General features: G+C 42.7%; 3 protein-coding genes across 4 annotated transcripts; 1 reads left to right on the forward strand and 2 right to left on the reverse strand.

Moving 5' to 3' along the window:
• Nucleotides 1-371: 371 nt before the first annotated feature.
• Nucleotides 372-35,042, forward strand: valopa (vertebrate ancient long opsin a). Its single transcript, XM_068002422.1, has 5 exons — nt 372-805; nt 7,527-7,737; nt 24,514-24,631; nt 25,746-25,985; nt 34,821-35,042. Exons 1-5 carry the CDS (start codon nt 436-438, stop codon nt 35,040-35,042), a joined length of 1,161 nt encoding a protein of 386 aa, XP_067858523.1. The 5' UTR covers nt 372-435.
• Nucleotides 35,043-59,018: 23,976 nt separating this feature from the next.
• On the reverse strand, nt 59,019-139,565 carry LOC137340319 (coiled-coil domain-containing protein 63-like). 2 transcript variants are annotated; one of them, XM_068002745.1, is made up of 17 exons: nt 139,485-139,565; nt 139,269-139,357; nt 137,629-137,700; nt 132,350-132,449; nt 121,929-122,118; nt 119,647-119,748; nt 118,757-118,870; nt 100,058-100,125; nt 95,841-96,028; nt 92,424-92,621; nt 81,370-81,615; nt 79,993-80,075; nt 68,183-68,351; nt 66,911-67,074; nt 64,386-64,489; nt 62,448-62,523; nt 59,019-59,561 (listed from the first exon to the last, which is right to left on the reverse strand). In XM_068002745.1, the coding sequence occupies exons 2-17, from the start codon at nt 139,312-139,314 to the stop codon at nt 59,466-59,468; spliced, it is 2,016 nt and encodes a 671-aa protein (XP_067858846.1). In that variant the 5' UTR covers nt 139,315-139,357; nt 139,485-139,565; the 3' UTR covers nt 59,019-59,465. The 2 variants fall into 2 exon arrangements, with proteins under 2 accessions (XP_067858846.1, XP_067858845.1); XM_068002744.1 differs by having other exon boundaries at nt 139,269-139,362; nt 139,485-139,558.
• Nucleotides 139,566-145,044: 5,479 nt separating this feature from the next.
• Nucleotides 145,045-448,373, reverse strand: LOC137340238 (cilia- and flagella-associated protein 46). The gene is made up of 60 exons (XM_068002660.1): nt 448,089-448,373; nt 434,133-434,257; nt 432,462-432,593; nt 429,953-430,017; nt 427,839-428,003; nt 426,551-426,674; nt 425,602-425,696; nt 413,368-413,550; nt 408,997-409,110; nt 390,014-390,152; nt 389,306-389,496; nt 386,712-386,940; nt 383,870-383,990; nt 378,742-378,868; nt 376,181-376,308; nt 375,928-376,079; nt 372,951-373,084; nt 365,213-365,425; nt 364,118-364,337; nt 363,047-363,196; nt 360,353-360,460; nt 358,598-358,779; nt 347,366-347,497; nt 341,740-341,905; nt 340,046-340,127; nt 336,970-337,117; nt 333,486-333,669; nt 332,396-332,555; nt 331,073-331,168; nt 328,487-328,722; nt 324,050-324,172; nt 320,377-320,541; nt 300,113-300,261; nt 295,775-295,873; nt 277,717-277,831; nt 275,395-275,547; nt 268,339-268,539; nt 266,364-266,470; nt 260,391-260,573; nt 259,971-260,106; nt 255,789-255,986; nt 240,405-240,593; nt 238,231-238,380; nt 237,342-237,521; nt 235,916-236,083; nt 232,179-232,276; nt 223,510-223,586; nt 220,047-220,240; nt 212,582-212,703; nt 207,936-208,015; nt 202,834-202,998; nt 193,902-193,969; nt 191,629-191,689; nt 185,302-185,337; nt 182,237-182,339; nt 178,772-178,884; nt 169,890-169,971; nt 162,887-163,023; nt 154,399-154,512; nt 145,045-146,169 (listed from the first exon to the last, which is right to left on the reverse strand). The coding sequence occupies exons 1-60, from the start codon at nt 448,141-448,143 to the stop codon at nt 146,033-146,035; spliced, it is 8,259 nt and encodes a 2,752-aa protein (XP_067858761.1). The 5' UTR covers nt 448,144-448,373; the 3' UTR covers nt 145,045-146,032.
• Nucleotides 448,374-491,497: the final 43,124 nt, after the last annotated feature.

The raw sequence follows: 491,497 nt of genomic DNA on the forward strand, positions 1-491,497 counted from the left end.
TTAGAAAACACGTTAGACCTACATTTTGTGGTTTGACATGGTGTATTTTTTCATTGAATCTGTATGCACAAGGGGATGAGTTTTAGTTTACTTTTGCTGCACACTGTAAACTAAAGGCCAGCTCCATCTGATTTCAGGATAACAGGCTCCTCGTACCACCCTCCGCCCCCGCCCCCTCCCCTCCAGACGGAGAATATATTGTCAAATGTCCATGCCCTGAAGATAGTTGCATTAATCGCACACAATACCAGGTTAGAGAGGACAACACCTAAGGCTGGAGGGGGGGGGGAAATCTGCAGCTGTTAAATCTAAAATCTTTTTCTCCTTTTACTTTTAATTTTTGTTTTCACCGGACTGCTTGTTACGAGTTTGTCACCACATAGTGATTGTTGGATGGTATTTGGTGAATTTCTGTGACCTGTGTGCGTGTAAAGGATGAAATCCTTGTGGAGACGGGCTGTGAACGGAGCCCTGTCCTCCGAGGCGAGCGATGTGGTCTCCCCGCCTACAGACCCATTCAGTGGTCCCCTGCGCACCATCGAACCGTGGAACTTCAAACTTTTGGCGACTTTAATGTTTTTAGTGACATTTCTATCACTTTCTGAAAACTTCACTGTCATGCTGGTGACGTGCAGATATAAGCAGTTACGGCAACCTCTGAATTACATCATTCTCAATTTATCCCTGGCTGATTTCCTTGTCTCGGTTATCGGCGGGACTCTCAGTTTTATCACCAACCTTTATGGATACTTCTTTCTGGGAGCCTGGGCGTGCGTTTTGGAAGGTTTTGTGGTAACTTTTTTCGGTAAGTAGTTTTTCTTTTAGAAGTTAGTTACTGACCGTGGAATCCAATTTTTGTAGCAAATAAGATCGTTTTTTTTGCCAAATATGACAAGAGATGGTGATTATTGGCAGCAAAAAGTAAGTAGGCATGGTAATAATTTAATATGCATCATTCAGACATTTCCACACACTAAAGTATATAACTTAGCACAGGACGGTGTCAAAATGCAATGGGTCGGTGCTTCCTGTAAATGCCGTTTTGTCACACGTTATTAGGTGGAAAGTTTTGCTGCTTTTCGCTATGAACATGCCGTAGTTGCAGCTGGATTCCCGCATCCGACACATTCCTGATAACCAGCTTCTCGGAGCTCAAACGGCAATGAACCGATGCCAGGTTATCTGGACTTTCACTGACAGTCTGGCATCAACCGATCATCCGCCCTCCCTCCTGCAGCAATGCTAACGTGGTAAAAATGCACTCTTTGGATTAAACTGGTTGATTTATTGGGAGTTTCTTTGAATTTTGAAATCTAGTTGTGGCTCAAGGGGAGTAGGTCCATTTTAAAATGCAAACTCCAAACATCAGTGGGACAGGGTCTGTTCTAGTTCCCTTTCCTATGATGTTATCCAAGTTTTGAAATCAAAGCTATTAATAAATGATAAGCACCAAGATTTACTGCTGAGCCCAAGATAAGAGTTTCTCCCCTTCCTCTCTATGGGCCTGGGATCAGGGAGTACTGTAAATGCAATGTATTGGTTTGTGAGCACCAAGAGGGGAATCCTAGAATCTTGGAGTGGAAGGAAAGTCTGTGGAGGGGTTGCTGAATTCCAACAGATCTGAGGAGGGTTTTTCTTTGGAGTATTGGGGAGAGTAGGGTCTAATAGCCTTTTTGGAGAGAGGAGACTAGGAGAATGGGACCCACATTGGTCTCTTTCAAACCATCAGATCCCAAATCTCACACCATGTCCTGCCCATCAGCATTCTCCCCTGACCAATTTACAGCCCCTTTTGTATGCTGATTTATTCCCACCACATTACCATTTTCCCCATAATTAGCCAGATCCTGTCTTTATGTTCCTGACTTAAACCTTCAACTTCATAAAATGATGGAAAATCATGAGCTGGGGTGGACAATTTCTTAGTGTGGACTCCGAGAGTGCAGAAACAGAAAATGTATTGCACTATTAGTGAGATTGCTGACTGATACAGTTTTTATAATAAACCAGAATTGCCATAAAGAAATAACCTCATAAAATGTTCAAAAGTTCAGAATTGAAATGATTCAGAAGCGAGATTTTCTTAACTTAATCATCAACAGCCATAAACAACAATCGATTCTCTACAAACAATCTTTGTGTTTTTTTGTTATGGTTAAAAAAGAAAACAATCACAGGTGCTCCTTTTTACAAATGCTGCCTACTGCTCAACTGTCGACTATTAACAAATTGAAGTAAAAACCCGTCTTGCCTGAAATAAAAGATTTGACAGCTCAGTTTTCAGTTTCTTTGGAAAAACAAAGAAATTCTCAACTCTGCACAGGATGAGGAGACAAACCCTTCTACCCTTCAACTCGTGGTAATGCACATATTACATGCTGGGGAATACTGCAAACATGCTCAGAAAGCTCTGGAACATAGGAACAGGAGTAGGCCATTCAGCCCCTCGATTTTATTCAATTAGATCATGGCTGATTTGTGGACAATTGTAGTGAGGTAAAAATATTCAGTCAAAGTCCAGGCTTTTGAGAGCGGCTGAGGCCTTGAAGTGAAAACTTGAATAAAGGTATTAAAAAATGTGCAATAAATTATTCAGTGGATAAATTAAATCATGTTATTGTCAAGCAAATATTTTTTTGAATATTTTTGATTCGGTTTAAAACCTTATTTTGCTACTATAGACTAGTTAGTTTTATGTCAGTTGTGGATAAATGCTTAGAATTCATAATTTGAGATAAAATTCATGAACATTTAGAAATGCACGGGCTAATCAAGGAAGGTCATGTGGAGGATAAACATCCACATGGACTGGTTGGACCGAGTGGCCTGTTTCCATATCATTTCAAATTTTATGTTTGACAAATTTAATAGAATCTTCTTTAAAGAAAATTTGATCGATAAAGGGAATGCAATGGATGTAGTGTTTATAGATATTCAGAAGACATTCAATAAGGTGTGTCACAAGAGGTTTGTTATAAAAATCATTTGTATAGTATAAAGAGGAAATTTAGGAGTGTGGATAAAAAGTTGCTGGACAGACAAGAATGAAAGAGTTAGAGTAAATGGGTGTTGCTTGGACTGAAGAAGGGTTAGAAGTGGTGCACTCCAGTCACCATTGCTAGGTCCAATTTTGTTCTCTCTATATATATATATATATATATAGATGATTTGGACTTGGGTAGTAGGAAACACAATCTTGATACTTGCTGGTGACACAAAAGTAGAAGATTTGGCAAACAGTAAAGAGAACTGTAAAAAGCATCAGGAAGGTACCGACAGGTTAATGGAATGGGCAGATAAGTGGCAGATGCAATTCAATGTGTATAAGTATGAGCTAATACATTTTGGGAGGAAAAACAGGGAATGGGAATGTAGATTCAATGGAAAGACAGTGAAGGGTGTGGATGAATAGAAAGACTTAGAGGTTAAACTAGATAATTCCCTGAAAATGTGAGTTATAATAAAAGTGCACTAAAATGTCATGAGCTGTCCTAAAACTGGTATTTGCAACTATCCTGCTAAACTTTGGGAGAACAGACAGGATTAATGCTAAGATGCATGCTCATTCCAAGGCAGTACTCTGTGGACAGTGCATGTCCACAGATCCCTGCAGGTAGCAGGACCGGTAGATAAGGTGGTTAAGATATATGGAATGCTTTCCTTTATTAGCTGAGGCATAGAATATAAAAGCAGGGATGTTATGCTGGAACTGTATAAATCACGAGTTAGGCCACAGCTTGAGTACTGCGCACAGTTCTGGTCACCACATTACAGGAAGGATGTAATTGCACTAGAGAGGATGCAGAGGAGATTTACGAGGATGTTGCCAGGACTGGAGAATTTTAGCTATGATGACAGATTCGATAGGCTGGGGTTGTTTTCCTTGGAGCAGAGGAGGCTGAGGGGTGGTTTGATTGAGGTGTACAAAATTATGAGGGGCCTAGATAGAGTGGATAGGAAGGATCTATTTCCCTTAGCAGCAGGGTCAATAACCAGGGTGCATAGATTTAAAGTGATTGGTAGAAGGATTAGAACGGAAAAGAGGAAAAAAAAATTCATCCAGAGGGTGGTGGGGGTCTTGAACTCACTGCCTGAAAGGGTGGTAGAGGCAGAAACCCTCAATTCATTAAAAAAATACCTGGACGTGCACCTGAAGAGCTGAGACCTGCAGGGCTATGGACCAAATGTGGGAAAGTGGGATTAGGCTGGGTGGCTCGTTTCTCACCTGGCATGAACACGATGGGGCTAATGGCCTCCTTCTGTGCCGTAAATTTTCTATGATTCTATAACAAAGGATGTTTCATAGCTAACAGCTGGTAACCATTAGTGGCACAAGCTTGTCAGGATTGAATGGAGAGTTTTGTTAAGAAAAGAACTATTTAAAGTGACATAACACTTACCTTGTACTGTCTTGTGGCATTACTTATGGCCAGACAAAACAAAAGTATCCTGAGAACAGAATCAAGACTTGTGCTATCAAGATAGAACAGGCATTGAAAGAAGGCTACACTATTACAACAGATGGAGATTCATCACCCTGACATCCTGGACACAGATGTAAGCATCCCAGAGGGAGGCAAGACCACCGACTCTACTACACTAATTCAGAAGGACAATTTGTATACGATCTGAAAATCTTTGCTAAAGCTACAAGCTTATCAGAAATATGTTGAACGAATTAAACTTTTATTATATCCATTTGACTGGTATTCAACAATGTTAACTTGTCAGTAATAAACAGATCCTAATCTAAACCAACTTTTCTACTTTTTGTTAATCTTGCACATTGTGAACTGTTTTTGTAACCTCAGATATTATTTCCATTGGTTAATAATATCTACATAACTACCTTGAGTACTCTTACTGTTTGATATTAAGATGTTTCTTAATGTTTTATCATAAATACTAATAAAGAAATATTTAAGGGTCCGACTTGCTTTTTGATGATCTTGGCAAGAAGATGTTAATTCACTCACTCACTAACTTATATGTATCCTAATAGGGAACTGGCACTGTAAATGTTAACAAAACCTGGACTGCTTGATGTAAGATGATTCAGGCAAGCCAAATTCAAGTAGATAGTACTTCCCAGGATGTGGACAATAAATTCCCAGGCAGTTCTTTGATGAAGAGTTAAGGTGAAGAAGTTAATGATTGGCCTGGTGCCTTTTGATTAACATTTCTTATAAGATTTATTGGTTTGCTGATCCCAGTGCTCTTGTAGAGTACGGGTAGATAAAGCCATAAAAAAGGCCAATAGCATTTTGGGTTTTGTCACTAAGGGTATAGAGTACAAGAGTAAAAAAGTAATGATAAATTTATACAAAACAATGGTAAGGCCACAGTTGGAACACCATACAGTTTTTAGCGTCCTGTTGTGGAATGTGTATTAAAGTCATACAGCATAGATTCACCAGGATGATGCCAAGAATGGGGAAATTTCTGCACTGGATCAGAGAAAGCTAAGAGGAGATCTAATAAAGGTTTTTAAAATTATCAAAGGTTTTGATAGATTGCATAGAGAAAGAATATTTCCTCTATTTAGGAAGTCAGTGACAAGGGATCATTAATTTAAAATTGTGATGGAGAGTGAGGAGAGCGATTAGCAGAAATTTCTTTACACAGAGGGTTGTTGGAGCATAGAATGCTTTGTGACAGGGAGTGATTGAGGCAGAGATTATTGCATCTTTTAAGGGAAAATTTGATAAGTATTTGAAGTAAAGGAAACAGGGCTATGAGGGTAGAGGGATTAGTTCTGGATTGCTCTTCAAAGAACAGGCACAGAAAAGATGGGTCAAATGGCCGCCTTCTGTGCTATAGATCTCTATAGTTCTATGGACATTATAAATTTCAGTTAGTGAGAAAAATGATGGACTTTTTTTGAAACAGCATTTTGACATATTTGATTCATTGAAAAACAGTTACAACAACTATTTTACATAGAAAAATTCAATTCTAAATGTTTACAGAGGGAATTCCAGTGAAATATTCATTACATTTTAAAAAGAAGGTTGGATTTCTTGCCTAATGGAGACCTACCATTTCTGCTCTCCATCTCTATACATTGCTCTGGTGAACTCAGTGACGGGGATAAGCTACGTGCATCATAGATTGGCCCATTCATTTTTGTAGGGTAACAATTTTGGAGTGCCTTGTGGGCCAATCTGATGCCATTTCACCCCTCTTGAAATAAATGGAGGTGTTTGGGACACAGTTGGCTCCTCCTTATCAATGACATCACCCGAGCAGGGAATGGGGATTGAAATGGTAGATCATAGGTGGGTCAGAAAATTCAAAGTTTTCTATGGTGATGAATATTTTTATCTATGACTGGTTTTCTCAATGTGCACTATCAAGTGAGGGGCCTGGCTGGTCAGCCACATATATTGGGAAATCACAAATGCTCTACCCACAACTTTTGATCTGCCAAAATTAATCCAATATTAATCTGGTTGTTCCATTGAGCAAAACACACCCATATCTTCAATGGGATTATTTGCAGTTTTTTGTCCATTTTATACATGACCAAAGTCATTTGTCATAATTACACAATAAGTTTGTGTGGCTGCATGTTTTAGATGTAGATGGCTGGAATGGCATGTAAGGTGCCTATCGAATTCATTTAACTTCTGTAGGGGTTTAATTTATCCAATGTACCATTTCTGTGATACTTTAGCAGCAATTGTGAGGGAAATGTGAGGGGGGAAGACATCAGCTGCATTGACAGTTTGAGAGAGGATGATCCACATGTGTCTCTTTCAGTCTCTAGAGATTCCTACCGTACACAGAAACCATCATTTTACTTTATATTACATTCAGGTTAATTCAAACCACAAAAAATATCATGTTACCTGGGTGCTCTATGACTTCTTCCATGGTTGAAAAACACACTTGCAAGAACAATAGCAATACATTTAATCTATTTTCACAGAATGCTCTGCATAAAACATAGACATTGCATTGTATTACTCTATATTTTAATATAGGTTCATTCATATAATTTGGAGGCATTAACAATTGTGTATGATTAATGATGTGACATTAATGTCAGTTTACCACACACAGTATAAGGTATGATGTAGTGGACCAGAGTTTTTTTTTAATATATGTAGTGCTTTTCAGAGTTGAACTAATTCATTAGCTGAATGAAGGTGTATTGGAGTCTCAATGAGGTTCAGTGAATGCAACACAGCAAAATATAATTTACAGGATATTTTAACGTAAAGCTTAAGGCGCTGCAGCTCAATTTTAACTAAAAACCATTGAGTATTTTGCATTAGAATGGGAGTAACTTTGCACGCCAAATTAAGGCACAATTGAGCAAAAAGTTGTTTTATACGCTTTAATTACAATGAGATCAAAATACTAAACAGATGAGAATAGATTTTATTAGGATGACGTAACTTTCTACACTTTGTATATTTTTAATAAATTGTACGAATATAAAATAATTAATGGAAATTTACATTACAGTTATATGGTGATTTGTGATGGATGTGAGCTTTATTGGGATTCTGTGTCCACAGGGATTGTGGCACTCTGGTCACTAGCGGTGCTAGCCTTTGAGCGGTATTTTGTGATCTGCCGACCGCTGGGTAATATCCGCCTGCAGGGAAAGCATGCTGCCGTCGGCATTGTCTTCATTTGGGTGTTTTCCTTCATCTGGACCGTCCCACCCACCATTGGTTGGAGCAGTTACATTGTCAGTCCGATTGGCACCACATGTGAACCTAACTGGTGAGCCAGAAGCTGAAGAAAGCACGACTGAAATGCATGTAGCTAAGTATTAGTAAGAAATTTATGATGTTTAGATTTTTTTGCAGAACTTTTGCTAAGCTACCGTGTTATAGATTTGAATTTGAATCTTCTGTATTTCAGATAGTGTATGTTACTGTGTTATATATCCAAGCTGTAGATGGGCTTATGTTATTATTTCAAAAATTATTCTGTTCTTTTTAAAAAGCACTGGTATATATTCTGCCTTACGTAAGCATTAAACTAGAATTACATCTTATATAAGGATATATGCGAGGTTGCAATGTGACTACTTCATTATTTTTGTCATAGAATGGTAAAGCCAGTGTAATGCAGGTTCATCACGCTTTATCTAAGATAGCCAGCATCGCTTTGAGTTTTCAGTCCAATATTATCTGTCAATGTGATTCAGTTAAAGTTCTCAGTTGATGAAAAAAAATTGAAAACAAACTTTATTTAATTGAGATATCTTTCTAATATCAATAAATTAACAACATAATATATGCATGTCACTTCCTCTTAAGACAGGTTTATATGTAGGAAAAAGCTTGCCTTAAGCAGAAGACATTTTGTATTGAATTACTGAGGTAAAGTGAGAAGGCATTGGAGAAAGGTCTTATGTTCTCATACATGGGGATCGGGCAGGAAAGAAGAGTTGAGGTTGAAGATCAGCCATGATCTGATTGAATGGCGGAGCAGACTTGAGGGGATGTATGGCCTACTCCTGCTCCTATTTCTTATGTTCTTTTGTGTTTGGTTATAATAATCACCTTCACTGGATCCAAAAAGGAATTCCATTTGATTTATCATCAAGACAGGGTGTTCTTTTCCATGTGGTGTTATAGTCTCTCAAAATATTGCAGGAGCTTCCCCTGTGGCTCAGTATGGAAATCGACAACACAGACAAAGCAGAACCCAAACTCAATGCTGGGCTAGCTGATCTCAACTTGAGTGGCGATGGGGATACTATATCTTGAGTTAGGGAAGGGAAAATCAGTAAAGGTTCTTACTCCTAATTGTTCTCCAGTCACAGCTTCTAGAAAGTGCCCTTTGGATGAGGAGAGGATCAGGCTCAGTTATGTTTTCCTCTGACAATACAAGTAAGACTACGTTCAATCACAGGAGGATTTGAAGTTACAAATGGCATCCTTCTGGGAAATATTTTGGTTGCATTTCTCTTCCTTTGCTTCTGTATACATCTAACGTCAGCCTTGCATCTAACCCAGGAATGTCCAGTAGACACTCAACTAAAATTGTGAATACCTGGGCTTCGCAGAGAGCATAGATCTCCAAGAAAAAAACTAAAAGAAATAAACAAAAAAAGCCTTTGAAGTTCAGCAAAGCTGTAATAGGAACACAGGAACATAGGAATATAGGAACAGGAGTAGGCCATTCAGTCCCTTGAGCCTGCTCCACCATTTGATAAGATCATGGCTGATCTGTGATCTAACTCCATATACCTGCCTTTGGCCCATATCCCTTTATACCTTTGGTTGCCAAAAAGCTATCTATGTAATGTCGTGTCATGTGGCACTACTACTGTGCTAAATGGGATAGATTAAGAACAGATCTAGCATCTCAAAGTTGGGCATCCATGAGGTGCTGTGTGCCATCAGCAGCAGAATTGTATTCCACTGTAACCTCTTGGCCTGGCATATCCCTCACTCCTCCATCACCATCAAGCCAGATGACCAACCTTGGTTCAAGAGTAGTGTAGAAGAACTTGCTGAGCAGCACCAAGCATACCTGAAAATGAGGTGCCAATCTGGTGAAGCTACAACACAGGACTACATCCATGCTAAACAGCAAAAGCAGCATGCTATAGACAGAGCTAAGCGATTCCACAACCAACAGTTCAGGACAAAGCTCTGCAGTCCTACCACATCCGAATGGTGGTGGACAATTAAGCAACTAACAGGAGGAGGAGGCTCGATGAATATCCCCATCTTCAATGATGGCAGAGCCCAGCACGTGATTGTAAAGGAAAAGGCTGAAGCGTTTCAAACACTTTCCGCTAGACGTGCCGAATGGATGATCCTTCTTGACCTCCTCCATAGGTCCCCACCATCACAGATGCCAGTTTTCAGTCAATTCCGCATGATATCAAGAAACAGCTGAGTGCACTGGACTAGAGGTCCTGACAACATCCCGACTGTAGTGCTGAAGACTTGTGCTCCAGAACTAGCTGCGCCTCTAGCCAAGCTGTTCCAGTACAGCTACAACCCTGGCATCTACCAGACAATGTGGAAAATTGCCCAGGAATGTCCTGTCCACAAAAAGCATAACAAATTCAACCTACTCTCAATCATCAGTAAAGTGAGAACAAAGCAGAGCCATTGGCTTATCCATGACAGACTCAGACTGCGATGGCCACCAAAAGGGGCACAATGTCATGAAAGATGGGGACAGGGCAGAGAAGTTTAGGTCTGCAGACAGAATCTCAAGGGGATTGGAATTCAAAAGTGAAGAAGTGATGTTTCAGTTGAGCTTCAGTTGGCCAGGCTCCATCTGGAGTGCTGTGTTCAATTTTGGGCACCGAACCTCCGGAAAGATAGGCTTTGGAAGGCGTACTGTGCAGATTCACCAGAATGATACCGGGGCTTAAAGAGTTAAATTATGTGGACAGGTTGTAAAACTTGGCTTGTGTTCCCTTGAGTTTATAAGGTTAAGGGGTGAGTTAATCAAGGTCTTTAAAATGATGAAGTGATTCAATAGCGTAGATACAAAGAAACTATTTCCTCTAGTGGGGAATCCAGAACAATGGGGCACAATCTTAAAATTAGAGCTAGGCCATTTAGGAGTGAAATCAGGAAGCACTTTTTCACATGAAGGTTAGTGGAAATCTGGAACTCGCTGCCCCAAAAGGCTATGAATGCAGGGCCAATTGAAATTTTCGAGATGGAGATTGATAGATTTTTGTTCGGTAGTGATATCAAGGGATATGGTACATAGGTGGGTAAATGGAGTTAAGATGCAGATCAGTCATGATCTCATTGAATAGTGGAACAGGCCCGAGGGGTTGACTGGCCTACTCCTGTTCCTGTGGAGTGGCAGCCATAAAGTACATGCAAGTGGACTCAGTAAATAATGGAAATAGTGGATCTGGGCTCATAAGTTACTTGTATCTGAAGCAAGTGTTGTACGGTGATAGGTAAATAGCCTTGTATCTTTCAGTATGAGTAAGGAGTTCATTATTTTTACCTTGTGTTGGTCTTGAGATATGTTACTTCAGTAAATTTTCTGTTTACAGAAACAGGCTTACTGTTACGTTTAGGCTAAGGTGGGACCATGGTAAACTTCAGAAACTGCACTATGGGTCCTGGGTGACCTGTGAACAACATCACAGTAGATGTACTAATAAATGTAAAACTGGGGTAAGGTGTAATTATTTTAAATAATTTATAAAGAATATTAAAGAATTTGCATTGATGATTATCTTTGAACACACAAGCTACTAATAAAGTTTTTAAATTCAAACCATTTGTGGATCTCTAAGGACCTGAAAAGTAATTGTAAAAATACAATAAAATTTAAATACTTTTTCTGAGTATATGTATTTCATATACTTTCAAAAACATCAACTACAAACTACAAAGTAGATAGGACCAAGGCTCAGATTAATATTGATTGTAGGTGCAATAATGTTATATTAGGAAGGTTTTTTGATTGAAGTTGAATATTGACACTTGGTGCTCTTGTTTTGGTACTGTGTATTACTGTGTAAGCTGTTCAATTATTGATATCAATCAGACCTCTACGTTGCATGCAAGAGGAAGGTTATTAATGTAAATTAAAAACAACGGATGACATAAAATTGAAACCTGCAGAATAGCCATGGGGAAAGCTTGGATTGACAAATTGTAGCTAAATTATCTCTACTTTTGTTCAATATTGCCAGAAATACAAGATTTTTCAATATATAAGTTCAAATGTTTGCTATTAAATGAATCAGATTGAAAATTTATTGTGTAAACCTGCAGAGGACATGTCTGGAGCTATTTCTACAGAATTAAGTCAAGCAAGAACAAACCTTACCTTTAAGTCCAATTTGAATGAGTGCTGAACTAATGACTCCATCCTATTGTGTTGCTCTAGTAGGTATTAATGTATAGAATTTTTTTTCCTGTGCTATAGAAACTACTGCACAGTAATAGATATAAATATTCTCCAAGCCTTTTTTCCATCTCAGAAGGGACAAAAATCTAACGGGATTTGTCCCACCAACCCCTGTCATTGGATAATGGAGTGACATTGAAGATTAATGTGGCAATATTCATGGTTCAACTTATCCTATTATTTCAGCTGCAGGATCTCAAAGCCATTCACACGTTAAATTATTTTTGGAGTGCAGTGACTGTTGTTAAGTAGGGAAGCATTGCAGCCATTCTTTGTGGGTTAAACCTCTTTCTCAATAGACTGTGGGTTTTTAATACGAAGAAGGCTTCACATTTGTGAATGAAAGTTGTATGGCTTCATTCCAGTATTTTAATATTTAGAAAACTGCATGTTATCAGAATATTAATAATGAGTTGTAATAGAGGGACAGACATTTAAGCAAGATATCAGTTGGATGTGATAGCGATGAGCTCGTCATTCTTTATGTTAGAAACATTTATTTTATTCCTTCTGAGGATTGGGTGATGCTGGCAAGTCCAGCATTTATTTCCCATTCCTAGTTGTCCTTGAGAAGGTGGTGGTGGGCCTTCTTGACCTGCTGCAGTCTGTGTGGTAAAGATGCTCCCACAATGCTGTTAGGTAGTAAATTCCAAATCTTTGACTCAGCGATGATAAAGGAAGGATGATGTGTGTGACTTGGAGGGAAACTTGGAGGGGATGCCCCCCACCATGCATCTACTGTCCTTGTCTTTCTAGGTGGTGGAAGTCGTGGGTTGGGGAAGTGGTGCCGAAGAAGCTTTGATGAGTTGCTGTAGTCCATCCTGTAGATAGTACACACTGCAACCATGGTACTCCGGTCGTGGATGGGGTGGCTGTTTATGCTTGCATCTGATTTTTGACTTTAGAAAATGGTTAAGGCAACTGTTTTATTGAGGTCACAGTACTTGGATCTTCACATTTTGTGCAGTCAATGTTTTTGCATTTGCTAATTCTTGTTAAGCTCCAAACTTGGCACAAAGAATACAGGTCTAAACAGTGAGAGATTTGGGGGTAGAGATTGCTGTTAAGGTGCAATTTGGGAGGGAAAGGTGTGATAATGGAAATCATGCAGCTTTTCCCAATAGAAAATTCCACTGCTATTTCCATCTAAAATTTGGCATTTGTATATTTTCCTTATACATGGCAAAGGTTGTGCCACATGGCAGGTTGCCTGTCTGATCCTACAAACAACTGTCATGAACTTCCAGCTGCCGCTGCAGCTATTTAAAGGGCAGCATTCTGGGATGAGTATGGAGCTTAGGTGGCTGCAAACAAAGATTGTAAAACAAAGGATTTTAGACAAACCTCAGATTTACAGATTAAGCCCTTGAAGTGATCCTTTGTGAAATGCAGCAAAGGAGGACTGTTCTATTTGACACTCCAGGGCTCCCCTTCCCTACAGAAGTGTCACACAAAATGCTTGACAGTAGATAGCATACAGGGCGAATGCTGCCTGCATCACCCAGAAGACCCAACTGCGAATGAGAAATAAGGTGGCAGAAGAAAGCTGCCAAGGTAAGGGTACCAGCAGTTTCCTATACGAAGTATTTGCTGGAATTGTGCATGCCACAGAGTTTGCACATAAGCTTTTATGCTTTTACTGCCATTCCATATAAAGTACTAAGGCAACCTTTGAATAATTATCATGCATGGCCATACTGCAGCAAGGCACACATTCAAGCTGGAACTTACAACTATCATACTGACATCTTAAAGGGAGCTCAAAGAGCAAATCCTTCCAACACAACCTAGCTGCATGATGCATTTTTATTTACTCACGTACACAATGGCTACAGCATGAGAACTTGAATGTAATTACATATGCTCTTGTAACTTGGATCATCTCAGGACTCTTTCTCTGCTTGCAGGACATGATGGCCTAGAAATTGGAAGAGAGTGGGGTGACCGGGAGAGTGGGGGAAGGCAGCAATCTGGAGAGGGAGGAAGGCAGCGATCGGGAAGGGGAGGAGACAGCGATGGGAAGGGGGGGAAGGCAGCGATTGGGAAAGTGGGGAAGGCAGCGATTGGGAAAGGGGGGGAAGGCAGCGCCAGGAGAGGGAGGGAGGCAATTGGGAGGAGATCAATCGGTATGCAACAGCGGCCCATGGTTTTAATGGGGACCTGGGATGAGGACTCTTGCACCTCCTCACTCCACATTCAGATAAGTATTTTTAAAGAAAATTACCTTTTTGGTGGCGGCCTGCAGCGGTCCCTTTAAAGACTGCCTGTTAGGCCACATTTAGACCACATTTTCCTGAATGCAGCCAGCCCTGTGCCAGCTGCATTCAGGGTAGCCCAATTTTACTAACAGGCATTGGGCCCTCAATTTGCATATGCAAAGGGCATAACGCCTGTTTCAGGCACGGGCCCTGGGCGCCTCTTTTAGTGCTGACATCAATATGGTGGGCAGCGCACTTCCGGCACAGAATGTGCGCAAACATGCCACCTGCCATATTGGATACTTTGCTGCCCGTTTCACACCTGTAAAACTGGCGCAGCATGATCGAATTTCCAGGCTACAGCCTTGGCTAAAAAACGTAATTGATATCAGTGAGATATAAGGAAAAGTTTGGCAAAATATAATCTAGCTTTACATGAAGATATTTCACAAGGTAGATCCCGATGAGGAAAGTCATTTGCACATCCATCATTAAAGTTCAGCGTCATCGATTTCTAGGCCGATGATTCATAAGAGGAGAGAGCAGGTCCGCACAGGAGGATGTCCAGCAATGTTAAGCCCATGACTCACTTCATAGAGACCATGTAGGACATCATTCACATTCAAGGGCATAGATGGAGAGTGGGAGGGTGAATCTGGAGGCCACTTCCAGGCTAGTAACATTCTTCTCTTAAATTCTCCTCCTGCTCACTCACTGGGGTGGCAACTCCAAGGGCATCTGCAGCAGAGCCCATAGTAGCACAGATCCTAGGCACAGTAGGGGTGTCTGGTTTGAATGTTCTCACTCCCACTATCGAGGCTCTGGGTTCCAATTTACAAGAGGCTCTCTTGTTTGGTTCAAGTATGCTGGGGGATCAGATTGATGGGCACAGCTTCACAGACCTTATTGCTGCCTATATGTCCACTGCTATGCAGATCAGTGGGTATGCTGAGAGAGTGCCCTGTAGCAGAGGCATGGCCTGAGGCGACATGGGACGAGGCTGTGTCTCTCACGAAGACATCCCTTTGGCCTATTCAAGCCCTCTCCCATTGTGAGTAGGACAAGTCAAGCACAGCAGAAGCAGCAGGTGTGGTGGAATCAGTTGCAGGGCCATCTCAGGAACCACAAAATGTAAAAGGTCAATTGAATTCCAAGTAGCCACCAGTGACACCCAATTGCCATCCACTACACTTATTCCTGCCAATGTGCACTCACGTAGAAGGTGCAAAGAATTCAAACGCAACAAGGGGAAGCATTGGGGGAGTGGTCGTTGAAATCACTGATATCTAATACAAAGTATGATAATAAAATGATCACCTTGTATTTGAACAATACAAGGTGTATCACCTTGTATTCCAAAGATTTTGTTTCTGATGATGCAAAATAAGGTAGCAGCACTACAAAGGATGTCATTTGAGACAGTTCAGAGGACAATGCTGTCGATGGTGTTTTGTACCAATTTATTGTGTCATGTACATGTGGGTTCCTTAAATGGCCAGGTCTCTTTCCTGAGCATCTGGTGTACTCAGTCTTCCTGGCTGCACAGATATATTTCTTTTAGTCAGTGCCTGCATCCTGCTCAGGCCTTGATTGTGGTTGGTCTTGTTTGGAAGCGTACAACAGATGACAATGATCTGAATGATCCTGGTGGGGCTATATTGTAAGGTGCCTCTTGATCTATTGAGGCATCTGAAATACTGCTTCAAGATGTCAATAGCATGCTCTTTAATGATGCTGGTCAGCATGGGGTGTCTTGTACTTGAACTATGCTTTAGTCCTTGGTTGTTGCAAAGGTGTTATTAGCAAGGCCACAGCAAGGTAGCTTTGGTCTCTGGGAAGCCATCCTTTGAGTCTGCCTTTGCCTGGTACAGATCTATCAGTCACCTCTTTGATATATCAATGCAGAACAAATTGACTCATTTTGCTGTTTTAGTCTGGGCTACTGGCAGTATGTTACGCTGCTTTTCCTACCCTACAATGACAGAAAAGGAACAAATGTTAGCATACCAACTCCAAGACATACCTTCAAATAGAGATTGCATTGCAAGATATTGTGTGTGATTCCATGCATGCCTATATGTAAGTGTGTGAGAAGTAGGACAAAACATGGCAACAAGATGGTCCTTGCGTAAAGTTTGGGGAAGGCATGGAGCTTCTACGTCTCCTATTTCCTAGGTGTAATAGGCAAGAACATTCAGGGTGGTTTCCTCAAGGGTGTATAATTTTTGGGCCTCCTCTAGTTTGGGTCAAATCCCTTGTATTGTGCATCGTCTTGCCATGCCAGCAGAGACATAAGGGGTAGTTTTCCAAATTCATGCTCTCAGCAGGGAGCCTTATCCATTAGAGATCCTTATTGGAAATGTGGGTGTGCAATGAACACAATTTTCTGATCATTAATTTGAAATAGGTAGAAAACCAAGTGTGGCTGGGGTCCTAATTTCCAATATTTGCTCCTGCAGTGTGCGGCACCCTGCAGAGTGTGTGAAATCGGAAAATTATCCCTGTAGTCTTTAGATGTTGTAAGTTGAAGAAGCACATACATACGGACAGACATGTGCCCAACCTGCAGCCCAGCTGTGTGACAGTAGCTCACCACACATTGTGGAGCTTGGTTGTGTTACAATGTTTGTGGGTGATGCCCTTGTAAGGTGCCAGTGTGCTAGGTGTTTCAATTGTAAGTTGCAAGTTAAAGGGGTTGGAATGTAGCTATGCATAATAAGCAATGAAATAGCTGTTAAGTTTTCTGAGGGCTTGGCATAAACCAGCAGGATGTGTGTAACAGGTTGATGATTGACACTTTGCAGCATGCACATTTGAGCCAGCTTCCTGGTACATGTTACTGTTCTGGAGCCATATCTTGATGGCTTTCTTAAGGTCTGCCATTTTCTTCAAGCATCTGTTCTTCAATCCTGTGGGTACTACACAACATTGGACCTGGCTGCTACTTTTTACCATGCATGCTACATGGTTGCCCCCTGGGAAGGGTGCCCATGAGTGTCAATCAGGGCAACCCTCTTTGCATCTATCTCATGCAGTAGCACCTTCACTTTCTCATCCATCAAATGGTTCAGGTGCTGTAGCAGTCCATCACATCCCCATAAACTCTATTTCTTGCCTTCATATTTGTTCTGCCTTTCATTGTTTTTTGTCAACCGCTTCCGTGGCCCACAAATTGTTTGGAAAGGCAACCAGAAATTCTTGACCCCACACATAGTCACTTACCTATAAGTGACTGCTTCCCTTTGAAATCACACCTGTAGTTTTTTAAGGGATGCTAACACTTCAAATATTCCACCCCCCCCACCCCCTTCCTGGATCTCCTGGAATTTCAGGGCTATTGAACTTTCAGAAATGCTTATCAGTTGTGTTAAGGGTAAATTCACTGATTCTGCACTCCCAGCAGGGATCCACACTTGAAGGGAGCATGGGTGGATGAGAGAGCTGCACTTAGTTCCAGTGCTACTCCCTGGGGAATTTACTCTCCAATGTCAGTACAGAGTCTAAATCGATAAATGTGTATTGCATTCATAATGTGACACCATCTTTCTTCACAAATCATGGAGAACCCATTGGACCACTAGGCTTATTGGAAGAGCACCACTCATCAGAGCAACAGACCTCAATACTGTCACTTGAATCAGGCACAAAAAAAGATATACATACGTGATATTCATGAGGATGTGGGAGTGCAGGGTGAGGCAGATGAGGAAGTGGTAACAGTGGTATTGGTTGATGAGGTTACAGCTGGTACAGCCAGAGGCTTGGCATATTGTGTGTTCCTACTGAATTGTATAGGGTTTCAGATCATTAGTAGGCTTGCTTTCAGGTGAAGACTAGTACAACAGCAGGACCATGTTGAGCTACTTGCTTCTTTGCACACAACTTTGGAAAGTGGTCTGGGTTGCTCAAATTCACCTGTCACTCAGAATTTTATCCTAATATTGGTCCTTATGCAGTACAAACATAATCTAACATATTGGGCCGGATTTTCCTGTCAGCGGCGAATGACCGGCGCCTGCCGTTCGTTAGACTTGCGCTTGCCTGTAGACTTTGCATGGACTTTTCCACAGCTAGTTCCTCTCATCAGGTCCTCAGTCCAGCTCAAAGTCCTCTCCCGGGCATCTGGGACCTGTGTGAACGGGGCAAGCAACTTTGTATCCCCTTAACCAATCAGACTGAAGCATGTTAATAAACAACGCAGAGACTGAACCAGGAAGTGTAAATTAGAATAGTGAATTCAATGTTAAATCAGGTACAGAAAGCAAAATAAAGAGAGGGTAAGAAATATTGGGCTAGTTTCAGTGTTACGCGGCCTCCTGAAGGTCCAAAATGACATCTGGGATGCGCACGCATGCTTCTAGCATGACATGCACCGACACCATCTTAGTAAAGGGATTTACGCATGCGCAGATAACAAACGCTGGCAGCATGTAAAGTAAGGAGAATATAGTGTGCCACACTGATTTAAAGGCATAGACACCATTTTGACACTTAACGTTGCAGCCAGCACACTGTCTTAACCACGACCAGCTAAACATGAACTAGACAGCTTGGAGGTTCCCCCGCCAGCATTATTTAAAGGGACCATGCAGGATTTACAGGTTAGTTGCTGGATTATTGTTTCTGGCTGCTGGTGCATTTGTACCTGTTTTTGGAGGTCTCCTATGCTTGAATAGTAGGACTAGGGGATGTGGCCTAACAGTTAGAGCCAGGGCTTGCAGGAGTGAAGTTAGGAAATGCTTCTACGCGCAAAGGGTGGGAGAAGTTTGGAACGCTCTTCCGCAAACGATAAGTGATGTTAGCTCAATTGTTAATTTTAAATCTGAGATTGATAGATGTTTGTTAACCAAGTGTATTGAGGGATATGGGGCTAAGGCAGGTATATGGAGTTAGGTCACAGATCAACCATGATCATATTGAATGGCGGAACAGGCTCGAGGGGCTAAATGCCACTGCCACTCGCTGCCTCCTGTTGTGCGCCACCTTCTCCTGCAAGAAAGCGGGAAAGAGGTGAGTGTCCTGCAGGATGTTTGGGTGATGTGCCTGTCATGGATGAATAGCTACCGGTGTGTGTGTGACCTGTGAGTTGTGGGTGTACGACAGTGGTAATATGTGCGGGTGAGAGGAAGCATCTGATTGGAAGAGTTGATTGAAAGAGTTTGTTGGTATGTGGGTGATGGGGGGTGTAGTGCGTGGAGAGTGGATGTGATTAGTGGTGCAGATGGTAGGAGATGCCACTTGCATCACCCTCACCTTGACCACTCGTGACAAAGTATTGAACTTCTTCCTGCACTGCATCCATGTTTGTGGTGCTATGCACCTGGCATTGACTTTGTCCTCTACTGCCTCCCACTGTCTCAGGAGCATATGTCTGGAAGGTCTCTTGCCCCCCGCCCCCCGTGGATATAGGATGCCCCTCCTTCTGTCCCCCTCTTGCACCAAGGACTCTAGTGCATCGCAGGCCCGGTACAAACTCAACTCGGCAGATTGGTGAGGTCTGGCGTGCAGATTGGACGATGTGGGATTTAGTAGTGCGCAACCTTTAATCAATGTTTTAACATAACTCAATAGTTTGTAAACATAGGGACTGAACCTGCATCTGTGTTTTACGTGTGTGATGTCTGATCTCCGTTCAGACTCCGTGTGGACCTGTATCTTATTTTTTGTAAATAAGAGGTGCAGCCTGCCTTTAAGAGGTGTGAGCAATTCACCCGAGATTTGCCCCCCCTTGCTGGTGAGAAGTGGAGAGAAAGGAGAAAATGGAGAGATGTACGCAGCGAGGGCTCCACCCTGCGCATCTATCAGGTATATTAAGTTGCAGCACCAATCTAACATGCTGGTTGCGTAGGTACCCGTGATGCCCATGCCCAGATTTGGGGGTTCACCAATTTAGCCCCCATTGAATGAAGAGACAGAGGTAAAAGAGACAGAAAGAAAAAGTTAGAAAATTAAAAATTAGAAATGTTTTTCTTAATTGTCCAACAGCAATTAAAATCTGAAGGAATGAGACTCCATATTTGTAATAGTTAATTTTCAGTGCCAGAGAGGTTGTTTGACAGTCATAGGAACATAGGAACAGGAATAGGCCATTCAGCCCCTCGAGCCTGCTCCACCATTTGATAAGATCATGGCTGATCTGTGATCTAACTCCCTATACCTGCCTGTGGCCCACATCCCTTAATATCTTTGGTTGGCAAAAAGCTATCCATCTCAGATTTAAAATTAGCAATTGAGCTAGCATCAATTGCTGTTTGCGGAAGAGAGTTCCAAACTTCTACCACCCTTTGTGTGTAGAAATGTTTTCTAATCTCACTCCTGAAAGGTCTGGCTCTAATTTTTAGACTGTGCTCCCTACTCCTAAAATCCCCAACCAGCGGAAATAGTTTCTCTCTATCCACCCTATCTGTTCCCCTTAATATCTTATAAACTTCGATCAGATCACCCCTTAATCTTCTAAACTCCAGAGAATGCAACCACAATTTGTGTAATCTCACCTTGTAACTTAACCTTTGAAGTCCGGGTATCATTCTAGTAAACCTACACTGCACTCCCTCCAAGGCCAATATGTCCTTCCGAAGGTGTGGTGCCCGGAACTGCTCACAGTACTCCAGGTGCAAACTAACCAGGGTTTTGTATAGCTGCAGCATAATTTCTGCCCCCTTGTACTCTCGTCCTCTAGATATAAAGGCCAGCATTCCATTAGCCTTATTGATTATTTTCTGCACCTGTTCATGACACTTCAATGATCTATGTACCTGAAACCCTAAGTCCCTTTGGACTTCCACTGTTTTTAACTTTTTACCATTTAGAAAGTACCGTATTCTATCCTTTTTTGGTCCAAAGTGGATTACCTCACATTTGCCTATACTGAATTCCATTTGCCAGTTTTGCCCATTCACCTAATCTATCAATATCCCTCTGTAATTTTATGTTTTCATATACGCTGCTTACAATGCCACCAATCTTTGTGTCATCGGCAAACTTAGATATGAGACTTTCTATGCCTTCATCTAAGTCATTAATAAATATTGTGAATAATTGAGGCCCCAAGACAGATCCCTGCGGGACTCCACTAGTCACATCCTGCCAATGTGAGTACCTACCCATTATCCCTACTCTCTGTCGCCTTTCGCTCAGCCAACTTCCTATCCAAGTCCGTACTTTTCCCTTGATTCCATGGGCATCTATCTTAGCTAACAGTCTCTTATGTGGGACTTTATCAAATGCCTTCTAGAAGTCCATATGAATAACATCCTTTGACATTCCCCTGTCCACTACTTTAGTCACCTCTTCAAAAAATTCAATCAGGTTTGTCAGGCATGACCTACCTTTCACAAATCCATGCAGGCTCTTTCTGATTAACTGAAAATTTTCAAGGTGTTCAGTCACCCTATCCTTAATTATAGACTCCAGCATTTTCCCCACTACAGAAGTTAGGCTAACTGATCAATAATTCCCTGGTATCCCTCTCTCTCCTTTCTTAAAGAGCGGAGTGACATGTGCAATTTTCCAATCTCGAGGGACGGTTCCTGAATCTAGAGAACTTTGAAAGATTATAGTTAGGGCATCTGCAATGTGCTCACCTACTTCCTTTAAAACCCTGGGATGGAAACCATCTGGTCCTGGGGTTTTGTCACTCTTTAGTGCTATTATTTTCTTCATTACTGTTGTTTTACTTATGTTAATTTTATTGAGTCCCTGTTCCCGATTCAATATTAGTTTCTTGGGATTTCCGGCATGCTACCCTCTTTGTCTACTGTAAATACTGACGCAAAGTAATTATTTAACATGTCCGCCATTTCCCCATTGTCAATGACAATATCCCCACTTTAAGTTTTGAAGGGGCCAACACTGCTCCTGACCGCCCTCTTTTTCCTAATATAACTATAAAAGTTCCCCGTATTGGTTTTGATATCCCTTGCAAGTTTCTTTTCATACTCTCTTTTTGTAGCTCTTACTATCTGTTTTGTGACCCTTTGTTGATCTTTGTATCTTTCCCATTCACCAGGATCTGTGCCATTTTTTGCCCTTTTTGTATGCCCTTTCCTTATGTCTTATACTGTCCCTTACCTCTTTAGTTGTCCATGGCTGTTTTTTTTGGCAAGTAGAGTTCTTGCCCCTCGGGTATAATCCGACTCTGTGTCACGTTAAATGTTTCTTTAAACATTTCCCACTGATCATCAGTCGTTTTACCCATTAACAGATTTGCCCAGTTTACTGTGGACAGTCTCTGTCTCATCCCATTGAAGACGGCCTTACCCAAGTCTAGAATCTTAGCAGCTGATTCACTTTTTTCCCTTTCAAACACTACCTTGAACTCGATCATGTTATGATCACTATTGGATAGATGTTCACACACAGTTAAGCTGTTAACTAAATCTGGTTCATTACTCATTACTAAATCTAGTATGGCTTGCCCCCTTCTTGCCTCTTGGACATACTGATGTAGAAAACTATCCTGGACACACTCAAGAAATTCACTACCTTTCTGACAGTTGCTAGTCTGCTTTTCCCAATCTATGTGAAGGTTAAAGTCCCCCTTTAAGACCACTATGCCTTTGTTACACACTTGTTTAATCTCTGCATTTATGCAATCTAGCACTTCAGAGCTGCTGCCAGGGGTCCTATACATAATTCCCACTATAGTCCTAGATCCTTTCCTATTTCTCAATTCAACCCATAAAATCTCTGTTGGCTGCTTACCTCTCATTATATCCTCCTTTATCATTGAAGTGATTTAATCTCTAATCACTAAGGCTACTCCTCCCCCTCTTCCATTTTCCCTATCTCTCCTGTAGACCTTATAACCTGGTATATTTAGTTCCCAATCCTGACCATCCTGCAGCCATGTCTCAGTAATAGCTATCATGTCATACCCTCCAATTTGAATTTATGCATGTCGTTCATTTAAATTATTCCTTATACTCCGTGCGTTTGTATATAGAACTCTTAGTTGGGCCATACACCCTACCCTATCCTTCAGCTTTAATGCTGGGTTAATCGCTTTACACCTTCTAGTTTTCACTTTATCTCTAGTGCCTAAAGTATACTTTCTTTCTGCTGCTCTACGCTTTTCCTTTTCACTTGTTCTTGAAGTCATTAAGACTTACCATGGGTTAACAGGGTGCTTAGACTTAAAATGACTTGACGTACCTTTGTTTGGCAAGATTAGTTCATATCCATCAGTTCAGTGCAGGAACTTCATGCCGTTCCATTCATTTGAACGGAGAGCCAGCCAGCGAGATGTCGTTCTCACGCAGCTTACAGAGGAGAGTCGCATCTGGTACAGCAACGTCCGGAATTCTGCGTTTAACTGCGCATGTGCGGTTGCTGGAAGTTACTCTACCATTTACACAGAAATAACGCTGAGCCCTCTTAGCCTCGCCATTATTTTCACAGGAAAATCCGGCCCATTATTTATTAAGAAACAATAAGTGAATCACAATTATAATTCATACTTGAGAAAGTTGAATGAAAACAAGATATATTAATAAATAGATATTAGGTTTATAGTCTGACTAGTAATAACTATCACAATCTTGAACTTTTTTGCTGAATGAACAAATTATGGAATGTAGGTGATATGGCACAGAAAAATGCTACTTATTCTGGTAATTAGATTCATGCAGCGAGATTGCAGAATAAAGAATAGAAAGAATATATAATGAAGAACTGTCGAATAGGACTTGTATTCTACCAGTTGAGTGATCAGTGAACTCTCAGGTGAACAAGTCCCAAATTGTGGAAAGTGCCACAGTTGGAATATAAATGGGTCTTATTGGCTTTCACATCAGGTAAATTCAGTGCATTCAAAGGAGGCACAAGACAGAGATAGGGCTACAATATTGTTGCCCTAATTTCTGACCCAAACATCCTTTGAATGTGGCTGAATTCTCAAAGCATGGGACAGCTGAATTTAAATGTTTACTATTTATACTATTTATACTAAACATTAACTTAGTATGGTGGGTAAAAAATACTTTTAATTGTAGACAATGATGGAAAATTTGTTATAAACATGTGTTTATGATTTCACTACACCTAGTGCTCAGAAGAAATCCTCCCTTAAATTTCCTTGTGGCTTGGTTTGGTTGATGCTAAGGACAATGCAAATACTAATTAGATTACCGTGTGGTGTGAAAGTCATGCTGAATAATCTCTTCAACAAGTTTTCCAGTAATTAGAATGTGATGTGATGTCATTTCTATTGAATAAGACAATGATTTATTGTGCTTGAGCCATGAAAAACTATGTATCACTTTCCACATTTTTGCACGATGAAGAAAAAATTGTTATAGCACTAAAAGTTACTGAGTAGTTTCATGAGCTGCTACACTATCTCCAATTCTTAGTCATGCATTTTATATTTATAGGTTCAAAAATGTGTTGATTGTGGATATTAAAGTGTTTGGTAATGTATGTAACTGAGCTATATTTCTTGCAGGTATTCTGGAGAATTCAATGATCATACCTACATTATCGCACTTTTTACAACTTGCTTCATTATGCCTTTATTGGTTATATTTGTATCCTATGGAAAACTGATCAGGAAATTAAGGAAGGTAAATTATTGTTCACAGATTATTCCATTCTCTGGTTTTAACCAGAACCTCAGCTTAAGGAATGTGGATTTTATTAGAGAGGTTGATTTTCCCAATGAAAGGTTGTTCTTAATTAGTATCGCTCTTACTAGTTTTCCAGCTTTGCACCATTGCCAGTTAGTTTGAAATATTAGCTTACTGATCAATTGGTCTTGAACCACTTATTTCTAAAAGCTGTAAAACATGTGAATTGTCAGCCTTGGCTCAGTGATACCACCCGCCTCTGAATCAGAAGGTAGTGGGATCATGTCCCACTACAGAGACTTGAGCACATAATCCAGGCTGACACTTCTGCAGTACTGAGGGAGTGCTGCACTATCAGAGGTGTCATGTTTTGGATGAGGCATTAAACCGTGGCCTTATCTGCCCTCACAGTTGGATGTAAAAGTCCCATGGCACTATTCGAAGAAGAGCAGGGCAGTTCTCCCGGTGACCTGGCCAATATTTATCCCTCAATCATCATCACGAAAACAGATTATCACTTTGCTGTTTGTGGGACCTTGCTATATGCAAATTGGCTGCCGCGTTTCCTACATTACAACAGTGATTACACTTCAAAAGTACTTAATTGGCTGTAAAGCGCTTTGGGCCATCCTGAGGTTGTGAAAGGTGGTATATAAATGCAAGTCTTTTCTTTTAACACAGTATAGTAATTTAAAATATCTCATAGGACAGTTGGAAGTCAAGCTCCTTTTGCACTACTTAGCTAAACTCTGGCAGCAATCTAATGTTTGAGTGTAAAGTTGAGTGCTGATCTGACCTACACTATATGACACAGTGATATGGGTTTTATAGGCAGTTACATTTTGTGCATATGCAGCCTTTCCACTGCAACATTTAAAAAAAATCAGTATTCAGGATAATTCAGATTTAGATTGAAAAGGAGAAAGAAAATACATGGCTTCATAGTATTTGGAATCTGCAATTGTGTACCATCATGTAATCAAAAAGCTACCAAATGCTTTCAGAATTGTTCGGTATTCAAATTTGTATCACAAAAAATAAAGGTAGATAATTATGATGCAAGAGTACACTTCCCGTATAAAGCAGCTGACTTTTAATGTTTCTGCCCTAGGTGGCAAATACTCAAGGGAGACTGGGAGTTGGACGGAAGCCTGAAAAGCAAGTCACCAGGATGATAATTGTCATGATACTGGCATTTCTTTTCTGCTGGTCCCCGTATGCAGTTTTCTCCATAACTGTGACTGCTTGTCCAACCATCGAGTTAGATCCACGCCTGGCAGCAATACCAGCTTTTTTCTCAAAAACCGCAACAGTTTATAATCCAGTCATTTACGTGTTCATGAACAAACAGGTATGTTTTTATTTTGCTCTAATTTATGATGTGACAATGATAATGTCTAGACTTATTGGTAATACTAGCACACGTAGTCATCAACAATGATGACAATCTGCAACAAAATTTCTTTCCCAAGACAGTTTTATTGTAATTAATGTTACCTGAAATCATATGAAATGCATAGATCAAAGACAAAATAAGACAGCTCAAAGAAAATAAATTTTAATTATTTTAATTTTAATCATATCAACATCCGCAAATAAGTAGCAATCATAGAATAGAATCATAGAAGTTTACAACATGGAAACAGGCCCTTCGACCCAACATGTCCATGTCGCCCAGTTTATACCACTAAGCTAGTCCCAATTGCCTGTACTTGGCCCATATCCCTCTATACCCATCTTACCCATGTAACTGTCCAAATGCTTTTTAAAAGACAAAATTGTACCCGCCTCTACTACTGCCTCTGGCAGCTCGTTCCAGACACTCACCACCCTTTGAGTGAAAAAATTGCCCCTCTGGACCCTTTTGTATCTCTCCCCTCTCACCTTAAATCTATGCCCCCTCGTTATAGACTCCCCTACCTTTGGGAAAAGATTTTGACTATCTACCTTATCTATGCCCCTCATTATTTTATAGACTTCTATTAGATCACCCCTAAACCTCCTACTCTCCAGGGAAAAAAGTCTCAGTCTATCCAACCTCTCCCTATAAGTCAAACCATCAAGTCCCGGTAGCATCCTGGTAAATCTTTTCTGCACTCTTTCTAGTTTAATAATATCCTTTCTATAATAGGGTGACCAGAACTGTACACAGTATTCCAAGTGTGGCCTTACTAATGTCTTGTACAACTTCAACAAGATGTCCCAACTCCTGTATTCAATGTTCTGACCAATGAAACCAAGCATGCTGAATGCCTTCTTCACCACCCTATCCACCTGTGACTCCACTTTCAAGGAGCTATGAACCTGTACTCCTAGATCTCTTTGTTCTATAACTCTCCCCAACGCCCTACCATTAACGGAGTAGGTCCAGGCCCGATTCGATCTACCAAAATGCATCACCTCACATTTATCTAAATTAAACTCCATCTGCCATTCATCGGCCCACTGGCCCAATTTATCAAGATCCCGTTGCAATCCTAGATAACCTTCTTCACTGTCCACGATGCCACCAATCTTGGTGTCATCTGCAAACTTACTAACCATGCCTCCTAAATTCTCATCCAAATCATTAATATAAATAACAAATAACAGCGGACCCAGCACCGATCCCTGAGGCATACCGCTGGTCACAGGCCTCCAGTTTGAAAAACAACCCTCTACAACCACCCTCTGTCTTCTGTCATCAAGCCAATTTTGTATCCAATTGGCTACCTCACCTTGGATCCCATGAGATTTAACCTTATGTAACAACCTACCATGCGGTACCTTGTCAAAGGCTTTGCTAAAGTCCATGTAGACCACGTCTACTGCACAGCCCTCATCTATCTTCTTGGTTACCCCTTCAAAAACCTCAATCAAATTCGTGAGACATGATTTTCCACTCACAAAACCATGCTGACTGTTCCTAATCAGTCCCTGCCTCTCCAAATGCCTGTAGATCCTGTCTTTCAGAATACCCTCTAACAACTTACCCACTACAGATGTCAGGCTCACCGGTCGGTAGTTCCCAGGCTTTTCCCTGCCGCCCTTCTTAAACAAAGGCACAACATTTGCTACCCTCCAATCTTCAGGCACCTCACCTGTAGCTGTCGATGATTCAAATATCTCTGCTAGGGGACCCGCAATTTCCTCCCTAACCTCCCATAACATCCTGGGATACATTTCATCAGGTCCCGGAGATTTATCTACCTTGATGCGCGTAAAGACTTCCAGCACCTCCCTCTCTGTAATATGTACACTCCTCAAGACATCCCGCTTAAGACAACAACAGCAACAACTTGCATTTATGTAGCACCTTTAACGTAATAAAACGTCCCAAGGTGCTTCACAGGAGCGTTATCAAACAAAATTTGACACTGAGCCACATAAGGAGGTATTAGGATAGGTGACCAAAAGCTTGGCCAAAGAGGTGGGTTTTAGGGAGCATCTTAAAGGAGGAGAGAGAGCTAGAGAGGTTTAGAGAGGGAATTCCAGAGCTTAGGACCTAGGCAGCTGAAGGCACAGCCACCAATGATGGAGCAATTAAAATTGAGGATGCGCAAGAGGCAAGAATTGGAGGAGCGCAGATCTCGGAGGGTTGTAGGGCTGGAGGAGGTTACAGAGGTAAGGAGGGGTGAGGCCATGGAAGGATTTGAAAACAAGGATGAGAATTTTTAAATCGAGGCGTTCCCGGACCGGGAGCCATTGTAGGTCAGCAAGCACAGAGATGATGGGAGAACTGGGCTTGGTGCAAGTTAGGTTACAGGCAGCAGAGTTTTGGATGAGCTCAAGATTATGGAGGGTGGAAGATGGGAGGCCAGCCAAGAGATCATTGGAATAATTGAGTCTTGAGTAACAAAGGCATGGATGATGGTTTCAGCAGCAGATGAGTTAAGGCAGGGGTGGAGACAAGCGATGTTGCAGAGGTGGAAGTAGGCAGTCTTGGTAATGGAGCGGATATGTGGTTGGAAGCTCATCTCAGGGTCAAATAGAACGCCAAGGTTGCAAACAGTCTGGTTCAGCCTCGGACAGTAGCCGGGGAGAGGGACAGAGTCGGTGACTAGGGAACGGAGTTTGCGGCATGGACCAAAGACAATGGCTTCGGTCTTCCCAATATTTAGTTGGAGGAAATGGACGGACAAGCAGTGTGACAAATGAGAGACAGTGAGGGGTCAAGGGAGGTGGTTGTGAGGCAGAGCTGGGTGTTGTCAGCGTACATGTGGAACCTGACGTTGTGTTTTTGGATGATGTCGCCGAGGGGCAGCATGTAGATAAGAAATAGGAGGGGGCCAAGGATAGATCCTTGGGGAACTCCAGAGGTAACGGTGCAGGAGCGGGAAGAGAAGTCATTGCAGATGATTCTCCGGCTATGACCGGATGGATAAGAATGGAACCAGGCGAACACAGTCCTAACCAACTGGACGACGAAGGAGAAGTGTTGGAGGTGGATGGTGTGGTCAACTGTGTCAAAGGCTGCAGTCAGGTCGAGAAGTATGAGGAGGGATAGTTTACCATTGTCACAGTCACATAGGACATCATGCACGGTTATGGAAGAAATACTTGAAAGAAGATAGGGTTAAGAATAAAACAGGGAAATGTTTATTGATCCATAGATTACTTTTTAAAAAGAAAAATGATAGTGTTTGAGTGGATGAGCAGAATGATTCCACATTTTGTAGATAAGAGCATATTGTATTTGCAGCGAGATGGGTTGATTTGATTTTGAAACACTGTTGTGAAGCTGGTCGTTAAGTGAGTACATTACTTTTTTAATGCTTTTTTTGCATGAGTTTTTCTTTTGCTTTCAAAAAAGTGCATGGAGCCATTGAATCACAGATATAGGCGAATTATAGAATTTCTGAAAAATTGTGGATGAATTGCAGGCTGGGTTCTTTTCATAGCATTTTCTCAGAGAAAAGTTTGCATGAAACAATGTTGAATTAATTTGTCTGCTTTTAAGAACGACAGTTGTTCTTTACATTTTCTTTGTGGTACTGTAATGGCGAAGTCACTGCTGCAGATTCTATATCTGTGACTGGGTGCGAAGAATTTTGTACTGCAGATTACCACTGATTGATGCATGTGGTCTATCTTGATATAGAAGCCAAGAAATTCCAGTCCAGGAGCTGTACCACTGGAAGTATCATGGAGTGAGACTTCATCTGCCTTTCTGCCTCAGCAATGACCCTATCCCAAATCCCGGGGATAGGCGCCCGCACATTTATAATGCTACTGGGCGTTGGAATTCTGGAGCAGCACCTTGACGCTCCATTGGGGGAATGTGTGGGAGCAGTCTGGCCAAGGTTCCCAGCAGAAATACTTTTGCTGCCAGCTCTTCCTTTGCTGTTTTGCTGCATTCATAATGGGAAATTTATCTTTCCAAGATTGTGAGCCCAAGTTATGGCCAAAGTATTTAGGTATGAACGTGCCTACTTCATGAAGATTACTTTAATTGATCATACAATGAGTGTAACTGGCAGGATTTCTGGGGCCGCCTGGCATCCCACCAGATCTACCTCCTAATGTGATGGCACGACGGAGAGATGGTGAGCAGAAGAGGTGTTTGCCCAACAGTCAGAATTTGTCAAAATGTGCAGGAAGTTGAAGAAATCCAGCAGAGAAAGGTGTTGCCCCATATTCCCCCTGCCCAGATTGCACTAGTTCTACGTGCAAAATGGTTTGGAACTTCTAGCCTGAGAACTTTTTAATCCCGTTCCATATTTACCACAATCTGCTGTAGCATTCATCACACCACCTGATAGGGATAAGGTATACAGCTGCCATACTGGTAAAAGTAACATAGCAGCCCTGAAGTTAAGATGTGGCCCCAAAATTACACCATGAGATACCACCATCTGAAAGCCGAACACATCTTTTCTGCAATTCCCCTTCTGCTATTTGAGCAATGAGTGAAATGCACATGTGTAGTGATAAATGAGAATGAGAATGTGTAGTGAGAATGAAATAAAACGGGATTTGAAAAAATAATCTAACACTCATTAGAATCAATGGTGTGAAAAATTTTCCACAGGCAGAATTTTTAGGCCGTCATTGTGAATGATACGTGAAGAATACTGTTCAAGGTTTTCACCTGAATTGTTTTACATCTACCCAAAATGCTTTTAAGTTCAGCGCTTGCACAACTCCATTCAAAGAGGCTGATTTTCTTGTCCTTACTCCACCTGGGCACCAGGCAGTGCGTACCTAAAGTGTGCTCTGCCTGCAATGACCAGAACCTGCCTATATTTCCAGATCCAGGTCATTAACATTCCTCCGATATGTCCCTGGTACAGGCTCTCCCTGGCATAACCTAGACTAGAAATGAGAGGGATAATATAGCTGTTGCTACAATATTAGCTACAGTGTGTGAATATAGTGTGAATATAGTGGTACTCACAGAATCGTATCCATCAACCAACATCCAGACTCCCACATTGCCATCCCTGGCTGTGACCTATCCCAGAGACTAGGCCCGCATCAAGTGGCGAGAGAACCAACACAGACACATCTGTCCATGATAGGATTGGCATAAGTGACCACCATACTGTCCTTACGAAGACATCCTCCATCATGTTGTGTGGTACTACCACTGTGCTAAGTGGGACAGCCTAAGGATAGATCTAGCAGCCAAAAACTGGGCATCCATGACGCATTGTGGGCTGACAGCTGCAGCAGAATTGTATATTACCATAATCTGTAACCTCTTTCACCTGGCATATCCTCACTCTATGATCACCATCAAGCCAGCAGACTAATCCTAGTTTAATGGGAAGTGTAGAAGGGTGTGTCAGGAGCAGCATCAGGCATACCTTAGAATGAGGTACCCACCTAGTGAAGTTATTACACTGAGCTACCTGCATGCTAAAGCATCGGACTATAGACAGAGTTAAGGAGTCCCACAGTGAACAGATCAGAGCAAAGCCTCGTAGTCCTACTACATCCAGTCGAGAATTATGGTGGACAACCAGGCAACTAACAGAAGGCGGAGTCTCCATGAACAGCCCCATTCTCAACCATGGTGGAGCCCAGGACGAGTGCAACAGACCAGGTTGAAGAGTTTGCTGGGTGCTTGATTCCGGTCAGCCTCCTCCAGCGGCTAAGTGCACTGGACATGGCAAAGGCTATGGGCCCTCACAACATCTCAATGGTAGTGCTGAAGACCTGTGCACCATTGCTGTTTCTTCTTCATCGCTGGGTCAGAATGCTGAAATTCGCTACCATTGTGAGAGTACCATCACCATAAAAACTGCAGCGGTTCAAGAGTGGCTGCCACCACCTTCTCAGGATGGGCAATAAATACAGCCTTGCCAACATCACCTACATCCCAAGAATAAATAATAATAAAAACAATTACACCAAATCAATGACTAAGAGACTGCCAAATTTGCTTCTCGGGCTACATACCCTATGTCCCCTTCTCGTGTAGGGGTCTCCCAAGATGAGGAAGTTTGCACCAGAGAAGCAGAAAGCAGCATCAATACATGAGCAGCTGTCAAGCACTCCAGACCCCACTAGCACCTCAGAATCTACTCCAGTGGAATCAGTTGTGGGAGGAAGGAAGGAGAACCTGGTCAAGAACTGAGTATCAGTGAAGAAAAGCAAGTGAAGATGACAGCAGAAAGGAAGTAGAGGAAGGCAGTGGGTCAGATGTATAGCTGTTGCGGGACTCATAGAATAGTAGCTTAACAGGGACTACCATACCTTTGAGAATCTGTGGAGCTCACTGCATGGAATGGTGACATCTGGAACAGTGGTTTGACCTGTACTACGTGATCTGACCATATGATTATTTTTCCATTGCCCAGACTGATAGAGAATACATCAAATGCCCATTCCTAATAAACAATGTCCTGCAAACAGGATTAGTTGTTAGACTTGGGCTACGCTAACCCAAATAGTAGTGTAGTGGTTATGTTACTGGACTAATAATCCAGAGGCCTAGCCTAATAATCCAGAGAATTTGCATTCAAAACCCATCATGGTAGTTTTGAGAATTTGTATTCAGTTTGAAAAAGTGTAACTGCATTGAATGGCTTGGCTCCTTCTCAATGGGAAAACTTTAAGCCACTCTGGCCGGCAGGAATGGGACAGGCGCACAGTTAAAAACTGCAACAAATAAGGCCTGGGCCTCAAACTGAAGACATTAGGTGGGTGTGACGTTCGGCCCATTCCTCCATCAGAAATCCACACAGAAACAGGCCATTCAGCCCAATAGATCTATGCCAGTGTTAATGTACACACAAGTCTCCACCCATCTTACTTCATCTCACCGCACAAAAAGAAATGCTTATTTTTTTGTCTACAATGGGCTTAAGTGTAAAATGACACGCCATAAAATTGTATTTTACACTAAATTGGCAATTTAGTAATTTATAATCATTGTCCTGCCTCAACTTACAGTAATTTGTAAAACAAAAAAGATGTTGTATAATTTTGCCTTCAATACTCCTGCGCAACTCCCAAAGATTTTCACCACAGTTTCAGGTATGAATAATCATCTACGTACAGGTAAATGTTACAAAAGTAGGAATTTCTGTCTTTAGTATAGTTTCAGAAACTGTTGCATTCCAAGATGCCGAAAAAAAAGGTAGCTCTTTAAAAAGGATATATTAACCACTGGAGGACTGATTCCAGTTTTCTCGTATGAGGATTGTGCTATTTAGTATTTTGTCTATTTCTGTGTATTATTTTGTTGGTAAATAAATCTGGAACAATGGTTTAGCCTGTACAACGTGATCTGACCACATGATTCTTTTTCCATTGCCCAGACTTATAGGAAAGGGCATTTGATGTATTCCCCAATAAACAATTTCCTTCTAACAGGATTAGTTGTTAGACTTGGGCTACGCTAACCCAAAGACAGCAGAAAATAAAGACACAGATTTCAGTTCAGACAATGTCACAATCTATTTACAGAAACCATTGTCCAGCTGTTTACATGAGGAAAGCCCAAGCTGTAACAGTAGAGCCCATTTCCCTCACCCACAGTATATATATTTCTAAAACATAGGAAATAGATTGGGGCTGCTAATGCAAAGGCAGCCTAAGGACTATTCTGTGTCCCTGCATCTAACATGTCACAATGTGGCCAGCCAGCTCTTTAAGGCCCCACATTTTACTTAAATTACATAATGCATCTGGAGTGCTTGAAGAGGAGGTTTTATTAAAATAATTTTGAAAATTTGCTTGCTGCCCTTCCACCCTCCTTCTCTGTCACCCCTTCTTCTTCCCCTCCCTATCTCCCCTAAAGACTCCATAAGCAGTCAGCAAGCCTATACTGACTCCTCACACTTGAAATTCCAGCTCCCATTACCCCAGCCAGCACTCCCAGTGCATCATGAGCCATGTGTCAGGTACTCTAGAAAAATATGTACGTTTATCAGGATAGGTCAGCTCATTCGTGCGCAGGCACACAGAGCAGCAGACCTCAGCAAATCGACTCAGACTCCTCCTGTGCACCTCCTAGTGGACAGTAAGAGAGTCATTAGATTCGATCTAGAAGCAGTGCAGCTCTTCACCCTCTCAGATGCCAAATGGTGCATGATTTCTAGGGGCCTAGAAGAGGATGGGAGTGGCAAGCACTGCTAGTCATTATTGTAGTTCAGAGAGACCACCTAACATAATACTCTCTTCACTAAGGATCAGCTAAACCTGACCAAATCTTCCAATCATATGGCATTGCACCATCATCCTTTGCAAAATTGGAACTGCCTGGCAGCTGCCAGCAAATAGATTTAGGATTTTAGAAAATGATGATTTGTTATCCTTGAAAATTCTCATTCCAATGTCCTATTTAGTTGCATTTTATTTGTTTGTAATGGCAGAGAGAGAAAACTTAATCCTGCCTAAAAAAAATAGAACTTATCAAAGCACATATTAATTAAAGTTCAATTTAATTTTAGCTTGGATTTCTAGACTGATTTTAGCTCTATCAGTAAACTAAATCTCAACTATAAATCCTTGGAATGAGAAGCAAGGTTTTGCAAAAATTGAAAGCTAAAGTTCAACAATCATGTCACAGAGAATTTTATAAAAGGTTAAGTGTAACCTTAACTTTGCATATTAATGAAAATGCAGACCTTTATGTGTAAAGAAACACAACCAAAGTATTTGACATTTGTGACTGGATAATAAGAAAATTCAATACATTTTATCTAAAATTGAAATCCAGAATGTAATACTTTATGTTTTTGTTATCTATATCCAGTTTAGGAAATGTCTCCTTCAAATGTTCAACCTTACTGAACCTGACACCAACCCAACAGCAGAGCACGCAATGCAAGCTCATAACAGTAATGAGAGAGAAATGTCTGCCATTGCAACACAGATGTCTTCTTACTGCAATACAGCAGCGAAACATGAAGAGGATAACAAACGTAATACTTTTACTCAGCTGCCCATTCCTGAGAATGAAGTTTGTCCAGTGTAAATGCAAGGGACATGTGACATCCTATATGAAGTAATAGTATTAAATCATTACATATCACCATTGTGTGCAAATTGGATACAATTGGTAGCAAGCCAAGCTTTCAATATTGTCTTCTATGTCATACCAGGAAATCACTGACCATAAAGAGCTTCAGACAAGAGATTGAATGATCACAATCAAGAGCAATGTCTAGATACGTCAGTGGTTGTAGCATAGAGAGTTATATCAAGCTTGTTGCTTAATTTGTTAATAGCAGCTTCACATGGAGATGTAATTCACAACAGCATTGTTGAGATTTGGAATTATGTGGTTGAAGTGATTCATTGTGTATTATACAGGCACATACTCTTCAAATCAGTAATTATAATTTGCAAATGTCCTCAATTGTGACAGAATTGTAAAATTACACATTTAGGTGTGGGATTGCAACTGACATGCATTAAAAACCAAATAGAGCCATTGGCTACGTAGATCACTCTGTTATTTTATGAATGAGCACTTTGAGATCAGAAACAATCTAAAGATGATTACTATCTAATTTTAACCCACACACTCTGAAACCAGTGTGATGTGAGCCTACAATTTCATACCTGGTGAGTTATGATTTCAGCTCATCTGAATGGGAAGGGTAGGGGGTGGGGCCATAGGAGGGAGAAGAAATTGGAAAGTAAGTCACCTCAGGCCACTGACATGTACATTATAGCAGCACTTATCGAGCAATATTATAAAAGATTAAGAGCAATTCCCCTTCCTAACATCCTAGTCAGAAAATGATATAAGTGAAAGAAAAGTCCTAAAAAAAAGAAAAGTAATTAAAAAATGTTTGTAATAAACAAGACCATCAGCTAGTGGAGCTTGTTAAATATCTGTTGGATGTTGTCATTCACCAGATAAAATATGGGTGCAGATAATGGTACAGTTATCTTGATCTGTGATGTTCAATATTTAAATTTGATCTTTAAGTTATTATAAAATGGCTGCTCGGGGTTTATTTCAATGTATATGAGAATGTAGACGAGCAGAACTGCTGGGTCTTTAAGATGATGGGCTGTATACTTTGTATCCCCACTACAACCTAAAGGAATGTTATAAACATGTAATACAGCTGAAAAAGATATGCATTTCTAGTGATATTCAATAGAATATATATTGTGCCTGAAGTCATCATTAAACTATTTGAATACTGAATGTGATATTGAAAAATGTGAGATATAATCAAACAGCAATAATAAATTTGCAATGAATAACTCTAAGAATGCATGGAGTCTTATAATTGTGTATCAGTCACTATTTTATGAAGGTACCCAACAAACATTTGCATCATTTGAAGGTAAAAAGTGTGTGAATATAATAGGGCATAAAACCTACATTATTATAACTTCAGTGTAGTTTATAATTTCACTTAATCTCACATATAACCCCTGCTCTTACCAAATAAAGGTAAAAAGATGACACAGGCAGAAACATTAAGCATTCTAAACAGAACATGAGATCTTCTAAAATTATTTACCGGATTAATTTTATTGAGATGAAATCATTATGTATGTAAAGGTTTGTGTCTAACACGACCCATCACACTGCAGGCAGCACAAACGCAAACTTCTGTGTCACACTTGCACCTGGTTGGCTCAAATCTCATATTCATGAACCAGAAATGAATTACAACTGAACAAGCAGGGATCGAAGAACAAATAACAATTGGAAACAAAAACGACCAATCAAGAATTAGCAGTCAGTAAGCAGTTACCAGTAAAACAACTAAGGAGAAGAACAGGAACCAATTGCTCAAAATCTTATTGAAAATCCTTTTCACTGCCACCTTGTTTTATCAGTAACCTCAAGGCATAGCGTTAAAATAAAGTTTGATAACACACAATTTGCAAGAAAAATCATTGAATGCACCCATACAGCTGCCTCTCCTGGGTTACAAATCTTCCCAATAATGTCCCAACTGATGCCACCCATTGTGTCACTGCAGAGTCGGTGTAGGTGTATTTGTGGGGCTCTTTTGTGCAGACGACTGAGAGACGTCGGCAATGTCCCCGGTGGCACCCTGGAAGGATGTGGAGGAGAAGTTGTTGAAGGTAGTGGTGACTTTGACAGCGACAGTAAAGATGATGGTGCTCGGGCCAGCCGGGAGCAGCTCAGCATGAAAGAGGCTGCAGATGTCCACGACTATGTGTCGAGTGACTCTGAGCCTCCGTGTGCACTGCTGCTCAGAGAGGTCCAGGAGGCTGAGCCTCGGTCTCGGTCTGTGGACCCTGTGGCGAGGGTAGTGCCCTCTGCGACGCATCTCTCTCTGCCGTTGCCCTCCCTACTGCTGTGCAGGTGGATGTGTCACAGCACTGTGTTGTGGAGCTCCACGTGTCAGAGGTGGACGGCGAGGCTGGTGATGCTGTTCGCCCTCCGAGGAGGTCATGACTGCAGCTACGGCGGCCCCCATCCGGAAGATGTACATCTGAGGGGGTCCGCAAGGTAGGTACATGTGTCTGGACATCGGGGTAGGTGTGCAAGTTTGTGAATTTTGTTGTTAGGAGGAGGGTGGTGGAGGCCAAACTTTGTCCAAAGTGACAGAGTGGCCTCCTGCAATGAGTGAGGGTCTCCCCCCCCACCTGTCAAATGGACCTTTGCAGCTGCCACAGGCTGATGGCTGCAACACGTCCATTTGAACTGGGAGTGTTTCCCCCAGTACGGGAAAAAGTCCCAGTTGTTTGTAAAATCCCAACCCTCCTAAAATATCATGTTAATCAGGTCTCTAAACGACCTGAAATACCAAAATAAATACCTTAAGTGGCACCCCACCGGCTTTAATTGCCGGCGGGAGTCCCACATGCGGGGGCTGCGCGCGCATGCGAGCACATCAGTGGGGAACCTGGAAATGGGGCGGGTTGGAGCCGGGCTCCCGCCCCGCCCCGGGAATCACCGATTTTTGTAGCCCCCCCCCGCCAGGAACGCACCCGATCGCGGGTGCTAAAACAAGCCCTAAGTCACAAAATGTCCCAAAGCTATTTTGTGTAAGAATTTTATGGGTTAAAATTCTCAGAATTCCATTAAGGCTGCCCCCTTTCTGAGTCTAATGAACAGTACCACATTTTGGAATGGGGAGATATCTTTACATAACTTTGCTTTGTGTGAGGGGAAACAAATCTATTTATGTTTTTATTCACTTAACTTTTTTTAAAACCTATCCCTGGATGAGGAAAACATCATTTGTATAGTAATTTATTTATCTCTGTTGGCAACAATGTAGGAGATCCTTTATCGATCTATCTATCCATCAACTATGCAAATGACAAGCATTGGGTCTCACATCTGAATACGTGCAAATTTCATAAATGCAACAAGTTCGAACAAAAGCAGCAGGGAACATACAGAACAATGGGAGGAATACTACCATGAGGAAGTACTAAGGACATATGAAACAATGAATCAAGCATGCTACGTCAGCAAAATCTACCAAAATAAGAATGCAGAAAATGAACTAATGAGATCACTCAAATTATTTTTGAAAGACCTTTTTGTTGCCATCTTGTTTATTCCACGAGGCTAGGGACTTAATACTAAATAAAGGTTTATAAAATAAAGGCATAAAAATTACAAAAATAACAAAAAGAAAATGGTTGAACATATCTACAGTATCTCCTGTGTTATAAATGCCTCCAGCAATGTTATCTGTCAGAGGCCTGTCCCTGTGTGAAAAATCTAAACCTTGAGAAAATGCGGCTTATCACTTTAAGCCGAAAAGACCCAACAAGATAGTTAATGATAGCTCCCAGCATCCATCTGTGATGACAACTTCCATAATATTTTTATGATTGACAGCAGGACTGGTCATGGAGCAAACCATAGGACTGCTGAAGATGCGCTTCTGGTGCCTGGATCGATCTGGGGGAGCCCTTTATTGCTCACCGGTGAGGGTGTACAGAATAATACTCGTGTGCTGCGTCCTGCACAACATCGCTCAACAGAGAGGGTTACAGGTGGATGAGGTCCCATGCTTTCCACAAGCAGCTGCACCCACCATCAACACTGAAGAAGACGACAAGGAGGATGAGGAGGACGACGATGGGCGAACCATCGGTGAAGCAACGTCTCACCCGGCTGCTCGTCATGCCAGGGAGTGACTCATACTTGATAGATTCTCATAGGGAGATCTGCAAAGTGACTACAGCCAAGTATTTAGACCACCTGGAACGACCACCACAATCACAACCCCACTGCCCCCCCATCTCAGGTTGCACAAAACAGTTATACAATGACACATACACCCATTGCAAATGTACCCAATGGGCGGCATCAACTCGCCTTTCATGAGCAATCACGTGTAAGGCCGCTTTCACAAAAGGGACTCAAGAATGGGCAAGACGTGGCAGTGGTGGTGAGAATCGTAACAATTAATATGATGTTAACATAAACCAAATAGAAATTAAAAACATGACAGTCTATCAGGCACCCTTGGTGCATACCCTTGACGATTACAAAACTATTCACTTTCTCTTTCTACTACTTCTACGTGGTGCATACCCTGTGGCTGCAGCAGAGGTAGTGGCAGCTTGCTCAGATTCATGCCTGGGCTGCTTAGATACTTTCAGCCTGCGACCTCTGGGTTTTGGAGCCCGTGAGAGCCCCTCAAAAGACTGTTCCACCTGCACCTGTGCGGAGGCAGACTTGGCCACCTGGAGAGGAGGCAGCACTGTGGATGCAGGTTGAGGGGGAGGGCAATGGGTGAGAGGTGGGAGCGCTTTGAGTGGAGCCTCCACTTTCATGTCCCCTTTCGTCATCATCCCTCTCTTGGGCCAAGGCTACATTACTCCTAACACTCTGCTGGACAAAGCTTGGAGCAGATCTGTGATGCGTTCAAAGGCCATGGCTAAAGTATCTGTCTGCCTGTTTAAGGCGGCAGACATGTTGGCATCCAGAGTCCGCACAGCTGTTGTCAGGGCCTGATTGGATTCATTTGTGAGCTGTGCATGAAGCTTAATGGAGGCTGCCATTCTTTCCATTGCAGACATTCCTACACTTACCTGCGCCGCTAGTCCATTAGCGATGGAGTTGGACTCCTCCATCTTCTCCGCTATTGTGGAGCGTGTGCATGGCATATTTTCCACTCCTTCATAAAGTTGCTCCTATACCTCCATCATTCTCCTTCTCAAGGATGGCCCCAGGGTTCAGCATCTGTGTCAAGCTGAGCAGAGATTGGAGAGGAGTGCGCCCACTGACGTGGAGTCTCCATCGCTGCCCTTGCCACCAGTGTCTGCTCGTGCTCACTTGTGTGCGTTGATTCACCAGGTGACAACCCAACTACCTCTCTAATAGGACCCAATGAGGTGTGAGTATCTGCGCTGGTGGATGGCTCACTAAGATGTGAGGGTGCGCCCTCAGAGGCAGGGAGCTCCCCTGAGGAATCACCCTCGACCACATCTTCAGTCCATGATGTCCCTGGAAGAGAACATACAACAATATTAATAATCATCACAGAAGTAATGTTGCGATGAGCATACTGAGGTGTGCATCAGGTTAATCATTGATAACAAAAATCCATGTTGTGTGTGAGGGATGTTAAAGTTCTGTCACCAGACGTTTGCGAGGTGCCAGTCTCGGCATCCCCGGCGGCCAGAGACTCCACCGTCCAGCTTATAGCCATGGCATTCTCCTCCTTTTCTGTGAGGGCCATGATTTGGGGATGCCCCCTCCAGTCATCGCCCTCTCTCTTGCATTTTGCGCTCTTTTCTCCTACAAGGGGAGAAAGTACAGACGTGTGAGTGAGTGAGGATGATGTGGTAACCCAGTGGATGCATTGCTTTGGGTCAGGATGACAATGAAGCAGATGCATCAGAGGGTGACTACCAGTCAGGATTGCTCACACTGCATCAGAATTGGAGTGAGTGGGAGAGGTGGGTGCACAAATGGGGTGGGGGGAGGTTGAAGGAGTGCACAGAAAGTGAAGGTGAGTCGAAACTGAGCTTTAAGTGGGTGTGAGGAGTGATGTGATGGAGTAGGCTTCGCAGGGCAGTGTGAGCGGGGGTGTGGGGGGGCGGGTACAGTTCACCACGGAATGCAGATCAATCAGTAACTGTACTCACTTTTTCTGACCTAGTTCGGTCATTAAATCTCTTTCGGCATTGAAGCCACGACCAGGGCACAGTGCTTCTGCTGCTCACATCGTCCGCCACCTCCAGCCATGCCTTCTTGGTGACACGTCCTTCTTACTGCACCCAGCAATGTCCCCAGGGTGGTGGCGGAGAATCTAGGTGCTGGCTTCACTCTACGATGTTCCGCACTCATTTTTTCCTCCTTTCTCCTTCCAAATGTATTGCTGGAGTGGCCCTTTAAATAGTTGGTTTGAGTCATGCGGGTGCGCGGTCCACCCGCTGCGCAGTTTGAGGACACGAAACCCTGAAGCTGAGTTAAGTGGCTCCAATTGAGTCATGATCGCACGGGAAACAGCATGATTTTTTCCTCTGGGTTTCCCACCCGATTATTTACCCCCCTGCTGAGAAGCCGCCTCCTAGTTAAAATCATGCCCCAAGTCTTTCTTTTATTTCTTTCGTACCCTTTTATCTTCATTTCTTTTCTTTTTTACCTCTTGGCATTAGGTTATCATGAGCCTTTGTGCCTATTGATGAAAATTAATTATTTTTTCCCCTCAGCACCACTACAGGCACCCATGGGTTTCCCAATGGGAATTCACCTATCTGACATGTCTAAAAGAAGAAGAAAACTTTGAAAGGATGTCAGGCTTGTCAGAGTGCATGAGATACTCTGTGCCTACCCACTAGTACGTGCACACATTCATTTGCAAACAGAGGAGAAAATATCTCACTTTGGCAGATGATTAGGGCAGGTGGAGATTTGTCTTCCAAAACAAAAGTGGAACAGCTGACAGATGGCATCACTATCTTATGTGAATGCCTGACTAACTTTAGTGCTGAATATTTCCTCAGCATCACTTAATCACAGTATATTGTAGTGTAAAAGAAGGAAATACCAGGGTAATCAACAGCCAGCATATTCTAATTGACTGCATTGTTCTGAATGCAGACCCTGGCACTGTTACCTGGTAATGACTGTGGGGAACTGTCTCCTCAGGATCTAAGTAAATACAAATCCGTGCCATTGTTGGAAGGACACCTGCAACTACCATGCAGTGTAGGGCTAGCATATCCAATGATCATCTGAAGCTTCAAGACTGTCTCCATCTCTTTGAAAACATGCTACAATGTTGCTATGGAGATGGTGCCGTGAAATGCCACAAAGCATTACTGTCCTCGTAAAGACTTCATGCAGGACCACTAACACCAAGTTAGTCATCAAACAGAGGGTCAAGTGCTGAGCTGCAGCATTACTTACCTGCACCTTGGGTTTCCTACTCTTTATCTTTGTCTGTCTTGTCTTGTTCATCTGCCCCTTCAGCCTTGGCAATGGGATGAGATGCCTTCTCAAGTTCTGCAAAGGCTTTCAGAATTTGTGTCATCCTACTGTGACGTTCTCAATTAAGCGTAAAAAATCTCTAATTTCAATTCACACTCAATTTTCCTCTCCCATAACTAATCTGTTCTTTGAATCTTTCTTTACAACTAGAAGTTACGCTAATAGATGTAATTGGTTGTAAACAGATCACTTCTGTTTCAATCTGTCAAGGCACTAGAGTCAGTGTTGAATAAATCGTCAGTATACTTAAGCAGGCGAGAATGAATGCTGAGAATTTTTCTGAACACTTGTTTTTGGTAATTGGGATACAGCAGGACATCCAATCATAAATAGGGTAATTTGCATATGGAGTCACCACCACTCAAAGGAACCAGCTGGTAAGTGAGCCATCTTCTTTTCCGTAAGGTTACATTCCTGAATGGTTTCCATCCCAGGGTTTTAAAGAAAGTAGGTGAGCACGTTGCAGATGCCGTAACTATAAACTTTCAAAGTTCTCTAGATTCAGAAACTGTCCCTCGAGATTGGAAAATTGCACATGTCACTCCGCTCTTTAAGAAAGGAGAGAGAGGGAAACCAGGGAATTATAGACCAGTTAGCCTAACATCTGTTGTGGGGAAAATGCTGGAGTCTATAATTAAGGATAGGGTGACTGAACACGTTGAGAATTTTCAGTTAATCAGAGAGAGCCAGCATGGATTTGTGAAAGGTAGTCGTGCCTGACAAACCTGATTGAGTTTTTTGAAGAGGTAACTAAAGTACTGGACAGGGGAATGTCAATGGATGTTATTTATATGGACTTCCAGAAGGCATTTGATAAGGTCCCACATAAAAGACTGTCAGCTAAGATAGAAGCCCATGGAATCGAAGGAAAAGTACGGACTTGGTTAGGAAGTTGGCTGAGCGAAAGGCGACAGAGAGTAGGGATAATAGGAAGGTACTCACATTGGCAGGATGTGACTAGTGGAGTCCCGCAGGGATCTGTCTTGGGGCCTCAATTATTCACAATATTTATTAACGACTAGAAAGTCTCATATCTAAGTTTGGCGATGACACAAAGATTGGTGGCATTGTAAGCAGTGTAGATGAAAACATAAAATTACAAAGGAATATTGATAGATTAGGTGAATGGGCAAAACTGTGGCAAATGGAATTCAATGTAGACAAATGTGAGGTCACCCACTTTGGATCAAAAAAGGATAGAACAGGGTACTTTCTAAATGGTAAAAAGTTAAAAACAGTGGATGTCCAAAGGGACTTGGGGGTTCAGGTACATAGATCATTGAAGTGTCATGAACAGGTGCAGAAAATAATCAATAAGGCTAATGGAATGCTGGCCTTTATATCTAGAGGACTAGAGTAGAAGGGGGCAGAAGTTATGCTGCAGCTATACAAAATCCTGGTTAGACTCCACCTGGAGTACTGTGAGCAGTTCTGGGCACTGGACATTCGGATGGACATGTTGACCTTGGAGGGAGTGCAGCGTAGGTTTACTAGAATGATACCCGGACTTCAAGGGTTAAGTTATGAGAGATTACACAAATTGGGGTTGTATTGTCTAGATTTTAGAAGGTTATGGGGTGCTCTGATCAAAGTTTATAAGATATTAAGGGGAACAGATAGGGTGGATGGAGAGAAACTATTTCCGCTGGTTGGGGATTCTAGGAGTAGGGGGCGCAGTCTAAAAATTAGAGCCAGACCTTTCAGGAGTAAGATTAGAAAACATTTCTACACACAAAGGGTGGTAGAAGTTTGGAACTCTCTTCCGCAAACAGCATTTGATACTAACTCAATTGCTAAATTTAAATCTGAGATAGATAGCTTTTTGGCAACCAAAGGTATTAAAGGATATGGGCCAAAGGCAGGTATATGGAGCTAGATCACAGATCAGCCATGATCTTATCAAATGGCAAAGCAGGCACGAGGGGTTGAATGGCCTACTCCTGTTCCTATGTTCCTATGAATGCCTGATGGAGGTGGTTGCTGGAGGTGCCTGAGGCCTGCAGTTGCGATTTTCCTCCCCTCTGAGTTCTCCTCGGTGTCCTGGCCCACATTCATCCCTCAACCAACACCACTAAAACAGGTTATCTGGTCATTATCACATTATTTTTTTGTGGGAGCTTGCTGTGCACAAATTGGCTGCCATGTTTCCTACATTACAACAGTGAATACACTTTACAAAAAATGTCCTTCATTGGCTGTAAAACGCTTTGGGACTGAGGTCGTGAAAGGTGCTATATAAATGCAAATTTATTCTCTTTTTCTCCTATGGCAGACAGGAATCCTGCCAAAATGATTTTTATAATTAGGCTTACCCAGAGAAATTGGCTGGAGTCAGCACTGGGAAAACATGTGGCTATAGGTCCTGCCCCATGTCAGATTCAGCCAAAGCAGAAAATTGCACCTCATGTGAGTGAACTTTTTGATGAGCTGGTGTAACAAGAGAATTAATTTGAGAATGAGCAACAGATGAGGTGACTTTGACACTTTCCTGTACAGAACACCAATTCCACAAAAAAGAACGATGTTAAGTTAACATAGTTATTGTGCTTCACTGTCACTATATACCAAGAACTGTAACATAAAGCAGTTCTAATGAATGACTAACAATATTAGATATAGCATTATAAAAGGTGTAGATCCAAATGTTAAAGGACAGTTATATATTTCTTCTGTACTGAATTCGAATTATGCCTCAATTTGTGCAAATAACCTCATCATGACAATATTCTTCTTAACCTATTTTGAATAAATATGGAAATTACACAATTTTAACAGATCTATTAAAGGAACACATAACATCCACAGAAAACCATAATCTCTGATCCATTTTGATTCATGCGTCTTTTCCATTGTTAAAAACTGTAATAAGATATATCATAACTTGACTATATTCATTGTGAAAAATAGTACAGAAATTAAAATAAGGCTCTTATTAACATATAAAAATGATAAACTATAATCTTTACTTTGACACAAAAATTCTATTACATGCAAATAAACTATACATAAAAATCCTGGATGTAATATATTTCCTAGCAGTCAATTGTAATTTCTTGCAAAATCATTTGCAACAATTTCACACCAATTAACTTTTCATTATGCATGTAATCATGCTGAAATAACTTGCAGCACAGAGGCAGTCAAGAGGGATGATTTTCCTCTGCCTTGCATCCCAACAGGAAGATTGTAAAGGAAGAAGGGATAAGAAAAAGAGCTCTTACAATGCAAACTTTTTACTGCAGCTTAGGGAGTGACAAGAGACCCAAAATCCCTCTGCATTTTAAGTGCAAAAATAACGCAATCTGGGCAGGGGGTGAAATCTGGGGCAGAGCTTGGTTCAGCCAGGTCTCCACCTCTTTTTACCTGCGATCTAAGATTCTGACAGGAGGTGTGGCCAGCACTTCTTGAATCCACCTCCATCATGTTGTGACGTTACTGAAAGACATGGCGCTGGCAGGGTGATATTCCCCACCAGCAAACCCATCAGTTTCACCTTTCCTGCAGCCATTGTAAAATATGCCCGCATGATACGTCACACTTACTGCACCTGCCACTGTGCCTTGATATTATGTGATTTGCTGAAATTGAGATCGATGCATTGGGTAGGAGAGAATTTCCAACTATGGGCCAGAATTTGCTGCCAAAATAATGGTGAGTTTAATGGCGTTCGCCATTATTAATGTGTAGATCGTCCAGCAACTTGTGGGCCTATGGGGGTTAAATTGGATAACCCCCGAAAACGGGCGCTGGGATCATGGTACGTAATGAACCCACACCCATTCATAGCGATGCAGGCCGCACATTACACTTGTGCTGCCTGCTGTTTTAAATGAGTGCTACATGCAGCCAGTGCTACGTGCGCTGTTGATTGGCTGCATTCATCTGCAGGGGGCCCCAATATCGCGAGTGGCTCGCGCTTCTTAAAGGCAGCCTGCACCTCTTAAAGGGGAGGTGCATGGTGGCTGCAAGAAGTGGTGGGAGTCGTTTCAAAACTGAATCTGATACTTTGAGGAATGGCTGAACATGCAAGAGAGCGTGCCCAAGGTTTTCTGATAACACACTGGAGGCCTTGGTGCAAGGGGTGGAGAGAAGGAGGGGCATCCTGTATGCGCAAGGGGCAAGAGGCCCTCCAGACATATGCTCAAGAGGCAATGGGAGGAAGTAAAGGAGGAGGTAAATGCCAGGAGCATAGCTTCAAGAACATGGATGCAGTGCAGGAAAAAGTTCAATGATTTAACATGAGTTGTCAAGGTGAGTGAGTTTAAGTTTCAAGTGGCATATTCCACCAACTGCACCACTAGCCCCCCCCCCCCCCAACACCCATCTTCCAACAATCTCTTTCAATTAGTACTCAACCGTTCAAGTCAGATGCTTTATCTCACCCTCACACATTACTACCATTGCAAGCCTTACACCCACAACTCACAGTTCACACACACTGGCAACTATTCAACCATCACAGCCACATCACCCAACTTCTGGTAGGACACTCACTGACACACTTCCCTCTTTCTTGCAGGAGCATAACAGGAGGCAGCAACAAACAACTGGAGGAGGACAAGTGAGCCTACACGTTTTAACTCCATGGAGGAGACAGTGCTGGCCATCATTGGAAGGGCCATCGTTGAGGCCGTGGCCACTGGCGGTGCTGGAGGGATCGATGATGAGGGTCTCTGCATACCTAATCCTCCTTCTCTCTTCCCACTTCTCCCTCATCCCACAATCTTTTCTGACTCAGGAGCTACAGATGGTAAGAGCATGCAGCTCTTATTTTCAACCCCTCCCCTCACCACAACTCAATTTGTGTCCCTTTGTCATTTCAGATACCCAAGAACTGAAACCTTCCCAGTCAGAGGAGGCAGAGGACGATGACAGTGATGATGAAGAGACACCATCACTCGATCTTACACTCGCAGCCACCAGCTCAGAGACTGACACTGCCCGTCCTTTAGAGGCTAGGTTATAGGAGGGATCTGCACGTGGTGAGATACCGGGCACAAATGCACAGGAGCCTCAGTGACTTACCTTATACTACAGTGCACTGTAAACGGCGAGATGTTGCTTATATCTCCAGCAGTAGCCAGAAAGAAGCCAGAGGCGTAAAAATTAAGAGCCACAGTCACTTTGACAGCCACGGGCTGTCCTTGCCTTGCTCTGAGGCTGCAGTTTGGGCTGCAGCAGTTGACAAATTTCAGTCACGACCTCTTTAGTGAACCACAGACGTCTGATACACTGGTCGTCATTGAAGTTAAGGTAAGAGAATTGCTCCCTGAAGATCTTCTGCGGATATGGCCTCCTGCTGAGTGTCCAGCTCTTCCTCCTCCTTCTTCTCACAGCTTATCCTGCTCTGTGTGGCCTCTCATCATTCCCCCAGTCATGTTCAATTCCCAGAGGAAGCCCTACCATGTCTGGAAGCAACCTTTTTCAGCATTATATTTTAAATGCCACTCAAAGTACAGCAAGACCAGCCAGTCCACTCTCTATAGAATATTGAAACTTTAGTCAAGTATAGGAAACTTCCAAAAACATGTACAATTGCACCAGCAGCCAGAAGAAATAATCCAGCAACTAACCTGTAAGTACTTCATGATCCCTTTAAATAGTGCTGGTGGGGGGTCCTTCATGCTGTTTAACATCGTGTTCAGCTGTGCGAGGTTAAGACAATGCGAGGGCATTGGCTGGAGTGTGGCATTCCAAAATTCCATGGGTTGCTTCAAATCAGTGTTACACAGCGCGCAAACCCCTTTACCAAGATGGCGTCCTGCACACTTCCTGTTGGAAGTGTGCGTGTGCATCTCAGACACCCTTTTTGGAACTTAGGTGTCTGCGTAGTGCCTACAAAACGGGCGTTAAACGGCTCAATTTCACCCCTTATATCTCTCCCACTCACTGCTTGGTGTTGCCTGATCTTCTGTAAAGTTCCTTAAAGTGCTTTTTAAGTGTAAATTGTTACTGTTGTCTAAACTGAGCTCGGTCTGATATTTAGGAGGCTGAAATTCTGCTCCCAGTATAACTGAGGTTTTTGTGCTATATTGCAGGCAAAACCTGCACCAGTGGAGCAATGCACTGACTGCCTGCAAATCTCTGCTCCAGCTCACTGATGAGAGAAAAACTTACTGGAGGAGAATGGAGGAAATACTGTTCTTGTAACTCTTTAGTGCCTGAAGAGCCCTAACACACAAACAGGATGATTTCCTCTTAAATGCTGAGGGGGAGCAGAATTTGGATTTTAATTTGTAAAATTCTCGCTATTTTTGTAATCCATCTTGATCCACCCATGCTGTTGTGCTGGAATCCTTTGAGCTATAACATAACAACAACTTGCATTTAGATAGCGCCTTTAATGTAATAAAATGTCCCAAGGCACTTCACAGGAGTGTTATCAAACAAAATTTGACACCGAGCCTCATAAGGAGATATTAGGACAGGTGACCAAAAGCTTGGTCAAAGAGATAGGTTTTAAGGAGCACCTTAAAGGAGGAGAGAGAGGTAGAGAGGTGGAGCGGGAATTCCTGAGTTCATTGAAACATGAAAACTCATTGCTTTACATCCATGTATAAATTGTTAACAGCTTGTGCTACAGCATTTCAATTTAATACATTCAGTTTCCTTAAAAATCTGTCCTGCTTATCCAGTAAACTTAGTGCAAGTGCTTTTTGATTTAATGTTCAGTCAGTTCATTCAGTTATCATTCATTTATTGATAGATTGGATCCTGGGAATTTGAAAAAAATTCCCAGTTAATTATGATTAATTAATCTTATCAGAAGGTAAAGGTCCAGGAATTTCTCAAATTACCTTTAACTTAAATGTAATGAATATAAGTACAACCCAGATATGTTGATGTCAAACCCAAAAAATGGTTGAGGGCCATCTGTTGGTTACTAATTGTATTTCAATGAATGTTCCAGAATTTCTGGAAAAGAACTTCTATTCTATAATGCATATTGTCACATTCTAATAGGGACTTTGCAACCAGTCCCATACAATTAGTTTTGTTTTTCACATACACCTTCCCCCAGGATCAAACTGAGTGCACATAGTTGAAGGAGCCAAAATGTTTTATTAGCAAAAGCACATGGTTTAGCAATAATCAATTTTTGTTACATTTGACTTTGTAGATAATTTATTTGTGACACAATGCTACACATGGCTTAATAGGATATTGATATACACAGAATCTTGACGTGCAAGCTTTGGCTTCGTTACATTTAGCCCATGCTAAATGTGTAACTTCACAATGGCTCAGGATTATTTGGCCTCTTTTCCCCAGCAGGCTCTCCATGGAAGCACTAATCACCTCTCCTCTGGACAATCTGCAAATTAGTCCCTTTTCAGTATCGCTACCAACTCCCAAAAATGTTAATTCTCTCAACCCACTTTCCCACAGCAACTGTCAGCTTGGGTAAGAGTAATAATCATTCAGGACCACCAGCCCACAGCCTAACCAATGCAATGTATCTGTAGTTGTCATTCAATAAGAAGAAACCAACTAAAATCTTTTCCTACATAAGCATTTGAATTAAGAATGTTCAATTTTTTTACATTGATATCTCACTCATAATTAAATAGGATATCATACAGAGAAATAAAGCATGTAACAGCTATGAACAAAACTGATAAGAAACTGTCAGATGCATACAATAGTCTCACCTTAAAATATTGTTCCACTACTGACAGCTGTAATGAGTGAAAACTTCAGTGACATTTACTAATCTGGCTTCTCTCCTTTTTGATTAACAAAGAAAAATAAATCTTTTATTCTGCTAACCTTTTTCTTTTTAAATGTTATTCTACTTTTGACAATTTGTGTGAGGTGTACAACTGACAAATTGCCAAATATTCAAAGGTACAAACATTTATAGTGCAATTAAACTATATAAGAAAATTAAAGTACATGAGGCTTTTCATCAAGAAACTGCCTTGAAGAATTAAAAGAATTCTTCTTTTATCAGAAAGAGAAGCTGTGAATAGAAGCAGGAATTGAAGTTCATTTAAACTTGAAAGGGAAGAGGAAGGCTAAGGCTTAAATTAATTATCCTGTGCTTGCCAAGAGGAGCCACGCTCAAAGGGAATGTGCATCAGAGAATTAGTGTGAGAGTGTTGTTACCCTATTGCTGACCCACACATCCCTTCCAGCATGACCCCTTGCTGGGAGCTCAGTATCGGTGAATTTAGCCTTAAATGTAGATGAACAGATCTTGTTGGTTGTCCAAGCAGAGCACACTAGCACAAAGGCATTAAACGACTAAAAAAAAGTAACAACTATGATTAAGCACTTATACCCAAATGCGAGAAACATTCAGAATAAATTGTTTGAGTTAGAGGCATATGTAGCAGTATTAGTGATTATAGAAACACCGTTCATCCCAAAAGATAGGAATCAATTCAAAGTTCAGAGATATGGGATATATCCGAAGGATAGAAAGGACAGGACAGGAAGAGGGACAGCTTTATATGTTAAGGAGAATTTTGAAATTAGGGAAGGTGAATTGATATTCCAGAGGATGACACAAAATGAAATAGTCTGGCTTGAATTAGCAAACAGGATGATAGCACAGGAATAACACAGGGATCTGCTGCAGACTGCCTGAATAGATAAAGATGATGAAATTATTTAATATGATGAGAAAAGAATAATATTGTAGATGTCAGGGAACTGCTTAATAGAAGTGAATCAGCGAGTGCGATTCAAGAACATTTTTTGACTCAATAAAATATGTCAAGGATCAAGCCAGAGGTAACTTGCATCTAGATCTTGTTCTTACAAATACTGAGAGTAGCATCCTTAATATAAAAGTAGCAGAATCTGTAGGGATTAGTGACAACAATATAATTAAATGTAGCATTATTTAGCAATCAGCACCAGTAATGATCAGGAGAAAAATATGTGATTTTATAAATGCAAATTTCAAATAAATAAAGGAAGCATTAAAAGAAGTTGGGCCTGAATTTCAGCAAGGCCCTGCCGATCTCCTGCAGTAACTTTGGTGAGTTGTTGGCAGAATCCCCAGAGGAACAATGTAAATGGCCGCTTTTATCCATTTACGTCATTTCTCCAGGGATTTTGCCTATTTCCCACTGGAGAACCCATGGACAATTCACTGCGTAATATTATTGATCAATATCAGAATGGAGAAAAACATTCGATTTGCAAGATAAGTGTACAGTAAGAAACTGGTTAAAAATTAAGAGAAAGTACTCATGAAAATTTTAAGGAATAATTTTACAAGTCTACGCTGCTATTTGGTCAGAAAACTGTTGGAGGCACACGCTTGAATTTCTGATTATGTGCTCCCCATGGACGAGACTCCCCACCGGCCAAACCAATTCATGAACTTGTCTCTGTGACACAAAAATGTGGGCTGGAGGGAAGAAGTACTATGTGGAGTTCTGCAAAGGTCAGTGCTTGGACTCTTACTGTTTCTCATTTAGAGAAGTGTACCTAGAAACTGGTCCTTGCAGTGCCCATTCTTCAGGCACTACTCAGACTACTAAAGCCCCAATATGGTGAGCAGGGGGCGTTTGCACATTTCTGGCAGGAAGTGCATCACCCGCCATGTTGGGAGAGGACAAAAGATATGCATCCTTTACCCATGCCTAAAACAGGCATTAGACTCTTTGCATATGCAAATGAAGGGCCTAACACCTGTTTGATGCCGCCTGTCCAACATTGGTTTCCACTGGTGCTGGCTGCACTAAGGGAAACCAGGCCTAGGGATCACCTGCTAGGCCCAACCAAGAAGGTAAGTAACGTACTTGATTGTGGAGCAGGAGAACTCCTTCCAACCCCACATTAAAGGAACTGATTGCCGTCGATCCTCCTCCCCCATCGCCCCCACTCCAGGCTCCAACCTCCCTCGCTCCCGACCCCCGATCCCCTGCCCCCTTTCCTGGCCCTGTGATTCTACCCGACCCCGCTCTGACCCCCAGCTATTATCCCAGACCCGGCCCCAATCCTGTATCCAACCCCCGAAGCCACTTATCTGAGGGGTGTTGCGACACTAGCAGTGGCCCAATCTTTCATTCCTCTTCACCGGCAGGCTCTCCATGCCTCACCAGCTCCATTGAAAAGAAGCCCCAGGCCCAATATTGGGGGAACCTTGGGCCTCACCGTTCAGCTGCAGACTACCACCCCACCCCCACCCTCCACACCCAAAAATGGGCGCGACCGAATTTCTCGGCTATGATCTGGATACCAAAATCAAGTGCTAACTAGTCAAATTTGCTGGTGCCACAAAACAAGGGAGTGCAATTATAGGCAGAAAAAAATTTACAACAGGTTTAGCTCAGTTATGGAACTGAGCAACTTGAGGAAATGAACATGGAAAACACACCCCAGTGAAAAAAATTTGGAAGGTAAGTATATAATGAATGGAATTCAATTAGCACAGGATGACTTAGAATGGGACTCGGAAGTAACAGTAGGCATTTCATTTTCAATTCCCACACATTGGGGCCAATATTCGGATGGCCGAGCGGGTGCGGTGGGGGCGGGGGGGCTCCTAAAATGGCAGAATCCCAGAGCGGGTTCGGAGCCAGGCTCGAACCGGGTTCCCCAGTGACGCGTTCGGGTGCGCGCGCAGCTCCCGAATGCGGGATCCCACCGGCAAATATAGCCGGCAGGATGCTGCTTTACATAGTTAGGTAGATAGTTGAGGTACTTGAGAGACCTCATTGAGTGGAGATTTTGGCAGGGGTGCAATTTTGAAGGATCCTCAACGTGTTTCCCGTGCTGTGGGGAAACACTCCCTGTTCTGGCAGACGTGTTTCAGCCAGCAGCCAGTGGGAGATGCAAAGGTTATTTGACAGTTGGGGGAAAACCTCATTTATTGCAGCAGGGCACTCTGTCACTTCAGACAAAGTTTTGGCTGCAACACCTTTGTCTTTCCACTCAAAATGATTAATTTATAGCCTAAACTCTGCTGTGCAAACACATTTACCTACTTTGCGGACCCCTCAAACTCACACCGTCAGGGTGGGGGGGCGCCATAGCTGCATTCATCACTTCATCCGAGGACGAGCAACGCCAGGCACGCCGTCCACCTCCGCCACGTGGAGCTCCACAACACAGTGCTGCGCCACAGGCACCTGCACAACAGCACGGAGGGCAACAACAGAGAGAGCGACGTCGCAGGAGGCACTACCCTCGCAATAAGTTCTACAGACCGCGGCTCAGCTTCCTGGACCTCTCTGAGGAGCAGTGCATACGGAGGCTCAGAGTCAGTCGCCAGATAGTCGTAGAGATCTGCAGCCTCCTTCATGCCAAGCTGCTCCCGGCTGGCCCGAGCAGCATCTTCTTACCTGCCGCTGTCAAAGTCACCATTGTCCTCTGGATCATTCCAGGGTGCCACCGGGGACATCGCCAGAGTCTCTCAGTCGTCTGCACACAAATGCATAAGGCAGGTCACCGACGGCTTGTTTCGCAGGGCCTCGCACTATATCAACTTTCCCATGGATGACCTCAGCCAGACGGAGAGGACTGTGGCTGGCTTCCCACAGGTGCAGGGTGTAATCGATTGCACCCATATAGCAATCCGAGCACCTCCACATGAGCCAGGACTGTTCATCAACAGGAATGGCTATCACTCCATCAACACACAGCTCATGTGTGACCACCGCAAGAGATTCCTTCACGTCTGCGCCAGATACGCTGGCAGCTGCCAAGATTCCTTCAACCTCCGGGAGTCCAACATCCTGCCCCTCTTCCACGCACCGAACACCCGCAAGGGCTGGCTCCACGGGGACAAGGGATACCCACTGCACACGTGGCTCATGACACCTCTGAGGAACCCCACCACTGAGCAACAGCATCGACATAATGACAGCCACATCACTACCAGGTGTACAATCGAGCATGCTATAGGGCTGCTGAAGATGCGCTTCAGGTGCCTTGATCATTCTAGGGGAGCACTTCAATACGCACCAGACAGAGTGGGACACATTATAGTTGTCTGTTGTGCCCTGCACAACATGGCACAACAGAGAGGGGTGCCGCTGGAGGAGGCCCCATCCACATCTGCCACCCATATTGAGGAGGAGGAGGAGACGGAGGAAGAGGAGGAGGAGGAGGAGGAGGAGGAGGCAGAGGAGGAGGAGCAACCCATGGGCAGAACAGCGGCTCACCTGGCAGCTCGTGAGGCCAGGGAGTCACTGCTATGTGAACGGTTCTCCTAACATCAGACAGTGTGAAGAGTTCAGTCCTCACCACCTGGACAGAGCAGTGGCCTCACCAGCACCGCCCTCCGCCCCCTGCACATAATAGTGGTGCAATTGAACATACACCCACTGTAGAGTGACCCAATGGGTGGCATCAAGTTGGGTGTTCATGGTGAACCTCATGAAAGGGCCTTATTACAAAAGCCAGTCAAGAATGGCCAAGACGTGGCAGTAGTGGTGACAATAATAATATTTAATGTGCCATTAACAAAAATCAAATATAAATAAAAAACATGACAAACCGTCAAACACCCTTGTGCATCCCCTTTGTGCTCACAAAATCTTCACCTTACACTCCAACTACTCCTACGTGGTGCTTCCCCTGTGGCTGCAGCAGAGTAGTGGCAGGTTGCTCTTGGTCATGCCCTGACCGATTAGATGCTTTGGGCCTATGCCCTCTGGGTTTTGGTGCCCGTGAGGGCTCCTCCAAAGACTGCTCCACCTGCACCTGTGCAGGGGCAGACTCAACCACCTGGAGAGGAGGCAGCATTGCAGGTACTGGTTGAGAAGGGGGCAACGGGTGAGATACGGGGGTGCTTTGAGTGGTGTCCCCACTTCCATATCCCCTTTTGCCATCTTCCCTCCCCTGGGCCAGGCCCACACCACTCCTACCACTCTGCTGGACGACAATTTGGAGGACATGTGTGAAGCCTTGTAAGGCCAGTGCCAGAGTATCTGCCTGCCTGTTTAAGGCAGCAGAATGTTGTTCACCCTGAGTCCGAATGGCCGTTGTCAGGGCCTCAATAGACTCATTAGTGAGCCGTGCTTGAAGCTCCATGGAGGCTAGCCTTCCCTCCATCACAGACATTAACACACTTACCCGCGACTCTATCTCAGAGATGCCCTCTCATCCCTGTGACAGTATCTCAGAGATTCCCTCCCGTACCTGTGCCACTATTCCACTCGTGCAAGAGTTGGACTCCTCCATCCTCTGCGTGATTGTGGAGAGTGCACGTGGCACCTGTTCCAGCACCTCGCAAATGTGCTGCTGCCCCTCAATCATTCTCCTTTTCATGGATGGCCCCCAGGGTTCAGCATCTGTGTGCAGCTGAGCAGAGCCTGGAGAGGAGTGCTCCCACCGATGCGGACTCTCCACAGCTGCCCCTGCCACCAGTGTCTGCTCGTGCTCACGTGTGTGGTGACTCACCATGTACGACCCCAAATAAGTGAGGACGGGGACCCACCGAGGTGTGTGTATCTGCGCTGGTGGATGGCTCGCCCAGATGTGACGGTGCCCCTCAGAGGCCGGCAGGTCCTCTGAGGAATCGCCCTCCACCGTCACGGCGGTCGCTGAAGGCCCTGTAGAAGAACTGAAAGCAATATTAAGCATGATGATGGATGTTGAGGTGCTGAAGATGGCAAGGCACGTTAACATCAATTGCTATTGTGTGTGCTGAATGTTAAAGTTCTGTCACCAGCCGTTTGTTGGGTGGCAGTTTCGGCGTCCCCGACGGACAGGCACTCGAGGGTACAGCTCAGTTCAAGAGCCTCCGGCTCCGCGTCCGTGAGGACAACCAGATGTTGTGGCCCCCCTCCGGTCCTCGCCTTCTCCCGTGCATTCTGGGTTCTCTTCTCTGAGGGGAGAAAGTACAGAGGCGTGAGTGGGGGATGGTGACGTGGCCAACCGCTGAATGCATTGGTTTGGGTGAGGCTGACCGTGAAAGAGATGCATCAGAGGGTGAGTACAAGACAGAGCCATGACATTGTATGAGGATTGGGTTGAGTGGTAGTGGTGGGATGAGTACTGGGGAGGTGAGTAAGTGCAGGTTAGTTGAGGATGAGGTTTGAGTGGGTGTGAGGAGTGATGTGATAGAGTAGTGTTGGCAGTGCAGAATGTGTTGGGGGGTGGGGGCGAAGATGTGGAAGACGGAGTGTAGGAGAATGAGTAAGTGTACTCACTTTGGTTGACCTAGTTAGGTCATTGAAGCGCTTCCTGCACTGGATCCAGGTGCGGGAGACGTTGCTTCTGCTGGTGACCTCCTCTGCCACCTTGAGCCAGTCCTTCTTGGTGGCAGAGGCAGGCCACTTCCTCCCGTCCGCTGGGTAGAAAATATCCCTCCTCCTCCTCACCCCATCCAGTAGGACTTGGAGTGAGAAATCAGTAAATCTGGGAGTAACCTTTCCCCTGGGCTGCTCCATTCTATAATTTTGGTTGTTTGCTGCAGGAGCAGCATTGGAGGACTGCCCCTTCAAAAAGGCTCCTCCAGCTGACAGCCTGTGGTGCGAGTGCGCAGTCCGCCCGCTTCGCAGGTTGACGACAGGAAACCTGGAATCCACGGTAAGTGACTTCAACTTACCCGCGATTGTGTGGGGAACGGACGGATTTTACTGGGGGGTTACCCACCCGCCCAGTCGCACCCCCCCCACCCCCGGCCCGCTGCCATCCCCCCTCCCTAGTAATATCGGGGCCATTGTGTTGAAGCAATTAACAATGTTAATAGAATGATTTTTTAACTTGCCTTCTCGTCGTTTCTTTATTATTGTTTGTGCAATAGTATTTTCTGCTGTTTATTGCTGAATAGGAGAAGGCACAATATCCCAACAGCAGCCACAATACCTTCATATTACCCCAGTCCACAGTGCCAGCACTATTTCAAGAAGCAGGCAGACTGGACAGATGGCCATAACCAGACCTTCCTCTTACTCCTGCTCATTTGCTGCCACCTCCATTTGCTCCTCTTCATTAATGCTGGGTATTTCACCAGGTGCTGCCACCTGACTCTATCTGATTTCCCCAAAGTGAATGTTTTTATGTGATATTTGTGGTTTGAAGAGTGCTTGACAGGTGCTCATGTGATGGGCCAGCATTCTGCTCTTCCCTGGTGCCAGTGGCATCATGCTGGGAGCCTGTACACAAAGAGCTTGTAGACACAGTAGAAAAGCCAATGTGGTGCCATGCTGCTCATCAGAAGATGTGCTTGCAGGTTAGTCACTGAGTGACGTTGAATGACTAGCAAGAAGAATAAGTTAAAGAGAACACCTACCTTGTTGGGGTGCCATGAAGCCACTAAGCTGTGTCTCACACACACCCTCTGCAACTTCTACCCCAATAATTTAGAGAGAGAGCTCCTTATGGTAGGTGAGCTGGTACAGGTTGACTGGTTTGTCACCAATGTGGTTCTCTCTTGTTGGTTGTGGGCAGACATCTCCTTTTAAAACAAACCAAGCAGATGCTTTCAGCATCAGAATGTAACATGAGGTGTACCCCAATGACCAGCCTATATTCCACCTGGAGTGAAAGGATAAAAGAAAAAAAGAATGACTTGCATTTGTATAGCACCTTTCATGACTTCAAGATGTCCCAAAGTGCTTTACAGCCAATTAAGTACTTTTGAAGTGTAGTCGGTGTTGTAATGTAGGAAATGTGGCATCTAATTTGCGCACAGCAAGGTTCTGTAAACAGCCTGTGCAATTAAGTGCCTTATACTACAATGTACAACATATGCCCAATCCCTTGCCAGAAAAAGATTTGCCTCCATTCACTCCTATTGTACTGGCATAAAATGGACACAATGAGGTTGGATTTCTGGGACCAATGTCCTGCATTCCACGACAGTAATTGGGTCGGGCCATTTTTCAGGCGTCTGGGGCAGCCATCGAAAACAGGCATTGGCTCTCCTCCTGTTATCCTCCCCCCCACCCCCGGTCTTACCTGAAGGGCCGCTGCCTACGAGGCAGGCGACTCAAAATTCGTCCAGTGAATATTTAGATTAGGCCCCAGGGCCATTTCCTCACAATCTTTGGGTCTCCATCTTCCGGTGCAGGGATTGTTCCCTGTGTCCACTTGGTGCTTGAAAAATGGCCTAAATGGATTTCTAGACCCATTTTGCCCCAACAATATTAATCCCCAATAATCTTAATCTGCCTCAGACAATTATTGAGTCGAGCAGCATCATATATAAAATTGTGGAAAGAGATGGTAAATTGTGATCCAATTCCTACAAGTGTGACTTTCACTTTTTCACCTGGATTTAAATTTAAAAAAAATGAAAACTTGAAAATGAAGAACCCTAATTTCCTTGTACTTGAGAACATACCGAGAAAGGTATAAAAAAAAGTAAACTGAAGATACTTTGATCTAAGGAGTGAGAATACAGGAACATCACCATAGAAATGCAGGCAAAATGCATGGTGTATTTGAAAAATATATAAACTGAACAAGAAAATCAAATGCTATTTTAAAAAATTTTTGATAGCACACAGAATGGACTTTAGCATAGGGTTGTAGAGGTAGAATAATTTCTCATATAACCTGTCCTGTAACAACTGCCAGAAAAAGTGATGTAGTCCATACATTTATTTAGTATTTAACAATCCAAAGTCACAGAGTGAAAAGAAATCTTGTAACAATCAAAATGTGTTAAGTATACAATCTTCTGGACAAATGAAGGAATATGAAAATTAAGTTATTTAGAGACAGCTATGAAATATAAAATTGTTTAGCACAAGCATGTTGGTAAATATGCCTCTCCACTAGTTTAGTAAATAGAACTTCAGAATACTTTTTCCACAGTTGGTCACTTAAGGATATGAAGTAGTTGTGTGGAGTGTCTCCTCTCATGCACAAACATGATTAATACAATTTAAATCTTAATATTAACATTATTTGTAATTGTCAAATAAAAAGCGATGAAAAATGACCATGTGCCAGTACATTCCAATATAGCATGCTTTAAGGTTGTCGTTAAATCAAACTGGAAAATCTGATCATTAATAATATCAGTACAAGCACAATCATTAAATGCAAATTGAAAAATCTTTCATTTCATGGTTTTCAGAAGACCTTTGTCTTACAGCTGCCAAACTGACCATGATTTTCTCGCAACTGTTTAGCATTCTTCTCTTTTATCTGTTCATCTTTTAATTGTATCTTAAAAAAAAACAATAAAATGCATTAATCTGTACAACCATAGAATAATAATCACATTCTAAATGTTTTTACAACCAAATCTCACTAACAGAGGTAATGTTGCATTGCAGTAAAACAGCTTCCATCATAATTTCGAAGCTGTGAATTGCAAAGTGATCTGAAACAATCCAATTCTTTACTAAAATGGTAGGTGGATGTGTCTAAAAATAACTCAGTCTCGAAGGTAAGGTTTGGTAACCATAGAATCATAGAAATTTACGGTACAGAAGGAGGCCATTCGGCCCATCATGTCTGTGCTGGCCGAAGAAGAGCTATCCAGCCTAATCCCACTTTCCAGTTCTTAGTCCGTAGCCTTGTAGGTTACAGCACTTCAAGTGCACATCCAAGTACTTTTTAAATGTGATGAGGGTTTCCGCCTCTCCCACCCTTTCAGGCAGTGAGTTCAAGATACCTACCAGCCTCTGGGTGAAAAAATTTCTCCTCAACTCCCCTCTAATCCTTCTACCAATTACTTTAAATCTATGCCCCCTGGTTATTGTCCTCTCTGATAAGGGAAAAAGGTCCTTCCAACCACTCTATCTAGGCCCCTCATAACTTAATACACCTCAATTAAATCTCCCCTCAGCCTCCTCTGTTCCAAAGAAAACAACCCCAGCCTATCCAATCTTTCCTCATAGCTAAAATTCTCCAGTCCTGGCAACATCCTCGTAAATCTCCTCTGTACCCTTTCTAGTGCAATCACATCTTTTCTGTAATGTGGTGACCAGAACTGTAAGCAGCACTCTAGCTGTGGCCTAACTAGTATTTTATACAGTTCTAGCGTAACCTCCCTGCTCTTATATTCTATGCCTCAGCTAATAAAGGAAAGTATTCCGTATGCCTTCTTAACCACTTTATCTACCTGTCCTGCTACCTTCAGGGTTCTGTGAACATGCACTCCAAGGTCCCTCTCTTGATCTACACTTCTCAGTATCCTCCCATTTATTGTGTATTCCCTTGCCTTGTTTGCCCTCCCTAAATGCTTTACCTCACACTTCTCCGGATTGAATTCCATTGCCACTTTTCTGCCCACCTGACCAGTCCTTTGATATCTTCCTGCAGCCTACAGTTTTCCTCCTCACTATCAACCACACTGTCAATTTTTGTATCATCTACAAACTTCTTAATCATGCTCCCTACATTTACATCTAAATCATTGATATATACCACAAAAAGTAAGGGACCTAGTACTGAGCCCTGCGGAACTCCACTGGAAACAAACTTCCAGTCACAAAAACACCTGTCGACCATTACCCTTTGTTCCTGCCACTGAACCAATTTTGGATCCAACTTGCCACTTTCCCTTGGATCCCATAGGCTTTTACTTTCCCGGCCAGTCTGCCATGTTGGACCTTGTCAAAAGTCTTGCTAAAATCCATATCATGCAGTGTTGCACTATGGAATGGTAAGATGCAGATTTGTACCAATGATTTGCCAGATCATCTGAGGAAGGAACAAATGGAGCAAGATGCTTTTCTGCAGAAAGCCAAGAAAAAACAGGGTGAGCACTTAGTAACCTAAGAAAAGTTAGGCAAGAGGAAAGGCTTCCACTCACTGAAGTTCACCCCTCAACTCACTAACTCTCCCACAATTTCATCCATTTGCATTTTGAATTACCCCGTTATTCTGACTGTTTTAATTTGCTTGGTAAGTAATTCCAAACATTTATTACTCTTTAAGTAAAGAAGTATTTTTCTGATATCTGTGCTAAATTTACCTTACAGCTTACTTTAAAGTAATAATGCGTGTTTACCTTAACTACACCATTAATGTTTTATATACTTCAGTGAGGTCCGTTATAAATAGACATTTTTCTGGACCATAAAACTTAAGTTTCTCTAATCTTTTTCTCATAACTCATTCCCTGTATACTTGGGATCAGTCTTTTTTCTATTTTTTTTGTATCCTTTCTAATGCAAATATACTTCTCTGGCATGGTAACTACAACCAGACAAAAACTTGACACTTTCCAGTGATCATTTATGAAGTGAGATTGGCAAAGATTTCAGCTCAACTATATACACAGCACTGGAGATCCTAAAAACTGGAAAAAAAGTGAATTGGAAGCAGTAAAATTAAAAAGTGACAGCGCAGGGAAGGAACAATGTGGATTGTCTCCCTGTTATGTATTGCAGTTAACATTCTTTGAATGTAGGCTAGACAATACATACCTTGGATAAGATAGGATCTGTTGAAGAAGGTGCTTGATCCTTCTTTGCCACCACCACTTGCCCCGTCTCACCCCTGCGCTATAACTAGCCTGGTGCTACCTCTTCAAGTTCACTAAGTACATCTTCTGGGGTGCGTGTAGTTGTGCTAATTCTTGTGTTAGTTGATACTTATGATGCAGGTGCTGACTCACGGTCATTTCCTCAACTAAAAGCAATTTTGCTGGCAGCTAGACTTGTTTGCATAAAAACACTTGATGGCCAAGCACAGTTTCTATCACTGGCAACACATAAACCTTATGCATGTGCAACCAACGGCAGCTATGGGACATTAGAAAACTCACAAATGCTTTTGATCAATTTATCTATATAGCAACTGCCACAAATCTAACAAAATAATAGCACTTCTGAATTAATAATATTTGTCTAGATTACACCATGTTTAATCAGATTGCATGTGTCCCTGATTACTGTTCTGAGTAACAAAACCTGGCCGAGTCAAACACACACATACACACACACACACACACACAAATAATATCTACAGGAGATTCACAGAACTGATCACATAAACTCATCTGTTTTTTTTAGAAATTGATTCTTTTTTAAAAACATAAATGAAAAATGTGCTGCTTTTTTAAGATTTTATTTATACCAAATAGGCTCCTTTGAAACTTACAGATTTCAAGACCTTCTCCTGTAGCTCATATTTAGTCAGTGGATGTATATATTCTTCATTTCTGTCATCTTCATCACTGTTCAAAAAGAACAGAACAGAGGTTATTGAACAGTGAGAAAGAAGCTGTCAGGAAATTATCTTTTTTTTTTAATATTACCATTTTTATTCTGAAATACCCACAAATAGGTACAAATTACAGTTCTCCCTTCCTTTTCTGTTGCATCATTGTGGCGATGTATTTTATGCCTTTAATTAGGGTAATAGTAATTCTCACAGGGTTGTAAACAGGATGTTCAAATGGCAAAGTACCACGTATTACCTTTTCCAATAGATGCTACAGCTAAATCTTCAGATATTATACATGGATTAACAGTAACTATAGAGAGCACATTTTAAGAATTTGCATTACTAGTGTGTGCCTTGTCCATAAGCCACACATATCAGGAGTTTGTGGAGGCACTACCCCAATTTTTCATACATTATTGGATGTAAATAGTGGGAGGATGCTTGTGATTTCCTGTTATGTACCGTGAGTGGGCAAGACTCCCTGCTGCTAGCATACATTTGTAAGGTCAGCGTTTACAACCATACCCTGATATCTGTATTAAAAAAAAGGTATCTGAGGAAATGTAATTTTACTGTTTTCTTGCCTAACAATGTAGTAGCCAACACAATGATACTTTTCTTTTAAAATTTGCATTTTTGCACAGCTTTAGTTTTCTAATATTGAAATAAGATTTTTCACTTTTCATCCAAACTTACAATAACTAGCTCTTCTCATAACCCACTGCTATACCACAGAACTATAAGGTAATATAAGCTGCAGCCTCTTTATTGTCACTTAACTTGTTTTATTCATATTTCAGTACATCCTTAATCCAAGTTGTCCTTATCTATTCTGTCATTCTTCTAAACTACAATGTTTTCATTGTGTTATCCAGTTCACATATTTCTCAAACTTTAGTGCTTGCTTGTATTAATTCCTAGGACTTTTTGGTAGCAAAACCAATTGCAAAATTATATGACCAATTACATTCAATTGTTGTCTAATCTACTTATTCCTTTTAAGGTAAGATTTTTCCCACTTGGCTACAAGACAACTCCTCAGACCAAAGTCCTAATGGGTCGGGTGGTCTTATTTGGACAAGCAGCATCCTGCTCTGGTAACCTGCATGGTTTAAGCTGTTGATTAAACTCCGTCGGTATTCCTCTGCACACCGAAGGATCCCTAAGCCTTGGCCTATGGGGAGGGATTGTCCTTATAGGGGGAGATTTATCTAAATTGGGGGAAGAGTGTGCACTCCATAACAGGCAAATAAGAACTGTACAGGGATGTACATTTCTATGTACGAAAAACATGATGATCGGTTTTTGCATGTGGCAGATACAGGGTTGATCAAACAAAACAACAGTTTAGCTCACTCAGCACTCTCACCTCTGAGAGCTGTGGATATGAGCCCCATGACAGGACTTTAAATGCATAATCTAAGATGACACACTGAAGTGCAGTACTAAAGAAATCCTGCATTGCTGGAGGTGCCATCCTTCAGGAGAGATGTTCCATCTGTCTGTTGAGCTGGGTATTGAAGGTCCTATGCCATTATTTAAAGAGTATCGGTTTTGGTGTGCACACTCTCTCCCTATTTGGATAAATCTCTCCCGAAAAGGACAATCCCTCCCAGTGCCTTTGCCAGTGTCCAAAACAGTCCTCAGCCACCCCAAACATTCCCTTCCCCTTTAATCATCAAGAAAATTACAGCTTCTGACAGAATCAATTTTCATACTTTAGTTTGTTTTGATAGTGTTTTAGGTGAGTTTGAGTGCCCGGATATTTCAATCTGCATAGGGTTTCTTATATTTTCTGTTACAAAGATTTCTAAAAATTGATGGTTTACATTATCTTATCAAATAATAGATTTTGACTACATGGAACAATACCTGATTGACGGAAGTGGAATCTCAAAATCTGTAGCAATACTCGGAGCTGAGTTGCCCAGGAGGCACTGAATATATTGATGCTTCTTCCCCATTCTTCCAGCATCCTATGCACCAGGTATTCATATTTTCAATAAAGATAACAAAGTTAGTGACTGTCTATTATCTCAATATTGCCTAGACAGAACTATTATGTAACTGCATTTTATATCGACCTAAGGGCCGATTTTGCGACTTTTGACAGTGAGATGCACCCAACGGAAGCACATATCGCATAATTCAGACACGCTCTCAGATTTTCTTTCCAATAGGTTTAATGGTTGTAAATGGCGGGAAGTGCGCCTTCAGTTTCCTGATATGCATTCCTGGTGCATGAAGCTCCCCACCAGGAGCGTGAATTAGTAAAATTAGCCCTCATTTTTTTAAATTCATGGGATGTGGGCGTCGCTGGCGAGGCCGGCATTTATTGCTCATCCCTAATTGCCCTTGAGAAGGTGGTGGTGAGCCGCCTTCTTGAACCGCAGCAGTCCGTGTGGTGAAGGTTCTCCCACAGTGCTGTTAGGTAGGGAGTTCCAGGATTTTGACCCAGCAACGATGAAGGAACGGCGATATATTTCCAAGTCAGGATGGTGTGTGACTTGGAGGGGAACGTGCAGGTGGTGTTGTTCCCATGTGCCTGCTGCCCTTGTCCTTCTAGGTGGTAGACATCGCAGGTTTGGGAGGTGATGTCGAAGATTCCTTAGCGTGTTGCTGCAGTGCATCCTGTGGATGGTACACACTGCAGCCACAGTGCACGGTGGTGAAGGGAGTGAATGTTTAGGGTGGTGGATGGGGTGCCAATCAAGAAGGCTGCTTTGTCCTGGATGGTGTCGAGCTTCTTGAGTGTTGTTGGAGCTGCACTCATGCAGGCAAGTGGAGAGTATTCTATCACACTCCAGACTTGTGCCTTGTAGATGGTGGAAAGGCTTTGGGGATTCAGGAGGTAAGTCACTCGCTGCAGAATACCCAGTCTCTGACCTGCTCTTGTAGCCACAGTATTTATGTGGTTGGTCCAGTTCAGTTTCTGGTCAATGGTGACCCCTAGGATGTTGATGGTGGGGGATTCGGTGATGGTAATGCCATTGAATGTCAAGGGGAGGTGGTTAGACTCTCTCTTGTTGGAGATGGTCATTGCCTGGCACTTGTCTGGCGTGAATGTTACTTGCCACTTATCAGCCCAATCCTGGATGTTGTCCAGGTCTTGCTGCATGTGGGCTCGGACTGCTTCATTATCTGAGGGGTTGCGAATGGAACTGAACACTGTGCAATCATCAGCAAACATCCCCATTTCTGACCTTATGATGGAGGGAAGGTCATTGATGAAGCGGCTGAAGATGGTTGGGCCTAGGACACTGCCCTGAGGAACTCCTGCAGCAATGTCCTGGGGCTGAGATGTTTGGCCTTCAACAACCACTGCCATATTCCTTTGTGCTAGGTATGACTCCTGCCACTGGAGAGTTTTCCCCCTAATTCCCATTGACTTCAATTTTACTAGGGCTCCTTGGTGCCACACTCGGTCAAATGCTGCCTTGATGTCAATGGCAGTCACTCTCACCTCACCTCTGGAATTCAGCTCTTTTGTCCATATTTGGACCAAGGCTGTAATGAGGTCTGGAGCCGAGTGGTCCTGGCAGAACCCAAACTGAGCATCGGTGAGCAGGTTATTGGTGAGTAAGTGCCGCTTGATAGCACTGTCAACAACCAGCACTTTGCTGATGATTGAGAGTAGACTGATAAATCCAGTGCTACTCGTATGCAAATTTGGACATAAACTAGAATGTCACGTAATTAAATCCTTAAGGCTGAAACCATTATACATGCCTTCATAATGTCCTGACTCACCTATTCCAACCCTCTCCTTGCTAGCCTCCCTCCTTCCACCCTCAATAAACTCCAAAATGTGTAAAACTTTGCTGCACACACTCTGTTCTGTACTAAATCCCACTCACTCATCAAACTGCCTTGCTTATTGAAATTGGCTCTTTAAAATTTAAAATCCTCATCGTTGTCTTTAAATTCCCTATGGCTTAGTCCCACCCTATCTCCTCCAGCCCTATAACCCCCACCCGCTTTTGACCCACCATTCGTGGCAGAGCCCTCAGCTGTCTGGTTCCAACTCCCCAGAATTCCTTCTCTAAACCTCTTTACTTTTCTACCTATGTGTTCTCCTTTAAAAAATTTCTCATGATGCATCTCTTTGACCAATCCTTTAGTCACTCTTCCTAACTTCTCCCTTCCTGGCAGGCATCCATTTTCCTTGCACCTATCTGTCAAGCGCCTTGGAATATCCTTTACATTAAAGGTGCTATATAAACGCAAGTTGTTGTGCGTGTTTGTAAACCACTCCAAAAATTTTGTCAATCACTTTTCATGAAGATGCTTCCCTCGACTGATCCATGAATTTTAAAAGATAGTCAAAGTTTCTATTTTTATCCTGGAAATCAGTGTCAGGGATCTTTGCGTATAAGTATTGAAGGATAAGGACCTACCTGGTCCTGGAAAAAGGAATGTGCAGCTAGTAATTCATTAGTTCTTTGTTCAATGATCCCCAGGTAGGTCAATACGTTCTGGTCAGTAACTCCTTCTGCCCACCCCAGACACTGTGAAAACTGTTTGGTGTTTAGTTCCATCTTTTTAGCGAGATTGTTCACACCTAGAATAAAGCAAAGCAATAATACAGTTTTTTTTTAAAATGCACCAAAATGGCATCATAAGAACATAAGAAATAGAAGCAGGATCAAGCAATATGGCCCCTCAAATCTGCTCTGCCATTCAATTGGATCATGGCTGATCTTCGACCTCAACTCCACTTTCCCGCCCAATCCCCATATCCCTTGATTCCCTTAGAGTCCAAAAATCTATCGATCTCAGCCTTGAATATACTCAATGACTGAGCATCCACAACCCTGAGTGAAGAAATTTCTCCTCAATTCAGTCCTAAATGGCTGAATGACCATCTTCAATAAAAAGTATTTGGCTAACTTAGTTTTGTTTAAGGATGGAGAAAGAAAGGAAGGACTGTGTATCATTTCATTACAACAACATCTCACGAAAGTGATAAGTAATATTTCTGGTGCGGATTACTTCAGTTGCATGCTTGCAAACACACAGAAAAGGACAGTGTTCCCTTAAGAAATGAAATTCAATTCCCTTTTATTATTTTCACTCTGCTTCTCTCACCTTGACTTTACAAGCTATTTTCTACTACCTTGTTAGATTTTACAACCATGCCATGCATAATTTTTCAGATGAGAAATCAAGCATTCCATTTCCAATGTTGTTCTTCAGCTAGTCACAGAGGCACAACCAGATTGGCATGAATTGACTTGTCCTCCCTCTGGGGAAACTTTTCAACTTATAATGCTTAACTAGCAATATTAAAAGTTGTTTATTTAACTTAAAAGTTTTACTGGAAGAATTCCAAGAGAAGTACTTTTTCACTCCATGGCCTTTATAATTTGTAATATTTTGATATAACTCAACTATAGCCAAAACTGAAACTGAATTTGTCCTGAAAAAATTATTGAACGATATATGATTTTTATATGGAGGAGAAAGACAATCAAATAACCAGAAGTGAATGCTGTTCCAAACTAGTGCACTGTTTTATTGCCTATTAACTCGGTGGCTTTCAGTACATGGACTCCCCAACTACAGAATACAGAATGTTTGCAAACCCATCTAAACTTAGTTATCACGCTGCAGTGTTGGGTCAGGAGGCAGAGTTCCTATGTACACATTTTGAATTAAAGCTGCCCTACCCACTTTCAGGTCATTTAGAATTTTCTCAGCTCTTTCAATCTTTTCTTGAAGTTTATCTGCTGCCATTGATGTTTCATTCCAATTCTGTTCAAGCTCCCTCATGGTATTCTTCTGCTCCTGATTCGCAGTGCAGTTTTTTGCTTTGAGCAGTTCAATGTCTGTTTTAATCTATAAATAAATAGGAATACATTGAACATAAAAGACATTGAAGGCATAAAAGCATTTGGATTGACATGCCTATGCTATAAGTCCAGTTATGTCATAACATTAACATGTGAAATTTAAAGTGCTTAAAATTCCTGGAGGGTTGCTCTGTCCACTGGTAGTGCAGGGATGAGGGACTTCTGGCCACTAGTTTTCCCTGCTCCTGACCCCACCCCTCCCCACCCCCAAATCTCAGATGGGGTTACTTGTATACAGAAAGCAAGTGCCCATGTCAACTACGCCATTCCCTGGATGTTCACCCAGAAAGGTTGGAGGATAGGAATTTTGGAGTGGTACCCTGTGGCCCCATGGGGGAGAGGGGATGGGCTGTTCTGGCTGAACATGGGAGAATATTTTACAAAGGAATCCATTTTGCAGCAATTGCATTCCTAACAGCAATTGATTACTCTACTTTCTGTCCATTCTGCCACATTTCCTCTTATACCACATGCCTGAAATATTGTTAACAATGCCGTTAGGAAACCAACATTTTGGCCCTCACTTCCACCAGCGGCACCCAAGTATGTTAGCATTCTGCAGGCATTCTTTGCATTTGGGGCAAAGGGGGAAGAACTGGCAGAATCTCTGATGGGTTATGTCATCCCACCAGCCCTGCCTTCTCTTCTGATGACAGCAAGAGGCAGGTGGCCTTTCCCCCCTCTTCGGAATTTCTCTTCAGGCAAAAAAGGGGTGGAAACTCAGTAGAGCTGAATCTGGTCCTTCTGCATGGTGTATGTTCCTGTAATTCCCATAAAGGGTGAAAGCACATAAGGAGGTCTAAGGCCCATCATTTCTACACCAGCTCTTTGCTAGCGCAATCCAACATTAATCCCACTACCCCACATCACGGGGAAGCGGAGGGATGGGGGTGGGGAGGGAGTCCTGTGTCTCTACAAACACACATTGCTATCGAAGAGGCTGTCATTGACATGATAGGAAGAGACACAGCAGTCAGGTTTGAAAATGACATGTCACTGTTTGTCGGCAACTTCTCTTTATCTTTAACTCTTGCAGTCACGCAGTCTGTTACCTCCTGTTACCCGTTGTGTCACAGTGCTGCCAGTGATCTGGCATGTATTTGCCATCAAAACAACATCCTTACTCTCGTCTCTCTCCCCTTTTCCTAAGTCCATCAGAAAACTCAAATACTGGTGCCAGATAGAATAGCAATGAATACCTTGACGATGATGCACTATCACTCACTCTTACCATGCCAAGTGCCCATGCCAAGAAGTCAGCCTCCAGCTTGACTTAGCTAATGAGCTTCAGGGGAATGCACCGGGGGATTTACTGAGCAGAAGTGAGCAGTAGTAGGTGGAGATGGCAGGAAAGGCCTGGGGAAGAGCTCACCATAGGACTACTTTATATCTTAGCTCTGCCGAAGAGGACAGAGATTCAGACTTCAGGGGTCTAGCCTTCAAAAGAAAGGATTGAAATGATCCCATCTCTCAGGGACCTTCCAATACCATACCCTTGCAACCCCCTGGAATCAATGTCTGCTTTGCTGACCGAAAGCAAGCTAGGCTGGACTGCTCTGGAAGATGCCGAGTTGTTGCAGTCTGTAGCTGGGCCATCTCACAAGCCCTTGATTAAATCATTGTAGCCTTTCATCTCCGATGTTCCAGCCAGTGGTGGAGCACTTTGTAAAAGTACTAGAGTAGGTAAAAGAGCACTTCAGAGAGGCACGAGAGGCCCGCAGAGGTTGGCAAATGATGTGTAGGCCTTTCTGTAAGCCAATAAAACAACAATGCTATTTGTGAGCCTCATATACAGAGAGTGTTCCTGTAGTGGCTGGTGATCTTGCCATGTGAGGTGACATTAACAGCAACTTTGGTATTTAGGCAGATGCTGTTGATTGTAGGGTGGAAAGACAGGAACTGGTGTTGGACGTGACTGTTAATGCAGGGGAGCATGAATTGTTCAGCCAAATTTCTGTTGCTGAACAGCTTTGGCTACAGGTACCTTTGGACCCATTCCATTTTTTCACCATCCTTCATGTCATCAGTGTTCTCTCCCTTATCATGCTGAAGGCCCTCCTTCATTGGTGGCTCCATGTATTGTCCCTGGTGCAGATCAAAGTTATGCAGCATGCAGCACACGATGATTGTTAGCAGCCAAGGTTGAAGTGGGAAACCCTGGTCTCGAAACAACCGTCCTGACACATTACTCCAGCTCAACAGTGCCGGTATCTATGATTGTCAAAGAACAAAAGAATCATGGCAGCTTCCAAGCTAGCATGCATTCACATGCATGACATGTGGTAAATGTAGAATGCTTGAGAGGAATAGGTAATTTTGGACCTATGGTTTCCAAAGCTCTTTACTACTGTTGGTTTCCTCACCTCATGTCTGGGTCTGCTGTAGACTAATTGATGCAGATTGGCAGCTATGTTTAGTCAACAACTCCATTATCGTTGTATCACACAACTACCAGCATGGTAGAAGGCGAACTAGATGAACCTATGTTCCTATGTAGAATGATGTGGCTGTCATCAATCACAAGTTGCACATTCAAAGAGTGAAAACCTTTCCTCTTGATGAAATTTAGGGCGTCTTCAGTCGAACCTTTAATGCCACATGAATGGCACCCTATACTTGAAGAAATACTGCAGCAATAAAATTTCAGTACTCACTGTCTCTGGTGGGTCTGTGGGAAGAAAATCAAATCTGTACCCACCTGATCAAGCTATTTGGTACCTGTTTAATGCAGTGATGCGCTTGTGATTGACTTATGTGATTTACGACATCCAAGGTTGTCTGGAAACATCTGGTTGTATAACAATTTAGAGCTATTGTTACCTTTACAGTCACTGACAAGTCTGTGCACCAATAGAAAGGAGCTTCAGGTCTGGTGACACAGCTAGCATAATTCACTGTCTGCTTCTGAGGAACATACTGCCTTCAGGAGCATTCCAAACATGACCTTCTTAGACAATGGACCCTCTAATGTGGGTACCTATGTTTTAGACAGTACCTACATACATGATGCCTCATGGCTTCATTCCTTTCCTCCTCCCTGTTCTCATCATTCTCCCCCTCAAAGCATAGCAACAATGGAATTCCAAGAGGGAAATGTGTTACTTTTGTGTATTCTACCTCAAAATTATTTGCAAATAACAGCAACTGCTTTTAAATCCTGATAACTCAATACTGTATTGTTATGGAAGTCGCCTCCAATCTCCAAACTCCTGCAGAACTCTGCTTGCACTGACCGCTGGACTTCGCTATCCTTTCTCACCTCTGGGACACCATACAGGTCACAACGCCACACCCTTTAAACAGGCAGTGTTTTCTGGGAGTGGGAGTTCGGTGCAAAGTCAGGAAAATGTCAAGGAGGACTTCGACTAAACCTTCCACCTCCTGTTGGGGTGGGCTAAAGGTTACAGCAGAGTCAGCGGGGGGGAAATTGGAGGAGCCATGTTTAGGGGTGGAGATCGGCCAGATTGACTCTCTATCACCCGAAATCTGATGGATTTCAGCAGGCCTCACCTTGAAAAATAATAAAAGTTGTATTTAACTGACACAGTAGTCCCTCTCCAATAACTTCTTTCAGCCTGGCTGAATCGATACCATCGCATGAAACTGCATTCAAAGAAGCTGCATGATGAAGATAGGATATCATTTTGCTTGGTCTAAGATTCCCTTCTACCTTTGAGTAAAAATATCTTCTTACAAAGAGTTTTTTTTTTAAATCTGCTTTCTCCTCATCCCCACCTTGTCAGTATTATCCATCCATCCCATTAGGTCCTTCCATATCACATCTGAGTCGTGATGGAACATCCAAGGTACCAATAATATCAGAAATTCAAATGCTTACGTTTCATTAACTTTTTGAAATTAGATCAAAAGACAGGATGAGGTTATAAAGTACTGTGCATAGTTCTGGTCTCCATAATACAAAAAGGATGTAGAGGCACTGGAGAAGATGCAAAAAAGATTTACAAGGATGATGCCAGAACTGAGAGGTTATAACTTTCGGGAAAAACTGAACAGACTGGGGTTCTTTTCTCTAGAAAAAGGAAGACTGAGAGGTGACCTGATAGAGGTCTTTAAAATTATGATGGGGTTTGATAGGGTAGAAACAGAGAAGATGTTTCCATTTGTGCGGGAATCCAAAACTAGGGGTCATAAATATAAGATAAGCACTAATACATCCAATAAGGAATTCAGGAGGCACTCCTTTACCCAGAGAGTGGTTAGAATGTGGAATTTGCTACCACGTGGAGTAGTTGAGGCGAATAGCATAGAAGCATTTAAGGAGAAGCTAGATAAGTATATGAGGGAGAAAGGAATGGAAGGATATGCTGATATAGTTAGATGAAATAGGGAGGGAGGAGGCTTACATGGAGCATAAACACCAGCGCAGACCAGTTGGGCTGAATGGCTTGTTTCTGTGGTGTAAATTCTATTTAATTCCATGTAAAGCATATAAGAAATATATGAGTCCCTCCAGCCAGAGTTAATGAAGTTAGTCAATCTCACAAAGACAATCTCAGCCTTTAACATCTTATACTGTGTGCAGACTGACCTAATCCATTTAGGAGACCAGTTCTACAAGAAATGCTAACTAATCTCACTGTGGGATGGAGCAGTGTAACCAGTTGATATTTACATTGTAGTAGACTGCAGATCTAAATTGTCTGGAAACCATTGATAAAGTTTCTATCTAAAGTATTAGGATTACTTAATCCAAAGCATTAAGATTATATATTCAATTCATTCACCTTGGTTTCTGAATAGTAAAACAACTCATTTAATATTAACATATGAACTCAAAATCTTTATCAATAAACCTATTTTCTCTAATACAAATAAATCAGGTTAACAAAATGAGCCATTGTGTATTAAGGCTTAGAAACTGGTTGACGTAGTACAAGTTTTACAGGCCTAAAATGGGTGCAAAAGCGTCTAATATGGTGGGCGGCATGCAAGCTCGCATTCTAAGCTGGAAGTGCATCACCCACCACAGGCATCAAAAGAGGCGACCAGGCCCGTCGCCCGAGAAAGACGATAAGCCCTTTGCATATGCAAATAAAGGGGCCTAATGCCGTTTGAGGCCTCCTTTACCAAATTAATTGCCCTGAACGCAGCCGGTGCCACTAAATAAGCAGTCATTTATTTCATTTACAGTTTGTGGGACCTTGCTTTGTGCAAGTTGGCTGCGACATTTGTCTGTATAACAGCAGCATTTGCAGTTCCAAAGTAACTCACTGCCTGTATAGCACTTTTGGACATCCTGAGAATATAAAAGATGTTATATAAATTTCCTTCCCTAATGTCCTTTAGGGAAGGAAACCTGCCATCCTTACCCGGCCTGGCCTATATGTGACTCCAGACCCACAGCATTGTGGTTGATTCTTAATCGCCCTCTAAAATGGCCTAGCAAGCCACTCAGTTGTTCAAGAAGGCAGCTCACCACCACCTTCTCAAGGGCAATTAGGGATGGGCAATAAATGCTGGCCTTGCCAGCGACGCCCACATCCCATGAACGAATAAAAAATATATAAATACAGCTGTCCATTTAACTGTTAATATACATATTCATTAGCAACCTCCTGCAGCAACAAACCTTTATAATTTAAAAAAAAGGATAACGGAACTTATATTTTAATCCTAGATCTGATGACTAATAGTAAATTCAAATCAATTACAAATTTTGAAGCGTTCTCAACTCATTTACAATTTAATATATACATTTTTTTAAATAAGCTAGATAAAAAGTGTATTTTCCATTCATTCCTAATGCCAAAATATAAAAGCAAAGCATATCATTTATTTTCCATCTTCATTCAGAAATCAGTAACTGTGCGATAAATTTATAATGAAAAATTTACCTAAATAATAATTGAAATGCTTCTTTGGATTACTCAGCCTTTTCCATATTTAACAGAAATACTTATGGTAGCCTTGATTTGAGCAGAGAGATAGCAAATCATCAGGTTTTGCACTGTCATTGTCCTGCTGACAGTGTGAATAGCCACTGAGACTCCATGGGAGGAAATTTAACTCCGCAGGACAAGCGGGAGGGGGCTGGGATGAGAGGGTGAAATTTGTAAAAATGTGAAACCTGACCCCAGCCCGCCGCAAATTATAAAGAGAAAAGACTTTCTTAACGTTTTGGGTGTACATCATTCATCAGAATTGGAAAGAGCCCCTTAATTGGAATTACTTCCGATTTAACCGGGGTGGGTTGGGGGCCGGGCAAGTAACCACCTCTTGAGAGCCGGGTGTGTTTTCTTAATATGTTAATGAGGCTTCATACCTCAGATTTTAGCAGCCATTTATATTTAACGGCTACGGGCCGGGCTTCCTAGGGCTCAGAAAACCCAACAGCTGAAGGGAGGTGAGAAGAGCCAGATCCAGCAGGCAAGTGCTTTTTATAGAGGTATCACAAAATCAGGTAGGAAAGTAAGTTGTGAAGAGGACATAAGGGGGTCGATTTTCAGATGGCCGAGTGGGTGCGTCCGTGGCGGGGGAACTGCTAAAATTGGGGATTCCCAGGGCCCGGCTCCAACCCGCCCACTTCCGGGTTCCCCAGTGACGCGCTTAGATGCGCGCGCAGCCCCCGCATGCTGGACTCCCAACGGCAATTAAAGCCAGCGGGATCCCACTTAAACCAATTAATTAGATAGTTCAGGTCGTTTGCAGACCTGACTGGGAGGATATTTTAGGAAGGGTGGGATTTTCATCTTAACTGAGCATGTTTCCTGTACTGAGGGAAACACTCCCAGTTGAAACAGACGTGTTGCAGCCACCAGCCTGTGGCAGCTGCAAAGGTCCATTTGACAGGTGGGGAGCGGGGGAGACCCTCACTCATTGCAGGAGGCCACTCTGTCACTTTGGACAAAGTTTGGCCTGCACCACTCTCCTCCTAACACAAAAATTCACAAACTTGCAACCTCAACTCCGGTGTGCAGACACATTTACCTACCTCCTCAAACGTACATCTTACAGATGGGGGCCGTCATAGCTGCAGTCATGACCTCATTGGAGGACGAAGAGCATCACCAGCCTCGCCGGCCACGCTGTCCACCTCTGACACGTGGAGCTCCACAACACAATGCTGTGACACATCCACCTGCACAGCAGGAGGGAGGGCAACCGCAGAGAGAGCTGCGTCGCAGAAGGCACTACCCTCGCCACAGGGTCTACAGACCGAGGTTCAGCTTCCTGGACCTCTCTAAGGAGCAGCGCACAAGGAGGCTCAGAGTCACTCAACATGTAGTCATGAACATCTGCAGCCTCCTTGATGCCGAGCTGCTCCCGGCTGGCCCGAGCACCATCTTCTTACCTGTCGCTGTCAAAGTCACCACTGCCCTCAGCAACTTCTCCTCCGCATCCTTCCAGGGGACATTGCCAGCATCTCAGTCGTCTGCACAAAAGAGCCCTGCAAATACACCTACACCCACTCTGCAGCGACACAATGGGTGGCATCAGGTGTGGGTCTTCATGGTGATCCTCAGGAAAGGGAATTATTGCACAAACCAGACAAGATTTGCAAAGACGTGGCAATAGTGGTGATAACAAATTTTATTGTTGTTTGCAAAAGAAACGAAACTAAATGATAAACATGACATTCTGTCATACACCCTTGTGCATCCCCTTTGTACTCACAAAACCCCAGCCTTACATTTACGGGAACCCCTACGTGGTGCTACCCCTGTGGCTTCAGCAGAGGTAGTGGCAGGTTGCTCTTGTCCATGGCCTGACCGATGAGATGCTTTGCGCGGACGCCCTCTGGGTTTCGTTGCCTGTGAAGGCCCCTCCAAAGATTGCTCCACCTGCACCTGTGCAGGGGCAGACTCGGCTACCTGGAGAGGAGGCAGCATTGAGGGTATTGGTTGAGAGGGGGGCAACGGGTGAGACATGGGAGCGCTTTGAATGGTGTCCCCACTTCCATGTCCCCTTTCACCATCATCCCTCTCCTGGCCCAGGCCCACATCACTCCTTCCACCCTACTGGGCGACAGTTTGGAGGACTTGTGTGAAGCCTTGGAAGGCCAGTTGTAACGTATCTGTCAGCCTGTTTAAGGCGGCAGAATGTTGCTCATCCTGAATCTAAACGGCTGTTGTCAGGGCCTGAATGGACTCATTGTTGACCTGTGCTTGAAGCTCGATGGGGGCTAGCCTTTGCTCCATCGCAGACATTCCCGCACCTACCCGCGACACTATCTCAGAGATGCCTTCACGTACCTGTGACAGTATTCCACTCATGCAGGAGTTGGACTCTTCCATCCTCTGCATGATTGTGGAGAGTGCGCGTGGCAACTGTTCCAGTTCCTCAGCAATGTGCTGCTGGCCCTCAATGACTCTCCTTTTCATGACTGGCCCCCAGGGTTCAGCATCTGGGTCCAGCTGAGCAGAGCCTGGAGAAGAGTGCTCCCACCGACGCGGACTCTCCACAGCTGCCCCTGCCACCAGGGTCTGCTCGTGCTCACACGTGCATGGTGACTCACCATGTGCAAGCCCTACTAACTGAAGACGGGGACTCACCGAGGTGTGTGTATCTGCACTGGTGGATGGCTGGCTCAGATGTGACGATGCCCCCTCAGAGGCCGGCAGGTCCTCTGAGGAATCGCCCTCCGCAGTCACGGCGGTCGCAGATGGCCCTGCAAGAGAACAGAAAGCAATAATAAGCATGTGGACAGATGTTGAAGTGCTGCAGATGCCAAGTGATGTTAAGATCATTCGCTATCATGAGTGCTGAGTGTTAGATTTCTGTCACCAGCCGCTTGTGCACTCCCAGTCTCGGCATCCGCCACGGACAGGCACTCCAGAGTGCGGCTTATTTCCATTGCCTGCTGCTCCGCGTCCATTAGGACCACCGGGTATGGCAGGCACCCTCTGGTCCGTGCCATCTCCCGGGCAATCTGGCATCTCTTCTCCTATCAAGGCAAAACACGGAGAGGCGTGATTGACTGATGGTTGCATGGTGACCCACTGCATGCATTGGTGTGGGTGGGGGTGACCGTGAGGGAGATGCATGGGAGGGTGCGTGTGAGACATAGCCATGAGATTGTATGAGGATTGGGTTGCGGGGTAGTGTTCGAATGGGAACTGGGGCGGTGAGTAAGTGCAGGCAAGGTGAGGATGATGGTTGAGTGGATGTGTGGAGTTGAGAATCCCTGCGTGGTCAGTTTTCGGTAAAATATTAAAATGCCTACGTGGCAAAGAAGCAGAATGCAAAATGGTTAGAAAGGGTTAATTAGTTAGTAACTGAGATTGGTACAGGTGGCCTGGCCTCCTGCTGGGCCATATGTTTGCGTAGTCAGCAGGTTTGCATTGTCTTATCAATGTAGAGTCTTTGATGTGATTCAAGGACTGGTCTGAATGTCTCCATGTTTATGGCAGATCAATATAGGTAACGAGCTTAGCCAAAGTTGAAAGACATTCCAGGTTGGGAGATAAGGAACAGAAGGAACAGGGAAGAACATTCCAAGTTGGAAGGTGAGGAAGTATCCCCTTTGATGTCTAACAGCAACATGGTCAGCACATGGACGATCTATGATTGGCCGGCAATAATGTAACCTCGCATGGCAACCTGTGCCCGGCTTATGATTGGTGTTGACTCTTGTGTTAATGATGTTCCAACCCCTATCGATCTGTATAAAGGTATGAGTTTTTGTCTTTGTCTTTGTCTCCTTATTCTGTTAGAATCGTTCGGATTCTCTCAGGAATCTGAATTGAAGCTACAGACTAAGACCTGCTATTAAAGTTGTGATGAACTTTAAAATGTATTCGACTTCAGTTTTTACTGAACCAGACTGAGGGGAAAGAATCCGGATCATCAGAGTGATGCGAGAGCGTTGTGGTGGCAGTGCAGAAGGAGTTGTGTGGTGGTGGAGGTGATGTGGAAGACGGAGTGTGGGAGAATGCATAAGTATACTCACTTTGGCTGACCTGGTTAGGTCATTAAAGCGCTTCATGCACTGGACCCAGGTTCGGCCGACATTGCTGCTGCTGCTGACCTCCTCGGCCACCTTGAGCCAGGCCTTCTTGGTGGCAGAGGCAGGCCACCTCCTCCCATCAGATGGGAAAAATGTTTCCCTCCTACTCCTCACCCCATCGAGCAGCACCTGGAATGAGGAGTCAGAAAACCTTGGAGCTGCCTTGCCTCTGGCCTGCTCCATTCTATTATTTTGGTTCTTTGCTGCAGGAGGAGCATTGGAGGACTGCCCCTTTAAACAGGGCTCTTCTTGCTGACAGCCTATGATGCGGGTGCGCAGTGCACCCGCTGCGCAGGTCTGGAACGGGAAACCCGGAAGCACGCGTAAGTACGTTCAATTAGGGTGCGATCGCATACGGAGCACACTGATTTCTCTGGGTGCGTTACCCACGCGCCCAGTCAACCCCCCGCTGCCAACCTGCCTCCCTCCTAATATCGGGCCCAAGGAGTATGCAAAAGGATATAGATAGGTTAAATGAGTGGGCAAAAATTTGGCAGATGGAGTATCATGTGGGAAAATGTGAACTTGTCCACTTTGGCAGAAGAAATAGAAAAGCAGTATATTATTTAAATGGAGAGACTGTAGAACTCTGAGGTACAGAGGGATCTGGGTATCCTACCACATGAATCACAAAAAGTTAGTATGCAGGTACAACAAGTGATTAGGAAGGCAAATGGAATGTTGTCATTTATTGCAAGGGGAATGGAATATAAAAGTAGAGATGTTTTGCTACAGTTGTACAGGGCATTGGTGAGACCACATCTAGAATACTGTGTGCACTTTTGGTCTCCTTATTTAAGAAAGGACATAATTGTTTTAGAGGCGGTTCAGAGAAGGTTCACTTGACTGATTCCTGGGATGAGGGGGTTATCTTATTAGGAAAGATTGGACAAGTTGGGTCTGTATACATTGCAGTTTAGAAGAATGAGAGGTGATCTTATTGAAACATATAAGATCCTGAGGTGACTTGAAGGGGTAGATACTGAGAGGATGTTTCCCCTTGTGGGAGAGACTAGAACTAGAGGCCACAGTTTAAAAATAAGGGGGCTCCCATTTAAGACGGAGATGAGGAGAAATTTTTTCTCCCAGAGGATCGTGAGTCTGTGGATCTCCCTTCCCCAGAGAGCGGTGGAGGCAGGGTCATTGAATATTTTTAAGGCTGAGTTAGGTAGATTCCTGATTAACAAGGAAGTCAGAGGTTATAGTAGGTAGATGGGAAAGTAGGGTTGAGGTCACAATCAGATCAGCCATGATTTTATCAAATGACAGAGCAGGCTCGAGGGGCCGAATGGCCTACTCCTGCTCTTAATTCGTATATTCGTAAGTTACAGTATGATGAATAAAAATAGTGCTTTAAAACAAAACTAGAGAAAAGTAACAGCTGCTGTTCTTCTACACAGGAGAATATATTGCGGACTTTGGACTGGATCCATGCAGAACTTGGTTTGGATAAGTTTATGGCAGGCATAGCTCTTCACTCACCTGCATTGTTCACATCAGTTATCACCTACAGACAAGATCACATTCTAAGTGGCTACAAAAATAACTAATTCAAATGGCTCTGTAAACAATCCTAGAAGGGCTGTTGGTTCTCACTAGCAGCCATTAAATGATGGATTTTCTCAGAGGCTTTTACAGTAATTATTTAAGGATTAATTACCTGCAGGATATCTTTTTGTATGTTTTCAATGTCACTGGCTTGCTCTGTCACATAGTTAAACAGTGCGAAGTTCTTGTCCTCTCCTGTGCAATATAATCAGAATACAAAAGAATGGTTATCAGTTGAATACTGGATGGTGTATAAAAGAAAACAACCTCTTCCCACTTTAAAGTATCATTTAAGTAGAGAAAAAAACCTGCAAATTCTGGAGATCTGAAATAAAAACAGAAAATGTTGCAAATACATAACTAGTTTATCTGCATCAGTAAGGTGAAAAAGGATAGATGAATGTTTTGGATGTATATCCTTTCATTAGAACAAAGGGTCTCCCCTGGAACACCAACCTATTCTTTTTCTTTTAAGGTGCTGCTGTATATTTCCAGCATTTCTGTTTCTAGTTTATTTTAAACAAGGACTGGATGATTCTATGAGTTGGAGCACTGACTCTCTGGGACCAGAGTTTCAATTCAGGCAAGATTGATGGAATGAAAGTCTCCACCCTCTCTCTGAACGGTGTCAGGATCCAAACCATAATGACTTTGCGTGATGTGAATCCAGTTCCTCCTGCACGGGGATGTTGGAGCAGAGTAGTGCACACCATTTGACTCTGAAATGACAGTAGCAATCACAGCGATCACAAGAATGACTGGTGTAGCAGGAAATGTTTCTTTGAGGTCCCATTAAAGAATATTATTGGTACAGTATTGGAGCTTCCTACCTTACAACAGTCACTACATTTCAAAAGTATTCATTGATTGTAAAGTGCTTTGGGAAATCTTGAGGTCGTGAAAGGCACTATATAAATACAAGTCTTTTTTTTCATTCTTATTTAATATGTGCCCATGCAATGCTACAATATTTGGGCTGGAACTGTTGACGTTGGGTGAAACAACTGTAAAAGTGTTCCATTCCTCAGCATGGATATTCTAGACCTCCATTAGCACAGGTTTGAAATAAATAAAAACAATTGGAATTTCATGAAAGATTTGTTACAAAATTCATATAATTTTGTTTCAAAACTGTTAAGTGTACCCTTTGAAGAATTGGACAAAGTGGTGTTTACTGCATACTTGAGGCATGTATTTAATGATCTTGACGTGAAATATTAAATAGCAAATTTACAAAAATAATTAAAGCCTAATGATCTGTTGAGTGGCTGCGAAAATCATCCTTCAGAAGATCAATTTCAATGTCAATTTAATGAACCAGCACTTATTTTGGTTACAGCTCCATGTATAAAGTTTTTAAACAAATTATTTCACTAATTATAATCTGTGAATGTACTTTTAATAATAATTGATATTTTACTTATAAACAGGAGAATAAAGAATATAGAACAAAGGTGTCTGAAGTGAAGTAAGCGGCTGGATTACTTACTTTCTATAAATGTTTTATAAAATAACTCTGCACTGAAGTTCATAGTTTTCTCTTCTTCTTGGATTGCTTGGTCCTCCATAGTTTTCTTATTGATTTCACGCAATCTCTCCTGGTCTTCTGGTGTGGTGACCAGCATGGAAGATCTTCTCCTGTGTTCCATGATCTTTGTTTTTTTCCTATCAGTATCACTTTCACCAGAGGCCTCCTTGACATGATTGCATAAGGCAATTGATTTTCTTCTGCCACCTGTTCACGAGAGGGAAAGAAACACTGCTGTTTGAAAGGTATGCAAGCACAGCAGGCCTGGGAGCTAGTATTCCTGATGACACTCCAAGTCTAGTAACGATAAAGTACCAGGAATCTGTGATTCTACATTTCATCATCCCCCAAAAAATAGCAGAGATCAAATTAAATTATAAAGTTTAAAATGTAATATTGATTAACAAAGCAAGATTCTTCTGTTTTATAACATTTCAAGATTTTACAATGAACAATAATTTACATTTGTATAATGCCCTGCAATGTAAATAAAAGAATGCCTCAGAGCACTTTACTGAGCCTGAGGTGGACTCTGATCTGGAGAACTAAGGCATGGTCAAAGAGATGATCTTTTGGGGAACTGTTGAAGGCAAAGTGATTTTTGAAGAGAGTTCCAAAAGGCAGTGGTGTAAATATTGAATTAATTGACCTCCAGCAGTGAAGTGAATAAAGCACTAATCTGCAATCTCAGAAATGGAGGGGGAGGAAGGCAATCTTGGCAATGGGCCAGCCGTTGGGTAGGGAACTCAGTTCAGGGTCAAAGAGAACACCAAGTTTCCACACCACTGATTCAGCCTGGGCAAGCAGCCAGGGAGGTTGATGGAGTCAGCACCAGAGGTAGGTGGTGCTGGCAAAAGGCAAACAGGATGGCATCAGTTTTACCAGTTTTGAGCTGTTGGAAGTTTGGGCTTATGTCGGACTTGTTAATGTCAGACATGCAGTCGGATAGTAAAGCAGCAATCCTAGAATCAATTACATTTCCTGAAGTAACAATGAAATAATCTCTTTCAATGTTGTGGAATACGTTGCATGGAGTATAATTTATCCATAATGGTCACCAAATTTCTGAGTTTGAACCAGATAGTTCAATTTCTAAGTGGGCTGTCTGGAAATGTCTAAGAATAAATTCAATATCTGTTGTGAAGAAAGATGGATGTAATGACATAGTTTGAGCATTTCTACATGTTCCATTATTTCAGTATTATTGGTTCACATCAGTTTGAGTGTGCATTTTAGAAACATTTTCTTAATAATTAGTGTCTAACAATGTATCCATTAGGTAACCAATATGAAGCAGATTGGTTTACCAGGTGACTGAGGAAAGAGTTCATAAAGAGAAGGATATAGTCTGTATATAGTCTATAAGAGACTGTATATAACCTACCCCTGTTAATTTAACAGTTTTTCATGCTAAAAATTTGAATTATCCAATAATTTGAAATAAGCACTGTAAATTAAGGCAGCAAAATGGGAATTCAGTGTTATAAACATTATCAGATGATTTGAATTGAGTGACTTTCAATTAAAACTTTCAATATTGTTTTAAACCATAATGAACTTATTCCTTTTTCGTTCAATCATAGGTTACAAAGATCCCTGAAACAAGTTAAAGAACAAACATTATTTGCTATCAGAAGTGGTTGCTAAATGTGAAAAAGAGCAGAAAAAGAATTAGTGTAAGTTAAAAAACCTTGTGAAATTAAATTAAAAAGTGTAAACTGGAGAAGTTGCAAACTCTATCTAGCCTTCAGGTGACCAGAAATCTTGGAGGAAATTGAAAAAGGTTTTAAAAAATAGGATGAATTGTTTTGAATAGCTTTTGGAGCAGATAACAAAAGTGAAAAGGTAAAAGCATCGATTTTCAATGTTATTGGGAAGGAGCACTAGCTATTTATAATAATTTCAGGATTGAGGATGGAGAGAATCTGGTACTAGATGTAATAATGAATGAGCTTGAGAGACACTGCAACCCTAAACAAAGTGTAAAACATGAAAGGCACAGATTTTTCAAATATGCAGAGAATGGGAGAAACCATTGATTGGTATTTGGATGAATTAAGGTCGCACAGTGACACATGTGAATATGGTGAACTCAGAATTGCGAAAAAAGGAGAAAATAATTTGTGGAATACTAGATCATTCTCTTACAGGAAGGTGGGTATGACAGAAAGATCTGTGTCTAGAAAATCCTTGGCCCCACTCCATCAATATAAGTGTGGTGAAGCAGGCGTCGCTGATCTCTGTTCCTTCACTTGCCAGATTATCCTGAGTCAGGGCCGGGTAAATGTATTTGTGCCTGAATCAACATCGGTATGTCTTGGGCACCAGCTGCAGGAGATGAGTGGCCCCTTAGCCTGATGGCCCCTTGGGAGGAACTTCTGGCAGGCCTACCCCCTCCCCAAAGAGCTGACAGGGAAGCAGATCAGCCCCCTTTATAGGAGGGTCAATTGGAGTAGGCAGATGAATAATTTCCAGTGTCTTCCAGGCCGGGACCAAAGCATGGAGACCGCACCTCTGCCCTTTGGCTGACCTGTATGCTGGGTTCACCCCAGCTTCTAGGTCACTGGGTGGTAGGAAGGTGGGGCTGAAGAAATTCTCGATGTGGAAAATCTCTCCCCTTAGCCCCACCCCTTCATGGGCCATTTTTCGGATGGTCAGGGATTCCACCCTCCCCAGGCCCTGTTGGGAATTGGCAGCCTAGAAAAGTCCCAACCAAGACTTGATGTTTCCAGGTCCCACCAGAATTTTTATTACCATGGAGTCTCCCACACCCAACTTGCACTCCAGATCCACCTTTTGACCTGAGGATTCTCAGGTGCCTCATGTTAAATATCACCGTATCACTTTGTTAGGCAGTCTAAACTATAAAAGTACAAGACAAAGAGCTATGCATTGAGGAAAATGGAACCAACCAGGAAGTAGTCAAGAAAGGGATTAAGTAGGAATCATAAAGAAAATATAAATGCGATCCATCAACACATTGTAAACCCAAAATTGGCCCAGCCGTTGGGAAATTGTGAAGAATTTTATGTCTATTAATGGACTGGATCATGGATTGGACTCCAAAGCCAACCATTCTCCTCTCAGTGCCCCTGTTAGTGCTGATGGCAGAGATTGTGGCTTCTGTATACAGTTGGTGGCAACTTATGTTCTGATGAGAGTTCCTGCCTATAATAATCGTTCACCTGAGGAAGGAGGTAGCCTCCGAAAGCTTGTGAATTTAAAATAAAATTGCTGGACTATAACTTGGTGTTGTAAAATTGTTTACAATTGTCAACCCCAGTCCATCACCGGCATCTCCACATTATAATAAATAGAAGCAGTGACCCCTGTCATTAGCATGGGGGTGAGGCGGAGGGGAGAGATGGGCTGCCAAAATGTGGATGTCAGTGTGATATGTGGTCGGTTGGCATGTATGTGTGTTTGTGTGGTGTGGCCAATTTATCTAGTTCAATGTTTCATGGTGTTCTGGTAATAAATATGAATCTGATCCCTGTTGACTTTTGGTGCGGGGTTGAGGGGGGGGGGTGGGTGGGGATGCAGTGGATGAAAGTAACAATCCTTCACAGTCTTGATATGTGTGTTTGTTGGAGGCATGGTGTTAGGTTGGCTATTGTAAGTGATGTGCACAGGTTGTGACATGATCCAGTTGTAATAGAAACTCATGATAGAAGTTTCCTCTCTGCATTGAGGATGCTCCTCTGTTATTCTGCTGTAACCATTTACACCTCCTCTGGACCCATCTTTTGTTTCTTTGCTTGTCCGATTACCACCCCTTTTTGCCTTGCACCACCATCACTTTTGTCATTTAATCACTCCTGCCCCCACCCTATCACAGACCTTCCCCTTTGTTGTTTCTTCCCACCCCACCCCTTTTCCCTCTCTCTGTATTTGATTAAAAGCTATTAATCTTTAACATCTTCCAGTTCTGATGAAAGGTCATCGACCTGAAACGTTAACTCTGCTGCTCGCTCCACAGATGTTGCCTGACCTGCTGAGTGTTTTCCAGCATTTGGCTATTGTAAATATTTGTCTAGCTCCTGAGAAAGGCTGTCAAAACTTTACAAGGACAGAGGTGGACTCAATTTTTTTAAAAATTCAGGTCTCCAAAGCCAACCATATTACAGGAAAATATGATTCAAAATTTACTCTTCGTCTAATGTCTCCTTACCTGACAAGGGAGATATATTTTGATAAGGCTATGCTTTTCTGTCAGTCTGATGATGGCAAGATTTGCATAATATGCATTACTCATTCTGATTTGTTTTTGAACAGTACATTATTGGACAGCAGGCAAGCTTTATGATTATCAATAAAACACAGATGAGTTTGCTAACTTTTGTTGTGGACAACCAGTACATAAGGCAAATTATGCTGTTTCTTTCTGCAAATTATGAAGAGGCAATAATTTGTATTTGCCTTGATACAGCAACATAAATTCCACCTTCTATCACGGGTTTCTATTACAGCTGGAACATGTCACAATCTGTGCACATTAAAATAGGAGACACAGGGATATTTTCATACTTTATACATAGTAGGGGGTGTCCAACACATTCATCTGCCAAATACACCACAAAATATGTAATAATGATCAACAGTTACAAAACAAAAACTAAAACTCAATACCACAGACACATATGATACAAATCAATTAAGCAAGGGGGGAGAAATAGCTTATGCAAGAGATGGAACATAGAGTGTAGCTATACAATAGATTAATCTTTCCATCTGCACAATCTTGTAAATGATTCTAATTTATGGAAGCAAGTGCTAAAAATAATATACATTTTCACAACAGCTAACTGCCTACATTTGTTTCTATTTGCTTTGCACATATTTATGAATGTTAGCATTCTGAAGATTTCTTTATATTTGCAATTTTAGAAGCATAGTATGTTGAAAAAAATCAAATCCTTTTTCTCTGCTCAGAAGACTGGTATTCTTGACGTCAATGTTTTTTTGTCAGATATAGTTAATCAAACACCATTGATGAGCACATCTCCTTAAGTTTATGCTACTGGCATAACATCCACTGTGATTAGTGTAGATTAATTTTATATTTTAAAATATCGTATCATGGAAATTTTATTTCAATTCAGTAGTGAATTAGATAACAAACTGACTGTAGTTTTGCTATATCAGTACGTAACTGATGACACAAACTTAATCTGCCAAATTGTAAAATGTCTGCTGATAATAAAAGGAGAAAACTTATAAGAAATATATTTCAGTCAGTAATGAAAAAATATTTGATTGATCACTCTACTTGGAGATCACTTCTGCGTAATAACATTCTGTAATGCTGGTGACATGCATCCATAAACATAATCCTATAGTACCTTTAGCCAGCCAAGCTGACTACTAATGATAATTAAGTCTATTTTAGCACAGAAGTGGTAATCCACTGTCATAACATTTTAATACCCTCATTTCCTCATAAACACCAGAATTCAGAAAGGGCACGGTTTCTTTGATATGAACTATCCAGGCAAAAGTTAATGACTTTTACACTACTTTAAATACAATCTATTTTTTTCCCCGATTGTACTGTTACAAAGTTAATTTGCAAATGCTACCAGAAAGTGATGGAAAGGAGAAATATGACAGAAGCAGCAATAATTAACTGTAATTTTTGTTAAAAATGTTATTGGAACCAGGTTTCTGGTTTTCAGTAAGTTTGCCAATGGTCTGGTAACCACATAAGAACATAAGAAATAGGAGCAGGAGTAGGCCATATGGCCCCTCGAGCCTGCTCCGCCATTCAATCAGATCATGGCTGATCTTCAACCTCAACTCCACTTTCTCATCCGATCCCTGTATCCCTTGATTCCCTTAAAGTCACAGCGCATAACTTACAAAAGAATTGAAGAAGGAGGAAGTGGACGTCGGAAACTCATAGTCTTCGTCCGCAGGATGTGTTGGACAGCCTTGTCACGCTGGTCGGAGAAAGTTCCAGCCCATTAATCCTGGTGGCCAGAGCTCCCATCTGAGCCTCATGAATAAGTTCAAATTGGGGTTAAGTGATGTCCTTAAGAAGCCGACACCATTTTCTGACTTCACTGCCTGCCTAATGCCACGTCCTGCTCCTGCACACCAACCAGAGGCGATACAAGTCCTGAGGCTGCCATTCAAATGCTATTTAAAGAGATCCTCAGCTGTCCTCGGGTAAAGCTGTATAGAGCTTTTGGAGACATTTTTCTTGCAGTACCTTGTGTTTTTTTTTACCTTGCAGTCATTACCGTAGGTTTTGAACTGTTAGGGGGCTTCTGGCATTACAGTTGTTTCTTGATGGGGGTCCTTCTAGGAATCCCACTCTGGGAGGAGGATGAGCTGGAGGTAGGAGAAAACAGAGCTGCAGTTGGCTGTAGGGAGAACAAATAGAAGAAGGTGTGTTCGGAGGAACCCTTGTCCACCCAACAGAATTTATAGGCTCAGAACAACATACCTGCATTTCTGAGAAGTATAAGAACACTTTGATTCTCTGGGGAGGCAGTAACAGAGTTGTGTTGCGTCCTGCAAGAAGACCCACAATCAACTGCCACAGCTAGCACAGCATTGCCTGTTGCAGTTAAGGTCATTGCAGCCCTCAACATCTTTGCCTCTGTCTCTTCCCAGGCAGCCACAGGGGATATCAGCAACATCAGTCAGTCTGCAGTCCATGATTTTATTAAACAGGTGACTGATGCTTTGTTTGCTAGAGCAAACACATTCATTACTTTCCCCATGGATATCCAGAAGCAGTAGGATAAGACCCTGGGTTCGCACAGATTGCAGGATTCCCCCAATTCCTTCATCCAATTGTCTTTATGAATCAACAGAGCTTCCACTCTATTAATGTACAACTGGTGGGTGATGCCAAGCAGTGCATCATGCAGGTCTTTACCTGATTTTCTGACAGCTGCTTTGAAACTTTTACATTGCCTCAATCATCCATCTGGCCATTGTTTCCCCTGCACAGCAAGTAAAAGGCTGGCTGCTTGGAGACAAGGGCTAATCCCTGTTCACTTGGCTCATAACTCCTCTAGGAACCCATGCTTGGCTGCAGAACTCCGCTACAATCAGATCCATGAGTCAACAAGAGCCCCCATCTAGCAGACTATTGGAGTCCTCAAACAACGATTCAGATGCCTGGATAGATCTAATGGCGTCCTGCAATACAGCTCAAAGTGTCCCATATGATTGTGGTTTGCTGCATAGCTTTGCTCTGCAATAGGGACAACACATGGAGCCACTGTTGGAAGAGGAGCTTCAGCATAATGAAGGAGAGGACACTGATGACAGAGAATAGCGAGGAAGATGAAGGGGTCCAAAAGTTGCCTGCAGTCAGTGCTCTTCAGCGGCAGCTCATTGAAAAGAATTTCAGCTGAATAATCTTTACTCCCCTGCATTAATAGCCAAGGCAAGCAGAATTGGAAAGGATTGATAGTGTTGAGGCAAAGGTAGGATCTTTGATGGGCTGTGCAGAAAGTAAGAGAGAGGTGAAGGGAAGTATTACCTTGGCACTTCTGGTGAGATCATTACATTTCTTACAGCCTTGCAGCCAGGACCTGTTGAAAGTTCTGATGGCATTAATATATTGTGGCACCTCCGAACATGCCCGTTCACCAATTTGCCATGGTACCTGCCCATCATCAATAGAGAAGAGGACTTCTTTACTGTTGTCTACCTGCTTTATCAGGATCGCCGTGGCCGCATCTGGACCCTGCTGGAACGCATGTTGCCCACAGATATCTTCCTGCAGCTCCACACTTTTTCTTCTCTCTTCTGCTGACAATAAGAAGCACCTCTCCTTTAAGCTGCTGCAGGCCCTTAAGAACATGCAGCAAGGCCTGATTTCCTACCTCCTAACTGGCGAGCAGCCTATTTATTTCACACTGGCAGTTTGCCTCCACCATGCTAATCAGGGGCAACCCAGAAACTGGGATGGGTCTCCTGCTGACTCCTCTGGGTAGTGATTGCTCTCATCCAGCCCACCTCACACCCATTTTCTGCTAAAAGACAAAAATTGTCTCCAAAATCTAGTAAATGTATTTCTTTAATACGAATTCTTATGAAGAGTAATTAACTCACTATGAACTTGCTCATTGTATATATGTTCTGAAGTATCATAATTTTAGCATTTGCCATGTTTTCTGCTCAGCACTGTTAATTGTAAATAAATATATGAATTGGTTAAGTCTGTAAAAAAACTGGATCTGTGTTTAAGTATGAGACTACATTCAATCCAGTATGGATATTACTGCAAATTGGATAATTGTTAATCCTTGGGGTGTACACCTCTGCTAAAGTCAGATTATTGAAAAAAATACAATTTCGAGATTGTAGCGGATAAGGCCATTTACAGGCCATCGCTGTTACAGTGAGAGAAAATGGTTCTATAGCAACCCAAAATTGTAACACCTGGATTTAAGTTCTCTCAGCAATTTAAAGATATTCAGGCAGAATTAAGTTTCATTCTGTTTACCATCCCAAAATAGGCCATGTGCTTCAAGAGCATGCCAGAAGCCAGAGGCTCAAGGCTCACCCAAAATTGGGCCTCGTGCCTCATTTTAATGATAGAAGTGAACTGCCGGTGCCTGTCGTCCATCTAGAGGCAGCTCACCTAATGTCAAGGATCGGATTTCGGCCTGCTGCCTCGCTGGAAGAGCTCTCAAGTAAGTCCAATGGGGAGGCGAAGGAAAAGGCGGGAGATGCCGAGCGTGGGCCAACAGCCGCCCCCGGTAGTGCTGTGGAGCTGGGAGGCTCCCAACTCCACAGGAAGGGAGGTTAAAAAAAACTTTCCCTACCATTTCTTCGGTGGCCTCCAGTGGTCCCTTTAAGGACTGCTGGTTAGGCCGTTGTAAACTTGGAAAAACTAGTCAGAGCTTGCACAGCACATGTCTAGTTTTTCATGAATTTTGCTGAAGGGGTCCTGAAACAGGTGCAGAACCCCTCTTTGCATATTTAATTTGATCCAATACTGGTTTCAGGCGGTCACCAAGGACACCTAAAAACAGCAAGGACCAATATGGAGTCCAGAAATTGGTATACGTTGGTGGCACCTGTATCACGCTCGAAAAACAGGTGAATCATATACCATTTTCTATCCCATTATTACTGCTTTATGTGGTATCGAGTATGCAAAATTGAACTTTCATGATTAGCTCCAACTTTCCTTTGAATTAAGCACACCAGGGAATTTATATCCACTCTGAATCTAAAATTGATTTTACATTCTGGTTTTCAAGCGTTTATCAAAGAGACAAAACAATGTCAAAAACAAGATTACTTTTCAAGCAAACCGCTAGAGAAAGCAATGCTAACAAAATACAAGTTCAAAGTTCAAGCAAAAATAGCAGTCTGTACAGGACAAATGTGTTTAATACAAAGGAATCGAAGATGATACATAAAATGTATTGCTATTATTTCAGTGACTCATGCATTGTTGTACAGACAGCAAAACTGTCAGCACAATTGTTCATTTCTATGGGGGAATATTTGAACATTCTCCATGTCTGCAAATTTGAGCATGAGTTACAAAAATTAAAGTAGTTATAAAGGAAGGAGGGAGAAGAAAAGTATAAAAGAAAAAATATGGAACATAGAGTCTCTTGATTAAGAGGACAACTCAAGACTTCCACTGAGGCCTGAGGGTAGAATTTCCCAGGGAAGCCCAGGAATTGCCCCCTCCTTCACCCCACCAACATGCCCCTTTGACATGTGGAGGTGGATTTGACATATGGAGGGAAATGTGGCGAATTGGATCCAAAATTGTCTCAGTAACAGGAAACAAAGGGTAAAAGTCGATAGATGTCTTTGCGAATGGAAATCCGTTTCCAGTGGTGTGCCACAGGGCTCAGTGTTGGGTCCCTTGCTGTTTGTTGTATGTATTAATGATTTTGATTTGAATGTAGGGAGCATGATTGGCACATTTGCAGATGACACAAAAATTGGCCATGTAGTTGATAGTGAAGAGGATAGCTGTAGACTCCACGAAGATATCAATGGGTTGGTGGAGTGGGCAGAAAAGTGACAAATGGAGTTCAACCCGGAGAAGTGAGGTAATGCACCTAGGGAGGGCAAACAGTATAAGGGAATACGCAGTAAACGGGAATATATTGAGAGGGGTAGAGGAAGTGAGAGACCTTGGAGTGCATGTGCACAGGTCCCTGAAGGTGGCAGTACAGGTAGATAAGGTTGTGAAGAAGGCTTACCCAGAGAGTGGTGGGTGTATGGAATTTGCTGCCCGAATTGGTGGTAGAGGCAGGGACCCTCAACTTTTAAAAAAAGTACCTGGACCTGCACCTAAAGTGCTGTAAGCTGCAGGGCCATGGACCGGGTGCTGGAAGGTGGGATTAGAATGGGCACCTGGTTGTTCTTCGAGCCGGTGCGGACATGATGGGCCGAATGGCTCCCTTCAGTGCTGTATCTTTTCTATGGTTGTATGGTTCTATTTAAGTTCTGCCCATGGCCCCCCTACTGTAATTTAAAGGCCTGGTCTAAATGGGACAGAAACTCTGCTTAACTGGGTTCTGTCCCAAATTCCAGGCCCCCCGGGTGGAAATCAGGCTTTCCACCCTCCCTAATGCCAAGAATTTTGAGCCCTAAAATAATACTCACCTCCTGTTTTCACCCTTCTGGAGTCCGTAAGGAAGCCTGTGCGCCTCTGTGTCGCGGCAGGGAACTGAGGACCCCCACCTCATTGAATGGTATTATTGGGACCGCACCTTCTGCAGATGTAGGCCCAGCTCCTTCCCCACAGGAAAGCCTCAGGGCAATGTAAAAAAGGGTGGACACCCAGCAAAATGGGTCCCTTTTTTCTGACCTTTGCACTGGGGAAATATATCAGGAAAATCTGCCCTTAAATTTCAGTATTCTAATCACTACAATCACAGTTTTTATTGTCTATGAGTCCTTGGAAGTATCACTTCCCTAACTTATTTCCAGATATTAAAGTGAGGGCACTTTTTTTAAACCAGAAATTCTTTGTTATCTTTTAAGTAATGTAACTAAGATTTCATGAATTTACATACCCAGTTCCGAGGTACGCTGCCTTTCATCATCGTTTGTCCCTTCAAAGCTGGATTTGATGTCAGTTCTACTGCCTCCTTTGTGTTGAGCAAAATCCTTTATAGCACTGGCCCGAATTATCTCATTGATCTTTTCCACAGCTTCTTCATATTTATTCAGTATTACCTTGTGCTCAATCTTCTGCTCCCGTTGCTTTGCCTCTGAGGATAGTTAAAAAGACTCTGATTCGGCAGAGTTTAAACCATCAATTGCTAAAAGAATGTAAATCAATGTAAAGTAATTAAATAAAAATATCTGAAATGAAAAGAGCTGTGTTGGTCACTAATTAAAGTTAGAGTCCACCGACGGCTCAGTGAGATTATCCAGTGAAGAGCCCAGCCACACAGACAGGAAGGTCACTGTCTTTGGTTCCCTGCCTTTGCTGAGTTAACTGATTTCAACCAAGGTCACAACTACAATTGGATTTAGTACCCCTGAGGTTAGGGAGTAGAAAAGTGCCCATGGTTCAAACTCCTATTCACTGTCCAGCAAGCCCTGTTGGAAGTGTTGGGTGAACAGAGGATTAGCTGTGATAGTTGAAAAGCTACAGTTGAACAGCCTGGTGACATTTATCATCTCAGCTCAGTATGAATAGGGCAAATGATTTGGTGGTGCCCAACATCCCACAACAAATCCTGCAAATTTCTACACTTACCAAACATAATGTAATTTAGTCCTAAAGGCAGTGCAAATGCCAGTTTCTGGGCAGATATGATGGATTAAAAAAAAATCACTTGCCTGGCACATAAATAATGGTCAGTTGGGTGATGTACTGCATCATAACCGTGGGTGAGGTACTGCAGTGTAGCCCATGGGTGAAGTACTGCAATGTAACCGTGGGTGAGGTACTGCAATGTAACCGTGGGTGAGGTACTGCAATGTCACCGTGGGTGAGGTACTGCAATGTCACCGTGGGTGAGGTACTGCAATGCAACCGTGGGTGAGGTACTGCAATGCAACCGTGGGCGAGGTACTGCAATGTCACCGTGGGTGAGGTACTGCAATATCACCATGGACCAAACCCTCAATAGAATCAATGCCCTCAGGAAAGAAGGAGAAGGGAGAAGATTGGAGGAGGGGGAAATAGTCAGTTGGTTATTTAAGACTTTACTCTGCATTTTGTAGAACAGGATGGTTTAATGTATGTCTACTTTATCTGTAGAAGTTTCTACTTAAGTTACTCATTATTTTTATCTTAACTATCCTCAATATAGTAATAACCAATTGGATGTACAACATGATTGCATCACCACCAAAGAGCACCCATCCTTTTTCAGTAACAGATAGCTTTTAATCGTTTTTCTCACCGGCACAGTCTTCTGGCAATTGTTTTAATCCTGTGTGTTTCTGTGTTCTGGAGAAATTCAGTTTTACACCTTCACTTATTTTTCTTCAGTGACCTTTCAGATATTTCCAGCAATTACTGCAGATACCCTTTTAACAGTTGTTAATTTAGAATGACAAAGGGCTCTTTTTCCTGTCAGACATTCAACTGCCAGATTTGCACAAGCCACACATTTATTGACCAGCTAATCCTGGAATCTGCCATAGTTTTTATCTGTGTAGAATACTAAAAATGCTTGTGTGACAATGCTGGGTGAAATTGCAAGTATACCTCGTACCCCAGCTGGAGAGGGAGTTCTACAGCACGGACTGCAGTGGTTCAAGAGGAAGGCCCACCACCACCTTCTCAAGGGCAACTAAGGATGGGCAATAAATGCCGGCCTTATCAGCAACACCCATATCCTGAGAATGAATTTTAAAAAAGGAACGTGATAATACTTTATGGATTATTACATTAAACTCTGTAACAACTTAACTTTGTGGCTGAGTACCCCTAGCAGCACTTGGCGAGTATTGAATTTCTTGCTTGGCTACTCGCCCCAGCCCCTACTGATGTCAAATGCCATTTGTCCTTGTGGGTTTCTCTATGAAACTAATCTTGAACAGTCCCTTCTCCTTGCTGGTAACTTACATAATTGGAGAACCTTCCTGTTGTAATGAGTGTATTCCCCCTTCCAACCCCACCGCCCCCCACACCCCCATGCTCCTTTAATGATCCTGATGTTAATTAACAAATGCACTGTAGGCTGAAACTAAGTTTACGACAAATCAACATGCTGCAAGGAGAGAGACAACATTTAAAGATGTCTGGATGCTATAGCCTAAATTTTTCTGGTCCCATCGTGGAAATGGTGGGGTGGAATTTCAACCCATCCACATGATCTCACTGGCACGTTGTCCTTGGGATGGGGCTAATTTTGTATTCAGGGACGGTTTAAAGTGAGAATCCCGCTCCTGACTAGTTGTCCCCCACTGGAAAGGAGAGAAATTGGGTCTAGTTACAGCAGTTGAAAGGCTGCTGCCACTTAAAGGAGCAACGTGGGAAGGATCGGCATCGGCCAAAGTGCCAAGAGTTACTGAAGCTGCAGTGGAGGTCATGTTGACAGAGATAAGAGCAAGAGCAGAGAGGAAGCCCCAGAAAAGGGAGTTTCAAACAGTTTATAAGGAGGTGGTTTAGGGGATCAGTGCAGCCTCAATCATCCCAGGAAAGGTTATTCAGTGCCATAAATATTTTAACAACATTTGACCACGGTAAATGAACGTACTAGTGCCCATGCAGATGCTGAAATAATGCTGGAAGCATTAACAGCATACAGTACTGTGAGCATTTGTTATCTGCGATTACTTGAAAGGGCTCCTAGCATTGCTCAGTCATATCTTCTGATTCGCAAATTAGACTGCACCCTCCTGAAATGAATGTTCTTTGTGTCCCTCACAGGTGCTGGACCGATGGACACGGAAAGATCTGACGAGTAGTCTGGTAGCTGCACATTGCCCATTCCTGCACCTGCTTCACCAACTCCATCATGGCTCTTTATTTATTGAAACATGAGTCCAGAAACACCCTCTCGGGAGAAGGTAAATAGTGAGTCAGAGGATGCAGCAAAGGGTGAATCACAGAGCATTAGTAAGCAGGAGGAAATAATAAGGGAACAGTCGTCTATCCCTGGAGCGGACAGAAATATCTGCCCCCAGCTGAGCAATCATGTCTTCAAAAGTTCCATTGACTTCAATGGAAATAAAAATCGGGAGCGATGTAAAACGGGCTGCCGATTCGCTATCACCCGTTTTACACTATCGCACAAAGTCAAAAGCTACCCCACTAAGTTCACTAAAGAAGAATGGCCTCATGAATGAGGTACCCGAGGGCTACAAGCACCCATAAACCCATTCTCCATATGAGTCACCACCTCCAGAAGAGAAAAGGAGAAAAGTGTAAAACATTAAATTAAATAGGATGATATTTTCGTACAAGTTATGGACTGTTATAGACATAAGTTAGAACAAAATGTCTACAGAATATCATCTTTGCGAACCTTTCTCCTGCATGGCTTTTATAAATTGTTCATCCGGCTCTCTCTCCCTCATTTTTTCTTTCAGGAAAATATTCAGTCTTCCAGCATTAGCTAAGCCTATGTGGATTTCTCTCATTTCTATATTGTATTGTTCGATATCTTTCTCTTGCTGTTCGGCAACACGCGCAATCCGTGCCTGTACTTCCTCTCTGTGTTCAGTAATAGAAATAAGAAAAAGATTTGAACTTTATCATTACACAGAAAGGACACCACAACATATTGGCCTGGAAATTGCTCATAAAATAACGGAGAACTGAACAGCAGGAAAAATGGAAGAGCAAGTATAACTAACAAGCGGCAGGCAAGAGCGCACATGCGCAGTCAAACATGGAAATCTGAAAATTGCTCTACCTGATTACCTGCTTCTCCGAAAACTTCCCGGTAAAGAGATCTAGTCAGCTGGAATGAATGGATCAGCGCAAACTTTCTCTCCTGTCCAGCTGGAAACTAACTAATCTCTCCAGAAAAAAGGTACCCTGAGTTATATCAGGTCTAAACTAACTTTTAACCACGTGGTAAGTATTAATGACTGCCAAATAACCTCTCTGGCACTGAAAATTAACTTTTTTAAATGTGGAGTCTTATTCCTCCCAATATTAATTGTTGTTGGATATTTAAAAAAAATTTAATTTTAAATTTTAATTTTTTTACTTTTTCCTTCTGTCTCTTTTATCTCTGTCTTTTAATCTTACCCTCTCTTTATTTCGCTTTCTCTAACTGATTTTACATTGAATTCACTGTTGTAGCTTTCACTTCCTGCTTCTGACTGTCAAGGATGCTTCAAGCTGATCAGTTGAGGGGAGAGGGAGATCCTTTCCCCGCTCTCACAGCTCACAGAAACCTGGGAAAGACTGCTGCACTTTTTGCAGCTCACCATTGAAGCAAGTTGGCGTCCAGAAGCCCACGAATAGTTAATGGGTGAGTTTATAACTAACAAGCGGCAGGCAAGATTTGTTCGCTGCTCAGCGCAATTTCTGGGCCATTGTGATTGAAAATATGCCAATTCTGACTTTGATTGTCACGAACTGGTTGTTTGATTTAAGAGAATGGATAGATATAAACCTAGAAATTACAGTTTGTGATACTAGCCCATAAATATTAATATCACAAACAGTATCTTATCATATTCCTCTGTATGCACCTTTATTGACTTCGGTTATAGAGTTTCTATTCAAAGAATTACTGGAGTTATTCCAGTGTCCATACCAACATTTTTCCCTCAACCAGCACCAGTAAGACAGAGTAACTAGTCATTTATCTCATTTGTGGAACCATGTTGTACATAAATTGGCTCCCATGTTTGCCTAAAAAAACAACAGTGGCAACACACACATCAAAAGTAATTACTTGGTTGTGAAGTACTTTGGAACATCCTGAGGACATACGGTATTATATAAATTACAGTTCAGGATTATATCTGCTTTGTTGATTGTTACTCTGTGGTAGTTGGATATTTTGAAATTTGAGTCAATGGGAATAAAAATCAGGAGAGATGTAAAACGGGCTGCCAACATGCTATCACTCATTTTAAACTATCACACAAAGTCAAGATCTACCCCTTACTGAAGATTCTAAACTCCCTCCTTTATACCACTTTGGTCAGACAAAAACAAACACGAAACCAGTCGGCAACATTCTAATTTGGCTGACAGGTCCAGGAAGAACATGCTTTATATAAAGAAACAGTAAAGTTATTCTACACACACAAGCACAGAACGCATAAATATTCTGGTAAACCTATAATTAATCGGATACAATTTCTGGCACTGCGTTACTAGGTGCAAGTAAGAATATAAGAAAATCTAGAATAAGAAAAAGCATTCAGCCCTTCAAGCTGACTCTTATCATATCATAGATTGGAAAATTGCACATGTCACTCTGTTATCTAAGAAAGGTGAGAGGGGGATATCAGGGAATTAGCCTAACATCTGTTGTCGGGAAATTACTAGAGTCTATAATTAAGGATAGAGTGACTGAACATTGAGAAAATCTTCAGCTGATCAGAGAGAGCCAGCATGGGTTTGTAACGGGTAGGTCATGCCTGATGAACCTGATTGAATTTTTTGAAGAGGTGACTAAAGTAACGGACATGGAAATGTCTACGGATGTTGTTTATATGAATTTACAGAAGGCATTCGATAAAGTCCCTCATAAAAGACTGTTAGCTAAAGTTGAAGCTCATGGAATTGAAGGTAAATTATTGACCTGGTTAGAAAATTGGCTGAGTGGCAGGAGACAGAGAGTAGGGATAATGGGCAGGTACTCAGATTGGCAGGATGTGACTGGTGGCATCCCAAAGGGATCTGTGTTGGGGCCTCAACTATTCACTGTATTTATTAACGAGTTAGATGATGGGATAGAGAGTCACATATCCAAGTTTGCTGACGACACAAAGATAGGCAGCATTGTAAGCAGTGTAGATGGAAGCATAAGATTACAGAGAGATATTAATAGATTAAGTGAATGGGCAAAACTATGGCAAATGGATTTCAATGGAGGCAAGTGTGAGGTCATCCACTTTAGACCTAAAAAGGATAGATCAGAGTACTTTCTAAATGGTGAAAAGCTCGAAACAGTGGAGGTCCAAAGGGGCTTATAAGTCCATGTACGTGGTCATTACAATATAAAGGGCAGTACAGAAAATAATCAAAAAGGCTAAAGGAATGCTGGCCTTTATATCTGGAGGACTAGAATACAAGGGGGTAGAAGTTATGCTACAGCTATACAAAGCCCTGGTTAGACCACACCTGGAGTACTATGTTCAGTTCTGGGCACCGCATTTTAGGAAGGAGATATTGGCCTTGGAGGGAGTGCAGCGTAGATTCACTAGAATGATACCTGGACTCCAAGGGTTAAATTACGAGGAGCGATTACACAAACTAGGGTTGTATTCCATGGAATTTAGAAGATTAAGGGGTAATTTGATTGAAGTTTTCAATATAATAAGGGGAACTGATAAGGTAGATAGAGAGAAACTACTTCCACTGGTTGTGGAGTCCAGGACTAGGGGACGTAGCCTAAAAATTAGAATCAGGACTTTAAGGAGCGAAGTTAGGAAACACTTTTATACGCAAAGGGTGGTAGAAGTTTGGAACTCTCTTCTGCAAACAGCAGTTGATGTAGCTCAATTGTTAATTTTAAATCTGACATTGACAGATTTTTGTTAATCAAAGGTATTAAGGGATATGGGGCTAAGGCGGATATATGGAGTTAAGTCACAGATCAGCCATGATCTCATTGAATGGCAGAACAGGCTCGGGGGCTAAATGGCCTACCCCTGTTCCTATGTTCCTATGTTCCAAGGATTTCCCTCAAACCCAATCTGTTGATTCCCTACTTTGGGGAAAACTAACTTCCTTCCCTGAAATAGGAAAAATAAAGGCTAGGTTGTCAAAGTTCCTTGAAGTCCACTTTTTTACATCCCCAAAGTTACTAGTTCATAGTGTAATGCAACAGTATCCATTGCTTCCCTCATGCTAACATGACTATTTAATATTTTAATTCCTTCCAATACTTACAACATTTTCTTCATATATTCTCTACCCATATTGTGCTTAGAGAAGGAATTCACTATTACACTTTGGATGGCAAAATTAACAAAGATTAGAATACTAAATAACTTCACTACTCTGCTGTTAGAGATAATAGATAACAGCTTTACTTTAAAAAGAAAGTACTACACGAGTAAGACATCTTGCTATCAATACTCATTCATGGAGCAGAAGTGTTTGACCATGCAATGTTTGAGATGTTTTAAGTGATTACACACCAATTTTCCTAATGGTTGCTCTTTCGTCTGCTTTTCTAAGTTTCCTTTGTTAGTGTTCGTGATTTATTTTTCTCTAATTCTCTTTTATCCCTTTTCTTTTTTCTACAGTTTCAATTTCCCTTTTTTAATTTACCAGTTCCTATCCTTCTGTTTGTTTCTTCAATATTCATCTCATTCTGTTCTCATTCTCTCAATTACCTCTGTACCTCAATTACTGCCGCATCATTTTTGTACTCCCAGTTCCTCACATTCAAAAAAATTGCAATCAGATTTTGTACATCCCAAAATGTTAGCATTTTGGCAAACGGTTCGCTCAACCCTACTTAAGGTAGGATAGGAAAAATTACGGTAAAGATGTACTATTTGGCTGTTTTGTTACAAGAGTGAACTTTTAGCCAAACACGCATACCTTGATTGATAGGCTTCATTAGCTTTATCCATCACTGCTTCAGACTCTCTTCTTATCCCTTGAAGCTCCTGTTCGAGAAGATTTTCAAGCATTAGTAAGAGACACTGGGTATGTTATTATGGGCTGCCTGTGACTGCCACTCTTCCCTGTACAATGTGACTTACTTTATTACCATGTTGTATCTCCAGTGCATTTTTATTTACTTTTGGTCTCTTGACCTCAGGATGAGCCCAAATTCATGCCAGTAATGCCAAGCATATTTAATAATTGACCAACGATTACTTATGTTAATATTGGAGTTAAATCTGCTCTCTTTGTGGATGGAAAGCTAAAGTTACACCAAGACTCACATTCTAATAATTAGATGATGATGGGTAACAGCTGTATACTACATACAAGATTGTAACCCAATGTTAAAATTCCAGATGCTATCGTAAACCGTGAGACCAAAGCCTGGATAGTTTATAAATGTGATTTGACCTCAAGATTAGAATTCAGTTTCAAACTTTTTCCTTGGTATTTCTTAGTTTTTATAATACAAACAGTTTTATTTGTTTGTGGATTTTAGTTAACCTATTTCTCAGCGGTGTTTCTAATGCTGACAGAGCTAACAAGTAACAGTGCCACAAAAGTTTAATTACTTACGATATTGGAAAAAAAGTATTAAAGATTATTATACTTTTCATTTACCAGTCAGTATGTATTATCACAGTAATTATTAATCTTTCATCTTTCTCTTTTGCTGGCCAAATCTGGTAGAATATAGTCACCAATTATGTACCTCTGGTTGTAATCAATAGCTCTTTGAAGAACATAAATGATAAAAACAGATTTAAAACCTCTCTCAGGAATATATGATAGATCTGGCCTGTTAACAGATGTTACACGGCTCTCAATAATTAGAGAATTAAAATTTCCAAACTGCAAGAATTAAAGGATGCATTTGTGAGTGTCCTCCATCTCTCAAAGGAGGTACAGTGCAGCGAAAACTGTTCCTGGCCTCCTGCCAGAGATTACAGCAATAATGAAATGGTAGTCATCACTTACAAAAGATAACAAAATGGGGGCAGAATGATTGGTACAATAAATATGTACATTTATTTATGATATATTAAAAATCTAATGTGTGTGCACACTTCCTGTCAACTTTTCCATTAGAAATTCCTATGTCCACTTTTATAACAGAAACTGCCCAGGTAAACCCGTCACACTGCAATTACACCTTCCTACTAGTGGAGGTGCTACAGCACCACAACTGGTGGGAGGATGTAATTACAGCGTGACAATTTTACATAGGCAGTTTCCATTATAAATTTATAATGGAAATGTAAAAATAATAACAGAATATATCAATTTAAAATGTGACTGAATTCCGTCTGTATGCTCTGGTCCAATTATTCCCTGCTCTTTAAACTGCTTCACCTGAGCACTACCACTTAGTCTCGATTCTCTGTGTGCGATGTCACAGGAGAGCAATGAGTAATATATTAAAATCTTATGGGCATCGTACAGTCCATTGAAAATTGCTATGTAAACATTTTGTAGGATATTTACAATAATAAAATAACCACAGTTAACTGTGATAATTCCCTGCCATGCCTGTAGGTGGCATACTATTCTGATCAGTGAGTATCACAACTTTCAGTCACACTACAAAGTAGAGCAGTAGCACCAGATAGAGCTGTAGAGCCTGGTGGTCCCCTGCTACCACATCTTCTGGAGTTGGTAATTCTTTTTAGAAATTAGTTGCTAAGTATACAATGAAATAATTTGAAAAATGTTCAAATTTACATTTAATGTAATTAATTATTTCTTTCAGCTTTTAATTTTCTACAACCACTCCCCCCTCTAACAGTCAGGCCTCAAGCCCTGTTGCTTTTTGCTGCTGGCCAAAAGCCCTGAGGCCTCGAGACCCACTTGTTTGATTGCTTCATGGAATTTCCCAGAGAATTTTTCTATGTTTTTCTATTGGTGTTTGGGGAGGGTGGTGCATGAGGTTGCACTCTCTAGTAGATAGGTGTTGGAAGCTGGTGGTCTTTTATTGTTGTTCTTTTCATATGTTCATATATAAATCCCTTCATGGCCTCATCCAACCCTGTTAGAGCAATCTTCTCCAGCCATACTTCCCAGCCCACAAATTACTGCTTGTCCCTCACTTGTTCCTCCATGCTCTAAAAAGACCATCTTTCAGCCTTTACATATCTCCCCTCTGGAACCATATAACAAGGCCAATTTGCTTTGACGCCTCAGTCCCTGTCTTCAAAAGCCTCTGAAAAAGCTATCTCTTTGATTAAGCCTTTGTCAGCCTCCTTAAATCCCTTTACTTCCTAGTAGTGGGGATGTTCGCTGATGATTGCACAGTGTTCAGTTCCATTCACAACCCGTCAGATAATGAAGCAGTCCGTGCCTGCATGCAGCAAGACCTGGACAACATCCAGGCTTGGGCTGATAAGTGGCAAGTAACATTCCCACCAGACAAGTGCCAGGCAATGAGCATCTCCAACAAGAGAGAGTCAAACCACCTCCCCATGATATTCAACAGCATTACCATCACCAAATCCCCCATCAACATCCTGGGGGTTACCACTGACAAGAAACTAAACTGGACCTGCCACATAAAAACTGTGGCTACAAAAGCAGGTCAGAGGCTGGGTATTCTGCAGCGAGTGACTCACCTCCTGACCCCCAAAGACTTTCCACCATCTACAAGGCACAAGTCAGGAATGCGATAGAATAATCTCCACTTGCCTGGATAAGTGTAGCTCCAAAAACACTCAAGAAGTTCGTCATCATCCAAGACAAAGCAGCCCGCTTGATTGGCACCCCATCCACCACCTAAACATTCACTCCCTTCACCACCGGTGCACTGTGGCTGCAGTGTGTACTATCTACAGGATGCACTGCAGCAACTCACCAAGGCTTCTTCGACAGCACCTCCCACCCACGACCTCTACCACCTAGAAGGACAAGGGCAGCAGGTGCATGGGAACAACACCACCTGCACGTTCCTCTCCAAGTCACACACCATCCCAACTTGGAAATATACCGCCGTTCCTTCATCGTCACTGGGTTACAATCCTGGAACTCTCTACCTAACAGCATTGTGGGAGAACCTTCACCACAAGGACTGCAGCAGTGCAAGAAGGCAGCCACATCCCATGAATGAATATAAAAAACTTAATGTCCCCATCCTGCACTTGTAAAGTGCTGTAAGATGTTCTTTTGCTATATTTTAGTTAATGTTCCTCACATAAAAGTTTTGTGTACAGTGCACACTTCCTATCCGTATTGCCCTTTCTTCCTGCTGTCACTATTTTTATATTATAACTTTTCCGTTAACATTTATAATTGAAAAGCATGTCAACATTTTATAATGGCAAAATTCTATTTGCCAGTTCACACTGTAATTGCAGGTCTCCCACCATTAGATAGTAATGTGCAACAAGTCACCCAGATCTGCCTGTCTATACGAAACAGCATAAGACCATAAGACCATAAGAGATAGGAGCAGGAGTAGGTCATTCAGCCCCTCGAGCCTGCTCTGCCATTCAATGAGATCATGGCTGATCTGATTTTTACCTCAACTCCACTTTCCCGCCCTTTCCCCATATCCTTTGACTCCCATGCTGATCAAAAATTTGTCTAACTCAGCCTTGAATGTATTCAATGACTCAGCCTCCACAGCTTTTTGGGGTAAAGAATTCCAAAGATCCACGACCCTCTGGGAGAAGAAATTCTTCCTCATTTCTGTCTTAAACGGGCGACCCCTTATTCTGAGGCTATGCCCCCTAGTTTTAGATTCCCACATGAGGGGTAACATCCTCTCAGCATCTACCCTATCGAGTCCTCTCAGAATCTTGTATGTTTCAATAAGATCTCCTCTCATTCTTCTAAACTCCAGTGAGTATAGACCCAACCTGTTCAATCTTTCCTCATAAGACAACCCTTCCACACCCGGAATCAACTTAGTGAACCTTCTCTGAACTGCGTCCAATGCAAGTATGTCCTTCCTTAAATAAGGGCACCAGAACAGTATACAGTACTCCAGGTGTGGTCTCACCAACATCCTGCACAGTTGTAGCATGACTTCCCTGCTTTTATACTCCATCCCCCTAGAAATAAAGGCCAATATTCCGTTTGCCTTCCAGATTACCTGCTGCACCTGTATGTTGACTTTTTGTGTTTCATGTATGAGGACACCCAGATCCCTCTGTACCGAGCATTTTGTAGTATTTCTCCATTCAAATAATATTTTGCTTTTTTATTTTTCCTCCCAAAGTACATGACTTCACATTTTCCCACATTATATTCCATCTGCCAAATTTTTGCCCATTCGCTTAACCTGTCAATATCCCTTTGCAGACACTTTGGGCTCGATTTTAGGAGCGTGTTTCCGGCGGGTTACCAGCGGGGTGGCCCCGAAAATCCCGATCTCCGGTCACGTGACCGGATCGCGACGAAATCCCGGCCACTTCCGGGTACCGCACTGACGTGCGGGGCTGCGCGCGCAAGCCCCGCTGGTGGGAATCCCGCAGGCAATTAAAGACAGCGGGGTTCCACTTGAGAGTACTTACCTTGCTCGTTGTGGTCAGTTAATGAGCTGAAGCAGCTGTCAAAAGAGGAAGTGTGGGATTTTAGGTTCAAGGCAGTGAGTTTCCCACACTGGGGGAAACAGTCTCCCTCCAACCAGGCGTGTTGCAGCCAGCAGCCTGTGGCAGGTGCCAAGGTGCGCTCCAGGGGGGAGAGCCCTCACCCACGCAGGAGGCCACCGCGTCACATAGGGCAACCCCTGCCCTCCACCACCCCCCGCCAAGCCAGAGGACAGACCGACGCGAAACCGCAGCCCCAGTCCGAGGAACCACACACCTACCCTGCACAACCCCTCAGACCAACACCTGCCAGATGGGTGGTGTGTGGAGACCCTCGGAGGACGAAGAGCATGACCAGCACCAGCAGCCTCGCAGTCCACGCCGTCCGCCGCAGGGACGTGGATCCCCCCAACACGGTGTTGTTGCACGCCCACCTGCACAGCAAGAGGGAGGGCTACCGCAGAGAGAGACGTGTCGCAGAGGGCACTACCCTCGCCACAGGGTCCACAGACCGAGGCGCAGCTCCCCGGACCTCTCCGAGCAGCAGTGCACAGGGAGGCGCAGATTCGCTCGACATGTAGTCGTGGAGATCTGCAGCCTCTTTCATGCCGAGCTGCTCCTGGCTGGCCCCAGCACCAACTGCTTACCTGTCGCTGGCAAAGTCACCACTGCCCTCCACACCTTCTCCTCCGCATCCTTCCAGGGTGCAGCCGGCTACACCGCCGATGTCTCTCAGTCGTCTGCGCGGACGAGCCCTGCAAATACACCTGCACCTACTCTGCAGTAACACGATGGGTGGCATCAGTGGTGGGTCCTCATAGTGATACCCAGGAGCGGGCATTATTGGACACAACGGACAGGATTCGCGGAGACATGGCAGTGGTGGTGTCAATATAATGTGTGCTGTTTGTTGCTCTGAAATTCAATATGGGTAACACCCATGACAAACCCTCAGACACCCTTGTGCACCCCCTTCATGCTGACGAGACGTTTGCCTTACGCTGCCTACTGCACATATGTGATGCATGCCCTGTGGCTGCAGCACAGGTGGTGGCAGGTTGAGTGAGGCTGGCCGTGAGGGAGATGCACGAGAGGGTGAGTATGGGATGGAGCCATGAGATTGTATGAGGATTGGGTTGCGTGTTAGTGGCAGGATGAGTACTGGCGAGGTGAGTAGGTGGAGGTAAGATGAGGATGGGGTGTGAGTGGGTATGAAGGGTGATGTGACAGAATAGTGTTGGCGGTGCCGAAGGAGATTTGGGGTGGGGGCAGTTTTGTGGCAGACGGAGTGCAGGGGAAAGACTTCGTGTTCTCACTGCGGTTGACCTACTGCGGTCATTGCAGCGCCTCCTGCACTGTATGCAGGTGGGCCATATGTTGGTGGTGCAGGTGACCCCCTCTGCCACCTCGAGCCAGGCCTTCTTGGTGGCAGAGGCAGGCCGCTTCCTCCCGCCCGCCGGGGGGAAGATCTGTGTCCTCCCCCTCCTCCTCACCCCATCTGATGATACCTGGGGTGAGGCATCATTAAACTGGGAGCAGCCTTCCCCCTGGGCTGCTCCATGCTGCAATTTGTTCCATTGGTTGCAGCATCTGTCAGTGGAGGACTGCCCCTTTAACTAGAGAGCCTCCAGCTGACAGATCGTACTGCGCATGCGCAGCCCGACCGACGCGCAGGCCAGCGCCGTGGACCCCGGAGGAGCAGGTAATTGATTCCTATTAGTGGGTTGCCTGCTACGATCACGTGGGCAACCCACTAATTTCGCCGTCCGCGTTTTCGACGCTCCCGGAGGACCACCCGCTGGGAACCCGCAGGCCTGCTAAATTCGAGCCCTTTGTGTCCTCATCGCAACTTGCTTTTCCACCTATCTTTGTATCATCAGCAAATTTGGCCACAAGACACTCTGTTCCTTCATCCAAGTCATTGATTTATATTGTAAATAGTTGAGGCCCCAGCACTGAGCCCTGCGGCACCCCACTAGTTACAGATTGCCATTTTGAAAATGACCCTTTTATCCCGACTCTTTGTTTTCTGTTAGTTGACCAATCCTCTATCCATGCCAGTATATTACCCCCAACACCATGAGCTCTTATCTTGTGCAGTAATCTTTTATGTGGCACCTTATCGAATGCCTTTTGGAAATCAAATATACTGCATCCATTGGTTCCCCTTTATCCACCCTGCCCATTACTTCCTCAAAGAACTCTAATAAATTTGTCAGACAAGATTTCCCCTTCATAAAACCATGTTGACCCTCCTTGATTATATTATGAGTTTCCAAATGTCCTGCTACTACTTCGTTAATAATGGATTCGAGCATTTTCCCAATGACAGATGTTAGGCTAACTGGTCTATAGTTTCCTGCTTTCTGTCTCACTCCCTTCTTGAATAGGGGTGTTATGTCTGCGGTTTTGCAATCCGCTGGGACCTTTCCAGAATCTAGTGAATTCTGGAAGATTACAACCAATGCATCCACTATCTCTACTAGCCACTTCCTTTAAGACCCTTGGATGCAAGCCATCAGGCCCAGGGGACTTGTCAGCTTTTAGACCCATTAGTTTACCTAGTACTTTTTCTCTAGTGATAGTGATTATTTTTAGTTCCTCCCTCCCCTTTGCCCCTTGATTTTCTACTATTATTGGTATATTATTAGTGTCTTCTATTGTGAAGACAGATACAAAATATCTGTTCAATTCCTCTGCCATTTCTTTGTTTTCCATTATTATTTCCCCAGTCTCATCCTCTAAGGGACCAATGTTTACTTTAGCTTCCCTCTTCCTTTTTATATACTTGTAGAAGCTTTTACTGTCAGTTTTTATATTTCCTGCTAGTTTACTCTCATAATTTATTTTCTCCCTCTTTATTATTCTTTTAGTCATCCTTTGCTGGTTTTTAAAGTTTTCCCAATCTTCGGGCTTACCAGTAATCTTTGCCACGTTGTATGCTTTTTCTTTTAACCTGATACCATCCTTGACTTCCTTAGTTAGCCATGGTTGGTTCACCCTTTTTGTGGAGTCTTTCCTCCTCACAGGGATATATTTTTGTTGCGAGTCACAAAATATCTTTTTAAATGTTTGCCACTGCTTATCCACCATCATACTATCTAATCTGTTTACCAAGTCCGCTTTAGCCAATTCCGCCCTCATTCCTTTATAATTGCCCTTATTTAAGTTTAATACAGTAGTTTCAGTATATTTGCCAGGCTTTCAGTTACAGATTTTTAAGAGCACCAACAAAACGGTGTCCACATAATTGTCAAACTTCAGCTGAAGATTGCATAAATGTTGTCATAATAGTGCATCATGAGACACCATGTCTCTATTATTATCTAATGTTTATATGCTGATCGCATGGGATACCATTAGTTGCCTGTTCCTATATTGTTGTGGAATATGCAGAAGTCAGCAGATGATACTTGGCTTGCGGAGAGGTTGATTGCCGTGTGGACACAGTGCTGGCTTGGGGTCCAGCAGATTGATGTGTGATTATGGGTATATAAGTAAGAGCATAAAACGTATTTGTTAGAATATTCTCAGACCGACTGGACAACTCAATATATTATCGCAGGGTCGAGTTTGATCACCTCGGGAACCTGGTCGGTGTAAAGATTTTGCCAGGTTGTATTGTATTTTAACATCTTTTACTACTTATCTTGTATTGTAACTCTTAATAAAACCTTAAGTTGGAGTGGAACATACTCCTCGCCCTTTTTATTAAAGACCGAACCATAAACAGAACTTACATTTGGCGCCCAATATGGGGCAGGAGGTGAAGTTTCGTACAAAGTATAGGTGTTTGGGTTGTTGTACCTGTTAATGGGCAAAGTGGGGATTACGCATTTTTGGTCATGAGAGACCCGTGTAAGAGTCCACGGGCGGTACCGGGGTGAGTTGTTCACCCATGATTTTGAAGGGTGGGCTGTTTAACGTGATGAGCGATTGTATCCTCGCACGAACTCACAATTTTGCAAAAAAAAAGTTTTTTTAAAAACAGAAGGGACTGTGTTTAGCCATGGCAGGTGAGATTGATAGTTGTGGGAACATGGGAGGAAAGCCAGTAAAACTCTGGTGGAGAGAATAAAGAAATACATACAAGGCAAATTAGGCACTTGCACCGTGCTATGGAAGGACTGCGAAAGTTATGGGGAGATGGAGACTAAGATGAAGGAACTGGTAAAGGAGAAGAAAATTAAAGAGGATGGTTGTTTCAACTACAAGAGTTCGGGAGGTTGAGAAATGAAGTTGAAGTTCTGAAGGGTAGGTTGAAAGATAAGGAAGAAAAGATGAATAAAAAGGAGATGGAGGGTAAACAACTTATCATCTTGTCTTGTAATTCTTAATAAAACCTCATGCTTGGAGTAGGACATACTCCTCGTCATTTTGATTAAAGACCGAACAATAAACAGAACTTACACTGTCATTTTGTTTAAGTAGTAAAAGCGGCAGAGTGCAGAGTGGAGACCTAGACGAACTCAGGAAAAAATCTGAATAAGTGATGTGAAAACCAGTGCAGAATGAGACGAGCATTTGAAGGAAGTGACTCATGGGGCCTGATATTAGGCGGGCGACGGGTTGGCAGCGGGTCGACTGGGCGCGTGGGTAACTCGCCAGTGAAATCGGGGTGCTCCGCACGCAATCGCAGCTTAATTGAAGGTACTTACCTTTTGCTTCCGGGTTTTGCGCTGGAAAGCTGCGCAGCGGGCGGACTGCGCAGGCGCATCAGAGGCTGTCAGCTGGAGGAGCCCTATTTAAAGGGGCAGTCCTCCACTGACAGATGCTGCAGAAAATAGGCAAAATTACAGCATGGAGCAGCCCAGGGGGAAGGCTGCTCCCAGGTTTAATGATGCCTCACTCCAGGTCTTATTGGATGAGGTGAGGAGGAGGGGGAAGGACAGAGATCTCCCCAGCAGGCGGGAGGATGTGGCCTGCCTCTGCCACCACGAAGGCCTGGCTCGAGGTGGCAGAGGAGGTCACCTGCACCACCAACATATCACCCACCTGCATACAGTGCAGGAGGCGCTTCAATGACCTAAGTAGGTCAGCCGAAGTGAGTACACTTACTCATTCCCCTACACTCCGTCTGCCACATCACTGACCCCACCCCACATCTCCTTCTGCACTGCCAACACTACTCTGTCACATCACTCCTCACACCCACTCAAAGCTCATCCTCATCTTACCTGCACTTACTCACCTCGCCAGTACTCATCCCACCACTACCACTCAACCCATTCCTCATACAATCTCATGGCTCTATCTCATACTCACCTTCTCATGCATCTCTTTCACGGTCAGCCTCACTCAACCTGCCACTACCTGTGCTGCAGCCACAGGGCATGCATCACATATGTGCAGTAGGAAGCGTAAGGCAAACGTGTCGTGAGCATGAAGGGGATGCACAAGGGTGTTTGAGGGTTTGTCATGGTTTTTAATTATATTTGATTTCTGACCAACTCACATTACATATTATATTGTCACCACTACTGCCACGTCTTTGCGAATCTTGTCTGGTTTGTGCAATAATGCCCTTTCCTAAGGATCACTATGAAGACCCACAACTGATGCCACCCATTGTGTCACTGCAGAGTGGTGTAGGTGTATTTGCAGGGCTCTTTTGTGCAGACGACTGAGAGACGTCGGCGATGTCTCCGGTGGCACCCTGGAAGGATGCAGAGGAGAAATTGTTGATGGCAGTGGTGACTTTGACAGCAACAGGTAAGAAGATGGTGCTCGGGCCAGCCGGGAGCAGCTCGGCATGAAGGAGGCTGCAGATGTCCACAACTACATGTCGAGTGACTCTGAGCCTCCGTGTGCACTGCTCCTCAGAGAGGTCCAGGAAGCTGAGCCTCGGTCTGTAGACCCTGTGGCGAGGGTAGTGCCCTCTGCGACGCATCTCTCTCTGCCGTTGCCCTCCCTCCTGCTATGCAGGTGGATGTGTCACAGCACTGTGTTATGGAGCTCCACATGTCAGAGGTGGACAGCGTGGCTGGCGAAGCTGGTGATGCTGTTCGTCCTCTGAGGAGGTCATGACTGTAGCTACGGCGGCCCCCATCCGGAAGATGTACTTTTGAGGGGGTCCGCAAGGTAGGTACATGTGTCTGGACATCGGGGTAGGTGTGCAAGTTTGTGAATTTTGTTGTTAGGAGGAGGGTGGTGGAGGCCAAACTTTGTCCAAAGTGACAGAGTGGCCTCCTGCAATGAGTGAGGGTCTCCCCCTCCCCCACCTGTCAAATGGACATTTGCAGCTGCCACAGGCTGATGGCTGCAACACGTCCATTTCAACTGGGAGTGTTTCCCCCAGTACGGGAAACAGTCTCAGTTGAGATGAAAATCCCACCCCTCCTAAAATATCATGTCAATCAGGTCTGCTAATGACCTGAACTATCAAAATAATTATCTTAAGTGGCACCCCGCTGGCTTTAATTGCCAGCGGCAGTCCTACATGCGGGGGCTACGTGCGCATGTAAGCACGTCACTGGGGAACCCGGAAGTGGGCGGGTTGAAGCCGGGCTCCGGACCCACCCCGGGAATCCCTGATTTTCGGAGCCCCCCCACCACGAACCCGCAGACTCGGGGGTCTGAAAATCGAGTCCGTGGTGTCCCACAAGGATTTGTGCTGCGGCCTCAACTATTCACTTTATTTATTCATGATTTAGATAACACAATAGAGAGCCATATATCCAAGTTTGTTGATGACACAAAGATTGGTGGCACAGTAAGTAGTGTAGACGGAAGCATAAAATTACAAAGAGACATTGATAGATTAAGTGAGTGGGAAAAACGGTGCCAGATGGATTTCCACACGGTTAAGTGTGAGGTCATCCATTTTGCCATCAAAAAAGGATAGATCCGAGTATTTTTTAAATGGTAAAAAGCTAGGAACAGAGGAGGTCCAAATAGATTTAGGGGTCCATGTACACAGATCATGAACATGTAGTAGTCAGGTACAAAAAATAATCAAAAAGGCTCATAGAAAGTTAGCCTTTATAACTGGAGGCCTAGACTATAAAGGGGAGGAAGTTTTGCTACAGTTATACAAAGCCCTGGTTAGACCACATCTGGAATACTGTGTACAGTTCTGGGCACCATGCTTTAGAAAGGCTATATTGGCCTTGGAAGGAGTGCAGCGCAGATTCACTAGAATGTTGCCAGGGGCACAATTTTAAAAGAAATCTGCGGGTGCGTTTGGGGCAGGGGAGCAAAGAAATTTGGGATTTTTTGGAACGGGCAGGAGTCCCGGCTCCAACCCATTGAAGAATGCAGACGACACAGAGTCATCTGGGTGCGTGCGTCATTCCCGAACCCAAAAGTCCCTCCGGCAATTAAAGCCGGTGGGACGATATTTAAAGCAGTAAATCACATGTACAGGGTGGAATTGATTGCACGCAGATAGCAATCCGAGCACCTCCACACGAGCCAGGACTGTTCATCAACAGAAAGGGGTATCACTCCATCAACGCTAAGCTCGTTGGTGACCACCGCAAAAGATTCCCTGGCAGCTGCCATGATTCGTTCATTCTGAGGGAATCCAACATCCTGGCCCTCTTCCACGCACCAACCTTAAGGGCTGGCTCCTCGGGGACAAGGGATACCCCCTGCACACGTGGCTGATGACACCTCTGAGGAACCCCATCAGCGAGCAACAGCGTCGATACAACGACAGCCACATCGCCACCAGGTCTATAATTGAAAATACAATAGGGCTGCTGAAGATGTGATTTCGGTGCCTCGATCGTTCTGGGGGAGCGCTTCAATACTCACCAGTGAGAATGGGTCGCATTATAGTAGTGTGTTGTGTCCTGCACAACATGGCGCAACAGAGCGGGGTACTGGTTGAGGAGGCCCCATGCCCTCATCCAGCTACCACATCTGCAATGAACATTAAGGAGGAGCAGCAGTAGCGGGAGCAGTAGGAGGAGGAGGAGCTGAAGGAGGAGGAGGAGGAGGACGAACCCATGGGTAGAGCAGTGGCTCACTTGGCTGCTCATGAGGCGAGGGAATCACTCATATGTGAACAGTTCTCATAAGATCACAAAGTGAAAAGAGTCCAGTCCTCACACCACCTGGAAAAAGCAGTGCCAACACCAACACCCTCCCCACCCTGCACAAAACAGTTTCATATGAAAGGGCGCTTTCACAAAAGGCAGTCAAGGATGGGCAAGACATAGCAGTAGTGGTGAGAATGATAACATTTAAAGTGCCTTTAACAAAAAACAAATATAAATGAAAACATGACAGTCTGTCAGACATCCTTGTGCATCCCCTTCATGATCACAAACCCTTCGCCTTTCTCTTCCTACCCGCTTCTACGTGGTGCATCCCCTGTGGCTGCAGCAGAGGTGGTGGCAGGTTGCTCATGTCCATGCCCGGACTGCTTAGAAGCTTTCGGCCTACACCCTCTAGGTTTTGGAGCCCTTGAGGGCCCCTCCAAATTCTGCTCCACCTGCACCTGTGCAGGGATAGACTCGACCAGCTGGAGAGGAGGCAGCATTGCGGGTGCTGGTTGAGAGGGGCCAACAGGTGAGATGTGGGTGCGCTTTGAGTGGTGTCACCACTTCCATGTCCCCTTTCGCCATTATCCCTCTCCTGGACCAGGCCCACATCACTCTTACCACCCTGCTGGAGAACAGTTTGGAGGACATGTATGATGCCTTGGAAACCCAGTTGTTAAGTTTCTGTCTGCGTGTTTAAGGCGGCAGAATGTTGTTCATCGTGAGTCCGAACGGCCGTTGTCAGGGCCTGAATGGACTCATTTGTGAGCCGTGCTTGAAGCTCACGGGAGGCTAGCCTTCTCTCCATCGCAGACATCCCACACTTCCCTGCGACACTATCTCAGACATTTCCGCAGTTACCTGCGATACTATCTCAGGCATTTCCGCAGTTACGAGCAACACTATCTCAGACAGTTCCTAAAGTCCCTGCGACACTATCCCACAGATTCCCTCCTGTACCTGTGCCACCATTCCACTAATGCAAGAGTTGGACTCCTCCATCCTCTGCGCTATTGTGGAGAGTATGCGTGGCACCTGTTCCAGTACCTCACAAATGTGCTGCTGTCCCTCGATCATCCACCTTTTAAAGGATGGCCCCTGGGGTTCAGCATCTGCGTCCAGCTGAGCAGAGCCTGGAGAGGAGTGTGCCCACCGACACGGACTCTCCACAGCTGCCCCAGACACCAGTGTCTGCTCGTGCTCACTTATGTGTGGTGACTCACCAGGTGCCAACTCAACCAACTGACTATTAGGACCCACCAAGGTGTGAGTATTTGCACTGATGGATGGCTCATTAGGATGTGATGGTGTGCCCTCAGAGGCCGGGAGCTCCTCTGAGGAATTGCCCTTTCCCATCACTGCGGTCATTGAAGGACCTGTAAGAGAACTGGAGGCAATATTAAGCTTCATCACAAATGTGTCATATTGCGATGAGCATACTGAAATGTTCAACATGCCATGATTGTTAACATCAATTCATGTTGAGTGTGATAAATATTAAAGTTGTGTCACCAGACGTTTGTGGGGTGCCAGTCTCAGCAACCCCGATGGAGAGGCACTCGAGGGTGCGGCTGATCTCCAGGGCCTCCTCCTCTGCCTCTGTGAGGATCACTATTTGTTGTGGCCCCTCCTCCAGTCCTCGCCCTCTTACGTGCATTTTGCGCTGTCTTCTCCTACAAGGGGATAAAGTACAGACGTGTGAGTGAGTGATGGTGAAGTGGTCAGCTGATGAATGCATTGCTTTGGGTGAGGCTGACTGTGAATGAGGTGCATCAGAGGGTGAATATGAGACAGAGACATCACATTGGATCAGGATTGGGGTGAGTGGTAGTGGTGGGGTCACAAATGGGGAGGTGAGGAAGTGCTCAGGAAGTGAAGGTAAGTTGAGAATGAGCCTTAAGTGGGTGTGAGGAGTGATGTGATGGAGTAGTCTTGGCAGTGCAGAATGAGTTGGGGGGTTGGTGGGTGGGGGGGTGGCGGTAATGTGGTACACGGAATGCAGGAGAATCAGTAAGTGTACTCACCTTTGCTGACCTAGTTAGATCATTGAAACGCTTCCTGCACTGGACCCAAGTGCGGGATATGTTGCTCCTGATGGTGACCTCCTCTGCCACCTCGAGCCAGGCCTGCTTGGCGGCAGAAACAGGGCACTTCCTCCTGTCGGCCAGGTAAAATAGTTCCCTCCTCTTCCTCACCCCAGTCAGCAGTACCTGAAGTGAGGCATCGCTGAATCTTGGAGCAGCCTTGCCCTTGTGCTGCTCCATTGGGTCTTCTTGCTACTTGCTCCAGCAAAATCCATTGGAGCAAAGGCCCTTTACATCTAGACGCTGCAGCTGTCATCCTGTCTTGCGGGTGCACAGTCCATCCACTGCGCAGCTTTTGGATGGCAAACTTGGAAACAAGATTAACGGCCAGCAATTAAGTTGCCATTGCGTGGGGAACGGTAAGTTTTCATTACTCGCGTCTGCCGCACGCCCATTGCCCCCACCGCCATCCCACAGCCTTATTAAAATCGTGCCACAGGACTCGAAGGGTTAAATTATGAGGAGATATTACATAAACTAGGCTTGTATTCCCTGGAATATGGAAGGTTAAGGGGTGATTTGATTGAGGTTATTAGGATTTTGAAAGGAATTGATAGGGTAGATCGAAAGAAACTTTTTCCATTGGTGCGGACAAGGGGACATAACCTGAAAATCAGAGCCAGGCCATTCAGGAGAGAAGCTAGGGAATACTTCTTCACACAAAGGGTAGCCAAGGCTATTAAGGGATATGGAGCCAAGGTGGGTAAATGGAATTAGGATGCAGATCAGCCATGATCTCACTGACTGGTGGAACAGGCCTGAGGGACTGAATGGCCTTCTCCTGTTCCTATGCTCCTATGTTAAGGCCACGTTTATTTAATTAATTAATTCACCTGACTCTAAACTTTTTTTTATTCGTCCCCATTCTTCATTGCTGCTGCCAACCCAAACGTAAGTTTACTTTAGTTTCTCCCGATTCTTTCAACCACTCTCCTCAGCCTGTGCCTCAAATTCTCTTTCCCTCTAAGTGACCCATGCTTGTTACTGCTTCTTCAAACCATTCTTCTCAGCCTGTGCCCCGACTTCTTTCTCCCTCTATTAGGCTTCCAAAGTTGACTCCCCAAATTTAACTTTGCCCCTTTCCAGAATCCATTCCCACTGTCTGCTCTCCTAAACAAAGCCACAATTTCTCTTCCCTTTCATGGAAAATTGCACTCTAACAAGATGAAGAAGTCTAAGTTTATATAATAAAATTAATCCAATTCACCATTCTCCAAGACTGCTTACTTTACCAGCAAATTCTGCATTTATTTATTACAGGAGTAATATTTAATTAATTCGCTTTCATGCAGAATCAATTCTCTACCCATTCCTCCACCACCAAGATCTCTTTTAATTTGTAATGAATTCATTGCCTTGCACTCCTCATTCTCCACCCGATTCCTCCTTCTTCAAACCATCTTTTTATTCCTGATGAATTCATCGGTGTGTAGACCCAATTTCCCACTTCAATGCCTATCTCTGAAACCTTTTTCAGCTTATTGCTTTGATACAAGCCCACATTTATTTAATTAATTCATTTATTGACGAACTTCATTTAATGAATTAATTGTCATGAAGACCTGATTCCCCACTCAAAGGAATAATGTCCTTTAGTATGCAGATGATAAAGTAATTTAAAGCAATACAAATCCTGAGATACCGTGCAATGCCATGGGAGAATGACTAGTACAAATAAAATTTGTTGTCATGTGCATAAGTTGAAAACTCATGAAATTGGCCAGCCCAGGGAGCTTGGAATTCCCTCGAGCTGTTAACAGACCGGGGGTTAGAAAAATATACTATAGTGAATGATTAGTGTTCTTTTCTAATAACTTTTTAGTACAATATCATTCTGTTCATTCCTATTATATAATATCAGCTGTTCTGTTTCATTAAATGTCTTTCAAGGATGCTCTTTATCTGTCAATTTTCTTTCATTCAGCACCATAATGTATTTGGAAAGTAAAATTAAACAAATCTTCCCTTCACTGTCCAAATAACCATACAGACGTCAATAATCACTCACAAATTCACAACGTCAGGCATTATATTGGTAACTGCAATCTGGAATATTACTTCACAAAACTCCACTTAATTGGACAAAACAAATCAAATTTTAGTCACTTTTTTTTTCCAAGTAACTCAACACTTCAGCAGATTTATGATACAAGCCTGTAAATGGTTGAAAATAATATTTGCTTAATAACTGAGAGGGACTTGCATAAGTCATTGGTGGCTTTGGAATAAGTGCCAAACTCAATAATCACATATACAGTATCCTCCAGTGATAAAATATTAATGATTAATGTTTAAAGATAGTATTTAAAAATACTTACTCATCGCTATTTATAAATAACTACATTAGTTCTATAGAATCATAGAATCATAGAAAGGTTACAGCATGGAAGGAGGCCATTCAGCCTATCGAGTCCGTGCCGGCTCTATGCAAGAGCAACCCAGCTAGTCCCACTCCCCCGCCCTATCCCCGTAGCCCTGCATATTTCTTCCTTTCAAGTACTTATCCAGTTCCCTTTTGAAAGCCACGATTGAATCTGCCTCCTCTGGCAGTGCATTCCAGATCCTAACCACTCGCTGTGTAAAAAAGATTTTCCTCATATCACCTTTGGTTCTTTTGCCAATCACCTTAAATCCATGTCCTCTGGTTCTTGACCCTTCCGGGAACAGTTTCTCTCTATCTATTCTGTCTTGACCCTTCATGATTTTAAATACCTCTATCAAATCTCCTCTCAATATTCTCTGTTCCAAGGAGAACAACCCCAGCTTCTCCAATCTATCCACATAACTGAAGTCCCTCATCCCTGGAATCATTCTAGTAAATCTTTTCTGCACCCTCTCTAAGGCCTTCACATCTTTCCTAAAGTGCGGTGCCCAGAACTGGACACAATACTCCAGTTGTGGTTCAACTAGTATTTCATAAAGGTTCATCATGACTTCCATACTTTTGTACTCTATGCCTCTATTTATCAAGCCCAGGATCCTGTATGCTTTCTTAACCGCTTTCTCAACCTGCCCTGTCACCTTCAACGATTTGTGCACATATACCCCCAGATCTCTCTGTTCCTGTACCCCTTTTAGAATTGTGCCCACTAGTTTATATTGTCTTTCCTCGTTCTTCCTACCAAAATGTATCACTTTGCATTTTTCTGCGTTAAATTTCATCTGCCACTTGTCCGCCCATTTCACCAGCCTGTCTATGTCCTCTTGATGTCTATCACTATCCTCCTCACTGTTCACTACACTTCCAAGTTTTGAGTCATATGCAAAATTGGAAATTATGCCCTGTACACCCATGTCCAAGTCATTAATGTATATCAAGAAAAGCAGTGGTCCTAGTACCGACCCCTGGGGAACACCACTGTATACCTTCCTCCAGTCCGAAAAACAACCATATTTTTTTTAAAGTCTTTTTATTACTTCTATTTCTATATTTGCTTTTAACTTTTGAAATCCATTTTTTAGGAAGGATTGAAATGAAAGGGTAAACCACACAAAACTACTGTTAAAATAACAGAATAGGATTAGATGAAGTAGGGAGAGAGGAGGTTCGTGTGGAGCATAAACACCAGCATGGACCTGTTGGGCCAAATGGCCTGTTTCTGCGCTATATATTCTATGTAATTCTATGTAATACTGTGACCGCTCCCTTTCTTTGGGGAACGGTGCTTCAACAGTGAGAAGGACAAAAGTGCACCATAGTACACAGAGGAAAGAGCCCATTATTTATTAATAATGAATAAAAATTTTCAGCTAACCTTCCTGTGCATTGCCCTTCCTTTTTAATCACAATCAGCAGGGAACAAATTCATAGGCTTCACACATTTGACAACTATGTATGAATTCCTTTCTTTCAGAAAACTGTTGGGGAGAAAATCCATCACTTCTTTTATTAATGTTTGTCATATTTTCTCTTCTTTGTGTTTGGAATGAACCAACAACTAAAAGGAATTGGTTTGAGATTCTCAAAAAAGATAAACAGCATCTCACGATGATCTATTTTTAAACTATCCAACACTGCATTGTGGATTGCTCCTTTACCTTTTCCAGTTTTTTGTACAGCTGAAGAAATTTCTCTCTTTCACAGCGCAAGATTTCAATATCGTCACGCAGGTTTGAGTTGTTAGCCAGCAGTTTGCTGAACTTCCTGTTTGCCTGTATGGATTCAAAATCATAAAAGAACAAATTGGAAAATAAATGCAACATTTTCACCTTATTCGTTTAAGAAAAGTAATTTTCTCTTTCTCTTGTGCTGCATCTTTTATGATAATCAGGGAACCACATCATCCCTCTATAAGATACCTTCAGCATCTAAACCTCCAGAGATGGCAAAAGACACGAACAGATTGTCTCAGCCAGGGGAGAACATTCAAGTTTTATTCAGGTTGAGGAGCCTTTAATTTAGAAAAAAACACCAACTTCTGTTTCTCACCTTTGTAAAAGAGATCACTTACTAGACAACTTCTGTTTTATGACATGTGGATCTACCTTTTCTTGTTCTTATGATTAAAGTTTCATCTAGAATCTATTGTAATGATATAGTATGAGCATTTGCAGATGTTCCTTTACTTTGGTAAGTATTTATGTTACATATCAGTTTGACTGTTTAAGGTAGAGGTGCTCCCTTAATCTGCATCTGATAATGTATTAATTTAAGCATTGGTTTGTATCAGACTGCCCGAACCAGAGAGACTGTGTGTTAGTATGATCCCAGAACTGTTAATTGCTCCTGTATATTATGTTGTTTTAAAACTGAATAAAGTTATTGTTTTCATCAAACTTGGGGTACAAAGGACCTTGAAACAAGTTCAAAACAAGAACATTCCTACTCCCAACTGTTAACTTCGTATCATTCATTTTAATTAGCGTGCTTCTATCCCTCAGCTTCAACATGTATAAAAAGATAAAGTAATTAATTAAATTTACAATACCTGAGTGACTTGATCAGTCAGTCTGTTTATTTTCTTTGTTTGGTCTTCGTTTATAGGAGCAGACCTTCTTTTGTTGCCAATTTTCTTTTCAATTTCTTTTGTCTATGGAACCAAGCATGGATTTCAATGTTTCCTTGAAAGACCAATCATATGTACTGGAAAAAAAAACTTTTATTTTTTTTAAACCTGTGGCCCCTTTAACCTTACTTAACTCCTGCATAAATTTTAGTGCTGCACTGTTGGAGGCACTGTCTATCAGATGAGACATTATAGTAGTATAAAAATGTATAAAGAACAAAAGACCATCAAGCACTGTTATTATAGGTCTTTGCAGAGGAATAGCCTACTCTCATCATTATTTATTGCTTACCTGATCCAAAACTTGTCTCTATTTAATCAGGGGTCTTTCCACTCTTTTTTCGAGGAGTTAGAATTTACTATGTTCAGTAGCAGTCTGTATTACATACATTTTCGATTTTAATGTGGAAAATGTTGCTTCATTAAGTTACATTTTTTTATTTTATAAAGGTTAACATCTGACTCAAAATAACACTGGAATTTGGTGCAAACATCTTAAGCACTCACACCAAAAGCTTGGCGTCAGAAAATGTCCTCTAGCAACCTATGACATGAAAGGCTTCTATTGGTGTGAAGGCACTGGATTGCAAGTCATCTTAAATTTGGTTTTTTAGCTATGTCTAAGGTGACAACTGGACCCAATGTAGCTGGGCATGAATATCACCTCACCCATTGTCAAGCATCACATCAGGTCATCTACAAAAGTCTTGTAGATTGTCAAACTATGAGAGAAATGTGTTCTGATGAAGATACTTAAAATCTTGTGGATTGGATCGATATCTGTGATTTTAGAAGTATTTTTACCATTAGATTTTTGTAGTATTCTTTTAATTCTAGGTAATTCTAATTCTTGTAATCTATGGTCTCATATTAGTACTTTTCACCTTTCAGAGTGGCCAGGTCTGTCTGGTGGCAGCCTGTGCAATCTCAGGCCTGAAACATTGTGTGGTACATTGGTTCCATTCACTGCACATATAATGGTGAAGGTTTCAGATGATAGGAGACATCAGTCTGCTTATATAAACGTTATTTGGTTGTGAACATGAATATAGAGCATTGGGAGAGAGCCCGAATTATAATACTTCTTATTCCAACACACCGTCATCATGACATGCCGATAGTTAGCATGTTTTTGCAACATTTTATCACGTTCTTAATTCAAATTTATTTGTGATAAAAGAAATAAATGAAAATTTGCTTTTTTTATATACTTTCAGATTTAACAACCTTAAACTACCCTCTTCTGATAATGGGAATATTTCAGATATGCAGACAGCCTATGCTAGCTAGTCGTTTTGGTATGCAACTAGTGTTTCAGGACTCCACTAAAGTCTGACCATATAGACGTTGGGGAGAGAGCCAGTAAAATATGTTCGCAATCTATGTATGCAGGAGGACTCTCTATCCTCGTACTTCCACATAAGCCTTTATGTTAACATTAATAAGCCTTCCAACAATGCAACTTCCTGTGAAGTTTGAGAATCATACAATATATCTGTTTAAAGAATAGGGTACCTGGCTAAAAAAGCTAAATCTTCTCAAACTTGGTCAGTTAATCAGGCCGGGCTGTAAGCAGGCTTTACTTAGCTTAGCTCGTTTCTTCTGTAGAAAGACAGATTGCGCTATTTGCCAACAGATAGAAATCAATGCTCAATGAAACATCTGGAGATGAGCCAAGCGTTCATATGTTCTGTTGACTTTCACTCAGATCTGGGTTTAAAGATGTACCGAATTAACGATAAACTAAAAACTGTGCTCAGTTTGACTGTTTGGTTCAAATATATAAAATCCATATTTTCCAATTAGTAAATGACTCTAAAGGGTAGAAATTACTGTTGGCCATTTTAGTGTATGAACACTTGATTTGCTCACTGCGTGGAAATGCCCTCATGCAGATTTTTTAAGGGACATCAAAAAACCCAAACCAAATTAAAATGAAGTAGTTAAAGTTCACAACCATCAAATTCAGACACTCTTGTTTTGGTTCAGTACTCATCTCTAGATTGTGGTCAATTCAAATTGAACATGTTCTAAAGCTATTAACTAATCTTGAATCATTCATTCGTATTATAGGTTGATCTTGACTGCTTTCCTGATTTAAATTGGCCAACTACAGACAACGGGTCAAAGTTTGTACTCTATCTTCACGAAACACTTTCAGTCTCATAAAATTGTCTTTATAACAGATATATTATTGTCATTACCTTGTTCTCAATTTCTAATTGCTTCTGTTTTTCTTCTTCTATCTGTGTATCTACATCGTCAATTTTCTCTAGCAATGATTTTAATTTGCCAGAAAGTTTGTTTTCCTTTGCTGAAAAGGATTTGCTAAATGATCCGTTGAGCTTCATTAGAATTTCGTTCCTCTCTGCTTCCGACTGTTGAATTAATTCTCTTCAAATGGGGAAAAATCAACTGAAATAAGTCAACTTTGCTTTAGTTAAATAAAACATTTTACATTAAAGAATAATCTAACAATTAAAGCAGGTATATGCCTTATATCTGAATTACTCTACATTAGGAAAAATCAAAGCTTTTCCTGCATTAGTTTAAACTAAGATGTGTCTGTCCCATTAATAAAAATAACAGTATTAAGTTCTGAGGAAAATCATCTCGCTCCCCCCATCTGCCTTTGACAAGGTACCACACAGAAGATTATTAGAAAAGATTAAAGGACATTGAATTAGGTCAAAGACATCAAACTGGACTTAAAATGGGTTAGAAGGGAGAAAACAGAGAGTAGGAGTTAAGATCAGTTTTTCAGAGTGGTTGCAAGTGGGTGCCCTCAGGGTTCAGTTCTGGGGTCACTTCCATCCACTGTATATAAATCATTTGGATGTAGGCCTAAAGGGAGTGGTATCAAAATTTGCAGATGATACCAAGATGGGAAGTATAGTTAATTCTTTAGAAGACCAAAGGAAGTTGCAAAGGAGTATTGATAAGATGGGGGAATGGGCTAAAAAATGGCAGATGAAAGTCAATGTTAGTAGGTGTAAGGTGATGCATTTTTGTAAAACAGCAGTAATTATACTCTGAATGGAAGTAGGCTCGGTGCTGGGCAAGAGCAGAGGGATTTGGAGGGTGCAGGTTCATAGGGCATTAAAGGCAGCACCTCAGGTTGATAAAGCTATTAAAAAAAGCTAATGGAATTCTAGGTTTCATCGCAAGAGATAATGATGAGCCTATTTAAAATTTTATTAAGACCCCAGTTAGAGTACTGTGCATAGTATTCGGCTGCATACAATAGGAAGGATATTGAGGCTTTAGTGAGGATGGCCCAGAATTTGCTGGGTGTCATAGAAATGGTGAAATAACAGCAAATGCCATTACTATCACCACTAAAATCCCAGGAAATTATGGCGTTAGTGAATAATGCCACTGTTATAGCAACACCATAATTTGCTGGGATATTAGTGCCATTCCGCCAGAATCATCATTGAATCCTGAAAAAGGTCGTAATGCCTGCTCCATGCCCACTCGTTCCCCCCCCCCCCCCACCCATTGAAAACAGCCGTGACGACCAATTTGCAGCATTTAGGCCCACTTTATCGCCACTTACGGGAACGCCATTTCAGAAAAGCGCTGCAGAGTCTGGCTCAATAAATCTGTTACTATTGGGATAGTTAATGAGACAGACAACTGATGAAATTTAACATGTAGTGCATCAAATGATGCTATGGAAAAACTGTGAGGTTCTTTTAATGACAATATAGTGTGATTATAGTCCAAAAGTACAAAAATTATACACTCTCGGTGGACTGTTTTTAAAAATGATAAATTACTTTATTCAGATGATAGCCAACCAAGTCATTGCATGCAGTGGGCTTTGCTAGTAATTACTTCTCAGGTTTAGGAATTACTCAGATTTACCATTAGAGATATTGAACCAAATTCTAATTGCACTTGTGATTTGGCCATGATCATTGAGGATTTGTGAATTGTCAACAACAACCCGAAGATAACTGAAAAGGTACTTTTCAAGAAGATACAAGACAGTTTGATATGTGTTGTTTTCAAGGGCCTGCTGTTTTCTTCCACTTTATAAACAGCAATAGGATCCCCATTGAACGGCAGCACCGCTATCTCCAAATTAACCTGACCTGTGTATACTGATGGCCTGTTTCTGAGTGGGAGTGCACTTCAAAGCACCTTGGGTTGCCACTATCATCGCTGTGACGTATGATAATTTTGGTTTTGGATTGGCGCTGGAGGATAGGGGCAAACAACGGTCTTACTTATGGCAATCAGCACCAATTACGCCATTGCAGCAAATTCCGGGCCATTACAAAGCACTGGGATGCTGCCTAGTATGAGGAAGCATAAGTACAAATGAAGATTTTGTGGGGTTCAAAACCCCTTTAACAAAAGATTTGAAGGAAAGGGTTAACTGTGCCCCTTTTAAACACTCATTCACCTGATGAAGGGGATAATCTCCGAAAGCTTGTGATTTTAAAATAAAATTGTTGGACTATAACCTGGTGTTGTAAGATTCCTTACCTTTTAAACAAAGACATTTGAACACAGTAATGTAGTATACCGTGTTCTCGCAAATCCTGTTTTCCCTCAGTGATACTGATGGCAATGGAGACGTATGAGTTTTGGGATTGAAGACATTGTGCTATGGATAGATATCTAGATTATTAAATAAATAAGCTAGATGGAAAATATTGAGCTTGGAGGGTTGTCAGGCTTGTAAAACACACCGGCTTTTGGAAACACAAGCTTTTCAACACAGCAGGGGGTAACATAAGAAAAGGCAACAAGGGCATACATAAAGGCTTCAGATGGGGAAAGCAATGATAGGTGTGTAAACGCATGGGCCTCTCATTCCTATCTGGTAATCTGTTCATAGAACTGGGATTTGTAAAACATCAAATAGTATTGCATCCAGCGTATGGTCAAAACGTATAAGGAATGGATTTGAAATCACTGAAGCAATCAGAATTGAAGACTTCAGGACCATTAAGAATGTCTGTGCATAGAAATGAAAGGGGCTATCTCTACATGAAAGGCCATAAACAGAGATAGTAAAGGGGCCTTTTACATTCCATGGTTCGAGCGCGTGGTCTTTTGTACATCGAAGGGTCACCAGTCACATGATCAAAGCCTAAACTATCAATCATTGAGTATGTTAATGATTGAGGCATAGCCACAGGGAACGATTGAACAAAAAGAATGACACGCCCCAATCCTACATCCTATTGGTAAAAACAATATAGAAGAAGACTTTGAGAGAAGAACAGCCTCTTCACCACACGGCAGTCACAAGGAACGCACACCACAGTTGAACATCACGCAAGAAGACGGCCTCGAGACACAAGAAGTTGATCACTTCTGAGCTGCCTTGATGAGTAAAATCCTTGGTTTAGAGGTTGTATATATTATGTGATTTGCCTGATGTGTGTATGAATTGTTAAACCATTACATAATAACATTGCAAATTATTAAGTGTATAATGGGATTTTATAGAGGAAAGTCATATGAATGGTTTGATTTTGCTTCATGAATGTTAAATAATTATTTTTGATTAACGAAACTACTGTGAGTGAGGGTGACTTTCTTTGCTTAACTATTCGTCCAGTGTCCACGAATCACAGGAAATAAGGAATTCCTTACAACTTGAAGAACTGGGTCTTTTTTATTAGAACAACACAGATTATGGGGTAATATGATAGAAGTGTTTAAAATTTCCAAAGGATGGAATTGTATAGATAGAATCTAGACTATAGAATATAGACAGTTTCCTAGAAGTAAAGGGAATTAGGGGTTACGGGGAGCGGGCAGGAAATTGGACATGAATTTAGATTTGAGGTTAGGATCAGATCAGCCATGATCTTATTGAATGGCGGAGCAGGCTCGAGGGGCCGATTGGCCTACTCCTGCTCCTATTTCTTATGTTCTTATGTAATCAGGCTGTTTCTATAGTTGAAGGGGTAAGAATAAGGGGCTATAGATAAAAGAATAAACATAAAAGACATTTAGAACAGAGAGCAGAAGGAATTTCTTTACACAGAGCATTATAAGGCTGTGGCATTCACTTCCAGGTGTTAAGGGATCCATGTAGTCATAGTGCAGCATTACGAGTTAGAGGCACCTTTAATCAGAGTGTACTGCGAAAGGTTAGTTGCACAGGTATAGTTTAAAGAAGGTGAAAAGTACGCTGATGTCCAGGGTGGGCAAGGAAGAAGATTAGAGAGTGCGCAGTGTGTTATCTTGCCAGCCCATGTGAGGTCATTGAACTTTTTGCATCAGTTGTCTGCAGTCCTGAGGGTGAGGGAGTTGACACCAGTGGTACCTCCTTACAGATAACATGAGTTACATTCTGGCAGGGTTGGTGGCACTCACACCCCGGAGACTGTGACTCCTGCGTTCAATGTCCTCTATGAGGGCTTCGAGGTCTGTATCTGTAAAGTTTCCCGTTCTTCTTCTGGATGGAGCCCTGCCTGACTGCCCTCTGGGTACAGATGGTGCTTGAATGGTCATTATTCTGACAACGCTGTCCTAGTAGGCATCCCATCCCCCATGCGCTGTAAGCTTCACCTCATTCAAAAAAAAGAGGCTTGTATTTATGTAAGGCCTTTCACAACTTTGGGATGTTCCAAAGTGTTTTACAGCCACTGAAGTACCTTCTTGAAGTGTAGTCACTGTTGTATTGTAGGAGATTTTGTTGCCTGTATCCTATCCCGCTCACCCATCATTCCTGTCCTTGCTGACATACGTTGGTTCCCGGTTTCCCAAATGCCTCCAATTTAAATTTTCCATCCTTGTGTTTAAATTCCTTCATGGCCCTGCCTTTCCCTATCTCTGTAACCTCCTCCAGCTCTACAACTCCCCAATTGAACTGTGCGTTTCTCTGATTCTGTCCTTTTCTTCCCTCCCTCGCCCACCATTGGTGGCCATCAGTCATCCAGGCCCCATGCTCTGGAATTCCTTAACTAGCCCCTCTACCCCTCACCTCCCTCTCTTCTTTAAGACCTTCCTTAAAACCCACCTCTTTGACTAACCTTTTGGTCACCGCTCCAAATACCTCCTTTGGGACATCTTTCTATGTTAAAGGCGCGATATAAATGCAAGTAGCTATTGCTGTTGTTGTAGATATAGTTCAATGTAGAGGAATGTGAAATGATATATTTTAGAAGTAAGGATAGGGAAGAAAATACACCTACTTTGGTAAGATTTTAAATGGAATAGAAGAGCAGTTACACTGGTCATTAAAGATGCAGTGCAAGTAGCTAAGGCCATAAAAAAGGGTAAATCGAATCTTTTATTTTGTATCAAAAGGGTAGAATAAAAAAGCAAGGAGGTAATATTGTACAAAATGTTACTTGGGTCACAGTTGGAGTATTGGGTACACTTTTAGGCACCATATTATATGAAGGCTTTAAAAGCAATGAAAAGATGTAGTGCAGATCCACTAGGCTCTTACTATGAATGAGAAATTACAGTTATAAAGAGAAACTTGAGAAGTTAGGGTTTTTTTCATTGGAGCTGAGAAGGTTGAGGGGTAAGCTGACTGAGGTGTTCGAAATTATGATGGGTTATAATAGGGCAAATAGTGACAGCTTGGTCTTTGAAAGAGTAAAGTGAGAGCACAAATTTAAGAGAATCACAAGAAGGATGATAGGGGAGATTAGAAAAAATGTTCTTTTCACAGAGGGGGGTTAGAACGTGAAATTCTCCACTACAAGCCGTTTTTGAAGCAGAGTTCAAGGGGCTGATTTTCGGATGGCTGAACAGGTGCGTTGGGGGTGGGGAGGCTCCTAAAATGGCGGAATCCCGAAGCGGGTTCGGAGCCCGGCTCCAACCCGCTGACTTAAGGGTTCCCCAATGACGTGTTCGGGTGCGCGCACAGCTCCCGCATACGGGACTCCCGCCGGCAATTAAAGCCGGCGGGATGATAACTTACATTGTTATTTAGGTAGTTGAGATACTTGACAGACCGCATTCACTGGAGATTTTGGCAGGGGTGCAATTTTGAAGGATCCTCAGCGTGTTTCCCGTGCTGTGGGAAACATTCCCTGTTGGAGCAGACGTGTTTCAGCCAACAGCCAGTGGGAGATGCAAAGGATTATTTAACAGTTGGGGGGAATACCTCATTTATTGCAGCAGGGCATTCTGTCACTTCAAAGTTTTGGCTGTAACACCTTTGTCTTTCCACTCAAAATTATTAATTTGTACCCTAAACTCTGCTGTACAAACACATTTACCTACTTTGCGGAGCCCCCCAAACTCACACCGTCAGGATGGGGGGCGCCTTAGCTGCATTCATCACTTCATCTGAGGACGAGCAACATCACCAGCCTCGCCAGGCATGTCGTCCACCTCTGCCATGTGGAGCTCCACAACACAGTGCTGCGCCACAGGCACCTGCACAAAATAGTCGTGCAATTACACATACACCCACTGTAGGGTGACCCAATGGGTGGCATCAAGTGTGGGTGTTCATGGTGAATCTCATGAAAGAGACTTATTACACAAGCCAGTCAAGAATGGCCAAGATGTGGCAGTAGTGATGACAATAATAATATTTAATCAGCCATTAACAAAAATCAAATATAAAGAAAAAAACATGACAAACCGTCAAACACCCTACTGCATCCCCTTTGTGCTCACAAAACCTTTGCCTTACGCTTACGAGTACTCTGACGTGGTTCTTCCCCTGTGGCTGCAGCAGAGGTAGTGGCAGGTTGCTCTTGTTCACGCCCTGACCAATTAGATGCTTTCGGCCTACGCCCTCTGGGTTTCGGTGAGGGCCCCTCCAAAGACTGCTCCACCTGCACTTGTGCAGGGGCAGATTCGACCACCTGGAGAGGAGGCAGCATTGTGGGTACTGGTTGAGAGGGGGGCAACGGGTGAGACGTGGGAAAGCTTTGAGTGGCGTCTCCACTTCCATGTCCCCTTTCGCCATCATCCCTCTCCTGGGCCAGACCCACATCACTCCTACCAACCTGCTGGACGACAGTTTGAAGGACATGTGTGAAGCCTTGTAAGGCCAGAGCTAGTGTACCTGCCTGCCTGTTTAAGGCGGCAGAAAGTTGCTCACCCTGAGTCCGAAGGGCCGTTGTCAGGGCCTCAATGGATTCACTGGTGAGCCGTGCTTGAAGCTCCATGGAGGCTCGCCTTCCCTCCATCGCAGACATTTCCGCACTTACCCGCGACACTATCTCAGAGATTCCCTCCTGTACCTGTGCCACTATTCCACTCATGCAGGAGTTGGATTCCTCCATCCTCTGCGCGATTGTAGAGAGTGCGCGTGGCACCTGTTCCAGCACCTCGCAAATGTGCTACTGCCCCTCGATCATTCTCCTTTTGAAGGATGGCCCCCAGGGTTCAGCATCTGTGTCCAGCTGAGCAGACCCTGGAGAAGAGTGCTCCCACCGACGCGGACTCTCCACACCTGCCCCTGCCACCAGTGTCTGCTCGTGCTCACATGTGTGTGATGACTCACCATGTGCGACCCCAACTAACTGAGGATCGGGACCCACCAAGGTGTGTGTATCTGCGCATGTGGATGGCTCGCTCAGATGTGACGGTGCCCCCTCAGAGGCCGGCATGTCCTCTGAGGATTCGCTCTCCACCGTCATGGCGGTCGCTGAAGGCCCTTTAAGAGAACAGAAGACAATATTAAGCATGATGACAGATGTTGAGGTGCTGAAGATGGCAAGACATGTTAACATCATTTGCTATTGTGAGTGCTGAATGTTAAAGTTCTATCACCAGCCATTTGTCGGGTGGCAGACTCGGCGTTCCCCGGCGGACAGGCACTCGAGGGTACAGCTCAGTTAAAGAGCCTTCTGCTCCGCGTCCGTGAGGACGACCTGATGTTGCAGCACCCCTCCGGTCTTCGCCCTCTCCCATGCATTCTGGGCTCTCTTCTCCTATAAGGGGAGAAAGTAGAAAGGTGTGAGTGAGGGATGGTGATGTGGCCAACCGCTGAATGCATTGGTTTGGGTGAGGCTGACCGTGAAAGAGATGCATTAGAGGGTGAGTATGAGACAGAGCCATGACATTGTATGAGGATTGGGTTACGTGGTAGTGGTGGGATGAGTACTGGGGAGGTGAGTAAGTGCAGGTAAGTTGGGGATGAGGTTTGAGTGGGTGTGATAGAGTAGTGTTGGCAGTGCAGAAGGAGTCGTGTGATGGGGGCAGTAATGTGGAAGACGGAGTGTAGGAGAATGTGTAGGAGAATATAGGAGAAAGTGTACTCACTTTGGTTGACTTAGTTAGGTCATTGAAGCGCTTCCTGCACTGTATCTGGGTGCGGGAGACGTTGCTGCTGCTGGTGACCTCCTCTGCCACCTCGAGCCAGTCCTTCTTGGTGGCAGAGGCAGGCCACTTCCTCCCGTCCACTGGGTGGAAAATCTCCCTCCTCCTCCTCACCCCATCCAGTAGGACCTGGAGTGAGGCATCAGTAAATCTGGGAGCAGCCTTTCCCCTGGTCTGCTCCATGCTGTAATTTTGGTTGGTTGCTGCAGGAGCAGCATTGGAGGACTGACCCTTTAAATAGGGCTCCTCCAGCTGACAGGTTTTGATGTGGGTGCGCAGTCCGCCCGCTGCACAGGTTGAAGATGAGAAACCCGGAAGACGTGGTAAGTAGCTTCAATTTACCCGTTATTGCGTGGGGAACGGACGGATTTCACTGGGAGGGTTACCCACACACCCAGTCGTCCCCCCACTGCCATCACGCCTCCCTGGTAATATCAGGGCCCAAAAGTCAGTTTAAAAAGCAAAAAAAGGAATGTCAATGGGCTTGGGAAGCGAGTAGGAGAGTGATATTACACTAGGTGGCTTATGTAAAGAAAAATAAAGGCACACATTGATGATTCTAAATGAGATTCAGATAAGTACAGGTCTTCTCAGCATGTACAGTTTAACCCAAGTTGAATTAAAAGTTGATAGTGCATGTTTAAAAAGTATCAAACATGCTGTTTTTTGCTTAAAATGAAATGTCCCCATAGCATAAATGGTGAAATATAAAGACTACACATATCAGGCCAAAACCAGCAAAGGAACTCTATGACTGTCTGTAATTGTTTGTCTTACCAGCATTATTTTGTATAATATATTAGTTGATCTGCATCGCCCGTGGCACCTTAGAGGGAATAGTGCGCTGGATTTTAGCTGTCCCCACGGGGTAGGAAATGGGCAGCAGCAGGTTGACCACTCGATTTACCTTCAGGCTCATTTTCCTTTCCATTGACTTAAAAAGAAAATCAGGTGGAGTGCTGAGCAGGCAGTCAACCTGCTGCCGCCTTATACCCGGCCGGCTGTAACAGTTAAAATTGACCCCCGTGTTTTTTCTGTCCAATAGCTTGTGCCAAAATGAACATTAGACACAATAGTGTGATAGACAGGGTGGGTGTACTAGACGCAAGATTAATGTCTATTATAGATATATACATGGTACTAGTCTATTGCTCAGGTAAAATGGTCAGCATTGCATTGAGGTATACTTTTACCATAAATGCAAGGAAGTTAGCGTTAAAGAAGAAAAAATGTACAAGCCTGACAATAAAACTAAAAATTTGGAAAAATGTAGGGTGGAATTTTAGCTCCCCCCATGATGCGCTAAAAAAGGGAAACCTGACCCCACCCTGACACGAACGGGCCTACTTGCAGTTTAACCATGGCACTGGAGAGGCGGGTCAGTCATTATAATATTTAAATGAGGCTGCGTTCCTCAGATTTTGGCAGCAATTTAAATTTAACGCTGGCCGGCCAGGTTTCCCAGGGCTCGGGAAACCCGGCAGCTGAAGGGAGGTGCGAGCTGCTGGATCCAGCAGGTAAATGCTTTTTCAGCATTGCATATGGGCCAGGAGGAGCAGGAGTGCTTTCCCACGGCCCCCCAAGCAAACCTGCGTGTTCTTCCGACTCCCCCGCAATCTGCCGACCTTCCCTGCAATGGGCCGACCTCCTGCAATGTCTCCCCCACCGCAACGTCACCCTCCAGTCACGTCTCCCTCCAGCGATGTCTCCCCCACCGCAACGTCACCCTCCAGTCACGTCTCCCTCCAGCGATGTCTCCCCCACCGCAACGTCACCCTCCAGTCACGTCTCCCTCCAGCGATGTCTCCCTCCAGTGATGTCTTCCTCCAGAGACGTCTCCTCCCAGCCATGTCTACCCCCATCGTCTCTGCCCTGTGATCTCTTCCTTCTGCGATGTCTTCCCCCGCAATCTCTCCCCCCCACCACGATATCTTCCCCCCACCACCGCGATCTCTCCCTCCCTCACGCCCACTTCGCTGTTGCGCTCCGAGCCTCCACCCACTGACCCCCAATCTTCTCGATAGTCAGTGACGGTCCCCAGCGGTCCCCAGTTGCTGTTTTCTAAGGCAGGCTTTCCCACCCGGCAGCGGCCAGCCTCCCTATCTGGCTGGCTGCAGGGCGGGATACGAAGTAAAAAAAATTCCAATGAGGTCCCACCATTCAGCAGGAACTCTACCTTCCCGGTATTTCCGGGCTTCCCGGACGCTGACGCATGTCCCGCTCCCTCCACCCCTCCCCGCAAATATCGGGGCCAAAATCTTTATTTTGTGAGGTAAGAATGCGGCTTAAAGTTCCTTTCTGAGATGGTAAAGTACCTTCTATATTTTGTGTATTCATGATTTTGATCTGACATATTCACCTCTGCCTTCTAATTTCTTCCTGTGTTTCTTTCTCATAAGCCCGTTGATCTCCTTTCAGGATGCGTTGCTTATGCTTCAGAGCGGCCAGTTCATTTTCTCCTGAGAACGCACAATATTTTTACTTGACAGACCCTCTGCTGTGAGATACTGCAGCGACAGACAGAATATAAATAACGTCACATAACTAAAAATGGAATTGGAAAACTGCAAGAAAATTCAGGTTCATTGCAAGATGATAGCTGGATAAATGAGAAACAATGAAAGGCAATAAAAAGAAATATAATCATTTCTTGGGACTGAGGGCAGATTGCAGTTTGCCCAAGGTCCCAAAACGTTATATACAGTAGAAAGTTGTTACACTACAAATGTGTACTTTTTTCCGTTGGCCCTTAATGTTCTGAAATGACTATCCTCCATGTGAAAGAATAAATAGAAGAATGTTGTGTATGAGATGAAGTGGCAGCAGAGAGGGAGAGGGGATGCATTTTAGCACTTTCTTTTCCCTAGAACTTGCAGTCTTGGTGAAACATAGAAACATAGAAAATTTACAGCACAGGAGGAGGCCATTCGGCCCATCGTGTCTGTTGAAACGATGCCGGTTGAAAAAGAGCTACCCAGCCTGACCCCACTGTCCAACTCTTGGTCCGTAGCCTTGTAGCTTATGGCACTTCAAGTGCATATCCAAGTGCTTTTTAAATGTGATGAGGCTTTCTGCCTCTACCATCCCTTCAGGCAGTGAGTTCCAGACCCCCACCACCCTCTGGGTGAAATATTTTTTCCTCAGCTCCCCTCTAATCCTTCTACCAATTACTTTAAATCTATGCCTCCTGGTTATTGACCTCTCTGCTAAGGGAAATAGGTATTTCCTGTCCACTCTATCTAGGCCCCTCATAATTTTGTACACCTCAATTAAATCACCCCTCAGCCTCCTCTATTCCAAAGACAACAAACCCAGCCTATCCAATCTTTCCTCACAGCTAAAATTCTCCAGTCAACGTCCTCGTAAATCTCCTCTGTACCCTCACTAGTCCAATCACATCTTTCCTGTCATGTGGTGACCAGAACTGTAAGCAGTACTCAAGCTGTGGCCTAACTGGACAACCTCCCTGCTCTTATATTCTATGCCTTGACTAATAAAGGAAAGTATCCCGTATATCTTTTTAACCTCCTTATCTACCTGTTCTGCTACCTTCAGGTATCTGTGGACATGCACTCCAAGGTCCCTCTCTTCCTCTACACCTCTCAGTATCCTCCCATTTATTGTGTACTCCCTTGCCTTGTTTGCCCTCCCCAAATGCATTACCTCACACTTCTCTGGATTGAATTCCATTTGCCACTTTTCTGCCCACCTGACCAGTCCATTGTTATCTTTCTGCAGTCTACAGCTTTCCTCCTCACTATCAACCACATCTGCAAACTTCTTAATCATGCCCCCTACATTTAAGTCTAAATCATTGATACATAATCACAAAAAGCAAGGGACCTAGTATTGAGCCCTGTGGAACCCCACTGGAAACAGCCTTCGAGTCACAAAAACACCCATCGACCATTACCCTTTGGATCCAATTTGCCACTTTCCCTTGGATCCCATGGGTTTTTACTTTTCTGACCAGTCTGCCTTGTAGGATCCTGTGGGAAACAAATCCTTTTGCAACAAAGTGACATTTTTCATACCACTTGCACTGTGATCATTTAATGGGATGCTGTACACACCCTTTTCTTGAATTCATATATTAGTTATTGTGTTATCTCGATACAATAGCCCAAATCTTTCAGGAGTGGTATACGTTTCTGTTACCCAACATTGGAAGCTTTCCTTAAATGTTACATTTACATAACGTTTAAAATATGCCAGGATGTACAATAAATAATTCATTTCCTAGTGCATTTCAAGATAAATTTTACAGGTCATCACAAGACAACATATACTGCTGCAAATCCTCAATTGTATATTTTAACAATTAAATCTTGATTATGTTGTGGTTCATACTGTTGATAGTTATTAATGGACATAGCAGAAAGTGATTGTTACAAGCTTTAGATCTCTATTCTTTTCGGTCTTATTCTCTATTGGGTCTTTATTCGCTCGGGTACAATGGTGCTAGTCACTCCCCTAAGTGGTCTGAGCATCTCACTTTCAAGAATGTGCTTGTATTGCCCAGTTTCTAATTATACAATACTGTAACCCAGGGGTATAAATTAGGAACGCCTTGTAATGTGAACTGGATGGTCTTTCACAAGATTCTCCCATCTTTCTGATGGTAGATTGAAACACTGGGGCTGAATTTCCACAGGGGTTCTCCTGTTCATCCACCATAACTTCAGTGGAAGAGCTGTTGAAACCCCAGAAAACGTCACAAATGGTGTTTACGCCATTTTTCTAGGGTTTATGTGGCTCTCCTGCCCAAGATTAAAGGGTATGGTGGAAGATAAGCAATGGCAAACATTTAAAGAAATATTTCAACAGTCTCAATGAATATACATTCCATTGAGAAATAAAAACTCCACGGGAAAAGTGATTCATCCGTGGCTAACTAAAGAAGTTAAGGATAGTATTAAGATTAAAAGAAGAGGCCTATAATGTTGCCAAGAAGAATAGTAAGCCTGAGGATTGGGAGAGTTTTAGAAACTAGCAAAGGATGACCAAAAAATTGATAAAAAGAGAGAAAATAGATTATGAAAGTAAACTAGCAAGAAATATAAAAATGGATTGTATGAGCTTCTACAAGTATGTAAAAAGGAAGAGAGTAGCAAAAGTAAACGTTGGTCCCTTAGAGGCTGAGAGAGGAGAAACTATAATGGGGAATAAGGAAATGGCAGAGACGTTAAACAAATATTTAGTATCTGTCTTCACAGTAGAAGACCCAAAAAAGCATATCAGAAATAGTGGGGAACCCAGGGGCTAATGAGAGTGAGGAACTTAAAGAAATTAATATCAGTAGAGAAAAAGTACTGGAGAAACTAATGGGGCTAAAAGCCAATAAATCCCCTGGACCTGATGGCCTACATCCTAGGATTCTAAAAGAGGTGGCTGCAGAGATAGTGGATGCATTGTTTGTGAGCTTCCAAAATTACCTAGATTCTAGAATGGTCCCAGCAGATTGGAAGGTAGCAAATGAAACCCCCTATTCAAGAAAGGAGGGAGAGAGAAAACAGGGAATTGCAGACCAGTTAGCCTGACATCAGTCGTTGGGGAAATGCTGGAATCCATTATTAAGGAAGTGGTAACAGGGCACTTAGGAAATCATAACATGATTAGGCAGAGTCAACATGGTTTTATAAAAGGGAAATGGTGTTTGACAAATTTATTAGAGTTTTTTGAGGATGTAACTAGCAGGGCAGATAAAGGGGAGCCAGTGGATGTAGTATATTTGGGTTTTCAAAAGGCATTTGATAAGGTGTCACATAAAAGGTTGTAACACAAGATAAGGGCTCATGGGGTTGGGGGTAATGTATTAGCATGGATAGGGGATTGGTTAATGGACAGAAAACAGAGAGTAGGGATAAACGGGTCATTTTCAGGTGAGCAGGCTGTAGCTAGTGGGGTGCCACAAGGATCAGTGCTTGGGCCTCAGCTATTTACAATCTATATTGTAGATATAGATTGAATATATATGGGAGAACCTCCACTACACGGACTGCAGCGGTTCAAGAAGGTGGCTCACCACCACCTTCTCAAGGGCATTTAGGGATGGACAATAAATGCTGGCCTTGCCAGCGATGCCCACATCCCATGAACGATTAAAAAAGTATTCATGAGTTAGATGAAGGGATCGAGTGTAATGTATCCAAGTTTGCTGATGATACAAAGCTAGCTGGGAAAGTAAGCTGTGAGGAGGACACAAAGAGTCTGCAAAGGGTTAAATGAGTGGGCAAGAAGGTGGCAGATGGAGTATAATGTGGAGAAATGTGAGGTTATTCACATTGATAGGAAGAATAGAAAAACACAATACTTTTTAAATGATGAGCAACTATTAAATGTTGGTGTTCAGAGAGATTTGGGGGTTCTCGTGCAAGAAACACAAAAAGTTAGCATGCAGGTACAACAAGCAATTAGGAAGGCAAATGGTATGTTGGCCTTTATTGCAAGGGGGTTGGAGTATAAGAGTAAGGAAGTCTGACTACAATTGTACAGGGCTTTGGTGAGACCTCACCTGAAGTACTGTGTACAGTTTTGGACTCCTTATCTAAGGAAGGATATGCTTGCCTTGGAGGCAGTGCAACAAAGGTTCACTAGATTGATTCCTGGAATGAGAGGATTGTCCTATGAGAATGGGCCTATACTCTGGAGTTTAGAAGAATGAGGGGTGATCTAATGGAAACATATAAGATTCTGAAGGGGCTGGACAGGGTAGATGCTGAGAGGTTGTTTCCCCTGGCTGGAGAGTCTAGAACAAGGGGGCATAGTCTCAGGATAAGGGGTCAGCCATTTAAGACTGAGATGAGGAGACATTTTTTCACTCAGAGGGTTGTGAATCTTTGGAATTCTCTACCCCAGAGGGCTGTGGATGCTGAGTCATTGAGTATATTCAAGGCTGAGATGGATAGATTTTTGGACTCTAGGGTTATGGAAATCGGGCTGGAAAGTGGAGTTGAGGTCGCAGATCATCCATGATCTTATTGAATGGCCGAGCAGGCTCGTGGGGCTGTATGGCCTACTCCTGCTCCTATTTCTTATGTCGTTATGTTCTTAAGTTATGGCAGACAAGCGGGAGAACCTCCGATGAACTTCACCCCCATATATTGAGACGGGGCCAGATTCAAATCGTTAAGCTGCTTTATTTTACAGACCGCAAGTGTAAATGCAGAGTAACAGTTGTAATCAAATCTCTCCTTGATTCAACTAATTACAGAGCCCTCCTCCAGAATAAAAATAAGCCACACTGTCCCTATTAGTCGGCTTACTTAACTTTTCCCTCATTGCTTCTTCTCTTCCTTCACCCATGGAACTGATCACAACCTGCACTGCTCTGGCTCCAACCAATTCTTGCCTAAAATGGCAATCAGGATCCTATTTACATCATTGGGTCCTGAATTCCATATTAAAAGGAGCCTATTGCCTGAAATAGGAGGGCGCATTGGACACCTGACTTTTAAAATGGAGCCGGCCGCATCGCCTGTGTTAACGGGGCGGGGTCATTTTGAGGCCATTACCACCCTGTTAATGCCAGGCAAGAGCACTCAAAATCCACCCCAAAGTAATGAGTGGCAGCCTTTCATTGATTATTGATTTGAGTTCCTACAATCTGATCCTCAGTACAATCTCAGTTTTTCTTACCTTCATTATCACTGTCAACCTCATTGCTGCTGTGATATTTCACTGCTGGTGACCATACAGGTGATCGAGTTTCTGAAAATCAGCAATATATGAGATTACAGCATGAAATAATTCAGAATCTATGGTACAATCACAATCAAAACAAGGGTGAATATAGATATATAGATTATTTAATGTAACTGGACTACTGTGTGTATAACAGGTGGCATTACATTAGGGTGTAGCCAGATATGACTGTAACAGGAACAGAGTCTTATGATTATTGGGAAAATAGAGAAACTAAAGTGTCAGCAGTCGACAAATTTTCCACAGCCATATGAAGATTTAATCATTAACTTACATTTTGGGCCTTTACCAAACACTCTTTACCCTCCCTCACTACAAAATGTGGTTTGCTGAAGGAGGTCTGTGCCTGCTATGAACCAAAACGTAGCCTTAGGTGTTTAGTGATTGGGATGTAGCATACTTTATGTCTAATAATCTACCCTTTCACTGCTGGTTATACCAGAAACAGTTGTCCAGCATACAGGTTTTCCGATACAGTTATGGAGGTGGCAGGAAAGATGTGGTATGGGCATTGTACCCACACCCAAGTCACGTATAACTGACCCTAATCAATTTTCCAGGATTGGGCATTGTTAGGCTTTGGCATGTAATCCGCTAGTATTTAGAAGCTTATTGCTTTGGGGCATTCCTCTTCATTCAGTGACAATTTTAAATTGATGACCCCTCATCACTGACTCCCAACCAGGGGAAATAGCCTTTCCTTATTCACCCTTTCAAAATCCTTCATAATTTTAAAAACATCAATTAAATCTTTTCTACTCGTGAAAATAGTCCTGGTATCTCGTCTCGTCTCCCCTCATAACTATAGTTTCCCAGTCCTAGCATCAATATACACTGTACACTCTTTATAGCATAAATGTCCTGTCCATAATGGAATGCCCAAAACTGCATACAATACTCCAACTGTAGCCTAAACAATGTTTTGTACAAATTTATCATTATTTCCTTACTCTTGCAATCTATGCTGCTATTTACAAAACTGAAAATGCTATCTGCACTTGCACTTTCAGGGAAATATGTATTCAAACCCCCAGGTCTCCATTCATCCACATCCTTCAGTGTCTTTCCATTCGTGTAAACTCCCATTCTTTATTTTTCTTCCCAAAATGTATTAAAGTGCATCTGCTACCTGTCTGCCCATTCTGTGAACTTATCTCTATCTTCCTAAGGTCTTTTACAGTCCTCCTCACTGTTCACAAAACTTCTTACTTTCATGTTATCAGCAAATTTTGAGATCATGCTCTTTACGCCCAAGTCCAAATTGTCTACATATACCAAGAACAAAAGCACTAACAACCTTTCCCCAATCCAGGCAATGTCCATTTACTTAGTTTCTTGTCATTAAACAACTTTCTATCCATGCCAAATTGAAGTGTACACCTCACCTACTAATAAAGGGTGATATGCGTTTGCATCCACTATCTCTTAAACACATACTGTAAATTTTATATTAACATTATAATTAACATTTCGCTTGGAGTATTCTAATAACATACTATTGGGCCTTGGATTGACCTTTCAGAAAAGATGATAGGTACATTCCATAGAATTATTTGTTTTGAAATGTTACTCACTTTGCCTTGCTCCTGGATCATTCCTTTTCTCCTCAGATTTTAGCATTTTTACAGATTGAACACAGAAAGATTGATTTGATGGCTACAGCCTTATCTTTGGAAAAAAAAGAATTGTCAACTTATATTTCTTTGCTAAAATTATAAAGAAAGTTACAATTTACAAGTTACAGCGTGACTAATAAAACAAATTTCATATACGCCAAGGAACTAAATTACATTTTGAGTAACTTGAATGTGTTACTGTGGTAAGGTCAGGTCTGCTGAGAAATAGTTCCAATGCGAGTTGCAAGTCTGACAGTGCGGAAAATGAATACATTTGTTTCTATGCAATAAAACTACAATGATTTATGTTGAAACAACATTGATACCAGTTGAGAACCTTAGTAACTAGATAACAGTGCTTGGAACAAAACACTTACTTGCAAATGTAGATTGATTTTACAAAGTAACAGGTCAAATGTTATCAGTTACTATAGAAATTGCATTGCAAGCAAACTTTTGTTAAAATTCAACTTGTGCTTCGAAGAGAAGAGGAGGAAGAGGCTCATTAATTTTAACCCCACAGTACTTGAACAAATGTATCCCTTAGCCTTTGTGAAATGCCACACTATAATGTCATTCTAAAGTACAAATTTTAAGAAAAGCTTTGTGATATACACGTACTAGCTAATCCTATTCTTTGCTTTTCATATTTTTAGCACTGTGATAAAAAGTGACCCCACAAAGCAGCTTGAGCTAATGATTTTGTTTCATTGCTGAACATACCAGATGCCTGAAATTACAATGTGGGATAGTAAAGTGCGGAGCGTTGACCTGACGTTCCTCTCCCTTATATTAGAGGAGTTGTCAACCCATTTATTTTAATTGGCTAATGCATTTCCCCAAAGAATGGAGAAAGGAATTTGAGACCAATGTGTTAAATTTTCATACGCTAGTAATACAAATTGTAATTTCAGAAGATGTGTTTTAAATAGCTTTCGATATAATATGGTATATGGCATGGTCTAGAGTTGGCCATCATTTGTTTGAGATTTATCTGGTGATATTCATGTTGAAAGATTTACATACACTATTTACCAGTATCGGTACTTAAAGAGGAAGATATTCAGAACAACTTGCCAAACCAAACTTAATTTCACAGAAACAAATCCCACTTCATAATCCCAAAACACGGAAGTGGGGGGATTGGGCGGCAGGAGTTCTGAAGTGCCCGGCCTGCTGGTGCAAGTGCAATGGAGCAAAATCAACGACCGCCTGAAGTGAAGGCTGCTGGACCCGTCCCATCAGAGAGATGGTCGTTGGCCTGGGACACGTTGGCATTCCAGCTGCTGCCATCTTGGAAAGAGACAACTTGCTGCCATTGTGAAAGGAATTATGATTTGTTATAGAAAGAAAGAACTTTCATTTATATAGTTTCATGACCTCAGAACATCCCAAAGCGCTTTACAGGCAATGAAGTACTTTTTAAATGTAGTCACTGTTGTAATGTAGGAGATGTCGCAACCAATTTGTACACCGCCAGGATCCACATACAGCAATGAAATAAACGACCAGACTAGGTGTTTTATGTGGTGATTGAGGGATAAATGTTGGCAAGGACGTTGAGAGAACTCCCCTGCTCTTCTTCAAAATAGTGCCATGGGATCTTTGACATCCACCTGAGAGGGCAGACAGGGCCTTAGTTTAACATCTCATCTGAAAAATGGCACCTCCAACAATGCAGCACTCCTTCAGTACTGCACTGAAGTGCCAGCCTTCACTATGTGCTCAAGTCTGGAGTGGGGCTTGAACCCACGACCTTCTGACTCAGTGACAAAAATGCTACCACTGAGCCAAAGCTATCATGGCTTATTTATCAATGATTCTCATATACGTGTTCCTATTGGTTAATCAGATAACACTTTAAATTATACTATGCCAATTCTAGCATACAAACATTTAACATGTTTTTAGGCAATGCACTTATGAGATATTTCAACAGAGATGTAACCCATTTAAAATAAACACGTTTGTTTACATTAAAATAATAGACAACGGAATTGTACCACGTACTATGTAACTATACACACAGCATAATTTAAAGTTCATAAATTGTGTTTGTCAGTACATCCTTGAGCTTGTTGGCTGCTCTTGGTTGGATATTTCTTCATTAGTTTTCCAATTGTCCTTGTTTTTGATGTATTGATGTATTTTTCAAAGTTTCATCTTTGTCACTGTTGTGTATTTGTTATTGTGCTGTTCCAAGCATCTGTTCGTGCTGATGTAGAATATTGATAAGTTATTTTTGCATTATTTGTTTACACCAGCATAAATTGCATTAAAAGTATGTTGAATTTATGCGATGGTATTGTTTGACTGAATTTTGATTTTGTAGCACTCTTGTCAAGCATACAAACATACAAAAACAAAGGACAGGAAAAGACCAGTTGGTCCATCAGGCCTTTCCCATACTGTCATGGTGCAACTTATGCACATGACCCCCATCTGATCCCACCAGCCGGCCATGCAATCTCCTGGGAGAGGCAAAAAAAAACCTCAGGCCTCAGGCCAGGAAAATCCATAGGCCAATTTATCAGGAAAAAAACTCTGGGAAATGCCACACTGATGCCCGAAAGGGATCAAACAAGTTCCAGGAGACCACAGTCCACAGTCACTGAGAGACACATCCCCCCAATACTGTTCCTACCTTTTATGCACAGTGATGTCAGCCACACTCAGGAACTCATCCAGCTCCCTTTTGAATGTTTGTAGTGAATCAGCCAACTTGTTACATTGGTCAACAACTATCTGTGAAAAGAAATACCTCTCGACATCTAACCTAATTCTATGCTTATGTAATGGATACTCATGTCCGTTGGTCCTTCATGACCTAACTCAAATGCCCAATCAACATGGACCCGAATTTAATCCTCTCATTGTTTTAAAGACTTCAATCAAATCTTCTCATGGTCCATGCTCCTCTGGAGTAAAAAGCTCTGCCTCTTTAAGGCTATTTGGTAACTAAGGGCCTTTAAACTAGATATCAATCTCGTATTCCTCCTCTGAACTTTTTCCAGGGACTCTATGAGCTCTATTTTCGCACCCGCGATCATGGCGGGGGGGGCTGCAAAAATCCAGGATTCCCGGGGTGGGTCCGGAGCCCGGCTCCAACCCACCCCATTTCCAGGTTCCCCAGTGACGCGCTCACATGCGGGCGCAGCCCCCGCATGTGGGACTCCCGCCGGCAATTAAAGCTGGCGGGGTGCCACTTAAAGTACTTGAACAGGTACTTCAGGTTGTTTACAGACCTGATTGCCCTGATATTTTAGGAGGGATCGGATTTTGCAATTAACTGAGACTGTTTCCCGTACTAGGGGAAACACTCCCAGTTCAAATGGACGTGTTGCAGCCACCAGCATGTGGCAGCTGCAAAGGTCCATTTGATGGGTGGGGGGGGGGGGTTGGGGGGTGGGGGGAGACCCTCACTTATTGCAGGAGGCCACTCTGTCACTTTGGACAAAGTTTGGCCTCCACCACCCTCCTCCTAACAATCAAATGCATAAATCTGCACACTTACCCCGGGGTCCAGACACATGTACCTACCTTGCGGACCCCCTCAAATGTACATCTTCTGTGTGGGGACCACTGTAGCTGCAGTCATGACCTCCTCGGAGGGCAAACTGCATCACCAGCCTCGCCGGCCACGCCGTCCACCTCTAACACGTGGAGCTCCACAACACAGCGCTGTGACACATCCACCTGCACAGCAGGAGGGAGGGCAACAGCAGAGAGAGATGCATTGCAGAGGGCACTACCCTCGGCACAGGGTCTACAGACCGAGGCTCAGCTTCCGTGGACATGTAGTCGTGGACATCTGCAGCCTCCTTCATGCCGAGCTGCTCCCGGCTGGCCCGAGCACTATCTTCTTACCTGTCGCTGTCAAAGTCACCACTGCCCTCAACAACTTCTCCTTCGCATCCTTCCAGGGTGCCACCGGGGACATCGCCGACGTCTCTCAGTCGTCTGCACAAAAGAGCCCTGCAAATACACCTACACCCACTCTGCAGTGACACAATAGGTGGCATCAGTTGTGGGTCTTCATTGTGATCCTCAGGAAAGGGCATTATTGCACAAACCAGACAAGATTCGCAAAGACGTGGCAGTAGTGGTGACAATATAATATGTTATGTGAATTGATCAGAAATTAAATACAGGTAAACACCATGACAAATCCTCAAACACCCTTCATGCTCACGACAAGTTTGCCTTACGCTTCCTACTGGTGCTGATTGAGGGATAAATGTTGGCCGGGAGAACCCCCCTGCTCTTCTTTAAAAAGTGCTATGGGATCTTTTACATCCACCTAAGAGCACAGAAGGACCTTGGCTTAACGTCTCATTCAATAGACCGCATCTCCAACAGTGTAGCACTTCCTCAGCACTGGACTGGTGTCAATAATGCTCTATGTCAAAAAGTTTTTATCATAGCAAAAGTGATACTTTTAATTGTTAATTTCCTTTAAATTTAGAGGGAGGCAATTTTGATTTTATGCAAATATGAGTCGGGGTAGTTGTGCGACATCTGCAGTGATATATGTGACACAAGCATGTTGAATAGATGTTCTTTCTGGAATAAAACAAGACAGGAGCTCACTGGTCACGTGTGGAATAAAACCGAAAACAAAATAAATTATCATTCAAAGTAAATATGAATTGGGTCATGAAAGTTTTCATGTTGACTGTTTATTTACTTTAAAATGTTGTTTAATGCCGCTTCTGTAAGTCATTAGACCAGGATTATTCACTTGGCGATTGGTTAAAAACTTGTCAACTGGTTAAAAACTTGTCAACAGGAAATAATTAAGATCTCCACTGCAGTTATTTTCCAATTCCAGTGGTAAACCCATATTTGAATTATTTGTCGATCATGAAAATCAGTTTTTACTGATTTCCATCAATAAATTCCTGGATTTTTTTTCAGCTAGAAGATCAGTAGAAAAACAATCTCCTCTAGATTTTGAGGGAAAAGCCCCAAAATAACCCATTGGTCTCTCAATGAAAATCAAGTCCAGAGATGCGGGCATGTCATACATGTGACATCAGCATGCGCACTAAATTCTGTGTGTGATGTGCTGCCATCATAGATGTGATGCATGCAAATCTCAGCACCCAATTTTCAGCAGGAAGAGAAACAACTTGTTTTTTGAAGGAGACCTGTGGAGTAGGGTTGCCAGTACTTGCATTGAGTGTGGATTCACTGAAATTGTTCAAAAGGGAGCTGGATGAGTTCCTGTGAGTGGAAACCAGCTTGATTTATAGAAGGTAGGTGGATTAGTTGGGACTGATAATACCAATCATGGTGATCTCTTCAAGCTTGCTTGATCGCCTTTGGTAGTTGGAGAGTAAACCCCAGAGTTTTTCCCCTAAATTGGCATAAGACTTTCCCCCTTGTTTTTGTCTCTCCCAGGAGATTGCGGGACCAGAGGTGGGAGTTGGTGAGATGGGGGTTGATGATGTGTGTAGATTACACATGTTGGGATGGGACAGGCTTGATTGATCAGCTGTCCTTTTTTGTATGTTCCTCTGACCTGGACCATTGTTAGGTATTACTGTGAGGATAACAGTTTTTATACTGCGGGAATTGCCAGTCTTTCATTGCTAACTGGATATGGAGCAAGGACAGCAGTACTTCAACAGTTACCACACTGATGGTCCCCTGGAGACTGAGGTCGTCAACCAAAAACTGACTCATATCACACACAAAGGCATTATTTACTAAATGCAAGAACACAGCTGTGTATAATTGGCAACAATTTTTATTATCCAACCATCACACAGGTAGGTAACACTTGGAGCCACACCAATAAAAACGGAGATTCTTCAATTTTACTTCTAATTGATAAAAACTGTTTAGGCATTAAGTGAGAGTCTGGTAGTGAGCCCTATAAAATTGGTGCTGTGCACAGTGTAAATAATTGTTCATAGTCATTTAGCTTGACTGTATTTTTTTCTTAACCCCTTGTTTGTTTTCTGGGTTTGAGTGATGTCCAAAATAATAACTTTTTTTTTAAAAACTGATTTTCTCTGTATTGGGGTCCAATTTTTCCCAGTGATTTTCTCCTGTTTTTACACTAAAAATAAAATCTGGGTTTTCAAATTAGCAATAAAAAATAATTTTAATGATCCTTACAATTATATTGGTCCTATTCAGTTGTTTTGATGTGGTAAAGGAATAGAATAGTCCCAGCTGGCCAGCAAACTCCTAGTTTGTGTCTCACCTTGCTAAGCTGTAGTCATATATGTGTTTAAGAAATAATTAATATGCACTGATAAGGGTAAATAGAAGCATTCCTTTTTGGCAAAAAAGGTGGAAAAAACAGACATGTTGTGGTAATCCTGCTATCCTGCCTGAATTACAATAATCTGGATGATAAACCATGAAGGTCAGTATGGCCATTGTTAAAACAATGCTTTTACTGGCATTACCATCACTGAGTAAAACCACCGGACAATATGCCAACCACTGGAAAATTTAGCTCCAAATCATTTTACAGACATTTGTAGCAATCAAAATATGCAAATAATTGGAAACTTAACATTCAAATAACTCAAGAAATTTAATTCAAAGAAAACTGTTGAATCAAACTTAATAAATCCAGTCAAAATATCAAAAAATAACAAATACTACAATTATCTGTATACTGGATTTCTAACAGTTTATATTGCAAGAGGCTAAAGATTTTGTGTAACATATATGCAGAAATTTACTATTTCATCATTAATAGTCTAAGTGACAATTAGATTTGGCAATCCATAAAGTATGAAGTTAAAAGCTGCTTGCTGAGTGTTCAGTTCTTCTGGCTGATCACTGCTTGCCTGCGCTTTAGGGTACTCAGATAGAGGGCCAAGGGAGCGTTCTTCCACTACAGAAAAAAACCCAAGAAAGAATTTTCTAAAAATGTAAGCAAGCAAACAGTTATAACTTAATTGAAATGCATTCACAATTGCCTTCCAATACACATGTAAAAAAAGATAAGCAATCTAAATATACCAATTCATTCTATACCTGGATAATGCATGAATTAGCTTATACGATCATCAGTAAGTGCAAACAGTATACTGGAATATTATGCTTGTGGTATGTATATAAAAACTTATAATCATGGGATACTGAACACATTAGAGTTGCAACGCTAATACTGGTGACAATAAAACAGACAAATAAATCATGATCCTAAATTTTATTGGTTGTTCCAGGAGACTCCCATCATAATTCCGGGTCCTGGTCTTATGTGGGAGTTTCCAATGGCCTTGTTTTGGTGGTGAAGCCTCTGCCTGCTGCAAACAAAACTTCTGATGTGAACGAGGTGGCAACAGAGGGTAGGGATTCCCTATACAGGGAGTTCCTGTTTCCTCAGCCTCAATGGGACCCAGTTTATGCTTATAGGCTGGTACATTCCCTATACTGGCCTTCTGAAGGGCATGTGGGCTGCATCCGGGAGGAGGAATCTAAGCTGGGGTTGGGGCCAAGCGATAAAGATGGGTGGTGGGGGGGGGGGGATTTTTAAACTGGCTCCCTGACTCGGGAGGCTGCTTGTGGTGATTATCTTCCACTTTGAGGGATGGTGACAATTTCAGCCTGTGTTTCCACTGTCTTCGTCAGGTGTGTCTCCACTGTGCTAAAAGTTTGCTCCTGGAGGCCCCTCCCTAGACCCTGTAAATGTCCACAAGGGTCGTACCCCTGTAGATATTTGGGGCAAAGTTCTTCATTTTGAAATAAAACACAATGAAGTACTTCATGCTTAGTCTTCAGATTCAACGAGTTACATTAAGACCTTTGTACATTTGATTACAATTCTTCTCACTTGGGAGAATGCAAATTCAGTATTAAAGATTTTTAAAAGTTACCACTCCCACAGCCTGCTTGTTGTTTAACAGGCAGCACAATTAATCATCATTCCCTGCAAATTGGATCGTTAAAATATATATTGTAAGTAAACCTGTCCAATAAAATGGTATTTATTATGATCACAATATGAAAATAACAAAACATTAAATTTTTGCACATTTCAGGGTTGTTTTTCCGAACCCTGAAATTCAGTATTAAAGCCAAGAACTGACACTTTTGGATTGATTCAAAAAACCTCCTTCATAGTAGTAGAATGGTAGAATTATCTGCGATACTACAGAGATTATAGGCTGCTAAGAAACAACATTCCCCTGAGATCACTATTGTACTCACATGGAACATCTCCCAGACAGGAAGGTATAAAAATAAATACAATTTGAACTTATAAGACACTTACCTATTCAGCTATAGTATGAAGCAGACAGCAGCTGCTCATTAACTACCCAGCATGACTTCATAAAGCTAATCATGACTGCACGAGGACATATTCTGACCTTGCACATATAAATCAATGTTTTTAAGTGACAGATAAACCAAAGTGGTCAAAAGGGGGATCATTTGAGGTATATTCAAATTAACTAGGAATGGCCCAACTTGTATCACTTCAGAAAAGAAGGTTTGGTTTTCACTCATGTATAAATACAGTGCAGCCAAATTTCCTTGGTAATTCTGCATGATTTCTGTGGGAGTCTTGTGGAAACATTCGGAAAATACACCCGGTCCCCGACCTTAGTTGGGAAATTCCGGTAGCATTATGAGGGGCAGTGCCTCCGCCCATTCCTTACAAAGCCAGCCATGTCGGCGGGGGCAGGGCTAGAAATGGGGACTGACTCCCCGTTCTGGGCATCCCCCCACCAAAGGTGCTTAGGTGCCAGAGTTTCTGGCTGCATGGGGATGGCAGGCACTTGAGATGTGCTGTAACGTTTGCCGGTGCCCACAGGTCCTACTGCCCTCATCAACTCGGTGCTTCAGGCACGATCCCAGCATAACCGAGTTGGTTTAAGTAGTGTCAATCGCTCCCTTAAGTGGTCTGGTTGCCCCCTCACCTTTTTCTTAAAAAAACAGAAGTTGACTCCCACTGCCCTGATCTGCTAGTACGGTAGTGAGAGCCGGGAGTTGAACAATGAAATCCCCTGTGACTTGGCCCTTAAGCATGGGTACTCCTTTAATCTCTTCAAAGGCGAACCAATTTAACACTAGTCAAGGCATTGTTAGGTTCAGTTTGGTTCATAAGCTGCTTTATTCTATGGTAGGCAAAACATACAGAACACGGAGTATTGGGAAATTCATTAGTACAATCAGTACAATTTCCGTTCACGTGCTGTTACAAAAAAAACCACATTCCACCAGCCCACTTTTGGGAACTTTATCTTGACGCAAAAAGGATAGCCTCTCTCACTGCTATCTGTTCCAACAACCAGGGCAGGGGTGCTTCTCCCCCACAGACCTTCTGCTGCCCTGTCTCCTTTCACAGCCTTTCTGTTGTTTTATTCCTTCCACAGTCTTTCTGTTGCTTTTTTGACTTGCTGGTGTCTGTGTTGATTTTCAAAAGGCCTCTCTACAAAGACTAGCAGAGATTCAAGAAATTTGTCAACACCAAGATGTTAGATGTCTCCTAAATGACCAGACATTGCTAATAAATGGGCCATTGTTTGGGAACTCTTAAAAACAATGGCCCATGTCACATTTAAAACACTATCGGCCGGCACTAGATTGATAACTCAGCGTGGGACTGTACTTTTAGGCAAGCTTCTACTCAAAATGCATTTTGATACTGCTCATTTGTGGGTCTTATTCGTGGAAAAATGGCCAAAGAATCCTGAATCATGACAGGCAACATGGGGTAGGTGGGTGTCTGAGATACACCCATAGTGGTGTGGGTGCTCACTGGCCCCATGCAAATGATGCCCTCCTACTGACCTTGCCAACTCAGTGCTGGAGGGCACCAGCAGGCATGATTTCAGTATAACAGCTAGGATTGTGGCTCGAAGATTTTCAAGGCCACTGTTGAGTTTATATATTTTGCAGATACTGATCACCAAGGTTTGTTCCACACCATGATAAGTGGTAATGTAGTAGCTACATGCTTGCATCAACTTATATTAACCTTCAAACTTTTTATGAGAATCATTAATCAGAGATGATAACAATGCCAAAACAGTGACACATCCAGCTACAATTAATTCAATTGCTCTCATCGCAATACTGTAACAAAATGTAGAAAAAAGTGCCACATAATTATATGTGGTATGGCAGGTGGTAATTATTTGCTATGTTATACTTTTTCAGAAGATCAGTAAGTACCATTTTGATGTTATTGCTATCCCTTACACATGTAATATTAAATATGTTTTTAAAATAAACTTTTACATGCACCACTTCTTCAAGTGGCTTTGCAAAATATTTAATCTAGTGCAATATTCCAGATGAACTTTTTAAAGCTATGTTTATTACAATGTATTTAAGTGTAAATCTATAGAAATTGCATTCAATACATCAAAAATAGTTTAATTTTATTGTTGAAGACAGAAATAATCCAGTCTTTTCTAATTTTTTGTTATTAAGATTTACTTAAATGATGTTAAATTTTACTGTTTTGCTAAAAGTGTTTTACATTTTTTCCCAAAAGTATAGGCCCAAAATTCCATATCGCGAGTTGCACTATGTTTCCTACATTACAACAGCGACTACATTTCAACAAAAAGTACTTACTTGGATGGAAAGCACTTTGGGATGCCGTGGTCAGGAAAGTAGCTATATAAATATAAGTCTTTCTTTCCTTCTTTTACACTAATGGAAAATGAGTTGTGCCCGCTGGTGGTGGAGAGAGGGGTATTTAGACTAGAATCAGCTCATTCGCATATGCAATGGAGTAGTGATTGGTGTAAAACCAGTGTAAAATGGGAGCAATATGGTGAACTGCATGGAAATTAGAGCGATCTTTAAAAATTTGTTTTTTGCTGAAGATTGCAGCAGCAGTCTGGGGGAGTAGCAGGCAAGTAAGGAATTGAGCTTGGTGCAGTGAGTTGACGGTCAGCTAGCATGACTGCATTTCACATGACTGTTTTAATGCCGCTTTACAAAAACTTCCAAGACAGGAGAACCTGGCAGTGGCATGCAAAGAAAGCAGCAGGGCATGATACAGAGACAATGAAGATGCCACAATTTCACTCAGTCTGACCTGCAAACCCTGTTGGATGAAATAGAACACAGGAGAGACAGAGTGCTGGGTGTCTGCGGCATGAAACCTGCCAAAAAGATCATTCGTGCCATGTGGATGGAGATGGCACTGGCACTGAGTGCTAACTTGTTCACCCCCAAGTACTGGAGACCAGTGCCGGGAATAGTTCAAAGACCTGACCAGAGCAAGTAAAGTAACACCAGCCACTGTCTCTCTTCTTCCTTGGGCACCCTGGGTACCAGCACACTCATCATCCTTTAAACGTAACAGCTGTACAACTAACCATACACTCCTATGGGAGATGACAAGGTTGGGGGTACATTGCCAGTGCCAGGTTAGTAACTGAACACCTACACTGTTACCATAGCATTCCTTTGAATGGCCACAAGCTTCCACCCCACTCTCTATTTCCTTAATTCCAAGGGGGGAATGCTCACCCATTCTTAGCTTGTACCCTCCTTTCTTCCCTCCTAAAGATCCAGCATAGCACAGGAGGATGATGACGATGATTGTGATGTGGAACAGTAACAGCGACATGACTACATTCTTGTGAACTACAATGAGGAAAACAAAGGGACGATAATGAAGAGTGAGATGAAAGAGGTCAAGTTGGACTCAACTCTACCCGTGGGTTCCTGCAAAGCCTTCCTGCTCCGTTTTTCTCTTGCCCAACCCCCCCATAAAGGCATCCCCTTCATCACTTGCTTCTTCACTCCCATGCAGCAGTTTCACCTGGGGGGAATTCAATAGTGTTAGTGAGGATGTGGCACTATGTGACTCACAGAGCATGAGGGAACTGGAGAAGTGGGGAGTGGGTTAGGATGTGCCACCTTCCCAGTGGAGGAGACGGATGCCCAATGCTTCGGAGTCATGGGATCCTAAAGTCATGTCCACTTACTTGAAAAAAAGAATGTTTGAAGAAGATCATGCCTATGTGCAGGCTCTGAGGTCAGTCTACAAGGCTGTGGAGCAACTGACAGCTGTGATTCGAGTCTACAGCTCTCATTTGCGCCAACATCAGGGAAGCTTTCTCTTTGTTGCAGAGATTAATGGGCCAAAACCCATTGAGAGAGAATTCAGGGGAGATCAATTTCTGGATGGTACATTGGCATAAACAGCTTTGATATAAAAGTTCATAAAAGAGAAGAGAAAGAGAAAATTCCTGCCTGAGAAAACAGGTAGATTATAATAGCCTGGTAAACTGAACAACTGCCTCTCAAATCTTCTACAGTACAGTACAAATCAGAAATAAGATAAATTCTGCCCTACAATACTGGACCAAATTAACTTAGGCAAATATTTCACTGTAGTGTTGGTTTAAATACATGTTAGAAGGGAAAACAAGTTTAAAAGTAGGAAGCTAGGAGTAAAAAAAAGAGGTTGGTCTTTTTCACCCAAAGGATAATATAGTTGTCAAATAATGTATTGGTGAATATGATTGAAGCAAAGGGGTAATTTTAAACCCCAAGAATGGGTGGGCTGGGGGCAGCTGGGTAGTAAAAATTGCTGATTTAATCAGCGGGATCACAACCCGGCTCCAACGCACCCACTTCTGGGTTTAACCCAGGTACATTTAGACGTAGGCGCATCCGAAACCCGGAAGTTGTGTCTCCTATTAATGCCGGTGGCCGATTTGTTAAAAGGGCAATGTAGGTAACTTAAACAGTTGAGGTATTTAATTTTTGGTGGATTCTGAACCCGAAACAAATTTTACCATATCTGCACGGGTTTCCCATGGCTTCTCAAACTCGCCAGTGAAACGGAGGCGAGATTCATGCAGAAGTTGATTTGGCTCTTTAAATGTGTGATTGACACATCTCAAGAAAAGCTCAAGGATTGCAGCTGGTCTCTCAGTTCTCTCAGGCAAACATTTGCCTGAGAGTTGTTCATGTTGAGTCTCTATTCACTCTTCCAGCCATCACTCAATGAAATTAAATAAACTGAAAATAATCAATTGTTAACATCCTGAATCAAGGTTCAGTGTGTGCACAAACGTATATTTTTAAGAATGATGACAACATTTGAAATACTGGAAGATTCTGCCGTCAAGTTACTTGAAAGAATAACATTTGATAAGAACTTGGCTGTTTTGCTAATAAAAATGATAGAACTCCAACTGTGTTTCCAATTCTCAACCATTATTTGCCTTTGTGTGGTCCATCTTTTCCCTTTTTCTGAATGTTTCTCTCTTTCCATTTTTGGCAATAGGCTTTACATAGATATTTATTACAAGCTCGGACTCCCACAACTATTTGGATTCCGTTTCTTCCCACCCCACTTCCAGTAAATACATCATCCCTTTCTCTAATTTTCTCCTTCTCTTGTCATATCTGTTCAAATAAATCTATTTTCCACACCAGAGTTCCTAAAGGTCCTTCTTTTTCCTTAGCTGAGTCTTCCCTCGGCAGTGGTTGACAGGCCCTTTGATTGAATCCACCACATTTCCTAGAAGCAGCGGAATATGACTGCCAGGGACATTCGTTATGGTTTTCACCTTTTAATGGTAATGCTAGTGCTGTTAGGAAGTTCAAAAAATGAATATTACTTATATTGTACTGATCACGAAATCGCTTCTCTCCTTCTCCACCTCACCTTCTTCTCGCCCTTCCTCCTGCTCCTTCTCTAGTCCTCCCCTTCTCTTTAATTGTCCCTCTCTCATCTCCCTTATCTTCCTCCTCTCCCCTCATATCTTCCTCATCCCACCCCTCCCCTGTCCTCACCCTCTATCCGCCCTCTTCCACCCATTCCTCCCACTCGCTGCCTCTCCCTTCCCTATTCTTCCTCTCCCCCCCACTCACCCTGCCTTCACTGTTCTCACCCTCTCCCTTTCTCTTACCCCTCCCCTTCCTGTCTTGGTTCAAATATCTCCCTTGGTTGACGTGAAAAGTTGTATTGGTTTTGACTCTCTATGTACAACGCCACAGGAGATCAACTAGCAAAAACTACAACCAATGAAAAGAAATCCCTCCCCCTCAGCACCATCATTCCATCACTTTCTACATCCCCGAGTACAACGATAAACATTGCCCCCACTCAATTGAGCAAAAAAATAAAAATCAAAACTCACCCACTGAGCAAAGATTGGGAACTAAGCCAATGAGTATATATCCAGAAACAACCCCACAAAAAATGACCATTAGGCCAAATGCATCCCCACAGCATAGGACCACAAACACATAGCAGAAATTCCAGGATAGGACAACAAACCTTCTCCTCCCCAGCACTGAGCAGAAATTCTGGAAAGGATCACAAATTCTCATTCTCCCCCAACCACCTCATCTCAGAAATTGCTGGTTAGGATATTAAACCAGCATTCATGCTGAGAACCCACCCCCTCCCCCTCCGATAAGCAAGGTTCTCCCCAACCAAGGTCGAGACCCTCTCCCCCCACCATAATGGTTGAGACACCACCCCCACCAATGGTCGAGACCTCTTCGATGGCCGCCTCTGCCGTCAGACTCCTCGCCGTGTCCTCCATGGTCCAAAATCTCTCCTTCCCTTTGATTCCTGGCTGCTTTCCCTCCCAACAAGCCAACTAGCCTGTCAATCTGGCTGGCTGTTGTGCAGGAAACCCGTAAGTAAAATCAATTGCCTTCAATTGAGTTATGATCGCAGAATCCAGCGCGCTCACTTGACTTCCAGGTTTCCCACGCGATAACCTACCCACCCACTCAGTTCCCGGTTTCATGATAAAATCATGCTCTTAGATTGTACCCATAAAAGCATTCTAATATCTTAGTAATTATTAATTACTCTTAAGAACATTAATGCATATTTTCTTCTGCTTTTTCCTCCCCACAGAATCATTACTACATTCTCTCCTTCAGACAGTAAAAAGGTGTTCCATATAGCAGACATTGATGTTCTTCATGATTGTTGTCAGATGTTTCTCCATGCCACATTTCTACTGCATCAAGGTACATCTCAGAACTAGAAACTGTCTCAAAAGTAGCAGAGAATTGTTGCTTGGGACTTCACCTCATTTTAGAAAGTGAGGGTTCTACTGCATATGCTGCTGGGCAGGTTTATTAAATGTTTCAGATGCAACATACATTTACATACCTGAAGCATCCAGATTCCCAGCAGAGTACTTCGCATTTGTGGAAACATTTTTAGTTCCAGATTTGATGATTTCAAGGATTGTTTGGCCAGTTGTTTTGCCAACTTCCAACAAATCTATAAGAAAGCATCAATATTTAAAATATTTATTCCTAGTTTATTCAGTGAATCTATATTAACAAGTCCAAATTGATCATAACTAAACATTCCATTGGTAGGCTATTTAACAAGCAATAGAGCTGATTTTCCTGGGCCCCCTCTGCTCGTGCGCTAAGCAGGAGCAATGCCCCTGAAATGCGCTGCTACTGACCCACCCCGAGATTGCCCTGATTTCCTGACCCAGGCTATTTAAATGGATTGGAAGAAACTCCAGCTTCGACCCATCCTTGAGCAGGGCCCACTGCTTGTGATAGGGCCTGGAAAATCAGGGACAGCTGCAGGCTTCTAAGACCTGCCTTTCTGGCCTGGGTAGTCGGGACCTTCCATGCCAACGGAAATCAGCAGCCAGAAGGTCCTGATTGAAACATAAACAAGTACACAGAAAATGTGGCCTACTTGCGGAACTTCAGCCTGCCCTAGGACACCCATGAACCTTCTGGCAGCAGAGGTCCAGGAGCAGGCCACATCACCTTGGGTGCCCAGTGAGCATAGCATCCAGTAAAAGTTACAGGAGGCTGGGAACACCTCTCTCGCTTCATTAAAATTGCTCCACCTTCGACAGGCACAAGTCAAACTTTGCCCCCTCCCCCAAAGAAAGCCCAAGAGTGTGTCTGGGCAGTGTTAAAGTGGCAGAGACTCAGATTGCTAGGTCTCCAGCCCTTTTTCCTAGGCCAAATATATTGAACAATGAAAAATGGGACTAAACAATAAAGTATTAGGGTGGATTCACTGTGGAGCATCCGTGATGCGGAGAAACTCGTGGATAGCACGTTTAGCGAGTTGGTCACACCGCAGGTAAAGGGTGTACAGGCAGGAAGTGAATGGGTGACCACCAGGCAGAGTAAGAGGTGCAGGCAGGTAATGCAGGGGTCCCCTGTGGCCATCCCCCTCTCAAACAGGTACACCGTTTTGGATACTGTTGGAGGAGATGGCTCACCAGGGGAAGGTGACAGCGGCCGGGTTCATGGCACCGTGGCTGGCTCTGCTGCACAGGAGGGCAGGAAAAAGAGTGGCAGAGCTATAGTGATAGGGGACTCAATTGTAAGGGGAATAGACAGGCGTTTCTGCGGATGCAACCGAGACTCTAGGATGGTATGTTACCTCCCTGGTGCAAGGGTCAGGGATGTCTCGGAGCGGCTGCAGGACATTCTGGAGGGGGAGGGTGAACAGCCAGTTGTCGTGGTGCATATAGGTACCAACGATATAGGTAAAAAACGGGATGAAGTACTACAAGCTGAATTTAGGGAGTTAGGAGTTAAACTAAAAAGTAGGACCTCAAAGGTAGTAATCTCAGGATTGCTACCAGTGCCACGGGCTAGTCAGAGTAGGAATGACAGGATAGCTAGGATGAATACGTGGCTTGAGAGATGGTGCAAGAGGGAGGGATTCAAATTACTGGGCCATTGGAACCGGTTTTGGGGGAGGTGGGACCAGTACAAATTGGACGGTCTACATCTGGGCAGGACTGGAACCAATGTCCGAGAGGGAGTGTTTGCTAGTGCTGTTGGGGAGGGTTTAAACTAATGTGGCAGGGGGATGGGAACCGATGCAGGAAGTCAGTGGGAAGTAAAGTGGTGACAGAAACAAAAGGCAGGAGGGAGAGTGTACAAATCATGACCGGACAGATGGTCTGAGAAAGCAGGGCAAAGACCAAGGGAAGTCTAGATTAAACTGCATTTATTTCAATGCAAGAAGTCTGATGGGCAAGGTAGATGAACTCAGGGCATGGATGGGTACATGGGACTGGGATGTTATAGCTATTACTGAAACATGGCTAAGGGAGGGGCAGGACTGGCAGCTCAATGTTCCAGGGTACAGATGCTATAGGAAAGATAGAGCAGGAGGTAAGAGAGGAGGGGGAGTTGCGTTCTTGATTAGGGAGAACATCACGGCAGTAGTGAGAGGGGATATATCCGAGGGTTCGCCCACTGAGTCTATATGGGTAGAACTGAAAAATAAGAAGGGAGAGATCACTTTGATAGGATTGTACCACAGACCCCCAAATAGTCAACGGGAAATTGAGGAGCAAATATGTAAGGAGATTACAGACAGCTGCAAGAAAAATAGGGTGGTAATAGTAGGGGACTTTAACTTTCCCAACATTGACTGGGACAGCCATAGCATTAGGGGCTTGGATAGAGAGAAATTTGTTGAGTGTATTCAAGAGGAATTTCTCATTCAGTATGTGGATGGCCCGACTAGAGAGGGGGCAAAACTTGACCTCCTCTTGGGAAATAAGGAAGGGCAGGTGACAGAAGTGTTAGTGAGGGATCACTTTGGGACCAGTGATCATAATTCCATTAGTTTTAAGATAGCTATGGAGAATGATAGGTCTGGCCCAAAAGTTAAAATTCTAAATTGGGGAAAGGCCAATTTTGATGGTATTAGACAGGAACTTTCAGAAGTTGATTGGGAGAGTCTGTTGGCAGGCAGAGGGACGTCTGGTAAGTGGGAGGCTTTCAAAAGTGTGTTAACCAGGGTTCAGGGTAAGCACATTCCTTATAAAGGCTGGTAGAAGTAGGGAACCTTGGATGACTCGGGAGATTGTCGCCCTAGTCAAAAAGAAGAAGGAGGCATATGACATGCATAGACAGCTGGGATCAAGTGGATCCCTTGAAGAGTATAGAGATTGCCGGAGTAGAGTTAAGAGAGAAATCAGGAGGGCAAAAAGGGGACATGAGATTGCTTTGGCAGATAAGGCAAAGGAGAATCCAAAGAGCTTCTACAAATACATAAAAGGCAAAAGAGTAACTAGGGAGAGAGTAGGGCCTCTTAAGGATCAACAAGGTCATCTATGTGCGGAACCACAAGAGATGGGTGAGATCCTAAATGAATATTTCACATCGATAGTTACGGTTGAGAAAGGCATGGATGTTAGGGAACTTGGGGAAATAAATAGTGATGTCTTGAGGAGTGTACATATTACAGAGAGGGAGGTGCTGGAAGTCTTAACGCGCATCAAGGTAGATAAATCTCCGGGACCTGATGAAATGTATCCCAGGACGTTATGGGAGGTTAGGGAGAAAATTGCGGGTCCCCTAGCAGAGATATTTGAATCATCGACAGCTACAGGTGAGGTGCCTGAAGATTGGAGGGTAGCAAATGTTGTGCCTTTGTTTAAGAAGGGTGGCAGGGAAAAGCCTGGGAACTACAGGCTGGGAGCCTGACATCTGTAGTGGGTAAGTTGTTGGAGGGTATTCTGAGAGACAGGATCTACAGGCATTTGGAGAGGCAGGGACTGATTAGGAACAGTCAGCATGGTTTTGTGAGTGGAAAATCATGTCTCACGAATTTGATTGAGTTTTTTGAAGGGGTAACCAAGAAGATAGATGAGGGCTGTGCAGTAGACGTGGTCTACATGGACTTTAGCAAAGCCTTTGACAAGGTACCGCATGGTAGGTTGTTATATAAGGTTAAATCTCATGGGATCCAAGGTGAGGTAGCCAATTGGATACAAAATTGGATTGACGACAGAAGACAGAGGGTGGTTGTAGAGGGTTGTTTTTCAAACTGGAGGTCTGTAACCAGCAGTGTGCCTCAGGGATCGGTGCTGGGTCCGCTGTTATTTGTTATTTATATTAATGATTTGGATGAGAATTTAGGAGGCATGGTTAGTAAGTTTGCAGATGACACCGAGATTGGTGGCATTGTGGACAGTGAAGAAGGTTATCTAGGATTGCAACGGGATCTTGATAAATTGGGCCAGTGGGCCGATGAATGGCAGATGGAGTTTAATTTAGATAAATGTGAGGTGATGCATTTTGGTAGATCGAATCGGGCCAGGACCTACTCCGTTAATGGTAGGGCGTTGAGGAGAGTTATAGAACAAAGAGATCTAGGAGTACAGGTTCATAGCTCCTTGAAAGTGGAGTCACAGGTGGATAGGGTGGTGAAGAAGGCATTCAGCATGCTTGGTTTCATTGGTCAGAACATTGAATACAGGAGTTGGGATGTCTTGTTGAAGTTGTACAAGACATTAGTAAGGCCACACTTGGAATACTGTGTACAGTTCTGGTCACCCTATTATAGAAAGGATATTATTAAACTAGAAAGAGTGCAGAAAAGATTTACTAGGATGCTACCGGGACTTGATGGTTTGACTTATAGGGAGAGGTTGGATAGACTGAGACTTTTTTCCCTGGAGAGTAGGAGCTTCAGGGGTGATCTTATAGAAGTCTATAAAATAATGAGGGGCATAGATAAGGTCGATAGTCAAAATCTTTTCCCAAAGGTAGGGGAGTCTATAACGAGGGGGCATAGATTTAAGGTGAGAGGGGAGAGATACAAAAGGGTCCAGAGGGGCAATTTTTTCACTCAAAGGGTGGTGAGTGTCTGGAACGAGCTGCCAGAGGCAGTAGTAGAGGCGGGTACAATTTTGTCTTTTAAAAAGCATTTGGACAGTTACATGGGTAAGATGGGTATAGAGGGATATGGGCCAAGTGCAGGCAATTGGGACTAGCTTAGTGGTATAAACTGGGCGACATGGACATGTTGGGCCGAAGGGCCTGTTTCCATGTTGTAAACTTCTATGATTCTATGTAATATGTCTGCCTAGGATTTTAAGAATAAGCTTATAGAATTCAACAATATATATATGAACTAGTAATTCTGTAATCAACATGGTTTCTTAAATACTTATCTTTTCAAAGTACTTTTATGTTTGATATAACAGAGATAATTAAGCATTAGAAGTACTTAAAGAATTCAAAGTAATACATGACCTTGGAAAAAGACATCCTTGGTATTCATGTCTAGCTTTTAAGAAGATGAATATAGTCCAATGTAACGGCAAGTGATTTAATATGCCTTTTGCCTTATCGCACAATGCCAGGAATATCATGCACATATTAATGCAGCGTGGCTTCAAAAAGTCATGCGTGGAATGAAGGTAATGATTTTCCTACTCCCAAGTGTGTCTTTAATGTTGTTCTTTTCACTGAAATAGCTAAAATTGGTAAAGGCTTCTTGCCTAAGCAAATCTCCATATTTATCAGAAGCAAAACCATCCAAATGGTTTCCCAGCACATACAGGAACTCACGCAAGATATTTTTAAAATCTATGTAAGCAGCAGCTGACATCAAGTGTACTGGATTATTCAGACAAGCATAGTTAAATCTCTCCGGAATGAAGCTTAAGGGAGGAATAACACTTGTAGAAAAAACATAGGCCCCGATTTTAACCCAACCTGCCTAATGTTTGGGTTAAATTATTGCCCATACCCGTCAGAAACCCACCGACCGGGAGCTGACTCAGGTGGCAAACGCATCTGCTGGAAGCAAATCGGGATCCTGTGATGCTATTAGGACCATGGCGTGATTTTAACTGGGCGGGTCAGAAGTCCCGCCCAGCTGGAAACCCGGTGAGTAAAGCCTAGAATTGGCTTCAGGCAATTGAGTCACACGACTGGAAGCAGTATTTAATTGGGCACTGCACAGTAGCACAGTGGTTATGTTACTGGACTAGTAATCCGGAGTCATGAGTTCAAATCCCCCCACGGCAGCTGGGGAATTTAATTTCAATTAATTAAATAAAATCTGGAATAAATAAAAACTAGCATCAGTAATATGGCCGTAAAACTACTGGATTGTCGTAAAACCCATCTGGTTCACTAATGTCCTTTAGGGAAGGAAATCTGCCGTCCTTACCTGGTCTGGCCTATGTGTGACTCCAGGTCCACAGCAATGTGGTTGATTCTTAATCGCTCTCTGAAATGGCCTGGCAAGCCATTCAGTTATACAATCTCACCACCATCTTCTCAAGGGCAATTAGGGATAGGCAATAAATGCTGGCCTTGCCAGCGATGCCCACATTCCATGAACAAAAAAAAAACTCAACTGCAAGCACTCAGCTCATTAGCGAGTGAGCTGCTGTCTTCTGCCCTGGTGCCTCACTCTCAGAGCATATCAGGTGACTTTGCCTGTGCTGTACCTAAATATTTGGGTGTATTTCTACCAAGGATGAGGTTTTATAATTCTGAAGAGAGATTTGAAAAATTTGAGCTTTTATCACTGGAGCTAAGAAAATTAAGGGGTGACAAGATGGAGGTGTTCAAAATTATGAAGGGTTATGATAAGGTAAATAGTGATGGGTTGTTTCTACAGATTGGAAATATGGCAACAAGATATTAATATATCAAAAAGTATCAAAGGGGATGTTAGAAAAAAATGTTTACATAGAACGTGGTTAGAATACGGAAACAGTCCATGTTTTTTAAAAAGAGAATCAGTTCTGCTTAAAAAGAATATTAAAGGGTATGTAAGTGAGCAGGAGAGTGGGATAGTTTCGGTGGTCATGGAGAAAAACAAACATAGTGCAAACTTAATGGGTTGAGTACCTGTTTCTGTGCTGTAACAGTCTATGATTTTTAAAGTAATATAGGAGGCATGTAACCTGATTCGTTGCTGAAATATTTACCCCCTCCCTTTATACAGTAAATTCATCAAACCCACTCTCTCAGTGGGGAGCTGCACTCAAAAGTGGTGTGTATTGGAACTAGGACTAGAACACTGTAGTGCTGATTCTTGGACCCCTGCTCTCTTTGAGCGCAGCTCCCAGCTGGGAACGTGGGTTCAGTGAAAGTACCCTTATACTTGGACTATTTTTTTCGCCAAAGAAAGATAAATATGTAGGGACTAGGCTTGAAGCTTGTATGATTCACGATGGACTTTATTTATCTGTCCTTCTTAATTTTGCTGCTGTAAGATGCCATGCTTAATACAATTGTAATATCTTCAGGATCGATCCGCAGAAATTGGTCAGTTTTCAGCACCTCTTCATTTTATTAGCCTGTTACTCTTCTGAGCATTGTTTGTTACAGAGAACATCTAATGGTATATTTTCCCAATGTGAAATAAGTTGATTAGGTTAGTTTATGTTCTCAAACAAATCAGCTTAATTGTATTAATTTGGTTTAATATTAAACCCCAATTCTAATGGCTTTCATATATTCCAACTGATTATCAGTTACTAATTTATTTATGGTAAATATTATTCAAATTAAAAAGCTCAACCGCTCAAATCCTACATAAAACTTTTTATAGTATGGTCAATATATGTTTTCCATGAGATTAACATTAGCTTTTGGTCCTTAATGAGAAGGTTTACATACAGTAACTATTAGAAATAGAAATAACAACACAGAAAAAAGCCGTTTGATCCAATCAGTTCATGTTGGATCTCATCCTGATCACAAGCAGTTGTCCTAATCCTAAATACTTGCTCTGTTCCCATACCCCATGAACTCCTTTGTCACTAAGATTGAGATCATCCATTCAGCTGGCTCTACTGCAATCTCTCCTTTCCCATGCTCACCAAGCCAAACCTCCTACAATGTTCCTCTCCTACCCTGGCCCGAAACTGCTTATTTTCTAGTTTCTCTCCAATCTGTGCTCATGCCCTCTCCGAACTCATCTTGTTCATGAGACCCGTGTTCTGCTCCTTTGACACCATTGCTACTAAACTGCTGACCACCCAACTTCCCTTCCTGGCCCACATGCTACCTGATATTGTAAATGGTTACTTGTTCTCAGGTACTGTCCCTACACCTTTCAAAACCTCCATCATCATCCCCGTCTTCAAAAAAAACCCTCCATCCCTCTGTCCTGGAAAACTACTGCCCCATCTCCAATCTCACTTTCCTCAGCAATGTCCTTGAGCATGTTGTTTCTCCCAATTCCGTGCCCATTTTTCCTACAACTTTATGCTTGAATCTCTCCATTCAGGTTGCCGAACCTGCCACAGCACTAAAATGGCCCTAATCAAAGTCACAAATGTTTCTTTGTGACTGTGGTGCACTATCTTTCCTCGACCTCTCGAGAGCCTTTGACAGGGTCAATCATACCATTCTCCTCCAACGCCTCTTCTCCATTGCCCAGTTCAGTGGGACTGCCCCCGGTTGGTTCCACTCTTACCTATCTGATCATAACCAGAGCATTTCCAGCAATGGTTTCTTTTCCTGCCCCTGTAATGTTACCTCTGGAGTCTCCTAAGGATCTATTCTTAGCCCTCTCCTCTTCATCTACATGCTACCCCTTGGCAACATCATCTGAAAATATTGAGTCAGCTGCCACATGTACTCAGAGTTTCAGCTTGAACCAGAACTGTAGCATCCTATTTGATTCTGAGCTGAGCCTCCGACCCCATATCCTCTCCATCACTAACACTGCCAAATTCCACCTCTATCATCGCCCAACTCTTCCCTGCCTCAGCCCATCTCAGTATTACAATATGGGTATTACATTTGCCACCCTCCATTCTGCAGTCCTCCAAGACATATCTAATCCCGAAAGAACCTTGAAATATATTTTATTATATTAACATTGAAACACCTACTTTTTGACAATTTGTTAAACTTCATGGCATTGTTTTGAAGTGTACTATACCACTGATTAATCATAATGGAACGAACTCCAGTCAGGCTTAGAAGTAATGCTGCATTCATTTGTTCCTCCGCTGACAACTGCGTTGCACTGCAAAAAAAAACAGAATAAAGGTAGAAAATAGCTGCAAAATGGTTTAGCAAAAATAATTTTTTTCATACTGAGTAGAGTGCACGATGTGGAGAGAACTAGTTCACAATTAGTTCCTTCTGCCTGTCAAAATTAACGTTGGGCTATGCTTTGGTGACAATTGTACAGCACGTTATAACTGAATATTAAAACATTGTCTGAACGCGTGAGTGTTAGCGCTGTACATGGTCTGAATTCAGGAGTGTTAGTGTCAGCTGTGACTTGTCTGAACTGTGGGGAGTGTTAGTGCTGTGCATTGTCTGAACTCAGCAATGTTAGCATAGAGTTTGAAGGCCGCACTGCCTGCCTCCAGCCTGACTGCATCATTGCCCTTGGCTCACTACCGCCTTCTCAAGGGCAATTAGGGATGGGCAAATGCTAGCCTTGCCAGCGATGCTCACATCCCATGAACGAATAAAAAAAATTGCACATTCCAGGCAGAATGTTGAGTGAGTGGTATCCAATTACACCTCCCACTTCCCTGCGTTGTCTATGCAGCTGTACGTTAGTGGACACGACGTCGCCCATAAACGCAGCCTAAAATAATTTGTTGTGCACTTATGGTATGACCTCGGTATGCACTCTCCCATTATCTGCGTAACTGATATCCACAAGAACTCTTGTAGGAGTTGAAACCAGGCCAATAGATCAGTAGGAGTGAGAGCATGAAGAGCAGTGGGACTTGGGGTTGGATTAGGAGACCAGCTGGGGTCAAGACATGGTTGAACTTGAACTAATTTGCCACAACTATACAGTGTAGGAGTAGTGGTTTTAGAGCAATTATTGGCTGTAAGTAACTTAGTTTGCTTGTAAAACTGTGCCATGTATAAACAGTGCCTCTTGAGCTTGGTGAAACCATTGAATTCCGTTGATTGCACTCAAATTATAAAAATGAAATCCAACCCGAATCACACTTTTAAACAGTATCACTGCTTAATCCAGACTCTAAGGGCTCGATTTTAGCACCCGCGATCGGGTGCGTTGGTGGCGGGGGGGCTACGAAAATCGTCGATTCCCGGGGCGGGTCGGGAGCCCGGCTCCAACCCGCCCACTTCCGGGTTTCCCACTGACATGCTCACATGCGGCGCAGCCCCCGCATGTGGGACTCCCACCGGCAATTAAAGCCAGCGGGGTGCCATTTAAGGTATTTATTTAGGATGCACTGCAGCAACTCGCCAAAGCTTCTTCGACAGTACCTCCCATACCCGCGACCTCTACCACCTAGAAGGACAAGAGCAGCAGACACATGGGAACAACACCACCTGCACGTTCCCCTCCAAGTCACACACTATCCCGACTTGGAAATATATCGCCGTTCCTTCATCGTCGCTGGGTCAAAATCCTGGAACTCCCTTCCTAACAGCACTGTGGGAGAACCGTCACCACACGGACTGCAGCGGTTCAAGAAGGCGGCTCACCACCACCTTCTCAAGGGCAATTAGGGATGGGCAATAAATGCCGGCCTCGCCAGCGATGCCCACATCCCATGAACGAATTAAAAAAAAAAAAATTTCAGGTCATTTAGAGACCTCATCAACATGATATTTTAGGAGGGGTGGGATTTTGCAAACAACTGGGACTGTTTCCCGGATTGGGGGAACACTCCCAGTTCAAATGGATGTGTTGCAGCCATCAGCCTGTGGCAGCTGCAAAGGTTCATTTGACAGGTGGGAGGGCGGGGGGGGAGACCCTCACTCATTGCAGGAGGCCACTCTGTCACTTTGGACAAAGTTTGGCCTCCACCAACCTCCTCCTAACAATAAAATCCACCAACCTGCACACTTACCCCAGGGTCCGGAGACATGTACCTACCTTGCAGACCCGCTCAGATGTACATCTTCCAGATGGGGGCCGCCGTAGCTGCAGTCATGACATCCTCGGAGGGCGAACAGCATCACCACCCTCACCAGTCTCGCCTGCCACGCCATCCACCTCTGACACGTAGAGCTCCACAACACAGTACTGTGACACATCCACCTGCACAGCAGGAGGGAGGCCAACCGCAGAGAGAGATGTGTCGCAGAGGGCACTACCCTCGCCACAAGGTCTACAGACCGAGGCTCAGCTTCCTGGACCTCTTTGAGCAGCAGTGCACACGGAGGCTCAGAGTCACTCGACATGTAGTCGTGGACATCTGCAGCCTCCTTCATGCCGAGCTGCTCCCGGCTGGCCCGAGCACCATCTTCTTACCTGTCGCTGTCAAGGTCACCACTACCCTCAACAACTTCTCCTCCGCATCCTTCCAGGGTGCCACCGGGGACATCGCCGACATCTCAGTCGTCTGCACAAAACAGCCCTGCAGATATACCTACACCCACTCTGCAGTGACACAATGGGTGGCATCAGTTGTGGGTCTTCATTGTGATCCTCAGGAAAGGGCATTATTGCACAAACCAGACAAGATTCGCAAAGACGTGGCAGTAGTGGTGACAATATAAAATGTTATGTGAGTTGATCAGAAATTAAATATAAGTAAAACCCATGACAAACCCTCAAACACCCTTGTGCATCCCCTTCATGCTCACGACACATTTGCCTTACACTTCCTACATCTGTGATCATGGTTAATATTGTCTTCTGCAACCGATGCGACAGCAGAGGACAATTCCTCAGAGGACCTGCCGGCCTCTGAGGGTGCACCATCACATCTGAGCGAGCCATTCACCAGCACAGATACACACACCTCGGTGGGTCCCAGTTGGAGTCGCACAGTGAGTTACCACACACGAGCATGAGCAGACACTGGTGGCAGGGGCAGCTGTGGAGAGTCCGCGTCGGTGGGAGCACTCTTCTCCAGTCTCTGCTCAGCTGGACACAGATGCTGAACCCTGGGGGCCATCCTTTAAAAGGAGAATGATCGAGGGGCAGCAGCACATTTGCGAGGTGCTGGAACAGGTGCCACGCGCACTCTCCACAATTGCGCAGAGGATGGAGGAGTACAACTCCTGCATGAGTGGAATGGTGGCACAGGTATGGGAGAGAATCTGAGATACTGTCACAGGGACGTGAGGGCATCTCTGAGATGTCGCGGGTAAGTGCGGGAATGTCTGCAATGGAGGGAAGGCTAGCCTCCATGGAGCTTCAAGCACGGCTCACAAATGAGTCCATTGAGGCCCTGACAAAGGCTGTTCAGACTCAGCAAAGCCGAGACTCTGCAGGCAGCTTGTTTAAGCAATGGCCTTACAAGGCTTCACACATGTCCTCCAAACTGTTGTTCAGCAAAGTGGTAGGAGTGGTGTGGGCCTGGCCCAGTGGAGGGATGATAGCGATAGGGGACATGGAATTGGGGACGCCACTCAAAGCACTTCCTCGTCACCTGTTGCCCTCCCCTCAACCATTACCCGTAATGCTGCTTCCTTTCCAGGTGGTCGAGTCTGCCCCTGCACAGCTACAGGTGGAGCAGTCTTTGGAGGAGCCCTCATGTGCACCAAAAATCCAGAGGGTGTAGGTCCAAAGTTTCTAATCGGTCAGGGCATGAACAAGAGCAACCTGCCACTACCTCTGCTGCAACCACAGGGTATGCACTACGTAGAAGTAGTCGGAAGCGAAAGGCGAAGGTTTTGTAAGCACGAAGAGGATGCACAAGGGTGTTTGACGGTTGGTCATGTTTTTTATTTATGTTTGCTTTTTGTTAAACTCACATTAAATATTATTATTGTCACCACTACTGCCACGTCTTGGCCATTCTTGACTGGCTTCTGCAATAAGGCCCTTTCATGAGGTTCACCATGAATGCCCACACTTAATGCCACCCATTGGGTCACTCTACAGTGGGAGTGTGTGTAGTTGCAGGACTGTTCTGTGCGGCGGGGGGGGGGGGGGGGGGGAGGGGCTGGTTTGGGCGCTGCTCTATCCAGGTGGTGAGGACTGGACTCTTCACATTGTCTGATGTTAGGAGAACCGTTCACAAATCAGTGACGCCATCGCCTTACGAGCAGCCAGGTAAGCCGCTGTTCTACCCATGGATTGCTCCTCCTCCTCCTCCTCAATGTGGGTGGCGGATGTGGATGGGGCCTCCTCAAGCGACACCCTCTCTGTTGTGCCATGACTATAATGCATCCCACTCTGTGTGGTGCGTATTGAAGTGTTCCCCCCAGAATGATCAAGGCACCTGAAGTGCATTTTGAGCAGCCTTATACCATGCTCAATTGTAGACGTGGTAGCGATGTGGCTGTAATTATAATCGACGCTGTTGCTCAGTGATGGGTTTCCTCAGAGGTGTCATGAGCCACGTGTGCAGGGGGTATCCCTTGTCCCTGAGGAGCCAGCCCTTACGGGTGTTCGGTGCGTGAAAGAGGGGTGGGATGTTGGACTCCCAGAAGATGAAGGAATCGCTGCAGCTGTCAGGGTATCTGGCGCACATGTGAAGCAATCTCTTGGGGTGGTCACAAATGAGCTGAGTGTTGATGGAGTGATACCCCTTCCTGTTGATGAACAGTCCTGGCTTGTGTGGAGGTGCTCGTATTGCTATATGGCTGCAATCGATTACATCCTGCACCCGTGGGAAGTCAGCCACAGCGTGGAATCCCACTGCCTTCTCCGTCTGGCTGAGGTCGTCCATGGGGAAGTTGACATAGTGCAATGCCCTGCGAAACAAGCTGTCGGTGACCTGCCTTATGCACTTGTGTGCAGACAACTGAGAGACCTCGGCGATGTCTCCCCAGTGGCACCCTGGAATGATCCGCAGATGAAGAAGTTGAGGCCGTGGTGACTTTGACAGCGACAGGTGAGGAGATGCTGCTCGGCCCAGCTGGGAGCAGCTCAGCACAAAGGAGACTACTGATGTCTGCGACTACCTGGCGACTGACTCTGAGCCTCCGTATGCACTGCTCCTCAGAGAGGTCCAGGAAGCTGAGCCTCGGTCTGTAGACCCTGTGCCTCCTGCGACATCGTTCTCTCTGTTTTTGCCCTCCGTGCTCTTGTGCAGGTCCCCGTGGCGGAGCACTGTGTTGTGGAGTCCCACGTGGTGGAGGTGGACACCGTGCCTGGCGATGTTGCGCGTCCTCGGATGAAGTGGTGAATGGAGCCCCTCCATCCTGACGGTGTGAGTTTGCTGGGTTAGCAAAGTAGGTAAATATGTTTGCACAGCAGAGTTTTGGGTGGAAAGTAAGAATTTTGAGTGAAAACACAAAGGTCTTGCAGCCAAAGCTTTGTCTGAAGTGACAGAGTGCCCTGCTGTAATAAATGAGGTTTTCTCCCCACCTGTCAAATAAGTATTTGCATCTCCCACAGGCTGCTGGCTGAAACACATCTGTTGCAACAGGGAGTGTTTCCCACAACACGGGAATCAGAATGAGGATCCTTCAAAATCGCAGCCCTGCCAAAATGTCTCGTCAATCAAGTAGTTCAAGTACTTCAACTATCTGACAAACTATGCAAATGATCATCCCGCTGGCTTTAATTGCCAGTGGGACTCCCGCATTCGGGAGGCCCGTGCGCACCCCGACACTCACCGGGGAATCCGGAAGTCAGCAGGTTGGAGCCGGGTTCCAAACCCGCTCCGGATTTTAGCGATTTTCGGAGCCCCCCAGCCCCCAACGCACCCGCTCCGTCACCCGAAAATCAGCCCCTTTATCTGTGATTTCCAAATCTAATGTTTGTAAGATAAATATACTTTTAATTAGTTCCTTGTTACAAATTGTTTCTGAATGAAATTGTATTAAAAACATAATCTGTATAACATAGAGCTAAAGTTAGCGATTTTGTGATGGGGCAAAATTAGAGTTAGGCTCACCAGTCGTGCAGATTGACTTGTATCGGTAACAGAGATGACTGGCCTTGTTGAACTTTGTGAGGCTAGCCTTCCTCCTCATTTTAAAAGGCTCTCTATTTATGAAAAGCAAATGCATGAAGCCAGGACAGTTGTTTGAGGGGCAGGAAATCCAGCGAGGCTGCAACTCCTAGAGGGTTGTTGCTCATCCTTATAGGGGAAAGGCTTTTAGTGAGCCGAAAGAGTGTCTGCTAGTAAGGAACTGGTGTTGGTGTGAACAACTAGTTCGGAAATAAAAATGGCTGGGGAAAAAGCTAGGTGAACTCTCTCTTTTAATGAGGATGCATCTGAGGTCCGACTTCAAGGAGGTGCAGAAGAGAAGTGTGGCCCTCTTTGGATCATAGGCCATTCTCTTATGAAAACTGAAGTATATGCTATTTGGATCAAGGTTGTCCAGCAACTCCCAGGTTCATAGGATATGCTTATTAGATAGGTGGTGTAACATGGTAGTTAAGGTACAGTCGTTGAAAATGCACAGTAATGAATTTATGGGGTTCCTGTGTGGTGGCTAATTGGTCAGCAATAATTGTGCAGGAGCCAGGTCTTGGAATTTCCTCACGCACCAATCTTCACGGTATTACCTACGCTTCCTTAGACTCCCTGACAAGAGTCTTACAGAGCTTTTGTTTGACGTTTCATGGAGGAAAATCCAATGCAGTGTCAAACAAGTGTATATAAAAAAAGCCAAGGGATCCTTTAGATCTCCTGGACACTTTTTGCACCTACCTGCAGTTAATTTTAGATGTTTAGACAATGTGGATGCTGATGCCCACACTCTCTCCAAGTCAAATTTCAGCCAGGTGGTGTAGACAGGGTTCTGCCTGGCTGAAACATTAACTGTAACTACTGGTCTGACTGGTTGGTGCGGTGTTTCTAAAGGAGAAAAAAGGTTGTACAGTGGAGTGGTCTTTCCAGAACCTCCTGCTAACTTGAATTAAAAAAAGACAGCCAATGTATAAAAATTCCAAATTACATATTATAATCCAATTCTTATCATGCTTAAGAAATGTAGACAGCCTTGTGTCCATGTGAAATTATCAACTGCATTGAGCATTACCTTTTTGCTCTATCCAGTATTGACTGTCGTCGAAAACTTTGACTGGTTTGAGCTAGATCTAGAATAATCATTAGCTGGCATTCTGGAAAAATAAAAGATAAGCTATAATTAGACTGTTAAAAACACTAAAAATAAATGTATGCACGAATATTCACAAGTTTTAATTTCCATGCTAGTAGCTTCTTTGTTTCATCGTATTACTTCACATATAAGAATACCTCTGTCTGTGTCTCAGAAACATTTTCAGGTCAGTGCTGAACTTTGCAGTTTTAGGCACCCCTCAATTAGGACCCAGAACGGGAGAAAATGCTTCTCTATATTGACACAATGAAGTCTATAACTGATAAAACCCATGGGCAATGCCAGTTAAGTAGTCTGTAGCAAATCTGCACCCCAAAAAGCTACAACAATCACACTGAACTTCAGTAGAAATCAGTTGAATCACACAGACCACGAAAGTCCCAGGATTGATCCTCAGACAATGCTGGGTTAACTAATCACAACTTTCCATTGTGGGATTTGAAGTCATGATCTCTGGATTGCTAGTCCAGGAGCATAACCACGACACACCATGACCACCAACTACCATACTTGACCATGTCCTTACTAACTAATCTGTCGCAGTTACGTCTATCCAGACTAGCATTGGGAAGAGCGACCACTGCACAATCTTGTAAAGACAGTCTCTTCTCCAAAGTGAGACATCACCCATCATGTAGTGTAGCACTACTGCTGTGCTAAGTAAAAAGACTAAGGACAATCTAACAGCCCAAAACTGGGCATCATTGAGATGCTGTGGGTCATCAGCTGGAGCAGCAGAATTGCATACCAGCACAATCTGTAACCTTATGGCCTAGCACTTCTTTTATTCTTCTGAGAGATCAACCTTGGTTCAATGTCATGTAGAAGGGCATGTAGAATGAGGTGCCAAGCTAGTGAAGCTACAACACAAGGCTACCTACATGTCGAACAGCAAGAGCAGTTTGCTTTAGACAAAGCTAGATGGTCCCAAGGCCAACGGACCAGAGTAAAGCACCATAGCCATACCACGTCCAGTCGAGAATGGTGATGGATAATCGGGCAACTAGCAGGAGGAAGATGAGGCTCCACGATCAACCCCATCCTCAAACATGGAATAAAAGATTAGAAGGGATCGATCACGCTAATAGGGGTATACTACAGACCACCTAATAGTGGAAAGGAGGTGGAAGAAGAAATATGTAAGCAAATATGTGAAATGAGTAAAGGACATAGAATAATAATCATGGGAGATTTTAACGATCCCCAAATAAACTGGCAAGAAGTGGTAGGTAAAAGGGTACAAGGAATGGAGTTTTTACAATGTGTGCAGGACTCCTTTCTTAGCCAGTATGTAAGAAGCCCAACAAGAGAGTAAGCACTGCTGGATGAAGAATTGGGAAATGAACCAGAATAGGTAAGAGAAGTAAGTACAGGGGAACATCGAGGCAATAGAGATCACAACATAAGAAGGTTTAAGATAAGGGAAGGAAACCTGCCGTCCTTACCCGGTCTGGCCTATATGTGACTCCAGACCCACAGCAATGTGGTTGATTCTTAATTGCCCTCTGAAATGGCCAAGCAAGCCACTCAGTTGTAAAATCTCGCTACGAAAAGTCATAATAAGAATAAAACTGGACGGACCACCCGGCATCAGACCACTAGGCACCGGACACGACAACGGCAAACCAAGCCCAGTCGACCCTGCAAGGTCCTCCTAACTAACATCTGGGGACTTGTGCCAAAATTGAGAGAGCTGTCCCACAGACTAGTCAAGCAACAGCCTGACATAGCCATACTCACAGAATCATACCTTTCAGCCAACGTCCCAGACTCTTCCATCACCATCCCTGGGTATGTCCTGTCCCACCGGCAGGACAGACCACCAGAGGTGGCGGTACAGTGATTTACAGTCAAGAGGGAGTGGCCCTGGGAGTCCTCAACATTGACTCTGGACCCCATGAAATCTCATGGCATCAGGTCAAACATGGGCAAGGAAACCTCCTGCTGATTACCACCTACCGTCCTCCCTCAGCTGATGAATCAGTCCTCCTCCATGTTGATCACCACTTGGAGGAAGCACTGAGGGTAGCAAGGGCACAAAATGTACTCTGGGTGGGGGACTTCAATGTCCATCACCAAGAGTGGCTCGGTAGCACCACTACTGACCGAGCTGGCCGAGTCCTGAAGGACATAGCTGCCAGACTGGGTCTGCGGCAGGTGGTGAGCGAACCAACACGAGGGAAAAACTTACTTGACCTCGTCCTCACCAATCAACCTGTCGCAAATGCATCTGTCCACGACAGTATTGGTAGGAGTGACCACCGCACAGTCCTCGTGGAGATGAAGTCCTGACTTCGCACTGAGGACACCATCCAATGTGTTGTGTGGCACTACCACCGTGCTAAATGGGATAGATTCAGAACAGATCTAGCAGCTCAAAACTGGGCATCCATGAGGCACTGTGGGCCATCAGCAGCAGCAGAATTGTATTCCAGCACAATCTGTAACCTCATGTCCCGGCATATTCCTCACTCTACCATTACCAACAAGCCAGGGGATCAACCCTGGTTCAATGAGGAGTGTAGAAGAGCATGCCAGGAGCAGCACCAGGCGTACCTAAAAATGAGGTGCCAACCTGGTGAAGCTACAACTCAGGACTACATGCGTGCTAAACAGCGGAAGCAACATGCTATAGACAGAGCAAAGCGATTCCACAACCAACGGATCAGATCAAAGCTCTGCAGTCCTGCCACATCCAGTCGTGAATGGTGGTGGACAATTAAACAACTAATGGGAGGAGGAGGCTCTGCAAACATCCCCATCCTCAATGATGGCGGAATCCAGCACATGAGTGCAAAAGACAAGGCTGAAGCGTTTGCAACCATCTTCAGCCAGAAGTGCCGAGTGGATGATCCATCTCTGCCTCCTCCCGATATCCCCACCATAACGGAAGCCAGTCTTCGGCCAATTCGATTCACTCCACGTGATATCAAGAAATGGCTGAGTGCACTGGATACAGCAAAGGCTATGGGCCCCGACAACATCCCAGCTGTAGTGCTGAAGACATGTGCTCCAGAACTAGCTGCGCCTCTAGCCAAGCTGTTCCAGTACAGTTACAACACTGGCATCTACCCGACAATGTGGAAAATTGCCCAGGTATGTCCTGTCCACAAAAAGCAGGACAAATCCAATCCGGCCAATTACCGCCCCATCAGTCTACTCTCAATCATCAGCAAAGTGATGGAAGGTGTCGTCGACAGTGCTATCAAGCGGCACTTACTCACCAATAACCTGCTCACTGATGCTCAGTTTGGGTTTCGCCAGGACCACTCGGCTCCAGACCTCATTACAGCCTTGGTCCAAACATGGACAAAAGAGCTGAATTCCAGAGGTGAGGTGAGAGTGACTGCCCTTGACATCAAGGCAGCATTTGACCGAGTGTGGCACCAAGGAGCCCTAGTAAAACTGAAGTCAATGGGAATCAGGGGGAAAACGCTTCAGTGGCTGGAGTCATACCTAGCACAAAGGAAGAAGGTAGTGGTTGTTGGAGGCCAATCATCTCAGCCCCAGGACATTGCTGCAGGAGTTCCTCAGGGCAGTGTCCGAGGCCCAACCATCTTCAGCTGCTTCATCAATGACCTTCCCTCCATCATAAGGTCAGAAATGGGGATGTTTGCTGATGACTGCACAGTGTTCAGTTCCATTCGCAACCTCTCAAATAATGAAGCAGTCGAGCCCGCATGCAGCAAGACCTGGACAACATCCAGGCTTGGGCTCATAAGTGGCAAGTAACATTCGTGCCAGACAAGTACCAGGCAATGACCATCTCCAACAAGAGAGAGTCTAACCACCTCCCCTTGACATTCAACGGCATTACCATCGCCGAATCCCCCACCATCAACAACGTGGGGGTCACCATTGACCAGAAACTTAACTGGACCAGCCATATAAATACTGTGGCTACAAGAGCAGGTCAGAGGCTGGGTATTCTGCGGCGAGTGACTCACCTCCTGACTCCCCAAAGCCTTTCCACCATCTACAAGGCACAAGTCAGGAATGTGATTGAATACTCTCCACTTGTCTGGATGAGTGCAGCTCCAACAACACTCAAGAAGCTTGACACCATCCAAGATAAAGCAGCCCGTTTGATTGGCACCCCATCCACCACCCTAAACATTCACTCCCTTCACCACCGGCGCACTGTGGCTGCAGTGTGTACCGTCCACAGGATGCACTGCAGCAACTCGCCAAGGCTTCTTCGACAGCACCTCCCAAACCCGCGACCTCTATCACCTAGAAGGACAAGAGCAGCAGGCACATGGGAACAACACCACTTACGCGTTCCCCTCCAAGTCACACACCATCCCGACTTGGAAATATATCGGCGTTCCTTCATTGTCACTGGGTCAAAATCCTGGAACTCCCTTCCTAACAGCACTGTGGGAGAACCGTCACCACACGGACTGCAGCGGTTCAAGAAGGCGGCTCACCACCACCTTCTCGAGGGCAATTAGGGATGGGCAATAAATGCTGGCCTTGCCAGCAACGCCCACATCCCGTGAACGAATAAAAAAAAATAAAGATTGAGAAGGGCATAAGCAAGACAAAGGCTAAAGTAATAAATTGGATAAAAGTTGATTTCCAGAGGATGAGAATGGAACTAGGGAGAATAAACTGGAAACATTTACTGATAAACAAAGAAATAAAACAGCAAGGGAAACATTTAAAACTGTGATCAATAGAGTCCAGGAGGAATATATCCCAATAAACTGGCCAGTAATGATACACCATGAATTAGAAAAGGGAATATGAAAAGATAGGAAAGAAGTTAAAAAAATTAGAAAAGGAAAAAGTTAAAAAAATTAGGAAAGCAAAGAGAAACTATGAAATTAAATTATCAAGGAATATAAAAAGAAATAGTAAAGTATTCTACAGACACATAAATAACAAAAGAAAAATCAAGCTAGGAATAGAGCCGCTATGGGATACACATGATAAACTCACAGGTAATGACAGTGAAGTGGCAGAAATATTAAATAATTACTTTGCCTCAATATTTACCAGGGAGACTTACATGGTGGGCATGACATTAGAATAAGAGAATAAAAAAGATATAAAGAAATTTAAGCTAGAAAGGGAGGAGATAATTGATAAAATAATTAAACTTAGAGAGGATAAAACCCCTGGTCCTGATGGATTGTATCCATGCATATTAAAAGAAGTTAGAGAAGAGATAGCAGAGGCACTATTACATATATAAATAAAAGTTCACTAGAAAAAGGAAATAGTGCCAGAGGACTAGCGGACAGCTAATGTGATTCCTATATTTGAAAAGGGAGATAGAACCAGTCCAGGAAACCAAAGACCAATTAGCTTAATGTTGGTGGTAGGAAAGATAATGGAATCCTTACTCAAAGATGTAATAGAAAAACATCTAGAAACCAAAAAGATAATCAAGAACAGTCAGCACGGATTTCAAAAGGGAAGGTCAGGCTTGACCAACCTTATTGAGTTTTTTATTAGTGAAGATAAATGTAGGTCCCTTACAGTCAGAAATGGGAGGATTTATAATAGGGAACAGGGAAATGGCAGAGCAATTAAACAAATACTTTGGTTCTGTCTTCATGGAAGAGGACACAAATAACTTCCCAGAAATGCTAGAGAACCAAGGCACTAGTGAGAAGGAGGAATTAAAGGAAATTAGTATTCGTAAAAAAAGTGCTGGTGAAATTATTGGGACTGAAAGCCGATAAATGCCCAGGGCCTGATAATCTGCATCCCAGAGTACTAAAAGAATTGCCGTGGAAATAGTGCATGCATTAGTTGTCATCTTCCAAAATTCTATAGATTATGGAATAGTTCCTGCAGATTGGAGGGTGGCAAATGTAACTCCACTATTTAAAAATGAGGGAGAGAGAAAACAGGGAATTACAGACCGGTTAGCCTGATATCAGTAGTAGGGAAAATGCTAGTCTATTATAAAGGATGTGATAACAGGACATTTAGAAAGTATCAATGGCATTAGACAAAGTCAACATGGATTTATGAAAGGGAAATAATTTTTGACAAACCTACTGGAGTTTGTTGAGGATGTAATTGGTGGAATAGACAAGGGAGAACCAGTGGATGTGGTTTATTTGGATTTTCAGAAGGCCTTTGATAAAGTCCCACATAAGAGATTAATGTGCAAAATTAGAGCACATGGGATTGGTGGTAATACACTGGCATGGATTGAAAATTGGTTAACAGACAGGAAACAGAGAGTAGGAATAAATGAGTCTTTTTGGGGTGGCAGGCAGTGACTAGTGGGGTACCACAGGGCTCAGTGCTTGGGCCCCAGCTATTCACAATATATATCAATGATTTGGATGAGGAGACCAAATGTAATATTTCCAAGTTTGCTGACGACACAAAACTAGGTGGGATCGTAAGTTGTGAGGAGGATGCAAAGAGGTTTCAAGGTGATTTAGACAAGTTGAGTGAGTGGGCAAATACATGGCAGATGCAGTATAGTGTGGATAAATGTGAAGTTATCCACTTCGGAAGGAAAAACAGAAAGGCAGAGTATTATTTAAATGGTGATAGATTGGGGAATGTTGATGTACAAAGGGACCTGGGTGTCCTTGTACACCAGTCACTGAAAGCAAACATGCAGGTGCAGCAAGCAGTTAGGCAGGCAAATGGTAAAATTGTATGTTTGCCTTCATTGCAAGAGGATTTGAGTATAGGAGCAAGGAAGTCTTACTGCAGTTATACTGGGCCTTGGTGAGACCACACCTGAGTACTGTGTGCAGTTTTGCTCTCCTTACCTAAGAAAGGATATACTTGCCATAGAGGGAGTGCAGCGAAGGTTCACCAGACTGATCCCTGGGATGGCAGGACTGTCATATGAGGAGAGATTGGGTCGACTCGGCCTGTATTCACTCGCGTTTAGAAGAATGAGAGGGGATCTCATTGAAACATATAAAATTCTGACAGGGCTAGACAGACTGGATGCAGGGAGGATGTTTCCCCTGGCTGGGGGGTTCAGAACGAGGGGTCACAGTCTCAGGATATGGGGTAGGACATTCAGGACTGAGATGAGGAGAAATTTCTTCACTCAGTGGGTGGTGAACCTGTGGAATTCTCTACCACAGAAGGCTGTGGAGGCCAAGTCACTGAATATATTTAAGAAGGAGCTAGATAGATTTCTAGACACAAAAGGCATCAAGGGGTATGGGAAGAGAGCGGAAATATTGAGATAGAGGATCAGCCATGATCATACTGAATGGCGGAGCAGGCTCGAAGGGCCGAATGGACTACTCCTGCTCCTATTTTCTTTGTTTCTATGTTTCTATGTTTGAAGAGGTAACAGAAAGGGTAGTCAATGCAGTAGAAGTAATAGATTTGGATTTTCAAAAGGCCTTTGATAGGTACCATATAGTAGATTCATGATTAAGGTCACGGCATATGGAGTCAGGGGACAAGTAGCAGAATGGATAGTAAGCTGGCTACAAAACAGAGAGTACGGGTGAAAGGTAGTTACTCAGACTGGCAAAAGATGGGAAGTGGTGTTCTACAGGGATCGGTGCTGTTCATAATTTACATAAACGATTTAGATTCGGGAATCGGAAGTACAATTTCAAAATTTGCGGACGACACCAAACACTCTAGAAAAAAGATTGAGAGGTGACCTGATAGAGGTCTTTAAGATTATTAAAGGGTTTGATAGGATAGACGTAGAGAAGATGTTTCCACTTGTGGGGGAGACCAGAATTAGGGGTCATAAATGTAAGATATTCACTAATAAATCCAATAGGGAATTCAGGAGAAACTTCTTTACCCAGAGAGTGGTTAGAATGTGGAACTCGCTACCACAAGGAATAGTTAACGTGACTAGCATAGATGCATTTAAGGGGAAGCTAGATAAACAGATGATGGAGAAAGGAATAGAAGGATATGCTGATAGGGTGAGATGAAGTAGGGAGGGAGGAGGTTCTTATGGAGAATAAACATTGGCATGGATCTGTTCGGCTGAATGGACTGTTTCTGTGCTGTACGTTCTATGTAATTCTATGTAAACATGTCAAAGCCCAGCACAAAAGATGAGGCTGAAATGTTTGCAGGTGTCTTTAGCCAAAAGTGCACAGTAGATTATTGTACACAGCCTCCTCCCGAGGTTCCCATAATGATAAATACCAGCGGCCGACCAATTTGGTTCATTTTGTTTTGTACAAGCTAAACTACTGTTCCAGAATTATTTACAAGTAAAATGATACACAAAAGCAAAAAGATACTGGCAACATTTTAAACAGCACAATTCTTATATAAGAGAACTGGAACCAGTCAGCTATATTTCTTTTTACAGTTTCTTGGAACAATGCAGTTCCCTTGGATAAACTAATCTAACTTTTTCTTTCCTTGGTACACTGTCATTCTCTCAAAGTGTATCTTTTGGGATAAGGTGTTGCACAGAGAATATGTAAGCCTTCTGTGCCCATGGAACCAAACATGTTCTGCCAGAACTAAAAACTAGCAAACATAATGGAGACATTTATCCCATGAAACCTTTGATATTAAGCCATTGGAAGGATACATGACACATCCAGGGCTTCTTGTAAAAGATTTAAATAAAACATGTTTTAGAATGTTCTTATAAATGTGACCTGCAGATTATTTTGGACTGTAGCTGATGAGATGACTCTTAACTCCCAAACTGCAAATTAGGTAGAACGTGTATTATTTACTGGCCATCAACAAAAACTGGACACAGTTAATGCTTCTCCTGGTATTCACTATTCCACTCATAGCTGAAGGCTGATTCTGCAATTGAAGTTTAAGTAATTAAAATCATAAATTGACTGTAACAAGACAAACTACACCTGGAAAGTTCATGGAAACGAGTTTTGATGGCAACAAGTTTGCAAGAAAGCGCTCTGTTCCATAAAAGATGAATGCACTGCAGCTTTGCATCACTTCCTCCCATTCTGCATGACTGTGAAAGAAAAAAGGAAAAATTGTTGATTATTCTAGTTTGACAACAAAAATGTGTAATTTGGAACTTCAGGCTAAACAGAAATTCAGATAATGGTTACAATTATGTGGCGATAAATCCATTAAAGCAAATATTTACTGTATTTCATAGTGATGAAGTATGTCAAATTTTGGAGGATAATAAATGTAACTCAATTTTAATATATTAAAAAATGAAGGATGCTTCAGGACCAAGAGATTGATTAAGAGGGGAAAAATAGAGTATGAGAGTAAACTTCCAAGGAACATAAAAGTGGACTGTCAAAGCTTCTACTAGTATGTAAAAAAAAGTGAAGATAAATGTAGGTCCCTTACAGTCAGAAATGGGAGAATTTATAATGGGGAACAAGGAAATGGCAGAGCAATTAAACAAATACTTTGGTACTGTCTTCACGGAAAAGGACACAAATAACTTCCCAGAAATGCCAGGGAACCAAGGCACTAGTGAAAAGGAGGAATTAAAGGAAATTAGCATCAGTAAAAAAAGTGGTGGAGAAATTAATGGGACTGAAAGACGATAAATCCCCAGGGCCTGATAATCTGCATCCCAGAGTACTAAAAGAATTGCCGTGGAAATAGTGGATGCATTAGTTGTCATCTTCCAAAATTCTATAGATTATGGAACAGTTCCTGCAGATTGGAGCATAGCAAATATAACCCCACTATTTAAAAAAGGAGGGAGAGAAAACAAGGAACTACAGACCGGTTAGCCTAACATCAGTAGTAAGGAAAATGCAACAGTCTATTATAAAGGATGTGATAACAGGACATTTAGAAAGTATCAATGGCATTAGACAAAGTCAACATGGATTTATGAAAGGGAAATCATATTTGACAAACCTACTGGAGTTTTTTGAGGATGTAACTGGTAGAATAGACCAGGGAGAATCAGTGGATGTGGTTTATTTGGATTTTCAGAAGGCCTTTGATAAAGTCCCACATAAGAGGTTAGTGTGCAAAATTAAGGCATATGGGATTGGGGGTAAGATACTGGCATGGATTGAAAATTGGTTAACAGACAGGAAACAGAGAGTAGGAATAAATGGGTTTTTTTCGGGGTGGCAGGCAGTGACTAGTGCGGTACCGCAGGGACCAGTGTTTGGGCCCCAACCAGTCGCAATATATATCAATGATTTGGATGAGGGAACCAAATGTAATATTTCCAAGTTTGCTGATGACACAAAACTAGGTGGGATGGTGAGTTGTGAGGAGGATGCAAAGAGGCTTCAAGGCGATTTAGACAAGTTGAGTGAGTGGACAAATACATTGCAGATGCAGTATAATGTGGATAAATGTGAAGTTATCCACTTCGGAAGGATAAACAGAAAGGCAGAGTATTGGAAAATGTTGATGTACAATGGGACCTGGGAGCCCTTGTACACCAGTCACTGAAAGCAAACATGCAGGTGCAGCAAGCAGTTAGGAAGGCAAATGGTATGTTTGCCTTCATTGCAAGAGGATTTGAGTACAGGAGAAAGGCTGTCTTACTGCAGTTATACAGGGCCTTGGTGAGACCACACCTGGAGTATTGTGTGCAGTTTTGATCTCCTTACCTAAGGAAGGATATACATGCCATAGAGGGAGTGCAGCGAAGGTTCACCAGATTGTTTCCTGGGATGGCAGGACTGTCGTATGAGGAGAGGTTGGGTTGACTCGGCCTATTTACTTGAGTTTAGAAGAATGAGAGGGGATCTCATTGAAACATATAAAATTCTGACAGTGCTAGACAGACTGGATGCAGGGAGGATGTTTCCCCTGGTTGGGGGATCCAGAACGAGGGGTCACAGTCTCAGGATACGGGGTAGGACATTCAGGACTGAGATGAAGAGAAATTTCTTCACTCAGAGGGTGGTGAACCTGTGGAATTCTCTACCACTGAATATATTTAAGAAGGAGCTAGATAGATTTCTAGACACAAAAGGCATCAAGGGGTATGGGGAGAGAGCGGGAATATGATATTGAGATAGAGGATCAGCCATGATCATATTGAATGGAGGAGCAGGCTCGAAGGGCCATATGGCTTAGTCCTGCTCCTATTTTCTATGTTTTTATGCTTCAAATTTGGAACAAAAATTGCTGAAAAGGCCATAGATCAAGATCTATATTTCTCCTTAGGAATTCAAAAAGTCTACTTAATTGCCAGACCTTATAGGGGAGAAGGAGTCTTCCACATTCAAAAATAGAGACCTTTGTTCAACTTCGCACCAATTCTGACTTTTAAACATCCTATTCTTCTACTGTGTTTCAATTTATTAGGTGTCCCTAATAATGGGTTTTGCCCATGTAGACTTGACACTAATTGTTCTATCTGGCCAGCAGATTCCAAAAATCGGTTTCTGAAATTATTTAAATTTTTTTTCAGTAACTGACATTTCTAATGTCCAATTTAAGAGTTTAAACAAATTTTTAAAAACATTACATATTGCACAATATCATGATTAAATTTATCAATTGAATTGTTTTTGTGTCTTTTAATTCCTTAATTAAACTTTTTACTTGAAAGTCAGAGCCTCTCCTTGGATTCTGCATGGCCTTAAATACAATCATTCCATCCATTCATCCTCTGTGGTACCCCTCTATGGTCCCACCTGGTCATAGTTTAATTTCTTCTGTTCTAACATAACCAATGCATCTCCCACAGTAGCTTCTCGTTCTAAGATTACATGGCCCCCTCCTATTCCTCATCTGCATGTTGGTGCTGCGTGAGATTATCCATCAGCATTGGGTCAGCTTACATATATATGCCAATAACACCGAGTTTTACCTGTCACCCTCAACTCCACAACTGTTGCTTTGCTGTTCAAATTTCTATCTGACCAAGTTGTGGATGAGGTAGAATTTCTCCAGCTCAACACTGGCAAAACTGAAGCGAACCTGTTTCCCTCCTTTCAAAAACCCACACTTTAGCCCTCAATTCTATTCCCTTTCCTATTTCTGACTCAATCTGAATCCAGTGGTGTGCAGCTTGATATCCTGTTTGAACCCGAGTTGAATCTTTGGTCTATCACCAAGACTGCCTATTTCCATCTTTGTTACATGGCGTGCCCCTCTTCCTACCTCAGTTCCCCTGCTGCAGATACTCTCTTCCCTGCTCTTGTCACCGCTAAGCTCAATTTCTCTAATATCTGCCTTTCCCACACAAACTCTAACTCAATCAGAACTCCACTGCCCATAGATATATAAAGGCAGGTAACATGTATAGTAATTATCAGCAGGGTACAACCAAAGGTGTAACTGAGCATTCCTTCAGATCATTTACCTTCATTATTGCATGTTTTGACAAAATTGGACAATCAATAAAAAACACAACACACCTTGGGACATACTCACTGCCCATAACTCCATCCCAGTGTGCTGTAAACTGCGTACTGTATTTTTCCATTATTGTTGTCATTACTGTCACAGGACTGAATGCTTCTAGAAAAAGTACAAACAATTTAGCTGAGTATACTTCAATTCTATCCCACTAATTATATAATGCATTTAATAATTTTCAGATAACAGTGTTCAATTTATTCAGTACAAGTATCCAATTATTTTATGTACAAAACATAAGATTACTTTAGTGTTAATGCAATAGATTTTGTAGGCATAGTTTGAAGTACTCAATTTCATTTAGGGTAGAGGTTGGAAAAACCCATTTATAAACAAAATTAAGCAATATTTAATGGCATGGTAGAATATATGAAGTTGCTTAAGTGACATTGAAAATGCAACAAAGTGCTTCAGCCTCAAGCTCAAACAAACACCGCCACTACACCAATGTGATATGTTTCTATTCCCTACTGTATTACTGGAACATAATGGGGCACAGCCCTTCTGGACTCACACCCCCCCCACCATCCTAACTGGCTAGTAACTTTGGGTGTTTGCTAAGGATGGCTCAGGGTTTATTGCCTTTATCATATCATTTTTACATTGGATGTTCTGGTATTTTTGAGTCACTTCAGATGGACATGTGGGATTTCAACAAATCCATTAACTTATCCATTTTAGCGGTCCTCAATTATCCTCTGTCATTCTAGGTGAGTATTAATTTTACCCTGTGATATGGCCACTACTGATGTAAGGCAGACTGGTCTAGTTACCTGACTATCCTTTTTTTTTAAACCTAGAATTAAACAAATGCCCATGTAGAATGAAAAAGAAGCAGACTTAAATTTGAATCAATGATCGTTCTTAATTTATATAAAGAGAAACTAAAAGTGTTATTATGTCTAGCACTCATCCTTCACACTTCAGACATCACACCTAATATAAAATGCAATCAAATCCCAACTAAATAATCTTAAAAAAATATATCTTCGGATAACCTTGAGAAGTTGTTGAGATAATGAGCAGCTGCCTATCTTAAAAAGAAATTCCAACAATAACTGACCTTTAATTAATTCTAGATTTTAGTTATATTACTTCAAAGGGAGTACCTGAGCAGTACCTTAAAGGGACAGGGCAGGTTAGCAGCTAAACATCACAACTATGCTCTACCATACTGCCCATCAGGAAATGCTTGCAATGTTAAACAAATATTTTGTATCTGTCTTCACAGTAGAAGGCACAAAAAACATACCAGAAATAGTGGGGAAACAAGGGCCTAACGAGAGTGACGAACTTAAAACAATTAAGATTAGTAAAGAAAAGGTATTGGAGAAATTAATGGGATTAAAAGTCGACAAATCTCCTGAACGTGATGGCCTACATCCTAGGGTTTTAAAAGAGATGGCTGCAGAGATAGCGGATGCATTGGTTTTGACCTTCCAGAATTCCCTAGATTCTAGAATGGTCCTCGTAGATTGGAAGGTGGCAAATGTAACCCCGCTATTCAAGAAAGGAGGGAGAGAGAAAACAGGGAACTGTGGGCCAGTTAGCCTGACATCAGTAGTAGGGGAAATGCTGGAATCTATTATTAAGAACGTAGTAACAGGGCCTTAGAACATCATAATATGATTAGGCACAGTCAACATGGTTTTATGAAAGAGAAATGGTGTTTGATAAATCTATTAGAGTTTTTTGAGGATGTAACTAGCAGGGTAGATAAGGGGGAAACCAGTGAATCTGGTATAGGATTTTCAAAAGGCATTTGATCAGGTGCCACACAAGAGGTCATTACACAACATTAGTGCTCATGGGATTGGAGGTATTAGCGTGGATTGAGGATTGGTTAACGTACAGAAAACAGAGAGCAGGAACAAACGGGTCATTTTTGGGTTAGCAGGTGTAACTAGTGGGGTGTTGCAAGGATCAGTGCTTGGGCCTCAGCTGTTTACAATCTATATCAATGACTTAGATGAGGGGACCTAGTGTAATGTATCCAAGTTTGCTGACGATACAAAGCTAGGAGGGAAAGTAAGCTGTGAGGAGGACGCAAAGAGATACAGACAGGTTAAGTGACTGGGCGAGAAGGTGGCAGATGGAGTATAATGTGGAGAAATGTGAAATTATCCACTTTGGTAGGAAGAATAGAAAAGCATAATATTTTTTAAAAGGTGAGAGAGTAAGAAATGTTGGTAGTCAGAGGGATTGGGGTGTCCTCGTACACGAATCACAGAAAGTTAACATGCAGGTACAGCAAGCAATTAGAAAGGCAAATGGTACGTTGACCTTTATTGCAAGGGGGTTGGAGTATAAAAGTAAGGAGTTCTTGCTGCAATTATATAGGGCTCTGGTGAGACCACACCTGGAGTACAGTTTTGGTCTCCTTACCCAAGGATATACTTGCCTTAGAGGGGGTGCAACGAAGGTTCACTAGATTGATTCCTGGGATGAGAGGGTTGTCCTATGAGGAGAGATTGAGTAGAATGGGCCTATATTCTGTGGAGTTTAGAAAAATGAGAGGTGATCTCATTGAAACATATAAAATTCCCAGAGGGTTTGACAGAGTAAATGATGAGAGGCTGTTTCCCCTGGCTGGAGAGTCTAGAACTAGAGGTCATAGTCTCAAGATAAGGGGTCAGCCATTTAAGACTGAGTTGAGGAAAAATTCCTTCACTCAGAGGATTGTGTATCTTTGGAATTCTCTACCCCAGAGGGCTGTGGATGCTCAGTTGTTGAGTATACTGAAGACTGAGATCGATGGATATTTGGACACCAAGGGAAACAAGGGATATGGTTATAGGATGGGAAAGTGGAGTTGAGGTCGAAGATCAGCCATGATCTTATTGAATGGCGGAGCAGGCTCAAGGGACTGTATGGCCTACTCTTGCTCCTATTTCTTATGTTTTAATACTAAGGGACATTAACTACTAACACAATAAATTGTTTTGTTAAATATATTTATGCAGGGAAACCTACTTACAGGGAATCTGATCTAACGTGGAGTACTTGTTTTTCTTTGGAACTTAACATGTATTATTAAAATATAAAAGGACATTTATACTCTTACCTGAGTCACTGGTTTCATCATAAGGATCTACAATATCTGACAAGTCAAGTTAAGGTTAAACATGGAATGCAAATGTGAGGTCATCCACTTTGGATCAAAAATGGATAGAACAGGGTACTTTCTAAATGGTAAAAAGTTAAAAACAGCGGATGTCCAAAGGGACTTAGGGCTTCAGGTACATAGATCATTGAAGTGTCATGAACAGGTGCAGAAAATAATCAATAAGGCTAATGGAATGCTGGCCTTTATATCTAGAGGACTAGAGTACAAGGGGGCAGAAGTTAAGCTGCAGTTATACAAAACCCTGGTTAGACGGCACCTGGAGTACTGTGAGCAGTTCTGGGCACTGCACCTTCGGAAGGACATATTGGCCTTGGAGGGAGTGCAGCGTAGGCTTATCAGAAATGATACCCGGACTTCAAGTGTTAAATTACAAGGACAGATTACACAAATTGGGGTTGTATTCTCTGGAGTTTAGAAGATTAAGGGGTGATCTGATCAAAGTTTATAAGATATTAAGGGGAACAGATAGGGTGGAGAGAGAGAAACTATTTCCGCTGGTTGGGGATTCTAGGAGTAGGGGGCACAGTCTAAAAATTAGAGCCAGACCTTTCAGGAGTGAGATTAGAAAATATTTCTACACACAAAGGGTGGTAGAAGTTTGGAACTCTCTTCCGCAAACGGCAATTGATATTAGCTCAATTGCTAATTTTAAATCTGAGCTAGATAGCTTTTTGGCAACCAAAGGTATTAAGGGATATGGGCCAAAGGCAGGTATATGGAGTTAGATCACAGATCAGCCATGATCTTATCAAATGGCAGAGCAGGCACGAGGGGCTGAATGGCCTACTCTGTTCCTATGTTTCTTTGTTCCTATGACTCATAAAGGCTGATTTTACAGGTCTGCACTGCCACTCAACAGCACATATGGATTGTTGCTACAAAATCATGGGCAGTGTGCCTCCAAATTTCTGATATGCACTGCCCACCACTGACTTTCTCTGCCAGCAGTGTGGACGTGTAAAATCGGTGATGAAGTGTTTGATCTTATTTCAGTAATTATACCATTTAAAATGTTCATAATTAATATCTTTATTGTCAAAGGGGGGGAAAACAATACAGGAAGCACTTTCACTCTTCTTTGGATTGCTGTTTTTCAAAGCCCAGAGAAATGGGATCTATTTTGACCCAATTAGTTAAAAGTAACTCTGACCTAAGGCAACCTAGAGCAATGGAACCAATGGAATTCATAATTATTACATTTTTGCACATGCCATGTCAAAACAAATCTTAGCAAGAGCATGAAAGAGAGGATAAGTGAACCACTTTTAATTCAAATAATTTGAGATGAAGATGTATGACTTCCTTAAAACAAAACAAACAAAAGTATTAATTGAGATACAGTGAGATAGTGGTCAAAAGCAGGGATACTGATTGATTTTTCACCCCCTAAGCCAAGGAATGCTGAAGTCAACTGCATCACCTTCAACACCATCTTGGCTGAGATCAATTAACTAACCACAGACCAGATATCAAACCTTTAAAATACATGGTTTATTAGTTTAGTTAAAATATTGGAGAAACAAATGGCAGACAAACGCTTTAATATGCAATTTCAATCCCAGTGATGTTTTATGGAACTGTGTGAAGTGTTCCAGGTAAGTGCTTTGCAGACAGCCTCCAGAGGAATCCCCTGTATGAAACCCCAAAAGCTAAACACTGCACAAAAAATGTAAATTCATACTTTTCCTCATGGGTCCTTACATAGAATGTATAGCACAGGAACAGGGCATTCGGTCCAACTGGTCTATGCCGATGTTTATGTTCTACACGAGCCCTCTCACCTTACTTCATCTAACCCTATCAGCATATCCTTCTATTCCTTTCTCCCTCATGTACGTATCTAGCTTCCCCTTAATTATATCTATGCTGCAGGAATTCCTCAGGGCAGTGTCCTAGGCCCAACCATCTTCAGCTGCTTCATCAAAGACCTTCCCTCCATCATAAGGTCAGAAATGGGGATGCTCGCTGATGATTGCACAGTGTTCAGTTGCATTTGCAACCCCTCAGATAATGAAGCAGTCCGAGCCCGCATGCAGCAAGACCTGGACAACATCCAAGCTTGGGCTCATAAGTGGCAAGTAACATTCGTGCCAGAAAAGTGCCAGGCAATGACCATCTCCAAAAAGAGAGAGTCTAACCACCTCCCCATGACATTCAATGGCATTACCATCGCCAAATCCCCCACTATCAACATCCTGGGGGTCACCATTGACCAGAAACTTAACTGGACCAGCCATATAAATACTGTGGCTACACAAGCAGGCCAGAGGCTGGGTATTCTGCAGCGAGTGACTCACCTCCTGACTCCCCAAAGACTTTCCACCATCTACAAGGCATAAGTCAGGAGTGTGATGGAATACTCTCCCCCTGCCTGGATGAGTGTAGCTCCAACAACACTCAAGAAGTTCGACACCATCCAGGACAAAGCAGCCCGCTTGATTGACACCCCATCCGCCACCCTAAACATTCACTCCCTTCACCACCGGCGCACAGTGGCTGCAGTGTGTACCTACCACAAGATGCACTGCAGCAACTCGCCAAGGCTTCTTCGACAGCACCTCCCAAACCCGCGACTTCTACCACCTAGAAGGACAAGAGCAGCAGGTACATGGGAACTACAACACCTGCACATTCCCCTCCAAGTCACACACCATCCCGACTTGGAAATATATCGCCGTTCCTTCATCGTCGCTGGGTCAAAATTCTTTAACTCCCTTCCTAACAGCACTGTGGGAGAACCTTCACCACACGGACTGCAGCGGTTCAAGAAGGCGGCTCACCACCACCTTCTCAAGGGCAATTAGGGATGGGCAATAAATGCCGGCCTCGCCAACGACGTCCACATTCCATGAACTAATAAAGAAAAGATCGCACAGTGTTCAGCTCCATTTGCAACCTCTCAAATAATGAAGCAGTCCGAGCCCGCATGCAGCAAGACCTGGACAACATCCAGGCTTCGGCTCATAAGTGGCAATTAACATTTGCGCGAGACAAGTGCCAGGCAATGACCATCTCCAACAAGAGAGAGTCTGACCACCTCCCCTTGACAATCAACGTCATTACCATCGCCGAATCCCCCATCCTGGGGGTTACCATTGACCAGAAACTTAACTGGACCAGCCACATAAATACTGTGGCTACAAGAGCAGGTCAGAGGCTGGGTATTCTGCAGCGAGTGACTCACCTCCTGACTCCCCAAAGCCTTTCCACCATCTACAAGGCACAAGTCAGGAGTGTGATAGAATACTCTTCACTTGCCTGGATGAGTGCAGCTCCAACAACACTCAAGAAGCTCGACACCATCCAGGACAAAGCAGCCCGCTTGATTGGCATCCCATCCACCACCCTAAACATTCACTCCCTTCATCACCGGCGCACTGTGGCTGCAGTGTGTACCATCTGCAGGATGCACTGCAGCAACTCGCCAAGCCTTCTTCGACAGCACCTCCCAAACCCATGACCTCTACCACCTAGAAGGACAAGGGCAGCAGGCACATAGGAGTAATGCCACCTGCACGTTCCCCTCCAAGTCACACACCATCCCGACTTGGAAATATATCGCCGTTCCTTCATCGTCGCTGGGTCAAAAATGCTGGCCACAGCAGCGATGCCCACATCCCATGAACGAATAAAAAAAACTGCTATTTGTCCTAACTACTCCATGTGGCAGCAAGTCCCACATTCTAACCACTTTCTGGGTAAAGGAGTTTCTCATGAATTCCTTATTGGATTTATTAGTGACTATCTTATATTTATGACCCCTAGTTTTAGACTCCCCCACAAGTGGAAACATCTTTTATTCGTCTCCTCTCTCAAATCACTTCACAACCTTAAAGACCTCTATTAGGTCACCCCTGAGTCTTCTCTTTTCTAGAGAAAAGAGGCATAGCCTGTTCAGTCTTTCCTGATAGTTATAACCTCTCAGTTCTGGTATCATCCTAGTAAATCTTTTTTGCACCTTCTCCACTGTCTCTATATCCTTTTTATAATAAGGAGACCAGAACTGTGCACAGTAGTCTGTGTGATCTAACCAAGGTTCTACATAAATTTAACATAACTTCTCTGCTTTTCAATTCTATTTGTCTAGAAATGAACCCCAGTGCTTTGTTTGCACTTTTTATAGCCTAATTTATCTGTGTTGCTACTTTTAATGATTTGTGAATCTGTATTCCGAGATCCCTTTGCTCCTCCACCTTTTTAGACTCTTATTTTCCAAGGAGTGTGTGGTCTCCTTATTCTTCCTACCAAAATGCACCACCTCACACTTATCTATATTAAAATTAATTTGCCATTCTGCAAGTTTATTAATGGCTTCCTGTATTTTGTCATGGTCTACTCAGTGTTAACTATACCCCCCAATTTGGTGTCATCCGCAAATTTTGAAATTGTACTTCTGATTTCTGAGTCCAAATCGTTTATGTAAATTATGTAAATGAACAACAGTGGTCCCAGCACCGATCCCTGTGGAACACCACTTCCCACCTTCTGCCACTCTGAGTAAATACCTTTAACCCCTACTCACTGTTTTCTGTTTTGTAGCCAGTTTGCTTTCCATTCTGCTACTTGCCCCCTGAATCCACACGCACTGACCTTAGTCATGAGTCTACTATGTGGTGCCGAATCTAAGTATATTACATCTACTACATTACCCTTGTCTACACTTTCTGTTACTTCTTCAAAGAATTCAATAAGGTTGGTCAGGCATGACATCCCTTTTGAAATCCGTGCTGATTTCTTTAATATATTTTCAGTCCTGCCCTGCTACAGAGTAATACGGAAAGATCACTTTATTTCACCAATTCACCAACAACTCCTTAATAGTCAGGTTTCCTATCGGCTAATTTCCAGAAAAAGCAGACAACTGTTTAGAATGACCAACTTCTTTCAACCTTTGTAAATTGAGACAGCATAAGGTACTTTATCACTATTATCCATACCAGAGGTGAACAAAATTCCTAAGCTGCATTATTATAAACCTTATGTTAAAGTAAAATACATGTTAGTTTAGCTGTGATAGCTGTGAACAGAAAAGGGCTTCAGAGTTGTACTTTATGTCCTGTGACAGAATTGTATGACCCCTAGTGATGGAACAAACTGTCTTTGATGCCTTTCTGCTTGGGCAACACCGCACTGTTAACATACACGTTGGTCTCCAAGTCCCTTTATCTCATCACTACCAAAGCCATGCTCGGCCTTTACGAAGGCTACCTGGGATGGCTATATGAAACTAGTAGAAAAAGCAGTTCAACGAGTTCCTGTGAACGCAGCAAACTACGACATGTTTATCAACCTCCTTAAGGTTGCCACGAAAAAGTTCATTCTTTGATCGTACACATGAACTGAGGAGCAGGTCTGGAACTGGACTTCTATACAGGACAAGCGGGCCTGGTTTCTTTACCGTTGGGCACAAGGTAGATCATGCATCCTAGGTGGTCCAGTGCATAGAATTACATGGAATTAACAGCACAGAAACAGGTCATTCAGCCGAACTGGTCTGTGCCGATGTTTATACTCCACACAAGCCTCCCCTCACCCTATTTCATCTAACCCAATCTGCATGTCCTTCTATTCCTTTCTCCCTCATGTACTTATCTAGCTTCCCCTTAAAGGCATCTATGCTATTCACCTCAACTACTCCACGTGGTAGCAAGTTCCACATTCTAATCACTCTCTGGATAGAGGCACGTCATGGTGGATCACTTCCTCTCGAGTCTCTGCAGAGAAAGTTCATACCAATCTACTGTCCAACAAGCAGCCACATTGTTGTAGGGAGGCTGTCGGTACAGAACAGTATTTGAGGGCTGAAAGCTAGCATTTGGCACTGATAGTTTACCCAGTAATTTTGACAGTTAGGTACTTCTTTTAGGCTTCCCTGATTCTGATATTGCAATAAATGTCCCTTAGGTTATCTGCAGCTGGTTAGACATCCAGCCATACTGCCTGGATGATCTGCAGAAGGGGGAAACCTTGAGATCCCAAGCCATGTGACTGGAGTTGCAGTCTTTATGCCTATATCTTAGCAACTGTTGACCCTAATCAAGTTCATCATATTAAAATAAGGAGAAGTTACATTGAAATATCATGACAATAAATATGCTCAAAATAGTCATGATTATAAAAGATAATAAGCCTATTGCTGCTAATGACAATAATTGAGTTACTTTTTTCACAATATATTTTACTATTTCATTAATCATATTATATAAATTATTTAACAGGTTAAAATTGTTTCTTTCAAAGAAACATTCAACATTGAAAGGATACATTTGAAGTTGTGAGTATCCACTGGCAAACAGGTCGATGGTAAAACACGATCAACTGATACCTGCAATTCAAACATAAAGGAAAACAAGTATCACAACTATCACAACCACCACTCAGGTTATTATATTCAGTAAAATTCAGTAATTTAACTTTTGCTTTAAGTTTTATTGACTACATTAATGTTTTATATCCCCTGGTTTAAAATAGACAATGGGAGCCAAAACTGCTCACTCAAATAAATGGAATCCTGCTTTAACAGAGAGTAGGGATAAACGGGTCATTTTCAGGTTGGCAGGCTGTAACACTTGGGGTGCCGCAAGGATCAGTGCTTTGGCCTCAGCTATTTACAATCTATATTAATGACTTAGATGAAGGGACCAGGTGTAATGTATCCAAGTTTGCTGACGATACGAAGCTAGGTGAGAAAGTAAGCTGTGAGGAGGACACTATGAGTCTGCAAAGGGATATAGACAGGTTAAGTGAGTGGGCAAGAAGGTGGCAGACGGAGTAAAATGTGGGGAAATGTGAGGTTATTCACTTTGGTAGGAAGAATAGAAAAACACAATATTTTTTAAATGATGAGAAACTATTAAATGTTGGTGTTCAGGGAGACTTGGGTGTCCTCATACAAAAAACACAAAAAGCTAGCATGTAGGTACAGCAAGCAATTCGGAAAGCAAATGGCATTTTGGCCTTTACTGCAAGGGGGTTAGAGTGCAAGAGTAAGAAAGTCTTACTACAATTGTACAGGGCTTTGGCAAGACCTCACCTGGATTACTGCGTACAGTTTTGGTCTCCTTATCTAAGGAAGGATATACTTGCCTTAGAGGCGGTGCAGCAAAGGTTCACTAGATTAATTCCTGGGAAGAGAGGGTTGTCCTATGAGGAGAAATTGAGTAGAATGGGCCTATACTCTATGGAGTTTAGAAGAATGACAGGTGACCTAATTGAAACATATAAGATTACGAGGGAGCTTGACAGGGTAGATGCTGAGAGGCTTTTTCCCAGGGCTGGAGAGTCTAGAAGTAGGGAGCATATTTGCAGGATAAGGGGTCGGCTATTTAAGACTGAGATGAGGAGGCATTTCTTCACTCAGAGGGTTGTGAATCTGTGGAATTCTCTACCCCAGAGAGCTGTGGATGCTGAGTCGTTGCGTATATTCAAGGCTGAGATAGATAGATTTTTGGACTCTAGGGGTATCAAGGCATATGGGGATCAGGCAGGAAAGTGGAGTTGAGGTTGAAGATCAGCCATGATCTGATTAAATGGCAGAGCAGGCTCGAGGGGCCATGTGACCTACTCCTGCTTCTATTTCTTATGTTCTTATGTTAACTTTGGCGGGAATCCATCGAAACAGTTGCAAGTATGGCTGGAATTCGGATATTGCAGGTCCTGGCCTTCATCCACTGATTCCAGGTGGCACTGGAAGGCCCTACAAGGCCATCAGAAAGGACAAGGACTCCCTAAGTTGGGAGTTACCACTCTTACGCCCTCAGTTGGGTCCTGGAGTAGCATTGGCAGGGTACGCCTGGTCACAAGAGAATAAAAGCAGTGGAAGTGGACTCAGGAGTCCAGGTGGAGTCAGGTCTGGACCTCTGAATATCGGAAGATGTGGCATTGAAGAGTTTTCAGCATCAGTTTTTAAGTGGCTCCCAATACAATGCCATGATTCCTTGCTTTCCAGGTTGTCCAGCCAAATTCTTCCTGCATTTCCAGGGTCTTTGGGTGGGAGGGGCGAACATTGCAGTTGTACCCCCACACTGACAAAGCCACGCTCGTGTCATTGTTGCTCATTCTCACTCAACCCCTCAGTTTTTTTTCCAAAACACTCAATATAAATTTTAGCTGAAAGCTTTTGAACTTTGTGTTCTTAATTTTTCTTCAAATTATTTTGAATAACAAGTAGAAAGTGCTAGAATCTCAAGAAAAATATTCTACCTGTGCACCTGACCGAACAGTACTGATGCATCCTAAAGAATTAGGCACACTATACAGCTTGCATAATCCAAATTCAGATCAGTGTCACAACTCTGGGAAAAATATCAAAACTAAGCCCAGACTTTGGAGAGAGGCCAAGGCCTTCAATGGGATAGCATCCATGAGATTCTACCTTTTGACAACTTGGGCTATTCTTGTGGTATGTGACAGACACTGTAATTAAAATATATATTCTTCTTCAATAATTATGCCAAATGATGTCTTACATAGTATTCACAGAATGAAATTGTCATATGTTTTTTGTTGTCTATAATAAATAAGCCTATGTAAGTTACCATTTTAATGTTTTTCTTTTGGCCTCCTTTTGCTTTAGCATTTTTTGCATCTTTTTTGTGTTCCGTTTCTGTTGCAGAAAAAAAGGATCATCAGTAAAAAATTAGAATGCCTCGCGGAGATTCTAGGCCAATGCATATAGAATGGCGCTCTCCTTTCTGATGACTAAGACTAACAAATAGCAACTTACAAATTCAGTACTTATACTTTTTCTTAGTCATTAAATGATTTCATTCTCATGAGCAGTCCAAACCATCAGTGCACAAAAAACTGTCCTGAAGAAGTTTGATGCCAGCAACATCACAGGATTTACATTTTCTTCAGCCATATGTAATGCCACATTTGGCGATATACTCTTTAGTTTTCAACAAAGTTACACATAATCAGTGCCCCTAAAATTCTGTGTCACCTCAAACCAAATTCTATGGCAAAGGAAATGTCGATTATACAGCAAGTCTGTCCAGGATTGGGGAACATTTGAATATAATAAATATTTTAAAATATTGTATAAAAGTTATTTGTTTTAAAAAACAGAATTTTAAACAATTTTTAAAAAGTTAATTGTCCAAGTTAACAAATACTACCTAGCGGTCATATCTGACTTTTCAATTAAGCTAGATGGGATAGCTGGGCATTAAGTGCCAGCTAGCTAAGATGGAGGCTTTTTCATTTAGAAGCAAAGAATCATAGAATGGTTATAGCACAGAAGGAGGCCATTCGGCCCATCGAGCCTGTGCCAGCTTTTTGTAAAAGCAATCCAGTTAGTCCCATTCCCCTGCTCTTTCCCCATAGCCCTGCAAATTTTTTCCCTTCAAGTATCTATTCAATTCCCCTTTGAAAGCCACAATTGAATCTGCTTCCACCACTCTTTCAGGCAGCGCATTCCAGATCATAACTACTCGCTGCGTGAAAAAGTTTTTCCTCATGTCGCCTTTGGTTCTTTTGCCAATCACCTTAAATCTGTGTCCTCTGGTTCTCGACCCTTCCACAAATGGGAACAGTTTCTCTTTATTTACTTTATCTAAAACTGGCATGGTTTTGAAAACATATCAAATCTCCTCTTAACCTTCTCTGTTCTAAGGAGAACAGCCCCAACTTCTCCAGTCTATCCATGTGACAGAAGTCGCTCATCCCTGGAACCATTCTAGTAAATCTTTTTTGCACCCTCTCTATAGCCTTCACATCCTTCCTAAGGTGTGGTGCCGAGAATTGGACACAATACTCCGATACTGTGGCCGAATCAGTGTTTTATAAAGGTTCAACATAACTTTATTTTTTATTCGTACATAGGATGTGGGCGTCGCTGGCAAGCCAGCATTTGTTGCCCATCCCTAATTGCCCTTGAGAAGGTGGTGGTGAGCCACCTTCTTGAACCTCTGCAGTCCGTGTGGTGAAGGTTCTCCCAGAGTGCTGTTAGGTAGGGAGTTCCAGGATTTTGACCCAGCGATGATGAAGGAACGGTGATATATTTACAATTCGGGACGGTGTGTGACTTGGAGGGGAACGTGCAGCTGGTGTTGTTCCCATGTGCCTGCTGCCCTTGTCCTTCCAGGTGGTAGAGGTCGTGAGATTAGGAGGTGATGTCGAAGAAGCCTTGGTGAATTGCTGTGGTGCATCCTGTGGATGATACACACTGCAGCCATGGTGCGCCGGTGGTGCAGGGAGTGAATGTTTAGGGTGGTGGATGGGGTGCCAATCAAGCGGGCTGCTTTGTCCTGGATAATGTCAAGCTTCTTGAGTGTTGTTGGAGCTGCACTCATCCAGGCAGGTGGAGAGTATTCCATCACACTCCTGACTTGTGCCTTGTAGATGGTAGAAAGGCTGTGGGGAGTCAGGAGGTGAGTCACTCGCTGCAGAATACCCAGCCTCTGACCTGCTCTTGTAACCACAGTATTGTGTGGCTGGTCCAGTTAAGTTTCTGGTCAATGGTGACCCCCAGGATGTTGATGGTGCGAGATTCGGCGATGGTAATGCCGTTGAATGTTAAGGAAAGGTGGTTAGACTCTCTCTTGTTGGAGATGTCATTGCCTGGCGCGAATGTTACTTGCCACTTATCAGCCCAAGCCTGGATGTTGTCCAGGTCTTGTTGCATGTGGACACGGACTGCTTCATTATCTGAAGGGTTGCGAACGGAATTGAACACTGTGCAATCATCAGCGAACATCCCTATTTCTGACCCTTATGATGGAGGGAAGGTCATTGATGAAGCAGCTGAAGATGTTTGGGCCGAGGACACTGCCCTGAGGAACTCCTGCAGCAATGTCCTAGGGCTGAGATAATTGGCCTCCAACCATTACCATCTTCCTTTGCGCTAGGTATGACTCCAGCCAATTAAGAGTTTTCCCCCTGATTCCCACTGACTTCAATTTTACTAGGGCTCCTTGGTGCCACACTCGGTCAAATGCTGCCTTGATGTCAAGGGCAGTCACTCTCACCTCACCTCAGGAATTCAGCTCTTTTGTCCATGTTTGGACCAAGGCTGTAATGAGGTCTGGAGCCGAGTGGTCCTGGCGGAACCCAAACTGAGCATCGGTGAGCAGGTTATTGGTGAGTAAGTGCTGCTTGATAGCACTGTCGACGACACCTTCCATCACTTTCCAAATGATTGAGAGTAGACTGATGGGGCGGTAATTGGCCGGATAGGATTTGTCCTGCTTTTTGTGGACAGAACATATCTGGGCAATATTCCTCATTGTCGGGTAGATGCCAGTGTTGTAGCAGTAGTGGAACAGTTTGGCTAGAGGCGCAGCTAGTTCTGGAGCACATGTCTTCAGCACTACAGCTGGGATGTTGTCGGGGCCCATAGCCTTTGCTGTATCCAGTGCACTCAGCCGTTTCTTGATATCATGTGGAGTGAATCGAATTGGCTGAAGACTGGCTTCCTTGCTTTTGTACTCTATGGGATCGATATTACCAGGGCTGCGGGTTCGCGGCGGGGGGGGGGCGACTGGGCAACGCGCCCGGTGAAATCAGTCTGCCCCGCGCGCGATCGCAGCCTAATTGGATCCACTTACCTGGTCTTCCGGGTTCCCCACTGCAGACCTGCTCGTCGGGCGGACTGCGCATGCGCAGTAAGGTCTGTCAGCTGGAGGAGCTCTATTTAAAGGGGCAGTCCTCCACTGACTGATGCTGCAACAAATAGGAAAAAATACAGCATGGAGCAGCCCAGGGGGAAGGCTGCTCCCAGGTTAATGATGCCTCACTCCAGCTGTTATTGGATGGGGTGAGGACAGAGATCTTCCCCCTGGCGGGCGGGAGGAAGCGGCCTGCCTCTGCCACCAAGGCCAGGCTCGAGGTGGCAGAGGAGGTCACCTGCACCACCAACATATCACGCACCTGCATACAGTGCAGGAGGTGCTGCAATGACCTAAGTAGGTCAGCCAAAGTGAGTACACTTACTCATTCCCCTACACTCTGTCTGCCACATCACCGCCCCCACCCCACATCTCCTTCTGCACTGCCAACACTACTCTGTCACGTCACCCGTCACACCCACTCAAACCTCATCCTCATCTTACCTGCACTTACTCACCCCGCCAGTACTCATCCCACCACTACCACTCAACCCAATCCTCATACAATCTCATTGCTCTATCTCATACTCACCCTCTCATGCATCTCTTTCACAGTCAGCCTCACTCAACCTGCCATTACCTATGCTGCAGCCACAGGGCATGCATCACATATGTGCAGTAGGCAGCATAAGGCAAACGTGTCGTGAGCATGAAGGGGATGCACAAGGGTGTTTGAGGGTTTGTCATGGTTTTTACTTATATTTAATTTCTGAGCAACTCACATCACATATTATATTGGCATCACCACTGCCACATCTTTGCGAATCTTGTCTGGTTTGTGCAATAATGCCCTTTCCTCAGGATCACAATGAAGACCCACACCTGATGCCACCCATTGTGTCACTGCAGAGTGGTGTAGGTGTAATTGCAGGCTCTTTTGTGCAGATGACTGAGAGACGTCGGCGATGTCCCCGGTGGCACCCTGGAAGGATGTGGAGGAGAAGTTGTTGAGGGCAGTGGTGACTTTGACAACGACAGCTAAGAAGACGGTGCTCGGGCCAGCCGGGAGCAGCTCGGCATGAAGGAGGCTGCAGGTGTCCACGACTACATGTCGGGTGACTCTGAGCCTCCGTGTGCACTGCTGCTCAAAGAGGTCCAGGACGCTGAGCCTTGGTCTGTGGACCCTGTGGCGAGGGTAGTGCCCTCTTCGATGCATCTCTCTCTGCGGTTGCCCTCCCTCCTGCTGTGCAGGTGGATGTGTCACAGCACTGTGTTATGGAGCTCCACGTGTCAGAGGTGGATGGCGTGGCCAGCGAGGCTGGTGATGCTGTTCGCCCTCCGAGGAGGTCATGACTGCAGCTACGGCGGCCCCCATCTGAGGGGGTCCGCAAGGTCGGTACATGTGTCTGGACCCCGGGGTAAGTGTGCAAGTTTGTGAATTTTATTGTTAGGAGGAGGGTGGTGGTGGCCAAACTTTGTCCAAAGTGACAGAGTGGTCTCCTGCAATGAGTGAGGGTCCCCCCCCGACCTGTCAAATGGACCTTTGCAGCTGCCACAGGCTGATAGCTGCAACACGTCCATTTCAACTGGGAGTGTTTCCCCCAGTACGGGAAACAGTCCTAGTTGTTTCTCAAATCCCATACCTCCTGAAATATTCCCTTAATCAGGTCTGTTGAGGACCTGAAATAGCAGAATAAATACTGTCAAGTGGCTCCCCGCCGGCTTTAATTGCCTGAGGGAGTCCCACATGCGGGGGCTGCGCGCGCACGTCAGCGCGTCTGTAGGGAACCCGGAAGTGGGCGGGTTGGAGCCGGGCTCCCGACCCGCTCCGGGATTCCCCGATTTTTGGAGCCCCCCCGCCAGGAACGCACCCAATAGCGGGTGCTAATATCGGGCCCTATGCCTCTATTTATAAAGCCCAGGATCCCGTATGCTTTTTTAAACCGCTTTCTCAACCTGTCCTGCCACCTTCAAAGATTTGTGCACATATAGTTCCAGGTCTTTCTGTTCCTGCACCCCCTTTAGAATTGTACCATTTAGTTATTAGTCTCTCCTCATTCTTCCTGCCAAAATATATCAGTTCGCACTTCTCTGCGTTAAATTTCATTTGCCATGTGTCCACCCATTCAACCAGCCTATGTCCTCTTAAAGTCTATTCCTATCCTTATCACTGTTTACTACACTTCCAAGTTTTGTGTTATCTGCAAATTTTGAAAATGTGCCCCGCACACCCAAGTCCACGTCATTAATATATATCCAAAAAAGCAATGATCCTAGTACCGATCCCTGGGGAATACCACTATATACCTTCCTCCAGTCTGAAAAACAACCATTCACCACAACTCTCTATTTTCTGACACTTAGCCACTTTCATATTCATGCTGCCATTGCCCCTTTTATTCGATGTGCTTCAATTTTGCTGACAAGCTTATTATTTGACACTTTATCAAATGCCTTTGAAAGTCCTCATACAAAACATCAACCCTCTCTGATACCTTATCAAAAAACTCAATCAAGTTAGTTAAACACGATTTGCCTTCAACAAATCCGTGCTGGCTTTCCTTTATTAATCCACACTTGTCCAAGGGACTATTAATTTTGACCCGGCTTATTGTTTCTGAATGTTACCCCACCACCGAGGTTAATCTGACTGGCCTGTAGTTGCTGGGTTTATCCTTACTCCCTTTTTTGAACAAGGGTGTAACATTTGCAATTCTCCATTTCTCTGGCACCACCCCCATATTGAAGTTTATGGCCAGCACCTCTGCAATTTCCACACTTACTTCCCTTTAAAATGCCAATATTTACAACATTGCATTTCTTTGTATGGCGATCAGAGCTAAAGCGTTAAAAGTACTCTCCAAACTCAGCCTTCCCATTTTAAGTTGGAGTTTGAAATTACAACTCAATGAACTTGAGGGTTATTGAGTGATTGTTGGAGGCATGGTTAGTAAGTTTGCAGATGACACCAAGATTGGTGGCATTGTGGACAGTGAAGAAGGTTATCTAGGATTGCAACGGGATCTTGATAAATTGGGCCAGTGGGCCGATGAATGGCAGATGGAGTTTAATTTAGATAAATGTGAGGTGATGCATTTTGGTAGATCGAATCGGGCCAGGACCTACTCCGTTAATGGTAGGGCGTTGGGGAGAGTTATCGAACAAAGAGATCTAGGAGTACAGATTCATAGCTCCTTGAAAGTGGAGTCACAGGTGGATAGGGTGGTGAAGAAGGCATTCAGCATGCTTGGTTTCATTGGTCAGAACATTGAATGCAGGAGTTGGGATGTCTTGTTGAAGTTGTACAGGGCATTGGTGAGGCCACACTTGGAGTACTGTGTACAGTTCTGGTCACCCTATTATAGAAAGGATATTATTAAACCAGAAAGAGTGCAGAAAAGATTTACTAGGATGCTACCGGGACTTGATGGTTTGACTTACAGGGAGAGGTTAGACAGACTGGGACTTTATTCCCTGGAGTGTAGGAGGTTTCGGGGTGATCTTATAGAAGTCTATAAAATAATGAGGGGCATAGATAAGGTCGATAGTCAAAATCTTTTCCCAAAGGTAGGGGAGTCTATAACGAGGGGGCACAGATTTAAGGTGAGAGGGGAGAGATACAAAAGGATCCAGAGGGGCAATTTTTTCACTCAAAGGGTGGTGAGTGTCTGGAACGAGCTGCCAGAGGCAGTAGTAGAGGCGGGTACAATTTTGTCTTTTAAAAAGCATTTGGACAGTTACATGGGGAAGATGGGTATCGAGGGATATGGGCCAAGTGCAGGCAATTGGGACTAGCTTAGTGGTATAAACTGGGCGACATGGACATGTTGGGCCGAAGGGCCTGTTTCCATGTTGTAACTTCTATGATTCTATGATTCAATAACCTCCTAGTGTTATACTTAACACATACCAGCATTTTAAACAGATTGGGAATTACATATTTTTGTAATTTTAATTGAGGAAACCATAATGTTACAACTATGTTTCCTATACTAGGAAATACAATTTATAAATACTGACACTTTAAAACACACAGGCCCCCGATTTTAAAGGGGGAGCAGGTAGGGTGAATGCGAGCTCCGAAGCAGGCAGCGAACCCGGTGAGTCGGGGGATGAGGAGGCCAGAATGTGGATGCACCTGGAGTACAGGCAGTGGCAGTGGCTATATTCAGAGTAAACATAGTACCCTGGCCAAACAGGAATACAGATAGCTATCATATTTTGTAGCTCAGAGCACGAGACTGAGCAAGGGCAGTGAAGTCACGTGTGTGTGGAGCGTGAACAAAATAAGGACTTAATTACAGAGTTAATCAATTGTTATAAATGTTATGAATTGTAGAGGTACTCTTTTTTTCTTGTAATATACTTTAAAACTTCAGTGACATGTTTGGAGACCATAACTACTATTGAGAAAAAACAGAAAATAAAATGCACCTTTTGATTGAAGTAAAATATATATTATAATGACATTTAAAAATAAATAAAAATTCTTGGTGCCAATAAGCAGGCCATTCAAATTTTCTGCAAAGTAAGCATTTCAGTGGCTAAGTTACCAAATACATTATTAAAAAACATAAATATAGGAACATTTCTACAATTTAATTTAGTACATTTGCAGCTACAGACTTTTTGGATTTTCACCAATGCTGAGGAATGAAGGTAAGCATCATTCCATTTTGACTAGTGCATTGCATGGGATTGAAGCTTGGAGAGTGAAAGAGCTGGTAAATATATGAAATACATGTTTACAAACAACAGTGAGGGAAATAATAACTATTTAGTGAGATAAGTTATAAACGCAGCAGTCAGGGAATGAAGTGCATTGAACTACATTGTATAGAGCCAGAGTGGTGGGATGTCGATTTGTGTATGTGTCTATATGTGGGGAGCTCTGGACCCAATTGAACCGATGTGGGTGAAACCAAACAGTGTAAGGTGCCTTCCATAAAATGAAAGGTGAAATTTTGTGGGTAGTTATCCTGGGGCTGTTCACCATCTAACAGCTGTTTACAGAATAACAGTGGCAGATGCTTTGCAGCATGTTATCTGCCCATCCTTTCAGCCTGAGTCTGATATGTAGCACAGAGATCTAAACAAGAGTAAGGCAGATACTATACTATATCTTACAAAAAATAATTACAAAAAAGATAGACTACGAAATCATGAACTGAATGCATGAATTCAACACTCTTGAAATGGATAGGCAACACTTTAAAATACAGCATGTTGAGAATATAAAATGTACATTCTAGAAATTACAAAAATGAGTTAATTTTAAATCCAAAAATATATTATTTTCTCAATGAAATGATGCTATTATGAGTTTTGAGTTCCAATAGCAAATATAGGGGATGGCAGAAGCTAGAATGCGTGGCATGAAATAACCAAGCAAATACATTTGTACACAGCTCAAAATCAGAAATCAAATGCAAGATAAATTAGTAAACTACTATGGCAATTTCATGATACAAGATCTGTTATATTGTTTTGAAGTATAGCCTGAGATCAAACATAAAAAGGTCAACACATTGTGAATGGAGATTTTACAGACTTCTCCATAACTTCCTCCAGCCCTACAATCCCCCAAATACTCTGTTCCTTTGACTTCAGCCCTTGTATCGCCATCCCCTGTCCCTTCATCTTCACCCCATTATTGACGCATGCTTTCAGCAACCTAGATATCACGTCTCAAAATTTACTTCCTAAACCCCTCCATCTTTCTCTCCACCTTTAAGACCCTCAAAACCCACACTCACGCCTCCTAATTGCTCCTTCTTGGACTCAGCATCCGTTTTCCTCACACCTCTGTGAAGTCCTTTGGGACATTTTTTTACATTAAACACGCTATATGACTGCAAGTTGTTGATTTTCTGTGAACTGAGAAGATTCAGATTAATCAACTTATTCATTTATCTGTTACCTGACTCATCTCTGTGTAGACGATTGTACAGTAACTGCAATGAGAAGTCTCTTGACACTGAGCTGATTACATCATTGTGCAAGACCTTCAGTGCCTCCAAAGGTAGTTCCAACAATAGTATGTCAGCCAACAGAATTACAAATTCTCCTAAATTTTGAGATTGGCCTAGGAAAGTTTGATAAAAAAAAAAATTGGTTTCAGAATGACTTCAGTGAAACAATATTGAAGCAACAGTGACATTAAACAATTAACATAAGAACATAACAAATAGGTGCAGGAGTAGGCCATACGGCCCCTCGGGCCTGCTTCACCATTCAATAAGATCATGGCTGACCTTCGACCTCAACTCCATTTTCTTGCTTGATCCCCATATCCCCTGATTCCCTTAGAGTCCAAAAATCCATCGATCTCAGTCTTGAATATACTCAGTGATTGAGCATCCACAGCCCTCTGGGGTAGAGAATTCCAAAGATTCACAACCCTCTGAGTGAAGAAATTCCTCCTCATCTCAGTCCTAAATGTCCGACCCGTAATCCTGAGACTATGTGCCCTAGTTTTAGACTCTCCAGCCAGGGGAAACAACCTCTCAGCATCTACCCTGTCAAGCCATCTTAGAATCTTATGTTTCAACAAGGTCACCTCTAAACTCCAGAGAGTATAAACCTATTCTACTCAATCTTTCCTCATAGGACAACCCTCTCAACCCAGGAATTAATTTAGTGAACCTTCATTGCACTGCCTCTAAGGCAAGTATATCCATCCTTAGGTTAGGAGACCACAACTGTACACAGTACTCTAAGAGTGGTCTCACCAAAGCCCTGTACAATTGCAGCAAGGCTTCCTTACTCTTGTACTCCAAACACCTTGCTATAAAGGCCAACATACCATTTGTCTTCCTAATTGCTTGCAGTGCCTGAATGTTAACTTTCTGTGTTTCGTGTACAAGGACACGCAAATCTTTCTGAACAACAACATTTAATAGTTTCTCACCATTTAAAAAATATTCCGTTTTTCAATTTTTCCAACCAAAGTGAATAATCTCACATTTCCCCACATTATATTCCATCTGCCACCTTCTTCCCCACTCACTTAACCTGTCTATATCCCTTTGCAAACTATTTCTGTCCTCCTCACAGCTTACTTTCCCACCTAGCTTTGTATCGTCAGCAAATTTGGATACATTACACTCGGTCCCTTCATCTAAGTCATTGATATAGAGTGTAAATAGCTGAGGCCCAAGCACTGATTCTTGCGGCACCCCACTAGTTACAGCCTGCCAACCTGAAAATGACCCGTTTATTCCTACTTTCTGTTTTCTGTCCATTAACCAGTCCTCAATCCATGCTAATATATTACCCCCAATCTCATGAGTCCTAATCTTGTGTAACAACCTCTTGTGTAGCACCTTATCGAATGCCTTTTAAAAATCCAAATATACTACATCCACTGGTTGCCCCTTATCTACCCTGCTAGTTACACCCTTAAAAAATGAGATTTGTCAAACACGATTTTCCTTTCATGTAACCGTGTTGATTCTGCCTACTCATATTATGATTTTCTAAGTGCCCAGTTACTACATCCTTAATTATAGATTCTCGCATTTTCCCTACTATTGATGTCAGGCTAACTGTTTTATAGTTCCCTGTTTTCTCTCCCCCTCCTTTCTTGAAAAGTGGAGTTATATTTGCTACCTTCCAATTCACAGAGACCGTTCCAGAATCTGGGGAATTCTGGAAGCTCTAAACCAACGCATCGACTATATCTGCAGCAACCTCTTTTAAAATCCTAGGATGTAGGCCATCAGGTCCAGGGGATTTGTCAGTGTTTAATCCCACTAGTTTTTACAGTAATTTTTCTTTACTAATCTTAATTACTTGAAGTTCCTCACTTTCATTAGACCCTTGATTCCCCACTACGTCCAGTACATTTTTTTGTGTCTTCTACTGTGAAGCCAGATACAAAATATTTGTTTAACGTCTCTGCCATTTCCTTATTCCCCATTATAATTTCTCCTATCTCTGCCTCGAAGGGACCCACATTTACTTTTGCTAATCTCTTCCTTTTTACATACTTGTAGAAGCTCTTATAATCCGTTTTTATAATTCTTACTAGTTTACTCTCATATTCAGTTTTCCACCTCTATCAATTTCTTTGTCATCCTTTGCTGATTTCTAAAATCCTCCCAATCCTCAGGCTTACTACTCTTTTTGGCAACATTGCAAGCCTCTTCTTTTAATCTAATACTATCCTTAACTTCTCTAGTTAGCCACGATTGGATCATTTGTCCCGTGGAGCTTTTATTCCTCAAGGGAATATATATTTGTTGAGAATTATGAGTTATTTCTTTAAATGTTTGCCATTACTTATCTACTGTCATATCTTTTAAACGAATTTCCCAACCTACCTCAGCCAACTTACCCCTCATACCTACATAATTGACCTTGTTTAAATTTAAGACCCTAGTTTCGGACTCAACTACATCATTCTCAAACTCAATATGAAATTCTATGAAAGTAAAAAAAAGTCTGAGCAAAAAAAAAATCCTGCAAAATGGTTTACTAGAAAGACCACACACACATACACATGTAGAGTTTGTATAAACAGACATTTGAACACAATGCAGCACGTTTTGCTGTTTAACGGAATGGAATAGCGCAGGTACTTAACTGACATTCGCACATGGGGAGCTCTTGATCTCAGCTGTGCCTTCAGGTGGGAGGTACTGAATGGAGACTAGGCACTTCCCCATAGGAATTGAGGGAAAGCTACTGGGAGAACCACCCCAGGCAGTTTTTGTGTAGCAGCAGTTTACAGAAGTGCTTTGGTAGTGGCCTGAAAATACAATGCCTGTCCTCTTCTAGGATTTTTCTCTAAGTAGTGAAACAGACACCTAAAAAAAGCAGTCAATTGTGTGCTAATTACTTCTTTCATTGAAGAATGGATCACATTCGAATCGGGAGGTGACAAAGGCATGAACGATAGTTTCAGCAGCATATGGGCAGGGGTAGGGATGGAGGAGGGTGATGTTATGGAGGTGGATGCAATTGGTTTTTATTATGGAGAGAATATGGGGTTGGAAACTCAGCTCAGGATCAACGAGGACACTGGGGTTGTGAACAGCCTAGTTCAGCTTGAGACATGGGCAGGGAGGAGTCGTCAGTGGTGAGAGTATGAAATTTGTGATGGGACCTGAAGACAATGGCTTCTCGATGTTTAGTTGGAGGAGATTACAACTCATCCAAAACCTTATACTGGAGAAGCAGTCTGGTAGCACAGAGGCAGTGGAAAATCAAGACTCAAAGCTGGGTGACATTAACACATGTGTCGAAGCTGACTCCATGGCACCAAAGAACAGCATGTAGATGAGGAAGAGAAGGAGGCCAAGGATAGATCCTTGGGGAACTGCTGAGCTGATGTTGCAGTAGTGGCAAGAAAAGCCATAGCCGGAGATGTTTTGGCTACAATTAGATAGATAAGAGTGAAACCAAGTGAGAGCAGTCTCACAAAGCTGGTCAATGGAAGAGAAATATTGGAGGACGGTGTGATCGACCAAATCAAATTTGCTGAGTGGTTGAGAAGCGATAATGCACCGTGGTCACAGAGAATGCTGTTCATGACTGAATAGAGCTGTTTTCGTGCTGTTAAAGGACTGGAAATGTGATTGGAGGGATTCCAACAGGGAGCTGCAGGAGAGATGGGCACAGATCTGGGAGGCGACAACATGTTCATGAGTCTTGAGGTTGAGGGATGAGGTGTGAGCTTATTGAGGAGAGGAGTAATGATGGCAGTTTTGAACTGTGCTCAAGCATAGGAAACATTTACAATGTTAGCTAGAATGGAGGCCAGGGGTTAGTGGCAATGAAGTCCAGCGTGCAACAAGTAGATCTCATGAACAAGATGAGCTTGAAGAAGGAATAGGGCCGGAAAATTGGGGCAGAAATTAGAGGGAGACAAGGGGTTTAGGGCTAGGGTAGGAGGGGAACAGGGAGATTTGTTTTGATGGGAAAAAGGTGGAGGGTGAAGCAGCAGAAGCATCTGGTCACTCTCTTGGTGACAAGGAAATCCAGGAGTTCCTCACGCTTATTTTTTTTTAAAGAGGTGAGGGTGGAGGGGGTAGCGGAGAGAGGTTTCAGGGGGCAGTTGGTAATAGAGAAAACAAACCTGGATCTTTGCCCTCCAGGATGATCTTAAGTAATGGATGGTTTTGGCAGATAGACTGTTCGGTAGTGATGGATATGGTTGAGCCAAATCTGGTAATGAATGGCTAATCCAGTTATGTGCCGGGTACACTCAAAATTTGCCATCCTTGGACTTGAGGAAGCAATGATGGAGTCATTCCAGGACCAGGAAGAGAGATAGTGAAGGTTTTGCTTGGGACAACAACTGCAGAGGTATCATGGCGAATGGGAAGCCAAAGGTTAGGCAGTCAGTAGTTTAAGAGTACAGTTGTAAATGACATGGGGGTAGATTTTATTCCATGGTAGATATAGAAAGAAATTAGGTTCAAAGAGGGTAGGAGGATATGGATGGTGAGGGGTACAAACAAGCGGTTGCACACGGCATGACCATGTTTAAGACCATGGGAGTTGAGGCTCTATCGGACATGGCGAGGTCAAGGGGTGGTTATGGATACGGGTAGAAGATTTTATATGGAGGAAGGGATTTAGGGAGGACAGAAGAACAGTGAATTCGGAAGAGAGGGCAAGGAGACTTAGATGGAGATTGAAATCATTGAAAATGAGGAGCTGCTCGGTGCAGAGGCTGAGGAAAGAAAGGAGATATCTCAGGCAGGAACTGAGGTGGGGCTTGGGACGGTGAATAATATGGATTTTAAAGGTGAGCCAAATAATAAAAATCTGATGCTGAAATCTCATTATAAAATATAAATACATTGTTTTGTTGCTTTGTGTAGCATTGCTAGTTAAAAGGAAGAGCTGCCAATGATATTAGTGCAAGTTCAGAATGTTTATGAAGAAACTACATAGCAAATCCCAATGGAACATAAATCTGATTTCTTCATTTCTTATCTAGATAAATATAACTCAAGATTAGTCACTTTACAACATGTCAGTGAAATTCTTCTCTAGTTACTCGACGCATACCTGGAGTTGACTTTCCACCCATTGGTTTTTCCTCTTTCCATTTGGATTTTGATTTCCCTGAATCCATGGCTGCTCCTGGACTGAAAACCATACATAATTAAAACTTATCTTCAAAAGATATCCACCTCCCACACACCATAGAAATATAACCTATCTTGATTGGCTTCAGTTTAGTTTCCCAGAATCTCTTACCACCAACCGCACTAAAAACTAAACATCTGCATGGGTAACATTCAGTAAATGTGAAATAATTGTTGCATGTGACAGTTTACACACGAGAGTAAAAATTGGAATGCCATGCTCGCTTGGCACTGAGGTCAACACACCGAATTCGTGTTTCTCCCAATTTTCAGATGATTTAATTTTAAACATCAGAAAATTAGGAGTGACCCGAATTCAATATTCTGACTGCTTCTCCATTCTATGCTCCCATTGAGTGAAGTGCCATACCAGGAGTGCAGTCTCAAAAAAATTACCTTACACTATCAACTGAAACCTGATTGAGAGGTCCAAGAACCAGTGGTGGAACAGGTGAAACAACTCTCAATCCAAGTCTGAGCCTCTTTCTTTTAAGATAGCATCAGTGTAGATGTACTATATCATGCATTTGGTAGTTTGTATTAGATTTTTGCACAGGAAAGTAATTGCTATCAAGTCTTCTAAATTGCTGTGTGTAAGAGATATAATTAGGGCTCTGAGATTACCTACATAGTGGAAACAATATACCAGCCTGGCTTGTGTGGCATTAGATAAAATGATGGAAGAATTTCTTTACCTAAATGAAACTGGGAGTGACCATTAAGCTTTTGGGTTTTTATGCTGGATTTTCTCCTAGGACTTAGTGTCACCAACTATTCTTATGAATGGATATTTTGTCACCTATGAACTAAAATGTGTCTTAAGAAAGAAAGACAGAAAGAAAGGGCAGAAAGGGAAAGAAAAGAAAGAATTTACATCTACATAGCACCTTTCACGACTTCAGGATGTCCAAAAGCACTTCACAGCCAAAGAAGTACTTTTGTGAAGTGTGGTCACTGTTGTAACGTAGGGAATATACCTACAGGTTGGGAAAGGGAAGCTGTACAGAGGAACCATTAGCTTTGCAAGTTCACCCAAAATGGTCACATAAAATGTCAGGTGTTGGGAACTAAAGATGCCTGCTGTTTTTGGACCTAAAATAACCTTTAGCTGGGATCTACAACCCTTCCGGTAAGGGGGTTGTCAGATCCCAGAGAACTGTAAACCAGTCGGAAGGCATAACACCCTTCCGTCCTGTTTAGCTTGCAGCTGGGACTTCTCATAGTTGACCGTGAATTGCAGCTCTTGAACCGTATTGAGTGTCTGGCACATAGCTGTGTTAGTATGCTTCAAGCAAGGGGCTCTGATAGGACATTCGTCTAAAGTATGGCTATATATGGACATGCTGCACACTGCGATATGCGATGACCACAGGAGACACTTCCTGAAAACTCTCTGCACTGAAGAGAAGCTAATGTTGAGAAACTTGTACTGCTAAATTTGCTCTTCAAATTGAAATTTAAAAACTTGTGATGGCACTACTGTATGGCAACCTGGAAGTATGCATACTTTAGATCGACAGGACTAACCATTCTCCTGAGCACACTGTGTGTATAATTTGTTATAATGTGACCACCTTGAAATTCCCTTGATTTAGGAATCTATTTAAGGCCCTTTGGTTTAATATATAGCACAGTCCCCAGCCTTTTACCTGGAGTAGAAATCTGTTCTCTTTTGATCGGGATAAACTCTTGATTTTACATGGATAATTTGTCTACCCTGACTGACAATCATTATAGGAGGTCTGAAAATTCATGACCCTTCCGGTGCACTTCTGCAATAAGTCCAGCAGGAGTGTGGCAGAAGCGTTGAAAATTAGGCCGTGGCCTGGATATGCCGGATCCTGACCTTAATTTCCGTGGGACCTTGTTTGGGGTAAAGCCTCACCCACTTCAATCAAGATCACTAATGACAAAGGTGGCATTGGCTAGGAGAGGGAACTCCCAGACTGGGAGTTTTCTTGTCCCCAGCCTGGGAATCCATCAGTGAAAGCAGGCATATTGGCCTCCATAGGAACAGGAGTAGACCATTCAGCCCCTCGTGCCTGCTCTGCCATTTGATAAGATCATGGCTGATCTGTGATCTAACTCCATATACCTGCCTTTGGCCCATATCCCTTAATACCTTTGGTTGCCAAAAAGCTATCTGTCTCAGATATAAATTCAGCAATTCAGCTAGTATCAATTGCCGTTTGCGGAAGAGAGTTCCAAACTTCAACCACCCTTTGTGTGTAGAAATGTTTTCTAATCTCGCTCCTGAAAGGTCTGGCTCTAATTTTTAGACTGTGCCCCCTACTCCTAAAATCCGCAACCAGCGGAAATAGTTTCTCTCTATCCACCCTATCTGTTCCCCTTAATATCTTATAAACTTCAATCAGATCACCCCTTAACCTTCGAAACTCCAGAGAATACAACCCCAATTTGTGTAATCTCTCCTCGTAACTTAACCCTTGAAGTCCGGGTATCATTCTAGTAAACCTACGCTGCACTCCCTCCAAGGCCAATATGTCCTTTCGAAGGTGTGGTGCCCAGAACTGCTCACAGTACTCCAGGTGCAAACTAACCAGGGTTTTGTATAGCTGCAGCATAACTTCTGCCCCCTTGTACTCTCGTCCTCTAGATATAAAGGCCAGCATTCCATTAGCCTTATTGATTATTTTCTGCACCTGTTCATGACACTTCAATGATCTATGTACCTGAACCCCTAAGTCCCTTTGGACATCCACTGTTTTTAACTTTTTACCATTTAGAAAGAATCCTGTTCTATCCTTTTTTGATCCAAAGTGATGACCTCACATTTGTCTACATCGAATTCCATTTGCCACAGTTTTGCCCATTCACCTAATCTATCAATATCGCTTTGTAATTTTATGTTTTCATCTACACTACTTACAATGCCACCAATCTTTGTGTCATCGGCAAACTTAGATATGAGACTTTCTATGCCTTCATCTAAGTCGTTAATAAATATTGTGAATAATTGAGGCCCCAAGACAGATCCCTGCGGGACTCCACTAGTCACATCCTGCCAATGTGAGTACCTACCCATTATCCCTACTCTCTGTCCCCTTTCGCTCTGCCAACTTCCTAACCAAGTCCGTACTTTTCCCTCGATTCCATGGGCTTCTATCTTAGCCAACAGTCTCTTATGTGGGACCTTATCAAATGCCTTCTGGAAGTCCATATAAATAACATCCATTGACATTCCCCTGTCCACTACTTTAGTCACCTCTTCAAAAAATTCAATCAGGTTTGTCCGACACGACCTACCTTTCACAAATCCATGCTGGCTCTCTCTGATTAACTGAAAATTTTCAAGGTGTTCAGTCACCCTATCCTTAATTATAGACTCCAACATTTTCCCCACAACAGATGTTAGGCTAACTGGTCTATAATTCCCTGGTTTCCCTCTCTCCCCTTTCTTAAAAAGCGGAGTGATATGTGCAATTTTCCAATTTGGAAGGACAGTTCCTGAATCTAGAGAACTTTGAAAGATTATAGTTAGGGCATCCGCAATGTGCTCACCTACTTCCTTTAAAACCCTGGGATGGAAACCATCTGGTCCTGGGGATTTTTCACTCTTTAGTGCTATTATTTTCTTCATTACTGTTGCTTTACTTATGTTAATTTTATTGAGTCCTTGTCCCCGATTCAATATTAGCTTTCTTGGGATTTCCAGCATGCTATCCTCTTTTTCTACTGTAAATACTGACGCAAAGTAATGGTTCACATGTCCGCCATTTCCCCATTGTCAATGACTCAACATGTCCGCCATTTCCCCATTGTCAATGTCCAGCCGGCATATATGAAACCCACCTGGGCATACAGGTCGGGGCTGCGGCCTGTACCCCCAAAGATTTAAAAAATGTTTCAAGTATTTATAAAAGGGGCCAATGCAGCTCTATGGACATGTTTCCAGGAGGAGGGTGCACTCCAGAACGGGCAGCCAATGCAGCATTTTGTTGCTTCTCCACTGCCCGGTGCCTAAGTCTAGCCCCTAGTGGTATAGATAACCTCCCAGATTATTAATATTAAGAAGCCTCCTTCTCACCCTGCATACTCCAGCCAGAGGTCCCTGGCAGGTGCATCTCAGCACTTACATTGAAATGTTGCCCCCACAGATTTTTGGGATAGGATCTCTCAGGTGGCCTTATCTGGTCTCCCACAGAATTTCACCCAAAAAATCATTTTGTTCTTGGTCATCCAGGTATCCAGGCATGAAAACCCATCACCATGGTTAAGAGAATCCATACCAAACTACTGAAAAATCCACATATATTTCTAATTGCCTGATATAAAGTCAGTTCAGTTCAAATTTTCTGGTATTTTATATAAAGTGTGATGTCTTACACTCTTAAAACTTCTATATAGTAACAATTCCTTGCTGCTTTCTTTGGCTTACCATTTCACATTTTACAAGTGGGGTTCATGATGGCAGTGAACCTTTGTACTTGTCATTAGGCAAGAAGCAGTATCATACCACATAATCAAGGCAGCAGTGAGCCTTAGGTTTATGTTACTGGCTGTTACAGGAAAAAGGCATAACTTCTATACATTGTGAGTACTTACGGAACGAACGTAAAGTCAAACTGTGACAAAACAGGATTCAGGTAATCCTCCATGGATTTGACAATTCTGGAAAAGTCTGCATCAAGCCAGCTTTCATTTTCTGCAGTAGTTTTTGTTTTCTTCTAATTTGAAAATAAAACAGTAAAGTAAAACAATGGTATCTTAAACAAAACATGTTACTAGCAAATCTCCCATATAAAGCAACGCATAATGCATAATTCTCAGGGCCACTGATTTAGTGACCAATTATGTTTTTTATTGTATGGTATTCTGCGATTTTTACTGGTTTTTGAGATTGAATTCCATGACTCTCCATTTTCCATGAAAACTGTAAATCAATAGCTTTGACTACTATGTACCCATATACCCAATTTGATTGATTTGCTTTTTCCTTTCCTATATTGGAAGCTATTGCTGACTGTACAATTTTGATTTCTTTTTTTTTGAACTTCATGATTAATGGTTTTTATTTTTGCCTCCTACTTCAGCTGGGACTGGCAAAAATGCTTTATTTTGGAGACTACAGCCTGAAGAAACTTTCAAGACATATTGCTTAAGTTACAGAACAGCTTTAAAGTGTCTTTTTTCACCTTGCACCTTGATAGAGCTAGACTTGCCTCTGACTGCCTAAGGGCCTATGAGACCACTGAGATATTTTTGCCCCCACCTACGTAAGAGGTTCTGAGTACCAAGGACAGGGTTCCCATTGGCCATTCCTTTGTTTGCAATTTTAAATGGAGAAGGAGCAGTAAAACATGAAGGAAAGGAGAATGAAATAGCATTTGAGGATAATGCGCCCTACAAGATATTACCTCCACCCCAAAAAACTTACAGGGCATGCAGATTGTATGAAGATCTCTGTAAGAACCTCTCTGTCTAAGAAGAGTTCACTTCACCAAAGGGGAAGTAAGGGAGTTGTGCCAACTACTAGATGTAGGTCTGCAGCCAAGCTCATCTGTCCAGACTGTGGCTGGGAAAATGATGACTGTATTCAACTTTTATGCTATTGAGTCATTTCAAGCAGCCCCAGAGCATCTATGTAATATCACACAAGCTATTGTACAGGCATTCATTCATCAGATAATTGACATACTTAGGAATGCTGGGGAATTCATCCAATTAACATTACTGCAAGGCAGCAGTGTCATAGGGCCATACAGATTTATTGTATTGCTGGGTTCCTCAAAGTGCAGGATGCAATAGATGGTGCCACAGAGCACTGTGAACTCCTTCAACTTTCTTAATAGAAAGGGGTATCAGTCGCAAAATGACCAGATTGTGTGTAACCAGATGCAAATAATCCTCCACATCAATGCCAGATTTGCTACAAGTTGCCACGGTGCATTCATCCTCAGGAATTCTTCCATCCCTAGCTATTGTGTACAATTTTGGTCTCCTTACCTAAGGAAGGATATACTTGCCATAGAGGCAGTGCAACGAAGGTTCACCAGACTAATTCCTGGGATGGCGGGATTGTTGTATGAGGAGAGATTGAGTAGACTGGGGCTGTATTCTCTAGAGTTTAGAAGAATGAGAGGTGATCTCATTGAAACATACAAAATTCTTACAGGGCTCAATAGGGTAGATGCAGGGAGGATGTTTCCTCTGGCTGGGGAGTCTAGAACCAGGGGTCACAGTCTCAGAATAAGGGGTAGGCCATTTAAAACTGAGATGAGGAGAAATTTCTTCACTCAGAGGGTGGTGAATCTTTGGAATTCTCTACCCCAGAGGGCTTTGGAGGCTCAGTCATTGAGTACATTCAAAACAGAGATCGACAGATTTCTAGATATTAAAGGCATCAAGGGATATGGGGCTAGTGGAGGAAAATGGCATTGAGGTAGAAAATCAGCCACGATCTGATTGAATGGTGGAGCAGGCTTAAGCGGCTGGATGGCCTGCTCCTGCTCCTATTTCTTATATTCTTATGTTCTCTTCAAGAAAGACAGTCAAATGAATGGATGGCTTGTGGGTGATAAAGCGTATCCCTTGCTGTCATGGATAATAACCCCTCTAAGAATTGCCAGAACAGCAGCTGAGGAGCACTGCAACAAGACACAGGCTTCTATCAGAGTTGTCAGAGAGAGAACTGCAGGGTCTTAAGGGACACGTTTTCTGCTTTGTTACATCAGGAGGGACTGTGCAATACGCCCCAGAGCGTGTAACCTGCATAGTTATAGTTTGCTGTGCCCTGCACACCATAGTCATCCAAAAAGACATGAACATGAAGATTCATGAAGAAATATTTGGATTTTCAGAAGGCCTTTGATAAAGTCCCACATAAGAGGTTAGTGTGCAAAATTAAAGCACATGGAATTGGGGGTAATATACTGGCATGGATTGAAAATTGGTTAACAGACAAGAAACAGAGAGTAGGAATAAATGGGTCTTTTTCAGGATGGCAGACAGTGACTAGTGCGGTACCCAGCTAGTCATAATATATATCAATGATTTGGATGAGGGAACCAAATGTAATATTTCCAAGTTTGCTGATGACACAAAACTAGGTGGGATCATGAGTTGCGAGGAGGATGCAAAGAGGCTTCAAGGCGATTTAGACAAGTTGAGTGAGTGGGTAAATACATGGCAGATGCAGTATAATGTGGATAAATGTGAAGTGATCCACGACGGAAGGAAAAACAGAAAGGCAGAGTATTATTTAAATGGTGATAGATTGGGGAATGTTGATGTACAAAGGGACCTGGGTGTTCTTGTACACCAGTCACTGAAAGCAAATATGCAGATGCAGCAAGCAGTTAGGAAGGCAAATGGTATGTTGGCCTTCATTGCAAGAGGATTTGTGTATAGGAACAAGGATGTCTTACTGCAGTTATACAGGACCTTGGTGAGACCACACCTGGAGTACTGTGTGCAGTTTTAGTCTCCTTACCTAAGAAAGGATATACTTGTCATAGAGTGAGTGCAGCGAGGTTCACCAGATTGATTCCTGGGATGGCAGGACTGTCATATGAGGAGAGATTGGGTTGACTCGGCCTGTACTCACTCGAGTTTAGAAGAATGAGAGGGGATCTCATTGAAACATATAAAATTCTGACAGGGCTAGACAGATTGGATGCAGGGAGGATGTTTCCCCTGGCTGGGGGGTCCAGGACAAGGGGTCACAGTCTCAGGATAAGGGATAGGACATTTAGGACTGAGCTGAGGAGAAATTTCTTCACTCACAGGATGGTGAACCTGTGGAATTCTCTACCACAGAAGGCTGTGGAGGCCATGTCACTGAATATATTTAAGAAGGAGCTAGATGGATTTTTAGACATAAAAGGCATCAAGGGGTATGGGGAGAGAGCAGGAATATGGTATTGAGGTAGAGGATCAGCCATGGTCATATTGAATGGTAGAGGAGGCTCAAAGGGCCGAATGGCCTACTCCTGCTCCATTTTCTATGTTTCTATTCCTTAGGAGGTGGATATGACTGTTTTGGAGGCATAAGAACATAGAGTGGAACATTAGGAACATCATCATTCAGAGGACTTCTCGGTGACAGCTACAAGGGATATGTGAACTCATCAATGAATTTTTTTCAACTGTTTAGCACAGTTTACCTTGGTCATCACTGCCATTACTCCTTCATCTCAACTTTCACAAATTACAAATCCTTTTACCCATCCTAGAACATCACATCACGTCAAACTTCTTTGGCCCTATATGACCTTGCCTGTCTTCATGACTAACTGTACATGAAAAAAGTGCATCTTTTTTATTACAAGCAAACATGAATATAAGCCAGTATAGTCCCTCCTCACATCAAGCGTCCCTGGGTATTTAAACGTGCCTTTTTTTGCTCCTGTTCCAGTGCTTTTCCCAGGTGCAACCTGAGGGTCAGTATTAGGAACACAGGAACAGGAGTAGGCCATTCAGCCCCTTGAGTCTGTTCCACCAATCAAAGAGATCATGGCTGATCTGTATCCTAACTCCATCATCTGCCTTGGCTCCATATCACTTAATACCCTAGGTTAGCAAAAATCTATCGATCTCAAATTTAAAATTATTAATTGAGCTAGTCTCTCATTGAAACATATAACATTCTGACAGGGCTAGACAGACTGGATGCAGGGAGGATGTTTCCCCTGGCTGGGGGGTCCAGAAAGAGGGGTCACAGTCTCAGGATACGGGATAAGACATTTAGGACTGAGATGAGGAGAAATTTCTTCATTCAGAGGTTGGGTGAACCTGTGGAATTCTCTATCACAGAAGGCTGTGGAGGCCAAGTCACTGAATATATTTAAGAAAGAGCTAGATAGATTTCTAGACACAAAAGGCATCAAGGGGTATGGGGAGAGAGCGGGAATATGGTATTGAGATAGAGGATCAGCCATGATCATATTGAATGGCAGAGCAGGCTCGAAGGGTGAATGGCCTACTCCTGCTCCTATTTTCTGTTAGCATCTACTACTTTTTGTGGGAGAGAGTTGCATACTTCTACCATCCTTTACATGAAGAAGTGTTTCCTAATTTCTCTCCTGAATGACCAAGCTCTGATTTTAAGGTAATGTCCCCTTGTCCTAGACTCCCCCACTAGCAGAAAAAGTTTCTCTCGATTTAACCTATCAATTCCTTTCAAAATCCTGGAAACGTCTTTATTCCAGGGAATACAAGCCTAGTCTATGTAATCTTGCCTCATAATCTAACCCTTGGAGCCCTGATAACATTCTGGTAAATCTGCACTGCGCTCCTTCCAAGGCCAATATATGCTTTCTAAGGTTTGGTGCCCAGAACTGTATACAGTACTCCGGATATAGTCTAACCAGGGATTTGTATAGCTGTAGCAAAACCTCCTCCCCTTTCTAGGCCTCCAGTTATAAAGGCTAACATTCCATTAGCCTTTTTGATTATTTTTTGTACCTGACTGCTACATGTTAGTGATCTATGTACACGGACCCCTAAATCTATTTGGACCTCCACTGTTCCTAGCTTTTCGCTATTTAAAAAATACTCGGATCTATCCTTTTTTGGTCCAAAATGGATGACCTCATACTAACCTGTATTGAAATTCATCTGCCAGTTTTGCCCACTCACTTAATCTATCAATGTCTCTTTGTAATTTTATGCTCCTGACTACATTACTTACAGTGCCACCAATCTTTGTGTCACGGCAAACTTGGATAAATGGCTCTCTATTGTGTTATCTAAATCATTAATAAATATAGTGAATAGCTGAGGCCCCAGCTCAGGACACCACTAGTTACTTCCTTCCAATTCGAGTACATACCCATTATCCCTACGCTCTGTCTTCTACCACCTAACCAATCTCCTAACCAGGTCAACTATTTGCCTTCAATTCCATGAGCTTTAATTTCAGCTAACAGTCTCTTATGTGGAACCTTATCAAATGCCTTCTGGAAGTCCATATAAACTACATCCAAAGATATTCCCCTTTCTATTACTTTAATTACTTCCTCAAAAAAATCATCTGGGTTCATTAGACATGACCTATCCTTTACAGATCCATGTTGGCTTTCTCTAAACAGTTCAAATTTCTCTAAATGCTCAGTCACTTTTTCCTTAATTATAGATTCCAATAACGTCCCCACAACAGATGTTAGACTAACAGGTCGATAATTTCCTGGTTTCTCTATTTCACCTTTTTAAATAATGTAGTTACATTTGTAATTTTCCAATCTAATAGGACAATTCCTGAATTGAGACAGCTTTGGAAGATTATGGCTAAAGCATCTGCAATTTCCTCACCTACTTCCTTTAAAACCCTGGGGTGGAAACTATCAGGTCTGGGGATTTGTCAGTCTTCAGTGCTGTTATTTTTTCTAATACTGTTTTCTTGCTTACATTAACTTTAGTGAGTTCCAGTCCTTGATTCATTATTAGTTTCCCTGGAATGTCAAGTATATTCTCTTCCTCTACTGTGAAGACTGACACAAAGTAATTATTCAACAAGTCTGCCATTTTCTTATTTTCATTTGCAATATTATCTGCATCTGTTTTTAAAGGGCTAATATTGCCCTTGACTACCCTTTTTCTTCTAGCATAATTGTAAAAATTTTGTGTTAATCTTGATATCCCTCGCAAGTTTCTTTTCAGGTTCCCTTTTTGAAGTTATTACTATCTTTTTTGTCTTCCTTTGCTGTTCTTTATAGCTCTCCCAGTCCCTTGGATCTACACTATTCTCTGCACTTTTGTATGCTCTTTCCTTTAGTTTTATGTTATCTCTCACCTCTTTTGTCGACCATAGCTGTTTTATTTGGTAAGTAGAGCTCATGCCCCTTAGGGGAATATACTGGTCCTGTATTGCAAGAATTAGTTGGCTGTTCCTGTGGTGCTAAAAGCTCATGGGATAAAGGTGGGCCTCCTCTGTTCCTTGAGGGACCTGCTACAGATTGCACCTCTAGTGCTTCTTCCTGGTGTCTCCTCCTGTGTGCCATTTGCATCTGTGGGGAAAGGTCAGGTGCCTGGTATGTGCTGCTGTCCTGAGAAATGGCAGTTTCATGCAAGTCTGGCCCTGCTATATCCATTCTGCTAGGCCCTGGATCTGTGTCTCTATTGAGCAGTAGGCTGGCTGATGTAATGGCAGCTGTCAGATCCTAAAGGCTCCAAGAAAGTGGCCTGCATGATGACCTCCAGTGTTTTGGAGCCGATACACAGGGTTCTATCCAATCAGTGACCTACTTCCACCAGGGTTGCAGTCTGTGTTTCAGGGGAGGCAGAGTCTCCGACTGGCTGTTCCTGAGGTAAGGCCTGTCATTGCTTCTAATACAGCTGCTACACATTCTTTTAATACTTGCAATGAAGAAAAAACTTTCCTGCTGTTACTGCAACTAAAGGTTGTGTACTCCAGAGTCACAGCTGTCAGCTGCCAAACACTTGGAGATTGACCTCTAAGCCTAGGTATGATGTTGCTCAAACATCCTTCTTTTTAGACGATTACCCATGAGTTCTGGGTCCCACAGTTCTAAAGCCATGGGCATCTTTAGTTTCCTCTGCTGGGAAGGTGACCAATCCTCACCCATGCCTCATTCCTCTTGCACCCTTGTGCTCAGTGATTCACCAGTCACATCCTCACTCCTATCCAATAATATTGTTGTCAATATTTCTGTTCTGGATTTTTTCTTAAATGGTAATCTTTTGGCCAATTTCCAACAACAGATTTGAACTGCAATGTTTTATCACTTCTTTATCATTTCAAAAATAGAAATTGCTAGTTTGAATTGCAAAAATGACATCAACTTGCATACATCGGCAATATACAGCTTAAGGAAAGTTTGTGTGAAAAGAATCATCATTCAACTAAACAAAATCATATAGTATTTGTGTTCTGCAGTATAATAACATACTATGAAATGGTAGATTTCCAGCCTGGAAAAAACTGTACAAATAGGGACAATATGCATTTGTTTGCATTAAAGAAGCTTTCATTTCTGCATTGGAGACAAAATATACAAGATATAATAATGATTATATACTGGGCCTAAAATGGCAAACCAAATTAACTCACCATATCGAGTTTTATGTCTTCTTGTATTTTCTGAAACGCATTCTTCCTTTGCATCTTGTAATTGTGCTGGTATTCGAGTTTTAAAAGATAACGCGCCAGTTTCTGCTTATACCTGGAGACACTTGTCAACAGACTTGACAATAATTTAGGATTTACAGAAGTACGAACAATTTTAGCTTGTGTTAGACCCAGATCTGAATGTATATAAAAAAAAATACTTGATTGGCTAAAAGATTAACATAATAATATTCAATGAGAAAGGTAGAAAGCTTAGCTACATCAAAATAGCGGTCAGAAAACAAAATCAGCTTTATCACTGTTATACTAAAAGAATTATTTGTCCATTAAAGTTCAAAGTAAAACTGGGACTGGATGGTTCAGTGGCTTTCATTGTTTAGACATGGTTTCAAATCCAGCTTAGACTCATGGGATGAAACTCTGCTGGCTGTAAGGATCCTATTTGAGTAGTCTATATCGAGCTCCGAATAGGCATGAGCTCACAGTACAAAAGTACTTCTAAATATTCATTAAACTGTCAATCTAATATAGAAAGCCACAGGATGGCTGCTGTAGAAAATGGAAAAATGTCACACAAGTGCATTGAAGTTGATACTAGGCACATTGTTGGGGCAGAGCAGAGGGTATATCTGACCGTGTAGTACTTAATGTTGACACCGGCTGTTAAAAATGGAAAATATTCCATTCCACAGCACTAACAGTTCAAAACAACTTTGTAAAAATAAGTTTAAAAAAAAGAAAACATAAGCATTATTCTGTAATGTCATACAACAAAATGAAGATTCTCATGTTATGTTGACAAAAAACAACAACTTGCATTTAAATAGCGCCTTTAATGCAGTAAAATGCTCCAAGATGCTTGACGGGAGTGTTATCAAACAAAATTTGACACCGAGCCACGTAAGGAGAGGTAGGTTTTAAGGAACATCTTAAAGGAAGAGAGAAAGGTAGAGAGGTGGAGAGGTTTAGGGAGGAATTCCAGAGCTTAGGGCCTAGGCAGCTGAAGGCACAACTGCCAGTGGCACAGCGATGAAAATTGGGGATGCGCAAGAGGCCAGAATTGGAGGAGAGCAGAGATCACAGAGGGTCGTAGGGCTGGAGGAGGTCACAGAGGTAGGGAGAGATGTGGCCATGGAGGGATTTGAAAACAAGGATGAGAATCAATGATTCATTAAATTACATAAATGTTCCTCAGTTGAGGAAGGCTATACAATTGCTTCCATGTTAGTTAGCTCTTTTACTGTTAAAGCTGTAAAGCTGTAGTAGTCAATTATCCCAATGTTATTCTTCCCTGATATAAAAATAGCAACTAAAGAAACCAGCCTGTTAAAAGCATTTCTCTCATTATGATACCATTGTGAATATGTTCATGGTTTTCACAAAAGAGGACAATTTCAGCAATGTATAATTTGTGCACTCATTGTTTTGAGTGCTCAACATACACTCAATCACGAAATGTAGAAGGAAATAATAACCATTCTGGAGAAAGTGATGTATGACAAATAAAACTGTATATTTCACATTTTGCTATTGCTTGTTTATTTTGTAATGTGATCCGAGTGATTGGGGCAGTTGAATCTCGTTCAAGTAGGTGTATCTGTGCCTGTTCAAAAAATAACACTAATGGTCGGTAACCAGAGGACACAGATTTATGGTAAATGGCAAAAGAACCGGAGACATGATGAAAAGAAAATTTTTTATGCAGCGGGTTGTTATGATGTGGAATGTACTGCCTGAAAGGGTGGTGAAAGCGGATTCAATAATAACTTGCAAAAGGGAATTAGATAAATACTTGAAGAGGGAAATTTGCAGGGCTATGGGGAAAAGGCAGGGGAATGGGACCAATTGGATAGCTCTTTCAAAGTACAGACACGATGGGCCGAATGGCCTCCTTCTGTACTGTATCATCCTCTGATTCCATGATTCTATGAAGTGTAAAACTATTCAAGTAAAGAGAAAGAGTTCTAAATAACAGTGCTGAATTTTGACATGCCATACAAGCATGGTAATGCAAATTATTGTTGCAGAAATATTTGGTGAAGTACTATTGCAGAGATGTCTAAAAAAGTACCATGGCTGAGATGTTTGATGAAGAAGGAAAGTTTTGAAAGGTATTATTATTTATGTTCATTTTGCTCAGACTATTGTAACTTTAGCATGAAGAAATTACAAGTTACAATTTTTTTATAGTGGCATCTAAAATTGGAAGAAAAACGTGGATAAAGCAGGAGGACTTAATCTGGCTCATGTGCTTCAGTTTGTGTAATAAATGTCAGCGAACAGTAAATTTTCATATTATATACATATGTGACTTGGCCTTTAGTGGCAAACAAAAGTTGTTTTTAAGCACAGCTGCTGCTGCACTAAAAATGAAGGCAACACATCACCTGCAGAAACACAATGCAGAACATTCACATGGAAACAGCCAGTCGCATAGTGGAAAGTAGACGTGCCTCCTCTCATGAGAACAAATGCAGCATATTTAAGCATCAAAGTATAGTGCCATTGAGTGATGGGACAACGGTTCCACTACCTATTCTACTGAGCTGATGGTCTCAACCACGCTGTGATGGGGAGACACTAAGGAAAGGCCAGCCATATCTCCACTGAGATGAAACAAAAATTAGAAGGACCAAGAGACTCTCCAGGTGGCACATTTGAGACCTGCTTTAGTGAAGGCCTGTGAGTAGGTAATGTGTGGCCTGAAGAGACAAAAAAGGGAGGAAAACAAAGGAGAAAGTAATCAGATAAATAATAAATTGACTAAATTAAAGAATAAAGAAAATGGGAAAATACTAAAAACAGAAAAATGGAATGACAAATAAAGCAAATAAATGGACAAGTGAATGGGAGGGCCCATTGAATGATGAATTAGAGCATGCAGTTGTAGGACATTGAGTTGTGCTCATAATTTGCAATGTGGCCAATTTCTAATCTCAGCTACTGCATCCTAAGGAGGAGATAAGTGAATATCCAGGTACTTTCTCACAGAAACAGAAAGAAAGGTTGAGGCAATCACAAAGATTCAATCCCAAACAGTTCCTTCCAGCCAATTTGAAGTGGTATTAGCAGAAGTCTGGCAGTCGGTTATCTGCCCTCCATTTCAATTAGAGATGGTGAGTGATATAGCAAGATTAATGGAACTGAGGATACAAATTAGTCCTTTCTAGAAAGGGAAAAAAACCAAAAATTAATACCGAGAAAAGAAATAATAAGATAACATTCAAATGGAGTAAAAGGAATGTACAGAGAAATTAAAAAAAATCATGAAGAATGAGACAAAGTAACTTACAGAGCAACAAATGGCACATTTAAGGGGTATTGTGAAATATACTTATATGGACCCTGAACGTATACACCTTAATTTGGGTCAATATCCATCACAATTTTTCAAAATGTAAATAATGCAATATTTTATGAACACAAAAACACAAGGTTTTCTTACTTTGACTGCCTTTGGCCCTTCTTTCAACAATGGGTTTTAGTTTTGGTTTCTCAAGAAGCGCTCCATATAACATAGATCTGTAAGATACTTGCAGCATTAGTTGTTTTTCATTTCCACAGGAAATTACATCAAGAGTTTAATATGGCATCTCACTTTTTACACATTCCTCTACATGACCAACTTCACATGCCAGATCCTAGATAAAGGTATCACTATTTTATGCTGCATTACATAGGTTACTAATGTAAAAAATACTTTGTGATTTAAAGATTTGGAAAAATAGATAGCTTTAAAATTGCAATGTTAAGCACTTTCAGGATTGTGCCTGCCTGTTGTGTGGGTTCTATCCCCTCCCACTAATGATAATAAGCTCCACGCATCTGGGAAACTGATACTATAAGCTAAGTCCAGCAATCAACGACACTAGGAAAAGAAGGTAAAGAAATGAAGGAACTATGTAAAAATGGTGGCCTCGACGTCAAAAAAACTAATGCAGAGAACAAAATGCAAATAAATATCTATGCTTCTACCAAAACAAATGTAACATTTCAATGCACTTTCAGAATGGAAAAATGGTTTTAAAAATCAAATTACAGTCGGCTTAATAATTTGTTCACTTTATATGAACTTGGGGAGTGCTGGGTAAGTCCATCCAATGTGAATTTCGGTTTTGGACCTCATTGACTTTACACCTCCTTCGCAAAGTGGTTGACACTGGCTAGCAGCAAGTCTCCCTTTAGAACATTTTTGCCCCCTACTGTGATGATGGATTTGTATACTTAACTTTATGTAAAACATCAATAAAGAATCCATGATAAATGGAGGTGGAGTAAAAAGGGTTTTCACCATGACTATAAACAAGATAGAGCGGCTTCAGGGCATTCTCAAGGGGGAGGGTGAGGGTGAGCAGGCAGAGGTCGTGGTCCACATTGGGACCAACGACATAGGTAGGAAGGGAGATGAGGTCCTGCATCAAGAATTTAGGGAGCTAGGTAGCAGATTAAAGAGCAGGACCTCAAAGGTTGTAATCTCTGGATTACTCCCAGTGCCACGGGCTAGTGAGTATAGAAATAGGAGGATAGAACAGATGAATGCGTGGCTAAAGAGTTGGTGCAGGAGGGAGGGTTTCAGTTTCCTGGATCACTGGGCCTGCTTCTGGGGAAGGTGGGACTTGTACAAGTCGGACGGGTTGCATCTGAACCAGAGCGGGACAAATATCCTTGCGGGGAGGTTTGCTCGCACTGTTGGGGGGGGTTTAAACTAACTTGGCAGGGGGATGGGATACAGAGTGGAGCTACAATAGGGGGTGATGTGCAGCCAAATATAGAGAAAAAAACAAGTCAGCTTGGAAGACAGGGCAAATATGTGAGGGCAAGGCTGGATGGCATCTATTTTAATGCAAGGAGTCTTGCGAATAAGGTGGATGAACTGAAGGTGTTGATAAACACATGGGAGTATGATATTGTTGCTGTCACAGAGACATGGTTGAGGGAGGGGCAAGACTGGCAGCTCAATATTCCGGGGTACAGAATCTTCAGGCGAGACAGAGGGGGAGGTATAAGAGGAGGGGGGGGTCGCAATATTAATTAAAGAATCAATTACTGCCATAAGGAGGGATGATATATAAGCAGGTTCCTCTAATGAGGCCATATGGGTGGAGCTTAAAAACAAAAAGGGGGCAAGCACTTTGATGGGAGTGTACTATAGGCCCCCAAACAGTCAGGGGGAGATAGAGGAACAGATATGTAGGCAAATCTCAGAAAATTGTGCAAATAATAGGGTAATAATAGTGGGGGATTTCAACTTCCCCAATATTAACTGGGATACTCAGAGTGTAAAAGGCTTAGAGGGTACAAAATTCTTAACGTGCATCCAGGAGAGCTTTTTGAGCCAGCATGTAGAAAGTCCTACAAGAGAGGGGGCGGTACTGGACCTAATTCTAGGGAATGTGGCCGGCCAAGTGGAAGAAGTGCTAGTAGGTGAGCACTTTGGTGACAGTGACCATAATTTGGTGAGATTTAAGGTCGTCATGGAAAAGGACAGGGAGGGGCCGGAAATAAAGGTTCTAAATTGGGGGAAGGCCGATTTTAATAGGATAAGGCAGGATCTGGCCAAAATGGACTGGGATCAGCTGCTTGTAGGAAAATCCGCATCGGAGCAATGGGAGTCTTTCAGAAGGGAGATTGAGACCATACAATGGCAACATGTTCCCGTAAAGGTCAAGGGTGGTTCCAAGAACTCCAGGGAACCTTGGATGTCAGGGGATATACGAGAATGGATTAGGAAAAAAAGGAGGGCTTTTGGCAGATACAAAAGGCTAAAGACGGAGGAAGCCCTAGAGGAGTACAAAAAGTGCAGGAGGATACTTAAAAAAGAAATTAGGAGATCAAGGAGGGGCCATGAAATAACACTGGCGAGCAAAATAAAGGAAAATCCTAAGATGTTTTATAAGTATATTAAGGGTAAGAGGATGACTAGGGAAAAAATAGGGCCCGTTAGGGACAAAAATGGCAATCTGTGTGTGGAGCCGGCAGATGTAGGAGGGGTTCTAAATGAATTTTTTGCATCTGTTTTCACTATGGAGAAGGACGATGTAGACATAGAAATACGGCAGGGGGACTGTGATATACTCGAACATATTAACATCGAGCGGGAGGAGGTATTGGCGGTTTTAGCAGGCCTAAAAATGGATAAATCCCCAGGCCCGGACGAAATGTATCCCAGGCTACTGTGTGAGGCAAAGGAGGAGATTGCGGGGGCTCTGACACATATATTCAGAACCTCTCTGGCCACAGGGGATGTGCCAGAGGACTGGAGAACCGCTAATGTAATACCATTATTCAAGAAGGGGAGTAGGGAAAAACCGGGGAACTACAGGCCAGTGAGCCTAACATCAGTGGTAGGAAAATTATTGGAAAAAATTCTGAAGGACAAAATTAGTCTCCACTTGGAGAAGCAAGGATTAATCAGGGATAGTCAACATGGCTTTGTCAAGGGAAGATCATGTCTGACTAATTTGATTGAATTTTTTGAGGGGGTGACTAGGCGTGTGGATGAGGGTAACGCAGTGGATGTGGTATACATGGATTTCAGTAAGGCCTTCGATAAAGTCCCCCACAGGAGACTGGTCAAGAAGGTACGAGCCCATGGAATCCAGGGTGCCTTGGCACTTTGGATACAAAACTGGCTTAGTGGCAGAAGGCAGAGGGTGATGGTCGAAGGTTGTTTTTGTGACTGGAAGCCTGTGGCCAGTGGGGTACCACAGGGATCGGTGCTGGGTCCCTTGCTGTTTGTGGTCTACATTAATGACTTGGATATGAATGTAAAAGGTATGATCAGTAAGTTCGCTGATGATACAAAAATTGGTAGGGTGGTAAATAGCGAGGAGGATAGCCTCAGTCTGCAGGACGATATAGATGGGTTGGTCAGATGGGCGGAACAGTGGCAAATGGAATTTAACCCGGAAAAGTGCGAGGTGATGCACTTTGGAGGGACTAACAAGGCAAGGGAATACACAATGAATGGGAGGACCCTAGGCAAGACAGAGGGTCAGAGGGATCTTGGTGTGCAAGTTCACAGATCCCTGAAGGCGGCGGAACAGGTAGATAAGGTGGTAAAGAAGGCATATGGGATACTTGCCTTTATTAGCCGAGGCATAGAATATAAGAGCAAGGAGGTTATGATGGAGCTGTATAAAACACTGGTTAGGCCACAGCTGGAGTACTGTGTGCAGTTCTGGTCGCCACACTACAGGAAGGATGTGATCGCTTTGGAAAGGGTGCAGAGGAGATTCACCAGGATGTTACCAGGGCTGGAGCGCTTCAGCTATGAAGAGAGACTGGGAAGATTGGGTTTGTTTTCCTTGGAGCAGAGGAGGCTGAGGGGGGACATGATTGAGGTGTACAAAATTATGAGGGGCATAGATAGGATGGATACTAAGGAGCTTTTTCCCTTCGTTGAGGGTACTATAACAAGGGGACATAGATTCAAGGTAAAAGGCGGGAGGTTTAGAGGGGATTTGAGAAAGAACTTTTTCACCCAGAGGGTGGTTGGAGTCTGGAACTCACTGCCTGAAAGGGTTGTGGAGGCAGGAACCCTCACAACATTCAAGAAGCATTTGGATGAGCACTTGAAATGCCATAGCATACAAGGCTACGGACCAAATGCTGGAATATGGGATTAGAGTAGACAGGGCTGATGGCCGGCGCGGACACGATGGGCCGAAGGGCCTCTATCCGTGCTGTATAACTCTATGACTCTATGAGTATCCCATGCTCTCTCCAGATGGCTTAGTGAAAGTCTGCAAGGGTTATGGGATAGGAAGCCCAGAACTGGCGAATGTCAGCCCTATGTATAAGACATAAGGAAAAGGCATACAAAAAGGAAAAAAATGGCACAGATCCTGGAGAATGGGAAAAATACAAAGATCAACAAAGGGTCACAAAAGATAGAAAGAGCTACAAAAACGGAGTATGAAAAGAAACTTGCAAGGGATATCAAAACCAGTATGAAAAACTTTTATAGTTATATTAGGAAAAAGAGGGTGGTCAGGGGCAGTGTTGGCCCCTTAAAAACTGAAAGTGGGGATATTGTCATTGACAATGGGGAAATGGCGGACATGTTGAACAATTACTTTGTGTTAGTATTTACAGTAGAAAAAGAGGATAGCATGCCGGAAATCCCAAGAAAACTAATATTGAATCGGGGACAGGGACTCAATAAAACAGTAATGAAGAAAATAATAGCACTAAAGAGTGAAAAATCCCCAGGACCAGATGGTTTCCATCTCAGGGTTTTAAAGGAAGTAGGTGAGCTCATTGCAGATGCCCTAACTGTAATCTTTCAAAGTTCTCTAGATTCAAGAACTGTCCCTCTAGATTGGAAAATTGCACATGTCACTCCGCTTTTTAAGAAAGGAGGCAGAGGGAAACTAGGGAATTATAGACCAGTTAGCCTAACATCTGTTTTGAGGAAAATGTTGGAGTCTATAATTAAGGATAGGGTGACTGAACACCTTGAAAATTTTCAGTTGATTAGAGAGAGCCAGCATGGATTTGTGAAAGGTAGGTCGTGTCGGACAAACCTGATTGAATTTTTTGAAGAGGTGACTAAAGTAGTGGACAGGGGAATGTCAATGGATGTTATTTATATGGACTTCCAGAAGGCATTTGATAAGGTCCCACATAAGAGACTGTTAGCTAAGATAGAAGCCCATGGAATCGAGAGAAAAGTACGGACTTGGTTAGGAAGTTGGCAGAGCGAAAGGGGACAGAGAGTAGGGATAATGGGTAGGTACTCACATTGGCAGGATGTGACTAGTGGAGTCCCGCAGGGATCTGTCTTGGGGCCTCAATTATTCACAATATTTATTAACGACTTACATGAAGGCATAGAAAGTCTCATATCTAAGTTTGCCAATGACACAAAGATTGGTGGCATTGTAAGCAGTGTAGATGAAAACATAAAATTACAAAGTGATATTGATAGATTAGTGAATGGGCAAAACTGTGGCAAATGGAATTCAATGTAGGCAAATGTGAGGTCATCCACTTTGGATCAAAAAAGGATAGAACAGGGTTCTTTCTAAATGTAAAAAGTTAAAACTGTGGATGTCCAAAGGGACTTAGGGGTTCAGGTACATAGATCATTGAAGTGTCATGAACAGGTGCAGAAAATAATCAATAAGGCTAATGGAATGCTGGCCTTTATATCTAGAGGACTAGAGAAGAAGGGGGCAGAAGTTATGCTGCGGCTATACAAAACTCTGGTTAGATTGCACCTGGAGTACTGTGAGCAATTCTGGGCACCGCACCTTTGGAGGGACATATTGGCCTTGGAGGGAGTGCAGCGTAGGTTTACTAGAATGATACCCAGAGTTACGAGGAGAGATTACACAAATTGGGGTTGTATTCTTTTAGTTTAGAAGGCTAAGGGGTGATCTGATGAAAGTTTATAAGATATTAAGGGGAATAAATAGGGTGGATAGAGAGAAACTATTTCCGCTGGTTGGGGATTCTAGGAGTAGGGGGCACAGTCTAAAAATTAGAGCCAGACCTTTCAGGAGCGAGATTAGAAAACATTTCTACACACAAAGGGTGGTAGAAGTTTGGAACTCTCTTCCGCAAATGGCAATTGATACTAGCTCAATTCCTAAATTTAAATCTGAGCTAGATAGCTTTTTGGCAACCAAAGGTATTAAGGGATATGGGCCAAAGGCAGGTATGTGGAGTTAGATCACAGATCAGCCATGATCTTATCAAATGGCAGAGCAGGCACGAGGGGCTGAATGGCCTACTCTTGTTCCCATGTTTACTACTGGATGCAGAAACAACTCTTAGGTCAAAGTAGGATTCTTAAGGACATTATTTTGAGATGCAGCTATGAGACAATTTCAAGAGATAAGAAATATGATGATCCACTTCAAACCACTCTTCTTTATTCTCCTTTCTTTTAAATGTGATTCTTGACAATTTCTGCAAATTCATAATAGCCATTTATGTCACCATCAGTTGATGCACTGTCTGGCAATGCAAGGGCTGGTAATGAATCAGCCAAAGGTGATTTACTGCCTTGCCAAAGTAGTAACCAAGCATCAGACTTGGTATACCAGTTCATCCATATGGGTTATTAAGATCTCATACGAATTTTAATTCTTCTATCAAGAGGTTTCTTAGGAGAGCTTGCTCACTTGATAACCTATCCCAGCTTCAGGAACAGTGCAGATGGGAGGCAGTGTTATCCAAGGCTAATGCTTGCGGCTCTGGAGAGCTAGATGTGAAGGCATCAGATTTGAGTTCCATCTTCAACTACTTGCCTGTAGGACAACATAGAAGGACAAGGGCAGCAGGCACATGGGAACACCACCACCTGCACATTCCCCTCCGAGTCACACACCATCCCGACTTGGAAATATATCGCTGTTCCTTCATCGTCGCTGGGTCAAAATCCTGGAACTCCCTTCCTAACAGCACTGTGGGAGAACCTTCACCACACGGACTGCCGCGGTTCAAGAAGGCGGTTCACCATCACCTTCTCAAGGGCAATTAGGGATGGGCAATAAATGCTGGCCTTGCCAGCGACGCCCACATCCCATGAACGAATAATAAAAAAAGATACTCAGCCTATAAGCAATGCCATAAAGCCAGTAGACCATAAGAGTCCAAACTTGGTCTTCTTCTCTTCACCATTTACATGCTCTCTATTGGCAATATCATCTAGAAGAATGGGGTCAGCTTCCAAATGTTTGCTGATGACACCCAGCTCTACTTCTGTTTCCATTGATCCAAAGGTTGTTACTGAGCTCTCCAACTGCCTGCCTAGCACCAGGACCTGGATGAGTACAAAACTTCCACCAGCTTAATGGCAGCAAAACCAAAGCCATCTTTTTGGCCCTTGCCAACACCTATGAGCTTCTGACATTAACTCCATCAATCTCCCCAGATGCCACCAAAGCTACTTAGGAGGTGCAGAACCATACCGTGTTACACAACTTCCTCCGCATCTGCTCAATCACTAAAAACTCTTCCTTCCACCTCCACCCTTCACTTCCATCACTGCTGCCAAAATCTTAATCCATGCCTTCATCAAACCCAATTTGTCAAATATTCAAAATGGTAAAACAAACCAAGTTTATAAAAAAAATCTTAACACATTAAATCTTAAAGAAAATCTGATATTTCAGCAAAAGCATGGAGGCTAAATTGGGCCGCGTAACGCCCGTTCTGTAGGCGCTAAGCGAACACCTGAGCCCCGAAAATGGTGTCCAAGAAGCGTGCGCGCACTTCCGGCCTCTAGCGCATCATCAGAGAACCTTGATGCACGCTCTCTCACAGGCCCGGTAAACTCAGATTGGCAGACTAGTTGAGTCTAGCGTGCAGACTGGAGGATGTGGGATGTAGTTTTGAGCAACCTTTATTCAATATTTTAAAATAAAACAACAGTTTTTAAACATAAGGACGAGACCTGCATCTGTGTTTTACGTGTGCGATTTCTGATCGCCGTTCAGACTCCGTTCAGAAAATATAAGAGTCTCACAAACTTTGAGCAGCCAAGTTGTTGCTCATTACAAATTCCAGAATTCCCATCATCACCCTGCTTCACCATATAGCTGTAAACAATTTTACAACACCAAGTTATAGTCCAGCAATTTTATTTTAAATTCACAAGCTTTCGGAGGCTTCCTCCTTCGTCAGGTAAATGAATAATGATGAGGTACTGGTGTCGATGGTACTCCACATCATGACTACCATCGACACCACAAAATCTCCACATCATGATCACCATATAGCAGCACAGATTCACTTCACCATTGACTTCCCCCACTTCCTGCAGCCACAGTGCACCTCCCCTTTAAGAGGTGCAGGCTGCCTTAAGTGGTGTTAGTCACTCCTGATATCGGGGTCCCCTGCTGGAGCGTGCAGCGGTACCGCTGGCTTCACGCAGCAATCATTGAAATCCCCAAGCAGCACAAATGTTATGTGCTGCCTGCATTGCAAAGACCAGGTGCGGGTTAATCGTGCACCACGATCCCAGCACCTGTTTTCGGCAGTTAACCCCAATTTAACACCCCGTAAGTCTAGAAACAGAATATAGCACTCCCCTCTACCGTAGCTCTATAAAAATCTAACAAAGGGGGCACTTTAAAAGAAAGATATAAATGTTTTGTTTACCTGTCTTCAGAATGCTGAAGAACGATTACATTACAGTTAGAAGGAAATTCATTCAGGAAACTGAGGTGCTGTGGTTGAATGGTGATATTTTTCCATGCCTGTAAAGAATTGAGGAAAAATGTGGCTATATATTTATTTGGATATTGTAACAGGCTGTTACCGACCCAGGACTCAGGAGTGAATTAGACACGCAGACTATGGTATTCAAACCAGTTTAGTTTATTCACCCCCAATGGGTCTTTACCTAGAGTTATAGTGCACAGCATGTTATATCCAACATCGATAAAGTACAATACTGCCTGTGTGCTACGGCTATATATTCCAGCTGATTTAGGTGCTCAACTTTAGGTGTCTACTATTTAACAATAATGGGGTCTTGGTGTTGATCCAGGGAACAATAGCCCAAGTTGTCAAGGTAGATGAAAAAAAATTGACAGTGAGACTATCTCTTTGACATCTTTCCATTTGTCATGTCACCTTTTGATCCTCTCGTTTTTCATACCTATACAACCTTTAGACTACTCCCATTGTTCTTTCAGCAAATGAGATATACACTTTTTTCTCTCGTCAAATATCTGCACTCCCTTGCTTTTCTGAAGTTGTTCACTCTGTGCTGGAGTATTCAACAGCATCCAGTACCTCATCATTATTCATATGTGAGCAATTGCAGCCGAGCTTAATCCTGTTCTCACCTGACACGCACAAACCTATTTCTAGCAGATATTATTGGATAGTAAACAACAACAGGAGCCCTATTTGATTTTCCCCTCCTTAAAGTCAATGGGAATCAGGGGGAAAACTCTCCAGTGGCTGGTGTCATACTTAGCACAAAGGAAGATGGTAGTGGTTGTTGGAGGCCAATCATCTCAGCCCCAGGGCATTGCTGCAGGAGTTCCTCAGGGCAGTGTACTAGGCCCAACCATCTTCAGCTGCTTCATCAATGACCTTCCCTCCATCATAAGGTCAGTATTGGGGATGTTCGCTGATGATTGCACAGTGTTCAGTTCCATTCGCAACCCCTCAAATAATGAAGCAGTCCGAGCCCGCATGCAGCAAGACCTGGACAACATCCAGGCTAGGGCTCATAAGTGGCAAGTAACATTCGCGCCAGACAAGTGCCAGGCAATGACCATCTCCAACAAGAGAGAGTCTAACCACCTCCCCCTGACATTCAACGGCATTAACCTCGCCGAATTCCCCACCATTAACATCCTGGGGGTCACCATTGACCAGAAACTTAACTGGACCAGCCATATAAATACTGTGGCTACAAGAGCAGGTCAGAGGCTGGGTATTCTGCGGCGAGTGACTCACCTCCTGACTCCCCAAAGCCTTCCCACTATCTACAAGGCACAAGTCAGGAGTATGACAGAATACTCTCCACTTGCCTGGATGAGTACAGCTCCAACAACACTCAAGAAGCTCGACACCATCCAGGACAAAGCAGCCCGCTTGATTGGCACCCCATCCACCACCCTAAACATTCACTCCCTCCACCACCAGCGCACTCTGGCTGCAGTGTGTACCATCCACAGGATGCACTGCAGCAACTCGCCAAGGCTTCTTCGACAGCACCTCCCAAACCCGCAACATCTACCACCTAGAAGGACAAGAGCAGCAGGTACATGGGAACAACACCACCTGCACGTTTCCCTCCAAGTCATACACCATCCCGACTTGGAAATATATCGCCATTCCTTCATCGTCACTGGGTCAAAATCCTGGAACTCCCTTCCGAACAGCACTGTGGGCGAACCTTCACCACACGGACTGCAGCGGTTCAAGAAGGCGGCTCACCACCACCTTCTCAAGGGCAATTAGGGATGGGCAATAAATGCTGGCCTTGCCAGCGACACCCACATCCCATGAACGAATAAAAAAAAAACCAAGGGAGCTCAAGCCAACTGCATCACCCCTACTGTTACCCCAGCTGAAACCAGTCAAACCTGGGACCTTCTTGGCCTGTTTAGCTACTTACTGGATAAACTCATTCATCCATGAGGTGGTTGTCCTGATTGAACACTGGAAACTTTCAAAATCTTCAAGCAACATTTGTTAATTAATAATAATAGAAAATTACAAAATCTTGTTTGGGTACATTTGACTCATTCATGAGGAAGAACCTATCAGGAATATTTATAAATATTTTGAGTTTTGTTATCACCTACACAATATTGACTTCTCATCCAGTCATGCTCAAAGAGACGGCACTATGGATGATCTCAGCATCTAGAATTAAGGGCAGGGGAGAGGAGCAGATGGGATATCAGCCTGGATTCCAACTTCTGATTGCTATCCATTGAGCCTTGCTAGAAAGTGTGTGGACAGGATTGTGTTCTCCATGTTAAACAGTCTGTTGGCACTCACACTCTATGCTCACACATGAATAATGGTCAGTTGGGGAAGGCTCTGGAGCCTGTGGAACCGTGTACCAGCAAGACTTGCCTACAAAAGGGAATGGGAGAAATGGAGCATAATTGGAATAAAAAGCAACTGCTGCCCTGCTGAACGGCAAGCAATAAGGATGTAAAAAAAACAAAATAGTTGCTGCTTGAACTCTGAATTAGATTCAATTCCTTTGAATAAGAACAATAAATTGTAGAAGCTGAGAGGTGATGGAATTCATCCCTATCAAAACAACAAGAAAATTCCTTTTCTCATTAGGAGCCATAGGCCTAGAAAGCCGATGGTGCCACACTCGATTTTCGTGTGTTAAATAGCACCTGAGCCTCCAATATGGCGGGCAGGAAGCATGCTCATTACTAGCCAGAAGTGCGCTGCCCGCCATTTTGGTATAGGCAACAAAAAAAAGGCATCCAGGGCCCGCACCTGAAATAGGCGCTAGTCTCTTTGCATATGCAAATGAGGGGCCTAACACCTGTTTGAGGTTCCCTGTGGAAAATTGGGTTGTCCTGAACTCAACTGATGCCAGGCCAGCTGTGTTCAGGAAAACTAAGTCTTCATGCGGCCGAACCAATGGTCCTTAAAGGGACCGCTGCAGGCCACCACCGAAAAGTTTTTAAAGAAAACTCCACATTAAAACCACGAGCCATTGCTGGCGACCGCTCACCATGATCGTGGCGTCGACCCCCTCCCCTTCTGATTGCCTTCCCTTTTCCAGTCGGCCCCCCCTCTCTCTTCTCCTTTAAGCACTTACCTGAGGGCCACTAATGTCGATGTATCGAGCTGAAATTTCAAGGCCTTTCACTGGTGAGCTGCCGATGTGGGTATTATGTTGTGGAAGAAACATTTGTGTGTGACAGGTGTCAAATCTTTTAAGATATTAAACAAATTTACTCAACTGACTTTGTGCACTTTTCAACAGTTGTGCAGGAACAAAGAGCTGACCATGAGTTAAAAGGACTGTTTTGAATATTCCAAAGGTGGGGGTGACGTGTCGCTCAGGAAAATGGGAGAGGGTCACATGTCCTTTGTAAGGTATCAAAATGTAGAATTTCAGTATTTTTTTCCCTATTGATGATTAGATTTTTTGATGTGTAAAGTATAACAAATGAAGAACTATAGTTAGAGCATTGTATACAAGAATGACTAAAAATAAATCTGGATTCCAAATAACAAAAAGCACTCCAGAAGATTCTAATAAGAAAAACAGAGAGGTCATCTTAATAAGAATACAGCCATACTGAAGGAAATTAACTTGTTATCCAGTATAAACCATGCATGTATCGGGAAATAAATAGCAGCATTTAGGAAGTGATCAATTTCAGATACTGTACCTTAAAATGTCTTCCAAGTCTATCATTCACCGTCCTGAGCATATTTTTCATGGTTCCATCCTCTTGCAGTTTCTGTTGAAGATGTGCTAATGCTGCAAGCTGGGAACTGCTGGTATCAAATCCTGCCTTGATCAAGACATCTTTCATCATCACTGATGCTGAGCCGCTCTGTAAAAATTTCAGAAGTGTATTTAAATAATTTTACTCTGCAATTTAAATTTCTGAACTACGTTTTCATATTTAGGTTTTAATCATTTTATCTATTTTGTGGAAATTATATTTTAAATTATTAAATATTTGGGAAAATTATTTGTCCTTATGTTAGAAATGAAAAAAATGAAAAAAGAAAATAAATAAATTTAAATAGTAAATTTAAATGAAACGAATGACAAAAGGTAGTTAGCCCATTATCCCTATTCCTTCCAATGAATCACACACTCCAATACTACTACACTCTAACATACTTAATCTCCTAAAGGAGGTAAAAAAAAATCACAGGTCTATCCAGATATAGCTGTGTTATTTGCTCTGTCCTTTTCTTATTACCTTTCTTTTTCTTTCCCATTCTTGTTCTGTGCTTTTAACAGTAAGATTACTTCTTTTGCCTGTCTCTCTTTCTATCTTTCTTAAATTTTGGTACATTGCAATAACTCCATCACAATTTAAAAATCCTTTCCAATGGATAATAACTTTGGGTGAATAAGAGAGAATACGAGAAGGTCTAAGATAGGTACAGTGCTTGTGTGTAAACGCACGAAGCATGGTAAATAAGGTTGGTGAGCTGCAGGCACAAATAGCCACATGGGAATAAGGTGTAATGGTAATAACGGGGACCTGGCTCAAAAAAGGGCAGGATGGGGTACCAAATATTCCTGGATACAAGGTGTTCAGGAAAGATAGGGAAGGAAAAACAAAGAGAGGGGGTGGCAGTATTGATTAAGGAGAATAATGTCATGCTGGAGAGAGAGATATAGAGGAGCAAATTTGCAGGGAAATTACAGAGAGGTGCAAGAACAATAGAGTAGTGATAATGGGGGACTGGGTTAGTCCCCAGCCAGGCCGGTAAAATTGGCTGGGTCTCCCGCTGCCACTCCCGGACAGGCCGGCCGCTCACTAGGCCACTTTCCCACCCGGGAGTTAAAATTCCCACCATGATTTCTGATTCTGAGAAAGTGATTAATTTTTTTTTTCAAAATAATTTTTGTTATATATACTTCAAATATTGGCTTAAATGATTAATGATGAAGTAATTCAAATTGAGCACAATGTAAGAGAAAACAGATATACCTATGCAGTTTAGCGAGTGGAATTTAATTAGCAATTAAGATAATATTGCCCATTCTGTGTACAGTATCTTTATTCATCTATTCTGTTAGACAAGGTCAAAAAAAGACAAACATGCGTGAATGATGATAAATTACAATACCTGATGTAGCGCTAAGTATTGACTTGCTGAAACTGTGTCAAATTGGCCAAAACATTCAACCATGTCGAGGCTAGCTGCTGCTAAGATATGAGTAAGCTTGCTGTTTAGTGCCAAGTTCATAGACTGGATCAAAACTTCACTGGCATGAGCCAGATACACTTGAGCTTTGATTCGTTCTTTCTTTAAAATGAACAGAAAACAACACGAGTTAACAAATTCTAACTTAATTCAGTTCAGGTGAAAATTTTAGAAATATTCTTAGGAAAATACTCCAATACCCTGCGACATGGAACAATGTGGCAAAGCAATTTAAAAAAGCTATTAGAATGTTGTTATCATATATAATCAGAACAGTAGAGTTCAGGTCTACAGAAGCTACAGTAGGGCTTTTCAATGCACTAGTCATACCACTGGCTAAATACTGTGCTCAGTTCTGGCCACCATGCCAAAAAAAGGATGTATGTGCATTGTAAAGTGTACAGAAAAGAGAAACTGATCCCAAGTGTAAAGGGTGAGCAAAATACAAAGGTTAGAGAAGCTCAAGGTTTACAGTGTAGAAAGAAGATGGCCAAGGAGTGACCATAGCAAAATATATAGTGTTAAATAGTAAAGATGAGGTAAATTCATAATATTACTTCAAGGTAAATAAGGAACACATCAATTTAAATTCAGAAAAAATAAATGTAAAACTGATATTAGGAAGAATGCCTTTAATCAAAAAATGATAAATGTTTGGAATGCTCTGACAGGCAGAGTAGTAGGGATAAAAACATTAGGCATGTTCAAAATATAATTGGATGCTGAGATGGGAGCGTTAGAGTACTAGAATGGTGAACTTTCTTGTCCCTGAATTTTCTTATGTTCTTAATTGAATTAAAGTAGATATTACCTTAAGTTGTGCAGCCTTTGCTGCACATTTTACTAGCTGCTGAGTCGAGAGCTGCAAATCTGCTTGCTCATGCTTTGATTCAACTTCTTCATTTTCTTCTCTGGATTTGATTTTCTTTGACAAGCCATCTTTATTTTGCTCCAGATCAAGCTATAAAATATGAACATTAACAATAATTGCAGTGCTTTAAATAATATAAATCTGCAATTACAAAGAAATATTAGATATTGGAGTTGAATTTTATGCAATTTTTAATCACAAATGAAGTACAAACCATACAGCACCATTGGGTTGAAATTCCACAGGGGCTCTGCTGGTCTTTTTTTTTAAACAATTAATTCTCGGGATGTGGCTGTCGCTGGCATGGCCGGCATTTATTGCCCATCCCTAGTTGCTCTTGAGAAGTTGGTGGTGGGCCTTCTTGAACCACTGCATATCATGTGGTGAAGTTGCTCCCACAGTGATGTTAGGTAGGGAGTTCCAGGATTTTGACCCAGCAACAATGAAGAAATGGCGATATATTTCCAAGTCAGGGTGGTGTGTGACTTGGAGGGGAACTTGGAGGTGGTGGTGTTTCCCATGCACCTGCTGCCCTTGTCCTTCTAGGTGGTGGAGATCACGGGTTTGGTAGGTGCTGCCGCCGCCTTGGTGAGCTGCTGCAGTGCATCCTTTAGATAGTACACACTGCAGCCATGGTATGGCAATAGTGGAGGGAGTGGATGCTTAAGCCAGTGGAATGGGGTCTTGATTATGCAGCCTGCTTTATCCTGGATAGTGTCAAGCTTCCTGAGTGTTGTTGGAGCTGGACCCATCCAGGCAAGTGGAGAGTATTCCATCACATTCCTGATTTGTGTCTTTTAGGTGGTCGGGAAGCTTTGGGAAGACCGGAGGTGAGCCATTTGCCATAGAATACCAAGACTCCGACCTGCTATACAAAGCATGGCATTTATGTATCTGTTCCAGCTGAGTTTTTGAGACTCAAAAGCTGCTATTAACTGAAAGTTCTGTTAATCATTACTTGACACACCAGTGTGGTTGGCCATGCATCAGCCTCAACCTGTACAAAGCATGTGGGTTTGTTTTCCAGTCTTCCTGGGTGCATAAATTCCCCTCTACAAATGGCAATGTTAGGCAGCACACAGCAGATGATGATGAACTTGGATATTTTGTTTGCAGTGTGACCCCACCTCATCTGTTCAGATGTCTTAACATGTCGATCATATGTCCCGCATTTTATTTTCTCTCCACCATGGTATACGGTTCCTGAGAGGTGTTAATAGCAGCAAGTTGTAGGCTTAGTGCCCGAACAGCCAAGTGTCCATTGTGCCTGATCCTTCAAATAATGATGGTACCATGAACTTCTGCAAGATGAAAGCATTGCAGCTGCTGCCAGCATATCTTGCAGTCGCCTTCACTATTTTGTTGTAGTGGTCCGACACCACCTGGACATTAATCACATGGAATTCTTTGCGATTTGTATGTGTCGAATGTTTGCTGTTGACTACATGAGTGCCAAAAATGAGGCCCTGTAATTTTGGGAACCCAGTCAGCTGGTAGAAGTGCTGTGTCCTCTCGAGTTGTCCCTTTTTTTCCATAAGCAAAGTGATGCAGCAGTGGACTGATATTTGGCTAACCTGGCAAATGTCACCAGAAGTGGCTTGAAATGATCTAGCCACATAAAAATTCAATGCAGTGGTGACTTTGACCGCAATAAAGAGGTCTGTTCCTATACAGGATGTGGTCTTTGGACACAATTTGGTGAAGTATATACGTTGAAGGCAGGTCTCTTCAGACATGTCCAAGCAGTTGTAAACCCTGGGCTATCTGCAGGTGAGAACCAGATGCCTGAGTTACAAACACACCTGCCTTTCCTCCCTCTGCAGGAAGTCTGCTTTCTTCTCCAAATCTAGGACAACCATTGGCAGAGCCAATGGAATGCCCATACTGAGCATTGTGCTTGAAGCCTTGGGGCAACTGGTGGCAGCAATTCACACAGGCACAAATCTTGCAGTGCACTGTTTCTGCAGACCAAGTATTGGGACTAAAAAAATTTATTCTATAAAACTTTGAGCAAGTGGGCATAATAACAACATCTTCATTAAAAGTTTATCACCATTGTTTCTAATGATTAAAAAGCACACTTATTTGCAAAACAGAATTAGAAGAAATGTTACCAGCATTTGTTGAACCCAAGTGAAGCCTGGATTAATTGGGTCTATCTGGACAGCCAACAACCGCAGACATTTGCCAGTCAGATAGAGACATTTGGCTCTAATTTCTTCGGAGCCACTGCTAAGGCTATGTACACTTTGTAGCTGAGACAGAGCTTTTTGTCCCAATGACCTGGCTACAGTCACCCATTTCTGCACAAACACAAAGATTTACACACAATTGCATAAATATAGAACACGTAATGATTCACAAAAAGAGTCTACCCAACATCAGAACTTTTGATTCTTACATACCACAATCTATATGTGGGTTTTGAGGTCCAAATTCCAAGTAAAAAACTTCTTGGGGACCAATCTTTGTTGAGATTTTACACATATCTACGTCTTAATATAACATTTTATGAATAGTTTAAAAAAAAATCATGGAGTGAATGAGATTTTTTTTAATGTAACAAAACATGAATAAAGTCCTTGCTTCATACAACTTAATTTTTTTCCATTAAAAAAACATTTTAAAATGAGATCAGACTCGATCATCCATCATGTCCTAATTTTCATTTGGTAAAGATATAAATAATTCCAGTTAAAACCTTATTAACGACAATATGGGGAACTATTTCAAAGCTATGATAGTTCTGATGAAAGGTCATCGTCTTGAAACGTTAACCCGATGTTTCTCTCTCCACAGATACTGCCTGACCTACTGAGTGTTTCCAGCATTTTCTGTTTTTACTTCAGATTTCCAGCAACTGCAGTATTTTAGCTTTTTATTTCAAAGCTTTTTTTTAAGCATTCAGCATAAGCTGGTTGTGATCTTTGTTGTCAACAACACTTTTTAAATAACAACCTGCATTTGCATTGCACCTTTCGCAAAGACAATGACCCCGATATTAGGAGGGAGGCCGGTTGGCAGCAGGGGGTCGACTGGGCGCATGGGTAACGCGCCCAGTGAAATCGGTGTGTTCCGCACGCGATCGCAGCCTAATTGAAGGTAGTTACGCGTGCTTTCGGGTTTCCCGTTGCAGACCTGTGCAGCGGGCGCACTGCGCACCCGCATCACAGGCTGTCAGCAGGAGGAGCCCTATTTAAAGGGGCAGTCCTCCAATGCTCCTCCTGCAGCAAAGAACCAAATTGGCAGCATGGAGCAGCCCAGCGGCAGGGCTGCTCCAAGGTTCTCAGACTCCTCATTCCAGGTGATGCTCAATGGGGTCAGGAGCAGGAGGGAAACGTTTTTCTCAGCGGACGGGAGGAACTGGCCTGCCTCTGCTACCAAGAAGGCCTGGCTCGAGGTGGCACAGGAGGTCACCAGCAGCAGTAACATCACCCGAACCTGGGTCCAGAGCAGGAAGCGCTTTAATGAACTAACCAGGTCAGCCAAAGTGAGTGTACTTACGCATTCTCCTACACTCAGCCTTCCACATCACCTCCACCACCACACAACTCCTTCTGCACTGCCACCACAATGCTCTCGCATCACTCCTCACATCCACTCAACCATCATCCTCACCTTGCCTGCATGTACTCACCGCCCCAGTTCCCATTCGAACACTACCACGCAACCCAATCCTCATACAATCTCATGGCTATGTCTCACACGCACCCTCCCATGCATCTCCCTCACGGTCACCCCCTCCCACACCAATGCATGCAGCGGGTCACTATGCAACCATCACTCAATCACGCCTCTCTGTGTTTTGCCTTGATAGGAGAAGAGATGCCAGAATGCCCGGGAGAGGGCAAGGACCGGAGGGGGCCCGCCACACCAGGTGGTCCTCACCGACACAGAGCAGCAGGCACTGGAATTAAGCGGTACACTGGAGTGCCTGTCGGTGGCGGACGCCAAGACTGGGAGCGCACAAACAGCTGGTGACAGAAATCTAACACTCAGCATTCATGATAGCGAATGATCTTAACATCACTTGGCATCTGCAGCACCTCAACATCTGTCCACATGCTTAATATTGCTTTCTGTTCTCTTGCAGGGCCATCTGCACATGGTGAGTCATCACGCACGTGAGCACGAGTAGACACTGGTGGCAGGGGCAGTCGTGGAGAGTCCGCATCGGTGGGAGCACTCTTCTCCAGGCTCTGCTCAGCTGGACCCAGATGCTGAACCCTGGGGGCCAGCCATGAAAAGGAGAGTCATCGAGGGGCAGCAGCACATTGCCGAGGTATTGGAACAGTTGCCACGCGCACTCTCCACAATCATGCAGAGGATGGAGGGGTCCAACTCCTGCATGAGTGGAATACTGTCACAGATACGTGAAGGCATCTCTGAGATAGTGTCGTGGGTAAGTGCGGGAATGTCTGAGATGGAGGGAAGGCTAGCCTCCATCGAACTTCAAGCACGGCTCAACAATGAGTCCATTCAGGCCCTGACAACGGCCGTTCGGATTCAGGGTGAGCAACATTCTGCTGCCTTAAACAGGCTGACAGATACGTTACAACTGACCTTCCAAGGCTTCACAAAAGTCCTCCAAACTGTCGTCCAGCAGGGTGGAAGGAGTGATGTGGGCCTGGCCCAGGATAGGGATGATGGCGAAAGGGGACATGGGAGTGGGGACGCCACTCAAAGCACTCCCACATCTCACCCGTTGCCCCCCTCTCAACCAGTACCCGCAATGCTGCCTCCTCTCCTGGTGGTCGAGTCTGCCCCTGCACAGGCGGAGCAGTCTTTGGAGGGGCCCTCACGGGCACCAAAACCCAGAGGGCGTCCGCGCAAAGCAGCTCATCGATCAGGGCATGGACAAGAGAAACCTGCCACTACCTCTGCTGAAGCCACAGGGGTAGCACCACGTCGGGGTTCCCGTAAATGTAAGGCTAAGGTTTTGTGAGCACAAAGGGGATGCACAAGGGTGTATGACGGAATGTCATGTTTATCATTTAGATTTGTTTCTTTTGCCACTCACATTAAATGTTGTTATCACCACTGCTGCCATGTCTTTGCAAATCTTGTCTGGCTTGTGCAATAATTCCCTTTCCTGAGGATCACCATGAAGACCCACACCTGATGCCATCCACTGGGTCACTGCAGAGTGGGTGTAGTGTGTTTGCAGGGCTCTTTTGTGCACAAGACAGAGACGCCAGCGATGTCCCCTGTGGCACCCTGGAAGGATCCGGAGGAGAAGTTGTTGAGGGCAGTGGTGACTTTGACAGCGACAGGTAAGAAGATGGCGCTCAGGCCAGCCGGAGCAGCTCAGCATCAAGGAGGCTGCAGATGTCCACAACTTCATGTCGAGTGACTCTGAGCCTCCGTGTGCACTGCTCCTCAGAGAGGTCCAGGATGCTCAGCCTCGGTCTGTAGACCCTGTGGCGAGAGTAGTGCCTTCTGCGACGCATCTCTCTCTGCGGTTGCCCTCCCTCCTGCTGTGCAGGTGGATGTGTCACAGCACTGTATAGGTGGACGGCGTGGCCGGCAAGGCTGGTGATGCTGTTCATCCTCCAATGAGGTCATGACTGCAGCTATGGCAGCCCCCATCCGCAAGATGTATGTTTGAGGGGGTCTGCAAGGTAGGTAAATGTGTCTGCACGCCGGGGTTCAGGTTCCAAGTTGGTGAATTTTAATGTTAGGAGGAGGGTGATGCAGGTCAAACTTTGTCCAAAGTGACAGAGTGGCCTCCTGCAATGAGAGAGGGACTCCCCCACACCTGTCAAATGGACCTTTGCAGCTCCCACTGGCTGGTGGCATTTCAACTGGGAGTGTTTCCTCCAGCACAGGAAACACGCTCTGTTGAGATGAAAATCCCACCCCTCCTAAAATATCATGTCAATCAAGTCTGCAAACGACCTGCACTATCTAAATAATTGCTTTAAATTGGATCCCGCCAGCTTTAATTGCCGAAGGGAGTCCCGCATACGGGAGCTGCGTGCGCATCTAAGCGCGTCATTGGGGAACCCAAAAGTGGGCGGGTTGGAGCCGGGCTCTGGACCCGCTCTGGGATTCCCCGATTTTAGCCACCCCCAACCACGAACGCACCCGCTCGGCCATCCTAAAATTGGCCCCAATGTCACAGGGCACTTCACAGAAAGGGGAGAGGAAAATATAAATTGATAAATAGAATTAGGGAATCAATATCAAGTCATGGTGAGAGTTGGAAGAGACAATTGAAAGCTTGGTTGAAAAGATGGGCATTAAGAAGGCCTTTAAAGGTGAATAGAAAAACACAGAGGCAAGGGGTTTAGGGAGGCAGTTCCAGAGATTAAGGTTGAGGGGGGCTGAAGACTGTCATCAATATGGGATGAAGGGTGGGGGAGATGCACAAACGGTCAGAGTGAGAGATCTGAAGAGTGTGAGAGGGAATATCAGGCTGGAGGAAGTTGCAGATATAGGGTGGTCTGAGGCCATGGAGGGAAAACAAGGATAAGGATTTTAAATTCTATGCGCTGGAGAACAGGGAGCCAACATAGGTCAGCTAGACAGGGGTAATGAGTGAGCAGGGCTTAGTGGGTGATAGGACATGTGTGTTGAGTTATGGGCAAGTTCGAGTGGAAGATAGAAGGCCAGCAAGGAGTACATTAGAGAAATTGAGTCTAGAAGTGACAAAATGATGGATGAAAGTTTCAGCAATGGTGGGGATGAGGTAGGAACAGAGGCAGGCAATGTTACGAAGGTGGAAAACATAGTAGCAACAAGAAATGAATTAACATCTCACTTTCTTCTAATTTTTTTTTTGTTAAAAAGGCAATTATCCCCAAAATGTAATCAGCCTTCATTAGGACGTGTTAAAACAAAGCAAAGTTACATGACGTTATGCAAGTGTAATTACGTGTCAGGCAATGGCTCCATTAGGAAACCTGGAAATTAACCTTTGGGACTCACCAGGATACCAAATGGATGCATCCAGTTTGTATCCAGGCAAGACCCAGATGCTGGTAAAAGTCAGCGCTGGCTGATCAAACAGCATTCTTTTTCCAGCTTCCAATCACCAATCCAGCTGCTCCCAGATGCTGATCTCCAGGTTTATTTATGATCCCTGACAAGTTTGTAATTCAGCTGAACAACACCATGATGTAAAGAAAGACCAAAATGTTTTATATTGAAAATAATCCCCTTCTGCCATGCTACCATTTCATATGAAGGCGTTGCTAGCTACTACATTTGTGGATCTTTGCTGCCTTTCTTAGTCTAGATTACTTTGACTCATGTATCTTAGATCAGGCTCATGGGCAAGTCCCAATTCCCAATACCTTCAAGAGTGTTTACCGTAGCCTCATGATCCAGGTAAGCTTTTGGTAATTCACTCACAATAACAAAACAGTAAACCCTGTCAGTTAATTGCTTTTAGTTTCTGGACTTATCCTAAGCCTCATTGGTTAGGCCTCATTTAAAATACTGTGTCCAGTGTTGGTCTCCTCACATGGTGGCTGATATTGAAGCTTTGGAAAAGATTCAGAGGAGGGTCACAAGAATGATTCTGAGTTTAAAATATCATCGCTACCCAGATAGGCGTAAAGAGCTGGGTCTATATACTTTAGAGAAGCGTAGACCCAGGCACGATTTGATTGAGGTCTATAAAATAATGATTGTGTGCATGCTGACCAATTATTTCAATTAGATAGGTTGGAGAGGACCAGGGGTCATGCATATAAATGATGCAAGGGAAGAAATAGGTTTGATGTTAGGCAGTTCTTCTTTTCCCAGAGAACAGTAGGCCTATAAAACAAGTTGTCAACTTGAGTGGGGAGTGCTGATTCACTGTAAGAGAAAAGTGGGCCGGTTCCTGGCTGGGGCAGAGATTGCATCATACAAGAGGTAGATATCAAATAACATGTCATGGTCACTGTGATTTCCTGGACTACTTTCGATTAACTAGAGGGATCGCAGAGGAATTTTCCAGATTTATATCCCTCTGATTGGCCTTGGATTTTTCAAAATCAGGTTTTTTGCCTCTCTCAGGAAATTACATAGCACCTAATGGGTAAGGAGTCTCTTGATGAGATGGCTACGGCATCACAACTGTGTGGGACAGGCTAGATGGACTATCTGGTCTTTTCCTGTCCAACGTTTCCGTATGTTCATACGTTCACAGGTTCTACCTTGTCTTCAGTGAGTGATTAGAGCATCATATCTTCAGATTTTGTTTTACTTTAAAACCATTAGGCAAATTTATTTAACAAATAAGTAACAGTCATATAATACATTTCTGTATTTACAGTAGAAAGTCTATTATCTAACTTAGCCAATAGGCAAGATAATGGAGTGCAACTCCAAGAACTAAGCTAATCCTTTACAATTATCTCCCAAATACACACCATTTCTTTCCTTTTTGAATTTCTTATCATTGTGGAAGCCCATGATAATCTAAACGACTTCTTTGAAGTTTCCAGCATTTCACGTTTAACTAGACATGCATTTCCAGGCTATCTCCTTTTCCGCCCCTAATTTTCCACCATTTCTGGCCTCTTGTAAGGATGAGCCTTGCATTGTCTTCGTTGAGTTCTACTACGTTTTTAATGTCCTTCTGTGACCTGCTGAGAGTATCCCTTATATCATCTAATAATCTTTTTGCTAATTTCCCCTTTTGTGATTGCAGTATCAGTGGTTTGCTTGTATTTTCCTTCCTCTTTAAAATGCTAGTTCATATCTTAGTTTTAAGTTTTTAAGAAGTACACTGCCTGAAACATTAACTTGTTTTATTCATGATAGATGCTGACTGGCCTGTTGTGCATTTTCAGCATTTGCTACTTTTTTCTTTTTATATCCTTATATTGTCTGGAACAATTTCCAGAAATTTACTCCTCAATATTAGAGAAGAAAGACCATAATAATCTCTTGCATTTTCACTTTCCAGCCAAAATTTCCAAATGTCTCTTAGCTCTATGATGAATTCTCCATATATACAAAGCAAGCTTTTTCTCTCTCTCATACTTTGCCTGCATGCTTCAGCCATTAAATACAAGACATTAAGAAAGGCATATCTTACAGTTTCATAGTTCATACCAATCTTAGGATCAACAAGAGAAAGTTGCAAGTGCTTTATTGCTAAGTGATCAGCATTTAGAGGAGACATCTGTGCTTCACTTATTGCTAATCATTTAAAAGCTCAAATAAAAGTATTGATATCATATCCTTCTTAAAAATGTTAAATTTAATTAGATTTAGTGAAATGAACCCCAGCAGCATTATGAGTTAAATGATCTGTACCCTCATTTACTAGACTCGTTATCGATACATGTTTCTGTCAGTTTAATAGCATAGCAATGCTTTTTTTCCTTCTCATTGCGTTCATAATGACAGTTTCTCCTTCTTGTTAACCTCAAATGCGTGTCATTCTCTCTGTTCCCATCTGCGTTGCTCTTTACCAATCTCATCTTCAATCAACAAATAGAGCATCACACCTTCAGATCTTGTTTTAGTTTAGAATCAATAAACAAAGATTTGTCATAAAAGAGGAACACCAAATAGCAGTTATATAACCACATAAGAAAGAGGAGCAGGAGTAGGCCATAAGGCACCTCGAGCCTGCACCACCATTCAATAAGACCATGGCTGATCTTTGATCTTAACTCCACTTTCCCGCCCAATCCCCATATCCCTTGATTCCCTTAGAGTCCAAAAATCTATCCATCAGAGCCTTGAATATATAAAATGACTGAGCATCCTCAGCCCTCTGGGGTAGAGAATTCCAATGATTCACGACCCTCTGAGTGAAGAAATTCCTCCTCATCTCAGTCCTGAATGTCAAATTCCTTATCCTGAGACTAGGTCCTCTAGTTCTAGATTCTCCAGCCAGAGGAAACAACCTCTCAGCATCTATCCTGTCAAACCCCCTCAGAATCTGACATGTTTCAATGAGATCACCTCTCATTCTTCTAAACTCCAGAGAGTCTAGGCCTATTCTACTCAATCTTTCCTCATGGGACAACTCTCTCATCCCAGGAATCAATCTAGTGAACCTTCATTGCACCGCCTCTAAGGCAAGTATATCCTTCCTTAGATAAGGAGACGAAAATTGCACACAGTACTCCAGGTATGGTCTCACCAAAGCCCTGTACATTTGCAACAAGACTTCCTTACTCTTGTACTCCAACCCCCTTGCAATAAAGGCCAACATGCCAGTTGCCTTCCTAATTGTTTGCTGTACTTGCATGTTAACTTTCTGTGTTTCGTGTACAAGGACACGTAAATCCCTCTGAACACCAACATTTAACAGTTTCTCACCATTTAAAAAATATTCTGTTTTTCTATTTTTACTACCAATTTACAGTAGAAAGTCTATTATCGAAGTCATGGAGTAAACATAATAATGAGGTCAACAACTCTAAGAACTAAACTAATCCTTTACAAATAATTTGCAAATCTATGCAGTGTTTCTGCTTTCCTTTTTGAATTTATCATCACAGTGGGAGCAAATAACCTACTTCTTGCAAATTTCAAACTGATTTTTCTTTCAGGAGTTTCAAATTAGCTGGTTTCTACATTTAATGAAACTCCAATTGATTCCTGAATTAAACAGAACACCCTTTTTATACCCCAGAAAAGAATTGACAAGACTTCCTGGATTTGAATTATCTGCCCATTCAAATTTAAAAAGGATGCGTCCGTTATGGACAAACTGAATCAATCATAGAGCATTGCTTAAGTTTGAATCATTCCTCTATCCAGGCTATAACTGGTAACATTTGCAACATTGTATTGGGAAGGGCTTGGTACAAATTTTAAGCTGTATTCAGTTGTTAAACTGCTTATGTACTGCAAAAAGCTAGCAAGAAATATAAAAATGGATTGTAAGAGCTTCTACAAGTATGTAAAATTGAAGAGAGGCTGAGACAGGAGAAATTGTAATGGGTAATCACGAAATGGCAGATGCGTTAAACAAATATATTGGGCTCGATATTAGCACCCGCTATTGGGTGCGTTCCTTGCGGGTGGCTCCGAATATCGGGGAATCCCAGAGCGGGTCGGGAGCCCAGCTCCAACCCGCCCACTTCCAGGTTCCTCACAGACGGGCAGCCCCCGCATGTGGGAGTCCCGCAGGCAATTAAAGCCGGCGGGGTGCCACTTAAAAGTATTTATTCTGGTATTTCAGGTCGTTAACAGACCTGATTAAGGAGATATTTCAGGAGGGGTGGGATTTTGCAATCAAATGGGACTGTTTCCCGTACTGGGGGAAACACTCCCAGTTGAAATGGACGTGTTGCAGCCATCAGCCTGTGGCAGCTGCAAAGGTCCATTTGACAGGTGGGGGGGGGGGGGGGGGAGACCCTCACTCATTGCAGGAGGCCACTCTGTCACTTTGGACAAAGTTTGGCCTCCACCACCCTCCTCCTAACAATAAAATTCACAAACTTGCACACTTACCCCGGGGTCCAGAAACATGTACCTACCTTGTGGACACCCTCAGATGTACATCTTCCAGATGGGGGCTGCCGGAGCTGCAGTCATGACCGCCTCGGAGGGCGAACAGCATCACCAGCCTCGCCGGCCAAGCCGTCCACCTCTGACACGTGGAGCTCCACAGCACAATGCTGTGACACATCCACCTGCATAGCAGAAGCGAGGGCAACCGCAGAGAGAGATGCGTCGCAGGGGGCACTACCCTCGCCACAGGGTCCACAGACCGAGGCTCAGCTTCCTGGACCTCTCTGAGCAGCAGTGCACACGGATGCTCAGAGTCACTTGACATGTAGTCGTGGACATCTGCAGCCTCCTTCATGCTGAGCTGCTCCCGGCTGGCCCGAGCACCATCTTCTTACTTGTCGCTGTCAAAGTCACCACTGCACTCAAGAACTTCTCCTCCGCATCCTTCCAGGGTGCCACCGGGGACATCGCCGACGTCTCTCAGTCATCTGCACAAAAGTGCCCTGCAAATACACCTACACCCACTTTGCAGTGACACAATGGGTGGCATCATAGAGTCATAGTGTCATAGAGTTATACAGCACGGATAGAGGCCCTTCGGCCCATCGTGTCCGCGCCGGCCATCAAGCCCTGTCTACTCTAATCCCATATTCCAGCATTTGGTCCGTAGCCTTGTATGCTATGGCATTTCAAGTGCTCATCCAAATGCTTCTTGAATGTTGTGAGGGTTCCTGCCTCCACAACCCTTTCAGGCAGTGAGTTTCGGACTCCAACCACCCTCTGGGTGAAAAAGTTCTTTCTCAAATCCCCTCTAAACCTCCCGCCTTTTACCTTGAATCTATGCCCCCTCGTTATAGAACCCTCAACGAAGGGAAAAAGCTCCCCAGCATCCATCCTATCTGTGCCCCTCATAATTTTGTACACCTCAATCATGTCCCCCCTCAGCCTCCTCTGCTCCAAGGAAAACAAACCCAATCTTCCCAGTCTCTCTTCATAGCTGAAGCGCTCCAGCCCTGGTAACATCCTGGTGAATCTCCTCTGCACCCTCTCCAAAGCGATCACATCCTTCCTGTAGTGTGGCGACCAGAACTGCACACAGTACTCCAGCTGTGGCCTAACCAGTGTTTTATACAGCTCCATCATAACCTCCTTGCTCTTATATTCTATGCCTCGGCTAATAAAGGCAAGTATCCCGTATGCCTTCTTTACCACCTTATCTACCTGTTCCGCCGCCTTCAGGGATCTGTGAACTTGCACACCAAGATCCCTCTGACCCTCTGTCTTGCCTAGGGTCCTCCCATTCATTGTGTATTCCCTTGCCTTGTTAGTCCCTCCAAAGTGCATCACCTCGCACTTTTCCGGGTTAAATTCCATTTGCCACTGTTCCGCCCATCTGACCAACCCATCTATATCGTCCTGCAGACTGAGGCTATCCTCCTCGCTATTTACCACCCTACCAATTTTTGTATCATCAGCGAACTTACTGATCATACCTTTTACATTCATATCCAAGTCGTTAATGTAGACCACAAACAGCAAGGGACCCAGCACCGATCCCTGTGGTACCCCACTGGCCACAGGCTTCCAGTCACAAAAACAACCTTCGACCATCACCCTCTGCCTTCTGCCACTAAGCCAGTTTTGTATCCAAAGTGCCAAGGCACCCTGGATTCCATGGGCTCGTACCTTCTTGACCAGTCTCCTGTGGGGGACTTTATCGAAGGCCTTACTGAAATCCATGTATACCACATCCACTGCGTTACCCTCATCCACACGCCTAGTCACCCCCTCAAAAAATTCAATCAAATTAGTCAGACATGATCTTCCCTTGACAAAGCCATGTTGACTATCCCTGATTAATCCTTGCTTCTCCAAGTGGAGACTAATTTTGTCCTTCAGAATTTTTTCCAATAATTTTCCTACCACTGATGTTAGGCTCACTGGCCTGTAGTTCCCCGGTTTTTCCCTACTCCCCTTCTTGAATAATGGTACTACATTAGCGGTTCTCCAGTCCTCTGGCACATCCCCTGTGGCCAGAGAGATTCTGAATATATGTGTTAGAGCCCCCGCAATCTCCTCCTTTGCCTCACACAGTAGCCTGGGATACATTTCGTCCGGGCCTGGGGATTTATCCATTTTTAGGCCTGCTAAAACCGCCAATACCAATCAGATGTGGGTCTTCATTGTGATCCTCAGGAAAGGGCATTATTGCACAAACCAGACAAGATTCGCAAAGACATGGCAGTAGTGGTGCCAATATAATAAGTGATGTGAGTTGGTCAGAAATGAAATATAAGTAACAACCATGACAAACCCTCAAACACCCTTGTGCATCCCCTTCATGCTCATGACACGTTTGCCTTACGCTGCCTACTGCACATATGTGATGCATGCCCTGTGGCTGCAGCACAGGTAGTGGCAGGTTGAGTGAGGCTGACTGTGAAAGAGATGCATGAGAGGGTGAGTATGAGATAGAGCCATGAGATGGTATGAGGATTGGGTTGAGTGGTAGTGGCGCGATGAGTACTGGCGAGGTGAGTAAGTGCAGGTAAGATGAGGATGAAGTTTGAGTGGGTGTGAGGGGTGATGTGACAGAGTAGTGTTGGCAGTGCAGAAGGAGGTGTGGGGTGGGGGTGGTGATGTGGCAGACAGAGTGTAGGGGAATGAGTAAGTGTACTCACTTTGGCTGACCGACTTAGGTCATTGCAGCGCCTCCTGCATTGTATGCAGGTGCACGATATGTCGGTGGTGCAGGTGACCTCCTCTGCCACCTCGAGCCAGACCTTCCTGGTGGCAGAGGCAGGCCACTTCCTCCCGCCCTCCGGGGGGAAGATCTCTGTCCTCCCCCTCCTCCTCACCCCATCTAATAATACCTGGAGTGAGGCATCATTAAACTGGGAGCAGCCTTCCCCCTGGGCTGCTCCATGCTGTATTTTTTCCTATTTGTTGCAGCATCTGTCAGTGGAGGACTGCCCCTTTAAATAGAGCTCCTCCAGCTGACAGAGCTTACTGCGCACGCGAAGTCCGCCCGACACGCAGCTCAGCAGTGGGGAACCCGGAAGACCAGGTAAGTGGATCCAATTAGGCTGCGATCGCGCGCGGGGCAGACTGATTTCGCCGGGTGCGTTACCCACGCGCCCAATAGAACCCCCCGCCGCGAACCCACAGCCCTGGCACTATCGAGCCCAATGGGTGGCATCAGTTGTGGGTCTTCATAGAGATCCTCAGGAAAGGGCATTATTGTACAAACCAGACAAGATTTGCAAAGACGTGGCAGTAGTGGTGCCAATATAATAAGTGATGTGAGTTGGTCAGAAATGAAATATAAGTAAAAACCATGACAAACCCTCAAACACCCTTGTGCATCCCCTTCATGCTCACGACACGTTTGCCTTACGCTGCCTACTGCACATATTTGATGCATGCCCTGTGGCTGCAGCACAGGTAGTGGCAGGTTGAGTGAGGCTGACTGTGAAAGAGATGCATGAGAGGGTGAGTATGAGATAGAGCCATGAGATTGTATGAGGATTGGGTTGAGTGGTAGTGGTGGGATGAGTACTGGCGAGGTGAGTAAGTGCAGGTAAGATGAGGATGAGGTTTGAGTGGGTGTGAGGAGTGATGTGATAAGTAGTGTTGGCAGTGCAGAAGGAGATGTGGGGTGGGGGGCGGTGATGTGGCAGACGGAGTGTAGGGGAATGAGTAAGTGTACTCACTTCGGCTGACCTACTTAGGTCATTGCAGCGCCTCCTGCACTGTATGCAGGTGCGCGATATGTTGGTGGTGCCACTTCCTCCCATCTGTCCGAGCCTGCATGCAGCAAGACCTGGACAACATCCAGGCTTGGGCTGATAAGTGGCAAGTAACATTCGCGCCAGATAAGTGCCAGGCAATGACCATCTCCAACAAGAGAGAGTCTAACCACCTCCCCTTGACATTCAACGGCATTACCATCGCCGAATCCCCCACCATCAACATCCTGGGGGTCACCATTGACCAGAAACTTAACTGGACCAGCCATATAAATACTGTGGCTACGAGAGCAGGTCAGAGGCTGGGTATTCTGCAGCGAGTGACTCACCTCCTGACTCCCCAAAGCCTTTCCACCATCTACAAGGCACAAGTCAGGAGTGTGATGGAATACTCTCCACTTGCCTGGATGAGTGCAGCTTCAACAACACTCAAGAAGCTCGACACCATCCAAGATGAAGCAGCCCGCTTGATTGGCACCCCATCCACCACCCTAAACATTCACTCCCTTCACCACCGGCGCACTGTGGCTGCAGTGTGCACCATCCACAGGATGCACTGCAGCAACTCGCCAAGGCTTCTTCGACAGCACCTCCCAAACCCGCGACCTCTACCACCTAGAAGGACAAGGGCAGCAGGCGCATGGGAACAACACCACCTGCACGTTCCCCTCCAAGTCACACACCATCCCGACTTGGAAATATATCGCCGTTCCTTCATTGTCGCTGGGTCAAAATCCTGGAACTCCCTTCCTAACAGCACTGTGGGAGAACCGTCACCACACGGACTGCAGCGGTTCAAGAAGGCGGCTCACCACCACCTTCTCGAGGGCAATTAGGGATGGGCAATAAATGCCGGCCTTGCCAGCGACGCCCACATCCCGTGAACAAAAATAAATAAATAAATAAATCTGATGGGGAGAAGATCTCTGTCCTCCCCATCCTCCTCACCCCATCTATTAAGACCTGGAGTGAGGCATCATTAAACCTGGGTGCAGCCTTCCCCCTGTGCTGCTTCATGCTGTAATTTTGGCTCCTTTCTGCAGCATCAGTCAGTGGAGGACTGCCCCTTTAAATAGGGCTCCTCCAGCTGACAGCCTATGATGTGGCTGTGCAGTCCGCCCGCTGCACAGCTCAGTCGACCCCCCGCTGCCAACCCGCCTCCCTCCTAAAATCGAGCCCAAAGAGTCTGCAAAGGGATGTGAACAGGTTAAGTGAGTGGGCAAGAAGGTGGCAGATGGTGTATAATGTGGGGAAATGTGAGGTTATTCACTTTGGTCGGAAGAATAGAAAAACAGAACATTTTTTAAATGGTGAGAAACTATTAAATGTTGGAGTTCAGGGAGACTTGGATGTCCTTGTACAAGAAAAACAAAAAGTTAACATGCCGGTACAGCAAGCAATTAGGAAAGCAAATGGCATGTTGGCCTTTATTGCAAGGGAGTTGGAGTACAAGAATAAGGAAGTCTTGCTGCAATTGTACAGGGCTTTGGTGAGACCTCACCTGGAGTACTGCGTACAGTTTTGGTCTCCTTATCCAAGGAAGGATATACTTGCCTTAGGGGCAGTGCAACGAAGGTTCACTCGATTAATTCTTGGGATGAGAGGGTTGTCCTATGAGGAGAGGTTGAGTAGAATGGGCCCATACTCTCTGGAGTTTCGAAGAATGAGAGGTGATCTAATTGAAACATATAAGATTATGAGGGGGCTTGATAGGGTAGATGCTGAGAGGTTTTTTCCCCTGGCTGAAGAGTCTAGAACTAGCGAGCATAGTCGCAGGATAAGGGATCAGCCATTTAAGACTGAGATGAGAAGGAATTTCTTCATGCAGAGGGTTGTGAATCTTTGGAATTCTCTACCCCAGAGGGCTGTGGATGCTGAGACGTTGAGTATATTCAAGTCTGAGATAGATAGATTTTTGGACTCTAGGGGAATCAAGGGATATGGGGATTGGGAAGGCAAGTGGAGTTGAGGTCGAAGATCAGCCAAGATCTGATTGAATGGTGGAGCAGGCTCGAGGGGTCGTACGACCTACTCCTGCTCCTATTTCTTATGTTCTAAAGCAAGCCCTATTTTTTGGTACACTGGTCAATACCTGTAATAATAAATTATTTTAATCACCGCTGCATGCTGTCATTCAAAGATTATGGATTTTTAATTTAATATAAGTGTTTATAAAGCACTCAATTTATTGTTACTTGGTCCACATGAATCTAAGGTTTTCAGCTCCATGGTGTACAAAAATTTAAGGTGACACCTTCAATGTGTCCTATTTAAAACTGACCAAAAGAAGCTTTCACAAAAAAACAATTAGGATGGTAGAGACTGTATTTGAATTACCTTTTCTACAGATGTGTAATCAGGTGTGAAACTGATGAATTCCTCTACAATTAGCTGTAGCAATCCTGTTCTTCTTTCTGCTTCAGCTTTCTTCTTATCTTTTGCAGTAACCAGATCAAGCATATCCAAAGCCAATTGCACAAAGATTAACTTGAGAGAGGCCAGCTTCCTCATTAGAGGCAAACTTAAATTTGTCATCTGAAAACAAACATTAGACAAATAATTTCAAGAAATTAACAAAATGCTATCTTTTTTAAGTCAGGCAATGTGAATAATAACAACACTTTTTAAAGTAACTATTAATTGAAATCTGAATCCCTTGCATAGTCATAATAAAAGAAAGAAAGAACATGCATTTATGATAGTTTATGATATCTGTCTCTGTTTACCACGCCATGAATAAAATTGACACATCCACAGTTTTCCTGGCTGGTATGGAGAGAATACAGTAACATGAAAAGGTATGGTATTAAAAAAGGATATTTGACTTATCAAGCCTGCTTTTTCAACAGATCAGATATAATCTATCTTCTCGAAGGTCAGCTGATATGGCTTGCATTTAAATTTTCTTTATCACTCTAAACTAGACTCTCAATATCGTTGTTTCAGTAGCAGTTTTCCTTTTGTGTCATACTGATCCTAAAACATCAACGTTTTTCTATACAACTTCAGACCATAAGACGTCAGAATGGAGATTGAGAATGGGAGAAGGGTCACGGAGGAGGTGATGTAATGGGCTTTAACTAAACTTGAAAGCAAGAACATTGTACTGTGAGTTGGGAGATGAAGAAGGTAGGCATCTAGTGGGTTGAACTGGCTGTAATGTGTGCATCATCCACGACAATGTTATCTCGATGATTGGCCATGAGTATGTTCAGGTTAATTTAAACCTTAATAAATCTGCAAGCATTTGACTGTGTGTGAATTAAGTCTTGGCATCCAGTGCACTAGATATAGCAAATGCTATGGGCCCCAACAACATCCCGGCTGTAGCGCTGAAGACTTGAGCTTTAGAACTAGCTGCGCCTCTAGCCAAGCTGTTCCAGTACAGCTACAAAACTGGCATCTACCAGACAAAGTGGAAAATTGCCCAGGTATGTCCTGTCCACAAAAAGCAGGACAAATCCAATCTGGCCAATTACCGCCCCATCAGTCTACTCTCAATCATCAGCAACGTGATGGAAGGTGTCGTCGATAGTGCTATCAAGCAGCACTTACTCACCAATAACCTGTTCACCAATGCTCAGCAACCACTTGGCTCCAGACCTCATTACAGCCTTGGTCCAAACATAGACAAAAGTGCTGAATTCCAGAAGTGAGGTGAGAGTGACTGCCCTTGACATCAAGGCAGCAATTAACCAAGTGTGGCATCAAGCAGCCCTGGTAAAATTACAATCAATCGGAATCAGGGGGAATACTCTTCCGTGACTGGAGTCATACCTAGCACAAAGGTAGTTGGTAGTGGTTGTTGGAGGCCAATCATCTCTGCCCCAGGACATCGTTGCAGGATCTCCTCAGAGTAGTGTCCTATGCCCAAGCTGCTTCATCAATGACCTTCCCTCCATCATAAGGTATGAAGTGGGGATGTTCGCTGATGATTGCATAGTGTACAGTTCCATTCTCAACCCCATAGATAATGAAACAGTCCATGCCTGTGTGCAGCAAGACCTGGACAATATCCAGGCTTGGGCTGATAAGTGGCAAGTAACATTCATGCCAGACAAGTGCCAGGCAATGACCATCTCCAACAAGAGTCTAACCACCTCTCCTTGACATTCAACGGCATTACCATCGCCGAATCTCCCACCATCAACATCCTGGGGGTTTCCATTGACCAGAAACTTAACTGGACCAGCCACATAAATACTGTGGCTACAAGAGGAGGTCAGAGGCTGGGTATTCTGTGGCGAGTGACTCACCATCTGACTTCCCAAAGCCTTTCTACCATCTACAAGGCACAAGTCAGGAGTGTGATGGAATACTCTCCACATGCCTGGATAAGTGAAGCTCCAACATCACTCAAGAAGCTCGACACCATCCAAGATAAAGCAGCCTGCTTGATTGGCACCCCATCCACCACCTTAAACATTCACTCCCTCCACCACTGGCGCACTGTGGCTGCAGTGTGTACCATCTACAAGATGCACTGCAGCAACTTGCCAAGGTTTCTTCAACAGCACCTCCCAAACCCGTGACCTCTACCACCTAGAAGGACAAGGGCAGCAGGCACATGGGAACACCACCACCTACACATTCCACTCCAAGCCACAAACCATCCTGACTTGGAAATATAATCGCTGTTCCTTCATCGTCGCTGGGTCAAAATCCTGGAACTCCCTACCTAATAGCACTGTGGGAGAACCTTCACCACACAGACTGCAGCGGTTTAAGAAGGCGACTCACCACCACCTTCTCAAGGGCAATTAGGGACGGGCAAGAAATGCTGGCCTTGCCAGCGACGCCCACATCCCATGAATAAATAGAAAAGAACAAGACTGCGGCGTTTGAGTGTAATATATATATTAAAAAAATCACATTCCTACCAAGTCCCTTCTAAAGATTGTATAGCCTGGAATATTTAGGTCCCAATCATGCCCAGTTTGTAGCCAGGTCTCTTTAATGACTACTACATCATACCCCTTAAGCTGAATTTGTGCTTCTAACTCACTTGTTTTATCACTTATATTGCATTTATAGTGATCATTTGGCCAGGTCTCGGGTTGAGCATTTTAAGCAGCTGATCACTATTTCAAAAGGTGACCTGCTAGTAAGATCAGCTGTACTGCAGAACTAATTTATCAACTAATTTACCAGCTCAGAGCTTCCCCCAGGCCTGACCTAACACAAACCTAAGATGGGTCATTTTAGAAGATTACCTTCTATATAAGCTATTTGACTTCAAAATTTGTCTTGCATTAGAATATCACAGGCTTCCCAGCTAAAGAGGTGAGCTCTAAAAGCAGTCTGTACTCATCTCCAGCAATCCACTTGGCAGCTCCACTGAGATCAATGTTGGGAATATAAAGGTCAAATAGATTGTCTTGGCAAAGCTTGAAGTGATAGAGATTATATTGATGAAATAGTCTTCTAAAATAACCCATCTTGGGTCTGTAGCAGATCAAACTAGTGTATAGGGAAGCTGTGAGGTAGCACATCAGTTGATAAATCAGTTGTGCAACAAACAATACTAAATTGGCTTATGATTGGCTAACTGGCATGCCTAAACAATAGTAGCAGCACTAAACTGATCAATATAACCAACTTTTGCTGATCAGTGCAAATGGTCGAAAAAAACAAAACCATATGCAATTTGGTTTTGGAAGCTGTGGCTTGCGCACTATAGTGCTGAGTCAGCAATCCTGTGCACTGGGAGAGCAGGTGCATAGAGGAAGCACTGAACTAAGTTCACACCTTGCACCAATTTATTTCTCGGTTACAATTTAATGCTTAGTGAGCCTGAAACATTGGTGCCCATTTTGTGGACTAGCGTCATTTAGGCCACATTTGATGCAAAAATATCTGAATACCTAACATTATTCTGCAGGGCTTAATCTGGACTTGCTATTTCTTCCTTATGCATGCATTTGGAATGGAAGCAAGGGAGACTCCATGGGTGCAGGAGCTCTTAAATAGCCATTATATATTTCTCAACCAATACTTCGTATGAACACTGCTCTTTTCAGGGGGAAGCCTGACCATGAAATTAGCTGTTTTCAACAAATAATAATGAACTGGAAATGGCAGCGATCAGCTACTCCAGTCAAAGGATTTTAAAATAAGAACAAAGTTTTTCTTCTGAACCCCAAGAATATGATACAGCCTAAATTTCATTCCAAAGCTGTTTTATTTTCCATATGATATATGACAGTCATGTTATTGGAAACCTATAAGTGCTTAGAATACAGTCAGGTTTACCAGGGCTGCCAGTCCAACAATGCAACAATCAACTGAAGATGGCAGCAGTTTTGTTATCGCACGTCAAAACAAAACAAGGGGGCGATGAAAGATTTCTCACATTAAGCAACATGAAGTACCAGTCATATTGTAATAACTTTGCTATTAAAACAGAAGATAAATCCAACGTATGCTACATACTCATTGTTGTGGTTGAGATTGTTTCTGAATACACAATTTTAAGTTACATAAACAAAGATCTGTCATTGAAAATCTGTTGTCTTTTACCGCTTTAAGTGGCAACAAGCTCATCAAGTCACTGAAAGCCTCTTCTTCAATCAAGATGGCCTTTTGTATTAGTACGTATGCATCTAATAGATGACCATGCTTTATCTCCTCTTCTTCGCTGTACTTAGCGAGCGTGCTTTGGGATAAAGAAAGTTGCAATAAAGCAGAGTCCAGATCTAAATAAAACCCTTGATCTAATGCTAATGCTTCCACTTTTCTCTCCCCCCACCCCCAAAAGAGAAAGTTAAAAATGAGTGCAATGTTCAGTGGGGGAAGGTGGCATGGTCATATAAATGTAGAGGTTATATTTACAAAAATAAAGACTATTGTAATTATTTTTCTGACCTACACTCTACATACATTCAATTTTTGGAAGTATATAAACAGCTGCAGGAAAAAGTTGCATGTAAATGAACATACTTTAATATACCAACATGTTCTGTCATCATTTCCACTGCTTCTTCTCTGTGTCCATATTGCAGCATAATATTTGCAAACTGTTCCATTTTAGCACAAGCTGAAAACAGCATTTCCATATTCTCAGGTCTCTTTAGATCAGAATCATCTAATGCTTTTATGGACTCTATTTCAATGGATGTCAACCTACAATAGAAAAACTACTTTAATAAATAATATACACAATAGATATCTAATAGGTCTTGCTTTGAAAAAAAAAATACATATGACTGGGAAAAAAGGAATTCTAAAGGATATACAAGAGGGCATACTAACAACTTAAAGCTAAAATCAAGCAAGAGTTTAACAAACCTATTGGGGGTAATTTGACCTTCACCGTTTGGACAGTAAACTGGTGGAAGAGCACGGCCCCCCCATTATAGAACCTGCTGGTTTTCAATTCCACAATGGCAAGTGATCTGCTCCACCACCTAAGGGAAAATTATCCCCATTGTGTGCAGAACGTATCAGAAAACAAACCTGAGGTCTCAATTATAGATTATCTAACAACAGTAAAGCTAGCTGGAATGTTGCACACTTCTTAAGTAAACAGATTTTGGGCCCAAAAATCTGCAGGGGTTCTATTTGTCTCTTGCCACTGTTATGGTGGGAGAACAGCAGAACCCAGCGGAAAACAGCAGAGACTCAGTTGGGCAGGTCTCTGCCTTTTGCTAGATTTTCTGACATGACTTGTAAGGGGTGGTACTTCTACCTGCCCCTTATAATGTTAATGTCATTCAGATTGTTGGAGCTAAGAGCAGGACTCTTTAAGCCGAGAGTTCTTGCTTCCCTGGCTCATTCAAGACACGATATAGCACTGGAAACTAATACGCCAAGTGAGATGAGATGTGCCACCCTTCAGGTGGGCATGTGTACCCCATCCGGGGGGGTGGGTCCAGACCAGGCTGGACGGATATAGCTAGAGTCTGGGGGGAGATACCTAGGCAAGCAATGGATTTTTAGCTGCATGGGGCAGGTCAGTGCCGGAGATGCATCCACTGGCATCATGCTAAATAAGTGCCCTCCCCACAAGCACTGGTGGGGGTCAGTGCTGGAGGACATTAGCAGGTATGATTCCATCGGTAACACTGGAATCGTGCCCTGAGGATTTTCAGGGTCTTTATATTTACCTACATATTTAAAAATATCACCTTTCTTCTATTAGATTAAAAAATAGGATTTTACAAGCAACATTGAATTAAAAATAATGGATGGATAACGGTAGGGAGCAAGCCTGCTGTTTCCTGGTGTGTGTTCCTGGTGGAGTGAGCATTTTGAAAATTGGCTCTCTAGTGTTGCAATTGAGTAACTGTCTGGCACTATCACCAACTAAGAACATAAGAAATAGGAGCAGGAGTAGGCCATATGGTTCCTCAAGCCTGCTCCACAATTCAATAAGATCATGGCTGATCTGCGACCTCAACTCCACTTTCCCACCTGATCCCCATATCCCTTGATTCCCCTAGAGTCCAAAAATCTATCGATCAGAGCCTTGAATATACTCAACGACTGAGCATCCACAGCCCTCTGGGGTAGAGAATGCCAAAGATTCACATCTCTCTGAGGTGAAGAAATTTCTCTTCATCTCAGTCCTAAATGGCCGACCCTTTATCCTGAGATTATGTCCCCTATTTCTAGACTCTCCAACCAGGGGAAAACAGCCTCTCAAGCATATACCCTGTTAAGCCCCCTCAGAATCTTATGTTTCAATGACATCACCTCTCGTTCTTCTAAACTCCAGACAGTACAGGCCCATTCTACTCAATCTCTCCTCATAGGAAACCCTCTCATCCCAAGAATCAATCTAGTGAACCTTCGTGGCACCACCTCTAAGGCATGTATATTCTTCCTTAGGTAAGGAGACCAAAACTGTGCACAGTACTCCAGGTGTGGTCTCACCAAAGCCCTGTACAGTGGCAACAAGACTTCCTTAGTCTTGTACGCCAACCCCCTTGCTATAAAGGCCAACATATCATTTGCCTTCCTAATTGTTTGCTGTACCTGCATGTTAACTTTCTGTGTTTTGTGTACTAAATCCCTCTGAAAACCAACATTTAATAGTTTCTCACCATTTAGAAAATATTATGTTTTTCTATTCTTCCTACCAAAGTGAAAAACCTCGCATTTCCCCGTATTGTACTCCATCTGCCACCTTCTTGCTCACTCACTTAAACCGTCTATATCCTTTTGCAAACTCTTTGTGTCCTCCTCAAAGCTTACTTTCCTACCTAGCTTTCTATCGTCAGCAAACTTGGGTACATTACACTTGGTCCCTTCATCTAAGTCATTAATACAGATTGTAAATAGCTGAGACCCAAGCACTGATCCTTGCGGCACCCCACGAGTTACAGCCTGTCATCCTGAAAATGGCCCGTTTATTCCTACTCTGTTTTCTGTCCGTTAACCAATCCTCTATCCATGCTAATATATTACCCCCAACCCTATGAGCCCTATTCTTGTGTGACAACCTTTTGTGTGGCACCTGATCGAATGCCTTTTGAAAATCCAAATATACTACACATCTGCTGATTCCGCTTTATCTACCCTGCTAATTACATCCTCAAAAAACTTTAATAAATTTGTCAAACACAATTTCCTTTCCATAAAACTAAGCTGACTAATCATATTATGATTTTCTAAATGCCCCGTTACCACGTCCTTAATAATAGATTCCAGCATTTTCCTAACTACTGATGTCAGGTTACTGATGTCAGGTTACTGATGTCATGGCCTGTAGTTCCCTGCTTTCTCTCTCCCCCCTCCTTTCTTACATTTGCTACCTTCAAATCCACTGGGACCGTTCTAGAATCTAGGAAATTTTGGAAGATCACAACCATAATCACAGCAACACAACCATTGGGCATGAGGGGCATTGCATATAATGGACCACGACCGCTAGTATACAGGAACCCCCCACCGCACCACCCCCCCCCATTCCCCAGGCTGAATAAACCCCATAACACAAGACCCACGTGGTTAACGGAATAGAGGCAGCTTGTTTGGTCTTGTGTTCTGGGGGCTAATTCGGCCTGAGGAATGGGTTTGTCGGTTGTATGCAATGCCCCTCATGCCCAGTGGTTGTGTTGCTGTGATTGTGGGGAGGAGGCATTTTGTGTTGAGTGGGCCCCAGACTACATGGTATTTCCCTAGTTCCATATGGAGGCCAAGCATCACTTGTTCTGATTGGAATATGTCTCACATATTTCAGCCACATGTTTATTAGAGGGCTGCACTCTGGCTGGGGGAAGAATGCATCTTCTTGCAGCTAGTAACAAAAGTTGTACTAGCCTGCTCTCCATTAGACAGGCCCAGCAAGCATCGAGATTGGTCCTTTAGAATTGTAAAAATGGTTATGTGCTTAGCAGTTTCCCGCTCTGCTATTCAGAATGGCTGGATGTGGGGCTATGAGAATTTGAAGGCATGTCTCATTATTCCAGTGACAATTTCTCAGACACAATCACAAGACAGCTATAATAAGCTTCACAGTAGCATAAGAATAGTAACAGAGGATATTTCATAATTAAAAGCGTTTGATGTCATAAAACATCCTTAAGAAGGCTGTTAATCTGTTGTTTTTTTATGCTCCATGGAACTTGGGAACAACATGTTCGAGGGCAATGACCAAATGAAAGGTGCAAACAACTGTCAGTTTTGCCAGTATTTAGCTGGAGAAAGTTTTGTTTCATATAGGTCTTGATATCAGACAGACAATTTATGGCAACAACCTTTGAGTCAATGGAGGAGACAGTGAGACGGAGCCAGGTGTCACCACCGTATATGTAGAAACTCACCCCATGCTTGTAGACAATGCCGCCAAGGAGTAGAATGTTGATAGTGAAGATGATGGACCCCTGGGGTACACTGAAGATAACCTTGCGAGCAGAGGAAGAGGGATAATTGGCAGCAATGTAATGGCTGTGTTGAGTGAAACCAAGAGAGAACAGTGCTCCAGAGGTGGATTGCAGGTATTGGAGGAAGATGGAGTGTTGAAGACAGCAGAAGGGCTGAGGGGGATAAGGAGAAACAGAAAATCACAAAGGATGTTAGTTGCGATTTTGACTAATGTAGTCTTGATAACGTGGGTGAGGTCAAAGCTAGAATGGAGCAACCCAAATAAGGAATGGTAGTTGCAAGGCAATAACATGGTATGTGTCTTCGGAGAGAAAGGTAAGGTTTAAGATAGAGTGGAAGCCAATGAGAGTGGAAGGTTTTAGGGTGGGTTTCTTGAGGAAGGGAGTGCAAAGCTGCATTCCTCCCCCAGCCAGAGTGCAGCCCACTCCACAATAAACATATGGCTGAAATATGTGAGACATATTTCAATCAGAACAAGTGATGTTTGGCCTCCACATGGAACTAGGGAAATACCAAGTAGTCTGGGGCCCATTCTTGGTAGACTCACTCAACACAAAAAGTGCCCCCTCCCCACAATCACAGCAACACAACCACTGGGCATGAAGGGCATTGTATACAACCAACATGACCACTAGTATGTAGGACCCCCCCAACTCCCAATCCCCAGGCCGAATTAGCCCCCAGAACACAAGACCAAACAAGTTGCCTCTATTCCATGACCCACATTGCTCCTAGTGCAAGTACAGTCCTGCCAATAAACCTTGATGTGTCCGTACATTCTTTCCACAAGCACCGTGCCACCAAAATGTGCAGTGACATCATAAAATATATTTGGGAATGTACATTTTCTATGAGTAACGTACACCTAACTGTACAATGGCTAAGATATATATGTAAATGTACTTTCTTGAGAATCCAATAGAAGAAAACTATAATCCTTATCAACATCCAAAGGTAGAAAGGCATTTAATAAAAAATAAAATCACTATTGAGATATCTGTAAATTAATCTCTTCCCTGGATGACATCCATCAGTCAATTCTCCTTTTTGACGTCTTCTATTTAGTATTCAATTGGCAAGGATAAGTGAGTAATGGGTGCTGTCAGGCTAATGACATACTAAGAATATCAACCTAGAAGAGTATCTCTTAAAACTTGTAAATTATTAGAGCGGAAGCTGTTTCTTTTGCAGTAGACATGTGCAATACTCAGAAATGCTTGAAGGGGTACACAGGTGAAATACTGCAAATCAGCAGCAGCAAAGAACACCTGGAAAAGGTCCAGTTCAAGGTGAAGGTTAACGTCAATCGTTTTGATTTGAATATATCCCAAAAATGTTTCAGCCACTTATTGTTGGAGGGCAGACATTATGGCACCTTATTGGGCGGAGTGCAGCTAGCAGCAGGAGTTATGCTACCTTGTGTAGTATGAGTGCCCTTTGATTCTCAGTGAGTACAGCAAGCAAGCAGAAGGCTGGGCCTGCTTGAATTCAGAAGTAAAGTTGCTGAATCATGAGGTGGTAAGTCTCAGTTATCAGTATACAAAGTGATCTCAAATTCTGGTCAGATTGTTAGAAATCAGTGATAGGCAGAGGTATGATGTTTCCCCACAAAGGAAGGAAGTGGGCAAATTATTAAAAAAAACACCTTAGGCTGTTTTCGTGGACCTCAGTGACTGGTTGCACAGTGCCACTAGCAGATGCCTAGCAACAGACTGCCTGAATGAGTTTCAATGGAGAAATGTTTCACGCAATTGAGTGGTCTAAAAGGAGAGGGGTAATTCATTAACATTTTTAGATGGTCCTTTTTTGAACTAGTTTCATTTTAAAAAATTGGCTTGTCTGTGTATATCTGAGCACAAAAAGTACACATATTCAGCAAGAATTTGTATTCACTGAATTTAATTTTTTGGTTACATAATTTGAAGAATTTTCTGGAGAACTATTGACAGAAATCAGTATAACTGAAAAGTGGTCAATCCACACCGTAAATCCTCAGCAACACTGTCCTCTGATACAGTTAGAGGTATTCCCTTCAAAATCACAGCAATTCTGTAACATTATCTTTTGTCATTACACAGACTTTACCTGGCTTCCATTGAAGTAATCATAAATTTAAGAACTGGAAATCGATTGGTTTTCTCCTTTAAAGCAGTCTGGTATGCTGCAATGGCCCATTTTAAGATATTGCAAACCTAGAAATATAGCAATGCAGATTCTTACCTATATCATTAAAAAAAAACTTAGAAACAACAAAATAAAATACAATTTGAATATGATTAGTATAGCACACCCTTAACTAGCATTTCCACTTTTGCTGTTGAGGTTGGGTACGGTGACAGATTCAATAAATGAATGTATCACATCTGTCTTTGTTGATTGTCTTAAAAACAGGGTGAGACTGCTCCAGGGCAGGAAGTTGAGGAGTATCAGGGAATGTTTGTTTTTAAACCAACAGGTTAATATGATGGATGGTTATTTAAGGGTGTTCAATTAATTTTTTCATTTATTGGTCCTTCAATATTTAGTTATTTCTGGCACCAAAAAAGACACATCTAATCTTGCTCAGATACAAAAGAGCAAATTTCAAGTTGTTAGATTTAAAATACTTCAACTAATTGTCCATGTGCTGCCAAGTAATCACACTCCGTCATAAGATTTTTGCTGTTACATTTTTAATTGAGGTTTAAGTGAGGTCATGCTTGGAGAGCAACCATAATCACGGTGAAGCATCTAGACATACTGGAATTTATGCAGTGTTGTCCGAACAGAACTGATTAGAAAATGATACCCTTGGCTAAAACAATGCATAAACCACATTTTACAGAAGATAAGGTGAACCGCCTAGTGGATGTGTAAATGTTTAGAAATTAATAGATCTTTGGCAGTGGATTAAGGGCCCCAATTCCAAAGAAACAAAGGAAGCCCTAAGTGAGGTTACAATACAGGTTAATGACAAATGTGCTGGACATTCCACTAATTCTCCAAACAGCTCTAAGAGCTCAATTTACAGAAATTGTAGACAGGTTGCAGTCATCAATGCTGGACAGTCAAGAGTGGTTGACGTAGTGAAGTGGTCGACTGAAGTCCTTGTATTAAGCTTTGCACTGTGAAGTGTAGCAGTGCACAGCAACAGCTGACAGAAAGATTTTTATCTTCCTTCTGCCTCATTCTTCCTTCAGCTTATACAAACAAGTTTCCCACAAATGACCATTAAAAAGCCACCTCCCCTTGAACAGGTACAGCTTGGCTTTAAGAAGCGTGAGGGCCACCGGACTTCCTACCCTCCTAAATGGCGAGCTCCCTATGAGCAGCGAGATTCATGCTGGTAGCTCACCTGTAAAATTTAAATAAAGTCCAACCATCAAAATGGTTTGGGCCTTCTAATGAAATCATCAGACAAACGGTGAAATTGCTCAACTTACCGGTCGCCCAATAGATACTCCAAACCAAGATCGGGGCTGTAGTCTGCTCATCCAGTGCTGTGACATTTGTACCAACTAATGTCTGCAGCACTCGAGGAGGGAAGCACATTGCTGGACGAGTGACTGAAGATTTGAAGCCTGATAGATCTATTGCTCTGAACAAGTTATACGTGATCATTTAATTACTCTGCTTGATTGTTCAAAGAAGTAAATCAATCAGTGGAGCAAATTAAGGCCTGGGTTCAATTTAGAATATCACAGCAGCCAGAGATGTTGTCGCTTGGTATTATAGGAAGAATAAGGCAAATCCTGAGAGAGTGGATTTAGAGGCGTGAGAGATCCAGTTTGGGACTATAAGCGGTTGACTTCCTGGAAGGTGGAATAAAAACAGAAAATGCTGGAAATTCATATCATCGTTGGAAGTTCAATTCCTGCAACAATGAAACTATGTCCATTCTGCGGAGACTACAATGCTCATTATTATCCCATACTGGCACAAAATTGGTTGGAACATGACTTACTACACCCATGGCATTAGTCTTTTATAGCAGATGAAACCCTGAGTTGGTTCATTTCATTAGCTCTTTTTTCTAGTAGTTAGTTCCCCGGTAGAATGGGAGCTACCATTGTTTTCTTACCTGTTCCTTTGGATCCTTGATGTTCTCTCCCAGAATTGCACATACCAGACAAGAAATTGTGTTATACCAAAAGTATTCATTTCCTCCAATACTTTGAGCCTCTTCCAGGAGCAATATGGCCTGACCATAGTTCATTTCATGATTGGCTAGGACTGCCAGAAGATACAAAACTTTTGCCAAATCTTGTTTGTCCTCAAGCTCCTAGTTGAAAAAAGACAAACTTTGGAAGGTTTCTCCAGCAATGCTAACAGTTAAACCAGAATTAAATATGAAAGTAACTGAAAAGTTCAACATGTATAAATCGGTATTTCAGATTTGGGTATTTCAGATTAGGTTATTAAGAAAGCCGGTGTAATTAAAACCATTTGCTGATGTAGGGATCATGGTGACACAAAATAGAGCAAGACAAATGCAATGTAAAAAAAACATTCACCCGTACTCTGCTGCAAATAAGCTATCCTATCTGGGTGCAATTGGGTTATCAATATAGCAGACGAGATAAATGGCCTGTGTTAGCGATCTCAGCTTGATTTGTAAACATCAGAGAATGTCCCAGCTTTGCTCAATTGTCACATTCTCACCTGAGTCAGCACATAGGTTCAAGCCAAGTCAGCACAACCAGGTCTCCCTCTGCCATCATTTAGCTTCTCCTGAATCCAGTGTCTAATGCACAGCACAGGCCCCCCCTCCTCCTGTTTACATCACTCTAAGCACTGTAAGGGGTGGTGGTGTGTGTCAGCTTCACCTCTGACTTCTGAGCGGTTCGAATCGCTCCCACTCCCTGGGTTCTAGACCTTGGACTTATTTGGGGGTTGTGACAAAGTGCAGCAGACAACTGGTTTTGGTGCAAGAAACTTCGATCTTTATTCAAGAGAGAACATACAACACAACAATCTTAACACTCTAATAAAATGGGGAACACTTCGGTACACACGAGGGAAATTACAGTAGAAAAATATCTCACCCTTCCCAATCCCACTTTACGAGCTAAGTTGGACTAGCTCGTAAAGTGGAGCTAAAGGACCAGAGATAATGCTCACCAAACAAATCCTTGTCAGTAATTCACCCAGAGGTAAGTCAGGAATAGGTCGTAGAGTGGAAACTTTGCGGATCTTCGGTTTTCTCCCGAGTTGGTTTTCTTTGGTCGCGGTGGCCCAATATTACCCAGTTGGTTGATGGCAATATTCGGTTGGTTGTTTCGTAAGGCCCTTGTTGCCGCGAGGTTTCTGATGGTCACTGGGGCTGTTGCTCTGGTTTCTTCTTGTGTGTTGGCCTGCTTCTAGAGCTGCTGACCTTCTCTCTGTTGCCCCCTCGCCTTATTGAACTGTCGCCTCCCGAGCTGTCGAACTCCTGGCTGAATTGAACTGAACAATCCTTTGCATTTGCAGGTCTGGCTGACCGGTTCTCTCACGTAGGGTTCGTTGGTTTCGCTGGAAGCTGCTCTCCAAGAGACAGGCAGAACAAGAGAAGCAGAACACAAGAGCCAGCGACAAGTTTCGAGTTTCCACTTCTATATCCCTCTCTTACAATGGTCCTTGTCACTTAAAAAAAAACACTTCATGTCTGTTTGAACAGTTCTTACAAAGTCCTTCAGAATCTTTGATGGCTTTTCATCATGTTGCAATTGTTTTTCTCGATTTGACATTGTTAATTCCGATTTGTAGAGCTTGCCACACAAGGCTTCCTTTAGTTTCCAACGTCGTAGGGTGTTGATCGGTTTTGCTTTAAAACAAAGACAAGGCCCCACCATGTCTGGAGCAGTTGCCTCTTTCAATGGCCTACTGCCTTTCAAATTAGTGCTGAGTGTTGACCACCTGCTGTAGGTTTTGCATTAAAACAGAGACATGTCTGAAGCAGTAATTCTCCCACATTCCACTGTGTGTGTTGTTGATTCGTCTGGTGACCTCTCACCTATCCTTCCATCTTAGGATTTTAGTCAATGGCCAAAGTTTTCCATACTCAGGGAAAAGGTGAATTCCCAGAATTCTTACAGTCGCCCCTACGAGGAAGTGAGTCCCTTAAAGGATGTGGATTCCTCGAAAAGTATTTTTCCCTGGTTGATGCTTCCTGTTGGGCGCGCGTGAGTCGGCCCAATATTTCATCACTCTGAAATGGTTAGAAAAGAGTCCAAAATCCTTTTCTTTAGGGTTTTTCTCTGAGTTTTGGGGAATCTGTGAATTTTGAGAATCTTACAGCACTAATGGCCCAGATTGGCACCACTGTACATCGTAGGTGGAACCTCTTGCAAGAAGAGGAGTTCCTACCTACAGCATACAGAGGTGGCAATCTTGGCTAACAATGCTGGATATATACTGAGGACAGCGGTGTGACATGTCTGGTGCATTCGCCACTAGATTCAGGAAAGAGCATACAGGGGAAACGGATGCCAAGGGGAGAGAATGCATTACAAGAGGAGTGAGGTAGATGCATAGTGAGGGGACAGGAAGGGCAGAATGCATAGCCAGGTGAGGTGAACAGACAGAATACATAGTGAGGGGAATGGAGGGGCCAAAATTCTTAAAGCAGAGGGAAGGAGATAGAGTTCACGGCAAGAAGGCACACAATGCATGGCAAGGGGATAAAATGGATGAGAGGACAGAGAAGGGAAGTGGGGATTGGATGGCAGGGAAAGATTGGGCAGAGTGCATGGCAATGAAAGGAGGAAGGGAATAACAGTAAAAGGTACAATGAAGGGGGAATTGATGGGAAAATTAATGGCAATGAGGGGGAGGTAAATAGATAGCAATAAAGGGGAGGGGAAAATGGATGATAATGAAGAGGAGAGAGAACATGGCAGAAGCTGGGAGCAGTGCTTTGTGGGAGAAGTACTTAGTTGGGGGGTGGGGGGGAAGAGGGGGGAACATGTTAGCAGCAGAAGAGAAAGCCAAAATTAACTGAGAATGTGAGGAAGGAGAGTACAAATATAAACTGGGGAGGAGAGAAAAGTATCAGCTTGAACAGAGGAGATTAGAAGAGTATCAGCTGAACTAGGTTGCAAGAGGAGAAGAGTTCCAGGTTGAATTGATGAAGGAGAGGGAGGAGAAGAGTTCCAGAAGAGAATAGTTCAGATTGTTATCTTTACCACCTAGGAGTTAAACATCACCTGGGAGGAGCACAGAGAGAAAAAATCTGTCAGGAAGGATCGCACACCACTTGCAGGGTCTCCCTGATTTTCCTCCCATTGAAATTAATTTTCCCTTACAAACAAAGGAATGTTCTGCGTACCTACCTTATAAATTACAAAGCACATGTAAGGACCATCCTTGAGTTGTCAGCTTTTTTGACGCTGTTTGTCAGCTTTTGCTTGTTTTCTAGATTGGCATGTAAAATCTAGGCTAACACTCCAGTGCAGTTCTGAGGGATGCTGCATTGTCAGAGTTGCCATCTTTCAGATAAAACATTAAACTGAGGTCCCATCAGCTTGTTCAGGTGGATGTAAAAGATCCCATGGCATTATTTAAAGAATATTTGTTCTTTTTCCAATTTGCTGTTTGTGGGACCTTGCTGTAATCAAATTGGCTGCTGTGTTTCTCTACCAAACACTGACTACACTTCAAAAAGTAATTAATTCGTTATGAATTGAGTTGGGACATCCTGAGGACGTGAAATGTGCTCCATGATGTAAGTTAATTCTTTATTGCTTCCTGATATTTGGTTAATTGAAAAATCAGCCTTTGGAGCAAGTTTTCAGCTGCAATCTAATTTGTTCAATATTGATCCTACCTCCAAAATGGCAAAGGAAAACAATGAGCTTCCTTAGTATCAGTGGCACTTTCCTTCCCAAATTGATGCTAAAATTCTGAAGCTGACTCCCAAAAGCCAAATCAGTTCAATGTTAACATAATTGCTATTAAAAGACATATGCAAATCTTATGGACTTGCAGATGTTCTGTGAAACATACACATGCAAAATAAAAACAAAACTGCATTTTTGAGCTATTGAGCATGTTCAGCTTGAAAATCTAAACTGAAAAATTCACTACCTACACTAATCTTTTGTCTTCCTCACATTTGCTTGGACCAGGTCACACGATGCTACAATTCTTTAGAAAATCAAGTTACTTCACAAATGTGGGCACCACATAGAACCAGCGGATTATTGATTTTCTACAAATGTGTGCATTCTGAGATCACAATGGGTTGTTTTTAATTAGACTGATGAGAGAAAGAGCAGCCTATACTGAGATACTGATTAATGCCCATATACATTACTCAGCATTGCCAAGAGTAGAAACTTCAATTTTTATGATGCAACTTTGGTTCCCAAGTTCCCAATATTCAAATATAGTTGCAAATGATGTTGACAGTGTGTAGAATATTTTAACACGTTTATCTTGATAATTTTAAACCTATAGTGAGTCAGATAATATACTGCCTTATATTAGATGTGATTCTGCCATGTAGGGTTACTAATTTGGGCTGAATGAATAAGTCAAATTCTATTTTTATTAAGTAGTATGCTGCGATTTGTACCAGTGCTTTAGGGATTGAACTCCATGACTGTCCATTATTCTGTGAAAATGGTGCCCTTTATTTTATATTTATATTATATATTAGTCAATCTCCTGTGGTGTTGCACACAGGGAGCCAACACCAAGTGTAGTTTTCTGGTCAAGGGGACACGAGAGAGGAGAGGGGACAAGAGGAAAGAGAAGACGAGAAGAGAGGGAATTGGAGAAGGGGTGAGGAGGGAGAAGGGGTGAGGAGGGAGGAGGGGTGAGGAGAGTTTGGAGTGAGGAAGTGGAAGGCAAGAAAGAGAGTGGAAAGAGGTGGTGAGGTGGGAGAAAGGAGAAGGGTAATTGGAGAGGAGGGGGGGAAGATGGAAGTGAGAGAAGAGAAGGATATTCTCAGAAATTCTCCAACAAGAGGCAGCTGCAGAACTTTTGTTGCACTGAAGGACGATGGGAAAGAAAAAACAGAAAATCCAGCTGAATTGCAGAACAGGCCCAATGAGCTGAATGTCCTATTCATGCTCCTAGGGGCCAAATTTTAACTCCCCCCACATGTCCGAAACTGGGTGGAGGGGGATTTAAAATGAGGGCAGTCCCTTTTCCCCTCTAATCCCCACCAGCATCCTTCCTGTCGTGTCCCGATCTTAACCTACTCTTTTGAGCAGGCGAGCGCAACACCCACAGGAAGGCAGGGGCGTCCTCTTTAAATATGCAGATCGGGACTCGATTATGTCATCGGGACCCGACCTGCAATTTTAGTTGGAGGCCTGAGTGGGGAAGCAATGACGGTTTTCCCGTCAGGCCATGAGGTGGATCATGGGCCAGAAGAGGCCTATGCAGGTAAGTAATTAAATTTAATTTTAGGTTTCCTTGTGGACCAGGAGAAGCTCCTCTGAGCCTCACAAGGAAGCCTCGGGCCTCCCTTGCCCCAGGCACACGAAGCTATTCCTTTGGATGCTACTCCAGCCACAGAAATACCAGTGGTTGAAATAACTTTTCAAGTTTGGTGCCTTCACATTGCCTCCACTGTAGTTTATCCGCTGAATGCTAGGGTCATCTATGCTGTATGTGCAGGGCTTGTGAGCGATGTACAGAAGGGCGAGATGATGGGAAATCTTGTGGATGGCCACAGAAATCTTCTGTCAGATGGCCCTCATTTAGATGCAAGCGCGGAGTTGCTGGTGGGCAGGAAAAGCACATCCTACGTTTGGGTGGGGAGTGGGGAGTGGGGGCACAGAAAAACCGACAGGTAAATGCGTGGAGGAGACTCGATAGAGCGTGAGCCAGTTTCCACCCACTTTCACAAATTTTGCATTCATTTTCAGGGGACAAGGGCAGAATGTCTATACCCTTATTTTAAGCTGTTAGTCAACAGGCTGAGGGAAAAAAATGTTGGATGAAATTTTTTCACAAAATATTTTGAGCGATTAATTAGAATGTGTTTTTTTTTGATTGGTAGATTTTCCTGAGTCCTATAGTCAGAGTTATTAGCTGTAATTTTTTTTGTGTGTCAATCAAAAAGTATAACACCAAAGTATAAGAGCCAGAATGTGACAAAGTGTGACATAGTGAATATGAAATGCCTGCTATTGTACCATTTTCAATAGATAATATATATAACTATTCTAAAAGTTACTTTTCTAATTACATTTTCTACTTATTTTAATAGTTTAAAAAAATATTATTGGTAGTAGTCCTAATATTTATTCCATAGATATGAACATGATCATCTGTACATAACTATTTAAGGACTGTATTATGCCACATTCCACATCCCCACTGCTGCTGAAAACCTAGTCCAAGCCTTTATCGCTGAGACTCAGCTTCTCTAATGCTCTCCGAGCTGACATTTAAGCCCTTTAAGATGTCATGGCCCCGTTCTAACCAGCACAGGTCCCACACTCAGATTACCTCTCTCCTTTCCAAGGTGTACTCACCTCCCATGCTCCAAGGAATTAACATCATGATATTCCCCCACACTTTTATATCCCTCTAACATCTCACCCTACTCTACCTTGGCCATCTCTTCTAACTGTATATCTTTGCATGCAACCTCCACTCTTTTGATACCAGGTTATTCCTTGTTCCCTGCCCGCACTGCTCCATCACAGGTGGCTGCTTATTCACCTGACATGACCACGCCCTCTAGAACCCCCTCCATAGAAACATCAGCCTTGCCTCCCTGCTTTCAAAACCTCCTTAAAACCCTTCTTTTCAACAGTCATTGAGACCCCACCCCCTCCCCAATGTGTTCCATTTTCTTTTTTTAAAAACTCCTACTGAACATCCACTTCCTCAATGTCAAGTCCTTTGGAATGTTTTTTTATGTGAGGAACACTATCGAAATGCAAGTTTTTGTTGCTTTTAAAAATGTTCCTGGCTCATTCATAGAATTAGTTTGCAATTTCTTGCAACCTTTTAAGAACTCCAGGCATAAATTTACAGAATCCTCTATTTGATGGACAGGGAACAAATATATGCTTTAAATGCTTCAAAGCTAATCTGTATGTCAAAAGGTAACAGCAATTTATTTAATGCCCTTCAATTTCTTCCAGAAATGGTTAATAATAGTGCTAGGTCATCCATGACAGGGCAGTAAACTAACCTTTGCAGCCTTGTGAGCCTCTGATAACAGAACTCTGGCAGGCTGGTAAAATCCAAGCTGCAGTAAGACTTCTGCTTTATTGATCCACACATCCAGCACAGCAACTCCACTCAATTTTTTTCTGGTCATCACAGGCGGACTAAAATCTATGTTCTTACAACAAATTTAAAAAAAATCTCACTTTACATATATTATTCACTATAGAGTTAACATTTTACACAGACTATTTTACTGCACTGTTCAATGTTTTTGTGTCAAATTCCTGTAGGAGCAGTGAAATAAATTTGAAACATTTGAAAACCAGCAAACAACTTTTGCTTTGAGTAATCGATTTCTTTTTGCTCAAGTTAAGAGATATTGGCACTGGGGATTGTAACACTTTTGCATTTTAGACAACCAATGTCAATTTCTAGCTGTCACAGGCAAGGTATAGCACAGTTAGATGCAAAGTAAAGTTCCCTTTACTCTGCCCCAACAATGTGTCTTAAGTAGAACTTCAGAAGAGCACCTTTACTGTACCAGTATAATAATTTCTATTTCCCCAACAGCCATCACAGTTAGATTTGTGCTGTGGGTTGATGCCCAACGAAGCTAGACTGTGACTGCCTCTCTTGTTTCATGTATAGCCAATAAAAGAGAATACTTTCATCAGACTGGGCCTGATTTGAACCCAGGTTCCACAGCTTGAAGGGCAGTAAGGCCAATTTCATGAGTCACATGGTCTTATATACCTGATTCAGAGAACCCAGAATTTTTCTGCACGATTCGGGGAGAGAAAATGGGACTGAGGCTCATTTAAGTAGGATAATTATTAAAGTCAGCTTTCGTATCTAATCTCGCCGGCTATGTGTACTTGACCCACCTAAAATTGGCACATGGGTCGTCCTGGGACCTAATCTGCTCAAGTTGGCTTGTGAAAGGGAGATGACACTTTGAGTTGCTGGTAAAAGTGGGGGTTTGTTTGCATTTTCATTTTGTCCCATTCGTTAGTTGGTTAGTCCACCATTTTAGCAGTTCAGGGTTTTTTTGTCAATTATTTCCTTCATTATTCTTTGCTCTGCTGGCAATTAAACTGCACCATAGAAAGTGGTGAGGATGGGTACTCCTTCAGGGGTTCAGAATACAGGGCATGATTTAGATGGAGTTCACAGAGAGTGAACAATTGCAAATACAATGGCACTTCAGGCATTTTGTCCGCACCCATCATTACCTCAGGACCCACATTTATAGACTCCTCCCAACAGACACGAGCATGTCAGAGGTGACCTATCTTCACCACCTCCACTTCACAAAACAGGCTGTCACAGCATCTGTTGCACAAAGACCTGCACACATCTGGAATAGGAATGACTCTTCCTATAGAAGTGAAAGTTATCACAACATGAACACCTCATGTTACCAGATCCTTCTAAGACAGCCCAGAGACATCTGGCATATCAGGCAGTCTGCTGTGCACACACGTACTGAACAAGTGACAACCAACATCTTTCCTAATAGCATCACCAGAGTTTTTACCAGGTGTCAGGGTTCCCACAAGTGCAAAGCATTGTAGAAAGCACTCTTGGAATTAGTGCTGTGCATATCAACAATATGGCTAACTTCTGAATCCATAGTTGCTGACTCCACTAAGAAATCCCCTTACAACAGAGAAGCATCTCAGACTGGAAACCTAAGCATTTGTTTGGTGTTGACACGTCTGCCTCCTCAACCTGCAGGAATAAAATTGCCATCCAAAAGCACGATGCTTCTAATGGTACCTCACGGAGAGTGTGGTAGTTCCCAACTTAGGTTTATGTCATGCTTAATGGGCCCCCATGAAAGATGTGCAAATATGAGGAGCAATTTTTTCTTTCTTCCAACAGCAGCAAATGTCTTCTTCATTTGCAGCCAGGTACGAGGGATCTGAGTGGCTGTGCGACCTCTATGCAGCTTCAACCTGTGCTTTTACTGGAAGATGGCCTTCAGAGCTGCCGCCTTGCCAGATTTTACATTCTCCAGCTATGTTTGCCACAGGGCAAGCTCTGGGTAAGCTTTCTCTGTGCTAGTCGCCGACTCAAATTAGGATGGTATTCCAGTTGCAAAATCTAGTGCAGGTCATCCTTTAAGCTGCTAGGGCAGCCAAACCAGTGCAATGGGCCAGCTCAACTCAATTTTTCCTTGATTTGGAAAATCTGGTCGAAATTAACCCACGGTATCACCCAGTTTTCTTCTTGAATACTCTTTGTTCCTTTCTTTAGGCTCATTCACAACCACATTTACAACCATCATAAAAAAGAGACATTAAAGTGATAAATATAGCATGCTTTCAGTGTCATGCCTTACCATTTCCTTGTTAGAAGTTGTCTGTATACCAGTTAGGTTTCGATTTGAAACCAACTGTTTTCCTTTTGAAGCTTGTGATCGTTGGTCTTTCAGTCGAGCAATCTCTTGCCGACAACTTAAGAAACAGAATATTTACATTAAGCATTTTTACTACTCAAGATTTCAATTCATTTCAAGCAATCATAGTTGATTATTTACAACTTGTAGTGATAGCTGAGGAACACACTGCAGATAACAGAAAACAATTTTTATCTGTATCTTATTAAAAATCTTATGTTTGTTGATGCTTCCTTTTGACAAAACCTTACTTTCTGTTGGCATATTTTGTGTCACGCCGTTATGCCAACATTTTTCATTATAAATTCCTATATCCACATTTATAATGGAAATCCCCTATATAAAGTCACCATCCTATAATTGCGCAATTGAGCCACAGGATGGCGGTGTACTATCTTCTCCTCAAAAATCACTCAAAATGCTTTCAAAAAATTTTCATCTAGAAATGATTGATCCTTCTGTCCCTCAGTGGAACCAACTGAGGATAGGGATGGTCTAGGCCAGGGGAGCAACCTGGACCCTTGAAGAAGGGCAACAATTTTTCTAAAAATATTATGGGATCAGCACCCTCATAAAGGAGGCCAAGGGGATGAAAAGCATAGGGTTTCTGAGAGCTACTGGACTGGGACTGGGCCTGGGCCTCCCTCCCCCCCCCCCGACTCTTCCAACGCCCCTACCACGGCCACCCCCCTCCCCTCTATGGTAGCCAGTTGCTAGAATTCAGCAGCATGGAAAGGGTGGCACCAAAATACACCTGTAATGGTGCAGGTGCCTCCTGATCTGAGAGAGCCACAGTCAATTTGTGCATCTTGAATACCATTTTGCAATGTATTTTCAGCTCTAAAACAGTAAAGGATAAATCATGAATATATAGGCAAATGGACTAAAGGCCCACATTAACAGTTTTCACAGAATAATTAACTGAGTTATGTAATTCAATGTCCAAAGCACCAGGAATAATCCCAGAATACCATTTAATAAGAATTCAATTTGGCTTCTTCAATCACCGTAAATCAGTGGCCCTGAGGTTATCCTCTGCACGGCATAAACACACCTATTGTTATAAAACAGAAAATCCTCTGACTCGCTGAGTTATGCCACTGGAGATCAATAGTAAAATATATTTTCCCCTTTGTTATAGAATACAGGCTAGCTTCATCATTTGTAATATAAAGAATGTACTAAACCAAAGGTCACAGCACACAGTACAAAGCTAATAATATTTTACTGTACCATAATAAAATGAATGTTATTCTGCATTAATACACACTTGTAATCATGTCAAATCTTAATAAAATTTGCACTTTTTAAAACGTCAAATGGATATCAATGACTTGGATGAAGCAACCGAATGTATGGTTGCTAAATTTACTGATGACACAAAGGTAGGTAGGAAAGTAAATTGTGAAGAGGACATAAGGATCTGCAAAGGGATGATAGATAGGTTAAGTGAGTGGGCAAGAATTTGGCAGATGGAGTATCATGTGGGAAAATGTGAACTTGTCCACTATGGCAGGAGGAATAGAAAAGCAGTATATTATTTAAATGGAGAGAGACTGTAGAACTCTGAGGTACAGAGGGATCTGGGTGTCCTAGTACATGAATCACAAAAGGTTAGTATGCAGGTACAGCAAGTGATTAGGAAGGCAAATGGAATGTTGTCATTTATTGCAAGGGGAATGGAATATAAAAGTAGAGATGTTTTGCTACAGTTGTACAGGGCATTGGTGAGATCACATCTAGAATACTATGTGCAGTTTTGGTCTCCTTATTTAAGAAAGGACATAATTGCTTTGGAGGTGGTTCAGAGAAGGTTCACTTGACTGATTCCTGGGATGAAAGGGTTCTCTTATGAGGAAAGGTTGGACAAGTTGGGCCTGTATACATTGGAGTTTAGAAGAATGAGAGGATCTTATTGAAACCTATAAGATCCTGAGGGAACTTGAAGGGGTAAATGCTGAGAGGATGTTTCCCCTTGTGGTAGAGACTAGAACTAGGAGCCACAGTTTAAAAATAAGGGTTTTCCCATTTAAGACGGAGATGAGGAGAATTTTTTTTCTCTCAGAGGGTCGTGAGTCTGTGGAACTCCCTTCCCCAGAGAGCGGTGGAGGCAGGGTCACTGAATATTTTTAAGGCTGAGTTAGATAGATTCCTGATTAACAAGGGAGTCAAAAGTTATAGTCGGTAGATGGGAAAGTAGGGTTGAGGTCACAATCAGATCAGCCACGATCTTATCAAATGGCAGAGCAGGCTCGAGGGGCCGATTGGCCTACTCCTGCTCTTAATTCGTATACCATTAGATTTACCTGATCATTTGCTTAACAGATTTCAAAGACTAAAATTTTTAATAAATATAGTAATAATCATCTCATTACTCTTTGAGAATATTCATTTCAATTAATCTATAAGTTCACAGAGTTTCCAATGAATGTTTATATCTTGCATGAATCAAAGGCTGTCAAAAACTAGGGGAGCCAGGTTTGAAATTAACAAGGGCACAGTCACAAGTAAAGATGAGACATATTAGCCTAAAATGGGCATAATTGGGCAAAACCAACTGGATCTCAGGGTGAAGGTCACAATGATTCTCCACTCATTCAATGCTCCATGCAAGTATCTGCCGACAATTTCTTTTGGTGCTGCCAGTTTAATAGATTGCATACATTAAAGGAGTCCTAATGAGATATTGAAGTACTTCATGAAATTTTCAACATTCTCACCAGAATTTTGCTGTTTCATCAACCCACTTCTATAAAATGGGCATCATTAATAGTATCACAACATATTCCCTATGGGAATCCCCCAAGACTTGTGGTTTTGGAGGAAGAGAAGGATCAACAGAAGGATACAGACAGATAAAGCTGTACCAGAGGGGCTCCGTGTCCACCCTTCCAAACACCAATACGCTCTCAAAAGCATTTACAGACTGAGCACATATCTCCAACTGTTAGAGGAGCTGGCACAAGCTGCGATTCACAAGGGAAGTTGTGAATGAGTTGTCCTATGTGCTGGAAAGTGAACTGCAGCCAAATTCATCCATAACCATTGCACTGCCAATGGTTGTGAAGATCACAACAACCTTAACTCTATGGCGGCGGGTTCTCAGCGGGGGGTCAACTGGGCGCGTGGGTAAAGCGCCCGGTGAAATCAGTGTGCTCCACATGGAATCGCAGGCTAATTGGAGCCACTTACCTGTGCTTCCGGGTTTCCCGCTGGTAAGCTGCGCAGCGGGCGGACTGCGCATGCGCAGCAAGGTCTGTCAGCTGGAGGAGCCCTATATAAAGGGGCAGTCCTCCATTGACTGATGCTGCAAGAAATAGGAAAAATTACAGCATGGAGCAGCCCAGGGGGAAGGCTGCTCCCAGGTTTAATGATGCCTCACTCCAGGTATCATTGGATGGGGTGAGGAGAAGGGGGAGGACAGAGATCATCCCCCCGGCGGGCGGGAGGAAGCAGCCTGTCTCTGCCACCAAGAAGGCCTGGCTTGAGGTGGCAGAGGAGGTCACCAGCACCACCAACATATCGCGCACCTGCATACAGTGCAGGAGGCGCTTCAATCACCTAAGTAGGTCAGCCGAAGTGCCACATCACCGCCCCCATCCTACATCTCCTTCTGCACTGCCAACACTACACTATCAAATCACCCCTTACATCCACTCAAAGCTCATCCTCATCTTACCTGCACTTACTCACCTCGCCAGTACTCATCCTACCACTCAACCCAATCCTCATACAATTTCATGGCTCTATCTCATACTCACCCTCTCATGCATCTCTTTCACAGTCAGCTTCACTCAACCTGCCACTACCTGTGCTACAGCCACAGGGCATGCATCACATATGTGCAGTAGGAAGCGTAAGGCAAATGTGTCGTGAGCATGAAGGGGATGCACAAGGGTGTTTGAGGGTTTGTTATGGTATTTACCAATATTTAATTTCTGATCAACTCACATTACATATTATATTGTCACCACTACTGCCACGTCTTTGTGAATCTTGTCTGGTTTGTGCAATAATGATCACTATGAAGACCCACAACTGATGCCACCCATTGTGTCACTGCAGAGTGGGTGTAGGTGTATTTGCAGGGCTCTTTTGTGCAGATGACTGAGAGACGTCGGTGATGTCCCCGGTGGCACCCTGGAAGGATGCAGAGGAGAAGTTGTTGAGGGCAGTGGTGACTTTGACAGGGACAGGTAAGAAGATGGTGCTCGAGCCAGCTGGGAGCCGCTCGGCATGAAGGAGGCTGCAGATATCCACGACTACATGTCGAATGACTCTGAGCCTCCATGTGCACTGCTCCTTAGAGAGGTCCAGGAAGCTGAGCCTCGGTCTGTAGACCCTGTGTCGAGGGTAGCGCCCCCTGCGACGCATCTCTCTCTGCGTTTGGCCTCCCTCCTGCTGTGCAGGTGGATGTGTCACAGAACTCTGTTGTGGAGCTCCAGGTGTCAGTGGTAGACGGCGTGGCCGGCGAGGCTGGTCATGACTGCAGCTACAGCGGTCCCTATCCGGAAGATGTACATCTGAGGGGGTCCACAAGGTAGGTACATGTGTCTGGACACTGGGGTAAGTGTGCAAGTTGGTGAATTTTACTGTTAGGAGGAGGGTGGTGGAGGCCAAACTTTGTCCAAAGTGACAGAGTGGCCTCCTGCAATGATTGAGGGTCTCCCCCTAGCTGTCAAATGGACCGTTGCAGCTGCCACAGGCTGGTGGCTGCAACACGTCCATTTCAACTGGGAGTGTTTCCCCCAGTACGGGAAACAGTCTCAGTTAATTTCAAAATCCCACCCCTCCTAAAATATCAGGTCAATCGGGTCTGTAAACAACCTGAAGTACCTGTTTAAGTACTTTAAGTGGCACCCCGCCGGCTTCAATTGCCGGCGGGAGTCCCACATGCGGGGGCTGCACGCACATGTCAGCACGTCGCTGGGGAACCCGGAAATGGGCGGGTTGCAGCCGGGCTCCAGACCCGCCCCAGGAATCCCCGATTTTCGCAGTCCCCGTCACGAACACACCCGATCGCGGGTGCTAAAATCAAGCCCTATATCTATAGATCATTCTAAGGAGCCATCGGTTACATCACCAACATTAGTCAAGTTGCAGTACAAGGCAAGTGAAGAGGCCTTGTTTGCTTGCTCAAGCTAGCGATTTTATCTCCTTCCCTGTGAATAAGCAGCAGCACCATAAAATGATTGTGCAGTTTTATCAAATGGCTAGATTCCAGAAGGGCCAAGAGCCTTATTTGCTCCATTTCACCCATATGGCCCTATGTAGTCTCCAAATGTTCATTTCCTTGGCAACCATGAGCACTACATTATGCAAGTGAATGATCACTTACCATGCCACAATCACAATACCTTTATTTTAGGTCATTCCATTGTCTCACCAATACTTTACCCATAAAAGCTGATTTCTGGGTAGCTCCTGGATGATCAATGCTATCCTCTGGAGCCATGGCTCATGACACCTCAGCAGTATCCCAGGACACCAGCTGAACATAGATATTACATGCAAGCATCCACTTAAGTAATTAGTGAGCACACCACTGACAAGTTGAAGAATCACTTTAGGTACCTGAATAGATCTAAAGACAACTGCAATACACCTTGTCCAAGGTTTCAAGTATTGTAGTAGTCTGCTGCAAGCTATACAACTCTGCCCAAGACCAGTTGAGTGCAAAAATGCAGGGAAGTGTGGATTTTAACATCAGCGGGAGTTCAGCCTTGAGATGCAGTTGGCCTAAAATTATATTTGAGGGATTTAATCACTAAGACGCTGGAATTCTGCTCTTGGTGCATTGGTGGCCATTGCATATTTGCTCCGTCTCATTTTGTGTTGCTGGCACATAGAGGGGACCTCCATGGGTTTTCTTTAGTCCCCTTATTTACACAGTGGCGCTGCATGATTTGTGTAATGTGCTGGAAGCTCAAGGGCCAAGAGGAGAGGGATTTCCTGGGCATAAGCATAAATGTACAGGTGGAGCTCCTTAAAGCTACACTGGTACTTCTTTGGCAGTGTCTAGTTTTGCATCTTGTGTTCAGTTGAGAAATATGCTGAGATAAGCCAGGAGCCTACCAATTCCCAGTGGAAGGGTCGCTTTCTTTTCTCAGAGAGTGCTGGAGGCTATGCTAAGGGAGGTGATGGCAAAGAGGCTTGCCATTTTCGGGTATGAGGGCCACCTTCCTCAGCAAACTGCAGTTAAATCTGCCAGGGAAGAGGTGGCCAAGCAGATGGATAGAGTTTCTGCAATAAAGAGGTAATCTTTCTATACAGAAGTGAATTGAAACACTGATAAAGTTTGCTGAGATGTGTGTCCTGTACATAATTCTTTACATTGTTCTGAAATAGCTTGCCTGCAACATGCACAGACTTTCCCCTCAACGAGTTACAAACTCATATGGGATGCTTTCTTATCTTTACACAACCCTTTGCTCTAACACTTGCATAAGAACATCCATGTTCATACTTGACACATCTTTCAACTTCCCAAGAAACCTTTTACTGATGGTCAGTGGAGCCATTAAAGGTGCCCTCCAATACTCACTTGCATACTGCATGTTCTTGTGCTCTTGGAAAGCAAAGTAGCCGATTGCATAGCTATGGCAGGTCGCAAGAAACAGTCAATATTTCACCAATGTATTTATGATTCCAGGGAAAGGAAGCCCACAGCAGAAACGAGTGTTTAACTGGAAGGTGCACATCAGATCTCAATCCCATGACATGCTTGGAAAGACTGGTCTTGGACACAGTGGGACACTATTCTATGGTCTCCATTGGAGAGGGGTATGCGGGTAGTACAATAATTTAGGTATAAAACTCCTACTTATCCTCCATTTCTATAAGGACAGAGAATTGCTAAACGAATGATCATGCTATCCTAGGGGTGCTGCCAGGGTTGAAAGTTAGGGAGCAAAATTTAAACTCCAATCAGAAAGAGACAACAAATTAAAGATCCAATCCAAAGCAACTGAGAGAAAACAAAAGCGCAATGCAGAGAAGGCAAAAAAGGCTCAAAAATGAGCTCTGTTAAATCTGCAAGTGGTCTTGCAGCATAGCTTTAGGGGCACTGTAGCTGTGCACCCGAAAGATTAGAAACATAGAAAAATTTATGACACAGAAGGAGGCCATTCGGCCCATCATGTCTGTGCCAGTCACAAAAGAGCTACCCAGCCTAATCCCACTTTCCAGCACTTGCTCCGTAGCCTTGTAGGTTACGGCACTTCAAGTGTATATCCAAGTACTTTTTAAATATTATGAGGGTTTCTACCTCTGCCACCCTTTCAGGTAGTGAGCTCCAGACCCCTACCACCCTCTGGGTGAAAACATTTTTCCTCAGCTCCCCTCTAATCCTTCTATCAATTACTTTAAATCTATGCCCCCTGGTTATTGACCTCTCTTCTAAGGGAAATATGTCCTTCCTGTCCACTCTATCTAGGCCCCTCATAATTTTATACACCTCAACTAAATCACCCCTCAGCCTCCTCTGTTCCAAAGAAAAGAAACCCCAGCCTATCCAATCTTTCCTCATAGCTAAAATTCTCCCGTTCTGGCAACATCCTCGTAAATCTGCTCTGTACCCTCTCTAGTGCAATCACATCTTTCCTGTAATGTGGTGACCAGAACTGTATGCAGTACTCAAGCTGTGGTCTAACCAGTGTTTTATACAGTTCCAGCATAACCTCCCTGCTCCTGTATTCTATGACTCGGTTAATAAAGGAAAGTATTCCGTTTGCCTTCTTAACCACCTTATCAACCTGTCCTGATACCTTCAGAGATCTGCGGACATGCACTCCAAGGTCCCTCTCTTCCTCTATGCCTCTCAGTATCTTCCCATTTATTATGTATTCCCTTGCCTTGTCTGCCCTCCCTAAATGCATTACTTCACACTTCTCTGGATTGAATTCCATTTGCCACTTTTATGCCTACCTGATCAGTCCATTGATATTTTCCTGCAGTCTACAGCTTTCCTCCTCACTATCAATCACATGGCCAATTTTTGTACCATCTGCAAACTTCTTAATCATGCCCCCTACATTTAAGTCTAAATCATTAATATATATCACAAAAAGCAAGGGGCCTAGTACTGAGCTCTGTGGAACCCCACTGGAAACAGCCTTCCAGTCACAAAAACACCCGTCGACTATTACTCTTTTCTTCCTGCTCTGAGCCAATTTTGGATTCAATTTACCACTTTCCCTTGTATCCCATGGGCTTTTATTTTTTTGGCCAGTTTGCCATGTGGGACCTAGTCAAAAGCCTTGCTAAAATCCTACAGATTGTGCTGTACTCCAGGATTTAAAGACGCAGAGAGCTGGCAATGTATCTGAATTCTAAAGGAAGCAAACACAAATTTGGTGCAAGATGACCCCATGTTTGTGGCTGAGCACAAACATATAGATAAGGAATAGGAGGGGGTCAAGAGTGAAGTCTTGGGAGCATGCCAGAGGTAACTATAAGGGCATGGGAGGAGTAGATATATTATAAAATGCTAAATCCTAAGATGTCTTTCCAATGTGAATAGTCAGTATATAAATGCAAGCTTTTGTTATTGCGGTAGTATATTATGTATGTGCTGGAATGTCCAAGAATTCCACTGCAGTTACTGATAAAGCAAAATAATTAGATGATGTGTAATAGCCTTTTGTTAGTATCATTTAACACTAAAATACAGGCACTTTTCTAAAACTGCCAAAGTACCTGTGAAGTGAACTACAAAATTATATTCTATAAAAGATATCAGACAGGGCAAAAGCTGTAATCTTGCTGTCCTGATGAATGTTAGAAAGATTGATTCAGCTTTGCCATTACAGCTTATAAGGTCATTTGAATCATTCGATTATGTTACACAGCCTTGTCACTCACTCGCAGTATTCTAGACATTATTTATCAGACTACACTACTTTCTGCAGTGATAAAGTCCTTGAAGAAGCACAGGGAGCTTTTTTCATGCTTTGTCATTCCTGACATTAGTCCTTCATTGCCATCACCAGAAATTTGAACAGAAGCCCTTGTCAATGTACCCACTTCTGGAAATAACAGTGGCAATATCTCTTTTAAGTACAAAAAATATTTATGACAGCCAGCAATAACAGGCTCTGCTTTGCGATTATATAACTCTCCATGCCATTCATGTTATCAGCAAAATAACAAATATTAAGAAGGAGTGGGAAAATAGGCTATTGAGTGCCTGTTAAGTGCCTCAACAGTTCTCATATTCCGAACTGAAGTGGCTGTGCAAAGTAGAGACTATAGAGTTAGCAAAAATGCGTCTGAATCTCTGGAGAAAGCCCCGTTTAGCGACACTGCTATATACTTACGGCTTGCCAGCAATTTACCTTTGGGATGGCAGGTTATATGACCATCGACTGCAAAAGTGGCAAGTAAATGTTATGCCACAAAGCAGGAGAATAGGTAAAAAAAAGTCCAGAAGAAATTTGCTGCCATCCAGGTTACCCAAGTAAATGCATTTAATTTAAACTTGTAATTTGCATTGTTTTACATCCTATTTAGCCATTCTCTTTATGTGTATTTGATAGACTCAGAAAAGTCATACTGTTGTAGTCACAGCTGACAAATATGATGTGCTTTTAGGGAGGAAAAATAAACATATGTAATCATAGAATCATTGAAAATTTACGGCACAGAAGGAGGCCATTCGGCCCATCGTATCCTTGCCGGTCGAAAGAGAGCTACCCAGCCTAATCCCACTTTTGTAGGTCACGGCACTTCAGGTGCACATCCAGGTACTTTATAAATGAGTTGAGGGTTTCTGCCTCTACCACTCTTTCTGGCAATGAGTTCCAGACCCCTACCACCCTCTGGGTGAAAACATTTTTCCTCAGCTCTCCTCTAATCCTTTGACCAATCACTTTAAATCTATGCCCCCTGGTTATTGACCTCTCTGCTAAAGGAAATAGGTCCTTCCTATCCACTCTATCTAGGCCCCTCATAATTTTGTATACTTCAGTTAAATCACCCCTCAGCCTCCTCTGTTCAAAAGAGAACAACACAGTCTACCCAATCTTTCCTCATAGCTAAAATTCTCCAGTCCTGGCAACATCCTTGCAAATCTCCTCTGTACCCTCTCTAGTGCAATTATATCCTTCCTGAAATGTGGTGACCAGAACTGTACGCAGTACTCTAGCTGTGGCCTAACCAGTGGTTTATACAGTTCCAGCATAAACTCCCTGCTCTTATATTCCATGCCTCGGCAAAAAAAGGAAAGTATCCTGTATGCCTTCTTAACTACCTTACCTTCAGGGATCTGTGGACATGCACTCCAAGGTCCCTCACTTCCTCTACACCTTTCAGTATCCTCCCATTTATTGTGTACTCCCTTGCCTTGTTTGCCCTCCCCAAATGCATTACCTCACACTTCTCTGGATTGAATTCCATTTGCCACTTTTATGCCTACCTGACCAGTCCATTGATATTTTCCTGCAGTCTACAGCTTTCCTCCTCACTATCAACCAGATGGCCAATTGTTGTACCATCTGCAAACTTCTTAATCATGCCTCCTATATTTAAGTCTAAATCATTAATATATATCACAAAAAGCAAGGGACCTAGTACTGAGCCCTGCAGAACCCCACTGGAAACAGCCTTCCAGTCACAAAAACACTCGTCGACCATTACCCTTTGTTCCTGCCACTGAGCCAATTTTGGATCCAACTGTCCTTTGGATCCCATGGGCTTGTACTTTTTTGACCAGTCTGGCATGTGGGCCCTTGTCAAAAGCCTTGCTAAAATCCATGATTAAATTTGGGCAATGGCAGCTAAATTGTAAATGCCAGTATGGTTTCTGCAGAATTGCAAGTGGGAAAATTGAACCATGTGAGAAGTTGGGGGTCACTTATCCAAAGCAGAAGACAGGTAACTAAACATATGCCACCTGTAATATGTGGTATCATAATATGCATAAAAGTGACCTTTCCATCAATTTCCTTGTTGCAAGCAAAGTGTCAAATAATGGTAGAGTGCATTTTAGAACAGATGGCAGACATTTCATGGAGAAACACCTCGGAAGAGTGTATGTTTGAGTTCATTAAACCTGCAACACTTCCTGGAATTGGTTACTCCAGAGGTGGGTGGGTTGGGGCTTTCACACTACAAAGAGATATCTGAGCATGGTAACCATGTTTATCCTTCAAATACAGGTAGCCTTATACATTAATAAAACTTCTGTGTCTCCCAGCTTATTGCAGAATGTAAACCCATTGCTTATTTTTGCCCTAATGCTCTCTCTGCAGATGAAGACAGTGCCCTGTTGCCATAGGTAATTGAGATGAAAGATGACTGCACACATCCACTGAGGTTATGATGGAGCTGTATAAAACACTGGTTAGGCCACAGCTGGAGTACTGTGTGCAGTTCTGGTCGCCACACTACAGGAAGGATGTGATCGCTTTGGAGAGGGTGCAGAGGAGATTCACCAGGATGTTACCAGGGCTAGAGCGCTTCAGCTATGAAGAGAGACTGGGAAGATTGGGTTTGTTTTCCTTGGAGCAGAGGAGGCTGAGGGGGGACATGATTGAGGTGTACAAAATTATGAGGGGCACAGATAGGATGGATACTAAGGAGCTTTTTCCCTTCGTTGAGGGTTCTATGACAAGGGGACATAGATTCAAGGTAAAAGGCGGGAGGTTTAGAGGGGATTTGAGAAAGAACTTTTTCACCCAGAGGGTGGTTGGAGTCTGGAACTCACTGCCTGAAAGGGTTGTGGAGGCAGGAACCCTCACAACATTCAAGAAGCATTTGGATGAGCACTTGAAATGCCATAGCATACAAGGCTACGGACCAAATGCTGGAATATGGGATTAGAGTAGACAAGGCTGACGGCCGGCGCGGACACGATGGGCCAAAGGGCCTCTATCCGTGCTGTATAACTCTATGACTCTCTATGACTCTAAGAGTCACACCCACCATCTCTTTCACAGATCACTTGTCTTGGTCCTTGCAGTACAAACACCTAACTTCCCAACCAACATCACTTTTCAGCAGTGGTGCTAACAGAGCTCAAAGTCAGATTTGCATCAATGGAAGTCTTCAAAAAGGGCAGCAGGTTCATTGCAAAGGGCCATTTCACCTACTACCACTCCTGTATTGTAAAGGGATGGAATCTCAGTGCAGCTTTCTTGAAATGGAGGATGCTGTAAAATATTACGCGCGCAGAAAGGTCACTCAGTTCCATAGAGCATCGTAGGGGTAATTTTGACATTGGGCAATAGTGCAATATCAGCGATATTGGATCAGCCGCCTGCTATATACCTCTTCCTATTTTCATTTCCATTGAAGTCATTTAGTATTTATGGCAGTGGACACTAGAGACTGGATGGGCTAAAAATTGATAAAGAGGTGTTACTAGAAAGGCTGGCTGTACTTAAAGTAGATAAGTCACCCGATCCGGATGGGATGCAACCTAGGTTGCTGAGGGAAGTAAGGATGGAAATTGCAGAGGTACTGGCCATAATCTTCCAATCATGTTTAGATATGGGGGATGGTGCCAGAGGACTGGAGAATTGCAAATGTGGCAACCTTGTTTAAAAAAGGGTAAAAGGATAAACCCAGCAACTACAGGCCAGTCAGTTTAACCTCAGTGGTGGGGAAACTTTTAGAAAAAATAATCCGGGACAAAATTAACAGTCACTTGGACAAGTATGGATTAATTAAGGAAAGCCAGCACGGATTTGTTAAAGGCAAATCATATTTAACTAATTTGATTGAGTTTTTTGAGGAGGTAACAGAGAGGGTTGATGAAGGCAATACGGTTGATGTGGTGTATATGGACTTTCAAAAGAAGTTTGATAAAGTTCCACAAACAGATATGCCACTTTGGATGCTGTTGGGGGGGATGACTTATCAGGGGAAGGCAGCAGCAGCCAACTTCCTGGCACCACGGGTAGCTCTGCTGCACAGGCTGGGAGGAAAAAGAGTGGCAGAGCTATAGTGATAGGGGACTCAATTGTAAGGGGAATAGACAGGCGTTTCTGCGGCCGCAACCGAGACTCCAGGATGGTGTGTTGCCTCCCTGGTGCAAGGATCAAGGATGTCTCGGAGTGGCTACAGAACATTTTGGAGGGGGAGGGCGAACAGCCAGCTGTCGTGGTGCACATAGGCACCAACGATATAGGTAAAAAAGGGGATGTGGTCCTAAAAGCAGAATATAGGGAGTTAGGAGGTAAATTAAAAAATAGGACCTCAAAGGTAGTAATCTCAGGATTGCTGCCAGTGCCACGTGCTAGTCAGAGTAGAAATAGGAGGATATTTCAAATGAATACGTGGCTAGAGGAATGGTGCAAGGGGGAGGGATTCAAATTCCTGGGACACTGGAAACGGTTCTGGGGGAGGTGGGACCAGTACAAACCGGATGGTCTGCACCTGGGCAGGGCCGGGACCGCTGTCCTAGGAGGAGTGTTTGCTAGTGCTGTTGGGGAGGGTTTAAACTAAAGTGGCAGGGGGTTGGGAACCTGAGCAGGGAGAGAGAGGAAAGCGTAACAGGAAGGGACAGAAGGTATGGAGTAATAGGTAAAGTGTTAAAAAAGGAAAAAGCAGGAACTAAGCGTCACAAAACAGATTTGAAAGTTCTTTATCTGAATGCACGTAGCATTCGTAATAAAATGGACGAGTTAACGGCACAAATAACTACGTATGGGTATGATCTTGTGGCCATTACAGAAACATGGCTGCAGGGTGACAACGACTGGAAATTAAATATGCCAGGGTATTTAACAATCAGGAAGGACAGGCAGGAAGGAAGGGGAGGTGGGGTGGCTATGTTAATAAAGGAAGGAATCACTGTAATACAGAGAAATGATATTGGGACAAAGCATCAAGATAATGAAACAGTTTGGGTGGAGATAAGGAATAATAAGGGAAAAAAAACATTAGTGGGCGTAGTATATAGGCCTCCTAATAGTTGCAACTCTGCTGGAAGAAGTATTAATCAGGAGATAGTCGGGGCATGTAATAAGGGAACAGCCATAATTATGGGGGATTTTAATTATCATATTAACTGGACAAATCAAATTGGGCAGAGCAGCCTTGAGGACGAGTTCATTGAGTGCATCAGGGATGGATTTCTTGAGCAGTATGTAACTGATCCTACAAGGGGGCAGGCAACCTTGGACCTGGTCCTGTGTAATGAGTCAGGATTAATTAATAATGTCCTAGTTAAGGATCCCCTTGGAACGAGCGACCACAACATGGTTGAATTCCATATCCAATTAGAGGGTGAGAAGGTTGATTCTCAAACAAGCGTACTGAGCTTGAATAAAGGAGACTATGATGGTATGAGAGCGGAATTGATTAAAGTGGACTGGGAAAATAGATTAAAGGGTAAGACGGTACATGAGCAGTGGTGTTCATTTAGGGAGTTATTTTACAACTTTCAAAATAAATATATTCCACTGAGGAAAAAAGGGTGTAAAAGAAATGACAGCCATCCGTGGCTAAGTAAAGAAATCAAGGATAGTATCCGACTAAAAACAAGGACATATAAGGTAGCCAAACTTAGTGGGAGGATAGAAGATTGGGAATTCTTCAAAAGACAGCAAAAAGTAACTAAAGGATTGATTAAGAAAGGGAAGTTAGATTATGAAAAGAAATTAGCAAAAAATATAAAAACAGATAGCAAGAGTTTCTATAGTTATATAAAAAGAAAAAGGGTGGCTAAGGCAAACATAGGTCCCTTAGAGGATGAGACCGGGAAATTAATGGTGGGAAACATGGAGATGGCAAAAATGCTGAACAAATATTTTGTTTCAGTCTTTACAGTAGAGGACACTAAGAATATCCCAACACTGGACAAACAGGGGACTCTCGGGGGGGAGGAGCTAAATACGATTAAAATCACTCAGGAGATGGTACTCAGTAAAATAATGGGACTCAAGGCGGATAAATCCCCTGGACCTGATGGCTTCCATCCTAGGGTCTTGAGGGAAGTGGCAGTAGGGATTGTGGATGCTTTGGTGATAGTTTTCCAAAATTCCCTGGACTCAGGAGAGGTCCCGGCAGATTGGAAAACTGCTAATGTAACACCGTTATTTAAAAAGGGTAGTAGGCAGAAGGCTGGAAATTATAGGCCAGTTAGCTTAACATCTGTGGTGGGTAAAATTTTGGAGTCTATTATTAAGGAGACAGTAACGGAACATTTAGATAAGCATAATTTAATAGGACAAAGTCAGCATGGCTTTATGAAGGGGAAGTCATGTCTGACAAATTTGCTTGAGTTCTTCGAGGATATAACGTATAGGGTGGATAAAGGGGAACCAGTGGACATAGTGTATTTAGACTTCCAGAAGGCATTCGACAAGGTGCCACATAAAAGATTATTACTTAAGATAAAAAATCACGGGATTGGGGGTAATATTCTGGCATGGGTGGAGGATTGGTTATCGAACAGGAAGCAGAGAGTTGGGATAAATGGTTCATTTTCGGACTGGCAACCAGTAACCAGTGGTGTTCCACAGGGGTCGGTGCTGGGTCCCCAACTCTTTACAATCTATATTAACGATTTGGAGGAGGGGACCGAGTGCAACATATCAAAATTTGCAGATGATACAAAGATGGGAGGGAAAGTAGAGAGTGAGGAGGACATAAAAAACCTGCAAGGGGATATAGACAGGCTGGCTGAGTGGGCGGAGATTTGGCAGATGCAATATAATATTGGAAAATGTGAGGTTATGCACTTTGGCAGGAAAAATCAGAGAGCAAGTTATTTTCTTAATGGCGAGAGACTGGAAAGTACTGCAGTACAAAGGGATCTGGGGGTCCTAGTGCAAGAAAATCAAAAAGTTGGTATGCAGGTGCAGCAGGTGATCAAGAAAGCCAACGGAATGTTGGCTTTTATTGCTAGGGGGATAGAATATAAAAACAAGGAGGTATTGCTGCAGTTATATAAGGTATTGGTGAGACCGCACCTGGAATACTGCATACAGTTTTGGTCTCCATACTTAAGAAAAGACATACTTGCTCTCGAGGCAGTACAAAGAAGGTTCACTCGGTTAATCCCGGGGATGAGGGGGCGGACATATGAGGAGAGGTTGAGTAGATTGGGACTCTACTCATTGGAGTTCAGAAGAATGAGAGGCGATCTTATTGAAACATATAAGATTGTGAAGGGTCTTGATCGGGTGGATGCAGTAAGGATGTTCCCAAAGATGGGTGAAACTAGAACTAGGGGGCATAATCTTAGAATAAGGGGCTGCTCTTTCAAAACTGAGATGAGGAGAAACTTCTTCACTCAGAGGGTGGTAGGTCTGTGGAATTTGCTGCCCCAGGAAGCTGTGGAAGCTACATCATTAGATAAATTTAAAACAGAAATAGACAGTTTCCTAGAAGTAAAGGGAATTAGGGGTTATGGGGAGCGGGCAGGAAATTGGACATGAAGCTGAGTTCGGATCGGTCAATGCCCTGTGGGTGGCGGAGAGGGCCCAGGGGCTATGTAGCCAGGTCCTGCTCCGACTTCTTGTGTTCTTTAGATTTGTGGTTGGGATCAGATCAGCCATGATCTTATTGAATGGCGGAGCAGGCTCGAGGGGCCGATTGGCCTACTCCTGCTCCAATTTCTTATGTTCTTATGTTCTAATAGGCTTGTCAGCAAAATTAAAGCTCGTGGAATAAAAGGGGCAGTGGCAGCATGGATACAAAATTGGCTATGTGACAGGAAACAGAGTAGTGGTGAACGGTTGTTTTTCAGACTGGAGAAAGGTATACAGTGGTGTCACCAGGTACTAGAACCACTGTTTATTTTTATATATATTAATGACTTGGACTTGGGTGTACAGGGCACAATTTCAAAATTTGCAGATGACACAAAACTTGGAAGTGTAGTGAACAGTGAGGAGGATAGTGATAGACTTCAAGAGGACATAGACAGGCTGGTGGAATGGACGGACACGTGGCAGATGAAATTCAATGCCGAGAAGTGCAAAGTGATATATTTTAGTAGGAAGAACAAGGAGAGGAATTATAAACTAAAGGGTAAAATTCTAAAGGAGGTGCAGGAACAGAGAGACCTGGAGGTATATGTGCACAAATTGTTGAAGGTGGCAGGGCAGGTTGAGAAAGCGGTTAAGAAAGCATACGGGGTCCTGGGCTTTATAAATAGAGGCATGGAGTACAAAAGCAAGGAAGTGATGATGAACCTTTATAAAACATTGGTTCGGCCACAACTGGAGTATTGTGTCCAATTCTGGGCACCGCACTTTGGAAAGAATTTGAAGGCCTTAGAGAGGGTGCAGAAAAGATTCACTAGAATGGTTCCAGGGATGAAGGACTTCAGATATGTGGATAGACTAGAGAAGCTGGGGCTGTTCTCCTTAGAGCAGAGAAGGTTGAGAGGAGATTTGATAGAGGTATTCAAAATCATGAAGGGTCTAGACGGAACAGATAGAGAGAAACTCTTCCCAAGGGTCAAGAACCAGAGGACACAAATTTGAGATGATTGACAAAAGAACCAAACGTGACGTGAGGAAAAACTTTTTTACACAGCGAGTGGTTAGGATCTGGAATGCACTGCCTGAGGGGGTGGTGGAGACAAACTCAATCGTGGCTTTCAAAAGGGAATTGGATAAGTACTTGAAGGGAAAAAAATTGCAGGGCTATGGGGAAAGGGCGAGGGAGTGGGACTAGCTGGATTACTCTTGCAAAGAGTCGGCACAGGCTCCACAGGCCGGATAGTCTCCTTCAGTGATGTAAACATTCTATGATTCTAGTTAAAAAATGCATTGGAAAACTTAGCCCCGAATCGTTCTTGGTCTTTCCCTTTCAGCATTGTACCTAGATCAAATTACACACATTACTTCAATTACACAGAAAATGATGGTCTTGATCAGATTTTACCAGTTGAAAAGTAAATATTTTTTACAAAATCCCTTAACCATATAACTTCATCTAGCCCACTAGGAAGATCCCTTGTTTCAATCATCCATATTTTGAAAATGCTTAACTCTTTATGTAAATGTGAACTAGAGTGTACTAAATAATATCAAAAATAACATACTTAGCCCGTTCCTCATCATAGATGAACACTGTTCCAGGTATCCTTTCATGGTACACTGCAGCCTGCCTTAGATTCAGCTCTAAACACATCTGGGCAATCCTGTGGAAAATAAATATTCTATTTGTAATTCATGCTAAGTTGCACAGTACTAATTAAGGATTCTGCAAATATAATGTTATGATATTGCAACAGGTGTGGTAAAGGAAACAGATTTTGAAATTCTTAAATGCTGCCAGTACTCAAGTAGCTGTACATTACCAGCTGCTTTAATCTATTCCACAGGGTATACGAACACAATAAAAGAAAGGCACTTTCAATTCTCAATTTAATTTCGAAGTTTTTCGGAACATAGGAACAGGAATAGGCGATTCAACCCCTCGAGCCGGTTTTGCTATTCAATTAGATCAAGGCTCATCTGTATATTAACTCGATTTAGCCGCCTTGGTTCCATATCCCTTGATACCCTTACCTAATAAAAATCTATCAATCTCAGTTTTGAAATTTTCAATTGACCTAGCCTCAACAGCTTTTGTGATAGGGTGAATTCCAGATTCCCACTACTCTTTGTGTGAAGAAGTGCTTCCTGACATCATCCCTGAACAGCCTAGCTCTAATTTTAAGGTTATGCCCCCTTGTTCTGGACTCCCCCACCAGAGGAAATAGTTTCTCTTTATCTACCCTATCAAATACTTTAATCATCTTAAACATCTGCTTTGTTTTGGTTTGAAACAATCCGTATCAAGCACTTAGAAAAAATTCAACAATCATAGGCACTGAGGTAATATAAATTCTCATGTAAAATAAAAATGGGGATTTTAATTTTCTCTGCCCTGGGCAGAACAACCATTAAAACAAAAGTGGTACACACCACTCTGTTTCCTCCCCATGGCATTTTTTAAGCCACTGTTTTACTGGGCGGTCGAGGCACTCGCCTGGCTCAAGTGGTCTCCTCATAAATATATGCAAATTGGGGTCCTATCACTTAGGTAGGACCCTGAAGCCATTTTGAAGACCACAAAACTTATTCCCGTGGGGCCTGCCGGCCAAGCAGCCTTCGGGTCACCTGATGTTTGCCGGCCGGAACCCAGCAAGCTGCCTCTGGAAACTCGCTTTGTGCAGGCAGCTCGCCTGCTGCATTTAAATGAGAATTGGCTGTTAAAATGGATCGAGCCAAACGCAGCACTTCCTGGGTGGTCGACCTGTTCATTCCGCTGGCTTTCCACCCAGGAGTTAAAATTGCCCCTAAAGTTTCTCTATAACAGGCCATATCTCCATACATTAAAATCTCAGTGCCATTTCCATATTATCACTTAGTTGAGTAAAGCTATTGCTTTAATCGAGTGTTACATTCTGTAATAACAAAGGAATGGAGGATCATGCCTTACATAATGGACCATCGGTGCAATAATAATGAATGAACCTCCTCTTCTGAGAATAACATTGTGCCTACATCTTGTATTTGAGAGTGCTGAAGTGACAGAGATGCTTAATAAGTATTCTGCCTCAGTATCTGTAAAGGAAGGTGAAAGTAGGACAGTGGAGTATCTGAGGCCAATGTGAAACAGCCACTAATGAAGATGAATGCTCAAAAGGAAAGTGTATTAAAAAAGTTAATGAGGCTAAAAGGAGAAAACTTGCCAGGCCCACATAGTATGCATCCCAGTACACTGAAAAAATGGGGAAGGCAGTAGAGGCATTAAATATAATTTCCAAAATATTTTTGAAAGGATAATTGTGCCAAAGAACTAGAGGATGGTAAATGTTACATCCCTATTCAACAAAAGGGAAAGCAATAAGCCAGCCTATTATATACTAGTTAGTTTGACCTCAATTGTAGATAAATTGCGAGAGTTCATAATACAGGATAAAATTAGTGACTGGAAAGGCATGGTCTAATCAAAGACAATCAGTGTGAAAAGGATAGATTATACAAACTTAACTGAATTTTGAGGAAATAACAGTGTGTAAATGAAAGGTATGGGGTAGACATTTGAAGCTGTTTGATAAGATGCCGCAAGTGAGACTTGATGTACATGGTATTACAGCGAATGTAGCCGCATGGATAGCGGAATAAGCTAGGTGACAGAAAGCAGAATGGAGGGGTAAATGGTTGCTTTTCAGGTTGGTGGAGTGTAGGTAGTAGTGTACCCCTGCGATCCATGTTGGGACCTCTTTTGTCTTTCATTTATATCAATGATTTGAACAAAGGCACAAGAGGAATGAAACCAATTTAATGGACATGTCTAACTGTGGAGAACTGTAGGAGATTGCTGGAACATGTTGCCAGGCCAACAATATGGGCAGATAGGTGGCAGGTGCCGTTCCACGCAAAAAAAATGTGAAGTGGTACATTTGGGAAAAAGGATAGTGAAAGCAACTAAAACCTAAATGGTTAGCATAGATCCATAATAGGGAGTGCAAGTAGAAAAGCCATATATAGGCAATGAACATAAAAGCAAGAAAATGATGTTGAAGTTGTGTAACACTTTGCTTCTGTGGCAGTTGTAGTATTGCATGTAGTTCTGATCACTCCATTATAGGTAGGGTATTAAGAGCCATTGAACAGATAGATTGAAGATTCACTAGAATGGTATCAAGAATGAGGGGTTACAAATATTAAGAAAGGCTAAAAAATTGGGGCCTCTTTCACTGGAACAAATAAAATTAGGGGAAGAATCTTAAAGAAGTTTTCAAAGGTTTGGACATACAGTGACCAATGGCCAGCAGAATGGTAATATGGGGTATTGGACTAACACAAAATCTTAAAAATAGAAGAATCATAGAATGGTTATAACACAGAGGGAGGCCACTTGGCCCATCGAGCCTGTGCCGGCTCTTTGTAAGAGCAGTCCAGTTAGTCCCATTCCCCCGCTCTGTCTCCATAGCCCTGCAAATTTTTTCCCTTCAAGTATTTATCCAATTCCCTTCTAAAAGCCACGAATGAATCTGCTTCCACCACCCTTTCAGGCAGTGCATTCCAGATCATAACTACTCGCTGCGTAAAAAAGTTTTTCTCATGTCGCCTTTGGTTCTTTTGCCAATCACCTTAAATCTGTGTCCACTGGTTCTCGACCCTTCCGCCAATGGGAACAGTTTCTTTTTATTTACTTTATCTAAACCCTTCGTGATTTTGAACACTTCTATCAAATCTCCTCTTAACCTTCTCTGCTCTAAGGAGAACAACCCCAGCTTCTCCAGTCTATCCGCGTAACTGAAGTCCCTCATCCCTGGAACCATTCTAGTGAATCTTTTCTGTACCCTCTCTAAGGCCTTCACGTCCTTCCTAAAGTGCAGTACCCAGTATTGGGCAAAATACTCCCAATGTGGCCAAACCAGTGTTTTATAAAGGTTAAACATAACTTCCTTGCTTTTGTCTTTATTTTTGTGTTTTTTGCCTCAATCAAGACAAAATGGCAAAATTACAATTCTTAAAATGCTGAAAACACATATATGCAAGATTTATGATAATTACATATTTTAGCATAGGATAAATATTTGCATATTTTTATATTATATAAACAAACATTAGATAGCAATTTAATACCTACTTACAGTAAAATCTAATATTTGCATTGCTTGACTGGGTCAGTAATTCCTGGTCATTTTCATCAATGTCACAACAACTTAGTGCCTTTAATGTAGAAAAATGTTCCAAGACACTTCACTTTAATTCATTTTAAGATCAAAAAAATTGACACCAAAGAAGGAGCTGTTAGCAGGGTTGGCCAAAAGCTTGGTCAAAGAGGTGGGTTTTAGGGTGGGGCTGAAAGAAGGAGAGGGAAGCGGAGGGATTTAGGAAGGGAATTCCATGGAACCTAAGCAGCTGAAGGCATGGCCACCAATAGTGGAATGAAAGGGGTGCACAAGAGGCCACAGAAAGAGAAATGGAGAAATGGGGGAGGGGGGAGGGGGGTTATAGCGCTGGAGGAGGTTACAGAGTTAGGAAGAGACAAGGTATTCGGGGGATTTAAACACTCGGAGAAGTTTGAGGCACCGAAGGACCGGGAGCCAATGTAGATCAGGAAGAAGAGGGGTGATGGGCGAGCAGGACTTGGTGAGGGATAAAATATGGGCAGCAGAGTTTTGGATCTGCTGAAGTTTACAGAGAGTGGAGAATGGGGGGCCAGTCAAGTCTGGAGGTAACCATGCCATGGATGAGGGCAGATAGCTGAGGCAAAGCCTTTGAATTGAACCTACCATTCTAAATATATTAAACAATTTGCCTACATCAAAAACATCAAAAATGTTTATCTAAAGATAAAATAGCATACAGATTACTTTGATCATATTGCATTAAATAATTATTACGTGCTGTACTTTGGAAAAAAAAAGATTAACCTGAGATGGTAGAAGTCAGAGAGACTCTTGTTATCCAACACTTCGCTGGCTATTAATTCTGCAAGCTGAAGGACGGGCAATGTCAAGTGTGTATACGATAAGGCTTCCAACTCTTTTATTAATAAATCCATGTAGAATAAACTGTAAGTCTTTCAAAAAGGAAAATAAGTCAATTAGTCTTGTAGAAGCTACATTACCAAATTTACTTCCTTCCCGAGAAGGCATAAATTTAAAAAAAATTAGAACCATAGAAAAGATACAGCACAGAAGGGGGCCATTCGGCCCATCGTGTCCGCACCGGCTCGAAGAACAACGAGGTGGCCATTCTAATCCCACCTTCCAGCACCTGGTCCATGGCCCTGCAGCTTACAGCACTTTAGGTACAGGTCCAGGTATTTTTTTAAAAGAGTTGAGGGTCCCTGCCTCTACTACCAATTCGGGCAGCGAATTCCATACACACACCACCCTCTGGGTTAAAAAAAGGTTTTCCTCATGTCCTCTCTAATCCTTCCGCCTATCAGCTTAAATCTATGTCCTCTAGTTCTTGAACTCTTCACTACGGGAAACAGGTACTTCCTGTCTACTCTATCTGGGCCCCTCATAATTTTGTACACCTCAATCAAGTCACCCCACAGCCGCCTCTGCCCCAAGGAAAACAACCCCAGCCTATCCAATCTCTCCTCGTAGCTGCAATTTTCAAGCCCTGGCAACATTCTTGTAAATCTTCTCTGCACTCTCTCCATAGCAATTATGTCCTTCCTGTAATGTGGTGACCAGAACTGCGCACAATACTCCAGCTGTGGCCTTACCAGCGTTTTATACAGTTCCATCATTACATCCCTGCTTTTGTATTCTATACCTCGGCTAATAACGGAGAGCATTCCGTATGCCTTCTTCACAACCTTATCTACCTGTACTGCCACCTTCAGGGACCTGTGCACATGCACTTGAAGGTATCTCGCTTCCTCTACCCCTCTCAATATATTCCTGTTTACTGCGTATTCCCTTTTACTGTTTGTCCTCCTTAAGTGCATTACCTCACACTTCACCGGGTTGAACTCCATTTGCCACTTTTCCGCCCACTCCACCAACCCATTGATATCTTCGTGGAGTCTACAGCTATCCTCTTCACTATCAACTACACGGCCAATTTTTGTGTCGTCTGCAAATTTGCCAATCATGCCCTCTACATTCAAGTTCAAATCATTAATATATACCACAAACAGCAAGTGACCGAACACTGAGCCCTATGGCACACCACTGGAAACGGATTTCCATTCGCAAAGACATCGACTTTTACCCTTTGTTTCCTGTTACTGAGCCTATTTTGAATACAATTCGCCAAATTTCCCCTGTTTCCCATTGGCTTTTACCCCTCTGACCAGTCTGTCATGTGGGACCTTGTCAAATGCCTTACTAAAATCCAAAACAACATCCACTGCACTACCCTCATCAATCCTCCTCGTCCTTCCTCAAAGAATTTAATCAGACTTGTAAGGCATGACCTTCCCTGAACAAATCCATGCTGACTATCCCTTTCCAAGTGACAGTTTATCCTATCTCTCAGTATTGATTGTAATAGTTTGCCCACCACCCGAAGTAAGACTGACCAGCCTATAATTGTTCGGCCTTTCCCTCGTACCCTTTTTAAACAATGGTACTACGTTCGCAGTCTTCCAGTCCTCCGGTACCTCCCCTGTATCTAGTGAGGATTGGAAAATGATCGTCAGAGCATCCGCTATTTCCTCCCTGGCTTCCTTCAATAGCCTAGGAAACAATCCATCCGGCCTTGGTGACTTATCAACTTTCAAGGATTCCAGTCCCTCTAGTATGTCCTCTCTCGTTATGTTTACCCTTATCCAATATTTCACACCTCTCCTCTTTAACTACTACGTCCGGATCATCCCTTTCCTTTGTGAATACGGAGACAAAATATTCATTTAAAACCCTACCCACATCCTCTGCTTCTACACACACGTTACCCTTATCATCCCTGATAGGTCCCACCTTTTCCTTAGCTATCCTCTTGTTCTTAATGTACTGATAAAACATCTTTGGGTTTTCTTTAATCTTACTAGCTAATATTTTTTCATGTCCTCTCTTAGCTCTCCTTATTTCCTTTTTTACGTCATCCCTGTACTTTCTATACTCCTCTAGGCTTTCTGCAGTATTTAGTTTTCTGTGACAGTCATAAGCTTTCTTTTTCTGCTTTATCTTGCCCCGCATACTTCTAGACAACCAGGGGGCTCTAGATTTGGCTGTGCCACCCTTTCTCTTTGAGGGGACATGTCTGCATTGTACCCGTAGAATTTCATTTTTTAGTGCCTCCCACTGGCTTGCCACTGATTTCTCCTCAAGTAGTTGTGTCCAGTCCACTTCTGCCAAATCACCTCTTAGTTCTGTAAAATTTGCCTTCCACCAACTTAAAACATTTACTCCTGATTTAACTCTGTTCTTTTCCATAATAATGCTAAAACTAACTGAATTGTGGTCACTATCCCCAATATGGTCACCCACTTGCCCATTTTCATTTCCCAGGACTATATCTAGAATTGCATCCCCTCTTGTTGGGCTTGCCACGTACTGGCTAAAAAAGTTCGCCTGGACACCGATCAAGAATTTTGCGCCCTCTGTGCCCCTCACACTGTTTGAATCCCAGTTGATCTTAGGGCAGTTGAAGTCCCCTACTATTATTGCCCTCTTATTTTTGCACTCAGAAATTTGCCTACATATTTGTTCTTCTCTCTCCCTTTCCCTATTCGGGGGTCCATAGTACACTCCTAGGAGTGTGACTGACCCTTTTTTATGTCTTGGTTTGACTTATAGGGAGAGGTTGGATAGACTGGGACTTTTTTCCCTGGAGAGTAGGAGGTTAAGGGGTGATCTTATAGAAGTCTATAAAATAATGAGGGGCATAGATAAGGTAGATAGTCAAAATCTTTTCCCAAAGGTAGGGGAGTCTATAACGAGGGGACATAGATTTAAGGTGAGAGGGGAGAGATACAAAAAGGTCCAGAGGGGCAATTTTTTCACTCAAAGGGTGGTGAGTGTCTGGAAGGAGCTGCCAGAGGCAGTAGTAGAGGCGGGTACAATTTTGTCTTTTAAAACGCATTTGGACAGTTACATGGGTAAGATGGGTATAGAGGGATATGGGCCAAGTGCAGGCAATTGGGACTAGCTTAGTGGTATCAACTGGGCGACATGGACATGTTGGGCCGAAGGGCCTGTTTCCATGTTGTAAACTTCTATGACTCTATGACTCTAACCCATATGGCCTCAATTGATGATCCATTTAGCATATCATCCTTTCTCACAACTGTAATTGATTCTTTGAACAATAATGCTACCCCTCCTCCTTTTTTATCACCCACTCTATCCTGCCTAAAAACTCTATATCCAGGGATATTGAGCTGCCGATTATCCCCCTCTGTAAGCCAGGTTTCCATAATAGCAATGATATCATGCTGCCACGTGTCTATCTGTGCCCTTAGCTCATCTGCTTTGTTTGTAATACTTCTTGCATTGAAGTATACACCCTTTAACCCTGTCAAATTCCTGTGCTGAACACTATTTAACCTTTGCTTCTTTTGCCTTTCTGAGTCGCTAACTACATCACTAACTGCTTTTCTATTCCCGTTTCCTGGTCTGAATTTGTCCTATCTGTGCCTGCCCTTTGGTTCCCATCCCCCTGCCATACTAGTTTAAACTCTCCCCAACAGAACTAGCAAATGTCCCCGAGGGGATATTGGTCTCGGTTCTGCTTGGGTGCAACCCGTTCAGTTTGTACAGGTCCCGCCTTTCCCAAAATCGGTCCCAATGCCTCAGGAATTTAAACCCCTCCCTCCTACACCATCTCTCATTGTTCAAATAAACATCACTGTTGGGTTTTTCTCCACTCTAAAATATAGTACTAGATATGAGCTTTTGTTGCAGGCACATGGGAACAACACCACCTGCACGTTCCCCTCCAAGTCACACACCATCCCGACTTGGAAATATATCACCGCTCCTTCATTGTCGCTGGGTCAAAATCCTGGAACTCCCTTCCTAACAGCACTGTGGGAGAACCGTCACCACACGGACTGCAGCGGTTCAAGGCGGCGGCTCACCACCACCTTCTCGAGGGCAATTAGGGATGGGCAATAAATGCTGGCCTCGCCAGCGACGCCCACATCCCATGAACAATTTTTTTAAAAAAAAATTTACTCAAACACAATCACTAAAGTCTGTATAGAGAGATTCACATACAACCGACAATCATTACCCTATATGGAGATGTCATCATACGACGTCAAGTATTCTGGAGTTATTTCTTTTGTTTTGATCTTGCCAGAGAAATCAAAACTTGTTTATAGTGAACGTAAACAGCAAGCATGGACTAGTCAGGTCACCTTTGGGTAACGGTTGAAATAATGACATTCAATTTCAGTGGTAAAGATTAAAATAATGATTCAGAAATTTAGTCAGCTGCTGCAATCAATTTGAATCAGAATTATGGCATGTGTAAAAAAAACTACATAAAGTAGATAATGCTACGACTTGTGGAGAATAGGATAGCTGTGTCAAATATTTTTAGTCATAGAATAGGTTTAATGTTTACAAGTGACTGCTCCCACAGTTTCCCGCAGTGGCAATTGAAAGAGCTGAGAATGCCATCAGTAATTGCTGTATTTCAATAGATTTGCCTCCACTATTTTTAAGCAATATATTGACCCAGAACTTCCTGGAGCTTTTCAGTGTAATTACGCCATAAGAGGGGCATTTCAACATTTGCTCTGAAGGAAATTTGCATGTAACTAATTTATGGCAAAACATGAGTATGCGCAAATTTCCTAGATCGTTTACGCCGCTTCCAAGATACCCCCACCAAAACCCTCTCCCATTCATTTACATAGATCAGTACCCTCAGGCAAAAGATCAGCTCATGTGAATTTCCTACATTTATGCCAGTAATGCGCTGTGGTAGATTTATGTCCCAAAATTTAAGCGCAGCACAGCCCAAAGTTACCTGATATCGGCGTAACTGAGATTTCTGGAGTTTGATAGGCAAATGAGCTCCACAGGAAGTTTCAGCATAAATTCCCGTTGGCAGCATCAGTGTAGAAACCAGTGCGACTTTCGGTGTAATTTCTACGTAAGTGTGATCCAGGAAATTCCAGGCCATTATTTCATAATGTTGCAGAGAACAGGTCTTATAAGTTAAAATTGAGAGTGCTAATACAAATGTAGAACTATTACTCTATCAATTAGATAAGGTTCTGCTCAACTAATTATCCATCAACTTTTGTATTTTACTTGTATGCGAGTCACTCTCCCGTGACATTGCACACAGCGAATCAAGACCAAGTGTAGCCTTCTGGTGAACTGAAATTGAGCTCTGAAGATAATTGGACCAGGATGCACAGATTCCCATTTTAAAATCATACATACAGTCTGTCCTAGCTTTTAGCTTACGTAGGCAGTTTCTTTTATAAATGTGGACATATGAATTTAGAACTGAAAAAGTTGACAGGAAGTGCATGTAAATCTAAGATTTTTTTCATAAATTACTAGTCAATCTTCCATGGCATTGCACATGGTAAGTCGGATACTGGTCAATCTATAACTTGACTCTGATGTCTGCGTTGCTGTTTTTCTGTCTCTCCTTTTATATCTGCTCCCAAATCGCTTCTGCTTCCTCCACGCCATCACTCCCATTGTGTCCACTACTCCTTCACCTTCCCACCACCCCCTCACTCCCATCACTATCCCTATCTTTTCCCTTTTGAACTACCATTCAACCATGTATTCTTCCCAACCCTTTGCTCCACTGTCACTTATCTCACCCATCTACTCACCCATTCCAACTCGCCAGAGGCCCCCTCACCCTCAGCTAGCTTCCCTCCTCCCATGCCCCCTCCTTACCTTTCCTATCTCTTTTCCTCAGAGCCTTGGTTTGCTTTCAAAATTCAACTTAAAAAAAATCAAAATAGAATGAAATGGTCAGCCTTTTTCTCTATTTCTATCTTTCTCTCTCTGTCTCCCCAACCACGTCTATTCCTCTCTCCCCCCTCTTGAACCTACCTTTCTCCCCCTCTCTCTTTATCTCTCAGCCCATCATCTCTCTCTTAAAACACTTCCTTTCTTGCTCCCTATGTCTTTCTCTTAAGCCACCTCTATCAGCTACCCCTTCTGTCAACCCCTCTTGCTCTCATCCTGACCTTTCTTTTTCAGAACCCGCGCCCTCTCTCTTTCGTCCCACCCCTCTCTTTCTACCCACTCCTCTCTCTCTAACTCCCTCTCTCAACCAAGCTCTCTCCCCTTCCCCTCACTTTCTCAACCTCCTGTTTCTCTCTCTTTCCATCTCCCTTCTACCCTCCCTGCCTATCCGAAAACTTGTGGATTTTAAAATAAAATTGTTGGGACTATAACTTGGTGTTGTAAAATTGTTTACAATTGTCAACCCCAGTCCATCACCGGCATCTCCACATCAATAAAATTTAAGCCCATGGAATAAAAGGGGCAGTGGCAACATGGATACGAAATTGGCTAAGTAATAGGAAATAGAGATTAGTGGTGAACAGCTGTTTTTCAGACTGTAGGAAGGTATGCAGTGGTGTTCCCCAGGGGTCGGTACTGGGACTACTGCTTTTCTTCATATGTATTAATGACTTGGACTTGGGTGCACAGGGCACAATTTCAAAATTTGCAGATGACACAAAACTTGGAAGTGTAGTGAACAGTGAGGAGGATAGTGATAGACTTCAAGAGCACATAGGCTGGTGGAATGGGCGGACACGTGGCAGATGAAATTTAATGCTGAGAATTGTGAGGTGATACATTTTGGTAGGAAGAATGAGGAGAGGTAGTATAAACTAAATGGTACAACTCTAAAGGGGGTGCAGGAACAGAGAGACCTGGGGGTATATGTACACAGGTCGGTGAAGGTGGCAGAACAAGTTGAGAAAGTGGTTAAGAAAGCAAACGGGATCCTGGACTTTATAATTGGAGGTATAGAGAACAAAAGTGAGGATGTAATGTTGAACCTTTATAAAACACTGGTTCGGCCACAATTGGAGCAGTGTGTTCAAATCTGGGCACCACACTTTAGGAAAGATGTGAAGGCCTTAGAGAGGGTGCAGAAAAGATTTACTAGAATGGTTCCAGGGATAAGGGACCTCAGTTACGTGGATAGACTGGAAAAGCTAGGATTCTTCTCCTTAGAGCAGAGAAGGTTGAGAGGAGATTTGATAGAAGTGTTCAAAATCATGAAGGGTCTAAACAAAGAAAAACTGTTCCCACTGGCAGAAGGGTCGTGAACCAGAGGACACAGGTTTAAGGTGATTGGCAAAAGAACCAAAGGCGACATGAGGAAAAACTTTTTTATACAGCGAGTGGTTAGGATCTGGAATGCACTGCCTGAAAGGGTGGTGGAAGCAGGGTCAAAAAGGAATTAGACAGGTACCTGAAGGAGAAAAATTTGCAGGGCTACAGGGGAAGAGAGGGGGAGTGGGACTAGCTGGATTGCTCTTGCAGAGAGCTGGTGCAGGCTCGATGGGCCAAATGGCCTCCTTCTGTGCCATAACCATTCTATGATTTTACATCTGACTGACAATGTTTAATGCTAACACACTGTGTACAAGACGTACCTCTTGATAATCGCATACATTCAGCACCCCAGCAAATCAAGCCAACTGTTGCAAGTAATATTATTTAATGAGAAAAAGTGAGCAAGCAAACATATTCCATTCAACGGTGGCTGGTATGAGGAATTACAAATATAAAGAAATACTTAAAAAATTGGAGCTATTTTCATTACAACAGAGGAGATTGTGAGGTCATTTGATAGAGGTATTTTAAATTATGAAGGGATACGATAGTGTGGATGGAAATAGTCTGTTTCCAGTGATTGAGGGGTCAAGAACAACAGCACAAATTAAAGATTAAATGTAAGACATTTAGGACAGAGAGCAGGGTAAACTTTACACAGAAGGTTGTGAGGCTGTAAAATGCGCTACCAAAATTAGTGACTGAAGCAGAGACCATTTCAATATTTAAGAATAGGTTAGATAGGCAGTTGAAGGAAATGGGGATAAACAGTAATAGAACAGGGCAGGCACATGGGATTAGGACTACTGCTCATGTCGAGGATAAACACCAACATGGACTTGTTGGGTTGAATGGCCAGTTTCAATGTTGTAAGTTCTATGTAACTTTGGTCCAATGTAAAAACCCATTACAAGTAGCTGCAGTACCAATTACACGTGTACATGGCAGTGTAATTGGTGCTTTCAATGTAAAAGTATTTAGTAATGAGTAATGAACCAGATTTAGTTAACGGCTTAAATGTACGCGAACATCTATCCAATAGCGATCATAACATGATCGAGTTCAATGTAGTGTGTGAAAGGGAAAAAAAAGTGACTCAGCTGCTAAGATTCTAGACTTGGGTAAGGCCGACTTCAAAGGGATGAGACAGAGACTGTCCACAGTAAACTGGGCAAATCTGTTAATGGGTAAAACGACTGATGATCAGTGGGAAATGTTTAAAGAAACATTTAACGTGATACAGAATCGGTATACACCCCTGAGGGGCAAGAACTCCACTTGCCAAAAAAAACAGCCATGGACAACTAAAGAGGTAAGGGACAGTATAAGACAGAAGGAAAGGGCATACAAAAAGTCAAAAAATGGCACAGATCCTGGAGAATGGGAAAGATACAAAGATCAACAAAGGGTCACAAAACAGATAGTAAGAGCTACAAAAAGAGTATGAAAAGAAACTTGCAAGGGATATCAAAACCAATACGAAGAACTTTTAATGTTGTATTAGGAAAAAGAGGATGGTCAGGAGCAGTGTTGGCCCCTTAAAAACTGAAAGTGGGGATATTGTCATAGATAATGGGGAAATGGTGGACATGTTGAACAATTACTTTGCTTCAGTATTTACAGTAGAAAAAGAGGATAGCATGCCGGAAATCCCAAGAAAACTAATATTGAATCGGGGACAGGGACTCGATAAAATTAAAATAAGTAAAGCAACAGTAATGAAGAAAATAATAGCACTAAAGAGTGACAAATCCCCAGGACCAGATGGTTTCCACCCCAGGGTTTTAAAGGAAGTAGGTGAGCACATTTCAGATGCCCTAACTATAATCTTTCAAAGTTCTCTAGATTCAGGAACTGTCCCTCTGGATTGGAAAATTACACATGCCACTCTGCTTTTTAAGAAAGGAGAGAGAGGGAAACCAGGGAATTATAGACCAGTTAGCCTAACATCTGTTGTGGGGAAAGTGCTAGAGTCAATAGTTAAGGATAGGGTGACTGAACACCTCGAGAATTTTCAGTTAATCAGAGAGAGCCAGCATGGATTTGTGAAAGATAGGTCGTGCCTGACAAACCTGATTGAATTTTTTGAAGAGGTGACTAAAGTAGTGGACAGGGGAATGTCAATGGATGTTATTTATACGGACTTCCAGAAGGCATTTGATAAGGTCCCACATAAGAGACTGTTAGCTAAGATAGAAGCCCATGGAATCGAGGGAGAAGTATAGACTTGATTAGGAAGTTGGCTGAGCGAAGGCGACAGAGAGAAGGGATAATGGGTAGGTACTCACATTGGCAGGATGTGACTAGTGGAGTCCCGCAGGGTTCTGTCTTGGGGCCTCAATTATTCACAATATTTATTAACAACTTACATGAAGGCATAGAAAGTCTCATATCTAAGTTCGCTGATGACACAAAGATTGGTGGCATTGTAAGCAGTGTAGATGAAAACATAAAATTACAAAGCGATATTGATAGATTAGGTGAATGGGCAAAACTGTGGCAAATGGAATTCAATGTAGACAAATGTGAGGTCATCCACTTTGGATCAAAAAAGGATGGAACAGGGTACTTTCTAAATGGTAAAAAGTTAAAAACAGTGGATGTCCAAAGGGATTTAGGGGTTCAGGTACATAGATCATTGAAGTGTCATGAACAGGTCCAGAAAATAATCAATAAGGCTAATGGAATGCCTTTATATCTAGAGGACTAGAGTACAAGGGGGCAGAAGTTATGCTGCAGCTATACAAAACCCTGGTTAGACCGCACCTGGAGTACTGTGAGCAGTTCTGGGCACCGCACCTTGGAAGGACATATTGGCTTTGGAGGGAATGCAACGTAGGTTTACTAGAATGATACCCCGACTTCAAGGGTCAAGTTACGAGGAGAGATTACACAAATTGGGGTTGTATTCTCTAGAGTTTCGAAGGTTAAGGGGTGATCTGATCCAAGTTTATAAGATATTAAGGGGAACGGATAGGGTGGATAGAGAGAAACTATTTCCGCTGGTTGGGGATTCTAGGAGTAGGGGGCACAGTCTAAAAATTAGAGCCAGACCTGTCAGGAGCGAGATTAGAAAACATTTCTACACACAAAAGGGTGGTAGAAGTTTGGAACTCTCTTCCGCAAATGGTAATTGATACTAGCTCAATTGCTAAATTTAAATCTGAGATAGATAGCTTTTTGGCAATCAAAGGTATTAAGGGATATGGGCCAAAGGCAGGTATATGGAGTTAGATCACAGATCAGCCATGATCTTATCAAATGGCGGAGCAGGCACGAGGGGCTGAATGGCCTGCTCCTGTTCCTATGTTCCTATAAAAGTGTCACGGCTGCCTATCATAGAATCACTCACTTTGGGGGTAAATTTTAACCCCACGAACGGGTGGGATGGGGGTGGATGGGAAGGTAAAAATTGTAAAAAAACTAAAACCCGACCCCAACCCACCTACTTTGGTTTTATTGGAGGCGGGTGGTTCGGTGAAATCTTTTAAAGGAGGCTGCGTGCCTCCATTTTGACAGCTTTTTTATTTTTAACTCCTGGGGACCGGGATTCCGGGGCCTTCTGCATCACGCCTTTATTGCACTGCTTGTGGGTCAGGAGGAGCAGTAGTGCTTCCCCCAGTCCCAACAAGCCTACCTGCTGCAATCCCACACACATGATCGAACGACCCCCCCCTCCCGCCCAATGTCAGGCCCGCCCAATGTCCGACCCCCCCTCCCACGATCACCGACCCACCAATGACCCCGACCCCCCGATGACTCCCCCAGGTGACCGACCCCCCCCGATAACCAACCCCCCCCCATAACCCCGGACTCCCCAATGGCCTCCGACCCCCCCCCCCCCAATGACCGACCCCCAATGACTCCGCCTGATGACCGACCCCCGCACCCATCTAAGACTTAACTGCTGGCATCCTCTCCCTGGTTCTTCTCCCATCCGGCTGACAGCCAGCCTGTCAATCTGGCTGGCCTGTCAGGCGGGAAACCTACAAAAAAAAATTAAAAGACGTCCTATGTCAAAATCGTAAAGACGTCCGGGAAACCTGTACTTCTGGATTTCCCATCAGGATTTCCCCTCCCCCGCCCTCTGCCCAGCTCCCGGTTAAAATTTACCCCTTGGTGTCACAAACAACTGCTATTTTATATCTCGAGCATATAGTAAGGAAATACTTTCAGTCTGCCTGCAGTTTTAGGCTCTGGCCACTGGGCGACACCAAGGAGCAGTATGTTACTCTTCTCAACTCCGAAGCTCCACTATGTAGGATTTTTACATTGCGAGGTGAGTAGACAGATTTTAATTTCTTTTATTTATATTTTTAAAGGAGAAAGGTTAGGTGGTATACTTCTTTACAAAGTAACCAACCTGTCAGTACCTATTAGAATATATATTTGCTTCAGCAATGTAGTTTTGTCCTCCAAAACTACTTGGTGATGTAGGTGCCCCACTGGCATCCCTGAACAGTACATTTCAATTTTTTCTATTTTTTTGATTATGGCTGTGAATCACTTTGGGACATTTTTCTATGTTAAAGGTGCTATATACATGCAATATATTGATGTTAATGGGAACTGGTGCTTTGGTCTTGCCTGGACATTTCAGATCATCTTTCCTCACCTGATGTCGACAGGCATATATATATATATAAAACACACACACACACACACACACACACACACATTTTCAATGGGGTCATTGAAAGCAATCTGGAGAAGGAACTCTGATTATTCCCCTCTCTGCCCAAAGAATGTTGAGGCCAATTGTGACCCCTCACCATCAACAAACCTGGGACATTCTATTCTGTATGGCTCAGTACTACCCCACATAATGCATTTACCCACTGGAGGAAGGAGCAAATGAGGGAAATTGTAACAAACGTGATTATAAAATCAGAGGATTACGAAGACTAAACTGTCAGCTTCATAATAAGTTTTAAAAAAATAAAAATCACAAATCTAAGAAAAAATAGTTGGTCATGCTGGGTTCAACCAGCTGTTCATAGATGACAAACAGATTGACATACATCACTTACACTGTGTACATCAAGAATAAAATATATTTCTATAACTGCATGGAGACTGTACATTTGCGTAAGTGAAAAACACTGCCACCAGGTAGAGCTAGAGCGCTTTGAAAAAGTGAACTTAGTAAAATAATTCTAGTAAGTACTTTATTCAGTCGAGCAATATGCTCAGATCGAATATGGTTTAGATTCCATATACTAAAAAGTTTGCAATGTACATTTCTCAATTTAGTCAGTTTTCAACTATGTGTAAAATATAACACGGAATGTTGACAGTAAGTAAATTAATAATAATCAAGAATCTAAAGGAAGTTTAGAAAAAAAAGGTTTTTAAATATAACGGACGGGCAGCTGAGACCCATTGCCTGCAATTACTGCGCCATGTGGGAACTTCAGGACGCTTCATGTATCCTGGACGGCCACATGTGCAGGAAATGCCTCCAGTTGCTCGAGGTCAAGCTGAGGGTTTCTGAGCTCGAGGGCAGCTGGAGTCACTGCAGAGCATAAAGGAGGTTGAAGGTTTCCTGGATCATACATTCCAGGAGGTGGTCACCCCACAGTCACAGAGAGTTCAGGATAGCAAGTGGGTGGCCATCCGAAAGTGCAGTAAGAGGCAGGCACTGGGGAATCTACTAGATGTGTGGCACTCTCAGCATTGAATACCAGTGAGGGCGATGACACGTCGGAGGAGTGCAGTCCTGAGCATGACACCATGGGGCCAAGGTCTGCCCAGGGGGGCACAGTGAAGTGTAGAAATGCAGTAGTCATAGGGGATTCGGTAGTCAGGGGGACAGACAGGCGTTTCTGCAACCGCCGACGTGAGTCCTGCATTGTGTGTTGCCTCCCTGGTGCCAGGGTAAAGGACATCACCGAGAGGGTGCAGAACATTCTGCAGGAGAAGGGGAACAGCCAGAAGTCATGGTCCATGTGGGTACCAATGACATAGGAAGGAAAAGGGTTGAGGTCCTGCAGTCAGAGTTTCAGGAGCTTTTGGAGGAAGTTAAAAAGCAGGACCTCAAAGGTAGTATTCTCTGGATTACTCCCAGTGCCACGTGCTAGTAAATACAGAAATAGGAAGATAAGGCAGGTTAATGTGTGGCTAGAGACATGGTGCAAGAGCGCTTCAGATTCTTGGGGCACTGGAACCAGTTCTGGGGCAAAAGGGGCCTGTTCAAGACGGACAGGTTACACCTCAACACAGCTGGGACTAATGTCCTCACAGGGAGGTTCTCTGGTACTAGGGAAGGGTTTAAACTAATTTGGCAGGGGAATGAACAACAGGATGTAGCATTAGAAAGGAGAAACAAGGTGCACAAAGGATTGGGAGAGACAGATAGCACTAGAGTAAGAAAAAGTACAGTATTAGGTTGGATCAGACTAAGAGACAATACAAGGTCTAAGGTAAGTTTAGAGTGCCTGTGTGTAAACGCACAAAGCGTGGTAAATAAGGTTGGTGAGCTGCAGGTGCAAATTGCCACATGGGAATACGATGTTGTGGCGATAATGGAGACCTGGCTCAAAAAAGAGCAGGATTGGATATTAAATATTCCCAGAAACAAAGTATTCAAGAAAGATAGGGAAGGCAAAAAAAGAAGGGTGGGTGGCAGTATTGATTAAGGAGAATATTGCAGTGCTGGAAAGAAAGGATGTCCTTGAGGGGGTCAAAGACAGAATCTATGTGGCTAGAGTTTAGAAACAATAGAGGCACCATTACATGACTGGGTGTATTCTATGGGCCACCAACGAATGAGAAGGATATAGAGGAGCAAATTTTCAGGGAAACTACAGAGAGGTGCAAGAACTATAGAGTAGTGATAACGGGGCACTTCAACTATCCTAATATAGACTGGGATAGTAATAGTGTAAATGGCAAAGAGGGGGAGGAATTTCTGCAGTGCATTCAGGAGAACTTTCCGGATCAGTATGTTTCCGACCCAACGAGGAAGGAGGCATTGCTGGATCTCGTTCTGGGGAATGAAGTGGGTCAAGTGCAGCAAGTGTCAGTGGGAGAACATATGTGGAATAGTGATCATAGTCTCATAAGGTTTAGATTAGTTATGGAAAAGGACAAGGAGCAATCTAGAATAAAAATACTTAATTGGAGGAGGGTCAATTTCAGTGGGTTGAGAATGGATCTGGCCCGTGTAAATTGGAATCAAAGATTGGCAGGCAAAACTGCAATCGAACAATGGGTGGCCTTTAAAGAGGAGATGGTTTGGGTACAGACTAAGTACATTCCCATGAGGAGGAAAGGTAGGCAAGCAAAGCCAGATCTTCCTGGATGACGAAAGAGATAGCGAGTAAGATGAAGCTGAAAAAGGGGGCATATGACAGATGTCAGATTGATAATACAAGTGAGAACCAGGCTGAATTTGGAAGTACAGAGGAGAAGTGAAAAAGGAAATAAGAGGGGCAAAGAGAGAGTATGAGAATAGACTGGCGGCTAACATAAAAGGTAATCCAAAAGTCTTCATAGGCATATAAATAGTAAAACGGTAGTAAGAGGAGTGGGGCCAATTAGGGACCAAAAAGAGGATGTATGCATGGAGGCAGAGGGCATGGCTGAGGTACTAAATGAGTACTTTGCATCTATCTTTATCAAGGAAGAAGACGCTGCCAAAGCCACAGTAAAAGAAGAGGTAGCTGAGATACTGGATGGGCTGAAAACTGACAGAGGAGGTACTAGAAAGGTTGGCTGTCCTTAAAGTAGATAAGTCACCCGGTCCGGATAGGATGCATCCTAGGTTGCTGAGGGAAGTAAGGATGGAAATTGCAGAGGTGCTGGCCATAATTTTCCAATCCTCCTTAGATAAGGGGGTGGTACAAGTGGACTGGAGAATTGCAAATGTTACACCCTTGTTCAAAAAAAGATGCAAGAATAAACCCGGCAACTAGAGGCCAGTCAGTTTAAGCCAGGTGGTGGGGATGCTTTTAGTAATGATAATCCGAGACAACATTACTAGTCACTTGGACAAGTGTGGATTTATAAAGGAAAGCCAGCACGGATTTGTTAAAGGCAAATCGTGTTTAACTAACTTGATTGAGTTTTTTGATGAGGTAACAGAGAGGGTTGATGAGGGCAACGCGGTTGATGTTGTGTATTTAGACTTTCAAAAGGCATATGATAAAGTTCCACATAATAGGCTTGTCAGCAAAATTAAAGCCCATGGAATAATAGGGGCAGTGGCAGCATGGATACGAAATTGGCTATGTGACAGGAAAAAGAAAGTAGTGGTGAATGGTTGTTTTTCAGACTGGAAGAAGGTATGCAGTGGTATTCCCCAGGGGTTGGTACTAGGACCATTGCTTTTTTTGATATATATAAGGACTTGGGCTTGGGTGTACAGGGCACAATTTCAAAATTTGCAGATGACACAAAACTTGGAAGTGTAGTAAACAGTGAGGAGGATAGTAATAGACTTCAAGAGGACATAGACAGGCTGGTGGAATGGGCGGACACATGGCAGATGAAATTTAATGCAGAGAAGTGCGAAGTGATACATTATGGTAGGAAGAATGAGGAGAGGTAATATAAACTAAATGGTACAATTCTAAAGGGGGTGCAGGAACAGAGAGATCTGGGGGTATATGTGCACAAATCTTTGAAGGAGGCAGGACAGGTTGAGAAAGCAGTTAAAAAAAACATATGGGATCCTAGGCTTTATAAACAAAGGCATAGAGTACAAAACAAGGAAGTTATGTCGAACCTTTATAAAACATGGGTTCGGCCAAATCTGGAGTATTGTGTCCAATTCTGGGCACCGCACTTTAGGAACGATTTAAAGGCCTTAGAGATGGTGCAGACAAGATTTACGAGAATGGTTCCAGGGATGACGGACTTCAGTTATGTGGATAGACTAGAGAAGCTGGGGTTGTTCTCCTTAGAGCAGAGAAGGTTAAGAGGAGATTTGATCGAAGTGTTCAAAATCATGAAGGGTTTAGATAAAGTAAATAAAGAGAAACTGTTCCCATTGGCAGAAGGGTCAAGAACCAGACTATATAGATTTAAGGCGATTGGCAAAAGAACATGAGGAAAAACTTTTTTACACGAGTAGTTATGATCTGGAATGCGCTGCCTGAAAAGGGCGGTGGAAGCAGATTCAATCGGGCTTTCAAAAGGGAATTGGATAAATACTTGAAGGGAAAAAATTTGCAGGGCTACGGGGAAAGAGTGGGGCAATGGGACTAACTGGATTGCTCTTACAAAGAACCGGCACTGGCTCAATGGGCCGAATGGCCTCCTTCTGTGCTGTAACCATTCTATGATAACAAAATCACATTATCGTAACAATGTATAATACTATTTAAAAGAATGGCTGATTTGGTACACTGGATTTCTTCACTAAATTAACTGTTTACAGAGCATCATTTAGTTATATTAATACTGAATAATACAAATGAAAATGTTTCTCAATGCATTTGTTATCAAGACTGAAAAATTGTTCTAATCACAATCTCAATGCATCCAGTATTGTCATCTGGCTTAACTGGGCTTTGTGATTTTGAGGAAGAAAACCCCATGAAATGCTTAAAACAGCAAAATTTAGTGGGAATTAATGTCTGTGATATTTCTAGGAATACATTACACATATCCTCTCAGTAGGAAAAGCTTTGAAGTGTAATAATATATCTATATCTACATCTACAATATATTGGGCCAGAAATCGCTCCAGAAATAACGGAGGAGCTCAACAGCACTCTCAGTTTTTAGTGATGAATTGAAGGAGCAAGTTCCCGAGTTTGCACATGCGCAGTGAAACGCGGAAATCGTGAATTTACTCCTAGAGGTTCACCGGTGATATGACAGCTTCAAGTTAAAGGGCCATCGCACGCTGCAACCAGAGAAATCATTGAAAAATCGCGCACACGTTCATCTACCCAGCTGAAAAGTAACTAATTAAGCCACCAAACAGGTACGCTTAAAAATACCAGGTCTAAACTAAGTTTTAACAATGCAGTTAGTCTTAATGACTGCCAAACAACTAAAAATTAACTTTTAAAAATATGGAGTCTCATATTACTCCTTATTTTAGTAGGTTTTGGCCATTCATTAAAAAAAATTTTTAATTAAAAAATGTAAATTTTTTTTAACTTTTCCCTTCTGTCTCTTTATAATTTAATTCAATTATTTCTTTCTTATTTCTATAAATAAAATTACATTTTTATTTGCAATGACATCCAGAATACTAACTTTCAATGAATGAAGTCTGCTTGCCTGTTTGAGCAATGCAGCCTGATTCTGTGGACGTGACTTCTCTTCCTGACAGATATTATGGGCATGTCTTCTCCTCAAACAGACTTTTCCAGCCGCGGCAACTCACGCTGCTCAGAGGCTGGGTTGATAGCGCACATTTTGGTTAAAGTTCAAATTCAAGCAACGAGATGCCACAGTAAGTATTTTTGTTAATTTATTTTGCAGGAGCTGCGGTGAGCATTACCTCGCCGCTCTGTGCGATTTCTGGCCTATTAAATTTGGTATGTAGGGCACACGTTCCATTTAAAACTTCACGGTCAACCAAGGGCAGTTTCTCAGAGTGGTGATGTGGTTAGCGGTGTCTCACAGGATTCTGTCCGGGGACAGCTTTCGTTCAATGAAACGAGGGTGCATCAAAGCTGTCTTGTTCTTATTTGACAACCGGAAGATGGTATTGGTGATGATAAGGCTGTGTTCAGCGCATTTCCTTTGGAGAAAATGGCTGTTGCTGTTGTAATTTCCAATGCCATGTTCGCAAATGATACCCCACCAGATTTGATGGCCAGACACGAAGCGAGCATTGAAATCGCCCAGGATGATGAGTTTGTCATTCTTAGGTACCTGAGAGATAACGCAGACTAGATTTTCATAGAACTTATTTTTGATTTTGTTTGCGTTGGTCATGGTTGGTGCATAGACGCTGATGATAAAGGCACGACATTTCCCAGCGAGTGGCAATCTTAGTGTTATCAGGCGGTCATTGATACCTTTGGGAAAGTTCTCAAGTTTGTCTGCGATACTGAACTTGATAGCAAAGCCAACAAGCCTCATGACATTCCTCTTTGGACCGGCCACTCCAGAAGAAGTTAAAGTCAGCACCAGTTTCCTCACCTTCCACCCCACCAGACTCCACATTCAACGGCTCATCCTCCGCCATTTCTGCCACCTCCAGCGCAATGCCACCACAAAACACATCTTTCCCCCCACCCCTCCCCTTTCAGCATTTCGAAGGGTCCGTTCCTTCCGCGACACCCTGGACCACTCTTCCATCACCCCCAACATCCGCTCCCCTTCCCACGGCACTTCCCTGTGCAAGCTCAGGAGGTGCATCACCTGCCCTTTTACCTCCTCCCTTCCCACCGCCCAAACACTCTTTCCAGATGTAACAGCGATTTACTTTCCTTCCCATTTAGTATACTGTATTCGCGGCTCACAATGTGGTCTCTACACTGGGAAGATCATATGCAGATTGGGTGATCGCTTTGCTAAACACCTCCATTCAGCTCACAAGTGTGACCCTGAGCTTCCAGTTACTTTCTCTGTCACGCTTCATTGTTAACACCTCAATTGTTATAAACTTAGTGTATTCCCTGACTCAGTGAGCATTGCAATGGGAGATCTGCTCATTTCTGTTTATACATGAACAATATTTCAGTTACATGTGGAACTGTTCATTTTAATTTGACTGAAAACATATTGCTGATAAAATAAGAACGAGGCTAACAGGGCTCACCGTTATTTCAGGGCAAATGGAAGAGCGAGTTCCTGCGAGTGCACATGCGCAGCCAAAAGCAGAAATCCGGAAATTGTACTACCATTTGCCCTGCTCGTTTGAAGCCTGCAAGGGAAGGACAGCTCGCTGGCTGGAATGAATGGACCAGCACGAACTTGTTGCACAGCCCAGCTGGAAACAAACTAATCTTTCCAGAAAAAATGTACGCTGGGTTGTTTAGGTCTAAACTAACTTTTAATGGCGTGTTAAGTCTTAATAACTGCCAAACAACCTCTCTAGCACTGAAAATTAACTTTTAAAAAATGTGGAGTCTCATTACTTCTGCTTTTAATTGTTGTTGGACATTTAAATTTTTTTAACTTTTTCTGTCCGTCTCTTTTATCTCTGTCTTTTAATTCGATATTTCTTACCCTCTCTTTATTCTAAATTAGAACAAAATTATTTTTTCCCTACTCCACATAATCATAATAGAAAAACTGAACCCATGGAAACTAATAGAAAGAACATTCATCCAGAGAGCAGATTTTCCTCTTATTACACTTGGGAATAAGTGATCGCCTAGGTGCAATACATAGAGGAAAAGTGGACAGGCTCCATCATGGGTGTGCAATCGTTCCCGTCCAATCTTCCTCTATGCACAGCGTCTAAGCAATCCTTTACACCCAAAATAAATCTGGCCTACTGACAACAAAGAAAGGATGCTGATGAACAGTGCAGTGTACACAGCTAAGTAGGCAGCAGTGAATTAATACGTTAGTAACAAACTGGCCACTAATTATTCAAATTCATAAAGCAGCAGGCTCCGGTAAACCAACAAATTAAATCAGCAGCGGGTACACCAGTAAATTATTTAATGCAGCATTATGCACATCAACAAATAAATAAATGAATGGAGCAGCAGGCAACAGCAAATTAATATTCCCTTCCTATCTTTGCCGCCACTCCTTATTGCCCCTGAGGCTGCTGACTAACTTTCGCCGGTTCCACCAGCGGTTTACATTTTGAAGCACTATGAATGAATAATATTTGCTGATTGTAAAGGCAAGTGAAAAAATCTAAAAGACTCTTTCAGCTAAAAAAGACCCTATAACTTGCGAAGAAAATTGGACAGTAGAGGTAGGTAAATCCAGTCTCTTGTTTATCTATGTTAATTTATGACAAAAACCTGAATAACTCACTCAAAATATCTAATTTCTCCTAACTTTCTGAAACGCTTTTTCATACTTACAGGTTTCAGGATATTTTTCCTGTTGATAAAACAACAACTTGAGCCCTGCTTAAAGACCTCTCGAACTTCTTTGGGGCATACATAAATTGCCCACTCCTCTGGATTAGCAGGCATGGTTTCAGGTGGCACTTTCGATTTAGCTTTTTCTCGAGCATCGGATGGTGTCTATTAGAGAAGAAAAATACTCCAAAAATCAGAGCTGGTAGAGCAACACTGTAGTTATATTGCAGGTCTTGTATCAAAGCAAAAAATGTTTTTGTACCACTCCATCACAAAACCCACAGTATAACTCAACTCAACGTTATCTCATTGAAATATATTAAATTCTTAGATGGCTTGGCAAGGTGGATGCTGAGAGGCTGCTTCCCCTGGCTGGAGAGTCTGGAACTAGAGGTCATAGTCTCAAGATAAGGGTTCAGCCATTTAGGACTGAGATGAGGAAAAATTTCTTCGCTCAGAGGGTTGTGGATCTTTGGAATTTGCTACCCCAGAGTGCTGTGGATGCTCAGTCGTTGAGTATATTCAAGACCGAGATCGATAGATTTTTGGACACTAAGGGAGTCAGGGATATGGGGATAGGGCGGGAAAGTGGAGTTGAGGTAGAAGATCAGCCATGATCTTACTGAATGTCGGAGCAGGCTCGAGGGGCTGTATCGCCTACTCCTGCTATTATTTCTTATGTTCTTATGTTCTTCACGCAACAAAGATGGAAAGGGGCACTATATACCTGACTTTCTGATAATACTATGGTTAACAACACACCTTGTATCTTCTCCATCACCAAGACTGCCCACTTCCACCTCCATATTATCACCCATCTCTGCCCCTGCCTCATCCCATCTGCTGCTGAAACCCTCATCCATGCATTGTTACCTCCAGACTCAACTATTCCAATGCTCTCCTGGCCATCCTCCACCCTCTGTAAACTTCAGCTCATTCAAAGCTCTGCTGCCCGTATCCTGACTCGCACCAAGTCCCGTTCACCCATCAGTCCTATGCTTGCTAACCTACATTAACTCCTGGTACAGCAACGCCTCAAATTTAAAATTCTCAACATTGTGTTCAAATCCCTCCATGACCTTGCCCCTCCCAATCCCTGCAAACTCCTCCAGCCCGACAGCCCTCCGAGAATTCCTCGTTCGTCCAATTCTGGCCTCTTGTACACCCCTGATTTCCTTCGCCCCTCCAGTGACGGCCGTGCCTTCAGATGCAGAAGGCCCTAAGCTCTGGAATTCCCTCCCTAAACCTCTTTGCCTTTCTACCTCACTCTCCTCCTTGAAGACACTGCTTAAAACCTTTCTCTTTACCAAGCTTTTGGTCACCTGTCCTAATATCTCCTTATGTGGCTCGGTGTCAAATTTTGTCTGATAACTCTTCTGTAAAGTGCCTTGGAACGTTTTACTATGTTAATGGCACTAAAGTTCTTGTTGTATTACACAGTTTACCACAGGACTAACAATTAACCTTTAATTACAGTATAATGTACCAGAGACCATGTGGTATGTCCATTAACTTATCCAATCTACACCAAAAGCCAATGAAACCTTTGTTGCTCAAATGGTTATGTTCAGGCTAAAACTAATAGTCAAATTTAGTTGCAAGTAAGATGATTATATAGAAGCAAAAATATGTAGCAAGTTACTGACGGTGCAAATACTTAGAAAGCAATAAAGATAGAATCAGGAGTTAAATTATCTTCAGAACATTTTTTTTACACAGTCTGAATCTATAAGACTTTCATAAACTACCCATTGCAAAGTTTCTAAACAGGCAATGCATCCTTTATGTTGCCCCAAATGTCAATGCCAGAAATTGAAATGAACTGAAGATATGTTGAAAAGCCTGCACTATATATTACAGTCAAAAAGCCTCTGAATTAAAAAAATACTCAATTCACAGACACATTCGTCATGATTTTGACTCCGAGCCGGGAAGGCGGCGGGGAGTCAAATTGCGATTTTGACGTAAGGACGTTTTTAATTTTTTTTGTTGGTTTGCCGTCCGATTGACAGGCTGGTCTCAGTCGGACGGGAGAGCAGTCAGGGAGAGGACATGCTCGGGTAAGTTTTCAGGTAAGTCTTTGTTTGTATGGATGGGGGGGGGGCATGGGGAGGACATGGGTGGGCACAGGGGGGCATGGGCATGAGTTGGCACATGGGCATGAGTTGGCACAAGGGTCACGGAGGAGTTAGTCATGGGGGAAGGGATCGGGGTTCAGTCACGGGGTGGGGGGGTGTCGGGATCGAGGGTCATCGCGGGGGTCCGCGATCATTGTGGGGGGTTGTGGATCGGGGTCGGGGGTCCACGATCGTTGGGGGGGGAAATCAGGGGATTGGGATCAGGGGTCCACAATCATTGGGGGGGGGGGGGTGATCGGGGATCAGGGGCGTGGGTCCTCGATCATTGGGGTGGGGGGAAATTAGGGACAGGGGTCCGTGATTGCTGCGGGGGGGGTCGCTGCAGGTAGGCTTGTTGGGCCTGGGGGAAGCACTCCTGCTCCTCCGGGTCCACAAGCTGAGCCAGAGCGTCACCTATCTGTTAGTCTTGAGTCTTCTCGCCTCCTTTCATGTGGCATGAAAGAGAAGGCCCGGGAATCCCGGCCCCTCCGGGGTTGAAATCGGAAACTGTGGGAAAATGAAGGCCCACAGCCTCCTTGAAAGGTTTCAAGGCCCAACCCACCTCCTGGGAGCTGGCTGGTTGCTCACTCCTCATCCCACCTCCGTGAAAATCGGAAGTGGACGGGTGGAGGTGAGTTAAGAGCGGGTCTGAAATGGTTGCGATTTTGAATTTTCCCCTGCCCCCAACCCACCCGTTTTTCACTTTTAAAATTGTGCCCAGAGTAGGAAATATTTGCATTGAAAGCAAATGAACAAGTTTCCTGTTTATCCAGGATTTGTTAATTCTTTGCACAACGTATATTTTTTGAACTTCTCTTAAAACAAAGCCCTCTTTATTGTTCAGCATTTATGATGTAATATATTAGTTTATAAGCTTGTATACTTTGACCACTTACATCAATTGAAACCATTTCTAAACTTGATGGACAGTAGCCAGAATGTATAGATCAAGCACACAGGACTAGATTTTCCTCAGTGGCGGTTTTTACTCCGAAATAGTGAAATTGCTTAGTGTAACTCCTCCTATAACCAGCCCATCTTTCCTCAGACCATTTTTATTACAAATCCATGCGTATTCCAAGCACCATATAAAGATAGTCCATTTCCAGGCTGATAGAAATCCAGTGCTATGGCAGCAGCTAAAAGGGCCAAGGCAGCCATTTTGTGTTTGTAACTATTTGTCATACTGCAGTTTTTGAGTCTTCAGGGCACCCTGCCCACACATTTCAAGAATTTTCAGTAAAGGTTTGATTGCCTATAATCCAGCAAAGGTGGAAACAGATTTTTGGCTGAGGAAAGGAAGTCTACAAAGGGCATGATCCAGGACCATGGAAAGAGGTGCTTATGTTACCTTAGCTACCCTGGAGAGGTCAGTGAACAACTTCTGGCATTGAGTAGCTATGTAGTGCTTTTTTTTAAAGAGATGGCACTGAGTGCTGTACACCATCAGCTCAGTCTGGGCTGTAAATCTGAGCTAACTGGGATGCATTGAATCGCATTTTCTGTAACCTATGTTAAATAAATTCAAATGGTTCCTCAAATTTATTGCACATTACCTCTTTCTTGCCCTTTGATTTATTTGATTTATTTGATTTAATTCCTGTATCTGGACGAACAGCTCGTGAAGGACTAGGAACAGCTAACTCTCTAATAAGTATCCCTGCTGATGCCAATGATACCTAAAATTAAAATGTAAGGAAACAAAAAATTGGTTAGAAACTGGTAAATTGCACTCGATTAGCTTAAAATAAAATCTATTTCCAACAATTAGTTGAAAACCTTGCTTATTCATTTTTATTCATATATAAACAAATTAGGTTAGTAGGTAGAAAGTAATTATTGAACTGTACAACAAAAGAAAGAAAAAAATGAATTAATTAGTTGCATTTATATACTGCAAGACCTCAGGATGTTCCAAAGCGCTTCACAGCCAATGAACTACTTTTGAAGTGTAGTCATTGTTGTAATGTAGGAAATCAGGCAGCCAATTTCCGCACAGCAAAATCCCACAAGCAGCAATGAGATAATGACCAGATAATCAATTTTTGGTAATATTTATTGAGGGACAAATATTATCCGGGACACCGGGAAATCCTCTCTGCTCTTCTTCAAAAAGTGCCATGGAATCCTTTACCTGAGAGGCCAAAGGGAGCAGAATCCAGAGCAGAATGGGAAACAGCAGGAATAGATTAAATCTAGCTCCGTGTAAAGTGAAAAATTCCCAGCAAAGAAGCAGAAATCAGAGCCTATAATAGCAGATCGGGTACTGCAATAGAAGCAGTCCAACAAGGAATACAGTCTCAGTAGAAAGCAGTGGCAAATGTGGAGGTTAGAAGCCAGCTGAGAAATGGACTTCAGTCCAGCAGAAGGCGGATTTCTGTCCAACACAGCAACTGAGAAAATCTGAGAAGCCAGCAGTGCACTTAAGTACAGTCCTGAAGTTGAGCAGGTAACAGCAACAGGTGGGGGAATGGGCACTGTAGGCTGGAACAGGTTACCATGAACTTGAAGTGATCAAATGGCAGAACAGAGTCACAGCAGCTGAATCATAAAGTGTAGTCCAGCAGAGCAGTGCATATTCCTGATGGCAGGGGGATGATTTTCGATTATCATGTAACTCAGGAGGGCAGTGGCCAGACATCCACTATGCTTGTTCAATGACATCGGCGACAGGCCCAATTCTTTTTCATGGTTGGGCCTCGTTTTAATAAGCATAGTGAGCTGCCAGTGCTGAATGAACTCGAACAGGCAGCTCGCCAAATACGGGGAGGTAGTGCATCTGGAAGCTTCTCCGCACAGCTGAGCCGGAAGTGTGTCATTAAAGGGGGGTAGGCAATCCCGAAGGATGGGGGAGGGGTGGTCATGGAGGAGTGACAGCAGGCTGTAAGATTTTTCTGGGGCCAGGAGTATTCATGCTTTTCCTTGCCCTATAAAAGTAATTGGAAATGCTGTTATTTTCCTTTTTTGGAGTGGTCTGCAGTGGTCCCTTTAAGGACCACTGGTTTTGCTGCTCAACATTCAGTCCCTCTGGGTGGAGCACACACTGCTTGCACTCTGCCAAGTGGAAGACCAAAATTGCAATAGGATCGTAAATGTGCCTTAGACCTCCGATTTAAATATGTTAATGAGGCTCCTGTCTATTTTGTGTAGGAGCACTGGCCGCCTAAATAGAGGCCCACTCAAAAAGGGCATCAGGCAAGCCTTGGACACAAAATCAGCACAATGTTTTAAAAAAAGAATTCGACCTCATGCATGCGATAAAACAGGGCAGTAGTCAGACGAGATCATCCCCCGGAAACCAAATGTGAATAAAAGTTCCAGCCATTGAAAAGAGCACTGTGAAAACACAGAACAAGCTGGGCCAAGTGATGGGCAACATGCTCCGCACAGGTAGCTTTAAACATGTAGGCTGGGCTAAAATGTAGCAACTATTGGGGCAGGAGGTTTTAAACAATGGAGGAGAGGAGACTGGGGGATAAGGGCAACGGATGACAATGTTGGAAAAGCGAAGTGCTCAGTAGGGAGCTGCCAGCCTAGAAGCCATCTTTAGTATATCGCACTAGAGACTGCATAAGATGCCAACCACATTCTCTTGTCTACTCCAAAAAAAATGCCACACTGTGAGACCATAATGCCCAGCCTAAAGCCCATAATCAGATTAATTTGCAAGTAAGGTATTACACAGAAGCTGAAAGACAAAGCACATTACTGAAGGTACAAATACTTTGGGGAAAAAAAAGATAAAATCAATCCATGTGGATATTTCTCACACAGCCCAAAAGCTTGCAAGACTTTTGGAGGAAAGTGATTTTTTGCACACATTTTTGTAGATTTCCCAATGCAATATTTGTACAGGGTAATGTCTTTCCTAAGTTGGGTGACAGAGTTCAAGGGGGAATTTTAACTCTCCCCACTTGATGGAAATGGAGCAGCCGCATTTCTCACTCCATTCTTGTTGATTTCTGATCATAATACCGCTGGTTTTGGCAGCGGATGAGGCACCCAGACTCAGGCAGGAATCTCATGCGTAAATTCTAATCGAGGTCCTATAGGACCCTGATGGCATTTTCGCCCCATCCTGACCCCACCGTAGCCGCCTTGCCCAGTGACACCTGGTCTGAAGGCAGTGGAGGCCCTCCAAAAGTAAGTAAAATACTTTCCTTAGTGAGGCCATGAGGAGTAGCAGTGCTTCTCTGGGCCCCACAAGGAAAGTTCAGGCCTCTGCTCCCCCCTGCTCACCCACAAGACCCTGTCAAACATTCCCCCACATCTTACTTCCTCTCCCGCCCATTGGCCTGCTGCTGCTTTTCACCGGTTTCAGGCTTACTGGTGGCATGTAGATGAGGCCCATGGGTTAAAATACCTGAATTTTAGAACGCAGAAGGAATACATTCAGCCATCGCACTTGTGCTGGCTCTCAAAGAGCTATCCACTTAATGCCATACCCCTGCCCTTTGTCCATACTTTTTTTCTTCTTCAAATATTTATCCATAGGAACATAGAACGCAGGAATATAGGGACAGGAGTAGGCCATTCTGCCTCTCGAGTTTCTTTCACCATTCAATTAGATCATGGCTGATCTGTACCTTAACTCCATCGACCCGCCTTGGTTCCATAACCCTGAATATCTTTGCCTAACAAAAAATCTATCTGACCTTTTTAAAAGCTGTTAAGGATTCTGCTTCCACCACTGTTTCCAGTAATGATGTGGAGATGCCGGTGATGGACTGGGGTTAACAATTGTAAACAATTTTACAACACCAAGTTATAGTCCAACGATTTTATTTTTAATCCCACAAGCTTTCGGGGGCTTTCCCCTTCCTCAGGCAGTGCTTTTTCCACACCGCCTGAGGAAGGGGAAAGCCCCCGAAAGCTTGTGGGATTAAAAATAAAATCGTTGGACTATAACTTGGTGTTGTAAAATTGTTTACAATTGTTTCCAGTAAGGCATTCCAAGTCCTGATCACCCTCCGTGTTAAAAAAAATCTCCTAAACTCTCCCTGAATTCTTTTGGCAATGATCTTAAACTTATGCCCTCCAATTACTTACTCAATAACCAGTGGAAAGAATTTTTCCTGATCTACCTTATCAGAACCTTTCATAATTTTGAGCTGCTCCATTAGATCTCCTCTTAAACATCTCAGTTTGAAAGAAATGCAACACACTTTCTCTAGTCTCTTCTCATTATTAAAGCCTCTCAACCCTGGTATCATGTTAGGGAATCTCTTCTGCATCCTCTCTATGCCCTTGAAATTTTTCCAGAAGTCAGGCACTCGAAACTGAAAACAGTATTCTAACAGCAACTTCATCAAAGTTTTGTTAAGACGTGGAATTTTATCAAATGCTTTCTGAAAATTCAAGGAAATTCTACCTATATGACAGCCCTCATCTGATAAATTAGTTTACTGCTCAAAGAAATGCAACAGATTTTTGAATTATGACCCATTTGTCTTAAAACTATGCTCAATATGCCTTATAACCCCTATGTTCTCTACATGAACTTTTATAACATGTAATGAAATGTTAGTGAGCATTTTGAAAACTATCCACATTAGACTAACTGGTCTATGATTTACTCATTTGTAACTCACTCATTTTTTAAACATTAGGATTACAGCAGCTCTCCTCAGAGACCGTTGTAGAGATCCTATATGTATTGACCAAAGCCTCTCTTATCACTCATATCCTGCAGACATTTAATGCTTTGAGGTTGTTTGTCATGTATGCTTTACTGACCACTGTGCAAGTTGTAGGTTCCAAAACTGGACTGATAGGGTCTGAATTTTTTTCATAGTCTTCAAGTATAATCTTAAATTCATTAATAAATATGCTTTCTAAGTTCATTTGTACAAAGCTGTTCCGATTATTGCTATGCAACTATTTTAAAAAACCTTAGTGTGATCATATAAAACAGATTCAAAATACTGTAACAAAAAAGTCTCAGAACTGTAAAGTTCATTATAGAAAATGTGCAAGATTCATGTAGCACTTACCTGCCATATGCACATAACATAAGCATATGCCATTAAACAGTGCTGCTGGCATGACACATGGCCTGCAGTTGTCGCCATTACTGTTTCTACTATAACTAGTGTTTCCAGCTGTCTCACATCCTGCAGGTCTGCTAAGCACAGGTTAGTGTCAATACTTTGTACCCCAATCAATAGCTGATGTTTGATTGGAATTAAGTGTTCCTTTTCTGAGTGGTGTTCCTTTTGTAAGTGGTCTTCTGAACATCAAAACAAACAAAAACATTAAAATAAAATGTCCATATCACTAAAGAAACAAAGCTTAAGTACAAAAATATGATGGTTTTAAATGAACAAAGTATCATAGAATCATAGAACGGTTACAGCATGGATGAAGGCCATTTGGTCCATCAAGTCCACGCAGGCTCTATACAAAAGCAATCCAATTAGTCCCGCTCCCCGCCCTATCCCCGTAGCCCTGCAAATTTCTTCCTTTCAAATACTTATCCAGTTCCCTTTTGAAAGCCATAATTGAATCTGCCTCCACCACCCCCTCTGGCAGTGCATTCCAGATCCTAACCACTCGCTGTGTAAAAAGTTTTTCCTCATGTCGCCTCTGGTTCTTTTGCCAATCACCTTAAATCTATGTCCTCTGGTTCTTGACCCTTCCACCAATAGGAACAGTTTCTCTCTATCTATTCTGTCTAGACCCTTCATGATTTTAAATACTTCTATCAAATCTCCTCTCAATCTTCTCTATTCCAAGGAGAACAACCCCAGCTTCTCCAGTCTATCCACGTAACCAAAGTCCTTCATTCCTAGAATCATTCTAGTAAATCTTTTTTGCACCCTCTCTAAGGCCTTCACATCTTTCCTAAAGTGCGGTGCCCAGAACTGGACAAAATACTCCAGTTGTGGTCGAACCAGTGTTTTATAAAGGTTCGTCATGACTTCCTTGCTTTTGTACTCTATGCCTCTGTTTATAAAGCCCAGGATTCCGTATGCTTTCTTAGCTGCTTTCTCAACCTGCCCTGCCTAAGATGTGAAAGCCTTAGAGAGGGTGCAAAAAAGATTTACTAGAATGATTCCAGGGATGAAGGACTTTAGTGCACCTATATCCCCAGATCTCTCTGTTCCTGTACCTCTTTTAGAATTGTGCCCTCTAGTTTATATTGCCGCTCCTCATTTTTCCTACCAAAATGTATCACTTCGCATTTTTCTGCATTAAATTTCATCTGCCATGTGTGCATCCATTTCAGCAGCCTGTCTATATCCTCTTGAAGTTTATCACTTTCCTTCTCACTGTTCACTACACTTCCAAGTTTTGTGTCATCTGTACATTTGGAAATTGTGCCCTGTATACCCAAATTCAAGTCATTAAGTAGTCTTAACCTTTTTTTTTTAAATCACGCGATTGGGGTGAATTTCCTCTTGGTGCACTGGGATTGGAAATTTTTTCTTTTTTAGTGCACTCACTAGATGGCACTACTTTACTCAGCATGCTTTTGAGCACTGGAGTAATAACGGCAGATTTGAAAGGGAGGGGGACAGTACCAGAGAGAGGGAAATGCTCACAATACCAGCTAGCATGGCAACCAGGAACGGAAGGTCGGTGGTCAGCAATTTACTAGGAATAGGGTCAAGAGAGCAGGAGGTTGGTCTCATGGATAAGATGAGCTCTGAGTGGGCGTGAGGGGAGATAGGAGAGAAACTACAGAACGGTGCGAGTTCAGAGCTAGGGCAGAGGGGAACCTTGCGTGAAGTTTGGCTTGGTGGGTTAGGCGAAGGGAGGGATGAAACAGAGGCAGCCTGAGTCAGAAGATGAAGGGTTTGAGCCCCGATCCAGACTGCCCCGAAGACTGGAGACAAGAATATGGTCTCTAAATATGGGGTTGACATCCAGTAGGCTACTCTGCTCGTGTCTGGACAAAATGACCATTGGCTTAGCAATAGTATTCCCACCTCTGAGTCCAAACGGTTGGGTTCAAGCCCTGCTATTGAGATCCCTGCTAAGTGGAGCCTGGAGCACCGTCTCTGAATACCAGATTGGCGACCAGCAAGGGTACATGCATCCAATGGGTGTGGATGTAAAGGGTAGGTAGGGCTCTTTAGTCTTGGTTGCAGCCCACCTCGGAAAAGCTACTCCGAAGATAAAAACCACGAGGAAGGCAACAGGAAACCATCTCAGCTACTTTTCCCTAGTAAATGGCTCAAAAATGCCATAAGTGAGACTTGAGTTAGGACCTGCCCGAGGATAGTGCACAACAGACGGACTAATGAATTTAGTACTGAGGAAATTTCCATGTTTCCTGTTATTGGTCATTAACCAAGACTTATCAGGCACTAAACCTTTAACACCGTTCTGTACATTAACTTTGGCAACAACTATTAATGAACATGAGTAATTTCAAGAGATGGAGAAAGTGATTGATCAAATTGTTAGCAATTATGAGGCAAAATTAATACCTGAGCACATTCACACAGTGCATGTACTAACTCTAACATCAAGAAGAAATTCACCCCCTATAAACACCATGAAAAAAATGTAGTGCATTACAAATTCTTCCCTATTTAAGATATCTGTTTCACATTCATTTAATATCCACTGACTTTGATCCACTAATTCAGGTGTCTGATGTTCCAATGTCAGAAGTTTCTCTGCTGACTGTTTGGTTTTTGTCATGGCCAAATCTTTAGGATCTGCAACTAAACAATGGACAAAGACGTGAGGAAATGTACACTAATAAGAGGTTCTTTGAAAAAAATGTTTTTAAATCATCTGTTTATTCATATTTAAGAGTGTCTATTTACATTCTCTAATATGGAAACCTTGCAAAACTTTTTTTTTAAATTACAAAGTAAATAGTTTAAGCATAATGTATCTTATGTAAGTGGATGAACAATGCTACTTCTGTTTGTAGTTTTCCTTAGGCCTCCATTCTCTACATTTTTAGTATCACAAACTTTGGATCTTCAGTTTTATTGACCAATAACCGGTGAAAACTCCAATTAAGCTACACATGGTGAATAATCTGCATCAGTTTCAGTATCATGACCTCATCATGACAGAGTTTCATGGTGATACAGTACTTCAGGAAGCAAATCTAGCCTTTTTAAATGTAACTGCCAAATTAAGTGTGTTGCATATCTTATATAAATTAGCAGATGGCCTAGATTGTGTCTGATAACATCTTAGAGTTCTGGTGACTTCTTGAACCAGATTACTTTAGTGATATCAATTGAAATCTTGTACCACCATTGTTATATTCTCAGTCATCTGTTATTCTATATCCTATTCTTTTTTAATTTATTTTCCCAATTTACTCCCTTCTTTCCTTGAAGGCAATCACTCAGGCCTGTGTAAAGTTCCACACGCACCTGTAACTCAAGTGGTAATTCTACATATTTAATTCTACACATTGAGTGTTAGCCAGTTGTTTTATCATGGGAGCATCACAAGCAAATACAATTATGCATTTAATAGGCACCTACACATACATTTTCTAGTAATTGTGAGCAGAAACCTTGACTGATTCTCTCTGTCCCTAGCCCAGGGACACCAAAATCAACTATAGCATCTCCATTACCATCCCAGCTGAAATTAGCCAACCCTGCAAAGATTGAAACTCGAACCTGGGATCTTCCCAGTCTGTATGGCTTTCCACCACACCGTGCATTGATTCTTGTGTTTTACTGAGCTATAATATATCTGTACATTTATTGCTGTCTCTCAGTCATGTTTTGTTACATCTTTTGTGTTTTAAATTTGTTGGTTACAAAGATGTGGGCTAAATTCCTCCTTATGTGATATTACAAAGCTGCACTCCAATAACCTCATAAATAGAAATGGTAAGTTGTAGCAGAAATACACTTTCCCTTTAAGGAAATAAAAATCCAAAATTTGAATGTTTTTAAGAAATGCATTCAGCTAACCTTCTTCCTCCTTGACTTTTACACAAAGTTTCATGCTCAGAAGTATATCCGCAGCCCAGTCCAACTGGCAGAGAGCGTCATTTATAGGAAATCCATTGCAATATAGCCATTCTCCAAATTCAATCAGTTGGTCGATTTTCTGCCAATTACTTTCTGGTTTCTGAAATATTATCATTCAAAAAAGTAAACAAATGCAACATTACCTGTATCAACAAAACAAATTCACATGAACAGTAGCAGATTTCAAACTCGGTGACCTGGACTTCATGTTGTTGGACTTGGGAATGGAATGCAGGAGTATTTGAATGGGCTGGGATTAAAGGAGAATTTAGCAGAGGGAAGCTAGGGTATGAGAGCAGGAGGTGGTGTGCAGGTGAAGCAGAGGTTGTTGCCTTGGAGGATTTCAAGGGGATTGGGTTGGGAGGAATTAGGGTTATAATCACTAGGAAACACTCTGGTGTGAAAGGTGTGGGTTCAACCCTGTGGCACAATGCAAGAATATGAATGAAATTAAAAATATGGATGCCTTTTATGTGAAGTGAAATGATGGAAATGTCAGAATAGAAAAATGCAGAGATTTATCATAAGACAGAAACACATAGGAGATGGCAAAGATTGAAGAAAATACTGTTTTCCAGTGATGTAAGTAGGATCAATGATTCACAGTAACAGTGAGGTGCTCAGATCTTTCATTGATGCCGATAGCAATCACTACAAGGATTTGGGAGATGGTCAGGATGTTTATTATGTTATAATTTGTAGAACAGATTGTGGGGTGTGTCAGGAAGCAACATGCCACAAAAAGGATTTGGAAAAAAGGTTGTGAGAGATGTGGTCAGAAACCTTGCAGTAAATGTTCAAGTATTTTTTGACTAATTCCTGGGAAATTTGAGCCAGTCGTGATTCTTTTGGACTACCTTTCAGTCAATCATGATTTTTTGCTCTACAAATATGGATCTGATGCAGATTTTCCAACCACAAACATTTAAGATTACAGTAATTTATATCCATTTCAATTTTGAAGATAAAAAAGTAAATTTCAGTTATACATATATTGCATATTGTTTTTATGAACAGATGCACAAAGTACCTTCAAAGCATCGATTCCATTCTGATAGTAAGTTAACTGATCTGCTATTTCTTTAGAAACATTTGCCACACGATGCCACATGTAAGACACGTAGTCTTCACTTTCATCCTTTAATTTCTGCATATCCATCTTGATACTGCGACCAAGACATGTATTCACCATAATTCTATGCTTGAAAAGAAGCCTTAAAATAGAAAGAAACAGGAATTCTTTGTGAATTGTTAAAATGTTTTTATAGGCATATTTTGATCAATGCTAACAAATAATATAATTGCAAACATGTAAAATTTTCATTAAAAATGGTGTTTCTTCAATCTGTCTTGACAAAAAAAATGGATTTTTGTCAGTGTCAAATTTTTAACTTGTATTTTTTATTGCTGGAAATAGTATGTGAGGGATTAAAACCAAGGTCACACAGGGCAATCTTCAAGAGAAAAGCCATGAGCTCAGAGACCAGACAGGCTGGCTGTGGTTGGCTTTAAAAGGTGAGAAGTATACGGGGAAGCACAATAGCAAGTGTAAGGTGCTGAATGCACTAATTGGCCGCAGATTTCATATCGCATGGCAAGCATTGTATGTCATTGTCAAAGATTGGCTGTACATTTAGCATTGATCAAGGAAATGTAGGCTTTTGTTTCAGTATACCTTCAAAAGAGTTTGAATTGCATTTCTGTGGGAAGGCTATTTTACCTGAGGTGATGACCTGCTTTTTAACCCTGCACAAAAGTTCTGTGTTGAAGATTATGGCAACCAGTAGAATAGCTAGGTCAGTTTGAAATTGCAGCATGTTTTACGAACTAAGAAGTGAGCTTCTGTTTTTAAGTTAATATATAGACGGAAAGTGAGTGCCACCTTTATTACTTCATGCATCCAGGAGGGTAGTGAACTGTATGATTCACTGTTTCATACTGTACATTGTTCATTTACTTATCTAAAGCCTGCACCTCAGCCTGAAAAGAGTGTACATCCAGTTCACTCTCAAAGGGAGGAGAATCGAGTAACTTAACATAATAGAGGGAAATTGCTTCTGTGTAGTAGGTATAGTAAAATTGTAAACACATTCTTTCTAAACATATTCATGATTTCACTATAAGTAGTACACAAAAGGCCATCTTCCCACCAATATCTTTTCTTGTGTATTTTATTAAAATAACTATAAGTCTATCTGGACAGGAAAAAAAGGGGAAAGTCTACAACTCAGTGTGAACAGAATTTTAATTCTCACCATTAACCAAACTATCTTGTCCTCAAAGCATACGGAGCAGGAAATCAAGTTGATATGTTACATAGGGCAGAGAAAGATTCCTCAAACAATGACCAGGGAATTGCAAATCAATCCAGATTTATTAGTATTACAATATATTGGGCCATAATTTGCTGTAGCAGGGCATCTAACGGCATCTGCCGTTAGTTAGACTTGCCCTTGCACCTTTAGGTTTTAACATTTTTAGCGTGACAAGTTGCTGAAAGTGCAAGCTGATAACGGCACAGTGAAGGAAACAGGGCATTTGGGACCTGAGTGAACAGGGCAAGCAACTGTGTATCTCCTTAATCAATCAGATTGAAGCATTGTGAAATAAACAGCACAAAGACTAAGAAGAAAGTGTAAATTAGAGTAGGTGGATTCAATGTCAAATCAGATACAGAAAGAGAAATAAAGAGAGGGAAGGAAAGATTGGATTAAGAGGGAGAGAAAAAAGAGACAAAAAGGAAAACCAAAAAAAAATGTTTTTAATTTAATATTTTACATTTTAAAATCTTCTAAAACAATTAAAATCTGAAGGAATGAGACGCCACATTTGTAATAGTTAATTTTCAGTGGCAGAGAGGTTAACTGGCAGTAATTAACACTTATCATATTGTTAAATGGGTACTTAGATTTGAAATGACAAGACTTAACATTCTGTGGCGAGTTTAGTTCTTATCTACTGCGCAAATACAGCAACTTCACAGGCAGAGAGATGCTGTTTTTGCGAAGCTAACGGCAGAGTGGCGCATCTCACACAGCAACTTTTGGATATTCGCGTTTAACCTCGCATCTGCCCGTTGCCTGAAGTTGTTGTACCATTTGCGCATAAATAACGGTGAGTACCATTATCCTCACCATTATTTTGACAGCAAATTCTGGCCCAACATGCAATTTCAAGGCACAGGTCCCGTTGTTTAATTTAAAATAATTTTCTTCAGACAATGGTTTACAAAAGTAACATCATATGCAAATATACCAGACAAAATGGAACATAATGCTTGCAGTATTGGGATGGATTTGCTTGGGGTCAGCACCGAAGGAACACCTATTCCTGGATGCAAATGTCAGGAAAAGGTGTGGAGACCTGTGACAGTGTGGCTCCGATATTAACAGGGAGCTGGGAGGGTGCGGGGGAGGCCGAAATCGGCCGAAGAACCCACCAAAGCCATGGATGTGGAGGCCTTGCCAATTTTAACTTACATTGGCATATTGTAAGGCCACTTCCTGCCTGGCAGCCGGCCAAATGGACAGCCTGGCCGGTGGGCAGGAGGGAACATTGTGGGCAGGAGGCCGCAGCAAGGGGACGGTCCCTGGCACTGGGAAGGGAGGATCAGTTACAGGCGGTGATCGGGAAGGCTGGGGGGAGGTTTGAGAGAGGGAGTGCTGGGGGCTGGCTGACCATCAGGAGGGCTGGGGAGAGGTTTGAGATCGGGAGGGCTGGGAGTTGGCTGGCAATGAGGAGAGTTGGGAGATGGCTGGCAATCAGAGGGGGCTGGGGTGGGGGGGGGGTGGAGGGGAGACTGGAGATCAGGGCTGGGGGAGACAGAAGGCTTCCTGAGGGACCTAGGGGGAGCACTCCTGCTCCTCCTGGCGCACAAGGGGTGCTGAATGAGCCACCTACCTTGGGGATCCAGCAGCTCCTGCCCCAGGAGTCCCACAGATCGGCTCCCCCTCACTTATTATTAAATTTAAGTCGCGGCGCCGATGATGTCATCAGGCTGCAACTTTGCTAAGTTCATTAGGCCCCCACCTGCCTTTTGCAGAAGCCTCTTCCACGGCCTGATTTCTGCACTTTAAAATTTAACGGGGCGGGAATGGGATCGGGTTGCCCAATCCTGGTATTTTAAGCCCCCCAGATCCTCTCCTGCCCAACAGGAAAGGGGTTAAAATTGAGGTCTGTGCCTTTACGATAAGTCAAGATTTCCAGGGACTTCCTAAAGGGGCAGACCTAGGCTTGCGCTAACAACAAAGCAAATAAAACTTAGCTATGGAAATAATATACGGCCCTCCGGCTCTCACATTCCTCTAGTTTCATCAGAACGTGCATATTTCCAGGGGTACCCAAATAAGCTGGTGGCGCACCTTCTGTATGAAGCCCCTTTAGATCGGAGGTGCCCTCCACCTGTCCAGCGCCCAGTTGGGGCGGAAGGTCAGGAAAATCGACACCATACTTCCAAGTTCTTTCACTTAATGTGTAATTAATTTTTATAAGGTTGTGTCCTATTTTTTACTTACAGCCTCTGCTTAGTCCTGGGCATATCTATAATGGCGTCGTCTAACACTTTCAGCCCAGCTTTCCAATCTCCTTTATTCACATGAATGTGGAATAAAAGCCCATATATTGCTGCCCTTAATTTGAGATCATCTTCAGGATCGCGAACAGCTTGAAACAAAATATAATCAGTTCTAAATTATTACACAACCACTACAAACCCTATGATGACAGAAACAGAAGACTAACAAAACCAGCAACTTGCATTTATATAGCGCCTTTAACGTAGCAAAATGTCCCAAGGCACTTCACAGGAGTGTAATCAACCAACAACTGACACAGAGCCAAAGAAGGAGACATTAGGACAGGTGACCAAAAGCTTGGTCAAAGAGGTAGATTTTAAGGAGCATCTTAAACAAGGGGAGAGAGATGGAGAGGCTGAGAGGTGTAGGGAGCGAATTCTAGGCTGAAGGCAAGGCTGCTAATGGTGGAGTGAAAGAAGGGGATAGGGTCAGAGGAACACAGAGTTCTCGAAGGGTTGTAGGGCTGGAGGAGGTTATAGAAAGAGGGGCTTGGTCATGGAGTGATATAAACAAGAGGATGAGTATTTTAAATTGGAGGCGTTGGTGGACCGAGAGACAGTCTAGGTAAGTAAGCACTGAGGTGATGGATGAATGGGACTTTGTGTGGGTTAGGATATGGTTAGCAGAGTTTTGGATGATCTCACCTTTCTGCTTCAGTTCAGTGTTTACTAAACAGAAGGATATTGGTTGGGGGGGGAGGGGAGGCAATCTTCAATTAGTTAAAAATGAGATGAGAGATATAATAAATAAAAGGGAAATAGCGGAGGTTGTGAACAGACTAGTTCAACCTGAGACAGTGGCCGGGGAGGGGAAATGAAACAGGTGCTGAGGGAACGGAGTTTGTGGCTTTATTCTTCCCAATAAGGAAATTGCAGTTCATCCAAGTCTGAATGTCTATCAAGCAGGCTGACAACACAAAGGCAGTGGAGAAGCTTCAGTTCAGTGTTTACTAGACAGAAGGATATTGGTTGGGGCGGGGGGGGGGGGGGGGGAGGCAAATCTTCAATTAGTTAAAAATGAGATGAGAGATATAATAAATAAAAGGGAAATAGCAGAAAGGTTAGTTAAGCTAAAGAAGGATCCAAATGGAAATGAGGGAAGAAATAGCAGAGGCCCTCAAAATTATTATATATTTCAGAGTTCTGTGGAAAGTGGCTGGCCACATGTAATACCTATTTTCAGAAAGGGAGACAGAGTAAACTCGGGTAATTAAAGGCTAGTTAGTTTAACATCTGTGGTAGGAAACATTTTTGGACTCTTTAATTAAAGATGAAATAACTAAATATCTAGATGAAGAGAAATAATTAAAAGCAGCCAACACAGCTTACAGAAAGCAAGATTGTACTTGACAAACCTGATAAGAGTTCTTTGAAGAGGTGACAAAAAATAAAGTGGATGTGATATACATGGACTCTCAGAAAGCCTTTGCAAGGTATATGCAGGAGTCTAGTGAAGAAGATTAAGGAATTTGGAATTAGGGGAATGGGAGAAAATTGGATTAAATACTAGTTAGAAAGAAGGAAATAGAGTTGACATTAAAGGCAGTTTCTCAGAGTGCTTGGAAGTCGTTCGTGGTGTCCCATAGGGTTCTCTTCTGGGACTGCTTCTGTGTACACGAGTGATTTGGATATAGGACTAGAGGGAATGGTGTCCAAATTTGCAGATGATACTAAACTAGGAGGTGTAGTGCATAATTCTGAGGACCAAATGAAGCTGCAAGGAGATATTAATAAGATGGTGGAATAGGTAAAAAAAAGTGGCAGATGGAATTCAATGTCAATAAATCTGAGGTGATACATTTTGGTAAAAAAAATAATTATACTCTGAATGGGGGAAAACTGTGTGACATGGAAGAGCAGAGGGATTTGGGTTGATGTTCACAAGAAGTTAAAAGCAGCAATTCAAGTGGATATGACCATAAAAAAGCTAATGGAATAAGAGGTACAGAATTTAAAGTCAAGATGTAATGGCAAATCCATATTAATAAGATCACATTTGGAGTACTATGTGTAGTTTTGGGCTCCACACTATAGGAATAATATTGAGACAACTGAGAGGGTAACAATGCAGATTCAGTAGGATGCTGCCTGGTATGAGGAAACAGAAAGAAAGACCAGAAAAATTGGGGCTGTTTCCATTATAACAGAGAAGATTATGGGATGATTTGATAGAAGTGTGAAGGGATGGGACAGATAGAAGCAGTCTGTTTCCAGTGATTGGGGGGTCTAAAACAAGGGAACATAAATTCAAAATTAAGTGCAAGAGATTTAGGACAGAGAGCAGGAGAAACTATTTTACACAGAGGGCTGTAAGGCTGTGGAATGCACCACCAGAATTAATGATTGAAGTGGAGTCCATGTTAACATTTAAGAATAGGTTACATAGGTGGATGAAGGAAAAGGAAATAAAAGGATATAGGAACAGATTGAGTACATGGATTAGAACTACTGCTTGTATGGAGGATAAACACTAACATGGATTGGTTGAGACGGACAGCCAGTTTTCGTGTTGTAATTTCTATGTAATTCTATGTCATAACTTGGTAAAAACTCCTATTGGTCTGAATTCAATCATCCAAATATATCAAAAACGATTTGGCAGTGTAATGCACTGTGCCAAAGAATAGAAGACCCACATTCAAATCACAGCCTCATTTGGAATTTGTACTCAGGCTTCCTAAGCAGTTGATCTCACCCGAGTGGCAATGAAGAGAGAAAATAAATGCTGGCTTAGCATCCCCTGCCTAACTGTCAGAATGATTCAGCACAGCCACAGTGATGGCTATAATTGCCCACCTGGCCTCTTTGCTATAACTTACTGCATGTGATGTAGAATGTCAGAAAGGGAACCTATGAAGCCTCAGTCATGAGCATAGGCATGTGTTCTGTGTGTGTGTGGCAGCTAACAGTAGAGCATAATTCTGTAAAATTCCATTTGTTCTGAGTTTGAGATCTATTTCTGTTTTACATTAATTTACTGTGAGAGCTTATAAATAATTTCCTCAGGTTTCACTAACATGTTAGTGCTGACTCTGACATGATATGAAATGTTTTCTGTCTAACTGTTGTCTGCTGAATCGATTCATCCTTTTCTTCTTCCTGTAAGTCACAAGGAAAAGATTATGCAGTTAAAACAACTATAAACCTGATCCAAGCATTTACATAACAGACAAATATTTTGTGAAACCATTGTACATTTTTGACTGTGTGGTGCTGGTGGCAGTACATTGATGGATTAGGCTTGTTGGCATAGATGGCACATACGAGGAGCATGTGTGTGGTTTAAAAAGATTTGTCTTATCACACATGAACTGTGCATTGATGGAGTGGTAGCCCTTGAGGTTCGTGTGGAGCCACATACGCGCTATCAATGATATCGTGGCCTTCTTGGAAACCTGTCATTTGGAAAAAGTGCAGTGTCCTCTCAAGTTGTTGCCGGTTATTCATGAGGAAAGTGATGAAGATTGCTCTGACATACAATATATTAGTCAAGCTTCATACAGCTTGCACAGTACATTGGTTCATTTAAATAGTGCTGAACTGTCTCCTGCCCGAAGCCGGCAGGAATGAGGTCAACACCGGCGGGTGGGAGTTGGACCCCAGCAGAACCCATGGAAATAGTCCCCAGCCAGGTAAGTCAGGAGGGAGGGGGTCCAGGTCGATTGCAGCTGGAAGGAAGGGAAAAGCCCAGGGCAGAGGTGGCCCAAGGTTTCCTTGTTGAGCCAGGAGGAGCAATCAGGCTCCTCCTGGGTCACAAGCCAGGCCCAAAATTTTAAAAATTAAAATATACCTCTTCTGGCCCAATGCTGCTTTTGCTGCTGACTCGGAAACTGCGTGCAAATCATAGATTTCAGAGTTAAAATTATATCAGAGTTCGAATTAAGTTATCGGACCCCGACAAGTCAATATTTATGAGGCCCACGCCTGACTGTAGCGGGTGGCCTCTAAGCTCCTGAAAACCTGGGAGTTGTAATCGCAGGGGGTGGGAACACTGCAGGTCCAGCCGCTATTTTAACCCCTTGTCCGCACCGTTCCCGCAAAGCAGGCAGGGTTAAAATCAGAGCAACTATCTCCAAAATTCCTTTGGGGTTCTGCCATTCTCCTGCCGTAGCACCAGCAGGAAAATGGTGGTGACCTAGTTACACCAATTATGTTTCCAAGAGTTTCCTGGCTGCCTTGTAAGGGGCGGAATCTCTATCCACCCCATACAAAGCTAATGTCATCCGGGATGGGGGAAGAAGACCCAGTGCTTCTGTGGAGGCCAATAAGCCAAGTGAGTGAAGGCCTATAGAGCTCTACAAGGGCAAATGTGAGCCCCACCAAAGGACCTGGCCAGGCAAGTAGCCTGAACCCGTGAAGAATGTTAACTTTTTTTTCCAGAAGTGTTTAGAACGTGGGTCAAAGTAATATTGCTAGGGTCAGGGGGAGGACTGGGCAATTATCCCTTTCCAAGGGTGGACCACAGCCCAAGTTTCTGTGGGCATGGTGCCAGTGATGCGCCCATAGTGGCACTTGCAACTGCCAGCCCTGTGCTAATTAGGTGCTCTTCCATTGACCTCACAAACACTGGCAGGTGCAGTATTGGAGGGCACTAGGAGGCACAATTGTCAGGATCATGTTCTGTGGATATTCAGCCCCTCTGCGTTTAATTTATGTTAACAGCTAAATGCTGTGAAGTCAGTAGTTGCATAAATTACTGTAAGCATTTTACCTTTTTTTTCCTGGAGTATGTATTGTTGATAGCCTTTAGAAAAGTTTTAATGGGTTCTTCAAGCATCTCTCTTTCCAGAGGGGAAGGTATCAAAGACAGACAGGAATTCCAAAAGTGTTTCGCTGAAGTCATTACAAGCTTCATACTTCCAGCTTGTTCTCCGTAGCTGCAGCACAAAATAAAAAGTCAGATACTTGACATTTTCAGTTATCATTTTTATGAATCAGTTTTGAGAGCGTAAAAGTATGCACTGCCACAATCTGTTCCACAGTTGAATGAGATACTAGGAGAGATTTTACTGGGTCTGAACCTACCCACATTGTATCGCCTGGGTACAGCAATACCAAAATACTGGGCAAGTCGGAGTGTATGCTTCTAACTTAAATCCTATCCAGCCATCCTGATCACCTCCACCCCTTTCAATGAGGTAATAAAAATTCTGTTCCTTTCAATTCATCAAAAGGACATTCCTTCACATGTCTCAATTCCAACAAATAGTTATCACCTCTTAATTCTCACAGCAGTCCTACTTCAACTATTGACATTCTCGTCCTCACCATCTGTTTCTGATCTCAAGCGGAACTCCCATATTCCAATTACTGAAGCTGCCTCCAAGAAGCTGGGTTTTCTGTTTTATGCCAATCACTTCTTTCTCCCCTGTTTCCCCCAACAATTATTAACTCTACAAATTTTAAGTCCATCTAAGACAACAACTTGTATTTATATAGCACCTTTAACGTAGTAAAACATCCCAAGGTGCAACAAAATTTGACACTAAGCCACATAGAAGTACATAGAATTACATTGAATGTACAGCACAGAAACAGGCCACTCAGCCCAATAGGTCTATGCTGGTGTTTATGCTCCAGACAAGCCTCCTCCCACCCTTCTTCATCTAACCCCATCAACATATCCTTCTATTCCTTTCTTCCTCATGTATTTATCTAGCTTTCCCTTCAATGCATTTATGCATGTCGCGTCAGCTACTCCTTATAGTAGCGAGTTCCACATTCTAACCACTCTCTAGGTAAAGAAGTTTCTCCTGAATTCCTGACTGGATTTATTACTGGCTATCATATTTATAGCCCCTCGTTTTGGTCTCCCCCGCAAGTGGAAACATCTACACTACGTTTACCCTATCAAATCCTTTCATAATCTTAAAGACCTCTATTAGGTCATCCCTCAGTCTTCTCTTTTCAAGAGAAAATAGCCCCAGCCTGTTCAATATTTCCTAATAGGTATAACCTCTCAGTTCTGATATCATCCTAGTAAATCTTTTTTGCATCTTCTCCAGTGCCTCTGTATCCTTTTTATAATATGGAGACCAAAACTGTTCACAGTACTCCAAGAGTGATGTAAATAAGGTTCTGTACAAGTTTAGCATAACTTCTCTACTTTTCAATTCTATCCCTCTAGAAATGAATCGCAGCATTTGGTTTAATTTTTTTTTATAGCCTTATTAACCTGCATCACTACTTTTTGTGATTTGTGAATCTGTACCCCCAGATCTCTCTGCTCCTCTAACCCATTTAGACTCTTATTTTCCAAGGAGTATGTGGCCTCCTTATTCTTCCTACCAAAATGTATCACCTCACACTCATTTATATTGAAATTCATCTGCCAATTACACACGTATTCTGCAAGTTTATTAATGTCTTCCTGTATTTTGTCACAGTCCTCTTCAGTATTAACTATACCCTCCCCCATGTGTCCGCAAATTTTGAAAATGTACTTCTGATTCCTGAGTGCAAATCATTTATGTAAATGGTGAACATCAGTGGTCCCAGGACCGATCCTTGTGGAAGTGGAACCCCACTTCCCTCCTTTTGCCAGTCTGAGTAGCTGCATTTAACCCCTACTTTCTGTTTTCTGTTTTGTAGCCAGCTTGCTATCCATTCTGCTACTTGTCCCCTGACTCTAAATGCTCTGATCTTAGTCATGAGTCTACTATGCGGTACCTTATCGAAGGCCTTTTGAAAATCCAAATATATTACATCTGCTACATTACCCTTGTCTACTCTTTCTGTTACTTCTTCAAAGAATTCAATAAGGTTGGTCAAGCATGACCTTCCCTTTTGAGATCCATGCTATTCTTTATTATATTTTTGTTTTCTTGATGTTTTCTATTACATCTTTAAGTAAGGATTCCATTATCTTCCCTACCACTGACATTAAGCTAACTGATCCATAGTTTCCTGGACTTGTTCTATCTCCCTTTTTAAATATAGGAATAACATTAGCTGTCTGCCAGGCCTCTGGCACTATTCCTTTTTCTAATGAATTTTTATATGTATGTAATAGTACCTCTGCTATAAGGAGATATTAGGACAGAAGACCAAAAGCTTGGTCAAAGAGGTAGCTTTTAAGCAGCGTAAAGGAGGAGAGAGGGGTAGAGGCGCAAAGAGGTTTAGGGAAGGAATTCCAGAGCTTAGGGCCTAGACAGCTGAAGGCACGGCCGCCAATGGTGGAGCAATGAAAATCAGGGATGCGCAAGAGGCCAGAATTGGAGGAGCACAGAGATCTTGACTATTACTTCTTCACCTAGGAGGCTCTAATACCTCTCTTCTACTTTTGAATGGCATTCAGGAAAAATGTCAACCATTGTCACAATCTTTCCGTTCTCTATTTTACCAATATTGTTTTGCACTTCTCTGAACTTTCCTTTTTTTTTTGTTTTAGATGCAGTCATACCATCCTCAGCCTGAAGAGCCAGACAACCCAGATATCAAGGCCCCAGTCTTCTAAAGAACAATGATTAGAGAGCATAGATCTCATGGGGAGGCAGTGGAGACTGTTTCCACACATGTGGTCGAGATGATGGATAAGTGGAAGGAGTCCAGTTTCCGCATCTGCAGCACATTGCAGGAAATATTTCGCAATCTGTGGATTACCATGGAGACAGTGGAAGCTGAGAAGATTGCTGTGGCATCAAAATGCCAGGAAGCGCTTGTAAGATTATTGGTGGCATCCAGAGTGGCCATCTGTGCTTCCATTGATACATTCAGCAGGACAATGTCACAGGGCTTGCAAGAACTGATTGATGATATTCAGTCGGTAATGACAACAATCAAAAACACCTCAGCCTGTGCCCTGGCCCATTGGGCTGCAAGGAATGGGCACTGATGTCGCTGTCTTTCTCAACAGTGGCAGTAATGCCTTGTTCCATGAGGCCCTCTCCAATGTCTTTACTCAAGAGAGCGCAAGACATGGGTCTAACACCCTTTCCCACTGCAAGAGAAAGGCTGCTGGAAGTTGGTTCCTTGGAGACAGCTGCTGTCCTGAGTCATCTCAGGTCTCCAAAGCTCCTGACGAACCATTCCAGCCACCCTTCACTCAATCTCATGTCACTGGTATGACTGGTGAGGTGAGAGTGACTGCCCTTGACATCAAGGCAGCATTGGACCGAGTGTGGCACAAAGGAGCCCTAGTAAAATTGAAGTCAATAGGAATCAGGAGGAAAACTCTCCAGTGGCTGGAGTCATACCTAGCACAAAGGAAGATGGTAGTGGTTGTTGGAGGCCAATCATCTCAGCACCAGGACATTGCTGCAGGAGTTCCTCAGGGCAGTGTCCTAGGCCCAACCATCTTCAGCTGCTTCATCAATGACCTTCCCTCCATCATAAGGTCAGAAATGGGGATGTTTGCTGATGACTGCACAGTGTTCAGTTCCATTTGCAACCCCTCAAATAATGAAGCAGTCTGAGCCCGCATGCAGCAAGACCTGGACAACATCCAGGCTTGGGCTCATAAGTGGCAAGTAACATTCGCGCCAGATAAGTGCCAGGCAATGACCATCTCCAACAAGAGAGAGTCTAACCACCTCCCCTTGACATTCAACGGCATTACCATCGCCGAATCCCCTACCATCAACATCCTGGGGGTCACCATTGACCAGAAACTGAACTGGACCAGCCATATAAATACTGTGGCTACGAGAGCAGGTCAGAGGCTGGGTATTCTGCGGCGAGTGACTCACCTCCTGACTCCCCAAAGCCTTTCCACCATCTACAAGGCACAAGTCAGGAGTGTGATGGAATACTCTCCACTTGTTTGGATGAGTGCAGCTCCAACAACACTCAAGAAGCTCAACACCATCCAAGATAAAGCAGCCCGCTTGATTGGCACCCCATCCACCACCCTAAACATTCACTCCCTTCACCACCGGCGCACTGTGGCTGCAGTGTGTACCATCCACAGGATGCACTGCAGCAACTCGCCAAGGCTTCTTCGACAGCACCTCCCAAACCCGCAACCTCTACCACCTAGAAGGACAAGAGCAGCAGGCACATGGGAACTACACCACCTGCACGTTCCCCTCCAAGTCACACACCATCCCGACTTGGAAATATATCGCTGTTCCTTCATTGTCGCTGGGTCAAAATCCTGGAACTCCCTTCCTAACAGCACTGTGGGAGAATCGTCACCACACGGACTGCAGCGGTTCAAGAAGGCGGCTCACCACCACCTTCTCGAGGGCAATTAGGGATGGGCAATAAATGCTGGCCTCACTAGCGACGCCCACATCCCGTGAACGAATAAAAAAATACTCAGGCAGCACCTCATAGGAGTAGTAGAGTAGGAGCTCGAATAAGTAGGTTAACTGACAAAGGGGAGTCCCGGTCTTGAGAAGTAGTTTTGAATGGGGAGAATGGATTTTTGCAGCACTTCCTGGTGAATCTTCATCTTTAAAGTAAACAAAGTTCGATAACATGAGTTCATTTCTGTGTCTGCTTTCAACTTTTGGGAGTTGGATGATGGCAGGGAAAATGCAGACTTCTGTTTTCGTGGTTTCTGCGGCTCCTCCGCCAAAGTTAGAGCAGGCAAGCAGGAAAATCTCTGTAGAAATTCACCAGAATTCTATATTTTCTCCTAATTTATTGACTTACTGGCATGTTATTTCTGGTGCTTTATACGAATAAATTAATTTCTGCAATGATAGCACTACCCCTGAAAACCCACAACCATCGAACACATCTGACGGTGGTCACCTAATTATCATGTCAATGGCAGGTACCCATGACACTAGGGGTGCATCTAGGGTGTCCACCTTCCGCCAGTGACTGCATACTGTTGCGCAAGTTGCCATTCCGGGGGAGGGGCATCAGGTCCCCCTCCAAAAACACCTGACGAATTCCACATTGGTAGGCTTTATTAAAAAAAATCTTAAAAAATACTTTAACCTTTAGCTTGGACCCCCCAAGGTGGTCCCCACAACCACCATTCAGGGGCCTCATATGCCTTGTCTCCCAGTGAGCCGATGATCTGCCTGCTGATTAAGAAGCCAAGGACACGGGAACTCCCCGCATTGGAAGTTTCCGCTCCCCCGTCAGCCTCATCCCCTCTTATGCTGCTGGCCTTGTTTGGTGTGGGCAGAGGTTCTGCCCCTTCAAGGCCCTGCGGAATCTCCAACATCAGGTCAGGACCTGGAGTGCACCAGAAGAGCCACAAATTTTAGGTTCCGCTATCTTTTGGAAGTTAGAGCAGGAAATCACTGCAAATGTTTCAATATTTGCCGAGGGAGACTCCCACAAGGAAAAGTTTGAAAATTACTGTGCTAAGGCATGATTTTCTTTCTTTATTATGAAAATCTGTATGCATTATGGTCCAATCTCTGAGATAAAATTACCTTGCACTCAATTCAAATGCTTTGATGGCAGCGATGTGCATTTCACTGTTTCCAACCCCAGTCTTCATCAAGCTCTGCCCTTGGATACTGGCAACAACGCTTAGCAATTCTTGCTTAATTGTGTAATTATGCCTATATAAATAAAAAGAACATTTTACTTTTCAATTCACAATAAATAGATTTCTCAAAACATATCCAACAGTTATTTCTCAAAAATCTTTGCTTCTATTAAAGGGCATCCTGATTTCACAAGTTGGGTAGCACTGGTCCAGTGACAGACTCAAGGCGAGTAAGTCTGGGTTTGAATCCAGTAGTTCTATGTTTTTATTCATTCATGGGGTGTGGGCATCGCTGGCAATGCCAGCATTTATTGCCCATCCCTAATTGCCCTTGAGAAGGTGGTGGTGAGCCACCTTCTTGAACCACTGCAGTCCATTTGGTGAAGGTCCACAGTGCTGTTAGGTGGGGAGTTCCAGGATTTTGACCCAGCGACGATGGAGTTGACTCAGCCATTCATCCTTCTGAGGTGGACAAACTGAGTACTATGTCATATGGACAGTAAACCATGCAGTGCATGCTACATTATTGCAGTTTCTGTCTTCTGACACAACTGTCTATTCCACCTAGAAATGGAGATCAGCACTGCACCCAACAGCTACCAATTTCTGCAGATAACCTCTCCCTGAATTCATATTTTAAATTCATGCCTGAAGCTCCAATAAAAAATACTTGTTCTGTAAGTAACATGGCAGCATTTAAAATAATCATTTGGTATCCCAACTTCTTAGTCATTTTTATTCTCCCTCTCCTTAAGGACTTCTCGTGCCGCACAGCATTCCTAAAACGGTATGACCAATAGGACTCACATTCCAAAGAATGAAGACCACTGTGTAAAAAATTACTATTAGTTTTCCATGCACATTTTTGGATTGATGCAGGATGTGAAGGTTACAACAATCAGTGCATGCCTAGCATAAAGGTATTGTTGCAGAAAAAAGAATAAAACAGACCCTGAAAGAAAAAATAAGAGAGAACACAAAGTACAGAAACGGATAGGGGAGAGTTAAAAAGACAAATAAAGCAAGGAAGAGACCAACATATGACAAAAAGTGAAGAGAGGCGCCAAGAAAATGTATCTGCACATAATAACATTTTGTGGTGCTAAGTGGAAGAAAATCTGCTATGTGTCATTACCAGCTCCTGCTGCCATTTTCCTCTCCATGTTTTCAGCATTTCCCAGGGCCTGAAAAGGTAGCTTAGTGTTGATATCATAATCCTTGTGCAATGCTGCATTGCCCTCTCCCAATGCACAATATCGCCTCCGTAAAGCAATAGCACTATTTAACAGGGCTTGCAGGCCGCTGGGAGGCCATGGATTCATGATATTTCTGATTGGCCCCAACTCACAGTTGTCAGCTGTGGCTCAGTGGTAGCACTCTTGCCTCTGAATCAGAAGGTTTAAGTCCCACTCCAGAGACTTGAGCACAAAATCTAGGCTGACACTCCAGTACAGTACTAAGGGAGTGCTGTAATATTTATCCCTCAACCAATGTCACTAAAACAGATTATCTGGTTCTTCGGATGAGATGTCAAACCAAGGCCCCGACTGCCCTCTCAGATGGACATAAAAGATGTCATGGCACTATTCCGAAGAAGAGCAGGGGACTTCTCCCCGATGTGCTGGCCAATATTTATCCCTCAACCGATGTCACTAAAACAGATTATCTCATTATCTCATTGCTGTTTGTGGGACCTTGCTGTGCACAAATTGGCTGCCGCGTTTCCTACATTACATCAGTGACTACACTTCAAAAAGTACTTAATTGGCTGTAAAGCACTTTGGAATATCCTGAGGTGGTGAAAGGCACAATATAAATGCAAGTCTTTTGTTTCTTTCTCAACGGGAGTTTTATAAATAATCTATATATATAGGAGGGTAGTGCAACCTTATGTACAGGGTGGTTCTGTGTATATCAGCCATTGGCCACAACTTATCATGACTTTTCCTTTGCGCATTTCTCTTTATTTATGTTATTTGAAGAATGAAGAGAAAGACCAACTGAGGGAGGCCAAACTGGTAAGATACCATAGGCATTGCATGGCACCTACCCATAAATACTCTCTGCACTGTTTCTGCAGACCCAAGAGATCCTAACTGAACTTGCCATCTTGCCGGTGCACTCAAAGGCTGTAATTCTCAGAGGCAATCAGAGAGTTCCACCACCTATTTGCTCCAAATCTGAAGTCCACCTTAACCAGATCCACTACAATGCCACTGGCAGCTAATGCTATTGTAGCACTAAATTTCTATGCAATACACTCTTTTCGGGCAGCTTGGAATGATATTTGCAACATCATCCATTCACTGCTGCATAAGGCAAATCATGGATGTCTTCTTTGTGAGAGCAGTACAGTTCATTAAATTCCCCATGGTCCTAGCACAGCATCAGGAAAAAGCTATACAATTTTTCACTGGCTGGCTTTCCCTTGGACCAGGTACCACTGACAGGACCTATAACATGTGTGCCCCCTTGGAGAATGCTGGTGTGTGATTCCAGGATCATAATTTATGTGAATGCATGTAAATTAATGTTACCTGAAAAGCAGCCATGATGCCTTTGTTTTAACATAGTTTGTCATTCCTACACTGTTCACAGGTGAACAGCACCTGTTTAGATGGCTGCTGGGTGACAAGAACTACCTTCTATACAAGTGGCTCATGATGCTGTCACAAAACCCGAAACAAAAGATGCCCGAGCAGATAAAATTAAATGAGGCTCATGCGGGGGGAGCATAGGAACATAGGAACATGAGTAGGCCTTTTAGCCCCTTGAGCCTATTCCGCCATTCAATGAGATCATGGCTGATCTGTGACCTAACTCCATATACCCGCTTAATATCTTTGGGTAACAAAAATCTATCAATCTCAGATTTAAAATTAACAACTGATCTAGCATCAACTGCTGCTTGCAGAAGACAGTTCCTAACTTCAACCACCCTTTGCGTGTAGAATTGTTTTCTAACTTCATTCCTGAAAGTCCTGATCAGACCACTACCATTCTGAAGCCAGATTTCAGGTGCCTGGAGTTTTCCAGTAGAGTTTATGCTGCATAATGCTGCCATCACGGAAATCTAGTAAATTAAAACCCAAAGAAGATTATGGATGGAGACACAAGTAATCAACGTCTGCAGGTTGACGATGCAGAGCTGGAGGACAAGCAGGAACCTGGTGAACAGTTACCTACCGCTGCTCAGAGGTGACAACAGCTCATCAGGTACAACTTTGCCTGAATAAGATTCAAGCCCTAAGCATCAACGGTTCTATCTTTCTGGCGACTCCCCTGCCAACAACTTCATCTCAATCACGTGCTCCCAGTCAGCTCTGCATCAAAAGCAACATTTCAAAAGTATGCCTATGCTTTTCTCCTAGGTTCTGAACCTGGGATCTGGGTCCCAAAGGCCCTTCACCAAGGACTGATATCCTCAGGGCCTCCAGACAACAAATGCATCCTCAGGAGCCACCTCTATCTCTTCTTCACCACTCATACTTGATGCTTCACTATGTGATCACACCTCCCTCTCCGTGTCTAGGCCCTCCTGGGTAGGTGTCACTCTGATGCTGCTTGCCTGGATGTAAGGCAGTGATGGAATGGGTGAAGAGGCAATGGAACCAGAGAAAATGAGGGCCCTGTTTCCTCAGCTTAATCCTCCTTTCCTTACGGTGACAGAAAAAGAGGAAAGGCTGCATAGATGGCCAGTGACCAAGACAGTTTTCAAAACAAGCTGGAAGCTTTAACTTTCTGAATATTTTGGGCTGCCAGATAACATTTGTGCAGCTGCAATGGATGAGAGTATTACTGAGGCCTGACAAACCTAAAGCCAACTCCCCTCCTACTTCCCCATCTTCAACTGCAGCCCATATTCCTTCCCAATAATTCCAGTACTTCCTCCTTGAGCAGGGTGAGAGGATGAAGTCTTTAGGGTCTTCGCCCAGCGGCACTTCTCTGCCAGGCATTGAAAAGAGTCTTCGCCTTTAAGAAGGGGCATTCAGCCTCTTGAGCCTGTTCCACATTCAATTAGATCATATGTACTTCAACTCCATTTACCCACCTTTGATTCATATTCCTTCATACCCATCTGGTTCACTAATGTCCCTTAGGGAAGGAAACCTGCCGTCCTTACCTGGTCTGGCCTATATGTGACTCCAGACTCACAGCAATGTGGTTGATTCTTAACTGCCCTCTGAAATGGCCAAGCAAGCCACTCAGTTGCACAATCTCGCTAAAAAAGTCATAATAAGAAAAAAACCGGACAGACCGCCCAGCATTGGACCACTAGGCACCGGACACGACAAAGGCAAACCAAGCTCAGTCGACCCTGCAAAGTCCTCCTCACTAACATCTGGGGACTTGTGCCAAAATTGGGACAGCTGTCCCACAGACTAGTCAAGCAACAGCCTGACATAGCCATACTCACAGAATCATACCTTTCAGCCAATGTCCCAGACTCTTCCATCACCATCCCTGGGTATGTCCTGTCCCACCGGCAGGACAGACCCGCCAGAGGTGGCGGTACAGTGATATACAGTCAGGAGGGAGTGGCCCTGGGCGTCCTCAACATTGACTCCGGACCCCATGAAATCTCGTGGCATTAGGTCAAACATGGGCAAGGAAACCTCCTGCTGATTACCACCTACCGCCCTCCTTCAGCTGATGAATCAGTCCTCCTCCATGTTGACCACCACTTGGAGGAAGCACTGAGGGTAGCAAGGCACAGAATGTACTCTGCGTGGGGGACTTCAATGTCCATCACAAAGAGTGGCTCGGTAGCACCACTACTGACCGAGCTGGCCGAGTCCTGAAGGACATAGCTGCCAGACTGGGTCTGCGGCAGGTGGTGAGCGAACCAACATGAGGGAAAAACCTACTTGACCTCATCCTCACCAATCTACCTTTGCAGATGCATCTGTCCATGACAGCATTGGTAGGAGTGACCACCGCAATGTCCTTGTGGAGACGGAGTTCCGTCTTCGCACTGAGGACACCATCCAACGTGTTGTGTGGCACTACCACCGTGCTAAATGGGATAGATTCAGAACAGATCTAGCAGCTCAGAACTGGGCATCCAAGAGGCGCTGTGGGCCATCAGCAGCAGCAGAATTGTATTCCAGCACAATCTGTAACCTCATAGCCCGGCATATTCCTCACTCTACCATTACCAACAAGCCAGGGGATCAACCTTGCTTCAATGAGGAGTGTAGAAGAGCATGCCAGGAGCAGCACCAGGCGTACCCAAAAATGAGGTGTCAACCTGGTGAAGCTACAACTCAGGACCACATGCATGCTAAACAGCGGAAGCAACATGCTTTAGACAGAGCTGAGCGATTCCACAACCAACGGATCAGATCAAAGCTCTGCAGTCCTGCCACATCCAGTCGTGAACGGTGGTGGAAAATCAAACAACTAACGGGAGGAGGAGGCTCTGTAAACATCTGATGGCGGAGTCCAGCACGTGAGTGCAAAAGACAAGGCTGAAGCGTTTGCAACCATCTTCAGCCAGAAGTGCCCAGTGGATGATCCATCTTGGCCTCCTCCCGATATCCCCATCATCACAGAAGCCAGTCTTCAGCTAATTCAATTCACTCCACGTGATATCAAGAAACGGCTGAGTGCACTGGATATAGAAAAGGCTATGGGCCCCGACAACATCCCGGCTGTAGTGCTGAAGACTTGTACTCCAGAATGAGCCGCGCCTCTAGCCAAACTGTTCCAGTACAGCTACAGCACTGGCATCTACCTGACAATGTGGAAAATTGCCCAGGTATGTCCTGTCCTCAAAAAGCAGGATAAATCCAATCCAGCCAATTACCGCCCCATCAGTCTACTGTCAATCATCAGCAAAGTGATGGAAGGTGTCGTCGACAGTGCTATCAAGCGACACTTACTCACCAATAACCTGCTCACCGATGCTCAGTTTGGGTTCCGCCAGGAGCACTCGGCTCCTGACCTCATTACAGCCTTGGTCTAAACAGGGACAAAAGAGCTGAATTCCAGAGGTAAGGTGAGAGTGACTGCCCTTGACATCAAGGCAACATTTGACGGAGTGTGGCACCAAGGAGCCCGAGTAAAATTGAAGTCAATGGGAATCAGGGGGAAAACTCTTCAGTGGCTGGAGTCATACCTAGCACAAAGGAAGATGGTAATGGTTGTTGAAGGCCAATCATCTCAGCACCAGGACATTGCTGCAGGAGTTCCTCAGGGCAGTGTCCTAGGCCCAACCATCTTCAGCTGCTTCATCAATGACTTTCCCTCCATCTTAAGGTCAGAAATGGGGATGTTCGCTGATGATTGCACAGTGTTCAGTTCCATTCGCAACCCCTCAGATAATGAAGCAGTCCATGCCCGCTGCAGCAAGACCTGGACAACATCCAGGCTTGGGCTGATAACTGGCAAGTAACATTCGTGCCAGATAAGTGCCAGGCAATGACCATCTCCAACAAGAGAGAGTCGAACCACCTCCCCTTGACATTCAACAGCATTACCATCGCCAAATCCCCCACCATCAACATCCTGGGGGTCACCATTGACCAGAAACTTAACTGGACCAGCCATATAAATACTGTGGCTACAAGAGCAGGTCAGAGGCTGGGTATTCTGTGGCGAGTGACTCACCTCCTGACTCCCCAAAGCCTTTCCACCATCTACAAGGCACAAGTCAGGAGTGTGATGGAATACTCTCCACTTGCCTGGATGAATGCAGGTCCAACAACACTCAAAAAGCTCAACACCATCCAGGACAAAGCAGCCCGCTTGATTGCCACCCCATCCACCACCCTAAACATTCACTCCCTTCACCACCGTCACACAGTGATCTGCAGTGTGCACCATCCACAGGATGCACTGCAGCAACTCGCCAGGGCTTCTTCGACAGCACCTCCCAAACCCACGACCTCTACCACCTAGAAGGACCAGGGCAGCAGGCACATGGGAACAACACCACCTGTACGTTCCCCTGCAAGTCACACAACATCCCAACTTGAAAATAAATCGCCGTTCCTTCATCGTCGCTGGGTCAAAATCCTGGAACTCCCTTCCTAACATCACTGTGGAAGAACCTTCACCACACGGATTGCAGCGGTTCAAGAAGGTGGCTCACCACCATCTTCTCAAGGGCAATTAGGGATGGGCAATAAATGCTGGCCTTGCCAGCGATGCCCACATCCCATGAACGAATAAAAAAAAACTATTGATTTCAGTCTTGCAAATTTTAATTGACCAGCATCCACAGCCTTTTTGGGCAGAGTGTTCCAGGTTTCTGCTACCCCACTTGTAACATCCCACCAATCAGAGAACGTTCTCTTTATCCATATTCTCTATCTTCTACCTACCAACTTTAATTACCAACCCCAGTCACAAGGTTACCTCCAATTACATGTGCTTTCATTTTTGCTAATGATCTCTTATATGGAATCTTATCAAATGCTTTCTGGAAGCCCATATAGACAACATCCATAAACCGTCCTTTATCCACCATGTTGGTGGGCATTTTAGGGATGAATTACACTGCATGGCATATAAAGGGAAAGATGGGTGCTAAAGACAGAACATGTTGGTTTGAAGTAGGTCCCATCTTCTCTTGGTTAACCTGGTGAGGTTGTTGAACTTTTTCCAGTAGTGGTGTTCCATGCATAAGGTACTGGAACTGGCAGAAATTGCCAAGTTACCTCCTTTCACTGGACCATTTTCTGAGCCTCCTCCTTTCCATTCCAAAAATCTAGCTCATCCTTTGCTGTTTTTCTGAGAGCAAGACTTTCATACGTGCCTCTGAAAGTTTTGGGGTTTTCTGTCCCCAAGATCCTGACCAACACATCCTGATATTCTCATTAGATCTGAATGGTTGCTCTACACCTGTAAACAGCTGTTGCCACTTACATATCACCGTTGCAAGTGATTTCCCTTCCTCTAAAAGGCAGTCTGCCAATAGATTCTACTAAAAACACAGGCAGCCTACCCACATTAGTGAGCACAGGTGGGGGAGGAAAATTGTCCAGGGTCACTGTGGGATTGCTGCTCTGGCTCCTAGTGAACTTCCAGTGCTGAATTTGCGATGGAGGAAAATATGACCAACTATATTTCACACTATTATTATGTCAGAGGTGCCATCTTTCAGATGTGACATTAAAGTGCTGCCCAATTTGCCTGTGCAGGTGCACGCGAAAGATTCCATAGTATTTTTTTCAAAGAACAGCTAGGATTTCTCCCATAACAGAAGACACAAAATTATGTCAAAAATTATAGTAATCTGTGCACTGAAATAAAGTTGGATTTAGTGGTTCAACATTTCACTTCCAAAGCAGAGATTTGGTTTATCTGTACATTTACAAATATTTGGAAAATAACTCAAGCCAAAAGGCTGACTTGTGCAGATGCCACAGAGTCTAGCTTCTGTAACTAGCATAATCATTAGTCATGAGAAGCAGATGATAAATAAAATGTTTTGTAAAAGCATTTTGACAGACAGAGAGCCCTGAACTCTCCCTGTTCAATGTCAGAAAGTGATGTGAATTTAGAATAAATATTCCCAGAGTCATGTAAAACTCAGCAGCTCGGAACATGAGGTCTCCAGATTCAGTTTTTCTATAGTCACTAGAAGATGGCTGTCCTTGTGTACTGTTGAGTGAATGCTTTGTAAGGTGTTCAAGATATGGAGAGATGTACCATGATAAAGGCTTAAGGCGGTTAAAATCACAGATGGATTGTTCATTAAAACTATAGTTGTTGAAAGGAATCCAAAAGTAAGCACTCTTTATTGATAACATTTAGATTTAGAGTGCGCTAAATTGGGCCGTGTAGTGCCCATTGTTTCAACGCTATGCGGCCTCCCGGAGATCCAAGTGGCGTCTTGGATGCGCTCGCACACGTGCGCCGGACGCCATCTTGGTAAAGGGTTTAGCACATGTGTATATAACAACCGCCGGCATCATATAAAGTGGGGACAAAATGCATTTGATCAGTGTGCAATGCTGATTTAAAGTGATAGACATCATTTTGGCACTTAACACTCCACTCAACGCACTGTCTTAACCGCGACCATCTAAGCATGTCTTTAAGTGCCTAGAGGACCCCCTCACGAGCGGTATTGAAAGGGACCTTGCAGGATTTACAGGTTAGTTGCTGGATTATTGCTTCTGGCTGCTAATGCATTTGTAACTGTTTTTGGAGGTGTCCTATATTTGAATACTAGGACGAGGGATCATAGCCTAACATTTCGGTGCAGGAGTGAAGTGAGGAAACGCTTCTACACAAAGGGTGGGAGAAGTTTGGAACGCTCCTCTGCAAACGGCAGTTGATGCTAGCTCACTTGTGAATTTTAAATCTGAGATTGATAGATTTCTGTGAACCAAGGGTATTAAGGGATATGGGGCTAGGGCGGGCAAATGGAGTTTAGTCACAGATCAACCATGATCTCATTGAATGGCAGAACAGGCTCAAGAGGCTAAATGCCACTGCCACTTGCTGCCTCCTGTTACGCGCCACCTTCTCCCGCAAGAAAGCGGGACGTATGTCTGGGTGATATACCTGTGATGGTTGAATAGCTGCCAGTCTGTGTGGCCTGTGAGTTGTGGGTGGCCGGCTTGCAACAGTGAACAGTGGTAATGTGTGAGGGAGAGACGAAGCATCTGATTGGAAGAGGTGCATACTGATGGAAAGAGTTTGTTGGTACACGGGTGATAGGGGGTGTAGCGCGTGGAACAGTGGATGCAGCTAGTGGTGCAGTTGGTAGGAGATGCCACTTGACTGTTGACCTCACTCACCTTGACCACTCATGTCAAAGCACTGAACTTCTTCCTGCACTGCATCCATGTTCATGGTGCTAGGCGCCTGGCATTGACTGTGTCCCCTGCTGCCTCCCATTGCCCTTTGAGCATATGTCTGGGGGGCCTCTTGCACAACCCTCCCCCCCCACTCCCTGTGGATATGGGATGCCCCTCCTTCTGTCCACCTCTTGCACCAAGGCCTCTAGTGCATCATCAGAGAACCTTGGTGTTAGCACTCTTGCAGGCCTGGTACCAACTCGGTGGTACCAGGCCTGCAAGATTGGTGAGATGTGGCATGCAGATTGGAGGATGTGCGATTTAGTGGTGCGCAAACTTTATTCAATGTTTTAAAATAACTCAACAGTTTGTAAACATAGTGATGGGACCTGCACCTGTGTTTTACCTGTGCAATGTCTGATCTCCGTTCAGATTCTGTGCAGACAGCAGACTGGTATTTTTGGCAAATTACAGGCACCGGCCAACTTTAAAAGATTTTGGCTGGCTGTCAGAGAGACAACCTGCCTTTAAGAGATTCGGGCTCCCCCTGCTGGTGGAATATGTGAACGTCGTTGAATCCTCGTGTCAACGCAGGTTTTTAACGCTTGGCTGAGGTGAGTGCTGAGGCAGGACGAATGTCTCGTCCTGCCTGCAACGGACGCACTGGGCGGGGTTTAATCGCAGATCGCAGTAACCGTGCCCGGTTTTATGCCTTATCCAATTTAACCGCCAGCATCTATTTTCTTAAAATTAACACCTACTGCACTGTAGATATCACATCTGGATCAGAATGGGCACCAATATCACAGAAAAATCAATTCTTCCAGTGTGACTGTTCAAAACAGGAGAAGATAACTCTTTAAAAGTTCTAGACTTTGATTCTTTTTTAAAAGGTCATGTTAGACGATTTTCAGGCAATCAGAAGCAATGTTTGAATGCTGTTCCAACCTCTAAAATGAATGACGGGACCCAGGGTACAGAAGAAAACAGGCAAGTTGTAGTATCATTTTCTATTTATTTGAAGAGATAGAATAACTAGCATTAGCTAGAAATAAAGTAAGGTTAAAATAATAAAAATAATTTAAAGAGAATTAGGAAGGCAGAAAATGGGGAGACAGGACAAGCTTAAGTTTTTATTTTAGTTATTTATGTTTAATAGCATGGCAATAAAGCTATTTCTGACATTTGAGTTGTTTTATTGTTGTAACATTGGATTTTAGTTCAGTACCATTGTATGTAAGATGAAAATCAAAAAATGGCTCGGCCAGAAGGCCTGGACCTAGTTTAAATCTGTCAGCTAAGAGTTAAATTAAACTCACTTTTTTTCCTCTCATTTCAACACAATAATGAAGAAACCTAATCACCTATTTGACAGAAATGAAATAATTTTTTAAAAGCAGACACCACATTATACTCACTTTTCTTGTTTCTTGAAACCAGCACTTTTAGCAACAATTTTATCCAGTTCAATTGCTTTCTGGGCACACTTCATTACTAATGGGTCATCATTATTCACAAAAGCGAGTTGCATCAAACGTGTCCATGCCTCCAGCTCCAACAGTTTATCAGACCAGGTACAGTCTGATATTATTTTATCCACCTGAAAGAGTTTATACAGCTTTGTATTAAGAAATGTAAGCATATGGACCTGGAAATTCCTTGGAGGAGTAATCACAGCAGTTATGCCGGGGTCATGCCTGCCACTGAACTCTGCCATTGACCCTGACGAAAATTGTAGAATCAGGGGCCAGATTTGGCGGATCATCAGCAAAGCTCTAAGCTGCCCTCTTTCCCCACCCCCACCAAAGAAGCCAGAAACACTGACCGAAATTTGCTGGGATGGGAAGGATGCTGGATTCCCCCCCCCCCCCACCCACAGAAAGGTAGGGGGAATTGGTCCCTACACCCACCCTTTGTCAGGTGACTATTTTTAAAAGAAATTAAATTCTGTGGTTCTGCTCTTCAGGGGTTGAAACCTCAGGTCGACCCCACTTTAGCCGATCCTATGTGGGACCTGACTGAGGGCCAAGGCCCAAGAAATCCAAACTTAGGGAGTCCTCGCACCCAGCCCCTCATCCTTTTACATTGACAGCCTTGTAGGGGCTGACAGAGGCTCAGCCACAAGGATGCCATCCCGGAAACAAGGCCTTGCCTTGGAACTTGTCTTGGATCCTGTTGAAGTATGCAGCCATTCCAGAAGATTCCTACCAGAGTTAAGGTAGAAGTTTGCCAAAATGACAGGAATTTGGGCCTCATAATATAAAATTCTTGGAACACAAACTAATAGGTTAATTTTGGTTGAAAAAAAATTAAAAATCATATTTATGGGCAAGTATCTTTCTGGTATAACAGTGAAATGCTGCGCATGTTGGAAATAACATTGATAGTAATTTATTTCGAATACGGTGACCCAAAAGTATGTTTCATTTTCTTTTATATCCAATTTACCTCACCAGGTTGCCACTGACAGCAAGAGTCTTACTGGAAGCAACATTGTAGTGAAATTGATGTTGTGTATGTGCCTCCAGTTACCAAAACCCTCTGTGTTAAACCTCGTCAGATGGTTTCCACTGCCCAGGCTTGACCCAACAAGAAATTTGAACAGTACCTAAAGCAGAAGGAAATCAAATGATTTCCACTTAAATTAGCGCATGTTTAAGGCAAAACAGAGATAAAAATCGACAGCAAGGGTCGAAATATAACTTGAAGGTCTGTTTCCTGATTTCTTGTCATTTCAATAAATTGAAACTTATTCTTTAGTTTAGTAAAGCTGTTGTAAGTGGATTTGTTCAAAGTAGACATAGTTTTAGCCTGATGAAAGGATTTAAAAATTTTATATTTGTTTAAAAAACATATTTATATGTTGAGAAATTATATACCTTTTGATTAATTGAACAAAAAACAGGTTCAGGCAAGTTTAAATAGCTTAAAAATGTGCCTGACTGGTTCAAATTGAATACACACAAGTACAGTAATATCACGGCTCAGGTCAAAAACACTTAGCTGGACATATACTTTACTAAGTCACATTTAATGCTTAACCAAAAGAATACTTTATACCATTTTTATTACACATAGTATTGTATTATGCAAGGATACACTTATTTTGGAATGCACGAATGTTTTTTTAAAATTTCCCATCGCAATGTTAAGGGACTATGCTAATTGCTTACCTCCAGAAGACTGGGAACAGTAAACTTCATCAGGTTATTGCTGTTACATGAATACATCTCCAGAGCAATAAGAGCCTGGGTCATTGAACCCTGGCTATCATTATTCGGCTGTAAAACATAAAGAATAGTTCGGATCATGTGTACAGCATTTTAACAAAACAATAGAAGATTCAACAAACCGATACTTCAAATGCAATGCTGTTTTACTAATTTTATTCTGATTTACATAGCACTGAAAGAAAACCACCTTATGTCTGTATTAATTGGCATTACTTTTAGACAAAAAGCTCATCCAATATTCAATAAAAAGCAAAAAGTAATTTAAAGATGATAAGTGAAATTATACATTTTCTTTAACCTACTTTACTTCATCAGTATACAGCAAATAAATCATCCATTTTAATATAAATGACAGACTTTGTTTTAAAAAAAGTAATTTTTACACTGACTTTAACTTGAGTGTGTTAATAATCTCACATTGAAAAGCTAAAAATTAAAATCTAGAATATATAGATAAATTAAATATTGTAAACAAAGGATTCAGAATGGGAAAGTGTATAGCAACAATTTTATTTCATTGGTCTTTAACTGCTAGGCACACAAAATCACAGGTGATAAACCATAAGGGTTCAAAGACCTAACACTAGCAAATGAAGGCAAGTGGAATTGTTTGGCCTGGAAAGTGCAACTGAGGCTGAAAGGGATTCATCCGTCAGTCAACCCAGTAAGCATTCTCCTTTCAGTGGTGGGCTGTATACTACATTTAATGCAGTAGCATGTTTTCCAGGCTACACTTCTTACCATCTCAATGGTCTGCAAGGAAGGTGACCATCATGAACTTCTCTTCCATAATGAAAAATATCAAAAGATCAATCATTACTTCCTCTCTCTCCCCCAAAAAAGTGGAGACTACAAAGCAATGAGAGTAAAACCTTCCATTTTTCTGGCATGTCTAAAATACCCCGTTAACATACCCTTTGATTATCCTGAGTAAATTTCAGGTGAAGACTCCATGAAGTGAACAGTATAGGCCTCTTCCACAGTCGGCCCCACCCCAGCATATGATGATATTAGGTGCTATTCTCCAGAATAACACAACAAATAGTCCCCTACTAAACTCTTCTTAAGAAATGAAGAAAGCTATCATCTGGAGTGACTACTAAGTGACAAAGGTAGTAGTAGAATAGAAGCCTTTTCCTTTCCGCCACACTGATGAACATGCTGTCTGGGATGCTTAATCCCTGAGATGAATTCTCTTTTTCATCAGAATGGGAGAGTACTTCTTGGTCAAGAAGGCTGTTGGTGGATATTGGGCCAGGTCATCACTGGAATTGTTCATACGCAGTGGCAATGCTTTTTAAGCTAACCAGGGTGGCATTCACCTTGTTGCCAAAAACCCCTTACTCAAGAAATGCTGTGCCATAATCCTTTGCTGTGCTGAAACCCAAACATCCTCAATCAGGAATAACAACAAAACAACTAAATACTGCAGCTTCAATGTTCATTGCACTATATTTCTGGCTGTTGGACAGTTATGTAGTTGAATCCATTAGGATAGGTTGCTTGTGGAGTCAGTGAACTTGATAACAAGTAATATTCATCTGACAGGTTCACTACAAATCCCTTTCTTTGGATTTCATGCTAGGGAATTGAGGAATTACCTAGACAGATGACTCCATATTTGTCTGAACTTGAAGCACCATATGTGAACTAACAGCTGGTTTGGTAAACAACATCCTCTCTGTTGCTTGAGACTTGAATTACATGCAAATGAATGTCAGAAGGCTTTGTGCCCAGATTTCCACTAATAGCACCAGGAGCAGTTTAGGGGTAAACTGTCTTCATAAAAACCTTGCATTACCAATTCCTGAGCTGCTGTCCAGGCATTATCAGTCTTAAGGGACAGGTCAATATTGTCCAGATGGTCTTTATTTGACTGTGCCGTACCCCACTCCCCTTTTTGCAATATGGCTTATTTGGAGGCAGACAAGAGGAAATGTTACAAGCCCCCTTGACAGCCACTCAAGTCATTCATCTGGGTCTCTCCGATTTCCCTACCACCAAGTAGGAATGCTCCCTTTCTGTCACCATGCCATCAGCTCCCTGCAAAGCAGACTGGAGTCTCCGTACTGCAGCTTGGGGTACTGCTGCCATCCCAGCTATGGCACAGCAGCACAAACTCATTCTAGGAGGCAGTGAAGGCTAATGATACACAAATCGTAGCTTCTGTCAGGCATAAATTAAATTAAAAACTTACCACGAATTATCTGAAGCTATACAGACGAAGATCCTGGCTCATTTCCTGCAAAAAATATATATTTGGTCCTCTCATGGGGCTGCACCTACCCCTTTAATAGTGCTTCTATCTTTAAGTCCCCAATTACTCTCGCTCATCCTGCACCCAATAGAGCACTTCCATTTGTGCCTGATGTTTACCTTCCGCATTTAAATGAAGACTATCAGGGAATCCTGGTGCTGCACTGCTTCCTGGGGTGAAGCACACTTTCAGTTCGTTACATCCACATTGCTCCCGATCAGCACCAGGAGAGAAATATTGGCCCTATAGTTTTACCATGGCATAACTGAGGAATGGAAATCATTTCACCAGCCTGATCATCTAAATGATCTATTTCATCTATAATCAAAACGCAACCCATCAAGAAACACCAGTACACAATGTATAAACTGTTTTACCTCATTATTATTTCCCAGGTTTGGTCCTATTTGTTGCCGCAGGAGCTGCTTTATTGTGACCCATGTGATAATAATCTGATGCCTCACAGCAATAGGAACAACATCAGAGGGTACACTTCCATTTGTAATAGATAATGCATATTTACAGACCTATAGTCCAAACAATATTACATTAGTTATTCTGTTACTACTATTAATAACCTTAAAATACACTAGGCAAATAAACATCTAATAATTGTCACTTATTGAAAATTACACCTAATCAACGTGATTACTAAAATGTATATAAGGTATCTTCTTTGGTTTGAGCTCAAACACAGAACAGTACCAAACCAGTGTAAGACCCAATTCAGCTTAATGACACATACCAAATCGGTAGATTACTTAACTTTATTTTTTTAATGATATGTATCCTGCACATACCATAGGAGACATGTCTGGGAGAACCTAATGCTGCATGCACACTTAAAAATGTCATTGTGATGCTGCAGTGATGCCGCATGTGGTCTCCTGCTCCCACATTGCACGAAGCTTGTCAATGTCCCAGATCATTTTGACTTGAAGGTGATTTAAAACTAATCATTTCATATTAATACTTCCTCCCCTCCCAATAACTACACCCCTGCAATGTCTACGTGGAAGACTGGGGGTGAAATTGTGTTGTGTGGCGGATTCAAATCATTTGAAGAACAAAGTAGACTCTACCAAGAAATGAGTTATTGTTCTTCTTCATTCCATATCCTCCATATACCATGGGAGCATAACAACACTGTATAGTTCTAGGAGGGGAGCATTTTATACAGCAGGCATAACACCAGCCATCAGAACCAATCTGCTGAATTACACCTTTAGAAAACTCTGTCAGCACTTAGTCTCTGTTGTATGTAACAAATATCCAACAAGCCATCATTATTCTGTTGCATTTCTATAGTAAAATTGATTTATCATGCAAGTTTCATATTACTTAAAACAAGAAATTTAAGAAATATATTTTGTGACGGTATTCCAAAATACATGAATATAACAGTTTTAATGGTATAACTTCTAAAAGTAGCTAATGAATGCCCATACCTTGAGAGCTTCAATTATGTGAGGAATACCTTCAGCCTCAACAGATACAATCTGTGAAATGTTTGGTTTTTCAGTTTTCTTTGCAGGTGACTTTTTCCTGTTAGAAGTTGGGGAACCCTTTCTAGATTCATTTTTTTCAGTGTTAATTGGGCTGGGTATCCAAGGTTGAATCAAGCCCTGACATAGGCTATTGCATAGCATAACCAAAAGAACAGTTTCCCTACAGTGCAGCAAAAATAGTTTTGGTTATGCAGCGCTCTTGGTTTTTCCACAGCAATATTCCAGGATTACAGTTATAAAGAAGCATTGTATACATTGTAGGGAATCAGGTCAGGTGTTAAAACCTGCTACTGTAATGCCAGTCAACAGTATTACCTGTGACTGGTCAATGCCGAATGTCAGGTGGCAGTCAAGCAACCTGGCCAATTCCCAAAAATGTCAACAGCTTTGAACGGATGGGCATCTGGAAGAGGGTAGTGGAACCCTTGATGGAGGAAATGCCTTCATTATTCATACTCACACTCAATATCCTCCACCTACTGCTTGACACATGGTGCCCCCCTCTTACTGGCTTCCTCCAAGACAAACTGTAGGCGTGTACAGACTGTTGTTTGCCATCCCCCCCAGCCATGGCACAACAATACACATTCATTTACAGGGGACAGCACCTTTAAATAAACATAAAGGATACTGACGCAAATCAGAGCTTCTGGCACACCAACATTAATGTAAAAACTTATCATTCCTCATCAGAAGGTGTTTAAATAATAATCCTGCCCCATTACCCGCAAAAAATTCTTCTGGCTGTCCCATAGGGTTTAATTCTGCCTGCCACATTTAATGATGCTGCTGCCTTTACAGCTCAGGATGCACCCAGACATCCTCTCGTCTTCATGGCTGCGGCTCAAAATTCTTCCCGAGTGTATCCAAGTGGCGTCTCCTTTATTTAAATTAGGCCCAACAGCAAATTCAGGTGTTTAGCTTCTGGTAGTGTTGGATCACGCGAGTGATGCACTCCGCACTGATTCCTCCTGGACAATACTGGGAGAAGAACACTGGCCCTTTACAATCCATCATTAGCCAAGTAAAACTTACCCTCTATGTCCTGTTTGTTTGATTTGATCAAGCAGTGTCTGGAATGGTTTAACAAGCTCCTTATATCTCCCAGCAACTAATAGGTGGTTGTTATGATTCCAGATGTAGATTGCTGCATTACACACAATTAATGCTTCATTTAATTCCACGCCCAGCTCTGCAGCTCGCAGAAAGTTCTGAGTAGCATAATGAGACAGGGAATCTATCCAATTTCTGAAAATAAACACAATAAAAACTGAGGGCTGAATTTGATCTTATTTTCCCTTGTATCTGTATCAATCTGTATCGATATGCATTGTGCACATTTTTGTATTGTTCCTGGAACCCTGCACCTATTTTGGTGCTATGAATCACTAGTTGCCACTGCCATTACCTTTAAATCCGAAGAGTAAACGTTATACTCTTTCGCACTGAATTTTCATAATCTTCCAGAAATCACCTATTGGAAGGTTAGTGCCAAGAACCTAACACAAATAATTATTCTTGGACTGGAACAGGCGTGATGTTATTACTGCATTTGTATAATTTTCCAGAAATCAGCAAGTGGAAGCTGTGTACTAATTAACTGATCTGATGAATTATTCTCAGATTTGGACAGGAGTGATGTTACTACCTAACACTCACTCCTTAACACATCATATGTACTGCAGATTGTCATGGTGCATTCTGGGTTCCACAGAAGAGGGTCAATAACTACAACTCCCATGGTGCACACACAGAATTTATCAACTGGAGTTATAATGCTCTGGGAACCAAAACACACGGTTGAATGGCCCAAGCTCTAGGAATGAAGAAGCCTGAGGAGCCTGTGGGGAAAAATTGTTGGAGGGATTGAAAGATGGGACTGGGAATATTTATGAGTAAGTTTTAGTGATTTTTTTTGCATAATTGTTGTATTTGTTATATCCTATTTTATGCTTAGGGTATATGGAGTGGACTGGTGGAGAACCAATATGGTTGTTGAAAGGATTTTGATGAGATATTTTTAGGGATTTAATTAATTGCTTTTGAAGTGATTGTTGGCTGTTCATTTGTTGCTTTTTAAGTAATAGTGATTAACTTATTAAAGAGACTGTGATTTTTTTTTCTCAGAGATAATGGTTTTTGATTGGTTTTAAGTGAATGAGACATTTGAACCAATGACCATTCCTCAGAAGGTATGTAGATTTCCTATGTCCAATGGACAATCCCAGACAAATGAATTACTTGGATAAGGTTATAGTAAGCAAGATCAACAAGTTTGCAAATAATGCCAAATTGACGGCAGATCAAATAATGGAGATTTAGAAGGATTTTGTTATTTTAGGCAATTGGCAGATGCATGATTTATTCATTTGCTAATATTCTAAGCTGTTGTTAGCTAGGATGCCGTTTGAAGCTGTTACTAAATTTAAATGAAGTTGTAGCAAAGGAGATCATGTTCGCTTGAACATTTCTAACTTTTACAAACAAATATGGTGTAAAGCCGTTGGTTGCACTGTGTCAAATGAACCCAGAGAACAATATTTATACAATGGCTGTGGGCTCAGCAGTTTTGAGGTCAATTATGTGACAAGGTATCATACTGCAATTTGATAAAACATTACAAAATAAATAACATTAAGCTAAAAGAAATATGTCAAAGAAAAAAGCAGAAGTTAAATTAAAATGCAAATCCACCAACAAAAAAGCTGAAATAAAGATAAACATGTGAAAGCATTAAAGAAAAAGTTTGAAGCATAAAAATGAATCTCAAACATAACTTTTCTCTATCTGGCATTAAATGTTTTCTCCTTGCCTGTAATACTACTGAGATGTGCGGAGGGGTAAAGAATCCCATGCCTAAAATCACGTACAGCAGTCTAGGAGAGCTGTGAGGTTGGAACCAAGTAGATGTGGCAAAGCCTCAGCAGACTGACCTCTCACGAGGAACTGTGCAAGGGCAGGGATGAGTGCCAACCATTAGGGACAGAACATACCAACAGGATTGTTCAGGTACAAGGAAGAACAATGAGTTTGATAACAAAGTTCCAAATGAACCATTGGCAAGGAACCACATGTTCCGGCAGATAATATTACCTCGTAGACACTCAAAAGTTGTCAATAACATTTCATTTGGTAGGCATGAAGGAGTGTAACGTATGAAACGTCATTTGCTACTATATTTTTATTGGCTGACTAATTTCAAAGGTACGGCACAATACTGTAAGATGTGTGAACAATATCAGAGAATGGGTAAACCAAGGATTGAACCAATGTGGAGTTGCAATCCCTACTTATTATTAATGACACTTTTTAAAAAAAGGGAGGGCAGTTACAATGGGACCACGACAGAATAACCCATGGAACTGCACAGTAATTGCATCCATACACAGTAGCACTCACATCTGTTGAAGAAGATGCCAGCACAATGGGCCAGAATTTAAAGTAGCTGGCGAACAAATGGCGCCTGCCATTCATTGGATTGCCCTTACCCATATACTTTCCATGAGCTTTTGTGCTGGATGTTTCTGTAAGTTAGAGTCCCAAAAAGCAAAGTGCCCTCTATAGGGTATCTGGGACCTGTGTGAACAGGGCAAGCAACTGTGTATCTCATTAACCAATCAGATTGAAGAATTGTTAATGAACAGCGCAGAGTCTGAACCAGGATGTGTAAGTTAGAATAGTGAATTCAATGTCAAATCAGGTACAGAAAGCGAAATAAAGAGAGGGAAAGAAAGATTGGATTGAGGGAGAGAGATAAAAGAGACAGAATGAAAAAGTAAAAAAATAAGTTTTAGTTAAATTAATTTTTTAAACCTCCAACAATTAAAAGCTGAAGAAATGAGACTCCACACTTGCAATAGTTAATTTTCAGTGCCAGAGACGTTGCTTGGCAGTAATTAAGACTTATCCACTGTTAAAAGGGGTACTTAGACTGAAATGGAAAAGCACTAACTTTCTGTGGCGAGTTTAGTTCGTATCTATTATGCAAGTACAAGAACTTCACACCATTCAGTACATTTGAATGGTGAGTCAGAAGCGAGATGCCGTTTCTGCAAAGCTAATGGCGGAGTGGCGCTTCAGTTGCATCAACTTTCGGATTTTCATGTTTAACCGTGCATCTGCCCTCTCCTGAAGTTGCTGTGCGATTTGCGCATAAATAATAGTGAGTGTCGTTAGCCTCACCGTTAATTTGACAGGAAAATCTGGACCATTATAATGTTACAAATAAACATTGGACATTTTATTTGGTTCACTGGAAGTAATTTAAAGCAATACAAACAGATTGTAGGAACAAGAAGGATGAGCACTGTAATCTACACACACCTACAGGATGTTTATGAGTCGATGCTACTTTTGTGTGTTTAGAGCAATGGGGAGTAATCGCCACAAAGAGCACTAGCAAGTCCTGTGGATATTCTACCACTTCCACATATATCTATCTATACCATTAAAAGTTATATCTGTGTAATAAAGTAGAGAGGTATGACTGGGAATACCCAAAGACATTGCTCATCGATCAAAGTGAACCACAGACCTATCAATGCCGCAAAAACACACAAGACAGCCACATTGGATTTTGCACTTTCTTCTCACCATATTTCAAAATTATTTTTTCCGCTGCCTTTTCACCCAATTCATATTATGTTTAATTATTTTCCTTTCTAGCTACCTGGTCCCACTGCAGTCCACAATTCTTCTAATCACCTGGTTCCCGTTCACAAGACCCAGCCTCAGCCCCACCCTCAGCTAGGCCAGCAGCCTCCAGTCCAACTTCAATACTTTTTTCCAGTCTTTGCACTGGCCCATAACCTCCAATACAATTTTAAGTTACTTTATTTTTCTCAGCACCTATTTCTGTTTACACCCTGCCCAACCTCATCTCACTGGTGCCCAGGCTAAACCTCAATGTTGGCTCCTGCCTATATATTCTGGCATGACCCAATAATTTGATACAATTACATACGTAGATATATTTAGATTTATAGTTGCATATATTTATATATTTTTTTTAACACATTTTGTACATTCTATTGATATGTAATGTCATATCTATATCTCAAGCTCATACATTCTATTTCTAATTCTATATCAATGAACAGATAGAGATGAAAAGCACAGATTAATTTATTTATGGCACTGATGCCTGGGGGACACATCTGCTTCATGGATAGATTTCTTTATTTATGTAACTAAAGCATGTGAGAGGGAAAATGTATTTCTTTATCTTTATCTACCTGCGTTACATGAAGAGCACATTATTTATGTACTTGATACTGTTCAATGCATTTGAATGGTGAGTCAGACAGCGAGATTTTGTTTTCGCGAAACTGATGGCGGAACGACGCATCTCGGACAGAAACTTCCGGATTTTCGCGGTTAACTGCGCATCTGCCCTCGCCTGAAGTTACTGTCTGATTTGCGCATAAATAACAGTGAGCGCTGTTAGCCTCACCATTATTTGGACAGTAAATTCTGGCCCATTGTTTTCATAGGTCAAGTTTCAGGAAGAAATTCTGTCCAACCAGATACAAATTTTATATCCCAATTCATCATGTAAATTTGGAAAAGGTGTCAAATAATTCTGCTTTGCAACACCCAGTACCTCCAAAAGAATGGCTTGATGAAAAATGTTACAACATAATGCAGCTGATAATGACACATCAGCTGAGCAAAACCCCCATAAATGGTATCAAAAGTTGCCATACCTCTTTTTTACATATATGAAAGTACCACAGAATTAACAGGCTTCTTTTGTGCTGCCATACAAATACTGTCTGTTGTAATCTTCTCTAGCTCTATATCACCTCCCAAATGTTTTGTTCCCGACTCCGGACTTCTGTGCATCCTCCCCTCCCTTCACCCTACCATTGGTGGCAGAGCGTTCAGCCGCCTCAGTCCTAGTCTCTGGAACGCTCTACCTAAGCCCCTCCGCCTCTTAAAAACCTCAAGACCAAACTTTCGATCATGCTCCTAATCTCTCCCTTCTGTTCAACATCCATTTCTATTTGTACCTATTTGTGAAGCAACTTGGGATGTTTTCTTAGGTTAAAGGTATTATACAAAGGCAAGTTGTTGTTGCCAATGACCACATCAGCTTAATCAGGAAAATTCCCTGAACAAGAATAAAAATATGTTCGATGATATACTCAGGTTGAAGGAGAACTTGACCATATTGGTAGAAAACACTCAGGAAAATCTGAAGCATGCATAAAAATGCTAGAACATAGGAACAGGAATAGGCCATTCTACCCCTCAGGTCTGCTCTGCCATTCAATTAGATCATGGCTGATCTGGAGCTCTACTCCATTTACCCATCTTAGCTTCATATCCCTTGATACCCTTACCTAATAAAAATCTATCGATCTCAGTCTTAAAAGTTCCAATTATACCAGCACGCACAGACTTTTGGGGGAGAGAATCCCAGATTTCTGCTACCTTTTGTATAAAAAAGTGCTTCCTGATTTTGAGAAATCGAGTAGAGAATGCTGGTTCTATAGCGAGTGAAACAATAATACAGCTCCACGATTTATTAAGCAAAAGTAAAGAAAGTTCTTCGTGAAGGATGTTAATCTGCTCCACATTTATTGCCCAAACGATGACAGCAGGCATGAGAGTTATAAAACTTTCAGCCACTGTTTTTAAGCAGTGTTACACACAGCAGTTCCTAAACATGTTAGAGATTGGCACTGTGACTCTGGTATGTCCATGGTGCTATCCAGTCCTCTATGTTGAACAGGACCACATAAAAAACTGCAAGCAATACTGTCCTTTGAAGAGCCTCTGACAGCCTTACATGGTATTTGCTCCTGAGAGGAATAAGTCTACAACTGCAGCTGAGATTTCCACCACCCTTTCAGGCACTGAGTTCCAGACCATAACAACTTGCTGCGTAAAAAAATTCTCCTTATCTCCCCTCTATTTCGTTTGCCAATTATCTTAAATCTGTGTCCTCTGGTTACCAGCCCTCCTGCCAGTGGAAACAGTTTCTCCTTATTTACTCTATCAAAATCCTTCATAATCTCCCCTCAACCTTCTCTACTGTAAGGAGAACAATCCCAGCTTCTCCAATCTCTCCACATAATTGAAGTCCCTCATCCCTGGTATCATTCTAGTAAATCTCCTCTGCACCCTCTCCAAGACCTTGACATCCTTCCTAAAATGTGATGCCCAGAATTAGACACAATACTCCATCTGAGGCCTAACCAGTGATTTATAAAGGTTTAGCATGACTTCCTTGATTTTGTACTCTATGCCTCTGTTTATATAGCACAGGATCTTATATGCTTGTTCAACAGCCTTCTCAACTTGTCCTGCCACCTTTAAAGATTTGTGTTTGAAGGAGACTGTGCACACATCCTGTTCCATTTAAAGGACTTTAATAGCCTTCCATATGCTTTTCTCAGTCTGTATTTACTATTCATGTTGAACCTTGTTGAACTTTTGCTCCAACCACAGCACCTTGAACTCCCCTTACACCTGATCTCTTATTGATGTGGTTAATGTTGTAACTATTGTTGCACATGCTTCACTGCATGCACATATTAGTTGCCAGTCAAGTGCAAAGCTCCTTTGCCTTCCTGTACAGTCTCTCCCTGCCTCACTCTCCTCCTTTTACTCACTCCCTGATCCTCTCATCCCATCTCTGTCTCTAATACCTCTCCTCCAAAACTGTTCTAGCCATCTTGCTCTCTGGTCCACCAGTCACTGCTGTACTCTTTACCTTTTGGCACCCCAGCTGTCATCCCTCCTAGATAGGTTTAAGGCTTCTCTTTGCTGCACTCAGGCTATTCTTCGCCATGCCCACTACAACATGCACTGCCAACTTTACCCTGAACATCATAAAATCATCCTTATTCCCCTCTCCCAGCTCTCCTTGGAAAAAAAAATTCAGACCTTTTCCCATGCCCCTCAATTCCTCATGCTCCCCATCTGACCTCTCGAGCAATGGTATTGAACAAATTTATGTGCTTGATAGCTCTATTTAATTGTAAATAAATATATTTGTTCTACCCTATAAACCATTAGGTGTGTATTTGGTGTCCAATGATCTACGAGGCCACATTAAATCCAGTAAGCAGTTATTTTAACGAATGCACACCCATCATTTTCCAAATTGCGCTGCGTATTAACACTGTTCCCCAATGGGCGTACCGGATCATGGAACCACTGTACAGTTCCATAAAAATCCAAAATTGTAACAGTTACATTGCAAAAATAAACCGTTTCATAGTGAACTTAGTCGTATTCATAATTTATTTATTTTTTCACCAGCAAGGGAACGGGTACAAACATAAAACGGCTTTCATTAGAAATGTTTCTACTTCATCATTGGGGTATGAGAAGCATAAAAACAAATGGTCACTTTCAAGAATCAGAACATAACAAAAGATTCAATTACAAATTTGTTTACAAAAGGTGGCAGATCAAACACAACTACCAGCCAATCAGGGGATGAATTCATAAATGATTAACTATTCTTAGGGGATCATAACTCATGTCTATTACAGTTCATTTGGATAAAGTGAAAAAATTTTATTTTATTACTGGAACTGGAATCTTTATTTCTGCTTCTTGTTCATGTCATAGTTTGGTAAAAGTCAGAAAGCTACAGAGTCTCAGCACATTTAAATACAATAGTCCTACGTGCTTGGATTTTGTTTCCAAAACATATGGCTCTTCGACATTTTCATAGTTTCTTATTCTATTTTTTTGCATTACGTATGTACATTATTTGAAAAAGTAACAAAATTCAACATAAAAAAGCTCAAAATACCTGTAGGTTATCCATTCTAGATCTTCCTCTGGATTTTTGGCTACAAATCCCTCAGTGTGCTTGTGTTTACTTTCTGGGAAAACTGCATGGTTGTTAAATTGAACACCCTCTGATTTTAACAACTGAATGATTGCCTGGACAAATAAGTTATAATGTTAAACTTTAACTTCCTTAAAATAAAACACATGTCACCAAAACAATTAATTATATTTAGTTCACAGTAAACATTAACTAATTTTAATCAGGCATGATTAAATAACTATGTTCTAAGATGATTAGCAAATTAGTAGAGGTTAATAGAGACAATGGCCTTGAAATTCCTGTGCCCAGAAAGAATGGTTTCCTGATGTACTGGCAGCATCGGAGTGAGGGGGTTTGGGGGGGGGGGGGGGGGTGGTGAAGGGGAATTCTGCATTTCCACAAATGGTCGGATCTATTATAATCTAAAAGCAAATGAGAAAAAAATGTCATATGACATATTTCTCTCATTGATACCCTTAGCAACACTGAACATCAGGGACAACTGTGAATTCCTGGCATCGAGAGTTACTAGGGCCATGGGGTAGGAGCTTGAACACCAGCAGAAGAAAGAAAGGAATGAGTTTAAAACAATTTTCAGCTGCATGCCAGAGCCCTAGTGGAACATTAACACTGTGCCAAAATGTTGCAGCAAAATTCCTCAACCTCTTCCCCCCAAAGAGACAGACTTCCCATTTGTGCTGGAATAGCAGGAGAACTTGCCCAAAACATTTAAATGAACTTGACCCTAGGATTTTAAATGGGATCAGGATCACAGGCAAGGGAGAGGCAAAAATTCTGCTGAATGCCCCCCCCCATTAAAATATTTTCAGAACAGCTCCTTTAAATCATCAATATTTATTTCTTCATGAAAAATAGATTAAATAAACTTGACTTTGCTAATTGACTATAATTGTGAAATATGCAAAGAATCTGGATTGTCACTCTGCACAAAGACTACAGGTTTTGTTCTTCCCTCCTTGGTCAAGTGAACATTGATTTCATATCCATCCTGAACAATTTTATCTTGAAGACAAAATGCGTATAAAGGACAAAAGCACTTTCTAAAGAATAAGAAAGTCTATGAAGTTGATGTGTTCTAATCTTCTCAAGACTAATGGCTTTAGGCCATGTGGTGATCCAGATAAATTCCCCTCCATCCACTCAGAGGAACATCATTCACCAAAGTTATCTGTAGAAACTGTTAATGAAAAGGCATTCATTCGAAGAGTTAAAACAGTATCTGATGGACTGTTTGAACATTATTGTTATGTCCAAGTACTCAAAGCCCACCATCAATGACACAAAGTAATTGCTTCTGCTATATGTTTTGTGTCCTCTATTTTACAATAGTTGAGTTTGTAGTTGGAGGACAGGCCAATTTTTTTGACTGTGTGAAAGGAACTGGATAGCAAGGTTGTATAGTGTGGAAGGCAGCAAGCTCAAGCAATTGGTCATGTAACCAAAATTCCATCTGCATAGTATTCTGGCATCCACTCCCAAGTCTGTACACCATGGATGTGTGAGTACAGATTTATAATGTTGCCAGGGCTTCCAATGATCAGGCAAAAGAGAAAGACGCAAGCCTGTTTGGCCTCTCAATGGAGAGAAATTGTACATAATAGTATTCAATGAGAACAAAGGGGGAAAGCACAGGATTTTGAACCAGAATTTGAATATATTACCAAAGACCACTCTTCCTAGGACAAGGAAATCCTACTCCATCCAGTAAAATTCTTTATCTGTATTTAGCTAGAGTACCAAGGTGACATTGTTGCACTTATGTGCTGCACTGAAGAGCCACCTGATTTTGCCAATCAAGTACTGCCCACAAATCAAGTCCTTTCGGTGTGTCTGGACTAGTCCAAGGCCACCAGGTTGGAATTTTTGCTAGTATTTCGTGCTCAGTAGTATTTCGTATTGAAGAGCGCTATAGACCTGTAGAATGACCCTGGGTTTGGATCTTGGTCCTTATTATGTATTAGCATGGGCATAACTGCTTTGAAGGATTCTTTGAGAGTGTCCAACTGGTGAAGGAAAATCAATCTCTGTGATATTATTCAAGATCTTTAATGTTAGGAGTGAAGCTCTCCCACATACTGCTTCAGGGCCCTTTGGACCTGGAGGGTCTTGCAATTTTGGCTGCAGTGTAGGCCATTATGTGGCCCCTGAGAATTGTTTTGGTTCTGTCCCAGAGCAATATCAGGCAAGTGTCTGGACCTTCAATCTAGATAAATTGCGCATGTGGAGGCTAAAAACTTTGGATCACCTAGAAGAGAAAAGTTATAGCTTCAATAATGGGAACAGTTTGGGGTGTTATTGGGCATTACTAGGAGGATGAGAGGAGCATGATCAGAATTATTATATGCCCTTGATAAAGCTCCAAACCTACATTCCTTCCCTTTTAGCAGGTGGAATAGACTGCCAATTTCATTGTTGGGGGAAGTGGACACAAAAAATTGAGCATTCTCCTCTGCTTCCAGGTGCTGCCTATCCATAGGTGCTTTAATTAAGTACTCCAAAATAATGCAACTACTGACCTATTTTCCAAGCTGAACCATCTCCTGTACTTTGTATCCCATTCTAAATGTTGTTGTTATAGTCTTACCTCCCCCATAATGCCTTCCTATGCATGTAAGATTAGAAATTCAAAAATAGTTATTCCTACACAGTTGCTCATTTGTGCTGCATCTTGCACATTTTTTAGGATAAATTATGTTTTTTGTTCCTAACCAAACATTTTAGAATGACTATCTCATGGAAAAGACATTTCCCGTTCCTTTAAATACTAATCTTCTTCATGTCGCCGACATTTCCAAATTTTGTGCTATTCATCTGAACAGATTGTGCCAGGGCTTCACAACACACTGTTGTATTGGTACAAGTGCGCACAAATCCTTACGCAACTGCTTGCAAACTCTGTTGGCAATTCAAACCGACTCATTATTGAACTTCCTACCTCTCCATTAATGAAGCATATGTCAGCAAGTAGTCTGATTAAATCATTTGCAGAATGACAGGCATTGTGTGTTTGTTGTGTTGCTGAAAGCAGCTCAGTTTTGCTGTCATTGTTTCCCTCATCGAGATTTTCAGTTATTTTTAGATATTCTCCTGAAATAAACCAAAAAAGCAAACAAAATACATTTTCTAGCTCATGCACACAGACTTAATAGACTTTTGATAAATAATCCAGCCATTCTTTTTGATCTTACCATTGTCAGGGCGTTCTGCTTTCCATCGTCCATCATCATACAATAGACAAAATTTACAAGCTGTACGACAGACATCCCAAACTTCTTGCTTACGAGCAACTTTAGCTAAATCGGCCCAAAGTTTCATCCTGCAGGCCCAACAAAATATTTTAGGTATATATTATAATAACGAACCACAAACACTATCAACCTAAAGGTATAACAGTTTGGCTTCTGGTTTTCTCAAAACACTGCAGCAAAGATTTTAAAGAATCACATTGGGATTTTACTTGGTGAAATATCACAATAACTAACACATTCCAAAAATTGTTTTAGGTGATTCACACCTGTTTAATGTGCAACAAAGCTCAGATCATGCTTCTTAAATCCATTGTGCACGTTAAACAAGTGCGGAGACACTTAAAACTCATGTCAGATCGCAGGTGGTGTTAATTCCACTGAAGCCTTTTAACAGAGTAATGCTGATTTTACCAAGGGAGCCCAGGAACAACCCTACCCTTCCAGCCACCTCGACACGGCCCTTTAATGTGAAGGGAGTGCACAGAAAATCCTTCCATCACTCCCCCAATGAAATTTAACAGGCTGGTGTAAACAAGGCTGTATTCCCAAAATAACCAGATTGCACCCCAAATTCCAGGCCAGTTTTGGGGCCCCATATTTATGTGTCTGGATGTTCCCAATTTCAATGGTTAGATTTCATAGCAAACGTGTATAATAAGATTTTATTTCTTAATTCTCCAACAGCCATTCCACATCACTGAAGACATAAGGTCGAGAATTTCCCAGGAGCCGTTTCCACTCCGTCCCCAAAATTTCACTGCAAGTGAAGCAGAAACCCTGTATATGCATTTAAACAGGGTTTCCACCGCATTTCCAGCAAAGTTACGACGGCGGAGTGGGAGCAGCTCTGAGGAAAATCCCAGCCTAGATGTTTCCTGTTCTATGAATATATGAAAAGAAGGGCAAGAGAAACCATCAAGTCTGCCTCATCCAAACAACGTTGGAAGTTGTACAATATTGAACCACCTCTCTGTCATATCCTCATTCCCAAGAACCCTAAATCTACCTATTATCTTGTTCACCCACCTCTGCACTTTCTTCCGAGCCTTGATATCCTTCACCATATGCAGGAACCAAAACTAGACACAATACTACAACTGTAAATGTACCAGAGCATTATACATCCTAAGTACAGTACTCTTTGTTTTGGTCCCAGCAATACAATCTTTCCCTACATCCACTTCACCTCTAGAATGTCACTTTCTAAATAAATCAGGATCCTGCACTAATGAAGGCTCTAGAAAGGTTATGGGCAATTGCTTTAATTTCACACCGGGCATTCAGAGAATCATTCTATTTGTTGGTCATGATATTAAGAACAGCACAATCAGCTGATTGGCTATGAAGCTGAACTGGTGATCAGGTAACGTGGTGTGACCAGTTTCGACAAAATTGAACAGCGCATATAGATCTGTAGCTTTCAGACACTCACTTTGATTCCTTCTTGTGAACAGTAATGATGTTTGCTGCTTTTCATTTGGATGGGACTACACTGTTTGATAAGGATGATCTGAAAACAGTTAGCCCCTCCAACATGGATTTGTGATATCCAATATCTATGCCTATGTAGTAGTAGGTCTTTCAACAGGAAGCTTTTGAACAAGATTTAGGAACATAGGTAAATAGGAACAGGAGTAGGCCATTCAGCCCCTCGTGCCTGCTCCACCATTTGAAAAAATCATGGCTGATCTGTGATCTAACTCCATATACCTGCCTTTGGCCCATATCCCTTAATACCTTTGGTTGCCAAAAAGCTACCTATCTCACATTTAAATTTAGCAATTGAGCTAGTATCAATTGCCGTTTGCGGAAGAGAGTTCCAAACTTCTACCACCCTTTGTGTGTAGAAATGTTTTCTAATCTCGCTCCTGAAAGGTCTGGCTCTAATTTTTAGACTGAGCCCCCTACTCCTAAAATCCCCAACCAGCGGAAATAGTTTCTCTCTATCCACCCTATCTGTTCCCCTTAATATCTTATAAACTTCAATCAGATCACCCCTTAACCTTCTAAACTCTAGAGAATGCAACCACAATTTGTGTAATCTCTCCTCGTAACTTAACCCTTGAAGTCCGGGTATCATTCTAGTAAACCTACGCTGCATTCCCTCCAAGGCCAATATGTCCTTCCGAAGGTGCGGTGCCCAGAACTGCTCACAGTACTCCAGTTGCGGTCTAACCAGGGTTTTGTATAGCTGCAGCATAACTTCTGTCCCCTTGTACTCTAGTCCTCTAGATATAAAGGCCAGCATTCCACTGAATTGTTTTGTGCAGTTTTAATTTGGCTGATTGCATAAGTGCATTTAAATGGAACTTTTGTCATTGATTTTAAATTTCAGTAAGTTTTCAGCCAAAGTTGTATTCAATAACTCTTGCCTTATCCAAAGAAATGTGACACGCAACGCTGTCCCTCTCAATGGGGAAACAATACAATTCCCTCCTTTCTTTCGCATCCCTTTATCACCCATAATTTATTCTTAAGTTTTACAATTAGTGTTCACCTACCTTAATGTATCATCTACATTTTCAAGTCTTTCCAAATGTCCATTTGTTTTCTGTATACAGTTCATGTAATTTCGAGCTTTGGCAGCGAGTAGACCAATTAAGCCTGTGTTACCCTGGCCCACAGATACTAAGAAATATAACACAGGAATATTAGTTTTGATTCCATGCGAACCTCAGTCTGTTAACTGTGCAGTTTCTTTAGCAGACTTCGTAGTGCAGTGGGTTGGAAGGTTATATGAACAAGAAGGTATGCTTTTGTTTGCCTCGTCAATTATCCAGTTCACCTTACTTAAACTAATTCAATTCAGAACGGATGAAAGCTTCTATTATACAGGTCTAGAAAGCAGATCTAAGTAGCTTCAAGCAATCACAAAATTTATTTTCTGAATCTGTAATCAATTATATAGCAAGTGTATCTCCACATTAATGCAAACAATTGTGCTACTGACAGTTAAATAGTTTGTGGATTTTTAACTTGCTTAATGGTGTCAAGATGACAGCATCCTGTATATTACATACCATGAAAGCCATAATGAAAAATTGATGGGCAAGAAAGGTTTAGCAAAAATTACTAAAAGTTGAATCCACTTTATAAGGGGCAACTCTTAAAGACAAACAAAAGAAGTTTATTGATGTATTTGATTGTACATAGAATTAATTTCTAACCATATTAAAATAGTGATAAGTAAGCCAAATTAATCAGTCATTCAGTAAATTGACCTTTAAAATGAAATCATCAACAATATAGCAGGAATTAACAAGTAATATATCATCCAGGGTTGCTTTCCCGATTTTTAATTTTAGTTTTACAAAGTGAACAGTGGTAGTATAATCATAACTGCAAGATAACGGGCTCGATATTAGGAGGGCTGCGAGTTCGTGGCGGGGGGGGGGGGGCGACTGGGCGCGTGGGTAATGCGCCCGGTGAAATCAGTCTGCCCCGCGCGCGATCGCAGCCTAATTGGATCCACTTACCTGGTATTCCGGGTGCCCCACTGCTGAGCTGCGTGTCGGGCAGACTGCACATGCGCACTAAGGTCTGTCAGCTGCAGGAGCTCTATTTAAAGGGGCAGTCCTCCACTGACTGATGCTGCAACAAACAGGAAAAATTACAGCATGGAGCAGCCCAGGGGGAAGGCTGCTCCCAGGTTTAATGATGCCTTACTCCAGGTCTTACTAGATGGGGTGAGGAGGAGGGGGGGGGGGGGGGGGAGGACAGAGATCTTCTACCGGCGGGCGGGAGGAAGCGGCCTGCCTCTGCCACCAGGAAGGCCTGGCTCGAGGTGGCAGAGGAGGTCACCTGCACCACCAACATATCGCGCACCTGCATACAGTGCAGGAGGCGCTTCATTGACCTAAGTAGATCAGCCAAAGTGAGTACACTTACTCATTCCCCTACACTCCGTCTGCCACATCACTGCCCCCACACCACACCTCCTTCTGCACTGCCAACACTCTTCTGTCACATCACTCCTCACACCCGCTCAAACCTCATCCTCATCTTACCTGCACTTACTCACCTCGCCAGTACTCATCCCACCACTACCACTCAACCCAATCCTCATACAATCTCATAGCTCTATCTCATACTCACCCTCTCATGCATCTCTTTCACGGTCAGCCTCACTCAACCTGCCACTACCTGTGCTGCAGCCACAGGGCATGCATCACATATGTGCAGTAGGAAGCATAAGGCAAACGTGAGCATGAAGGGGATGCACAAGGGTGTTTGAGGATTTGTCATGGTTTTTACTTCGATTTAATTTCTGACCAACTCACATTACATATTATATTGGCATCACTACTGCCACGTCTTTGCGAATCTTGTCTGGTTTGTGCAATAATGCCCTTTCCTGAGGATCACAATGAAGACCCACACCTGATGCCACCCATTGTGTCACTGCAGAGTGGGTGTAGGTGTATTTGCAGAGCTCTTTTGTGCAGACGACTGAGAGACGTCGGCGATGTCCCCGGTGGCACCCTGGAGGGATGCGGAGGAGAAGATGTTGAGGGCAGTGGTGACTTTGGCAGCGACAGGTAAGAAGATGGTGCTCGGGCCAGCCGGGAGCAGCTCGGCATGAAGGAGGCTGCAAATGTCCATGACTACATGTCGAGTGACTCTGAGTCTCCGTGTGCACTGCTGCTCAAAGAGGTCCAGGAAGCTGAGCCTCGGTCTGTGGACCCTGTGGCGAGGGTAGTGCCCTCTGCGAAGCATCTCTCTCTGCAGTTGCCCTCCCTCCTGCTGTGCAGGTGGATGTGTCACAGCATTGTGTTGTGGAGCTCCACGTGTCAGAGGTGAACGGCTTGGCCGGCGAGGCTGGTGATGCTGTTCGCCCTCCGAGGAGGTCATGACTGCAGCTACGGCAGCCCCCATCCGGAAGATGTACATCTGAGGGCGTCCGCAAGGTAGGTAACATGTCTCTGGACCCCGGGGTAAGTGTGCAAGTTGGTGAATTTTCTTGTCAGGAGGAGGGTGGGGAAGGCCAAACTTTGTTCCAAGTGACAGAGTGGCCTCCTCTAATGAGTGAGGGTCTCCCCCACCCCCCCCCCACCTGTCAGCTGCCACAGGCTGATGGCTGCAACACATCCATTTCAACTGGGAGTGTTTCCCCCAGTACGGGAAACAGTCCCAGTTGTTTCTAAAATCCCACCCCTCCTGACATATTCCCTTAATCAGGTCTGTTAATGACCTGAAATAGCAAGATAAATACTCTCAAGTGGCACCCCGCCGGCTTTAATTGCCTGCAGGAGTCCCACATGCGGGGGCTACGCGCGCACGTCGGCGAGTCTGTGGGGAACTCGGAAGTGGGCGGGTTGGAGCTGGGCTCCCGACCCGCTCCGGGATTCCCCGATTTTCGGAGCCCCCCCGCCAGGAACGCACCCGATAGCGGGTGCTAATATCGGGCCCAATAGTGCAGATGGTAGAACATGTCCCATGCACACATAATATACCCTCAGAACTTTTGCTTTTCAGTCTAAATACACCAAAGGTATCTGACCAATCTTTGTCCTTTCTCCTCTCTCATACATACAGTTTAGAATAGATTTCTACCATATATGTCTAAGATTTATAAGACACCCTCTTAGCTCACCCCACAACTATCTTACGTACCCAATCCTGAGTAATTTACTACTTAAACCCCAAGCCAATCATAGAAGTATGGTTCACCACAAGTTCTTGTTATCAAAGCTGAAGCCAGTCACAGGTATTGGGCGACTGCTAATTTAATCAAATAGCTAAGTTAACACAACTAGTATTATTCAGCTTACAACTAGTCTTTAGATTTGATTATACTCAAGCTGCCAATCTTCACGTGAACATTATTGACCTATTTGACCTTGCCGACCATCATAATTAAGCTTATCACTGCATCCACTCAATATTCAGACACCTGTTCTTAGAGAGGGCATTCCAGAGTATAGACCTAGATGGCTGTACATACAGCTGCCAACGGTGGCCAAAGGGAGGGGGGATGCACAAAAGGCTAGAGTCAGAGCAATGGAGAGTTCTGGATAGGTTGCAGCACTGAAGGAGGTTGCAGAGGAAAGGAGGGGAGAATCCTTGGAGGAATTTAAGCACAAGGATGAGAATTTTAAATTTGAGGTGTCGGGGGACTGGGAGCCAATGTAGGCCAGCATGGGCAGGAGTGATGGATGAGCAGGACTTAGTGTAGGATAGGAAACAGGCAGCAAAATGTTGGATGAGCTGAAGTTTACAGAGGGTCATGCAAAGGTGCCTGGCCAGGAGAGCACTGGAATAGTCGAGCCTGGTTGTGACAGAGGCATGAATGAGCATAAGTTCGTATCAAATTTCTTCATTAGTAAAAAGACATAGCACAGAGTGCATGCAATATCAGCGTACACACACACATGCAAATGCAGTGGTGGTAATGTTTTAAATTATTGAGTCCACTTACAGTTCAATAAGTTTTTTTTTAAACTTTAGTCTACAAGCACTCACTATAGAGCCAATTTTCCAAATGTAAAGTTCCATTGTGGGGTCTTGATTGCCAGGATTGCATAATCAGGAAAAATTAGGTATGCACCCAAAACTTCCCAATATGTGCCTCCATCAGGTGAAGTTTCATGCCAGGAGTGCACATTCAGAAAGTTGTCTCCTATAATTCAATTAACAGATATTATTTTAGCAAGTGGGAAGAAACTGGAATCATGAAACTGGCCCTTCAATAACACAATAAGCTTTTGAAGCTCATAACCTACATAGATAAAATCAGCTAATGGTTTACATTTCAGTAAGTCACTGAATTATTTCACATATTCTTGATAGTTTTGGGATTTTACCATTATGTTAACTGCTCTGGCATGAGGTAAAGTTAAGGTTGTCCTTCATTACCCTTGAATTCCATGGGAGGGTTAGATGGAGAAGAGATTAACATACCAAATTATAGGGGTCACAAACAGATGGCATTTATAACAGCGCAGATTCAAAAAGGCATTAAATCTAGAATGACTCATGTGCATTCAGACTACGAGTTTAGCATCAATGCTAAGCTGTTTCAACTTTTCACCAACGCTAAAATTGAGGCGTGTAAATTAGATGTCAAGGTCCCAACTGACTCTGTTGCGAAACAGATTGAGACTGCCTTCTCCGGGCCATCTTTCCACTGTTCACTCTGGTGTCAGGTTCAATCCTGACTCTGGATTCTGGCTACATTTACACTGTAACTGCAGTGTCAGTGCAAAGTGAAACCACTTTGTGCCGACATTACAATTTTTATAGTGTGAATGCACCCTTAGTTGCAACACTGAGCAGAATATTTGGAGAACTACAGATGAAACAATTGAAAGATTTAATGCAATATACTAAGTACATCAAAGTCTTTATAAAAAGTTAAATCCTGCTACATATAGGGGGAGGGGAAGGTAAAATTCAATGTGAAGTCAATGGAAAGGAATGTGGGATGCAGTGTATAACGGGCAGTCGATCTGCTACTGCCCATTTTGCACCCTTGCCAAAATTCAATTTCTCCCCCATGGTGTTGTAACCTCTATCAACCAATGATAGAATCGCTTGAAACAAAATTCTGCTACTGTTTTCATATCAAGAGTTTGTATTATTAGATACATGTTCTATGATTACATGATGAATGATATTTTAATGACTCACCTTTAGCCTCATTTTCACCATCTAGCACCATTTGAAAAGCTTCAGGAGCCAGAGCCAGACCAGCCTTAACCATCAAAGATCGACTGTGTTGGACACATTGCGAGTTGTCGTCTCTTTTGGCCTACAACATCAGAAAACAATCTTTCATCATTTAGTTGCAAATAGATTGTCAAGTGTGTCTAGACAATAAATATTTTGCTTTTAACAGAATACCATTTAACAAGCAAAATATGCTTTATTTTCCCATTTCTCAGATATATCTTTCTACCCCCTCCAAGCAAGAACTTATGCTGGATTTATTGATCATAAAAATAAATTTAATAATAATGAGTAGATCCCCTATGGTGTTGCATCTATGTAATCCAGGAACTGGCCAGTGATTATTGAAGCGGCTGAAATACAGCAATGGTTCAACCATTACTATATTGAAACAAATTTATTGAAACAACATGAGTGCATCTGACTTATACCAAAAGATATAGGTTTCATTAAATATAATACCTGTAATATTATGCAGCTGCCATTTTACAGCTTTAATACAAGTAACTTTGTTTGTACTTCTTCAAAACTTTCTTTATTCTTACTTACCTTCCATGGTAGATTTGCAGTATTTGATTAACATACAATAACTTTAATTTATTTGATTATTCTTCTCTCCACCTTTCCCAAAACCTTTCTTCCTTTTCCCAATTATTTGCATGATTATAATAAATATACTTTCCTCCCCTTTCCTTCTCACGGTGGCTTTTTAGTCATTGCTGAAGCTGTGCTAGCACAGTCCTGTACTAGAAAGATTTTTTACAACTGTCAAATCTCCAACAACCAGCACCTTGAACAGGTGGTCATTCTCCATGATTAAAGTGTGGCTAACTGACTCCAACTGTAACTTCCAAGTTCAGAATCAAAGTGCCTCACAAGCAAAGGAACAGGAGTAGGCCATTCGGCACAAGGCTGATCTATACCTCAACTCCATTTACCTGCCTTCAATCCATATCCCTTGATCCCCTTACCTAATAAAAATCTGTCGATCTCAGTCTTGAAAATTTCAATTAACCCGGCATTCTCAGCCTTTTGGGGAGAGAATTCCAGATTTCCATTACCCTTTTTGAGAAAAGTGCTTCCTGATTTCACTCCTGAATAGCCTAGCTCTAATTTTAAGATTGTGCCCCCTTGTTCTGGATTCCTCCACCAGAGGAAATAGTTTCTCTGTATCTATCGAATCCTTTCATCACTTTCAATTAGATCACTTCTCATTCTTCTAATTCAAAGGAATACAAGCCAAGTTTATGCAACCTGTCCTCATAATTTAACCCTTTAAGCCCTGGTACAATTCTGGTGAATCTACGCTGTGCCCTATCCAATGCTAATATATCCCTCCTGAGGTGCAGTGCCCAAATCTGAAGGCAGTACTCCAAATGGGATCTGACCACGGTTCTGTACAATTAAAAAATAACTTCCTCTCCTTTGTATTCCAACCCTCTTGAGATAAAGGACAACATTCCATTCGCCTTTTTGATTACTTTTTGTACCTGTGTACTAGCTTTTAGTGATTTCTGTACCTGGACACCCAAATCCCTTTGCTCCTCCACAGTTCCTACACTCTCTCTATTAAGGAAATAATCCGATTTGTCTTTCTTGGAATCAAAATGGATGACCTTACACTTCCCCACATTGAACTCCTTCTGCCAGTTTTGCCCACTCACTTAATCTATCAAAGTCCCTTTGCAACTTCCTGCTCCCATCTGCACTACTTCCTGTGCCTCCCAACATCTGTGGCATCTGCAAACTTGGATACACAACTGTCTATTCCTTCATCCAAGTTATTGATATAAATGGTGAAAAGCTGAGGCCCCAGTACAGATCCCTGGGGATCACCACTTGTCACATCCCGCCAATCATAATACATTCCATTTATCCCTACTCTCTGTCTCCAACATCCCAACCAATTACTAACCCACATCACAAACATCCCGTCCAGCCCTGGTTAAAAAAAAAAATTGTCCCCCTTAGTTATATAAAATGCCCTCAACCTAAGCAATAGCTTTAGGTCAGAATTCTTACATAATGGCTTAAACTGCCTAAAATGATGGATGATTCTTTTTAAGAAAAGAACTGATGTATTTTCTGCATGTCACACCTCATGGCTGTGGATAAATTTTCTGCCTGTTATCATGTGACATGGATTGTTGTGGTTCACTCTAGGCATCGTAGTTTCAAAAGAGGGGCAGCAAGAGGAGCCGGGGCCAAGAGTCCCATAAAGGTAGGTTAATTTTGGGGGGAGTTTCTTTACGGGCCAAGAGGAGAAGGAGTGCTCCTCCAGGCCTCACAAGGAAACCCTGGGCCACCACTGCTCTGGTTTCCCTTCCTTTCGATGCCCTCCTGACCACCCGAACCACTTAACTGAATAACGGGGACCGTTCCTTCGGGTCCCCAGCAGCGGCCTCCTACCGCCCAAAAGTTAGCACTTCCTGCCGGGTTCGGGCAGGCATCGGTCATAGCCTATGCAGGTGAGGCCCAGGAGTTAAAACATCCCAGGCCTTGTGCTGCGACGGACCAGACAGTTTGCTGTCTGCCTCAGCCCTCGCCCACACGAGTCCAGCCAGGGAGTTTAAAATAGGGGCTTATGATTCTTTTCCTGCCTTGTGATCTATTTCGATCCATCTGTTGGTAATATACTTGGATATTTATTTGTAACATGGATTTATTTATGCCTATAGTTTGAAAATCTAATTAGGATACATCACATGCTGTAATAAAACACAATCATCTCTATCTCTGATGAAAAATGTTCATTCTGAATGATGTTTTCAATACATTTCTCAAAATCTACTCTTTGTTTTACCTGTTCGATAATCCTGATTGCTTGATCCTCTGGGAGTTCAGGAGATTCATAAAGTGCTGAATACAGCTGCAAACGATGCAGTACTTGCTCAATATACTTTTGGTATGGCCCTCCAGTACCTAGATAATATGCTTTATTAAGATGTTCCATGGCAACACCTATACGATCGTTATCTTCTTCAATCTGAGCTACTTCTATATGAACTTGGCAGCGCAGCTGAATCAACAGACTAAAACAATTTAAAAAGGAGAGTACAGTTATTGAAATGCAACATGACATAATAAAACGGAACAATTTTTGTGTTGGGAATTTTATTCTGCCAAAAGACAGAAGATCACACATTTATCATAACGCTATTATCAATGGTCATGTATTTAGGATTTGGTAGTAAAATTCCTCAAATAATCAGTGTTGTGCACACTGCAGTCAGAAAATATTTCTAATCAAAATTATTCCATCTTATACAAATACAGTAATAAATTTCACCATTCAAGACTCTTATAGATCCTGAAAAATAAATATGAAAATATATTCAGCAAAGACAAGTATTACAAAAACATAACATGATGTCCAAAGGGACTTAGGTGTTCAGGTACATAGATCATTGAAGTGTCATGAACAGGTGCAGAAAATAATCAATAAGGCTAATGCAATGCTGGCCTTTAGGTCCAGAGGACGAGAGTACAAGGGGGCAGAAGTTATGCTGCAGCTATACAAAACCCTGGTTAGACTGCACCTGGAATACTGTGAGCAGTTCTGGGCACCACACCTTCAGAAGGATGTACTGGCCTTGGAGGGAATGCAGCGTAGGTTTACTAGAATGATACCCGGACTTCAAGGGTTAAGTTATGAGGAGAGATTACACAAATTGGGGTTGTATTCCCTAGAGTTTAGAAGGTTAAGAGGTGATCTGATCGAAGTTTATAAGATGTTAAGGGGAACAGATAGGGTAATAGAGATAAACTATTTCCACTGGTTGGGGATTCTAGGAGTAGGGGGCACAGTCTAAAAATTAGAGCCAGACCTTTCAGGAGCGAGATTAGAAAACACTTCTACACACAAAGGGTGGTAGAAGTTTGGAACTCTCTTCTGCAAACGGCCATTGATGCTAGCTCAATTGCTAATTTTAAATCTGAGATAGATAGCTTTTTGGCAACCAAAGGTATTAAGGGATATGGGCCAAAGGCAGGTATTTGGAGTTAGATCACAGATCAGCCACAATCTGATCAAATGGCGGAGCAGGCTCGAGGGGCTGAATGGCCTACTCCTGTTCCTATGTTCCTATATATAAAATAGTCATAACCAAAAGAGTTCTTGTAGGACAGTTCACAGACAATTATAAAGAAACAGATTTCGTACAGCTCTTTTGAAGCTTGTCTAACCCTTTTACATGTTTAGTAAGGACCATAAAATAGTTTATTAAAATCTTACATCCTGGGAATTCCTAAGTTTCATATTCTTTTTAGTAAGAAAATGATTTTGGACCATTTGTTTGATAAAATCCTCGACTCTTTCATGGCGTTATAGATGAAGTAAATCATCTATAAGTAAATGGTGGAACCCTCTATAACTTATTTGAACATTGGCTGTGCTGCTTCTGATTTGCTGTTATACTTGCTAAGGTGCATTTAAGTTACAAATCCAGGAAATTTTAGAGTAAGTTCGCAACGGCAAGATTGGCGCACAAATTGGCAAAATTTACGTACGTCATCAATCCCACCATTGCAGGAAATTCTGGGCCATCATCTTTTAGATTACTCTAAATTCACACATTAGCTTAATAAGACAAACCTAATATATATCAATGATATTCAAACTCTTCTACCCAGGGGGAGTAAAGAAACATGGTTGTGGATTTTCTTCCACAGTTTGCAATGGAAATAGTGGGGAGTTAGACAGTAACTCTCTGCTCTAACCTTAATTTCCCTTTACCACCCCTGCCGGGACTGATGCTAGCCCCAATTTCCCAATCTGCTTTATGCAAATCAAAAGCAAAATACTCCGGACGCTGGAAATCTGAAATAAAGATAGAAAATGCTGGAAATATTCAGCAAGTCAGGCAGCATCTGCGGAGAAAGAAACAGAGTTAACGTTTCAGGTCGATGACCCTTCATCTGAACCGGAAGAAGTTGAAGATTAAACAGTTTTTAAGCAAGTACAGAGCCAGGGGAAAGTGGGGGGGGATGGAAGGGGAGGGGAGGAAAGAACAAAAGGGATGGTCTCTAATAAGCCTATCAGTGACCTTCCCTTTTGTTCTTTCCTCCCCTCCCCTTCCTGCCCCCTCCTTTCCCTGGCTCTGTACTTGCTTAAAAACTGTTTAATCTTAGCTTCTTCCAGTTCTGACGAAGGGTCATCGACCTGAAATGTTAACTCTGTTTCTTTCTCCACAGATGCTGCCTGACTTGCTGAGTATTTCCAGCATTTTCTGTTTTTATGCCATATGCAAATGTTGGCAGGGGTGCAGAGGCTAGATTCCCGACCCATTTCACTCCTGTTCACCGCTCTCATCACTGCTGCGCTACGGTGACTAAACTTGGTTAAGGAGCACTTAATGTTGATTTCAAAAATGAGAAAAAACTTTAAATTCTAGTTACCTGTCAATCGTATCGAGAATCGTTGCCACATTGATCAGTTGTTTGTACACATTCTTACGCAAATTTGGTTGAAGCAAAGGTAGACAAAGTTTCCACTGAGTCACACATACAATCTGAATTAGATTCCCATTCCCCTCACGTATGGCATTCTTCAGAACTTGATCTATTCGCCTAATTACTGTCAAGCAACGCTATGGAAAGGGAAAAGGCAAAAACTGATTAACAGCAAAACTCATCGTACAATACATATGGCTACATTTCCATCTAAGTGGTGCAAGTTTCCACATGGGTATGAAAAAATTGAACTTACATCTGTAAACCAAATATAAATTATCGTTTCATCATTCACTCTGCAGGTTGTGCAAATTGTATTTAAGTGAGCAAGGAATACATAAATGCTGCTTCAGACATGATCAAACATCAGGTCCAAAAGTTATTGAACAATCCACCCAATAATTAACATTCTAGAAATGTTTCTGTTATCATACAAGATGCAGTCTGAACTTTATAATATTACCTTTTAAAATTGATCCAAAATGGGTTTTTTCTCATTTATAGAAAACATTCATTCCACAAACTGCATCTTTGACCATTATATCATTCTAAATGCATGGTATGTAATGAATAAAATGATCCAGTTTGAATATGAATGATGCAGGAAAGTAAAAATAAGAAATGGAACTGAAAAATCTAAGTAGGCAACAATACCTCTACAAAACTCTTGGTGCATTTCTCTAATTTATTTCCAAGTCTCTGTATTTCGAGTTCAGATTCCAAGCACTCAATTTCCATTGCTGTTCCTTTATCCTGCAGAGTCAAAGTTTGGTCACAGCCATGTGTTACACTGCTAGATTGAAATTAGGTTGCGTAAAATTAATAATGAACATATTAACTTGCTTGTATGCAATTCCTTTGTCCCCTATTTTAACAAACATGTTAACAGACTATTTCGAACTAGCTAGTGCCTTGATGAAATAACAAACAAATGTACTTAATTAACTGTTAATATGCAAGTTACTCACTTTGCAAAGCATGATGTCAACTTATAAATTCTAAATGCGTGTTTCATTACAATTGCAGGAAACCCTTCCAAAGATTACATGAACCAAACTTTATAAATATAGACAAAGAGTACAAAAGCAAGGAAGTTATACTAAACTTTATAAAAACACTGGTCAGGTCCCATCTAGAGTATTGTGGCCAATTCTGGGCACCACACTTTAGGAAGGATGTTAAGGCCATAAAGAGGGCGCGGAGGAAATTTACTAGAATGGTACCAGGGATGAAAGACTTCAGTTGGGTGAAGTAACTAGAGAAAATGGGGTGTTTTCCTTAGAGCAGAGAAGGTTAAGGGGACATTTAATAGAGGTGTTCCAAATTATGAAGGAGTAAAAAGGAGAAACTGTTTCCAGTAGCAGAAGGGTCGATAACCAGAAGACACAGATTTAAGGCAATTGACAAAAGAACCATAGGCGACATGAGGAAAAAAAACGTAACGAGTTATAATGATCTGGAATGCACTGTGTGAAAGGGTCATGGAAGCAGACTCAATAATAACTTTCAAAATGGAATTGGATAAATATCTGAAGGGGAAACATTTTCAGGGCTATGGGGAAAGAGCAGGGGAGTGGGACTAATTGGACAGCTCTTTCAAAGAGTCGGCACAGGCATGATGGGCTAAATCCTTCTGTGCTGTGATTCTATGAAACTATAATGGAGAGAAACAAGACGATAAAAGAGAAGAGCGCAAGATTTTCACTGACTTGCTCACATCACTGAAGCTGAGGAAATCAAAGCTTACTCAAACAATTGACCTGAAATTTTCCGGATCTTTTTTGAGTTAACTATGGTCTATGGCATTGCGTCATTTTTCCAAGGAAATTCACCTGTAACTGATTTACAGCGGTTTTACGCCACAACATCAGTACACATGAATTTCCTCAATCATTTGTTCCGCTTCCGAGATATATCCGCTGAAACCCTTTGCCATTCATTTACAAAGCTCCAACCCCTCATGCAAAAGACCAACTCACATGAGTTTCTTGCATTTACACCAGTAATGCGATGCCGTAGTCTATGTCCAGAAATTTGGGCATAACAAGCCTCGCAGTCGCCTGATATTGGCGCAACTAAGATTTTTGGAGTTTGACAGCGATTTTCTTCAATTTTCTTCTTTAAAAAAAAATCTTACTAAGACCTGCACTATACTTACTCAAAGTGCTGTCAGTCTCAGTGCCCCCCCCCCTCCCTTTCTCCACACATTCAGAAGGACTAAGAAACTGGAATGGCCTTCTCAATGGGCATACCCCCGTTCTGCATAATGATGGAAGAGCAATTAGGGATAGGCAATAAATGCCGGCCTCGCCAGCAACGCCCACATCCCATGAACGAATAAAAAAAGAGAAGAGCATCAGAGGCAAGAGGCTCCAAGAGTGAAGCATCATGGCAGGAGACCGCTATTACCCCTATTGGTGGCGCTGAATTTGCAATTGTTTTATGCCTGTTTTACATTCCGGTGTAGGCAAATGAGCTCCACAGAACATTTCGGTGTTAAGTTCCCATTGCCAATATCGACATAGAAACTGGCGTAAATTTTGGTCTAATTTCTGCATAAATAGAATCCAGGGTGTTTGGGGCCAATGAGGGAACACCTCTTGCTTGACTATGACCAAAAGTGCAATTTTAATCGTGAGGAGCTAATTTACATTGCCAGTACTTTCAAATTCTTGTTGTCTATTAGCATTGCTTTCAACTTTAAAGCAATTGTAGTTGTTTTTCTTTTTATCTTTACTACATAACTGCACAGGTATGGATCGGATGGCAAGAAGCTAACATGAGCTTGGGTAGGTGTGCAACATGATGCTTAATCACTCACTAGAAAAATCTGTATTACAGATTGCATTCCACAGAAAATTAAGTCTAGTAATTAATAGCATAAGTACCCTTTTAACATTGTGATAACTGTCAATGACTGCCAATCAACCTCTCTGGCCCAGAAAGTGAACAATTAAAAGCGTAGATTCTCATTCCTTCAGGTAGTGAATTGTTGTTGGAGATTTAAAAAAATGTCAAAGTTTAATTTTTTTTTTACTTTTCCTTTCTGTCTCTTTTTTCTCTCTCTCTTAATCCAATCTTTCTTTCCCTTGTTTTAATTTTCTTTCTGATTTAACATGGAATTCACCCGGTCTAATTCACCATTCTTCTCAGTCCTTCCTCTGTTTATTTCTCAATCCTTAAATCTCTTTGGTTAAGGAGATACACTATTTGTCCTGTTGTTCACCAAGGTCCCTCGTTTCCCTTGCTGCACCGTTATCAGCTCACAGTTCCAGCAACTTTCAGGGCAAATAAATTTTGAGCTGAAGGGTGCAGGAAAAAGTCTAACTAACCAGGTATTCCACGAGATGCCCTGCTTCAGCAAATTCTAGCCCAATGAATTAAAATGGTTTCAAAAGGGAATTATTGCATTTTATAGATATAGGGGCTAAGAGGATTGAATTATGAGGACAGGTTGCATATATTAGTCTTGTTGTCCCCTGAATATAGAAGATTAAGGGGTGATTTAATTGAGGTGTTTAAAATGATTAAAGGATTTAATAGGGTAGATAGCGAGAAACTATTACCTCTGGTGAGGGAGTCCAGAACAAAGGGGCATAACCTTAAAATTGGAGCTTGGCAGTTCAGGGGTGATGACAGGAAACACTTCTTCACACAAAGGATTGTGGAAATCTGGAACTCACTTCCCCAAAAAGCTGTTGAATTGAAAATTTCAAAACTGAGATTGATAGATTTTTATTCGGCAATGGTATTAAGGAATATGGAACCAAGGCGGGCAGATGGAGTTAAGATGCAAATCAGCCATGATCTAATTGAATGGCGTAACAGGCTCAAGGGGCTGAATGGCCTACTCCTGTTGCTATGTTTCTATACCAAACTGAACAGAACACAAAGGTTTTTTTGGAGGAAAACTGCCTTGAAGCAGTGGAAATGTCAATGTGATGTTATAAAAAAATCATATGAATGTGCATTTATTACTGCTTAATCGTACAGGCTGAATTGCTCTCAAGGTTGTTTTGAGATAATGGGCCGGATCTTGCTGGAAAAATAATGGCGTGGTAACAATGCCCACCGTTACTAATGTTCAAATCGGCTAGCAAGTTCAGGGGATTAACTGATATACAGTGAGTTACGAATCTCCAGATCTTGCTGTTCGATCTACGCCACTCCGCCGTTTGCTTCGCACAAATGGCATCTTGCTCTTAGCCTCCCCGTTATTTTTAAGAACTTGCTGGATTTGCACACTAATTGCCTATTCAACTTATCACAGAAAGTTAAGTCTGGTAATTAAGAGCCTTTTTAACAATGTGATAATTGTTAATGGCAATGCCAATCAACCACTTTGGCCCAGAATGGGAACAATTTAAACTGTTCAATCTCATTCTTGCATGTAGTCAATTGTTGTTAAGTGATTTTTAAAATGTCAAATTTTAAATTTGTTTCTTACTTTACCTTTTTGTCTTTTTTCTCTCTCTCTCTCTCTCTTAATCCAATCTTTCATTTCCTCTATTTCTCTTTCTGTCACTAATTTGATTCCAATTCACCCACTCTAAATCACCCTCCTTCTCCGTCGATCCTCTTTCTTTCTTAATCCTTAAATCTAATTGATTAAGGAGATAAAGGCCCCAGATGCCCCGTTGCCCTCGCCGCGCCATTATGAGCTTGCACTTCCAGCTAGTTGCGGCGTAATACATTTTCGAAGTGAAGGGTGCAGAAAAAAGTCGAACTAACAGGGCACACCGTGAGATGCCCCACTCCAAGATCCAGCCCAATACTACTATTAATTCTTCAAAGTTTGTTTATTTTGATTTGATGTAAAAAAAACTTTCATTGTAGTCACTATTGTTAAGGACACAACTGTGACAGCCAATTTGCACACTGCACATACAATAAGATGAATGGCCAGTTAACTTGGTTTTGGTGGTGTTGGCGAAGGGAGTATGTCAGAAAAGCTCCGAATAGTACCACCAGAACATGCAGAAGCCCCATCTCATCTGAAAGATGGCACCTCTGACAATGCAGCACTCCCTCAGTACTGCACTTAAGTGTCAGCCAAGATGACCTGTTGAAGTCGTGAAGAGAGGCTTCAATGCACAACTTTCTGACTCAGAGGCAAGAGATCTATCAATTGAGCCAAGCCGACACTGATCATGGCCCAGAATTTGCTGTAACCGGTCAACGAACGGTGCCCACCGTTAGTTAGATTTGCCCTTGCACGTTTAATTTCCATGAGATCTTGCACTGGAAATTGCTGGAAATGAGAGATAGAAATGGCGCGGCACGCTCTACAGGGCATCTGGGATCTGAGTGAACAAGGCAAGCAACTGTATCTCCTTAACCAATCAGGTTGAAGGATTGTTAATGAAAAGTGCAGAGTCTGAACCGGGAAGTGTAAGTTAGAATAGTGAATTCATTGCCAAATCAGGTAGAGAAAGAAAAATAAAGAGAGGGAAAGATTAAGAGAGCGAGAAAACAGAGACAGAAAAAGTAAAAAAAGATTTTAATTATTTTTTTAAATCTCCAACATCAATTAAAAGCTGAAGGAATGAGACTCTACACTTGTAAAAGTTAATTTTCAGTGCCAGAGAGAACTTAAGGACATAAGAAATAGGAGCAAGAGTAGACCATCCGGCCCCTCAAGCCTGCTCCATCATTCAACAAGATCTGGCTGATCTTCTACCTCAACGCCATTTTCCTGCAATATCCCCATATCCCTTGATGCCTTTAATATCTAGAAATCTATCGATCTCTGTTTTGAACGTACTCAATGCCCAAGGTGTACAGAATTCCAAAGATCCACCATCCTTTGAGTGGAGATATATCCCCTCATCTAAGTCTGAAATGACCTACCCCTTATTCTGAGACTGCGACCCCTGGTTCTAGACTCCCCCGCCAGGGGAAACATCCTCCCTGCATCTACACTGTCGAGCCCTGTAAGAATTTTGTATGTTTCAATGAGATCACCTCTCATTCTTCTAAACTCGAGAGAATACAGGCCTAGTCCACTCAATCCCTTCTCATACGACAATCCCGCCATCCCAGGAATCAGTCTGGTGAACCTTCGTTGCACTCCCTCAACGGCAAGTATATCCTTTCTTAGGCAAGGAGACCAAAATTGTACACAATACTCCAGGGTGTGGTCTCACCAAGACCCTCTATAATTGCAGTAAAACATCTTTACTCCTGTACTCAAATCCTCTTGTAATAAAGGCCAACATGCCAACATACCATTTGCCTTCCCAATTGCTTGCTGCATTTGCATGTTAGCTTTCAGTGACTCATGTACAAGGACACCCAGGTCCCTTTGAACATCAACATTTCCCAATCTATCACCATTTAAAAAATACTCTTTTTCCTACCGAAGTGGATAACTTCACATTTTGCCACATTATATTCCATCTGCCATGTTCTTGCCCACTCACTTTGCCTGTCTATATCCCCTTGAAGCCTCTTTGCACCCTCCTCACAACTCACATTCCCACCTAGTTTTGTGTCATCAGCAAACTTGGAAATATTACATTTGGTCCCCTCATCCAAATCATTGATATAGATTGTGAATAGCTGGGGCCCAAGCACCAATCCCTGCAGTACCCCACTAGTCACAGTCTGCCAACCTGAAAAAGACACATTTATTGCTACTCTCTGTTTTCTGTCCGTTAACCAATTCTCAGTCCATGCCAGTATATTACCCCCAATTCTATGTGCTCTAACTTTGTTCACCAAACTCCTGTGTGGGACCTTATCAAAAGCCTTCTGAAAATCCAAATACATCACATCCACTGGTTCCTCCTTATCTATTCTACCAGTTACATTCTCAAAGAACTCCAATAGGTTTGTCAAACATGATTTCCTTTTCATAAATCCATGTTGACTCTGCCAAATCCTATTTTTACTTTCTAAGTGTCCTGTAATCGGATCCTTTATAATAGATTCTAGCATTTTCCCTGCTACTGATGTCAGGCTGACAGGTCTGTAGTTCCCTGTTTTCTCTCTCCCTCCTTTCTTAAATAGTGGGGTTACATTTGCTACCTTCCAAACTGCAGGAACCATTCCAGAATCTATAGACTTTTGACAACCAATGCATCTACTATCTCTATAGCCACCTCTTTCAAAACCCTGGGATGTAGATCATCAGGTCCTTGGGATTTATCGACTTTCAGTCCCATTAATTTCTCTAGTACAATTCTTTTTACTAATACTAATTTCTTTCAGTTCCTCATTCTTGCCAGGCCCTTGGTTCTCTAGTATTGCTGGGAGGTATTTTGTGTCTTCTTCCGTGAAGACAGACACAAAGGGCTCGATTTTAGGACCTCCAAGCCGGCGGGTTTGTGGCGGGGGGGGCTCCGAAAATCGGGGATTCCCGGGGAGGGTCTGGAGCCCGGCTCCAACCTGCCCACTTCCGGGTTCCCCAGTGACGCGCTTACAAGCGTGCGCAAGCCCCCGGCAATTAAAGCCGGTGGGATCTCACTTAAACCAATTAAGTAGGTATTTCAGGTCGTTTGCAGACCTGATTGACATGATATTTTAGGGGGAGTAGGATTTTCAACTCAACTGAGACTGTTTCCCGTACTGGGGGAAACATTCCCAGTTGAAACGGACGTGACGCAGCCACCAGCCTGTGGCAGCTGCAAAGGTCCATTTGACAGATGGGGGGGGGGGGGGGGGGGGGGGGAGTGGAGATCCTCACTCATTGCAGGAGGCCACTCGGTCACTTTGAACAAAGTTTGGCCTCCACCACCCTCCTCCTAACAATAAAATTCACAAACTTGCAACCTCAACCCCGGTGTGCAGACACATTTACCTACCTTGCGGACCCCCTCAAACGTACATCTTCCGGATGGGGGCTGCCATAGCTGCTGTCATGACCTCCTCGGAGGATGAACAGCATCATCAGCCTCGCCGTCCACTTCTGACACGTGGAGCTCCACAACACAGTGCTGTGACACATCCACCTGAACAGCAGGAGGGAGGGCAACCGCAGAGAGAGATGCGTCGCAGAAGGCATTACCCTCGCCACAGGGTCTACAGACCGAGGCTCAGCTTCCTGGACCTCTCTGAGCACCAGTGCGTACGGAGGCTCAGTGTCACTCGACATGCAGTCGTGGACATCTGCAGCCTCCTTCATGCCGAGCTGCTCCCGGCTGGCTCGAGCACCATCTTCTTACCTGTCGCTGTCAAAGTCACCACTGCCCTCAACAACTTCTCCTCCGCATCCTTCCAGGGTGCCACCGGGGACATCGCCGGCGTCTCTCAGTCGTCTGCACAAAAGAGCCCTGCAAATTCACCTACACCCACTCTGCAGTGACACAATGGGTGGCATCAGGTGTGGGTCTTCATTGTGATCCTCGGGAAAGGGCATTATTGCACAAACCAGACAAGATTTGCAAAGACGTGGCAGTAGTGGTGACAATATAACATGTAATGTGAGTTGATCAGAAATCAAATATAAGTAAAAACCATGACAAACCCTCAAACACCCTTGTGCATCCCCTTCATGCTCACGACACGTTTGCCTTACGCTTCCTACTGCACATATGTGATGCATGCCCTGTGGCTGCAGCACAGCTAGTGGCAGGTTGAGTGAGGCTGACCGTGAAAGAGATGCACGAGAGGGTGAGTATGAGATAGAGCCATGAGATTGCATGAGGATTGGGTTGAGTGGTAGTGGTGGGATGGCTACTGGCGAGGTGAGTAAGTGCAGGTAAGATGAGGATGAGCTTTGAGTGGGTGTGAGGAGTGACGTGATTGAGTTGTGTTGGCAGTGCAGAAGGAGATGTGGGGCGGGGGCTGTGATGTGGCAGACGGAGTGTAGGGGAATGAGTAAGTGTACTCACTTCGGCTGACCTACTTAGGTCATTGAAGCGCCTCCTGCACTGTTTTCAGGTGCGCGATATGTTGGTGGTGCTGGTGACCTCCTCTGCCACCTCGAGCCAGGCCTCCGTGGTGGCAGAGACAGGTCACTTCCTCCCATCCGCCGGGGAGAAGATCTCTGTCCTCCCCCCTCCTCCTCACCCCATCTAGTAAGACCTGGAGTGAGGCATCATTAAACCTGGGAGTAGCCTTTCCTCTGTGCTGCCTCCATGCTGTAATTTTGCATATTTTCTGCAGCATCAGTCAGTGGAGGACTGCCCCTTTAAATAGGGCTCCTCCAGCTGACAGCCTATGATGAGGCTGCGCAGTCCGCCCGCTGCGCAGCTTTCCAGCGCGAAACCCGGAAGCCAAGGTAAGTGGCTTCAATTAAGCTGCGATTGCGTGTGGAGCACCCCGAATTATCCACGCACCCAGTCGACCCCCCCCGACCCCCCTCCCCGCTGCCAACCCGCCTCCCTCCTAATATCGGGCCAAAAGTATTTGTTTAATTTCTCTGCCATTTCCTTATTCCCCATTATAAATTCTCCCGTCTCTGTCTGTAAGGGACCCACATTTGCCTTCACCAGTCTTTTCCTTTTTACATACCTATAGAAGCTTTTACAGTCCGTTTTTATGTTTCTCACTAGTTTACTCTCATATTCTATTTTCCCATTCTTTATCAATTTCCTGGTCCTCCTTTGCTGAATTCTAAAATGCTCCCAATCCTCAGGCTTACTGCTTTTTCTGGCAACTTTATATGTCTCTTTCTTTGATTTAATATTATCTTTAATTTCTCTTGTTAGCCACAGTTGGACCACTGCTGGGTTTTTGTGGCTTAAAGAAAAAAAATATTTGTTACAAATGATGTATTAATTCTTTAAATGCTAGCCATTGCCTGTCTACCGTCATACCTTTTAATGTAGTTCCCCAATCAACCATAGCCAACTTGCGCCTCATACCTTCGTAGTTTCCTTTATTTAGATTTAAGACCCTAGTTTCGGATTGAACTACATCACTTCCAAACTTCATGAAGAATTCTATCATATTATGGTCACTCTTCCCACAGGGCTCCTTTACCACAAGATTATTAATTAACCCTTTCTCATTGCACAATACTAGATCTAAAATAGCCTGTTCCCTAGTTGGTTCCTCAACGTACTGATCTAGAAAACCATCTTGTATACATTCTAGGAATTTGTCCTCCACATTATTAGTGCTAATTTGGTTTGCCCAATCTATCTGTGGATTGAAGTCCCTCATGATTACTGTATTACCCTTGTTGCATGCACTTCTAATTTCCTGCTTTATACTCTGCCCTAAATTACCACTACTGTTTGGTGGCTGTAATTAACACTTATCACGCCATTAAAAAGGGTACTTAGATTGAAATGGACAAACCCTAACTTTCTGTGGCGAGTTTAGTTCGCATGTTCCATTCGAGTATAGGAACTTCACACCGTTCAATACATTTGAATGGTTAGTCAGAAGCGAGATGCCGTTTCCGCAAAGCTAACGGCGGAGTGGCACATCAGTTGCATCAACTTTCAGATTATCATGTTTAACTGTGCATCTGCCCTCTCCTGAAGTTGCTGTGCAACTTGCACATAAATAACGGTGAGTGTCGTTAGCCTCACCGTTATTTTGACAGGAAAATCTGGAGCATTATAATATTACAAATAAACACTGAACATTTTATTTGGTTCACAGGAAGTAATTTAAAGCAATACAAACAGATTGTAGGAACAAGAAGGATGAGCACTGTAATCTACACACACCTACAGGATGTTTATGAGTCGATGCTACTTTTGTGTGTTTAGAGCAATGGGGAGTAATCGCCACAAAGAGCACGAGCAAGTCCTGTGGATATTCTACCACTTCCACATATATCTATCTATACCATTAAAAATTATATCTGTGTAATAAAGTAGAGAGGTATGACTGGGAATACCCAAAGACATTGTTCATCGATCAAAGTGAACCACAGACCTATCAATGCCGCAAAAACACACAAGACAGCCATATTGGATTTTGCACTTTCTTCTCATTATATTTCAAAATTATTTTTCCTCTGCCTTTTCACCCAATTCATATTATGTTTAATTATTTTTCTTTCTAGCTACCTGGTCCCACTGCAGTCCACAATTCTTCTAATCACCTGTTCCCTCTCCCAAGACGCAACCCCAGCTAGGCCAGCGGCCTGTAACCTCCAATACAATTTTAAGTTACATAATTTTTCTCAGCACCTATTCCTGTTCACACCCTGCCCAACCTCAACTCACCTCAATGTTGGCCCCTGCCTATATATTCTGGCATGACCCAATAATTTGATACAATTACATACATAGAAATATTTAGATTTATAGTTGCATATATTAATTTTTTTTTACACAGTTTGTACATTCTATTTATATGTAATGTCATATATTGCATCTATATCTCAAGCTCATACATTCTATTTCTAATTGTATAACAAGCAACAGACACAGATGAAAAGCACAGATTCATTTATTTATGTCACTGATGGGTGGAGGATACATCTGCCTCATGCATTGATTTCTTTATTTATGTAACTAAAGCATGTGAGAAGGAAAATGTATTTCTTTATCTACTTGCATTAAATGAAGAGCACACTATTTATGTACTTTTGATTTTTTTCCATGAGTAATGCCACAGGAGATCCACTGTTTTATTTTTAATTAACTTTGAAAAATCTTTTTAACCCTATTTCACGTGTCAGCATTTCAAGGGTCACTGTTTGATTTTATCTTTTAAAATCTTTTTTGCAGCATTTTTGGCTTTTTAAAATCCATTTTGTGCTGCGATTTAAGAGTTTCAGTTGTTTGGCTTTATTTTAAAAGTGCACTGAGTAAGGGTAGAATAACAGACATGCCAGAAGAGAGACCAAAAAAACAAAGACAAACAGAATGTGTGTGATAGGTATATAGAGAGCTTGAGACATACAGAAAAAGAGTGGGAGTCAAATGGAAATACAGAGACAACAATGAGAAAAGTCTGACAACCATACAGAGAAAAAGAGAAATAGTGCAAAACAAAGAGAAAAAGAGAGCAAGCCAATAAGTACTGGAGCCTGGGAAATGAGCAGTGAGGAATGCTTTTTTAAAAAAAAACTTAGTTGTGAGCATTTTACAGATCAACTGTCTAACTAATTTTGGCCAAGGTTTCCCTCTTCAGTACTATCATGTGGGAACTGCACAAATGGCAGGTTTTGTGCACAGTGATAAATCCCAATGTGGAGTCAGATGGATTTTCTTGGGTCAGCAAATATAAGTATTGTTGGGTGGGATTCTAGCAGGACTTTTAGTGGTGCCAGGGAGCCCACGTCTGGGGAGGTATGTCACTGCTGCAGGCCTCGGGCACATCAAATCTGGGGCCTTAATGAGGCTACGACACAAAATGGGCACAAATGCTTCAGTTCATAATATGCAACAGACCGCAGAATTGCAATCCAGTAGGAAATGGGCAACAGGCCTAAGTTGTCAATTCTGCAACTGCCCTCCCCCTCCCCCACCCCCACCCCACTGCTTATTGCGCACCAACTGTCCCAGTACAAGCGCCCCAGGATGTAACCTGTAAAGCAAGAGAATGATGAGGTATAAAAATAACAGCGGTTTATATTAACATTCAATGAACCAGCTGAAAGCTTCTAGCAGATCTTGTTGCACCAATCTCTTTGGCTGCTGTGACTGCTCAGATTCAGGTAACACCCACTTTTCATCTTCCTCAGACTGTAGAATGGCTTCTGTCCACTCCTCACACAGATGCATCAGTAGGCCCTTGTCCATTGTGTATCATAAGGCACAGGCCAACCACTCTTAACAATCCTGTATAGGTAATGTTGCAAGCCCCCTCGCCACCTCCTAAGTGCTCCAAACATCTAAAAGGTTCCTTTAACAGGCTTGTCAATGTTAAGCATTGTAACTGTAACCAGCTAGGGTATGCCAGTTGCAGAATGCTAACATCAATAATAGAAGCCGTGTGTATCCCTGGTCCCCAAATAACTAATCATGCAAATGTTTTCACCTTCAAAGTGCTGTGGCATACATTATTGCATCAGGATATATGTATTGTGAACACTACCCAGGAAACGAATGTTCACATGCATATCATGTGCACATTGAGTGAATAAAAATCTTTCCCACTTATGTAGCTGATGACATTTCCCACCAGTGCACGAATAGTTATATGCACACAGTCTACAATATCCCCTGCATTCGAGGGAAGTCAATCATACAGAAGACATGAGTCTGCTTATTATGCTGGCAATAATCTTCCTTCCTGGAGTGAATGCGGCAGCTAAATAATAGAGCATTTCTCACTTGTTTAATACTGCGATGCGGAAAAAATTGGCTCCCAGCCAACATGTCCCCTGCAGGTGTCTGGAATTAAGCTGTCGCATTAAAGCGTAGGGCCATTTTAACTTCCAAAGATATTAACAGGGCAATCTGAACAGCTAAATGTGGCCGCAAGTACTCTTCTATCAAATTGACGAGCTTGGTAACAATTGCCTTATTATGCCAGAGTCTCTGGATGCACTGCTTCTCTGGGAAGTACCAACGCTTATTCTGTGGTAGTACACCCAATGCATTGAAACTGACATTAGATTGAGAATATTTAATTCCCTGGCATCCCTTACTTTGATGAGCACAATTTCAACATGCCCTCTCTTACCCCTCCCCCCCACCCAACTTTTCACTTTTTCAAATCTTTGTATTCATCAAGTTGATTGCTTTTCCTAAAAGCACTATATACAATCCCACTCTAGTCACTGAAACCAAAGCATTTAAAAATGTATTAATGTGAACAAAAAGTCAGTTGTGCATTTTATCCTTGCATCAATTTTTTGCTTTGCATTAGCAGGCGAAGGAAGCATAGCCAGGTATGTGCACTTGCATATACTTTTTGAAGTACCTGGGCGCCTAAACATAGTGCACTTCCACTCGACCCCTCAGTGCCATTTCTTGCTCTGACCTCCAGTCCTCCGGGAATGAATCACTGCTGTAGACAGTGGGATCAGACAGGAAAGACAGTGCCAGCGGGAGCTTGGGCAGGGGGGAAGGAGTGAGAGAAGGTGAAAGGTGTCAGCGTGAACAAATGGGGTAGAAGTAGCAACAGTGAACTGTGGAGGGAGAGGAGAAAAGAGTGTCTGTGAACTGGGGAAGGTGGTTAGAGGGAGGGGAGTGCATAATAGTCTCTTCAATGTGGATCAACTCAAATTTCATTTATTTTTCCGATAATTTCTTTTATATTTCCCAGAGAATAGTGGACCTCTGGAACAGGCTGTCAACTTGTGAGGTGGACACCGATTCGCTGAATTCCTTCCATCGAGAGCTGGACCTGTTTCTGGCTGGGGCAGAGATCACCTCTTACAAAACATAGATTTATCAGGGCCAGAGTGATCTCCTGGACTAGCTTTGATCGCCAAAGGGATCAGAGAGGAATTTCCCAGATTTTTTTTCACCAAATTGGCCTGGGTTTTTTATCTGGTTTTCCACCTCTCCCAGGAGATCACATGGTTTTGGGTGGGTTGGGGAGTGTATATATTGTGATACACAAGGTATCACAATTGTGTGGGACAGGCTGGATGGACCGGAGCGTTTTTTCCTGTCCGTCATTGTTTGTATGTTTTTATATTAAAAATTGAACCAATTTGAAGTAAAAATAAACATTTAAAATGAACCCCAATGCACTATTTTTGAGGTAAAATTTCTGGTGTGCCCACCACTGGGCATGGGTGGGGGGGAGCCGAAGCAGCATGCACAATTTTAAATCTGTTGTCTTCACCCCTGAACATAGCCAAAAGGTTTTCGCTTCTGTATTAAAATTAAAAGCAACATATGGGATCCCTAAAGACATAAAGGAGACAGCAGATGATGCTATCATCATTCTTCTGATTATTAATTTGGTTGAAATAAAATTAGCAAAAAGAATGAACATAATATGTACAAGTCTCATTTCTCTTACATTAGAAGTGCAGGATAATTTCCTTATCATGCTCTCTTGTGAAATACACAACTACATTGTAATCATAGAGAATTTAAATCAATTAAATGTTTGCACAAACATAAAACAACTGCCAATTTCAAGATTAACTTTTACAATCCTACCATACAGACTTCCACTGAATTTATCTGTAATACACCACCAAGAAGTTATATTGCAAATACTGGTCCGAAATCTATTATCTGTATAGCGTAACATGCAGCTAGCTGCCGGTCACATTGAGTTCAGCAGCAAAGAAGCTCTGCTTGTACATGCCTGATTAGAATTGCAGGGCTCTGCTTCTTGGTCACTGATTTTTAACATTTAATGCTGGAGAGTGAGGACTGAAACACTACTTCTTCAATAACATTAAAAAGATCATATACTAAATTTGAAAAGTGCCTAATGAGTCCAGTTAAATGTGGGTTTGCATTTTCAATAGTTATAGTATATCCAGATTGGGAACAAAGTTACCCTGAGGCTTTCATTTCTGACACAAAAATGGTAATAAAGTGGCAGTATAAGAAAAATACTGATGCATAAGTTATTTTTAAAAATTAAATGATTGAGTGACAAAAATCTTCAAGGGTTAATTCACTGATTGCACATTCTAAGTGGGGGGCACAGGCTAGAAATATGTCTACAAAATTGTAGAATCTGTTCTCTGACCCATGATACGTTTAAGCACAGCTTGCCGATAAGAGCACAGAATAAGAGAATTCATCCTTCAATTTAATCTCAGGGTTCAAGTGCCAAACATAAACAGCTAAAGATATGTTCCTGCTGTTTATAATGGTCTATCTTATGGAGCAGTAAATGACAGATGGACACTTTCCCACTGTGGAGAACAAAATCACTCAGTACCCCTTGAATACTTCAATGTGGCTGAATCAAGAATGATACTGATAAAGCCTGCCCCAAAATCATGGGTTAGCAATAATGTTGGTGTATGCGAAAAAAAATACAATTCCCCATGATGGAAAACTCATTGCATAATGCTTTATCTTCCTACCTTTTGTTACAGTAAGTATGAGTGGCCACATCATAACAGCTGTCTCCACTTTACCTATTCTGATATACAGAACTGAAATTTTCAGAAATCATTTTTTTTATTATTCGTTCATGGGACGTGGGCGTCGCTGGCGAGGCCAGCATTTATTGCCCATCCCTAATTGCCCTTGAGTAGGTGGTGGTGAGCAGCCTTCTTGAACTGCTGCAGTCCGTGTGGTGAAGGTTCTCCCACAGTGCTGTTACGTAGGAAGTTCCAGGATTTTGACCCAGCGACGATGAAGGAACGGCGATATATTTCCAAGTCGGGATGGTGTGTGACTTGGAGGGGAACGTGCAGGTGGTGGTGTTCCCATGTGCCTGCTGCTCTTGTCCTTCTAGATGGTAGAAGTCACGGATTTGGGAGGTGCTGTCGAAGAAGCCTTGGCGAGTTGCTGCAGTGCATCCTGTGGATGGTGCACACTGCGTCACTGTGCGCCGGTGGTGAAGGGAGTGGATGTTTAGGGTGGTGGATGGGGTGCCAATCAAACGGGCTGCTTTGTCCTGGATGGTGTCGAGCTTCTTGAGTGTTGTTGGAGCTGCACTCATCCAGGCAAGTGGAGAGTATTCCATCACACTTCTAACTTGTGCCTTGTAGATGGTAGAAAGGCTTTGGGGAGTCAGCAGGTGAGTCACTCGCCGCAGAATACCCAGCCTCTGACCTGCTCTCGTAACCACAGTATTTATATGGCTGGTCCAGTTAAGTTTCTGGTCAATGGTGACCCCCAGGATGTTGATAGTGGGGGATTCGGCGATGGTAATGCCGTTGAATGTCAAGGGGAGGTGGTTAGACCCTCTCTTGTTGGAGATGGTCATTGCCTGGCACTTATCTGGCGCGAATGTTACTTGCCACTTATGAACCCAAGCCTGGATGTTGTCCAGGTCGTGCTGCATGCGGGCTCGGACTGCTTCATTATCTGAGGGGTTGCGAATGGAACTGAACACTGTGCAATCATCAGTGAACATCCCCATTTCTGACCTTATGATGGAGGGAAAGTCATTGATGAAGCAGCTGAAGATGGTTGGGCCTAGGACACTGCCTTGAGGAACTCCTGCAGCAATGTCTTGGGGCTGAGATGATTGGCCCCCAACGACCACTACCATCTTCCTTTGTGCTAGGTATGACTCCAGCCACTGGAGAGTTTTCCCCCTGATTCCCATTGACTTCAATTTTACTAGGGCTCCTTGGTGCCACACTCGGTCAAATGCTGCCTTGATGTCAAGGGCAGTCACTCTCATCTCACCTATGGAATTCAGCACTGTCAACGACACCTTCCATCACTTTGCTGATGATTGACAGTAGACTGATGGGGCGGTAATTGGCCGGATTGGATTTGTCCTGCTTTTTGTGGACAGGACATACCTCGGCAATTTTCCACATCGTCAGGTAGATGCCAGTGTTGTAGCTGTACTGGAACAGCTTGGCTGGAGGCGCAGCTAGTTCTGGAGCACAAGACTTCAGCATTACAGCCGGGATGTTGTCGGGGCCCATAGCCTTTGCTGTATCCAGTGCACTCAGCCGTTTCTTGATATCACGTGGAGTGAATCGAATTGGCTGAAGACTGGCTTCTGTGATGGTGGGGATATCGGGAGGAGGCCGAGATGGATCATCCACTCGGCACTTCTGGCTGAAGATGGTTGCAAACGCTTCAGCCTTGTCTTTTGCACTTACGTGCTGGACTCCGCCATCATTGAGGATGGGGATGTTTGCAGATCCTCCTCCGCCCGTTAGTTGTTTAATTGTCCACCACCATTCACAACTGGATGTGGCAGGACCGCAGAGCTTTGATCTGATCCGTTGGTTGTGGAATCGCTTAGCTCTGTCTATAGCATGTTGCTTCCGCTGTTTAGCATGCATGTAGTCCTGTGTTGTAGCTTCACCAGGTTGGCACCTCATTTTTAGGTACGCCTGGTGCTGCTTCTGGCATGCTCTTCTACACTCCTCATTGAACCAGGGTTGATCCCCTGGCTTGCTGGTAATGGAAGAGTGAGGAATATGCTGGGCCATGAGGTTACAGATTGTGCTGGAATACAATTCTGCTGCTGCTGATGGCCCACAGCGCCTCGTGGATGCCCAGTTTTGAGCTGCTAGATCTGTTCTGAATCTATCCCACTTAGCACGGTGGTAGTGCCACACAACACGTTGGATGGTGTCCTCAGTGTGAAGACGGGACCTTGTCTCCACGAGGACTGTGCGGTGGTCACTCCTGTCCAATACTGTCATGGACAGATGCATTTGCGACAGGTAGGTTGGTGAGGACGAGGTCAAGTAAGTTTTTCCCTCGTCTTGGTTCGTTCACCACCTGCCGCTGGCCCAGTCTGGCAGCTATGTCCTTCAGGTCTCGGCCAGCTCAGTCAGTCGTGGTGCTACCAAGCCACTCTTGGTGATGGACATTGAAGTCCCCCACCCAGAGTATATTCTGTGCCCTTGCAACCCTCAGTGCTTCCTCCAAGTGGTGTTCAACATGGAGGAGGACTGATTCATCAGCTGAGGGAGGACGGTAGGTGGTAATCAGCAGGAGGTTTCCTTGCCCATGTTTGACCTGATGCCATGAGATTTCAGAGTCTCGAGTCAATGTTGAGGACTCCCAGGGCCACTCCCTCCTGACTATATATCACTGTACCGCCACCTCTGGTGGGTCTGTCATGCCGGTGGGACAGGACATACCCAGGGATGGTGATGGAAGAGACTGGGACATTGGCTGAAAGGTGTGATTCTGTGAGTATGGCTATGTCAGGCTGTTGCTTGACTAGTCTGTGGGACAGCTCTCCCAATTGTGGCACAAGTCCCCAGATGTTAGTGAGAAGGACTATGCAGGGTTGACTGGGCTTGGTTTGCCTTTGTCGTGTCCGGTGCCTAGTGGTCTGATGCCGGGTGGTCCGTCCGGTTTTATTCTTATTGTGACTTTTTTTTGCGAGATTTTGCAACTGAGTGGCTTGCTCGGCCATTACAGAGGGCAATTAAGAATCAACAACATTGCTGTGGGTCTGGAGTCACATATAGGCCAGACCGGGTAAGGACGGCAGGTTTCCTTCCCTAAAGGACATTAGTGAACCAGATGGGTTTTTACGACAATCTGGTAGTTTCACGGCCACCATTACTGATACTAGTATTTTAATTCCAGATTTTATTTAATTAATTGAATTTAAATTCCCCAGCTGCCGTGGTGGGATTTGAATTCATGACTCTGGATTATTAGTCCAGGCCTCTGGATTACTAGTCCAGTAACATAACCACTATGCTACCATACCCTCATAACGTCGTATGCTAGAATATCAACTGATCGTAAACATCAATCAGAAATTGAAAATTGTTACTATCAAAAGCTTCCCAAAAAAAATGGACTAAAAGATATTTCAATCCTCAAGCAATTGTGTGCATTAAGATACTTGCCTGGAAATTGGCATATGGCTAACCAAACAGATCTTCATATGAAACCAGGTGAGAACATTACTACTAATTGGGTAAGATTCAATTTAGGCATAAAAAATGTCTTTAGTAGCTGTTGTAACATCAATGGACATATAATGGCTTCAAATTGTTACTGGAACTCAAATTGTAAAAATAGGCACGCTGTTCACAAATATTTGAGCGCAAATACTTCAAACATAACTATGCATAATCATGTTGGAAATATTGAAAATGTCGCTTATGTGTTTATATAACTAACCATAGTCTAAAAATATTTCTGTTATGTACATAATCACAGTGTCAAGCTTTAAATTATATAAATATATGCATAGTGCCACTTACTTTTAGGCCAATGGTTAATAGGTCATTAATGCAAAATGAAGCCAACTCAGGATCTTGTATCTCTAATGCAAGATGAGCTAATTCCAACAGCAAAGGGAATCTAGACACAGTTGGAGGAAGTTGAAAGAAGAGTAAGTAATACAGTTCCATCTTCACATTGATGATTCCAAAGAGAATACTGCATTGAACTTCATAGCTGACCCCCTCTAACAAATTTGAATGCAATGTATATTTTAAATATGGTTAGACTATACAGGGAATAAAATATTATGCAAACAATACTTATTATTCCACTCCATTTTACAGAAGTCTTTGGGAAGAATAGTAGTTTGCTGACATTAATAGTAGTGTATTAATGCCAAGCAAAATCTGCAATCAACCAAAAAGAGAAATAGCATCTAACTATATTGTATTAAAAATCTTACATCTGCATGCACTTCCTCTCTTACTTCCAATGCCCACATTTATATTGGAAACTGCTGCCACTGGTGCCACTGAATTACTCTTTTCCCCACAACTCTCTCAAAACAAGTTCTGGAAAATTTTCAACCGGTATTTTTTTGCTCAACAACTAAACTTTTAGGGCTCGATTTTCGCGTCGGGTTTCCGGCGGGTTTCCAGCGGGGGGGGCCCGAAAATCCCGATTTCCGGTCACGTGACCGGATCGCGACGAAATCCCGGCCACTTCCGGGTACCGCGCTGACGTGCGGGGCTGCGCGCGCAAGCCCCGCTGGTGGGAATCCCGCAGGCAATTAAAGCCAGCGGGGTTCCACTTGAGAGTACTTACCTTGCTTGTTGAGGTCAGTTAATGAGCTGAAGCAGCTGTCAAAAGAGGAAGTGTGGGATTTTAGGTTCAAGGCAGTGAGTTTCCCACACTGGGGGAAACAGTCTCTCTCCAACCAGGCGTGTTGCAGCCAGCAGCCTGTGGCAGGTGCCAAGGTGCACTCCACGGGGGAGAGCCCTCACCCACGCAGGAGACCACCGCGTCACATAGGGCAACCCCTGCCCCCCACCACCCCCCGCCAAGCCAGAGGACAGACCGACATGAAACCGCAGCCCCAGTCCGAGGAACCACCCACCTACCCTGCACAACCCCTCAGACCAACACCTGCCAGATGGGTGGTGCGTGGACACCCTCGGAGGAAGAACAGCATGACGAGTCCCAGCTGCCTCGCAGTCCACGCCGTCCGCCGCAGAGACGTGGAGCCCCCCAACACGGTGTTGTTGCACGCCCACCTGCACAGCAGGAGGGAGGGCTACCACAGAGAGAGACGCGTCGCAGAGGGCACTACCCTCGCCGCAGGGTCCACAGACCGAGGCGCAGCTCCCCGGACCTCTCCGAGCAGCAGTGCACAGGGAGGCGCAGATTCGCTCGACATGTAGTCGTGGAGATCTGCAGGCTCTTTCATGCCGAGCTGCTCCTGGCTGGCCCCAGCACCAACTGCTTACCTGTCGCTGTCAAAGTCACCACTGCCCTCCACAACTTCTCCTCCGCATCCTTCCAGGGTGCAGCCGGCTATACCGCCGATGTCTCTCAGTCGTCTGCGCGGAAGAGCCCTGCAAATACACCTGCACCTACTCTGCAGTAACACGATGGGTGGCATCAGTGGTGGGTCCTCATAGTGATACCCAGGAGCGGGCATTATTGGACACAACGGACAGGATTCGCGGAGACATGGCAATGGTGGTGTCAATATAATGTGTGCTGTTTGTTGCTCTGAAATTCAATATAGGTAACACCCAGGACAAACCCTCAGACACCCTTGTGCACCCCCTTCATGCTCACGACACGTTTGCCTTCCGCTGCCTACTGCACTTATGTGATGCATGCCCTGTGGCTGCAGCACAGGTGGTGGCAGGTTGAGTGAGGCTGGCCGTGAGGGAGATGCACGAGAGGTTGAGTATGGGATAGAGCCATGATATTGTATGAGGATTGGGTCGCGTGTTAGTGGCAGGATGAGTACTGGCGAGGTGAGTAGGTGGAGGTAAGATGAGGATGGGGTTTGAGTGGGTATGAAGGGTGATGTGACAGAGTAGTGTTGGCGGTGCCGAAGGAGATGTGGGGTGGGGGCAGTGTTGTGGCAGACGGAGTGTAGGGGAAAGACTTCGTGTTCTCACTGTGGCTGAACTACTGCGGTCATTGCAGCGCCTCCTGCACTGTATGCAGGTGGGCGATATGTTGGTGGCGCAGGTGACCCCCTCTGCCACCTCGAGCCAGGCCTTCTTGGTGGCAGAGGCAGGCCGCTTCCTCCCGCCCGCCGGGGGGAGGATCTGTGTCCTCCCCCTCCTCCTCACCCCATCTGATGATACCTGGGGTGAGGCATCATTAAACTGGGAGCAGCCTTCCCCCTGGGCTGCTCCATGCTGCAACTTGTCCCATTGGTTGCTGCAACTTGTCCCATTGGTTGCAGCATCTGTCAGTGGAGGACTGCCCCTTTAACTAGAGAGCCTCCAGCTGACAGATCGTACTGCGCATGCGCAGCCCGCCCGACGCGCAGACCAGCAGCGTGGACCCCGGAGGAGCAGGTAATTGATTCCTATTAGTGTGTTGCCTGCTACGATCGCGCGGGCAACACACTAATTTCGCCGAGCGTGTTGACCACGCTCCCGGAGGACCACCCGCTGGGAACCCGCAGGCCTGCTAAATTCGAGCCCTTACTGTCCAAAATAAGGGCTTAAACAGAATTTTTTTAAAAATCAAAAATTACATATCTCACATTAACATGATTACATTTATCAATCAAATTGTATTTTGTATCTTTTAATGACTTGATTAAAATTTTTATTTGGAAGGCCTCAGCTTCTCCCAAAACCCTGGATTTGGACTTGATATCTTTGCCCAGAGCTATGATGTTGTGAGCTGTGTAATCTGAGCACATGCAGTGCATCCAATTTCCCAGTGTACATCAATACTATTCAGTAGCTGAACTACTGGAATTTTTTTTTTTAAAGAGTTCTTCTCAGAGTTTCTGCTCAGTTGTTTTTTTAAAGTCGTTTGAAGAAAAGTTAGAGGACTGATTTCAAAAACTTTATTCAGATCAAGTTTATTGTGAGTCTTTTATTTAAAAGAGAAGCTATGTGTTTTTTGAAACAGAAAGTACGTGTGTGTTTATGTAGGTACGTTAAAAATTATTGATTATATGCCTGTTACAGCTTTTGTTTTGTGTTCCAAGCTGAGAGAGAGACTTTTCTCATCTTAACTTGAGTTCATTTTTCAAAAAAAGTTAGCTGTACTTTAAGTCAAACAACCTGATTATCAGCTATGTATGTTGACAGTACAGATTCCAATTATCACTACAGTCTCTGTATTATGTTGACAATTACAAAAGTAAATATTCTAATTAGTAATAGCTGTGAGAAATCTAAGGCTATAGTTGTTTTACCAAGAGTTTAAGACCCTGAGGCAGTTGGGCGCATGAGCAGATCACTTTGCAACCTCAAGAGGGTCGGTATTTTTGTGGCCATTTCCTTGCACTGGTTAGCTGGGGAAGGATGGCAGCTAGGTGGGTCTGTGTCCACAGCCCTCACAGCTGCCAGGTGTGCCACAAAATAGGACTCATTGGGTAATGCCAGAGATCTCAAATGTTCCGCTATGGCAGCGACCAGTGGCAGAAGATGATGCCGACCAAGAGCCATATCTGCACAATCAACTGGTCAGCTTTTTGGTTTCTGTCTTTAAGGCTACTATCCTAGGTGAACACTAGATTCCTATGTCCTAAAAAGTGCTTCCAATTGTCCTGATATCTCGACAAATTTCAAATGGAGCTGCCAATCAAAAATATTTTTGAACACATCATACAAGATATTTGTATCTGATTTGAATGGCTTGGTTCCTTCCTTAGGAAACCAACTGACAATAACCATTGTGTGGTAACAAATGTATCAAAAATAAACTGGATTATTTCTTTGTAAGAGAAGTTAGTTTTTAAACCCTTTATGTGCCATGATAGAATTAAATAAACTCATACCAAGCAAAATCTTAACCAAAAATGCTTCATTTTTGTCACAGCTGCCCAAATTTAAATTTGTTAAAAGTAATATATAGGGTGATGAATGTTTGAAATAAGTTAGAGGAGTTATAGATATAGTTGCATGGTAGGCTAGGTGAGATAGATTGCTAATGCAACAAACTCAATTTGCCGAATGGCTTTTTCTCCTCCTTGGCTTTTTCTCATATTCTTCTTACGTTCATCCCTGAAAATTATAGGGTCAAATGCAAGAATCCATTTAGATTCATTTGACCAGCCTGATGTGGTTCTGCATGGTTCGCAGTATGTATTGCTATATACTACATTTTTAGACAAAGGCTAGAAATTATTGGTGTAGTGGAAATAATACTCAAATTTACCAAACCTACTTTTCATCCTCAGACACCTGGGAAGTGCTTGTTGAGAGTTGTTCTCCAGTGGATTCCTGATCGTCAGAACTTGTTGATGTTAAACTTGTTGATGAACTTGTTGCTTCATTTGATGTTAAAAGCTGATATATCTGATTCAGCTGAACTGTGAGGTTTTTTGGAAATTCCTTAGCTTCCAATTGACTAAAAAGGTGAAAAAATTACAGCATTAGATATCTGTAAAACAAATAACTGGAGTACTTCCAAAGTGTGCAAGTCTTTCTTTTTTATTTGACTATATACACCATATTTTAAGATAACAACACCTTTGAATGTGAAGGTAAAATCACATAAACATAATACATCGAAAGAAGAAGTCATTATTTTTTTTATTCGTTAATGGGATGTGGGCATTGCTGGCGAGGCCAGCATTTATTGCCCATCCCTAATTGCCCTTGAGAAGGTGGTGGTGAGCCGTCTTCTTGAACCGCTGCAGTCCGTGTGGTGAAGGTTCTCCCACAGTGATGTTAGGAAGGGAGTTCCAGTATTTTGACCCAGCGACAATGAAGGAACGGCGATATATTCCCAAGTCGGGATGGTGTGTGACTTGGAGGGGAATGTGCAGGTGGTGTTGTTCCCACGTGCCTGCTGCCCTTGTCCTTCTAGGTGGTAGAGGTTGCAGGTTTGGGAGGTGCTGTCGAAGAAGCCTTGGCGAGTTGCTGCAGTGCATCCTGTGGATGGTACACACTGCAGCCACAGTGTGCCGGTGGTGAAGGGAGTGAATGTTTAGCGTGGTGGATGGGGTGCCAATCAAGCGGGCAGCTTTGTCCTTGTAGGATACAGAAGGTGCTTACATCACATTTTCCTCATGGTTTGCAGAGTTTGATTTTAAAACTTAAGTTGGCACTTACAATCAGCATGTGCTGAGTTTTTCCTCCCACTATCTGCCCAGGATTGCAGTTTTGGGGGAATAGGTGTGCTCCAATTACATTACAAGAGATCAGTTCTACCTGGAAGAACACAGTTCAGGCTGCTTTCTATTGACTAGATTTTCTACCATTCCTAGTCGATACATGCAGGCAAATCTGGAGTCACAATTTTAATTTGTAAACTCATGACATGAGGATTGTTGCATTAGCTGCTAGCCAACAGTAAACCTTGGGCAATATAGCCTAGGGCTGCCAACTCTGGTTAAATGTATTCCTAGAGATTTCACCACATCACCTCCCGCCTCCAACCTCTCTGCCCGGTTCCTCCATCTCAATATTTTTAGAACTAATAAATGAAAGTTCAAATAAAACAAAAAAAAACATTTTTTTAATGCTCCTTGGATTTTTCTCTTTGGTTGCTGGCAGCAGTGTCCAAGAGATCAATCTTTAATTCCTGGAGACTCCAGGACAATCCTCAAGGGTTGGCAACCCTACCTCAGTGGAGATATTTATTGCATCATACTACTTGACCTCCTGATACATTTCTCTTGGACAAAAATAAAGATAAAAATTATATCACTCTTTTTGTCACTGTTTCTCTGCTTGTCATACATTTTCCTGATCCCTGTAATTGCTTTATTTTCTCTCTCTTCTGTATGTTTAGCAGTCTTCTTTATTGTTCCTCACACGATTTCTTGTGCACTCTCAATTTTTTTCCTATCTCATACAAACTTAGTTTGGGTATAGAAGAATATGGATGCCTGAAACCTGAAGAGAAAGAAGCCTGCGCATTCAGAGCAATCTATGTAGACAGCAGCAAAATCTACAATCTGGAACCACTGTCAGGAGGGAACAGGAAATTCTGAGGCCTGGGGCTGTTGCCAGCAAGAAGTTAGCAACAGGCTGGGCCTAGAGTCAAGGTTGAAATTAAAAGAGCCAGCCAGTTAGTAGTGGAGCGAAAGCTGAGAAGGAGGGAACTCTGGCAGCCAGAAGCAGAGTGAAGCACAAGATAACGACCAAAGTCAAACTGAACTGCTGCTCAATCTTGCAATTGATTGGTTACTACTGATCGCATGCTCAAAGGTACCAGTAAGCTGGTTCACATGCCACAGTGCAAAAACTGACAAATTTAGATAAATAGATTTCTGCTAAGAATAAATTCTGGTCATCGCATGCAGTAAATTTTAAATTATTTATTCGGTAAAGAAAAGGAAACTTAAAAGTGATAGCTCTCTCACTGTGATGCATCTATGGAAATGTGACTTTTATTTTCAATGTTTTTTCCTCACTTGTGTTACAAAATATTAGTAATATTTTAAAATATATTTGTCTTATTTTATATACCTTAAGTTTTAGAATACTTCAGAGTTGTGAATAAAGTAGAGAAAATTGAATCTGATCTGTGCAAGCCTAAAAATGATCATGGTTCCTTAAAATAAAAAGAAATAAATGTGAAATCAGTTTTAAACCAATATTTCAAATCACTTGGACAAACAGCTTTCATTGGACTGGGTGATGCAATGACAGGTTTGCAGCAATGTCCAAGCTGTTCATCTTTGTGGGCCACTTGGGCACTGTGGAGTCTCACAGACTACACCTATCACTTTCCATAATTTTAAAGCAGCAATAATAAATAAAGAGAAAAAAGGGGCACAGCCCATTACATCAGGCCTTTGTCCCCACTTTGCTGCACTAGGATTTCCTCACCATCCCCATACATATAACACTCAACCTGCACCTGCATAAGCCCAGCGAAAGAAGTCAAACGAAGCAGCAAAGGGCATTCCCCAGCCTCCTGCCTCACTTTGCTCTGCGTCAGACCATTGGGCACCCCAGCGGAGAGGCACCTGAAGAAACCCAGCATTGCGGCTTGCACTAGGATCCCTGTGTACCAGCGAAAAAAATATAATGGAAGTCTTAATAGGATTATTTATCTCCCCCACCCCATGGTTCAACCATTGGCCCTCGAGCCCTTCTGGCTGCTGTTTTCCAGCAGCAACCAGGACCATAGCTGCAGGCTTCTACAGCCTGCAACTTACTTCCTGTTTCCACTTCATAGTTCCTGCCACAAGGCTGTGCCAGGTTTGGCCCTGTGCCAGAAGTGCACCTGGGCCATACAAATGGCTTAGGCAAGGAAATTCAAGGACATTTCGTTTCTCAGGCACAGCGACTGATAGAGGACCTTGGAGGAAAACTTACCCTCTACATTGTCCAACAGGTGTACGGCTCTTAAGCAAAATCACTACGTGCTCCTTTTCAGTTTTCAGGAGGAAAAAGTAAGGTGGATGGCTACTGCGTGTCAGTGCATATATCTAGGGATTGAGATTACTACTTGTGCTGAGTCAGATATCCCTGCAACTGCAAGCATAGCAGGTTATGTGGTAACTGCCTGAGCCTGTTTGGGATGCATCTGTAGTCATGTCGCCCCAAGAGATAGCTCCAACATCTGTACAGGTCCTGTCATCTCCTGCTGCTGGGCACCCCGTCATAACAATTAGAGATCTTTTTATTTGTTCTTGGGGTGCTTTGCCCATCCTAGTTGCCCTGTGAAGGTGGTGATGGACCTTCTTCTTGTACCTCTGTAGTCCATGTGCTGATGGTACTCCCACCTGAATATTCACCCAACAATGATGAAGGAATGGTGATATATGTCCAAAAGATGGGAGATTTGGAGGTGATGGCATTCCCCAATATTGCAGTCTGTCCTGCTTGGTGGTGGAGGCTACAAGGCAGGGACGTGCTATTGATGTAAGCTTGGCAAGTTACTACAATGTACCCTATAGATAATACAGCCAAAGGGTGTCAGTGGTGGAATGACTGGGTATTGAGTCCAGTGGTAGAGACGTCAATCAAGCAAACTGCTCCGTCGTGGATGATGTCAAGCTGTAGCTGCATCCATCTAGGCAAGTGGTGAGTATACTGTCACACTGCTGACTTGTGTCTTACAGATGGTGGAGAGCCTTTGAGGGGCCAGAAGGTGAGCCACTAGTAGTCAGATGTTAATAGGGCTAATGCAGTTAAGTTTCTGGTTAATAATGACCCCCAAGATGTTGATAGTTGGGGAGTCAACGATGCTGTGCCATTAAAGGTTGTGTGAGATATTGAACTTTTTCTTCTTGGAGGCGGTCATTGTCTGGTACTTTTTAACACAAATGTTACCTGTCACTTGTCAGTCCAAGCCTGGATGTTATGCAGAGTCTACTGTAGGTTAGCACAGACTGCTTAATTATCAGAGCAGTTGCGAATGCAGCTGAACACATGGAATCGACACCAAACAGTCCTACTTTTGACCTTATGACAGAGGGAAAGGTTATTGATGAAGCAGCTGAAAACGGTTGGTCCAAGGATACTTCCCTGAGGAACTCCTGCAGCGAATGTCCTGGGACTCTGATGATTGGCCTTTGACCACCATAAACATCTTCCTTTGGGTCAGGTATGATTTCAACCACTGGAATTTTTCCCTTTGACCTTCATTGGTTTCAGTTTTGCTAGGGCTCATTGATGCCATGCTCAGTCGAATGTTGCCTTGATATCAAGAGCAGTTATTCTCACCCATCCTCTGGCATTCAGCTGTGAGGTCTAAAGATGAATGGTTCCAGCAGAACATAGATGAACAGGTAATTGTTGAGCAATTGTTGCTTGATAACACTATTAATGTCTCCTTCCATCACTTCACTGATGATGGGGGGAGGCTTATAGTGCAACAATTGGTTGAGTTAGATTTATCCTGTTGTTTGTGGATAGAACATACCTGAGCAATGTTCCATACTGGCGAATAGATGACAGTGTCATAGCTGTACTAGAACTGCTTTCCTAAGATGACAGCTCGTTCTGGCGAGCAGGTCCTCAGCATTACAGGCGACCCGTTGTCAGGACCAGGCCAGTTAGCTTAACATCTGTCATAGGGAAAATGCTAGAATCTATTATTAAGGAGGTTATAGCAGGGCACTTAGAAAATCTCAGTGCAATCAGGCAGAGTCAACAGGGCTTTGTGAAAGGGAAATCATATTTGACTAATTTATTAGAGTTCTTTGAGGAAATACCAAGCAACGTGGATAAAGGGGGTCTTGTAGATGTGCTGTACTTGGATTTCCAGAAGGCTTTTGACAAGGTGCCACATCAAAAGCTACTACACAAAATAAGAGCTCATGGTGTAGGGGGTAACATATTAGCATGGATAAAGGATTGGTTCGCTAACAGGAAACAGAGAGGAGGCATAAATGGGTCATTTTCAGGTTGGCAAGATGTAATGAGTGGAGTGCCACAGGGATCAGTGCTTGGGCCTCAACTATTTACAATCTATATCAATGACTTGGATGAAGGGAACGAATGTATGGTTGCTAAATTTACTGATGACACAAAGGTAGGTAGGAAAGTAAGTTGTGAAGAGGACATAAGGAGTCTGCAAAAGGATTTGCAGATGGAGTTTAATGTGGGAAAATGTGAACTTGTCCACTTTGGCAGGAGGAATAGAAAAGCACTATATATTTTTTAAATGGAAAGAGATTGCAGAACTCTGAGGTACAGAGCGATCTGGGTGTCCTAGTACATGAATCACAAAAAGTTAGTATGCAGGTACAGCAAGTGATTAGGAAGGCAAATGGAATGTTGTCATCTATTGCAAGGGGAATGGAATATAAAAGTAGAGATGTTTTGCTAAAGTTGAACAGGGCATTGGTGAGACCACATCTCGAACACTGTGTGCAGTTTTGGTCTCCTTATTTAAGAAAGGACATAATTGCTTTGGAGGCAGTTCAGAGAAGGTTCACTCGACTGATTCCTGGGATGAGGGGGTTATCTTATGAGGAAAGGTTGGACAAGTTGGGCTTGTATACATTGGAATTTAGAAGAATGAGAGGTGATCTTATTGAAACATATAAGATCCTGAGGAGACTAGAATTGGTAGATGCTGAGAGGATGTTTCCCCTTGTGGGAGAGATTAGAACTAGGGGCCACAGTTTGAAAATAAGGGGTCGCCCATTTAAGACGGAGATGAGGAGAATTTTTTTTCTCTCAGAGTGTCGTGTGTCTGTGGAACTCCCTTCCCCAGAGAGCAGTGGAGGCAGGGTCATTGAATATTATTAAGGCTGAGTTAGATAGATTCCTGATTAACAAGGGAGTCAAAGGTTATATTGGGTGGACGGGCAAGTAGGGTTGAGGTCACAATCAGATCAGCCATGATCTTATCAAATGGCAGAGCAGGCTCGAGGGGCCGAATGGCCTACTCCTGCTCTTAATTCATATGTTCGTATGACCCATAGCCTTTGCAGTGCCATTGCACTCAAAACACTTCTTCATGTCTGTGTGAGGATAGATCGAGGCAGATCAATGAGCTTATTGAAGCCCTGCATTATGGCTGTCTTAAGCCGATTCCCCAACATGATGAATCCAAACAAGACTGACCGCTGTAGATTGCAGCCGAAGGTATCCAGAGGCCCGTCATAGTGTTCCTCATTGTAGCTATATCTGCACTGACAACTTTGGTCTTCACTGCATAGGACCCTGTAATGGTTACATCCTCCATGATATTCCAAAGTTCAGTCTTGAGGTACTGCTCGGATGCAGTTTGTGGACCTTTCAGAAGCCCTTAAACTCTGCGTGCACCTTTAAATTACTCTATTAAGTGCTTATGTTGAGCTATTAAAGTACAGTCTATGTAAGGTTAAAATCCCTGGGCTCAGCAGCTGAAAGAGCCCTGGAGCCGGCCCTGAGCGCAACAGGCTGTAAAACCTGAACTGATCCTTCTCACACGTGCTCTGTGCTTCATCATGTTTTCCTTACTGCAACTCCCATTCCCCCTGCACCCTTCCCTCCACCAGTGGATATTTCTGTGATGATGTTTGCCACTACGTAAGTGAGCGAAGCAGGGTGTTGAGGGAAACGATAGGGAGGGTGACCGGGAGGGTTGAGGAAGGCAGCGACTGGGAAAGGGAGGGAGGTAATCAGGAGGGGGACAAGCGGTGGCCAGAAGTGGCCTGTGGTTTTAATGTGAAGCCAGTAGGAGCACTCCTGCACCTCCCGGCTCCACAATCATGTAAGTTTTTTCAACTTAACTTTTTAGTGGCGGCCAACAGCAATCCCTTTAAGGACCGCTGGTTATGCCACATATAGACCACATTTTCCTGAGCGCAGTGGGTCCAGAGCCGGGTGCGTTCAGGGCAGCCAAATTTTACAAAGAGAGGCCTCAAGTAGGTGTTCGGCCTCCATTTGCAAATGCAAAGAGCCTAACACCTATTTCATGCGTGGGTCCTGGACGTCTCTTTTGATGCCTATATCAATATGGCGTACAGCGCACTTCCAGCTTAGAATGTGCATGCACATGCCGCCCATCATATTGGACACTTTTGCGCCCGTTTTATGCCTGTAAAATGGGCGCAGTGAGGCGTAAAACTGGTGCAGTGTAAGTGAATTTCTAGGCTATTATTTTTTTTTGTCCATGAGCAAGTACACGAGATTAACTAGTATATAAATTTGAAAAGACATTTTCATACTTTTCCTGCAATTTATACTGTTACTGTTAATTGTATCATGTGATTTATATCAATTAGTGTTAATTGTATTCAGGTGGTGTGTGTCAATTAGGACTCTCTTGTATCCTTTTTACATAAGAGTTTATCTATGGTGTGGTGTATGTGTAAGGGGGAATCCCTATGAATAAAGGCTTGGAAGCAATTGAAGACCAGGCTCTATTTTTCTATCCTTCACCACTTGGCTATCCAATTTATAACATGGTAGCAGAGAATAGTTGTCTAAAGGTGGAGGTTGGAAACTACGGGGGGGTTTTTTGGACATAAAAACAAAATCTGAAAGCCTCATGGCCATTGTGAAAAATGGCAGATAGCAAGTTTAAATCATCGAGGTACGATTTCCCTCCGATGTTCTCAGAGTTTGAACTATATGACCAGAGGAAGAATGAGGTTGATATGTGGACACAGGTTACTACTCTGCCAAAGAGAAAGCAAGGCATGGCCTGGGTGTTGTCGCTTCGCTTCCTGAACAAAGTAAAATCAGAAGTAAGGTATTTTCTGAGATACATGCACATCTTTTGGATAATGATAAAGGTTTTAACTTTCTAATAGAATTTCTGGATCAAATCTACAAGAAAGATGACCTGTTAAGTGCCTATGAGGCCTGGTCAGCATTTGATAGATTTCGGAAAACGCACAGTCATTCCATGGAAGAGTATATCATGGACATATTGTACAAAAGGTTAACCTAGTTCAAATTGGGAATCCTGGATCGGTACTAGCGTTTAAATTACTAGATTGTGCTAAGGAGTCTCATGTGGACAGGCAACTGGTCCTAACTGGAGTCCAGTTCTCGGAAAAGGACACTCTAGGATCAAAAGTCTGCTGTCTTAAAAAAATTCCTGGGGAAATAGTCATTCCCTTCAGGCTTCACGGAACAAATGAGGCCTTCTGTTGTGACACAAAGAATAGAAGATTCGATGGTTACCAGGTTTCGAAATGTTCCAGATATTAAACGCAGGCGCCAGACCAGGTTTCAAAATTTTCAAGAGACCGGACGCAGGCATCAATATGATGGAAGGATTAAAAACAGCATGATTGGTGATGAAAGCAGGTACAATAAATCCAGTTATATGAACAGAATTCAAAATTGGAACAGTAGTAACGGACAAATGAATCCCAGGAATGCCCAAGGAGAAATCAGTAGATGCTTTAGATGTGACTCAAAGTATCACTATAAGGCAAATTGCCCAGAACGAAGACGCAGGGTCTTTGAAATGACGCATGAAGGAAGTAGTTCTGAGGAAGAGGATAAAGATAAAGACGAAGAGGATGAAAATAATGATGAAAATGAACAGATTATACTGGTCATAAGGAGTTTTAATCCTGTGATTAGTTGCAGATTCCTTTAATTGTGCAGTGTTCGATAATGCATGTACTTCAACTCTATGTGGGGTAGATTGGTTAAAATGTTATTTTGATTCACTAAGTAGTGAGGATCGACCCAAGATTAAGGAATATAAAAAGTTCTATATGTTCTAGGTTTGGAGATGACAACATCTTGAGGTCACTCAAGAGAATGGTAATTCCGTGTAAGATAGCTGGAGTGAGCCATTTTATAAGTACGGATGTAGTCTCTAGTGAGATAAGTATGCTTTTGGTTAAACCGTCCATGAAAAAGGCAAAAATTAAACTTGACATGGAACACGATGCGGCAATCATTTTTTGGGAAATCGGTTGATTTGCAGTTTACCCAGTCAGGGCATTATTGTATCAGCTTAATAAAACCTGATGTTTCTCATCAGCGTGTTAGGCATGTATTAATGGCATCAGGCAATAAGGATAAGAGAGAAAAAAAACAAATTGTCTTAAAGTTACATAGACAATTTGCCCACCCTACTTGTCAACATTTAAAGATCTTACAAAAAATGTGGGTGTAGTTGATGAGGAATATACGAGGCTCATAGAAGAGATTAGTGAGAACTTTAAAATCTGTAAGAAGTATAGATGGACGCCCCCATGTCCTATTGTAAGTATTCCATTAGCACATGACTTTAACAAGGTAGTTGCCATGGATCTAAAGGTATGGGACAAAGACAGAAATGTTTTCAACTTACATTTTATTGACCTGGCTATGAGATTTCTACACTAATATATAGTAAGGAGACAAAGGTTTTTATCAATAAAATTATGGAAAAATGGATAGGAACTGGACTTAGGACTCCAGCAAAGTTTTTGACCAATAATGGAGGTAAATTCGCTAATGCGGAGTTCAGAGATATGTGTGAGAATATGAATTTAATTGTCAAGAATACAGCAGCTGAGAGCCCTTTTAGCAATGGTCTTTGTGAAAGGAATCATGCTGTGATTGATAGCATGGTGCATAAAATTGTCAACTGCCCTAGCATGGGCAGTTCATGCAAAGAATTCTCTTCAAATGGTTGGAGGATATAGTCCTTACCAACTAGTCTATGGGCGCAATCCCAATTTAACTTCTGTTCCTTGTGATAATTCTCCTGCTCTAGAAGATACCACAATTAGTGCCATTATTTCTGAGCATTTAAATGCTATGCATGCAGAGAGACAGGCTTTTATCAAGGCTGAGGAATCAGGGAAAGTTCGTAGAGCCCTGAGGCATTGTATTAGACCATATGAGACAGAGTTCAATTCAGGAGATTTGGTGTACTGTAAAAGAGAGGGTTACAGGGAGTGGAAAGGCCCTGGTAAGGTAATAATAGGTCGTGATGGTAAGACAGTACTTGTCCAACATGGCAATCAAACTCTAAACGTTCATTCCTCACAATTAATTGGAATTGATTATAAAATCTCAGACTCTGAGCAGTTGATCGAAGTAAATGAAGCACCTTGTGGTAACGTCAGTGATCAAGAAATAAGTGACAAAGCTATCACTTAGTGTGCAAAATTAAAGCACATGGGATTGGGGGGAATATACTGGCATGGATTGAGAATTGGTTGACAGACAGGAAACAGAGAGTAGGAATGACTAGTGAGTACCACGGGGATCAGTGCTTGGGCCCCAGCTATTCACAATATATATCAATGATTTGGATGAGAGAACTAAATGTAACATTTCCAAGTTTGCAGACCACACAAAGCTGGGGTGGAATGTGAGCTGTGAGCAGGATGCAAAGAGGCTCCAATGTGATTTAGACAAGTTGGGTGAATGGGCAAGAACATGGCAGATGCAGTATAATGTGGATATATGTGAGGTTATCCACTTTGGTTGTAAAAACAGAAAGACAGATTATTATCGGAATGGTGATAGATTGGGAAAAGGGGAGGTGCAACGAGACCTGGGTGTCCTTGTACAACAGTCGCTGAAAGCGAGCATTCAGGTGCAGCAAGCAGTTAGGAAGGCGAATGGTATGTTGGCGTTCATTGCAAGAGGATTTGAGTACAGGAGCAGGGATGATTTACTGCAGTTGTACAGGGCCTTGGTGAGACCACATCTGGAGTATTCTGTGCAATTTTGGTCTCCTTATCTGAGGAAGGATGTCCTTGCCATGGAGGGAGTGCAATGAAGGTTTACCAGACTGATGCCTGGGATGTATGAGGAGAGATTGGGTCGACTAGGCCTATATTCACTAGAGCTTAAAAGAATGAGAGGTGATCTCATCGAAACATATAAAATTCTAACAGGACTAGACAGACTAGATGCAGGCAAGATGTTCCCGATGGCTGGGGAGTCCAGAACCAGGGGTCACAGTCTCAGGATACGGGGTATGCCATTTAGAACCCGAGATGAGGAGAAATTTCTTCACTCAGAGGGTGGTGAACCTGTGGAATTCTCTACCACAGAAGGCAGTGGAGGCCAAGTCACTAGATGTATTCAAAAAGGAGATAGATATATTTCTTAATGCTAAAGGGATCAAGGGATATGGGGGAAAAGCGGGAACAGGGTACTGAGTTAGACGATCAGCCATGATCATGGCGGAGCAGGCCCGAAGGGCCGAATGGCCTACTCATGCTCCTACTTTCTATGTTTCTATGTTTCTATAATCTTCCTGATGGTTATTCCAGCGCAGCTGGTTTCATAGTGTTTCTTATGAGTGAGAATGAGAGATGTCCTTTAGCTTAGGAAGCTAAGAAAATAAAAAGGGTTGTTAAAAGTACTCTGGCTGCTGAAACACTGGCTCTTGACAATGCAGTGGATATGAGATTCTATTTGACAAATATTTTGAGTGACATCCTGTACAATGGGAGTATTGAAGATAGTATACCCATTGAATGTTATGTAGACAATCGTTCGTTGTGGGATAATGTACACTCTACAAAAAATGTGAGTGAGAAAAGATTACGGATTGACCTTGCTGGCTTGAAACAAATGCTGGAGAGAAAGGAAATCTCTAAAATTAAATGGGAGGGTTCAAGCCATCAACTGTCTGATTATTTTACTAAAAGAAATACATGTACAAAGAAATTATTAAGGGTCCTGGAAAAGGATTGCCTCACAATGTAATGCTTTGAGTAGTATAAGTTGTACAGAGTATGGAAGTTTTTGTTTTTTGAAATTTTTGTTTGTATTATATATGTAAAGTTTATTTTTTTATTTGAAGAGAGAGAAGGGAATCTGTTAATTGTATCATGTGATTTATATCAATTAGTGTTAATTGTATTTAGGTAGTGTGTGTCAATTGGGGACGCTCTTGTATCCTTTTCATGTGAGAGCTTATTTAGGGTGTGGCGTGTGTGTAAGGGGGAATCTCTGCAAATAAAGGCTTGGAAGCAACTCAAGATCAGGCTCTAGTATTCTATCCTTCACCACTTGGCTATCCAATTTAAATCAGTTATTGCTTCTTCTTGAAAAAGAAAAAGACTTACCTAGACAAGATACTTACGATTTCAATCTCTGAATTCTATAAATCACTTTCAGATGGATGGACCCTTTGATCTCTTTAGCCACTTTGGCAAGATCGACAAGGCTGTGATGCACCTAAAGTCCAACAATTTCATGGTTAAGATGTATTTTCAAAAGTAATAAACCAGGAAGAAACAATATTTGGCATCATTATGCTGAAGGAAGAAACCTCATACTTAGAAATCTGGAAACACAATTTATTTAAATTGATTCTGCTCTGGTAGTTCTTCTACGTGGTCCTTCATCAGAAATAGACTACAGAATTGTTTTAGTTGACAACAAACTCTTACATAGGCTAAATAGCAAACTAGAGATTTTGACTCTCATCTACAAGTGTTTTACAGTGTGCAATTTTCAACCAATGAAATGAACAAAAATCAATCACTAAGATAATTTTATTTGCAGAGCTAGGAAGCAATCAGTTGATAAAGCCAAACATTTCACCATTCTGAATTCTGACTGGCCTGAATAGCAATTAAGCTTTAACTGATTTCAAATAGCTCAATTTCCTCACCAATCAATTAAACTCTAATTGACCCACTTCAGCAGCAGACACGCATATTGCATCACATGACACTTCTGTCCTTATAAATATGTTACAAATTCAAAACAATATTTTTTTTTAAAAAGTGAAAGACTGCTATTTAATGCTGAGTTTTTCTGAATTTTGAGAGAAGCCCTGGTTTAGCTAAAAACATATGGTTCTATACAAGCAGCTTATGCCTCTTGTACTATTAAGAGTCTTATCATCGAGTACACTATTATAACAATGAAATAATATAAAATTATAACAATGAAATAATATAAAATACTCCTAAATATCCTATTCTATTACTATGTTGATTTTGAATATTTTAATTATTCAGCTGAATCACCTATGCAGTGAAAAATCTGTATTTTTTTTAAATGTCCAAGTAAAGGCCTTTTACCTGTATAGAAAATATCTTCTTATACATATGTGGAACATTAGCTTCAATAAATTCCGCTGTATTTTTGGCAAAGCTTGATGCATCTTTTATCTTTCCAACATCCAAATAACATTCAACTAGTGCACTGAAAAAAGAATTAGAAATGTTTGTTAGAAACTTTTTAAAAAGTACTGCATAATTGATAATTATTTTAAATTTAAAATTATGCTTATTCTCTCACTTTCCCCCACTAATCAGGAGTGTGACACTTGGGCTAACTTTTCCCCTTCTCTAGCTAGGAGCACAGAGGCCAATTTTAGCATCCCAATTGCTGCCAGAGCTGGCATCAACAAAGCTAGCAGGGAACGAGAATTGAACGTGGCCGTTTCAGCTCTGCATGACTCAATACCACAGGGTGACGCCTTTTGCCTAAGACAGAACAGGAGCCATAGTGTTATCTTACTCCATAGGATCAATAAGGGTGAAACTACAACACTCATTTAGTGCATTTGACCTCCAAAGATGCTCTAGGTCAAGGTCAGTGAAATGCTACTGTGAGCCTGTCATGCTCCTCACTGTACAAACCAGCGCTGCCACATATGGGAATCCCACCATTAACAGCACTGTTACGCTAATTCCTGCCCCTCCCCTCTTGGCTCACAGTCAGAAGTGAGCCAAAGATCATATTCAGTTGTGGCAAACCTCAATTTCATCTCCCATGATACTGCCAAATTCCCTCCACAGTGATGCCAGGTCAAAGAACCCCCTGCTATGTTACCAAAGTCCATCAGCCCCCTGCAGTACGGTTAAATTCCAGACCACCACCCCAGTTTGGCCAAACCCCAACACCATTACTCAGTGTTACCAAAACGCAGGTCAGCTCCCAAGTGCACCTAAACCCCATCCCCTCCCGGTACTGCTAACTATTTATAAAACTCAACAGTACGGCACATTGTAATGTGTTACATATCAGCTCCTACCTACTTCCATAATAATCAATATCTAACAATTATTTTTTAAAAATGAAAAGAAATAGACTGCTTGGAAGTTGCCCTTCAGTAGCAATAAAAATGAAAGAATTTTGGAATACTGTATATACAATTACCTATTTTTAAATTCAATATCCAGAATGCAATATGTTGATATTATTTGTTTTACTGAAATTTTACAAATATTGCCTTTTAGAAAGTGGAAACCACAAAGTTACAGTTACTACAATGCTAACTTTATGCTTTTTTATTTGATTGCTGATACAATTTTGGGTTAAATATGTGGTTTAATAGTGAAAGAAAAATAACAAGTAGCTTACATCATTAATTGAGCCCTCCATTCATAGTCCAAGTCTTCAGTGGTCTGCAATGCTTTTATAACTTCAAAGAGACTGGTGGTCACATGGATATAGTAGCCTGGCTTTAAAAATGGCCTTATCATTCTCCAATACAGAACAGATGCATTGTAAACCAAGAAGTGGTATCTGTAACACAAACATTTTTTTAAAAATGCTCACTTTTAAGGCATTACTATTAATCCTCTATTTCGGGTATCTAATCTGGGAAATGGAAATGTGATAAAATGAAGAATTTTTTCTAGTTTGGTTTGGTGCTTGTTCCTTTAAATCCAGTCACTGTACTTAAGCAATTAAAATAAGGCAGTTTAGGCTCCTGCAGCAAGTCTGTTTTGAGATAATATTGCAAGTTCCATTGATCACAAGCTGGAGAGAGGAATAATTCAAACTTAAACAATACTGTGCAAATGGTTCAGTTTGTATATGACTGACAGCTATTTTTTTTAAAAATTGAATAGTCAAATATTCAAAATTCAACAAGTCCCAGTAACACTTCAATGGAATATAAAAGACCAATTGTGTTCAAATCGGAGAATGAGTTTGAAAGTCTTAGAGAACGAACAGATCATTTTGAAAATCCTAAAACAGAAAAGAAAAATTGGTTTGTATTCCAATGAACAATGAGTTCCTATACTGGTAAGAAATTCCAGGAAAGGAAACAACAATGTTTTGTTTCTGCTGTTTTTTTTTAGAAATAAATTTCTAGTGCGTTAATTTGTGTGATATTCATCTTTTATTTTTGGTGCCAATTCCTTCAGGTAATGTCCGGTCATTTTTATAAGTTGGATGAATCCACTAGCTCTCCTTCTAGAAGTACTCTTGCTCATTATCTTTTAAATGTTGTCCCTTGGGTTCTACTTCATCTGCTACAGCCTTTGAAGCTGATTAATGCAAAATAAAATGGGGAATATTTATCACATAGTAGGCAATTTTCTACCTAGTAAGACAAACCGGGAGAAACGATGCAGCTAATTGTGGAAGAAAACTTAAGGTTGGAAGTGGGATACTGCATGAGAAAAAGCTGATGCAAGTGAAAAGGAAAGGGAATGGATGTTTGTAGATGTAGTGGGAGGGGGAAATGGATTCAGTCTGCTACACAGGATTAGGGTTAAGATGTGCATTTTAATGCAGCCAAATGAACATGTTAAAGGTTTAAGTAATTCCTACACATACAAGAGTCTGCTCAATCAATCCTTTCAGTATTGTACTTCACAACATAGTCGAAAGAGATTAGTTCAGTTCTATGTTCACAAGATTTGGGAATGTACACTCAAAGATGATAGTGTAAAATATAGCCTCATGGCTTAATCTTATGATGTCCACTCTGAATAACTTCTAGAAGTGGAAGAAAAATGAGACCACCTGCATTAATCTGGGCAACCAAAAGAAATGTTGATGATTTCCATCTGAATGTCACCAAGCAGTTGCAGCAAATTATTTACCACAGTGCCCAATAAAATGAAGTTGGACAAGAAAACTCTTTGTACTAGGATGGCTTACAGAAAGCCACAAATTGAAGGTAATAGCATAAATTCCAGCTATCAAACAGGCAACTGGTAAAATAACTGGCATTATCCAAGAATTCATATACATCAGTGTTCCTCAATGCAGGTGGAAAGTGATGCATTCCTAACTCTACATGGTTTGATCATGCCTGTGTCACACCCTTCAAGTGGGCCTGTGTTACCTGCAGCAACATGGGGACGAACAATGTTACCGCATGATCAGATTTCTTTAACTAAATGTATATCATCCTAGATCTAAGTGTAAAGTACTCAATAGAGGTGATGCATTTTTTAATGCTCTAAGAGCTTGTTTCACTGGTATTTTACCTGCTCAGAGGGAGATTTAAGAACAGTACAAAAACTTGGGAGTCAACAGTGAAATCAAAGCAACAGCTGAAGATACATTACATAGGCATTTTTCAACGTTTGTAACTGAAGAGAAGGGTTTAAGAAAAAAGACAATTCATCCTTCTTTTGTCTATTTTGTATGATTGTTTGTTATTTCAATAATATTTAAATTATTTTGTAATTATAAATTTGACTTATTCATTAGCTACACTAAAACTATCATACCTGCTGTCAGCTTTTGCGGATTCTATAGCCTTAAGAATGTACTGTATAGCCTTATTCAAATCATTCTGGAAGAGAAAATATACAGTTAAACAGTTAAAATGATTTCCCTTTTCCAAGAAAAGGAATGTAAACTAAGAAATGGGACATTTTCCATTGAGGATGCTCACACTACTCCACGTCAAAATATTTGATATGATACAAAGCTTTAAATCGGAAATAAAACACAGGTTACTGTTTCATCAAGCACTCATGAATTTCATATTTGTATGTCTTGTTCATCAAATTGCATGCAACATTTTTTGAATAAGAGTAATGCATGATGTACTGATTCATCCCTGCTCTGCACACTACGCAGTCCAAAAATTTGAAAACTATATTTTCTATAGGTTCAGGAACTCTATTAGTAGAACACTACATGACCATCTGAGCATAAATTCCAACTTCAAAATACATTCAAACTGACCTATCCTAATTCAGCAACTTTCTCTGTGGTCTTTCCAAAATGGCAATAAATACATAAAACAAATATTCTATGTAAATTGATTTGGCCTTCCAGGCTAGAAGAGCACAGCTACTTTAACGCAGCGTGGTCACACAAGCAGGGACAGCCATCAGCAAACCCTGTGCATGCTTTCAGACATTCTGGGTAGAGAGAGCTGGCTGTGTGCCTAAAGGGCATACATGGGCAATGTGATGCCAGGCAGGCAGTATCTATGGACACTGATGAATAGGAGGTATTAGGCACATCCATCAGTTGGGCATCCATGTGTGCCAGTGCCGTGGGACTTTAGCCAACGATTCCCTTGGGCAGCTAATCTTTCTGTAGGTTGAAATGCAAAGTCCGATTGTTTGGTTTGAAGTCCCAGTAGTCTTGTGAACTACAGCTAATCAAATTATAGATCTTTTATTGGACAATGGATACATTTTCTATAATGCTTATCAAGTGTCGGAAGATTCAACGTTGATCCAGGTATCATAAGCTAGCAGTTCATGCTGTAGCTGACTGGAAGATGTCACTAAATGAGTTTTTGTTCTCAAGGCGAGTGTTGTCAGTGCGGTGGAATGGAACACATTTCTATTCTGGGCACCCAGCATCAGCATTATTCCTGGGCCAGCTATAGCAGACCAGATACAGATATAAATAGAGTAAAGCTTCTTCATTTCTATTCAAAAATGTATCTTCACCAGAAAGAACAATTATTTCCCCCAGCAGCCATTGTTATGGCCTCTGAGTGGGACAGCTAGATCAGTGCCAATCTATAGACAGCTGCAGGCCTGCTCCCACTTGGAATTAAAATTTCAACGTCATGTAAATCAATAGAAAGACACTTATTTCATGACTTAGGTTGGTTGAAAACCCAGATGACATAGGTGAAAGGGCAGTCTACACTCCCATTATGGCATACAGTCTCATATTTTGACTTCCGTGGAAATGAGAATCGGGAAAGATATATAACGGTCGGCTGATCTGACAGCACCCGTTTTACACTGTCATCCAAAGTCAAAATTACTCCAATCTCTTTTGGGGTGTAGTGATTGAGGGAAGAATGTTGGCCACTTGGAAAACTTCCTGCTCCCCTTGAAGCAGTGCCATGGGATCCTTAACATCCACCAAAACAAGTAGACGGGGTCTCAACTTAACATCTAATCTGGAGAACAGCACCAACAATGTAGCACTCCCTTAGTGCTGCACTGAAACATCAGCCCAGATTTTGTGCTCAAATCCTGGGCTAGGGTTCACAAGTGAAAATTTTACCAAATGTCCAGCTAATTCCAAATTTTCAATAGTGCCAGTCATTTCATGCTGGTTTCATCTGACCTGCAGCTGGAAATTTACAAGCCCTTGCCAGTTAACAAATATACCTCATTAACATTAATGAAGTGATACTTAGACTTTGGAGGTAAACAGTCAGTGGAACATTCTTGCCAATGTAAGGCCCGAGCCATTTTGAGGCTTGGGCCTCATTTAAATGCCATCGCTGAGCTGTGGGTACTAAGTGGACGCCCTGCTGCAGCTCACCAGCAATGTGAGGGTGGGAAATCAGCTAGTTCCCATGCTGAGTTCCTAAGTCATTTTATGAGCGGCCACCATTGCTTAGGCCGTTTAATGCCTGAAGCAACCTCCCACCTGTTTCAGGCATGTGGGCTGCTGAAAAATGCATCAAGCAGGCCCCGCGAGTCAACAGGGTGGCCATGGTGCCCGACTGCCCAACCCGATTTTCAATTGCAAGAAACGGGTGGCCGGCAGTTGAAAATCATTTCCTTTATGTTTTAAAGGGAAAAGCAAGCTTGTTATACAACAGGATGTCATTTGACTTGCCGTGTGCAACGCCACAGGAGATCTACAAGTATTTTATATACAAACACACATAAGTGCATAGTTAAAAATTAACTTTTCATACAGTTCTCAAAATTCACTTATTTATGACATTTAGCAGCCATTTGTTAAGGAGGTTTTGCTTTGAAATAATTTTAATTACTGTATTCAAGTAAGTAAAACAAATCTTACTGTGTTCTCAGCAAATTTTGGAGCATACAGCTGAGCTTGGCAAAGATATGCTCGACCCAAAAACTGATTGTAAGGAAGTATTCGCTTGAAATACAAATTCAGGCAATCCTGGCTAATATCTTGCTGCTCAAACTAAAAGAGAAAAAGTTCCTGTATATAACTGAACATACATTACAGGAGAAATGTGTAATTTTTATAAAATATGTTAAAAATAAAAAAATATCAGTTACAAAAAAGAAATGTTGTATCACTTATTTTTCCTCTTCAACTAGGCTGCGGGGAAAAGTTTGAAGACTTGAACTCTAACCATTTATGGAAGCTAGTTCTGCAAGCTAAACCAAATCCAAAGTATGTATTGGGAACATTTATAAAGAACAAAACTGCAAATGCTGGAAATATACAGCCAGGCATTCAGCATCTGTAAAGAGAAAAAACATGTTAACATTGAGTTTAAGGTCCTTCCTCAGAATTGTAAACTGAAAGGTAATAAAGCCCCTCTATAGAGAGAATGAGAATGAAACAAAACAAAAATAGAACAAGGGACAGATGACAGACACTCCAATCATATAAAGAAAGCTAATGGATTGAATGACCTGCGCACCGCTTATTGGAAAACCTGTTAAAGGGTAGAAAAGGTCGTTTAATGAGGCAAGGAAGACATTAAAAGAATGAAAGAATGTGTAATAGCTAAAATGGTCAAAAGCATAGGAAAAGCTGATACAACAAAAAAGAAACGGTGGAAATAAAAAAGAGAACAGATGCAGGCGAGCTGAAATAAAAACTGGAAATACTTACACAGTGGGTCTGACAGTCCGAAAAAGAGGGGAAAAACAGACCAAGATCCCAGGTACAAAAATCCCTGCCAGAGCTGAGCTCTGATGAAGGGTGTACATACACCTGAAAATATCCAACCGTCCCACTTCCCCCTGCATGCTACAGGATCCATTCCACATCACCAGCTAAAAATATGGGGAAGATGGCTAAGGTCTGAAGTTAATGATCAGAACAGAAGGCTGCAGAGCATCCAGGAGAAAAATGAGATATTGTTCCTCAAGCTTGCACTGAGTCTGGTTGGCTTGTGGCCCCCTACACTGCTGTCCCATAGTGACCTAAATTGGACTAGTCCATCTTAAGTTTCCACCCCATTAAGCTGGAAGGTGAACAAATTACTGACATTTCTGTCTATATCCTCAGGAGTTTTTTTTTATATAATTGCTATCTGCTGGCTACAGTCTAATAGTATACACTCAATCAGTGAGTGTCAAATGAGCGTGTTATTGCCTGGCAACATATTAGAGTCTGTCCAACCCCTTCTACTATCAGAATATGCACCTCTCTGGTGACTGCAACCAAACTTAGTCAGGAGGGTGACAGATCTGAATGTGATCTGTGGCAGTATGGAAGTAATTAAATATCTACTTTCCACTGTGCGAAATTCTAACAATCAAATTTAAAGTCCTAATCAACTGCAAGGCTACAAGTATAGTTTTTGACTGGCAAAGTTTATTGTAAAAAAGGTGGCTTGTATTTGCTGTTAAGTATCATATTTGACTAATATTGTAGCAGAAGGAAAAATATCAGCACATATCTAGTCTGAAATTGAGTCAAAGATTTCAACCTTCAGATTGAAAAGCAAGCGGCATTTTACAATGGTTACAGATATTTCCCTACCTTCAGTGCCAGTTCTGCACAGAGCACGTATAAATCCGAGCTAACGGTGTCAATTCCAGACAATGTAGATCTCTCTTCAGTGGCTACTTTTATTAAGTTATAAGCTTTCTTCAAAGTACTGAAATCTTAAAAATAATTAAAAGAAAATAAATTTGATGAATATAAATGTTAAACATTTTTAAAACACCTTAAACTACTTAACTAGAGTAACAAAACCAAAAATAACCATATTTAAGGCTTAATTTGTTTTTGCTTGGTTTAAGTAAATCTAATAAATTAATTGTAAACAATTTTACAACACCAAGTTATAGTCCAACAAATTTATTTTAAATTTCACAAGCTTTCGGAGGCTTCCTCCTTCCTCAGGTGAATGGTGTGGAAATGAAATTTTCGAATCCTTAGCATTTGTAAATCACAGAACAATGCCTGGTGATTACTGCCCGTTGCCAAGGCAATCACAGTGAGCAGACAGAGAGGTGTCACCTAAAAGGCCACCGAATATACAAACCCCCAAAAAAAGAGAGAGAGAGAAGGAAGACAGTCAATGACCCGTTATATTAAAAACAGATAACATTTGTTCGCTGGTGGGGTTACGTGTAGTGTGACATGAACCCAAGATCCCGGTTGAGGCCGTCCTCATGGGTGCGGAACTTGGCTATCAATTTCTGCTCGACGATTTTGCGTTGTCGTGTGTCTCGAAGGCCGCCTTGGAGTATGCTTACCCGAAGGTCGGTGGCTGAATGTCCATGACTGCTGAAGACACTCCTGTGACTCGGCCAACGTTGTCTACCTCATACATTGCAGGAAAGGATGCCCCAGAGCATGGTACATTGGTGAGACCATGCAGACACTGTGACAACAGATGAACGGACACCGCGCAACAATCGCCAAACAGGAGGGTTCTCTCCCTGTCAGGGAACACTTCAGCAGTTTCATTTCCACACCATTCACCTGGGGAAGGAGGAAGCCTCCGAAAGCTTGTGAAATTTAAAATAGATTTGTTGGACTATAACTTGGTGTTGTAAAATTGTTTACAATTGTCAACCCCAGTCCATCACCGGCATCTCCACATCATGGCTAATAAATTAAGGCATGGCAGGGCAGCTCAGACCCGTGAAATGCACGACCTGTGCCATGTGGGAACTCCAGGACGCTTCCCGTGTCCTGGACAACCACATGTGCAGGAAGTGTCGTCAGCTGGTGGAGATGGGCTCCGGGTTTCAGACCTTGAGCAGCAGCTGGCGTCACTGCAGTGCATCCGCGAGGCTGAGAGTTTCGTGGATAGCATGTTTCAGGAGGTGGTCACCCCGCAGATTAAGAGAGTGCAGGCACAGAGGGACTGGGTGATCACCAGACAGACAAGGAGGACCAGGTAGAGCAGGAGTCTCCTGAGGGCATCTCACTCTCCAACCAGTATTCAGTTCTGGGTACTGGTGGGGAGAGGGTTCCTCTGGGGAGTGCAGCCAGAGCCAAGACCAGAGTACCATTGGGTGGCTCAGCTGTACAGGGGGGAGGAGAAAGATTGAGAGAGCAATTGTGATAGGGGATTCTATAGTTAGGGGAGCAGACAAGCATTTCTGTGGCCGCAAACGTGATTCCAGGATGGTATGTTGCCTCCCTGGTGCCAGGGTCATGGATGCCACTGAACGGTTGCAGGACATTCTGAGGGGGGAGGGTGAACAGCCAGAGGTCATGGTACATATCGGTACCAACGACATAGGTAAAAAGAAGGATGAGATCCTGCAAGCAGAATATAAGGAGTTAGGAAATAAGTTAAAAAACAGGACCTCAAGGGCAATAATCTAAGGATTACTCCCAGTGCCACGTGCTAGTGAGTATGGGAATAGGAGAATAGACAAGATGAATGCATGGCTGGAGGGTTGGTGCAGGAAGGAGGGATTTAGATTCCTGAGGAATTGGGACCGATTCTGGGGAATGTGGGACATGTACAAGTCGGACAGGTCACACCTCAACAGATCTAGGACGAATATCCTCGCAGGGGGGTTTGCTACTCTGTTGGGGAGGGTTTAAACTAGAGTGGCAGGGGGATGGGAACTTGAGCGGGGAGTCAGAAGGGAGTAAAGTTGAAAGCAGCAAGAGGGGAGGATCCAGGGGAAATTTACAATACAAACAGTACAAATAGTTGTTCAAGAACAAGTGAAAGGGAAAAGCGTAGAGCAGCAGAAAGAGAGTGAACTTTAGGCACTACAGATAAAGTGAAAACTAAAAGGTGTAAAGCGATTAACACGGCATCAAAGCTGAAGGACAGGCTAGGGTGTGTGGCCGAACTAAGAGTTCTATATACAAACGCACGGAGTATAAGGAATAAATTAAATGAACGACAGGTTCAAATTCAAATTGGAGGGTATGACATGATAGCTATTACTGAGACATGGCTGCAGGATGGTCAGGATTGGGAACTAAATATACCAGAGAGGCAGGGAAAATGGAAGAGGGGGAGGAGTAGCCTTAGTGATTAGAGATGAAATCATTTCAATGATAAAGGAGGATATAATGAGAGGTAAGTAGCCAACAGAGACCTTGTGGGTTGAATTGAGAAATAGGAAAGGATCTAAGACTATAGTGGGAATTGTGTACAGGACCCCTGAGAGCAGCTCTGAAGTGCTAGATTGTATAAATGCAGAGATTAAATAAGCGTGTAAGAAAGGCATAGTGGTCTTAATGGGGGACTTGAACCTTCACATAGATTGGGAAAAGCAGACTAGCAACTGTCAGAAAGATAGTGAATTTCTTGAGTGTGTCTGGGATAGTTTTCCACAGCAGTATGTCCAAGAGGCAACAAGGGGGCAAGCTGTACTAGATTTAGTAATGAGTAATGAACCAGATTTAGTTAACAGCTTAACTGTGCGTGAACATCGATCCAATAGTGATCATAACATGATCGAGTTCAAGGTAGTGTTTGAAAGGGAAAAAAGTGAATCAGCTGCTAAGATTCTAGACTTGGATAAGGCCGACTTCAATGGGATGAGAGAGAGACTGTCCACAGTAAACTGGGCAAATCTGTTAATGGGTAAAACGACTGATGATCAGTGGGAAATGTTTAAAGAAACATTTAACGTGACACAGAGTCGGTTTATACCCGAGGGGCAAGAACTCTACTTGCCAAAAAAAACAGCCATGGACAAACTAAAGAGGTAAGGGACAGTATAAGACAAAAGGAAAGGGCATACAAAAAGGCAAAAAATGGCACAGATCCTGGAGAATGGGAAAGATAAAAAGATCAACAAAGGGTCACAAAACAGATAGTAAGAGCTACAAAAAGAGAGTATGAAAAGAAACTTGCAAGGGATATCAAAACCAATACGAAAAACTTTTAGTTATATTAGGAAAAAGAGGGTGGTCAGGAGCAGTGTTGGCCCCTTAAAAACTGAAAGTGGGGATATTGTCATTGACAATGGGGAAATGGCGGACATGTTGAATAATTACTTTGCGTCAGTATTTACAGTTGAAAAAGAGGATAGCGTGCCGGAAAGCCCAAGAAAACTAATATTGAATCGGAGAAAGGGACTCAATAAAATTAAAATAAGTAAAACAACAGTAATGAAGAAAATAATAGCACTGAAGAGTGACAAATCCCCAGGACCAGATGGTTTCCATCTCAGGGTTTTAAAGGAAGTAGGTGAGCACATTGCAGCTGCCCGAACTATAATCTTTCTAAGTTCTCTTGATTCAGGAACCATCCTCTAGATTGGAAAATTGCATATGTCACTCTGCTTTTTAAGAAAGGAGAGAGAGAGAAACCAGGGAATTATAGACCAGTTAGCCTAACATCTGTTGTGGGGAAAATGCTGGAGTCTGTAATTAAGGATAGGGTGACTGAACACCTCGAAAATTTTCAGTTAATCAGAGACAGCCAGCGTGGATTTGTGAAAGATAGGACGTGCCTGACAAACCTGATTGAATTTTTTGAAGAGATGACTAAAATAGTGGACAGGGGAATGACAATGGATGTTATTTATATGGACTTCCAGAAGGCATTTGATAAAGTCCCACATAAAACACTGTTAGCTAAGAGAGAAGCCCATAGAATCGAGGGAAAAGTACGGACTTGATTAGGAGGTTGGCTGAACGAAAGGCGACAGAGAGTAGGGATAATGGGTAGGTACTCACATTGGCAGGATGTGACTAGTGGAGTCCCGCAGGGATCTGTCTTGGGGCCTCAATTATTCACAATATTTATTAATGACTTAGATGAAGGCATAGAAAGTCTCATATCTAAGTTTGCCGATGACACAAAGATTGGTGGCATTGTAAGCAGTGTAGATGAAAACACAAAATTACAAAGCGATATTAATAGATTAGGTGAATGGGCAAAACTGTGGCATATGGAATTCAATGTAGACAAATGTGAGGTCATCTACTTTGGATCAATAAAGGTTAGAACAGGGTACTTTCTAAATGGTAAAAAGTTAAAAACAATGGATGTCCAAAGGGACTTAGGGGTTCAGGTACATAGATCATTGAAGTGTCATGAACACGTGCAGAAAATAATCAATAAGACTAATGGAATGCTGGCCTTTAGATCTAGAGGACTAGAGCACAAGGGAGCAGAAGTTATGCTGCAGCTATACAAAACCCTGGTTAGACCACACTTGGAGTACCGTGAGCAGTTCTGGGCACCGCACCTTCGGAAGGACATAATGGCCTTGGAGAAAGAGCAGCCTCGGTTTACTAGAATGATACCCGGACTTTAAGGGTTAAGTTACGAGGAGCGATTACACAAATTGGGGTTGTATTCTCTGGAGTTTCGAAGGTTAAGGGGTGATCTGATCGAAGTTTATAAGATATTAAGGGGAACAGATAGGGTGGATAGAGAGAAACTATTTCTGCTGGTTGGAGATTCTAGGAGTAGGGGGCACAGTCTAAAAATTAGAGCCAGACCTTTCAGGAGTGAGATTAGAAAACACTTCTAAACACAAAGGGTGGTAGAAGTTTGGAACTCTCTTCCGCAAATGGCAATTGTGCTAGCTCAATTGCTAATTTTAAATCTGAGATAGATAGCTTTTTGCCAACCATAGGTATTAAGGGATATGGGCCAAAGGCAGGTATACGGAATTAGATCACAGATCAGCCATGATCTTATCAAATGGTGGAGCAGGCTCGAGGGGCCGAATGGCCTACCCCTGTTCCTATGTACCTTGCACATAACATTGTACTAGATTTTATTTACTAAAAGATTGTATGAGATGCTAAATCTTTTGTTTGTCCAAATGCTTAAAGACAAAAAGGTTATAAAATGAGAGAAGATACTATAGCCTCAAAATGATTGTTCGCGATATTGCCTGCTAATATCAGCAAAAGTTACTTGTAAGCTTAATTGTTAGACACTCTAAAGTATTTTCTCCCCTTCCCTTATTTGGGTCTCATTATGCTATGCACTATCCCAAGTTAGAGGATAGCATACTGACAGGCATCAGCAAATACCAATCTGAATTTAGTGCTCAAAGATATTTGTATATTACAGGATAACTCTCCCCCTGTGAGGAAGCAGCTAACCTCCATTGTACCTCACCATTGTTACATAGTCAAGGTCAGGAACTCAACAGGGAAGTAATTACAGTTGCAAACCCAAGTTCTATCACACTGTGCATAATATGTTGAGGCTCCTGTACACTATACTCCCTAAGGATTTCATCTTAAAGATCTAAAAAGACTTAACAGAAGAAAGGTCAATGACATGAAATTGCCAAACTGCCCATCGAAGGACATCCTTCCAGCACCTTACCCATCCCATTTATTGCATCCAACCTCATTTTTCAAGTCCCTAAAGCACTTGGCTTAACAAACCCATCCTGGCAGATTGTTCCAAAATAATATCACTCTTTGAGTAAAGACATTCCTCCTATAATCTGTTTTAAAACTATTTCTCACTAATTTAACTAAATCTCTTCTGTTTCTGGCTCAATTTGGATATTCAGAGTGTTCCTGAGCAAAACCACTTAATATTTTGTATACCTCAGTTAAATCCTTCCTTAACCTCCTCCTTTTCAGATTTGACAGTTTAATTGTTCATCATTGTTCAACTCCTTCACACTAATGACTCCCGTTGCTCATATCCGTAACCTTTCCTTTTTGTGCCCAGCCTGGGCAGCACATTGTATAATGACAGCATAATTTCCCCTCACCTGCACTCTACTGTTCTGGTTATATATCCCAGTATTCTATTTGATTTCTTAATTGTTTTGCCACTTTATCCAGATACTGAAAGTGATGATACAACCTTCACTCCTATGTCCTTTTCTAAATGAGTCCTTCTGTCAATTCAATCTAATTAATTTTATAGTGATGATAATGTACATTTTTTCAATCAATATGCAACACTTCGTATATTTATGCATTAAATTTAATTGACAGTTTGACTGCCCAGTTGCATAGCAGATTTATATCATTCTCCAAATCTTTTGCTGCATCCTCTATCTCTATTCTCATTAGCGTCCATGAATAACTTACAATACAAAACAACAATGTTTCAATACATTTTACACTCTTCCAAAAAAGTTCTCAAATTTGGGCAATAGCCTTTAATTCTTAACTGTTTAGACTTCACCAATAGTTGATAATCGCAAAATTTATTGATCTATTACACCATGCAGCTTGTGTCGATATTAGCTTGATATCAATGCAAACTGTGTGGTATCATTCAGGAGCAGTCAACCAAGGAACGCTGAAGCAGTACCCGTGAGGCACAGGAGGCAGTCTCACACTGTGGGCCCGATTTTAGCACCCGCTACCGGGTGCGTTCTCGGCGGGGGGGCCCCGAAAATCCCGAAATCCAGGTGCGGGACTGGATCGCGCCTCGATCCCCCCCACTTCCGGGTTCCGCGCTGACGTGCGTGCGCAGCCCCCGCTGGTGGGAATCCCACAGGCAATTAAAGCCAGCGGGATGCCACTTGAGTGTATTTACTTTGCTTGTTCAGGTCATTAACTGACCTGATTAAGGGACTGTGTGTGATTTTGGATAAACATGGGACTGTTTCACACACTGGGGGAAACAGTCCCAGTTGAAATGGACGTGTTGCAGCCGTCAGCCTGTGGCAGCTGCAAAGGTCCATTTGACGGGGGGGGACCCTCAGCCATTGCAGGAGGCCGCTCTGTCACTTGGGACAAAGTTTGGCCTCCACCACCCTCCTCCTGACGGTCGAAGTCACCAACCTGCACGCTTACCCCAGGGTCCGGAGACATGTACCTACCTTGCGGACCCCCTCAAATGTACTTCTTGCGGATGGGGGCCGCCGTAGCTGCAGTCATGACCTCCTCGGAGGGCGAACAGCATCACCAGCCTCGCCATCCACGCCGTCCACCTCTGACACGTGGAGCTCCACAACAGAGTGCTGTGACACATCCACCTGTACAGCAGGAGGGAGGGCTACTGCAGAGAGAGATGCGTTGCAGAGGGCACTACCCTCGCCACACGTTCCACAGACTGAGGCTCAGCCTCCTGGACCTCTCTGAGCAGCAGTGCACACGGAGGCTCAGAGTCACTCGCCATGTAGCCGTGGACATCTGCAGCCTCTTTCATGCCGAGCTGCTCCTGGCTGGCCCGTGCACCATCTTCCTACCTGTCGCTGTCAAAGTCACCACTGCCCTCCCGAACTTCTGCTCCACAGCCTTCCAGGCTGCAACCGGGGACATCCCCGATGTCTCTCAGTCGTCTGCGCAGAAGAGCCCTGCAAATACACCTACACCCACTCTGCAGTGACACACTGGGTGGCATCAGTGGTGGGTCCTCATAGGGATACCCAGGAGCGGGCATTATTGCACAAACCGGACAGGATTCGCGAAGACATGGCAGCAGTGGAGCCAATAGAATGTGTGATGTGAGTTGTTCTTTAATTCAATAGAAGTAAGAACCATGACAAACCCTCAAACACCCTTGTGCATCCCCCTCATGCTCACGACACGTTTGCCTTACGCTGCCTACTGCACATATGTGATGCATGCCCTGTGGCTGCAGCACAGGTGGTGGCAGGTTGAGTGAGGCTGGCCGTGAGAGAGATGAACGAGAGGGTGAGTATGGGATAGAGCCATGAGATTGTATGAGGATTGGGTTGCGTGGTAGTGGCGGGGTGAGTACTCACGAGGTGAGTAGGTGCAGGCAAGATGAGGATGAGGTTTGAGTGGGTATGAGGGGTCATGTGACAGAGTAGTGTTGGCAGTGCCGAAGGAGATGTGGGGTGGGGGCAGTGTTGTGGCAGACGGAGTGTAGGGGAAAGACTACGTGTTCTCACTGTGGCTGACCTACTGAGGTCATTGGAGCGCCTCCTGCACTGTATGCAGGTGGGCGATATGTTGGTGGCGCAGGTGACCCCCTCTGCCACCTCGAGCCAGGCCTTCTTGGTGGCAGAGGCAGGCCGCTTCCTCCCGGCCGCTGGGGGGAAGATCTCTGTCCTCCCCCTCCTCATCACCCCATCTAATGATACCTGGGATGAGGCATCATTAAACTAGGAGCAGCCTTCCCCCTGGGCTGCTCCATGCTGTAATTTTTGCTGCTTGTTGCAGCATGTGTCAGTGGAGGACTGCCCCTTTAAATAGAGCGCCTCCAGCTGACAGATCTTACTGCGCATGCGCAGCCCGCCCGACGCGTAGATCAGCATCGGGGAACCCGGAGGAGCAGGTAAGTGGATCCAATTGGTGTGTTTCCTGCTACGATCGCGCGGGCAACCTACTAATTTCACCGGGCACATTGAAAACGCGCCCGCTGACCTACCCGCCGAGAACCCGCACCCCTGGTAAAATCGGGCCCTGTGTGTCTTTCATACTGCTGCAAATATGGTCAAAGCAGGGAAAAATGGTAAGAAGTTAAAATTAAAGGCTCTCTCTATCTGAATGCACTTGTAATAAAATAGTCAAATTAGTTGCACAAATAGAGATAAATGGGTTTGATCTAATAGCCATTACAGAGACATGGTTATAAGGTGACCAAGGTTGGGAACTAAATATTCCAGGGTACTTGATGTCCTGAAAAGACAGACAGAATGGAAAAGGAGAGGATGTAGCCCTGATAATAAAGGATGACATAAAGACACTGGTGAGAAAGGATCTTGGCTCAGAAGATCAGGAAGTAGAATCAGTATGAGTGGAAATAAGAAATAACAAGATGGGAAAACAATGGTGGGAGCAGTTTATAGGCCCCCTAATAGTAGCTATACCCTTGGACAGAGTATTAATCAAGAAATAATAGGGGCTTGGAAGGTATAGCAATAATCGTGGGGAACTTTAATCTACATACAGATTGGACAAATCAAATTGCCAAAGGTAGTCTGGAGGACGAATTAGTGGAATGCATTCAAGACAGTTTCCTGGAACAATACGTCATGGAACAAACCAGAGAACAGGCTATTTTGGATCTTCTACTATGTAATGTGACAGGGTTAATTAGTAATCTCACAGTAAAGGATCCTCTGGGTAAGAGTCATCACAATATGATAGAATTTCACATTGAGTTTAAGAGTGACATACTTAGGAACATAGGAGCAGGAGTAGGCCATTCAGCCCCTCGTGCCTGCTCCGTCATTTGATGAGATCATGGCTGATCTGTGATCTAACTCCATATACCTGCCTTTGGCCCATATCCCTTAATACCTTTGATTGCCAAAAAGCTATCTATCTCAGATTTAAATTTAGCAATTGAGCTAGTATCAATTGCCATTTGCAGAAGAGAGTTCCAAACTTCTACCACCCTTTGTGTGTAGAAATGTTTTCTAATCTCGCTCCTGAAAGGTCTGGCTCTAATTTTTACACTGTGCCCCCTACTCCTAGAATCCCCAACCAGCGGAAATAGTTTCTCTCTATCCACCCTATCCGTGCCCTTAATATCTTATAAACTTCGATCAGATCACCCCTCAACCTTCGAAACTCCAGAGAATACAACCCCAATTTGCTTAATCGCTCTTCGTAACTTAACCCTTGCAATCCGGGTATCATTCTAGTAAACCTACGCTGCACTCCCTCCAAAGCCAATATGTCCTTCCGAAGGTGCGGTGCTCAGAACTGCTCACAGTACTCCAGGTGCGGTCAAACCAGGGTTTTGTATAGCTGCAGCATAACTTCTGCCCCCTTGTACTCTAGACCTCTAGATATAAAGGCCAGCATTTCATTAGTCTTATTGATTATTTTCTGCACCTGTTTATGACACTTCAATGATCTATGTACCTGAACCCCTAAGTCCCTTTGGACATCCACTGTTTTTAACTTTTTACCATTTAGAAAGTACCCTGTTCTATCCTTTATTGATCCAAAGTGGATGACCTCACATTTGTCTACATTGAATTCCATATGCCACAGTTTTGCCCATTCATCTAATCTATCAATATCGCTTTGTAATTTTGTGTTTTCATCTACACTGCTTACTATGCCACCAATCTTTGTGTCATCGCCAAACTTAGATATGAGACTTTCTATGCCTTCATCTAAGTCGTTAATAAATATTGTGAATAATTGAGGCCCCAAGACAGAACCCTGCGGGACTCCACTAGTCACATCCTGCCAATGTGAGTACCTACCCATTATCCCTACTCTCTGTCGCCTTTCGCTCAGCCAACTTCCTAACCAAGTCTGTACTTTTCCTTCGATTCCATGGGCTTCTATCTTAGCTAACAGTCTCTTATGTGGTACCTTATCAAATGCCTTCTGGAAGTCCATATAAATAACATCCATTGACATTCCCCTGTCCACTACTTTAGTCACCTCTTCAAAAAATTCAATCAAGTTTGTCAGGCACGTCCTACCTTTCACAAATCCACGCTGGCTGTCTCTGATTAACTGAAAATTCTCAAGGTGTTCAGTCACCCTATCCTTAATTATAGACGCCAGCATTTTCCCCACAACAGATGTTAGGCTAACTGGTCTATAATTCCCTGGTTTCCCTCTCTCTCTCTTTTCTTAAAAAGCAGAGTTTACATGTGCAATTTTCCAATCCAGAGGGACAGTTCCTGAATCTAGAGAACTTTGAAAGATTATAGTTAGGGCATCTGCAATGTGCTCACCTACTTCCTTTAAAACCCTGAGATGGAAACCATCTGGTCCTGGGGATTTGTCACTCTTTAGTGCTATTATTTTCTTCATTACTGTTGCTTTACTTATATTAATTTTATCGAGTCCCTGTCCCCGATTCAATATTAGTTTTCTTGGGATTTCCGGCATGCTATCCTCTTTTTTTTTTACTGTAAATACTGACACAAAGTAATCCTTCAACATGTCCGCCATTCCCCCATTGTCAATGACAATATCCGCACTTTCAGTTTTTAAGGGGCCAATACTTACTTCAGAAACTAGAGTCTTAAACTTAAATAAAGTCAATTACATAGGTATGAGGGGTGAGTTGGCAAAGGCAGATTGCGATATTAGATTAAAAGGTATGATGGTAGATAAGCAATGGCATACATTTAAAGAAATATTTCAATATTCTCACAAATATAAATTCCATAGAGAAATAAAAACTCCATGAGAAAAGTGATTCATCCGTGGCTAAATAAGAAGTTAAGGATAGTAGTAGATTAAAATGTTGCCAAGAAGACTATTAAACCTGAGGATTGGGAGAGTTTTACAAACCAGCAAAGGATGACCAAAAAATTGATAAAACGGGAGAAAATAGAACATGAAAGCAAACTAACAAGAAATATAAAAACAGATTGTCAGAGCTTCTACAAGTATGTAAAACAGAAGATAGTAGCAAAAGTAAACGTTGGTCCCTTAGAGGCTGAGACAGGAGAAATTATAATGGGGAATGAGGAAATGGCAGAGACGTTAAACAAATATTTTGTATCTGTCTTCACAGTGGAAGACACAAAAAGCATAACAGACATAGCGGGGGGACCAAGGGGCTAATGAGAGTGAGGAATTTAAAGTAATTAGTATCAGTAGAGAAAAAATACTGGAGAAACTAATGGGACTAAAAGATGATAAATCCCCTGGACCTAATGGCTTAAATCCTAGGGTTCTAAAAGAGGTGGCTGCAGAGATAGTGGATACATTGGTTGTGATCTTTCAAAATTCCCTAGATTCTAGAACGGTCCCAGCGGATTGGAAGGTAGCAAATGTAACCCTGCTATTCATGAAAGGAGGGAGAGAGAAAACAGGGAACTACAAACCAGTTAGCCTGACATCAGTCGTCGGGAAAATGCTGGAATCAGTTATTAAGGAAGTGGTAACAGGGCAATTAGATGATCATAATATGATTAGGCAGAGTCAAAATGGTATTATGAAAGGGAAATCATGTTTAACAAATTTATTAGAGTTTTTTGAGGATGTAACTAGCAGGGTAGATAAAGGGGAACCAGTGGATGTAAGACATTTGGACTTTCAAAAGGCATTCGATAAGGTGCCACATAAAAGATTGCTACACAAGATAAGGGCTCATGGGGTTGGGGGTAATATATTAACATGGATTGAGGATTGGTTAATGGACAGAAAACAAAGAGTAGGGATAAACAGGTCATTTTCAGATTGGCAGGCTGTAACTGCGGTGCCACAATCTATATTAATGATTTAGACAAAGGGACCAAGTGTAATGTATCCAAATTTGCTGGTGATACAAAGGTAGGTGAGAAAGTAAGCTGTGAGAAGGACACAGAGTCTGCAAAGGGACATATTGGTTAGGTGAGTGAGCAAGGTGGCAGATAGAGTATAATGTGGGGAAATGTGAGGTTATTCACTTTGGTAGAAAAAAATAGAAAAACAGGATATTTTTTAAATGGTGAGAAACTATTAAATGTTGGTGTTCAGAGGCACTTGGGTGTCTTCATACAAGAAATACAAAAAGTTAGCATGCAGGTACAGCAAGCAATTAGGAAGGCAAATAGCATGTTGGCCTTTATTGCAAAGGGGCTGGAGTACAAGAATAAGGAAGTCTTACTACAATTGTACAGGACTTTGGTGAGGCCTCATCTGGAAAACTGTGTACAGTTTTGGCCTCCTTATCTAAGGAAGGATATACTTGCCTTTGAGGCGGTGCAACAAAGGTTCACTAGATTGATTCCTGGGACGAGGGGGTTGTCCTATGAGGAGAGATTGAGCTTATACTCTTTGGAGTTTAGAAGAACGAGAGGAGATTGCATTGAAACATGTAAGATTCTGAGGGGGCTTGACAGGGTAGATGCTGAGAGGTTGTTTCCGCTGACTGGAGAGTCTAGAACTAGGGGACATTGTCGCAGGATAAGGGGTCGGCCATTTCGTACTGAGATAAGGAAGAATTTCTTCACTCAGAGGGTTGATATTTTAGAATTCTCTACCCCAGAAGGCTATGGATAGTGAGTCATTGAGTATATGCAAGGCTGAGATAGATACATTTTTGTCTCTAGGGTAATCAAGGGATATGGGGATCGGGCAGGGAAGTGGAGTTGAGGGTTGAAGGTCAGCCCTGATCTTGTTGAATGACAGAGAAGGCTCAAGGGGCCATAAGGCCTACTCCAGCTCCTATTTCTTATGTTCTAAAGCAGTACAAGTTTAAAAGAGAGTCCAATGCTATGTCAACTCTTCTCCTAATCTAACGAGTATTTAGATGCCAGTTGGCAGAGCATCACTTCCCTTGCCCAGGGAGCAGTTGCATGTAAGTGTATTTCCCATACAACTGTAGGGCGAGTGCGAAGCAGCGTCATTTTGCATCAAGACTACAGTTAGTGTAAAGGTAAAGTCACCGTAAAAAGCAGAGTGAGACCCCCCCCCCCCCCGGAGGAGGCGGTCTACCTCCAGTGCCCGATCAGATCAGGCCTTTTCCACCCAATTTACACTCCCAAGTTTTAATGCGGTAGCGAAATGGTTTCAGCTCGGCACCCATGTTAAACCTGTGTGGAGTGTGTCAATGCAGCTGCATCGCTTCTACACAGAGGGAGCAGCCCGTAACATCATAACCTCGACAACACTTTCCATCCCCGGTACCCCCAGTCTGAACTCGGCGCTGTCCCTGACTTCAGTACAGAGGGAATGGAGTTTAAGTACCTCTGTCGCAGATCCCCGCCGCTGCTGCTAACAGGTGTCTGATGCTCATATCCATCCTGCAGCCGCGTTTGGAATATCCGCCGGTGCAGGTTTTCAAATCTCACAACAAAACCGAACAAAAGGCGCTGCGGCAGGCGGTGAATATAACCCGGGGGCCCGCGGCTGGCGGTGAATATAACCCGGGGCCCGGGGCAGGCGGTGAATATAACCCGGGGCCCGCGGTGAATATAACCCGGGGGCCCGCGGTGAATATAACCCGGGGGCCCGCGGCTGGCGGTGAATATAACCCGGGGGCCCGCGGTGAATATAACCCGGGGGCCCGCGGCTGGCGGTGAATATAACCCGGGGTCCCGCGGCTGGCGGTGAATATCACCCGGGGGCCCGCGGCTGGAGGTGAATATAACCCGGGGGCCGCGGTGAATATAACCCGGGGGCCCGCGGCTGGCGGTGAATATAACCCGGGGCCCGGGGCAGGCGGTGAATATAACCCGGGGGCCCGCGGCTGGCGGTGAATATAACCCGGGGGCCCGCGGCTGGCGGTGAATATAACCCGGGGCCCGGGGCAGGCGGTGAATATAACCCGGGGGCCCGCGGCTGGCGGTGAATATAACCCGGGGGCCCGCGGCTGGCGGTGAATATAACCCGGGGGCCCGCGGCTGGCGGTGAATATAACCCGGGGGCCCGCGGCTGGCGGTGAATATAACCCGGGACCCGATCTATTAGTTATCGCAGCGCCGACTCCTGCAAACCAGAGGCCTCGGGAAAGCGACACACACAATCCCTGTCCGATCAACCCGTTCGGCTCCGGCAGTTTGAGTGTTCGCCGCCGCCTGTATCCAGGCAACGGGACGCTCCGGCGTCCACGGCGGCTCAAACTGACCAGACTTCGTGCAGCCGTAACAAAAGGCGAAATACTGCGGTTGCTGGTAACTTGAAACAAACAAAAAGAAAGAAAATGCTGGAAACAGTCAGCAGGTCAGGTGGAATCTGTGGAGAGAACAAGTTAAACATTTCAGGCTTGCACCCTTGGTCCTCAGTTGAGGGTGACCAGGCACATCTGCTTTGGGAGTAAGCGGTGAAGTTTGAGAAGTTAGTTTGAGATATATATTCGCATGAACCTTTGAACAGGAGGCCATCTAACTCCTGAGCCTGTTCCTCCATCCAATTAGATCATGGCCGATCTGTACCTCAACTCCACTTTGCTCATATCCCTTTGTTTGTCAACCATGGCTCGGTAGTCACACTTTTGCCTCTGAGTCAGAAGGCTATGTGTTAAATCCCACTCCAGAGACTTGAGCACAAAATCTAGGCTGACACTCTAGTGCAGTACTGAGGGAGTGCTGCACTATCAGAGTCTGTCAGATGAGATGTTAAATTTAAGTCTGCCCTTTCAGCAGGATGTAAAAGATCCCATGGCACTATTTTGAAGAAGAGCAGGGGAGGTTCTCCCTGGTGTCTTGACCAATATTTATCCCTCAACCAACATCACAAAACAACAGATTATCTAACCATTATCAATTGCTGTTTGTGGGACCTTGCTGTGCACAAATTGGCTGCCACGTTTCCTACATTACAACAGTGACTACACACTTCAAAAATACTTCATTGGTTGTAATGCTCTTTGGGATGTCCTGAGGTCATAAAATATGATATATAAATGCAAGTTCTTTCTCTACCCTTACCTAACAAATATCCATCAATCACAGTCTTGAAAAATTCAATTGACCCAGCATCCATAGTCTTTTAGCTTTTTGGGGGAGCAAGTTCCAGGTTTCCACTAACCTTTGTGTGAAGAAGTGTCTCCTGATTTCACTCTTAAATGGCTTAGCTCTAATTTTAAGATGATGCCCCCTTGTTCTGAATAACCCCAACCAGAGGAAAAGGTTTTTCTGTATCTACCCTCTCGAATCCTTTTATCATTTTAAACACCTCAATTAGATCACCCCTCAACTTTTGAAACTCAAGGGAATACAACCCAAGTTTACACAACCTATCTTCATAATTTAATGCTTTAAGCCCTGGTATCATTTTGATGAATCTGCATTGTACCCCCTTGAAGGCCAATCTATTTTTCCTGAGTGAAAAGCAAAACACTGCAGATGCTGGAAATCTGAAATAAAAACAGAAAGTGCTGGAAATACTCAGCAAGTCAGGCAGCATCTGTGGAGAAAGAAACAGAGTTAACGTTTACATCAGAACTGGAAGAAGTAAAAGATATAACAGTTTTTAAACAAGTACAGAGCCAAGCAAAGCAGGGGGTGGGGTAAGGGGAAGGGAGGAAAGAACTAAAGAGATAGTCTATGATAGGGTGGAGGGCAGGAGTGTTTAAATGACAAATGTGATGATGGTACAAGGCAAGGAGAGTGGTAATGGGACAAGTAAAGATCTGATCAAACACGAGAAGGGAAACAGAAAACAATGAAGGTGAATAAGGTAAAAGAGACAAACGGAATTCCCATCACAGAGAAGAACAGAACTTGATACTTTCTCTTACCTCATTTGTTAACCATGGTTGCTTAACTACACAAGTGGAGCCTTTGCCATTTACTGGTATGTACCAGTTTTGTATTGTACCAAATACTTCTTTGAATACTTCCCACTATCTGTCTCTAGGCTTACCCATTAACAGTTAACAGTTCAGCCCAGTTTACTGTGATCAATTCCTTTCTCATACTTTCGAAGTTTGCCTGACTTTGGTTTGAGACTTTCCCTTCTCCCTTTCAAACCTAATATAGAATTCAATCATATTATGGTCAGTATCTGCAACATATTCCCTTACATTTGTCTCTAACAGTTGGGCAAGCGCTGCTCCATATCAGCAGAAGGATAAAGTTTATCTGTAGAAATTCGCTGGCAAATTGTGCTCCCACCATCCATATCGACACAGCTACAGTATTAACAAGTCTCCGTCAGAGGTGTTTTCTTCAGAAATTCAAAAATGAGTGTAATATCTCCAACCATTTCAACTTCAATGCCAGTAGAACATATGAACACAGAATTGTGCAGCCACAGCACCGAGGACCATCAACAATCAGTGCATCAGGAGAAGATTTGTCCAGTAAATGCACAATGTAAGCAACATGATTGTAAATTATAGCATAATTGACACCTTCAGCATATAAATCATGCCATTGGTCAGAATCATCCTCCCGCTTGAAGAACCGTTTACTTTACATTTCCAGGACAGGCATAAGTTTCCATTGACTCACAGCCAACTCAAACATTCTGGAATGAGCCATCCAATCTTTTTTCCAACACTAAACATTGAAAAGAAATATGACAATTAACAATGAGGATAGGTTTAGTAGTAACATGAAATCCCCTAAACTATCTACTTTTGAAACAATTTGTCTCCACGCACCTAACATACAAACAGACAATTGTTTGAATGTGCAAAACAATTGCGTTGTTAATTCCAAAGTTAATTGTTGTGCAGTGCAATTGCAAAAGAATGGAAAAGTTGCAAAAGACCCAGCACTCAAACATGTATCTCTGTGAACAGTTAATTGCAAAGAAACGGGACATAAACATCCAAGGAATGATAAATAAATACAAAATGACAAAAGTGTATTACAATCTCAGGTGAACACAGAAACCCAGCAGTTGTCTTTGAAGCAAAAAATGTAATCAATCAAAAACTTCATGGTACACAATATTACTGCTATATGGGACATAGCAACATAAAAATGCCCATGGGAAAAAAAACAGTCTGCAGCAGATAGAGTTCAATGTACTACATGATTTGTCCTTGAGATTTGCTGATTGTAATGGCAAATGCAAGTCTCACAGGAAACTGATGATGCTTTAAGCTGAAAGCCATCAGGTGGAATCAAAGAGATACGTGGGCTGAACACATGCCTGCCACTGTGGATACCCATAGTAATCTCAGCACCAGTCACATGCGGATAAAATCCATGACACGGAGACAAAGAAAATAAATCACATTTAGTTTTAAGGTGAGGATGGAGCAGGCAGGGAAAAGAAGCGTGACAAGGTGGTTTGTCACTGAGAAAAAGGAATCTGAGATTGTCCTTTACCACCTGGAATAGTGGAAAGTTTGGTTGTGGAGAAAAACACACATTATTACTTTTTGTGGCGGTGGATGGCTAGACCAGTCATGCCCCAGGAGCACTTTAGTCCATGGCCCCCAGTGTTGAGTAGGCATAGATGCGGGAGTGAGCAGTAGGGATTGAAGATTGTGTAAGTTTAATATTTTTCTGCTGCATTTATCTTTGCTGATGTGTGAAGATCTTTCTTGTAATAAGTTCGACTGATGGTCTAGCCTGAACTATATGGTCTAGCAGTGTGTGTTTTCTGCCAATGGAGGGAGTGAGGGAAATCAGAGGGCAAGTAAATCATTTATGGGCTCCTCCTAGTGACCAGTTATAGAGCAGCATTGGCATGAGTGTTGGAGCAGGGCACCTGGACATTCTCTTAAAATGGAAACTTCAAATCTGTTTGAATTTCTCTCTAAATCTACAGACCTACACAGATAAAATCAGACTTTAGATGCCTCTACTTGTGCCTCTACTCAAACAGAGTGATTGCCATTATCAATTGCTGTCTATAAATCCAATTGGACAGTTAACCTCATAAATCCAGAGAAGCAGCAAGAAGACATAAGAAGGCTTTTCCAAGCTGTTTCTCTCTAGTCTCACGATAATAATTTAGGTTAAAAAAACTTCTTCCAACTATGCATCATGGTTGCATCAATTCATGGAGTTGACAGCACTGTCCGTGATAATAGTTGTTATAAAATTCAGAATGTGCTGCAGTGACAATTGATGATCTGCACAGCACTAATACATCAGTGAGCTTGATCTTCATCCTTCAAACCTCTTAATGTGATTTCAGTAACTAAAAAGATCAATCAATATTATGTGCTGTTGGACTTCTGCCCTCCAGTGGATCAGTTGAAAATCTCCAAAGCTAAAAATAATTCTGGAAATTTTCGCCATGTCTTCCCAATTGATCCAAGTTTACATCCCCCAAATGCCACAAACTGACAGCAGCTGTCCACCTTGAACAAGAATGGTGTAAGCGCTAAAGTAGTTCAGTTATTTTGCATGCTACAACATTGTGACTGGCTGAAGAGTCCAATTCTCGAGTGACAGTCCTTGCCATAGATGGCACAGGTATAAATCACAGGGGCAGATGACAATGCCTGTGCAGTATTAAATCTTAAGGGCTGATGCAATTTCCTCTTTGCTCTCATCTCTTTCTCGGAGCCACCTCTCTTCAGCCTCAGTGGCTCCCTGATGCAGCGCATCCATCCAGTGTGGCCTGTCATTAGCCATATCTTCCCAAATGGCGGTATCAATGTTGAAAGTATTCAAGTCCTTCTTCCAAACACCTTTAAACCTGAGCCTAGGTCAGCCCTGTAGCGTTAAAGCATCTGCAAGTTCTCCATACAAGAGATTCTTTGCAATGCGCCCATCTTCCATCTGATATAGATGACTAAGCCACCACTGGCTTCTGTGCTTGAGAAAAGTTATTAGACTTGGAAACCTTAGCTTCCTCAAGTACTTTGCTGTTAGGAAATTTGTCTTCCCACTTGATATTTAAAAAACGGCTGAGACAGCAGATGTGGAAAGAGTGTAGTCTTCTCTCATGCCTGCTCTAGGTGATCCAGGTCTTGCTACCATACAGCAGGACGCACATTTGGTAGACCTGTATCTTAGTGTTCAATGTTAATTTCCCATTATTCCACACATTTTTAGCAATTGGCCGAATGTGGTTGCCACCTTTCTGGTACAAGGGTTTAGCTCGTAATCCAGAAATAAGTTATCTGATGCAATTGATCCTAGGTAGCAGAACTTGTGCACTACTTCTAGCATGGTGTTAGCTTTTGAAACTTCTGGTGCAGTCAACACACCATGTGCCATAATCACTGTTTTCTTTAGACTGATGGTTAGTCCAAATTCATCGCAAGCTAAGGAAAGGCTATTGCAAAGTTGTTTAAGCTCCAGTTCATTGTGTCCCACCAGCACTGCATCGTCATTGAAGAGAAGTTCTCTTATCAACAGGTGTTTGGTTTCGCTTTTTGCTCTTAGGCAAGCAACATTAAAAAGTTTTCCATCTGATCTTGTATGGAGTAATACACCTTCAGCAATAGTTGAGGAAGCATAACAATACAGCAGAGAAAAGAATATACCAAAGAACGTTGGTGCCAAAACCCATCGCTGTTTGACACCACTGTGGATTGATTACCATTGTACTGGATTTTACTTCTTCATACGATCATGGAAGGAGTGAATCAGACCTAGGAGGTTAGGGGAGGGGGTTTGGGGGACAACCAACTCTCCCAGCAATTGGAAAAGGATCTTTCTGCCAACCAGGTCAAAAGCTTTTGTAAGATCTATACAGGCCATGTAAAGAGGTTTACCCTGCTCTTGACGTTTTTCTTGTAGTTGCTTTAGTGCAAAGACTATGTTGGTAGTTGATCTACCAACATGGACGCAGCAGTAACTCTCTGGGTAAACACGTTCAGCAAGTACTTGCAATCTTTTAAGAATGCCTTCCCAGCAACACTAAGGAGATAAATTCTCCTATAGTTGTTGCAATCACTCCGATCTCCTTTGTTTTTGTGCAATGGAATGACGTTGGCATCTTTTTGAATCTTGTGGTACCCCTTCTTCCCTCCAGCATGCAAGCAAGAATTGTGCGGTTGTTTAAGAACAACCCGTGCTCCTTGTTTCAATACATCAGCTGGAATTCCATCTTTCCCTGCAGCCTTTCCTGATACTAGGGAGGTGATTATCTTTTCAAGCACATTTGTAGATGTCTCTATTATCGATGATCTGAAGCCTGGGAATAGCATTTAATCATAGAATCATAGAATGGTTGCTGCACGAAGGAGGCCATTCAGCCCATCGAGTCCATGCCGGCTCTCTGCAAGAGCAATCCAGCTAGTCCCACTTTCCCGCCCTATCCCCGTAGCCCTGCAAATTTTTTCCCTTCAAGTACTTATCCAATTCCCTTTTGAAAGCCACGATTGAATCTGCCTCCACCACCCCCTCAGGCAGTGCATTCCAGATCCTAACCACTCGCTGTGTAAATAGTTTTTTCTCATGTCGCCTTTGGTTCTTTTGCCAATCACCTTAAATCCATGTCCTCTGGTTCTTGACCAATCTGCCAATGGGAACAGTTTCTCTCTATCTTGACCCTTCATGATTTTGAATACCTCTATCAAATCCCCTCTCAACTTTCTCTGCTCGAAGGAGAACAACCTCAGCTTCTCCAGTCTATCCACGTAACTGAAGTCCTGGAATCATTCTAGTAAATCTCTTCCACACCCTCTCTAAGGCCTTCACATCCTTCCTAAAGTGCGGTGCCCAGAATTGGACACAATACTCCAGTTGTGGCCGAACCAGTGTTTTATAAAGGTTCATCAAAACCTCCTTGCTTTTGTACTCTATGCCTCCATTTATAAACCCCTGGATCCTGTTTGCTTTCTTAACCGATTTCTCAACCTGCCCTGCCACCTTTAATAATTTGTGCACATATACTCCCAGATGGATTTTTAGATGGATTTGTGAAAGGTAGGTCGTGCCTGACAAACCTGATTGAATTTTTTGAAGAGGTGACTAAAGTAGTGGACAGGGGAATGTCAATGGATGTTATTTATATGGACTTCCAGAAAGCATTTGATAAGGTCCCACATAAGAGACTGTTAGCTAAGAAAGAAGCCCATGGAATCGAGGGAAAAGTATGGACTTGGTTAGGAAGTTGGCTGAGTGAAAGGCGACAGAGAGTAGGGATAATGGGTAGGTACTCACATTGGCAGGATGTGACTAGTGGAGTCCCGCAGGGATCTGTCTTGGGGCCTCAATTATTCACAATATTTATTAATGACTTACATGAAGGCATAGAAAGTCTCATATCTAAGTTTGCCGATGACACAAAGATTGGTGGCATTGTAAGCAGTGTAGATGAAAACACAAAATTACAAAGCGATATTGATAGATTAGGTGAATGGGCAAAACTGTGGCAAATGGAATTCAATGTAGACAAATGTGAGGTCATCCACTTTGGATCAATAAAGGATAGAACAGGGTACTTTCTAAATGGTAAAAAGTTAAAAACAGTGGATGTCCAAAGGGACTTAGGGGTTCAGGTACATAGATCATTGAAGTGTCATAAACAGGTGCAGAAAATAATCAATAAGGCTAATGGAATGCTGGCCTTTAGATCTTGAGTACTAGAGTACAAGGGGGCAGAAGTTATGCTGCAGCTATACAAAACCCTGGTTTGACCGCACCTGGAGTACTGTGAGCAGTTCTGAGCACCGCACCTTCGGAAGGACATATTGGCTTTGGAGGGAGTGCAGCGTAGGTTTACTAGAATGATACCCGGATTGCAAGGGTTAAGTTACGAAGAGCGATTAAGCAAATTGGGGTTGTATTCTCTGGAGTTTCGAAGGTTGAGGGGTGATCTGATCGAAGTTTATAAGATATTAAGGGCACGGATAGGGTGGATAGAGAGAAACTATTTCCGCTGGTTGGGGATTCTAGGAGTAGGGGGCACAGTGTAAAAATTAGAGCCAGACCTTTCAGGAGCGAGATTAGAAAACATTTCTACACACAAAGGGTGGTAGAAGTTTGGAACTCTCTTCCGCAAATGGCAATTGATACTAGCTCAATTGCTAAATTTAAATCTGAGATAGATAGCTTTTTGGCAATTAAAGTTATTAAGGGATATGGGCCAAAGGCAGGTTTATGGAGTTAGATCACAGATCAGCCAAGATCTCATCAAATGGCGGAGCAGGCATGAGGGGCTGAATGGCCTACTCCTGTTCCTATGTTCCTATCTCTTTATTCCTGCACCCCTTTAGAATTGTAACCGTTAGTTTATATTGCCTCTCCTTGATCTTCCTACCAAAATGTATCACTTCACACTTTTCTGCGTTAAATTTCATCTGCCACATGTCCGCCCGTTCCACCAACCTGTCTATGTCCTCTTGAAGTCTATCAATTTCCTCCTTACTGTTCACTATCCTTCCAAGTTTTGTGTCATCTGCAAATTCTGAAATTGTGCCCTGTACACCCAAGTCCAAGTCATTAATATATATCAAAAAAAGCAATGGTCCTAGTACCAGCCCCTGGGGAACACGACTGTACACCTCCCTCCAGTCTGAAAAACAACCGTTCACCACTTCTCTCTGTTTCCTATTACTTAGCCAATTTCATATCCATGCTGCTACTGCCCCTTTTATTCCATGGGCTTCAACTTTGATGACAAGCCTATTATGCGGCACTTTATCAAAACGCCTTTTGGAAGTCCTTATACACCACATCAACAGCATTACCCTCATCGACCCTCTCTGTTACCTCATCAAAAAACTCAAACAAGCTGGTTAGACATGATTTGCCTTTAACAAATCTGTGCTGGCTTTCCATAAATTAATCCATACTTGTCCAAATGACTGTTAATTTTGTCCTGGATTATCATTTCTAAAAGGTACCCCATTACCGAGGTTAAACTGACTGGCCTGTAGTTGCTGGGTTAATCCTTACACCCTTTTTTGAACAAGGGTGTAACATTTGTAATTCTCCAGTCCTGTGGCACCACCCTCATATCTAAGGATGATTGGAAGATTATGGCCAGTACCTCTGCAATTTCCACCCTTACTTCCCTCAGCAGCCTAGGATGCATCCCATCTGGACCGGGTGACTTACCTACTTTAAGTACAGCCAGCCTTTCTAGTACCTCCTCTTTATCAATTTTTAGCCCATCCAGTATCTCAACCACCCATTTACTCTGACTTTGGCAGCATCTTCTTGGTAAAGACAGATGCAAAGTATTCATTTAGTACCTCAGCCATGCCCTCTGCCTCCAGGCTTAGATCTCCTGTTTGGTCCCTTATTGGTCCTACTTACTCTCCGTTTACTGTTTACAGGCCTATAGAAGGCTTTTGGATTCCCTTTTATGTTGGCCGCCAGACTATTCTCATACTCTGTCTTTGCCCCCCTTATTTCCTTTTTCGCTTCCCCTCTGAACTTTCTATACTCAGCCTGGTTCTCACTTGTATTATCCACCTGACATTTGTCATATGCCCCCTTTTTCTACTTCATCTTACTCTTTCATCTTTTGTCTTCCAGGGAGCTCTGGTTATAGTTGCCCTACCTTCCTCCCTCGTGGAAATGTATCTAGACTGTACCCGAACCATCTCCTCTTTAAAGGCCGTCCATTGTTCAATTACAGTTTTGCCTGCCAATCTTTGATTTCAATTTACCTGGGCCAGATCCGTTCTCATCCCATTGAAATTGATCCTCTTCCAATTGAGTATTTTTACTTTAGAGTGGTCCTTGTCCTTTTCCATAGCTAATCTAAACCTTATGATACTATGATCGCTATTCCCTAAATATTCCCCCACTGACACTTGCTCCACTTGGCCCACCTCATTTCCCAGAACCAGATCCAGCAAAAGCTTCTTCCTCGTTGGGCCAGAAATGTGCTGGTCAAGAAAATTCTCCTGAACACACTTCAAAAATTTCTCCCCCTCTTTTCCCCTTACTATTACTATCCCAGTCTATATTGGATCGATGAAGTCCCCCATTATCGCTACTTTATGGTTCTTGCATATGTCTGTAATTTCCCTGCAAATTTGCTCCTCCAAATCCTTCCCACTAGTTGGTGGCCTATAGAATACACCAGTAGTGTAATGGCACCTCTCTTGTTTCTTAACTCTAACCAAGTAGATTCTGTCCTTGACCTCTCCAGGACATCCTCTCTCTCCAACACTGCAATATTCTCCTTAATCAATACTGTTCACCCTCCCCTTCAGAATGTTCTGCAGCCACTCAGTGACATCCTTGACCCTGGCACCAGGGAGGTAACATACCATCCTGGAATCACGTCTATGGCCACAGAAACGTCTATCTGTTCCCCTAACTATTGAATCCCCTGTCACTATTGTTCTCCTGACCTTTCAGGAACTGAATACTGCTTAGAGAGTGAGGGGACTCCTGCACTACCTGCCTGGTTCTCCTTATCTGTCTGGTGGTCACCCAGTCCCTCTCTGCTTGCACTGTCTTAAGCTGTGGGGTGACCACCTCCAGAAACGTGCTATTCACGTAGTTCTCAGCCTCGTGGATGCATTGCAGTGATGCCAGCTGCTGTTCAAGCTCCGAAACCTGGAGCTCGAGCTCCTTCAGCTGACGACGCTTCTTGCACCTGTGGTTGTCCAGGACATGGGAAGCGTCCTGGAGTTCCCACATGGCACAAGATGTGCATTCGACGGGTCTGAGGTGCCATGCCTCTAATTATTATATTATTAACTAAACTTAACAAAAATAAACTAAAGACTTAAAAAAAACACTCACCAGAAAAAGAAAACACTCACTAGTTACAACCAAATCAGTTCCTTCCCCTGTGCCGATGTCACTTTATGTTTTTTTACCTCGCTCCCTGATGCCCTGGCTCTTTATCCTCTCCGGCACTTTGCTGCTCCACCCCTGAACTCCTTCAGGTCCACTCTCCTTACCTTCAGGCTCTCCAATTGAGACCTACTCCCAGGGCCTCGCTCTTTATCCTCTCCGGCACTCTGCTGCTCCACAACCGAACTCCTTCAGGTCTGCTCACCTTACCTTCAGGCTCTCCGATTGAGGCCTGCTCCCAGGGCCTCGCTCTTTATCCTCTCCGGCACTCTGCTGCTCCACCCCCGAACTCCTTCAGGTCCGCTCTCCTTACCTTCAGGCTCTCCGATTGCTGCTTCAGAAACAGTAGTTTCACGTGAATAGAGTTCATGATGGTATTCTACCCAGCGTTGCATCTGCTTGTCTCTGTCAGTGATAAGGTTTCCATTGTAGGATTTGAGTGTGCAGTCTTCTTTATTCCATCATACATACCTCTTAGGTCTCCATTTTCAAAGGACATTTGTATCTTCTCACACAGATCTAGCCAATATGATTGAGCACACTTCCTTGCAATTTGTTGCAATTTGCTTTTGGCCATTCTGAGATTAGCAATTGTCTCAGGAGAGGGATTCATTCTGTGGTAGAGATATGTTGTGCATTTTGTTTCAATAACTGAGTTATTTTTTCTTCAGACTATGCTGCAAACCAATATTTATCTTGTACAGTCTTTTTGCTATCAGCTAAGATTGCAGCTCTATAGATATTAGTTCTGAGCGTATTCCATACTGCATCAGCATTCAGAGGTGGCGGAATTGATAACAGTTTCTTCGAGAGTCACAATAAATTAGAGACACCTTCCTTGATCTTTTGTATTTTTGATATTAATACATGGGCAACAACTTTGGTGCATTGGAATTTCCTTAGTGAAAGCCTTATTTTGCAGCATACAAGTGCATAAACTGTGTCACAATCTGCACTGTGAAAACTGCAAGAAAAACATCTTGTAGATGCTTCCTATGGATGATAATTAGATCTAGTTAATGGCAGTGTCGAGATCTGGGGTCTTTGGTGGTGAGGGCCTTGGAAGTAGGTGTTGGTAATGCACAGTTCTTGGTGGGTGCAGAGCTGCAGTACCCTTTTCCCATTGTCAATCATTTTCCCCACCCCATGGTGGCCAATGCAAAGTGGCCACATCTCATGGTCTGAGCCAACTCTAGCATTAAAGTTTCCTAGTAGATAGAGTTACTTGCCTGGTGGTAGCTTACTGATGAAACTGTCAAGTTGCTGATAGAACAAATCCTTATCTTCAAAGGAGGAGGAAAGTGTTGGGGTATATATACTGATGATGTTAGCAAAGCCCCCATTAGTGGATATTCTTAAGGATGTAATACATTGTAATATTGCAACAGGACATTTGACCATGGACAGTGATGAATTTTCAACTGCAAAACCCAGCCCTTGTTCACATCAATCCTGTTGGCTTTTACCATGCCGTTGAGAACTCATATCAGCTAGTCTGGTCTCATTTTTTTTAATATTCATTCTTGGAATGTGGGCATCGCTGGCATGCGAGCATTTATTGCCCATCCATATTTGCCCTCAGAAGGTGGTGGTGGACCTTCTTCATGAACTGTTGCAGTCCATATGGTGAAGGTGCTCCTACAATGTTTTCTATGTAAACTATGGGTAAACTTAATGATTTTTGTTTTGAATTATGCAATTTTTGATGTATTTGCTCTGTTACAAACATTATTTTAGTACAAATGCCAGTTTTGCACTCTTGTTTCTGAGTCAGAAGATTCAACTGGAGCTTATAATCTGAACTGACACGTCGGTCTCAATTTTGAAATGGTGGCGGGTTGGCAGCAGGGGCAGATGAAGGTGTGTGTGGCAAACCCGCAGAAACAAAACTTACCATTTCCGACGCAATCGCATCATGATTGATGATGATTAACGTACTCTCCGGGTTTCGCGCCGGGCAGCCAGCCTGATTGACAGGCTGGCTGCTGTCAGGAGCTGCAACGCGGTATGGTGGGGGAGGGGGGGCGGGAGGGAGAGAAAGAGAGAGTGCGAGACGTCATCCGGTGCTGGAACGGAAGAGCGGGTGAGGGGGGGGGGGGGGGGAAGAGGGGAAGATCGGGGGGGGGGGGAAGAGAGGAAGATCAGGGTGATGAGGGGGAGATTGGGGTGAAGAGAGAAAGATCAGGGTGGAGAGGGGAAGATCGGGGGGAGAGTGCAAGATCAGGGGGGAGAGGGGAAGATCCGGGTGAAGAGGGAAAGATTGAGAGTGAAGAGGGGAAGATTGAGAGTGAAGAGGGGAAGATCGGGGGGGCATCGGGGGATGAAGAGGGGGAGATCAGGGGGATATCGGGGAGGTGAAGAGGGGGAGAGCGGAGAGGGAGACATTGGACATTGGAACGAGGTTCAAAGGTAGGTTGACTTTATATTTTAACGTCGTGCAATGGTTTATTTTGTTTCTTTTTCCTGATCCTGATCCTGGTTTCACAAGGCGTGAATCAGAAACGGCGGGCAATCCTCCCAGGTAAGTAAAAAATTGTTCTAAGTACGTAATCTGTCACAAGTAAAGTGCCTTAAGTACCTCAATGAGGTACATTTGGCTCTTTAACTATCATCCCGCCGGCTTTAATTGCCGCGTCTGTGGGGAACTCAGAAGTCAGCAGGTTGGAGCCGGCTTCCGAACATGAATGGGATTTCCCCGATTTTCAGAGCCCCCCCCCCGTCCCCAACGCACCCACAATTTCCCCGTAAAATTGATCTCTTCATTGCAGTCTGAAGAAATGCTGTAGTGTCCAAGGTGCTGACGTTCAGATGAGACATTAAATGAGACATTCAACCTTTTCTGGTAGTTGTGGTGGATATTAAAGATTCCATGAGACTTTTCGAAGAAGGACCAGGTGTTCTCCTAGTTTCTTAGCCAACATTCTTCCCTCAAACAACACCAACAAATAACAATTAACCAGAAATTTATCTCATTGCTTTTTATCGGGCTTTTCTGTACACAAAATTGCTGCTGCGTTTGCCCATGCAACAGTGACTGCACACCGAAGTAATTCATTGTCCTTGAAACGTGTGATAGATTTCCTACTTGTTCAGTTGTGATTTGTTGCTGTTTTATAAATATGACACTTCAGCCAATCAAGGCATGTGTAACAAAGTCTGATGCCTGATCAATGATGGATGCCTGTATTCCAGGGACGAGTCTTGTTCATTTATAGATTTACTTACTTTGACTCCAACAAATGACCATGCCAATGTATTTTTTTATAAAGAACTGGCAATTCATTTTCTGAAAGAGTCAATTCAGAAATGTTTAAATAATAGAGGCTTAATTTATTATCAAAATGATTTTCAACACACTTAAATATAACTGCAGTCTGTCAAATCTCCAAAATATGTGCAAACAGTCATTGCTACACTAGATGCATAACTAGTAGAATAGTATTAAAATGAACCCATTCTTTTATTTTTTTCAGGGATCAGAATGTTTCTGGAGTCCCTATGTACTAAAAAATATATAGGTGATATTTAAAATCTGAACTCGATGTAGTAATTCCACATATGCATCATGGTCAATATCATGAGTGGAAATAACTCTGTAAATGGAAAGGAATTTAGCATTTTATTGAAATATCTTATAGGATTTTGAGGGAGTTACAAATTAATTATTTTACATGTCTATCTATATAATTCAAAGTTCTGAAAGTGTGGCTGCAGAGGTCTTATAACTCAAAGTGTCACATGCCCATACAGCAAGAATTGGCGATTGGCTGAAAGCAGTTATCCATTGTTACCAATCAAATATCTGATTGACTAAATATCAACAAAGCAAACAACTTGGTGCCAATATGTTGCCACACAGTGCACCCTGAGTGGAATTCAGACATTTTAACTACATTGGCCCAAGAACAAAATTACTGAAGTGTCTAAACTTGCAGCCTGCCACTTTAAATTAACATGCAGCGTACTTATAACTAGCACCAAGTTTTTTATGGGGGCAGCTTACACCTGGCCTGTAGCTAGTGGAAATGGAGGAATGCAGGTCACAAGCCCAGATGACATCATTTGGCATTCATTTAAATTAAATTGAAATAGTAACGCCTCTGTGGTGCATTGTAATGCAAACCATCCAAACCCTGAGAGGAAGTCGTCACACAGTGCAGTGTAGGCAAAGCCCCAGCATAACATGTCTTTATTAATTTCACCCTAAAAGTAGGCGCACGTGGGGCACACAGCAGAGGAAAATCCACCCCATCATCTGGAATGTTATAGCTGGGATGAGGAAGTATTATCTATGAAATACAACTGGTAGTGTTAAGCAATATTAGATTGGTATCAGAGTTTTTATCCAACTATTTTTGGGAGTCATGGAAAAATTTAATACAGCTTTAATTTGAAATTTCACCTGTGAATTTATCTCACTCAGAAGATTAACTAAATTAAGGAGAGTCCAAAAGAGCAGACATTGCAAAGTTTGTCAGAAAGTATGGACCAAATGGCCCTTTCTTGTTTCATAATTCTGTTCCAGTACAGGTATAACACTGGCATCCACCCAACAATGAGGAAAATTGCCCAGATATGTCCCGTCCACAAAAAGCAGGACAAATCTAATCCGGCCAATTACCGCCCCATCAGTCTACTCTCAATCATCAGCAAAATGTTGGAAGGTGTCGTCGACAGTGCTATCAAGCAGCACTTACTCACCAATAACCTGCTCATCGATGCTAAATTTGGGTTCCGCCAGGACCTCACAGCTCCAGACCTCATTACAGCCTTGGTCCAAACATGGACAAAAGAGCTGAATTCCAGAGGTGAGATGAGAGTGACTGCCCTTGACATCAAGGCAGCATTTGACCGAGTGTGGCACCAAGGAGCCCTAGTGAAATTGAAGTCAATGGGCATCAGGGGGAAAACTCTCCGGTGGCTGGAGTCATACCTAGCACAAAGGAAGATGATAGTGGTTGTTGGAGGCCAATCATCTCAGCCCCAGGACATTGCTGCAAGAGTTCCTCAGGGCAGTGTCCTAGGCCCAACTATCTTTTGCTGCTTCATCAATGACCTTCCCTCCATCATAAGGTCAGAAATGGGGATGTTCGCTGATGATACGAAGGGTGATGGTCGAAGGTTGTTTTTGTGACTGGAAGCCTGTGGCCAGTGGGGTACCACAGGGATCGGTGCTGGGTCCCTTGCTGTTTGTGGTCTACATTAATGATTTGGATATGAATGTAAAAGGTATGATCAGTAAGTTCACTGATGATACAAAAATTGGTAGGGTGGTAAATAGCGAGGAGGATAGCCTCAGTCTGCAGGACGATATAGATGGGTTGGTCAGATGGGTGGAACAGTGGCAAATGGAATTTAACCCGGAAAAGTGCGAGGTGATGCACTTTGGAGGGACTAACAAGGCAAGGGAATACACAATGAATGGGAGGACCCTAGGCAAGACAGAGGGTCAGAGGGATCTTGGTGTGCAAGTTCACAGATCCCTGAAGGCGGCGGAACAGGTAGATAAGGTGGTAAAGAAGGCATATGGGATACTTGCCTTTATTAGCCGAGGCATAGAATATAAGAGCAAGGAGGTTATGATGGAGCTGTATAAAACACTGGTTAGGCCACAGCTGGAGTACTGTGTGCAGTTCTGGTCGCCACACTACAGGAAGGATGTGATCGCTTTGGAGAGAGTGCAGAGGAGATTCACCAGGATGTTACCAGGGCTGGTGCGCTTCAGCTATGAAGAGAGACTGGGAAGATTGGGTTTGTTTTCCTTGGAGCAGAGGAGGCTGAGGGGGGACATGATTGAGGTGTACAAAATTATGAGGGGCACAGAGAGGATGGATACTAAGGAGCTTTTTCCCTTCGTTGAGGGTTCTATAACAAGGGGACATAGATTCAAGGTAAAAGGCGGGAGGTTTAGAGGGGATTTGAGAAAGAACTTTTTCACCCAGAGGGTGGTTGGAGTCTGGAACTCACTGCCTGAAAGCTGTGGAGGCAGGAACCCTCACATCATTCAAGAAGCATTTGGATGAGCACTTGAAATGCCATAGCATACAAGGCTACGGACCAAATGCTGGAATATGGGATTAGAGTAGACAGGGCTTGATGGACGGCGCGGACACGATGGGCCGAAGGGCCTCTATCCGTGCTGTATAACTCTATGACTCTATGATTGCACAATGTTCAGTTCCATTCGCAACCCCTCAGATAATGAAGCAGTCCGTGCCCACATGCAGCAAGACCTGGACAACATCCAAACTTGGGCTGATAAGTGGCAAGTAACATTCATGCCAGACAAGTGCCAGGAAATGACCATCTCCAACAAGAGAGAGTCTAACCACCTCCCCTTGACATTCAATGGCATTACCATCACTGAATCCCCCACCATCAACATCCTGGGGGTCACCATTGACCAGAAACTTAACTGGACCAGCCATATAAATACTGTGGCTACAAGAGCAGGTCAGAGGCTGAGTATTCTGCAGCGAGTGACTCACCTCCTGACTCCCCAGAGCCTTTCCACCATCTACAAGGCACAAGTCAGGAGTGTGATGGAATACTCTCCACTTGCCTGGATGAGTGCGGCTCCAACAACACTCAAGAAGCTCGACAACATCCAGGACAAAGCAGCCTGTTTGATTGGCACCCCATCCACCACCCTAAACATTCACTCCCTTCACCACCGGCACACCGTGGCTGAAGTGTGTACCATCTACATAATGCACTGCAGCAACTTGCCAAGGCTTCTCCGACAGCACCTCCCAAACCCACGACCTCTACCACCTAGAAGGACAAGGGCAGCAGGCACATGGGAACAACACCACCTGCATGTTCCCCTCCAAGTCACACACCATCCCGACTTGGAAATATATCGCTATTCCTTCATCGTCGCTGGGTCAAAATCATGGAACTCCCTACCTAACAGCACATGGACTGCAGCGGTTCAAGAAGGCGGCTCATCACCACCTTCTCAAGGGCAATTAGGGATGAGCAATAAATGCTGGCCTTGCCAGCGATGCCCATATCCCATGAACGAATAAAAGATAAACCTCATCGCTATCTTCCTATGTTTTGCTGATCTTAATAGATGTGGGATATGTTGATGACTGAATTCTAATGGTATGTTTCTGTATGTTGTTAATACTGAAACTGTTGCCTGCCGCACCCTGTAACTTTCTTGTTCCAAGCTTTTTAACCATTCATAAAATCCATTCACATTCTCTCACACATATAATAGCAATTTACCAAGTTCAACTATAGTTATTAATTATACTTTTACAAAGAAGGTGATTTGAGAACATAGGTGTGCCGGATTAACTTATAGTACAAGTGTGTTATGATTAGGCAGTAGGAGATTAAATTTAAGAAAATAAGAATGAACAGGGCAATACCTGTTCTTTCATCTATGAGGCCTACCAGTGCTGCTGCTAAATGCAACCCTTTCTGGAGCATTGGAGGGGAGGGCATTCTCTTCCATTTGCAAAGAACAAAATAGTACATATAATACACACATTTTATGGTGAAAAAGTTGGCAGATGCAATGATGTATCAAAATGGGATAGGCTAATTGGATGTTTCTTTCATCCTAAAAATTTCAATGTATTTTCCTGCATTTTAGACACATTTTCTTAAGAAATTCCAGATAGATTGTCCAGTTTTGTCTCTTACTCCCCTTTTTCCATGATATAAGGGTAGATTAATGCACGAGTCTACAGAGCCAGTGCCCAGTGGCTTCCCCCAAATGTTTGACCCCTGGCAAAACTTACTTTAACACAGAAAAACAGCATACAACTGCTGGGTGAGTTCCATTTAAATGTAGTAAATTGTGATATGTTTTGCTTTATTTTTAATCCAGTGTGTAAAAATTCTTCATGCATCGGGAGGTCATGTGTTGTGGGTGCAAGAGCCCCAAGAAATTTTAATCTGGTTCTGCCATGATACTATGCTGAGACTGTTAAAACTCACCCCACTAAAGTAACCTTAACCAAGAGTTAGATTTGAGCTAAAGAACATTGATATTTCTTCTCAGCTGAATGGATTTTAAGAATTCCACAAACATCTGAGTAGGTACCATATGGACACTACGGGAAGTGACACACACACTTAACAGTAAGCATTTGAAAAGAATGAATATAAAAAGGATACTGGAAAATGGGATTACAATATATGGTTCCAGTTGAAAAGCTAGCATCAGCACAGGTACAATGGGCTGACTGGCCTTCTTCCGTACTGTAATTTCTGTGATTTTATCAAGTATACCCATTTGCTATATTTTATTGTATAAGTATACAGTTAATTTATTGTTGACTTCTTTTTTGGATAATATATTACATACGTAGAATTTACAGCACAGAAACGGGTCATTCAACCCAACTGGTCAGTGCCGGTATTTATGCTCCACATGAGCCTCCTCCCAATCTGTTTACTTCATCTCACCCTATCACCATACCCCTTAACATAGTGAACATTATTTTCTGTTGGACATTTAACAAGGCCTAGCTCAGCAAGATATTTTCTTATAACGAGATCAATGCTTCTATTTTTGCAGTAACAATTCTTCAGTATTTTCTGCATTATATCTGAGAGCTATGAATTCTTTGATTTGAAATGTTCTTATTTCTGTAAATGGAGATTGAATCTACTACTTGTTGAATGGAGTGAAGGTGAAGGAATTTGAAAAAGGGCATTATTTTGCACCAAAGAACAACTAATGTAGGTGCCAAGACAGGTAAATAGGATATCTGTCACTGATTCCTTCATCCAGTAAAGTAAAACTATGGTATCATTAAAATTAACTTGAGGAAACTAAGCACTTTCGGTATGCATTAGTTAATACTCAAAGGATTCAACCATCCAATCCAGTTTTAAGTTTGTACTTGTGAGTCATGACCCCCTTTTGCAGTGTCCCTGGAGTGGTGCCAGTGAGTGCAAGAGGCACAGAGATAGATTATGAGAAAGAGACTGCTCAGTAATAGAGAAAAATTTCAAACACTGTAGACTGTTACTTCCAATCCAGATCAGGAAAACAACCACATATTCCTATTGATTCTCTCAATCACATGAAATATTACTCTGATATGCTACTACCAATAATTCCATAATGCTCTGAAGGAAATCATACTTCCTTAACACACTAAAACCACATTATTTATTAAATGCATCTGTACAATGAGCATATTTTCTGTTCACTCTGAACAGAACTCTCAGCATGTTATGGACAGCACCTGGCTGAAAGGAGAAATGGAGTGGCAGGTGGAATCTGTCTCTCCTGCCAGTTAATATCAGCTGTCTGCTTCTCATACAAGGTCTGTTGGCTCCAGATGCTGTGTGAAGCTGGAATCAGTCGTGGATTTCATAAAATAAACAAATCTTCTGCATTTTTCCAAATAAAAAAGCTTCCAGCAGCCTGTTTTCAGAAAGAAGACTGCAGTTAATTACAATGGTCTAACATATATTTAAAGCTATTTCACTCTATCTTAATTTGAATTTCTCTTTGCATTTCTGCTTTCCATCTGTCCATTTATTTCTTCTCCTTTTGAACAAAGTGCGTGTAAAATAACATTAGTAAAAGAAAGACATACATAAAAAGGATAAAAGCGTCTTAAATACCTATTATTTGGATCCTGTGTTTTCTTTCAACTTCAGTTTATAAATGAAAGAAAAATCTAAGTGAAAACTGGAAGGGTAAATTAATGTTTCATTTCCAGGGGAGAACGAGGGAAAAAAGTTTTTTTTTAAAATAGCAAAATATTTGCAAATTTGCTTACTTGGGGCCGGTTGAATAACGGTAATGAAAAAGTAAAAGCACCAAGGGGCATTTTGGCCATATTTAGTGTTGCTCTGAGAATTGTTTTAATGCAAAAATGGATTTCTGAACATTAGCAAAGATGAGAGACAGGAAAACGTTATTTTTTAAGGGCTTATTAAAGGCCAAACATGAAACTTTCGAGCAGAAAATCCTAGTGTCCTAAGGACAGTTGTTTTGAGAAATAGAAAAATGCTATACTGGTGCATAAGAAGGTGTGCCTCTGCGGTTAAGGCTGAGAAACATTGGGGTAAATTTTAACCTCACGAACGGGTGCGTTGGGGGCAGGTGAGAAGGTAAAAATCGTAAAACGTAAAACCCGACCCCAACCCACCTCTAACCTGCCCACTTTCAGTTTTAACGGAGGCGAGTCGAGGGGCGGGTGACCAACCCCGCTCTCAGAAGGCAGGTCGGTCAGTAGAATCTTTTAAGGAGGCTGCGGGCCTCCATTTTGACAGGCGTTTTATTTTTAACTCCTGGGGGGCTGGGATTCCTGGGCTTTCTGCTTCACGCCAAGTAAGAGGTGCCAAGAAAGCCCAGATCAATAGGTAAGTGCCTTTATTGCACTGTTTGTGGGCCAGGAAGAGCAGGAGTGCTTCCTCCAGGCCCAACTAGCCTACCTAGCCTACCGATGACCCTATCTAAGACTTACATGCTGGCATCCGCTCCCTGGCTCTTCTCCCGTCCATCTGACTGCCAGCCTGTCAATCTGCCTACCCCAATGTTTCTCAGCCTTAACCGCAGAGGCACACCTTCTAATGCACCAGTATAGCATTTTTCTATTTCTCAAAACATGCGATTGGCTGACCCCTCCCCATGTCTGAGCCCCCCCCCGCCATGATCGCCGACCCCCCCACCATCTCCGACCCCTCCCACGATCTCCGACCGCCCTCCCCACGATCTCTGACCCCCCCCGTCGTTGTCCAGCACCGTCCCCATGATCTCCGAACCCATCGACCTCCGACTCCTCCGATGTCCGACCCTCCCATGACTGAGCCCTTGTTAACCTCCCCACCATGACTGCCAATGCCGATGACATCCACGATGACCCTTGACCCCCCCCACCGATGACTGCCCCCCCAGATGACTGACAACCCACCTGGTGACCCCTGACCCACCTCGATGAACCCTGACCCCATCCCCCGATGACTGACCCCCCCATGATCCCTGACCCCCTCCAATGACCTGCGACCCCTGACCACCCCCTATCTAAGACTTACATGCTGGCATCCGCTCCCTGGCTCTTCTCCCGTCCATCTGACAGCCAGCCTGTCAATCTGGCTGGCCTATCGGGCAGAAAAACTACAAAAAAAATGAAAGATGTCCTCACGTCAAAATCGTAAGGACGTCCTGGAAACCCATATTTCCAAGTTTCTCGTCAGGAACTTCCCCCTCGCCCTCTTCCCAGCTCCCCGTTAAAATTTACCTCATTTGGGCAGAGCAAAGGGAGCTTTGCTTTGTATTTAACTGAATTGTACCCAATCTGGGAGTACATAATGTTGACTCTGGATGCCTGTAAGAAAAGTGGGCCATTCCTCCAGAACTGGCATCTCTCACCTCGATAAGCATAAAAAAGAAAGCAACATTATAAAAAAAAGAAACAATTTTTTTTTTCCCTGTAAATGTCCAAGTTGTATGCACAGCCCAGAGTAGTGCACAATGCTTTCATTCTAAGGCAATCTAGCATGTCACCATCCTTTAAAGGAGAAGGCAGGGTGGACTACGGTCTTGTGAGATATTTGGACTGCACACTGCAAAGATGTTTGATGATACCTCTGCACAATCCCTACACGGCAGCAAAGAACAGATACAATAGTGTAAATGAGTAAACTAAGGTTCTCACTAAGCGGATATCTGGGAGCACTAAAACAAAAACTTTAGATGCTTGGACCAGTTGGGGCTTTACAATATGCTCCAAAAAGTGCACAAAATGATAGTGGTATACTGCAATACTGAACAGAGGACTCATCATGGATTTAAATGATGAGATGTTGAAAGCTATTGAAGAACAGGAGGAAGAAAGTGTGAACATCCACCAGCAGCTGACCTTCCACAACAGGCAAGGTGGCAGGTGTGTGAGAATCCCATTGCTTAATTATTGCAGTTAGCTCTGCAGTTGTGGGCTGTTACCTTCTATTGGACATATTTACAATGATGAACATGCTATCTGTTTTACCTGTATATTTGTTGCATGTGTTAGGGGAGGTTTTCCTGTGTCTGTGCCCAGGAGCACTAGATTGCCAGGACACAGTGAATTTGGAATGATTTAAAATGGAGGAAAATCAGGTGGGTTCCTTTACAGGCATACACTCAGGCCCACTCAGTTTTCTGATATTTGCTACTTCCAGGCAATCCAGTGCACCCAGGAGTGAACCAGGTGATCCAGAACATCAGGGCATAGACCCAGGAAAATCTCCCCTTTTCTGTTAGGTTTACATTTGGACAACTGACACTATAATTTCTATATAGTGAAAGGATGACATACTGCAAGGTATATTAAAAATGCGTACATTAATATTTTGTGTTTTAGTGCATGTTGTGCATATGTAAATGTATTTCACAGGTGTACTTTCGCCTTGTGTGCTGTGAACTTATATGGGTTGATAGCTGATGTGCCTTGTTATTACGTGCTCCTTTAGTCTGAAGAGTGGCTGCAGGTGATACAGAAGGTCTGTTACCTGTACCTGCTGTGCCTGGTTAAGTGTCAGTGATCCCCTTAGCTGTTTGCCCCATTGCTGTAGTCTGCCTGTTCAAATGGACATAAAAGATCCCTCAGCACTATTCAAAGAAGAGAAGAGAGTTCTCCTCAAGTCTTGCTCAACATTCTGTCCTCATCCAACACAATCAAAACAGATTAACTGATTGTTTACTTCATTGGTTGTTTGTGACACCTTGGCATATGTAAATTAGCTGCCACATTTGCCTACATAACAGTGACTGCACTTCAAAAGTAATTCATTGGCAGTTCAGTTAAGTACTTTGGGGCATCATGAGGATATGAAAAGCACTATATAAGTGCAAGTTAATTTTTCTCGTATTTATAACCTGCATTGTCGTGGTCGCCACTAATGTGTCCATGAACTCAATGATAGATTGCAGTTTAGACAACTATTGGTCCAACTTATCCATACCACCTTGCACTGCCATATATATGGAGACAAGTTGTTGCTGAACATGGAAAATGTGTTCTATCTTCCTCCATTGGAAAGGAGACCCAGTAAAGTTTGTATCCCCATGCAACCTAGGAGGAGCACTTAGCATGCTGGATCTCTGAGCTGTACCTGCCTTCCCCTCTACCACCCCTACCATGACTACTGTTTCATCATGAATGCCCAATGTGATTTGTCCTGCAACAATTCTCTCTCCTATCATGGCATGCATAACGTAACTTGTATATCTCTGGAATATCCACTGGCACTACTTGAGTTGCTGCACTCATGCAAATATGTGCCTGTGCAAGCACAACATTTTTGCTGATATTTTTAAAAACTATGTCCTGTGCTGCTACTATTGTTTTGTTTTATAACTTTGTCTCCACCTGTGGTAAGACCCTCACTCAAGTGGATACAGAGTGCACATTCTCTCTTTAGCATGTTGGGGAATCATCCTATACCAAAACATTGGCATGTTACTGTATTATGTAGTTAACGTGGGGATGCAGGGCATTGTGGAAAAAATGGATTTTACGAACTTGTGGCTCAGCCAGTTTACTAAAGCATAATGCTCTCCACCTCTGGATTACTGAATTTTTGATCCTTTGTACTAGTTAAGTGGCTTGCTACATGCTTGAGGAGTGTTCAAGGACCATTATTGCAGATATGTCATAAATGGCTGCTTTTTTTCATTCCTGGTAATGGATTCACAATAAATGTAATTGCAGATTTCAAAACTGTGTATTCCCACTATTTTGTTAGTAGGCCATTAATAATGATGAAAATTGGGCATTTAACCAAAGATGAAAATATAATCCTTAATTGCTTTTGCTGATTATATGGGCTGGAATTTCCTTTAAGGGCGGAGTAGTGGTAGGATGGAATTCTACCCGCATTCATTTTTCCACCCTGACCCATTTTCCTCGATCGAGGGTCACTTCTCATGCATATCGGACTCCTAACAGGATTCCTGCTGCTAAGAGGGAGCCCATCAACGGCCATGTGAGAAATGCCAGTGGACCAGGACTAGGAAGACTTGTCTCACTAAAGGCCTCAGCAGAGACCAAGACCTTTGCAGGTAAGTTCTGGGGGCGAAGGGAAGGGAGCAGAGACTCTCTCCAAAAGGGGCCTTCTCCAATAGGGCACTTTGCCTGCTTTTCCACCATTTCCCGGGCCCTACTGCTACCTTCCATATGGTGGCCCTGGTAAGTGGCGGTAACTTGGGCAGACGGGAGGGAAATCTGCCGGAGGCCTGGGCCCTGATCCCTGCTGATTGGGATGTAGTGGGTGGGGAAGGAGTGGCCAGCGACAGTCCTAACAGAGGTGGGGAGAAGGAAATCCAGGAGTGGCTATAAGAGATACAGTAGGCCTGCTACCCGTACCTGACTTGCCTGGTTAAGTACCAGCAATCACCTTTGCTGCTTCTTCACAAAGAATTTTGATATAAAATCAAAAATGGAAGATTTATTAAAATGCTACAAATCATTGGTTTCTAAATTCAATACTTTTTTTTCAAATACACTACAGCACTTGAATACCAAAATTCCTCCTGAGCCTTACATCAGCCTGAGAGAATGAACTAAGTGTTTGGATTAATCCAGTACATTGTGTGGAAGGGATATGAGAAATAGGCTTACATTTCAGTTAATGTTTACAGCAAATATATTTTGTCCGTCTTCCAGTTGCATGCACCATGTTTAACAGAATCTGCTAAATGCTACAGATGATTTGGTTCATATGTTATTGTCATATACAAGACTTACAGATGCCAAAACTTTCAGAATGGAGAATAGTGATTATCAATCACAAATGAACAGTGGAAATGAATGCATTGTTATTGTTTACAGGTTAAACTGTGATCCTTGGACATTTAAAGTGTATTTTCAATTGAAGAACAGATGTTTTTGACTTTGAACAGTTAATTAACAAATCTGATACAAGTCTTGATGACTTTTATCTACATTTAAATAAGTATACCATCCTAATGAAGTTGACGAACCAATTTGCCGTGGTCCTGCCACCGTCCTCATGAGGCGCGTGCAGTGTGCGCTGCACCGGGATCATCCTCTGACAGGAGCAGCGCAGGGTATTCACTGTTATGCTTTCTTAAAAATGGCCTGCTATCAAAGTGCATATTACATGACGGATTTTACAAATGTTCACTACTGACAGGAAGCTTCACCCATCAGGATGCATATTGAAAACCACAGTACACAATACAATCCCCACAATTTTAATGGACAGAACATTGTGGGGAGCGCTGCTGGCAGTCAAGACACCCGACCAGGAAACGCAATGGCAATATTGGCCTGTGTGTGTTCAGTGTGCTTACATGTGGTGTACTTTATGAAAATAATTACAGTAAACCTGTATCACATGGATAGTGAGGCGGAGTGTCTAATCTTAGTGAGATGCTCCATACTTTGACTTTATTTATTTTACTTTATCAACTATCCAAGAGTGGCATTGATGGCAAACATAAAGTAATGTTTACCTGTTTATATATAATAATAAATAAAATAATGTTAATCTCAAAGCTTATTTCCAAAGGAATCCATTTAAAATTAAATAAAAGAAAATATATCAACATAATATTGAAAATTAAAATGCAATGAAATTTTAAAAATTATTTCATTTCTTTAGTGAGGGTGCAGATTCATTTAAATTTTCAGCTAAAGTACGTTGCAGAGAGGCAGATTGAAAAGTGCTGCGAGTGCAGACAGCGTTTGCTCACAAAAGCATGAAATTGTCAGATGTTCTGCCATCAGTGCTCTGATGTACTAAGAAATCAGTCCTTTTAATTTGTCAGAGCGCAGCAGAGCCTTTGTGAATAATTTATTATTTTTTCTGCAGTGGAAAAGCATAAGCAGGAACATCATCAAACAAGAATAACTTTTCTCAGATCATAACTTAAAGAATCCTTTTTCCCCTGTCCATAAAATATCTTCATGCCATGGTTGGAAAATTGAATTCTTTCTTTCTCTTGCCTATATAAAATGTATGATTAAGTATTTGTAATATGGATATACAGCCTGGGGAATTAAAAATCTATCGTCTCCTTCACCGAGAAACAGGAATACAAAGCAAAAAGAACAATAATAAAAGGGAGCAACAAAAAAGGAAAGGAGAAAAAATATTTTTTAAAAAGCAGGAAAAACAGGATCAAGTACAACCAAAGCTCAGGAGATATTCTCCTGTCCATTTATTGTTGGATTTTGTAGTCAAAGGGCACGACTGATTAGATCAACCAGGCTGGGAAGGAGGGAGGGAAAGGGAGTCCTGACCACATGACTGGAATCCACATATTGCTCCTGCTATTAGATTGTTTACATGTATTAAATAATTGCATTAGAGGCATTATGGACTTAATTAACAAATGATATATCCTATCAGAATTGCATTCCAAAGCACGAAAGGCTCAATTTTAAAAGGGTGGCGGGATGGCAGCGGGGGGGGGGGGGGGTGGTGGGGAGGGCTGGGGGGGGGGGGGGGGAGGGTGGGGTGAGGGAGGAGAGGGGTCAATGGGCACGCGGCAAAAATAAATTAAAAATCGCAATTGCGAGGTAATTGATGCTCATTAATCTTGGTTCCGGATTGACAGGCTGGCTGCCAACAGGAGCTGCAATGCCAGGGTAGGGGGTGGGGGGTAGAAAGAGAGAGAGAGAAACCTCATTGAATAGAGAGTGGGGGAGGGTACAAATAAGATCGGGGGGGACAAAGATTGGAGGGGAGGACAAAGATCGGAGGGGGGACAAAAATTGGGGGGGACAAAGATGGGGACACAAAGATAGGGGGGCCATCGGTGGGGGAGACATCGGGGGGGGGGGTGAGACATCGGACATTCGGAACACGGGGATGCAGGTGACATCGTTTGAAAGAAAGGTTTATTTATTTTTTTAACTTCGTGAAATGTTTTATTTTATTTATTTTGTTTATTTTTGCCTGATCCGGCCCTTCATGCCTGGTTTTGGCAGGCGTGAATCAGAAGCCGTATGAAAACCGCCCAGGTAAGTTGAAAATCATTGTAACTACCATCTATGTAACAAATAAAGTACCTTAAGTACCTCAGTGAGGAATATTTGCTTCTTTAAACATCGTCCCGCCGACTTTAATTGCCGGCGGGACTTCTGGATTCCAGAACCCCCCGCGCACACAGATGCGTCTGTGTGAGATGCAGAAGTCGGCGCGTTGGAGTCGGGTTCCTTACCCAGTCCAGATTTTACCGATTTTCGCTCCCACCGCCCCCAACACACCCGGACTTCCATTTGTAAATCAAGCCCTAAGTGTATGCATTTTCCTTACAAGTCTACTTTATTCCTTAATCTTCATTAAAAGACTGCTGTTTAGTTTGAATTTATGAAAGCTTTGTTAACATGTATTTAGATCTGTGCCCTGCTTAGCATATTTAAGGAACAAATACATAAAGTGTTATGAGACCTAGGACAAGTCATCATCAATGATAGAGGCTGGATCTGGATTTTCAAAAATCTTATTAGCATGGATAAGGTATAGTGTTCAAAAAGCCACTTAAGGCACCAGTCTTGGTTCAGTGGTAGCACTCTCACATCTGAGTCAGAAAGTTGTACATTCAAGCCCTACTCCAGGAACTTGAGTACATAATCTAAGCTGACACTTCAGTGCTGTACTGTCAGATGAGATCTTTCAAATGAGACGTTAAACTTAGGCCCGATCTGCCCTCTCACATGGACATAAAAGATCCCATGGCGATATTTTAAGAAGAGTGGGAGTTCTTCGAGTGATCTGGACAACATTTATCCCTCAACCAACATCACAAAAATGGATTATCTGCTCATCATCCAATTGCTGCTTGTGGCACCTTGCTGTATGCAAATTGGCCACTGCATTTCCTACGTTGCAACAGTGACTACACTTCAAAAGTAATTAATTGGCTGTGAAGCGCTTTGGAATGTCCTGGAATTGATATTTAGTATTCATTTTTGAACCTATCAGTTTTGCTATTATTGCTTGATTTCCTATTAATGTCAGACATAGATGACTGGATCAAACATCAGACCGGTGATGTTATTTTAATGATATAAATTATAACCATGATTTTAAATTAGTCACCATTAATGACCTCACTTCATTCTCTGTGGAATATTTATATCACAAATTACAAAAGTATATAAAACAAGTTCAATCATCCCAGCTTTCTGAAAAACAAATAGAACTGGATTGAAGCTGGCTCTGTCTTGACTTCAATAATGTGTGCCTTTCATACACGCAGTATGGGCTTGAGCTCATAGTTTTAGTCACTAGATTCACGCAATTGTACAACATAATTTTCAAGAAAGCAAATCTACTTCTATTCTGTCCAACAATGTGCCTTAACCTCAACCTGAAAAGAGCATTCTTTAATTGCATCATTATGATCTTTTTCACACCAACCATTCTAATGAATGAGTTTGTAACAAATTATGGGCAGTTCTGTGCAGTGGATCCATGCCATCCAGAACTAGGTTGAGATTCATTTCAGACAGGACTGGCAGCCATCAGAGAGCAGAGAGCTTTGTATCAGGAATCTAGGTTGAATTTAAACCTAGTCCCAGAGGTGAAAGGGCACGTTGCTAATGTCATTATGTCACAGATAGCATTCACTTTTAAGTTGCTTTTGGAGATTTAGGTCTTCCACCTGCCCCGTAAACCTCTCACTCTGTTGGTTTGTTTTATCTGATGATTTTTGTTTAACAAAGTCCTTCTCTTAAAGGGAAAGATATGACCCAAATCTATGTGTTTTTGGAACTGGGCATTGAAAAACATGCTGTACTTGTAAAATCAGGGAAATATGCAGTTTCATTATGGAGAAGGAGCACCGAGGCCATTTAATGTCAACGTGGACACAGGTAGATGAGGTGCCATGTAAAATGTCATTTAAGAATGGGTAAATATTCTAAATGGAGTATAAGCACCAATATTTCTAACATTGTTGCTTACCCAAGTAATTCCCTGTGTTTTCAATATACAATGATTCATCTAATTCGTGTCCAGCTTGAATCTAACTGGTTCTTCACCAATATGAATGCAATCACAAACGTTAAAACTATCTGACAACAAACTTCTCCACATTATATTAAGGTCAACATCTGTGTCAGATTCTGACATTTCAATTAGCAGTCCTTGATTCAGTACCATCCAAACTAAGTGCTTTTTCCCTAAATAAAAACAAGCATAGAATCATAGAATCATAGAAGTTTACAACATGGAAACAGACCATTCAGCCCAACATGTCCATGTCGCCCAGTTTATACCACTAAGCTAGTCCCAATTGCCTGCACTTAGCCCATATCCCTCCATACCCATCTTACCCATGGAACTGTCCAAATGCTTTTTAAAAGACAAAATTGTACCCGCCTCTACTACTGCCTCTGGCAGCTCGTTCCAGACACTCACCACCCTTTGAGTGAAAAAATTGCCCCTCTGGACCCTTTTGTATCTCTCCCCTCACACCTTAAATCTATGCCCCCTCGTTATAGACTCCCCTACCTTTGGGAAAAGATTTTGACTATCTACCTTATCTATGCCCCTCATTATTTTATAGACTTCTATAAGATCACCCCTAAACCTCCTACTCTCCAGAGAAAAATGTCTCAGTCTATCCAACCTCTCCCTATAAGTCACACCATCAAGTCCCGGTAGCATCCTAGTAAATCTTTTCTGCACTCTTTCTAGCTTAATAATATCCTTTCTATAATAGGGTGACCAGAACTGTACACAGTATTCCAAGTGTGGCCTTACTAATGTCTTGTACAACTTCAACAAGACATCCCAACTCCTGTATTCAATGTTCTGACCAATGAAACCAAGCATGCTGAATGCCTTCTTCACCACCCTATCCACCTGTGACTCCACTTTCAAGGAGCTATGAACCTGTACTCCTAGATCTCTTTGTTCTATAACTCTCCCCAACGCCCTACCATTAACGGAGTAGGTCCTGGCCCGATTCGATCTAACAAAATGCATCACCTCACATTTATCTAAATTAAACTCCATCTGCCATTCATCGACCCACTGGCCCAATTTATCAAGATCCCGTTGCAATCCTAGATAACCTTCTTCACTGTCCACAATGCCACCAATCTTGGTGTCATCTGCAAACTTACTAACCATGCCTCCTAAATTCTCATCCAAATCATTAATATAAATAACAAATAACAGCGGACCCAGCACCGATCCCTGAGGCACACCGCTGGTAACAGGCATCCAGTTTGAAAAACAACCCTCTACAACCACCCTCTGTCTTCTGTCGTCAAGCCAATTTTGTATCCAATTGGCTACCTCACCTTGGATCCCGTGAGATTTAACCTTATATAACAACCTACCATGCGGTACCTTGCCAAAGGCTTTGCTAAAGTCCATGTAGACCACGTCTACTGCACAGCCCTCATCTATCTTCTTGGTTACCCCTTCAAAAAACTCAATCAAATTCGTGAGACATGATTTTCCACTCACAAAACCATGCTGACTGTTCCTAATCAGTCCCTGCCTTTCCAAATGCCTGTAGATCTTGTCTCTCAGAACGCCCTCTAACAACTTACCCACTACAGATGTCAGGCTCACCGGTCTGCAGTTCCCAGGCTTTTCCCTGCCGCCCTTCTTAAAAAAAGGCACAACATTTGCTACCCTCCAATCGTCAGGCACCTCACCTGTAACTGTCGATGATTCAAATATCTCTGCTAGGGGACCCGCAATTTCCTCCCTAACCTCCCATAACGTCCTGGGATACATTTCATCAGGTCACGGAGATTTATCTACCTTGATGCGCGTTAAGACTTCCAGCACCTCCCTCTCTGTAATATGTACACTCCTCAAGACATCACTATTTATTTCCCCAAGTTCCCTAACATCCATGCCTTTCTCAACCGTAAATACCGATGTGAAATATTAATTTAGGATCTCACCCATCTCTTGTGGTTCCGCACATAGATGACCTTGTTGATCCTTAAGAGGCCCTACTCTCTCCCTAGTTACTCTTTTGCCCTTTATGTATTTGTAGAAGCTCTTTGGATTCACCTTTGCCTGATCTGCCAAAGCAATCTCATGTCCCCTTATTGCCCTCCTGATTTCTCTCTTAACTCTACTCCGGCAATCTCTATACTCTTCAAGGGATCCACTTGATCCCAGCTGTCTATGCATGTCATATGCCTCCTTCTTCTTTTTGACTAGGGCCACAATCTCCCGAGTCATCCAAGGTTCCCTACTTCTACCAGCCTTGCCCTTCACTTTATAAGGAATGTGCTTACCCTGAACCCTGGTTAACACACTTTTGAAAGCCTCCCACTTACCAGACGTCCCTTTCCCTGCCAACAGACTCTCCCAATCAACTTCTGAAAGTTCCTGTCTAATACCATCAAAATTGGCCTTTTCCCAATTTAGAATTTTAACTTTTGGGCCAGACCTATCATTCTCCATAGCTATCTTAAAACGAATGGAATTATGATCACTGGTCCCAAAGTGATCCCTCACTAACACTTCTGTCACCTGCCCTTCCTTATTTCCCAAGAGGAGGTCAAGTTTTGCCCCCTCTCTAGTCGGGCCATCCACATACTGAATGAGAAATTCCTCCTGAATACACTCAACAAATTTCTCTCCATCCAAGCCCCTAATGCTATGGCTGTCCCAGTCAATGTTGGGAAAGTTAAAGTCCCCTACTATTACCACCCTATTTTTCTTGCAGCTGTCTGTAATCTCCTTACATATTTGCTCCTCAATTTCCCGTTGACTATTTGGGGGTCTGTGGTACAATCCTATCAAAGTGATCTCTCCCTTCTTATTTTTCAGTTCTACCCATATCGACCCAGTGGGCAAACCCTCGGATATGTCCCCTCTCACTACTGCCGTGATGTTCTCCCTAATCAAGAATGCAACTCCCCCTCCTCTCTTACCTCCTGCTCTATCTTTCCTATAGCATATGTACCATGGAACATTGAGCTGCGAGTCCTGCCCCTCCCTTAGCCATGTTTCAGTAATAGCTATAACATCCCAATCCCATGTACCCATCCATGCCCTGAGTTCATCTGCCTTGCCCATCAGACTTCTTGCATTGAAATAAATGCAGTTTAATCTAGACTTCCCTTGGTCTTTGCCCTGCTTTCTCAGACTATCTGTCCGGTCATGTTTTGTGCAATCTCCCTTACTGCCTTTTGTTTCTGTCACCACTTTACTTCCCACTGACTTCCTGCATCGGTTCCCATCCCCCTGCCACATTAGTTTAAACCCTCCCCAACAGCACTAGCAAACACTCGCCCTAGGACATTGGTTCCAGTCCTGCCCAGATGCAGACCATCCAATTTGAACTGGTCCCACCTCCCCCAGAACCGGTTCCAATGGCCCAGGAATTTGAATCCCTCCCTCTTGCACCATCTCTCAAGCCACGTATTCATCCTAACTATCCTGTCATTCCTACTCTGACTAGCCCGTGGCACTGGTAGCAATCCTGAGATTACTACCTTTGAGGTCCTACTTTTTAGTTTAACTCCTAACTCCCTAAATTCAGCTTGTAGGACTTCATCCCTTTTTTACCTATATCGTTGGTACCTATATGCACCACGACAACTGGCTGTTCACCCTCCCCCTGCAGAATGTCCTGCAGCCGCTCCGAGACATCCCTGACCCTTGCACCAGGGAGGCAACATACCATCTTGGAGTCTCGGTTGCATCCGCAGAAACGCCTGTCTATTCCCCTTACAATCGAGTCCCCTACCACTATAGCTCTGCCACTCTTTTTCCTGCCCTCCTGTGCAGCAGAGCCAGCCACGGTGTCGTGAACCTGGCCACTGTCACCTTCCCCTGGTGAGCCATCTCCCCCAACAGTATCAATAACGGTATACCTGTTTTGGAGGGAGATGGCAGGCAAATCAAAGCAAATGAAATGAAAATCAAAGATGTGACAATTCTTAGTTCATAAAAATGTGAACCTTCAATGGATTTGTAAATGAATTCCTGTGCTATGAAGCATATCTACCCAAGTGGCAAGTGGGAGAAATACAAATTCATAAGTGTCAACAAAAAAAGTAGCAGGCTATTATGATGCACCCACAATACCAGCTTTGTCATGGTTCTGACGCAGCTAACGAGCCACTTGACCGCTATAAATTGTGAAAAGTATGAGAATCCAGCTATGGAGTGTGGAATAGCAATGGTAATCGTAGAATCATAGAATCATAGAAAGTTACGGCACAGAAGGAGACTATTCAGCCCATTGTGTCCATGCTGGCCGAAAAAGAGCTATCCAACTTAATCCCACTTTCCAGCACTTGGTCCGTAGCCCTGTAGGTTACGGCACTTCAAGTGCACATCCAAGTACTTTTTAAATAAGTTGAGGGTTTCTGCCTCTACCACCCTTTCAGGCAGTGAGTTCCAGACCCCCACCACCCTCTGGGTGAAAATATTTCTCCTCAGCTCCCCTCTAATCCTTCTACCAATTACTTTAAATCTATGCCCCCTGGTCACTGACCCCTCTGCTAGGGGAAATAGGTCCTCCCTATCCACTCTATCTAGTCCTGTCATAATTTTATATCCCTCAATTAAATCTCCCCTTTGTTCCAAAGAAGACAACCCCAGCCTATCCAATCTTTTCTCATAGCTAAAATTCTCCAGCCCTGGCAACATCCTCGTAAATTTACTCTGTACCCTCTCCAGTGCAATCACATCTTTCCTGTAATGTGGTGACCAGAACTGTACTCAGTACTCAAGCTGTGGCCTAACCAATGTTTCATGCAGTTCGAGCATAACTCCCTGCTCTTATTTTCTATGCCCCGGCTAGTAAAGGAAAGTATCCCGTATGCCTTTTTAACCGCCTTATCTATCTATCCTGCTGCCTTCAGGGATCTGTGGACATGCACTCCAAGGTCCCTTTGTTCCTCTACACCTCTCAGTATCCTTCCATTTATTGTGTACTCCCTTATCTTATTTGCCCTCCCCAAATGCATTACCTCACACTTTTCTGGATTGAATTCCATTTGCCACTTTTCTGCCCACCTGACTAGTCCATTGATATCTTCCTGCAGTCTACAGCTTTTCTCCTCACTATCAGCCACACGGCTAAGTTTTGTATCATCTGCAAACTTCTTGATCAAGCCCCCAACAACCAAGTACAAATCATTAATATATACCACAAAAAGCAAGGGACCTAGTACTGAGCCTTGCGTTACCCCAATGGAAACAGACTTCCAGTCACAAAAACATCTGTCAACCATTACCCTTTGCTTCCTGCCACTGAGCCAATTTGGGATCCAACTAGCCACTTTCCCTTGTATCCCATGGGCTTGTACTTCATTGACCAGTCTGCCATGTGGGACCTTGTCAAAAGCCTTGCTAAAATCCATGTACACTACATCAAATGCGTTACCTTCCTTGTTACCTGCTCAAAAAATTCAATCAAGTTTGTCAGACACGACCTTCCCTGAACAAATCCATGCTGACTGTCCTTGATTAACATGTGCCTTTATAAATAACAATTTATGCTGTCCCTCAGAATCGATTCCAATAATTTGCCCACCAGTGAGGTTAGACTGATTGGCCCATAATTACTCGGTCTATCTTTTTCTCCCTTTTTAAACAATGGTACAATGTTAGCAGTACTCAAATCCTCCGGCACCATGCCCTGTAGCCAGGGAGGATGGGAAAATGATGGTCAGAGCCCCCCTATTTCCTCCCTTGCTTCTCTTAGCATCCTGGGATACATTTCATCTGGGCCTGGCAATTTATCTACTTTCAAAGATGCTAAACCACATTAATACTTCCTCTCTCACTATGTTTATCCCGTCCAATATTTCACACTTCTCCTCCTTAACTACAATGTCTGCATCATCCCCCTCTTTTGAGAAGACACACGCAAAGTATTCATTAAGGAACATACCCACATCGTCTGCCTCCACACATAGGTTACCCTTTTGGTCTCTAACAGGCCCTACTCTTTCCTTAGTTATCCTCTTGCTCTTTATGTATTTATAGAACATTTTGGGGTTTTCCTTAATTTTACTTACCAGTACTTTTTCTCATGCCCTCTCTTTGCTTTCCTAATTTCATTTTTAACATAGAAACATAGAAAATAGGAGCAGGAGTAGGCCATTCGGCCCTTCGAGCCTGCTCCGCCATTCAATATGATCATGGCTGATCCTCTATCTCAATAACATATTCCTGCTCTCTCCCCGTACCCCTTGATGCCTTTTGTGTCTAGAAATCTATCTAGCTCTTTCTTAAATATATTCAGTGACTTGGCCTCCACATTCTTCTGTGGTAGAGAATTCTACAGGATCACCACCCTCTGAGTGAAGAAATTTCTCCTCATCTCAGTCCTAAATGTCCCACCCCGTATCCTGAGACTGTGACCCCTCGTTCTGGATCCCCCAGCCAGGGGAAACATCCTCCCTGCATCCAGTCTCTCTAGCCCTGTCAGAATTTTATATGTTTCAATGAGATCCCCTCTCATTCTTCCAAACTCGAGTGAATACAGGCCGAGTCGACCCAATCTCTCCTCATACGACAGTCCTGCCATCCCACGAATCAGTCTGGTGAACCTTCGCTTCACTCCCTCTATGGCAAGTATATCCTTTCTTAGGTAAGGAGAGCAAAACTGCACACAATACTCCAGGTGTGGTCTCACCAAGGCCCTGTATAACTGCAGTAAGACATCCTTGCTCCTGTACTCAAATCCTCTTGCAATGAAGGCCAACATGCCATTTGCCTTCCTAACTGCTTGCTGCACCTGCGTATTTGCGTTCAGTGACTGGTGTACAAGGACACCCAGGTCCCTTTGTATATCAACATTCCCCAATCCATCACCATTTAAATAATACTCTGCCTTTCTGTTTTTCCTTCCGAAGTGGATAACTTCACATTTATCCACATTATACTGCATCTACCATGTATTTGCCCACTCACTCAACTTATCCAAATCGCCTTGAAGCCTCTTTGCATCCTCCTCACAACTCACGATCTCACCTAGTTTTGTGTCATCAGCAAATTTGGAAATATTACATTTGGTTCCCTCATCCAAATCATTGATACATATTGTGAATAGCTGGGGCCCAAGCACTGATCCCTGCGGTACCCCACTAGTCACCGCCTACCTCCCCGAAAAAGATCCATTTATTCCTACTTTCTGTTCCCTGTCTGTTAACCAATTTTCAATCCATGCCAGTATATTGCCACCAATCACATGTGCTTTAATTTTGCACACTAGCCTCTAATGTGGGACTTTATCAAAGGCCTTCTGAAAATCCAAATAAACCACATCCACTGGTTCTCCCTTATCTATTCTACCAGTTACATCCTTAAAAAATTCCAGTAGATTTGTCAAACATGATTTCCCTTTCATAAATCCATGTTGACTTTGTCTAATCCCGTTGATATTTTCTAAACGTTCTGTTATCACATCCTTTATAATAGACTCTAACATTTTCCCTACTACTGATGTTAGGCTAACCGGTCTGTCGTTCCTTGTTTTCTCTCTCCCTCCTTTTTTAAATAGTGGGGTTACATTTGCCACCCTCCAATCTGCAGGAACTGTTCCATAATCTATAGAATTTTGGAAGATAACAAGTAATGCATCCACTATTTCCATGGCTACCTCTTTTAGTACTCTGGGCTGCAGATTATCAGGCCCTGGGGATTTATCGGCTTTCAGTTTTACTAATACTAATTTCCTTTAATTCCTCCTTCTCACTAGTCCCTTGGTTCCCTAGCATTTCTGGGAAGTTATTTTTGTCCTCATCCATGAAGACAGAACCAAAGTATTTGTTTAATTGCTCTGCCATTTCCCTGTTCCCCATTATAAATTCTCCTGTTTCTGACTGTAAGGTACCTACATTTGTCTTAACTAATCTTTTTCTTTTTACATACTTGTAGAAGCTTTTACAGTCCACTTTTTATGTTCCTTGCAAGTTTACTCTCATACTCTATTTTTCCCCTCTTTATCAATTTCTTGGTCCTTTTTTGCTGAATTCTAAACTGGTCCCAATCCTCAGGCTTGCTACTTTTTCTAGCAATTTTATATGACTCCTCTTTGGATCTAATACTATCCTTAATTTCTTTTGTTAGCCATGTTTGGGCCGCTTTTCCTTTTGTGTTTTTGCGCCAGAAAGGAATGTATAATTGTTGCAATTCATGCATTCGTTCCTTAAATATTAGCCATTGCCTTTCCACCGTCATGCCTTTTAATGAAGCTTCCCAATCTATCATAGCCAACTCACTCCTCATACCTTCGTAGTTTCTTTTGTTTAGATTTAGGACCCTAGTTTCGGATTGGACTACTTCACTTTCCATCTTAATGAAGAATTCTATCATGTTATAGTCACTCTTCGCTAAAGGGCCCTGCACAACAAGATTATTAATTAACCCCTTCTCATTGCACAATACCCAATCTAAGGTGGCATGTTCCCTGGTTGGCTCCTCAACGTACTGGTCTAAGAAACCATCTCGTACACACTCCAGGAATTCATCCTCCACAGTATTTTTGCTAATTTGGTTTGGCTAGTCTATATGCAGATTAAAGTTACCCATGATTACTGTAGTACCCTTGTTACATGCATCTCTAATTTGCTGTTTGATCCCATCCCCTAAATTACCAATACTGTTTGGAGTTTTTCATTTAACTCCTGCACTTTCTAAACTCCTCTCGGCTTTCTGCAGTATTGAGCTCTTGGTGTCTGACATGAGCTTCCCTTTTTTGCCTTATCTTACCCTGTATGCTCCTTGTCATACAGGGACCTCTAGATTTAGCAGTCCCACCCTTTTTCTTTGTGGGAATATGTTTACTCTGTACCCCTTGAATCTCCCGCTTGAATGCCTCCCAATGCTCTGACACTGATTTACCTTCAAGTAGCTGTTTCTTTTGCTAAATCACTTCTCAGCTTGGTAAAATTGGCCTTTCCCCAAATTTAAAACTTTTACTCCTGTTCTATCTCTGTCCTTTTCCATAACTATGCTAAATCAAAGTGAATTATGATCACTACCACCAAAGTGCTCTCCCACTGATACTCATTCCACCTGCCCAGCTTCATTCCACCTAATCAGCTGAATAACAGCCACACAAAGTCAGTTTCAGTAAGGTTCTGCAAGTATTGGCAACCACAATTATAGAGAGTTGGAAGCATATTTTTGGTTGAAGACAGCTCCCTAACAGTCAAAGAAGGCACCAAGCATGACAATACGCCACTGGTGGCATCAACATTGTCTTCTACCCTGAAAAGATCTAGCAGGCGGTCTGGAAGTCAGTGCAAAAGCTAAAGAGAACAACAAAGACAAGGCATGACTATCACCATAAGATAGGAGCACAAGATAATGTATACACATGAGGGAAAATTATAGTTGTAAAAGATATGGGCAAAAAAGACTGTGCTGACAGTGCTAACAAGAATGCAGAAGTATTAAATGTGAAGTGACATTACATGTGCCATATTGAGAAAGTGAATGCATTGCAGGAAAAATTCTCATGGGCTAAACTCTTCAGCTCATACCCTGTCTCATTCCAACTCCCATTCACCTATGACCCCAGTCCTTGCTGACCTACATTGGTCCCCCAATGATTCAAATTTAAAATTCTCATCCTCATGTTTAAATCCTGCCATGGAATCATTCACTTCTAAAAGCCCAAGGCCACTAAAACTAAAATAAAAAAGTATTTGAGTGACTTTTACGGAGATACCCCCGAAAGGTGCACAGAGGGTAGATACAACATTGGTTTTGATTTTGTTTCCTATATCTTGCAAGTCTGTTTGCTGATTGAGATACAAAACTATTCTGGCTTTCAATAAGTTGAGGGGAATGCTTTTATTTGTGTTATCTTTAAATAATTGACATTGACCACTGATGTCACCAAGTGAAAATATAAATATTTAACTTAATTTCAAATAGTTGAAAGTGTTTGATCTGAAAATAAATACTGGCCCGTGTAAATACAATTAATCTATGATTTAACAAGGAGATATTATGACAGTTACAGCACATGACATGGGTTTGTTAATTAAACCAGTAGTCAGGATAAATGTTGCTGGACTAATGCAGTCCAAAGATTTTTGGGACAATATGAGTCACCGCTGACACAATGAGCACAACAATTTCTTTTTCTTACACTGTCTTAAGCTTGACTATCAGCAACGTGAGATTGTAACTATGATGCATAAAATACAGCACTCTGAGAAAACCTGATGTTTTGATACTGCAGAAAATCTCCAGATCTGTGCAGGATTCTCAATTATAACCTTAGCATACCTGAATCTAATTAATATGTTTGTGGTATAATGTGATTATTAGTGCACCTAATCTCTGTAAGCGTTCGTAAATATAAACTAAATTTCTGTCCATACCCACAATTCCCTATCTGTAATCTCCACTGACTCCAATGTAACTCAATTATTCTGTGAAGGGAGAAGTAAAACAGAGTGAAGAAATCAGGGCGGTGTGTTGAGCAAACATAAACATGTAATGACATTGATGGCTGCGAATTCATTGAATATAATAGTCTTCTGTTCAATTAAACAGTTTAATAAAGGAACTTTCTCATATGTAGAATTGGCCCAGAAAGCCCTACTATGTTACAGAACTGTCTCTTTGTTTGCTCCTCGCTTAGGGAATGACAGGGAAGCAGGTGTAATAACCTGCTTGATTGACAAATGCAGCTGTAACCCGACTGATGATGTTACACATGTCAGTTTGTAATATCCCCAAAGCAGGTGACTGAAATGAGCCAGTGGCATCATCTTCAATATTATGTGGCTGACAGTATTAATAAGACTTATTCTCAAAATCTACATGGAATAGGTCAAGTTATGGTGATGTGGAATTGCCTGGAGCATTCTTGACTAGACAGAGCTGGGAAGCTGCTTCTGGGCCAACACACAATATCCAACTTCCTTACTTGCTCTACGTCACTCACAACATGACAGTTCCTTTGAATTAGTCATCCTACTTTACTTGATTTGGTCGCCACTACACAATGGAGATTGATGATTTACACCATGAGTTAATCGTTGCAGTAATTTACTTAATTTACTAAACAGTTAAAAAAACATGGCTAGCACAAAGCTTGGAGCAGGAATACAGCACAATGCAAATGCAGTTTGCATTAATATAGTACACAGAAATGTGTTTGTGTGAACAAAAATTCTGGCCAAAGTATTTAAGTAAACACAAAAGAATGTTGTTCATTACAAATAGTGATTCATTTGGAACACACGTGTTCCCGAATTTATAAGCAAATGTTTTATTTTACCATTGCCAAAACGACATTTTTGTTATCTTTTAATCCAGAAAGACAATCCCTGAAGTAATTTTATTATTTTTGTAACACTTGGACCATTTTGATAGGTATTTGGTCCTCACCAACACCAAATTACATTTACATTTATATGTTTAGTGCTTTTAATGCTGAAAACATTTCAAGGTGCTTCAGGGGGCAAGATGGACACTACGCATCAGTCGCAGAAATGACCAAAAGCAAGATTGGAAAATAGGTTTTGAGGAGGTCTTTAAAGGTGCAGAGAGAAAAACATGCATTTTTAACACTTAACCAACTGCTGCTTTGCTAATTAACTGAAGTAACTTGCAGTGGTGAGCACCTTTGTAACATTTATTTTCACTTGTAACACATGCACGTATGATTCACTGAAACACCACCTAGTAATGTAAATTAAAAACCTATTTATTTTGATTTTACTTCTTGCTTTCCAAAAACCTAACAGAAAGAACATTTTCAGAGCACCAGTATTTCTGTTTTGTGAAGCAAAAAGTAAGTTAAGAAGTATTTATGGAATGGTCATGGACTTGAAACGTTTAAAACGGAAATAATACATTCTGAATTTAATAGGATGCAACAGTCAAAAAGATGAAAGGAAGAAGAAACTGGTCCAGATGGTCATTTCTCATTTCTACCACTTGATGTGCTTAGAAAACCTGATAAAACATACCAAAACAAGATAGCTTACGTTATAGAAAAATGTGCATCCTGGAACCTGCAACAGTGGTTAGCTCAGCACAACTACTTAATTAGTCATCCTAAAATTGATAGGACAGTGAGAATTAAGAGTGACAGAGTTGAAGCTTCATTGCAGTTTCTTTGAATAGATTCAAGAGTTCAATGCACATTGCAACTAATACAATGAGAAGTGAGAATACTCTAAAGAATAGCTCACACCATAGATTTATTGAACTCACAGATGAATAAAATGTTTATTCTCAGTTATGTTCACTTCTGAAGTTCCTGGGAAAATTAAGTTACTGCTGGAAGTGCATTAGGTCAGCATATGCACTTGCCAAAGTGACTCCTGCCATGACCCACCCCATTTTCTTCATGGGGCTTTAGTTAAATCTTCAGTCAGGCTCCCATGCATCTTCTATTGCGAGCTGCCCTCTGGAATGATTATGGTGCTGCTGCAGTATTTAAAGTGGCTGCTGCAGCATTAAGGAGCAGGGAAACCATTTTGTGAGTTTAGCCACTGGAAACAGAAGAATAACATCCGAGGTTGGTCTTTGGCCTCCAAATTTTCAGACTTGGCAATTGAGATGTTACTTTATGAAATTAGGCAAAGAAAGCCTAACATCTATGGGACAGAGGGACGGAGGTGGACAAAGGCAAGTGGAAGAAGGAGGCAAGGCACTGCCATCTCCAGCAACCCTTAGTGGATAACTAAATGTAGGAGAAGTTCAATGGCTTCAGCAGGCCAGCCAAGGTAAGAGGTGCTTGTGGGCCTGAGGGGCCTTCATAAAAATTGTTTTTACAATTATGTGGCTTGCTATGGCACCTGGGCATTGAGCCAATCCTGTAGAGTGGGACTGGAGTCATACGACTGGGTAGTGGTGGCAAGTTCCCCTCACTGAAGGAGGTCTGTGAATAGGTTGGGGTTTTACAACAATCTGGCAGCTTTCATGATCAATTTTTTTCTGCTGCTAGCCCACGAATTACCAGATTTATTGAATTCAATTTCACAACTTGCCATGATGGGAATTTGAACTCATGAACTCTGGGTTGTTAGTCCAGTACCTTAAGCATTCCTCAACTGTACCCATAAAAATTACTGGACGAATATTCAAAAGGGGAATCATGAAGGCAGCAGTGGACACAGT

This window comes from Heptranchias perlo, chromosome 21 (genome assembly GCF_035084215.1).
Source record: "Heptranchias perlo isolate sHepPer1 chromosome 21, sHepPer1.hap1, whole genome shotgun sequence".
In the NCBI taxonomy this organism is placed as follows: Eukaryota; Metazoa; Chordata; class Chondrichthyes; order Hexanchiformes; family Hexanchidae; genus Heptranchias; species Heptranchias perlo.

Excerpts from the sequence above, each read along its gene's own strand:
- LOC137340238 (XM_068002660.1), bottom strand. The coding sequence starts at position 448,143 with ATGGATATGAGCATCAGACACCTGTTAGCAGCAGCGGCGGGGATCTGC. Across the intron at positions 185,338-191,628 it reads GGATACTCACAACTTCAAAT|ATATTGTAGATCCTTATGAT; the intron begins GTATCCTTTCAA and ends TTGACTTGTCAG. Across the intron at positions 178,885-182,236 it reads GGCAGTGAGTATGTCCCAAG|TCATGCAGAATGGGAGGAAG; the intron begins GTGTGTTGTGTT and ends TTTCTTTCACAG.
- LOC137340319 (XM_068002745.1), bottom strand. The coding sequence starts at position 139,314 with ATGCTAAAATCTGAGGAGAAAAGGAATGATCCAGGAGCAAGGCAAA. Across the intron at positions 132,450-137,628 it reads GGTTGACAGTGATAATGAAG|GAGAAAATGAACTGGCCGCT; the intron begins GTAAGAAAAACT and ends GTGCGTTCTCAG. Across the intron at positions 67,075-68,182 it reads TCTAAATGACCTGAAAGTGG|GTGTGAACAATCTCGCTAAA; the intron begins GTAGGGCAGCTT and ends GCTTTATTCTAG.
- valopa (XM_068002422.1), top strand. The coding sequence starts at position 436 with ATGAAATCCTTGTGGAGACGGGCTGTGAACGGAGCCCTGTCCTCCGAG. Across the intron at positions 806-7,526 it reads TTTTGTGGTAACTTTTTTCG|GGATTGTGGCACTCTGGTCA; the intron begins GTAAGTAGTTTT and ends CTGTGTCCACAG. Across the intron at positions 7,738-24,513 it reads ACCACATGTGAACCTAACTG|GTATTCTGGAGAATTCAATG; the intron begins GTGAGCCAGAAG and ends TATTTCTTGCAG.